Source organism: Podarcis vaucheri (assembly GCF_965113315.1).
Source record: "Podarcis vaucheri genome assembly, chromosome: 15".
NCBI lineage: Eukaryota > Metazoa > Chordata > Lepidosauria > Squamata > Lacertidae > Podarcis > Podarcis vaucheri.
The window spans coordinates 12,669,218-13,245,933 of NC_138753.1; the positions used below are offsets into that span (position 1 = coordinate 12,669,218).

General features: G+C 44.9%; 4 protein-coding genes and 3 long non-coding RNA genes across 22 annotated transcripts in view; 3 read left to right on the forward strand and 4 right to left on the reverse strand.

Annotated features, from left to right (window-relative positions):
* The first annotated feature begins 219 nt into the window (after positions 1-219).
* On the forward strand, positions 220-5,297 carry LOC309520161. The gene is made up of 2 exons (XR_014214153.1): positions 220-313; positions 458-5,297. It is a non-coding gene; the product is annotated as an uncharacterized lncRNA (long non-coding RNA).
* On the reverse strand, positions 1,337-67,710 carry SH2B2 (SH2B adaptor protein 2). Of its 7 annotated transcripts, none has more exons than XR_014214134.1 (12): positions 66,189-66,542; positions 65,912-66,012; positions 25,477-26,361; positions 18,005-18,106; positions 14,563-14,654; positions 13,550-13,644; positions 12,155-12,340; positions 10,958-11,151; positions 8,670-8,841; positions 7,459-7,793; positions 4,443-4,516; positions 1,337-1,761 (listed from the first exon to the last, which is right to left on the reverse strand). XR_014214134.1 is itself a non-coding variant. In XM_082201432.1 (12 exons), exons 3-11 carry the CDS (start codon positions 65,930-65,932, stop codon positions 7,477-7,479), a joined length of 2,064 nt encoding a protein of 687 aa, XP_082057558.1. In that variant the 5' UTR covers positions 65,933-66,012; positions 66,189-66,347; positions 67,458-67,710; the 3' UTR covers positions 1,337-4,516; positions 7,459-7,476. The 7 variants fall into 7 exon arrangements, 5 of the variants coding, with proteins under 5 accessions (XP_082057558.1, XP_082057557.1, XP_082057559.1 ...); XR_014214135.1 differs by having other exon boundaries at positions 1,337-2,005; XM_082201432.1 differs by adding an exon at positions 67,458-67,710 and having other exon boundaries at positions 1,337-4,516; positions 66,189-66,347.
* Positions 67,711-90,226: 22,516 nt separating this feature from the next.
* CUX1 (cut like homeobox 1) lies at positions 90,227-358,023 on the reverse strand. 7 transcript variants are annotated; one of them, XM_082201341.1, is made up of 25 exons: positions 357,752-358,023; positions 291,537-291,647; positions 236,115-236,162; positions 228,624-228,702; positions 215,328-215,465; positions 212,366-212,489; positions 211,149-211,225; positions 209,995-210,061; positions 192,234-192,282; positions 190,831-190,935; positions 189,606-189,794; positions 187,572-187,630; positions 185,471-185,519; positions 182,780-182,879; positions 180,949-181,620; positions 175,992-176,057; positions 170,303-170,404; positions 167,791-168,620; positions 166,666-166,831; positions 163,779-163,835; positions 138,346-138,648; positions 135,388-135,450; positions 128,602-128,790; positions 126,496-126,760; positions 108,932-125,205 (listed from the first exon to the last, which is right to left on the reverse strand). In XM_082201341.1, the coding sequence occupies exons 1-25, from the start codon at positions 357,827-357,829 to the stop codon at positions 124,494-124,496; spliced, it is 4,698 nt and encodes a 1,565-aa protein (XP_082057467.1). In that variant the 5' UTR covers positions 357,830-358,023; the 3' UTR covers positions 108,932-124,493. The 7 variants fall into 7 exon arrangements, with proteins under 7 accessions (XP_082057473.1, XP_082057467.1, XP_082057468.1 ...); XM_082201342.1 differs by having other exon boundaries at positions 357,777-358,021; XM_082201345.1 differs by lacking the exon at positions 175,992-176,057.
* Positions 358,024-358,065: 42 nt separating this feature from the next.
* On the forward strand, positions 358,066-368,885 carry LOC309520165. Of its 2 annotated transcripts, none has more exons than XR_014214157.1 (4): positions 358,066-358,316; positions 359,291-359,453; positions 366,225-366,495; positions 367,707-368,885. It is a non-coding gene; the product is annotated as an uncharacterized lncRNA (long non-coding RNA). The 2 variants fall into 2 exon arrangements; XR_014214158.1 differs by having other exon boundaries at positions 359,369-359,453.
* Positions 368,886-465,884: 96,999 nt separating this feature from the next.
* On the forward strand, positions 465,885-487,349 carry MYL10 (myosin light chain 10). Its single transcript, XM_082201608.1, has 7 exons — positions 465,885-466,015; positions 474,190-474,279; positions 475,564-475,639; positions 476,629-476,733; positions 481,129-481,207; positions 485,714-485,762; positions 487,020-487,349. Exons 1-7 carry the CDS (start codon positions 466,013-466,015, stop codon positions 487,116-487,118), a joined length of 501 nt encoding a protein of 166 aa, XP_082057734.1. The 5' UTR covers positions 465,885-466,012; the 3' UTR covers positions 487,119-487,349.
* A 40,841-nt stretch (positions 487,350-528,190) lies between these two features.
* LOC309519746 lies at positions 528,191-528,993 on the reverse strand. Its single transcript, XR_014213996.1, has 2 exons — positions 528,843-528,993; positions 528,191-528,565 (listed from the first exon to the last, which is right to left on the reverse strand). It is a non-coding gene; the product is annotated as an uncharacterized lncRNA (long non-coding RNA).
* A 1,085-nt stretch (positions 528,994-530,078) lies between these two features.
* Positions 530,079-576,716, reverse strand: part of COL26A1 (collagen type XXVI alpha 1 chain) — a 98,607-nt gene continuing 51,969 nt past the window's right edge. For 2 of the 3 annotated variants that reach the window (XM_082201478.1, XM_082201479.1), the window contains exons 4-14: positions 550,535-550,596; positions 546,967-547,123; positions 545,739-545,828; positions 543,825-543,977; positions 540,277-540,369; positions 538,355-538,416; positions 537,914-537,976; positions 536,366-536,410; positions 534,563-534,647; positions 533,508-533,672; positions 530,079-532,672 (exon numbers count right to left, since the gene is read on the reverse strand). In XM_082201478.1, the coding sequence (XP_082057604.1) occupies positions 533,515-533,672; positions 534,563-534,647; positions 536,366-536,410; positions 537,914-537,976; positions 538,355-538,416; positions 540,277-540,369; positions 543,825-543,977; positions 545,739-545,828; positions 546,967-547,123; positions 550,535-550,596 (968 nt within the window). In that variant the 3' untranslated portion in view covers positions 530,079-532,672; positions 533,508-533,514. The remainder of the gene's footprint in view (positions 532,673-533,507; positions 533,673-534,562; positions 534,648-536,365; positions 536,411-537,913; positions 537,977-538,354; positions 538,417-540,276; positions 540,370-543,824; positions 543,978-545,738; positions 545,829-546,966; positions 547,124-550,534; positions 550,597-576,716) is intronic. The other variant, XM_082201480.1, reaches the window with a different exon arrangement.

Below are 576,716 nucleotides of genomic sequence, written 5' to 3' on the forward strand. Positions count from 1 at the left end.
TCTTGCCTGAAAGCAAGTTAACGTATTGACTCTTTCCTTTCCTATCCTAGGAGAGAGAATTGTTGCAAAACCAAATATCTTTTGGTAAGACTGACACTCCTCTTGTCAAAATCCTCCACATATATGTGCTCCTCTCCCTGTATGAACCGACCCAGACCCTGCGCTTGTCATCTGAGGCCTTCCTCTGTGTCCCCCAGTCCCCAGAGAGGTTCAGAGAGTGGCAACAAGAGAACAGGCCTTTTCTGGGGTGGCTTCCCAATTGTGGAATACTCTCTCCAAAGAGGCTCGTTTGGCACCATCAACATGTCTTTAGGTTCCAGTTACAGATAGGTAGCCGTGTTGGTCTGCCATAGTCAAAATAAAAAAATTCCTTCCAGTAGCACCTTAAAGACCAACTAAGTTAGTTCTTGGTATGAGCTTTCGTGTGCATGCACACTTCTTCAGATACCAAAACCAGGTGTGTTATAAGAATTCTGAGGTCTCAAATATAGAATATTCATAAATGCTCACATATCTAAATATATAAGCCATGTGTCTGAAATAGTACAGGAGAGCAATCCTGAAGCCATTTTGACCCTCCCAATGACCTCAAATAGTCCTCTGCAGTAAGGAAGGTAAATGGGGAAAGCCTTCCCATTGTCTTTTCGCTTACAAATCCTGTCTTAAGGGTGTGTTTGTGTATGAATAGGGTGAGCCTGCGACCTGGATTCAGGAGCTAAAGTATTAACTATCACAAAAGAATGGCCAGACTGCCCAGGTAAATGCAATCAGCAACCATTATCAGGTATCCTGGCAAACAGGATTTCTGCTGTAGACAGCCTCCTTCTGTGATGTATGAGATTGGGGGGTGGTCTTTGGCTAAGGGGGTTGGGCAATGTCAAAAGTCTTTAAAGGTTCCTGCACACTTTTGTTCAATGTCTCTCCCTCCTTGGAAGGAAGGAACTTGTGTTGCAACAGAAAAGTTAATATCTGCCTTGCGGCTGGATCCTGCCTCCATCCATTTTTCTCTGACTGATCATGGACTTAGGGGACTCAAGAGTCCGATGGGGAGTTGGGTAGCCCAAGCCCAATTTTTACATCAATTACCAGCCAAAAACATTCATCTTCACCCAGGCCAATGGCTATTAAATAATCTATGACCCGTGAAAGTGTAGGGAAAGCAGACTGTCATTACGATGCTTATTTTATTATTAGGCTGTCTCCCACTATTTTTTTTATCACTGATGTTCTGTAATGTGGTTTTAATGTTGTACACAGCCCTGGAAACTTCTGATAAAGGGCAGCATATTAATGGAATAAATAATATTTAGCAACACCAATAAAATATTACGTATAGTACTTCCAATGTTCTAGCTTGTTCAAAGCTTGTTTTATTCCCTGCACCCCTCAAAGAAAGATCAGAACACCATTATTTTTCCCAGTTCTTTTACAAGTTTGTTTTGTAAATAAAATTAATTTATTCTACAGCACATTAAAACTTTTTTTCACATTTAAAAAAATCGTATTTACAAATTAACATTTCATTTTGTAATTGCGGCTCCTTCGGTCCTCATTTTCTTCCTTCGTTCTGATTGGCACAGAAGAAATCAATATGGACAAGGGTGCAATTCCAGCCATGGTTCTCCATGGAGAAGGGCCCAGCAGTGGACTATAGCTCTTCTGAACAATAATCCATTTCTTGAGGGGTGGTGGTGGAGCAGGTATGAGGTTATCTACAAAGGTTCCCCTCCTTGCTTTTGTATCACATTGTACCACATATCCCTGTTGCAAAAGAATTTCCCAATACTGTATGTTACATCCCCACACAATAAGGCTGCAATGCCTTCATTTATAGACATAAAGACAGGTCCTAGATTTGAAAGTCAAGAGGCATTTATCTCATAGGATGGCGGTTTGTGTCCATGACTTGCTTGCTGCTCTAAAAGGTGCTACTGATCAAATGCCACGATTCAGAACTTTCTTTAAATGAAGAGGTGCAATCAGCAGCTGCCTACGACAACTGTTCCTGGTGAAGAATGGAAAGACACCACTTCCGTCAAGAGTTTCCCAGAAATCTTAAAGAAAACCATGGAAACAGGTAGGTGGTAAGGCTACCAACTGAGAACCGGTCCCAGGCAAAGTGGTTTTGCATTCTGCATTCAAAGCTCTCATAGTTGTGGTATTGGCCTAAGAAACACTGATGGGACAAGTAGTTGTTCTTCAACATGGGACAAATGTAAGATCACCTACAAATTAGGAACAACTTTGGCCAATTTAACACAAATTACTCATTTGGAAACTCCCTTTGGTGCAACATCTTTATTGCACATGCTCATGTAATATTGATAGGAATTATTTAGGTTTATATTTAAACTAATATTAATATTTGAAGTCCGTCTTCTAATTTGACCCTATTATAACTATGTCTTTTCCTTCCTTCTAACAGGAACTTTTTTTTTAGTCAAAGGAATGAATACCTCACATCTGGAATTACTGCTTTCATACACAATAATCACTTGGGCATGTTTTGAAACCACAGTACTGCTGTTACATTGCCAAGCTGATCTGATAGGTGAGTGACAATGTGACAGGCTAATAAGAGCAAACACTTCTTTAAGAGTGGATGCTAAGTGACACATCTCTCCAATCTCCCTGGTTTAGACTGCAATCCCAAACAGTCTCAGTGGAAGCAAGGGTCAAGTGAACATAGCAAGGCTTCTTTTCAAGTAAACATAAACAAGATTGCACTGGTCGTGTTGTAAACCCAACCCAGTAGTTTTCATCAGTTTCAGTATTTACACACAGGTGCTGGAACAGTGCAGAGACCACCCCCCCCTTTATCTCCAACATCCCACTTGATTTTGATTCTGGGTTGATGTGTAGCTTAGCTAGTAGTTTAGGGGGGGGAAAGAGCAAGGGAGGGGAGAGATGACACGAGGTGTATAAAATTATATATGGCATGGAGAAAGTGGATAGAGGAAGGTTTTTGTCCCTCTTGCCTACCAACCAGGGCCATCCATGAAACTGAAGTTTGGCAGATTGAGGACAGAGAAAAGGAAGTACCGTATTTTTTCACTCTATAAGATGCACCAGACCACAAAACGCACCTAGTTTTTGGAGGAGGAAAACAAGAAAAATAAATAAATCTGAATCTCAGAAGCCAGAATAGCAAGAGGGATCGCTGCACAGTGAAAGCAGCAATCCCTCTTGCTGTTCTGGCTTCTGGGATAGCTGCGCAGCCTGCATTTGCTCCATAGGACGCACACACATTTCCCCTTACTTTTTAGGAGGGAAAAAGTGAGTCTTATAGAGCAAAAAATACGGTAGTTCTTTACACTGTGCAGTTAAGCCAAGGAATTTGCTGCTGCAAGATGCAGTAGTGGCCACCAATTTGAATGGCTTTGAAATACGTATTTGCGGAGGATAAGGCTATCATGCTGGCTACATTGCTTCCAACATCACAGGCAGTATGTCTCAGTACCACTTGCAGTTGCTGTTGTACTTGAGCCCTGCTTACAGGCTTCCTGCGGCCATCTGGTTGGCCACTGTGAGAACAGGAAGCTGGACTACAGAAGCCTTTTGTCTCATTCCCAGAGGCTCTTCTTTCCTTACGCTCTTACAAAGGAGTTAATGGGCATTGTTTTGGGCTAGATTTCTTTGCCTTTAGCTTAAGACTCTTCAGTTAATTTGAGTTCCGAGGCTGCTTGGTTGAAGTTGTTTGATTTATACATATTAATGCTGAACAGGAATTTCTGCAAGCTAGACAAGGACAGGTTTATGATGTCGAGTTTGCAGCTTCCCGTCTCTGCTCCGGGCAGGCTTCATTAAGTAACTGTATACAGTGGATCAGAAACCTGAGATTCCTTGAAGATTAAACCAGAATCTGTTATAGCTCAGTTTACAGGATTCTAGTGGCTCTATGCTATCACAAGCATGTATCAGAACAAGGGTGGGCAGCAGGTAAATCAAACCTACTAGCAGAGCGCCAGATAATTTGAAAAAGATTGACATGGGTTTCTTACTTCCTCTTGTGTAATAATGGGGGGGGGGTATTTTCCCCTTCCCTCAATTAGGCTGCTGAAGTCAATGTAGCTTGTGAGTAAACCAGAAATAGGTGTGTGTGTGTGTGTGTGTGTGTGTTTGGGGGGGGTTGAAATCTCTGCTCTGTAGTAGCTCAGATATAGCTTTGTATAGGCTAGTCACCCATTGTATGACTCATAGGGTACATGCATATATTCCAACACCACTTTGCACTTGAGGTTCTAAGGAAAAACAGGCCAGGGAGGGAAGTCTACACCCTGTGAAGCCGAATATATACTTTTATGGAGTAGTAGAATTTTGCACCTGATCTGAGAATTATCCCATTCAAAGGATGTGTGGGATTTCCCTTTGATAGCAGTAAGACCATTTCATTGAGAGATGGGTTGGTAATGAAACATTAAAAGACAGCACTCTGCACCTACCAGCACTGGAGCCTTTCTTCATGTTCATTTCTTTCAGGGGACATGACATGCAGGAATCCAGTCTTGAAAGGCTGCTGGAATTAAGATGCGACCAATGCTTTCAGGCCACAGCAGACATAACTGCCATCAGGATGCAATGCACCAACTGGTCCGTCGCTATCTGCCAGCTGAAACCTATGAACTAGGGACCAAGAACCTGGCACCCTCCAGATTCTCTTGTACTACAGTTCCCATCATCCACAGTCCCTGGTTATGGTGGTTGAGGCTGATGGGAGCTGTAGTCCAAGAACATTTGGAGGGCCACAGGTTATAAACCATGCCTGGCTTCTGTTGTACCAAACCACCCCCTCAAATACTGATCACTGACTGCTCAGACATAACATTTGCAATTCTTAACATTTGGGATTCTTAGAACCTGAAGGATGCTTGTTTGTTGGAAAGTGGTGCAAAACGTGGAGACAATTCCATGTTGTGCGTCTGGAGTACAGTTAGGCAAATTAAGAATATATGGAACTGCCTGATGGGAGTGCTTCTAGACATGGACAATTTAGCAGACCAAATCTTTGCTCTTCCGCCTGGAATTGGGACAACAACTCTGCTTTCAGACTCAGGTCCTTCTTACAATCATAAAATTGAAGAGTTGGAAGGGACCCTGGTAGTAATCTAGTTCACCCCCTGCAAAGCAGGAATCTTTGGCCCAACATGGGGCTCAAACCCACAACCCTGAGATTAAGATTCTCATGCTCTGCCAACGGAGCTATCCCTGCTATTATGGAACCTTTCCCTAGCAAATAAGTCCAGCCTATCTTTGTTGGTTTTTGAGAGAGCTCTAAAGATGTGTGTGTGTGTGTGTGTGTGTGTGTGTGTGTGTGTATATATATATATATATATATATATATATATATGCTTTCGTAGATTTTCACGGGTACAGGAATGCAGGTTTTGGTGTCTTCGGGTGTCTTCCCGTGTAAGAGTCGGGGTGTCTGTGCGACGTTTCGACGAGGTCTCCACAGACATATTACAGACTCCATCCAGTAGCCAAACTATAGTGGCACCTCCGGATGCTGCACCCCCCTGCACAGATCTGGCTGGCACAAGGCACAAAACCATAGCTCGCCCCTATACACGAAGCCAAGCCAGAGCACAACTAAATGCAGCACAGCCATCTTCTCAGAAAAACTCTTCACAAGCTCAAGAGGTCAAGACACGAAAGCTTTAGCATCTAATCTACACTTAATGACCCACCCAGTGATATTCAGAATATCACTCATGAAATCACCCAAGATATCCCTCAAGTAATTAAGGAACAAAAGAAGAAAAGGCACACTAATCTAGGAACTTCCTCTCTGCCCAGAACGTTGGAGGCTATACACCACACCCCTCAACAGTATTTATAGGAACTCAAACACCAGACTCTGCTCTGTTCCAGTAACAAGAAGCCGAAAGCACCAGCCTGAAGATGACGAGTGAGACCTCGTCGAAACGTCGCACAGACACCCCGACTCTTACACGGGAAGACACCCGAAGACACCAAAACCTGCATATATATATATATATATATATATATATATATATATATATATATTTCAATATGCATATGATTGATTGTTGGGCTTTGAGCAATTGTCCGTGCTCATTTTTACAGGGGTGTACAGTGATTTAGACCTTGTTGTTTTTATATATTGTTATGTTGTGTTATGGATTTTTTTTTTGTATACCATCTTTTGAGGGCAATGTACTCTGAAAGGTAGTTTAAAATTAAACATTTTGTGGGGAAGGGGTTAAATACTGCTTTCCCCACCCTCACTGCACTCCCAATTCCTCCTCTATTTTTTAATTATTTTTTTGGAGCAGGGCAGGGAGAGAAAAGAAACAGAAATAAATGAACACTGTTTGGAAAAGGAAGAGGTACAAGTAACAGAGTTGATTCCTAGAGAAGAGAGGTGGACTATATAGAGAAATAAAAGTCTGCAGCAATCAATACAGGCCATATCCAGCAAAGGAAGATACTAAATAGCAGCACAATAGGCCAGCTGCTCCTGGGGAAACTAGATAACTGTTCCATTGTGGGGCTTTTGTGGGGTTTCTTTTAAGAGTTGGATTATCTGTGCACATAAATATGGAAGCTGAACAGGGAAAAATGTCATCATGCAGATACACCATAAAAGTAGGTGAACATGGTGTGGCCATTCCTCCACTGTGATTGCTCAGAGTGGAAGCCCCTATGAAGTCAGATTTCTGGGTCCATCTAGTCCACACCAAAAGAAAGCAACTGGTACCTGTCCTTGGGCAGCCTCTGTCTCTGGTTTGCATCAATGTCAGGCAGCACCATACATCCTTTGCGCACAACTGTACTCCAGCACCAAATGTGGAGTTCTTCAAGAGGAGGAGATGAAGACTATCATGAGCCCAACTATTTACAGTGAAGATGAAGAGGACCACAGAACCCACACCACACAAGACAGCAGCAATCCAAGAAACAGTTCCTTTGTTAGCTTTCCCTCTAAAACCCTTGGGTCCTGGTGATGAATTAGCTACTAGGGGGCTCAGTCCCAATGCAGTTAAAGTTTTACAACCACTTCCTGTTTCCATCTGAATGAGACCATTAGGGTGGGAACAAATAACAGGTAAAGAGGTCTGGCTCCATAGAGATGCAGGAAAGAGCATCCCTATTTCTGGATCATGCTCCCGATATCCAGGTGGCGACCATCAGGAGGGTGTGTGTGTGTTTTTCACTCTGTCCTTTAGCTTGAAGAGCTTGCTATCATTGGCCATTCTTCTGGCCCAGACAGGAATAGGAAGGGCCACCTTCAGTTCATAGTATGGGAAGAAGACAGGGAAGGAAACCCTTTGTAGGCCAAAGAGATGGAAACACACACACAGAGGCCAGGAGAATGCCAAAACTGTTACAATAAGCAGTAAACCAGCAAAGAGGCAGAAACCTCAACAGGCTTATTAGATCTCCCCACCCAGGAGGGAGGGAAAAGAGAGACACCAGGCCACACTGAAAACCAACCATTCCCCATCAGAAGGATTAGTAGAATGAATATTGGTTCTCCACGGCTCTGGTTCTGTTGCGCGATCCCTCGCTTTCGTGGTAATCCTCTGCCCCAATGGCGGCAGAATCGAACAGGCGCTCGGTGCTGTTGCTTCGGCTTCGGGCGCTCAGGGTCCCCTCCATCCGATGGTACAGCGAGTGGCTGGCCGAGGAGGAGGAAGAGGAAGTGGTGCCCTCAGAAGGGGAGGCTGGCTGGAAGGTGACAGGGACAAAGCTGGAGAAGTAGTGTTGCGACTGCAGGTCGTTTCTGCAAGTGGGCTGTTGAGAAGCCACAGCGGGGGACGGGCTGACCTCTGAAACAGGAAAAGGAAGTTGTCACAGACACCAGCAGCCACACAGCGGTGGACCTGACCTATGCAGATCCCTGGTTTTTCAAACTGAAGTTTTACAATCACATATCCCACATACATAATAAAAACAAGATTCCAAAGAATCTCCTAGACTTCCCTCCTCCCCTTTGTGGCTCCTACTGTTAGTCATTTCCTCCTGCATCTTTTATAATAATCCAAATATTTTACATCTCCATTATATCCAAAATTCACCATTAAACTACAAGTGTTATTCCAATCCTACTAATGATTTTAACTGTTTACAATTATTTTTAAGATAAATTATAAATCCCCCCATTTCTTATTAAATTTTGGTCTCCCTGATTTCTGATTCTTCCAGTCAATTTTGCCATTTTGGCATAATCCATCAACTTGATCTGCCATTCTTCTCTGGTCGGGACTTAATCTTCTTTCCATCTCTGGGCCGATAACATCTACACAGCTGTGGTCACATATAAATAATATTTTCTGCTACATTGGGCCATCTACTGTATTTTGATTATGGGTCATTAATGTTTTTTAAACACTGAGGACTAGTTCACTTCATCAGATGGGATAAAGTGTTATCCAGACTTCCACAGATACGCACAGTGTGTGTTTGCATGTGTGGCAGGATAATATTTCATACATTTGATGACGTGAACTGTAGGCCCACAAAGGTTTAAGCCATAACAACAACACTGGTTAAAGTCTTCTAGGTGCCACGAGACTCTAGCTTTTGTTGCATGAGACTAACCCCACGAAGACCGCTGACCACAGACGAATTCTCTGTGGTTTTCAATCTCTGCTCAGGCAGGCCTCAGCTGGGGTTGAGACAGCAAGAATGGGGATTTAACCTACCTGGCAAGGGACTCTGGGCCACCACATAGCTACGGAGTGTTATATCAGCAGAACCGCCTGACTCCAGCGGTATGGGGTGCATGTGAAAATGCCTCAGCATATCAAATATAGTCTGGAACCAGAGATGTTGGACGTGACACTGGCCGTTTTCATTCAAGGACAGGCGCAGGTGCTGTAAGAGATTAGAAGGTGAATGAATGATTTTTAACCAGCTACCATAGAATCGTAAAATAATATTGTAGGAAGGGAGACCAATGGTCATCTAGTCCAACCCCCTGCAATGCAGGGATCATAGCTAAAGGATCCTGACAGATGGCCATCCAACCTCTGCTTAAAAACCTCCAACGAAGGAGAGCCTGCCACTTTCCACGACAGTCTGTTCCACCGTCTAACAACTCTTAACCATCAGATAGTTCTTCCTAATATTTAGTCAGAATCTCCTTTCTTGCCATTTGAATCCATTGGGTTCAGGTCCTAATCAATGGAGCAGCAGAAAACAAGCTTGTTCTATGTGGCAGCCGTTCAGATACTTAAAGACCACTTGCATCACATTGTTGTGTTTCCAATGTCTTTTTTAATCTGCTTATTTGTGCCTTTTTCAGAAAGAGCTGTTATTTCCTAGAAAGCTCTGGGCCGGAACTTTAATGATTTAGAATACTTATATCCCAATTTTATATTTCCCCCAAAGTTCTTAAATCGGCTTTCGAAAGGTTGACACAACACAGACGCATTCAAGTGCAGCATCAGGAACAGAAATAAGATGGTGCCGATGCAAAACAGACCAAACCTGAGAGGATCACTGCCGCCTTGGAACTTCTCACCGCTCAGAGAAGTGGGGTGAGCATACTAACGATTCATTTTAATTTCTGTAACCTAAATTTCAGGTGGTGCCAAGAGAACAGGATGGGAGAACATGGGGCTTCCATTGATCTGCCAGCTTTGTATCTGCTTGATGCATGCAAATGAACACATATCCCTCACTCAACTACCCCAAGTAGTGGCAAAGAATCAAGGGCTGTTGTGCCTGCAAGACACGTTGCAGCATTCCCACTGCCTCCCCCTCTGTTATTGGGAGCAGGCAAGGCAGCCGTGTCTCTAGATTTTGGCTGCTTTCCTCTACCTGGCACTCATGAAGCTCTCCATGCCAGACACCAGGCTATTAACAAGCCAAAGTAGTCATCGTGGTTTTGGTTGGTGGTTTCTAAGCCTTTGGCTGTTTTATTATTTTATGCCTATGTACAGGCATGTTGCCAAGTGCCAGTGACTCCTTTCAACCGGAAGGTTTATTCTCAACCCCCAAAACAATATTTGCAACCAAAACCCTTCAGTGGCAATGCAGATCAGCTTGGAGCTGGAGAGCTGCTGCCAATCAGGGTAGACAATACTGCGCTAGATGGGCCAGCAATATAAAGGCAGATTCCTGTGAACCAAGAAGTCATCAAATCTTAACTTTAAATGCTCAAGGCGGGCTAACAGCTCAGGGAAACACAACTGCTGTAGCTCCAGGATAAAACAAAAACGGTCCCTTGACAACTTGAGACCAACTTCCTTAAAGGATTGCCTTGCCCCTTATATGCCCACCATTTCAGGTGCCACATAATATTAATTCTGCACTTCTAAAACTGAACTTTAAGCTTGGCAGCATCTATGCTCTGGAATCCCCCCCCCCCAATAGACCCCAGACAGGCACCTTCATTGTTCTCTTTTCGGAGCCAGCTAAAAACATTTTTGTTCAGGCAAGCCTATCCCGACATTCGGGTGTGTTTTAGTCTGCTTTGGGCTATTGCCAATTTTAATTCTATTTCAAATAATAATAATAATTACTGATTTTAACTCTTGTCTTTTGTTGACAAGTTTAATGTTTGTTTTATTTTTATGTCTGTAAACTGCTTAGAGGTTTTGCATACAATCAAGCAGCACTTTTGCTTTATTTATTAATTGTATTGATCTTTTTTCTACCAAGGTAACTCAAGTGACTTAGAATATATTTAAAAATGCATATATTATAACTGTGTTAAAATCTACAAGACAATCCAGATGAGTAAAAGCCAAAAACACTCATGCCTGGTGGGAAATGCATGTTATTGGCTGGTATCTAAAGCTATGCAATGATGGTGTCAGGTGAGCCTTTCTGGGGAGAGAATTCCACAAGCAGGGAGCTGCCATAGAAAGTCTCTTCTCATTTTGCCAACCTCCAGACCTCCCATGGAAGGAGGGCCACAGCTGAGAGTATATTTTTATAAATTTTGTTATAAAGATCCATCCATTCATGAATAATGGTCACCTGCCTTGGCTTTCCCCTGGAAGTTAAAGGTCAGCACGTATTCGCCTGGCCGTGTTTCACTCTGTCGAATGACAAACAGCCCATGGCTTCTGGCTCCACCGAACAGGACCAGCTGAGCAGCTTTGACCCGTGATAGCGTCCCATGGAACCAAGGGAAGTCCAGAAGGTTGAGCTCTGCTTCCGTCTCGCTTTCCTCCCCTGTCCCAGTTGAGAGAAGAAGGAGGAGGAAGTCACATGCTGGAATATTATGCTCCAAATTCTACTGCAAGGAAGTGAGATTCTGCAGGTGGGTTATTCATTGAAGGTGTGTTCTGCAGCATGTTCTTGACATAGTAGCAAACCAACAGTGGTGGATTTATTCTGCTCGTAGTTTGTTTTGCAGTGCTTCCCGAATGCTAACACATTCTTGCTGTTTGGAGGGGCTATAGCCTAACTAAACTAAAACCAGAACCTTTGAGCTATAAAAAGTTAAGGGATTTCATCAGGAACTTATAGGATATGCATTGATTGGAAATGTGACCACCCTAAAACATCTACAGGAGGGTGTCCTTTCACAATGCAGCCTCGCCAGTGAGGAAAGTTGTATTTGCATGGCAGATGTGTTTTGCCAAATTCACAGATCACATTTTTAGGTGAATGCTTAAAAAAAATGTAACCTATGAATCAGAACCATGTGATCTTGCTTTGCGATTACCTTCAGTTCTGAAAATTGGCACAAGTGTGGAATATAAATAATTAGAAACAATGGCCGGCACACAAACACCCGCACCCACACACACACCAGCAAACCATCTGAACTGTTGGAAGGATGCATGCTATTCCGTTTAACTGCAAACCTTGTGTAACTGATCTGGGCACAGCACACACACACACAGAACTTTGATTTGACATAGCAAGCTGCCTGATACCAGGTCATTTGTCCAGCCCAGTATTAAAGACCTGTCTCACTCAGCTGCCCCACTAGACCTCCCCTGTTCAACCAAATTGGAAGCCACACCAAACTTGCCATAGCTGAGGGCTGTCCCAGGAGGGAGAGCTCCAGAAATGAAGTTAGCACTCTGTCTGGAAAATTAGCAAAACTGAACCACCTGTATCAACAGTGGGCCAACAGATTACAAAGTACACAATTCCAAATAACAGGAAAAAAGTGTTATGGGGAGCAGGGGAGAGCTGATCACATTTCTTCCATGAAACACGGTACCTGCAGTATGGCTACCAGTAGCTGATGACTCCAATGTCTGTAGGAAGTTATCCAATGGCACATGAGCTCTGTATTCTCCTGCAGAGTCCCTGATCCGACCATGAGGTGCTGTGACAACAGTGGCAGGATTTGGCATAGTGTCTGGGGCAGCAGAGCCTGCACATCTGTCCTGAAACCGGGAGGTATCTGGAAAAAGAATTCCGCTGTTAAAAAAAAACCCAAAATCCATTCTCAAGGCTTCAAACAGCTTCTCTCTTTTTCTGCAAAGTAATTCCTGCATTGGACCAGATGACCTTTGGGGTGCATCCCAAGTCTACATGCTATGATTCCAATTCACATGTTGTCATTAGCATTTTTATCCCACTCTTCAGCCAGAAAAGGTTCCCAGAGCAACTTACAAATACTGTATCATTGATAATATAATCCCTGCCTTCAGCTTCACATTGTAAGAGACACAATACAAAAGGTAAAAGGAAGTAGGAGGGAGCAGGAAAACATCATGCTCAAGCTCAGATTCTTAGTTACAAGTGTTATCATGTCACCAATGGGTATACATTCTGCGTTTATGGTTTTTTTTTTTTGGGGGGGAGTAAAGTTTCATTAAATCCTAAAATATCTGTTTGAGCGGGATTATAGCAGGACATAAGAAATGGGCGTGTGTACCCCAAGCAACATAGACTCTATCAAACTACCAGGAAAAGGGAGTTAAATAAAATTGCTGTAAGTTGTTTTGGTGATTTGGAGGTTTAATCCAAAATCAAGTAAGATTTAGGCTTGTTTGTGTTTCTGGTATCCTCTCTCCTATATTATGGATGTTCTGTACTATTTTATTAATACTATTGCTGCAAGTTTGTCATGGCCTTTGGCTAGGACAATAAACTTACAAACTTGAACTTGTACAGTGGTGCCCCGCAAGACGAATGCCTCGCAAGACGAAAAACTCGCTAGATGAAAGGGTTTTGCGGTTTTTGAGCTGCTTCGCAAGACGAATTTCCCTATGGGCTTGCTTCGCAAGACGAAAACGTCTTGCGTTTTTTGCAAGTTTGTTTCCTTTTTCTTAACACCGTTAATGTAGTTGCGACTTGACTTCGAGGAGCAACTCATAGAACGCGGTGTGGTAGCCTTTTTTGAGGTTTTTGGTGATTTTTGAAGCTTTTCCAAAACTTTTCCGACACCGTGCTTCGCAAGACGAAAAAATCGCTAGACGAAAAAACTCGCGGAACGAATTAATTTCGTCTTGCGAGGCACCACTGTAACTTGTAACACACACCCAAATGTACTTCTCCAATCATAGAAAAGCCTCTTTTTTTGTAGTATGCATGGGTTATTGGGGCCACAGTGTACACACTGTGTAAATAAATCCGATTTTAAAATCTGATTCAAAAGTCTTGTTACCACCAGCCAGGAACTCGCAGCTACAAGAAGACACTCTGCTGGGCAGACAGGCCCCCTGGGTGCAGGAGGAGAGTTCGATGTCGTCCCCACTGTCTCTGGAAGAAACGAGCAAGCAGTTGGATACAAGATATTGCACCAGTGACTCTCTGCAAGTATATGCATACATCTTTTTTTTTTTTTAAAGTGCCAGTGTTCTGGATTCACTGATCTCTCAAATGAAAGAACAGCTGTTTTACACGGACCAGACCATGTACCATAAACAAATCCCATATTGCTAACATCTCTCCTTCTGTCTCAGGTGAGTGGAGACTCCAGCAGAAGCCTCCATGGCTTCAAGAAGGGCCCTAGCTGGAATGAAGGGCCTAGGTTATGTGGTTCCTCTTCATCCGGTAACATTTCTACTGAATTATGTAGAAGGATCAATATGGAAAGTACATAAGGAAATGATCTCTCAATCTGTTAGCAGTTGCCAACATTTTATATGCTGGCAAATGGAGAATGGCAACAGTCCCAATGGTCAAAGAATGGCACAATAAAATGTGCGGCTATACAATAATGACAAAGTTAGCTTATTATATAAGGTTTAAGGAATACAGTTATAGACAAAATATTTGTATGTTAAGATGGAAGAAATATGTGGACTATTGTAGGTTTTACTGAGTGTTTCTAAGTGTTTGTTACTGAGTCTCAATGTTCTGAGGAGGAGGATGACAACTGCATTTTGTTTGTTTGTTTAATCTTTCTTTTTTGTGTGTGTTGATATGTATGGAAGATTAAACATTGAATAAAATACTTAAAACTGAAAATAACATGCCTAGATGTTTACCACTAATTTGGGGGTACCATTTGGAGGCTAATGAAAAGCAGGATCTTGAAAAATATTCTGAATAAAATCCCTGTGGAGCAGTATGAGCGCCATACTGCCATATGCCTATCACCATTTACACAAGCTTTTCTGAACTTCAAGGGCACTCATTCAGCAAACCCAATCTCAGCGCCCCCTCCCATCTTACCCAGGATCTATGCAGTCTTGTATATCTGCCACCCAGGAGTGTTTCTGCAACGAATCAATCGTTTCCAAGATATACTCAGCACCGTTTTCTACCTGGATGAAAAAAAATACAAGGGGGGGGAGCCATTTTTTGTGGTATCTTAAATTAAAAGACATCCTTCATCTCTCCACATTCCCACACACATGTGCAAAGACTCAACGGGATCCAGGATTCACCGTTAGAAAAGTGTGAAGGAATAAAATGATTCCTCAGATCAAGAAAAGAGTGCGTCTCACATGTCCCTTATTATTGAAGGTACATGTCTGCCTCATGCAATTCTAACACATTTTTCTCTCTACTATATGGCTAAGAGAAAGGCAGATGTTCGGGTGTGTGGCCCAGAGGGGAGGCTTTGCTTTGAGGGGAGTAACAAGCCCCCAAAGAGAAATACATGTGGGGTGAGGGAACTGACGAAGTTCCCTCCCCCAAATGAAAGGTCGAAACCTGGGTAGGAGAGGGAAGGGGTCAGGGTCTGCCTAGGGAGTTTAAAGTGTGGTGAGGCAAACTTGGTTTGACTCCCCAACTTCCTCCATCCTAGCCTAGAAGCTGCGGCGATAAATGGCTTCCCCACATACGCACAAAAGAACGGTGCAAGAGGAAACTGGAGGAGTGAGAGGAACATGGGAGCATTGTATAGAGAGGCATTTTACGGATTAATGGGACCCTTAGCATGTCCTACACTGCAAAGCAGGTGGAGGACAGAGACAGCTCCCTGCCATCTTAGAAGGGGGTACAGGTGGATAGCTAGAGATGAACCTGGGGTAAAATGGAAGGGTTTGGTGATGTGGAGACAAGTTACTCAGGCAGTCTTGAATCTCCAGATCTCCCAGTTGAAGCAGAGAGAGGGAAACTGAGGCAGAGAGAGCAGGGATGGCAAGTGAGCAAAAGGGCCCCCCCTTAGTTTTGTAAAAAAACTGCTGGTTTTGCCCATATTTTGACAATCTTCTTTGTATATACAGTACAGTGGTACCTTGGTTGTCAAACAGCTTGGCTCCCGAACAAATTGGCTCCCAAACGCCGCAAACCCGGAAGTGAGTATTCCAGTTTACAAATGTTTTTCAACACGGCTTCTGATTGGGTGCAGGAAGCTCCTACAGCCAATCAGAAGCTGCGCCTTAATTTTCAAACGGTTCCAGGAGTCGAATGGACTCCTGGAATGGATTAGGTCCAACAACCAAGGTACATGTGTGTGTGTGTGTGTGTGTGTGTAAGGTTTGGTGTTACTGGTTTTTTTTAATGCATTTTTAAATTAATTTTCAATATTAACATAATACTAACCATAAAAAGAAATAAACAAGGGAAGAGACAATAGATATTTTAAGCACAGTATGTGCAAACATAGGGATTATATCTGACAGTAAAAGCAAAACGGAAAGAAAAAACCCACTAGACAAGAAAATACAGTGGTAGGATGAGATTTATGAGGATAATAAAATCTTAATATCTGGAAATATGGTCTGACCCCCAAAGGAAGATGGTCATTTAGTGGATGGCTAGTACAGGTTGGGTTAGAAAGGTTAAAAGAGACCGAGTTTCCTCAAATTTATCCTTTTTTTTGCTCCGGCTAAGCTTGTTCTTTTGTGTCAATTTATCTCGCACAGCCAATTTCCAAACTTTACACTACCAACAACCTTCTAATGTAAAAATAGAGGAGTGGTTCCAATGATGAGCAATTTCTATTTTGGCTGCTGCTAAAAGCAACAAAATTACTTGATTCATGTCCTCAGGAAAAACAGAAAACAGAGTTGAGACTGCGGTTCTAAGGAATAACGTGAGAGGCAACAGAAGAATGGGGGGGGGGGGAAACCCTCATCCAAAAAGAGTGTACCATGGAGCAAGTCCACCACATGTGAAAGGAAGTACCCAACCGTAGATGACCTCTACAACACTTGTTGGAAGACCCTGGGTCCATGTGAACCTATTTCACGTGAGTAAAATAGCACCTCAGCACCACTTTTATCATAGATCCCTTAACTCTGAAAAAAATAACCTTAATAGGGGTTTCTGCCATACCACTTTGCAAAGACTTATCACTGATAGTCCCAAGTCATCTTCCCAAAAAGCTTTTAAACTCAAATTAGATTTCATGAAACATGACCGCAAACCTTTATAAATGATACTATTCCACCCTTGAGATTTTCCCCAGAAATATGTAAGTTTTCAAAGAATGCCAACTATTTCAGTGAATCCCCTGTATGAACTATATGTCTAGTAGACAAGTGAATATGAACTAGGTGTCACATCCTCTGGTTTTTCTAAAAGCTGGGGTGCACTCGATGGTCTAAAAATACCCTTGGATTCCCAGCCCCTAAGTTGTGCACATTTATCAGAATCTTTAAAACAGGAATGCTGTGTTAAGGGAATTAAAGGTGTTTACTGGTATTTTTAATGAATATTTTATATTGTTCTCTGTAAACTGCTTTGAGGTTTTTGTCCATTTCGTGGTATATAAATCTTTTTATAAACCGTTAAAAAGAATAACAATGCAAAGGCCAACCCACATCATGTCTCGTTTTGGCTTTGAATTTCAACTGGTGCAAAGGCAATAATTCACCAATGATTGTTGCTGGACTGGGGCAGGAAGAGAGAAAAGTAAATTTAGCCAGTAAGATGCCCCACCTCAACTCTCACCTCCAGGTCTCTCTACATCCTATCCTCGTTCCATGAATGGTCTCTATAAATTCAGGAAGCTGGAAAATTAATTTGGATTGGGGGGGGACCTCCAAAACCCAGAAACAAATGAAATCCATTCCCCCAAATCCAATTGTGCAAACACAAAGCAAATGTCAACGTTTTCATTCATCACAAAAGTGCCTTTTGTCCACCCTGACAGAGAGCTTGGATGGAAGTTTGCATAAGTTCGATTTGCCAAGGAACTGCTCATGCAGCAGCTAGGCTGGTCTCCATGGCAACCCGGCCTGCCCGTAGGGCATCGTTTCATCCCTGAGTTGGCTCTTCAAAAAAAGGGAGCCCAGCGCTTACAGGGAGGCAGGCGGTGCAATTTTAATGAAAGGGTAAAAAAAAAAAGAGCGCTCATCAGACAAGGAAGGTAGGAGGGCGAAAACTGGACAACGCTTTGAAATAGTGCATCTGCCTCTCCCTTTTGCAACAGGCTTTCAAAAATGGAAGAGGAGTGTGAGACAGACTTGGAGATCTGGGTTTGAATCACGTTTAATGTAAGGTTACCAGACGTCCCCGTTTCCCAGGGATAGTCCCTGGATTTGCACATCAGTCCCCATACAAAATCCATTGAAGTTGAAAAGTGTCCCCGGATTCATTGAGAAAAATCTGGTAACCTTAGTTTAATGGACTGCTGACTGCAAATAAAGAAAGTAGGCACCAGTGGCTGATGTGGCAAACACGTGGCTAACACAGTGGGCCTTTTCTACCTAAGGTGCCTTACCTTCAGCACAAAGGTGTTGTCTTTGTCCGGCATCTCCAAGGGCATAGTCGTGCGCACCTCGATAATGGCCGAAAGAGGGATGCTGACCTTCGCTTTGGAAGCCTGGAGGCCAAAAGTGAGAGGGAGTTAAAAAAAAAAAGTACAGTGGTACCTCGAGTTACATAGGCTTCAGGTTACATACGCTTCAGGTTACACACTCCGCTAACCTAGAAATAGTGCTTCAGGTTAAGGACTTTGCTTCAGGATAAGGACAGAAATCGGGCTCCAGCGGCACAGTGGCAGCAGGAGGCCCCATTAGCTAAAGTGGTGCTTCAGGTTAAGAACAGTTTCAGGTTAAGTAAGGACCTCCGGAACGAATTAAGTACTGTATTTTTCGCCCTATAGGACGCACTTTCCCACCTCCAAAAATGAAGGGGAAATGTGTGTGTGTCCCATGGGGCGAATGCAGGCTTTCGCTGAAGCCTGGAGAGCAAGAGGGGTCGGTACCCCTCTCATTCTCCAGGCTTCAGGAAGCTATCCGCAAGCCTTGCGAGCCCGGCGGGAGTTGCCGCCGGGCTCACAAGGCTTGCGGGTAGCAGCCTGTTCTGGGGGCTGGGGTCGGGGGAAGCTTGGGCTTCCCCCGCCCCAGCCCCGCGGCTGGGGGGGAAATAATTTTTTTTATTCATTTCCCCCCAAAAAAACGAGGTGCGCCCTATGGGCCAGTGCGCCCTATAGGGTGAAAAATACGGTACTTGACCCGAGGTACCACTGTATATGACAATTGTTTTAGAAATAGTAGTTTTCCTTAGGAGATAGCAGAGGCTTGTTCACAGGAAGGAAGGCTGTTCACATGAAGGCAACGTTATTAAAAATGCGATTTCCCTAATCTTCTCCAGCGACGCCAGAATCTTTTAATTAAAAGTACAGCACCCACTGGGAAACAGGAGGAGGAATAGGGAACATTTCATTTACATATTTTCACACACTGCTGTGTTCCAACATCAGCAATAATTTTACATTTCTAAACTTCTTCCTTTTTTTAAAGTCCTTGAACAGATAAACAGAATTTAACTATTGAAAAACACCCATTAATAAAAAAAAGTAAAAGCAGCCACAAAGAGCTAAGGAAGGGCAAAAGATTGTAAGAGGAAATATAAAAGGTTTTTTACACACACACACACACACACACACACACACACACACACACACGGGGGGGGGGCAGGCCGGTACAGGTAAGCTAAGATGGACTTCACCCGCCAAAAAGGTGTTCTCCTGAGTAGTCTGATCAGAAAGAGTGATCTGCTGCAGGCAGCTATTTTTCTCCAATCCCATTCATTTGATAGGGCTTATACCCAGTAAATTGTATTCATAGAAAACTGAGCTCTGTTGGGTTTTTTTTTGTTTTTTAATGTATTTTTTATTCTGAACTCTGTTGTTGATGATGGACAGTGATAATATAATGGAGTGTGACAATAAATAAATAATAATAATAAAAAACACAGAGTCCACATCCAAGACTCACATTTTCAGCCCTGAAATCGTATCCTCCATGGTAACATAAATGAAATATGAGTGGGTTGGTGGTTTTTGTTTTGTTTTGTATATTCTATTTCCAAATGCCCAACAGGAGTACTATCTTTAATTTCTTTTATAGCACCTGCTAGCTGAAGAGAGCAATGTCTCTGAGCATGTATAAACTGCCTATCCAGCAATGTTCAGTGGGTGACCACAAGAAATGCAACGCTGCTACCGAAAGCAGAGTTTGGGTTTGATATCCCGCCTTTCACTCCCTTTAAGGAGTCTCAAAGCGGCTAACATTCTCCTTTCCCTTCCTCCCCCACAACAAACACTCTGTGAGGTGAGTGGGGCTGAGACACTTCAAAGAAGTGTGACTGGCCCAAGGTCACCCAGCAGCTGCATGTGGAGGAGCGGAGACGCGAACCCGGTTCCCCAGATTACGAGACTACCGCTCTTAACCACTACACCACACTGGCTCTCCAGACATGTTACTCCTTTTCTCTTTGCAATGTCAAGTAGAACTTACCCGTGTTATAATGCCAGGACATTTTGCATCTCCCCTGGCCAAACTGGTTCACAGTCAATTTATATGCAACAGCAGCCGGGAAATAGAAAACCTAGAACCCTGGACAATATGAAATAGATATCTTCCAATGCTACAATTTTGGGATTCGGTGATTCCTCTTCATCAGGTGCACACCAATCTCCTCATCGGCAAACAACAAGAGCCCCCATGTGACACTTTGACCAAGTCGCCAGAGGAAAGCTTTTACCACTTGCCACCTAGAACAGAAAAATGTTCTACACCGATGCCACTGAACAATCCACTACAGTGGTACCTCTGTGGTCCCACACTAGAGAGCCAGTGTGGTGTAGTGGTTAAGAGCGGTAGTCACGTAATCTGGGAAACCAGGTTCACGTCTCCGCTCCTCCACATGCTGCTGCTGGGTGACCTTGGGCCAGTCACACTTCTCTGAAGTCTCTCAGCCCCACTCACCTCACAGAGTGTTTGTTGTGGGGGAGGAAGGGAAAGGAGATTGTGAGCCGCTTTGAGACTCCTGAAGGGGAGTGAAAGGCGGGATATCAAATCCAAACTCTTCTTCTTCTTCTTCTTCTCTGAATGCGAACAGGATCCATTCCGGAGCCCTGTTCGCATCCTGAAGTGAACTTAAGATGTGACTGCGTGCGCCGCGTTTCGCCGCTTCCGCGCATGACGTCATTTTGAGCGTCTGCATGCGGTGAAACCTGGAAGTAATGCACTCGGTTACTTCCGGGTCGCCGCGGAGCGCAACCTGAAAATATTCATCCCGAAGCTACTTCAACCCGAGGTATGACTGTACATCTTCACCTGCTAGGTCAGAGGAAGTCACTCATTTAGTATGAAAATATTGTGAAACTGTTTTGAAATGTCTTTTATACGAAGATAAAAACATACTGCCTTTCTATATACGTACATAGAAGTGTAAGGCTATCATCGCACAGTCTCCATAGGAGCTGCGTCACAATCCTAGATCTGCAAGAAGCCAGGACACAGTGGCGGGTGGAGAGGTTGGTAGGGTTAGGCAGAGTCGACAAGGACTGCAAGGAGAAGTGGAAGCCCCGAGTATAAAACACTTTGCTCGATGTATTTATACTTTCGGTTGTTTCCCACCCCCATGCTTTCTTGTGAACTGCTTGAGTGTAGCATCATCATCATCATCATCACCATCTATTATTTATACCCCGCCCATCTGGCTGGGTTTCCCCAGCCACTCTGGGCGGCTCCCAACAGAGTATTAAAAACATGATAAAACATCAAGCATTAAAAACTTCCCTAAACAGGGTTGCCTTCAGAGGTCTTCTAAAAGTCAGGTAATGGTTTATTTCCTTGACATCTGATGGGAGGGCGTCCCACAAGCCTGGAGCCACTACCAAGAAGGCCCTCTGCCTGGTTCCCTGTAACCTTACTTCTCGCAGTGAGGGAACTGCCAGAAGGCCCTTGGAGCTCTACCTGAATGATGGGGGGTGGGGGGGAGATGCTCCTTCAGGTATACTGGGCCAAAGCCATTTAGGGCTTTAAAGGTCAGCACCAACACTTTGAAATGTGCTCAGAAACGTACTGGGAGCCAATGTAGGCCTTTCAGGACCAGTGTTATGTGGTCTCAACGGCCACTCCCAGTCACCAGTCTAGCTGCCGCCTTCTGCATTAGTTGTAGTTGTAGGTCACCTTCAAAGGTAGCCCCACATAGAGTGCATTACAGTAGTCCAAGCAGGAGATTACTAGAGCATGCACCACTCTGGTGGGTAGGTAGGGTCTCAGCATAAGCATCAAAGTAGTAGGAAAACAAAAGTAACAGAGTTTTTAGGGGGAAGGGCTGCCAGTTTAGCAAAGTTTGTGTCTGAGGAGGGGTGTGTGAAAGAGGGGAGGGGGCTTCAGTCCACACTTCTCTTTTCCTAGGGATAAATTAAGCACTGGCCCAGAGAGCTGCTTTAAGCAACCTGTCCCCGACCTCCTCCTTGGGGATGGGAGAAAGGTTAGAAGGGAATGAATGGAAACAAGATCTCTTGCTTGTTTGGCAACAGCCAGAGAGCAGGCACCATAAAAGGGTTTCACCGAAATGGGATTTTCCATGCGCCCTTGTCCGGTCCCCCCTGCAGAGTGACAAATTCCCTTCGGCTCAATTTACAGAGATGCCGTGATGAGCGAGGGAAGGTTCCGTGCAAGGCTATGCTTGAACCCGGAGCAGGCACACAGGCTGCAGGCATGAAACCGCGTGCGGCTGCTGCCTGTTTCACACCCAGCTGTCACAACAGCTGGTCTAGCAAGAAATCCAGAGAATGGCCAAAAAGGAAACACGCTCCACAAATCAGCAGCAAATAAGCCGCTGCGGTCACAGAGCGGTTTCTCGATACCAAGAGAAACTTCAGGGTGTGTGGAAAGACACCGGAAGGCTATAGGGACATAGGAAGCTTCCTTATACAGAATTAGATCAAGGGTCTGTCTAGCTCTGCATTGCACAGCCCTGGTCTGTTCCAACGGGCAGCAGTTCCCCAGAGTTTCCACACAGGGATCTCTCACACAGCAGCTCTCCCCACTTGGGAGATGCCATCAGGGACTGAACTTGGGTCCTTTCTGCATGCAAATCATTGCTCCATTACTGAGCTGTAACCCCTCCCCAATGATAATAGAATTCAGCTCCCCTGAAAATCCTAACTTGTATTTTCCTTTTTTTAAAAAAAAAAGCAAGCTGCTAGCCCCTATTGTTTCTGTTATTTTTATCATTGCTTGGATTTGCCTCCCACATGTTTAAGGCCGCACTGGAATTCCCTGGGCAGCTCGGCCTCTCTGGCTAAAAATATATACTTGAACCTGTGGGCAACAGATGCCCACTGAAACCACAGAAGCCAGAGGGAGTGGCCAAACAAAATTTCCGCAGGGTCCAAGGCCTCCTGCCCGGGGACACCCAAAGAAGGCATCCTTACGCACCATGGTGCCCATGGGTGCCAGACTAGGGGGTGCCAGACTAGATCCAGACCTGCTTAGCTTGTAGCACTACAAGAAACTGGAGCCCCTTTCACAAGTCACTTAGCTGTCTGAGACTCATGGGAGTTGTAGTCCAAAACTGGAAGGCACCAGGTTGTTGTGTAGGCGGAAGGGGAAACTTTTAGGCATTTATAACAGAGCAATTGTGAGAGAAAATGACATCTGGAAACAAGCTACAAAGGGCAGGGGGGGGGGGAAGGCATGAACAAGCTTCTTATCTACTGCCGCTTCCCAGACATTTAAAGAGAGACAATCGATTAAGGATAATAAAGCAAGCGCGCGCACACACACACACACACACAAGATGCGGAAAAAATAAGACAGGAAAGGATTCAACAAAAGACAAAGCACCAGCCTGGCTGGCAGTAATTCCTTTTGCTTTTACATGCAGCCTTTTAGGAAGGAAATGGGCCCCCGGGTACTCAAGGGAGCAAACTGGCTCAATACTCCAGTAAAAGGATCTCCAGCACTGGAAGAGACTTTGGCCTGGGACCTTGCAGAACCACGGCCTTCCGAGCCAAAAACACTGGCCACGGGCCTGACTCAGTATACAGGATTATGTATTATTTATCGATTTCATTAGGGTTCCGTTCCATCCTTCCTCCCAAAAGGAGCCCAGAGTGGCAACAGCAAAACAATACAATGTGAATAATACAAAACTATGCAGCGCTTAGTTAAATTATGGAAACCAGTCCCACAGCAGGCCGTGATGGCCACCAACCTGGATGGCTTTTAAAAAAGGATTGGAGAAATTCATGGAGAAGGCCGCCTGTTAGCCACAATGGCTATGCTCTGCCTTCATGGTCAGTTGCAACTGGTACCTGGCAGCAGCCAGTCATTCCATCGGGCTGTGGGAGAGATGACAAAAGGGGCCTGTTCCATGAGCTCAGCTGAAAAGCCAGCTCTATCAGGCACCTCCTGTCCCCGAGCTGTTTCTATGCCAGCTGGTCATTGTAAGAACTACTATTTAAAATTGGCACCCAAGTAACCTTACTGTATATGTTGTGAAACATGGATCACTTATAAGTGCCATCTCCAACTCTTTGAAAGATTCTATCAATGGTGTCTTTGGAAATTTTCACACATCCCTTGGGAAGACAGGTGATCTAATGTCAGTGTACTGGAAGAAACAAAGATCACCAATGTTGAAGTAATGATTCTTTGACATCAACTTCGTTGGACTGGTCATGTCCTAATTATTGTCTTCCAAAGCAACTACTCTAATAATAATAATTATAATATCTTTATTGTCATTGCCCCCTCTCGGGGACAACAAAATTACTTATTCCAAACTTAAAAATGGAAAGCATAATGCTGGTGGTTAACAAAAGAGGTTTAAAGACTCTCTCAAGGCAAATCTTTAAAAATGTAGTATAAACACTGACAATTGGGAAACACTGGCCTGTGAGTGCTCCAAGTGGAGAACAACCTTTACCAAAGGTGTCATGGACAAACTCAGAACGAAAGGGAGAAACATGCTAAGAGGAAGGCATGCTTGGCAAACCCTCACCGTGACCAACTCCCGCCCAGAAACCTATGTCCCCACTGTGGAAGGGCGTGTGGATCCAGAATTGGCCGCCGCAGTCACTTATGGACTCACTGTTAAGATCAGGTTCATGGAAGTCAATCTTACTCAACTATGGTAAAGGTAAAGGGACCCCTGACCATTAGGTCCAGTCGTGGCTGACTCTGGGGTTGCGGCGCTCAACTCGCTTTATTGGCCAAGGGAGCCGGTGTACAGCTTCCGGGTCATGTGGCCAGCATGACTAAGCCGCTTCTGGCGAACCAGAGCAGCGCACAGAAATGCTGTTTACCTTCCCGCCGGAGCGGTATCTATTTATATACTTGCACTTTGATGTGCTTTTGAACTGCTAGGTTGGCAGGAGGAGGGACCGAGCAACGGGAGCTTGCCCTGTCGCAGGGGTTCGAACCGCCAACCTTCTGATTGGCAAGTCCTAGGCTCTGTCATTTAACCCACGGCACTGAAAAAGATATACCAAGAACTCTGGCCACAACTTTCAATTCAAACTGTGATTCTTAGCAGAATATACACGTTTTTCATCTCAACTCTTGAGTAGGAATTATTCCTTAAATTGAAAGTTGTGGCCAGAGTTCTTGGTATATCTTTTTCAGTGCATTTTCAACAAGAACTCCAATTTATTTAACCCACGGCGCCACCCGCATCCCTGAGTGATCGCCAAACAAGAAGACTCAGATACAAGCCATTTCAACTGGAAGTAGACTACAGAATGATGATTCCTTTCACCCTTCTTAGGGTGAAAGTTCACTTTGAGTGCAGAGAAGCATTCGGCTTCTGCTTCCCGATTTCTGTCCTTTGCTTAGTTGGCTTCTCTGCACCTGCAATCCGACGCTCACCCCATTGAAATAAAAGCAAACAAACAAAGCCAATACATACATATGAAAGGCAGGTTTTAGCTACGGAAGTCCTTACCTTGGGAGGAACGTAAAACTCGAGAAGGAACTTTTCTCCCTCCATCTTCACAGCTTTCCTTAGCAACAACCGACACTTTTGCCACTGAGAACTCCCCACACAGTTCGTATCGTCAGCGACCATGTAGCGGAGGGTCCCTTCCCTCTGAATGTCCACCAGATCCACCTTGGAAGACTGCCCCTTCGAAAGGCGCAGCTTGTGGGTCCATTTCTCCCTGGAATCGCCATGCTCCTTGTTCCCGGAGGGGCAGTGTTCCCTGTCGGACCGCCTGCTTTGCGTGGCTTCTGCACCGGGCTCCGGGGAAGACCTCCTGTGCCACATCTCCTTCATGCCATCCACCACGCACAAGCTCATATTCCTCAGGGAAAAGCCTTTCTTGAACTTCGGCTTGGAGGTGGCGTGGACGGAGACATCCTCCGAACTCCGGGATTGGCCGTAGGAGGAGACCTTCCGGGCCTGGACCTGCTGCGATTGGCTCAGATACCTGCTGGAGGAGACGGGGTTGTCCATGCTGTCGAGGGACTCCGTGGAGGCCTGCTCCTTCCTCGGCAGGAGGTCTTGCCCGTAAGGCATGTGGCAGTTCTGAAGCCCAACAAATGGCACGATGTTGTATTTGGTGGGGGAATTGGAAACAAACACCCTGTTGACTTCCAAGCTGAAGATGTCCAAGAAGTTGGCGGCAAAGTGGTGGGAGAAGGAGGTCTCTGCCCCGGGGGTGTCGTAGTGTGGATTCTCCTTCAGGAACTGGCAGAACTTTTGGGCAAAGTCCACTGCAGCGGCCTGGGCGTGCAGCTCACAGAATTCCCTCCAGTCGGGAAGCTGGGAGGGAGGATCTTGACAAAAGGCATCGCCATTCATGACTGGTCCATTCCACCTGCTGGCAAACTGCCCAAAGGCAAGAAAGAGACAGTGAGAGATGAGCAGTCCTGTTCGACACCCACACAGCCACCCGGTTAGAGCTACTGCAGGGAGGCAGAACCTTTTTTTAGCCCGAGGGCCACATTGCCTTCTGGACTGCCTTCCAAGGGCCAGATGGCATTTGTGTGACAAAAACTGGAAGAAGAATGATTATGAATGTTATCTTTTGTGCAGTAGGCTAGCTTCGTCACAGTGATGCATCCTTCTTCATCCCCCACCCAGGCATGCAAATAGTATTGTCATCATTTATTGTTACCTGCATTTATCAGTCGCTTTACACAGTAAAAATTCTCAAAGCAACTTGACAAGGTAAAATGCAACACATAAAAAGCTATTTAAAGCCGGTGGCTGGGTGGGGAATCAGAGCAACGAACAATATAGAACATATAAAATGCTCATACAGCAACTTATTAATATGAACAAGTGCGGCCCACTCCACCAAGAGGTGAGAATCACTGTAAAAGACAGCATTATTTAGCCAGGCCCCTAAAGATGGACAAGGATGGCACCAGGCATGTCTCCCATGGGAGAGCCGTCTACAGATGAGGGGGCCACCACTGAAAAGACCCATTTCCTTCACACTCCCTCAGGTGGAACACACAGAGGACATCTGATGAAGATCACAAGGGTTGGTTTATATGCAGAAAGGCAGTCTTTGACGTAATGCAGTCCTGAGTTGTATAGGACTCTAAACATCAATATAAGCACTTTTAAATCGAGACCTACCCTGACCTCTGGCTTCATCTTCCAAAAGAAGGTAGGAGCCAGTGCCCAACTCTCCTTTCTGGGTGGTGTAGAATTGACCCCCTTCCCAGCTGTATATTTAAGAGACTCCTTTGGGATTGGATCCAGGACACAGTGAGTGATCCCTAGGTTGACCTGATCAGGACCCCTGGAATTGAGGCCATGGGTGGGTGGGTGCTGCCCCCATCCCTAGTATTGTCTCCAGTCCACAAACAATTATGCCATAATAAATTTGCTAAGATACTGTATGACTTACTTTGTGGTACAGTGGTATCTCAGGTTACATACGCTTCAGGTTACATACGCCTCAGGTTACAGACTCCGCTAACTCAGAAATAGTACCTCAGGTTAAGAACTTTGCTTCAGGATGAGAACAGAAATCGTGGTCTGGGAGCACAGCGGCAGCAGGAGGCCCCATTAGCTAAAGTGATGCTTCAGGTTAAGAACAGTTTCAGGTTAAGTACGGACCTCCGGAACGAATTAAGTACTTAACCTGAGGTACCACTGTACTTTATTTTGTGTGTTCCTTTTGGGAACAAGTGGGGCCCTATTTTGGGAACAACACCCACAGTAATCTGGCCTTGACTCATGGATACCCTAGATGAGTACAATGCGGTTACACAGTGAGCAGGCAACTCTACTCACATGGGGAAACTCTCTCATCACCCGTCCTTTGCTGTCTGATGGTCAGAACAGACATTCGGAATTTCAAGAGAGTTTCCAGGCCACGGTAACTTTTGATGTAGCTCTCCCAAGATCAGAAATAAATCAGCATCACAAAACATACTCTTCCTTGGGAAGTGGTTAACTCAGTTTGGCTGAAGAGACTCTGGATAGGAAGGTTTGTGGACAGCTTTGCTAATGGGCCATGGGGCAGACAGAATCTCCTGCCTAGTGGGAAACTCTTGGCAGTGATCAGGAAAGGCACTGGTTGGCATCGGTTTGAGGTTGATCCACTGTAAAGCAGCAGAGAAACCCCAAACATTTTAATTGTGGCTTGGAGTGCCTTGGAAGAACCAGTAAGTGCCAGACATAAAGCATTAGGAGTAACTAGTCGGCACTGAGAAGGACTCTGGGCTAAAGATGTCCAGAAACACCTGTTGTATGCTGGAACAGACAACGGAGACCTCTTGGTTCAGTGCTGAGGCTTCAAACACACATTCCCCTCTCCACAATGCTGGAAGGGGAAGGCAGGCATGTGTGAGTCACACAGGCTCCCAACTGTCACTGTTTACCAGGAACAGCCTCTATTTTGCGCAATCTGTTCCTGTTTTCTGCAACAACACCCCTGTTCTCGCCTTTTGGAAATGCCTTATTAATCGATTTGGTTGGCTGGGCTTGCTACATTCAATTTTCCTTCAGGGGTTCTGGCCGCCTCTCTCTCCCCCTGCCTCTGCATCTCTGTTTCACTCACTTGAAATATTTACAGGATGCTCTTCAGCAAATGTTCTTGGAGCAGCTCATGACAAAACAATAAAAGTCACAGTTTAAAAACAAGTCAACGGATTTACAATAAAACAAGACAAAGCAGAGCAATAAAGTAAGATCAGAGTGCCAGCATAAACCCTCAAGCGCATAAAACAGCCTGAGCAAAAAGGAAATGAAAGAAAACGTTTTCACCTGGCACCTAAACCAAAGATGGAATGAGTAGATGTTTTGGGGGAGAAGGTATTCCCAAGATAGAGGGGAACAACAGAAAAGGGTTAAGCTCTGGTGCCACCCGCCTCACGTACACTGGTAGAACTGGATTACAGAGGCTGATATTATTATTATTATTAATTATTATTATTATTATTATTATTATTATTATTATTATTATTATTATTAACATTAATTCATTCATAGATCTCAGGGCAGTTCACAATATAAAATTACAATATAAAAAGCATGATTGAGGAAGATACATGCTGTATCAAATAAACACTATAAGGCCATGTTAAAAGACATTGTTCAAACCGAAGAACGGCGCTGAATTTGGGGGTCACTTTCCTCTCGCAAATGCTAATTCGCTAAGCCAGAAAACAACTCTTAGGTGAGCGGAAGAGGTTATCCACTGGGGCAGAGGTGGACAGCAACTGGACAGGTTCATATGAGGAAAGGTAACCTTCGGTTACAAAAGCTCTGAGAGGTGAGGGGGAATACATCCCTTGTGTGAATGCACAAAAATGAGCATTAAGCCAGTGTAACAGTTAGAGTGTTGGACTAGGACCTTGAAGATCAGGGTTCAAATCCCACCTGCCCACCTCAGCCATGAAGTTCACTGGGTGACCCTTAGGCAGCCACCAGCTCTCAGCTTAACATCCCTCAAAGGGTTGTTGTAAGGATAATATGGTGAGCAAGCGAGTCATGTACACCACCACCTGTAGCTCTTTGGAGGAAAGGCACACTATCAAAGCAATAAACAAAAACTTTATCGGTGCATGACGTGTGTGAAGAGGGCAAGAATAGCAAACGGACTGGGGAACTTCAGGCACAGGCGCTGTGGTCTTCAAGTCTCTCTCTGTCCCCTGGGACTCTCCCCAAGCCACCCTCCCCCAGCATGGCTTTGAGGAGCGTCTCCACCCGCATCACTCAGCCCAGACACTGACGTCCAGCTCCAAGGGTCTTCTGGAGGCTCCCCCACTGCAAGAAGTGAAGTTACAGGGAACCAGGCAGAGGGCCTTCTCGGTAGTGGCACCCTCCCTGTGGAACGCCCTCCCACCAGATGTCAAGGAAATAAACAACTATCTGGCTTTTACAAGACGTCTGAAGGCAGGGAGATTTTTAATGTTTGAAGTTTCATTATGTTTTATATGTGCTGTAAGCGGCCCAGAATGGCTGAGGAAACCCAACCAGATGGGCGGGGTATAAATAATAAAATTATTATTATTATGCCTGGAATATGCCTCTAGCTTTCCAAATCTGGTGTGGGGAACCGAAGGCCCTCCAGGTATTGCTGAACTACAACTCCCATTCTCCCTGGCTACTTACCATTCTTGCTTGTTTGTTGCTTTATGGTGCATTATGACCTGTCAGTTTATCCCTGTTAGGCAAATCAAGGCAGCTATTTTTTAAGAAATCCAACAAAATATAGTGGTACCTCAGGTTACATACGCTTTAGGTTACAAACTCCGCTAACCCAGAAATAGTACCTTGGGTTAAGAACTTCAGGATGAGAACAGAAATCGTGCTCCGGCGGTACAGCGGCAGCAGGAGGCCCCATTAGCTAAAGTGGTGCTTCAGGTTAAGAACAGTTTCAGGTTAAGAACGGACCTCCGGAACGAATTAAGTACTTAACCCGAGGTACCACTGTATTATGTTGGAGAATCTCATGTGATGCACGCCCCCATTGGTGAAAAGGTAACAGTGCCTCTCCTCATAATTGTCAGACCACTAATCATGTTGACAGAGGTGTGGGTTTTTGGGTTTTTTTAAAGCCTTTTCGAGTTCCGCAGGTTGAGTCAGGCTGTTTCAAATTCCCAGCTGTCCTTGCCAGAAACTATTTTTAATAAAGAGACGCTTGAGTATTCCAAGATGTGGCAAACGATAAATAACGCAGAGCACACAAATTCAAGCCCCAACTATGTCAGTGACTCCAGAGAGGAGAGTCCTCAGAAAGTCAGAAGTTGCGAGAGGCATCAAAGGGCAGATCTGAAAGGGCCCAACCACACATAGTTGCATGGATCTTTCAGGGGCAGCTTTGCAAACTTCATTTATGTAGCACCGCCGAAGTGCATGGCCCTTAACCACAAAAGAAGAGCTTGCTGGATGACGCTAACAACCCATCTAGTCCAGCCTCCTGTTCTTACAGTGGCTGACCAGATGCCTGTTGGAAGCCTGCAAACAGAGCACGTTCCTGCCCTGCGGTTTCTAGCAACTGGTGTTGCTTAGAAGGCTTGTTTTTGCTGCCTCCAACTCCGGAGACGGTGTACAGCCACCGCAGCTAGTCAGTATTGATAGCCGCCTCCTCCTCCATTAATTCGTCTAATCCTCTTTTAAAGGCATCTAAGTTGGTGGCCATCAGTGCTTCATGTGGGAGGGAGTTCCACAGTTTAACTCTGTGATGCAGGAAGAAGTCCTTCCTTTTATCGATCCTGAACCTTCCAGCGTTTAGCTGCATTGAATGTCCATGGGTTCTAGCGTTAGCAGAGGGGAAGAAAAGCTTTCCTCTATTCCATGGGTAGGCAAACTAAGGCCCAGGGACCGGATCTGTCCCAATCGCCTTCTAAATCCAGCCCGCGGACGGTCCGGGAATCAGTGTGTTTTACATGAGTAGAATGTGTCCTTTTATTTAAAATGCATCTCTAGGTTATTTGTGGGGCAGAGGAATTTGTTCATTTTTTCTTTCTTTCAAAATATAGTCCAGCCCCCCACAAAGTCTGAGGGACAGTGGACCAGCCCCCTGCTGGAAAAGTTTGATGACCCTTGCTCTATTCACTCTCTCCATGCCATGAATAACTGTACACACCTCTATAATGTCACCATTTTCTCCAAACCAAGAAGTCCAAAATGCTGCCACCCTTCCTCACAGGGGAGTCAGCATTCACCCCTTGGGTCATTTTACTTTTGTTTTAAACCTTTCCAGAACTATACACAGTATGCCAAGTAGTCGGACCATAGATTTGTATAATGGCATTATGATATCAGCAGTTTTCGATTCCTTTCCTAATGATCTGTAGCAAGGAATTTGCCTTCTTCACAGCTGCCCTGCACTGGGTCGACCATGTTTCATGTGCATTCTCCCTGCCTGCAAAGAGCTTCCATGAACAATTTAGATTTAATTGAGGGAGGAGACAATTTGCCTGTACACATGACATTACAGTTGTACGTAAACATGCTCGTTCCTTTTTCCAGGGGTCAATGCTAACTTAAGTGCTGGAACAAAAAATGCTTTCAAATGTCATCATCATTAATGCACAGAGCTCCCCAGAAACCTTTTTTTTCTCCAAATGCAAAGATTGAAGCATCAGCAATTGGGGGGGGGGGGACATGAACACACACACACACACACACACACACACACACCCCTACTTTGACCGGGGATAACCTTTCGAGCTGACCGGGCAAAAAGCAGGCACTGAAGCCCACGAGACAAAAATCTAGGTGAAAGCGTGTGAGTGAGGGGAGGAAGGAGGAGGTCTATTCAAGGTTCGGCTAACAAATTTACAAAGAGCCTAGTGAGGAAGGGAATTCAGAGTGGCATTGACATTTTGCTGATGCAAAGCAGAAACAACCTCCAGGGCTCCTTCGCTGCCTTTCCTACCTGCTTCCACCATAATACAGATATGGATGTGTTTTGACAAGTTTCCCAATACAACTGTGAATGCTGCTAAATTGCAACTCCCAGCCAGCACAGCCAATGGCCAGGGATGATGGGAGATGTAGCTTGGCTGACTCAAATGCATTTTGGGGGGAAGGGGGGTCAGTCTGGATCAGACCTAAAAAACCTTCCACACACCTGCCGTCGTGAGTGCTGGAAGGAAGACCGCTCCCTGCTGCAAGGCCCATTTCCGCCTGGCTTAGGGGGCAGAGCCCAGACTCACATTGATCAGCTAAAAGCGCCTCCTAGGAGGCCAGAGGGACATTGCCGGAACACCTCTTGGGTTGGGGCAAGTGGCTAAAATGTTTTACAATTTTTTAAATTGCTATAATTTTGGTTCCTCTGTTATGTTTTTGTCGGGTTGGGGTTGGTTAAATGTTTAGTTGGGGTTGGTGGTTATTTTAATTTGGGTATTACTGTAAACTGTTTATTGTTGTTATTGGTTTTCATTGACTTACTGGTCAATACCCAACCTCCCCCATTTATCTTAAAAAAAAAAGAAAGAGTTGAAATCATTTAAAAATACAGTAGTACCTCGGATTACATACGCTTCAGGTTACAGACTCCGCTAACCCAGAAATAGTACCTCGGGTTAAGAACTTTGCTTCAGGATGAGAACAGAAATCATGCAGCAGCAGCGGGAGGCCCCATTAGCTAAAGTGGTGCTTCAGGTTCAGAACAGTTTCAGGTTAAGAACGGACCTCTGGAACAAATTAAGTTCTTAACCTGAGGTACCACTGTAATAACTAACCACTCCCATAGGTCCCTGCTATGATGTGAAAAGATCTTTCTTGACCACTCCAAAACAATTGCCCAACTATAATTAAATAATGATAGTAATAATAATAAAGTTGGCCACACCCACTCTGACACATGGCCCTCAGAGAGTCAACTGTGGGTCAATGCAGCCCTCAGCTGGAAAAAAGCAAGCCACCCTTTTCCTAGGAGACCCCTTGATAACAATTAACAGCAGGTTTCAGCTCGCCATACTCCCACCCACCACCCAATTGCTGTTCCACACCTCTTCCTACTCCTGGAACTAAGCGAGAGTGACAGCTGAACTCTTCCTTGTCAGGCAGATTTTCCATCAGACAAGACACAGCTAGCCAACCAGGTCACAAGGCGTTGAGAGATCAGCTCTTCCTTCTACATTAATACACAGAAGGTCTTCCCATCGTTCTCCGATTCCTCCCCTTCGGATATTGCTGACGTGATGGATGGGATTCACTCATCCATTAGAAGCTCAGCTGGTTGACCCCAGGGCAACAGAGCGAAAACACCCAACAGATAACACACACCCTTTCCTTACTGATGTTTTTCAGCGAACTAAGAAACTTCAGGTGTACAGTGGTACCTCTGGTTACGTACTTAATTCGTTCCGGAGGTCCATTCTTAACCTGAAACTGTTCTTAACCTGAAGCACCACTTTAGCTAATGGGGCCTCCCGCTGTTGCTGCGCTGCAATTTCTGTTCTCATCCGGAAGCAAAGTTCTTAACCTAAGGTACTATTTCTGGGTTAGTGGAGTCTGTAACCTGAAGCGTATGTAACCTGAAGTGTATGTAACCCAAGGTACCACTGTACAGTTGTACCTTGGTAGTTGAACGGAATCTGTTCTGGAAGCCCGTTCAACTTCCAAAATGTTCGGAAACCAAAGCATGGCTTGTGATTGGCTGCAGGAAGCTCCTGCAGCCAATCGGAAGCCCCATCGGATGTTTGGCTTCCAAAAATACCGGTAGTTCACAAACCGGAATAATCAATTCCTGGTTTGCGGCGTTCGGGAGCCAAAACAGTCGATAATTAAGCCGTTTGAGAACCAAGGTATGACTGTATTTTAACCAAGGGTGAGCCTTTCGGGTAAAAAAAAATAAAAAGAGCAAATGTTAGCACCTTTGTAACCTCAAAGCAGCTGGACTACTATTGTATGCTTCCCTGCCCTGGTTACTATTTGCTAGAGATAAAGAGCGCTGCCGCAGTTCCAACATGGATTGGTCGACTCATATAGGGGGGCCATGCACCCTTTTTTGCAGAGTAAAGCTGCCCTGTTTGGAGAGCTGCCTGGTCCAAGTCTGGTTTAAAGGTACAGAACCCTAGGAAGGGAGAGCAGGAGAGGCCTTTAAGACTGACAGCCATTTGCACCTAGTCAATAGACAGCAAACCAGTCACAGCAAGCACATTGGGCTTATATCCACACAAATAATGTATCCTGTATCTTCAATTAAGTTACAAGAATTATTTCTAAATTTGCGCCTATACATAAAATTAGCCTAGCATAAATTATATGCAAACCTGTCCCCTTTTGCCTTTTTAATCGAAGCCGAAGTGGCTGGAAATGACTAAAAAAAACCCAGCCTCATACATACAGCAACAATCACAGATGTCATAGTTATATTTCCTGCATCAAGCATGCATTGTTTTATTCAGTACTTTTATTTTTAAAAGAACACTCAAGGCGATGTACGAAGCTTTAAAAAAAAAGACTTAAAAAGTTTAATTTTAAAAAATTAAAGCAACTTTTAAAGCCTAGCCTAAGAAGCCAACCATAATCTGTAAAAGATGCTTTTACCTTCAATACAGTGCATCCAGTTCATGGGGGCTAAGGGAGGGGGGAAGATTTGGCCACCCCAGTAGACTAGCTATATCTAAGTCTGGAGAAAATTATGGGAAGCGACACCTCTCTCTCAAACCACTTCCTCAAATCCTTTGTTTGCTCCTTTCCCTCCAAGTAACCAAAAATTTCCCCTTTGAAGCCTTTGGAACAACTGCTTAGTCTTCTATTCCTCCTGAAACTAAGCCCTGGTATGTGTAACTGAACCAAACACATCACCCCTCTCCCACCTGGTTCACTCTTGCCTTCATCTTCCTCCCCTCTTCTCTATGCCAAATTTTAGATTGTAAGCACCTTGGAGCTTACAATTTTAGATTGTAAGCACCTTGGAGCAGAGAACTAGCATTCTGACTCCAAAGCACCACGCACATTGATCGCACTATATAAAAAAAATAAAGACTTAGGCTTTATTATGATTGTTTATAAAATTTATACCCTGCCCTTCTCCCACTCCTCAAATGGAGCCCAGGGTGGCAAATAACATGCAATAAGACAATAAAGACATCTTTAAAATAATCCCAGTACAGATGCAGACTGGGAAAGATCTCTACTTAAAAGGCTTGTTGAAACAGGAACATCTTCAGTTGGCGCCCAAAATACAACAAAGGACAGCGCCTGTCTGATATTCAAGGGGAGGGGATTCCCAAGGGGAAGTGGTGCAGAACTACAGGCCCAATTCCTACATTGTGTGGAACAGGCTTCCTGAAAAATTGCTATACACAGGAGGCCCTCACCTGCTGAGTGCGGTGATCGACTGGGTATAGCAGTGAGATGATCTTTCAGGTATCCTGAGCCTAAGCTGCATAGGACTTTATACCCCAAAACCAGGCCTTAGGGGACTGCTTGCCTTAGGGGACCAATGCCACAAATTCCACCAGTTCTTTAGGAACCTGCCTGTACGGTGACTCATTCAGAGAGCTAGAAAAACACACACACCCCTCATCTCTCCAATCTACAGAAGGAGAGAGGTTGCATTTACATAGCAGTTTACTCCATTTCCCCAACTGTCGATTTCTACATTATATTTGAGCTTTCCCATGACATAAAAGCCCTTCGAGAAAACTAATGCAATATGGCACCAGTTTAGTGCTCATTTCCAGGGCTCCCCCCTCCACCTCTCAGGTGGGCGCCATTCCTATTATAAGAGAACAAGGGAGGTGTTCATAGTGAGTTCCAGCACCTCTTTTTCTAGAAAAACAGCCCTGGTCATTTCCATGTTATTTGATTCCAGGGGAAAGAAATCTGTTTGCAGCCCACTTAATTTGGAAACTCATGTGACTAAAGTGATGAAATCTGGAGGGGCAGACCTGCATACAGCTCTTTCCTGCTGTTTTTAGGGGGAGTGGGAAAACACACATGTGCATAAGGGGGGAGAGAAGTACTGACATTTTACAGTGATGTTCATTGTGGTGTCACACCACACCCACTGATGTGGTCAGACGTTAGAATGATATACCGATATGCACCAGTCAACAAGCCAGCGTTCCATAATTCAACAGGTACTGCAATATGAAAAGTGCATTAGAAGCAGCAGCACTCTAATTAGGAAAACTATTGCAATATTCCCCCAAGTCAGAGTGCACCCAGAAAGAGTGCTCAAATGACAATTATTATAGGAGAAGCCTGCAGAAAGCAGAGATAAGAGGCCAAGATACAACCTAGGGGAAGGAACACAGGGTTCCTTCAGACAACCGGTTTACTGAGCATTCACCCCGATTTGCACATAGATGTTAGAAGAAAAACTGCTCCTTTTCCCTTATGGGGTATTCCAGAGCCCGTATAAGTGGGTTTGCTATCGATAGGAGAAAATAACAGAGGCCAACCAGAGAGCCAGTGTGGTGTAGTGGTTAAAAGCAGTGGACTCATAATCTGGTGAACCGGGTTCATGTCTCCTCCTCCACATGCAGCTGCTGGGTGACCTTGGGCCAGTCACACTTCTCTGAAGTCTCTCAGCCCCACTCACCTCACAGAGTGCTTGTTGTGGGGGAGGAAGGGAAAGGAGAATGTTAGCTGCTTTGAGACTCCTTCGGGTAGTGATAAAGCGGGATATCAAATCCAAACTCTTCTTCTTATATTGAGAAGCAAAGTGGCTAGTAAGCCTGGTCTTTACTCAAGGAACTGCTGCAACAGGGTCCCCACTCACCACACGCAGGAAGGAGGAGAACCCTGAACAATGATGTGCAAGCCCTTATACCTTTTGAAATTGCCCACCCTGTAGCTCAAGACCACCATCCCAAAACATCATGCATACATCACAGAAGGAGGCGATCTATAGCAGAAATCCTGTTTGCCAGGATGTCTGATAATGGCTACTGATTGCATTACCTGGGCAGTCTGGCCTTTCTTTTGTGATGGTTAATAATGCTTTAGTTCCTGATTCCAGGTCACAGGTTCACCCTATTCATGCACAAATAAGCCCTTAAGACAGGATTTGTAAGCAAAAAGGCAACATGAAGGCTTTCCCCATTTGCCTCCCTTACTGCAGAGGAAAATTTGAGGTCATTAGGAGAGTCAAAATGACTTCAGGATTGTTCTCCCATACTATTTCAGACACATGCTTCATATATTTAGATAGGTGTGCATTTATGAATATGTATTCTATATTTGAGTCCTTAAAATTCTTATAACGAAGAATTGTTGTTGTTTAGTCGTTTAGTCGTGACCGACTCTTCGTGACCCCATGGACCAGAGCATGCCAGGCACTTCTGCCTTCCACTGCCTCCCACAATTTAGGCAAACTCATGCTGGTAGCTTCGAGAACAATAACGAAGGATAGCCTGCACCTAGTCTTTACTGAGCATTTGTTCCAATTTGCTTGTGAGGAGGTCAGATGGCAACAAGCATCTGTCTCAGTTTGTTTGTGGGGTGTTTCTTCCCGTTCACCGTTAGTTTATTCCACATTTTTCAGTACATTTCCCCATTGGGAAAAGTCATTTTGAAAGAAAAAGAAAAAAAGTGGGTTCATTGCGCGGGGGCGAACAATGTGCTTTTAATCCACTTTAACCTCACAAACCTACATTTCCAGAATTACCAGAATGCGGCTGAGCTGCATCTCACAAAATACTGACAGCCTGGAAACATCCAAAGATAAGGGAGGATGATAACCCACCCTTGGCATGTAGACAGAGAGGAGAAAAACTCCCGCTATGGCATCACCACATACATCCCTTTCATCCTTATGAGGCCAACAACTGTTCAAAGGCCCTCACTGGAATCAAACTCGAAAGAGACACTTGGAGAAGCAGATCTTGATCATTAGTGAAAATGCGCTTACTTTCATCAGCCTCTGACATGAAAGCATAAAGGGGGGAGGCAGCCCTTTTGGGAAAGAAGGGTTTGGGGGAGAGAAAGAGAAGCTGTGACCGCCTGCAGAAAAAGGGGGCTGTTGATGCCCCAGAGGGCTTTTAAATCCAGACAGCGGCAATTAGGATTGCACCATTTAATGGCAAGGGGGTGTTGTTGTTGAAAGCACCTCTTTCCTCAATGAAATAAGACGCAAGCTTTACACAGAGACGGTTAACGAGCCAGAAGGAGAGATAATCATGGGTTGTAATTTAAAGCCCCTCCCTCCTGTGAGTTGCTGCAAATTATGACACAGGGACTATCTATGTATTTAAAGAAGGGCTGTTTGTAAGTTTCCATCATAGGGCCAGGGAAGGGAAGCCTGTGTCCTCCCCACAGACGTTGAACCCCAACTTCCATCAGCCATAGAAGTCAGCACAGCCCAAAGGTCAGGGGTGATCCCTCTTGTAAGGGATGCAGCGAGGGTTGCCAGGTCAGGAGCATCTCACTTCCTGAGATTTGAGGGCCCAAACTTGAGACTTTGGGGTGACCCTGGTGATGTCACGGGAGAGGGCCCTTGTGGTTGTTGTTCAGCGCTCCATCCCACTACTGAGCCCAGGAGATGGAGGTTAATTGTGGGAGGGGAGGAGGGAGCAGAGGAGGGCAGACCGCCCAGAAAGTCTATGCAATAATTTGCAGCCGTAAGCCACAAGAGCCTAGGACTTGCAGATCAGAAGGTTGGCGGTTCAAATCCCTGCGACGGGGTGAGCTCCCGTTGCTTGGTCCCTGCTCCTGCCAACCTAGCAGTTCGAAAGCACATCAAAGTGCAAGTAGATAAATAGGTACCGCTCCGCATATCTGGAGTCTTCAGGTCAGCTTAGAAGTCTGGCAACCCAAGATCGTATCAGGGTTCCTCCTGCTACCCATTCTCCACCCCCCATTTGCCAAGCCAAATAAGGATAGCTTGAAGAGTAAAAGCAAGATTTTAGACGTGCAAAGAGGGGAGGGCAAACAGAGAGAAAGGAAGAGAAAGTAAGCCAAAAGGGTCTTTCTGAGAAGCCCCTTCTGCTGAAGCAAGGCCCCGGGCAAAATGACCCCGTTGCTATAGCTCTTGAGGCCTTTGGCTGAAACTTGCAAGGCTGCCTTTTCCCACTGCCATCTGCAATCTGTCTTCAGTCAAGCAAACAGTTATCTCTCTGTTTCATACCAAGCTGGTCAGGCAAGTACCCCCACCCCCCGGGCTGGGTGTCCCAAGCTCTGATTGATAATAACTTTGCTGTGCAAGCCTCCCTTTCACAGAACAACTTCCTAAAGTTGGGGCATTTTTTGAAACCACCACCACCTCCACCCACCTGTACAACAAGGCACAGAAACTGTCATTTTGTTTTCCAGAAAATTTAAACTCACAAAGAGCCATCTCTCTACAGCAGGGCTGAGGAAACTGTTCTTAGCTAGAGGGCCGCATACCCTGTTGGGCGACCTTCTGAGGGCCACGTGCTAGGGGTGGAGCAACTTATGCAAATTTTACCTTTGCACAGTAGGCCGCTTTCTACACAAACACACCTCTCAGAGCTGGAGGACACTTTCCAGGCAGGTAAAAACACCCAAAGTTCAAAGCAGGTTTCAGTGATGGGTGCCGCCTAGGAAGAGTTCTGAGGGCCATTTGGAGAGAACTGGAGGTCCGCATTTGCCCCCTTGACGTGAGGTTTCCCAACTTCGTTTCAAAATATCAGAGTAGCAAACATTCCCCCTTTGGGGGGAAATTGGACGACACACAACTGAAGTGTTATTAGCAACCAGAGATGTGGTGCAGTTGATGTGTTTTTTAGCTCAGCGAATTATGGATTGTCCAGCCAGTTGGGGGAGGGGACGAAATGAGCCGTTCATGTCAACCACTTACTGGGCTAATGCAACAACAGTATATAATCCCAGCCATCGACTGACATTTTCATTAGCAAGAATGGAGGCGGAGTGGTGGGAGAAAAAGAGGAAGAAGACCCCCAATGGCTAAATGGCCATGATTCCCTGAAGAGATACAGAAAAAGGTGGCCAGCCTTTGGGTTGTGAGCCAGCTCCGTCCCAGGGCAACTTGATCATCGCCAGTTTTGTTCAAGGTGCGGATAGAGGACCCCCCCCCAGACTCACTCCTAAGAAAAATGGTGCTTTAGCACTCATGATTCTACACTTACTGCTAAAAAACATAGCTCTGTGAGGGAGGGGGGTCTTCTAACAACTCTCACAGCCCTTAACAAACTATAGTTCCCATGTTAAAGCAGTATAAGAATCTTTTAAATGTATGGTGTGAATATGACCTACCGTAACTCGGCTTCCCACACTCTGAAAATTGCCTTTGGATTAAGACAGAGGCAGCCACCTTGGGCTACATTGACACCCGGGGACGGGGGTGGCACTGTGGCCTAAACCACTGAGCCTCTTGGGCTTGCAGATCAGAAGGTTGGCAGTTCGAATCCCCATGACGGGGTGAGCTTCCGCTGCTCTGTCCCAGCTTCTGCCAACCTAGCAGTTCAAAAGCACACCAGTGCAAGTAGATAAATAGGTGCCGCTGCAGTGGGAGGGTAAACGGTGTTTCCGTGCGCTCTGGTTTCCGCCACGGTGTCCCGTTGCACCAGAAGTGGTTTAGTCATGCTGGCCACATGACCCAGAGAACTGTCTGTGGACAAACACTGGCTCCCTCGGCCTGAAAGAGAGATGAGCGCCACACCCCATAGTCGCCTTTACATTGACACCATGCATTTGAAGAACTATGATATCATGTCTGCTTAGACATGGCTTCCCGCAAGGAATTCTGGGAATTGAAGTTTTTTCAGGTTGCTGAGAGTTGTTGGCAGACCCCCATTTCCCTCATAGAGCTACAATTCTTGGGAGCAGTTTAAAAACCCATCATTCTGCACAGGGAACTCTAGGAATTGTAGCTCTGTGAGGGAGAATAGGGTGCCTAACAACACCTGGCAAACTTAACACACTACAGCTCCCAGAATTCCCCTGTTCAAAAAAACTGCTACTACCCTCCAACATCATCACTCACCCACCTACCCACCCACTCCAGGAATTGTGAATTAAATGACCCAAATTTGTATGAAGGTAGGGGGTGTTTAGTTTTCATACAGTTGCATGGTTCCCCCCTTTACTTTTGTATATGTCAATAAATTATATGTTCTTGATTAAATGAATAAAAATAAATATATTTTTTAAACTATTATTTTCAAATAATAAGCTCAAAATACTTATTTTGGAGCAAGTTTCAGTTATGCAACCAAAGTTCAGAAAGAAGTTTGCTTGTCTAATCTCAGGTGGGAGGGAGTTCCACAGGCTTGGGCCCACTATACTGAATGAACGGCTTCTAGTAGTTACAAGCTGTGCTTTCAAGTGGGAGGAAAATTCTATCGATGCCTACTAGCCATAATGGAACCTCTGTGCTTAGGAATAGTCCAGCAATGAATACCTGCTGCTGGAAGCATCAGTGGAAGCAAATATGTCAGCTTTATACCTTGCTGGGCTTCCCAGAGAAAGCCAGCCAGCCACCGGATGCTGGTTTGGTGGACTGTCTGCCAGATCTTGCATGGTTCCTCCTCCTGTGTTATCTCTTAGCCCAGCCTACCTCAGAGGGTTGTTGTGAGGATGCAATTGGGGAGGAACAAATCAATGTATGTTGTCCTGACCTGCATGGAGAAAAACGTGGGATGTAAATACAGTTAAATAACTAAACAAATCAGGCCTGCCTACTTTTTCCTAACACTGGTGCTGCACACAAACAAGCCTGAGGAATGAGAGAATCCAGGTCAGGAATAAATTTCCTTATTTAACATATTTTCTAGCCCAACTTGCATGTAAACATTCCCCAGCAGGAAACAAGAAAAAACGACAATCGTTTACAACACATAAAATAAATAATTTGGCGTAAGGCCAAACCTTACGCCAAAGAATAAACGGACATAAATCTGACATCAAGAATCACAAAACAGAGAAACCAGTAGGAGAACACTTCAATCTCCCAGGACATTCTATACAAGATCTCAAAGTAGCTGTTTTACTACAAAGGAATTTCAGAAATAGACTGGAAAGAGAAGCTGCTGAATTACAACTCATTACCAAACTTAAAACCATGGAAAGACCTGGGCTGAACAGAGACATTGGATTCTTATCTCACTATACATAACTAAACCATTTCTCACCTTCTCACCCCTTGCCTTTTCCTGTAAGACCTATTACAGTCGTTAAGAGTCGTCAACAGGCTCATCTCAGCTATCTGCCAATCTCCCATTCCCACCACCCTTCTGAGTAATACCCCTCCCCACCTTCTCACTATATAGAAGGATCTGGCAACTTCTGTTTCAGTGTATCTGAAGAAGTGTGCATGCACACGAAAGCTCATACCAAGAACTAACTTAGTTAGTCTTTAAGGTGCTACAGGAAGGAATTTTTTTATTTTGAAAATAAATAATATCATTGTTACGGAAAAATTCTGGGTGCGGGGTTACTCTGCCACCCAGCTCATCGGACTAAGTCCGTGGGTCCCTGCGGAAGAAAATGAGCTCAGCCGGACGCAGGAGCAAACTGCAGAAGATCCAAGTTTATTGCGCAACAGGTTCAAGGCGAGATTGAACAGTGAGAAAGGGGGTGACATGAACTTTTGAGTTTTCCCTCCATGTCCCAGAATACAGTGCATGAAACGTCACGAATACATTATGGGAAGGTTGGGTTTCACAAGTTACATCATGAATATACTTTACACGTCATGAATACATTATGAAAAGGTGGGATTACATTAATTAGCATTTTCGGATGAGGGAGGGGGGATATGCGGAGCGGGAAATATACATAGATACACATTTATTGAGTACCGGTGGTGGCAAGACAATGGGTCAGAGATATGCATCGTCTGCCACCTAATATTGCCCGAAGGAAGGATTTTGCAAGACTATCTGACAGGATTAAGAAATTCCTGTGTACGTGACCTGCCGCTTCGGGGATTATGGAGGTAGGGGTAGCATTATGGAGTCCAGGGGGAGCTGAGTTGAATGACACCAAAAGTGAAGAAATCGGAGTTACGGTTGATTTTATATCAATTTTTGAAGATTTCAGTGATTTCTAAGCCACTCTGTACTATAGAGCAAAAGCAGAAACAGAGTGGATACATTGTAACAGGATTTTGACAGTATTACTTGAGAGATTATGGAGGACAGGGGAGGGGTGATGGAGTCCTAGAGAAATTGAGCAAATATATTGTAGTGAAGAAGACATTGCCCCCCCCCCCCCGTTCCGTATCAGTCCCCCATTCGGAGATAGATTTGCATTAAAGTTCTGTAAGAACTTGCAAATCTTTTCTCCGCACCCTAAATCTCGGTGAATGGGATGTGTGGCTTTATGCAAACCTGAAAGGGACTTGCAAGCCATGCCTCTTACGGTCATTTGCAAGTATATCAGTGCAGGTAGCTGCATATAGGGTATTATATAAAGAACACGTCTTGTATTTTGTTGCTAAATTACTTGTGGCATTCTCAATAGTGTTTTATGCTTTACACCTAGCAGGAAGGTCTAATTGACTGAAAAATGCAGTTGGTGTTTTGTCCTTTGCCATTTTTGTGTGTTTCTCAGGTGTCAAGCTAGCTCTTCTGTGGTCTCACACTGACATAGTGCTACAGCAACACATCCTGTCTGTTGAATCCCCTCGGGGCTTTCATTTAACCATGTTGCCTGGCATTCACCATAGCTGGCACATAGGTTGGGCATCTCGTGAGGGAGATGCCTTGGCCTTGGCCTTCCTATGGGATTCTATTATAGGCTGTGGTTTTGCACGCATGGAGAGTTGCTCACTTGCACTTAAAGGACCAAAAAGCTAATTGCAGCCTGGATACACTTGCCCAATTCAAACTGAGTCCAATTTGAATTTATCTTGCCCCATGGTTCTCAACTCTTCAAACCAATCTGTTAAATGAAAACCATTCTTAACAAGGGCAGTTGTCCAAATAAGTCAATTTAACTCTATAAGGGATCATTCCTGCTAAACCAAAGCATATGCACCTTCATGTACCTGGTGTTTTATGGATCCAGAAGCTTGTCCTTGGAAAAACGAGGTTTAACACATTTTAAAATGGATATGGAAAGTTGGCAGGGTGCCAGGTGGAACAATTAAATGTGGTTATAAATTGATCTAAACATTGGACTCCAGAATAGTGTGAGCTATTAGAAAGTATAAAATGCATGAGAATTCTCCATTGGTGTGTAAGCAATAAGACATTAACATAAAAACAATTACACACAAAAATTGCCCCCCTTTGTGGAAATCACACTGTCAGACACATTTCAACATTCTCACATAATAACACATAATACAAAACAAACTAATTAAATATCAGTTACATATCTTGACACAATTGTGATCTTTTATGCATGTATCTTTTGAATCCTGGAGCACAGTCTTAAGGTTCAAAAGTGAGAAAATGTCCTTGCAATTCAACTCCTCCCCTTAGCCATGAGGGGTTGTTGCTGCTTTTCATCCTTGCACATCTGTAGAAGTGATATCCTGTAAGGGGCAGGGTTTTGGGGCTTAAAGACAGTTAGAAAAGGGAGGGGGCAAAAGGCGAAAAGGATGTCCTTCGGTTTCTGTTGGAAGTTGCAAATAATAAAATCTTAGTGGATTAAACATTTTATTCATTATCACATTTCCATATAATTACTGTGATTATCTGCTAAGTTTGTTTGCTTTCCTTCACTTAATTTTTGTTGTTGTTGTTCTTTTCATATTATAAAATAAAAAATTACTCCACATGTATAGAAAGAGAACTGTAAAAAATACAAAGGTTAAAAAATAAAAAAGAAAGCAAAAAATTAGATTACCAGTTAGATGAAAATGGACTTGACACAAAGACATCAGATTCAGAAAATAACTATTATTAAATAGTACAAAGATATTATCAAAACCACACATATTACTACTGGACTGGAAAAAATGGAAAAACAATGAGGAAAACTTAAAATTCACCATGTGCTATTCAATAAAAGAACTTCGTGAGACTGACTTTCAACATGTGATGAACATGTCCCCCAAAGTAAAACACAAACACACAAAAATGAGCTATGAGGAACCAAAAATAAATAAATGCTAAGACACACAATTAATAAGTAACCTGAAGTAATCTGTTTTGGCATTCTAACATCCCAAATGAAAATAAAAGTGTTTCTTGATGTGACATCAGCTGTAATGTTAATAGCGGAATACTGGGAAATGAGTTAATACCAATAAAATGAATGGCAATTTAAAGTTGTGCAGGTACCTTGCACTAGCCAAAATGACAGAATTAGTAAGAAATGCTCAGGCCAAAGGTAAACAAGTACCATTCCACAAACAATGTTTGGTTGTGCTTCAAGTAACTTCATAGACATCATGGAGAAACTGATTAAATAAATGAAAACAGATTATTTGTAACTTAAAAAAATGTCAAAGGCACAAAGAGATAGAGGTCACTAATACAGCAGGGATTCAGACTTGTTTCACAGAACAGAAAGAAAGTTGCTGTGGGAGGAAAAGGGACAAACACTTTGTTATCAGGGTTCACATATCCTGTTAAAAGGGAAAATTATTTCATGTGAAAAGCCTGTCAGGAAATGCTGTTCCTAAAATTCCCAATCAGGGGGGAATGCTTTGATATTTACCTGTGAAAAGAATTTTGCATGTTAAGATTTGGAACCTGGAAAGCTCTTGACTTTTGATGGGCTAGTTTTTTTTTTTTGTTTTTTTCTTGTAGCCTTTTGTCTTAAGTAGCCCCTGGGGCAAAGACAGATTAAGGGTGATTTCCCTCAATGGTTCTGACTTTTCTTTTACATTTGGAAGAAACCTCCTCTCCCTCCTTACAGTCCCCCCCCCCCCCGTCCTCTCTCTCTCTCTTCTTTAGCTGATCTAGCCTCTGTGCATGTGCAGAGTTCATGTCTCAGCAAACCTTTTGTACTATTGAAAATGTTGCATCCTTTGGCTAAATTAACATTTGAATAAGGGAAGGGAAGGGTATGGAGTAGATTTTGAAAACAGGGTTTGATTTTAAACAAAAAAGAGAAACTCAGCAATTTAAGTATTTACCAAAGCTAGCGATTTCGGCCCAAGCAAACGAGACTGCTTCCTTTATGTACAGGAAAGGGCTAATATCCCTCTGGCCATTCGCGGAACAATCAACCGCTCTCTTATTTATGAGTAAAAATGGCCAGAGAGTTAGAATTCATAGGAATTTTTTATTTTTATTTTTAAACATTCTCAGTCATTTCGGCCTTACCATTTGCAGACAAATGGATTGGTCAAGGCTAATTCTACTTGATTATCCATTTGTATGTGCTTAAACTTTGAGTAGACTTTTAAGTCTGATTTTTGTAAATAATAGACAAAATGATAAACACTGTAATCACTTAAATGCTTGATATCACCAGTTCTGCTTCAAACATCATGGCTTTCACCTCTCATCACACCTTTTAAAAAACAAAGAGCCAACCTGGGCTGAATTTCAACTCATCAGCCACAAATTGGGAAAGTTGAAAGGGACCTGGGGTCATCTAGTCCAACCCTAAAATACAGGGTTCATAGCAAGATTTGTACTACCAGAAACACACACATACCTATAGAAATTATCTTTAAAGGAAGATTGAAGTTAACATTTTCCTAAGATAGGGAGAGGATCTTTTATAAAGCAAAGTTAATTCAATTGATATAACCACTCACAAATAATTACAAAAGCCAGAGATTTGACAATTTTGTTGAACTTGCAGAGCAATAGTAAGCCTAATCTATGCCCCCCCTTGCAGTTTCCTTTAAAGGAAGCTTACTCAGGAGTAAATTTACCTGGCACAGAATAAGAAGAAGGAGGGGAAAAAAAAACCCTGAAAGAGACAGAATGAAACGGGGGGGGGGGGCATTTTCTAAGAAAAGAGGCCAGGAAGTCTTATAGAGACTGATATCAGGAGCCTTACAATAACTCTTCTGTCCAACCAAATCAAAGTTAAAACTGGACTCAGATATTTTCTTAGAAGGAACACCATACGTTCATAGGCATATGCTTAATGAAATACATACACTGCATTTTAGCTTGAGAGCAGTTGGCTCAACTAGGCTTTTGCAGCAGAAACATTAGGTTATCAGCACCTTCCAAAATAAGACTGTAGACTCGCAATCTCAAAAGTTGGGGCAAAGCAAGAGGTGGGGTAAACATTTGCACACTTCATTCTCATTTTCTCTTATTTAGGACTGCTAAGATCCAGCATGACTTCCTTAGATTTAAATTTTGAAGCAAGCTTGCAGTTTAAACTATGCACACTTAAGAAAGGCAGTCTGCCAGAGACAGAAGGAACAGACAACACACATAACGGACAACATGTAAACATACATATTCTCATATATGTATTAACAGACAACACACATAACAGACAACATGTAAACATATATATTCTCATCCTTTAGTTGGTTATTGCAAGGAGATGGGCCACTACCTTTGGCTTCATTAAGTGAAATTAGTAGGAAGGTCCCACATGGTTTTATGAGCCTCCTTGCCTCTTCAAACACACCACCAGGTAATCAGACTGGTAGGGCTCACAACGCTTGGTTGACTGGGTACCCCTTTATAGATGCATGCGTTGCTGTTGTTGCTTTTTTGCTTTTTTCTTTTTTTTGGGGGGGGGTGTCTGGGATAGAGAAGGGGAAAAAAGAGGGGTTGATTAGGATTGGTATGTCTAGGGGTTTGGTACGCTTAGTACAGGGACGTATAGTAAAGAGGAGAAGGGGCTTCTAGTTGCCTGGCAACTTCCTTAGTGGGTTTTAGAGAGCTCTAGCTATCCGGTTCCTTGCGTTCCATTTCCTATTTCCTTATTTCCTTATTTCCTATAACCTGGGGTCTCTTTCCACTCTGCCGGTCCTGCCCAATTCCTCATGGGCTATCCCTCCTGGCAACCTCCTACCTATCGTCACATCTCAGGAAAAGGGGCCCTACTGGACGCCCGCGCCATGCAGTGCCAGATCGGGTGGTCCCTGGATAGAATTTCGGGTCGAAAATCCCCCTTGCTTTCGGAAGCGAGCTTACAGTACACGTGGTATGTAGCTCGACCGGTGCGGCTGGGATTGGGATAGAAAGCAAGACCACTTCCTGCCCCCTAGAAAGGACGCTCGGGAAGATCGGAAAGAGAGCTCCAACCCCTTGCTTTCAACTGGGATGCCCGTTGCAGAGAGTCGGCTATCTTTCAAGTCGGGTCTCTCCGTCTTACTTTCGGGCTCCCAATTGGTGCGGCTGGCTGGAGATTTTAAGGAAAAGGGATAGAGCTCAGAACCCCCCTTTCGGGTTGAGCAGCGGTCCACGGTCTCTCTCACTAACCGGACCAAGAGAAAGGCAAGAAGGAGCGATAGAGAGGAGGGCAGAGAATTCAGTTGCCAGGAGACTTCCACCCCCTTCCCACCAGTGCACTGGATTTTCCTTTTTCCTTATACTCACGCGTCTTCTATGATGATCCCGGGATCGATGAATAAGCCGGCTGGATCCCTCTTTTGCTCCCCGGCTGAACTCCTAGGGCTTTCGATTACCGCCCAGAAGATGGCTGGGGGTCCAAAAGGATCTTCCCAGGCAAAATGGCCTGGAGCCGGCTGAAGATTTCGGGGCCCCCAGTCAGCAGCTTGGGAGAACCACAAGCCCCACGTTGGGCGCCAACTGTTACGGAAAAATTCTGGGTGCGGGGTTACTCTGCCACCCAGCTCATCGGACTAAGTCCGTGGGTCCCTGCGGAAGAAAATGAGCTCAGCCGGACGCAGGAGCAAACTGCAGAAGATCCAAGTTTATTGCGCAACAGGTTCAAGGCGAGATTGAACAGTGAGAAAGGGGGTGACATGAACTTTTGAGTTTTCCCTCCATGTCCCAGAATACAGTGCATGAAACGTCACGAATACATTATGGGAAGGTTGGGTTTCACAAGTTACATCATGAATATACTTTACACGTCATGAATACATTATGAAAAGGTGGGATTACATTAATTAGCATTTTCGGATGAGGGAGGGGGGATATGCGGAGCGGGAAATATACATAGATACACATTTATTGAGTACCGGCGGTGGCAAGACAATGGGTCAGAGATATGCATCGTCTGCCACCTAATATTGCCCGAAGGAAGGATTTTGCAAGACTATCTGACAGGATTAAGAAATTCCTGTGTACGTGACCTGCCGCTTCGGGGATTATGGAGGTAGGGGTAGCATTATGGAGTCCAGGGGGAGCTGAGTTGAATGACACCAAAAGTGAAGAAATCGGAGTTACGGTTGATTTTATATCAATTTTTGAAGATTTCAGTGATTTCTAAGCCACTCTGTACTATAGAGCAAAAGCAGAAACAGAGTGGATACATTGTAACAGGATTTTGACAGTATTACTTGAGAGATTATGGAGGACAGGGGAGGGGTGATGGAGTCCTAGAGAAATTGAGCAAATATATTGTAGTGAAGAAGACATTGCCCCCCCCCCCCGTTCCGTATCAATCATACACTGGGGGTTGTTTCCAATGCTAGTCCTACTCCAAGAAGACCCACTGAAGTTAATGGAGATGATTAACATGGGTTCATTCATTTCAGTGGGTCTATGCCCCATTGAACTTAGGGAGACCAACCAAAAGATTACATCTGAAGATTAAAAATTGTCCAATTTAAGATCCTAAGAAGAGCCGGCTGGTTCAGGCCAATGGCCCATCGAGCCCAGCACCCTGTTCTCACAGAGACCAACCACATGCCTGTGGGCAAGCAGGATTTAAGCCCAAGAGACCTCTCCCCTCCCATGGCTTCCAGCAACTAATATTCAGAAGCATTGCTGTCTCTGACCATGGAGCCAGAGCACAGCCATCATGCCTAAAGGTAAAGGTAAAGGGACCCCTGACCACTAGGTCCAGTCATGGCAGACTCTGGGGTTGCGGCGCTCATCTCGCTTTGTTGGCCAAGGGAGCCGGCGTACAGCTTCCGGGTCATGTGGCCAGCAGGACTAAGCCCCTTCTGGTGAACCAGAGCAGCGCACGGAAACGCCGTTTACCTTCCCGCCGGAGTGGTACCTATTTATCTACTTGCACTCTGATGTCCTTTCGAACTGCTAGGTTGGCAGGAGCAGGGACCGAGCAACAGGAGCCCACCCCATCGCGGGGATTCGAACCGCCGACTTTCTGATCGGCAAGTCCTAGGCTCTGTGGTTTAACCCACAGCGCCACCCACGTCCCAGGCCACCATGCCTAGTAGCCTTCAATAGCCTTGTTCTCTGTGCATTGGTACAGTCCTCTTTTAAAGTCATCCAAGCTGATGGCCATCATCACTGCCTCCTGTGGGAGGGAGTTCCATAGTTTAACTGAGTGACAAAGCCCTCGCTTTTCTCTGCCCTAAATCTTCCAACTTTCAGCTTCATTGGACATCCACGAGTTCTAGCGTTATGGGGAGACGAACATTTCTCCATCTGCTTTCTCCATGCAATGTGTAATTTTACAAACTTCGACCATGTCGCCGCTTGCTCACCTTTTCTCTAAACCGGGAAGTCCCAAATGCGGCAAACTTTCCTCGTAGGGGAAAGACTGCACGTTGCCCTTGGGTTGCCATGGACAAGATAAAGCGACTAACAAATGAACAAATTTTTTAAAAGGGGGAGTCGCTCCATCCCCTTGATCATTTTCGGTGACATTTTCCGAATTTATAATAAATGTTACCCCTCTTCCATCACCTCCTGAACAGGATTCATGACAGGATATTGCAGCACTGAGAGAGTTTCCACTCGCTCCAGCTCTGCCTCATTGATGGTGGAGGGAGCAGAACTTGGAGAGCGGTGCCTTTTCACCTCTAATAACACCACCACACTGGTGTGGCAAGAAATCTCACTTCCTCCCAGACCAGCAACAGAGACGCCAGGCTGTATCCCTTAAAAATAGGAGTAGGCAATGTTTCTTCCCCTTTCCAGGGCCACACATTCCTTCAGGGGCAATTTGTTGGGGGCCACATTCTAAATTATGGTGCTGGAGGAGACTCTCTCCATTCTTAAGGAAATCAGCCCTGAGTGCTCACTGGAAGGACAGATCCTGAAGCTAAGGCTCCAATACTTTGGCCACCTCATGAGAAGAGAAGACTCCCTGGAAAAGACCCTGATGTTGGGAAAGATGGAGGGCATAAGGAGAAGGGGACGACAGAGGACGAGATGTCTGGACAGTGTTCTCGAAGCTACCAGCATGAGTTTGACCAAACTGCAGGAGGCAGTGGAAGACAGAAGTGCCTGGCGTGCTCTGGTCCAGGGAGTCACGAAGAGTCGGACATGACTAAACGACTAAACAACAACAACAACATTCTGACTGTATGACTGCCCCTTTTCCACCTGCCTGCTGCCCTCTTCTTCTGTCTCTTTTTTCTTTCAGACCAGCTGTTCTCACAGCCAACAACCAGATATCTCTAGAAAGCATAAAACAGGACAGGAGGACAATTGCCATGCCCACTCGTGATTCCCACAGTAACTGGGATTCAAAGGCATACCGCCTCCAATACTGGTTTAGCACATAGAAGGCCCCAGGTTCAGTTTTTGTCACCTGAGACCATGGGAGCCTGTCAGGGCAGACAGTACTGCACTAGATAGACTTAGTATAAGACAATTCTTATATCACAACCACTGTAGGCTGCAATTTATTTGTTGCATTTGTATCTCACCTTTTTCTGCAAGCTCAAGGCAGCTGACATTAGTCAACCCCTCGTTTATCCCCACAACAACCCTGTGAGGTAGGTCAGGCCAAGTGGCAGAGTGGGGAATTGCTTTTGAACCTTGGTCTCCTACAACATGGCTCTCTGAGAAGCTCAAGTCGAAATGCATATGCTTTGCATGCAGAAGATTCCAGGAGTCCTGGCTGTCTCTTGGCAAAATCAGAATCTCAGCACGGTGGGAAGTTTTTAAGGTTTTATATAAGAAGTCAGTGCAACGTTCCAGCATGGGTTTACGGGGCTGCAAATTCATAAGGCACAGCAGAGATCTGCAATATGTCTTGGAAAAACCAAGATTTGCCCACTCTGGAAGAATGGCAGATGCAACTGATAGACTACATGGAATTGGCAGAAATGACTGGCAGAATCCGGGACCTGGGAGAAGAGACGGAGGAAGAGGACTGGAAAAAGTTTAAGGACTATTTGCAAAAACACTGTAAATTGTATGAATGCTAAGATAATGCAGAATAGAAAATAACTTGGCACCAGTAACTTTAGTTAAGAAGTATGAAAATAAGTGATTTATAAGAATAAGGATGAAATTTTATTTAATATTATGCCAAACTTAAATATACAAGTATGTGAAAATAGAAATTAAAATTTGGAGACATAATATTTGAAAACTACAAAGTAAGAGTTGAAAAAAGGTGAAGCATTGCTGACGCAATTTTATAACTGGGAACGCAGATAAGGGAGATGTGAGGAAGTCCAAAAAGAAGGTTATGGAAATATGTTTTTTTTGGAAATTAATTATGTTGTATTTTTAATTTATTGTATGTTAACTTTTTGTTGTTTTCTTTTTTGTTTGTTTTATGTTGGTGATGGTGTTTTATGTGTTTGGTGATATATTGTTTAAAATCCTTAATAAATATTTCATTAAAAAAAGAGAGATCTGCAATATGTCACCAGGTGTAAGCTGCTCTCTCCTTTTGAAAAGCAGGGCAGGCATTAGCTGGTGGCATTAGCTGGTATTTGCATAGCTGGTGTCCTTTAGAGGCTTGGCATGCAAGATTTTGTTTGTGCTGGTCCTGTTGCCTCCATGTCCTTGGAGGAGTTTTCGGAGCCATCTTGCCCTCGGACTTATCCCCAAGCACCTTTCCAGAAAGGGATGGTTCTTCACTGACTGGAAGGCAACTGAGACAGTTCAACTGGTGGGGAGGTGTTAGGCCAGGGGCATTTGATGACTTGCAGGTGAGCCATTTTCTTAACAACCTGCTTGGCCCTTCCCCGAGATCCAGGCCTTGTGCAAGTGTTAGGAATTTGCCAGGCGCGTTTTGCACCTGGCTATGAGCCACCTGCAACCAAGTGAAGATGCCTGGGTCCCAGGATGGCACCTGACGTCACCACCATCTGGAGGTGTGTGCCTGAAAGATCCTTGGATTTTGACTGTTCTCACACACTAGCAACACACCCTGTAGAGTTCTATCTGTATCTGCACAATCAGAATGAATTTCAGGAACCAAAACGTTGTATTGAAAAATACAGCTTTCTAGCTGCCTGGTCCCCAAATGGCAAATAGGCATTCTGTTTTGGTGGCTGCAACCTTGGTTTAAGGAGCCATTTGGAGCCTAGCTTATAGATCTGAGTTTCCACCAACCAATGTGGCAAATTTCAAAAGCAGCCTCTTCCCATAAGCTTCTGCTTCCCCAGTCGTCAGTACAAGTTTACTTGGATGACAGCCCTGCCAATGACTTTTATTTCCAAGCATGGACGCTTCAGAGATGCAGCTTGAGGAGGATGAAATACTAGCAATGTTTTGTCTCTGGGTGAGCAGCATTCCTTCCCCACCTCCCTGAGATGAGAACAAACTTTTTTTTTTTAAAGAATAATAATGGGGATCTATAGGATATAATATAAATAGCACATCAGACTGGCTGTCTCTGTCGACTCCTGTTTGAGCCAGTCAGGAAGCTTCTGGTTCGGTTTTGTTTCTTTTCTTTCTTAATGCCAACTAAATAGTGGCGTTTCACCCCTCCCTGCTGAACAGTCAACGCCGCCTTCCCTTAAATGCAAGCTTTGACTTCCTGCCCAGACTGGCTGAAGGCTCCGTCTGTCACTCAAGGCTTAGGAAACATTTGTCCGAGGAGGCAATAAAACCTTCTCGGATTCTTTATCCGCTGCCCTATTAGGAATTCGTCCAGCCACAGAGTAAGCAAGCGTAGCCCTTGGCTCGACAATCCATTCCGTTTCCTTCTCCTGATAAAAGCAAGGAAACAGAACAGAAATTTGCATCTTGTGCATAGAGCCGGCATCACCCGATGTTTCCACGAGTGTGTGCAAATTACCTAGACAAGCCAGGTGGCCTAAATCAGGGGCAGGCAGACTTCAAGCTTGCGGGATCTACCGAATTTTTTGCTCTATAAGACTCACTTTTTCCCTCCTAAAAAGTAAGGGGAAATGTATGTGCATCCTATGGAGCGAATGCAGGCTGCGCAGCTATCCCAGAAGCCAGAACAGCAAGAGGGATTGCTGCTTTCACTGCGCAGCGATCCCTCTTGCTGTTCTGGCTTCTGGGATTCTGAATCCCCCCCCCCTTGTTTTCCTCCTCCAAAAACTAGGTGCGTCTTGTGGTCTGGTGCATCTTATAGAGCGAAAAATACGGTACTTTCTGGAATGTGTCCTTGAATTTTGACAAAGGCACCTGCTTGCCTGAATGGAGGGTAAGAGAGATGTGTGTGTGTGTGTGTGTGTGTGTGCGTGTGTGTACAAACTAGCCTAAGTTTTATCTATGTCCATTGCTCCACCCACTTTCGCCCCTGGCCCCACCCACTATTGGCATGGAGCGCTCAGAAGATCCCGCCCCCATTTCGGCCCCTGGGGCCAGAGGTTCCCCATCCCTGTTTTGCGACAACAGCCAAGTGTCCTAAATTGGCTGAGGAATTATGGGAAATGCAAATCTATACCATATTAACAGCGCTGCCGTCTAACACAAATCCGAGCTGGGAAATTCAATTACATGCAGCATGTGAGCTGCAGTATTGCTACACTTGCTGCTAATTACTTTCAACGGTGCAAACTAAACAAGACACCTTGCAGGAATTCCCGCGATCCTTGGCAGCCTGCACAGAAATGCCTTCCCATGCAAAGTGGTCCTCTCTGCCACGGGTATCACGCTACAGCTTCACCATCCAATCCTTCCGATATGATCTCAAACACTCCCTCACTGGGTGTGACTGGACACTCCGGGTTGTGTCGTTATAAGTCCTACACTCGGAGTAGGCCTACTGAAATGGATGGGATATGAGCAACTTGCTCATTTGTTTCATTTCTTGATTGCATGTCTATACCACCACTGCAGCCCTGGAAAGGATAAATACATGACACCATTCATTCAGTGTGGTGTAGTGGTTAAGAGTGGTGGACTTGTAATCCGGTGAACCGGGTTCGATTCCCCACTCCGCCACATGCAGCTGCTGGGTGAGCTTGGGCTAGTCACACTTTTCTGAAGTCTCTCAGCCTCACTCACCTCACAGAGTGTTTGTTGTGGGGGAGGAAGGGAAAGGAGATTGTTGGCTGCTTTGAGACTTCTTAGGGTAGTGATAAAGCCGAATATCAAAGCCAAACCTCCTCTTCTTCTTCTTCAACAACAACAGATTGAAGACCTGACTACACTATGAGCTGATTTACTTATAGATGTAGGCTTTGCATGGACAAGTGAAATGAAATTTGAAACTCATTTATGAATAAAGTAGGTTAAACACTGTGATTAACAAGTGTTAACAGTAAATAATTACGAGGTTTAACCTACTGTATTATAGTATATCTAGGATGTGGTATACTATTCTTTGTTTTCTTTCTTCACGTTTTTAAAGCCACTTTTTATGTGTTGTATTTTAACCTAACAACAACAACAATGTATATACCACCATTTTCTCCTAGGAACTCCAGGTGGTCACATGGTTCACTCCCTCCTTATTTAATCCTCACAACTAGACAGAAGGTGTCTCCAGCAGACATGGCTTTGACCCATACTGGGTTTGGCAGCAGCTGAAACAGGTTCCTGCTAGGCTCACCTGGTGAGCCCATCCCGCCCCAACAACCCCCCGCTGCCAGGCTGAAAGGGTTTTGATCTACCATCAATTGTACCCATTTCCAGAGGGGGCGCCGTCTTCGCCATGTTTGAAAGGGACCCCAGGGTCATCTAGTCCAACCCCCTGCAATGCAGGAATCTCAGCTAAAGCGTCCAAGACAGGTGGCCATTCCACCTCTGCTTAAAAACTTCCGAGGAAGGAGAGTCCACCACATCATGTGGGAGTCTGTTCCACTGTCTCACTGCTCTTACTGCCAGAAAAGTTCTTCCTGATGTTTAGTCGGAGTCCCCTTGTAACTTGAATACATTGGTTCAGGTCCCAGCCTTTGGAAAGAGGAGAAAACAAACTTGCTCCATTCTTCATTTTCACAGCTCTGTAACAGCATCATCTGCCTTGCACACAGATTTCCAGGTCCAATCTCTGACATTTCCAGGTAGGGCTGGAAAGGACTCCCCCGTGAAGAGAGCTGCTGCCAGTCTGTGCAGACAGTACTGAACTAGATGGACTAACGGTCTGACTCAAGCCTGAGGCAGCTTCCTGGCCCTTTCCGCAAAGCTTAAAAGACACATCAAAGGTATCATGGCAAAAGGAGAGATGGGGGGACCCCTGTGCTGCTCAAGAAATAGTTGAACTCCAAATCGCATTATTCCTGACAGCCATATTGGATGAGGCTGATGGGACTTGGAATCCAACAACATCTGGAGGCCATGAAGGAGCAACACCCCTGGAACAAGCTTTCATGGATGGTGGTCCACTTTTTGAGATGCATGCAGCATTACCCCAAGTTATATAGGCTATATTTTAATAGCAGCCAGAGTTAACAGCTATAATTAACATTCGCAAAACAGTTGTTAAGCACAGGCATCCTGGCATTTGGTGATCTAATTAACACATGTATTGTGATGAGAGAAAAAAGGGAGCTCTGGGTGGTAAGTTTTACTCAGAGTAGATCCATTGAAATTCAGAGGCCTAGCTTAGTCCTGTTCATTCATTCCAACTGATGTGCTCCAAGTACAGCTGACTGCCACCCTTAATCCCTATGAAAGTAGCGTTGCCGTATTTAAAAAAATAAAAACCAGGACATCCCAAAACTGTTGAGCATTCCAGACGTCAATTCCACCTTTGAAATCCCAGTAATGTCTGGGAAAATCCCGATGTATGGCAGCTCTATATTAAAGCCAACGGTAACAGAACAGAACATTTTAATGAATTGATTTCAGCTATGTGGAATCGTTGCCCTGATAACAAGTAACCTTACCTACCAGTAACAGCAGCTACATTTAAGCCGGTGGTCTCTACTCTCTGGACAATATCCCTGGCAACCCTTGTCCCAGAATTTGCCTGCATTGGGAAATACCTTCTTAAAACTTCTTTGGGATTTAGCCTCCCCTCCTAAGGCATCCTGGGACACTTAAGCCTCAGAGCAGGAGGTACACACATATTTACTTATATGTCACATTTATTTCCCACCTCTCCTCCAAAGGAGCACATGGCAGCACACATGGTTCTCCCTGTATTGCAGGGGGTTGGACTAGATGGCCCTAAGGGGTCCCTTCCAACTCTACAATTGTTAAGATTCTATAATTCCCTTTATCCTCACAACAACCCTGGCCCAAGGTCACCCAGGAAGCTCCATGGCTGGGTGGGGGTTTGAACCCTGGTCTCTCCCAGGCATTAATCCAACACATGTGCTAGAGACAAGATGCATCTAGAATCCACAAACACTAAACCTGCAAACACACTGCAACTGCTGAGGTATAGTCTGAACTGTTGATAACATGCATTTTTCAGTTTTTAATGTTATTTTGATTATTTTTTATCATGCCTTTCCTCAGAGCTCAAGCATGGCCTGCCTGCATTTTATCCGTGCCACGAACCCCCTCCGAGGCAAGTTAGGTTCAGAGAATGACTGACTAGCTTACTACTGTGAGTGCCATGGCCCAATGGGGAAAGCCATGGCTATTTAAAGTGGTTTTGTAGTGCTTTTAAATGTACACTGAGAATGTGGCTTAGAGTGCTGGATTAGGCCCATGGCACCGAGGTTCAAATCCCCACATGGCCACAAAGACCAACTCAGGTAACTTTGAGCCAGTCGCTATTCCTGCCAACCTCACAGGGTTGTTATTAGGCTGGAGGTTGGGGGGGAGGTTTGAGAGAAATATATGCACCCTCCACCCCTAAACTCCTTGGAAAAAAGGAATTGCAAATGCATAAATTGTAATGTGCTTGGGAGGTGAGCAAATCCTTCAGCTGGCTACCCAACCTTCCCAAATCTTGGTCCCATCTTCTAAATTATTACAAGAAGCTAGGAAGGGACTTATCTGCTAGAATGGCTGGGCTGCCACTCAGGAATTCATTTCTGAGATCAACCAACACATGTACAAGCTCCTTTTGACAGGAGCAATACATTTTCAACTGGTGGCGGTTTGTGTGTGGAGGTGGGGAGACACAAGGAGAATTAAGCATCCCTCCACAACCCGCAGCCAGTCAAGATCATTGCTGAACACTAGTTTTCTTGTTGCTAATGTCCTGCCAATGGTAGGAGCCCCCCACCAGGAAGCAGCACTTGGTTTTGTCCCATTATATGTGGCCACCTGTCATGAATGCTTTCTGCATTGCAGGGGGTTGGACTAGATGACCCTTGGGGGTCCCTCTGTCCAATTCTACAGTTCTAGGATGCCTTCTCAATAGTCAACCACTACCCTTAATGGACTAGGACCCACATACCTATGGGACCACCTCTCCTGGTATGTCCTGCAGAGGACCTTAAGGTCCACAAATGACAACATTTTGGAGGTCCCAAGTCGCAAGGTGATTAGATTGGTCTCAACTAGGGCCAGGGCCTTTTCAGTACTGGCCCCGACTTGGTGGAACGCTCTGTCACAACAGACTAGGGCGCTGCGGGACTTGACATCTTTCCGCAGGGCCTGCAAGACAGAGTTTTCCCGCCTGGTCTTTGGTCCTGACTCAGTCTGACCCTTATGTTTCCCTCCCCTTATGGCTTTGATCTATGGGCCACTTTTAAAATGAGGCTGCATTTTAAATTGCATTTTAACCTGTATTTTAAATTGGTTTTTTCAGCTATTATGTTTTTACTGTAATTTTACTGGTGTTAGCCGCCCTGAGCCCAGCTCTGGCCGGGGAGGGCGGGGTTTAAATAAAATTTATTATTATTATTATTATTGTTATTGAAAGACAAGGGCAAGCCCTTCCTCAATTCACTGCCTCCTCACACTTGATGTATTCAAGAGTATATACAACACACACAACCCAAAAACCCCCACAAGGGCCCAACCCCATTTGGTTCGGGCCAGAAACACATTATTGAACAAAAGCAAATGCTCACTCCACACAGAAGCCCGCTTCCAACTAGTGTGACCGACAAACGGAAGCCAGAGAATGAGAGATGCAGTGATAGAAACGACCAAGGGGCAAATTCAGTCTTCTCACAACATTCCCATCCTTCCCAAACAAAGCTTTCCCCCCTGAGGCGAAGGGTTGCCATTAGCCATTAGCCCTAAATTCTTCAGTGGGGTTTCTGGCAGCGAAGACAGAAGCGTCCTCCACCTTTGACACAGATGAAATGTTTTGCATGCAGAGCACACACGGAGACACACACACACGCCTTGTGATTGCACCTTCTGCACATCCAGCCCACCATAATGGCAAGCATTCATGCACGGAGCTGTAGACTGGGAAGCAAAGAAGTGCAGGGGGCAAAGGGAAGGGTCAGGGGGTTGCTCAAGGAGCCTGCCTGCCCCATATCTGGAGCATACATCTACCCCACAGAGAATAATCTCCTTGCTCCCCTGAGTCACTTGAAGGGGGAAAACAACAGCTCAGGACCCACTGATGTGGAAGAAGGCAGGAGGGGACCCTACGGCCACTCTGACCCAATTCTCACACTACATGTGGGCAGTCAGTGAGCAGACTGGGCAGTCCCAGTTACGGATTTCTGCAGCCGAAGCTGTGGTTATCTGGTTAATCGCACCTGATGTCTGCCCACGCAGGTGTAGGCGGAAACAGAGAAAAGCACGCAGGCAACCCACCGGCCCCCTCCCCTGCAAAAAGGCCTCCTCCCTTCACGGGTCTCCTTGCAAAATAATTGCAAGTCGGGGTGGAGGGGGCAGCCGTCGTGCTGCGTCTCCCAGATCTCATTAAGGGAAGGAAGGAAGGATTGGCAGGTTCATAGAATATGGATTATTCCCAGGAGATCGCCGTCCTCGCTTCACGCAACACCACTCAGGATGCAAAAAACAATACAAAAAACACCACGTCGATCTGGCCGTGTGTGTGTGTGTACGGCATTGTAATATGCAAGAGAAAGGAGGGAGTGGGAGGGAATCTCTCTCTCGCACACACGATCACCACCCGACAGAGAAAAGCACCGATAAATTGCAAGCAAAACAGGCATAGCGAAAAGGAGGGAGGAGGGAACATATTTCTCCCTAAATATTTCGCCTATGCATGCACACGCACACAAAAACACACACAGAGGCAACACCTAGCGATTCTCCAAGAGGCAATGCAAATTTACAAGCGGGGTTTGTGCGGATCTTTTTTTTCCGAAATAGCACGTGCAAAACACACAGAAGGGCCAAATTCTTCAGGACCAATTTGCACCCCAGAAGGTGGTGGCGTGTGTGTGTGTGTGCATGCGTGTGTAAGTAGCGGCGGCGGCGGCGGGGAGCCCCCACACAGCTGCACAATCCAGATGTGCACCTCCTGTCATTTTAAGGTGGCAGCGCTCGCAACACACCCAGCAGGAAGCAAACCCCGCAGGGGGCTGCTCCCCCCCCCAGCAGACCACCCATTCGCGCTTGCATTTTTACAAACCCCCACAACGTTACAAACCAAAACTGAGGGTGGAGGAGAGAGATCAGCGTCCCCGCACAGCCCATAAAAGCACACACACACGCGCAAAACAAGCGATTCTTAATGGGGAAGCCACAATTAAAATAATTTTTAAAAACTGCAAAAGGAGACGATCGGTGGAAAGCACCATTCCTTGAAATCGCGGCCCTTCTTCGAGCCACCCCCAGCAAACCTTCCCGCTCGTGCAAAGAGCAAAATCTTGGGATTAAGAGCAGGAGGCAGGGACCGCGGAAAAGCAGCAGCAGGAGGCGGCGGATTTTGCTGCTTCTTTTCCTTGGAGGAGGAGGAGGAGGAGAGGGCGAAGGGGGAGGCGGCGAGGGCGCAGCGCTTACCGGGCTTGGAGAGGCATGGAAGGGGCGTCGGGTCCGCCCGGGCTCGGTCCTCGCCCGGCGGCGCCGGTACCAGGGTGCAGGGACTGAAGGGAAGCGCTGGGGCGGGCAGGCGAGCCGCTACCGGCGCGCAGCAGCTCCCGCTGCGAGGAAGAGGCGCCCCCGCCGGTGCCTCCGAGCCGGCCCCGGTCTCCTCCCACTGGCTCGGCGGAGAAGGGTTTAAAGGGCCCGGCAGGCGGAGAAGGAGAGGTCATGTGACGAGCCGGCTCTCGCTCCCCCCCGCCCCGTCACACACCCGCGGTAGGCAGGGGTTGTCTTCAAAACAAAGAGCAAAAAAGACGCCCCTGAGCATGTGCAGAGCGCGTACCTAACTAGGCAGGGACAGCTCTGCTCCGTGTGAAGACGTGGTTATTTTTTTCCACGTTGTCAAGCACGTACAGGGGGCGTGTTCCCACCCCAATGAATGACCAGGTCTGATATGGAATCACAGAATTGGAAGGGACCCCAAGGGGCATCTATTCCAACCCCCTGCAATGCAGGAATCTTTTGCCCAACGTGGACTTCGAACCTGCGGCCCTGAGTCTCATGCTCCACCAACTGAGCTATCCAGCTATCATACATGAAGTTATGCTTTCTGAAACATACACACAGGCAGACAACTGGTGCTTAAGCATGAACAGAGGGCTTTCCTTTCCTTGTTTAAGTATAACCAGAAGCAGTTCCGATACACAAGGGGTTACTTTTAAGAAACAGTTGATTCGAGCATGTTGAACGAAACCTTCAGAGGTGATATTCAGGGAGTTTTTAAATATAAAAAGTGGATTCCGTGAACTTGAGCATGTGCAGAGTGCATTCTCGCCGCACCGAGTGAGCATAGCAGCAGCCAGCAACACTTAAGTAGCCACAATTTAAAGGAAGGGAAAAATTGAGTTGGGGCAGCGCATTCTTTCCTCAGCTAAGAGCCACCCATCTGCTGTAATATATTATACATGAAGTGATTTTTAAAAGGTCTTTGTGTACACAGAGAATGCCTTTCCATCCCACCAAGTAAGTAAGCGCCACAGCAAATGCCACCCTTGGTGGAGGAATAGTCCTCGTTTAAAGAAAGGATAAATAGGGTGCCATTGAGAATGTGCAGAGTGCCTGCCTGCCTCAAGCATAGCCTGATGCTAAGACATGGTAATAGAAAGCAAGGGAGGGGGAAATGGGAGAAAAGACATTTTGCTGCCTGAGGCGCAGAGGGGACTGACCGCTAGGGCAAGGTGGTTCACCTCAAAATCCATGGCTGTCTTGTATTCCATCTGCCCACCCCATTCATAACTTTCCAATCATTCAGAGACTGCCTAGAGTCTTTTCTGCCCATCTCCTCTGCTGGCCAATAACAGCTGTGAACAGCACAGCCAATCACAAATATTGTTATGGGCACCTGGTCTCACCCTTCAGCTTTGTCTGATGGTGGGAGGGAGGGAGCTGGAGAAAGGGGCTTCTCAGCTTAGCCCACCTCGCAGGGATGAGTTCAGATAGATGCTAAGCAATTGTACAACTGCATTTTAAGTGCCCACAGCATCTGAACTGCTTGACCCCACATACACCCACCCTTTCCTTCTGTGGAATTAACACTGTTCCAAGTGCCACATAATACTCGTTCCACAATTGTAAGAAATTGATCTTCACTGTAGTCTTCCTGGCGACTGCAAAAAAGGTGTTTGTTTAGGCTAGCCTATCCAAATATGCAGAACATTCCCGTGTTTTACTCTGTGTTTTGCTTATTGCTGGTTTTCATTATTTGAATGATACAAATAGCTGGTTTTAACTGTTTTTGGATCATTTTATTGTTTTAATCCGTTTGAGGTTTTTTGTGCGTGTGTTTTTTTACAATCAAGCGGTATGGAAATTATATGAAAATAAATAAACAAATGTTTGCGAGTGGGGAGGACAAGGAGAAAACCAGAACAAACTGACCACCTCCAGCTAAGGGGCACCCTTATCTGCCCCACTGGGTCCAGTGGTCATCAGCCATCTCTGTTGGGGTGAAGTCTGAAATGGCATCTGCACACCCCATTCTATGGTAGACAGCCAACTGATCTGGCAGCTCAATCTTACATCATCATCAGCAATGGTACAGTGTTTGTTCACTCACTCACTCACTCACTCACTCACTCACTCACACACACACACACACTTGGGGAGCAGCAGGTTAGTTTATGGGGTGTCGGCCAGGCCACAGGAATGCCAGTTTGGCCCCCACAACTGTGGGTGCCTGAGGCCATGAGTGCCATGGCTCTGACACCGAAATTTGTGGGTGCCCGCCCCCTTTCTGGGGAATTTTGTGGGTGCTTGGGCACCCAGGGAGTTGACGCCTATATTCCCGGCCACATGGCACAAACAGTTCTGCTTTCCAAAACCTCATAGTCCGAAACCTTACAGCACCTGCCGCCTGAGGTGGCTGACATCTCACTTTGCCTGATGGAAGGGCCGGACCCTGAACCTGAGATTACTTTATTTATTTATTTAGAGTACTTGTGCCTTGCTCTTCAGCAAAAAAAAAGCATCTCCCCAGAGCGGCTTACACTTCCAATAAATTAAAACCGCCCGCAGGTTTATAATCTAAGCAATCCGACAGACAAGGGGACAGGCTGGGAAGAGGGAGGTGGGAAAGCAAACTCAGGTGCCAATTCTCAAGTAGTCGTTCTTATACTGACCAGTTGGCACAGTAATAATCCCAGGGTAGGTGTCTAGTGATGCTGATCTTTTGGCAAAGCATATGAAGGGAGTCCTAATTCCCGTCTCTTCCACTGAGGCAGCCTGATGGAATAGAATGTCCGTTTAGTATCCAAAGTCACTCCAGACTTTTCTTCTAAGTGCCAGAGAATGACATATCCTACACACCTATACTTGGTAAATTATTAATACATCAGCCTTTTCCAACCTGGTGTTTTGGACTACAACTTCCATGAAACCAAGTTGTCTTCCAGGACATTGGGAGGGCACCGGGTTGGCGAAGCCTGACTTGCGGCAGGGGTAGAGGAACATGTGGCTCTCTGGATGTGGCTAGTCTCCAGCTCCCAGCATCCTGGCCATAGTGGCTGGAGTCCAGCCACATCTGGAGGACTGCAGGTTCCCAGCCCTGCCTTACAGGATGGCACAGATGACAGAAATATTAAGAACCTCCAAGGTTTCACAACAGAAAAGAGGCATGCGCTTGGAAAACCCCAATTCTCATGCCAGGCTTCATTGCCCAAACCACAGACCTCCTTGTACACTCACAAAAGGGTAGCTACTTACACATCACCCAGAAAGGAAATGCATCATCAAAATAGCAGTCAAGAGAGGACACAGATTTGCATAACATTTGGGCTTGCTGATTTATAGGCACGTGTGCACATTTAGAAATAATTGCTGTAGTTTAAATAGAGATGCAGAACATCTCGCCCCAGTGGGTGAGACTGTGATCTGGAGACCCTTATGCCCCTTCAGTCTCCTGTCTAGGTGCCCAAGTCTCCCTTTTTGTGGGGAAGGGCTGTAACTCAGTGGACAAGCACCTATTTTGCACAGAGAAGGTCCCTGGTTGGGTCCTCAGCATCTCCTAAGTAGGTCTGCCAGGGTTTCCCAAACTTGGGTTTCGGGTGGGTTTGGACTATGATTCCCATCATTCCTGACCACTGGTCCTGCTAGCGAGGGATGATGGGAGTTGTAGTCCAAAAACAGCTGGAGACACTGCTAGTACAGACCAAGGATAGCCAATATGGTGTCTTCCAGGTGTTGCTGGACAACAGCTCCCATCATTCCTTCCGTTGGCTACGCTGGCTGGGTCTGATGGGAGTTGTAGTTCAACAACACCTAGAGGGCACCTTTTACTGAGCTAGATGGGCCAACGATATGATTTGGTATGAGGCAGCTTCATATGATTTGGTATGAGGCAGCTTCTTATGTTCCTATGTCTTTTGTTATTTTGCTCCCTAGAGCCAGACTCTCCAGATGTTTGGGGCTGCAGCATGTCCCTCCCCCAAATCAATGTAGGCTTCGAAACACCTCCTTGTGAAGCCATCAATCCATTCATTAGACTTCTATCCCACTGTCTCTCTAAGGAGCTGAAGGCAGTGCACATTTCACCCTGACTGAAACTCAGCAATGGCTGAGAGGTTCTATGGCTGGCCTGAGGTAACCTAGTGAGCTTCATGGCCTACTGGCCATGGTTTGAACCCTAGCCTCCCCAGTCCCATGGCTGGCAAGAAGCGACAATTTGACCTAGGCCACCATACACCAGTCCTTTTGTGAAGAGGGGTTGATGGTTCAACAACCCCGAGAATTGCAACAGGGGTCTCCTAGCACCCCTCAGCCACCCTTGACAAACAACGGCTCCCAGAATTCTTTGCGGGAAGCCATGATTGTTCAAAGCAGTTGCTGTAAATGTATGCTGCAAATTTGACCCTAGTGGCTGGGGGCCTCATGGTGGGCTACCTCCTCTTGAGTTACAATTTCTACCCACCCTGCTTGGACTTATGGCAGTTTATCCACTTTATTCACTGCATTGCTGAGGGTGAGGGGAACGAGGTCAAGAAGCCTCTTGTGCCATTGACTCAGAGAAGGCTCCAACTTTCACTCACTCTTCCCGCCAATGTTTCCATTTCATATCGATTGTCGTTTCTGATGAGTCCACGCCGCGTCCTTGCTGACGAATCAAGGAAATTCGATCCACCGTCCTTGTCTATGAAGAGGAAGTAAAATCTTACACAGCAGACAATTTACCTCTCTCCACCAGGCATCTGTTCTCGCCAAGCAAGCTCCAGTGACATCCTGAGGCTGGCGCTTCTTTTCCCAACTAAGTTAAACTCAGGTTTACATAATATTCAAGCATCCCCCCCCCAAAAAAAATACACATACCCTCCAGGAAACTGGGGTAACACTGGTTTGAGGGGGGTAGGGTGGAATGTGTTGTAGATTTTCCTCACATGATCAAAGGAGCTGTTGACAGGAATGTGTCTGAGGAACTCCTAGGTCAAGTCAGAAGGATATCAACTCCCTGCACACTTGCAGCCTGACCTTAAGAAAAAAAATTAAATGTGCCTTAAAACCTTTGGTTTTAATTGCGTGAGGTCCATAGCGCTCTGCCTGAAACTGAGCTACAAATGGAGAACAGACAAACAGCTTTCCAAAATATAGATAAACCTTCATAATTAAAACACTCAATAAAAACAACCCTTTTAAAACAAGTTGGCAATTTAAACAGGGAGGCTGGTTTAATTGCATTCAGGTTATTAAAGATTCTGTCCTTTAGCTCTGTGTGCACATTTATTTATTTACCATTAACTGCATTTATATCCCACTTCTCCTCCATGGTGCTCAAAGTGGCATACATGGTTTGTCTCCTCCCCATTTTAATCTCACAACAACCCTCTGAGCTAGGTTAGGCTGACAGACAGTGACAGGCCCAAGGTCACCCAGTGAGCTTCAGGGCTGTGGGGGTTTGAATCCTTGTCTCCCAGGCCCCACTCTGACGTACGAACCATTCCTCCACACGTGTTCATACACATAGGATTGGGTTGTAAGATTGCCGTCCTAGAAGGCATTGCTAAGGAAATGTGTTATCAACTGCCTCATGGGATTACAGTGGTACCTCGGGTTAAGAACTTAATTCGTTCTGGAGGTCCGTTCTCAACCTGAAACTGTTCTTAACCTGAGGTACCACTTTAGCTAATGGGGCCTCCCGCTGCCGCTGTGCGATTTCTGTTCTTATCCTGAAGCAAAGTTCTTAACCCGAGGTACTATTTCTGGGTTAGCGGAGTCTGTAACCTGAAGTGTCTGTAACCCGAGGTACCACTGTACTCGCAATCCTTATGAGAGGATCCTTTCGTTCCTCAGAGAGATGGTCACTAGTGGTGCACCGCGTTTATCTTTATATAACTCGCCTGAGAACAGATCCATTTCTTTTCAGAATGTTCCAGAACAGGGGTGAGGAACCTGCATCTCTCCATAGGTTGTTGAACTCCAGCTCTCATCTGCCCCAGGCAGGGGTGCTGGGAGCTGTGGTTTCAACCTTAACTGGAGGGCCACCGGATCCTCACCCGTGTTCTAGAACATTCTGAAATCAAGAACTGACCAGTCAGTTTTAAAATTAAGGTGGTTGTCAGCCAGTAGAGAGACATTTACTACCTATAGCCGTGGCTTTCAACCAGTGTGCCGTGGCACCCTGGGGTGCCTTGAATGGTGGTCAGGGGTGCCGTGGGCGACACTGGCCTCTGTCCCTCTTTCCTTCCCTCCCTCCTTGGGTGCCCTCTCGCATCTCTGCCTCCCAAAGGCTTGCACGGCTGTTGGTTGCAGCAGCCCTAGCTACAATCCCCCCAGGTGAATGGTGCCTCTGGGGCTGGCCAGGGGGTGCTGGTTGCCAGGAGCTAAGGCAGCCTTGGAGTAAGGAAGCAAGTGGGCGAGGAAGCCCAGCCAGCCAGTCCACCCAGGCCCCTGTGGGGCAGTGTTGTGAGGAGGCAGCTCAGAGACCAGGGGCGGCGGCAGCGGCTGCCCAGAGGACTCCCAAGGAGAGGGGAGAGGAGAGGAGGCTGAGGGAACACTCCACAAGGGAGGGTGTTCAAAAAAGGGTGAGAGGCTGCCAGCTCTGCAGGCAAAGGGCAACACAACTGGGCTCCTGAGCCCGGCAGAAAGAATGTAGTTGGTCAAGGGAGACTTGGACTGAAAAAGGTCAAAAACCTCTTACCTATAGGGTTGTTTTATTCATGCTGGCAGCCATAAAGTTGTGGGCTACTTTTCTGACCCAAAACAGCGTGGACTTCCACCCCACCCCACACCTGAGGGGCACCCTTTGGAGTACTATGACAGGAGAAAGGGTGGGATATAAATCAAATAAATTGAGGGAAATAATAACTTGTAAATTAAGCCTGGGTGATCAGTCAACTGAAATGGACGAATTACAGAGCCTTGCCTGTCTAGGAGATTGCCTGCCTTTCCTCAGCAGTCAACCATGGTAGCAAGTTAACAGATAGCAGAGAGATCTGAACACAGCAAATCACCTGAGGCCAGGTGCAAGGATGTGTGGCGTTCTGCTCTCCTGAAGCTCAGCCTGGGCATCCTCAATCTTCTGTGCAGCCCCCTTCAAGAGCTCGCATGCATGGCAACATCACATAGTCATACGTGGCAACATAATCACGTTGCACTGCACTGATTCAAACCAGGAATTGGAGGCACTTGAGGCTGAAGACTTGGAATTGAGGGAGGGAGTGGTGAGACTGCAGCAGTTCCCACTTGGTGACCTCCACTCCCTTGCTCTGCCCCTGAGGAGGCAGGAGAGCAAAGGGCTGCTCCTTCCCAGCCTGTGAAAGAGTGGGAGAGCTCAGAGGAGGTGGAGGCACACCTGATGAGGTCTCCTGTGGAGAGTTGGCACAACAGAAGAAGAAACGAGATTCACCCAGCCTCAGGTCAGAAATTCCCAGAGAGACAGGGACTCTCACAAGTAGCAAAGTTTTCTCTGCACCTGCTTAAAATCTTGGTGGGTAGGCAGGGAATGTTGTTGGAACAACTTCATAGCTCCCGTGATGTCCTGGAACTCTTGCAGCTAATCTTGGGACTCCTGAACTTTTGACAGGAGCACTTCGTGCTGCAACATTTTGTTGCAGGTCTCACTGGGCGAGCCTGGTACTGCCTGCTCTGAGACATGGCAGCTCTCCAGAGTCTCCCGCAAAGGTATTTCCCATCACTTGCTACCTGATCCATTTAATGGGAAATGTCAGAGATTGGATTTGGAACCTTTTGTATGTACAGTAGGAGCTCTGCAGCTGAGCTATGAAGCCCGACTCAGGGAACAAAATCGCAGCATCCTGCTCTTCCTAAAAACCAAGGACACCTTGAAAGTGCTCGGATGGGCCGTTAGTCAGCAGCCACACAGCAGCTCTCAGGGATTTCGGTGTATTACAACAAGTGCCAATGTTAAACACAGGCAAACATTTTGGATGGGACAGATAGGCAGGAACAAGAGTTGGCTTGTAATTAGAGAGCAGACAAGTTGTCTGGGTTCAACAGACTGGGTTCAAGTTTTAATATGCAATATAAGTCCATGTGGGTGGGATACAGGGATATATAGATGGTTTGCAGGAATGGGTGAATCTGTCAGTTTGGGGTTTTCTCAGTTTCTCATTTTGCCATTCTTCAGTTTCTTCTATGTTTCAACATCAGTTGGTTCTCTCTCTCTCTCTCTCAGATAAAAAAGCCCTCATGAATGTTCATCAGCATTTAGGTACACTTTTCTTCTAACATGTACGTTAGCATATAATTAGGCATGCAATTTTTGCAGAGGAATTTCCCCTAATATAATGCCTTTTTAATGCTACTTTCACTAAAATAAGTATATTTATGCACATTTTATATGCATTTGTGTACACGTTACTTGGCTTGAGAACTGCGAAAAAAAGTGGAGAATGGTGATTTTGTATTTTTTTTAACCTAGCCTACCATCCCATCTTCGTAGCCAGTGAAGTGTAGGTGGGTTCGCACGAGGCAAGGTGACACAGTGGCAACAGCAAGAACCTTTATTGAACTACATAACTTGAGAATGGTGACTTTTGAAGGATGGCTGTGTGTAGATCAATGTATTGTGTTGTTTCAGAAAGTGTGAAATAGGTACGTTCAACTTTAAATGCGAAATGAATCAAATCTCTTCCACATCACTGCTGCTCTGCCCCTTGTGCAAGAACCCATAGACCAGCAGATCTATACCCACCTGTCCGGACAGCAAGCAAACAAACAACAGATTTAAAAGTATTCACTTCCTGCATTTATAGGAACTCTGTGCTCCTCTCCACAGCAAAGATGCCTTTGGCATCGCTTGGGCAGGCGATCAATGCCTGAGTTGCAGAAAAACCCTTAATGAAATCTCAAGCTAAGAGCCTATTGATCCGTTCAGCTCTTTTCTTTAAAAATGTATATGAATGGGAAAGGAACTTTGGTGTGTGGGTGGCTGAGCGGGTGAGGAGGGGAAGATGTGATCAATGGCCAAGCAGCAATGCAAAGGCATGGGATGCTTGGTCCAAAATAAGTGCTCAGAGGTGCCCTTCAAGACAAGCAAAATCAAACTTGGGGATAACCTACATTGATGCCACCCTGTTAAAGAAATCTCAGCTGATTGCTCCTATGAATTTTAGTTAATTCATCCATTAAAAGTGTATTTGGGGGAAACAACACAGGGGACACGTAATAAAATGTTGCAGCGTATACTCCTTCCAAATAGGAGTGCTCCTGTTCAGGGTTCTATCCATTCATCCATCCGTCAGGTTTTCTGCTTTTCTTTTTCAACTGCCACTCAACTTTCTGTGCCTACTGAGCATGCTCAGTCTTTATTCAATGGGCTTTTTTTTTTTTTTTTTTGAGGAGGGAGCCAACTCCTGGGGGCCGAGGTCCCTTCGCCCCTCCCCAATAAAATAATTGAGGGTTGGGGCACCCCAAAGTTGATGGGTATTTCCATTCAAATGGTGTGCATGCACTGCATTGTGTGATCAATTATGCAGAGCGGGGCTTAATCCCCCCCCCAATATATTTTATTTAAGTTGGCACACCCCTACAGGACAGAGTGTTTCTTTTTTAGCATTTCTGCAACTCTTAGTTATAATATTATTTTATTTGTTTTTATTGCTCACTTATATCCCACTTTTTCTCCAAGGTGGTGTATATGTCTCTCTCCTTTAATCCTCACAACAACTCTGTGAGTTAGGTTAGGCTGAGAGACATCGATTAGCCCAAGGTCACTCTGTGAGCTTTGTGGCCAAGTGGGGATTTGAACCCTGGTCTCCCAAGTCCTAGTCCAACACTCTAACCACTACACCACACTGACTCTCACACTCTGAGAGTGTATCTCTGAGCACGCTGATATGCCCCTCTTGTTCCTTCCCAGTGGCTGATTTTCTGTTGTCACACACCACCTGAACTTGATATTAGAGGGAGTGATAGTTCTAAAAAGAATAATATAATTCCTTTGTAGTTAGTAACACATGTGCTTCACCAAGCATAATCTCAAAGAGACATTCCCTCCGTTGAGAGAGAGAAGAGGGGGAAACCTCTTCTAATTAAGCACCTGCTACCCACAGTTTCTATAAGCACTTACATTTTCTACAACAAAAATAAAAATTCTGCTTCCTTAAGGGAACCTTTTTCAGCTTGATGAAAATGTTTTCCAGTTTGATCAGTTATATATGCTCATAGTGACTGCATTAGTAGCTGAAACCATACCCCCCCCCAAATACCTAGTGACAAAAAATAATGAGGGCAAGCATCCCCTCCCAAAAAAACCAGACGAGGGCTGAGAAGAACATGTTGGCTGACTATTGGGAAATTGTAACTGCAAAATCAGGGAGGAAGAGGAGGAATGGCATGGCTGGAACCCTGAACTAAGGCACACTGCAACATTTTGTTGTCACTTGTCAGCGAAGGTTGGTCCATTAGGGAGAATGGAGAGCTACCCCACCAGATTCTGGGTGCCTCCACCCTCTTTCCCCACTGCCTCCTTACCAACAACTTCCAGCCCAGGGAGTGGCACTGCTGTCAGCTCCTTAGCTTGTCTCCATCATCATGCCCTTGTGCAAAAAATGGAAACCAAGGGCCAGTGTGGTGTATTGGTTAAGAGCGGTAGTCTCGTAATCTGGGGAACCGGGTTCGCGTCTCCGCTCCTCCACATGCAGCTGCTGGGTGACCTTGGGCCAGTCACACTTCTTTGAAGTCTCTCAGCCCCACTCACCTCACAGAGTGTTTGTTGTGGGGGAGGAAGGGAAAGGAGATTGTGAGCCGCTTTGAGACTTCTTAAGGGGAGTGAAAGGCGGGATATCAAATCCAAACTCTTCTTCTTCTTCTTCTAGCCAGCATGGCCAATGGCCAGGGATGATGGGAGTTGTAGTCTAGCAACCTTAAGAAAGCTTGAGGTTCCCCACCCTGACTATAGGGGTTTTCTAGGAACGGAACCAAATTCTGAATAATTACAAACACTAGCTACTCATTTGTAACAAGGAATTCCTAAAAGCCCCCCTGCCCCGAGGGACAGTCATTCAGCAAAGACCACAAAATCAGGGCCTTATAACTAGGCCCTACATATAGTTATGAAAGGTTGTCATTAATCTGGGCGAAACTGAAGAGGGCAGTTGCAGTTTTGTTTCTTACAAATGAAAGCAGCTGACTCGATGCTTAACAATCGATGGCAAAACATCTACGGTCAGAGCCTGGTACATTACCAGACTGGGGGAAATTAGCTGCTGTCAGCGTTCCGGGGTTCCGGGCTGCTTCCAAACCACCGGACTTGCCCACAGGCTCAAGGAAAGCCACAGAACTGCACGAGAAAGAGGAGGGTGTGTTGTGTAATCTCCATTTCCGTTTGCAACATAAACAATTCAGTGCCCTTGCTGTCTTTCCCCATAAATTCTGGATCGCATCGTTGGGATAATTATTTCAAAAGGTGGGCACTCTGAAAAGAGCTTCTGAAATAAGGGAGTCTCTTCAACCGATCAGGAGGAAAAGAAAATACAACTTGGCTGGCTCTTCTGTTTTGAACAGCATCTTCAAATGCCGTAATTAGCTGCTTTCATTCCTTTGAGTTAAGTATCACCCGACCATCCCTGCACATCACTGTTGTCAAAGTTGGAAAGTGTTTAATTTAGCAGGACTTTGACAGGCCAGTCACTGACTTTTGATTGGAGGTATTAGTTGGGGATAACCAGCCTCATATAACCAACATGCTTAAGTCTAATTAATGCATGAAGGGGTTACAACCATAGAGTAAGCTGTCTTGCTAGGTTAAGCTTACCTTGGGAGGGAGGAAGCAATCAAGCTTTGTTCCCCCTGCCTACAGGAGAAGCTCAGCATGTGGGGGGGGGGGGAGGCTGAGCTGGTTGCTCCAAGTTCAGAACGCATGGCTTTTACTAGGTGTTCTTGAGTTCCTATACCAATAAGTTAGGAACTTTCACCACTTTGGAACTAAACAAACTTTTACTGCCCGTGCAACTTTTTCTGAATGCTGTATGAAAAAGCACATGAATCTGACCTTTGGAAAATTTGTAAGTAAGCCCAGTGCTTTTTTTCTTGGGGGATGGAGGGGGAAGCATACCCCTAAACATTTTGTGAATCTTTGTACTTTTGTCCATTACTGTATTTATTTTCCCCAATTTGAACTATAAAATGGAGATTTTCTTGAGTCAAAATGAGAGCACCCCTCAACATTATTTTTTTTTAAAAGCACTGAGTAAACCAACCATGAACTGTGACTCGCCGTGGAGGCAGAGCATAGCCATTGTGGCTGGTAGGCTGTTGATAGCATTCTTCTCCAATCCTTTGTTCAAGCCATCCAAGTTGTGGCCATCACAGCCTCCTGTGAGAACAAATTAAAAAACTTACCTTGTAGGACTGTTGTGCAGGAAAACTATACATCTACCGCAAATGTCTTATTAGTTTTGTGCAAGGTTAATTGTCATGGCTTCCCCCAATGAATTATGGGAATAGCAGTTATTCTCTCTCAATCAATTCCTAGGCCCTTTCTCTCACATAATGACTGTTATGAAGGTTATGAGAAGGTTATGAAAATGTGGCATCAGTGTGTACAATTCACCTCCATATAAACATAAATGTTTCATGCAAATATAATGCCCTTCCTTTTCAAGCTTGCAGCTCTGTCAGCCATGTCTCATTGCATTTTTAGACCGGCGTTTTATTATTTTTAACAGCCTTTCAATATTAAATGCAAGAGAAAAGAAGTTGCAATTGGCTTTTAAACAAATAAAAATTGTGCTGGTTACATTAAAAGTTAACAAAGAGTTTGGTGGCACCTTCAAGATTTACCGATGGCGTAATAAGCTTTTGTGGACCAGAACAGTGCTTTTCAAACTATGTGATGTTGTGGGTTGGCAGTATACCCCTCAATAAGTGCCAGGAACTGATACTATGGCTGGCCTCTGAAGGGTCCTACTCAACCTGGGCTATGTGTGTGAGATTGTCATGGACTGACAGCTGATGCCTTGCAGACCAGCACCCGTCTCTGGACCACGACTTCCAGTAGCCCTGGACCAGAGTCCACTTCATCACATGCGTGGAGAATTATCTTCATTGGGCAGACATACATGCAACCACAACATTGTGAACAGTGAAATTGGAGGGATGTGAAATGCAAAGAACAAATAAAAATGCATATAACTTCACTAAAACTTAAATGGATGCAAAACATATACAGCCCATTGCTGACACTGCTGTAACTCATTATCTTCTACAGCAGGATAAATATCTGTTATCTTGATTCAAGCCAGACCGGTGATAGAACTGATATTCTCGATAAGCTGTAATTCTCTTTCGCTCAACGCAGTTCTCTCAGGTAAGACCAGGGGAAGCGGGTGGCATTTATTTGGTTTTTTTACAGTACTGTAGTTTTCTTTTAAGAGGGACCTAGCCGAAGTGTTATTTGCTCGACAAATAGTTGGAAAAAGTGGTATCATCCCTAAGATGAGAGCCTGCTTTGGGGGGCAAGTTCTGTAACACCCACCTGAGTGAGAGGCAAAGGTGGGAATGCTTTGTATGAATGTTTGATCTGGGTGTGTGCGCTTGGTTCTCAAACGCCTTGGTACTCAAACAACTTGGAACCCAAACACTGCAAACCTGGAAGTAAGTGTTTTGGTTTGCGAACTGTTTTCAGAAGCCAAACGTGCTCAATTTTGAGTTACACTTCTGATTTGAGTGTCACGCTTCCATTTGGAGTGGTACGCAGAGGTCTGTCTGTTTCTACTCTTTATTTTGCATTTTTGTGGCTCTTTTGTTTTTTGTTTTTGTGACTGTGCGGAACCCAGTTCCGCTACTGATTGTGTGACTGCAGTACATTGTTTATTGCTTTCATTTTATAGATCAATTGCCTTGTTAGATAGTAAAATTCATGTTAAATTGCTATTTTAGGGGTTGTTTTTAAAAGTCTGGAACGGATTAATCCATTTTGCATCACTTTCTGTGGGAAAGCATGCCTTGGTTTTGGAACGCTTTGGTTTTGGAATGGACTTCCGGAATGGATTAAATTTGAGAACCAAGGTACCACTGTAATTGCTTGCTTCGTGTAGGCTGGTTCAAACATTACACACTAAACAGAGGCATAAGCTGTATCTACATAGCTACAAGCCCCATGTTGGGCAATAGATTACCATATTGCAGGGGGTTGGCCTGGATGACCCTGGGAGGGGTCCATTTCACCTCTACAATTCTATTATTCTCTGATTCAAATTGTTTGTGTGAAAGGGTATGAAGAGTGTGAACAGCTCACCTGTTGCGCACACAGACTGTACACTTGTTGAATGTTACATATGAATAACTGTACAAGTGTACAGATCAACTATTTGTGTATGGAGGTACGTATGCAGATTGGACATCCATTCAAATGGTAACATGTAAACACCCCTTTTGTCAGTATCTATCCAGGTTTGTCTGGGTCTTGTTTATGAATTGTTTTCTATCATCTATCTATCATCTATCTATCATCTATCTATCTATCTATCATCTATCTATCTATCTATCTATCTATCTATCTATCTATCTATCTATCTATCTATCTATCTATCATCATCTATCTATCATCTATCTATCTATCTATCTATCTATCTATCTATCTATCTATCTATCTATCTATCTATCTATCATCTATCTATCATCTATCTATCATCTATCTATCTATCTATCTATCTATCATCTCTAGCTATCATCTATCTATCTATCATCTATTATTGTTTTAAGAGACTATAAGTAAAGAAGCTGGGTAACAGCTAGAGAGAAAACATTTTACAGAATATTACAATAATTTAGAAATTTAGTTGCAATCAGGTATAGAAAAATGACTACAGTGGTACCTTGGGTTACATATGCTTCAGGTTACATACGCTTCAGGTTACAGACTCCGCTAACCCAGAAATAGTGCTTCAGGTTAAGAACTTTGCTCCAGGATAAGAACAGAAATCATGCTCCGGCGGCACGGCAGCAGCAGGAGGCCCCATTAGCTAAAGTGGTGCTTCAGGTTAAGAACAGTTTCAGGTTAAGTACGGACCTCCGGAACAAATTAAGTACTTAACCCGAGGTACCACTGTACATTGAATACATTTCCAGTATCATGTGTGGACTGTTGATTGAGCAGGTGAGACTGAATTATGGGAGTGCTGGGAGTGTGAAGTCTGAATATATTGGGGTTATCACCAACATTATTCCTACTCAGGGTATACCTATTGAAGTTAACTTACAGGACTAAGCATGGTTTTCAGTGGGTCTACTCTGAGTAAAACTCAGGTGGCTAGAGCATTGTTTTGCAGCATTTACATGTTTGGCGGTTGTGAGTGTCACTTACACAACTGAGTATAGAACAGATTTTTAGTTGTGATTTAAGTTCTGTTTTAGGGGGTGTTTTGTCTCACTGTCAATTGTGCTGCTTTAAAATGTAGAATTTTCATTGTATTTTGCTTTAAAGCTCTGTGTGGCATGGTGTTTATGAACAGGTTTCTCACACTACACCATTGTCACAGACAAATATTCACCAATGTGCTGCAGAGCACATGGATACTGGGCTTCTGGGCAGATTTCATGTCGGCCACCCTCCATTTCAGACCTTAATGGTGTGGAATGCTTTTGGCTTCAACTGAGAGGTACGGTGCTTTTCTTGTAGATGTTTGGTTGCTGTCTCTAAAGTGAGGCGCATGGATAAATAAGCATAACACAAGGTCTGCCGCTCTCAGCAAGCGGTTCCCATAACAACAGGAGTCAGCTGAAAGAACTAGGATGATCTTGCGGTAGTTTTGTTCACAAAATGTATTATTTCCCAATGCTACTGTATATGATTTGGAAGCACAAATGCATTCCCTGTTCTATTGCAATTTTTGCATTTCAGCATTTTTAAGCGTCCCTTTCTAGCAACCCGCCTCATCAGTTGTGTGATAATAAGAGTAATCCCACATCTTCTGTGCATTTGACTTGTACGATTTCAGCCAAGTCAAATCGCAAGTGAGACAGAGAACTTAAAAGCTCTTAAGCTCTCTGCCTTGCTGGGGCGGGGACGGGATGACAAGGCCAGCTCAGAGTGCCACCTCTGGGATGCTCTTGCGAGAGCTTACTGAATTCCCGCAACATCTTGTGTGAACATCCCTAGGCTTCCAGAGCTGGCATGCTGAGAGGACCATGCTTGGCAAACAAGGCTGTGAGCTTAAAAGCTCTTTATGCAGCTGGTAGCCCAAGACCCAGGGCAAAACTAGCTTTTAAGCTCTCCCCTTTGCTTGGATGTGGAGGGTGGGAGCCCAGGCTGGTTCTAGGATGCTCTCACAAGGCAATCTGACTCCCCACCACATCTCACATGAACATCCCTAGCCTTCCAGATGCAGCAGGCCTTTGCTTGCTTGAAAGCTATTTCCGTCCACTTGTGTTACATGGCACAAAAAGAGCTTTTAAACTTGCTTGCTAGGCAAGAGCTCTCTTGGCACACCAACTCTAGGGGATTCTGTCTCTCCCATACCTGCTAGCTGTGGGGTGGCTCCAAAGGGTTGAGTATCCACAATTTTTGTGCAAACCTTGGAACCAAACCACCATGTAAGGTGCAGGATCATTGTATTGGGCAGAACCATACTATCTCACAACCAAATCAATCTGTAAACACACAGAGAAATATGCTTCTTTAGCGTCGTATGTGCATATACCTGAAGTTATTTTGTGCAATATCAGCATTGATTGGGGGTTCAGCTGGGCAATATATCGTCCCAAACCAGTTTGAGTTCCATATTTTGATATCCGTTTCATAATCTTTGATCTGGCAATATATCGTGAATCGTGGGGTGTGTTTGTGTGTGTGCTGTGCAAAAATAAGGACGCGGGAAAATGTTGAAAACCAGATATCACCCAGCTCTAGTTTGGGGTGACCTAAGGATCAGCAATTATTAGCTCTGCTCTTTATTCATTCCTACACAAAGGCAAATAATAATAATAATAATAATAATAATAATAATAATAATAATAATAATAATAATTTTGTACCGTGCACATCTGACTGGGCTGTCTAACATAATAAGGCTCCAAGGTTGGACAGTGAGAGGTTTGGACACATGAGCTCACTATGGTCGCTATAGGTTAAATCATCATTGCTGCAACTTTGACAGCAGACATGCGCAGGCCCAGCCGCCCCAAGTTGTTTTGCTGCCTGAGGCAAATAACAAGATGCCCCTCTCCCTCCAGAGGCTGACAATGGAGTCTTAGTTCAACATCCAGGGCAGCCAAGGTCAGGAGTGTAATTTAGGGGCCCACTGTGGCACACATAGCTTTGATCACCACCAGAGAGAAATGGGCAGGAGACTCAGGAGCAACAGCTGGAAAGTGGGGTGTGTGCCTGCTTCAGGCCCCGGCACACCTCCCTTGCTAGAGCAGTTTCCTCTGTCTATCCAATGATAGGGCTGGACCACATGAGTGCAGGTGATTATGCTTCTTTCCACCCTATGAAAAGTGCCACCTGCTGATGGCTGCCGTGCGCTTTCATGCACTGCCATTCCATTGTATCCCCAGGGTGGAATTCTGCGAAGAGTAAAACAGATTCAAAAGGAATAAAACAGCTCCTCTCGCGCACACGGCCCTGTCGTGGCAACGAAGCAGGAGCTGTAAAACCCCGTAGAGAGCTGTTCTCTGGGCAGACTTGGATGTGTTCCCTTAATTAAAAGGGTCGCTCGCAAGCACCCGTCGTCGCAGAATCACCTAGCAGTGCTAATGGAGCACTGGGGAACAAGCCACGTAGACAGAGTGAGAGAATGGGGGGGGGGGGACAGAGGGGCAGGCAGGATTCGTCACAATCTCCAGCAGGGAAACCTTAGCTGCTGCGACACTCTACAAATCTATAGATGTGTAGTCTTCTTCCCCTTACCTCTAGTTCACTAGATAATTTAAATTTTTTTGTGGGCGGGGAGTGCGCAAAACCCTTCTTTAAAAGTTGAGTAGCCAGAGCAGTTTCCTGATGATGGTGATCGTGAATTGAGGAGACCACAAGACCGAAGTGGGCACTTATCCATTGCCAGAAATGCTGAGACCCCTGGCTAGGACCAGGGGTCAAATCCCTACTCAGCCTTGAAGCCCACTGGGTGTTCTGGGGCCAGTCACTCACTCTCAGCCTAGCCTCCCTCACAGGGTTGTTGTGAGTATAGAATGGGGAGGAGGAGGACTATAGGGAGGAGAAGGGCAACCCAGCCAGATGGGCAGGGTATAAATAACAAAATTATGGTGATGCTGATGACGTGCTTGGGCTCCTTGGAGCAAAGGTGGGGTATAAATGCAACAAACAAACAAACCCTCCAGAGTCTTGGAGCAGGAGAGGCATACAGTGGCCATGTGCCCTGTTTTTCAGAGGATGTTCCTCTACTAGAAGGGCTGCCCAAGCCACAGGATGTAGCCAACTAAGGCCAAATTCACACCATGCATTTAACGTGCCATGTTACCACTTTAAGTAGCCATGGCTTCCACAAAGGATTCTGGGAGCTATAGTTTGTTAAGTGTTATAGAATCCTAAGATCTCAAATATAGAATAAATGTTGATAATTGCACGAGGTAAACACACATACATAAGTAAATAAACCACATGTCTAAAATAGTATAGGAGAGCAATCCAAGAGCCATCTTGGCTTTCCTAAAGACTCTAAATATTTCCTCTGCCTCCTTAATCCTCCTTGCCTGGGAACACGTAGGCAGATAGTAATCAGGGGAAGTTCCTGAAGGGAATCCTCTCCTATATCTATGAACCTCCTTTGTATTAATTGTTGTTGTTTGCCCAGATGCTCTGCATTGAGGGATGTTTCTAACAGGCATCCTGATTGTCTTATCAAATGCTAATGTTTTGTGTAAACTGTTTCTGGAACTATGTAAAACTTGCTAAATCCTCAGGAATATCACACCTTGGCCTGCCTCCATCTTATGTGTGATGTAATTTCTGACCTTTTGTAGAGGGGATGTCCTCCTTCTCCATGCCAAAATGTAAATCCCTAAAAGAGATGTTGCTTCTTGATTCGGGGTCTCTCTTGCCTCCTTGCTAGGAGTTGCCACAGAAAAATAAAGATCTGTCTTGCTTTCCACTGCATGCTGCCTCCATCCATTCATATCTGACCGATCATGGACTTAGGGGACTCAGTCTCTTGGAAAGTTGGCAGCAAAAGCCGACCACCCCTATTGTTTCTATATCAGTTTCGACTTGAAAGATGTTAGGCCACCCCCTCTTAGCTTCACAGTGCTACAATTTTCAGAGTGGTTTAACAATCAGTCCTTTCCCCAGGGAGCTCTGAAGAATGTTGCTCTGTGAAGGGAACAGGGGGTCTCCTAACTACACTCCCTCCTTTTTTTTAAAGTGGTATTAGAATGTCTGGTGACTCAAGAGTAGACCCACCTAAATTAATGGCCATGGGTACCTTTAAGCCACCAATGGGCCTAGGATTTAATGGACAGCAAACCAAGTCCAATTTGAGGATAAATAACCCTAGGGACTGGCATTACCAAAGTCCGTTTAGGGGGCCTAATCCGGCCCACGGGTCGATTTAATCCGGCCCCTGTGGCTCAACAACTTTGGTCCTCACACATGTTCACTTAATCAAATCTGGCCCTCTTTGAAAAAGGTTTGGGCACCCCTGCCCTAGGAAGAGAGAGTGATTTCTGCAAAAAGAGATTTGGCCCCAGGGGGCTTTTTCTGGACTGATCACAGCACTGCCTCTGGCTCTCAGGGGCCGCAGGGCTCAGCCATCAAGAGCTGCTTTGCCCCATGGCTACACAGGCCTCCCCATCTCTCTGCGGTCTGTTGACAGTTTCACTGAGGAGTGTGTTTATGGGAACTACAAGGACTCCAGTTTCCACATTATGTGGTTCGTTTACTCTTAACCGCCTTAATGAGAACAGATTTATTTCTCTCTCTCTTTCTTTTTTTGCTGGGGAGGAGTAAATATTTCAGTGTTGAGCGGAAGAAAAGCCCGTGAGGCCCGTCTCCCAGGAAACGCCATAAACAGCAAAGGCGCAGACAAGTCTTTCCATATGGCCTTGGCAGCTTTTGTTGCTGTCTGCCCATAGTCCAACGGTGAAGCCAACAGGGAAGGAATTGTTTTTTAAGGCAGGGAGCTGCCAACTGGTCCCTTCCAAGACGGTAGCTCTAAACCCTTCTTGTAGGCCCCAAATCCTTGGCCAACTACCATTTGTGGTAAGGGAACGGTTCCAGGCGTATTTCCCCGCCTCACAGTTCATGGAGAAGCCAGTCAGAGGGAGCTGAGAGGTGAAGCAACTGCTTCAGGAAACGGATTCCAGAGGGGAATTTCCCTGCCTCTTCTCCGCTGTGCCTGCATAGCTCATTCTATTCAGAGCAACTGGGTGCCATTTTGAACTCTACTTTCAGGTGCAAAAATGCCTGAGGTCGGAACCGGCTAACTGAGCTGACAGTTATGTCATATAAGCACACACATCTCAAAATTCAGCAAACTTCAGCCGCCTCACATGAGCAATGAATAACAGGAGTGTTGAGTTGCTTCCACACAAATCCTTTATTCTGGAATCGCCACATTTTGTTCACTCATTGTTTACAGAGTCGACACATGGCGTGGTGGCATGAGGATCCGCTGCCTGAGGCAATCAGTTCATCCTGCTTCATAGGTGGAGCCGCAGTTAGGAATCATGAGTCTCATAAATGAATAGCATGAGCCTGCACAGAGTGCCCCTGTCTCACCAATGAGAGGTTGTTTGTATCTAAAAAGATGATTCCACAAAAGCAACTTCAGCCTGAAATATAAATCGTTATTATCATCCAAGTATGGGGTGCATAGAATCACTGATACAACTTTTACCAGGGAAGGAAAAATGCCAAGCAGCGGGGGAAAGGCTAACCAGAAGCAAGTGAGTCTAGCAGCCAGAAAGAGTAATCACTTCAATGTTTAGGTCAATGAATTATGTGTTCCAGTTCACCAGTAGTTCCAGAGAAGATTTTATAAAAAGCTCAGGAGTTTTAGAGGGTTGACTCATACTCAAAAGACATACAGGGCTGCCTCAACCCGATCTGGACGATAAATTCTGGGTTTCACCTGAATTGGTCTGATTCAGTTCTAAATCTGGGAGTTTGTCTGATATCCCATTGATATCACACCTTTTTCTCCAAGCAGCTCAAGGTGGTTTGCAAGGTTTTCCTGCTCTTTGTTCAAGCCCCACAACAACTCTGTGAGGTTGGTAGGCAATTAACTACCAAGGATCACCCAGTGAACTTCATGGCTGATTAGGGATTTGAACTCCGGTCTCTCCCAGGTCCTAGTTCGACACTCTAACCACTGCACCACATGGACTCCCAGATCTGGTGCACAGCCCTCCTGTAAAGACTCTGAACAATCCTGCATTGCATGGGGTTAGACTAGATGACCCTTGGGACCCCTCCCACTCTACAATATTGGAATCTAACACATTTATCAGGTACTGTCAGGACCTCCACTTCCTCCAGAAGTGCATAATATACATCACTCTGGACAGGGGAATCATGTTAGCTCCTGCATGGAATTCCTTCTATATAGAAAGCCCATAATTTGTTAATTGATTCTTGGTATAAAAAAACAAGTGTCACTAATGTATTATTCTTGCTAATGCTGGAAGATTTCCAGCTGAGTCTGGAGCCACCTGATAAGAAGGGGAGCTGGTGGCGGCAGGGAGTAGACTGGAAAAACACATCTTTCTCCTCCCTGCTCTCTGCCACATAATTTGTCAATACTAATTACAAATGAACAATAATCAAATTGGGAAATGCTGACACGCAGGAGGACACCCCCCCCTCGCTTTGAGGCACTCTCTGGAGATTACTGCTTTCCCTCAAATACATTCAGCAAAATTAATTCTCTCCAAGCTTCTGGACTCCCTCAGAAGGTGGTGGCCTCTCTCTTTCACTGGAGGTTTTTCAGCAGAAGTAGGATGGCCATCTGTCAGGGATGCTTTAGCTGAGATTCCTGCATTGCAGAGAGTTGGGCTAGATGACAGTCGGGGTTCCTTCCAACTCTACAACTCTAGGATTCTATGAAAACCAGGAAGAGGGATTAGGGGTAATGCCAAAATGCCACCCAAATGAGCATGGAGAGAAGCAGCATCTTAACCTCTCTTGTCCTCGTTGACCAGGCATAGGCAAACTCGGCCCTCCAGATTGGGACTACAACTTTTTGGGACTACAACTCCCATCATCCCTGACCACTGGTCCTGTTAGCTAGGGATGATGGGAGTTGTAGTCCCAAAATATTGGGACTACTTGACCCTTGCTCCTGAGCTTTCCAGCCCACGGCAACAGAGCCACAGAACAGGACGCTGGTCCTTCCTCTGAGGAGTCCCTGCCCTGCATGAACAGGCCAGAGGCATCTCTGCGTCTCTTCGGTGCAAATAAATGATTAGATTTTGCATGCTCTTTGTCATGGATGGAAAGGGAGGGAAAGAAAAATGGCGAGGTGCACAACTCTGAGCTCAAGGCAAGAAGGACTCAGAGGGAGACCCGCTTTCTGTGCGTGGCCCAGAGAGGCTTGTAATGTACGATGGGCAACTGACTCAAATGGCACTTTCTTGGCAGCCTGTCAGTATGAGAGGATGTGAAGTTATCAATAGTGCGGATGTGCGCACTGATGTATCCTGTGTGGGTGGGTGGTTTTTTTTTTTAAAAGGTTGTATTCCACATAGCACTGAGGAGAATGTTTTGCCAGCGCAAATATTTCTACCTCCTTCTTTCATTGGAGGTTTTTAAACAGATGGCCACCTGCCAGGGATCGTTTGATTCCTGGTTTGCTAGGGTCAGACTAGATGACCCATGGGAGTCCCTTCCAACTCTACAAGTCTATGATTTCTTGAGCAACAGCACACTCCACCCTTCTCTCGCCTCACCCTAATCTGTTTTGGGCTTCCCTCGACCCACCAAAGCAGATTTGGGGACAGCGAGGATTTGGGGAATCTCCAATAATATCCAGCATGGGACATTCCCAGGCTTATTTGGGTACAAACCATTTGCAAGGAAACCCTGTGTTTAACCATTTTTTAGGCAGAGATGGACCCTTACACCCCTGCGCGGCTACAAAGCTTCCTCTGAGTGACCTTGGACCTGCCACTCTTTTAGCTTAGGGTTGCTGCGAGTATCATCTCATGCTTGCTGTCCCCAGGATAAATCCCAATTCCTGGTTTTGCTTGTTTCAGTTAGCAGGCTAATCCCCAACGCTGGCCCCGGGATTTTAAAATTCCAGTCTGAAACACAGTGCATGTTTTGAGCTGCACAAACATCCTTCACTGCCGGGAAATACTTAAGTCATGGAAAGCAAGAAGCCGGCAGCTGCTTCAGGCAAAGACGGGTGGGTGCGATGCTCATTCACCCAACGCTGCTTTCATAAAAGAGCCTCCCTTTCCCCACTGACTGTGTGTGTCTGTGTGCAGTGATTAAAATAAACTGGCTGTGCAAGCAAGGTGTCTGCCCCTCCCTGCACAGTCAGTTCATGGTTTCAAATGGGTTCCCATAGCCACAAATGGATGCATCCGCCGGGCCCAGGGAACTGAACCGATCGATGGCCGAGTTCAAATATAGCTGAATGAAACCAGCACAGCACTTACGAGAGGAAGGCAAAGTCACTTCCAGAACAACGGCAGACCAGGGAGAGCACTTTCCTTGCGCATCAATGGAGGCGGCAGCACTGATGCCTCAGGGGAGCAGGTCCCCACCCAGTTAAGGGCGTGTTTTGTGCTGGGTAAACCAAGGAAATGAAGAAAGAAAGAAAAAGACTGACTGTGCATGTTGGGCAAAATGTGTGCAACTGTGTGCGTGGAACTGTAGCGTTTGAGGAGCCGTTTTTGACCTGCTTTCTTGGGCTGAGAAGCCAGGCATCGAATCTTGAGAGAGAAATGGGGGTGCGATAGGAAGGTGTAGCTCAGATGGTCTGAGGCAGATGTTTTGGGCTACAACTCCCACCTGCCAGGTAGTCTAAGTAGGTGCTAGGTTGGCAAAGACTGTTTTAAGGTAAGATTTGGCCCAGGAAGCAGACCTAACTGTGTGTGTCTGTGCGTTTTGCAGTATGTTGGCTTTGATGGAGCCAACGTGTGCCTTTGCAGCATTTCAGTGGACACATGGTTCCTGCGACAGAACTTGTCATCGCCCCACGGAGGAGTTGGGTCTTGGTCAGGGTTCCAGCCAGCCTGGATCAGGAGCCTTGCCCTCAGAAGGGGTGCCAGGAGTGCAGAGTGGAGGATGAAATATGACTCCTTGCCTAAGGCCCTGCTGGAGGAACACCTGCTGAGATCTCTTCTGTGGAACTCCTTAAAGGCGCAGGAGCCCAAGGTCTCTAACACCTGGCCACTCTACTTGCAGGTGGTGAGAAGAGTGGCCACAAGTGCCCATGGCCCATAGTGGTATCAACTCATATTTTGACTGTGGACCACTTCCCATAAAGGATGGTCAGTGGATGGGGGGCGGGGCTGAACTTCAGTGGTGGAATAAATGATGCTTCCTATGCAAGCAGTTCTAGGCAGGTTCCTATCTGATTAAGAGAAACTCAGGTAGCTGAACTGCAGATAAATCTCCACCTGCTCCTAATCAGAGCAGGTCGCAATCTGGGGCTCAGTGGATGGACTCTGCCTAAGCCAACTCAATATGGAAGGCCCATGACCCCTGCCTGAAACCCTAGGGAGCCACGGAAAGACAGCATGGATAATACTGAGTTAGATAGACCCTAAGGCAGCTTCATATGTCCCTATATTGCTTGTGGACATCAGATTATGAGCTTCCCCCCTGCAGATTTATCCTTGCACTGTCAGTCTGCTTCCCTTTCCGAGGGTGGGGCAGTGAGGGTTAACTTCTGACAACAGCTCTTGGGTTTCCTACTGTTACATTACATGTTAGCCCATAGAAAGGATGGCTAAAATTAGCTTTCCAGCTCGTCCTCTCGTAACAGCCATGACTTCCGGATAGTCTCAAAAACGAATCCCCTGCAAAGGCAACTGATTCCTCCTGCTATTTTTATGACCATGCGTCAGTTTAAGAGACAGAGAGCAGTCTATTAATGTGAGATCGTGATGAAGACTGATGTTGCCATGCTGACTTCTCCAAATAGTTTGTGGACACAGCATATTGTTGATGGCTTCCCCAGGGAAAGTTTTAACCCGGCTGTTCACCCTGGTGTTCCTGCAAAATAATCACATTTAGCTGATACGGGATGGGAGGACCCTATCCCTCTCCCCACTCCAAATGGCACAATTTTGCTAGCCTTGGGTTGCTTCTAGGCTCATCTTTTTCTTGGAATTGCCATCTTGCCTTCACACATTTTTACGGGTTGCCGGATTGTTTCAGTGCACTGTAACGAAATCCACAGCAGTTTTCTGCAGTAAAATATATTGCCACACCAACCCATCCATTGAAAACCTACAAAGAGCTATCAAAACTTATTAGCATTCTTGTACCTTTAATTAAAAGTTTCTTGTTTGCAGGCGCTACCTGCTTTTATTACTTCCTGTTGCTGTCTCGAAAAGCAAGAGAGTGAGCCTCTGGGGGTGAAGTCAAACAGCTGTGTTAGCAGCAGTGAAGTGACCTTTCTGGGGCGCAAGCCTGGGCAGTGTGTATGGAGGTCCTGCTTTGCCCAAACAAGACCCCACTCTCGGCCTTGCTGATGTAGTCCAAATGAAAGCAGAGCAATACGTTTGGCGCCAGTTTGGCTGCAGGAGTTGCCAGAAAGAGGCGTATGAGATACCATCCAACTGTCTTAGGGGCTCTCCTCCAGATTTGGATAGGGTTTATTCCTTAGCCTTTTCTTCTCCCATTTAGGATCAGTGTTTTCCTTCTCCTTCCCAGGTTGATGAACCCCATCTGCCCCTCACTTCCCTCTATGGCATGTGCAGGAACCACCTTCTGGACTGTGGGACCCACTCCTGGTCTCGTCCATTCAATCTGCCAGAGGAAGGGGCCCTTCTTTGGAAGTGCAGGTTGTGTCTGTGGGTAGGAGTACCTTTTACTAGCCAAGGTTGGTCCACCAGCTGTGACTCTAACCAGAGAGATAATCCGTCATCCAGATAATCCATGATTCAGAGAGATTATCCATGCACTTAGTCAAATCTAGGTTTGACTACTGTAATTCATCCGCATGGAACCTTTGAAGACAGTTTGGAAACTTCCACTGGCTCAAAATGCTGCTGCCCAGATATAGGTGGCCTATAAAAGATTTATAAAATAAGTAGTGGAATAGTAATTATTTTGCTTTCATTTCTTTTTTTAAGCAAAACAAAGGCTTTTCTTCACCTAAAAAAATTTCTAAAAATTTTGAACTCAGCTCTAGGTTATAGTGTGGAAGCAGCCTTGGAGATTTTGAACCTGTTTTTCGAAAACTATTTTTACAAAGTACCTTGAAAAGTCACCCAATCTAACAGTCCCTTGCTAGGCAACTGATCTCCCCGCTCTGCAGGTCTAAGGATGGTGAAGGTTTGCCAAGGAAAACAGATGCTGTTGATGCCAGACTTCTTGGAACAGAGTCACTTGTTGCAAGTTATTTAGAAAGAGGAAATGGGATGATAAGACGCTGCAGCTAAGAGGAAGGGAGATCCTGCCCAGTAAATAGCCACATGGTGCTTCCAGTTTCCATTCCTCACTTTTCTCTGAGGCTGCTTTGCATCAGTCCCGTTTACAAGACGCAAGTCCTTCCTTAGAGCAGATTTCCTGAACTGTATTAAGTTTGGTTCTGCAGCAACAAGTCGCATAAGGAAGACAGAAAAAAATAATAAAATGAAAGCTGCAAACGCTGCAATATGGCACATATTCTGGACATGTTCTAAATTTAGAAAAGTATTGGAATATATAGCAATGGACACTGAGGTATTAACTGGCCACACTTTGCCCAGGGATCCTTTCCATTTACTGCATGGATATGTTAATGAAACTGTACCAATAGGATAGGGAATGGATGCAAAAGCTCTTAACTGCTGCCAGAATAGTAATGATTTGTCAGTTGGGGTGTGTGTGTGAATGAGAACACCATCCAGGAGCAAATGGGTAAGTAAAAACTGGGACACAGCATGGTTAAGTTTACATATCTGGAGAGAACCAGAGAGGGCAGACAACAATAAAAGTCTCCATTGAGAAATGGAGTCTTTTTATGATATTACTTGGAACCTTGTGATAGTAATTTAGTATGTTTGATTTTGGTATTGAAGTTTGTACCTATATGTTTAATTCTAGACATTCCCTGCTACTTTTATTTTTATTTTTGGCTTTAGTTGCTGAGGGGATGGAGGTCAGTGCACAGGAACCAGAATAGCAGGACCCATCACCAGAACCAGAGGGGCTTCTGTCTCTATGAACACGGTGGCCTCTGAGGTGTAGGGACACTCTAGGAGGCTGAGACAGACAAATGCCCATAGCCCAGGTGAGGCTCACTATTTCTGGAAGGAGGGGTGCGATTCCTCAGTTGGAGTAGACTCCAGGGCAGGACAGGTGAGGGTCACCTGCCTCATCAATCCTAGATGAGCATGCAATGAGCATGCAAAGTACAAAAGGGAAGCAAAGATGAGGTGCTGTGTCTGTTCAACTGCCCACACTGAGGGACCTTGGATGCTCCTGGACCTCTATGGCAGTGTTTCCCAACCGGTGTTCCGCGGCACACTAGTGTGCCTCGAGACGTTGCCTGGTGTGCCGTGGGAGGGAGGCGGGCGACGAGAGGCGGGGCGGCGGCGGCGAGGAGAGGCCGCCCAGCGCGGGGCTCTCGCCGTCTGCCTGCCTGGCTGCCTGCGTGGCGCTGACGTCACGGGGCTGTAATGTGCCCCACATAGGCACACGCGGGGCGGCGAGCGAGCTCCCTCCCACATCCCATCACCGCTCGCTTCGGCCGGCCTACTGGGCTGTCGCAGGCGGAAGGCCTGCGCATGCGCGAGGTTTTCGCGCCTTCGGGATTCCCTTCACGCCTTCCTCCTCCCGGGTCCTTGAGAGCGTGGGAAGCGGCAGCGTGAGACCGGCGTTGAGCCTGGTAGGTATTGCGCTTGCCAAGGCAGTCATTTGGGAAATGAAAACTTGCAAAGCAAGCAACCAGTTCAATCTGAAGTACGTGTATGCTTAATATCCTGTATCTGAAACCTGTTCTGCCCCCTCCCCCACACTTGGTGCCATTTTCATCTACACATGCAGCAGAGTAAGTTGACCCAGAATAGTACCAATTCAGATGGCAGATGGGAGAATGACAGTGCTGAATGCTTTCCCATGTAGAACAGTCCCTGCAAATAAAAACCTAGCATATTTGGAAGAGGGATGCTAGCCTAACCATTACCTTCTATGCTGTTACTATTTTTTTATTTTTTTTTACATAAGTAAAAAGTGACCTTTCCCCATCTGGCATGGTGGTGTGCCTCGAGATTTTTTTCATGAAACAAGTGTGCCTTTGCCCAAAAAAGGTTGGGAAACACTGCTCTATGGGACTGTCCTTTGGGTTTGACTCTGGCCTGTATCCTGACTGCTGGACTTTGGACTTGGCTACATTCTTAGATTGACCCTGAACTGTGTTTCCTGACCTGTGGATTTGGCAATACTGACTTCCTACCAGGTAGGCCAGGGGTTCAGGGCAATGAATCCCCTCTGTTTTGCTGAGGATGACAGAGGATTGACTTTGCTTGAGGAGTCGGTGTGCGTTCTCAGTTCTTGTGGTTTCCAAAAGCACTGCTTATAGGTTGGGAGTGGGGCAGCAGTAAAGTGGTAGTGGTGAAGAGAGGGTTAAGCATTCCTGCCACTTCTCTGCTCTGCATCTCATTGGGGAAAGGACTAGAACTCTGCAATTCCACGATCTGTTGGGTTCCCATTCCATTCAGTTTCATGCCATCTGGGGTTGGTCTCTCGGCTCCCAAGACAATTGGCTCAACTGCCTGCCATTTTTTTCCAGGCCTCTAACACTGACACCCAACAGAGTACACAGGGAGTCCAATTCACCTTCCAAGCATTTATTTCTACTGGAAAGGATTTTGCTTTGCAGGCAGAGGGAGGAGGGGAGAAAAGACCAATTTATGCACACCAGAAGCAGTTTAAATAATCGTAGGAAGAGGGAAAGGGGTGTGTGTAATCGGTTTCCCAATCTGCATCACCCACCTTCAACTACAAAATCAAACCTTTACTATGAAAACTCAATTGGGGGATTTTCGGAGGCAGTTGAGAACGCTGGTACATTTGAAAGCGAAGAAACCGCTCCGAGAGGCTTTCAAAAGCCACAATCTATTTGACCACCACTTCTTCCCTCAACTGCATTACTCGATTAAACAACAGGATTGAACAATCTCTTAATTCAATAATAACAAAAAACAGGAAGGGAATTCTGCAACAGAAAGTTCCTGCCTACCACGCAAAAGGAAGAATGTTTACTGCAGCAGTTCCAAAGCAGATAAGCCACCTTTCTCCCATGTTTGTTTTCCCAAGTTTGCTAAAGCCTCCAGCAAAACTATCCTTAAATCCCTCTGCATAACCTTATTTGGGTCCCTTTCTTTTTTTGCAGCAGGATTAACTGCTGCTTCACAAACAATTCCGTGGGGAAACCTGCCCTGCAGATGGATTGCAGCAAGGAGCTGTGGCTTCCCACTGTGGGCCCATTTCAGGAATATGCAAAACCAACACAAACCAGCTCTTGTGGTTTGCAGCACACTCTGCCAAGGGGGAAGTTTTTGTTGCATGAGAAGCATTTCCAGTACTGTCAGGTGCGTACTGGTTCCTTCTCTTGCTCAACCAATGCAGCTTTTTCCAGGTCCCAGAGTTGTTAAATTTCTTTTGTCAAAAAGCACAGGAGGAACCTCTGGCATTGAAGGAGCTGGCCAGTCTGTTGAAGTGCATTAAGACTCACTCGCTGCATTCAGACTTCATGGGTGCTCCAGCCCTTCAAACCTCTCCCCGTCCCATGTGCCCGGCTTAATATAGCACTTCCTGCTTTGTCAAAAATCACAGTTTGCCATGGCATAAGAACCAGACACTATGGTTTCTGCAATCCCACAAATGAGGATGCAAATCAGGATTAGACTGTGGTTTGCAAGCCTGGCTTGGAGGTCTGGTTTGGAGAAACCAGGAAGTTTTCTAACAAGCCAGGCACACACATTCATAAACTATGGTTTGAAGAATAGGGGAGTGTTGCATCTGAATGAAACCACTGGCTTGCTGCTGGCTTAAAAGGTTGTATAAAAAACCCTCTGTGAATTAACTCCCAATGCAAAGGCAGACTTAAATGTAAAATGTCTGGGAGCCTGGTTCAGATGTTCAAAAACCACATTCATGGGGTGTAGCTGGACAAATCTGCAAAGAGAAGGCTACCCATGGATGGAACTGCAGCTTCTGAGACGTAATTCTCAGACTGGAGTGCCTGCAGCTGTTTCTGTGGACAGCTTCAGTCAAGTTTATAATTTCTGTGTGAATTGATGAGTCCCCAAGAACAGGCAAGGCATATCCTATTGAGCTGGGGAATGTCTGAACCAGCCCTAAATCTGCTGAATTTATAAGCATTTTTGACAGATAGTTACCGCTGGAGACAACCAAGGAGAAATCAAGTGCATCAGCTTGAGTCAGCTTTGCGAAACTGTTGTATCACTCTCTAGATATTTTTTTGCCTCAAGCCTGAGCCTGTGAACAACATTATCCTTGAAGGAGAAGGAATAGGGGAAGGAACAGCACTGGGATTAAACCTTTCTGGGCTGGAAATGGAATTGGCTCCAGTAAGGGGGGTGGCGGTTTCCAGTCAGGGCTTTCATTGCCACATATCCCCGTTCTCGCCGTTCTCGTGGAACTTGTGCAGGTGGTCGGCATATCTGAAAGAGATGGAAGCAACTGGATCAGCACACCTCGGTGTGGTGAATCTATATTGTGCCCCATAAAATGCAGAGTGACAAAAAGCCAAGTTTCTGACCCTAACAGGCTGACCATATGAGGGGCAACGCCAGGAGAGGATGGCAGGGGAAGCAGTGCAAGGTCAAGCCTTCTCCAGGACAACAGCATCCAGCACCAGGCCCCTTCTGCCCCACACAGGGAGAGCAGAATCATATCACTTTAAATAATTTTGGGAAGCGTCGTTTAAGGGTACTGCGAGTGGACAGGAGACCCCTCTCTTCCTCTCGCAGAGCTACAGCTCCCAAAGTTCCCTGGCAAGAGGAGTTGCTTCTAAACCACTCTGGGAATTTGCTCCTTCTTCCCTGGCAGGGAGGAGAGGGGGCAGCATTTTGTGGTTCGCCTCAGGTGCCAAAATGTCTTGAACCGGCCCTGCCCTAGGGGGTTGTTCATATGTAGATGACCAAAGTTCAACATATGGATGTGGGTTGGTGGGGGGAGCACCGAGACGTGGGGCAGGAAGCGTGCCCGCCCCCGGACCTGCTTCAAACCGCAAGCGACGGATTGGCTCAACTGCCTCGACACCTGCAGCCCTGATTTTCACATTTGCAGAGTGAAAGGCATGTTTGCAGAAGCTGAAGAAGCATCTACGTGGTAGACTGAAGGAGAGAACCGGGAAGGCGGCTCCTCCAATACCTACTTCTTTGCACAGAAGGCGGCACAGTCTCTGCCCACGCTCTCGCTCCAAGCTGTTTTGTAGAGAACCTGAGAAAGTAAAGGCAGTCTGTTACTTGTTTAGCTGAGAGTGGGAACCCCTACCCCACCCCACAATGACCCTCTTTGTTCAGATTCCCCCTGCAACATCCTTCCTGCAGCAACAGAGATTCAGGTTTTGAGGTCCAATCAAGTGGGTGCCTGGGGGTTTGGGGTTCCCAGTCAACCGATAGTACGCAAGCCACTCCGAGAGCCCTTTCTGGCCTGAGAGCAGGGTACAAATTCTCTAAAACAAATAAAGCAACTTAAGGGCACCAGGTTTGTCAAGGCTGAACTACAGACTCCTTATTTCCAAAGGCAGGAGGATATCAGAGAGAGAGCAAGCCACAGACTTACCAGGAAAACAAGGCAATGCAAGAAGAGAGTGTAGAAAAAGGCAATTGTGCGGGCCGTCTTGTTGGAGAGGATGAATCTTCCCTGCAGGTGCACCAAAAGAAGACAGGGTTTGGCATTACTCTGCTTTCAGAAAAACCAATAAATACAAAATTCTGCCGATGAAAAACAAAATGTATGCCACCCTGTACAAATTAGGCAAGTTCATACAGTGGTGCCCCGCAAGACGAATGCCTCGCAAGACGGAAAACCTGCTAGACGAAAGGGTTTTCCGTTTTTGAGCTGCTTCGCAAGACGAATTTCCCTATGGGCTTGCTTTGCAAGACAAAAACGTCTTGCGAGTGTTCCGATTTTTTCCTGCTCCCCCCCTTTTTCTAAGCCGCTAAGCCTTTAATAGCCGCTAAGCCTCTAATAGCGCTAATCCGCTAATAAGGTTGCTTCGCAAGACGAAAAAACCGCTAGACGAAGAGACTCGCGGAACGGATTATTTTCGTCTTGCGAGGCACCACTGTATATTATTCTTATTCATATTTATTCAAATTTTATACCGCCCTTCATCTGAAGATCACAGGGTGGTTTACAATATAACAATACATACCATCGTACCAAACGAAAACAATGCCCCTTCCTATACTTTAAAAGGCCATACCATAGACTGTTGAATTAGCCAGAGGCCTGGGAGAAGAGGAATGTTTCTGCCTGGCACCTGAAGTTATGTAACAAAGGTGATAGGTGAGTCTCCCTGGGGAGAGCATTCCACAAGTGAGGAGCCACCACTGAAAAGGCCTATTCTTTCGTCTGTCCTGAAACTCCCCTGCTCAGATCCTTGGCTAGCACTGCTGGGTTCTAGTATTATGAGGTAGAGAAAACACCTCTCTGTCTACTTTCTCTGCACCATGCTTAACTGCTGCCTATACCTCAAACATGTCGCCTCCCCAACTTACTAGCCTATTTTTTAGGCGAAAAAACCTCAAATTTTGATTTTTTCCCCCACATAAGGGAGTTGCTCCGCCCCTTGATCATTTCGCTTGCCCTTTTCTGAAGCTTTCTCCCAACTTTTTTTTGAAGCAAAGTGACCAGGACTGCACACAGCATTCCAAGCATGGCTGCACACTACAGGTTCGCACCAAGTTATTAAGAAAGGGATTGCAGGCTGTGGAGAGGTGCTGCCAGTCAGAGCAGTAAGCTAAGTGGACCAGTGGGCTGACTCAGGGAAAAGCGGCTTTGTGTATCCATGTATGAAGCAGATTGCAGCTGGTGCAAACTCTGCTGGCAACCAGCCCAGACCTCTCCGAACATCTGTTTCCCTCCTCTGGGTATTTCCAACGCAACATGGGCTGCCAGTTCTGTCCAAACTGTGGGACAGGATTGCCTTCAGAGGCAAATATGATCTTCCTGGCATGCCAGGCCTGGTGACATCAGTACACAAGGACGGCAGGGCAACTGGTGACGCCGCACACCTGCTGGGCCTCGCGTTTCAGTACAGACACACACGGACATCAGCTGTGAAACAAGGGCTTGTCGTTCTTGGCCAGGCCAGGCTGGTCCCAGTGACCCATGGCCTTCTCTTCTCCATGCATGAGGAATGCACACTTGCTAACAACCGGGATCAAATTGACTTTATATAAACCTGTGATGTAGCTGCCTCCGGAAAACCACATCCCGTTCTGGTTGCCTCGTCTGAAAGTTGTCAGAAGACCCTCCCTATTCCCCTTAAGGTAAAGGTAAAGGTACTCCTGACCGTTAGGTCCAGTCGCGGACGACTCTGGGTTTGTGGTGCTCATCTCGCTCTATAGGCCGAGGGAGCTGGCGTTTGTCTGCAGATAGCTTCCGGGTCATGTGGCCAGCATGACAAAGCCACTTCTGGCGAACCAGAGAAGCACACGGAAACGCCATTTACCTTCCCACCAGAGTGGTACCTATTTATCTACTTGCACTTTGATGTGCTTTCGAACTGCTAGGTTGGCAGGAGCAGGGACTGAGCAATGGAAGCTCACTCCGTCACAGGGATTTGAACCACCGGCCTTCTGATCGGCAAGCCCTAGGCTCTGTGGTTTAGACCACAGCGCCACCCGCGTACCGCGTACTCTTTTCCTCGTGGGTCACTGGGACCAGCCTGGCCTGACCAAGAACGACAATTCCCAGACAAATTCCTCTTCTCTGGGAACTTTTGAGAATTGTAGCTCTGTGAGGGGAATAGAGGGGTCTCCTAACTACTCTCAACATCCCTAACAAACTACAGCTCCCATCATTCTTTAGGGGGAAGCTATAACTATTTAAAGTAGTATCACACTGCTTTCAATGTCTGGTGTGAATGTGGCCTAGGTCAGTGTTCCTCCACATCAGATGGGAGAGGACAGAGCACCAGTGCTTGTCTTACCATGCTAAGAGTGGCCTTATCCCACGGGCTGAGACTCAGGTACTTCCTCTGGCGCTCCTGAGTACAAACAAACACAAAGCAGAGATGGAAAAGTGAAAGGCAAAACTGAAATCAGCCGTGCCTCACCTGCAACGCCATCAGCCCATGACCTAACAACCCCACTTAAATTTACCCAGTGCTTAAATGTGAACAGACTCGAGATCAAGATGTTATCCTCCAAGCTTAGTTTGCCATCTGTAAAATGGGCCCACTAATGCCTGCCTGCCAGCTGAGCATAGGGGCATCGCCAGGGTAGCTGAGATTGCTGTTGTAGGAACACCGCATACCCCTAGAAGTGCTCTTGCAGTAATTAAAGTTAGTAATAATAGTAGTAACAACAACAACAACAACAATTTTATTATTTACACCCCACCCATCTGGCAGGGTTGCCCCAGATAAACAAGATGTAGCTAAACAAGATGTAATGGGAGGTGGGGGTGGAAATGAAACAATGGTGGAGCACTGGTTGAAGGCGGCTGATAACCATCACCATCATTTAGGAAATGTAGTAGTCGGACCTTGGAATTTGAACGACTTAGTTGCCAAACGTTTTGGCTCCTGAACGATTGAAAACCAGAAGTGATTGTTGTGGTTTTTGAATGTTCTTTTGGTGTTCGTCCGGTGGGGCTTCCACGGCTTCCGATTCGCTTTAGGAACTTCCTGCAGCCAATCAGAAGCCGCACCTTGGAGGTCAAATGTTTTGGAAGTTGAACGGACTTCTGGAACGGATTCTGTTCGACTTTCAAGGTACGTCTGTATTTCAAAGCCCTTCTTTCCCTTCCCTCCCGCAGCTCCATACGAGAGCCTCTCTTACCTTCCTGCTGAAGGAGGCAAAGGGGTCCAGGCGCTCTTCATACTGGGTGGAGTAGCGGAGCTCAGTGTCGTCACTGCCGCCGCCCTAGAAGAGACCAAAACAAGGAAGTCAGGGTGAGTTTGCGGGTGCGTGTTTGCTCCCGGATGTGTGAAAGCAGTTGTCACAAAGCTACTGCCTCACTTTGAATGTCATGGTTCTTCCAGAGCTGTAGCTCAGCGGTAGAGCAGCTGCTCTGCATGCAGAAAAAGTCCCAGGCTCAATCCTTCTCAGGAGGAAGCAGAAAGTTAGTGCAGATTGGGGGGGGGGACATATAACAACGTAAGCGAGCAGGTAGGTGCATATTTTTGTGCACGACAGAGCGGGAGAGAGATTCAAGCTTCGCTGCCTGCCCCAAATCAAAGCATCTAGGTCATGGGTAGGCAAACTAAGGCCCGGGGGCCAGATCCGACCCAATCGCCTTCTAAATCCGGCCCGCGGATGGTCCAGGAATCAGCATGTTTTTACATGAGTAGAATGTGTCCTTTTATTTAAAACGCATCTCTGGGTTATTCGTGGGGCATAGGAATTCGTTCATTCTCCCCCCCGCTCAAAAAAAATATAGTCCGGCCCCCCACAAGGTCTGAGGGACAGTGGACCGGCCCCCTGCTGAAAAAGCTTGCTGACCCCTGATGTAGGGCCTCCAGTCCCCAAAGGGCAAGCGAACTTCCCCAGTGTGCCACCGAGAAACTAGTGTGGTTCCTGGTAACTAGGCCACCTTTACAGTCCTCTATTTCAAGGGCTGTCAGAGGAAATCACTCTATTTGAAGGCATCCTGTGTTTCAGGGATGGGCAATCTGTGCCCTCCCCCGATGTTGGACTACAGCGCACACTGCCTCGACCGCTGGTCCAGGCAGGCTGGGGCCGATGTGAGTTGGGAGTCCAAGAATGTCCGGAGGGCCATTGGCTCCCAGTTCAGAATCCGATTTAAAGAGCTGTAAGAAGGGAGTACCGGCAGGAGGGGCCTTGAAGTTGCCCATCAACAGGGAACAGCTGGGCAGCAGACGGAGAAAATGCACAGCTCATCATCTGGTGCAGCACATTCCTCCCCACTAGGGTGAATGCACTGTATTTCTGTTTAAATTAAATTATTTGTAATTCCACACCTATTTATATCAATTAGCCTGTGTGATCTTTAGGCAGATGTTTGCCCTTTCTGTGGTGATGCTCTCCTTCGTGTGTGTGTGATATGAGTTTTGGGCCACCCTCCCTTTGATGGGTGGGATGCTGAGAAGCACACCTGCAGCAGAGCCAGTGGCGAGAGACATCATGCAACAAACAGGGCGGTGCTGGAAAACACTGAAGCAAAGCGCTTTGCTCTGCCCTTCTCTTCTCAAGTTGGCACATGCTCTCTCAGCAAGCGGATTCCCTGAAGCCACTGGGTTACTTGGGAAGGGGAAGAGCTCTCTCTCCTGGACGTGTAGAGGACCAGCGCTGCATGATGAAAGCCAAAGAACTTTGCTCCACCTGCCTTCTTCACCTTGGTATCAGTGGAACCTGATTTAGAGAATGAAAAACGCCCACTGTTTCCCAGAGGGGGTGCAAAATGGCTCCACAGGATTCCATGACCAGATCCTGCCATTCTCCGGTTGGGGGCCAGTTCATTCAACACACTAATGCACTGCCAGCCAAGGTGTGCTGAATCAGTGGTGCAAGGACAGGCCCTGTGTGAACTGCTGCTACGCTGAAGCCGGCCGAAGTCAAAATAATCGTGAAAAACCAGCTTTGCAAACCATCCGAGTGAAGCCGCCTCTTCCCTGGAACCTTTCCCAAGGAAATTCACTTAGACATTACCAAAAAGGAGAAAAGGGTGTGTGTGTAGGTATTACAGTAGATTTGCATATGCAAATTTATACATACAGGGGCAAGTGCAGAAATAATTCCTGTAATCTAGATAGAAAAACAATACGTCTCACCCTAGTGCGGAAGAAGGTAGCTGGTACCCCCGTATATTGGGTATATACCGTATTTTTTGCACCATAACACTCACTTTTTTCCTCCTAGAAAGTAAGGGGAAATGTCTGTGCGTGTTATGGAGGGAATGCCTATGGGTAGCATGCCTAAGGATTTTCCTCCTCTAAAAACTACATGCGTGTTATGGTCGGGTGCGTGTTATAGAGTGAAAAATACGGTAATTGAAAAGGATTATTTTGTACAGTTGCGTTGATCATTTCTATTACTCTCTGCCAAAAATTTACCAATGTAGGACATTGTAAGAACATATGATTGAAAGAAGCATTGTCCCTATTACATCTCCATCGGCTAGATGACTTAAGACAGCCCTTTCATAAACAAGCGTAATGCCATTCTCAACAGGGCAGCCAACTGACCCGTCCGGGATAGCTTTGCAGGAATTTAATCTTCTCATACAGCTTGATGTTGTCGGCTCTCAGGTTGTCCAGCTCGCTTTGCAGGGCCTGCATTGTATGCTGCATCATTCGGTTCTCCTGCCAGAACAGAGAAAGGAAAGGGTCAGGATCAGGCCCGTCTGAGCTCCTGATAAAAGGCACAAGCTCTGCACGGAGATGGAAGCTTCCATAGTAACAATGTGAGCGCTCACTTTTTGCATAGCTCTTCTTCATTTATTTATTAAATTTATGTCCTGCCCCCTCCTTCCCAAAAGGACCCAAGGGCAGCAAACATAGCCTAATTAATAATAATAATAATAATAATAATAATAATAATAATAATAATAATAATAATATCAACTACCTGCCCTGTTCAGAGGCAAACCTTTGTTTCTGGAAATACGCAAGTCCCACCCTTGGAAAACTGGCTATGAATGCATTTGCTTATATTCAGAAAAGTATTCATATACCGCCCTCTCATGAACTATCAGGGCAGCGCACAGCAATATGAAAACATCAAAAGCAGCGCAGAACGATCAGAATGACTGGCGGCACAAGGTTTTCAAGAGACGTGGTCCGATGGATACTTCCCCACGGCAGGGTCCCAGGGAGACTTGTCTGTTTTCATGTCCACTGCCTCGTGCTTGGCCAGGACGGCCTCTTCAAGATGGTGGCCCAGCTGCAATGACCCCTGGCTGCACGGCCCAAGAACTGGCAGAGCCTGCGGGGCCAGCCCAAGCCCCTGCTGCCCTCCAGGGATCCTTACCGCTTCTAACTCGTGGTTGCGTGCTCGGAAGCGCTCCCTCTGGCTGGAGATGATGGAGAGAAGGGAGTCCATCTGGCCCTCTGGAATCGGGGTGCTTGCCGATGGTGGGTAGCCTAGGAAACAGGTCGGATTACAGGAAAAATGTTGGAACCCACAGCACTCCTGTGGGCTTATACCAAGGTCATTCACTGCAGTCAGTAAATGGCTATGTACATCTCTTTGAACTCTCTTGCTTTCTTTTATTCTTTTCTTTTCACCAAGAATGATTTTTTTTTTTTGCCAACTGCCATTTTTCATCATAACTTAGCTGGCCATTCCCTACTGGCTTTCCCCTCCCCCTGCTTTTTGGGGGAGAGAAACAGCCCTTAGAAGAACCTATGAGGGTTTCTGCCCTCCTACCTCACCTGATTAAAACATAAGAAAGCATCACTGCCTCCTGTTGACGTCACCAAAAGGACTCTGGTAGTTGGAGGCTGAGCCAGGCAGCAAAACGCTTCCTCCAGAAGAGCAATCTCACCCATGGCCTGGGCAAACAGAGTCTCCATCTGCTGGCTAATTGCTTACCATAGAAAAGCGCTGTTGCCTCTTTGATGGGCTCAGGGATGTTCTCAAGGTTTTGAATGGCGGCACCCTTTGGGAAGGAAAGAGAAAAGGAGAACATGGATGCAGGAACGACATGGGAGAGTTTGCTCTTCTTTCCATTCACGACAAGATACTCGCAGGAGCTGAGATGCTATTGCTGATATTATAGCGCCTCAGCCGACTGGGATCTCCTGGTGGATTATTTACACCTCCTGATTTAACAGCAAGAACTAAATTAGCATCCCTGATCTGTAATAACTAAAGAGTGGATTTGAATTTGTATACGCAGCTCATCCCGGGACATGGCTTCATTGGGTGCAGAGGGTAACTAACTCCACTCTCCTGGCCACCATTTTGCATCTGGCTTCTCCCACTGCCTGCCATTTTGAACCTGGCTCCCACTGGGCCAGTGGGTTCGAGTAAGACAAGTCCTGAATAAAAAAATTCCTTCCAGTAGCACCTTAAAGACCGACTAAGTTAGTTCTTAGTATGAGCTTTCATGTGCATGCACACTTCTTCAGATACATCTGAAGAAGTGTGCATGCACACGAAAGCTCATACCAAGAACTAACTTAGTTGGTCTTTAAGGTGCTACTGGAAGGAATTTTTTTATTTTGACTATGGCAGACCAACACGGCTACCTATCTACTACAAGTCCTGAAGACGTCCTATGCCTTGCTTTGAACAACCAGGTTTCAGGAAGCATAGGATAATTTTGCATAGAGTGGTTTGTATTTGAAATGGGTAGTTTTGCCATACAATATGCCATCTTTGTGTGTGTGTGTGTGTGTGTGTGTGTATCACATCCATTATACATTAAATTTATGTGTAATGAATTATTACGCAGAACGAAACAACAGGGCAGGTTGGGAACTAGCTGAAAGCCAAACAAGACAAGTCAGCTGGTAACGGCAAGGCTGGGTTGAAAAAGCATTTCAGGAAAACGCACTGTAAACTTTATTATGGGAAATCACGTTGGCGAGAGATGGGACTGCACAGCAGTAGCTGGCGTCGCGCTGTTATTATAATGCATATAAAACACTTTTTCTTTACAGTGGTACCTCGGGTTACATATGCTTCAGGTTACATATGCTTCAGGTTACATATGCTTCAGGTTACATATGCTTCAGGTTACATATGCTTCAGGTTACAGACTCTGTTAACCCAGAAATAGTGCTTAAAATAAGTTACTGTTGTACTGTGGAACCATCTTATTCAGTAATAATAGAGGTTCGTCACCAGTGAGCAAGGTGCACTCTGTACATGGTTTTGCCTTTTATTTCTGAGGTTCAAAGATCCTAATTATGCTCCTCTCTACTCAGAGATACAGTGGTACCTCGGGTTACATACGCTTCAGGTTACAGACTCCGCTAACCCAGAAATAGTGCTTCATAGGTTAAGAACTTTGCTTCAGGATGAGAACAGAAATCGTGCTCCGGTGGCGCGGCAGCAGCAGCAGCAGGCTCCATTAGCTAAAGTGGTGCTTCAGGTTAAGAACAGTTTCAGGTTAAGAACGGACCTCCAGAATGAATTAATTTCTTAACCCGAGGTACCACTGTACTAATGTAGCTGAGTCCTGAGAAGGATGTTTCACAGGAAGGAAAACAGCAGGGGTCCCCCTGCCCAGTCCAAATCAAGGCCCAAGGGGCAGAGGGGCTTTAAAACTTTGCACCCCACTGAGGTCCCTTTCTGGAATGCCCCCCGACACCTGTTCTATGCATAGGAAGCAAAGCTCCCATTTGCACTACTGGAAGCTTTTCTTCCAATACAAACAGGAGGTATATGGAGCTGCTGATAGGATAGGAAACACAGGGGGATGCAAATATTTACAGCACCTCTCTCTACCCTGGTTCCAAGTCTAGTTCACTTGCTGCAGCTATTTGGAGGCACTCTTTCCACTTGTGATTCCCAGCAGCTAGCCATGGGGGCTAGTAGCCATTCATAGCAATGGGGAGTTCTCCACAGAGGAGAGGACTAACGGTATAAATGGGTCTCATCTGGCTTGGCCCCTGGTGGCTGACTTTGCTGCAAGTGGGGGGCAGCAAATGGTTAAAGGGGACTCACCTCTGCGTCGGGGCGGCGCATTGCAGACATGGACTGAATGGTGCTGAGGTCATGCTCCAGCTTTGCAATCAGTTCTTTCTGGTCGGCAACTGTGGAGACGGCTTCGGTGAACTGGATCTGCAAGTCAGCACAGCGACCTGTGGGGTTGGGGGACAAGGCATGGTGCATTAAATAGGGACAAGTAACAATAGAAAAATAATTGGGATCTCTCACACCTTGCGGTGGCAAGTCCGTGTTGTTATTATTTTTGGCAGGTTATTTCCATAAATACAAAGGAAGACAAGAAACGGGAGGGTGAGATTTAATAGATGCATAATAGATGTTGAGAGCCAGTGCGGCTGTAGCGGTTAGTGTCGGACTAAGATCTGACAGACTAGGTTTCAAATCCACATTTGGCCATGACCTTGAGTGCCAGACACTGCCTCTCAATCTGACCTACCTCAAAGGGCTGTTGTGGGGATTAAATGAGAGGAGGGAGAACTATATATGCTACCTTGAGTTCCTTGGAGAAAAATTGGGATATAAATGCAATTAACAACAACAATAACAAAAATACCACAGTAAATATAAGTGGACTTCTTGGGATCCCAGTGGACAACCACACACTTCAGATGGTCTGGCTTTCAGACATATTTGAGATGCGGCAAACAAAACAAAACAAAACAAAACCTTTTTTAAAATAAAAATTAAGTAGTGTGTTTATGCAGGTGCACAATGAGCTATACTTAAACAGCTAAAGCACCATTCTGGGTGGATATTGCAAACAATAGACAGCTAATTTTTCAGGCATGTCTCTCCTTACTGCTAAATTGTTTTGCTCCACATCTTCAGAGGGCAAAGATTCTCCAGATCCATGGAGATCGATAGATAGATTATAGATATTGCAACGATCCACATTATAAATAGGATTGCCTAGTACAGAACCAAGCCACTAGAGGTCACAGTTTCATAAGAAATACTGGAAAAATAAAAAAAATCCTTCCAGTAGCACCTTAAAGACCAACTAAGTTAGTTCTTGGTATGAGCTTTCATACATGCACACAAAAGCACATACCAAGAACTAACTTAGTTGGTCTTTAAGGTGCTACTGGAAGGAATTTTTAAATTTTGACTATGGCAGACCAACACGGCTACCTATCTGTAATAAGAAATACTGGTATACTGTACAACCTTTTTTTTAAATAAAAACCCCCACAGTGGCTTTCAGATTTTCAAGTATGGAATCTTGAGGACCAGAAGACTGTTGGGGACCTTAACCTCACTCTTTTCTCATGTGGACTCAGCTGCCACAACTCCCCTGCATGCTGCACAGGGTTCTAGGACATGTTCTAAGTGTCTGCGTTCACCACAGTGGGGCACCAGCAAAGTCTCCTGGCCCTTCCTGTCGCAATCTAAGCGCACCTCTTAGATTCTTAGAACATGCCCTTCCTGTGGCTGAGCACTGCCGGGGCAGCCTGGTGACAGTGGGCAATGCTGACCTGCCTGTACCGAGCATGAGAAGTGGCGCCAAGGGGTTGGCAATGTTGGGCACCTGCTGAGACCCTCATCTCTGCAGGGGAGCCCTTGTTGACCCCAGTTCCTGCTCCTCTGCCTCCTTGCTGCAGCTGTTAGGTGCTCCCTTGCTCCCTCTGGGCAGGTGAGGTGTGGCAGGACAGAGGAGCATTGTTCACTTGCCTTGCGCAACTGATCAACATATTTTCTGTGTTGCTGGTTTTCCAAGCTCTGCTTAGGATCTCTCTTCTTAAGGAGACAGGCTAAGCCGTGTAGGCGCCAGATTCCACCCACACCCCCCAAAAAACATCACAGCCTGCTAGGACAAAAGTACAAAGATACAGTGCAGCTCCCAAGGGATAATAAAGTATTATACAAAGATTTCCTTTACAAATAATAGATTTTTTAAAAATAAAAAGTACTCTCCATCTATGGCTTCCATCATACTTGAGAATAAAGGTTCCATATAGTCTTAAACGAGCCAGACATTTGCATATACTGATGGCACCAAGTGGCTGTGTGCCTCAATCCTTGTGTATCTCTTTCCCCTGGCTTTTGACACCCAAGAAGTTTCCAAGCATGAGATTGCCTTATCCCACTCGATGGCTTTGATTTGACATCAAACAGGCACTTTCGCTACACTCTTTTTGGTGCTTACTAAAAACATTTTTGTTTAGACAAAAGCTTACCCAGACATGTAGAATGCTGATGTGTGTTTTTAGTTTATTGCTGATTTTAAATTTTTTTTAATAGCTGCTTTCAACAGTTTTTAACCTGGAATTTTATTGCTTCGTTCTTTTTATAAACTGCTTTGAGGGTTGTTGTTGTTTTTTAAAAAAAGATCAAGTGGTGTATAAATATTATGAATAGAATAATTAAATAAAATGTGTGGTTTTATGACCCACTTGAGTCTTGTAACTGATATAACTACTTTTAAAACTCAGTTTTAAATTGCCATAACCTGCTCTAGGACCTGCTGGTGAAGGGGAGATAACAACAACAACCAACAATAGATCATATAGCCTTCCTTTGGCACCAGCTCTGTCCACTTTTTGTTGAGATTTTTGACTGGACTGAGTGCAACGTTGTCATCCTATTTGCAAGTGGTGAAATGGGAGTGGGGGTGGTATATTTGCGAATTTACCAGCAGCAGTGCTCATGGCAGCTGCCATTCCTTCCCACAGAAGCCCCTCAGACTGCCCCCTCCCCCAAAAAGAAACCCTAATAGCTTTAGAGAAAATTTGGCTCAGCTATGATTTTCGACCCCAAGTTAAAACAGTTTTGTTTGGGGATATCTGAGACCGATTCCGCTTGTTGCAGAGCCACGGATTGGCTGGAGGCAGAGGAATGGTGGGAGGCCCCTGCTGGGGAACTGGGAAGAAGGCTCAGAGCTGGGGGGCTGGTGGTGGGATGATGATGAGCGGCCAGAGGGAGAAGACTGGGAGGAAGAGGTGTCTGAAGCTGAAGGGGGAAGAGGGTTTAGTGAGCAGGAAGCGTCTGGGGCAGAGACTCAGGGGTAGAAGCGAAGGCTGGAGAGGAGGGTGGCCAAGAGGCAGAGGGGAGGCAGGCTGCTGAAGAGGCCAGGGGGTCTCCCCCTCCTGCTGCCACCACCTTCCCTCTCCTGCTGGCCTCCCGGAGCTTAGAAGAGGGGGTGATGAGGGCAAAGCAAAGAGAGACAAGACAATGGAGTCTTAGGCTGCTGGAGAAGGACCTGAGGGAGCAGGACCCTTAGAGAGTGGCGGGAAGGCCTTCTGCCCATGCAACTGCCATGCATTGGGGCAAGACCTACTGGGAAGAGTTTCTGGGATCACTAGGCCTGTGCTGTTTGGGTTTCTTTGAATAAAGAGTTATCTTCAGACAGAGGGCCTTCTCGGTAGTGGCGCCCGCCCTGTGGAACGCCCTCCCACCAGATGTGAAGGAAATAAGCAGCTATCTTATCTTTAAAAGACATCTGAAGGCAGCCCTGTTTAGGGAAGTTTTTAATATCTAATGCTGTATTGTTTTTAACACTCGATTGGGAGCCGCCCAGAGTGGCTGGGGAAACAGCCAGATGGGCGGGGTATAAATAATAAATTATTATTATTATTATTCACTGACGTTGGGTGTTTCATTGCTGACCTGTCCCAGACGCCAGCTCCTGACACACAGTCTGCCCAGTTGTGTTCCCCTTTCCCGCCCCCTGCCACTGACTCTGCGTGTGTGCTTTAACTGTTTATTGTATGTGCATCTGTGTGTATTTTAAATGCCGGTCGTGCTAGTTGCTGATGTGGGGACAGGCACTTCTGTGCATGCTTATTCAGCAGCCCCGCCTGTTACATATTCAGTGGGTCTTAAGTCCTGAATAGGGCTGCACCCTCCATTCCTCTCCCACCTCCCTCCAAAGGGTCGGACATAATATATCCATTTCTAATCCCACCCCAACTGTCCTCTGAGCAGGTCTAGCCCTCCTTTTTTCTGTTTGCCCCTAGAACAGAACTTAGGGAGCTGCTTTACAGAGTCGGACCATTAAATCTCAACCTGGGCCCCCCGCCAGTTATCCCAAGGGGTTCGTAACTCTCCTCCAACCCACACTTGAAGGGATTTCATCTGCTGCCCTCCTCTGCCTTTGTGATGAGGTGATGGCAAGCGCTGGAAAGCAGGGGAGTGTTGCTCAGTGGCTGGGCCTGGCCTTCCCCGCTTCCCTGCCTTGGGGCCTTAGCAGAGCCTGGAGGGAACACAGTTGCTTTTTGGGGTCTCCTTTGCTTGGGGTGTTTTTTATGTGGCACAATACATAGGGATTATTGGTAGGAGGCGGAATACACAGCATGGTGGCTTGAAGGCCCTTCTGCTGATTTAAGGCCCATCTGGTCTAACATCCTGATCTCTCAGTGGCCAACCTCCCATTTAAAATTCCCCTCATCAGATGTCAAGGAGATAACTAGCTACATAACCGTTAGAAGACACCTGAAGGCACCCCTGTATGGGGAAGGGTTTTTTTTTAAATAAAAAGGTTTATTGTTTTAATGTATTCTGGAAGCCCAGAGTGGCTGGGGCAAGCCAGTCAGATGGGTGGGGTATTATTATTATTATTATTATTATTATTATTATTATTAAACCTGTGGGAAACCAACAAGCAGGATTCAAGCCCAAGAGCCCTTTCCCCTCCTGTGGTTTCTGGCAATTCACAAGCACAGCTGTCTCCAGCTTCTAATTCTCTTTTAAAGCCATCCAAATTGGAGGCCATCGCTGTCTCCTGAGAGAAGGAGGTCCATGGTTTAACTATGCACTTTCTTTTACCCATCTGGAATCTTCTGGTGGATTTTAGCCAGCTCTATGCCAAGGTCTGTTGGCAGACTTTCTTTTTATTTTATTGCCTTTTTATCATCTCGCCTTTTTCTCAATGGAGTTCAAGGCGGTGTACATGGCTCTCCCTCTCCACAATAAACTTGTGGGCCTGGCTTAGTGGGGATTTGAACCCTGGTCTCCCACTCTTAATCACTACTCCAAACTGGTTGTGTTCAGGTTCCTTAGTTTTGGCATTATTGGAAATTACTTCTGGTTCTTTATTGGGACAAATTGTGTGGATGGGGTTGCCTTATTCTTTGTTTATTCCTTTCCCCCTGGTTTAGGTTGTTTTTGTGGGGCTTGGGGTGGGGAAGAGCTTTGGGGGCTGTTTGTTGCTCGGAGTAGAATCAGTTGCTTATGCTCACTAGCTTATAAAAAAGAAAATTTAAAAAATATATAAATAAAATAGAATCAAATTAATTGATATACAAATGGCTTTACTTAAATTTTTGCAAGTAAACTCCACTCAAGTATACAATTGATAGTACTGATTCTATGTGTAGGAATATATTAGTGGCAATTAAAACTTGGATTTCAGTTCTCTTGGGAATGATTTCAATGGCATGCACTTTGAAATAAAACAAAAATTGTATTTAGTTTAGTGATTGATTAGCTGGGTTGTTGATCGTTGGTTATACTGGGGTGGGTGGGATAAAGGAATGAATTTATAAATAATTTTTTATCTTTTGTACCTTTTTGGATTGATTAATTGGGTTTTCAGTGGGTATACTGAGGAAATAAATGAATTTATATTTATGAATGAATGAATAAATGTATACTTAATACCTTTTGGAATTAATCACTTGGGTAGTTGAATGGTGGTGGGCACACTGGGGAGATGATTTTTTGCTGCCTCCTTTGATTTTTGGCACATTTGCAAATTTATTTGTGGAGGGCAAGGGGAGGGCAAAATGGGATGCGGTACAATGTGAGGAAGAGTGGATACGGAAGATATGGACAACAGCAAATATACTCCAGTAGATCCCCCCCCAAAGGGCAGAGAGATAGAGCTTGTTCAAGTGGAAGATGCTGGTATTTGGGAGCCAGTTTTCTCACACACAGCGCTCTTCCACCAAGTTGTAAACATCTCTTCTGTTGAGTGCAAGAGGCTTTCTCCCAGCGGAGGGGCACCTACGGATCCAACCTGCTATCTTTGTGTGTGTGTGTGTGTGTGTGTGTGTTTGCACCAGGTAGGGGGAACCTTTGCCCCCCCCCAGGTGTTAGCGAACAACAACTTCCATCACACCAGACCACACTTGCTGGTGCTGATGGGAGTTGTTGTTGTTAATAATAATAATTTAATTTGCATGCCATCCTATATCTGCAGGTCTCAGGCCGGTTACAACACAAAACCGCAATATAAAAACACAAAATTCATGACAGAAATGTAAACAAGCCAATAATCCCCCCCATACATTTTAAAAGGGCACTGCATGTCAATCAGCCAAACATCTGGTTAAAAAGGAACGCTTTTGCCTGGCGCCTAAAGGTGTATAATGAAGGTGCCTTGTGAACCTCCCTGGGGAGAGCATTCCACAAATGGGGAGCCACTGCAGAGAAGGCCCCGTTCTCGTGTTGCCACCCTCCAAACCTCTGGCGGAGGAGGCACACAAAAGAGCTGTAGTTCTGCAACGCTGGGAGAAGCAAGTGTTTCCCCACCTACGGAAAACACAGATTCCACCCCCCCTTTCTATTTAAAAATGAGCAAATGTGAATGATGGATAGATAGATCTTGCGGCGAAAAGGCTGCCGTCTTCTCACAATAAACAAGCAATCGTCACACCCAACATATTTAACTCCCAGACGAGCAAAAACGGAACCCCCGTCAAAATGTTTGCTGCTTTTGAGTCCAGTCTGCCTGAAGAAAGACAACCTACACGTCGTTATGTTTGTATAAAAGATATTTACTTCAATTATCACACCTAGGGTGCTAGTGAATTATAATAATACATCATGTGAGTTTCGTACAGTGATATTGCTTCTCCATATCATATAGGGACTGTTGTACAGTGCTGAGAACAGAACATTGTATGGCGGGCCCAAGACAGGAAGGAAATGCCGCCCCCCCTAACGGAGGGAGGCCCCCCCCACTCCGTCACAGCCAGCCATATAAAACTTTTTTTTTCTTTAATAAACTTCTGAACAAGAAATAAAATGTTACAAAAGATGAAATCACAGCAACACAACGTGGGGCTTCTCAAAGCTACTTGTACAAAAAAAAAAAAGAAGACACTTTTTTTGGTCAATTGGGTCTTTGTGAGGATATTTCATTAAAATCTGTGATTGTGAATATAAGAAATGAGCGTCTAAAAACATCTAAGACTTAGTGCGTTACAGGAAAATAATAATAATAATAATATAATATTTATATATATATATATAAAATACTGCTAAAAATGTCGGACACCACAAGTACACGGGGGTAAAATGGAGCTTATCATCAATTTTTTTTTTAAAAAAAGAAAATATTCTCAGGAAAAAAAATACACCTTTTTTTTTTGTTTCGAGTTCATTTTGTGCTGTGTTAGTAGTCAGGGCAAGTCCAAAGGTTAGCCCGATAAAATGGCAAGTAGTTATTGCACAAATGCAAAAAATAAAAACAAAAAATAAAATCTTCAGAGCGCATGACCCGCTGGGAAGGTCTCCTGTGCAAGTCCCCAGGTTTCAATGGGACGTGCACACAAGCCTCTTGAGGCGGATCGTGGCCTTGACTTAAAATTATATATATATATATATGTGTGTGAAAAGGGACTTCGGGGAAGCAAACAAACAAACAAAAAATTAGGTTGCCATTTACTTTGGATTTAAAACGTCCAAATTCGCACACATGACATTCTCAGAGTGTTGTCCACAGAGCAGAACACACAGTGCCTTTTGGGCAGGGAGGGGTGGGGTGGGGGGGGGAGAGCGGCAGAAAACGGCTTTCGACATTGGAAATGCATAGACTATTTGGAGAAGAAAGAATAACAATTTAAAGGGGGGGGGGAGACACACCTTTACCAAAAGCTCATTATTTTAAAAGTAGACCTTCCTTACCCCCCCGTCACCAGTCCAAACTAGCGCAAGAAAATAAAAAATAAAAAAGGAAGGGGGAAGTGGTTGGGTTTGGCTGGGGACACGATCCACAAGGACCTCCTCCTTGCTCTCCAGAAGTTAACCAGACATGTTCCCACATGACTCCTGTTCATTTTGATCCTGTGCAGTTGGCTCATGCCCAAAGACCCTTCAAGGGGGCTGCTTGCTCCCAGAGAGGTGTTGCACCAATTTGCTTCGGAGACTCTGAGGAAGGGCACGGGTGGCATTCAGGGCTTGTCCTACTCAAAGTAGACCCACCAAAGTGAATGGATCTGAGTAACTTTATCGTTTGGCAAGCTCAAAGGGTCTACTCTGAACAGGACCTAGTTGAAAACAACCCCGGGACTCCCTGGAATCACCCCACGGGTTTGCTAAATGAGTGGCAAGCCTTCTTCTGCACAGTAACAGGGTTTTTAAAAACAAAAAAGGCAACTTTCCCCCCTTCATTTTCTTTGTTTCTGCATAAGCTGCTGCCTCTCGTATTACCTCCTCAAAGAACAGTTGCACGCCATACCACTCAACTGTGTTCATCATTACAAATGGGCAGAGAAAGAATCCATAGCTGTCAACTTTTCCCTTTTCTTGCGAGGAATCCTATTCGGAAGAAGGGAATTTCCTTTTAAAAAAGGGAAACGTTGACAGCTATGAAAGAATCCCCCCTCAGACCTGGACCAATTAGGCAGGGTGGTGCAACACCACAAAATGTACAATTATTTACTGTCTCCTTGTATTTTGACCACCATCAAGTGAGGGAGGTGGGGGAGTGAGAGAAGAGAGGCAACATTTGGATTTTTGCCTCAGGCCCCAAAACTTATTGGGCCTTTCCGGCCTCTGTGGGTGGGGTCTCCTGTTCTCATCCTCACTCCCTCACCTGAAAAGCCCAGAGAATCAATTTCTAGACAAACCCAAAAGCAGGTTGAGATGCAAAGTTGACAGCTGCATGGCTCACGCCATCCTTAACCCTCGCCTGAAAGTTTTCAAACGGAGCACGTGTATAGTCATATTCCACGCCAAGCTGCTTTTCAGTCTACTTCTGGAGAGTTATTATGGCACATGGGGCCTGGTGCAGAGGCAATGGAAGGAGCAGAAGTTTCTTTTAAACACTCCCCCCTCCCAAAAAACAGAACCACACCCCTAGGGCGAGACGTCACTCACAGCATCACCAAAGTCAACACGCTCCGCGCTGCCAGATGTTAGCATGCGATGGGTATTCTCACATAGCAGAAACAGACCTTGCCATTTTAAATTTGGAAAAGACGCACTCAGGTGAAAGAGGAACCTTGCTGAGGAAAGCAGTCTCTCGGCTGAAAATACTTTGCTAGAAACGGCGGTGAACTTTGGGAACAGCAAAAAATGCCTCTTCACGGACCCATTCCACAGACTCAAGGAGGCTCAGAGCGCTTTGTGCATTTGCTTCATTCCTTGCCCTCCCCGCCCAAAGCTGCGTCCTTCTAAACTCTCAAAAGCAGAAGATCTTTAAATTAAAAACGATTTTATACACATTTACAAAGTATCCAGAATATACAAAGGAATGATATGAGTCTTGGCTGACCACCTGAGGTGCAAGTCAAGCCGCGAAGCCACTCGCTTGGGGCAACGTTGCACGCACGAATCATGCAACTGTGTACACTTGGGACAGATATGTGAGCATGGCCGTTGCAGTTTTATGCAGGAAGCTCTGGAAAGCACTTTGGGAAATAATAATAATAATAATAATCTCATTACATGTAGGAAAGGCTCAATGTTTGTGCGAGTTTTCGGGATGAAACAAAAAATATGATATGCTTGTGGTGCAGTTGATTAACAGAACCACTTCACAGATAAGTGCTGATGATGATGACTAAAGAGGCAGAAAAGCAGATGTTTTTCATTTGTTTTTAACAAGTCCCAGTTAAACTGGAATGAACTTATTGTTAAGTCCCTTTTCCCAAGAGACTAAGAACGAGATGCTTCAGTGCCTTTAAAGGTTGCATAAGACAGGTCGGGTATCGAAGTGGGTGGGGTGGGATGTTTGAGCCACTAAGTGCCTAGCAGATAACTTGCATGATTGTGTCTATCAGGTAGAACAATAGAACTGCAGAGTTGGAAGGGACCCTGAGGGCCATCTAGTCCAACCCCCTGCAAAGTCGTAACTTTGTCTATCCTGTCATAGCTAGGCTGTGCAAAAGGGCTGCCACAGAAGTACAATTTGGCAGGGAATGTCCGCAACACATGTCTGCTCCCCAAATGGAGGCAGAGCTATGTAAAATTGAAATTTGGTAATTACCACTTCAACAGGTTGTAGTTACTGGTCTTCAAATCCATTGATGACCAGCTTGGAGGAGTGTTTTGCAGTCACAAATTCAAGAGAACAGATGATTACGATGCTTTACCAAAGGAAAACAAAATCGTGGCATGCAAGCAACCATGTGGCAAACCTTTCCTGTGTGTATCATTGTGCCAAGGAACGAGGCAAATCTATCCACACCTGTAAACGCCTAATAATTTTAAAAGCGGAGTGCAAAAAATTCTCCCTCGTTGTTTGGTAGGACAACCACCTTACCAAGTGGTTACTTTGCAAACTGTGGGACATAACTAGTGCTGGTGCCTGGCTATTTCGCACTGTAGGCAAGGTTATTTTGTGCCACAGGCAAAGTAAACGATTTGCATTGCCCTCCCAAAATTAACTTGCAATTTTCAAAAGCAGGTGTCTTGTAGAAATGACATTCTTGAAAGATTATCAGAAATTTTAAGATCTCACAAAAACTAATCTGTATAAAACTGTGCTCCTCAAAGGTCAGTACTGTGTCCCTCTGAGTAGTTGGCCTAATGAGAGTACCAGCCTTTTTGTAACCACTTGGTAAACGGTCATATACTCAGTGTTCCTAATACGATGCCACAATTCCACCTGTAATTTCACCAATTATGGATGCCACAATTCCATCAGAGGCCACTGCCAGACTCTTCAAAGACAGAGGAGCTCATATTTGCTCACTTAACACGTTCCATACAGGTTAGCTCCCTACAAACAAATATTTCTTATTGCACAAAGATTTAATGCATGCTATTAAGTGCTTTAGAAAAATTAGTGCCCCAACAACCCAGATTTCTGCATTTTTCTTAATGGATCCTGAGTAGATAGGTATTCTCTGATATGTGCTGAAATCCAAATGTGTATAATCTAGACTGAGAATGTTTAAGAGTTATGCTTGTTAAATTGTTAAAAACTGGGGGTGGGGTGGGGGAATTTAATAAAAAAAGGAAAGGAAAGGAAAGGAATCCAAATCACTGGTTAATTTCAGGTTAGAAGAAGCTAACAAATGCAAGTTTGTGAAAGATGTAAATGACAGCAGAATTTAGGACTTTGGACAAAGGAAACAAATCGCAAAGCAAAACACAAACTTTCATCTAAATCTCCTAAATAAAGCTCAATATATCTGAGAATTATAAAACAGTGTGTGTGAATAACCATTGCCCTTCTCTAGTAAACTTGGTTACTTAAATATAGCAAAGCAACTTTAAAAATGGGAAATACACAATCCAAATTTATTTTTTGAGGGGGCACGCTTTCATTTTTCTCCATCATAATAGACCACTAAACGAAATGCATTATGATTTGCTTTCTTAAAGCCATGAATTTTAAAGCTTATCTCAGCCCTACTGGAATCAAGGAGACACCTTGAACGGCTTGTTGTATGCAGGCTCAGTATTTTGTAAGACCACGCTTGCTTCCACCTTCCAAATCTCTGGAGAGCAGAAACTCACAGGAGAGTCCCTCTTTGTTCAGCAAGATGTCCAGCATGGACTCCTCATGTGCACAATTCCAACAGAGGGGCATCCACACACACACACACACATTTTGTGTATGTGAAGCTGTCTCCCTCAGCAAAGAGACCAGGGGAGCTGGTTCAAGCATGACTTCTGTGTGCGCCCCAGTGCGCAATGAATCCCTTGCAGGCATGAGTACTTGGTGTGTGCAACTGTGAGGAATAACTGGATCAGGGTGATGGGGTGTTAAAATGATGGGGGAAAGACTGCTATCCTGCACACAGGTGATGCATGCACAGCTACAAGCAGCATGGTGACATGCTAAGGCAGGGAGGGAAAGGTCAGCTTTAACAACCAAGGCCTTAAAATATGCAACCTTTCCCCCTTTGTGGTTACAAAACCCGCATGGCTGCTGGTTATTGCAGAAGGAATCAGCACCCTAAGCGTTCCAGTGTCCGTTGGTGACATTTTAAAGCTTGGCCTCCTGTCCGTGCTCTGACATTATCCAGTTGGATGCTGCCAATGCCAGAGGTACAGACGTCCTACATACATAGTAACTTCTGCAGAATATACTTCGAAAACCAAGCCCCATAATGCTTATTCCACATGCGTGGCTACAAAGACAACAGGTAAGCAGGCAAATGCGTTTGAATCTTCACTGGATCATTGCTAATCCAGCAAAACTACTGCAAGCTTTAACGACTGTTATTGAACAGTACAATCCTACGCAAGTCTACTCATAAGTAAACCATGCGGACTTCAACAGAGCTTTCTACCGGTAAATGGGTATAGGATTTCAGCTTAAGGCAGATTTAACTGGAAGGAAGGCTCACTAGACACAGAAGTAACTTTCTGAAGGTAAGAGCTGTTTAATAGTGGAAGACTCCCTTCTGAAGGTGGTGGACTCTCCTTCCTTGGAGGTTGGGTGGCCATCTGTCATGGATGCTTTAGTTGAGATTCCTGCATTGCAGGGGGTTGGACAAAATGACCCTCAGGACCCCTTCTAACTCGACGTTTCTATGATTTCTGAGTAAGCATGCACAGCACCAAAAGGCTTTTGCTACTGATACGAGTGGCAGCTTTCGTTTAATTGTGTTATCTCCAAAAAGCACCTGTAACATGCCAATTGATGTAACTGATTAAAAAGGCAGGTGGTTAATCTAGCATATGGGTATGGGACCAGTGGCCATGCAGATGTTTGTGGACTCCAACTGACATCATGGGCAATGGTGATGGGAGTTGAGAGTCTAGGAACACCTCGCAGGTTCCCCACCTTGCCAGCCCTAGAAATTGCACAGAGGCTGCAAAGGACAAGGTACCTTAAAAGATGGTGGCACAAGTGGCTGGAAGGCTGCAGGCAACTTCACATGCTCATGTAAGAAAATGCACGCCACCACACTGCAAATTAAAGGTGCCCCCAAGCACTTGTGTTTATTTCAGCAGTTTCTTAACGGAGTGGAAAATGAAGATGGGCAGTCCTGACAAGAATTGGGCTGGCCCTTACCAAAGATATATGCCCCGTTCTTCACAATTATATCCTGATTTTGCTATGCACAGGTTGTGCGAAAGCCTCTCTTGCTTGATAAAAAGCACTGCATGTTTTCAAGCTGTTGAAGATACTTATTCAGGCTTCAGCGCTGTGGGCCCAAGAAGTGGAATAGTTTGTGCATGACCAGGTCTAACTGCTGGCCATTCAAGGCTGTTCAAAGACCTACATTTTGGGTAAGTTGCGTTGATCCCAGCCATGTTCATCTGGAATTGTTTGAGGAAGTAGGTTGTATAATGAATCTGTTTTTTAAAAGGTAAGTAAATGGATGAACCTTGCAAAAATGACACAAGTTAGGCAACTCATTCTATATGCACTCAGAAATGACCCATGCAACTAAATACATTATGTTTTCACCAGAGTAACAAGGATAGCAAATTGATTAATGGGTTTAAGTAAATGAATATTTTTGAATTTAACCAATTCATTTCCAATTAAAACAGGATGTCTTGAGTATTTCGGTAATGACTGTTGACCAAAGTTAAGACACGCTATTGCTTTGAAAACTATTTGAAGCATATGTGCTCCGGCTGCTGGCTTCCGTGCATGCTTATCAAGGGCCTTTGTGGAAATCTTAATACATAAATGAGAGATGCCCTTCAGCACATGGAGCCCTCATGTGTGGGACTCCCAATATCCTGCTCCTTGCAGTTGTGAAGACTGTGAACTGCATGATACTCAGAGAGTTTGTAGCAGATCTAGGAGTACAGGCTTCCCTTCCATGACTAAAAAAAAATTATATTTTTTGGGTGTGTGTGTCTAGTTTTTAAATGAATTAAACTAATTAATTTCTTCCATTATGAAACTTATTACTTCAACAATTTCAGCCCTAGGTGCTAGCCACTTTTAAGTGTGCTTGTGCAATACTTTTCTAAGATGCAAAGGTCCACAATTAATCTTTACAGTGGGCTGCAATGTCAGTTGTTGGGCTCACAGAGAGCCTTGGGATTCTTCTTCAGTGGAGTGCTAGACTATGCATTCAGATCACAAGTCATGAAAAATAGTGACTCATTGGATCAAACTGACAGACTGCATTTCTGCTCAGAAGCCAGCACTCCTGGGTCCAGTGGGACTTACTCCCAGGTAAGTATTCCACCACAGCCTTTGGGCATATAGGATGGAGTGGAGTTTACTTAAGTTGCAGCCTCCACCTTCTCATTAGAGAAAGGACAAGAAAGGAAAGCAAACATGCAATGATGAGCAGATCTTTGCATGTCCCCCCTTCCGAGGCTGACATTTGCACAGAGGGACTGCTTAACGTGCCATGGAAAGCAATAACACCTCAGAAAACGGAAGCAAACATGTAAGGTGGCAACTAAAATATTTAGCATTCTGCGTAGGATGGGAGGAATTTTGGTTTCACTACAAATGGTGGCAAACGGCTACTAGATCAATGCACCAGCAAGTTAATTGCATTAAAAGGTCCCAGCAATGTACAACTGAGTTATAAAGAACCCAATTTCTTTAAAAGTCCCAACAACTGGGTGTGTGTCTTAAAAACATCACCCCACTACTTTATTTCAACGGATTGTTTCCACGCGATATAATTAAGTGCTTAGTGGTGCCTGAAACATAAGGCACCAGCAATCTGCTAGTCCTGTGGAGGGAATAGAGGTAGCTTTGTCCATTGGTGTTAGGCTGCTCCTCCTCCTCTCATAGCTAACCTTGGAGAGAGAAGACCTCCTGGATGTATCCCGCAGGAAGTTCTAGTCCACAGGAGACTGACTAGGAGAGCTGTTCTCCTGGTACAGGCCTGGCCAGTGTTCACAGTGCAGCTGGCCTGGGGCGCATTTAGCACTATCCAGAACACAAGGGGTTGGATGCATAGAACTGTGAGCAGGAGCAGGGAGAGTAGCTAGCGCTGGTCCACAAACCTGGTCTGACTGTTTAAGCAAGTGCTGTGATAGTGTCCACAGCAGTTCCTGAACCCCTTGCTTGTGTGCAAACCTGGTTCCGCACTGCTTTGCCTTTCTTGCTCCAGGAATCATTCTTTGAGCTGGGGGCACCTACAGGGCATGACACCCATCCGATTCAACCCAGTATGGTTGGCAGTGGCCCTTAGCATCCTCTCACCCCAAGGAGCCTCCCTCACTGTCTTCAAGTTTATATAACCATGAGTAGGATGAGGAGGCCAAATTGGAAATGATAGGTCCTAATAATAAGAATAAAAGCATGCATTGTGGATGTTGACAATTTCTTGCATTTGCTCGCAAAGTATCTGAACTCAAGGTGATTCTGCTCCAGGCAGAGTCTCACACAATCCAATACATTTCTTGGAAAGCAAGGGAGTACGGAAATATTTTAGTTCTGAGCAGCGGTGTGGCATCAGCTAACTGGCTTCAACAGGGTACCAAGGGCATCTAAGTGGTCACGGAGGTGACTTAAGGTTCATCATCAAGGAGGTGTGAACACCATTCCACTTGCCATCAGTCCCTGGTGCTCAGAAAGGTTCTCAACTGCAGCCCAAGACTCTGAAACAAAACAACTTCCATGGGTGCTTTCCTAAGGATTTTGCCAACTCTAAACTGCCAAAATTTGACAGTATTGGGGGCTTTTGAAATGGAGCGTGAGAGACAGAACTGCTGAGTGTCCTCTGACTGCTGCAATGCTAGTAGAGAATACATTTAAAAAAGAAGCAGCTCTCCATGATGTTATTCTGCTAATACTTTTTTCTTTTGATTTGATTAACACTGAAGCTAAGAGTGAGATTTCTTTGCTGTTCAGTTTTTCTTTCAGAAGTCCGCACAAAAAAAAGGAGCGGGGGAATCCTTTTAAATTGCAAGGGCATCTATTGCATATTTTTTGAAGCATATTATTCTCTCAACAGCCACACACACAAACGATAGGAGTGCAACTCTAAGGACCACCTTTCTTATTTTGGAGCTCCTTCGATCTAAAGGTAGGGAGTGGCTTTTAACAAAGATGTATAGTCAAAATCAACTGGAATGGAGGTTAAAAGTAATTTGTCCTGCAACTGTTCCTCTGGGAGGTTTACTCACTTCTTCATCAGGAGCTGTGTACTGATTAATTTGTCTTTTAAAAATATCCAAGGGTTGTGTTTTAACTGCAGTGTATCAAAATTATCAACCTCAAGTTTAGAAATTTCTAACTTTTATTGCTTGCCAGCTAGCAAGGCATTTAATAAGGTGTTTGCGGAAACAGGCTCTTCCAGGCCTCATCCCAGGCAAATACAGTAAGAGCTGGACCAGTCTGCACCTCATCTAAGGAGGTGTCAATAATTAGGGGTCCAACTCTGGCTCTTTGATGATGCGTAGAACCAAAGAGGTACTAAATTTCCCACAACATTCTTCCTGATGTCCTCACACCCCTTATTCGGAACCCCCTTAAGTCAGTTGCCTGCCTGCAAGAATACTATTTCTTGGCTTAAGCTTAAGAGACTGATTCTCTATGAAATTGAATATCAATATACGTATCCAGGCTTTGAGATAAGACCGTTGAAGAAGCCCGGAAAACTACACTGGGAGTGTGCTACCTGCCTACCTGCAAGAAGGCAAGTTAGCTTGATCTTTCAGGGCTGCAGGTTAGTGCTCCTCCTCTGAGATAAATTTACTTGCAAATCAGTGCCAGCATGCTTTGGAAACGTGGGTCAATACGACAGTTGACAAATAGTACCAAACATTATGTGAAGGGCTCTGGGTGCGGAATCCGTCCCCCTTTGGTGCTGTGATTAAAGCTACAGTCCAACGCATACTTCCTTGGGAGCAAGTCCAGGCCCGGCTCAATACATTGGGTGGTGTGGAAAGAAGGACAAGGTGGTGCACCTCCCAATCTTTCCAAGCACGGAAGTTTTGCCCAGTCAGTTGCATTTTTCTTCAACACTGGCAATGGGGCGGCACCCTCTCATAGAATCATAGAGTTGGAAGGAGACAGCTTTGGAGACACAGGTCAGGTTGCATGGTACACAAAACTTGCTGCTGCTGCTCTCCATCTCCCAGCTTCCGCTGCCCAAGGTAGTTGCCGCACTCTGTCTAATGGTAGGACCGGCTCTGGGCCAAGTCACATTGAAGTCAGCGGCGCTTACTTTTGATAAAGCATTCATAGGATCAGCTCATTTCCACAAACTCAGAACCCAAAGCTGCTCTGCCCTCTCTCACTGGGACTGCTAAAAGCTCCACCACACGCGTGTTATTAAAAGTTGTCTATGCACACAGCGTAGAAATTTCATTTGTGGAAATGAGCAGAGAATTTGGAAGCCAATGCTTTTTGCAAAAGTAGAACTGTGAAGAATTTCATGAGGCCAGTTATACACAGCTCTATTTCTCCAAAAAGCATTTGCAAAGAGGGCTTCATTTGGCCTTTCCCCCCCTACAGGGGTGAGATTAGAAAAACGGCACCCGAGAAAGCCTTCCTTTTAGGTGAATTTCACCCACTTGGAAAGAAAGGGCCATGAAGGCAGTGATGGGTGCTCATTCTCCCCTGCTGGATGCTTCTAGGACTAGCCTTGTTGGCAAACTGGAATTATTCTCAATAGTGCAATGTGGCTTACTAAGTAGCGTGAGCTGCTGTCTTCACCTTTGGGGCTCCCACGTTGCACAATAATCCATGCAATGCCAGACGAATCATGCAAACCATTCTGGATGGGCTCTGGGCATAGCCTTAGCTCATGTGGGACATTAGCCAAGGCTGCAGACTTACATGAAATGAGCAGAGAATTTGGAAGCCAAATTTTCATGGAAACTTGCCTGCTATAATTGGTATTCTCAACGTAGTTTCCCCCAAGGGCAGAGTTTTCTGTAGCACAGGTTGGAAATGTGCTTCCTCACTGAGCTATGGCCCTTCTGTTAAAATTCTCTAGAATATTTTCCCATGGCGTTTTTTTTTTGGGGGGGGGGGCTGGGGGCTGGCAGGGAACCACTGCATGGCAGTAAGCTTCAGCCATAAAAAAAAATGCCAGGAGTTTGCTGTAAAAGAAAGTATCGGGAAAAGCGCCTATGCATGAGGTGCTTTACAATACAGAACTACACTTGCTGAAATGTGATCTCTTAATGTAGTTTTTCACCACCGTGACTAACAACTACTGGTTTGTAATCCTTTGTGCTGCAATGAACTTGCCAGCCAGGAGCGGGGCCGTTATGCTAGATTTCCCAAGGCTGAAAACTGGATTGCAAATGGCACACCTCGCCAGGACCCAAATCCAACCAAGCCTAGTTGAGAACTAATTGGAAAAGCCAGCCAAAACCTTCTTGCCAAAGACACAAGAATCAGATTTTGGATGGCGAAGGCCTTGCACAGATGATTCTTTTAGGGGAATCTCTCTACTGAGTCCATGCCAGCCTTTCCCTTCAAAGCCAAAGCAGAAATGATGGAAAGAACCAAAATGACAATACAGTGCCAAATATATACTGAAATCTCAAGCACTTTCCTGCTTCAAATTTGCAGCTGCTGGCAGAGTGGCAACATCTTCTTTGATTTGGCCTAAGAGTGCTTCAGTTCTGTGAATAAGGGTCCCTGCAATGAACCACCTACCCTAAAGCAAGCTTTGCTTCTAGATTTTACACGAGACAGATCTGCTTGGGCCTAGGGAGGAAAAAAGGAAAGAGGTTACACAATATTTACGATATGCTCCACAGGCACCAGGGTGGGGAGGGGAGGAGAAGCACAGCACATGAAAGACAACCAGAATTCTGTTATTTCAAGGCACTTCAATATTGCTTATCAGGATGGGTGGCAGAACTCTGACTGCTCGGCTAGGGCATGCTCTAAACCACACAAGTAACAACGTTATGGGATGCAGGTTTCCATGGGGAGACATCAAATCATGGGGCCCTGACGGCAGCAAGCATCCTCATATCTATCTGGGAGGGGAGGAAACATCAGAATGGGAGATCTATTGCTGTAAGAAAAGATACAAACATCTGAAGGCAAGAACGGATTCCTTCATCGATTCAGACGCTTGGCCCTGATAAAAGTGAAGATGGGTAAGCTGACAGGAAGATTTGAGAAAGAGAGGCAGATCCTGTTTGGAGAAGCAAGTGGGGAATTTTTATGGCAGAAGCTGAGCAACCCCTTAGTCACGAGTCCCACTCTGATATGCTCACGCAAAATTCCATGCATATGTTAAGAGCCGCTGTACAACGGCCTTCATGTATGTGCCAAGAGCAGAAGGTTTATCTGCTAGGGAAGGGTGATTATGCCTACGTCAAGAATCACCAGCGCTTATTTACTTCTCCAGATTTTCTTCTGGAACAGCTGGGCTTTCTCTGCTGCCCAGATTCTCGTATCAGCCACAATTTTTGCAAATACGTCTCCTCAGATCAGGATGGAACAAACCAAGAGCTGTCGGTGGACCTCAAGCTCCAACATTCGGACCCTCAAAACAGTTACGAAATTATAAAATTAACAGCAAGAAGTGGTCAAAGCAAGCCTGCCTTGCAGCCTCCTAGAGCCTTCGTCCTGGGCCATGAAAAGGCATTTTTTTCTTTTAAAGCTACCAAACATTTAAATTTGTGAATATCTGAACTAAGTGCTGCTGTCAATCCTTGAAAAGAGACTGCAAAATACACAATTGCCCTTTAAAAAAAACAACAAACACGTGCAAGGAAGGTGGTTTCACATCTTGTAGCCCCTCCCCCCATATCAATTACTAATGAACTTCAAGCATGTTGAGGTGTAATGTTGGGAACACATTTTTAAAACTCAGAATACCTTTCCCTTGCCTCCCTCCCCATATCATAAAGAAAAAATATTAATTAGAACTTAAGAAGCAATGAATGCACCATTAAAGTGTCATCAAAAGATGTTGACCTAAGACAAAGTTTTCCATGATACACAATACGGACCCAAAAAAACGAAAGAAAAGAAAAGAAAAAGTCTGTCAATAATATACAGTATGACAACTACATCTTGTAAATTATACCCAATACTGCCGGCAGTCTATCCCTCTAAAGAATATTTGCCCCCTTTCATCCCTAACAATCAGATAATAAAATACAGCACCTATAAATAAGCAAAAATAATATATATATACCGAAATCGTTCTATCGTTAGTTTTAAAGATATGGCAATAAAGGAGTCTAAATCAGCAAACTTGTAGAAGCCGTAACTGATAAAACAGCTTATTGAAAAAAGGTGGCAGTAATGCACTCTATGCGTGCAAGAAGTACGTAAGAAAATACAGACGTATAAAATTGCACACACACTCACGCACACACTCGGCTTTCCACACGGCTCTATGCTCACGCATATACACATAGACAACAGGAGGCGTCAGAGACAATTTGGAAATTTGATTTTGTACTTTGATCGGCCTTGCAGCTTTTGCAAAACAAAGTGGAAGAGCTGACAATTGCGATGGGCGCCATGCTTCTGCGCATGTTTTGGTTAGGTGTTCCGTGGTTTACGTTGCGATTACCGAATGCCACGGGCTCCTCCTGCAAGCCTTTCCTCTTTTTGTTAATGAGGACACCCCCCGCCATAAAAGAATGGTAATAATAATAATAATGATAATCCCACAACTGAAACTTAATAGAGAAATCAGTGCTTGCTGTGGGACCACAGCCAGTGATTAACCAATTAGTTAAGGGTGCTGAAAGGTCCTTTTCTATCTTAGTGGGATGTGAGAACAGGAAAGTGCCCAGTGACTGATCTCACCGCCTGCCATCAAGACAGCTCATTGTAAGTCAGGAGTGGGGAACCCATCACACCTTCAGATGTTGCTGGACTCCGACTCCCATCAGCACCAGCTGGCATGCTGAATGGACAAGGTTGGTGGGAGTTGTAGTCAAACATCAACTGAAGGCTCCCCTCTCATGTTCTAAGTGCTTCTCACTGCAAGATGCACCTCCACTCTTCCCAAAGTGGTATCAGCCAAACGCTTCCATCCTTCTAGTCAACACCACCACCCTGCCAAGGTCCTACGTATAACGTAGGCTCATTATGACACCCACCTGTCTGCAACCAAGTGAGCTAATTTCTTTCAAAAGCTGGTGGTTCTTTCCCCATAGGGCACAAATGACTAATGTAGGCATGTGTGACTAGGCAGGCTGAGGACTTGTAACTGATTTGCAAGGCTGACATGACGCAATTCAAACTGATCCGATCAAGTACCCATTCCAAGCTGTCTCCCACACCTCCTAGAAATGAGGTCTGATCTGCGTGCTCTGTGGTTAGAGGTTAAAAAGCAGATTATAAAATACCTAGATTTCAGATTTTTTTTTTCAGATTTCTTCCTTTTTCTGTCCTGATTTGGCCTAAAATGGAGTGTATTAAACAAATCCCAGCCCATAAAGAGACCAGAATTGGTTAAAGCTATGAAACGATGTGCACTACAAGTCAATTTTCTATTCCACTTTACAAGAAAAACACTGAAGTCAGCTACCACAAATTAAGATATTTTCCTGATGTGACTTTTCTCTTTTGTTTAAAAAATACGAGGAGTAAATGTGTATTTTTTTTAAATCCCAAGTTTTAAACAATATTCTTTTCTTGAAAATATTTAGGAATTCAAACTAGTGTGTTTAGAGTCGGGTTGACTGTGCAATCTCTTAGTGGCAACTGAACAGCTACAAAAAACCTTTTTTTCTTTTTCTCAAAAAATCTCCCCTTCCATCTTTTTTCGGTTTTCCTGCTTAAAGAAGATAATAGTGTATTATTATCGCTCTGTTTAGCCATTAGATGGCGGATAAAAAGCCCCCCTTTTAAATATGTGGGTTTAATTTTTCTTCTTCTTCTTGTTTGTATATAATATTTTTTTTTTAGTTTTAAAGCCCACACCAAAGAGGAGGGCAGAAGGCAAAAGCTGTATGAGTTTTTTTTTCTTCCCCAGAAACTGTGGAAAATCACTTTAGGGCAATTAATAGAAACACTTCGGGGTACAAAAAGCTCGACTACACATTTTCAGTTTTCGTCCTTGAAAACACAAACATAAAACTGGGCTGAAACGCTCCTTTCGTTCTCTATATGCACCTTGGCCTATGGCATTTTTGCCCCGTGGCCTGCAGGGCTGTAAGTGCGGGACACAATTAAAACCAGAAGAGGTCCAAGTGTTTTTTTTGTGTGTGTGTTTTTGTTTTTTGTGTTTTACTTCCCCAGCTCCTCAGAGTTGGGTGAGCTTAATCTCAAAACTCCCACTCCACGGGCTCCTCTCGACTTGCGGCCTTCTCTAGGCGGTGGATTATGCTGTTCAAATTCGCTGCCTTCTTTTTCCTCAAGCTGTTGTCCCGCGTGTTCTTCGAGCAAACCGCCTCGGAGAAGCCGAACAGGGTCTGGAGGGAGTTGGTGGCTGGCGTGGAGCTGGTACTTGGCACAATGGGAATTTTCTCCACACGTTCCCCTGCGGCCTTGCAGGAGCTCTCCCCTGCAAGGAGCGAGGTGGAGGCAGCTGAGGTAGAGGCATCCTCTTCTGGAGCAGAGTTTGGCGTCGTCTCCAGAGTTTCTCCTGAATGTAGGGAGCCCGGCGGAGAACTCGGACGCGGCGCTCGGAGCCTCCCCTCGTCGTCAGTGTCGTCCAGGCTCTCCGCCCCCAAGTGGAATGTCTCCGTTTTCTCCGAAGATCCGGCGTCTCGCAGTGCCTCTTCTCCTGCATCGAAAGCTGACGCTGCTCGCCCTCCCTGAGACTTTGTGGTTGTGTTGCTGCTGTACTCGTCGGCTTCCAGGCGGCTTCCCGGCTTCCCGTCGGGCGGGCCCTCCGCGTCCACCCCATCACAACTGTCTCCTTCGGAGCTGTGAACTGCCCGGCTGCTTCTGGCCGAAGGAGAGTCGCTGGACCCAGCCTGGCTCTGGCCTCCCGCTTGGATCTCTTCGATAAAGAGCTCTCGGCGAATGCGAGACCTGGGCGGGGAGAGAGAAAGTGTAGGCGAGAGGGGAATACGGTGTCAAGAGGGTCACAGATACGTCAGTAATGTAAGTTCAGGTAGTAGTAGTAGTAATAATAATAATAATAATAATCCAGCGGTACCTTGGGTTAAGAACTTAATTCGTTCTGGAGGTCTGTTCTTAACCTGAAACTGTTCTTAACCTGAAGCATCGCTTTAGCTAATGGGGCCTCCCGCTGCCGCTGCACGATTTCTGTTCTCATCCTGAAGCAACGTTCTTAACCTGAGGTACTATTTCTGGGTTAGAGGAGTCTGTAACCTGAAGTGTATGTAACCTGAAGTGTCTGTAACCCGAGGTACCACTGTAATAATAATTTTTCATACCGTACCCATCTTAGTGGGTTTCCCCAGCCACTCTGGGCAGCTCCCAACAGAATATTAAAAACACAACATCAAACATTAAAAACTTCCCTAAACAGGGCTGCCTTCACACGCCTTCTAAAAGTCAGGTAGTGGTTTATTTCCTTGAGATCTGATGGGAGTCAGTACCGAGAAGGCCCTCTGTGTGGTTCCCTGTAACCTCACTTCTCGCAGGGAGGGAACTGCCAGAAAGGCCTTGGAGCTGAACCTCAGTGTCCGGGCAAAATGATGGGGTTAGAGACGCTCCTTCATGAATACAGGGCTGAGACCATTTAGGGCTTCAAAGGTCAGCACCAACGCTTTGAATTGTGCTTGGAAATGTACTGGGAGCCAATGTAGGTCTGAGCTAGATGAGACAACGATCTGACTCTGTATAAGGCAGCTTCCTATGTTGTGTTTATTTTTTTAAAAAAATCCTTTGAGAGGAATGGTGGGATAGAAACTTTGATACTCCTCCTCCTGCTGCTGCTACTACAACAACAGATTAACCATAATCTCCTACTCATCCCTCTCAAAAAATTCAGTCCTACCTGATTTCAAACTAGAAATATACACAGTGAGATGTTCATATGATGTACAGCTCTAATAAATAGGCACTGGGAGCAAGTGGATTGAGGGTGGCTCCTTTCCACTTCCTCTGCTAAGGAGCTTACCAGGGGCATCTGTTCGGCTAAATTCTGGACCACTAGGCACCACGCCCCCGCAGGTGACATGCCACACCCCTGGGACGCGTGCCAGTCACGCCCCCGCCTGCTCTCTGCCCCCTGGTGCCGGAGCATGAAGCTCCGCCACTGGGGGCGCATTTCATAATTGGGATGCCATTGGTGCAGACTGCCAGACTTCACTCAGTGACAGAACAATCAACAGAGGCTCCCTAGCACGTTACCTGTAATTGTGGAACCAATTAATGACGGTGCTGGTCTTCAAGTTGAGCTGTGTGGCAAGCTCCTCAATGGTTTTTGGTGATGGGTATGGCTTTTGCTGATAGGCTCGCTTCAGAGCTTCTTTCTCTTCTGGGGCCAACACAACTCGCGGCTTCTTTAGCTGATGCTGCGGCTGTGGACTGGCCCCCTGGCTGTAATCGATGCCCGCCGAAGAAGACTCTGAAGGCTGGCTGTCGCTGACCGAGCTGTGCCTTCGTTTCATGTACGCTGAAAGACAAAAAGGAAACCACAGGGATCATTTTAGGCACAAAGCCAAGCAACTGGGAGAGCCGGCATGTATGAAAGGACAGATTGGTAAGCGTATGGCAGTGTGGGTGCAGTGGTTAGAGTGCTGGGCTAGGATCTGGGGTGCCAGGGTTCAAATCTCCACTCAGCCACGGCGCTCACTGGGCAACCTTGGGCCAGCCACCGTCCTTCAGCCTAACATACCTCACTGGGTTGAAATGGACTGAAATTGGAGTGGGGTTGGGGCAGAGAACCATGTATGGCACTTTGAGCTCCTTGGGGGAAAAGTGGGATATAAATGTATTATTAACCATCATAAACCAAAGCCAGGATCAGGATCAGATTGGCAGAGCACATGGTCACTCTTGCCCTGGCTCTACCGATTTTTGAGATTAAAATGGTGGGCAATTGGGGCCTCTGGGGAGCTGGCTGGCACTGCCCTTTGCTTTGTAGCATGTGCCAATTGGCAACATTGCCCTCGACTGCCTGCCTGCTAGCCAGGGAATGAAGAGAGAAAGGGAGGAGGCAGCAGAAATCACAGCTAAGTTTATTAAATTACTAAGTAACAACAACATGTGCAGTGCTTCACATACATTTTCTCGTATTCTTTACAGAAATCCAGCAAGTATTGATATCTCTACTTTGGAGGCAGGCGTGTTGAGGTTTTGCCCCCAGGTCACCTGGTGAGTTCTTGGCGGAGGTACAATTTTGCACCTTATACCTCAGGATTCATAGATCTTTTGCTACACCAGTTTTCAATTTATGCTCAAGGGATGTCAGGTTGCAGATTTGCCCCGGAGCTCCGTAGATCTGGTGTCAGTAAGGGTTGACAGCACTGATGCTAGATGGACCAATGGTCCTAACGTGGTATAAGGTAACTCATTATAGCCATTTTACAGATGGTATAATTGGCAATGCAGCCTGTCTGTGTTGAGTCTCCCACCTGCTCAATAACCTGTACTGTAGGTTATTCCAGGGGTAGCCCTTCAGATGCTGTGGACCACGTTGTCTACCCCAGGCTTATTTTCAAGTCCCGGTGTTTACAGCAAAGGTAAGACATTGTGTCCAATCTCTAAGCCACTGGGGTAAATAAATTGTATGCTAATCTTTTGGTAAGTCAGGATAAACATTCCCAACTAATGATTTTTTTTTGGGGGGGTAGCAGACAGGAGCTGAGGAGGGTCTGGTTCAGAATGAATCAGATGGGAGTGGTGGGGAACTAGGCACTGTGAGTGTGCCTGGGCACAGAATAGCAGAGAGGCCAAAGCATTGCGGGTCGAAACAGAAGTGCCAAAGACACTTGAAAAGCTTTTGACAATGTACCTCACCAAAGACTCCTAAGTAAGCTTAGCAATTAAGGAGTAAGAAGAGAGGTTCTCTTGTGGATCAGGGGCTGATTTAAGCTGCAGCAAGCAAAAGGTAGGAATAATTGGACAGTTCTCTGAATAGAGAGATGTAGAAGCAGAAACACCCCACCCCCAGGATTGGTATTTTAACTTGTTCATAAACGATCTAGAGGTAGGAATTAAGTGTTGAGGTGGCCAAGTCTGCTGATGATACTAGATTGTTCAGGGTCATTTTAAAAAATAGATTTTGTAAGAGTTCCAAAAGGACCCCTCCAAACTGTGTGAATGGTTGGTAAAATGGAAAATGCAATTCAACGTAAACAAGTATAAAAATAATTGATGCAATAATTTCACAAATATAATCATGGGGTCCGAACTGGTGGCGATAATTGTGTCTGGTCCGTCATTGCAAGTTCAGACCCCAAGGGCGTGCAAGGTGAGAAATATGTGCATAGCTGCAGGCATGATGGAAATTACCTTTCTTTTCCATGCGTTTCATGTCCATCAACTTCTCCACGTTGTTGGGGTCGTTGAGCCATAGCTGCATGCGAACAAACGGCTCCCGGCCCTTCAAGCTCAGCTTGTGCCAGGGCTTGGGACGTGCCAGCAGATCTGAGACTGAACCTTGTGTTAGCCCCAGGATTGTCTCCCCAAACAGACGCTGACCTGCAAAGAAGCCAAACATCAAGTTGTATTTGTGCCATGGAGAGAGAAGACAATGCGATAGGAGAAGGCAACACAAACACACACATACATGAAAGCAAAAGGGGCCCAATGTCATTAAGGAGCAGAACACCTTGGCAGTTAAGCCGTTTGGGCTTCTCCTGAAAAGAGAAGTGGCGCAGGACCACCTCTAGGGAGGTGCAGGCAGTTTGTAGGGGGAATCCGCAACTCCTTCAACCCACCGAAAGCTGTTCTACGATTTTAAAAAATCCCAACTACACCATGTCACATTGAAGGTGGGAGCTGGCCACATTTTATATTCCACGTAGAATTCCTGGAATTTACTGAGCCAGCACATCAGGGTGTAGCCTGCAATAAATGCCTTGCCCTGGTGTGCTTGTTTTCTACATTAAGGGAGTGTTCTTTCTGACTCCCATGTCATGATACAGAAAGAGAAAGAATAATTTGTTTTTGTCAGAGCCTCCGCTTTTGACTCATTTCAGACTGATTCGGTTCTTGAACACGTAAAATAAAAGCCAGAGGATCCAATGACTTCACCACCAAACTTGGTGATGCCTGAAATCCTTTCTGATAATCTTCTCCATATTGTTCCAATTTTGGTAGATGTGCTGCCGAAGCGAGCGTGCCTGAAATCCTTTCTGCCCTTAGGATTCTCAGTCTGGGTGCATTTGAACTTCTGTCCACTGATTGAACACCTGACACTCCTGAGAATAATGGGCTGGTATGCAGATAACATGTACAGGCCTAATTTTTACTTAATGCTAAGCCAAACTATAGCTTAGTGAGATCGAGCAAGCATGTAGTTACTCTATGGAGAGCTAAGCTGTAGTTTGGCTTCGTGTTCAGTGTGTGTGAACGCAAGCTCATGGTTTGCCTTGATCTGAACAGCTATGGGCTGCAAACAAGGTGTGTCCTTGGTTTATTGCTAGTGGCTTGTTTGGGGAAGGCAGACCACAGGCCTGAGTTCACATACAATGCCAGGCCAAACCATGGCAGTGCAGCAACAGGAGAACTAAGACAGTTTGGTCTAGTGTTTTGTATGAACCAAGACAATGTTATTTTTGGTATTATTATTATCACTTATAGAGTGCTCTTCAGGGTAGCTCAGTTGGTACAGCATGAGACTCTTAATCTTGGGGTCGTGGGTTTGAGTCCCATGTTGGGCAGAAGATTCCTGTATTGCAGGGGGTGGAATAGATGACCCTTGTGGTACCTCCAGATCTACAATTCTATGATTCTATGTACATGGTGCTTTTTAATCAACCTTAGTTACATGAATGCACGTCTTCTCCCCATGCTTTCCCCATCTGCATCCTTACTTGGCTATGGAAGTCTGATAATGACACTTCTTTTTTCTGCTCAAGCATCTCCATGATTGCATATGCAAAAGTGTGTCGGGGTCAGGACAAAGGGTACCAAAATCCATACCTGGGGTACTTAAAACTTAGAAGTTGTGAGCAGCTCTTAGGACTCCTATCAAAAAGTAGGACAGAAATCCACCAAATGGCCAGGCTCCAAATATTTAGACCCTGCCTGGGCAAGTGAGAGGTTTAATACTGCCTGCCAATTGGAGGGGTTGATCTTATTTCTTTCTATACCTGAACTCTGAGGCCTGAGCTGTGGCAGTCCCCATAAACTCTAAATAGCTAAGACACAGCCTCGTGGGCATGAGCTTCCTGCTTCAAACTCCAGGGTATCTGAAGAAAATGTTATCCAAAAGAGCTACATCCAAACAAAACTTCCAAGGCCACAAGCGGATGTAAAAGAACAACCAAATTTTCACGAGTTTCTAATTAATCTGGGTGGTCTTGGCTTCCCCTTCAATGTTTTCTAAGCTACTGGGTTTCGGTTTTCAGCTGGGAAAATTAAAGGATTGATTCCCCTGGCTGGGAACACTTCCCACTGTTTAAGGTGAGGACCCTACAACGGAGATAATGGAAACAGGGAGCAGAAGCAGATTGAAACGATTTCCGACCCATGTTTCCATCACTGGCTCCTGCCACTCAAGAGAACAGCAGATGCTCAAACTGTACTGCAGCTGGACTCCATAACAGCTCCATTCCATTAAGCTAATCGAAACCATTCAATCAATGACCCTAGTGATGCTCACCTTGGAGCCTTCCAAGAATCTGCTAATAATTTCTCCTGCAAGTGTTTTTAAACTCTCAGTGCAGGTGGACTTCTGCTACTGGCCATGTGGAATTTAGTATGTATCTTCCTTTAGGAAAGATACCTAGTGAACAATTCTCCCTTATAACCCTGCTTTAAGCTCAAGGCTTAGCTCCAATGCCTGGGAACAATGGCAACCGCCTCTGCCCTTTTGGCAACATGCTAATTATAAAGGCTCTTCATTTCATAATTACTGGGATGCTTCCGTCTACCCTTGTTGGTGATCCCAGGCAAGAGTCTCGAAAGTGGGCAGAGATTACAAGGCACAGCAGAGATAGAAGCACCTCCTCTTCAATTGCCCATCCCATCCCATAGATGTAATTTGTGCAGCAATCTTTTTTACATGGGGAAAAAACACAGTGATATTTCCACTTGGAATTTGTACCCCTGGCTGGCTGTTTCAGCAACCTATGCCTTATTGACCACAAGACTTGCTTTTCAAACCCAATAGTAACTACAAATAGCCCTTTAGCTGAATCAGACCAAAGGCCTATCCAGCCTGTCACCCTGTTTCCTACAGGGACCTTGGAGAAGCCCATAAGCAGGGCACAAAGGCAATAGTCTTCTTCTCCTGCTACTGTTCTGCCGCAACCAATATTCAGTGGTGCTCTGCCTCTGAAATTTAACCATCATAGTCAACTGCTGTAAATTGGCCTAACAGGAAGTTGGCATATACTGCTAGACCATTGGTCCACCTCTCACCATCCCCTGCACTGATTGACAGCAGCTGTCTCTGGGGTTTCAGACAGGAGTCTTCCCTGGCTCTACCTGGAGATATTTCTGTACGGATGATCTTTTCCCTTATCTATCCATGAGTTGGTCTACTCTGCACACAACTTTTTTTCCATGAAGCTGATTATAAAATGTCCTAAACAAACAAGCCCCTTTCAAAATTATCTGAGTCAGACATCATCGCTTGCCCAGTGAGATCCAAAATATAATAATGTGAAGAACTTTAGACTGTCCTGAATCTCCTGCCAAGCAATTTCACCAAGTGATCTCCAGTGTCTATTCTTGAGACCACATTCACACACAAAGATAAACCTATTATGATGTGCATAAGCCACAATGGTGATAAGACCACTCTCTCCTATCCCCTCACATGCTGCCAGGATGACAACTTTGGAAGCTCTAAGTTTACTAGACCAGGGCTTTCCATTTCATTGGAACTGGGGGATCATGGTTCAACCCTAACTATGGCCAGTTTCAGCTTAAAAACAAATTGGTGTAGTATAAACATCGACAACTGGGAAACACCGGCCTGCGAGTGCTCCAACTGGAGAACAGCCTTGACCAAAGGTGGGCTTTGAAGACTCTCAAACTCAGGATGAAAGGGAGAAATATGCTAAGAGGAAGGCACACTTAGCAAACCCTCACTATGATCAACTCCCACCCGGAAACCTATGTCCCCACTGTGGAAGGATGTGTGGGTCCAGAATTGGCCTCCACAGTCACTTACGGACTCACTGTTAAAACTGTGTTTATGGAAGACAATTTTGCTTGGCTACGAATGATCACCAACAAAGAAAGAAGAAGAAAATTTGACTTCAAAGCATGGGACTTGCTTCTTTAAATTAGTCATAGCTAGTGCAATGTATGATCTACAGTCTTAATGAAGGAGGTAGCTGTGGTTCACAAAAACTGAAAGGAAAAGCTTCTGAAGTCCATCTCAACCATGGGAGAGGAAGGACACTGAGGCTGGCTGCAGCTTTTGTACATCACAATAAGCCATAGTTTATGGTGCAAATGCAGTCTATATTGGTATTTACCAGCACATCTCCATTGCTTAGAGATGTGGCTACATGTATATGTTATAATTCTGCGGAACTGCTGAAAGTAACACCATCTTCTTGAATAATCTTAAGCTCTCATTAAAAAGGGGGTGGAGTCTACAAATATATAGTTAAAAGTGTGTGGGCAAAACCTGCTGAAAACTCAGAAGCTGACTTGGTGGATATAAGAACTTTGTGGCCGGAGTGCCCCTTTCAATGAGTAGCTAAGTCAGAATAGTGCAGAATAAATTACACAAAATTTAAGTGAAATTGGGCAAAATGGGTTCAATTTGTGTAATTTAGACAGGCCGATCACTTGGCTTTTCTCGAGGCAGAGTTTGGTAACTCAACCCAGGAAACAGAGCAAACTGAGCCCCTATGCAGTAGTTAATCAGAATGTGACCTTGTGGCTGCTTAACGATACAAGGCAAGAATGATCACGCAACACCTGCTCTGTGCTGCCCGCCCCCCCCCGTCTCTTGCCAAGCAGTTGAGCGACTGAAGTTAAGACAGGACTACTACTGTAAGAATCTAAAATTAGGGATCTCCTACATTTCAGATAATGGCTCTGGAGGCGCTGTGAGTCCTGCCACCATACTTTAAAGCAGCAGCTGACCAAGAGTTTGCTGCTCCTTCCAAATATATTTTTTTTCTATCCCAGGAGTGGGGAGGATGTTGCCCTCCAGATGTTGCAGGAGTACAACTCCCATCCATCCCTGACAACAGAGGCCAACCATTTCTGGAGGGCCACTCAGGTTCCCCACCCCTGCTGTGTCCCTTCAAATAAGCTCTGCCCCTCACAGGTACTTCTAAAAAGATACTGCTGTTTTCACTCAGTGTACCTTTTTTGTTGTTGCTTTCTACATATTTTTGCTCTTATACCCTTGCTGTACTCTGTCTGTCTGTCTGTCTGTCTGTCTATCTATCTATCTATCTATCTATCTATCTATCTATTCATGGTTTTATGTTTTTATGGAGCGGACCTCAGCAACAGGAGCATGTTAACATAAACATAACTAATTATAAATCATGCCTATGAGACATCTGAAAGGACACCTTACTTAAATATAGGAACTCCTGCTTGTGCAGATTCACACAGTACCTGCTAACTATGTCATTGCTGGCATCTGGTTAGCTTCCAGGTACAATACAACGTGATTCTGTGCCCAGAAAAGAGCTCAAAACCATGGGTGGGGAACTTGGGACTCTCCAGATGTTGCTGGAATATAACTCCTGTAAGCCCCTGGTTGGGACTGTTGGGAGTTTGAGTTCAACCACATCTGGAGAGCTCCCCACCCCTGACTTAAACGGTCTGGTCTAGAGCAGAGGTCTTCTGCCTGTAGGAACAGATCCCTTAGCCACATTGCTGCTCGACTTGTACCACATATGGTAAACAGTGGATCCCATATTGCAATTTTAGTTTAAAAATTAATACATGTTTGGGCTAAAGGTCATTCCCAGGTCTACTGGTAGGGAGTATCTTATTTTACTTTATCAAAATGTACATACTACTTGATTGTATAAAACCCTCTAAGTGGGCTTAGGGATTGCCTGATGAGATCCTGCTCCTGGGCTCTTGGCTTCCTGTGACTATGAAGTTGACACTCTATCCCTGTCAGTCCTGCACTTAAGATCTTCCAATGAGAGCCTGCTCTAAAATCCAACTTACAGGGAAGCTAACTTCACCAGGAAGAGGCCCTCCTAATATTTAAGATTTTAAAAATAAATAAGCGTATTTATTTGCTGCCCTCTCACAGAACATCAGGGCAGTGTACAGCAACTTAAAAAAACAAAACAACTTTAAAAGTGGAACGGACTCCCTCTGGAAGTTGTGGACTCCCCTTCCTAGGAAGTTTTTAAGCAGAGGCCATCCGTCATGGATGCTTAATTGATATTCCTGCATTTCAGGGGGTTGGAGCGGATTACCCTGGGGCTTCCTTCCAGCTTTACAATACTCTGATTCCATGAAAAGTAATTTTTATATTATTTCACAACATTGATATACCGCTTGGCTCTCAAAGCCCTGATGCCCTGGAATTCCCTTCCAAAAGGAATTGGCTAAACCTGTAGCCTTTCAGATGCTGCTGGCCTACAAACCCCCATCAGCTCAGCCAGCCTGACAACTGGGAGGGCTGCAGGTTAGCCACCCCTGCCATGCAGCCTCCTCCATGCTGTCTTTCAGGAAATGTTTTAAAAAACTGGAAACTCGGATTCTGCCTTGCTACTGCTATGATATACTGTGATGTGCTGTTCTGTTCAACTGTACAATTATGTGGTTTGATCTTTTTTATCGTTCCATATAATTTCCACAATGTTGTTAAGGTGCGAGTGTTTGTGTGGAGTTTTAGAAATGTAGACAGAATGGGTTGGATCTAGAGGACATGTGTCTGCCGCAGGATTAGCAGAAGCCAGCCCCCCCCCACGCCACCTCCTCCTAATCACAGCCTTGCTTACTAAGCCAGGTGATCACAGTGGTCTTAAACTAGAAAAAGAAAACAAAGGAGAGCCGCTAGCGACCTTGGCTGAGACAGATACAGACAACCAGGGGCCCCAAAACAAAGGTGCTTCCGCCCTTAGCTAATCTAGAGATTTAGGCAAACAGAGGGCAAAAAGGAAACATTGAAATATTGTTCCACACCTAATGCAAGGTTTGGGGTACATTTCTTGCCTCTTCTGCTGCGTTTTAGGCTTGTCAGCCACGCTGTAGAAAAACAAAAATCATGGAGGGGGGAAAAAGATTTATGTAAAGTGACATCAGAACAATAGTTAATAAAAGCACTTTTAAAAATGTTCCTCCTGCAGCACAAGAGGACACAGAATCAGGGACCCTGGTTTTCTGCACACTCTGAAACACGCTGAGAATTTGGCTTCCGGTGTAGAATCCAGAGGAGCCAAGCTACTCTAGAGAAGCCCCGGTTTAATTTTTATTATTTTTTTAAAAGTGAGCAAGCTTCTAGCTCTCAAGGATAGGGGAGAAAAACTGAAAAAAATGTATTAATCTGTTAAAGTTCCTGAAACTAGAAGGGGTCTGGGTGGGTGGAAGGGGGGGGAGGGATGATTTTACAGCTCCCTGATCCTAACTGCAGCCCACCAATTCACCCAGAGTACCCAAGCACCTCCTTCCCCTTTACGGACTTTGTCGCTGTACTAGTTTGCAATTTGGAGTCCATCTTCTAGAGCAGGTGGCAGTGCCTTAAATTGCTAAGGACCCACCTTAGATTTTGCTGAGTTTGCATCCACAATCTGTGCACCCACAGTCAATTGTTTCTACCTGCACAATTGATTCTGCTCATAGTAAACCTGCTGCTTTGGGCTTTTCTGGTTGCAGAATGACTTACAGTAAACCAGCGTCCCTGCATATATAGCATGCAACGACAATGCATCCAAAACCCTACAGGCCCTCGTCTGCACCACCCTTTCAGACTGGCAGGATGTGACTTCACCCCAACAGAATGGGAAACCCATCATGTTAAGTTTGAGCAGTTTAAGCTACAGGTCCTGGCATGACTGGAGTACAGTCCCACAATTTTTAATAGCATTGAGTAGATAGCACATTTTAATCTAAGATGGCAGTCAAGTTATTCTGCAATTGGCTAAGAACTGGAAAGCCAGTATTACGGAAGGCTGCCATTTGGAAACAGTAGAAGCTAAGCTTCTGAAAGGGTCATATTATCTAAGAGAGAGCAAGGATACCTAAAGGGTAGCCGCATTTCTACATCAAGAACTGCACATTTTCTGATGACAGGTACTTCAATGGACCCAATTTACACCTGGTTTTGGTACCATCAGAGCAACTAGGCTCCGTTAGCAGAATTTCTGTAACCAACACAGCTTGGTTGTGTAAAGATGGGTAGATAAACATTATACACAATTTCTGCAGTCTTAGAAAAATGTATTTTTTCAGCATATCCATAGCTATTAATACCAAATTAGTTTCTGTACTCCCTCAGTCTTAGGAGTAATAAGAAACTGATCAAAGACAATCTGCCTCTGCCCCACTCTACATGAATAAAATTCCCTGACATCTTAATTTTACAAAGTTACCAGTTTTCCCCCTTCACCGTGACATAACCAGTACAGAGGGATGCCTACAAATATGAGATCTCATTGTAAGGAATGGAGTATTGGCTCTTTCGCCTTATCCCGCAAAGCAGTGTGAACTGTGATGGAGACGGCTGCCAGCCTGCAACCCAACTAATTGTAGAGCGGGTCTCCCCCCTCTGGGTTGGGGAAATCGAGAGCAGTGGTTCCCAATTAGGTAAGTACTGGGGCCCCCCAGTTTTTCAAAACAAGTCATGGACCCCCTACTTTTGATAGCTTTATGGTAGTTTCTGTCATGTGAATGGTGCCACAGAACCCCTGGGTGGGTTATGTCCGCAGACCACCAGTGGGGAACGGCTGATTTAAAGTGTTAGGAATCCATGCCAGTCGCTTCCTGTTTCTGCACAACAGCTAGATCTCATGCCGTTCCAGTAATGTGCGGATCACGGAATCAGCTGGGATTGCTAGGATCAGGTGGGTACTGCCATGTTAGCGTGTGCAGGCACACAATCCAGCTGAGGCTGGAGTGGTCATTACCTATGTGATCCTGGCTAACCCTCTAAATTCAGTCATCTAAGTATGATGGGATCCTGCCCCAGGCAAAGCACAATCATGCCATTTAATGTAGTGGTTGAGATGTAGCCACAACTAAAAGGAAAGATATCTGTGAGAAGGACACCAACCACATCCTTCCTGGAAATCTGCCCTGAACCACAAGCAATGAACAAGCCCTCTATTACTGTGCCACAATAGGAACTACCTCTGATAATGTACTCCAAACGCCGCCACCTAATCTATGGCTATCTAAGAGAGGCCTTGCTAGAAGCAACATAGAATGCAACATGCTCCATGCTCACATGTCATCACCTCACATGGAGTTCTTTGCCATATGGGTGGTAATACATACCTTCTTGATTTCCACCTCCAGGAAATTCCCTTCTTCCAACAACTAAAATAGCTATCTGGTCAGTTCAGCCCTTTCAGACCTGCAAATCACTTTTCACTGACTACAGCAATGGGCCCGTTTTAAATGTTTACTGTGTATGCCAAACTTTTTGCCTGCTCCTACTTTCTCTTTTTTTTTAAAAAAAAAAAGGACAAGAAGTGGCAATGGTGCTAGTGGAGCAACTCATAGGAAGCTGGAGCATGACTCAGTTTGGTCACACAAGCCACTGAAGAGCAATGATCTGAAGCATTTTTTATTTTTAAATTTTAAAGAATGATTCTGTATACTTGGGCGCCTTTGATTTGCTTTTCCCAAATCTTGGAATTAGTGTCCACAGCAACAAAGCCACTCATCATATAAAGAATGCTGAGATATGTGGCATTTGGATAATGTCATCAAGTAACAAGCAAATTTTGCAGGAACCGTATTAATTTCATTTAGTTCATGGAATAGTTTCCAATTGACTTGCTTCTGACCCAGTTACCTGAGCTGGCTTTAAAAAGGTTCCTGTTTCCAACATTATTTATAAAAAAACAAAGAATCTTTTATTTTTTTTAAAAAAAAGAACTGTTCTCTTAGAACAATCAGAAGCAGTAAAAAGATATTTACCCAGGTTGTTGTCTGTGAGCACCTCTTTGACCCGCTTTGTGATGCCGTAGGTATCCAGTTCGGGTGACATAGCGACCAGTTCTTGAATGCTGAGTGATGAATGGCCAGAGAGGGGCAATGGCGTTGTGGACTGGGACTCTGAAGCGGACGCCTCACTCGACTCCTGCAGCTTGCCCTCCTTACTTGTCTCTATGGCAGGACACGGCTGCTGGACCAGTTCCGTCAGGCTCTTCACAGACTCGCTGGAGCTCATGGGGGACTCGGGAGCAGGACTGCAGCTGGCCGATGTCTTTGGGGTGCTTTCTGCAAATCAGCAGGGGAAACAAAGAGGGAAAACCTGGCTTAGGCAAAAGACTACTTCATCGAGGTCTTCCTTCCAGACTTCTTATTGCTTATAAGAAGAGTCAACAACCTCATGTTCTCCAAGTTCACCCTTAACCCCTTCATTTCCCACTTTCAGAAATTCCTAGGTTTGCTTGCATGCAACCGGCAACCCCACAGTCTGCGGTGCCATGATTTAAATACCAATTTGGAGAAGTTACAGATAGGTAGCCGTGTTTTGGTCTGCCATAGTCAAAATAAAAAATTCCTTCCAGTAGCACCTTAAAGACCAACTAAGTTAGTTCTTGGTATGAGCTTTCGTGTGCATGCACACTTCTTCAGAAGCTATCCTTGCATGTACATCAATGCAAAAAGTAAGCAAACCTACATTTCAATGCTATAAAAAGACACACGTAGCAATTAACATGCAAAGCTTATCTTATTCTAAGGCAAACCACGGACTCACCCCCCCAACTCTGCCTGGCAGCAGCTTTCCAAAGTTACCAGCAGAGACTGAACTTGGGACCTTTTGCGTGCAAAGCATTTCCCCACCATGTAAGTCAGCAGTCTTACATAATATACCAAGAGCCTGGCGCTCCATATTGCTAGAACCTTATTAGCTTCTGTATTATCTGAACACTAACACCTGGGTCGGAAGAGAGGAACATCCAGCCTTTCATTTTTTACAAAATTCTAAACACAACAAACAATGCAAACGAAAAGCTTGCACCAGTGCAAGAACGTGGCATTTCGGTCTTCATAAAGTTGATGTAAGGATGCAGGGGAACCCCAAAACAACGCCACATTTCCCTTACTCCTCCTCAAGTGTATATATTCAGTTTGTCTCTGGCATTTCTGCCATTTCCCAAGTTAGCCTTAGTTAAAGAGGAGGGGTTTTTGTTTTTGTTTTGGTGATGAAACTAGCCAGAACTGAGCCAGAAATGGCACCTCTTATTTTTTGCTGTTCAGCTGGGCTTTGCAAATGGAAGGAACGGGAGGGAGCCTTCACTTGCAGGGCTTCAGCTGGCTAGGGCGGAAGATCAGCTGCCCTTAGTGTGCATGTATTTATGTGCATTTTTCTGAGGAGGGGGCTCCATGGCTTTCATCAGATTCTCAGACCCCAAACAGGTTGAAAACCCTTGTCTTAGGAAGGAGAATGCCTATGGGTACGAAGGAGACCAGGGTGGGTGGGGAGAAGGGAGGGTGGGCTTTTTACTTTAAAGCAAAGGGAGATCATGCGGGTGCTGCCACCTTGTGAAATGCCTGGAAAGAAGCAGGTTTTGAGATTTCTCTGCTTCACACAACCTTCTTCATGCCAACAGAACTTATGCTTGCTACAACTAAGGAGCAAGCGACTCGAGAAGCAACACACAAAGGAAGGAGATTTTTATTTTATTTTTTAAAAAAAACCTCTTCCCACCTCTGCAGGTGATGAGCTTGCTTGTCGGTGCTCCAGCTAAGGGGAATGAACAGGACTCAAGAAGCAACATAAGCTGGTTTTTAAAAGCTCCCTGTGCATCATTCCCTCCATTTCTATCTTTTTCACAGATCTTATGGCTGTTGCTACCCACAGTACATTAAAGAAGCCTTTAAAAAACCCTCCGGCTTATCCCACCCCCCAACCCCCTGCAATCACCAGGCTGAAATTGATGGGCCTCGTGGTGGCCTTGCCTGCTTACATGACCAGCTCAAGAAGAACAGGGCCGGAAAAAATGGCCAGCTGGCCAGCGTAACTTAAGAAGAGAAAGGTTGTTCTGGATAAGGGAAGGGGAAGCAGGGCTGCATGTGTGTGTGTGTGTGTTGCTAATTATGGTTTAATATGACCTGGCAACTCTCCCCCTTGGTTGCTTGCCCCAATTTTGCCTGCTTAGTGCTGATGCTGCTCTTCGTCTGAGAGCCCTTGCTGTTAGACAAACCATGCATTTCTCTGCATTTCCTCTATGATGTCCTGAATTTCTGAAAATTGGTGTGCGCGCGCACGCGCATGTGCTACTTATGCCTTATGTGATAAGTACAGTGATAGCTGTTGCACATTTTTATGTGGGCATACTAAGTAAAGAAGTGGATTGTACCCTCGATATTGTGATGCTCAAAGGAATATTATTATCTGAACCTGTTGGTAAAGGAACGGCCTGTTTTTTTACTGGGATTTATTTCTGCCCTGGCAACAGCAGTGATCCTATGCACCATGTAGCTGGCTTAAAATAAGTTACTGTTGTATTTTGGAACCGTCTTATTCAGTAATAATAGAGGTTCGTCACTGGTGAGCAAGGTGCACTCTGTACATGGTTTTGCCTTTTATTTCTTAGGCTCAAAGATCCTAATTATACTCCTCTCTGCTCAGATCTATATGAGGAAGCTGTGGGGGTTGGTGTGGCAAATATAAACCTTTATTACTATTAACTTTGAGCAGGAACTTGAACACATCCCTGCTTACCCAGACATTGATGGCCGAAATATACTGTTCCTGGCAACCTTGAAATCGTTAGTTGCAAGGATCTGTGATTGTTTTAAACATTTTAAAGATGCTATGTATGTTTTTAAAATGTTTTAGATTTGCTTTTAAACAGGTTCTTATTTTTAATTGGATTGTTTTACCACTTTAGTGTTTATTGCCCAGGGCTCCTTTGGCAGGAACAGAAGTACAGAAATGTGAAAGATAAATAAAAAATAATACAGAAAAGACGGAGTTGTAAGTTGCAAAATTACCGTATTTTTTGCTCTAGAAGACTCACTTTTTCCCTCCTAAAAAGTAAGGGGAAATGTGTGTGCGTCTTATGGAGCGAATGCACGCTGCGCAGCTATCCCAGAAGCCAGAACAGCAAGAGGGATTTTTTTTGTTTTCCTCCTTCAAAAACTAGGTGCGTCTTGTGGTCTGGTGCGTCTTATAGAGAGAAAAATACGGTAGTTATCCTGTGCACCTCCCTTTGTGGCTCTGCTGCCACAATGCTAATAATTTATTTGCCACCATCAGCAGTGCTGGGAGGAGGGGTGCTTGGTGAGCGCAATAAAGATGGGGAGGAAGGAATGTGGGAATGACTCTCTCCCCATGTCTCCCTCCCTCTTCATCAGAACAGTGCTTTTCCTCAGTGCAGGAAATCAGAGAAATTTGGCGTCAGGAGCAGGGAGGGGATCAGACACCCATGGGGGCTACATGGAAGTCCCCTAAGTGCTGCATACAGCCTGCAGGTTGCTCACATGTGCTGTATTACCAAAACTAAGATGAAATAACTCCCAGAATTCTTCGCTTCTGTTCCCTGCTCCGCCGCCCCCATCCACTGGTATGACTCTATATTTTTATTCTTATTTCTGTTATTATTGCTGCCCAGTTTTTGACCTTAGATCAAGGTCAGGGCTAAAATGAAACTCTACGTTGCTTCTTAATGAACGATCTTTCGTCAATAAACAAAAAGAGGTGTCGATATATTAACTTCTGACAGCGTAGCAAGAAAAGTGGTGTAGGAGTTGGGAACGTAATTGCCAAAGGAATGTCTCATTAAGTAGTACAGACAAACAGTCTTGGTTTTGTTTTTGTCCCTGTATGGCAAACAAAAAACCAGTGGGTATTAACATTTCTTTCAAGAAAACAGAGCTGCCAGGACATACTGTCTGTCTCATTCTTGAGCTTCACGAGAACTGTACTCTTCCAGAAGTGTACTCCCAATAAATCTGCATGCTGCACATTCTCCAATATTTCATGGAGAGAAATGGTGTGTCCCTGTAACCACCCTATTCTCAGAGCAAAATGATCAATGCTTCACTTCATTCCAAATTACTGCAAACTCCATTTACATTTTTTTAAAAATGGACCACTACTGTTTTTTGTTTTTCTTTAAGTATTTAAATTTCACTACGAGTCTGGCTGAACGTACTGGTGGCAGAAGTGAAGTTGCCCACAGACATTTTGTGATCATGTGTGTGCACTGCCATGCACGTGCACTAGACTCGGCCTGCATGCTTTTCTTTTTTAAAAAATTCATCTTTATTGGTTTAAAATCAACACTTAGACACACAACTACAGCTTGAAAAAAGAAAAAGAAACAAAAGAAGCACAATACATCTCTTACAAAAACAACAGAACAATACATCACAAATTCACAAAAATGTTCCATCAACTTCTGACTTCCTTGATACAGAGTCGGCCAGCATTCACGCCCCCACACTTAGAGCTATCAAATGAATGCTACTTTTGGGTACACTAGAATAAGTTTAAAAAGCACTTCCAATATCTTCTGAATAGACAAAATAGGGATAGGAGATAGAGAATATTGTACCTGGGATAGGTACAAGAAAACATGGGCTGTTGGAGTAGGGGCAGAGGAGATAATTATTTCTAATCTGTGCCGGTTTCACAAAATGCTCATTCTTGTGTCTGTTCTGTTCCATTTCAGCATATATATATATATATATATATTTGCTTTCGTAGATTTTCACGGGTACAGGAATGCAGGTTTTGGTGTCTTCGGGTGTCTTCCCGTGTAAGAGTCGGGGTGTCTGTGCGACGTTTCGACGAGGTCTCACTCGTCATCTTCAGGCTGGTGCTTTCGGCTTCTTGTTACTGGAACAGAGCAGAATCTGGTGTTTGAGTTCCTATAAATACTGTTGAGGGGTGTGGTGTATAGCCTCCAACGTTCTGGGCAGAGAGGAAGTTCCTAGATTAGTGTGCCTTTTCTTCTTTTGTTCCTTAATTACTTGAGGGATATCTTGAGTGATTTCATGAGTGATATTCTGAATACCACTGGGTGGGTCATTAAGTGTAGATTAGTTGCTAAAGCTTTCGTGTCTTGACCTCTTGAGCTTGTGAAGAGTTTTTCTGAGAAGATGGCTGTGCTGCATTTAGTTGTGCTCTGGCTTGGCTTCGTGTATAGGGGCGAGCTGTGGTTTTGTGCTTTGTGCCAGCCAGATCTGTGTAGGGATTGCAGGGGGGTGCAGCATCCGGAGGTGCCACTATAGTTTGGCTACTGGATGGAGTCTGTAATATGTCTGTGGAGAGGGTCTGGGTTTGGGTCTGGTGTGGTTGATTGGTGACGGCGACACCAGAACCAGAGGCACACAGAACGCCGTCACCAATCAACCACACCAGACCCAAACCCAGACCCTCTCCACAGACATATTACAGACTCCATCCAGTAGCCAAACTATAGTGGCACCTCCGGATGCTGCACCCCCCTGCAATCCCTACACAGATCTGGCTGGCACAAAGCACAAAACCACAGCTCGCCCCTATACACGAAGCCAAGCCAGAGCACAACTAAATGCAGCACAGCCATCTTCTCAGAAAAACTCTTCACAAGCTCAAGAGGTCAAGACACGAAAGCTTTAGCAACTAATCTACACTTAATGACCCACCCAGTGGTATTCAGAATATCACTCATGAAATCACTCAAGATATCCCTCAAGTAATTAAGGAACAAAAGAAGAAAAGGCACACTAATCTAGGAACTTCCTCTCTGCCCAGAACGTTGGAGGCTATACACCACACCCCTCAACAGTATTTATAGGAACTCAAACACCAGATTCTGCTCTGTTCCAGTAACAAGAAGCCGAAAGCACCAGCCTGAAGATGACGAGTGAGACCTCGTCGAAACGTCGCACAGACACCCCGACTCTTACACGGGAAGACACCCGAAGACACCAAAACCTGCATATATATATATATATATATATATATATATATATATATATATATATATATATTAAAAACCAGTACCGAGATTCATATTATCTTAATGCACATTCTTAAAACAACAACAACACTGTGAATTATGCATTTTAGAAAGACATTTTGATCATGTTTTGATAAGAGAACTGTATTGTGAAATCTGAAGACATGTGAGACTCTAAAGGCAATTATTCTCCAGTACACACAGTTGTGGGAGGTGTGGATTAGGTGAGCTTGCTTCAGAATTCACAGAAACTGAATTTCTATGTTAGAATGTACGGCACCTCCTTTTGTATACAATATTTCAAAAATCCAGACAGAAAAGTTGTTGAGCAAGTGTTTTTTGGCAAAGGTGTTGAGCTTTTATTTTTAGTTTCCCCCAAAATTGTTGATTGTGACGGCTGCTATGCTCTGTCTTGCCAGGGTGCTTAAAATGGTTTAGGATCCACTAAGCTGGCACTGGAGAGATAAGGGGTGTGTTAGGAAAAGGACACAAATTATTCCAAGTCCAGTTCTGGCTGAGTCTTCATTGGACAAGGAGATACAAGGGCCCGCCCATTCCCTTTGCAACCATTGGCCTGACTACTTGTAGTAACAATCCTGAGAACCAGTAAAACTGCATTCCGAATGATGTTTGGGGTCCTCTTAAGAGAGATTTTAAAGTGAGGAACAGGATGAGAAGCAGGCCTGTGGCCTCCCTCCTAACTCTCATGTTTCCTTTTGCTTTGTCCGTCCTCTGGATCTAAATGAATGAGATCTCTAGGCAGAGGTATTACTACGCCTGCTTATTCCCAGCTGCATGTTCTGGGCAAGTAACAAAATATACAAAACTCCAAAACAAATGTCTAAAATAGCCTCTGCTTGTCCTCAGCCAAATATTTGCTCAAATAAGAACTATACTTGGCTTCCTTCTTTTTCCAACACGAGTAGTACTATTTGCTTTGGGGAAAAGAAACAAGAATGTCAGAGAACCTCCGGATGCACACATCAGGAAATCGGTACACACGCCAACTGCAGCACTGGCAACTATGCCCTGACATTGTTTGCTTTGCACTAAATGCTGGAGTTAGAAAGGAAAAGTGCAAGTTCCACATTCCTTTTGCAAGTTCTTTGGGTATGTGACCCCAAAATGGAACCATGTGTGTCCACTTTGGAGCCACTGACCTGTGAGTGGCACCTTACACTCCCCCTGTTTGTAGGGCTTGGCGCGTGTTTTGCTTGCTCATTTGCATGCAACCTCAGCCGCAGGGACAATTCGCGAAATTAGTCTATTTAGAATTGATGACGTACTGCGCCCTTGCAGTGGTTTCACGTGTCACTCTCCCAAAGAAGGGTCTGTCTGAGACGCTCTCTGTTTCATTACAATGGAGAAGACAGCTGACTGATTTTCCTAGCAACCACTAGAGGCAGATGGCTGAATCAGCCTGCTTTTTCCTGTGCTGCAAGACACTTTGCCGGGGGAAAGGAGCCCTGTTCTTGGAAGGAGCAGCAGTAATCTGGGATGGGAATCTGTGGCCTTCCATATGTTGTTGGCCTCTCAACACCCATCAGTCCCAGCTAACATAGCCAGCAGCTTGGGATGATGGCTGCAGTGGTTGAAATTGAGGAGGCCAGCACTAGGACTGCGAGGGCCATTGCATTTGATTTGTTTTGTGCTTTGGGAGGAGTCTCTCTCCCCCCGCATATGAAAGCTTTAATGCCTATTAAGGCTGATATTCTAGTATATGCAATTATTACTAATCTATTGTGTTTTTAAAGAATTTTTTTCAAAATATTTTCTGAATATCTAAACTTTTTTTTTTTTTTTTAAAAAAAGCCTGATTGCTAGACACCTTTGGTGTAGAAGAAGAGCAGGGTAAAAACTGTAATGAAATAAATAAGTAAAAAAGAAGGGTATCTGCTCCCTTCCCCAACCTTCAGGAAGGAAAGAAGGAAGGAATTTAAATACACGTGTCCACGCCAATGTGTGAAATGATCCTTAGAGAATGGGATGTGTGCAACTAATATACAATCCTCGCTATTTTACAGACAGGCACACCATACCTTTTGATGATAAATAAAAACTAATATAAAAGAAGGACACAGGGTGGTAGAAGTTTGTCCCTGGCCTCCTTACTGAGGAAGCTCATGCTTGTGAAGTTAAACTCTTTCTGCCTAAGATTTGTCTTTGAATCCCCGTGCACTTTCTTCAGGACAGCCTTCCCTGATCATCTTGTTCCTAGGAGGTGCAAAGCCCTTTCCAAACATTATGACATTGAGTTAGATAAAGTGAGTAGCAGTGTAATAAATCAAAGCTATTTAATAAAAATTACTGAATTCCCTTTTTTTTTTTTAAAAAAAAGTATCAAATTGTATTTAGAAAAAGGTGTCTTGGCATTCCCATAAAGGTCCTTTTCAACTCAAGTAATTGGATTTCTTACGTCTTTTTTAAAACAGCTTATGAAAGATGCAAAGAAGAAACCCCTCTTTTCCTTTAAGCCACCGCAGTCCATATGTAATGTTTAAGGCAATAAGAATGCTAGTGATCTAATTTCTTTTCTCTGCCTAGCCTCAGGTTGCTGTGCAGCTGCATCCAAAGCCCAGCAAATGTTATTTTTGTATTTGAAGCAGTGAACGAATGGCAGTGTAAATTTGCCCTGATTCACCCATGCGAGGGACCAATTTGGCAGATCATCCATCTTGTTCACTGTACACTGTCAGGGATGGCATGAATTCCGTACATGATAAACAGATTTCTCCTCAGATCTGTGTCCTTTAACCCACAGCAAGGTCAAAATGACGGCTGCCTGGTTAATAAAACTGCATGGTGCTGGTTCAAGCCCCCACTCTCTAATTTCGTCCCTGGTGCCAGCTTAAAGAAATCGCAAACTACAGCAGCTGTGAATTTTCCATGCAAATCTCGGACCACACAATGCAAACCCCACACAGAAATAATACTGGTGTTGGATGGAAATAAAAGGAGAAATGACACAGAATAATTTGGGGAGGAGGAGAAAGTCAAGTAAGGACTAAATGAAAGTATTGCACTTAACAGCTACTTTTCCCAACCTGCCTGCACCCAAATCTGCTGTCAGCCTGACCATTTGATTACTGGTGAAATGTTATATCACTTGCATTTGCTTTGTGTTTTTCATGAATCGGAAACACACAAAGGGATATGAGGTCTCTCCACCCCACCGCAAGAAAAAAATAAATCATATATTCAGTATGTGATTTCTACAGCCTGTATTTGTAGGGGTCCCTATGTGTTTTGGACAGTAGACTAGGGAAATTAAGGGAGAAGGGTATAAGAGAAAGGATTGGAAGTATTATTTTGCCCCCTCCCCAACCCCCCCCAAGCTGTTCAATGATGGTCAGGCTCCTCACTAGGGATGGTGCTATCTAGCAGTTAAGGGTTGCTCAGCCCTCCTTTCCATTTATAGTATTAGCCCAAGATGGATCATTTGAATAATTAAAACAATGGTTTAAAATAAAATAAAATAAAAAGACCAACCCCCAAAATACATGTTAAAAACAGTCCAGAGCAGCAGATAAAAAGCACCAAAAGTAAGAGGCCAGACACTCCAAGCAGGACAAATACCTGCCAGAAAAAAAATCTTCAAATTATTGTTTCCTCTTGATTCAGAGGATTTACCCATGGTACCCGATCTCCCTTGTCCTGCAGGAGCCAAAAGGTGCAGAGCAAGTTTAGGGCCCTTTAACAACCAGCCAGCTCCTCTGAGAAGTGGTAGGGGGTTTCTACATGACTCAACGTACATCTGCTTTCCATCCTATCAAGGAGCTTGTAGAGACAACAGCTATCTTTGCAGGACCCTGGGAGCTCTCTAAGGTCCTGCAGGTAGTCTAACTGCCTTGAACTCCTGCCTTGGCCTCTTGAAGGGGCATAAAGATATGTATATGTATATACATATATCTGTGGGCATAAAAAAGATAAATAGACAGTCCCATCAAGAATGACCGCAATCAATAATGTGGTGGCAAATGTAACTACTTTTGCCTGTGTTGGGAGGAGGTGCTATTTGGGGTAGTGAAATGTTTCGCCTCGTTTTTAGGGTGTGGATTTATGGGTAGCTAGGGCAGCAAAGTCTCTCTGTGCTTTGGACCTTTTAAAGACACTCACTGTGGGGACAGGAGGTCTTTGTGTGACTGTTTGGTGTCTGCGGTGGCCATTCATCTCCCATAATGCCTCAGCCTGCATGGAATTATGCTGCAGACCTTCTAGTCCTTAACTGCCCCTCCCCCCCCTTTAAAAAAAGTGAGTTGAATGATTTTGCTCTCCTAAAGTGGAAATCCGTCTCCCCCAATCTGCAACCCACAAATGGTGTGGAGGGCATTTTGACCTACCCTTTTCAAAACTATCCTGTCTGTACTTGCCTTTTGTGGAGCTGCTTGCTGAACTCCACTCTGTCGGGCTTTCTTTCGGTTTGACTGCTAAAGGGAAATCTGTTGCTGCCAGCCTGCCCTCTTAGCGGGCTCATAAATAAAGCTGCTTTGCAGCATGATCAATCAGTATTTATTTGTTTAGGTTAAAGGTTGTAACAAAGAAGGTGGTACACGAAATGACAAACTCTAAATCAGACAAAATGACAAATCCCAGTATGTACACACAAACCGGTGAATCAAAGATTTGACTGGCTAATTTGATGCACTCTATGAATTCTGTCCCCACTGCAACTCTGTCCTGTCTCACAGGAGTGCACTGTTTACTGGGTTCTGTGAGGTGTTTTTCTACATCTTGACTCCCTGGTTCATGGAAACATAGCCTCCCGAGTCGGCTGAAGCAAGCTCTCCTTTATACAGGAGTCTGTTCTCTGTTCCCAGCTGAATTACTTTTCTTCTAAGCACACCCCAACCTTTCCCCATTCTATCCAAAATTATGTCAGGAGCTTCAATTGTAGAGTTGGAATGGACTACGGGGGTTATCTAGTCCAACTCCCTGCAATGCAGGAATCTTTTGCCCAACGTGGCGCTTGAACCCAAAACCCTGAGATTAAGAATCTCATGCTCTACTGAGTGAGCTATCCCAACATTCAATGACTGGGGCTCAGTAGGCAGCATTCTATGTTCTATGATGTCAGACGATGGCTCAGGGGGCTACTCAGCAAATTTAGCCAATCACTGTATTAAAGAAGGGATTTTATTAGCAATGCCACTTTCTAGACAAGCTAGAAAGGCAAAACTTTATTTGCCTATAGAATGTCCTTGGTGTAAATTGAGGAATCCCTTTCACAGCTATTTCTCAAGCAATTTTTATTGAATTTCATAACAGGGGCTGGTTTCACCTCTGGTTAAAACAAATGACCGTAAAATGATCTAAGAGATCATTTTGGATTCCTCTCCTGGAATGTACCTGGAAGTCGCACCCACCTGCAAGTAGTAGGCTAAAACCAGTTTAGCTGGCCTGATGGAAGTCATTCAGATTTTTGTCTGCAGTTTGGATTTCACAGGGCTCAGAAACTGCTTTGGATTTGGAAGACTGCTGAAATTCCCATGGCTAGTACTGTCTGCACACTTACCATGCATCCCTGTGATAAGGGACCAGCCAATATATCGTACACAAAATACTGCAAGGGAAGCAGGAGTTTCCAGGAGCCTTTCTTCTGAAAGGAACTGGTCCTATAAAAAGTGACCCTGGATTTCCCACCATGTGGGGAACGGGGAGCATAGAACAATGCACAAGATGAAAAGGAAGTGGAACACATGTGGATACATTCATTCTCTCATTGCTTCTCAAATTACAGAGACACACATCTTTCCTCAAAAACCCAACACCACCAGGTTCAAAAATTTGAAAAGTGACACTGAAAATTCTATGATATTTGTGAACAAGTAGAAGACATTTTCAACAGTGTGTGGAGGATTGATTCCACAGTGCGCAAGCATGACAGAGGCTTTACATGATACATTTGCTCAGCACCTGTATCACTCAGCTCTCTGACAGGACAAAGAGGTGTGTGTGTGTGGCTGAAAAAGAGCAGCAGCACAGAAGGTCCGATGGAGGGCTCCTTTGTGCAAATGCAGCTTCCCTGATCCAAGCCTTTAGCAAGAAGGCAACAAAGCTTAAAGCGACATTTTTCCTGCCTATGATAAACAGGGGTTCCAAGCAGGTTTGTGTTTAGAAGTACAGTGGTACCTCTGGTTAAGTACTTAATTTGTTCCGGAGGTCCATTCTTAACCTGAAATTGTTCTTAACCTGAAGCACCACTTTAGCTAATGGGGTCTCCCGCTGCCGCCGTGCCACCAGAGCATGATTTCTGTTCTCAACCTGAAGTAAAGTTCTTAACCTGAAGCACTATTTCTGGGTTAGCGGAGTCTGTAACCTGAAGCGTATGTAACCCGAGGTACCACTGTAGTGAGGAAGCAGACTTCCAAGCAGACTAGCACCACAGTAGAGCATTCCTTAGAATGAGGCTGCATGAAAAACAATGGAGGGAGTCAGAGTTCCAATAGCCATACCTGGAGGGCCACTGGTTCTCCATTTCAGCTCTAAACCAACCAATACAGTGGTATCTCGAGTTACAAATGCCTCAGGTTACAAACTCCGCCAACCTGGAAGAGTTACCTAGAGTTGAGAACTTTGCCCCAGGATGAGAATGGAAATCGTGTGTTGGAGGCGCAGCGGCAGCAAGAGGCCCCATTAGCGAAAGCATGCCTCTAGTTAAGAACAGTTTCGGGTTAAGAACCGACCTCCAGAATGAATTAAGTTCATAACCAGAGGTACCACTGTACTTAAAAAGGGAACTACTATGGATGGTGTGTGCCCAGGCCTCAGAAGAGAGCAGAGGTCTGTGTCATCAGCTCCTGAGGATTGGCAGGTACCACAAGGCCAATGGATTGGCCAGGCCTGGGATAAGCATTTAGAGCTTGGCTGTCTACCTTTGTCTGGTCAATGGACCTGCTGCACCTCAGGATCCCACTTGCAGATCAGGTGCCTTAACCCTAAAGGTAAAGGTAAAGGGACCCCGACTCTGGGGTTGCAGCGCTCATCTCTTTTTACTGGCCGAGGGAGCCAGCATACAGCTTCCGGGTCATGTGGCCAGCATGACTAAGCCGCTTCTGGCGAACCAGAGCAGCGCACAGAAACGCTGTTTACCTTTCCGCCAGAGTGGTACCTTGCACTTTGACGCGCTTTTGAACTGCTGGGTTGGCAGGAGCTGAGACCGAGCAACGGGAATTCACCCTGTTGCGGGGATTCAAACCGCAGACCTGATTGGTAAGACCTAGGCTCTGTGGTTTAGACCACAGTGCCACAACCTTAAGGGTCCCTGAACTGGGGAAGGCACCCCTTTCAGTTCAGGGTCTGGCATGGTCACCTGCAATGCCTGTCTCACTCTGGTATGGGGCAGCTTTTCGTCAAGAAGCAGCAGAAGGAGTCTAAAAACTCATTCTTGCCTGCCAGCCAGAGACAAGGTATTAAACCCATGTATATAACCATGTAGGAACAAGTGCAGGCCCCATGAACAAGAGACCAAGAAAGAAAGACAGAAAACAACAGCAAAGGCAAAATCCACCCATATGCATACAACTGGGGGGAATTACTAAGGAAGAAAATGAGAAATAAATACTACACTCTCCAGATAGCAAGCAGACAAAGGCCATGTTCAATCGGAAACTGGAGTGGACTGAAAAGCAGATTCACTATGATCTGCCAAGAAATGTCTACCATTGATCTGATCCACTATTTAAATTCCAGTGCACGGCCCTCGATCTCCAGTAATAATAACCCAAATTCCATTTAGTGTTCATTTGAGCAGTCAGGATAAAGTCATTTCTTATTATCTCCCCACTGTGTAAAAAACAGCTTGAAGGTAGGAAGTCAGCAAGCATTTCCACCAAAAAGTAATTATCGGGAGTGACATTTTTACTGCTGGCGTGCCATAAGGCGGACTGCGCAGTTGGAAGGACAAGCCGCTGAAGCAAAATGACAGGCCATGCCGTGACATTCCAGCAAAACCCAGACATTATTTTCCTGGCGGTTGGGTCTGATGTACCACTTCTCATTAAGTCCAGGGCCTGGGCTTCAGGTTCATGCCAAACTAGTCAAATCCCAAAGTTATGTATAAATTAATACCGGGGGGCGGGAAAGGACCAACCAGAGAGGGCAGGCAGCTGCTATGAACTTCTGCTGGGAAGGGTTCCCTGCTCCGGCCATGGCTTCAAAAAGAAATCAGAAATACATGGCTATGGAACGTCTACCAAGGACAGTTCAGGGTCTCTCTTTACCTTTTGATACACCTTTAGGGGTGGGGGAGAAATCTGAGGATTGCCACAGCAGTGGTTTTCGAAGTTTCTCTTGAGAAAACCTTTTCCATATAGGCTGGGCTGTCAAGTGACCCCTGCATGGCTGCCATGGATTTTGGGGACACACTTTAAGTCACACACTCATGCCACAGGTTAGGCCCACTGCCACCCTGTGTGAATAAAGAATGTTGGGGGAGATCAGGAGTCGAGGGCAAAGTGTTGTTCAATGTAGTTTCTCTGCCACTATTGATCTTTTCAATGAAGAACATCCATGGCCCTCCACAACCGAGCTTGAAAACTGAACAAGAGGGACACGAGCTGCTCAAAGGGGCCAGTGATGGCACTCTTGATGTCATCAGGATGAGAAAGACTGCTTGATATAATAGCAACATCCAGTCAGGGATATTGCCTTCCCTTGTTAAGCCGGGATTCACAGACAGACCATCCCCAAATCTACTCACCCAAGTACAGAGGCCAACACAACCAATAACTTTTCCATGTGCTATGCTAAGGTATATTTGTTTGGGTACATCTTTTGCTGCTCTATGTTTTAGGTGTCACTTAACGCAAGGTGCTATAAAACACAAATGTGGCCAAGCACTGGCAGCTATGCCTCCCTTCCCTAATGGTTTTCACAATATGGGCATTCTTCCATAAAGGTGTTCTGTTTTATTATTGACCTGACCCAAACCCAAAGGATAAGGCGGGGACAAAATAAAAATGGAATGAATGAGCAACAGATTCCATAATAGTGTGTAATGAAACAAGAGTCAATTATTTGCTTTTGATACCCTAATTCTGCTCTGTGGTAACGTAAACCCACTGCTTTTTATCCTTTCCGAGAGATACTTTCCCTAAGGATGTAAGAACAGCCCTGTTGAATAAACTGAAAGGCAATCTAGTCTAGCATCCAATTTTTCTTATAGAGGCCAACTTGATGCCTTTGGAAAGCCCTCAATCAGAGCACGATTTTGTCTAATCCTCTTTTTACGTAATCTAAACTCAGAGGTCTTTGTCATGCGCCTTGGCACAATGAACCATCTAGCAAACTGAGAGGACTCCACTTTCTCTCTTAAGTCAAGCTGCTGTGGTCCCATGAAGCGCAGTAAGACTTGAACTAGTATTCTGGATTACTTTTTTATTAATAATATTATTATGTAAGTTTTTTCCTTGTTATATATTAAGTTTATATTATTTCATTGTAATATTGAATTCATCTTATGTTTATTGAATTGTTTTTGCTTTATTTATTTGAACTTTAGATATGCTTTGTGACAGATTCTGCCCCTTCCCTCAAATATTACATACTTTGATAAGTTGTGACAGCCGCAGTGATGTAATAGATTGAATGCTGAACTTGTTAAAGTTCATTGGGTGACTACTTCTTAACCTAACCCACCTCGCAGGATTGTTGTGAGGATAGACTGGGAGGAGATCCATGTACACTGCACTCCATGGAGTAGATAAAGGTACTTTCAAATGCCCATCAGTTTAATTGGGTGATTCTGGGTTCTAACATTATTCCTTCCTGTTGTACAACTTAAAGTAATTATCACAGCATACCCATGCACAGATCTTGTCACACCCTATACTAAAACAGAGCTGAGGCTCTTTAGGCAGGTCGATGGGCGAACTGAGGCATCAGAGTTGGAAGGGTACTTTGTAAGCCATCAAGTCCAACCCTTTGTTTGGTGCAGGAAATCCAGAACCACAGCATCCCCCAGCAGACGGCTTTCCAGCTTCTGCTTGAATGCCTTGAGAAAGAGAGAGCCCGCCACACCTCTCGGTCATTGGTTCCATTCCTGAACTTCCTTACTGTCAGAAAGTTTCTTCCAATGCTCAATCGAAGTATACCCTCCTGTAACTTCAGTCTATTACATTGTCCTGATCTCTGAGGTAGCTGCACTGAGAGCCAAGTCTTTGCCCTCTGGGTACTTCAAGAACGCTATCATGCCCACCCCCCACAAAACCTTCTCCATGCTAAATAACACACCTGGTTCGTTCAACCTTTCCCCATAGAACCAATTTTCCTTACCACTGGCCCTTTTCACTGCCATCCACCCAACCCACACCAATTTGTCTAGATACTTTTTACAATGTGGTACCTGGAACTTGACCATGGTACTTCAGAGGAATGGACCACTTTCCTCCAGCAAAGGCCACTGTTGCCTTCTACATGGTCACACTACAAATCTATTTAGCCAAGTGGGGTCTTCTCTAGCTGGCAGGAGCTTTCCAAGGTCTCAGGCACAAGCAGGGGCCTTCCCCAGCTCAGGAACCCAAGATCCTTCAACTAGATATGCTGAGGACTAGAGGACTTCTGCGGACAAGGAGACCCACCCCCATTCAGACCCCCTCCCTCTATTTTGGGAGATTCTTTACCACAAGCCCCTGACTGCCGCCAACTAGGCTGGTTCTTTTTCACTCTGTGAATATTTGCCTCCCTGCTTCCAAGAGCGAACAATGCTCCTGCAAACCACCCCGAAGTTATAATAAAAGCTATTAAGGTACATTATTTTACACATCCTCACATTTGCGCCATCCTGCTTTCCTTAATTTGTGATTAAAAAAAATTGTTGAGAGAGGATACTTAAATGTAGGACAGTCAGTAAAAAGTAATTTATCATCTTCCCGCTTCGGTGGATGCGCTATCAGCCAACTCATTTTCCGCATTCATCATGCAATCAGCCTATTATTTGCATATTAATCAGGCAGTGGACCATGAACGAGCCGCATCCCAGCCAAATGCTGTACTCTCTCAGGAGGAAGACTCAGTAATTATCATACATCAGTGTTATGATGTGGTAATTGATTATAACATCTTTCTGTTGCCCCTGGGGAGTCCCAATGCTAACCCAGCCCTGGGCCTAAATCTCTCTCTCTCTCTCTCTCTCTCTCTCTCTCTCTCTTTCCCTCCCTCCCTTCCTCTCCCCTTGCTCAGTGTTCCCCCTTCTCTTCTGCTCCCTCCCCTCCCCATTGCAATTAGTGCATTTTCAAGTTACTTTTCTCATTTTAAATAATCATAGGTTGAAGAGGTGGCAGGAAATCAATTCTGCCGGAACAGAAGATAAAAATACAGAGAGATCATCACTGGGAAGTTCTCCTGGCCTGGGCAAACCTCGCTGAAACAAACAGGAGGCTTACGTAGGAGAATTTCTCCAGGAGTTGCTGCTCCTCCCGTTATTTATAAAGCGCCCACGTTTTTGTACGTGCTGCACAAAGCCGAAAAACAAACAAGCAGTCCCTGTCTGTCGCAGCCTTACATGTGTTTAATTGTGTCTAATTATAAACATGAAAGAAAAGGAAAACGGCAACCATAAAGAACATTAAAGGGATGAGGACGAAGGTACTCTAGTCCAGCTTCTTATTTTCCACAGTGTCCAAAGAGATGCCTCTGGTCAGCTGGAAGCACGGCATGAAGGCAACGGACATTCAGCACCATGCTGCCTCCGAATATGGAGGCCCCAGCTGGCCACCACGCTAACAGCAATTGACAAAACGACTCCTCTTACGGCAAGCTGGCCACCACCATTGCATCTTGTAGCACTAAATTCCATAAATTAATCACATATTAAGAATGTAAGAGCAGACCCAGGCTGATGAGATGAAAACTCACGTCTATAGCCCAGCATCCTGTTTCTCACAGTGGCCAACCAAGATGCCTCTGGGAAACCCGTAAGCTGGACATGAAGACTATAGGCTTCTCCTGCTGTTTCTGTCCCCCTCACTGCCTCTGATCCTGGAGAGAGCAGCACACAGGCACCATTGGATGGGCAGACCATCCTGAATGCACCAAATCCCTTTTTAAAGCCATTCAAGTTGGCAGCCATCGCTAAATCTTATGGCGGCAAATTCTGTGCATGGTGTGAAGAAGGCCTTCCATCTTTGTTGGTTCCAGTATCGTGAAGGAGGGATAAAACCCCGTTTTGCGACGTGTCATTTCTGAATCCTCATGACCAATGAATTTCAAGTTAATGTATTGGAAGGGGGGGGGAATCTCTATCCACTTTCTCCACATTGTGTCTATAACCCATGATTGTGTCCCACTTTGTTGTCTTTTTCCTGGACGGAAAACCCTCAAATGATTTAGCCTTTGCTGGTAGAGAGAACGCTCCAGCCACCTGACTGGCATATTTTCCTGCTCTGCGGTGCCATTTTCGAGTAGAACTGACTGGGACTGTGCACAGTATTCCAGACATCACTGCACTGCAAGATTTATATTGAGGCACTGTAATACTGGCTCCTTCCCAGCGGTTGGGGCCCAGTCAAATAAGATTTTGTCCTGCGCAAGCCTCACTGAAACGGAAGGGGCTTATGCAAGAGAGCACTTGTCATGTTTTGGTCCGATGCTGAATACCATGGGGACTGCAGCAAGGTTTGGAAACCGGTTGCGTGAACGTGGACAGCTCTAAGTGAGCAACTTGCTTTGACAAAGGCTGGGATAAGACTGGGGCCTTTTCAGCCTCCATCTCCAGACTGCCTCCTCCAAGCCTACCCCCCCCCCCGAGGAGAACATTGGAGCCTGAAAGGGCCAGCTTTCGGGCCTGAATATGGGCACCATTTCATAAGCTCCCTCCTGATACGCTCCCTTGTGTTACTGGACTGGTGATATGTGTTGGGAGGACTCTGGTTCTTCAAACTCAAGAAAGGCTTTGGCCCTACAGCTTCTGGGATGTTTGTCTGGGGGCTCCTGCCTAACAGGCTCAGGTATAATGGTCTTCCTATCTTCAGCAATTAGCTCTGAGCCTGAACCTGACCTGGCCATTGCAACCTCCTACTCAATGTCCAGATCACAGCTAGATTCTTTTTTTATAACATTTTTAAAATTAACTTTTCAAATTTTACAAAGAATAAATCTCTCAGATCCGTTGACTTCCCATGGTGTTCTTTTCTTACCTTATAAAGCTGCTATATTACTTATATTTTACCCATTACAAACATTGATTATAAATTATTAAACTGCAATTCTCATCCGCTGCTATACTTAAAATCCTGCATATGTTTTAACATAACCATAGGTTGTTTTTTTTAAAATAATCCACAAAATATTTCCATTTTTTGAGCTTTTTTTCTTCATTCTGTTCTTTAATTCTCACAGTTAATCTACCCAACTCAGCATGTTCTGTCATCTTCATAAGCCAATCTTCTTTCACTGGGACTAGATCACAGTTAGATTCAAAGGTCCTGATAGGGTTTGCTGCTGCTGGATCATGCCTGGGACGTTTATTTGCAGCCATCCCTTCTCCTGCCTATGCTTCCAGGCTATTGCTTGCATAATATGTTCTTTCTGCCCCCCCCCACCAATCAGATAAAACAAAACATTGCAACCTCCGAGGGTAGCAATTGTGAAGTTTTTGGACAAAAGGCAGTTTCAAGCTGCTTTATTTAGGTACCAACTGACAGGCTAATTTCAGTCCCTTTTGCAAAAGGGCACACAAAACATCTGCCAGTTGAAATTGGCACTATTTTAGGATCTGAGTTCCTAAATGGGAAGTTGGGGGTGGGGAAAAGGAGGGGAGAAAATAATCAAAAATGCAACAAAAGTAATAAATAAATAAATGGGTAGTATGAGAAGATATGGAGGGGCACAGAGGGAAAGGAGAGATGACGTCTGCTACCTGCTCTCAGTGCAAGACTATGTGACAAAATTCTAGTAATGGAAATAATTTGTTATTCTGAGGAATGATGGAATTTTGGTGTGTCAGAATGTCATTCTTAACCTGCATCTTCACTGCACCACTTCAGACCACGCGACTGAGCATTCCTTGCAGAGAATAAGTGTGCCAAGGAGAAGGACCCTTAGTTTTTCCCCAGAGCTGCTCTTTAGATGGATGGAACTGCTTTGTATGGAGAAGCAAGAAATCCCGTGAGCCCTTACAAAAGCTCTGAAGTGGTTTTAAACATACTGTTATTCGCAAAGAAGATCTCTGGATTCAATCCCAGGCTTTGTTGGCTGGTATGATGGGAGTTGTAGCTCAAAACATCTGGAGGGAATGAGGTGGGGAAAGGCTATTTTAAAGGATGCCAGGCAGCAGGCCTCAGCCTGAGATTATGAAGAGTCACTGCCAATCCAGGGGCAAAGCTGGGCTAGATGGACCAAGCGACCGAGTGCTTCATATCAGAGTAACTGATCTGCATGCAAAAGCTTCCAAATTCCACCCCTGAATTCTCCAGCTAAAGAATCTCAGGTTCTAGGAGGTCTAAGGAACAGTCACTACCTGAGGCCTTATACAGCTGCTGTCAGGCTAGGTGGACTGATGGGCGCTTCAGAGGAGGACTCACAGCACATGCTTTGTAAGCAGAAGAACTCATAGCCAAATCCCAGGAAAAATAGCTCAGATTGCATGCCTGAAAGACAAGCCACAGTAGATTGCCTGGGGCTAGACAGACCGATGGTTTGATCCAGGCTATTTTCAAATTTTATTTTAAAGGTTCCGTTCTGAAAGAACCACTAAAAGATGCAAGGCACTCACTTTCCTAGCAAGGAAACAATTTTCTTTGTTTCAGGGATCTAAACCTAGGTTTGTTTATGCTTCGCTCTGGGACCCCATCCAAGGAAGTGCCGGAGTTCATGCTCAGACATGCACCCTTCACCTCACACGCCCTCAATGTCATTTCCCCTCCAGCTCCTTCAGGAAGGCAGGCTCCCTCTGGCGGCCCAGTGCTAAGGCGACCCCCTGCCCCCTGCAGCGGCACCCAACGGGAAATGCCACCTGGCTGTCAGGAGCCATTCCCGGCTGCTTCCACCAGCTGCCAAGAAAGTGCAGAGCGCCTGGTGCTGTCCCCCTAGCTGTGACCCTCTTACTGTGTGATGGTAAACTAGCAGCTCTTCAAGCAAGCAGAGGGCAGATGTCAAGCCCTCCTGCATGGCAAAGCTCTGCACTCTTTAGAAACCCCAAAGTCATTAGCTTGAAAGAGCTGATAGGAAAGATCCCAGAGAGGCTGAAGGAGGAGAAGGTGAGGGGCAGAGGATGCAGAGGAAGGCAAGGGAGCTGTGGGTGGAAAAGGAACTTATTAGTTCATTTGGGGAGCCTTGACACTGGAATACTTCCTCTAGGGAGACTTGGCTGGTAATGATTTGGATTTCTTTTTAGTACCCGAGGAAGACCTTTTCATTTCCCCAGGCCTTTTAGACTTACAGTTTTAGATGTTAGCATAGGTAAAGGTAAAGGACCCCAGGACGGTTAAGTCCAGTCTAAGGCGACTATGGGGCTGTGGTGCTCATCTTGCTTTCAGGCTGAGGGAGCTGGCGTTTGTCCGCAGACAGCTTTTCCAGGTCATGTTGCCAGCATGACTAAACCGCTTCTGGCACAACGGGACACTGTGACGGAAACCAGAGCGCACGGAAATGCCGTTTACCTTCCCACTGCTTGCAGTACCTATTTATCTACTTGCACTGGTGTGCTTTATTATTTACCTGACCATTGTATCAGCTCCTCTAAGGGGGGGAGAGGAAGACAGCAGTATACATTCTCTAAGTAAAGATAATTAGTAGTAAAGACAATTAGCAGGGTGGCAAAAGTAGGCATACTGCTTTAGAATCCACTTTCTTTGTTCTTGACTCAAGATCTCATTATTCACAAAATCAGTAAAGAAAAACAATCCTTTTATTTATTAATTAAAAGTATTCCTACTTTTAGGGACGTGGGTGGCGCTGTGGGTTAAACCACAGAGCCTAGGACTTGCCGATCAGAAGGTTGGCACTTCGAATCCCTGCAATGGAGTGAGCTCCCATTGCTCGGTTCCTGCTCCTGCCAACCTAGCAGTTCGAAAGCACGTCAAAGTGCAAGTAGATAAATAGGTACCACTCCGTCGGGAAGGTAAATGGCATTTCCGTGTGCTGCACTGGTTCGCCAGGAGCGGCTGTACGCTGGCTCCCTCGGCTAGTAAAGCGAGATGAGCGCTGCAACCCCAGAGTCGGCCACGACTTGACCTAATGGTCAGGGGTCCCTTTACCCTTATTCCTACTTTTGGGCCACCCTGTATGCTGACCACCCAAAAACTATTAAGCACTGAAAGACAACAGATGAAAGAACCTTTAAGGACAGGCCCAAGGTAAAGGGGGCGGGAAGCAAAGCAGCTAGATTTCTGAGTACTGTGCCTATAAGACAGGGGCATGCAGAAGGTAGATTAGGACCAACAGGAAATTCTCTAGGTCATTGGCGGCAGATTGGCAAGTGTTTCTGACTCCCAACTGTTTAACAACAGCAACAACACCACCCTCCCTTTACTTTTTTCCACCTCAGATTCATTGCTGAAATGAAGAAAGCTAAAAAGAAGCAGATTTCTGTGCGAAAGGACTGTGAACTCAGTTGAGTTCTGCTACTGTAAACCAACACCTAAGGTCCTAAGGTTCTAAATGTGTTCAGAGGCACTCTGCTCTCTAACTAAATGTATTTTACGCCTGGCTCTGGTTGGTAGATCTTGGGGTTCGAATACAAACCAAGTAGATCCTACAAGGGAGAGGTCTGCCCACCTTTGCTATAAATCATTAGAAACAACCACAGATCTATGCTCCACCCAATCCCAATGTTTTGGGATGGGTAACAAAATCAAACTGTCCCCTCGCAGAATGGTATAAAATTTAATCTTGCAGACCCTTTATACCAGTCCCCAGAACTTATATTCCCATCTTAGAATTGCCAGGTTAAGTTTCAAGGCAGCCCAATTATTAATGGAAAACTGTAAGTGGAACCTAGTTCAATGTCCTCACACATATAATTCATTTAACTCAAGTTGCACAAAACCCTCTCCAAAATGCTGCCTTCAAGTAGGAACTCTGCTTCAACATTTACTTCCTTCCTAAGGAGCCTTAGAGCAAATGCCAATTCAAATTATCCTCCAGATTGCACTTTTCACATGCAACGGTTTTTTTGTTTTTTTGTTTTAATCAGCTTCATTTGTTCCCCAAAGAGCATGGCAGTGAGAATAGGACGCCACAATTCACATTTTGCAGATGCAGAACCAGAGTTTCCCAGGGAAATGTTTTCTTTGGAAGAAGAGTGTCTCTTTATAAGATTTGCGGCTTTAAAGTGCCATATAAGCAGCTACAGGCTTGCAGTCAATAATTTGACCGGTTACTTCAAATCAATTATGAGGTTTTTCATCTTTTGAGCTCCTGGCCATGTGCCCCTTCTTCTCTCTGCCCAGAGCTTCACCCAGCTTCCCTTCCCCTCTCCATTCTGCTGCCCACTCCCGCTGTATCACTCCCTCTTCTAAGCCCCAACATGCTTCCCTAATCTCCACATCTTCCTTGGCATACTGCAGAGGCAGGGAAACCTGTGGATTACAACTCCCATCATCCCTGACCACTGGCCATGCTGGCTGGGGCTGACGGAATTGGAGTCCAACAAGGTTCCAAGCTTTCTCATGTTCCTACATCTTTTTACCCTGCCTTTCCCCTTTCCAGGGTTTGAACAGCCCAGCCACTGGTAGCCAGCGGCTCTTTCGCCTGGTACACCTCCCTGTGATGTTAGAAAGAAGCATCACTGCCAGAAGTTTCACCAAAATGGATTTGTGCATGTCACAATACAAATTATCTCAGGATTTCCACTTTAGAAAAAAACCCACCTCTTACTGCACCCCATAACAACCACAATTCCCTGAGCAGCATGAAGCCTGGAATGATGAATGGGGCTTAAAAACAAAGACAAATAAAACGAGAAATCTGAAAGTCTCCCAGGATCACCCCAGACTGTATTAGCAAATTAAGAGTTCCATTTTAGAATGGAGACGGGCAGATCCAAGGTGATACACACACCAGGAAGATGAGAACACTGAGTTCAGCTCTGCTTTCCTGCTTGTGTCTTCAAGTCTTTATAAAGTTAGAACCAGTATATGGGAAAAGAAGATGCCTTGTGAATGAGCTATATAAAAACTCTCTTACAAACCAGTCACTTCTAGCACACCTTTCTGTGGATCGACTCCAGGGAAGAGTCTGTACAGTGAAGTTGCCTTAAAACAGAATTCACAAGTGCACAGTCTTCTAATAAGACATGGTGGTTGACACTGGGGTGTCACAGGCAGCGGCAGAGCAAGTCAACTGGGCGCCTGGGGCAGCACACGTGCCCTGAGCCCAGGGGCAGGGCCAGCCGCCCATGGGGTGGGCTGGGCCGGGCCGGGGCAGGATGTTTTGTGGGGCCTCCGAGGAGTCTGCGTGCCTTCTCCCACTCAGCTGCCCTACAGCTGGGGGGAGGCAGCAGGCAGACCGTTTGGGGCAGACCGGCGCCTGCGGGCACCCAAGCCACCGCGTCACTCCCAGGAGAGATGTGTGGCTTGGGTGTGCTGCAGGCCCTGTGATGAGTGCCACCTGGCATTTTGTCACCCCCCCAGTGGTGACACCCAGGGTGGACCATACCCACCACACCCTCCTTCCTCCGCCCCTGGTCACAGGCCACCAGAAGTAGCAGGGAAAGACCACTACCCCTATACTTCACATAGAGGAAGGACAGAGGCAGCCAATGGGAAACAGAATAGTTTAACAAAGGCTACCTATGAAGTTCATCGCAGAGGCAAAATCTGAACAAGAGATGTCTTGGCTTATCTATCACCCTTAACTGCTATGATCCTGTAGCACTTAATGTGAGTCATAGGACTCTCTTTCTAATTTGAATTGTCATCTAGTACAAAACCAAGGAATTCCCCCACCGCACCCCAAGCCGAATGAACACAATCCATTGAACACCTCTGCTACCCAAAGGACAACACACATGGAGCTATTAATTCCAGAAACTCAGTAGAAGATTACTTGGGACGAGGCATTCTTGATGGTGGCACCCAAGCTTTGAAACTCCCTTATTAGAAAGGTTTGTCTCCCTCCTTTTTGACCTCTAGGCATCTCACTAAAAGTGGGGTGTGCATGTGTGTGTGTGTTAAGCTGTGTTTGTCATTTGTCTGATGCTGCTCAATTAGTTAGATTTTAGTTGCTGCACTGTGGATTTTAAACATAATGAAATTCCTGAATCAAAAGGAAGGCTATGCACTTTAACAAGCAAAAACAAAACAAAACAAAAACCAAAGACAGAGTAACTGGGGAAAAATGAGGAATTAAACCTTTTAACTTTTTGCAGGGTAAAAAATCCAGGAAATGGAAGGTGCAACTCCAACACAACAGAAGAGAATGGAACAAAGGTTGCTCGCCCACACCCCATGAAGAAGCCAAAACACAACGCAACCAAGCAAAAGATTTTGTAAGAAAGCAGCTGATTACCTGAGCTTGCGCATCCCTGCTGAAGGGAATCTTGCAGTGATGACACAGAGTGAAGAACTGGAGAAAGAAAAGGAGGACTATCAGGAAGAGATAGGAGAGGAACATAGCCTACAACTTGCCAGCAAAATGAGGGCCATTAAATGGCCCAGGACTAACAGAGAAAAGCAGCACAATATCAAACCAGCTCAATTCCCATTCCTTTATACCAGGAAAGTGGAACCTGTTGCTGAACTGCAACTCCCATCATTCCTGATCACTGGCCATGCTGCCTGGGGCTGAAGCTGGACTCCAGGAACTTTTGGAGGGCCTGGAGTTAGACACCCCTACTTTAAACCTAGATCAGATGTGGAGAACCTGCAACTCTCCAGATGTTGTTGCACTCTCCTCAGCCCCAGCCAACATAACCAGCAGTCTGGGATGTTGAGATTTTGTAGTAAGCAGTATCTAGAGAGCCACGGGCTCCCCATCTCTGATCCAGGGGATGGTTTGGAGGAGACTCTAGGGCAGGTACAGAGGATACCCACAGTTATCTGCTCTCTACATATGGCAGAGGAGCAAGAACTTGCCTATGGAGCAACACTCCCAAATACTACATTTGCAAAGGGACAACATATGTAAAATCCAATGCCTATAGGCCCAAATGGTGTGATTGATTCATTTCCCCACCCCTGACTGAGGAATAGACCGTGTGATTTAGGTATGCACCCTATTAAAATGTGATACCTGTGCATGGATGCTCCAGGGTGCGCAAGGCAAGCCTGGTTGATGGAACAAGAAGGGCTTTCTCGCTCACCCCTACCATGAATACAGAAGAAGCAAATAAGGGATTCCTGCTGCTCAATTGAGGTTGGTTCCACACAGTTAAGTGCCTCATAAACAGCCAGTTTTACTTCTGCTTGTGTGGTTCAACATTTATATTACAAGAAGGGTCCAAATGCAGTGCTGACAATCACAAGAGGAAGTGGACAATTCTGTAAAATCTAGTAAGTGTGAAAAATCCAGAGATTAACTGGACAGTTATCAAGTAGCCCTTTGTCAACATCCTCCATGATTTCAGCTGTTCACCCAACATGCAAATGCCAGAAACCACGGGACCTTCCCTTGTGATGGTCAACAGTCTCTGCATCATATTTAAGTTTCTTTCAGATATTTTAGGAATGCCCTCTCTAGCAGGCCATTGCCAAGCCCTTTAAAGTCTCATCCTAATGAAATTGTGCCTTTCTTCCACACCCACTTGGTGCTTTCGACCACAAAGAAAAACTATCCAATGAAATCCTGCCCAAATGCACCAGTTTTGTTAAAATTTCCCCCTTGAAAGGCATTTAATATTCTCTCTGCATAGAAGCAAAGCCTGAAAATTACCTTAATTAGTTTAGGCACTGAGTCTGCTTGCTGATGGGGTGGAATCTTAAAATTGAGGTGCTAGGTATTGGATTTCTTGCATCTGCATTCTAGATCCATTTGAAATAGGATCCAAGAGCCCTCCAGAGTTTGGGCTGATCTGAAGTAGATGGTTTTATATGCAAACTTCCCAAGGCTGGTGGGATGACTGAGAGAGCTCCTGGGAAGCACTGTGATAAGCCCCAGGACCACACAGCATGCAGTTTCCATGCTTCCATGTGTTGCTGCAAATATTCCTGGCCCTATTAAAGCAGCTACTTCTAGCCCCCCACCCCCATTTTTGCAAGTCAAGGGTAGGGAAAGTGCAGGCTGTATGATAGCCCCATCAGACTCTTAGAGATGTCTGGGGTCAGGGGGTCAGATGGAGGATTAGTGGCTTTGCTGATTCAGAATGGATCCAAATTAAATTCAAATTACTTTCCAACACTTGGCAAATGTCCTCCAAGTTAATCGGATTCACGTGGAATCGTTCTGAATAGGATGGTGGAGGATGGGTGGACCAACTCACTTCTAGTCCCCGATGACCTTTAACTGTAAAAGGAAGGACTCTAAGCAAAGAAAGGAATAGCTCAAGCCTCCCACATAATTCCACAGTTAAGTGGACCACTTTGCAAGGCTAACTTGTGCCCTCCGTCTTGAGGCAAGGATGCTGAAGGAAAGGGAGGCGGAAAAACAGGTGCAACTTGAGTTCCTGAAGCCCCAGCATTGAGAAACACCACCAAGGGATGCAGGTACCCTCCGTCCAGCACATTTACAGAGGCATACAGGTTGCAGGCATGAGTGCATTGAAAGAGAGTGCAGCTTTACCTTTTCCTGGAATTGCTTAGCTCTTCCTTAGGGAAGCCCAATTTATGGGGCTTTTTTGGGTGGGATGCCTCTTGCCTTAATGTGGTTTCCAAAGGTAGGTCAACCACTCACCCACTGGGGAGCTTATCAGGCCCAAAGATAAGGGAAAGATGGCAGCTGCAGTCCACTCTGTCATCTTATGCAAAACCAGTAAGGGAGGGAGGGGGTGATTCTGCTGAAAGGGCGTTTGTGGTCATGGCCACAGTGTTGCACACACATCAGGCTGCGTTTTTTCCCCTACTGCAAGGCATTTCCCCTTTCAGACACTGCCCAGGAGCCGGAAAACACACCAAAAAAGCAGCTGCCTTCTCAACACCAGTGAGTGGCAGCTCTGGAGGAACCCAGTTACCTATTCTCTGAAGGGTAAAGACAACAACCACTGATGCTTTATGCATGTGTGTGTGTGTAAGAGAGAGAGAAAGAGATGTTTGAGTGTGAATGGGTTGTGTTTGTGACTTTGGTCCCAACCTGCACGTGCTCACCCCCTCCCACCTTGAAACAATCTCTAGAAAGGAATGCAGCCCTCCAGCTGAAAAAGATTTAGCACTACAGTCTAAATGGAAGGGTACAAAACCAAAGGAAACCAAGCCTTTGTATGGCATTAAAAAAACACACCAAAAGAGTCCAACTGTCTACTTACCCTGGCCTTGGGGCTGCCCTTGGGATGGCAAGACTCCCTGCCCCAGTTCACCGTTTAGCCAGAGCTGCATGCGGATGAATGGCTCGCGGCCCTTCTGCGTCAACTTGCTCCATGGCTTTGGCCGGGACAGCATGTCACTGACGCTGCCCTGGGAGAGGCCCAGCACCTGGAGGGAAGCAACCGCAGAGGACATGGGATTAACTGTGCCCTGGATTGGAACTGGGAAGATCAGGGGGTAGCCTGCAGACTACATGCAGCTCTTATTCCTCAAGAGAGACACCTGCTAGAGGAGAGATGGTGCCACACTCTGCCTTCTTGAACCTGCTGGCAGGAAGAGTGCAGAGTGCCACAACAGCACTTTCAACCATTCTTATTGTTATGAATGCCTTCAGCCGCATCTCTGGTTACCTGTTGTTTGCCCTTCTGAGCTGGCAAGGGGGGAGAATTGAAGCAAAGGGACTACACGGAAGGAAGACAAGTGGAAAAAGCAGCTGGGTGTTTACTGCCCATGTTCCATGTGCTATCCAACAGATACAAAGTGTCCTGGGCTTTGAAGACACTCAAAATCAGGACAAAAGGGAGAAACGTGCTAAGAGGAAGGCGTGCTTAGCAAATCCACACTGTGATCAACTCCTGCCTGGAAACCAATGTCCCCACTGTGGAAGGACGTGAAGATCCAGAATTGGCCTCCACAGTCACTTACGGACTCATTGTTAAAGCTGTGTTTATGGAAGACAATCCTACTCGGTTACGAGTGATCGCCAAAGAAGATGACCCGGGGGACTCACACAACACCCTTGTGCTGGAAGACACCAAGCAGTTTTCTGCCACTCAGCAAGAGGGAATAGATGTTTGGCATCATTCCTTTACCATCTCCACCTCCACAATTCTATGGCTCTTACTCCCAATAAGCCTCTTGGTGGAGAGTCTCCCTCTTTCTGGTTTTCCTTCAAAGCCCAATTCTTTGAAAAATACAGGTTCTTACAAGAAGATGAATGAAATATGCAAATAAATAAATCAGATAAATTTGCCATTCTCCCCTTCTGCAGATAACGTCCCAGACGGTCTTAAAGTCACCATCACAAGGCACACAAACCAACAAACTAGCTCCAGCTAAGCGCTTACCTTTTCCCCAAATATCCTTTGGCAGATGCCGTTCTTCGCTAGCTTCTCTTTGACCTGACGGGTTAGCTCTATTGTATCCACTTCCTGGTACATATAAATCTCATACTGCTCGGGGGTCAATGGAGGAACGGAAGGTTTAGATGGCTTTGCTAAAGAGACAATGGGGGAGGAAGGGAGGGGGCTGTTCTGCGGCGTCTCACTGCGGCTCGCCCCTGTCACACTCAGTTCAGAGCTCTGGGAATAGGGTGACTCCGCGTTGGGCCACTCTTTCCAGTAGTCCGAAGAGGAAGGCCCTTGAAGCTGCTGGTTACGGTCCGACCGAGTTTGGCTGCTGGCCTTCTCCTTCCCGCTGGTGGTTTCCTCCACTTTGGGGTCATCTGGAGGGGCGGCATTCCTTCTGTCAGGCTGCACAGTGTTCCACCAGTGGTCCTTCCACACCCCGCTGCGCCCCAGTTCATTTTTAACGTGCCTCAGCACCCCTTGCGTTGAATCAGACATCCCGTGGAGGTCCAGGATGGGGGCCTCTTGGGCCTCCTTCTTCAGACCAGAGAGAGTCTGCAGGGAGGAGATGCTGGAATCCACAGACGACGAGTGCTTCTTCAAGGACATGGCCAGGGGGGAATAACTGGCGACCGAAGAAATGGCGGGCGTGGGGACAAGTTTTGGGGACAAGATGGAGATCTCAGCTTGGGACAGAGGGGTTGCTTTTAAGGCAGGTTCGAGGGCGGCCTGCTGTGCTTCCATCTCTCGCCGGGCTTGCTGCAGAATGGAGCGGATGGCATCGTCGGATCCACCAGTGCTCGAGGTGGAAGGTGGCTGAGCCGGCTCAGCTATGGGGAGAAACAAAGAAGGCATGATGAGATGTTGTGGCCCACGTAACTGATTTTGCCAACACATTGGAATCAAAGTCTTGCTGCCCCACTCCGTGGTGCAAACCAGAGAGGCAGACCCAGAGAAAAAGTCATTTACTGGTTAATCTCCAATGTTTGTCTCAGAAGGGTTGTTTCTGAAATTTGCAAGCCAACCTCTGCGCAAGTCCTTTACTAGAAACTGATGGAAATAAAGGAGAGAGGTAGCTCGTTCCCAAAATTACTTGATTGGAACCCTGAGGTCTACCAGTATGCATGAGATTTCCCTTAGCTTTTTCATGCCCCACAAAATACCAAGAATTACTGGTGAATGGTCAATAGTCCTTGACTTTTCAACACTGTTGTCTATGATTATAAGAACATCTTACTTATCAATGTTTTAATCATTCCAGTTCTCTATATTAGAGAATAAAGAGCAACGCATTCCTTGACTTTCAAACAATTTGCTATTGCTATTGTCGTACAGACATCAGACTTGCGCCTGGACACCGATTGTGATGTCACCAACATCACGCGCAATATCAAAAGAATAGGACATGGTTCTCATTCTGAACTACTGGGCCGCTCATATAGTGTGGCACACACTTGAGGGGACCATGAAGACAGCAAAGCTGTGATAATTTGTGACCAAGAAGACAGAGCACTCAGCAACCTGCCCCTGCAATGGAGTTGAGGTTTGCTTTTTCCTCTGCATCTCTCCTACCCACTGCACCCATGCCTTGGATATTTTCTGTCCTGCTTCACTTCACTGGCCTAGTTTGCATGTCACACCATGCAAAATTACGGCTTTGCCACAAGTGTGGACTCACAGAGGGGGGTTTGCTTCCCTCCTCCCTAATTGTTCTACTGCTTTTTTGCACTGAGCCAAGCTGTGTTTGGCTTAAGCATCTTATCTGAACTTGGGCTCATGGTTTAGCTCTTCTAGACAAGCCACAAGCCCTAAACCTTGGTTACAGCTCATGGGAAGTCTAGAGAGTCTAAACCCTGAGCCCAGGTTTGGATGACATTAGGGCAAACCATGGCTTTAGATCAGTGCAACAGAATGACTGGGGAAGAGCAAAGCAGACACCAACTCATCTCCAGGAGCCTGCAAATTTGTGCTAAGTCGTAGTGTGATGTTTGAATGAAACCACTGTGTTCCTAGGCTTCTTCAATCACTCATCTCTGCATTCTGCTTTCCATGAGATGTAGTAATCGCCCTTTCTCTCTCACACACATTTTCTCTGTGACCAAACTGAGAAGAATGCAGAATAAAACCCACTGAAGATTAATGTGGGAATATGAAAAATATATTTCATTATTATATTTCAATTAACTTTCTGTGCATAACTAAACCCGCACACAAACCAGTTTAACTGTTGAAGTTTCCTGAAATTTCCAACATTCCACTTCATTATGAGAGAGGGAGAAAAACCTTTCTCCATCCACTTTTTGCATGCCATTCAGTTTTAGACGCTTCCATCAAGTCATCCCTTACTCACCTTTGCTCTAAACTAAAAAGTCCCTGACGCTGCAACGTTTTTTCTTAACCCTTTAGTGGCACACAACAGGCAGGTTAAAGTTTTTTGCACACTCTTAAATCTCTTGCCAATAGTTTCCAGGGTATCCTGAGGTTCAGGGTCACTCCAACCGGAAGCTCCTACCTGTTTTCTGTACCTGCAGCTCCCTTTTTGCTTGCTCTAGGATGGATTTGATAGCTTCATCAGAGCCTGCCTCTGTGGCTCGGATTCTTGTGGTGATGTTACCTGGAAGAAAGGGGGAAATGATCAGCTGTTAAGCAGCTTTTTGGGGATCAGCATTTCCATTCAAAATCTGTTGTCAGCGAAGCACTTTGAGAGAACTAGAGGAACATAATAAATAAAACAAGGAGCTGCAGTCACATCTGGTACTCCTATGCATATGCAAAATGCAGTATTTTCTTTGCAGGTTCAAACTGCCGCCCCCAGTTGAGAATTTTACATTTCTGCTTTTTAATATTGTCTTCGCTCTTCCCTTGAATTCTATCTTTCCCTGCGCAATCTGGGTTTTTTAAAAATGGTACAATGTAATGTATGGATGTGTTGTGAGCCACTTTAGGGACTCTGGTCAAGAGGTAGGGTGCACATCTAAGAAATATACTGATCCGTGCTATCTAGCCAGGCACTGTCTCCTACATCTGGTGGGGAAAAGGCTTCCCTATCACCTCCCACCTGAGATCCTCTTAACTTATGGTGCCAAGGAATGAATCTGAAACTTTCTGCACGTGAAGCATGTGTCTCACCATTGTGCTTCGCCCTCTCAAACTCCTCTGAATCTCGAGATAATTTGGCAAAGTTTTCTAGCACTGTAATCTTGCAACAAGGATTTATAACAATATTTCTGTGACCTATTTAAAAACATGTGGTTCTTTTCAACCCACCAGCAATGCAAAGAGTTATTAAAAAGCACAAATTGGCATGTTCTTTCTCACATTTCTTGAAAAAAAAAGAAGAAAAATCTGCTAGATTTCAAAAGCAAAATATTATTCTGAATATAGCACAGTATTGCAGGCTGGAATAGGAAACGGACATAAGGAGGGGGAGGGAGCACTTGAAATATCTTGGTCACTCTCCAAGTTGGCATTATGACAAAATATCATTCTAATTTTTCCTTAAGCATGAATTCTCTCTTTTTAGAAAACTAGAGGCAGAAAAATCCTAAAATTTTGAAAGCTGTTTTGTGCCATCACCCTTAATTAAAAAACGTACCATGGTATTCCTTTTCGGTGATACAGGAACATGCTTCCTGCACTTAAGCTGTACGTGGATATGAGGAGGCTGCCTAAGGCAGAATACTTTAGGCTCCTGTCCCTTATGTCTCCAGGGCACGAGGGACTGTTACTAGAGTTTGGGTGGTAAGTGGCAGCAACTTATGTTACCCCAAGGTATTTTGGCATCCGTGGTGGAAAAATCCAACTGGCATTCATCTCTCCCCCCCCCCCCATGATACAGAGAACCATAAAGAATAAAGTTCTCCCACAACAGCCTTATTAAAATGAATGGGAGCTGCAAGTGAATCCCATCAGGGCCAGTTCTATGCAGTCTTTTTTTCCTGCTGCTCTTGACGGCACCCATCAGTTGCCCATCTCTTGCCTAATGGAAGAGACGCCTCTGCTTGCACCCCAGTAGCTGATTCACACCAATTCAGTTTTTATTCTCTGTTGTGCTACAATCTATTTTCTATTTTGTACACTAGTCTTATAAACTCATAGGTAAGCAGTGCGAAAGTAATAATGTGAGCTGAAATGGGAAGAGTTCCCCTAGCCTAGGAGGACTCTATGAATGGGGTCTTCTCAGGGTCACAGAATCTAGGATCAGGAACAAATGCGTGGCATGGCTTGCAGTGGGGAGTGGGGCAAGCGCAGCACTGCCCCACCACACTCAGCCTGTCCTTAGCTAGCCCCTCACTATCTCCCGACTTACAACCAGGCCAAGGGGTGACCCTGCCTGTCAGCTTCCTCCTGGGTTGCCCTTGTAGAATTCAGCAGGGAGGAGATAGATGGGGGCAAAACTAGAATTACAGTGGTACCTCAGGTTACAAACGCTTCAGGTTACGTGTCTTCAGGTTGCGGATCGCGGGAAACCTGGAAGTACTGGAAAGGGTTACTTCTGGGTTTCGCCGCTCGTGCATGTGCAGAAGCGCTAAATTGCGTCACGCTGCGTCAGACGCGGCACTGCAGGTTACGAACACTGCGGGTTGCGGATGTGCCTCTGTCACAGACTACATCCGCAACCCGAGGTCCCACTGTAGTTGGCTCGGCCTGTCACTGGCTCTAGCACCACCTACTGGTGGGCTCCCTGCCTTCTGCCCTCTCAGTCCCAATGAGAGCAGCCACCACTGATGGCTTGGCTTACGTAAATAATATGACAGGCACCTTTAAGCACTGCACATGTTCTCTGCTTTTTGAAATACACAGAAGCCCTATTCAAGGACTCAGAATCGCAGAATAATCCTTTGTATTTTATAATGATGTTTTTAAATGCCGTAAGCCGCCTTGAATCGGAGAAAGGCGGTATATAAACATATGAAATAAATCAACAACATATGAACTTTAAAGTGTAAGCCTGTGGAGAAAAATCAACTTTTTTGCCCATTATTTTTATTGATTTTCCATTTTTTTAAAAAAAAATTGTCACCAAATTCAATAAAAAATTAAAAGCTGACTTCCCACCCTCCCAAGAGAAAAATCAACAAGCATAAAATGTCTAGATGCCTCAGATTACTATTACTGAGATATATGTGTGTGTATGTGTATATTTTCTTTACCGTTCAAAGGGCACCATATACTTCATCTCAATAATCCTTAGATGTACTACCCTCTAAAGATAGCCACAGCAGTATTATTCACCTAATAAATGTTATTTTTCTAGTCCACTTTTTCTGTAAAATACACCTGAAGTGGCATGTAAAAATAACTTCCAAAGGAGTCATCTTCTGCAACACAAACAGCAAAGAGCCTAGACCAACAAATTTATTACGGAATAAACTTTCGCGGGCTTCACCAAATCCATGACACGCCACAACATCCACAAAAGCTTGAGCTGTAATAAATTCATTAGCTGTGAGTCCTGCAGGACCTACTCCCTGCCTCGCAAGCCTTTTCCAGATGGCCTGGGAGGGCAGGACCCTGACTGACTCCAGCTACAAAGGTTGAATTGCTGAACAGATTTTTGGGGGTTAGGGTTCTGTTTGGGATTTGGGGGGTGGGGTAGTTGCTGTATCTATATTTTAGATCGTGGTGTCATTTAGGCAGAAATTGTTCAGTTTGGTTGTGTATTTTTAATGTTTTATTTATTGTTTACGACTACTTTTGTTATGTTGTAGTTATGTATTCTTTTCATCTCGTAAGCCGCCTTGGGCATGGCTTAAAATGTGGAGAGGTGGCACACAAATAAAAATAAGTATGTTAATATGTAAGATGCCACAAGACTCTTTGTTGTTCCCGTTAAAAATAAGGCATTCAGCGGTAAAGTGGAAAACTAACGCCAGAAAAGTTAGAACAGCGAGAATACAAAAACGGTACATATAGCGGGATGAAAAGTACCACGCTGCTTAACGGGAAAGATTAAAAGCAGATGATCATTAAAACATTTAAAAGGTTTAATTTCTCATCTGCAAACAGAAAGGTAAGGGATGCATCAAATCTCTCCAGGGAGGGCAGCCTACAGTCATGGTGCCACTGCTAAAAAGGCAATGCCTATTTATATTCTCTATTTAGCTATTGTATACCAATTCCTTTTTAGCCCTTCGAAGGCAACTGATAAAATTAAGCCATAATAGAACAGGTCAAATACAAAATCCACAACAACTTCAGCCTATCACATTTGCTCATCTACATTACAGCAAAGACAGGGCAGAGAGTAGGTCCTCTGCAGCTGATCTTAATACTCGGGGTCCTATGGGAGAAGGTGTTTTCTACAGGGGAGGGTGAGAGACACAGAGGCCCTTATTTCAGAGAGCTTTGGGTGAGAGAAAGTGGGTAGGGGGCACACTGGAAAAAAGCCCAAGACTCAGGAGGCAGCCCATCAAAGTCAGTATCCTTTGAATTGCCTTTTTAACCAACAATGCTGGCTTTTATTTGGTTCCAGCTCTATCTGCCGCTCTCTAAAACAGGCTTTACACCTCAATCTTATATAGAGGCTTGCTCAGAAGTAAGCACCATTGTCTCAATTCAATTTCTTTAAAAACAGACACCTAGAAAAGAAATGCATTAATCTAGCAGTATTCGGCATTTGATACTGCTTTGGAAGTCACCTTTAGCATTGGAATTATTATTATTATTATTATTATTATTATTATTATTATTATTATTATTATTATTATTATTAAAATAAATAAAAACAACTTGCTTAAGGCAACATGAGGGAGTTTGCAGCTGAGGGGTGATTTGAATTCAGAACTTCCTGGGCCCAAGCTCACCCCCACACCAATCTTCCATATTAACCTTTTGCTAGTTCTTGACTTGGAGAACGCTTGAAACCCAAATGGGGTTTCAAGCAAGGAAGTGGGTATGGCTCAGAGCTGCACGGTGCCGTTTCTGTGTCTTACTAAAGCGGCTCGCAGTGTCCCATGCCCAATATTTTTGGCAGCACCTGAGCACTGCATTTCCTATCGATGACTCAGCTTGCAGCAGGAGACAAGGCTTCACAACCTCTGAATCCCTCCATAGCTGGTACAGGAATCCCTTGTCCTCTACCAAACTCTCATTTTTTTCCAGCTTTGTGACACACTCTGCAGATCTACGCATTTGACGACAGCATGCAGCACCCTTGTCATCTGTTCAAGACCAGAGCAGAAGGGAACATGGCTTGGATCACACATGTTTCCTAGAGGGATCAGTTTACACACACACACATACCTTTCACACCAGTATTGCTTATGATTGACAACTGGGTGTCCAGTAACCCCAAAGTAATCAATTGCTTTAGTGGCTATAAAAGCCAGAGTGGTATTAAATCAGGGTTTAAATCCCTGCTCAGACATGAAATTCATTGGGCAACCTTGGCCCAGTCACTCACTCCCAGCCTTGTGGGGATAAAATGGAATTCCCATGGCTGCCAACCTTGGAGAAAGGACAAGATACCAATACCAATAAGATCAACATAAATGATAATAAGGTTTAGCTCTGTTGTGAGGTAGGAGTTCTATTTGAAGGAGACAAGTTAGTACAGCAGTAGAATTAGAGGGAAGCGGGGGAGAAGCAAGTGCTCTTGATGCTAACCCATGGTTTGTTTTATACTTACTGCCCCAATGCAGATGAAACACTGGCTACCTGAAAACCATGGTTCACAAATCAGGAGTCAACCTCAGGAATGCACATTTCTCTCTCTCACTCTTTCCCCCCACCTAAATTTAGGTTAGGAATTCCTTTCTTCCATGTTAACATGATACCATGTTTCATGTACACTGATACGATGCTAACCAGGTTTGTCCCTATAATGAGGACTTGCAGATCCATTCCAAATGCTGCTATCAAGATCTAATTGTGAGTGTATTTATTATAATTAAGCTCCATCATGGTTTGGTCCACATGCAACACAAAATCATGTTAATGGTGGAAAAGGAAGTGGGGAGCACTGTTCCAGAGAGAGGAAGAAGCATTTTGAAGGCTGGCCCTGAATCTGCAAACCATGGTTTCCAGGGAGCCAGTGTTGTGTCTGCATGGGTCCACCGTCTGTTTTTCTTTCAGATTCCAGGCCAGAATCAAACTGCACCCTTTGCGTTTTGAGCAACAACAACAAAGACGAGACACAGCTAAGCACACTTCACTTCCCAGAGATTGACCGCGAAGAGAAACACCTGCCTGTGACGTACCTTCCGACCCATTTCTTCGTTTCGGTACTTCCTGAAATAGCCTGTTCAGGTTCTGGCCTGGATTCTCTGTTGAAAAACAAGTTGGGTAAGAACAAAACAATCAGGGGAGGGTGGTTCCGACAATCGTGGCTGTGAGATGCAACAAGAACTGCCTTGTGCTAACCAGGGGCTCGGGAGGAAGGAGATGGGGAGTGGGGGCAGAAGTGAAATCAAGCAGTTCAAACAAAAAACAAAAACCCCAGGTCTGTTCAGAGCAGCTGGCTACTTTGGAAAGGAAGCAAGGCAGGCTGGTTGGTTAATGAAGATTACCGCTACACTGAGAAAGGAGATTAGAAAGATATAAATAAACATCTAAAAAGGTACAAAAAGATGAAGACGGGTCAGTAATCCTTGCAAGAGCCCAAAGGAGGAGAACACAGTACGAGGTGCCACACCACTCCCTGGCAACAAAGGGAAGCTCTGAGTGATCTTTTGCAACTTGCTGTCATTCCGCTCTCCTTTTCTCAAAAACCTCTGTCAAATGAAATCACGCCAATCAGAAATGAATGCAGCTTCATTTTGGGAGGGGGGGGGAAAGCTCATTTTGCAATACTGTACTGTTGCGTAGCAGCACCAGTGAGGTCCTCTGCCCAAAATACTCTTGCGGGGTGGGTGGGTTTTCAGATTGGCACATGATGCTAAGTAGGGGAAACCAGATGCACCATAAGCAACAAATGAAATACAGGCGCTGGCAGAGGAGTGGAAGAACATCCTCATCTTTATCCTTACAGCTAGTCATTCCCAGCAGCCAGCTTTTTGATACTCTTTATTTTCTCTAATAATGAACAATTTTCCAAATCACAATTGGGATTGGCCACGATGTGCCATGAGAGGGAGCTCAGGAGGAGGAAACCTGACTTCTCACTTTAGCCACTGGAATTACAAACTTTAACAGGCATCCCCAACCTTCGGCCCTCCAGATGTTTTGGACTACAATTCCCATCATCCCTGACCACTGGTCCTGTTAGCTAGGGATCATGGGAATTGTAGGCCAAAACATTTGGACGGCCGCAGGTTGGGGATGCCTGCTTTAAAATATCCACTGAATTCCCTTCTTCTCCTTCCATGGTTCATATTACATACCATACTTTCCTTCATATTTTACTATAACCATTCAAATCAATTTTCCACTTTCACATCAATCAAATATTGTTTACTCTGTTGAATTTATCTTAATGCTGTCAGTGTTTTCAGATGTACAATTATTTTCTATATATTCAATAAATAGTTTCCACACTTCTTTAAATATATGTTCTTCTTGCTCTCTTAATCTGTGTGTCGTACCTGCAAGTTCTGCATATTCTAACATCTTAAGTTGCCAATCCTCTTTACAAGGGACCTCACTCACTTTCCGTTTTGGGGCCAACAGAATGCGGGCCACTGTGGTTGCATACATAAGTAAACTTGTCTGGCACCTGGGAATTTCTGTCTGGGTTATTCCCAACAAAAAGGACTCTGGTTTAAGTCTGGTTTTTAAGGACAAGACACAAGGAAGGCCCTTACCCATGTAAACTTTCTTCATCTGCACCTTCACATGAACTGGCCCATTTACATGTTATACGCAAGATAAGGCTATCAAGGGCTAATAGTCATGATGGCAATATCACCTTCCAGGAACAGATGGAGCTTGCCTTAGAATACCAATCCACAGAGTAGCGGAAGAGTCCGATTGCCCTGCTCTCCTGCTTGGGGGTTTCCCACAGACATCTGGCCATGATAGGAGATGGGATGCTGGACTAGAAAGGCATTTGGTCTAGATCTAGCAGGGATACTCTTGATGTTCTTATATTCTGGCTGCACCTACCAGGCCACTAGGTACTTCTGTCCTGGAGCACATGTCAATGGGCTGGCATGGACTCAGTATGACTGGGTGTGCATACAAAGCTGACTCAGCTACACTTACTGCACTGGACCAGGAAGTTTGTGATTTGAATGATTTCACTCACATCCTTAAATGCAACTGACAGGGCGTGTGCACAAAGCTTGCACAGATAAGTGCTTTTTAAAGGCCTCATTCCTGCAGAGGAAAGCAAAACCCTGCAGTTGGGATGGCACTGCAAGGGGGCAAAAAGCTTCCCCCCCCCATTCCCTAACACCACTGACAGGTGGACCCTTCTCCCTTCCCTTAAGCCAGCTCCTTCTGGCGATGAGTTTCCAGCACTCCTCTTTCCTGAAAACAAGAGCCTGTTTTGGGACAGGACAGCTCTTCATTCCTTCCCTTCCTGTCAAATTTTAGCTTGCACCCAGTAACAGGATGCTTATCACTCTTATGACCACAGTTGTTATTTGTATGGGCTAGTGTACAGATCAACACCCTTAGATTAGATTTGCCTCAGTGATAAAGCACATGCTTTGCTTGCAGAAGGTCCCAGTTTAACCTCTTGCATTTCCAGCTAGGGCCAGGAAGGATCTCTGTTTGAAAACCTGGAGATCCACTGCCAATTAGTGTGCACCATATTGAGCTAGAAGGACCAATGATCTGACTTGGGATAAGGCAGCGTCCTATGTTCCTGTGATTTCGCTTCCAGCGTTGATGCCCTTATGGTTTTTCCAAGCTTTGGCATCAGTAAATGCTTCTTAAAGTCTAGATGTGTGTTTTAAAAAACAGCATAAAAAATCCAGGAAGTGGGTTCCATAATGCACCTTGGGGGCCAGCTGGATTAACCATGTGTGTTAGGGGAGAGCAGGTTAGGTTCTTCATCTTGCCCCATTGGCAGGTGAACTATGTGACACAGCGAAGCAGGAAAGGGTCTTTGTCATGGTGGAGCCACATCGTCACTTCTTTGCCCAAGCTTTTTGGGAAGTTTGAGGAACAGCTCTATTCGCTGTCCGAGTTTGCTGTCTGTTATATTATTATGTCTGAGTTTGCAATTTGCACTTGACTTTTAAAACTGTTTTTATAGTAATTGGTGTGTCTGACCTGGATAGTGTGATTTGCTTTATGTTCGTTTTATGCCGTAACCCACTCTGGGATCACTCAGAATCGAGGGAGGGCTTATAAATCAAATCAAATAAAATAAACAAGTGTATAGCTTTAGGCACTTATCCTTTTTTAGCCCCCCAATTTCCCAGTTGAGCTCACTGGGGGGGGGGGTCCTTGGGCCAGTCATTCTTTCTTAGCCTTCTCTTTCTTTCAGAGAAGTGGTCGTTTCCTCTCTTTTCTTGGATGGGGGGGGGAGAGGAAAACCCATGTATGTGCACCCCCTTGACCCGCCTTGGAGGAATGATATAATTCATGACTTGGTTGCAGCTAAAGCCAGGAAATAAATGTGGTCATTCGAAGAAAAGAGCGTCATGAATTTATGTTTGAAGATTTTATCTTTCACTGGAACAGAGTTTGTGATTTTTAAATCACTTGTTTGATTTCTCACACATACTACCTGGGCCTTTCCCTCTGACAAGCCAAGCCTTAGCCCTCCCCCCTTAAATAGCCCTGATTTGGGCTGACAATCACAAGCCTGAAAAGGTTGGAGAAAACGTCCCCCCCCAACCCCACAATTAGCTTTCTGGGGTCTTTCCCAGCCCTGCTACCAAAGATCCCTTTAGCTGAAAAATCTGGTGTCTTATCAACGCCTTATAGTGAGCCAGGCAATTGCCCCATCTAGCTCTACTTTGGTGGGCAGCGGCTGCCCAGCGGCTCAGTCTTTTTAGCTAGGTGCATTTTGAACCTGGGACCTCATGCATGCGCAGCCTGTGGTCTACCATAGGATCTGGCCCCTCTCCACACAGTGATGATGTCACGCGGTACATTTCCCCCACGCCTCCTGTTGACAGCCAGAGATGGGAGGGGTGGGGAAATGCTCAGCCCAATGTCATCACCTTGTGTCACATACTGTTAGTACGGGAGCCATTACCAGGAAAAGAAGGGGGTGAGGGTGAGCGAAAGAAACATGAAATAGTGGCAGCTCTCTCTCAACAAATGCAACCATTTGCAGAGAAGCTGCACAAAGACAGCATTTAGCAAAGGTGTGTTATTTCAGTGGATTTTACAGAGAACCTGGTAGCGGAGGGAGACAGGATGACAATAACTGTCTCAGTATTGTTTGGGCTCCTTAAGAGCTTTGCATCAACCCTTCTGTTAATGAAGATCAATAGCCATCCTCTCCCCATCCCCAACAGTTTTGCTTTGCGCTTTGGCATCTTAAAATATGTTACACATTTCTGATTATTTTACATTCTATGAATCTGCAGAGGGCAAGAGTTTACTGTGGCACAATTAGGCCTGTATTGAGATTGGGTGGATACTTGTGGGTCTGACTTGGGGAACCTGCAGAGAGGGCTGGACCAGATTTCCCTTGACCATAAATTCTGCTGAGAATTCAGAGTTTTGAAAGCGGCAAAACTTCTCACTTGCATTCATTCAAGTTTTATCGAATGAGTGCAGAGTCATCGAATCACTACAATGAAAATGAACTACTTTGATAGATACACACTCAAGGATGGTACAGCAAAAGACGCTGTTTCTGCTACGCCGGGAACACCACGTTTTCCAAGTTCTGCACATTTAAGATACTTAAAGAAATAAAAACCTGTTTCATGGATACCCAATGAATCAGAGCGGGCCCAAGAGATTTGGGCGCCTAAGTTAAAACATCAAAATGGACCATCCCATACACTAATAAACAGAGGGCGCAATTCATGGGGATGCTCTCCTGCATTGGCCCATGGAAACAGATGGCAATGGGAACCTTATATTGTATGGGGCCAGCACAGGCAAACATAACCACTGGGTCGTACTGTCCCAACTTCCACTCTGCCACTTCTCTCTGCCACAGTCCATTCAAAGAATAATTGGCTTAAGAGGTGAAAGCCAAATGGACCTCTTCAACCACCAGATGAAGGAAGTCCTGTTGACAGGGCCTCCCATCTACCAAGAACAGAAATGGAAAGGAAAGCCGGTGGCTAATGCCTCACTCACCTCTTTGCCTTCCCTGGATGCTGCGCAACGCCAAGATGTTCTGCTCGTCCGACAGGAACTGCTTCATCTTGTGGAATGGTTCCTTGCCTCTCACCGTGAGCTTGTTCCAAGGCTTCGGCCGAGCCAGGATCTCGCTGACGGAGCCTTGCGAGAGCCCCAAGACATAGTGTCCAAAGATCCGCTGTCCAATATTGTGCTTGATCAACTGCTCTTTGACCTGACGTGCAATTTCGGCCGTGTCAATCTCCTCGCCTTCCGAGGCGCTGCCAGTGCTTTCGGACTGGCTGGGGGACGGGGCCATGCCGTTGACATCCGGGCTTTGTTGCAAGGGGCTTTGGGAAGATATGGAGTTTGTGCTGTAGGGACCTGCTGAAAAAATCATGCTTGTGCTTCCTGCTTCCTGCATTGCCTTGGAGTAGAAGGACTGCATAAGCTGGCGCTGGAGGAGAGAGTTTAGTGCAAATTTTCCTGTAGAAGCCAGGGGTAAGCCGGAGCTTGCCAAGGATGAGCTGAAAAAGTCTTGACTTAAACCCGTTGGTGAGAACTGATGTGTACCATTAGTATTGGAAGCCTGCTCCCCTGCATTGCGGGGCAACTGAGGAGGAGGGGAGGCCGGCAAGGTTGCAGGACGCTGACTCTCAGGCTGGTCTTTCCCTTTTCTCCTGGCTGACCCTACAAGGAAGGTCAAACATAATGCATTATGGGGGATCAAAAAGGAGGGGGGAAAAACCAAGACCAAAATGCAGAGTTTGCCCCACAAAAGGGAAAAAAGTGCAGGTTGTGTTTTGCTTTTTTAATTTTTTTTTAAAATAAGGGCCAATGAAGAAGGTGGTTTGGGTTTTTTGTTTTGTTTTTTGTTTCTTTAAATTTTAATAAGCCAAACAAGGCCCCCAAGACAAACAACATGCATTTCATGTTTGCACCTTTCTTGTATGTTGCAGCCTGGAGAATCCCCCTTTCACACATTAACATTTGAACAATGACATGAAGTGCAGTTATACAATTTCTTTAAAAAATAATAGTAATTTCATTGACACAGAAAAAAATATATATTCCCTTTAGTATCCCCTATCCCATTCAAGTTGTCTTGTCCCCAAAACAGACCTTGGTTGAACCCAAATGCAGCAAACATTTATAAATGCCAGATGAAACTCGGATTAGAGAAATCATTGCTCGAATAATGCCAAAGTATAGTTGAGACGCTACTGGGAGAATGAAACAACCACCTGGGTGCCCAATTTATACAGCTGTCACCAGCTGCGAAAACCCAAACTAAAGAAGCACCTGGAAATTCCACAAATCCACCCATATATATATATATTTAGGCATGTGCAACATCCCCTGCCTCTGAGAAAAGCAAACAAGAAAAGGAAATGCACCACCTCTGGAAATAAAAGAACAGGGATTCAAACTGACATGCCAGCTAAGTATATGAGACAGGCTCACTTTTGGAATCCACTTTAATTTACGTTTCGGGAAGGGTGGGGGAAATTAGCACCAATGTCAGGTTTGTGACCGAAATGGAAGACAGACTCCGACGCTGCTCCTCACATAACATTCGGAAACATTTCTCCTTCCTAACCCTTTGGACCGTCTCCGAGGTCTCGAAGTCTTATTCTATTATCTACAGTATAAAGGCTGCAGGGAGGCGGCGGCGGGGAGATGAAACACGATTCAAAGTTCTTGCTCTCCATTACTCTTTCTGTCATGCAGCACAAGGCTTGGGCTCAGGCCCTCTTCCCCATCCTCACCCTCGAATCAGCAAACAAAGACTTGCAGCCTGAGAAACACGTTTGTTCCCCCCCCCCTCCGCCCCCGCCAATCCACTTACCGCTCAGGTCACTGTTTGTGATACGGAGCGTGGCGTTCTCCGATTGTAGCAGGCGGTTCTTTTCCAGCAGCAGGACTTCCAGCGGTTTGGATGCAGCATCCTATGGAGAGACGGAAGAAGGGTTAGGCGCCAAAGAGCCTGAGAATTGCACCTCAGGGTGGAGTTCACGAGGGCGCTGATGGGGCTCGGCCAGCAACCTAGAATTTGTCATCTGCATTTTGGCACATCTGCTACGACTCCCTAGTCTATGGCCGCGAAACTGCTTGGTGTTCTGGTGCAGGCTGCTTATCAGCTCCAGAGATGTATTTTTAAGTGCTCCATTAATCATTTTCCTTTCTTTTTTTTACACCTGTTTGCCTTCAGACGCAGCACTATCGCGGCGTATCTTCCCTGAAAAACTGCGTCTCGGCGCTATGGAGAAAATGGACAAATTAAATCAGTCACAAACACCGACCCTTCCCCTTTCCCCACACGCGACTCTCAATCATCGAAACCCACTGGAAATAATAAAACGCCTGGCACACAGGGAAGCGGCTTCAACTTTGCACTAAAGATGCCAGAATCCAATTTGTAACCTTTGATCCTACAAGATTAATATGTGACGACACCACAGGCTTTGGATGCTTCCCTCCCACCCCCACCCCCCACTACCCAAAGGTTTCTTTGTTCAATGTAGTTCAATTGTGCATTTGAAGGAGGTCTGAAAACGGAAAAATTGTCTTATTGTGAATTTCTCTTTGAAGATCCAGATGGAAAACATCCTAACTGGAGGTTCCTAACTGGAGGTTCAGGCGGGGCCCCTTCCAGGCCAATGCCTCATGTCCAGGGGGAAGGATCCAAACCAACCACGCCTGTAGTCAGCGAAAGCTGAGCTCTCAGGCTTGCTTCCTTTATGCCTCTTCTGTCCCCCCTGCCCCCCCATTCCTTGTGCTCCTGCTGTGTGACATTGGCTTGTTCTTTGTCTCCTCTCTTGTTCTGTTGCTTATTAGCTGAGCTGTGGGCACATGTTTGGTCTTTCCCCTGCCCACTGCACCCCCCTCCTTCTGTGATTCCCAGTGTGGTTCCCTTTTGGGGCATATGGGGTTGGCATTGGAGGAGGGCCAGTGGATTTGGGGTCCCCTCTTCCTGTGTGGGAGGGTATTTTTGTGGAGCTTCGGCGCATCCTGCAAAAAAACCGTGATCAAGCAGGAGCAGCATTTTGAGTGGATTTGATGGTTTGTCTGGCTTTGTTTTTCTCGCTGGCAGGGCCACAGTAATCCCCCCCCCCCAAACGGTGGTCAGTCATCAGCTCCTGGGAGTTGCAAGTGGATCCATTGCAGGTAAATGCAGTTGACCCATAATGGGTTTTGCAAGGGCATAAGGCTTTTGTGCCAATGCGGGAACATTTCTGGGTTAATTAGGGTGGGCCCATTTAGCCTTCCAAACTGCATCAAGGGCATATGGGAAAGAGGCAGTGAAAGGCTTGTCAGAAGCCACAGGAAAAGGCTGCTTAGCCCCCACAGCCAGTGATGGAGAGGCTTGAACTTGAGCAGGCAGCTCCTCAAGCAGCCACTGTGGAACCTCCATGGGATTTAGCCAAAATTGCTGGAAAAAAACTCAACGGCAAATAATTTAGAGCGAGACTGGGCTACCCGCTCCTACTCAGACAGCTCCCCTTCCTTCTGCTGGGAAGGGAAGAAAAGGCTTCAATATTTCCTAGGAGGAATGTATGTATTCCATTTAGATCTGGCAAATTTAGGATTTGAGTTACCACTTCAATAGGCACTTCAAGGATCAGTATGGTGTAGTGAGGGATGTGTTGGCCATAGACCAGGGAGATCTGGGTTTATATCCCCACAGTGGATATGATAGCTGCATTTTCACACACTTGTGGAGACAGAAGAGAATTGTGTGTGTGCATCTTGCAGCCCTGGTAGATTTTGTTGACTAAATATTGACACTTCGCTTCCAGATTTTTCAACTCTATGTCATGGTCCCCATTTTCCACCCTGAATAAAATCATATCTGTTCATTTTCTCCCTTCTGAACTATTAAATGTTTGTATTATTGAACATCTTCATCATTGGTCACTATCTGCAGCTCACTTTAAAATATAGCAATACCCACAGACCTTTTGCTCAGGAATTACTACAATTTCTTCATAAAGGCAGCAGCTCATCACCTCTATCATCACATCAAAAGTGGTTTACAATAGAAATAAGTTTAAAAAGCAAGCAATGGAAGAATTAAAGCAGCTACCACAACAAGCACATCAGATAAAAAACCAAGCAGGCAGTTAAAAGAACAAGTGAAACGAGAACAGCAGCCATGAACTACTCATTAAAACCCCTGGTCTAAGATAAAAAGGTATAACTTGTCCTCTGAAAGACAAAAGAGCTGGTTTCACACACTTGCTATGCTGGCTCTCTTTAGATCGTTCTGTTATTTCATTTTTCCTCACCATCAACTTGCGAGGTAGAGGGTTTAAGTGCTGGAAATGCAAACTGGCAGGCATGCTCAAGACCACACACAGTTAATTCCCTGGCTGAGCAAGGTTTGAACCCAGGTCTTCCATGTCAAAGTTCTTTACCCAAAAAGCCTCATGGACTCTTAGTGTGTCAGACACAACATTTCTCAATCCAAGCTGGCATTCAGAAGTGACCTCCCCACCCTCAGCTCTGCTCGCCCAAAATCCAAAAGCAGTCCTGTTACCTGTGTGCTGGAGCCATCAGAGGGTGCAAACTCCATGGACTTCAAGATGCTGCAAAGTGGTAGAATAAAGAGTTATTTTCTCTTCTGTCCTTTCATAACAGCTCCTCTAATAAGCATTAACATTGTAATTTTCAGCTCTCCAGGAACACCCTAAGTGATAACTTTAACAACTTTTCTTGGGAGTAATATAATCTGATAATGAATATAGAATAACTATTCACACTAGTTATCAGAGAAGAACATTTTCTCAAATGCCCTCTAAATCACTGCACAACGTAGTCCCACCAGGCCCGTTTCAAGCATAAATTTAAAGGTTAATAAGGATATAACATTTTAAACTGTCAGAAACAATATAAATGTGTGTGTGACGCTTGAAGGGAAATGGGGGGAGGCTTATAACAAAGCAGCAAGAACAGGGAATCGTCATCATGGTCATAATAATGTCCATGAAATGCGAAAAATGAAAACATGCAAAATTTATCAGCTCACATATCAAGGAAAACGAGCACAAATTATTTGCATGACCCAACACAGGCTTAAAAAACAGAGGAGACTCTGTTTTGCATTTTAATAATCAAGCACTCCACAGTGATAGAACCCAAGAATTGCTTGGTATTTCTTAAGCTCTATGAAGCACCTGGAAATTACTAAGACATTCCCTTTGTATTTTACTCTCCAAGTCCTCAATAAGTGACTCAACAAAAGCAAACCATTCAGCTGGCCAGCCTGGTGTGTTGGCCTGTCAAGGCTGCTGGGAAAGTCAAAACTGTGCAGTTAGGCCAATGGTTTTCAAAACTGCCCACTGCAGAAAAAACCCTCCATTTAGTTTGAATATTTATTATTATTATTATTTTACAAATTTATGAACTGATTCACTGCCTGAAGCCTTTGAAACGTTGTATAAGAAGGCAAAAATGAGATAAAATACAAGTCCTACAAACAATAAAAGCATTCTTACAAACCCTAAAAACAACAAAACAATTTCTACAGCTATAAATAACAATCTGTAAATGAATGGGTCACACCCCAGGGAAAGAGTTCTTATACAAAAATGCCTTCAGAAGGTACTGGGCACCTGCCTAATTTCAGCTGGTTACTAATTCCAGAGGGCTGGAGCAGTAACACCAGAAGCCCGGTTTCCAGTACAAACTAGACATGCCTCTGGGATACGTGGTAGTCTCTGCAGTGCTTAAGCAAACTTCCCAAACTAACACGCAATTGGAAGGTAGTTGTTCTTTGGTTTTGGCACTTTAAGTGCTCCAGAGTCATTTCAAAAAAGACAGTAATATGCATATTTTGTGAGCAAAAATGCTTTTAAAATGTGAATTTCTGTAGGCCTTTAAAAAACAATCACAGAATGATGAGGAAATGGGACAGTGGACTGGACTGGAAAGAGACTGATCTGTTCATCCCTAGCCTTGGGACATGTTCTTGGGTTGGTGGATAAGCATCAAGGATGCTCACTAAACTTCTTGACTTACAAGCTTTTGAGGAGGTAAATGATTTCCTGGTAGATAGATAAAGGTGTGGGGAAAGCTGCATTTATTTAAATTTCTGTGCATGAATTGCAGTAAACAGGATGCTGAACTAACCATATCAGGGGTCAGCAACCTTTTTCAGCCATGGGTCGGTCCACCGTCCCTCAGACCATGTGGAGGGCCGGGCTATATTTTTTGGGGGGGAAATGAACGAATTCCTGTGCCCCACAAATAACCCAGAGATGCATTTTAAATAAAAGCACACATTCTACTCATGTAAAAACACACTGATTCCCGGACCGTCCGTGGGCTGGATTAAGAAGGCTATTAGGTTGCCTACTTCTGAACTAGATCTTTGGTCTGATTCAATAGGATTTCTCTTATGAAAACCATTAATCCACAAAGGAATTAAAGACCTTGGACAAAGTTCAGGGTGCTCACAGAGCCTAGATTTTTTGGGTGAAGCCACATGTTTGAAGCCACAAACGTGTCCACAACCAACATGCATCAGATGTATTCTTCTCTTGGTTTTAGCGAGTTGGTTCTTAGTTTGAAATCATTGTATTTTTTCCACCCAGAAAAAAAGTATTGCTGATTTCAACTATATATAAAAAAATACTTACTTCAATTCTTTCTTAACCTCGTCATAGTCAGCTTGCACCTTCAATTTTTCTTCCAGTTGCTTAAAAGAAAAAGTGCAGCATTATTTTGATTAGATTAAAATTCTTCCACCTGACAAGTCAGACCCAACAAAAACGACAGACAGGATCAGATTGGTGGGTGGGATGGCCCCATTCTCTGGAGAGGAGGCAGAAAACTTTGGGAACTTGCCTGTCATCACCTGTGGGATGTGTTACCCCTATCAGAGGAATGACTTTCCTCTTGATCCAGCTAACACGATGCCCACCAAGGCAGAAAGAGGAGATACCTATAGTCTGATGCGATCAGGCCATTTAGGCACCAAGTGCCCCCCATCTCACTGCAACAGTTGTGGGAAGAAATTAGCATAGCAATTGTCTGGAAGAACCCAGCAAAATGCAAAGCAGAACAAAAGGTTCAAGCTGTGAGACAATCTGGAGGAACTAATATCTGGCTCCAACTATCGACTTGGTTCGTTTTCAGACAAAATAAAAGGCATGTTTCTAATGTCACGCAAGGTCTAAAAATACATCCTCTGGGAGCTTGCAAAATGATGCACTAACAGGAGTGGAGTTGGTGGGGGGAGACTCCCATGCAGTAGCTCAGGAAAAGGCATCTTATCATGAAGCCAATCTAAGTTTATTAACCTACTCACTGGGTACAAAGAATGAACAAGAAAAAGCATCCAAGAAGCAAAAACGGTTCCTCTTCCAGGTCCTAGCCTTAAGGCCTTTATTAAATGATTACATAATATTTTCAGATGGCCTGCATTCAAAACAGAAAGCTGCATCCCTTTCTTCTTAACCCCTTCCCCCAAGATAAATGTACCAGTTTTGATTCTTGCTACTGAACCAGGACAGCCACGTTAACTGTGCACAACCAAAGATACACAGACAGGAAAGGCTCAGTCTCTCCCTTCCTCCCCTGCCTTCCAATGCCGCTACCAGATGGGGTTGACAACACTGGGTGAGAAAGATCAGTGGTTTGATTCATTGTAAGGCAGTTCTCTCTGGCAGGACCCACAGCTCAGGGTTGCAGCATGTGTTGTGTTTGCAGACATTTTCAGAAGCAACAACCACAATTATCCTAACAGGCCAGTTTCAAATCATAAAGACGGGCTTCATAATGTACACCACCACCCATAACTTTTGATTTGCTTCCCGATCAACGATGGTGAGACGAGGAGGCGAGAGTGAGCACCCTGAGAGCTGGCAACACTTGTTTGCTGAGCAAAGCAGTGATGCTCAGAATTCGAACCTGTGGGCAGCACCCAAATTCCTGGACAGGGGAGAGAATGGAATCCATATGAACTGGTGCGGTGAAGTGCTTAACATTTGTGGACAAAGGACTGGGGGACATTAAGATTCAAATCCCTACTAAGCCATGAAGCCTCCTGGGTGACTTTGACCACTCGTTATCTCTCAACCTATCAGTCAACGGGGTTGTTGTGAGGATATAATGGGGAGAACCAAGAACTGTGTGTGCTGCCTTGAGCTCACTGGAGGAGAGGCGGGATATAAACGTAATAGAAACAAAGGCTTGCTCCTTCTTATGCCAAATGTTGTTTTCTCTTGCTTCAGCCAGACTTACAACAGAATGGATCTGAATTTTGAACATGAGTAAGTAGGAATCACTGTGGCAAGTCCACTGAGAAATTGTCATTTGTGTTGGAGGATGTTAAAAGTTAAAAACAAACACATTGCAGGGCCGGAAGGAGCTTGGTAACACTGCACCTGGAAACAAGAATGCCCCTTACACCACAGGCATACATTGACCACTAGTCATGATGCCCACATACTACCTATAGGATCAGAAGTGCCATGTCTCTGTGTACCAGAAGTGGGAGAGGGCTACTGTCTTCCCACAGGCATCTGATTGGCCACCTTGGTAAATAGGAGGTCGGATTAGATAGGCCTTTGGGCTGATCCACCAGGGCTCTTAGGCTCTGATGCAACTTGTCTGTGCCTCTGGTCTCATCCCAAAAGAAAGATGGAGCAGAGAGCCCTGGAGGACCTTACTTTGAGTGTGCTGTTCTTGGCGGTCAGCTGCTGCTCAAGCTGAGAGATCTGGCTGGTGGAGTTTTCCCGGAGCTTGGTGAGGCTGCCTTGGAGTCTCTGCACATCTTCTACCAGCTGAGCGATTTCACGCTCTTTTGCAGCCAGTTCTACTTCCAAGCTGGATCTTGTCAGCACCTCGATGGCCTGCTCCTAAAAGACATTGGGGGGGGGGGGTTGAAGTGAGAAAGGGGTGGAGAGATAGATAGAAATCACACCCTGGCAAAACAGCAGGCCTAAAAACACCGGTAGTTCATCCAGAAATGATGGCAGAAGCAAGAGATTAAAGGGCAGGTATCAGAGACAGGCAACTCAGAAAAGTCTATCCCCCTCATTTAACTTTGGTTGCTTCTGAAAGGTATGAAAACATGTCTGTTGAAAGGGATGACAAAATATTTCCAACTTTATAGATCAGATTACTGTAATGTTCTCTACATGGGGCTGCCCCTTGAAGCAAGTTTGAAAACTTCTACTGATCTAAATCATTGACCAGAACTTGGGGAAATGAAATATATTTCCATTTCTGTCGGCTATCTATTTGTTTTGGGGCTTGATTTAAGAGCTGGCAATAACATTTAAAGCTCCAAACATCCTGGGACCAAGATACCTTAAGAACCACCTTCACCTGTATGAATCTGCCCAAAGTTTAAGATTGGCGTGGTCTAGGAACTTACTTTTCAAAAATAAATAAATACAACCATGCAGACTCAGCTTTTGCGTGAATTTTCACAACTACAGGAAGTGAAGAGCTGACTAGACAAGCAACAGGCCACCTTTTTTGCACACCATCTAGCATGTTGTGACCATGCAAATAATTCTGATAGACGCTGCACTAAAAGAACTTCAAGGTCTTCAGTCCCTGGTTCAGGCACAGTCCCTGGTTTATTCCCGCTTTGCAATCTACAGGCTAGACAAAGCAAAGCTCCAAATAAGCAACCCCTACCTTACAGCTCCCCTATGAAAACGGCAAGGTTGCTAAGCCCCCCATCCTCCCATCAATGTCCCTGCTCCAAACCCGGCACAACAAGCAGCTGTACTTGAAGGCATCGCAAGGGAAAGGCGATTCCCAAGAAACACAATTCTGGCGGCAGCTGAAAACCTCAGCTCTGCCTGGCAGCAAAGTGCAAGAAGCTGAGCTGGAGGTGTTTCAGGAAAGGGCAAAGCCCAGTGTACATATACTGCCTCTTACCACATCGGGTGCTTTCTGGATCTGGGTAGCTAGCTGGAGAGATTTGTTAGCGGACGAGAGCTGCTCCCTCAGGGATTCGGCTTCTCTTTGAGCTACCTCTGCTCTCTGAAAGAAATGAAAAGGGTATATATATACTGTATATATTTTTTTTTGTAAAAAATATTTTTGGGGGAGGGGGGCCCACAGGGTGTAGGGGGGAAGAGAATGTACATTTGATTTAACAACTGGCAATTATTGCACGAACATTCATCAATTCATGCCCGACTGAGTATAATTGATTTTCCTAAACACTCAACCTAATAAACGATGGGGGGAGGGAGAGCCTCAGAATGTGATGGATTTTTATTTTAAACAGTACAAGGAAGAAATAATTGAGCGATTATGACAGCAATTTAACGCTAGGAGCAAGGAATCCCCTGCTGACACAAATGCTGCGGCCCACTGAATTTCCCAGGCTGGATGAATGCAAGTGGAAATGGAACCCTTTGATTCAATTGCCTTCTATACTCCCAGCCAAAGCAGGCTGTGCTGCAAGATTCCTCATGGGAATAATTCTCACGAGTAAATGCTGAATTAAGAGATCCTCAGCCTGCTTTGCCTGAAACAAGCACAATGTTTTTTTGTCAAGCCTCTTTTCTCCATCGCTATTTCTCCTGCCCACACAGACAGGGTGAAGCTTGCAAGCTAGGGAAAGATGTTTAATCCAGGGGAAGCCAATGCGCTGATCTAGAGATATTTGGACTCCAAGCTGCACCAGCCCCAGCCAGGATGACATGAGAAGTAGCACACAATTTGGAGGGCTATTCCTGTTTTAGTCAATGAAAACATTGATCATCCAGCATAACTGTAGTTATATAGGTGCCCCATAACAAATGTCCCATACCCAGCCCATAAAACAGATGATACAATTAAAATACAATACGAACAATGGAACAATAGTCATTAAGAACAAAAACACACACAAAATTAAATCCCACATTATGTTTTTATCCTGCCCCTCCTCTAAGGAACTTGTGCCATTTGGTAGCAAAAGGGTTACTGTATTAAAAGCAAAGTCTCAAACTGCCAAATACATTTCTCCTTTTCCTCCAAGGAAACCATGGTGGCACATTTCATCCTCATGTTAGTGTTGTGTCATAGGTTTGGCTAAGACAACAGAATGTTCACCAGAATGTGTGCAAGGCAAGTGAAACTCGGCTTGCTAGGCTCTGCATCAGACTTAATAGTAAAGTGGAATGGGTGGGGGTTCTCCAGATGTTGTAGGACTACAATTCCCATCATCCCTAGCTCTTGGTCATGCAGGCTGAGGCTGATGGGAGTTGCAGTGCTACAACTGACAAGCATGACACTTCAAGGCTGCCTTTACAATCCAACCAACAATACTGGCTTAAAAAAAACCTTACCTGATTTGCTCTTTCAAGGTCTGTCATGATAATCTCAATTTCATCAGACCTGGAAGAAAACAAGAAACAGGATACGTTAATCAATGATCAAGTCAAATTACCCGTCAACTGTGGGTAGCTTTGCACTCCAGTGTTTGATTTTTTTCTCTCCCCCCTTCCCCCCCCAGTATGCTACATCTCTGCAATATATTTGTAACACAGCAGGGTTAAGTACAAACACACTGATTTCAAACTGATTTTTAGGGTAGTCACTCCATACCCCTGATCATCCTAACTCATCACAGTTTTCAATGATATATTAACAGATAAAACTTTCTCCAGTTTCAGACCCTTAATAAACTCCGTCTCAGTGTAGAACATGGATTTTGACATGCTGGTTCCTTGTAGCATGGTAACACCCTGAATGGTAAGGAAGGATTTTCAAGTTGCTACCAAGTGATCAGATGGGCCAAACAGACCTGAACATAAAACAGTACACTGGAAACTCCCATTCAGAAACTATTCTTTCAAATGTGAGTCTATGGGGGGAAATGCAAGAGTCACTGCAAGTGTGACTCTTGATTATGTACTAATTTATATACTGTGGCATGGCTGGTTATGTTATTTCTCTGCCCCCCAAAAATGGGCAAGGAGGCTACATAAAAAAGACAAAGCCAATAATTTGCAACACCCTTAATATACTCTTAATGTGACTCCATAAATGTCTGGTGTCCATAACAGCATAAGTATCTTCTTGATTCCATCTCTTCTATGTGACTGACTTAATATTCCCAAATTTGGTATAGAAAGCCATAGCCAATCAAATATATAAATGTTTGTACTGGTTGTGTGTACACACATGCATTCAAAATTTCACATTTCTTCATGGTGGTGGGAAGGGTTTCTCTGTGGCTACATAGTTCATGGAACTGTATATCTCTGCTAATTCTACAGCACTTTTTTAATGGTAGGTCCTAGAGTAAACTGCAGTGCAAAGACATCCTAATCCTATTTAAAGTTGCTCAGAAATTCGATGAGGGGAGGAATGACTTTTCACACTATAAACTTTGTGTTGGGCTTGCAGCTTCTATCTCAAGAACTCAGGCAGGTGATAAATATTTTAATTAAAGCATTTAAACCAACAACAAACCTCTAATTTATTGGTGCATGGTAACAGCTTTTCAAATGGTGCTGAACCGCTGAGCCTACAGAAAAGCAACCATCTGAACCATCTCTGGACCTTGTTTCATTTCCAGTACTGAACACAGCAAAAGCACTACTGAAGTCTTCTGCTAACACGCACTTCCAGAAGAACTTTAAAAAAGACTACCCAGACAGAACTGGCCCAGAATTCCCAATTCCACAAAAGTGAATAAAGGTAATTGCCATCCATTACTATTTGCTCCCAGCAGCCAAGTATTCAGAGGTACGCTGGCTCTGAACACGGATGTTCCATTTAGGGATCTTGTCTTGTAACCATCGACTGCCAGTTACGAATGTGTGTAATGAGGAATTCATTGTGATGTGGTGATGGTCGTGGGCTGAGATGCTACGCAAGACAATTTAGTGATAAATACATGGGGAAGAATATAGGTCTATCAATAGCTATTAGTCATGATGGGGAAATGGTCTCTCCATGTTTAGAGGCCAACATCATCATCATCAACAACAACAACATGAGTCGGGGTACCATTTTCTAGGGAACAATAATAGGAGTGGGCTATTGCCTTCAGCTTGTGGGCATCTTGAAGGCATAAGCTTAGGTACTGGTGGAAAGAGGATGCTGGACTAGATAGAATTTTGGTCCGACCTGCAGAGATCTTCTTAATCCTATTCTAACATAATCTAAACTACCAGCCATCACACACCTTGAGCCAGGGAGCTCCATTAGACACACTCTTCTCTGTCCAGAACTTACTGCCAGTCCACATACAAAGAGTTCACCTAACATATGCAACATGTTGGTCACCTGCCAGTTCTGCTTGTGGCACTTCCTAGGCGTGAAAGGCTTGTTGTAACTTCCTTTTCCACATGCGGGAGGACCAAAAACCCACAGAGAATATATATTTGAAATTTACTGCGGAGGCAAACGTTTCTGTTTTATTAGCTGGACAGGGTAACGTTTTTTGGCAAGGGGAAAAAAGTAACATTTTCCCCGTTGCTGTTTTCTTCTTTTTATTGCACTGAGTAACTGTTAATATGAAGCCACAAGGGCTCGTTAAAATGCGCTGCTAAATTTTTTATTACAACCTCTTGCAAATAATAAAAAACCCTACCTGCTATTGATATTGGGGAACTGTACAATTCACTTAAATAAAAGAACGGCATTGCATCCCTGACTTAACAATGGCAAAGAAAATAGTGGAAGGGATAGAGAAGATTGGGGTGCAATAGCTAGTTCCGGTCTCCCAAGGAGGCTCAAGATGTTCCTTTCTCAGACCAGCAGGTAGGGCCGCCCAGGAGATTTTGCAGAAAATGCCCCCCTCCCCCGCGTGCCTGCCTGTCCCTGCTTGCCCATTGCTGCCCAAGAACAGGGTGGGTGGGGCTCACAGCAGAGGAGGAAGTGGCTTACAAGTACAGGAAGCAGATCTGCCACACCTGCCCGCTGTCTGGAGCCTGCCACCTCATGGGCAGGCCATCCCTGCCAGCTGCGCAGTAAGCTGATTTTGCAACAGAGGGGAGGTTTGGAGGCAGTTTCTGATACTGTAGAGGAGTCTTAAGAATACAAAAGGAGACAGAGAGAAAATCGCAGAGGGCACAAGCAAGCTCTTAGATCAGGGGTGTCAAACTCAAATTCATCGGGGGCCGAATCAGCAGTTTGGTCACCCTCAAAGGGCCGGTTGTAACAAGTGGAGGTTTCCTGAATGCATGTAAAGTGGAGGTTTCCTGTGTAGAACGGCCGGCGCTGCTAGAGGGCAGATGTTCTCTGGCTTGTAGGCTGCCGCGCATGCGCAGAAGAGGCGGCTTTCTTGTGTCAAAAAAAAAAGCGAGAATAAAAGGTGAAGGCTGGCGGCCAGCGGCGGCTACACGGGCCACATGACGAGGTCTGGCGGGCCGAATTCGGCCCGCGGGCCTTGTGTTTGACACCCGTGTCTTAGATGAAGGGTTGGCACATAAGACAATCAATTATTTGATCCAGTTTAAATATTCAATGAATCACAAGGATGGTGATGCTTAGAGAATGAGCCATTTTGCAAAACTCCTTCTAAAAAGTCTCACATTTTAATAGCTACTGTTACTTTGCTTTGTTTCTGGTTTACATCCAATAAATAAAAAAATACATGGAGGTTGACCCTGCCATTCCGGGATAAAAGCCAGAGACTACAGCGAGTTCTATGAATGCTTTGCATTTTACCTAACCTTGCTAAAAGTAATAATACTACGCTTTTTAAAGTTAATTCCAGTGTTTTATAACAGCAGCTATGCTAATTTTGCTAAAGTAGCCGAAGTATCAAATATGATGAAACAATCTGTTTTGTTGTGTTGATAATGTTAAAATATTTTTTCTGCTTGAGCAAATCTTGGTGCGTGTGTGTGTTTTGTTAATATTAACAATAACAATAATTTACACCCAAACATTTTTAAAGATTATTATGAGTTCTGGTGAACAAATTATGGTTCACATGAACATCTCTGATGTCCAACTGCATAGCTTCTCAAAATTGTTAAGCAAAGTAGATACAGTGGTGCCTTGCAAGACGAAATTAATTCGTTCCGCGAGTTTTTTCGTCTTGCGAAGCACGGTGTCGGAAAAGTTTTGGAAAAGCTTCAAAAATCACCAAAGTCTTCAAAAACCTCAAAAAAGGCTACCACACCGCGTGCTATGAGTTGCTCCTCGAAGTCAAGTCGCAACTGTATTAACGGTTTTAAGAAAAAGGAAACAAACTTGTGAAGCAAGCCCATAGGGAAAATCAACTCAAAAAACCAAAAACCCTTTCGTTTTGCAAGTTTTCCGTCTTGCGAGGCATTCGTCTTGCGAGGTACCACTGTATCCATAGCAGATCTTTTAGGTGAAGGAGAGTTCATTTCTCTTGTTTCAATTTGACTTTCTCTCCTTTGCTATTAATGGGGGATGGAAGAGTTAAACTGGAGAGAGAAACTTTTTATGTCCAACTGGTACAGATTTATCTGCTGGACTTTTGTGGAAAACCTTCAATAAGCCTTAAAAAATTAAGGAACAGACAGGAAGCTATTAGGCTGCTCCAAAAATTCTGTGCAACTGTGTCCTTCAAGAGCCAGCTACGTTACAAACCATACCATAAACTTAGGACCTTAAGAAAGGGGGTGGGGGTATTCTCTTGTTCACTCTGTGAAGAGTGTGTGTGCAGAGAGGGGGAAAGAGAGAATGAGTGTGTTTTTGTGTGTGTTTAGCAGGGGTGGCGTTTCTTTAGAATGAAGGAATGGGAGAACTACAATTTTTGGTGTTCGAGAGACTTTACGGGAGTGGTGCATTAGGATTATGTTCAAGTGTGTTTAAGAAGCTACTGTTCAAGAAATCGTAATGATAAAGTCCCACACTAAGTCAAGTTCTTTCTTCCCAGGAATATTAAGACAACAAAATGGATGGACACTATCCAACATGTAAACATGTTGCCTCTTGGCACCGTTGCAAAGGGAAAACCAGGTCAGTCATGTTTTTAAAGATACCTGAAAAGAATACAGTGGTACCTCGGGTTAAGAACTTAATTCGTTCTGGAGGTCCGTTCTTAACCTGAGATACCACTTTAGCTAATGGGGCCTCCCGCTGCGCAATTTCTGTTCTCATCCTGAAACAAAGTTCTTAACCTGAGGTACTATTTCTGGGTTAGCGGAGTCTGTAACCTGAAGCGTCTGTAACCCGAGGTACCACTGTACACATTCTTCAAACAGATCCAGTGCATTAAAATGGGAATGCACATGTTTATATATTTTGCTAGGCACTTGCAGTTCATTTTCATTCATTTGCATTCTGAATACTCATTGTCATAAAATGTTGTCAACTCGGACAAGGTGGTAACAGGTGAAAACAATTACTGTAGGTAACCTATGTGCAACGCCCTTTGTGACAGGGCCAACCTTACATAAAATAGTAGAATATCTATCTATCTATCTATCTATCTATCTATCTATCTATCTATCTATCTATCTATCATCTATCTATCATCTATCTATCCATCCACCCACCCACCCACCTACCCACCCACCCACCCATCCATCCCTTGAACGGCTTTACACACTCCAGCAGAAATGGGGAACCAACTGACAGTCCAGAGAAATAATGCAAACCCCGAAACTGTGGAATGCCACCTTGAAGTGGTGTGTGAGAGGAAAGTCACACTTTCACGTTACACTACTTTGGGATTTTGTATGCAATATGCCCTCTTTTGTTCCACCTCACAGTGTTTCCTAATTGTGAAGCCCTCACTGCCAGGTGGCACCAGATTTAATGCAAAGCCTGATCACGCAACAACCAAACCACACTTCTGACCTTTGGATCACTATCTGGAGAACTGAATGGCCCTTGAGAACAAATGCCAACCTTGCTTTACAGAATTGGCTGTCAAAATATCCCAGAGAAGGAAGGACATTGACAGGTTTCACTAAAAATTATCTTGTCCACCACTACTGAAGTATACAGTTGGGTACACTCAATTCTCACGGGGTGACAAAAGCAAATAAATTGAAAACCACTCCTGCCAAGATGAAAAGCAAACTGGCAAGCTGTGATCCAGTATTCCTCCTCTCAGGCCCCCATTATATTTTAGAATGCAACAAGGCAACAAAAATGAGAGCTGATTTTCACCAAAATCTACAACTTCATTTTCAGTAGGTTCTCTTCTCTACTGCTGCTGGGTCCACAAACAGCAAATCCCCTTCTCCTTACTTTCAACACAGAGTGAGTCAGGAAAAATATATAGAGAGAATGACCCTCAGTTTGGTCTTGGGCAGCCCAGCAGTGTGTTAATTTTCCATGTTCAATAAAACAGCAAATACAAGTGATATTCAAGAATGTGATCTAAAGAATGATCAAAAGCTGTTGTTCAAGGCTCTCATTTTCAGCAGGCAAAGAATCACAATAACCAACAACAACCACCTTCAAATTATGGCTCAGAGAATTAAGCCCTGTGTTTCGCAATTCATTTGGTGCCTGCCATATACATGTCAGAAGCCTTTGATCATGTAACAAATGAAGCAATTCTAAACGAAGTAAGAAGATTCAGAATTTCTTCTCATACAGAGGGCAGTCCAAACTTCATATTAAAATGAGTTACATTGGAATGTACCTAGTGTTGCCTTGATGGACTTCTCAGTTAAACTCAGGCAGGTTTAGGCCAAAGGACCTAGGCGATATTATGCTAACTAGGGTGACCCTCAATTAAAGAGTCAATTAATAGGATGAGTTTTAGTTTCCTATGAGCAAACAATAGTTCTGAAACAAAACTCTTATTTACCTTGTTTTACATCTGAGATTTAGCAGACACTGTTTTAGAAGATACCATCATTTGTGTGTGAGAGAGAAGGGGGTAAGCCCTCTTTACAGATGGTGCTTACCACCTATAATTTTTGTAAATACTTGAATTACAAATAATATTTGCTTTTTAAAAGTCTATTACCCAGTTATTCAAGGTAATATTTTTTAGTTGTTCAATGTTTAAAAAAGTAGACTATTCCGTAACTGATTAAACAATGCAGTACTATCGCTGATGGCATGAAAGGATTTTTGAATCTAGGAAGTCCCCTGAAAACTGCATTCTTTTCGTGCGCGCACACACACACACGTTTTCCAATATACTCCCAATAATAGCCAAATTATAACAATATTGATTAATTCCCAAATTATACAATTATCAAAGTGCCAATCAACTTCCAATTAATACATTTTAGTTCAAGTGGCTCCCCGCATGATGGTTTGGGTGCATTTCCGATCTTATATCATTGCGTTCCATAGTCTTAAGTAATGTCAGTTACATTTCAGTTATAATAATAATCCCCTAGTCAACAGCTACATAATTAATGATTTTCATTCGTCATGGTACAATATATAAATTTATAAAGCTTCAAGTGAGGAACCCAAACTATTATCTTTAGTCTGCCCTGTGTGTGAAAACTGTTATATCCAGGGAGATTCCTTCTGTCCATATATGGACTGTATTCATTTCACGGAGACTGACATGGCATAAGCTTACTTGGACTGGAGGCCCCTTCTTCAGATGCAGTGAGCGTTACCTTCATGCAACGAAGTGGGTTCTAGTCCGCAAAAGATGCTGCTACAATCAATTCATGGGTCTTTAAAGGAGAACCATGGGGAACTGACTTCTTGGCAGCTCATATGAAGGGAGACCCCTCAGCAGGCAACTGGAGCCAGGGAGGGAGTGTGGGGAGAAGGCATGAAAGATTGTGTTCGGCCGCTGCTCTCTTAACTGCAGCTCCATTATGTCTGCTCCAGCCCCTAGCAGCATCAGGCCTGCCAGAGGAATCTTTACTATTTTTATGATTCGCCATAAACCTGCTGAAATAACATACCTCTTTCTTGTAATAAGCAGAGACCTTTCATGCAAAATTTAAAAGCTGCTGATCTAATGCCTGTTAACCTGCGAACTGGTCACTCTTTGGAAGCCCTTCCTTAAGCCTTGCCCATGATTCACCTGCAGCGCACAGAGCTCTGTAAAAGAAAAGGTTGCTTCCCACTAAAAGAGGAAAACAGAGATTTGCTTCCTTGCTAGCATTTGCAGAAAACAGAGACATCTGTAAGTTGAACGAGCATTTGGCACCAACAGCGAGGCTGCCCTTGGCCAAATGTTGCAGCGAGAAGTTCTATAGAATATTCTGGTTAGGGACTGCGACGTTGCTTAAGTCAAACTCTGCTGCACCTGCTGGACACTTCAGCACTCGGCAGGGGAGTAAATCCTGCACAGTCACAATGTAATGGATGGCTTTTGTACCCTCTTGTGGGGGGACACACCCAGTAATAAACATTGCCTATAAGGTTGCAATTTAAGATTTGAAAGTATGCTGCCAATGGTTTGCAAAATGTCAGTTAGAGAGCTTAGCTTACGTGTTGTGTGCAAACACAGTCTGTTTGATCTGAATTGATGACACTTGGTGGTCACTGATGGAAGGAAGAAGTTGGGCGAAATGGAGCTTTGATCTGATCTAGAAGGGCCCTCATTTTTCCAGATGTGCTTCCTGAAAACTAAAGTATTCCACTAGGCTGCAGAGAATCTAAGAAACACCACCAAAATAGAGCCTTCTATTTGCAACGAAATCAAGGGAGGTCAGCCGGGTGTGTCCTCCAAGCACCGTTTACTATTATATGGCTCAGTTGTAAGGAGCAAGGATACCCTTGTGCTACTTTGATGGCAGGATTGGGACCCCTAAGACAATTCTAGAGCCAGAAAAGGTCTCCCTTATATCCATCTCCAGGGCTCTGCAAGCATGTGCTAAAGGAAACCCTTAATAATAGCACCTTTAATGCTCAAAAGTAATTGGGCCAAATTGTGATGCCATAATACGAAGTCTCTGTTATCTCCAAGCTCCATTCCTGCAATAAAAAAGAGCGCTTACTTCGCCCCGGAGAACAATGTGATTCTATTGATGCAGTACTTAGGAACGGATGTACCAGGATGCAGGCACAGTTTACAGTGCAACTGCAATTTCCTTCTGCTTTTGCCATAAGAGGGAAGTCTGAAAGAGTAAGCATTGAGATGCCAGGTGCTGTATTAACCTCTGTGTCAACAAACTCCTATTATGGGGCTTAGTCACAAACTGGCCAGGTGAGCCATCTCTTGTCACTTGTGAAGTGTTATGAAGCAGGGGCCAGACGTTCTAGCCCTTCACAGGTGTACACATTATCCCACTCGGCTCTGCTCAGGCGGCTTTGATTTTCATTTCTGTATTAGAATATGTGGTGAGGCTAAGGTAAAGGATGCTGCCAAAGCAGCATGCAGTGGGGCAAAGTCAGACACTGTGTGTGTGTGTGTGTGTGTGTGTGTGTGTGTGAGAGAGAGAGAGAGAGAGAGAACTCTGTAGAGACCTATAAAATTCAAGCTTCCTATTACAGTGGTATCTCAGGTTACATATGCTTCAGGTTACATACGCTTCAGGTTACAGACTCCGCTAACCCAGAAATAGTGCTTCAGGTTAAGAACTTTGCTTCAGGATGTGTGTGATCTCAGCTGGAGAAACTGAGTAGCAGAAAGATTAAGTACCCCTCACCCCCACCATGTCATTGCTCCAATCAAAATCAGACCACCTCTCTTTCCCCACCAGCAGCTTAAAAAAAAAGTTTTAGAAAAACACTGGGAGAGCTGATCACGGTTCTGCTGTGTCACATCTGTTCTGACCCTCAATGGAAGAGTGTCTGCTTGACACTGGCTTTATTTAGTAAAAAAGAAGGGGTTTTCTTACTATGGATTCCTGTTCTCATTGGGTCAGGAAGAAACCCATGACCCAACTGGGAAGCAGCTGCTCCCAGGGACAGGAAGCAGGGCTCAGTTCCTGCCAACTCTCCTTACAGAAAATGTCCCTCACCCCAACGGGGCTTAGCTGAGCTTTGGGAAATCTTTCTCCTCCTGATAAACTTTTTGCCTTTTGTTCAGATTTCTCTGCCCTGCTGATATTTCCTGTCCAATACCACAGGGAAAACGGGCAAACTTTTTGGCTGAAGAACGTGAGCCTGTCCACGACTGTTAAAAAGTGTAAATGTATTTCTGTGGTATCACTTTAAAGTCAAGTTGTGCATGCAATTCAAAAGGGCTCAAGGCAAACACTTTAAACACTGCTTGAGTGTAAATCCTTTGCTGAGTGCCATTAACACCTCTGCCTGTTTTGTATCCAGTCTGACTCTCTGCAGCTAACATCTCCCTCTATCACATTTTAAACATGCAAGACTCTTTCTCTCATTATGGATGGTAGGTGTACAGTTCTCCCCTCTAATGCAATTGTTAACACGTTAATGTTATGAGTGTCATCAGAGGCAACACTCATGCTTATTTCTGGAGAAAACTTGCAGTATTCCTGGAGCCTTCATGACCTATGCTGCTAGGTGCAGATGGCAGAGCCTGGCGTTACAGTTGTATAAAAATGGGCTAGCTGCAATAACTCAGCGTTGGAGATGTGGCAAGGACAACGTCTCTCTGAAACACATGGTTGTACGGTGTTCTTAACAAGTTTTGGGAGAAAGTGCTGGACTCTGTAACCATGACTGTGCAGAAAAAGTTAAAGCTTTCAGCCAATAATATTTTATTGAACTATGTATCTGCAGTATGGAAATTATCAACGGGACAATGGAAATGGATTTTCTGCGCCCGAATGGTGGCCAAGAGATTGATATTGAGGAATCAGAATGATATCATGGGCTGTCCCTTGAGTGCGCTAGATGACATCACAAGGGATCGTTGCCTTGGGAGAGCAAGAAAAATTCTCAGGGATGACTCACACCCCAGCCATCGCCTCTTTAATCTTCTACCCTTCGATAGGAGATATAGAAGTATAATCAGTCGTACTAACAGGCTAAAAAATATCTTCTATCCATGGGCTGTTAGGCAGTTGACCAAAAAATAACATAGCGAAATTGACATGCGAGGTGGTGTGTTGTTTGATAAGGGATTGAGTGTTTGGGGGGAGGGAGGCTTGTTTAATTTCATTGTACACAGGTTGTACAATGACAATAAAGGTATTATTATTATTATTATTATTATTATTAATTGGAAAAGTAAAATTTGATACCCTTCAATCAATGGACTGACAATATGACATCACTGGCAATTTATGAACGGACTGCTTACAGGCACAGACTCTGTATGGATAAATACGATAGCATTTGGAATGAGTTTATACAAAATGTAGTAGGCTATTAACATTTACATAAGCACCAGGATAATAACACTATACCAATTTATACAAGAATGTATGGGAATATTGTATATTGCTTCTTCTTTTCTTTGCATATTTTTGCTTTTATATGTATCTTTGGTGTTTTTCTTCCCCCCCCCCCCCGTATCACTTTATTTCTTTTAACTGAAATCACCTTAATAAAATATAAATATTTTTAAAAATGGCAGTCTCCCAGAGTGAAGTTTGTGGCTAGGAAAGTTTTCAACGGCATGAATCTATTCACAATGTGTAATGGTACTGGGTGAGAGAAGGGAGAGAGTTGGTGGGTTCTGAACACCAGGGGTTGATTTCTCAAACTAAGAGGTGCTGAAGTCTGCTTGGGAATCACATCTGACTTGGAATACCTCCCATCCCTAGGGATGATGGTAGTTGTAGTCCAAAAACAGCTGAAGACCCAAGTTTGAGAAACCCTGAACTAGACGTTCTTGAACATCGTCAAACAGACTGCTGCTTGAACAGCAGCAAAGACAGGAAAGCGGGAGTGGGGGAGCAAGCCTAAGCAGATGTTAGTCAACCATTTCTTATTATTTACTGATCCATCAGAAAACTTTCCCGTACAGTCAGAAGAAGGTCACAAGACTGTAAGAATATCAGTTCCATGCCAGCCTACATGGCACCACAGAAGAGGCTACATTCAAGAAGTCCCCAGGTCTGAACCCAGGAATCATCAGGCAACATGGCTGCAAAAGAACTGAGACCGTGGCAGGTTGCTGCCAGTACAAGCGGACAGCCTGGGGTTAGGTGGGCGAATGCTCTGATTTGGTACAAGGAAGCTACATGTGTTCAACTCCACATAATCCCCATGCTTCTTCAAGAGGAGAGGAGAGGGATCTATGCAGGCTGTTGCGAAGAGTTAGCCACAAGTAAGGAAAGGTCCTAGATGCTGATAAGATTGCAGCAATCGGGATCAGCAAACGAGACCAACAATAAATCTGTATCTGAAGGCACCGTGGCAATGTTGGAAATAATCAAATAAATGGAACAAAAGCCTTTCGCCGTCTCCCTGGCTGGCTCTGTGGGGAAATTAACTGGTCCGCGCAGGGGTTAATGCCAGCTGATGCCGACTGCCCTGAGCCTGTGCTTTGTTCAGCGGAGCGTTAAATCTGAAAGCTCCAGAGAGGGCCGCGCCGCCGTGCTGCAAGGGCCGGGGTATAGAGTTCTGCATTAAAAATGCATGTCGCAGGCTTGCCATGGTCCTCGGCTCTGGCTGAAAGGAGTGCTGGCGGGAAAGTATTAGACACCCCACCATCTCCCTGGCAATTGGAGACATTCCTCAACAAACAGCACCTCGGGAAAGGAATGAAAGGGCAAACAAACCATGAAACAAATCAAAGCGTTCAATTATCTCCCTCCCTTTCTCTTGGAAAGGAAACTTTTCAGTTTCCAAGCCAGCCAGCTGTTTGGTGCCATATTAAATTTGCTTTACGGGAGGGTACAGGAGAGATTTCCACGCTGGAGAGAGGGTGGGGAGCAGAGCAGAGGTGGGAACCCTTTTGTGGAGCAAATTGTACTCCCATTATATTATTTCCGCTGCCCCCCTGCTCCACATTTACTCTCAGATAAGGACCAAAATGTAACCTTAGCGAGACCATCATCCTGCAAATGCAGCAGTCAAACTGCACAGTGAGCAGCATCTAGAGAGAAACAAAGCAGGTAAGATGATACTGCTGTTGGTGAAATGTTTGCTTGCTATCGGAGCCACAGATCGACTTGTCTACATTTCTATGGGAGCAACAAAGCAATAGTAGGCCTATTTGGGAAGAGAGAGAAACTGATCACAAGGCTGGGTGGGGGTACAGTTAATACGCATAACATGACACATAAAACATTGTGGACCTGGGAGCTCAGGCGTAGCTAATGCAGCATTTACGCTTTAGGAAAAACTTGTTTTAGTATTACGGGCCTCAAAGTAAAACACGGCAGCAGCACAAAAATTTACGCACTATCCAACACTGGTCCTTAAAAATCTGAGTTTTAAGATTCTGAGGATCTTAAATATAGAAACATTACCACAGTATTTCAGATATTCATATCAAGGGAAGGCACACCTGATTATGCACAGTGGGGTAGGGATTAGAAATGTTACAGAGGAGACAATTTGAGTACAATCTGCCAGATAAAAAAGAGAAACGCGAAGCCTTCTCTCAAACAGGGCCGCAATCTGAAATTCCCTCTCTGGCTGAATTCTGGGGAAGTCTCCCTGAAACCCACCATGCTGTGTGGCTCCAGACATCCAGATAGAGCCCTCCATGCCACAACTGCCAATCAACTGAGAAGACAGTCAAAGTAGGGAGGGTTTGTTTGCAAGGCATCCTTTAGGGGCCACAAAATCCTACACTGGGGCATAGAAGTCTCTAGTTAGCACCCAAACCTGACACAGGAATTTAAAGATCGAACCTGTCTCAAGAATGTTTGTTTATTTGCTGCCTTTCCACTTACCAAACACTCAAGCGGCCAACAACAATCAAAATACAGCAAAACAATCAACAAGTGTATCAGCTGAAACCCAAGCAGCAAAGGAGCAAATGCAAAGGTTGATAAAAAGCGCAACTGGAAGGGGAAGCTAAAAGCAGAGGGCCAAATAAACCTCCCATGGGCTCAAGCTCTGCGGCTGGGGAGAGGCGACAGAAAAGGGCCCTCTCGTGCCTCCAGACCAACTTGGAACCCAGCCACATCGGGACACAGAAAAGAGCCTTCCCCTCAGATTTTAGGGAGCAGGAGGGATAACATGGGAGGCCAGTTACATTCCTAAACTCCACCCAAGCTTCTCACATGCACTCCAACGATGCCAGGCCCCTCCCAATTTCACTAATTACCAAAAACAAATCCCAGAGGGGAAATGGTATGAATATTTAAGGAGAAAGCACTAACGTACCCCTTCCCAAGAAATCAAAAACACCATCAGGGAAAATAAAAGAAATCCCCAACCCAACTAAGCCGTACATCCCATAGCTTAGAAAGACACCTCTACTAAAATCCAACTTTTAATATTTTTGCCTGGGGAGAGAGGGGCGCAGAGGGAAGAAAAGCACCCATAGAGTCTCCTGTTATTCTCCCTCATTCCAGAGAAGGCATCTGCTCCCCTGCCAGCAAGTACATTTCCAGGACATCACAGCTGTGCTGATCATAAATTTGAATTGCCACCTTATTAAGGACTGAAGGCTGCACTGGTAAGGTGAGGGGAAGAAAGAGACAGAGGTTACACTATGTGACTGAAGGTGCTTAAAGCTAATCAGCTTCTGGCTAGAGGTTTGAGCCTCCGCTCTATTAGGAGAAACCCAGGGCCCATTGGGTGCCATATGCTGCTTGGATCACATTCACAGGGGGCAAGGCAGTCTGTCAGAAACAGGCAGAGCGTCACGGTGGGCATTTCCTTCTGCAGACTTGCATTTTATCCCAGAGCACTTTACTCCTAGTTATGCTTATATATTAGGTTTTTAAGGACCTAAATTGGTTTTTAAACTATTGATGAAATTTTAGGTGCAATGCTGCTTTTAAAAAAAGCCACCTTGCCAGGCCATTCAGCTAGAAAGGTGGACTATAAGAATGACAAAATTAATTAGATTTATATCCCACCTTTCCTCCAATGAGCTCAAGGTGGTATACATGGTTCCCATACACCCTGTTTTATCCTCATAGCAATACTGGGAGGTGGGTCAGGCTGAGAGGCAGTGACTGGCCCATGAGTCACCCAAGGAGCTGCATGGCTTAGTGGGGATTTGAACCCTGGTCTCCCAAGTCCTAGTCCAACACTGGCTCTCAGTCAACTTTACAACACTGAGGTGAGTGATTACATCATTAACAACACACTACAGTATAGCATCCTTCCCCAACCTCGTACTCTCCAGATGTTTTGGACTGCATCATCCCTGGCCAATAGACATGCTGCTGGTGAAGACTGTGAGACAAAAGCAGCAAAAACGATGGTAGAGAACCCTGCTTTTCCCCACAGAGCCAAAGTATCTGTCCCTTTGTTGTCCTACCTAATTTTAATCACAGTGCCCATTTCAGACTCATCACCAAACAATGGTTTCTTATCACAGATGGGCTTCCAACCTCCTTCTTCCCTTCATGCACTCCAATTCCATTTCTTGCTTTCAAGTCTGCAACAACTAGAGTTTGCCAAGATGTGCAGACTGGGATAGCCATGTCTAGTGCAAACTAGCTTGCCTCCAGATCAGTCTGGGAAACCTAGTTTAAACTGCAGTTTCCCATTCTGGGCTGTACAAGCCTGAGGTCCACAAACAATGGTCAAATGATGCTATGGCTGTGATGCCTAACCTGAGCTGGTGCAGCTAAACATTCACCTACAATATCAACTGTAAGGACAAGGAATGTCATGATCAGGGTTCCAGGGCTGGATTTGGGGGGAGGGGGGGACTCTCAGCACCCTCTTCTACACAAGCAGCAAAAAGGCGTTTCGACATTGTACTGACTTTGAAGTCCCAACAATTGGGACTTCAAAGTGTGATGTCAGTTGACTGACAGATATGCAACTTTGTCCATTTATAAAATTTGGTTCACATTCAAATGATAATATTCTGATCTTACCCAGAGGCTAGAAGAATTTCCCCACCCCAGTCTATCTACTTCCTTTAAGTCCCAGTCCCACAGCACCTACATTTTAAGAGACATGTGCAAATTTGTAAGGTAAAGTGGCTATTGCATAAATCCCACCGGAAATTTAAAATAATGCACATATAGGCGACAGTGCTACCCAAGCAACTCCTTTTAAAAAACTGCATGAACAGTGTGTCAGAGTCCCCAAGAAACTTGATTCACCATTTCTAATGCACAGGAAGTTTCCCAAAACCGCACCTAACATGCTTCAATACAACTTAGACCCATTGCGTCTCATTCTTCCACTGAGGCTGGGTAAAACATTCATCCTGGTGGTTAACCACAAATTCAGATTTCAGAAATGTGTCTGCCCCATTGCTGCCAGAAAACTGCAATATGGCTCATATAGAATGCAGGGCTGAATGGCCATCTTCTCAAGCCCTGGACCTTGCACATACAGGGCCATGTCCCCAACATGCAGGTCTGAACCAGTCCTCAAAGGAACAAAGGGAGATGCTGTCTATCAGGCCAGGCTATTTGCCTATCTACTCCAATTCTGTCTACTCTGATTGCATCTTTCCAGGGTCTTGGACAGAGTTAACAGGTCTTTTCCCACTGACCCTTTTTAAAACTAGAGGTGCTGGGGACTGGACCTGGGATCTTCTACATGCAAAAGCAGGGGCTCTCTCACTGAGCTGGGGTTCCTCCCTTCAACCATCCTGGCAGAACAACCATGTCTCTCCTTGTCCTGTCTCCTCCTTCACCCTTCATTCACTGCCAAGTCTTGTCTCCTCTTGCCCAGTTCCTCCAAGTGCTCCCCATTTATTGCTGCTGCTGCTTCTCTCAGGCCTCTCCTGCTTGGCTTGCCTCTTGAAGAGAAACAGACAGGCCTGCCATCCATTTATTTAACCTAGGAAGAGCCGCAATCTGAAAACCTTGAAATCCTCTTACACAACTGTTTTGGCAAGCCCCACCATGTCCCAACAAACATTAAACTGTGCTTGCCATTTGTCTCAGGAATCCTGCATTAATAAACATGAAGAGGAGCACTTTCTACCTCCCACACTCAGTGACAGATGAAAACAAAGACCAGCTGTAGTCATCAATGGATCCTTGTTCTGCACATAAAGGCCTAATTGCATTTTATTTCAAGCCTACACATGGAAAACTTTACTGATGGCATCTTGTCGATTTCAGATTCTAGTATCCCAGTTGACGTACTGCAAAGCCATTTTTGTTCTAGTCATTAACACCTTCACTGCCCCAGAGATAGGCAATAAAGAATCTTTGGGGGCACACTTCCTCATTGGACAAATGGTAGACACAAATCCAACTCCTTGGGAGCAACCTGAGCCCTTTTCTCACTGAGGTTATCTGTAGGAATGCCGTTAGTTGTTTGCTGTGTTAGCAACGGGCATCTAGTGCTGCTGGTCCCATAAATCAATGGTGTTGGATGGAGCCACCACCATAAGGTTTTCATTTTAGAATAACCTATCTTGTTGGAAAGTGGGGTGTGTGACATTAGTTCCATCAAGAAGATGGGTTAAATCTTGGGCAGTGGCAACCTCTCAGTGTCAGAGCGCCAGACTCACTTTAAAGCAACTTCATATGCTGGCATCAAGATCCTCTTGGCTACTTTCATCCCTGTGTGGATTTGGGGCCATAGGGAAGAGCAAGCATGGTGCTCTTGAAATGTTAAGACCCACTACACCTGTGCCTCCCCCCCCCCCAAAATTTTATTGTTCCTATGCTAATCCAAGCATATAAAGGTAAAGGTAAAGGTACCCCTGCCTGTACGGGCCAGTCGTGTCCGACTTTGGGGTTGCGCGCCCATCTTGCTTAAGAGGCCGGGGGCCAGTGCTGTCCGAAGACACTTCCGGGTCACGTGGCCAGCGTGACAAGCTGCATCTGGCGAGCCAGCGCAGCACACAGAAACGCCATTTACCTTCCCGCTAGTAAGCAGTCCCTATTTATCTACTTGCACCCGAGGGTGCTTTCGAACTGCTAGGTTGGCAGGTGCTGGGACCGAGCAATGGGAGCGCACCCCGCCGTGGGGATTCGAACCGCCGACCTGACGATCGGCAAGTCCTAGGTGCTGAGGTTTTACCCACAGCGCCACCCGCATCCCTAACCCAAGCATATAGAACCATATAATTATTGTGTTTCTGCTGCACCCTGCAGAGGCACTTCCATTTATATCAGAAAAGAAATATGTAGATGAAGTCATCATGTCTAAGAACAAGGCCCAGTTTTTAAAAAATTCTATTTTGCTTTACCCAATGACATGAAGATGGCAGAGCACTAAAAACACGCGGCGTATATCTAAAGAGGAGCCAAGAAGTCTTACTTTGCCGTTGTTTCCTCATCATATTTTGTCTTCAGGTCAAACAACTCCGTCCGTGTCTTTTCCAAGGCTGAAGGGGATAGAGGGGGGAAAGCAACATGCCAAGGCATTACTGACATGTTAAGAGCGACGTAATGATAAAAAAGGGCTACTCAATTACTATTGAACTATAAACTGTTCTCTGTCTGAAAAGTCATCTTGCATTAAGCTTTCTCCCTGACCAAACAAAATCACATTGCAGAAAAACAAGGCTTAAAAGCTTTTCAAAATTCTTTCCTTTAGAAAACACACACACATACACTCTCTCTCTCTTTCAGGAACAGTGAAAGTTTCCAGATTCTGTCCCGCTGAATCTAGCTAAGCACATTATATTCCGTTTATAGATCTGCTTCTGTGACACAAACCATTTGTGCCAGTTAAAACGGGGACCTGCTCTGGCTTCAGATGGGAAAGAAGCCAGGCAGGCTGAAGCTCAGGCAGGGAAGCAAGAGCAGGTAAGTCAAGAACAAGCTACTGGCAGGGAGGGAAGGAGAGAAAGAGGAAAGGGAGGGAGGGAGGAAGGGACAACTTCAAGTGACTGAATTTCAGTGTGGGGGCCAAAGGAAGGAAAGTAACCTCCATCTCTAAGTCTTTCTGAGAACATCAGGCACAGAAATCAAGGTGCAGCTGAGTCATAGGCAACAGACTGATCTGGTCCCAGGTCTGGGGGTATAAGAGGGCCCTCCTCAACAAAGGCCATTGGTGGCCACAAAGATCCCAGGGTGCTTGTCGAGGGCTGAGGACCCAACCTTTAACTGGCCACAGGAAGAGTTGGTCTGGTAGGAGGGGAAAATCCTGCCTGAGCATGGCTTCCCATGAGCAAATCATTGGCCACTGTGAGGACTGGATGCTGGGACAGATGTGCCCCCTTTGGGCTCATCTTGTGTTCTAAGCCATTCCCATAGTACCAGTGTGGATGCTATGGTGAACCAGAAATCCATGTAGGTAGTGGAGGTGAGTGGGAGTGAGGTCATGTATGGCAGGCTTGAGGTCTCCTAACTATGGTTCGGAAACTGGTAGCCTTGCATCTGCTCCGGTACAAAGAGAGGAGGTGGCCAATGTTTTGATGAACCCAAAGTACCTCCCCCTTCTCCGTTTGAATCAGTCAAATAGCAAACCTGTTTGCAACGCTTGCACTTTGTGTTCAGCCTCCTCCAGCTTTGAGGCTGTCGAAACCTGCGTCTCTTGCAACATTCTGTAAGGAGAAAGCCAAGGAAACAAAAGGCAACTTAAAATATATTCATCTCCATGTAACATAAAATAGAAACATAAAAATGCATCTTCCACAGGGTTGGATCTGAGGAGTTCTTCCACTGTCTAATTTCAACAGAAGCAAGCTCCTCTGAGTGCATTCCATAAAACAAGGATAGATAACCTTTTTTGGTTTGAGGGCTCGTTGGCCAGCTCTCTGGGAACTGCATACCAGCAATGGGTGAGACCCTCCCCCCTGTGAGCCATTCAGCTGATCTGTGCAGGTTGGATTATCAACCCTCCCCACTCATCAATGGAGCAATCTGATGCTCAGTGATGGACATCATAGCCCCAATGCAGACAAGTCAATGTGGAAAAAGTGCCAGGCAGTTTAAAAATTCTTGCACATTTGGCATTTGGTGGTCCCTTTCTTTTTCAGAAGAGACTTATTTGGGAGCTTATGAGCAAATCAGCAATTATAAATGCAATCAATGAATCATTTAATGATCAAGATTGGACTGTGGGACATAGGTTCCCCACCCCCGCTTTAAATACATGCACCTGACTGATCTCTAACACAGAACAAGTTTGTGCCCCAAAAGATGAAAAAAATGGCTCCTTTCCAAAAAATAACACTTCCCCAACCATGGACGGTTGTTTTCATGTGCATGCTCTCTAGTGTGCTACCTTTGGACCAAAGGGTGAGCAGTACAGGGTCGGTATCAAAACCCCTTCTCACTAGACAGCCTTATTAATATAGATAATATGCATGCTTCACATTTCTGGAGCACATTTAAGAACTTTCAAGTGCTTCACATACATGATCAGAGCAGTCCTTCTATTTTTCCGGGCTTTTAAAATGGATTTTTAAAATTTTACTGGCTGTTTTTATGCTGCCCATGATCTCAATGGTCTTCTTAACTGCTGTGTTTTATTTGTATTTGTAGATTTAGCTGTGTTGCTTTACCTTTTACATGAAGGATGGTCATTGATGATAAATACAATATTAAAACAAGCACTACCACTGCATTCACCACCATCCTGCCCAGTGCTTAGTGCTCCTTTCCCAATATGCTCTTCTTTCAAAAGGGAAAGATTGGGGGCGGGGAATACAGAAATGCCCCATCTGCACACGTTAACTTACCTTTCTTTCTCAGCAAAGTCATTCTGCAACTTTTGTTCCTTCTCAAGAGCAATGTTCTCCGCTTGGTTCTTCAGGGTCTGCTCATATTCCCGGATTTTCTCTTTAAGTGCTTTTATTGTCACCTCTGTTTCGAGTGGGGAGAGGAGAAAGAAAGAAAGCGAGGGGAGAAAATGAGCCAAGGTAAATAATGATACCACGCAGTGGCAGAGTGCGGCTATCTGGGAGGTGGTGCAGCAGCAGCAGCAGGGCTTAAATTTTCGCTCTCCAGCCCTGACACAAAATCAATGGCCACAAGTCCCTTTGGATACCTTTTACTCCCTAAATGGTAAATTGAACTTTAAATGTTTAAGGTTAAGCAGGATCAATGGACGCTGCCGGGAAGCGGAGTGAAGGTTTCTCTAACCTGACTGCAGGGCGGAATCGCCAGCAAGACACCTCATCGCCCTACATTAAGCTCTAGGGTGATCAGAGATGAGGATCAGGAAATTGTCTGAAACACAGCCACACCACGGCCTGTCCACAGGGACCTCTAGGATTTCAGAGAGGAATCCCCCCCCCACAACCCTAGCTGGAGATTCTGGGGACAAAAACATGAAACCTTCCCCATGCAAAGAATGTGCTTAACTATTGGACGAGAGTCCCTGACCAGCTCACAGCCAGATGTGCCCAAGGCCACTCAAACAGAGCCTCCTCCCTAGAGTGCTTAAAATATACAGAATTAGAAGCTGGCAAGGTTTTCTTAGCAGCCCTGAGTGTTGCCCTGCCCAAGGGTAAGATGTATCTGCTGATACAAGAGGGCTGAAGAGGGTGAGAGGCGCAGGGAACAGGGAGAAGCCAGGCTGCAGATATGTGTGAACTGTGCAGTGGCAGCAGGGAGCACAAGGAGTAGCAGCAAAACGTGATGTGGGATTCCCTAGGATGCTATGGACTACCACCAGGGGGACCAAAGCTTCTCCTGGCCCCTCCTGGATTGTGCCAAGATTCAGTGTGCCAACACTTATGCTTCTTCGTTTTGGAGGAGATACAAGGGGTGACCATGTAGTCTATATCCAGAGGATTGCATCTAAGGTTGATCCAACTCAGAGTTGAAAACAATGGGAGTGAATAAATTGGGTCTATTAATTTCAGGGAGTTGTACTCTGCATACAGCTTAGCTGGATACAATGCCAAGTGTATTTCTTCTGCCACCCCGAAGCAAGCAGTGAGCTGGTATAACTCAGTTGCTTCCTCTTTCCTGCTAGTGTGCTTGACTCCAAAGCTGGGGACTAACATAGGTATTGTAAACCAACAACACTTGTACCTGCATTATATTTCAGGGTACTTTTGTTGTTATTATTCTTATTCTTTTGACCAGGGAAACTGTGGGCTGGGCTGGGCAATTGTGTGCATGTGCTATGTCTCACAATAAACATCAATAGCAACCTGAGGGAGCACCTTCTCCTTAAAAAAGAAAGAAAGAATTCTTTACCATTCTAAGTATTAAGAACAACTAATGAAGGCTTTCTCTACGTTCTCTATTTTCATGGAGACATCTGCCAGAATAAATGGCAGGGTCTCTTTGGTACTAGCCCCCCTTTATGTGAAACTCCACAGCAGAAGGGATATAATCCTCCCCATTGCTCATTTTCCTCACCAGCGGAAGTTCAATCAGGCAGCAATTAGTGCACAAAAACTGTTTGACCAATGCATATCTTTTCAGCTAAATGCTGCTTATTTCCTGTTTTATACAGACATACAAACACATACATTGCAGAAAGTTTCAGTGAGTCTTTCCTGTGAGCAAAACGGCAATATAGAAAAGCTACAAAACATATTATCCACTCTTCAATATTAGGATGCAGGTAAAAATAATAAAAAATGGCAGCCACCTTCACAACTGATAGCTCTCAAAGCCATAATGCCCAGAATTAGCAATATAGCAATATAGAAAAGCTACAAAACATATTATCCACTCTTCAATATTAGGATGCAGGTATAGTAACCTGTCAGTAGAGCATGAGACTCTTAATCTCCGGGTCGTGGGTTCGAGTCCCATGGTGGGCAAAAGATTCCTGCATTGCAGGGGGTTGGACTCTAGCACCCTCATGGTCCCTTCTATGATTCTACAATTTTAACCACAGGTGTCGTGTATAAGGAAAACAGTTTTAGAGGGAACAACTTCTCATTCCCATTTCAGGACACTGTTTGCTGCAAAGTCCAAATGGGAACACACACAACCTGAAGCATTTGAAGAGGTGAGTGCTCGCTGCTTGTAATTACAGTGTTTCTATCTACAAGGGACACCATTAACAGTTGGCCCGTCCACTTAAATAACTAACCTACATTGCTTCAATATCAGCACTCTACCCTAGGGATAAACAAAGTAAAGTGAAGGCAGCAAATACCCACGTAGAGTCACATATTAAACTGACAGAAAATGGCACAGTGCTAAGCATTCCCTCTAAATGCGTACGAAGCATACAGGCAGTGGCTGGAAAAGATTCACATATAAATTAATACATTTAAGCTGGGCCTTAATATTCAAACACTGAAAAATGGCAACTGCAGGAAGTTAAAAACAGGTCAGCTAAATCCTGAAAGACAAATGAGAACAATAGATTTATTGAGGCAGAGATGCTGCGCATGTTTGATGCTTATCAAGAAGATTCTAGCTGAGATCATGATCCAACACAAAAAAGGCAGCCCTGGGGACACCAGAATCTTAACCTGCCCCTGTAAATCCTGGTGACCACAGGGGCTGAGAATAAAGCCTGCTGCTATCTACTTTACCCGCTCATCTACAAAGTCCCATCTAGAGTTCTGTTTCTTGGTCATGCTACAGTGCAAAGGGTTATGGAGAACTGGCTTTTACAGATGGCATTTCGTCTCTAAATATCATTATTATTTCCTTATCCAAACCATCCCCCAAACATTTATGTTCACACATAAGTAGGAAGAGCATTCCTCACCCTTCCCAGTTTACCTTGATTTTTCACTTCTGCAAATTCTTTGTTGTACTCCTCAAGCGTTTCTCTAAGTTTCTGGTTCTCTGTTTCAATATCGTGCATGCGCTGGACTTTCAGCTGGAGCTGCTGCCCCAGATCCAGAGCTGGTACGGGATCTGAACAATACAAAGATGAAGACAGATTGATCTCCATTTCCAGACAAGCAAGTTTATAATTCAAAGCAATACAATTAAAAACTCCACTGCAATCGCTTGGCAAACATGTCTGTGTGCGTGCAAGCAAATATACACACACAGGCGAAAACCCACAATTTATGTATTTGGCGTCAGGTCAAATCCTTTCCAACAAGTCAAGTTATCTTGGTCACATTTCTTCAGGAAGTCCTAGATTTCCCAGCTGATTTCCCAGTTCTTTGGGGGGTTCTAGATTTCTAAGCTTTTGGGGAAGCTTAGGATTTCTCAGATCCAGATCTTTCCTTTCTTGAGGAAACAGGAGAACTGGCATGGTGTGCGACGATAGGGAAGAATTAGGTTGCTCAAACATTCAAAACAAACACTGAAAAAGCACACCAGGATCCCCCCAAGCATTTGGCCAGAACACTCAGGCAAAAGGGTCTGATCAAGTGGGAGAGACGCCCCAGCCCTAGTTAGCTAGCACATCCAGGCAGCCTAATAATGTTCAAAGCATCCCTAGAAAGGCACCACAATACACCTGCCACGTATGGCTGGACAAGCACGTTTCACAGAGACTGCTGGGCTGGTCGTGGAGCTTTGCCAGCCAGAGCAGAAGAATCCTGGAATCCAAAAAGGGTCTCATAAAATAGCGCTGCATACATTTCTGCGTTGGGCGCCAGCATCACTTGTGAAATGGCTACAAAGATTTAGTCTCCCGCTGAGGAATGTTAAACACACCAATCTCGGAGGATCAACAACAGTACATATTAGGGAGCTCGCTTAATTTGCAGCCGCCACAATCATTAATTTTACAGACCACCCTCAGTTGCTGGAAACGCATAATAAGCCCATTGTACCTCTCTTAACGCATTAAGTGCAAGCCTGGGCACTTTGCAACGTGTCAGTCCAGCACCAGAGTTTATAAAAGAACAGCACTGGGTTATGTTGAGGAAAGAGAGGCAGGGTGTGCTGCGTTGTGTTAACTCTGCTCAGAGAGGGCTTCCTGCCTTGCCACCTCCATTATGCAAGGGGGAAAACTGAGGCTGCTTATCACTTGCCCTCACAGCACATGCATACTTTATAACTACATCACTTTCTCATTTGTGGTTTTTAGGCCAGGGTGGTTGTTTTCTCTTCTTCATTATTAGCACTGTTAAAATATTCATCTCACATTAGGTCTTTTTAAAAAAAGTTATTTAACACAGGGAGGATTTGAGAGCAATTATAAAATTTAAGTTCAGTGGCAGCTCAGGGAGGTAAAGCCCCAACAGGACTGTCCAATTAAGTAGTGCACAAATTGCTGCCACTATTTCCTGCCCTCTGCTGGGGCTGGGCTGGGCTGAAGGGTGGAAGCACTTGAAACAACCAGTGCTCCTGCTGTCTCTCATCAGCCAGAGGCTTTGCCCGGGCCTCGTGAGCTGGAGCTAGAGCCTGGAGTGTAGCAGGTCCAACTTCCATGGGTGGCGAACTGGAAACACTGGTGCCCAAAGAGGCAGATGCGCTCCAAGCAGGAGAAGAGCTTTGACCTGGCGTTGAACCGACAAGGCCAAGTCAAGGCTTTCACTCCAACCGTCTGAGTAGAGGAGCACCCCTAAGGGGAGATGTAACCAGAAGGGTCAATGCTGACTCTTTGCCATGACCTCCACAGTGCTGTCAAGATTCAGCTGGCAGGCTCTGGTGGTGGGAGAAATAAGGGGGGGTGAACTAGGGGGTCCTGGGTTGGAGGGAGGGGGGAGTATCCTATCAGTCACTTTGGAAGAGGGAGCAAGGATGCCAGCTCTCCCCTCTGACCTTCCGATGGAGCTGGAAGCCTCGGTGGAGGCTGGAGAGGGCTTTGATCGGCTAAGAGGGGAGGCTTAACAGAAGGTTCAGAGTGTGCACTAGTGTTCACACTATTCCCACAAGACAAATGAGTCTTGTGAACAAGCACATCCTGCCCCATCTTTGAAAGCTTGGTGGGAAGGGCGGGAAAACCTGTTGGGGCATCTTCATCACTTCTACGCTGTTACAAACCTCTTGCCCTGCTCCCTAACTTCTGAGCACTGGGTCTGCTGCTGAGGCTGCCAGAATAAGTATCTCTTTCATATTTCCAAGCAAGCGCCTCTGTCTGCATGTGCTGGGTGGGAGTAGAGCACTCTGACAAGGACTTCATGTTGGACCCACCCAAGCTGTTATTTCTACGTGTACACACACCTTTAACTACAGGTACTGTCTGAAATAGAAATAGCATCTTTGGGAGTATATTGCAGGACACTTCTGCAGCCAATCGGAAGCCGCGCCTTGGTTTCTGAACATTTCAGAAGTCGAACGGACTTCCGGAACACATTCTGTTCGAAAACCAAGGTATGACTGTACTTTCTCTCAAAATTTTGCCCATCTCTTATATTTCTTCTTCCTCTTCTATTATTATTATTTTTCTTATTTTTCTTCTTATTATTTTGCGGGAGCACATCCTTGGCAATGGGACCAGAATCCAACCTTCACACTTTCCCTCAGCCTCCAACTCAACCAGCTCCACTGACATCAGCCAGTTCCTGCTCAACTGCGAACTTTGTTCCCAAGAGGTGAAGCCTGTTAACTCCCCATCCCTTAAAGAGGCACCTGGCAGCCGTGCCATGAGACACTCTTCTCCATCACCCCCTGAACTTTCCCAACCCTCTACCTCAGGGTCCTCCTCTAGCAGATCCTACCAGTCCCACCTGGCTTAAGTCACAGGGCCCATGACAATTTTTAGGGTCCCAGGACTTGCAAATTAACAAGGCTTTCCTGGACTAAAATCTGCCAGGCATTTTGTATTAACTATTACTCACCCACCCCACCAACATCTACATTATAAAATGAATAATGACTAAACCTTTAGTCAATAAATTCCCAAATCCCTGGAAAACATTATATCGTAAATGAAAATGTTGGCACTCATAATTATTCATTAGGATATGTATATTTAATTTAGCTTTATTAAAGGTTAATGTCAAAGAAGCAAAACAGTTGCAGAATAAAGTATGAGCATAATGTTAAGCCTATCTCCTTGCATTAAACTCCAAAATTTGCTTAAGCCAAGATGAATGATTAAAATGTCAGCAGCTTTTGAATATTGTTTTGGGATATGCTAAAGAGGCCACACAGAAGAGACTTCTCCACTTTAATTTGTATGGCTTCTATTAAAGAAAACTAATTTAATAATCACTGCTATAAAAACTCGGCCATGATTCTGCTACATGCCAGCCCAGCGACTGCTACGCTTCAAACCTAAAAATGTAACAAGTTTCAAAAGGTATGTATTTGGGAACTCAGAAAAATTCCCAAGGAGGGCCATTTTAAGTATTATTGTACAAACCTTGCAGTGGTATCTGTTAAGGAAAAATGATTCTAAAAAACAAAAATGATTTCACTAGAGCATATAAAAATGAAAACCTACTAAAAAACTACACTTTGGTTATTAACTCTCTTACAATAAGAATGAGACACAACGTTTGAAAATAGCTGTGAAGATAACTTAAATGCCCCCCCTCAATATTCCACTCAGTGCCAGAAATTTGCACTTAATATCTCTCAACTGGGAACAAAAATATTCCAAGTTGCTAGGGAGCAGAATATCCCCACCAGATGTGAGGGTGTAATCATGTAAAATTATTTGGGGGACTGAGAAGAGAAACAATTGCTCCCTGTGTTGATACCTGGGTTCGAATCTCTATTCAGAGATGTGAATGTACTCTTTTTCTTTCTCCTCTAACATGGGAGGAATGTCAATAAGTATACCTCACAAGGCTGCTGGCAACTGTATAATTGTTGAAAAAGACCGTGAACACTGGAAATGTTACTAAGAAATTATTATGTTCCATAGAACATGGTTGAGTGTAAATCTGCAGCTGCATCACTAGGACAATCATCACACACGTTGAAAGATTTTACCTTTAACAGTAAACAGAAAGACCCTGGTTAGCGGTGAGAATTTCTGTGCCTGAATGCTCAGGTTCATCAAATAAAGTTTTAGAGCAGTAAAAGGTAAAGGTAAAGGACCCCTGGACCGTTAAGTCCTGTCAAAGGCAACTAGGAGGTTGCAGTGCTCATCTTGCTTTCAGGCCACAGGAGCCAGCGTTTGTCCACAGACAGCTTTCCGGGTCACGTGGCCAGCATGACTAGACCGCTTCTGGTGCAATGGAACACCATGACGGAAACCAGAGCGCATAGAAACACCGTTTACCTTCCTGCCACAGCGGTACCTATTGATCTACTTGCACTGGCGTGCTTTCGAACTGCTAGGTTGGCAGGATCAGGGACAAAGAAACGGGAGCTCATTCCATTGCGGGGATTTGAACCGCCGACCTTCTGATCGGCAAGCCCAAGAGGCTCAGTGGTTTAGACCACAGCGCCACCTGTTCCTAAACTCAGTAGCAAAGTAGACAGGTGAGCCCTGGAAACAAGCCACCATATCTGTAGTTGAAGTGCTGCCTGGTCCAAGTCCAGTTTAAACCTAAGGAACCATCAGAAGGGGAACTGGCAAGGTTGCCCATTAACACTTATCACCTGGGCAGCAGACAGAGTAGGCACTCAGGCCACCTGGTCCCAGTCTTTCCCAAGACAGCGATATCAATTTTATTTTGATTCGCATTATTTGCATATTTGTAAATATAAATCTGTACATAAAAATCTGCAAGCACAAATTTGTTCTCTTTCTGGGTGCTGCATATGTAGTTGCCCCACTACTGTGAGTGAGGATGACCTGGTCTTCTCCAATTCACTGGGAAGAGTCCCCAAAGAATCAACATTGCCCAGAAAGCAGAATTCCATTCCTAAGCCCTACGTGAGTGGGTAACAGGGATGCAGCATTAACTGGGCAACCTGCCAGTACAAGGAGGCTGGCTGCCCATTATTCTGGGAGCTGCTCTGCTGCTGTTTTCACTCCATTTTTGAAAATTATGTTTTATGATCTTCTTCCTGTTTCCAGAGGGGTAGCCATGTTATTCTGCAAAAGCAGCAAAGAATCCTGTAGAACCTTAAAGACTGACTAAGAAACAAGTTATGGCATAAGCTTTTGCAGACATCATCATCATCATCATCATCATTATTATTATTATTATTATTATTATTATTATTATTATTATCCTGCCCATCTGGCTGGGTTTCCCCAGCCACTCTGGGCGGCTTCCAACAAAATACTGAAAATACAACAAAACATCAAACATTAAAAACTTCCCTAAACAGGTCTGCCTTCAGGTGTCTTCTAAAGGTCAGATAGTTGTTTATTTCCTTGACATCTGATGGGAGGGCGTTCTACAAGGCGGGTGCCACTACCAAGAAGGCCCTCTGCCTGGAGCATAACTGACAGTTGTAGATATATGCAGACATGGGGTTCGGGATGGAATTAAAAGTTATGAAGTCAGAAAGGAAGGGAATGCAACATGGACAGACTGTGACAATTCAATGAGGGCTGGACTGTATGCGAACAAGTGACCCTTCACAACAAGCAGTGACAGGCAATAGAAAACCACAGGGTCCATGTTTTGTAACTTTTTCTTGTTGAACCATTAGGTTTACGCTATAAATGGTTCTAGCCACTACCTTCCACACATTCACATACCTGTAGTTTATTTATTTTGGTTTTAATTTATGTCTGTATTTGTTTGGCAGTGATCTATAATTGTATATGGTCTATGTATATTGCCATCAGATCCCATTTGATAACAATGCATTTTGCAGAATCCTATATAACCTTTTTTGGGGTGAATTAATAACAATTATTAAAACAAACAACTTGCCAATGCTGAGCTAACTAACAGAGGCAGTAGTACAGAAAGTCACCATCTCACGCCAGACCCACATTAACAGAACCGAACTTCTCAATGGACTGCAACTCATTCTTTCTGCAGCTGTTTTTGAATCACTTTACTGATGGCTTTTATTGTTTGTTCTTTTTGTGTATTACTTTTTATTGTATTTTATTATTCTTGTAAGTTGCCGAAACAATATATGAGAAAGCACAGGCTTATTTTTTTTATTTTTTTAAATAAACATGCATGTATTTTTCTTTGTCCTTTAAGAATAGCATATGCCACTAACATTAACCTGGAAAATCCTGTTTTATTCTGAACTCAAGCCTTGTTCCCGAGAAAGAGAGAGGGTAGTGGACTAATAGAGAAAGGCAAGATGCATTTTAGAAAAATGCTCTCCGCCCATGGGACACACCCTTTATTCTCCAATGTAAGTGTTTACAAAGGGAACATTGAAGTTAACCCTGTCCTTCTCCTCCCCCCTTCACCATTAGGTGAAGGGCTCAATGCACCCCTTGTGAGCCTTGCTTCCACAATGACATCATGTGCGCACGTGGATTACTTTGCGCTGGGGCACTCTAGGCTAATGTAATCATATGATTACATAATTAACCCAGCTGTCTCATTAAAAAAATCAACTGGAATTCAGGGCATAATTAGTCATACAGCAATTAGCATGCTGATGAGCAAAAATGATGAAAATCCCTCTAGATGGGGAGTGTGTGGGGACCACCCATGCCATTTCCAAAAAGAAAGTAAAACCCATCACGACTGAACAGGACTGGGAGCAAAAGAAAGACAGGATCTGGATCCAGACCTCCAGTGCAGGTTTTGCAGATTGCCAACCGTGCTTAAAAAGGAAGGGTGAGGGTGCAAACACAACAGAATGCCCTATAATCACCAGCAGAGAAAGGTAGAGGAACGCAAGGGGTGGGTGTCATGAGCCAGAGAGGCTCTGTGTCATCCTAGCAGGGTTGGAGCGAGAAGGCAGAACAAAACTGACGGACAAAGAGGTTGGTGGAGGTCAGTTTTTAGAGAGGTGTGGCAAGGGTCAGAGAAGCTTAATATGAAGAAGGCCGGTGAGCTGCACATAGAGATATAAAGCTGGGGAGGGAGGAGAGAGAGAGCAGAGAAAAATGTGGGTCTCTTTTGGCAATGGTGGAGAACTGGGGGCATTTCCCCTCCATAGGCCAGCAGAACTGTCACTTAGCTCTCAGCAGAGCATCCTCAAACACCTGCCCAGCCGTGGAACTCTCTCCCCATGAAGGGGTGGATGGGCTTGATAGTGGTGTTCTTCTGCTGCAGAGTGAAAAAATTACTTGCTCTCCCCAAAGTTTTTAGATCTTGTTTAATTTCATTTTTACTTTTTAAAGTCTCTACTCCTTCTGTGTCTTACACTGATTTTTATTATTTTAATGGGGTTTTTTTAACAGTATTCTTGGTTTTTCCTTTCTTTTCAAGATTCCTGTTCTTTTGTCTGAATGCAAACTGCAATGAAGCCACTTTATTTTTTATGGAGAGCAAGTATACAGGCACACACAAAATAAAGTCAAGACCCACAGCTGGCCTCCACCCGGCTGCCTGTTCACCTGTCCTCTCTGAGTGGGTGAAAACTCCTGCTTACTGTGCCCTCTCCCTCTTGGAGGTGGTGCAGATTTGAGGAAGGGCAAGTGAATGAGCATTTCACCCAGAGTCCTCTGAAATCTGAGTAGGTGTGCGGCTAACTGCAAGACTGCTCTAGTCTGCCTTTCAGAGCTCTGAACAACATGGGAGCTTCTCTGCACAGAGCGTACATCTGATTTTGGAACAATGCCTGTATGAACACAGAACATAGCATCCACGGTCCTCTCCTGGAAGACCACTGTGCCACCTTTGGCAAAGGCAGGGTTTCTCTACATGGAGGAGGTTTTGCAGTGGTGGAACGGGATTCTGGAAAACGTGAACTCCAAACCACATCAGGAGTTAGAAAGGGCTCCCTGGACTCCACCAAAGGGACTGCCTCCTCTTTTGCTGAAGGAGAGCAACACAGTGGAAACGCAGGAGCAGAATTTGTTCAACAGGATCAGCAGGCACATCTAAACCTCTCTTTGAAGAGATTTTGCATTAAAGCATAGCTAATCTGTTTTCTCTCTTTTTTTAAAAAAAGACATGACGTGTAAAATGCTCATCTGCACTAAAACATAGGTCTCTGAACCAGAGCTTTGCAGCTGCTAGCAACCCCATAATCAGCAGTGTAATATCTGCACAGAACTGAAGCATGCCCTCTATGGGCACAACTTCAATGCAACGAGACTGGCTATCTTTATTTATCCTGTTAAATTCCCATTTGCCACGCAGTAACTCATTCGTCTCCTGGTGGTGAAAGGGGATTGCGACAGTGGGGTGGGGGGTGGGATGGGGGAAGAGAACCAGAATACTAAAACAAAAGGACTTCATTACAGGCCGGTAACACTGACAACAGCCAGACAGCCAGTTATGAAACACGAGCAGAACCACAGAGGCAATTAATTTTTTATACAGCTGGTAATGCGCTTCCGAAGGTTTGGCTCTAAAAATAATTCATTCCTGACGCTTCAACTCCTTTTTGGAGCGGCTGTATCTGCTCTTCCAAAACCAGGTCTCCACGCAAAAGCACTCGGTGATGGGTTTTCTTTCGAGAAAACGCCCACAGAGAACAACGGTTCGGTCTGGTGGGGGGGGGGAGGTAGAGAGAGAGAGAGAGAGGAGGAGATAGAAAAGAGAGCGTCCTCCGGCAAGTCCTTTGAAAATGCACTGTTTGGTTTTAAAGGCCACTGCACACCATCAGCAGTGCCACAAAGCAAAAGGGAGTTCTTAAGTGTCCCTTTATTTTGCCCCCAGGACGTTCTGAGCAATGTTCACAGCACAGAGAGGCCTCAAGAACACACTCGCCACCCTCCCTCTCTCTCGTTTATGCCAGAGCAGAGCCATGCCTCAACTGGTGTGGATCAAAGCAGCACCTTTTTCTCAAGGCCAGTGCAGAGCGGAGGGCAGAATGCTAGCCTTGGACCCGAAAACACCCAGCTGCCTTCAGAGCAGTTACGATTCCTTGGCTTCGCCCAACCTTGCAGGATTCATTAGGAGGAGAGAACGAGAAGAACAATGAAGCAACTTGCACGCCAAAAGGAAGCAAGAACAAATTGTCATAGCAAGTCCTTGCATATCCATCCACAAATGAAATTGCATCTCAGACCAAATAAGAATAATTACACTGTGGCTTCTGAATATTCAAACACCTCCCGGTATAATTAATTCATTAATTATTCCCCAGAAAAATTAATAAACCCACATCACCTAGGGGTTTCTCGCAAGGAAGCTGTACCCCGCCTCCTGACGCAGCCAGCCCGGTGACAGAAGAGTGATGGCCCTAAGGCCCAAGCTCCCCCAGGACTTCTTAGGAAGCGCAATAGAGAGCATGCTTTCAAACACTGGCTGCACCAGGCTCTCCTCTAAATCAACCCAAGCTTCCTTTAATATGCTGATTTTTATTGTAAAATGAGACTCACCCTAGAGACTAAATGTTTGCAAAATAGTCCGTCCTCTCTCTTGTTAACAGGGAGGGGTGTTCTGGGCTGGGATCATGGTGCATGAAGACAGGGGTTTAGTATTTTTATCCTTGCACCATTTTCCCAGTTAAAAAACCCCAAGCTACCCGCATTATTTGTTTATTTCCCCAGAGGCACTCCCCCCCCCGGCAAAGACATTATGAAAACCTGTATTCCCATACATACACCACAATTTATAACAGCATATTATCTACAAAACATGTTTTTTTATTACGTGATCCACAAGTTAGCATTCTTATAGATCTGGAGTAACAGAGTTTGGTCTGCAAGGACAGCCAGAACTGCTAGAGTTAGTGAATGTTATAAATGAATCCAAACAAAGATTTATTTTCTGGAAATAATGACAAGCCAAGAGCTGCTGTCTAAACAGCAAGTGTTTTCAAAAGTGGGGGTGCGGCTACTCTTTAAACTAGTAAGTCACTCAACCAGGGTATCGGTAGGTAATTTAAACCACCGAGGGCACAAATCTGCAAAGATAAAAATGCACATGCTAATTTATATGCATACATTCCTTTGGGCTAATTTGAGACAGTGGGTGGCTGGGGTCTCCCTTGCCACTGTTCTTCGCTTACAGGCAGCTGAGCACTCTGCAGTTTTTGTTTTTTAATTTAAATATTCTTTAAAAACATCGGGGGGGGGGGGAATGGGGTAAGAGATCCAGAGCCCTGCACACAAGTCCCAGGGTTCAGGACTTCTGGACCATCCTCTACCAACACTCCAGCCATTTAGCTAGAAACATGGTTTTAGATGAACAGCTTACTGGAGCTTTAGAGCCTTGGGGTGGGGGGTGAGGATACAAATAATGGCTCTGTATACGATCAAAGTACCACAACAATGTTATATGTGGAAATTCAGAAAAGCAAAGTCCCTCAGAAACAGACACACTGCAAAAATTATGGGAACAGGTTGAAATGATTCCACCGGCATCTTTGTTGAAGGATACCATAAATTTCAGAAAAGAACTGGCCCTGCACGATACAATAGATATAGGAAAGAAGTTAGGTTTATATTACTACCCAGCATCATCATGTTAGATGTTAAGCTTTCTTGTCCAATAGTAATAATAATAATGTCACACAAAGCAAAACTCCTAGGGCTTGCTCTACAAAAGGAAGCCCCGTGTGCACAAAATGACCTTTAACACCAAACAAAGAATTACAGGCTCAATCCATTAAGAACTCCTGCCACCTATTTCAATAAGAATATGGAAGGTAAAGATTCACGCAAACGTCCTGTACATTTTCATCAGTGTAAATAAGGGCTCAAAGTTAAGTTACTAAACCATCTAGGCCAGATCAGACAAGAGCTTCTACCTTGACCTGACCCCTACAGGGTGTCCATGCACGAGTGCAGCCACAGCTCAGTGGCAAACCACATGTTTTACATGTGATAAATTTTAGGTATAATCCCCCAAATATGGTAGGGTTACTTTCTGAAACCCTGGAGAGCTGCTGCCAGTCAGAATAGACAATACTGGGCCAGATGAGTCTGATTTGGAATGAGACGGACTTCCATGTTCTAACATTCCTAAAGGTGCACATGTGTACAATTTAATCTGTGTAGGCCCAGATTCACTCCAAAGTCTGGGCTTAGGCTCATTACATATAATTCTTTGGTTTATGATTGTGTACACTGGATGCGTTTTCTCTGTTAACCCAGTTTGTCCAGACTGCAATCAGTTTTCACGTAGGGCATATTCTAGCTGCAGCTGTTTCCTGAGCCTTATTATGGGATAGAGATGTCCTTGCTCGACCAGTCAGTCTAGAAAGCGAGTTTGCCTCCTCCTGCTGGTGAGGAGGCAAAAGACTGGCAGGACGCTGACTAATCCAACCAGAGGAAGGCGCTGCCCCATATTTTAGGAATGCCCTTCAGCATCATCCAGCAAATGCCCCTAACCACTGGTTCCCTGGTTAAAAAATTCTCCCAACACTCAAATCAAAGCTTTGAAACCATGGAGTGTAGATTGCTGAATACCAAGAACCAACTCTTTTACATTGCTACACTACTACTTTTAGCTATAGATGTAAGCAGAATTTACAAGAATAAACAGAGTAGCCTAAAAAGCCTTTTATAAACTATTGGGATGATAATGAAAAGAGAAAAAGAAAAGAAAAAGGAGAGCCTGGAAATCAGAATGCGAGGAATAAAAGCCAAACACACACAGAGAGAGGAAAAATCTTGCTTTGTAATTATAGACAACCATGTAATAGAATCAGTCCTCATTACTCGCAATACATTTCCCAATCATATCCATTTTTGAGCTTGAAGAGCAAGCTCAGAGGAAGCACATGGCTGATGGTTGAAGCATACATTTGGTGTGCATCCTTTTTGACAAAGTTTCCAGTCTGCTTTATATTTGCCCAGGCTTTTCCTGACCCATAAAATTGGACCATGTTTTATGTGTTTGAATATGCTTTATTCCTCTTTTATATGCTTTTCTGGTTTTTTTTAATATTGCTGTCCCATTTGTTTTAGGTTGTGTTTTTATTTTAATCACATATCATTTGGAGTTTTTTTTAAAGACAGTACACCACTTAGAAGTTTTTGAAATATTTTGTTGTATATAAATGCTTTTAAAAATAAATAAAACAAATAAGAGGCAACATGACCAAGCAAGCGGACCATCCATATCCAACATAGGTTTCAGGAACAGCCTGGTCTTGAAACAATGGAATGTGAGCAAACCCTCCAGTGGCAGTAGAGCTAGTGATCTGGTTGAGTCCTGGTCTCACCATGGGATGGCAAGATGAAGACACGATTGTTCCTAAGGGTCCTCTCCAATGCTGCAGGGTCCACAGTGCCCTTTAGTTTACCAAGGAGTTGTAGATGATGAAGGAGCAGCACTTTGGCACCCGCATTGCATCTTCAATGAGCCATCCGGGGGGGGGGGGTGTATTCCAGGTGGTCCACCGGGTAACATGCTGTGCACTGTTTGCATGGCACTTGGATGATAAAGTCACTCAGCTCTGTAGCACCTTGGACACAGCAGTATCTAGCTGTTGTATCTAATGCAGCACCTCCCATACCAGACCCAGAATTTTGAGATGTGATGGGCTGCCTGCCTGCTCTCATGTACACAATGGCCTAGACATTTGCCAAGTGTGTGATATTTGGTAACACGTGAGAACATACTCAGTACCTGCAACCCACCTGTGGAATGTATTCCCATCACAGATTCTACTGCCACCAAACCTGATGTGTTTTTACAACCATTTAAGAACCCATTTATTCACCCAGGCCTTGGGCTGAACTGGCTGTGGAGCTGGGCAGTTTCCCCTTTCTGACTTGTCAAACAGCTTTATGCAACGATGAATCTGTTAGTTTTATGTAACTGGCTTTATTGTGCATTTATTTTTTGTATTGTAACCCACCCTGGGGTTATTTTGTAATAATGAGTGGGCTATAAATTCTTTGAATCAGGTTATCTTCAACCTTTTCACACCAAGGATCCACTTTTAACCCAAACATGTCATTGGGGCCCCATTTCTTATTTTTTTTACCCATTTATTTGTATGGTCATAGTGCTCTTGTTGCGACTCATCTTGGATCAGGCTGCAACCCACTAGGGGGTCCTGTTCCAGCAGCTGATCCCAGATCGTTCCCTGAAATGCTAGCCAGTAAACCTCACTTACAATTTCTTCCCATTAGAAAGTATTGCAGCATATTGATTGGTGAAATACTTTTCAAATACACAGCCAACTGACAGGCAAAGGAGAAAATGCCCGCCAGGACATGAAACTCCAGACATCATTTGCTTTTCATAACAGGACAATAAGTCTGCATACCTGGAACATCAATTAATCTCTTGTAGACATTCAAGAATGCTGCCTCGGCTTCTTTGCTTCTTTTGCCCAAAGCATCAATCTGGAAAATAAAAGGGGGAGAAGAATGGATCTTCAGATCAGTTATAGAGGAAGAAAATACTACCACTTACACAAGCAAGGGTAAATTTATGACTTCATAAACATTTCTGGGGATGCCAGTTCATGTCTCCTTTAAAGCTAGAAGGTCAGAGCTCCACATGAGAACAGCAGGATTGGAAAAACATTTCCAGTTCCTTAGTGTGGGCATCAGGTTCCTGCAAAGAGGAGGGTAGAGTGAGGAGGCAGCAAGAAGAGGCAGCAAGGAATAGGCATTCCTAGTATCTCAGACTGTCCAGCAAGCCTGACTCATAGACACCCTGCCGAGTGGCCTGTGGCTGCTGTGACTTGCTTGGCTGGTCCTCCTACAGTTCCTCCTCCTTGGCCAGAGCAATGCACTGGCCTCTCAAACATTGTGTCACCAGTCCTAGACCCACTGGGGACTAAAGTCCTGATATTTGCAGGCTGAATGCACTTAAGATTTAGAGGTGCAGGCAAACCGTCGTTATTGTGGCTATTCCTTTTTTGGGCATATTTTTTATTCATTTTCAAGAATAATATCTAGGTACAGAATAAAAAAATATCTTCAGTAGTACATATGTTTGTCATTTTTAAGCCAGCAACAGTTATGGCAGAGGTTGAGGAATGCCATGCATCAAGTAACGATAGAACAAATAACTATTCTGTGCGCGCACATCCGTTGCTATAGCTATCCTATGTGCGAATTTTGTTGTTGCTTATGAATCTCCCCTCTGGCATAAACTACTAGGTAGTCTTAAGCAAGCTACTCTCTCTCTCTCTTTCTTTCTCAATCTCAACTCTCCCATATGTAATATGGGTATAATACTGACCTTGCTTACAGGACTTTTGTTCACACCACAGCATGATAATGAATGTGAAGAGCTTTCAACACATGAAGATGCTATACAATGCTAAGAATTATTTATTAATAATAATTCTATTGGCGGCAATAGTATCAGCACCATTGCTATCATAATCATTGTTTCCTTCTATATTTGGGGAGATGGGCTACCTTGATGCCTCCTGCTTTTTCCAAAGAAGCCACAGCAAAGTGGTTGGCACAGAAGCATTTTGTAATTTCAACATTTATTCTCTCATTAACAAAGAAAGCACATCTGGTTAAAAGGTGTCAGCATGCACAGAATCCATGCAATGTACCAGTTTAAGGGTTTATTTCACTTTGCTCTAGAATTCTAAGAGACGTCAATTTTACTCTGTTTACAGTCTCATTTATCATGACTTGCAGTGGCTTGACAGGAAATAAGGCTATTTGCAATATACTATCCAGGTTGGGTAATTCCTCTCAAAAATTGCTTTGCACATGAGACTGGTGGTGGATCAGTATGTAGGAAAAAGCAGAGCACCCTAGTCCAAAATATCCCACAGACCTAATTGCTTCCTAGGCCTCTCTGCTGACTATCTTCTCAATCTCATCCAACCCAGGTTGGTCTCCTAGCTTTAGGCCTTATCTCAAGTCATCTCAAACCCTCCCCATGTCCCTAGCCCCTTCATCCTTTCTCAGGTTCAACTTCTTGTGCTCTATGGACCAGAAGACCTTTAGAGACTGATGTGCTTTGTGTGTATCCATGTCTTAACATTGCCCTCACCGCACATGTTGCCTATTCTGGGTCTGGCAGACACAATGACACAGCTTCCTTCCCGGCAAACTGGGACCTTAGGGTGAAGAGTGGGCAACCGATTGATTGATTGATTGATTAAAGCAGCAATTGCAAGCAGTTGTGAAACTGCCCTGTAGCACCCCATGAAGCTCCCAGCGGTCACTTTGCCCATCTTTTCCAACCTGCACCACCCTGCACAATCGAGCAAGCAAACCCAGCAAGCAATTTGGGAGCTGTGGCCCAAGAAGCGCGATTAATAGAGAGCAGTGACACAGCTGTTGCTTCAGAACCTGGCCTGCCTCTCAACCAAGCCATTAACATGTCAGCTTAGGAAGCGATACATCCTAACAGCCCCATGATAAACAATGCATGCTCTAAACCATTATGTAGCACTTACTGGACAGGTACAATATCGGCTGCGCCAGGATCAATAAATGCACCTTTTTGCTTTTAATGCCAACAGCGAAACCTACATCATGAACTAATAGGCTGCAGCGTGTGCTTTATTTATCTCAGCAAAAAGGAAAAAGACAGCAACTTTCTACCAAATCGTCTTCTCTGGACTGAAAATTAACACACAAAAGAGTATAGCTAATTTCCAGGCAGTTTTAAAAACTGGAGATGCAGGCTATAAGTTGGCTGCCACTACAGAGAAGGTCGTATCCTGCATACCCACCAAATGAACTACAGATGGCACTGGAAACTGAGCAGGTCCTCCCCTAATTACAAAAAAAGGGTAGGCTGGGAGGGTCATTTAAGTATCCTGATCCTAAACCATTTAGGGTTTGGAAATACAACAGAGTCCAGTGAAACTGGCATAAAAATGTGGTCCCAAACCTGAGCCTAATCTTTCAATTTGTCTATTTGCAAGGCACCTGACTAAAGAGTTCCAGTCTTCTCAAAGACTTAACCGTTTGCAAGCTTAAAGCAGGAGTTTTAAAGGAGATCCATGTTATTTTTTTCTTTTCTTTTTTCATTTTAAGGATTTGCTTTTTGCTGTCATCATTGCCACTTTGCAACATTCTGGAAGCCCCCCACCCCCCCGAATTCAGTACCTCGGGTCTACAAGGTAGGCACATGCCTACTGCTGCCAGAACAACCTACCACGTGTCTACACCATTTATCAAATGCTATGTTTCAGAGGGGAGCCAGTTGGCTGAGGCAGGACGCCTCCTCTCTGGTACGGAAAGGAGAAACGTGCCATTCTTCCACCTCTAGGACAGCCAAGCCTCTTTGGCACTCCATCACCAAACTTCAAGGTTTTCACACTTGCTGACGCTACCGCCACTGCCCAGCTTCGCCCTCCTTTCAGGATATGAGTAACTCCTGTCAGTTTCACCTCAGAGTTGCTCACCGCTTTCAATGGGGAATCACATGGCCCACAATGATTTGGTTGGCATGGCACGAGGTACCCATGTCACTGGCTCACAGCCGCTGCTGGCTTGAGTGAAACAGCTCCTTGGCTCCGTCCACTCTGGGCAGACCATTCTGCAGTGAAGCTGTAGAGGGGCACACTATCCGCCCTTCGTGCACAGCACCAGTCAGATACTTTCAAGTGGAAGAACTCCAGGTCGGCTGGGTATTTCCAAGACCTCTCTGCAAAGCCAACAGTCAATTCACAGAGAGTTTTTTGGAGTGGAAGGTGTCGCCCGCAAACTGGGGAAACAGATTAGGCAGCAGTCTTCTGACATGCCCCAAATGCATCAAAACTGCCAGTCGGTGCGCTTGGAAAATCACAAAGAAAACAAGTTCTTTTCAGGACACAGTAACCTGCAATTTGACATTAAGTCTCTTTTAAAAGGGATTGGGGGCGGGAATGAGGGGAAATACTGGCTTTTTTCAACCCTTTCCCCCAAATGAAATCATGTGAACTCTTTATGCATCAATGCCTGACCCCCAAAAGCAGGAAAACAAAACAAAACAGAATAAACACTCCGTACTCCTTTCCTGAGACGTGGGTGGCGCTGTGGGTTAAACCAGAGTCTAGGACTTGCCGATCGGCGGTTCGAATCCCTGAGATGGGGTGAGCTCCCGTTGCTCAGTCCCTGCTCCTGCCAACCTAGCAGTTCGAAAGCATGTCAAAGTGCAAGTAGATAAATAGGTACCGCTCCAGTGGGAAGGTAAACAGCGTTTCTGTGCACTGCTCTGGTTCGCCAGAAGCGGCTTAGTCATGCTGGCCACATGACCCGGAAGCTGTACGCTGGCTCCCTTGGCCAATAAAGCGAGATGAGCGCCGCAACCCCAGAGTCGGCCACGACTGGACCTAATGGTCAGGGGTCCCTTTACCTTTACTCCTTTCCTACCCCTAAAATCCAAGTTGCACCCATCAAATCTTCTGTAGCCCAAGCCCGTCACTGCCACCACCACCCTCCCCCCCCCCCAATCTCATCAAGGCACTTTGCTTTTCTCATGCCCCCTTATTCCCCTGTTCTCTTTGTCTCCCTCCTTGGAGCAGAGTCCTTACAACCTACAGCTGATCCAATGCCAGAGACAAGAGGGAGGCTCCTTCCCTGGCCATCCACAACACACAAGTCGCTGCTGCCGCAGGGAGTAAATTAAAGGGTATCAATTATCCTGGAGGACATATTAGATTTGCTCCAGATTGTTTGGGTTTTATCACAATGGCTGAGTAAAACCTTTTAATCAAAAGGCTGCAACTTTCGAAGCCTCAATCAATGAAACAAAAAGCTGTAGATTTCGACACGTGACTTCCACGATCTGGAGCAATTTGTAATAGCTTTGCTCAACGATCGCTTCTGGGAGCGATCTGGTGTGTCCCCCCCCCATTACATTGTTTCTGACCGCAACCCTGCATTTATTCGACAGCAAAGCAGCTTTGGGTCTTGAAGAGGTTAACTTCTGGAGCACCTGGCTGCTCGCCAGCCTCTCTCCTCGAAATCGGTGCTAATGCAACAGAACAAGAAGCGCCCAGACTGGCCATGATTAATAGACTGCTGAAGACACTGCTTTCCACAGAACACACACTTTTCATTCCCCTGCTTCCATAGATCATGGACTTATCCTCAAAATATCTGACTGAAATTGAATTTGGCTTCTCTCTCAACCGTTCATTTCCTATGTTATGCAAGGTTATATCCTTTTTCTGCATGAGCAGAACCAAACCAGCTGCAGCTCCTCAGAAGGAAAATGTGGTTCCAATTACAAAAGCTGGCCTGGATATTGAACCACAGTTCAGATGCTGCTCTAATTGAGCCATCATGGAGCAAGTCTAAAGTAAAGAAATTGGATTAATTAGGTTCGCAAAGTTCAGCGTAAGGGATCTTGGCAGCGGGATGGGGGCACTAAATAAAGCAGGTAATGCTATGAAAGAAAGCAAGGGAGGTGATGCCTTCGCTGGAGTATTTGACATTCAACAAGCTTTTGGGTCGCACAGAACTCTTTTCCAGAAGTAGGTTTTTGATAGGATATTCATGCCCTACGAATGATGACATTCACCAGGTAATCCACCATAGTCTGGTTCTAAATGAGTAAATTGTATGATCTGTAACAAGCAGGAAATGGGACTTAAACAAGGGGTTGTGCTCATTAATGCTTGGTAACTGGGACTATGCAAGACTGTGGACTTTCAGAACCTGTAAGGAGGGCTGGAGAGAGGAAGGCAAGAGCACACATTGTTACACCATTTGCTGCTGAAATATTTTGAAACAACAGAGGCTGCTCCTTCTCTGCCTGGCCCCCAGCCCAATTTAACAATGGTTAAATATAAAATTAGCATATAAGAAAATATAAATATAAAATTTAGTACACACAGCTGCATCCATGAGCACCTATTGTTTTGGTGTCCCTTACTGGCTGATTTGGCACCATGGAACCCAGTCAGAGAAACTAAGTTAATTAGTGGGTGCCACCCATTCATGTCCTTGTGCCTCCACATTAAAAACGACTGAATGGGTTTACCTTTAAAATCCCCTTGCCTTATCAAATGAGAACTCAAGAATGGCCGGCACAGAAAATGCACAGCTGGCCACGTTATTTCAGAATATCTGTCCTCCAGCAGGCTCCGGATTAGGAACTCCTCTGTTGCTCTTGGACAGCCCTGCTATGCCACATGAAAAGAATACGGATGACCTCAGGAAATCCTTACCCAGTCTTAAAAATAGCTGCTCAGTGACATCACAGAATCAGGTTTAGATGCTCCCTTTTCTAATATTCACATTTCTTTCTCTGTCTCAGAACAGTCAGTCTAGCCCAGGAAGCTTCAAAAAGCAGCAGCCACCAGCTTATATAAAGGGCCAATCCCACCGGAAACCTTTCTGAATTGTGTTCCGACTGCGTTCCTTTTGAACTGTGAAATTCAATCGTATGCATGGAGAGTTGAGCTTCCCTCTTATTTGTTTTCAGAAATTGGTGGAAGTATAGATCTTGATATTAAAAAGAGGCTAACCGTATTGAACTGTGCAGGGATAAAATTCAACGATAGCCCTCTAGCCAAGGTGGTGTGGTTAGAGGGCGTGACTAGGATGCCATGAATTCAAACCGTTACACAGCCATGAAGTTCACTAGGTGAATATAAGAAGAGCTGGGTTCAAAAAAGACCTTGGGCCCAGTCGGTCCAGATTTCTCACTCCCTCACTTGCCAATCTGATGCTGCTGGGAAGACCACGTGGAGGACATGAGTGCAATAGCCCCCTCCTGCCCTTGCCACCCAGTGATTGGTAGCATAGGAATTGTCCCAAGGCTAACCTACCTTACAGAGGATAACATGGGGGTGGGGAACATGATGCCCTGCGCTCCTCGGAGCAACAGTAGGGTTACTTAATGCAAGCAAAACCAACCAATAAACAGACGACAACAATAACATGCAGTCGGGGTGTTTCAATCGAGCTCTTCTTCAAGGGAAATGGGTGGTAGGTGTGTTATATTTGCAAAAGAGTTCCACAATTTTCTAAATGTCTCCTCGATGAAAACATGTGATGCTTGTCTCCCTGACTTAACTCTAAAGAGAGCAGAATACACCAAATATTGTGCTGCATGAGAGCAGGTGCTGCTTATTTACAGGGCACGCCTATGTGATTTTTGAACCCCTTACCCACTTCCCATGAACTGCAGCCCCTAATGTCAAATTATACACTATGGGGCTGGCTCTTGGTATCCACTGCTAGGGGAAGTTGGGATCACTATGCCAGGGAACGGTGTGGACCATCCTGGGTGTAGCTACCACCCCCTTCAAAGGGAAACTAATCAAATCTGCAACTCCGGCTCTTTTAGCAGTACAACTTCAATGAATATTTATGAATATTTTTTTTACTGAAAATGTTTTACCATCTCCTCCTGGTTTTGATGCATTTCACTCTTATTGCTGATTTGGTTTAATGAGTTGGTGGGGGAGTTATCCCATTATTATTATTATTATTATTATTATTATTATTATTATTATTATTAAAAGCAGTATGCTAGTTTGGGAAATATAAACTTGAAAAGCAGTCTTGAAATAGAAGTAAATTAATGAGTTATGAATCAACACCTCTGATTCCTCCCACCAGCAACATCCGGGCTCTGGGACAAACTACTCCCACCCCATTGTGGCCTTCCAATGAGAAAAAAGGTTGCCCACTTCTGATTGTGTGTTTCAATCACTTCTTTAGAGTCCTATTTTAACAGATACAAAGAAAAAAATACGATTGCACTCAAAGGTAATCCTCATTAATGTAATACAAATTAAATCATGCTCTCATAAGAGGGAATCCCAGTCCTTAAAGGCAACACACACCACCTTGAAATAAAGGACATGAGAATAAAAAGCACAAACACTTACCTCGCCCTGGAAACTTTTCAGTAGTGGAGCTACCTGTTTGCGCAGGTCCTGGAAGATAAAAGCAAACACACACCCATTAAGAAACAGATCACTAAAAAAGCAGCCAAAAATGCAACTGTTTGAATGCATTTGATGTAATTCCATCAGTTAGTCTTGCAGCACTTCTACCAATTTTATCATATTAGCTGAAGGCTGATTACATTTTTAATCGAAACACTGCTACGAGCAAGGAGTTCAGCAGAAATCCATTTTTAACTGGCTTATGATTCCAGCCTGATACACAATTACGGTTGTCCCAAGGGAGGAGAATTAGTTAACAAAAGCCTGTAGTAATGTTGGATAATCAGTGAACTCCTTCAGTCTAACAACTCAACTGAAACAGTGCAATGAATGACTAATGGGATGTAAAACATGTGTAGCCACATGGAAAGGGATCAAGCTAGACCCCCATTTGAAGCACAGCCTCCTCCTGACGAGCCAGGAATTGGGCATCATTTATTTAGATTTACAGCCTTGCCTGCTCCATGGGATTTACACAGCCCTGCTTAAGGAGAGGGAGCACACATCATTAGCAACCCACTTGCCTCTCTCCAAAATCCCCACCTCCAAGAGGAGACAGGCCTTCATTGAGCTTTGCGCAAGGCCTTCTAATGCCCAGCCCCCAAAGTTCACACTATCGTAATTGTAATTAAGAGAATCTATGATAGAAAATCCTCAAGGCAGAGAACAAAGAAACAAAGCAAAACACAAATAAAATCACCAAAAAGAATGGTGGGCAAAGAGATCAAATTGCAGCTAATAATAATAATGATGATGATTAGGTGCCTTAAACTCTGACACCTTGAATGCATTGTGTGCAGAAGCCAGGGGTGTAAATTAGAGAGATGAAGAACATTAAAATAAAAAAGGAACATCAGAACATGAGCTGGGCCAGTGTTTCAAGGGCCCAGATCCTGAATAATTTAGCTGATCTCACTGGGCAGCTGGTGCCATTATCTGGAGAGCAACACAAAGAATGCCCCAACCATAGTGGCCAGCAGCCCAACCAATGCTGGAACCATCAATAGGTTCTTTACACTGGAGCTCAATGAGATATTACCCATGGAGCCCTGGGGCTGACCATGTGAAGTTCTTGACTAAGCCTGCCCCCTACTGGAGGTTTGTGTGAGGAGCCGAGACAGGCTGGAGGTTTCATCCCATAGACACCAGGCCTGGTCAAATTATATTATTCAGTTATAGAAATATGTTCACCTTGACTATCTGCCCCAACAATAATTAAAAATGCAATAATAAAACAACTATATAAGTTTATACATATAGACCCATGTCCCCTTAAAGGGACAGGGGAACAGGCTGCCCATATTATTCAGCATCCATGTAGCCATTTTCCAGGTCACTTGTGCCTAGGAAGAATTGCCTTTGGGTGACCAGGCAAAGACTCCCATTTTATCTTGGAAGAGACGACCTCTCCCTTCTCCTCCTATCAATGACCAACAGGGGCACATGTGGATAGCACAAAAGGACTATTGTCCTCATGCCTCACTTGAGGGCTTCTCCGAGAGTCTACCTGGCCACTGTTGAGAAGGCCAATGCCTTTAAGTTCTGCTTATGGGCTTCCCAGAGGAGATAACTGGTTGGCTGGAGTAAATGGGCTCTTAGTTTGGTTGGCGTGTCTTCTTGTGTCCCCTTGCAAGAATTTCTGGGCAAGACTGAGCCCTAACTCTCACTGAAAACATACTGCTTTTACCTCCCTCCCCATGTCCCTTTGTCTCCCAGGAGCAAATGGGAGGCTCCAACACTTCCCATTGTGGAAATGATGCACTGCTGGGGGCTTCGCTGGTAGTGGGAAGTTGCAGGGGAGGGGAAATGGGTGCAGAAGAGAGAACAGGTGGGGAAAACCCCTCATGCACATAATTGTTGGTTCTCTCTGCTGCTGCTGACCTGCAATATTCTTCTAGATTTATTGCTGGCTGTTTTTGAAAACTCTTTATCCAACCATATCCCTCAATTTTATACCACTGTCAGCTGCAATTTCCCCTTTCTTTCGACTAAACTGGACAAACCAAAAAGGAAGGAAGCCGCAAGGCGTGATGCATGAGAAATCTGTAATGTTGGGAGAACAATAAAGGCTGCCTGATGATTTGGGTCGCAATCAAAAACTGGAGGAGGAGGAGAAGCCAAGGCCAGCCTTCTGTAGCAAGTCACTAATCACACATTAGAGCTCTGAAAGTCTATGTGGCACTGAACACTTGAACAAACAAGTATTTGTTAACACAAACGACTGAAACGTTCCAAGCACTTCTTCGCAAATTAAACTGGTAACATCGTTCCTCAAAAATATCTCTTGCTGCTTGCCACAAGAAAGCATCATGGTCTAAAAAAAAAAAAAAAAGGCTTGCTTTTTACAGTGGGTTGAAGTCAGTCTCTCTGTCTGTGTGTGTCTCTCTCTCTTTTACAAAGCAAATGTTCATACACACACACATTCTCTTCTCCACCAAAAAAGGAAATTATAATATATGGAGATGTTTGACAGCAGGGCTGAAGAATATGTGGCTCTCAACATGCTGTTTTACTCCGACTCTCATCAGTCCCAGCCAGCATGCTCAATGGTCAGGGATGACGGCAGCTGGAGTCCATCTTAAGGACCACAAGCTTCCCATCTCAGTTTCTCGATCAAAGGAAATGTGACAACACACAGTTTTTAGAAATTGAGACTATGGCAGGGAGAGAGGAGGAGTTTAACTTTTCCCCACTGCCGTGATCTTGACACTCCCAACAGCCATCCTTTCAGTTCACAGAAGCACTTAATTCCCCACCACAGAATTGCACAAGTCTGTAAATAAAACATTACACACACACACACACACACACAAATACACACACACCCTCCACTACTGAGATAATACATGTGCAATCCAGTACTAGCATTTAAAAATCTGGAAATCCTGCTGAAATCCAAACTGAGTGGAAATCAAGGGATATGAGAATAACCAATTTTTTAAAAAATATTAACAGAGGGAATCCAATCATCTCGATTGAAAACCAGTCATCCAAACATGGGAAGCAGTTTTCTACCTAGTCAGATTGTTGGTCCATCTGAGCCAGTGCTGTGCACTCTGACTTGCAGATGTCCTTTGAAAGCTTTCTCAGCCTGCTACCATAATCTTTTAAGATGGAGATGCTACGGACTGAATCTGGGGCGTTCAAGGTTGACACCAAAAGGTGTGTCTTTTAAGTTTTACATTGTTACAGGCCAGCCTCTGCTGCCAAGCTGAACTTGTGACTGCAGGCAGGCAAATGTTCAATGTAAGTAGCCGAGAGGTATCGAAGACGTTGGGGAAGCTATAAGAAATAAATGTAAGAAACCAGTCTTCTCCACCTCCCAAACTCATCAATCAGCACCACTCTGCCTAACCCAGGCTTCCTCAACCTCGGCCCTCCAGATGTTTTTGGCCTACAACTCCCATGATCCCTAGCTAGCAGGACCAGTGGTCAGGGATGATGGGAATTGTGGTCTCAAAACTTCTGGAGGGCCAAGGTTGAGGAAGCCTGGCCTAACCATTCACCTAGCTTCCACAGGTGACCAGGAATTCCATGCTGATGAACAACCAAGCGGGCCAGTGGAGGAGGAGCAAGTGGCTCGGTCATTTCTCAGCCAGCCCACTTGGTAGAAGGTGCACTTTTTACTAGCCTGCCAAGAGGTGAATAGCCTGCTCATTCCTTCTAGCTGTCGAGGTCAGTACAGTGGTACCTAGGGTTACAAACGCTTCAGGTTACAGACTCTGCTAACCCGGGAGTAGTACCTCAGGTTAAGAACTTCACTTCAGGATGAGAACAGAAATTGTGTGGTGGTGGCACGGCGGGAGGCCCCATTAGCTAAAGTGGTACCTCAGGTTAAGAACAGTTTCAGGTTAAGAATGGGCCTCCGGAACGAATTAAATTCTTAACCAAAGGTACCACTGTATGCATATATTAGGGGCACTATAGATACAAGACCTCATGTTTGGAAAAGAGGGACTTACAAAATGATACGGTGCCTTGATTCCATACAGCTGATTCTGTTGCAAATTATTCAAAAGCCACCTAACAATATAGATTTTGCATTTCTGTTTCAATTTCACTATCATGGGTCAGGTGGACAACTTCACCTTTTTGCTTTCTGTCGACAGCTGTGGAGAAGCTTTTGATCCCTAAATGATCTTGCCTGCTCTATGGTTGTCCTCCCCACCCCCACCCCCAGTATGTGTACAGAGAGAGTGAGTTAGTTTGTCTTCCAGAATTCTCCAGCTATTTGCAGCCCTCATTTGACAAAATGACCCTCCGGGGATCCTACGACCTAGACAGGGTTCTCATCCGTAAAGTATTGTATCTGTAAGCAAAATGAATTTGGAAGGAAGAGGCTCCTGGATTCCCTGACTCTGCCGTGGTTCATTTCTCTCTCTCTGCAAACGTCCTGCACACTGGCTGGAGAGAGTTGGAGTACTGATGAGGAGGGGGGTGGAGAGAAGCAGCCCGGTCACATCAGCGTCAGTGACATCATTAGTTCAGCTGTCGCATCCAATTGTGGAGCCGGCTCATCACGCAGGAGACGCTCCAGTTTTCCGACTGTCTACCCCTTTTGCATTTCCTCCCTTGTTAGGAGACATTTAATAAGGAACTAGCAAGTGACCCTACACTGAAAATTGGCCAAGGCTGAACATTATGATTCCAGATGCTTTCTGACAAGAACTTGAGAGCAACTTATCGAGGAGGGGAGGTATCTTGCTCGCTCAGGCCACATGAAGAGAAGAACCAGCATGTACTGAGCATACACTACCTCTTTAAAACGGAGGGGGACGGACGGATGGCAGGAACACACCATTTATTGGAGACAAAATGCTTACAAAGGGTGTAAGGCAGAGTTCCCCATAATTCTGATAGCTTGACATAGCAGCACATGTTCCCCAAGGCATTTAAAGCCTGGATGGAGAAGTAAATGTTCACCCACAGAGTTGTCCTTGTGGGTCTCTGCACGAGTCACTCTTTTGGCAGAGGCAGAAAACAACTCAAGCAGAGAGGTGACGGGTACTCCTTCTCAGAGCACATGATTCTGCTTTGTCTTTGCATCAAGAGCAATTGAATCAAAAGAGGCTGAATTTATGGAGCTGAGGTCAGAGCAGCTACGGTAGTCACCGAGAGAGACAGTGGGCAGCCTCTGCGTGGATGGATATTTTGGACTTTCAGGAATATTTCAAAGTTTGTTTGTTCTTGTGATGTGCTTGTCATTCTACCATGGAACGCACAGTTTGCTTATTAGTGGCATAGATTGTTGAAGAGAAAAATGTTCTGCATATAAATTCATAACAAGAATAGAGCAAACAGCCTCCACGTATTGCAGCTTAAAAAACAACAACATCCATTGATCAGTGGGAAGGAGAAAGGCAAAACACTGTCAGGCATCAACTGGGTCAGGTTCTGTGACAAAGAGCCAGGAGCTGGCTGGCTGTCCCAAAGAACCAGAGAGGGAGGGCGTTAGTTGCCTTTCCAGCCCATTGTAGTGAAAATAAGGGATAGAATTTAAACATAAATGAATACATGGAGCAGACAGAAGGGCAGTCATCCTGACCACCCTCCCTCCATGAATATTTCCCTTTTGTATAGCCAACTAAGTGAAATCCCAGCACTCACCACCAAGTATTTAATGGCAACAAGCTCCCATTAATATTAAACCACATGCTAAAACAACCTGGCTGCTCAATAAAAACACATTGTTTTGCTGCCCATAAATGGGGCAGGCCTTTGTGAAGAGTGCATCTTGGGAGAACTATATGATCTTCCAGAACATCTATTTGCATATTTACAGGTCAAGAAGAAAGGGAAGAGTAAGAAAAAGCAGCAGGCGGCACTACCCCCAAGGCAGAATGAACCACTGGGCCGTTCATTATGTGCCCGACCAGTCAACGATCAATTCATTTACTGAAATACTTATTTCTACCAATGAGTATATACACTGCCCTCCCCAGAAATCTATTCCATGCTACAGCAAAATAAAATTACACTATTTTTCAATTACATCTCTGTTGCTAGCTACTTCTTCTGGCTTAAAAAAACCCAAACTTAACTTTTACATTAGCAGAAAAAGAGCACACTGGTGCTTTAAGAATTTTAGGCCACAGATCTTGTGAAAATTCCATTAGCTTTAATTATTTATCAGAAGAAGATTTAGATTACTGTTCCTGACCTATTTTTTCCGGCGCACAGGCCCGCCCAGCAAGGAAATCAAAGAGAATGGCATTTGCAAATAACTTACTGAGGTTGAGCAAGTCTGGTTTTATAAGTATGAATCAAACAAGAAACATGTGTCAAGATGCTATACACTTGCTTCTGGAACAGCTGTATGGTGTTAGTGTTCCAACCTTGTATTTTGACATCAAAACTGCATTGTCAAGTTTGCTCAGACACATCTGGGCACTCCCTCCTTTGTGCTTCCTCCAAAATCTCCAAATTTGAGCGTTCAAGTCAGAATGTTTCAGTTCTCTGTGGAGAAACTACCAGGGGTACATTTGCCCACATATGGAGTGAATGTAGTTGAAGATCTGAAAGATGTTTTGTAAAAATCAACAAAACTTTAGTACAGTGGACGTTTGGGTTGTGAACGTGATCCGTGTGGGATGCACGTTCGCAACCCGCAGCGTTCACAACCCATGCTTGTGCATGCATGGGTTGTGATTTGGCGCTTCTGCGCCTGTGCAAAGCATGATTTAGCGCTTCTGCGCATGTACGACAGCTGAAACCTGGAAGTAACCCGATCCGGTACTCCCAGGTTTCGGCGGTCCATAACCCGAAAAAATGCAACCTGAAGCAGCTGTAACCCGAGGTATGACTTTATATGAGATCATGATAGTACCTCCAACAGCATATGCCAGGAGTTTCAAATATAATTCAATGGCAATTTTATTTATTGAAGGTTATAATTTTGGAACATTATGTTGATGAACAAACATGCTTGTGGATGGAAAGTTCATGCAGGAGATATATTTAGGCAGAACTGGACCCTTTTATGTCATCCTGAAATTGAGTGAGACCTACACAACTCAGAATAAACATGGCTTAGATATGATTTGAAATTAATGCAGGATGTTGATTTCACTATGCAGATACTTGGAAGAATGAGCAGATTTATTATTTACTTTCATGTATTTTTTAAAATTAAAAAGTAACCATCTTGGCTGCCCACCAAACACTCACACATGCAGAACGGGATGGGTGGATCCAAGCACCAGGTGCTTAGCTGGCACCAGGATGGCTGCTGCTACTGTCACTACATGTTCCTCCAGTGCCAACATAGTGCTAAGGATGTACAAATGCAACCTAAGCTCTGGTCCAGGGGGACTTACAGTCTGAGGCAAAAAGGACAAATGCGGGTTGTAGTGCATGTAAGCAGATTTGCAAACGGGCTTGAGAGGGAGAGGGACACGAAGAGCATGTGCTGAAGTAAGAGAATTGCTTCAAAAACATTTTTGTCCTGCTTTTCAGACAAATATTGTCTCTTAAAGCAACTCACATTAGCAGCATCAGCAGCAGCAGCAGTAATAATAATAATAATAATAATAATAATAATAATAATACACGTGCCCCATCTTCAGGCTTGTAAACTAAAAGTATAAGACACAGAAGGGTAGGGGAGAAGGCAGAGGATACATATACATTTTGGCAATGGAAAGAAGAAGACGTCCCAGTGAAAGAAGAATGGATACAAAAACTTATGGGATATTCAGAAATGGCAAAACTTACCGGAAAAGTAAGAAATCAAGACAATAAACCTTTTTTTTTTTTTACAAACGAATGGAAATGGTTTATTGAATATTTACAAATAAGCTGCAAACAGATAAGAACATTGGCAGGATTATTGTAATAAATCTGCAGTTTTAAAGAGTACAGTCATACCTCGGGTCATGAACGCTGCGGGTTGCGTGTTTTTCGTTTGCAGACCGCGCCGAACACAGAAGTACCAGAACAGGTTACTTCCGGGTTTTGGTGCTCACGCAGAAGCACAAAAATGAAATCACGCGCATGCGCAGAAGCGCGTCACGCACGTGTGCAGATGCGGCGCTTCAGGCTGCGAACGCTGCGGGTTGCAAACGTGCCTCCTGCACAGATCACGTTCGCAACCAGAGGCGTGACTGTCTATATTTAAAGTAGAGGAATAAATGAGTAAATTTAAGTTAATTTGGAACTTGCAGAAAATATAAAAAATAAATTTAAGGCACCGCAGAAAGAGGGGAAAGAGGTGGAGTTTTGAAATGATTGTAAAATTATTGAAATGCATGAAACTGAAAATCATAAAATAACAAATAAATAAATAATATCAGTTTTGGCAATTAAAAAAAACCAAGTATTGAGTTGTTTCCTGGCAGGTGGGGCCATGTCGATGGCCTTCCTCCGCTGAATATTACTGCAATGGCCACAGCAGCACTTGGAGCAAAGCATTCCTGCAGCTGCTCCTTCTCCAGGCAAGGAGTGGGGATGGGAAAGTTCTCCCCTTGCAATGATGCTCTTCCTGGGTGGCACAGGGTAAGGGTGGCCCTCTGAATGGCACAGGAAGGTGCCTCCTTTCGTACTTCAATCCAAAGGCCACCCAAATGCAACAGTGCCCAAACACCAGCAGCAGAGAACCCGCAAGGCGGCTTAGCACGCTCTCTGGCCTGTGATCACAGATCGTTTTCACAGGGTGAGTGTGTTCCCCCCCAACACTTGCAAAGATCCCCTCCCCTTTTGATGCTTTTAAGTCTATGTTTCCTTCCAGTAGCAAGATGACACAATATACTAACTTCCCCTGAGGTACCTGGGTCCTTTCTAAAGCCTTACTGCTCACTATGGCAGACTTGAAACAAAAACGAAACAACCACCGCTCCTGTGTGTGAATGCTGATGGGCTGCCTTCACTATTGTTTACAGGGCAAGCTGCACTTGGAAAAGGCTGCTGAATCCACAGACGTCAGAATCAATTCTTTTCACACAGCTTTATGAGTCAATCTCTCAAACTGCACATATTTCAGAACACACTAATATTGTACCATCAGTTATGAAACAGTAAGTTAGCGCTGTCCAAAAATGACAGAACGGGAAACTATTTCCCCCCTCAATCACTTATGGAAAATGTCAGGGGACAGATTGCTTTTAAGAGAGACTACTCAAACCTGATCAATAAACACACTTTCTTCTATTGAGTAAGCCATAGAATTCTTCAATTCTTCTATTCTGACACGACCATACTTTCTTTATACCTATTTTTATCTTGCAGAGGAGTAAATTAGACATATGCAAATGAGTGTAATGAAGACCCAACTAGTTTATTATTTTTTCAAAGAAAAGCAGCCTTGGAAGGCTATAAGGAAGAAAAGTGGAAGAGGAGGAACAGAATGCATAATCCTTTTCCGGGGCGCTATATTTTTTACCTCTGTGCTGGTGGACATACAGTGGTACCTTGGTTTAAGTACTTAATTTGTTCCGGAGGTCCTTTTTTAACCTGAAACTGTTCTTAACCTGAAGCACCACGTTAGCTAATGAGGCCTCCTGCTGCCGCCGAAGCATGATTTCTGTTCTCATCCTGAAGCAAAGTTCTTAACCTGAGGTAATATTTCTGGGTTAGTGGAGTTTGTAACCTGAAGCATATGCAACCTGAAGCGTATGTAACACGAGGTACCACTGTATTAGATACTGTAGTCAGTGTTAAGGAAGCGGAACTTATAGGGTTCAGCAAAGCTGGAAGTGATAGGGCTGGCTACAGAAAATGAAGCATTGAGTGCATCAGTTATAGATTTGGACATGGTCAGGGCACACTTTTGCAAAGCAGCTCAAGGGAGAGTAAAGTGGTTACACCGCTTCCCCATTCCTGCTCCAAGGAATGTGAAGAAGAAACAGCAGCCGCCTGGGACTTGCCACTATCCCACTCCCAAAAGTGGCCTCTCCCTCCCACAGCGGCCACCACAGGGATCCTGAAGAATCCATGAGCCCTGAAGGGATCCGATAAAAAAACAGAAACAGATTCTTCCAAACAAGTGTTTCTTCTGTTCTACTCTAAAGTTTTAAATTATGATTATTGTAAATTTTATGTAAACAGCTTTGCAAGGTCCACCTGAAAAAATAGAACAGTGGTACCTTGGGTTACATACGCTTCAGGTTACATACGCTTCAAGTTACAGACTCCGCTAGCCCAAAAATAGTGCTTCAGGTTAAGAACTTTGCTTCAGGATGAGAACAGAAATCATGCTCTGGCGGCGCAGCGGCAGCAGGAGGCCCCATTAGCTAAAGTGGTGCTTCAGGTTAAGAACAGTTTCAGCTTAAGAACGGGCCTCTGGAACGAATTAAGTACTTAACCCGAGATACCACTGTACAGTTGTACCTTGGAAGTGGAACGGAATCCGTTCCGGAAGTCCGTTTCACTTCCTAAACATTCGGAAACCAAAGCGCTTTCTGATTGGCTGCAGGAAGCTCCTGCAGGCAATCAAAAGCTGTGGACGTTTGGATTCCAAAGAACGTTCACAAACCGGAACACTCACTTCCAGGTTTGCGTCATTCGGGAATCAAAACGTCTGAGTACCAAGACGTTCAAGATCCAAGGTACGATTGTACATAAGCACCCAAAAACAAAGAAAAAATATTGCAAAATAAATTCATTTGTGTGCTGAATTTTTCTTTTTCTTAAAAACGGTTGGCGATGAGTACAAGGGTCCAGGACATGCTCTTCCCCCAAGCAGAACAAACAGCGATCATGGCCATCTGGAGTCAGCAACTCCCTTCCAAATCCCCTGCACTTTCCCAAAGAAGTCTGCAACCTCCTAAGGCGCATAGCTGCGGAAGGGTGACAGAGACAAAGAACCGTGCAAAATTAGGAAGAGAGTGTGAGCGGGAGACAAAATGCAGAAGAGAAAAATGTGTTTTGTACCTACACAGAGACCACAAGCAACATTTATGTAGAGCATCACACATGTTCAAAGGACTTCACATTCTTGCAACAGCCCTGGAGGGTGTTCCTATATTGCAGACCCAAGTGGGAGAGAACAGACACAATGGTTTTCATAGTATTACCAAATTAGTCCACAGAGAAGGCATCATTTCAACCATACAGCTCATGCTCTTAAGACACTCTCCTATGCAGATTCATCAGTGAATTTGAAGCACCAGCCTTTTCCTAGCTTATCTATGTTCAGATCAGCCCCTGGCCATTTCTCTCTCCTTCCTACCACCACTAGCCTTAGCAGCACTCAGAGTGGCTATCAGCACCACAACGCAGTCTACTAATGAAACACATACATACATACATACATACATACATACATACATACGTACGTACGTACAAACAAACAAACAAACAAACAAACGATATAAGGGAGTGGGTGGTGCTGTGGTCTAAACCACTGAGCCACTTGGGCTTGCTGATCAGAAGGTTGGAAGTTAGAATCAGCGTGATGGGGTGAGCTTCTTTTGCTCTGTCCCAGCTTCTGTGAACCTAGCAGTTCAAAAGCACACCAGTGCAAGTAGATAAAGAGGTACCATTGTGGCGGGAAGGTAAACAACGTTTCTGTGCACTCTGGCGCTCATCACGTTGCGCCAGAATCAGTTTAGTCATGCTGGCCACATGACCTGGAAAGCTGTCTGCGGATAAATGGCAGCTCCCTCGGCCTGAAAAGCAAGATGAGCACCACACCCCATATTCGCCTTTAACTGGACTTAACTGTCCAGGGGTCCTTTACCTACATACAATGCTTCTTAGTGACTCACATAATAACACAGAAATAGACTTCAAGAGATAATCTCCTACAACCTTCTAAAAACACCTATGAATTTTGAAACACTTAGGTTCTATATTCCTTCTTCTTGTCCACTGTCCATTTGGAGAGTGCCCATTTGGAGCTGCTGCATGTCAATGTGGAGTAGCCAGAGAATGTGTTGAGTGACAGACCTACCCTGGGGTTCAGCAGCCATAACTAACTCCCAATAGTTTCCTCGATGAGGTTTGCTTTAATTAAAACTCCTGCCCTGCAAGGGCTGCCCTCTGACAAAACTTAGATCCTGAACAACAAGGCAGAACTCCAGAGAGCCCAGGTGGGTAGGAAAGGTCAAGATTATCTTCCCCTTGGCACTCTTCTTGCTCTGATATGTGCCTGGAGACTCTGGGACAAACTAACCTGTATAGCCACCTGCCCTCTTATGGTGCTGGGTTGAACACACTAATTTAACTGGAGACTTCCCCAGTGCAGAGCAAAGTGCATATCTGTTGAACTACAGAACTAGCTTTTTTGACACTATGGAAGGCCCCTCAGGCACCACCATCGCATTTGTTCACACAAGCAGTGTTTTGGTCTTAAAACGTACACACAAGCACCAGAGAGTATGGCCATTACTAGGGCTTACTGGGAAGATTTAGAAGAGCTGGCTCACCAAATGAGACAAAGAGCTTAATGTCACAGGCCAACTACGGTGAGCCACACTGTTTGCACTCACTCCCACCATCCCAAGCCCTTTCTATAATATTTATGCCTCTCAAGATGTGAGCTCTAGGTCACAAAAGATTTAGCCAGGATCACCAGTCAGCTACAGGTGTATCATTTTTAAGCAAATAACTGTTAATTTGCTGCCAGGATCCTTATAACCCCAACTGAAGGTAGAAAGTGATTTAAACATACAGCTCTTGGGATGAAGAAATCCATCTCAGGAATGGTTTCCAAGACAGTTTACTTTCTGCCAATTGTTGCCTTTCAAGAACCCTAATAATCCAACTTAATGCATCATATAGTGGTACCTTGGGTTAAGAACTTAATTCGTTCTGGAGGTCCGTTCTTAACCTGAAACTGTTGTTAACCTGAGGTACCACTTTAGCTAATGGGGTCTTCCACTGCTGCTGCACCGCCGCCACAGGATTTCTGTTCTCATCCTGAAGTAAAGTTCTTAACCCGAGGTACTAAAATGTGATCTTAACCCGAGTCCAAAATGTGATCTGCAAAAAGAAGGAATGTCCTAGTCTCATAAAGTATTTCTTACTTTCACATACTTACAGATAAGAAAGCTAGTTGGTACCTGCATGTTCCCTTCAATTATCACGTTGAGGGCTTATGATGTGTGTCCATGTGTGTAATTTTTTTTTTTTTAGAAGAAGTAGTGTTTCTCTACAGGAGAGGTGGGAAACTGTGGCCTTCCACACACTCCTGGACTTCAAACTCCCATCAGCTTTGACCAACAGCCAAGTTGGCTGGAGCTGGCGCGAGTTGGGAATTCAACAAGATCTGGAGAGCTGCAGGTTCCTACTGCTGCTCTACAGATATGACCAGCACATTTCCAAGTGTAACATATGTGGGGACTAACTTATTTTTCCAGACACATGTGTTATGTATACCTATAAGAAAGCCATAACTACCTTTGGTCTCCCACTCAAAAATGCATCTGGGTTTGCCATTCTCTAATGTGCGAATGAGTCCTGTGCATACTGTGATTAGAAGAGTGTTGTTCTGCAGTTCAAGTAGTGCTTACCGAAAAATACTCTCCCTAACTAGTGTGCTCTATAGGGAATAAGTGGGCTTCAAAGAGATAAAACAATAAGAAGGAATCTGGAACTCAAGTCACATTAACACACAATTCTAAATTCACAAGTAATCCAAGTACACTGCAGAAGTAAGACCAAAAAAGGAAACTCTCAAGTCTTGAGCTCCATTTTCTCCTCCTGTCACTTCAAGGCATACTTGCTCAACAATCAATCACACCACTTTCCAGTGCAAATTTAAAACAGAGGTTGTGCTTGCCTATGCCAACAGAATGCATTAAACTTATCTTTAGTGGCTTAAAACAGAAAAACTGCATATCATTTTGATTTTTGTTGCAAACTGGGTTTATTGTCACTAAAGAACATTCTGTTCCCAACAGTCATCAGTGCCTATCAGGATGGAGCACAGAGCTTTCACTTGTAATGGCATCCATATATCCAAAGCCTTTAGCAGCTTGCTCAGTTTTCAAGTTTCAATGAGCTATTTTCTGCGACCACAATAATAGCAAAAAACCTCCCTTCTTCTTGGCTCTGCAGCAATTCAGAAACTTAACACAGTCAAACAAACACTCTGTCTTGGCCACGGCTCTTGGCTCAAGCGGATGAATCAGCAAAGTCCATAAATGTCTAGCCGACTTGGACAGACATTCCTAAGGCAACCATATACGGAGAGCAGAGATACCAATATCAGCAATCTTGAATACACACTGCTTCTCAGCTAAAGAAGCTGCTGATCAGCCCCATTTTCTACACTCTGTTGATACCAGATGCAGTTCCTTCCAAGGTGCTCAAAAGTTACTATCCCAAATCCTGCAAGAAGAACCATATTATCATGTATATGTTTTGCTGCACATGTGCAAGCCTTTTGAATGCTCTCTTCAGGCCACTGATTTGCCTGTGTTTCAGAGCACAATTCAAGGGGCTGGTGCTAGTTCTTATCATCATCATCATAATGCAAAAAAATCAATTTTATTTGTAAATCACACAAGCCAGCTTGGCTGCAGGTTTGTCACTGTTAGCAAAAACACCACAACTTCAAAGGCACTCAGCAAAGGAAGCTGAACTGCAATCCACGTTCTACCCATGGCAGAGAGTTTAGAAATCTGGAAAAAATTATGCCTGGTTTTTAAAGTCCTATATAACTTGGAACCATAGAGTAATAGAGGGCCAGCGGTTCCCAAACGAATCTGCCCACTTACCACATTGCCTGCATGGGCTGCCACCTGACTGGATGCTATGGATGGAAACAGAGAATGGGTCTTCTCTATAGTGGCACCCCAGTTATGGAACACACAGCTAGCTCTGTACACCTGGAATCATCATTTGCTTGTTGACATATGACCTAAATGCATTTGTACATACACTCAAAACCCTTATGACTTAGGTGCACATTACAATCCCCTTCAATACTGTACCCCAATTGTGAAACAAAGGATCACTGACCAAACTCTAGATGTTCTTCTCTGCCTGCTGTGACTGACCACTCAAGAATCATATCCTCATCTGACCAAACCTAATACTGGTCAAATATCTGTATACAATAAAGCGTTTTAAAAATATTAAGAGGTTTGAATGGTTCTTCTCTTCAGCTTTAAAAATGAAAGTGCAGATTTAAGAACAGAAATAATATGAAGTAGAAACTTTGTAAGAACAGCCAGATTATACAGATGGTGCACCCCCTGGTTTCTTCAGCAAACAAGATGGTTGGTCATGGTTGATCCTAGGCAGGGACTTTCATCACTGGCAACAGCTTTTGTTCCTCTCTTGCCCTTGTTTGGTGTCATCAAGTGAACAGTAAGAGAAACTTTACTTTGCTGCTAGGATTACCCATGACTATTGCAAGGTTAGGGGGCAAACTCCTGCCCTTGCTAACAAATGACACCAAAATAAAATAGAAAGGTAACCTGCCACTCTACATGGCAGTATTCTGGGATTCATGGAACATTTGGCAATATTTTACTGGTCAATGGATTGGCTTGCCAGGCCTACTTTAGGTTTTATTCCACTCAAGGCCAAGACATTGGATTAAAGACTGAATATAAACATGTAACTGTCCTGAAATATTTTGTTAGCAACCTCAGCAGCTGTAGCATGCAAAATAGAAAACTGTGCAGCACATGCACATGGATTCATAATTACGGGTACCAGAGACAAAAGGTATCCACTCCTCTGGCATTTCTAAGATTCTAGGGAATGGGCTGTATCCTGAACACTCTTGGGTCACATCAATAATGTTTTATGAAGGCATCTCTGTAGGGCAAAAATATAGGGTCAAAATAGGAATGGGGAGCAGAAAAATATGTTCTGGGTAAATGTGAACAGTTGGAGCATTTGCATTATGCTAATCCTCCTTTACAGAGGAAAATGGTACTAGAGGATCTTTTGGGTATTCAACTCCATAAACTGAAACTTTCTAGTTGGATGAAAGCACCACCTTCTGCCTGCAAGGAAGAGACCTTAAGATCCACAAGATTTAATGGCCTAGCGGAGCAATCAAGGCAGACAATGCTGTTTAAGATGTCGTTCTAACTATTTCAGAAGCCAAATCTGAAACTGTTTACCTTGAAATGCTTGCTTGCATGCATGCATAAAGTTAAATGGAAAATATGATTCAGAGATGCTTCATAAACAAGTGCCAAACACAATTGGAATGGAGAAAATGTAATAAATTCAGTTACAGCCAACATACTTCTCAATAAGCCTGGAACACTTACAAAGCTGACCACATGCTTAAGGGAAGGGAGAGGTAAGTACACAGAAAGAAATCAACTGCTTTATCCTATTTTTGGGCAGATTAGCACACCAACATTATAGAAAGGAATAATTCGGTTTACAATAGCCAAAGGGCAACAAATTTTCCTTAAACTTTACAGAAGAACACAAGAAGAATCTACTGGAGCTGAACACCACCACCCTTAAAATAAATGCTAAACCTATACAGATTCTCACATGTAATTGATAGAGGAAAGGAGTGCTAAAGATATTAAAACGTCATGTGCACTGTATATTGATTTGTGCTTGGGAAGCCACGGACAAAACCACAGTCCTTTTCCTTTTTAATATTTCCCCTTGCAAAAAAAAAAAAAAGAGGAAAGATGCATTACAAAAATAACAATTACAAAATTATAAAAATGCTATTCCAATAGCATTTGACAGTGTGTATCCCTTTAATTAATAAATGCATTCCACCAAAGCATTAAATCTTAAGGTTATGTGTGTCTTGTGTGCAAACTATTTTAATACCCACCCTTTCAACCAACTCAATAATTATTCAGTTTTCTAATCCCATGCCAATGCAGTTTTGGCAGGTACTCACAGAAGACTCTTCTCTGTTGCTAGAAATGAACCATCCCGTACACACAAAAGCACAATGAAAGTGTCAAGAGTTACTGTATGCCCAACAATCACACCTAGCGAAGTAAGATCCTTGAATATTGTCTACTGAAGTTTCAGAGATTTCCCCCCTTTAAAATAAAAAGTTCAAAGTACCTTAATGAGAATTGTGATACACAGTGAAGAGTAACATAAAACACTGTATTGCATATTACAGTATCAAAGAAACGTATTGTACAAACAACAATGGGTGGTATCTGACTAAGTCATAATAGTAGACCAACTGAAATCAATGGACTCTGGCTAGTAGTGGCTAACTGAAGTTTACTGATTTCAAGGAGCCTACACCACAGCATTGATAACATGTGTCAGGGACGAAGACTTGGATTCTTCTTCCTCAGGTGATGGAGGTAAAGATTCTGAACCTGAAGGGGACAGGCATGCAGAGCACACCTCAGAGACACTGTTACCTGATGAACCTGTGGGGCCATTTCTCTGCCCAACAATGCTGGACTGCAGTCCTCTGACTCTGCAGACTCTACTGCAGAAAACCCTGGAAGACCTGAGCCTCTCCAACTTTATCACCTGGATTCTGCCTTGCATCTAAACCCTGCGTTCAGCCGGACCCCTCCCTTGCATTGGGTCCAACCTGAACCTCACTTTGTCCTACACCCCAGTTGAGCATCACTACACCAGAGAAGCAAGGCACAATGCTCCCACTGCAACCGTTGGCTAATGCAACTCCTTTGTTCCTTCAACCTGCTCTGGCTAACAGAACAGCGAGGAGCATGGCCATATATTCACAGGTATGTGTGTGCTCTATGGGGCCGGCCATTTCACAGTGAGGAATGCACATATGACAAACAGTGAGGACCATCATTATAGCGTAGTTTGTGTAAATGCACACTCAGGATGTTGATGCTGAGTGTGATATACAATAGCTATTAAATAGCTCTTGGTGAAATATCTGAGTCAGAATTGTTTGGTATACAACAATGGTGTCTTAACATCTTCGTAAGATGGAATTGTATGTTTCTAGAACTTGACAAGTACATGGAAACTTTAACAGTGAGGTCAGACGTTTGGAGTATCTACGTTCAAGGCATCTCAGGACAACTGGAAGCAAATGAAGGTTGATAGATCTGCTCATTAGTACCCTGCATCTTTGCACGTTTTATGTGTGTCTGAATACAGGTATCCACATAAGCCCTTAAAACAGGGCCAGAATTTCTAGACATGTGGCATTTTACTTCTAAAGTACTTCATGTTTCTCAAGAGAGAAAAGGGACAGGCACTTATTTTGCACCTAATGCACTTGGAACACTAAGATTATTTCACATTTTTAGTTGAAATCTAGATCAAATTTTAATTTTTAAAAAGATCTATGAATTATCAATAGCCCATTTCCATGTCATTGGCTCTGAAAAACACCAATGCCTCTTGTCAAGTTCCTTCAAACACAAGAAGATATGATAGCCATGACCAGTTCATAGAACTTCCATTCTCAGATGCAGGATATTCCTGTATACTGGTTGCTCAGGGGTAGGGTAATAGTGGGGAAGGGCGGCTGGTGCCTTTCTGCCCTACCTGTGGGCTTCCCTAAAACATGTGGCTCATGGACAAAGGAAAATGACGCTAGGTTAGTTGATAGTCCTTTGGTCAGATCCAGCAGGACTCTGCTCAGCTGAAACTGAACGGCTCCTTCTCCTGAGTTTGCCTGTTGTCCTCTTCCCTCCTGCATTATGTCTAACAAACTGAAAAAACTGCACACACAGGGACCGTCATTGTGCAGTGCTTAGTAATTTTTAGGTGCTTTATGAACTCACAATAGTTGCCTTATTAAAGCAATATGAATGGCAACTGTAAGCACTGAGATTAATCACTATGTGAGCACTGTGGTATTTCACTGAGACAAAGATGGATGAAAAGCCCATCAAGCCATCTACTTGGGTGTCAAGTACCACCACCAAGATGGAACAGAAATAGCCAAATTGTGAACTTGGGTCAGACTACAAAAGAGATAGCTAACATGATGCCCTCTAGATGCTGTCGGATTACAACCGATGTTGGCTACCAGTCCACATTTTAATGGGCAGCCATGACTGTCATGACCTGTATGTGATTTTTGATAACATGCCTATTATGGAGAATGCTTAGGACTGCTGAGTCTCAGAATTGTCTTAACCAGAAAGGCAAACCTTTGCAAGCTCTCTAGGGTTTCAAATGCTCTTGTTTCCCTGTCTTAGGAGGAAGCTATCAAGGAATTGAGCTCACGGTGCCTCTCAAACTGTTAAACCTAAGACTTGTCATGTACCAGCACCACAGCTCTGACCAACAGCAGGACCTGCAAGGAGACAGTCACATCAGCAAGGAGGCCAACTGCACCTGCAATCCTGAGCAGGTGAGGATATACTCAAGGTGCTCTAGAGGCTTCTAGGTTAAGTTTACTCATTAGCCTGAGCAAACACAAGACTTTCATCAGCATCTCCAAATCTTGCTGCTTACTCTGAAGCCGCTTGTTTCCAATTCCAGCCTAGTACTGTTGACACACCAACAAAAACTCCTATTTCAAAAGGTGACAAAACGACATTAGACAGTAAGTTATTCCACTGAACCCACTTAAGATGTGGCCAAAAATACCCCCAGAAATCTGCACACAGGAACACCAAAACAAACTGAAAATAGCTTTGTCTTTGGAGAAGCCTGATTTTTTAAGCAATTGCAGCAACTGGCACTCTTGTTCCAGATGAATACATCATAAACTGTCACCCACTCTCTGAGCACCATTTGTCACCCAATGATGATGCAGACGGAGCCTCCTGTTCCATGCAGGTCTGTGAATGGTGGCTGCACAAAGTCCTGCTTTCTGGATATCACACACATAAATCAAAAGGAGAAACCTGCTCCATTACAAAGTCTACTTGCTCCCAGAGTATTTGGATTATAAGTAATCTTTTGTAACAAAGAGTCAATAAAGTTCACAAGTGCTTTGGACAAGGATGAGTCAAGCTGCCAGAGGCAATGTTGTGACTGTACACAGAGGCAGGAAACAAGGCTGCAAGGCTGCATCTCAATGAGAAGCCAGGTTGCAGACAGAGCAGGGGCTCTTTGCAGAGAGCTCTCTTGCACACCTGGACCAAGCAGGATTGCCTTCCCATCACTTCAGCCAATACACGGAAGGGGGAAATCCTGCTTAGCGCTGGACTTGGGTGTACAAGAAAACGCCCTACAGAGTGTGCCCGAGCATCCAGACCAAGCAGGATCACAGTCTCATTGCATCAGCCAATCCTGCTTAGCTTGGGAGGCTGCCATAAAGCATTTGCAAAAGTGCTGTTTGAAACAGCTCACTATTTTTCTTTAAGTGAGCAGGCTGGCAGTGGCAGCAGGGTGGGGGGGAGGAGACTCCTCTCCCTTACACTGCTGCCACCAGCTTGCTGGTTAAAAGGAAAAGTGCAAGTCACTTCAAAAGGCACTTTTGCAAAGGGCTCATCAGCTGATGAGCAGGGATTAAATCTTGCTTCCTTGGCTGGGCAATCCTCTTCCCTGAGGGGAACAGAGTACACAGCCATGGCAAGATTAAACCCGGTCCTCCCACCCATCAACTGACATCACCAGTGACGGGGCTCAAACCCACAACCCTGGGATTAAGAGCCTCATGCTCTACCAACTGTGCTTTCCAACCTAATCTCTCTGAACTTCTGCTTTCACCAAAGTTTGGATTATAACCGGGTGCATGCCATTTTGGTAGCAGTGGTTATAGATATAAGAGGCAGCCTCAAGATGAGTCAGACCATCCCTTCATCAAGCCCAGTACTGTCCGTTTTGACTAGCAACAGCTCTTCAAGGTCCAAGGACAAAGAGAGAGCTTCCCCAACTCAGCAACCTGAAATGTTTTCAACTGGAGATGCCAAGAGATGAACACCAGACATTCCACATCCAAAACATCCATTCTGACAATGAAGCTGCTTCAAGTTCTGTGAGATCACCATCCTATCTAGCCCAGGGGTTGTCTGCTCTGCTTGGCCTCAGCTCTCCAAGGACTCAAGCAGAAAAAAGGCTTTTCCAAACCTGTCACCTACGCTTCACAGGAGGCTGAACCTGGCTAGATCACACAGATAGCATGTGCTTTCCTACTGTTACAGACCAATGAATTATTCCCCCTCCTTCTCCTTCTAGTGGCTTGTAAAGAGCTGACCCTCTGGTCATATGTAGCATATACAGAATAACTTCCAGCTGACTCTGCAGGGAAGCCCTGGTAAAGTGGAAGTGAATGACACTCCCACAAGACCATCAATGTATGTGACAAATAACTAAATGAGGTCTGGGAAGATGAGCTAGTAATTTTCGTGAAGTCATAGACCATTCTGACATTGCCACCCCTGCAGAACTGACTCCTTGTCACCCGTTCAACTGTAGTAGTTTCCTCTTTTCCTGTTATTCCTGTTATTTTCCTGTTATTATGCAGTGTATTGGGAGTTTGGGGGCTTCAAATCCTGCATAGCTCCAAACGGCAGAGCAGCAAAAGACAAAGACCAAGACAAGACATTTGAAAACCAAAAGCAGAATCTGGGTTTCCTACCTCATGGTACACCCAGGAAAGGTTTTGATTTTTTTTACCAGTAAAAACCACCTTCTCACTCTGTTCCTTTCATCAACAATTTTGCAAAATGACCACATGATGAGAGACAAATCGATGTCCTCTTCCAGTGCCCTGTGAAATACCAGCAAGCACTTTGAACATACCAGGGAGAAAGGAGGAAGGTGGGGGAAGGAAGCCTAATGAAGTTAGACAGCTGCTAGCAAACTTCCTACACACCAGACCTCTGAATGCTGGGCATGCTGGGTTATTTTATCAGATGGCAAGCAACCAGCAGCAAAGTTGGCTCTTTTGTGTAGGAATGAACAGCTTGGAAAGTAGCAGATCTGCACTGGTTCCGCTTTGGAGGCTAGGGAGGTGAACAGCTAAATTCAAGAGACCTTGAAGACAAAGGCAGATCTGAAGTAAACATAGCAGAATGCTAATGGCACCCAGCAATTAAGATTTGAATTAGAATTAGCAAGTTCAGCCAGTTGAAATACCCCTGGAGGGGTCTCTGGACTATCCATTCTGCCAGTATTTTACTATGTTAGAAAGTCGGGCATGATCTGGAAGGCATGGGTTCAAGTCCCACCTCTTGATTAACTGCACAGCCTGCAATGATACCACATACCCTCACTTTCCCAGCTGCAGAAATAAAAGATAATGCCCTAGCTTTGTTTTGACACGTTGCATTTTGGGAAAACTCTTTACCAGTGACGGACAGGGATCCCAAGTGGGAGGAGTGCTCAGGTCCTGCTTGCAGACTTCCCATCAGAGCATCTGGTTGGCCACTATGAGAACAGGATGCTGGACTGGAGGGAATCTTCTTCTGTTCTTTTAACTGACATATCTTGTTGAGATTTGGAAAGGTAAAATGAGATCAGAAAGGCAAACCTCTAGAATTGCTCTTTTGGAGCTAATGAAAATCTGAATTTATCCTGCCCTCCTCCCCCAGTTGTTTGTTCTTTGTCCTATTCCTTCCACTTTATCTGTGCCTTTCTGAAGAAGTGCCAATTTAAAGGAGAGACAAGGAATGAGAACTGTGGATTTTGTCTTTTTTGTTGTTACTGCAGACTAATGTGACTACTCTTTAGGAATTTGTCTCTATGCAAGACTAAATAAATAAAGCCACTAAGTTGTCAGGACTCCAGTGCAAGATACAGATTCTTTTTATTTATTGATTTGGAAATGGAAGAGAGCTAAAAACAAAAAAACAACCTTTAAAAAATTCACTAATTTGCTGAGTGAAGAGAATTTTGCAAGACCAGAAACGAACTGGACCTGACTCAAAACAAAACTGACTCTGTGCATTATCTTTTTGAAGAATGTGTCTTTGGCACTCTGGAAGTCTGAACTGAAGACTCAATTTCCTGTTCTCATCAAGGCAACTGGATAAACGCTCTACAGGCAAAGATCTGCTTGTGCGAAAAAGTGCCTTTATAGACACAAGAAACAGGCAGAGTTCATTATTTGGGACACGGAGTTAAGTAATTGCAAAAACCAATTCAGCAAGAGACTATTATCAGCTGAGGCTCAAAGGAGAAGGAGAGGGAGAGGGAAAGGGGCTGCTGCTGGCTGAGAACCATTTCCAACTGCAGGAGTGCTGGAGCTGCGCTGCCCAGAGTGCAACAGATGTTGCACTTTCAGTCATCAGTTGACACCCCTCAGGTTACAAACACTTTGGGTTACAAACTCCGCTAACCCGGATGTAGCACCTCAAGCTGAGAACTTTGCCCCAGGATGAGAACGGAAATCACGCGGTGGCAGTGGGAGGCACCATTAGTGAAAGCGCACCTCAGGTTAAGAATGGACCTCTAGAACGAATTAAGTTCATAATCTGAGGTACCATTGTATTGAACTTAGAACAATTTTTACTTTTTTGTTATCCTGAATATAACTGCGAAGGTAGTAAAATCCTGTTAAATTAATAGAAATTCTTAAAAAAAGAAAAGAAACCAAGCTGATCTTATATTTGTTCTTCTATTGCACAAATTATGGCAAGAATTTGAATAAACAGTTCTAAAATAGGATCCATCCACAAGGTAATTTGGGGTCCTGTTTTAACTTTTCACAGCCTAGCACACTTTCCATGTAAACTGTTCTGTGAAGGGCTGAGAAGCAGAATTATAAATGGACCTCACTTTAAAGAGATATTCCATTAAATTCACTTAGTGTATGTATGTTCAAAGCACAATTCAAAGTTGTTGCCTCCCGCTTATGCCACACTTATATGGAACAACAATCAAACTCATTAAAACATGAAAGTAGCCAAGGTGGAGCCATCTGAATCAAAAAACATGAGCCAAGTTAAGTAACATGAATAGCTGTGAAGATTTACAAAGACCAACAGCTTTCATGGTTCTATTGCAAAACTTTTAGAGTGTGGATTTAGGCATTTATTTAACTTGGTGTGTGGGTGTCCAGCACAGCAACCACCGACACCAGGGCATCCACCAATGCTTTCTATGGTGCCTGCACAAGGTCTGCAGAATTACCTGCGAAAATGACCCATCCCTACCTATCTTTCCTGGCCATCTCGTAGTCTGAACATGTCTACTTTCGCCCATTCAGTTCTGATTGGATGCCAGACTCCTCTGCCTTTTACTCCTCCCTTCGGAGGTAGGACTTGTTATTGGGATGGGTGGGTGGGGGCAGGCACTGAAGTCAGATGGCCATTTGCCACTTACTTGGCATGACCACCTGGTGCTTGTGGTATTGGTAGGCACAGATTACATCTCTGTTCATGGACTGCACTGTAAAAATTAAGAGCCCCAGCACTTTTCAATGCCCCCCCCCCCCCGGCACAAAAGCATAGATCCAATACAGCAGTGTTCCCCAACCTTGGGCCTCCAGCTGTTTTTGGACTACAATTCCCATCATCCTTGACCACTGGTCTTGCTAGCGAGGGATGATGGGAGTTGTAGTCCAAAAACAGCTGGAGGCCCAAAGTTGGAGAACACTGCAATACAGCACCGACAAACACCAGATAAGAATGCACATGGGGTGTCATGAAATGTGAAATATTGTCCCAAACACATAGTTGCAGTAAATGCTTCAGATTTGTTTTTTAAAACAACCTTTGTTTTAAAAGAACATTTCCTGAAAGCCCTGGAAATAAGCGGTTCATGTGTGCTAAATGTTTAGGAACTGGAAGTGGTCTAGGTTGGCGCATTTCAATAAAGGAGTCTGCTTTATTCCAAAGTCCACTCTCTCCCCACAAGAGGTTCCCAATTCCTGATCTTCCACTTTTATTATTTATTTATTTATTTATTTATTTATTTATTTATTTATTGCCCTCCAGACACATCTCAAAGTGATGTGCAGAATGCAATAATAAAAAAATAGCTTAGAAACTGTTAAACACAACGCTGAAAACGACAACTGATAAATTTCTAAAGGAATGCAAAATAGACAGCCATGCCCCAGCACTTTATGCATCTATTCTATTTTGTCAATTAAAGCTTTCTTTTCCAAGCTGTTGAGAAACAGAATCCCAGGAAGAGCACCAAGCGCAATGCTAGCAGTAACCTACCCGAGAATGCCTAAGTTATGCAAACTGAAACTGAATTTGCAGGGCTGTGTGGTGCAGGGCTCATAAGGGCTGTGGCTTTTCTCCAGAGTCATGCCAGCCAGTACAATGGTTTGTCTTCAATGCATTTCAGTGGAATAAATTAAGTAAGCAGTAAGATGGGAAGCTTCTTGTTGCAGGACTTTCAGACCTCAGAACCCTTGAACACGGGATGGGCTCCATTTGAAAACCTCCTTCCCCAGGACCACAAAATGCAAGGAGGTTTCTGACACTCCTTGTGTTGCATTGTCTCTGCATCTTCCAGTCAAATTGGCGAACCATTTCTGAAGGCTTGGAAAAGCAATCTGAAATGAAACGGTGTGTGTGTGTGTGTGTGTGTGTGTGTGTGTGTGTAAGATGGTGGGCTGCTTTTTTGTGGGGGGAGGCAAAGGTCTGCTAAGTCTAAGCACACCCATGTGGATGCCTGTTGGGGATCTTTTCCTCCCAGCCATATGTTCTAAACACAATGCACTGTTCTTAAGTTTCAGTAGAACGTTTTAGCTCAATGCAGCCGTGGCGCCTTTGCTGCACCTTAAACTAAAATGTTGTTGTTGTTTTTTTTAGAAAGCAAGACTGTGCTTCCGCACTGATTTATCTTCTCGCACTTCAGGCCCCCTCCCCACTCCCCACAAGCAAAGACACTTCCTTTACTCTTCCCTGCCTTTCGCTGTGGCTTGATTCAAGACTGCTCTGCATGGAAGGGAAAAAGCTCTGAAAGCCAGCTCTTAGGCAGACTGTACACACACGGCAATTTGTTACTGTGAAAAACCATCTGTTTCTCGGTATTACAATCCTCAGAGGGCAAATTATAGCCAGCATTCAACATAAAACATCAATTTAAACCATCAACTATTCATAATTTCAATTCTTTATTGGAAACCAAGGACATAAATGTCAGGGAATAAAGCAATATTTCTTTTATTAACTGTTCCATTCATCTGGCTATTAAATAAAAGCAGGACCCTAATAAATAGCATTACCCTGTGTACTGACAGCCACCCCAACCAACGCTGCAATTTCTCAAGACTCCCCACCCCCACCCCGCAACTTTCATATAACTAAAATCCATTATTTTCTTTACAAAACTACTGCAGGGGGGAAGGGAAGGGAAAATAATGCTCGGGCTAAAAGCACTTTAAATATTTATAACATATTTGCAATTTCATTGTACCTCAACAACTCAACATTTTACCACACTCGGTGCTGAGTAAATGTATTTTAAAAATAAGAACAAAATCCAGCACACTTTATGTCAAAGTCTTCCATCAGCCGATGAACACCAGTGTCATAATACATCATTTATAACATGCAAGAACACAGATCTCTGCTTACTTAACTGGTGCTAAATGGGGGTAGTTCTTGTAAACTGAGCAATCGGCCTGACCTGCCGTCTTGGGGGCTTCCAGCCAATTCGTATACCTGCTGGTCACAGAGAAAGGAGTGGTCACTCAGCCTCCTCCTCTCTTTTCAGAGATTCTCCTGCAACACAGCTGGAGGGGAGGAAGATGAGAGGACCCAGTGGTGGATTCTTCCTTTTAAACACGAGTAAAAAAAAAGCTGCCTATATTTAACCCAACCTTTACAGGGTACAGTTGTACCTCGGGATGCGAACGGGATCCGCGCATGACGTTATTTTGAGCATCTGCAAGTGCATGCGCAAGTGGTGAAACCCGGAAGTAATGCACTCTGTTACTTCTGGGTTGCTGCAGAGCGCAACCCAAAAGCGTACAACCTGAAGCACATTCAACCCGAGGTATGACTGTATTTATGCAGTTGGGGTTTGTCCCAGCAAAAGGTTGTCCCAAAGTTTTGGGGTGAGGAGAGTTAATAGAAACGGCGTAAGGCTGCTGATAGATTGATGCCAACTAACAAATATGTACCTTCCTATTCAGGGGACAGAGCAACAATGGGCTCTATGCCTCAATGCAGCTGAAATGGGGAAATTTATAATAAAGGCCATCCATACAGCCCTACAGGTATAAGACAATCCTCGTCCTGAAATGCAGTAGGTGAATAAATAAAGAGTAAAAAGAATCTATAGAGCGTTTGGAGGATTTTCAAATCACCACAACCGCTATCTCAATACAAAGCCCCCCCCCCCCCAGGCCTCAAATGAACTAGAGATCAATGTTATTCTTGATGGAAGCAAGATTTGAAGGTGGCAAAGCACATCTCAACATGAAGGATTGTGAGAAGCTCTGATGAGGGTGGCGTGGGGGGGAGGTCTACAATGGGGAAGGGAACACTTGGTATCCTGGCTTTCTGGACGTGATACAAATATATAATTAAGGGGGCACATGGTAGAGAGCATTTTCTGGGGTCCTTGACTCAAAAGCTGCCATCAGAACCTAACTAATGAGTGAGATGGCTGAGTCTCCCGAGTAAGAGAAATCCGCAAGTTAGGAGTTACCACTAAAAAGGCACAATCTCACCACGCCATTCATCACATCTCAAACAGATGGGGGGGTGTCAGTGGCTAGGCTCATAAACAGGACTCTCAAGCTCATGCATGTTTCATAATAGATTAAAACACTACCTCCCTTCGCATTTTGCTGCTATAGACTAACTGAGCTACTCCTACAGTCTTGCAGATAATACTCTCCTTTTTGGACGGGGGGGGGGGGAATCCTGTATTATTTGGCTGCCTTTACGTTTACCAGCATGAGGTCTTTTAAGATCATCACTATGAAGCCCCCCCTCGCCTCAAATTTCCATCATATCCCTTTAATCACAGAAACAGAAGTGAATTTAAATTATTACAAAGGAGAAGTGAGAAATTAATCTTCCCCTGTGGAGATTAAGAAACCATAACTTCTAATGCTAGAATTACGGAAGAATTTATACATCTCCTCTCCCCCACCCCCCCACCCCCACCCCGGGGTTGGAGCACACATTCCAAGCGGCTTTCCACATTTCAATTAATGCATCAGTAATCATTGTTTTGATTATGAATGCACTTCCTTCCACCCATAACAGCGCTCTTAAAGACCCCATGCTGGAACATTTCAAAAGGAAGAGAAAATATTCTTAAGGAAAAGATAATGGACAGAGCGCATGGGGCATGAGAAAGGCAGCATGCCTCATGCACTACAGCTATAGCCATGTTGCCCAACTTATTGAAAGTGAACCTTTAGACATGCAGTAACCTCATTTATTCACTGGTTGAACCAAATTTGCATCAACTCCCATAAAAAACTGAATCTAGATCTGGGTCCGAAAAGGGATGAGACCTGAAAAATTACAAACTTTCTACAAAGGATGATAAAAAAGGAGCAGGGGAATTATCGGAACATCTGACAAATTCAACCTCTATTCATGTAATAATGCACTTTACAAAAGTAACATTCAAAGGCTTTGGTGGTTCTTTCTTCCCACACATTCCAGCACCTCAGGGAGTCTTGGGTGCTTTGAGGTGTGGGCAAGACGCAGGCTTCTGCTCTAATTGTTTTAGGGAGGTGTCTTCACTAACTCTCCTGCCCCCACAAGAGCTGCTTTGATTTATCACTCTCAAGGAATTGTGTTCACAGGTAGGAACTCTACGGCAGAGGGGAAACCAGCTCTATTCCTGTTGTGATCTCCCACCAGCACCGGTTCAATGAGGCTGAAAACCACTTGGCCTTCTGGAGTTTGGCTGAACACGGACAGAAGCCATAGGGAGTCCCGAAGGTGACATGAGAGAGCCATCATGTTCAGTGGTGGAAGTGCTCCATCTTGCTACCATCTCTGACTAAATCAGTTTGGAATTTTATATTATTATTATTATTATTATTATTATTATTATTATTATTATTATTAGGTGAGATGAACCACCACAATCTATACAATCTAGTTTATCACCCTCAAGGCTCTCTCAAATGCGATCAGCTGTGCTACAGACACAAAAGGCCCTATTCTCTGCACATCTTTCCTCGACACCCTCCTGTCCCCACAGCCAAGCAACGAACTCCTCCTCTTCGAACATAGATCTGCTCTTCTCTTCTTTCTAGAACGATTCCCAATTGGGGTCGACACTAGAACCACAGCACAAAGTCAACATGGAGTCACAGCAACCCAAAATTTATACTCTAAACAAATCATGCACCTGGAGATGCTCAAACCAACTGCAACCGAGTTTGCAGGATACTGGAACGAGATAAATGAACCTGCATTTGTGCCATAGCTCCCTCAATCTTGAGGCAAGACTACCTGCCATTTTAAAGATGCAATTCTGAAACCTCAGAAGCTAGAAACTTGTCAGCTAAAAAAATAAATAAAAGATTGATTCACAGGAACCCAAAACTCGCCTGACTGGAGTGTTTCAGAAATGCATGTACATGAATTAGGGAAGACAACAACAAGATCCTCTGCCATATAACATACAGGCATGGTGGGGGGCAGGAATGAAGAAACTTCTTAAGTGTCAATCTGGCTCCTTCTTCTAGTACTCACTGAGGCCTGCTGCTGTTCCTAAAGGAGCTACCGTGGTTTTGATACCATCATTCCAAGCAAACAGATTATGGGTTAGAGAGCATTCCCCTGAAAGCTGGGAAGAAAATTAAATCTGTATTCTGTGGGAAAACTGGGATCCTGCTACCGGTAACTGCTTTATAATCTCTCTGAACGCTGCCAATCTGGTTCCTTATCACACGTTCTTCTGTCTGCTCCTTTTGCTACAGGCACAGGGGAGATGAATAATGGTATTAAAAAACAGCCTGCCATTGGCCAACTATGTGATAGTAGTCAAGGTATACAAAGCCAACACAACAGCTATCACAAAAGAATCAGTTGCCAAAAGTCGGCCTTGCACAACCCTTACCACCCATCAGCTTTCTGGTGAGAAATGGAACAAACGAGTTGGTGTCAACCTATTTGTTCAGCTTTTCTTCAGAAAAAGGTCCAACACTGTCGAAAACTTGCAGCTCCTTTTCATCTCAAAGCGCACAAGAGCAGCGTTTGGGAGGTTCAGCTTGTTTGCGGAGAATCAAAAGTGGGGAGAGTACTATTGTACAGTACTCAAGTCTGGCTTTGGGGCTTTCTATAGGCAGCTGGTTGGTCACTGAGAGAACAGGATGTGGGACTGTGTGGGTCTTTGGTCTGATCCAGGACGGCTCTTCTTATGCTCTTAATATCTTAATGAGAATAAGTATATAAATATTTTAAATAAACACATAGTTAAGTTATTATCACTTGTAGGTTATGAATTCAGCATTGGAGAGGCTGGAGCAGGGGTCAGCAAACTTTTTCAGCAGAGGTCCAGTCCACTGTCCCTCAGACCTTGGGGGGGGGGCGGACTTTATTTTTTTGGGGGAAATGAATGAATTCCTATGCCCCACAAATAATCCAGAGATGCATTTTAAATAAAAGCACACATTCTACTCATGTAAAAACATGCTGATTCCCAGATGATCCGCGGACCGGATTGAGAAGGCAATCAGGCTGGATCCAGCTCCCGGGCCTTCGTTTGCCTACCCACGGACTGGAGAATCCCCTAACAGATTCTTAACCACAGGTACATTTTCTAACTAAACCCGGTTATTCTGCCTCCTCTGTTCTAGATCTTTCCTTTTGCAGAGCGCAATATATGTCCCAGGGGACAAGATGGGCAGCATGTCTGTTTATTTAAAGTCCGCCTTTCTGTTTTTGTCTCCCTGACATGCTGCTTGACCTCAAATGCTGCAGATTTCAACTTGGGAGAGCCAAGTACCATGTTTGTTTAAACCCCACTAGAGCTACATTTTAATTCTTGTGCATGGTGGAATGAATAATTCAGGATGCCCACAGAGAACAGGCTTTCTGAAAAAAACTAAGTCCAAATGGACGTAATCACTGGCTCATGCAATCGTACAGCGAATTACAGAGGCCTTGTTGACAAGCTGAAAATGAACAAATCACTGTGCTCTGATGGTATCCACCCAAGATCTCAAATGTGAAAATGCTTATGTTCTTCAAGATCTCAAATGTGAAAATGCTTATCTTCTAAACAAAAACACGTAACTTGTCCCTTAGATCAATCTCTGTAATAGATAAGAGATCTGAAAAACAGCTAATAGAAGCCAATCTTTTAAAAGGGATGCAAGATGCAGTGGTAATTGAGGAAATTTATGCCATTATACATATGTATGGTATAGTCAAATCTGGAAATACTGTGTACTGTTCTGGGCATCTCACCTCAAAAAGGATATTGCAGTGCTGGAAAAAGTTTAAAGGGGGCAGCCAAAATGGTCAAGGGATTGGAGAAACTGTCCTATGAGAAGAGATTACAGCATTTGGGACTTTGGGGGCATGATAAAGGCACATCTAATTACACATATTATGGAAGAAGTGGCTAGAGGTGGGGGGTTTTTTGTGTGTGTGTCTTCCTGTCATGTAGAACTCAGGGCCATCCAATGAAGGTAAGTGATAGGAATTCAGGAATGCAGTAGTGAATGATACAAAAAAGAGAGCTAATAACTCTCCCCCTTGTTTCCTATCTATATAACTATAAAATCAGACAGAATGAATTTGGAGGGGCTGCTGTGAGGGTGGACACAAATAAGCAGACTACAGGATTGTGTACCTAAGTCAGTGCAAGAGTTACTGATACAGTACTATGACCTTCACACTTTTTGTCCAATCTGAGCCCCAGGACAGCTAAAAACAGACTGGAAATAATCCACAATGTATTAAAATAGATTGTGCAAGTATCACAGAAAACAGGGAGAAAATGTTTATTACTTGCATACAAAAAGAAATATTTTAAAGATTTATCTTAAGGAAACAGCTCCCAGAGCTCTTAGGCCTGGTCCTTCAACTACATATTATAAACCAAAATTTTCTCCATTGTGAGAGTCACATGAAGGCGATCTTGTGGGTTGACTGCCCATCCACTGACTACATTGCTATAATGTACCAAAACCAGTTTGACCAAAGAATTAAGTTACAGCCCATTACATTTTGCCTCTGGTTTATAAAACAGTATTTATTCTGAAGAAAATCTGCAGAACTTGCGTTGGGAGGGAGGAAAACATGTCATGTCATGGGCACTTCAAGGAATTAGTGCCAAATTATTTGCTAATCGGGTTATTGCCCTATAAATAGTCGTGGCTGTAGTTATACTAAAAATGGCCCACAAGTTACACCTTGTTGGAATGTCAAATTTGTATGTGATGAAATGCCAAATATGACAATTTCTTCCCCGCCCATTAAATAAATAACAGAAATAGGAGCTGCAACAAAGGAAGGGCAACTCACATGGGAAAAAAGGAAAACAAAGAAATCAACAGCACTAGGCTCCACCTTTATATACTCTGATTCAGAAAAAAATAACTAGGCAGTCTCCCTATCCATACAGAACTTCCAAGTCAAACTGGTTACTGGACGGAGAGAATGTCAGCACACCTTCTTTGGCAGTGGAACTTGACTCATTCACATCATCTGGTACTGCCTGCTCTGCAGGCAGTTTCATGAACCACATCCAAAATGCCAACCTAGACATGGCAGAGGCAGGACTGTAGCAGCAGCAGCTCAGTGGCAAAGCACTTGCTGTGTACACTGAAGGTCCCCGGGACAACCCCCAGCATCTCCAAACAGAGCTGGGAAAGGCCCCTGTGTGGGTGCCAAATGATTCAAAAACTTGGATATTGGAGGAGTGCCTATTGTGCACTTGCTTCGCATGATCTAGCCTGAATGTGAAAATGGGGCTCTTAGCAGAGAACCTAATGGTTGCTAATGAGCCAGGTCTACTATTGTGTGGTAAATGCTGAGCTATAATACTTCTCGTCCAAGCGATTCAGCAAGCTGATTTAAGTCAAAAAGAGGAGTGCGCCGGAACGCTGAATTTTAACTGTGTTAATACAGCATACTTAAAACTAGCCGGGATACATTATCATTAGGCAAGACAATTAGGGACTCGGTATACAGAAATGAAGAAAATCTAAGCTGATGTTGTTGTGCTGCTTCTTGAATAGTGAAGGGCAAAAGTTAATCATGACCAGCTTGGCAGGATCTTAAAGGACCTTGACAACCCAAGTAACTACCTTGGCAGGCTACTTGCCTAATTAATCTCCCAGACATGTAGGAGAATTTTCTAACCACGTTTTGAAGCCAGGACGGTGCTCGTGTTTAAAACTGGATAAGGAACTTTGGGCAAACTGGGGTTCAAAAGCAAACCCTAAAGCATGGAAATTAAGAACACAGAAGTGAGAATCATCCCTTCTATGCCAAGCACAAGCTCCTTGGTCCATCCAATCAAAGCTATCCAATGTCTTGCCGCACCCTCTTTTCCCCAGTTATAAACTTCCCCATTACTTTCACTGTGCCAACTCCACCAGCAGCCGCCATGCTAAAGCCTCCTGCACTCTTAAATGAGTCCATACTTTCCCCCTTGCTACCTCCTAAACATGGGATGTCCTCCCAGAGAATGAATGCAATTCCACTTCTCTTTTTCCGTTCAAATCCCCCCCAAAAAAACATGTTCCCCATAAACTCTATAGCTTAGTCCCTTAGTCTTTATCCCCCAAAGGAAACCAACAGTGAACCCAATAACACTTGCCCCTTCCCTCATTAATTCTATTGCGTCTCTCTTTCCTCCTCTTTCCATGTCATCTTTCCCACTGTCAAAATTTGGATTTTAATCTCCTTGCAGCAGTAGCCCGTTTGTTTGTTTTTCCTGTTATTCTGCAAAGTGCCATGAATAGGGACAGCCCTATATGAATATAATAATGCAATAGTAACACTGTTGACCTAACTCTAAATATTCTTTCAGCTACGGCAGCAGCAGAAGCAATAATGAGAGAGCGCAGCATTTGTGTCAATCGCAAAATTAGAGAGGAAGAACAAACAGCATAACCTTGGGGTCTCTTGCGCTTCCCTCAGAATCATTACAATTACCAACCATTTTCAGAAAATTCTCATCAACCAATTTCATGTAGCCAAAATAATGGGAGCAAATATCACAAATAGAATAGGACACAAATGGTAATTTTACTTACGGGATGTTGGGACTTGCCATTTCAAATTAGCAGGAACTGTGAAGTGGGCATTACTGACAATGCGAATATAGTAATTGGGGTTGATTTCATGGCGCCTGGCCAAATCTGGCTGACTAGCGCCTTGGCGAGTTAATTATAGCTCTCGTAACAGAGCGGGGACACTTTATAGAGACATAATTGAGCAGTGAAGAACTCTAACAAAACAACCTTGGTGTGTCATGGTTAGTGACGAGGAAGAGCATGCATACGCGCGTGCGCACACACAATTTGTTCAGAAGATTTCACAAGGCAGACCTGCATAGCTGATCGAGTTTGCCAGTGCTACAAGTGTCTGTTTTCTTGACCACTGGTTCACATATTCAGCAAAAACAAAGCTATAAAAGCAAGAACACATTGATTCAATTGGAGTTGTCATTAACATCCTTTAGATTCAGCTGGCTGGAATAAGAATATTTGACACTATTTTGGAATGAACCAAAGATTGTTGCACTTTGCACTGAGCTACATATTTTACCACCTACATTTGCAAACTATAACCCAGCTTTGGATAATATTTAAGGGCACAAACTAAGGGCACTTAAAAAAAAGAATGACTGGATGAAAGCGTGTAACATGAAGAGTTGAGGGAGATTTTTTGCTGCATTTGCAGCACCCAAGTGACGTCTCTGAGGCGCAAGCTTGGGCACTGTGTATGGAGGTCCTGGGCTGCCCAGACAACAAGACCCTCCTCTTGGCCTCACTGATGTGGTCCAAAGGAAAGCAGAGCGATACGTTTGGCACCAGCTTGGCTGAAGAAGTTGCCGGAAGGAGGCATCCAACCCGCCACCCAACCATCTTAGGGACTGCACTGTGGATTTGTGTAGGGTTTACTTCTTGGCCTTTTCTTCTCCAGAAGGTATCCCACAAAGCAGTGGGTACAGATTGTTCCTTGGGGGGTTTGCTCCCAAAGCCTTTCTCATGAATGAGTAAAGCTGCAAGGTTTAGAATCAGAATTTCCCGTCTCCTAGATGGGCTATCTTCCCAGGTTTACAAGTCCTATCTGTCCCTCATTTCCCTCTGCAACTCGTGCAGAAACCGCCTTCTTGACCGTAGGACCCACGATTGGTCTTGTCCGCTTAGTCTGCCAGAGCCTGTCTTCACATGCTGGGGAAGTCCCTAACTCACAAGGGGCTTGAAATCCACAGGCTACCCTGGTTTAGCCAGTCTGTCAAAGCCATTCCCGGAGTGTGGCAGCTTCTTGGAACCACAGGTGAGAGCTGAGTACAGCTCATTTTGTCAATCACAATTGGTTAATCCTGTCTACTCAAAAGAAAGTTCAGCTGAACTTACTCGCAGGTAGGTGGGATTCACATTTTTCTTATGAGAGAAAAAGAGTGAACTGTATGATGAAATATGTAATATGCAAGTGTTTAAATGCTGAGCAGGCAGAGTACAAGAGTTAAACAATACGGCAACTAATACAAGAAGCACGTTACTGAGACTCTTTTAAACTATTTATGGCCTACTTACAGACTTTTTGGTTTAAACCTCCAAGACCTCAGGTCAGAGAGAACAATGGCTGCTTTTATTAAGCACCTAAATGTTACACAAGCACTATACAAGTAAGAAGCTCAAGCACATTTCAAAACACGTCCAAGGCTTGCAAGAGCATTCAAAAGAGGAAAATATATATTCAGATACAGCTAGCTTCTCAATTATTGCAAAACAAAGCTGTCTTATTTGGAATATTTTGGGACAAAATTAACTTTTGTGTTCCCATCTCTAACTGATGGGACAGAAGCAATAAAAAAAAATTTGCTGAACATTATCCTAGGTGGCCTGTGCCACCTACATGTTTGGACTGACTTTTGGCAGCTGGGAGTAATGTCAGGATGCAACAAGTTGGATTTTTTTCTACCCAACTATGTGGAATGTGACAATAATGGGATGGGTGTGTTTTCTGTGCCGTTTCTTGACGCTAAGCCCTACAGGATAGCAATCTATAAAATATGTGCACACTTCACTATTCTTCCTACCTGAAAGCTAAGGGCTGTCAGATGCCAACCATGATGAGAAGCCAGAACTGATCTGCGAAATATCCCCCATTCGCCTTACTCTCATTGTTGTGGAAGCGCATTCCTACTCCCAGAGCCAGTCTTAAAAATTTAAAAAACATACTTTGGGATGATTATTTAAAATACAGATATGCTTTTTCTATTTTAAAAAATATTGACAGTGAGTTATCACAGATGTCAGGAAATTCAGTTGAAGGGAAAGAAGCTTTCATTTCTGGGAATTTGATGGTACCAGTCTGGGTTCTCCACCCCTGGTACTATGAGAAATTTATTTTTCTTTTTTTTTATTCCTTTCTTTGTCATAATGAACTTGGATAAACTCCAGCCAAAGATCAAGACCTACCAGACCTTGCTTTTGAAGAAGATATCATCCTGTTTTTACATTCTGAACATCTTTCTCCTCTGCTTCCCATACTGATAAGAATTTTCCTTCCCAATAAGATCATGTGGAGGCAATTCCAAAACCAAAACTATATTCATAATATTGAAATGTTTAACAACAACAAAAACGCTTAAATCTCCTTTCAGCTAAATCCAGAAATTATTTTATCTTTTCACAAGCAATTTAAAAGTAGAATAAATGGGAGTTCTGACAGCAAAAATTCAGCGTAGAAGCCAGAATTTACTTGGCACGACCTGGCCCTTAGTAATAATAAGGTATGCAACAGCTGCATTCATGTGTAACAAAGTAAACCAGGGTGAACACATGGGGTTTTGGGGAGCAGACAAAAGGCACTTTGCTCCTCCCAGTAACAAATCCTGACCACAGCTCAAGGTTGAGGATGAAAGAGCTTAACCATAAGCCCAGGTTTGGATGACATTTTAAGCCAAACCTTGGGTTAGCTTCTGGGCTGCACTAAGTCAAAAGGGCTGGGAAGAAGCAAAATAGATGCAAGCTCCTCTCTGGGAGCTGGGACATTTGGGTGGTCCTGATAAGCCACAGTTTGGCTAACCGTGACATGCAAACCATGACAACATTTTTAAATATATTTCAACCCTTGTTGAGCAAGTGCTACCATAGCCAATCAGGTTTCTAAAGTTTGCCTTTCAAGTCATGGGATTTGTCACTGGAAATATAAGAACATGCGCAATCTGCTGGCATTTTATCCTAAACTGAATTCAATGATTAAAATGTGTGAATCAAGAACCAGAATATTTTAAAAGGCTAAGTTTGTTGACTTGTTAAGATAACAAAGTCCCAACGTTATCACTTCATAATGAGTCAATAGATCTAGCCTTTGAAGTCTTCTGGGTTTTAATGTATTACGTTGTTAAAACCCTGATCCCTGGCATGAAATTAAAAAGACCAGGTTCAGAAATATCAAAGACAGACACATTACGGTACATAAATACCTCACTTTGAACAATCAGCGAATTAAGCAAAATCTACCTTGAAGATTGGATTATCCGAATAATATTTTGACTATTTTCATCCTCAGCAAGCTAGGAGGAAAGCAGCACGTTCGTGAAAAGTAACCAAAACATTAGTGAGCTCTCTGACATTTTGTTTTACAAAAAGAAAAACTTGATACTGCAGTAGCTGGAATACCATTTAAAGTCACACTCATTTCGAAGAAAAACAGGGATTAAATCTGCCTCGCATGTTCTTTTCTACCGCAGAATTTACACAGAAGTAGGCATTCGACACATAGACATTCCCACTGATTGCCTCCTTCTTGGCAGTAGAGACAATGACCATTTAACCACATCCAAGTGATGCGCAACTGCGCACGTGTGCATCGCACCACCCCTGGAAGTGTCTCTGGAAACAGAGCAGCATGGGGTGGAGGCCAAAGGAGGCAGAGCAGGCTTACATGCGCTCCACTGATATGCATGGGGGTCAGGAATGCAACCCCTGTGCCAAACGGTCATTGCCAGTACTCAATATGCCCAAATTGCAGCGGAAAGCACCTGGGACCACAAACATCACACAATTTCTATTGACTTTTGCCTTTGGGGACTCCCCCCCCCCCAGTCAATGTTAACATATCGGCAATAAAAAAATGTCCTGGGTGGGTTTTCAAGCAAAAAATAACCTAGGGAAGCAGTTAGGTGGCCTTTGTGTGGTGTGCCACACATGACTTTATTTGGGGGCAGAAAGAGTTGCCTGGGGAGGGGGCCACTTCCATGACCTGAGCCTAAATTTCCCCGCCCCTTCAGTAGAGCCCAGCGTTTTACATGAATTTCCTCTTTTGCTTAATATGGCATTGCTGTCCAAACATGCAATAAAAATGTATTGAATTCATAAGCCCACTACATGGGAGTGCGCCGTTGTTTAATGCTACTAGTCAAGAGAAGATCGCTTAAGCACGTGTCCTTACATTTGCAGCACTGTGTTCTTTTCTTTTAATAGCACTGATAAATCCAGGGTGCTCCAGGCACCTCTATCCTGTTTACAATAGGGTGGGAAATGTTAGATGTTTGTTGCATTCAGAAAGGGATTCGCTTGAGGGCTGTGGTGTACCAACGTGTGCCTCTGCCTGTCAAATAGGTCATATTTTCACATACCTGATATAGTCACTAATTCATCATGTTTTAACCTCCCCTTGCTCACTCCCCCTACCCTACCCCACCCCAACACACACAAGCACACCCTGATGTTAACAGACGGGGCAGGCAGGTTTTTGTTTGTTGAATACTGTGGTGTGGAATGCTCCTCCATCAAGACTCCCAAAATCAGCTTGCTGAACTAAAATTGTATATTTTAAAGCCTTTATTAATTGTCAGCTCACTTTGTCCCAAGCTTCTTCGATGTTGCATTCTTAAGGATGAAATCACGGAATAGGTGTGGTGTCTGGCTTATATTGAGATTTATATTCCTTCCTTCCTTTCTTTTTAAATAATTTTTATTGAGTTTTACATTTTGGTTACAAACACATCAAACAAATAATAAAAAATTAAATTCCATGTCCGTCCCGCGCCCCCACCCCTTCCCCTCGACTTCCCCTTCTAGGTTTTCTTACATATGAATTTGTCCTACTTGCAATACTATACTTCGAACTGCTAGGTTGGCAGGATTAGGGACCAAGCAACGGGAGCTCACCCCATCGCAGGGATTCGAACCGCCAACCTTCTGATCAGCAAGTCCTAGGCTCTGTGGTTTAACCCACAGCGCCACCCGCGTCCCATGATTCCATAAATACAATATACTAAATGTTTCCCAGTCTTTTCTAAAGTCTCTACTGTCTTTATCTCTGAGTCTTTCAGTGAACTTCAGCATTTCAGCATATTCCATCAGTTGAGATTTATACCTTTCTTTCTTTCTTTCTTTCTTTCTTTCTTTCTTTCTTTCTTTCTTTCTTTCTTTCTTTTAGTTACCAATCCCAAGAGTAAAACAAAGTAGTAAGAAACAAAGAAGTACCATAAATGATAAGGCGTACAATAATAACAACCTAAAGCAGAAGCAGTCCATTCAAAACGGACAGAAAAATCAAAACTGCTCTGAATTTAAAATGACAGCATTTGTCATTCTTAAAATCCCAGGGAAACAGAAATGCTTGCACCTGGAACTCAAAGGACAGCAAAATCAGTCCTCCCTGGGAAAGGCATTCCAAAGGCAAGAGGCCACCCAAATATCCCAGCCTCAGTGCTCATGTGAAATTGGGTGGGAAGAAGACTTAGTGAGATGACACGTGCAAAGAGGTACAAACCTTTAACAACATGCTGTTTAAATGTTTGCTTCCATCACCACCCCCACCCTGGCTTCCTACAGCCTTCTGAGGTCAATGAAAGGGTGTGGTATTTATTATTGAAAATAATTTATATCCTGTTCTTCCTCCCCAAGGAGATCAGAGCAGTGTGCACAAAAATGAGTAATGCAATAAAACAAGAAACAGCAAACAAATCCGCAGCCGCCAAACTAGAGGGGGCTCAAAAAGAAAAGTCTCTGCTGCCCTTCTAAATGCAGTGAAGGAGCCAGAAGCCTCTCCCAGAGCAGGGAGTTTGGGGGAAGTTGGGGGCTTACACAGAAACGGTCTTCTCGTGTCACTTAAGGAACACCTAAAAGAGACAGCAACTGTGGAAGATCCCACCGCTGAAGCAAGATGACATGGTTTCAAGCTATAAGATGACATGGATTCAAGGTACTCTTTCTTCTATCCACAAAAAAAGTACAGTCGTAGCTTGGAAGTCGAATGGAATCCGCTCCGAAAGTCTGTTCAACTTCTAAAACATTCAGAAACCAAGGCGCAGCTTCCAAATTGGAAGCCACACCGGACGTTCGGGTTCCAAAGAACGTTCGCAAACCAGAACACTCACTTCTGGGTTTGCGGCGTCCGGGAGCCAAAACATTCGACTCGCAAGTCGTTTGTCAGCAAAGGTACGACTGTATCTGAGTTTGGCTATTCTGGAATACTGGCCAAATACATTTTAATACAGTTAACCTGCCCAATTAAAAATGAGGTAACTATTCAGTTTGCAGGAATAGAAGAAAATCAAAAGAGCCTGGTCCCACAGGCTTTTAAAAAATGTGATGCTGGCACTTAGGCATTTGAATTTTCTTACCCACACCGCACCCCCAAGCCTGGCTATGAACTCCTGCAAATGTTGTTAAACCACCTTAGTACACAGCCAGGGGAAAGCAGACAGCATCCTTCCACTCAGCTGAGTAAGTTCCTTCTATTTTAAGCAATCTAAATGAGTGTTTGCAAGAGGAAGCACAGCCAATCTTCCTTTAATTGGTTTCAAAATCAACTAAATAAAGCCTTAAGATTTATTTTGTGTTTTTTTTAAAAGCATGATTATTTTCTCGGCAGGAACACTAAATATTCCAAACACACCCACGGGGGGGGGGGGGGACGACTGCACAGCACCCAACAACGATGTGCTTCTTCGCTAGCCAACCTGGTGTTCCATGCAGAATGCTCATCCACAACACAGCTCTGACAGGGGTGTTCAAAACAGCTTTGAAGGAACCCCTCAAAGCATATCAAAAGTTATTCAATAAAAAGATCGGCAGTGGCAGGCAAGCCTCCCTGAAGGACAGTTTAGCCAGTGCTACTGATCTTTCCTGGGCAAACCTCAGCAGCGGGGGAATTTAGGTTGTTCAGTCCTATGCAACAGTCTCTAGCCTGGCCCTATACCACAGTGGTTCTTGTCAGAGATTGTTTTCCTGGGAGGACATGGCACAATGATCGTTAGTTGGGATTTTTGTTTGTTTTTTTAAAGGCTATCTTAGGCATGGAGGTGGAACAGAGCTGGGAAGTAGGAGAATTCTTATAACGGGATAAGAATATTGGGGTGTGTGTGTGTGTGTGTAAGGTACTGTTGAGTTTATGAAGCCAGATGGATATATTTAAATTTTACTTCTTTTTAACGAGGAGGTGGAAGCAGCAATGAGTAATTCCTGGTTTAGGGAAAACTCATTTTGGTTAAAAGGGCATAAATAGCTTGGAGGTTGAAGCATGGAGAGGATGGAAGGGAAATGCTTAAAGTCTATCATTATGCACCACTCTAGGAGAAGAAACACACACACACACACACACACACAGAGAGAGAGAGAGAGAGAGAGAGAGAGAGAGAGAGATGCTAGCTATGCCTCAGATGCAACGACTGCATATTCATCAGCCCTTGGAGCAGAAGAGACTAAGGCTATGCTCTCCAGCACAAGCGGCAGGGCAGCCTCCAGGCTCCTGAGAAACAAATCCTTCTTTTAAACCCCAGTCTCTGAGAAAATGACGAACTGATGGCAAATGAGGTTTTCTAAAGCCTCTCTCAATCCATGTGAATTTTTAAGCCTGATCTTTCAATGAAGACTTCCCAAAGACAGAAAAACAAATGGCTGCCCTGCCCAGCCTCCATCCTAGCATACACATTTCTACTTCTCCACAAGACCATAAGGCCACAACATCAGTAGAGCGCTGGTGGACTAGACCCGAGGCCTTTCGAGAAGCTCACAAGGAGGACATAAGCAACAGGTATTCAGAGGTACCCTGCCACTGATCCTGGAGATAACACACAGCCATCATTAGTATCCTTTGATAGCTTTATCCTCCAGGAACGTTTGTAATCCTCTTTTAAAGCGATCTAAGCACTATGTTGGCAATGACATTAGCCACAATCAAAACTAGTGCTTGCTTAACCAAGTTTTTAAACCATGCAACCAAGATGAGTTCAAATCCTGCTTAGGTGGGAGCCTTGGCTAGCCTTAACCACTGTCGCAATTGCTATTAACATCACAGTTAGCCACAGTTTAAGGCTCATAGAGCAGTGTTTTTCAACCACTGTTCCGCGGCACACTAGTGTGCCGCGAGATGTTGCCTGGTGTGCCGTGGGAAAAATTAAAAAATTCGAAAGATTTAAAAAAAAATAAATGTCAAATTTTCGCCCACTAGGCAGGCGCCGGACTGTGTCCACCCTATTTTCCATCCGTCCTGGGTGGGGATCAGATCGGATGGGATCGGATGAGAGCGGACATGCAGTCCGCTCTCATCCAATTCCCCATAGAGAGCAGCGGGGCTCTGACATCTCCCTCTCCGCACACAGTGGTGGTGTGCCTCGTGATTTTTTTCACGAAACAAGTGTGCCTTTGCCCAAAAAAGGTTGAAAAACACTGTCATAGAGAAATAGCAGAGGGAATTTGCATTCTAGACAATAGGAGGTACAAGGAAGGAGGGCACACTCCTGGTTGGTTATCAAATAAGGTGCATTTCATCTGCCTTGGGCCCAGCAGCTTTAGAATAAGAACATTCTGGATACAGCAGCTACTTTTGAATGCGCTCCCATCCTGCAAACCTTCCTCACTTTAGATTAGCTTGCCAGGGACCCCATGTGTGTTGCTGATTCTTCTGAATTGCCATGTATTCTCTCTACATGAGCCACCATTGGGCCTCTGAAGTTCTGTCAGTGCCCCTCAGAAGCCTGAGACGGCATCATACAGGATGCCCAACCCAATCCTGCAAGTGCACATTGCAAGGGAAGATCGGTGGTAAGTTGACATCAGACAAGTCATGTGACCACTTGGAAGCTTCCATAATCTCAGAGGAAAGAGGACTGCTCCTGTTGCTTATCACCAAGAGCAGGCAGTGTTTCCAATTCTTCATGCCCTCACCTGGGATGGAGTCTCTTCAACGTATCTATTAATAATAGCTTGACATTTGCAACATTAATGCAAGCAGCTCACAATTTATGGCAATTGCTTCCAACAATGACTTGAAAATTTGCTCCAGGCCAATTTCTTCTCATTGCTCAGGCATCCCAACCCATTCCAGAAGTGTACAGCACAAATCAGTAGCATGTTTGGGGAAGAGACGCCAGATGTCCATCTCATTTAAAAACCAATTTAAAAACCAATCAGTTAACAAACAGTACAATCAAGGTTCTACTGCATCCAAGCCACAATGATTTAAAATGGCCTGAGTGCAAACATTTCTTTAGAACAGTGGTTCTCAAATTTTGTTCTGTAAACCACCCTGAGACCTCTGGCTATATAAATTTAACAATCAATCAATCAAGGTGTGGCATACCACTCTGGCATGGCAGGAAGATTCAAGGACAATAAAATAAGCATCTAAACATTTCAGAGTAGTATGGTAAAGTACTGCATAGTATCAAAATAATTTTATTTGCAGACGAATATGGATAGATATCTGTTCAAAATCAAGCACTGCTGGTTATTTATTTTTGTGTTGCAATGTATTTCTTATCAATAAAAAAAGTTGGTGTGGCACGAGCAAATTTTTATTCTTAAAGTGTGGCCTAGAAAAAAAAGTTTGAAAACCACTGCTTTAGAAGAAGACAGAAACAAGTCAATTTTTGCAATTAACAAAAAACACATATGTTTTTCCACACTTCATTTTGGCCAAGAACAAAAGCACAGTATTTATAAAAATAAAAAAGTAAACGTCCACAAAGTCCCTGGACTGATGCTTGCCAACTAAAACACCTACTATGAATTTAGTAATGGCTTAAGTAAACATAAATTACAGGGCCAGACATTTTAAAAGGGAAAAAAATTGATTTATCGTCACACTGGAGACACGGCAGGATAGCAGTGTAATTTCATTTTTCCATATATTCATCAACACTGAAAATGCATTAATTGAAAAAGAATCCAACAGTTATTTTTAAAAAATCTCTATTCATTTCTTTACTTCACGTGTCCCTAAATTTGCTTATAACTAACTCTCGAGGGGGGAGTTTCCTGTTAGACACAAACAGGGAGAGGGGGCTTAGGGGTGGAGGTTCCTTCCCTGGGGTGGCTGGGTTGGGTTTGATGGTCTTCTACTTCCTTCAAGTCTTCTGAAATCTTTTTTAGCAAATATAATCTTCCTCTTAATTTATTTCCAGATACGACTATTGCCAATGATTCAAGATAGAAAAAGAAGTAGCAATCATCACCGGGGAGTTACAGTACCAGTCCAGGGGACTGGATTACTGAAGGGGGGAGATGTTCTTCACCTCCATCTTCAACATGGAGCAAGCACCTGTCTACAAAACTCATGCCACAATAAATTGGTTCTGCAACATTCAGGCATTATTATCTGCCTTATTTGCTGCTTGAATCGGAGTTAGTTTCTGTTGTTTTAAGAGTTTTTATGGTGTGGTTATTCTTGTTGAGCTTTGTTATTGCAGTACATACTGGAAATTTAAAAGACAGAATAAAAAAATCCTTAATAAATAATAAAAGCTCAAATCCTCTTCACCTTTCAAATATGATCATCAGAAAGAAGCCCTAATAGGTGTTGAGACCTATTAGCAAAGCATGCTAATATAACTTTTCTGTTCTCCCAGTTTGAAGATTACAGGTATGTTACAATTTACAACAACAGACAAGTTGCTTTAGATCTGAACAAAGATCGATTGAAGATTTTGCATCACCAGCTATTTGCTCATTCAACTTGGCAATTACTGATTACAGTTAGCTTCAAACTGAATCACTTTTAAACTTTTGTTTATAAATCAATCATCTTTATTAAAGCAAGCAAAGCTTCTGCCCAGCCAATCAAACAATCGAGTTTTAGAATATGCAGACAAAATGTAAAATATATACATTATTGCTCCACTACATTGTAGTTTCATAGAGAAATTGCAGGGGAGGCTCTCCTGTCAACCAGTTACATACTAACCACAAAAAAGGGAGGAACACCACTGGCTGGCAGAAAAGAAAAAGGTAGCATTTATTCTAAGCCAAAGATCCTTCCATAGGGACACATTTTTAGCAGCAATTCTCAAATGCAAGGGACTGGTGGATATACATATACCAGCCAATAATAATATTCTACAGAATACTGAAAACTCCTCCCAATGAGGCGTTAAGAAGGAGAATAACAACAGGAGCCACAGACTTCCTCCGATCAGGGTGCAATAATTGCAATAATTTTCGCAACATACTACATGACCCAATTAGTCATTTTAGCACTTGCTGGAAAGTGCTAGTGTTCTCATTCAAAGAAAGGAATCAGATAGATCTCACTTTAAAATGTTATTTGCATCTGATCTCTATATTCATTCACAGTCCCCTTATAGTCTCTATTGGGGGAACCCTGCAGGTGCTGATTGACTACAATTCCCATCATCCCTGAACGCTGGGTCATGCTGGCTCGGTTTGGTGGGAGATTGAGTCCAACATCACCTGGAACTACACTGGGATCAAATTATTTCAAGTCAAGGCTATCCATCACAATGTCAGAAAACTAACACATTTGTCAGGGGTTCAGGAGCAGAGACGCAGAGAAGAGAGGAGACAGAGAGCGAGGGGGAGGAATACGAAGGAAGGATGAGTGGGGATGACGACCCGAGATCACCGAGCCTGTCCAGTGAGTCCGAGGATTCCCAGAGGGGAGCGCCAGCGGTCAGAGCAAGGGGGGAAAGCAGGGGGACACCCCAGGAAGAAGGGTCCAGAGAGGGATCAGAGAGCAGCAGTTGGAGATCGGGACCCACGTGCCCAGCCGGGAGCAGCGGGGAGAAAGGGGACCAGACATCGGGTTCCGGAGGCTTTCAGCAGGAGGGAGGGCATGAGTCAGGAGTAGTCACGCCCACCTCGGGGAGCGACGAAACTATCAAGAGGAAGGTAGAGAGTTGGGCGCGCGCGCCAAGTTCAAATGCAGCGGAAGCTGGCACAGTAAGCAGCCCGGAGAGTGAGCCAGGTCCCAAAGCCCGCCGCAAGGAGGCGGAAGGGTCAGGGGGGTCCGCGTCAGAAGAGAGTAGGAAAGAAGAGACCCCGGGGGGCAGAAGGACCCAGAGACGGAAGGAAAGGCGCAGGAGGTGGAGCAAGGCTAGGGTATTAAGCTGGTGTGCTAGAGGCGGAGACTCAGACGGGTCTTCGCCGGTCTGACATAGAAGACGTAGGGCTGCGCATTGCAGTTTGGAAATGGAACCTGTAACCCAATAAAGACTCTTTTAACGTGAACGCTGGCTAACGTGGTCCTATGTGAGCTGGGACTGGGTAGCAGCCCTGACAACATTCTTTCTAAAAATGGTCTAAAATCCCCTTCAAATAAAATCATGGGCACGCCTAATTAGATTGCCATTCCCTGTCCCCAAAATCACTGCCAAATTAGAATCCCAAGAGTTGATAACGTATTTTTATTTTCTATGGGAATTTCTTCCTTTTTATTCCTGCATACTTTTTAGAAATCCATTTTAAACATAATCTGTTCAAGACTCTAATATTTAAAACTGATGTTCAAACGATTTCCCTCTACACACGAATATATGGTACAACTCGATCTCTTATAAATAAAACATTCAGTTATTTTAGGTAGATGAAAAAAATGCAGTTGTCAGTATTCACATAATATTGAAAATTGTTCATTTGCGCTCACAGTAAGCTCTGTGGTTGGGGGGGGGGGAAATACCTCATTATATCAACCTACAAATTTATACTTGGGGGCTGCTCCTCTCTCACAGAAAAGCAAGAGGACATCCTGTGGTTACTTGTGACAGCCCTCAACCTGTTTCAAAAGTAAGGGAGGCCAGGGTGAGAAAAGCCTGAACTCTGTGCTCCTTTCCAGTCTCACCACACATAGATGCAAGGGGGCAAAGAGATGTCTGAACAGAATCCCTGCTTACAAAAAATCCCAGGACCCATGAAATTACATGGCTGAATATGGACTTTTAGCTCCATGGTTTGTAATGCAAAACTATGGTACAAAAAAGAAGTCTTCCTATGTGTATAGTCACTTTGTGATTAGTGTTAGCTGGAACATGCCCGGAGTTGTAACAAACACAGGTCCAAAAGTACAAAAGAATTGAAGCCTAGGAATTTGATACATGTTTGTGTCTGTCTGTCTTTTATAGGTGTCACCTAAAGGTTAGATGCTGGCACTGAATTATGTGAAACACTAGACAGACAACCCAGGTCCTGTCTGTTTTTTTACAAGGGTGGGAGAGAGCACTACCAATTCTATTAACATGCGGTTGATCTCTCTCTCACTCGCTCTCTTTTAAAAAATAAAACCACGTAAAATTAATTCCAATCCTTAAACCTAATTCTATCACCATATCATAGAGAAAAGGCAATCATAGACACTTTGTTCGTGTTTTGCAATATATTTAAAACATTGTATATTGCTTCAGAAGAAAATATCTGATTTGGCTATCATACAACATGGGGGGGGGGGGATCTAATGAAATAAACAGCAATTGAAATAAATCACTGCCACCGCACACAAAATATTTTAGGGCAAACTCGGAAAGCCAAAAAGAGAGAGTCCATGGTGTAATTAACCAGATGCCTCTTAGGCAGTTCTAGGACCCTGGGAGTGAGATCATATGCTTTTCGGGAGAAAACTTCCCCATGGTTCAAAATTTCCATTTACTTAGGAGAGAGTTTGGGGGTCAGCAGGGGGCCATCACAACTCTGTAAGTGTTAAGGTGCTCTGTTTGAGAGTTCATTTATTCAGTTTTCTGTCAGCATGCAAGATTCTCTTTTTCCAGGCCAGTTAGAAGCTGTTTATGCTCAGAGCACACCTACTGTTGGTTCTGCTCAAAGGCTCTGCTGTGCGATTTCAGATTCCAACTGGATTTGACCATCAGAGTCTAGAAAACAGATGTCCGATGGGCAGTAAAAGCCCACTCTCTCACTTCCATGCCTCACCACTGAGCACATATGCAGGCCGGATAGAGGAAATGGCCATGAGGCCGGCAATCAAACTTCCAAGGGCCTCTTTTGCCCAAAGGAAAATAGTCAGAAAGGGAGCAGAGGTCACTTCAGGCAGAGGCAGTTCAGACATCATTAGCAGCAATGGCAGATAGGGGGATCACCCAGGCTTCTGAAGCGATGTTAAACCCCTAACATCTAATACCATGACACACGGATCCCGCTCACAATTATAAGGACATATTCCCCAATCCATTTTAGCACAATCATCTGACCATTGCCAAGAGCTGTAGGTCAGCACATTCCATGGCTAATGGGGATTTGGACATACTAGTGGTAAGTTCACAAAACCTCTTGTAGCTGAGCCTCCTTGTTTTCTGAATGGGGACACCTTTCACTCCAATGGCTAAAAAGCTTCCGAGTTTGAAATAGCAGCCATTACACGCCCTCAGAAAAACTCCCCCTCCCTTCCATGGTTTCAGGTGAGTCAGTTTGTTAAGGGTGCTGAAAAGTTTCAGACAACTCTAACTGCTTTGCTTAGGACCACATCAGTGAGGCCAAGAGGGGGGTCTTGTTGTCTGGGTAACCCAGGACCTCCTTACATACTGTCCAGGTTTTAACACTTCTCAGCAGTGTTAGCGAACTAGGATTCTTTGGGGGAGGCCATGACAGTTTAAGTAGCATGATACTGCTTTAAATGCAATACAGTGTAGAGAGGGCCTGAATCTTGCATCCAATCAGACTTTTAAACAGGTGCAGCTGCAAATGGCTTTTTTTTTTTTTAAGCCAACATCTTCAGACACCATTTGTGGCTACAGTGGAATTGCACTGCAAAACTGAGCGGGAGCCAACTCAGTTTCTCCCTTCGATATTCCCAGTTCTAGGCTTGAACAAATAAAAAATGCCTTTAGCTTTTTGATCCACATTAACCCTCCAAACTCCCACTTCTGATGATTTCCTGGGCATGCAGAACAAAGCCGCTAAAAGCCATTTATAAAATAAGTATTTCTACTAGCAATTGTGTGGTCAATTCGAGCTCCTGAGTGACTTGAGGAGATTCTAAATTATCAAGATCAACCACGTTCTCAAAAATTAATAAGGGATGCTTAGATGATGAGCTGCAGGACCTGTAAGAAGCTGCACAGCTGGCAAAACAAAATGGCTGTTTTTAATTAAAGCCTCTTCCCCCACCTCTTGATTTTAACACAGTATATGTTTCAGACAGTCTTAATCCTAAAATGGCCAGAACACCCTATAATTAACTATTTTATTAAAGTGACTAACTGCAGAAAATTCAAATGCATGATATCACCATTATGTAACAGAACCTAATGTACAGTCCTAGCGAGGCCTTGTCCAGAAATATCACCTTTTGTCAGTTGTACTCAAACTCTCACAGCAAGGTTAACTCATAAATTTTACCTCTGAGCATTCACTGCTTATTTACAATGAGAGACTAACTCCCCAGAGGGCCCATTGCTTTAACAATGCAACAAAGCTCTCTCCCGAGCTTGCTCAAAATCTAGCTGCTTTTTCTCAACAGATATATAAAAGGGAGCACATGAAGGAGGGAGTCGCTTCAGTTCTGCAGCCAGTTTCACAGGGAGCCAGTATTCTCCCAGCACAAATGTAGCAATAGCTGACCCTCTTTAATAAGGGTTAAAGAATCAGGGATGGGTCATGGGACAGCACGCTCCCTTCCCATCCAGACCTTTCCCTCTTGTGAACAAATCCCACACATTTGGTATGTCTGATGTTAACAAAAGCTCACGTGAAGTTCAGGGCCTGGGTTCCAAAACTCGGTTTTGGAGCACCCCCTAAATTTGGGTTAACTAGGACTAAGGCCAAGCAATATTAATCTGAAACAGGGTAAAAAGCAGTAGTATTGTGGGAGGGGGTTTCCCAGAACAAGCGGAGACTGAGCATGTTTGTTCCATTACATGTGCATTGCTCTTTCAACATTATAATCTGCTTGTATTATTGACTAACTCCCATTCATTTTAGTGGGGCATACAAAGGAATACTGATCTCAAAGTGTTGAGTTGTGCTTTAGTTACTGACTAGTTAAACTGGTAGTGGGCTGGTTATTCTAGAAGTGACTGGGGCATTTTTGCAAGCTCCCTAGAGACATATTGAGATGGCACAAGATATCCATATAATTCACATTACCAATTTGGAAGTGAAACAAGATTCCTGTCAGCTGAAGCAATTCATATGCAAGCCATTTCACAACACATGAACTTAAATATTCTGAATGCATAATGAAGTAACCTGAAGCATTCCTCACACATACCTGCCAAAAAGAAGTTCGAAGAAAACTGGGGCCAAGTCACTGGAAGTTCCTTTCACAGGGTCTTTTCAACCAAGACATACATTTTGGTAGCAATCAGTATCAAACTTCTGCGTCAAGTTGTTGAGGGATGTAGCCGCTGGCTGTTGCTCCCAAACTATGCTACATTAGCCGGAACACAGACATATGGCACCAGATGTTTTCCAAGATAATGTAATAAGACCCAGAGGGAGGGGAGGATCAGCTGAATAAATCTTTGAATTTAAAGATTTAGAAAACTTTTTTTCCTAACTTCAGTGGTAGCAATACCTGCATGCTCTACACATATTACAAATGCATCCATCTCCAAAATACTGTAGTAAAAATAAGCCGAAGCACAGAAACAAACCACTGGTGTAAAAAATATGCAATACTTCTGCAGCAGGGGCTTAGTCTTAGGAGAGGTTGCATTCCTGTTGCTAAGGCAGCTGGTCCCATGCAAAGTCTCAGAAGGTGGTTGGTAAGGCAGATTCTGTTCCTGAGGGCACCTGATCTCTGTGCAGTTGGAAAGCATGCAGCCCAGAAGAAAAGATTTGAATTTGCTAAAAGAGCTACAAAAAGGACATACTTGATCAAGTCTCTCTGATCTCTGGAACATCCTAAGAGCCCAGTCTGCAGACATTGCAGAGTTGTAACTGCCACTGACAGTTCAGCAGAGTGGGGCTCTGCTCTAGGGTTCTTCTAAATACCAGTTGACTTGCAACGGATTCTGAGAAAGTTCTTTAGGCACCCAGGACAGCAGTATGTGGAAAGCTAAAAGCCAAGAGATGCTTAAACTACTAAACCTGTGACAAGACATGGAAAAATGTAAGAGGGAAACAATCCTAAGGAGTTCACCCAGATACTCCAACACTGACTGTCACTGTCTGTCTGCTGCATAGAAATCAACAAGGCAACTGAAAAAAATTAAAGCTCTGGCATGACCTTGTCTGAAACGCCTTTCCTCTCTCCCCACCCATTGTTTGCCACCAAGATTCAAGCAGGACAAACCAGGATATTAAAGAGACTTAGCTACAGCTTTGTAGGCTCTATAAAATAACCCAATGGACTGCCTTGAAGGCCATGTTTGTTGCTAATACCATTTACATCAATAAACATTTTGAAATGAGGAGTTTTACCTACTGGTAGACCAGTAACCTACCCCCATTTGTGTGTGTGTACCACCCTGTAATTTAATTTATAATTCCAACATGTGACCCACCAGGCTTTTGAATGGGGCCTGCTGACTAGGCCATACGGCTTGGGCCCTATTTCACTTTACTATCCTCCACCCCCACAATTCAAGGAATTGATACTAACCTTCACAGTAGTACCAAAACTGGGAAATAATTTCCCCTGGTGCAAATCTAGCAGTATAGCAAAGCTCCTCCCAGTCTCCATCTACTGTAACTTCAAGCATATGCAAACAGGAATGCAAGTTCTCAATAACTCAGTTTCTTCCAACCAGTTTTTACTTGTTCTGTTAAAGTTAATGTATGCTGTATACTGCTTTTCTGGGTTTTTTAAAAAAGAAATGTATGATTTATAAATATTTAAATAAACAAACAAACAAATGGTCAATGCCTAGGACTCCATCCTGCTTGTTGGAAACAGGAGTAGAACATACACATAAAAAGGTAAAGGACCCCTGACAGTTAAGTCCAAACGACTCTGGGGTTGTGGCGCTCATCTCAGTTTACTGGCTGAGGGAGCAGACGTTTGTCCGCAGACAGTTTTTCCAAATCATGTGGCCAGCATGACTAAGCCGCTTCTGGCAAAACCGGAGCAGCACATGGAAACGCCGTTTACCTTCCCGCTGGAGCGGTACCTATTTATCTACTTGCACTTTGACGTGCTTTCAAACTGCTAGGTTGGCAGGAACAGGGACCGAGCAACGGGAGCTCACCCCATTGCGGGGATTCGAACCGGCAACCTTCTGATTGGCAAGCCCTAGGCTCAGTGGTTTAGACCACAGCGTCACCCACATCCCTAGAACCTACACATAGTCTGCCCATTTAAAAAAATTAATGTCACTATTTTCCTTTATTTCACTTTAGATACATGCTTTAAAGCCCTGCTAGCATATGCTGACTCTCGTGTGCTGGAGTAAAAGGCAAAGAGAAATTCTTTTTAGGGAATGGTTCACTTTCATAGAATCATTATATACAACAGTTAAGATAATCTACTTTGAGGAAGAGGCATAACTCAGTGGTAACGTTTCTTACAAAGGAGGAAAATCCATTGAACACAGTAGGCTTTCTTCTGAGAAAACATGCACAGAATTACGTTGTAAATGCATTAACTATGTTGAAATTGGTTCCATAAAGGAACAGGATAAAAATCTTAGAAATATAATTCATCTCAGTGGTTCACTGAATGTTTGAGTTCAGTTTGACAAGGAACTCACATTTAGTCTGGAACACCCAAAGTTTGCAATGCCATCCGTTTCAACAGCAGCAAAGTGTCAGGCCTTGTGAATGCTTCTGTTGGCCTAAGCAGTTCTTCTGATACCTTCCCGGGCTGTGGCAATGAGAGCTGCTACCCACTGGTGCCTGTAATCACCTGAGAGAGCACAAGATGGCCCTGTCGGTTCTTGCTGCCTGAGTTGTGTCCTCAGTCTTTGCATGAAGTAACTACATTATCAAGCATGCTGCAGCTGAGACAGGTCTCTTATGATTCTTTAATTGGCCCCACTTCAATGTTTAGCTCTTAAAAGAAGTGTGTATAATATGGTATATAGATTAATAACAAAACTCGTTAAGTCAAAAGGGTGAAACCCCTTTGCAGAGTGAGCAAATAGGTTCTCCATTACATTATTTGCAAACAACTCCACACCAAAACAACAACACAAAATGTGTGCAACTTTATTATTTTGGGCCTTCTGAATCCTAACATGCTGCAGGCTCATTTAAGGAACAACAGACAGAAGCTGCAATATACAAAGGGTTTTTTGTTTAATCTCATGTGGGCACATTACATGCAATCTCTTTACATAGTTTGTGTTTTTGTAATAGCTTCAGCTACACAAATCAATATTTGTTCATGTTCCAAACAACAGATCTGTGTAACACAAACACTCAAAAAGTATAGGATAAATATAAATATTTTCTTCTACCTTATTGCATCCAACATTGTCTAGATGACATTGTCTCTGTCATCACTGTGAAAGTTCACCGCAAATTCACTATCTGTGAATTATGGTATCAAAACAGTTGGTTTGGGTTTTGCTATTGTGTTAGGGCACTGGGGTGGGGGGTGGGGCTGTAGCCCTTTGAGTGCTATTGGGCCTCATCAGTCACAATCAGTACAGCCAAAAGTCAGAGACAATAGAAGCTGTAGTCTGACAATATCTTGAAAGCCACAAATTAGCCACTGTTAGAGACTCTTTTATTTTAGTATTCCCCCGCTCCCGGTACTAAAAGTGCCTTACTCTTCTCCTCATCACCAAAGCTGTCTTCTACAATTCTCTCAGTTAAATCAAGTGGTCCATTTCACATCTCAGAACAGCAGCCAGAAAGTAGTATTTTTAAAAGTCAAGGAATTTCAGAATTTACATCTTGAAAATCAAGCACTTTGCTAGGCTAACAGACCTTGGAACACATGAATTCTTTACACTTGTCTGTCTAGTCTGGTATTAGCCACCCTCACTAGCAGCAGCTATCCAGGGATTCAAGACAGGGATATCTCCAGCCCAACATGCAAGTTTTGTTGAAGTACAAATGCAGGAAAGTGAACCAAGGACCTTCAATGTGCAAAATACATGCTCTTCCACTGAGCTGCAGCTCAGCTACTTTCTGAAAGGTACCAAAATGAAAAATGGTGGGCTATGCTCATGCTTGCACAACACATTTACTCAACCAAGATAGCAAAACACTTCCCATTCTATACTTGTTGATCTTTGCAATCTCAACACCACTACACGGAAGAACCTTTCAAATGTGCTTTCTGCCCATACAGAAAAGATTGTAATCTTACCTAATGCAATAAAGCTAACATGAGGAGCTACTTTTACCAGGCCATAGATATTCCACATTTTCAATTGGTCACAGGACCTTAGTAAAAATCACTTTGGTAAAATTCACTTTATGAAATGCTGCAGCTGAGACATGAATTCACTATGGTTTGTTAACCTACATAGCACATAATCATTACGTACATTCATGGAGTGAAAACATCCCCAGAGCATTAAGCACTGCCTTAATGGATTCTTAACAGTAGCCAATGATGAAATAGTTAACTTCAAATGGATGCAGAAAGCAAGGTAAATATGGCCAAAAGGGGGGTGGGGGTGGAGTGGGGCAATGCCCCCTTCCACCTCTGTGTGATTTCATTGGTGTGGATTTTCTGGACAAGTTTTATTTGAATTTTTCTGACATCCTAAATTGACTGAGATCTGTTTTAGCATGTTTATTTAACCTATTATTTAGTAAGTGCAACTTTTAAAATGCCATGTTAATTTTATATGCTGTATAAATATATCAGAGCTTTTTCCAATAGCCAAAGGCATGTCAACTGAAATTATGCTGCGGTGAGGGGGGGGGGTGTCAATAAAGCACACTTATTGTACTTTAAATTATAAACCAAGTCAAAGCTTTAATAAATATATGCTTTTAGATACAACTCTATAGCAAACATGTCCCTAACATTAAATATTATGCGTATAACAGAAAAGCTACTTTTAACATGCCCAAAGAGCTGTCTATTAATATATTATTATTTTCCTAGGTGCAACAAAAGGGTCATTACAATTTTGAATCTGCTCAGTTTAAGTGGCATTATATTATTAATTAATTTTATGGATGTTTTCTACAGGAACATAAAAGCAGTAGAATTTTTTCTCTCTCATATGCGTGCTGATTCCACAATGTGAATAAAGGCAGTGTTATAGTTTAGACTGCTTCTAGTCAAGTCAGAAACACACACCCAAAGTTATATATACCCCAAGCTTAAAATATGAGTTCCAATGAATAATCTGCAATTACAAGACACACAACTTTGTTTCAATGGGGAAAAAATTGTGGGTCTGTTAATATTCTGGGAAGTAGAGATTTGCGGAATTAACATCACAGCTTACCTCTGGAGTGTTTTTCTTGAACTCACGGCTTTGTTCAATAAGCTTCTTTCTTGATTGTTCACTTTCATCTTGGCGGTTTGCCAACACTGTCGCTGTGGCATCAAGCTCCCTCTATCAATGAAAAAGAAAGAGGGACCATAATTTTAACCATGCCCGGATACTCTTGACCCCCCAAAAAGACAAAATTTGAAAACTCAGGTGGTGAAAGTAAATAGATCTCATTGTTTTAAATCCCTTAACTGAACCATTCTTTCCTTGCCACCTCTCATGCAAAGTTATTACAAGACTCTCCATGAAGTCGCAGGTCAATACAAACTTGCATAAATGACATTCCCCTATTTACTTGGGTAAGGCAAGATAATTTAAGGCTGCATGCCTCTACTAGTACTGCATTAGATCTACCTTTTAGGCATGACTTTTGACATTATGAATAGCTACTGAATATCACAACTAATACATTCTTTGACCTTTCAGGGTTTTCAGGTTCTAGAGACAAGACACAATAAATGTGGATTTTATTTGTATAGGAACTTGTTCTGCTGAACTTGACCCTTTTGGCCAATTTCTTCCCTTTCAGCTAATCAAGAAGACACAGGGTTGCTTTCCCTTTCTTATGAACTAATTCAACCAAACCCACAACAGGGGCAATTCCATTAGGCCCAGCCATTGCCAGCCTGATATCCTAATAAGCTGATGGGAGTTGTATTCCAAAACATCAAGAGAGCAACAGGCTGGTGTACAATGGGGTAGAGAAGGCCTATCTTCTGGTCTTTATAATATCTCTACTACAAGAGTGTAGAAAACAAGCTGGACACACCTAGTAGTAACAACAACAACAACAACAACAACAACAACAACAACAACGTCCTGTCCTCTTAAGTACCTTCATCTATACAGCTTTTCACAACAAAACCAATTTCAGTGCTTCATCTGAAAAGCTAGCTCCGTTTCAAAGCCATAGCTGGCCAAACATCACATATCAAAATTTAACTGCTATGGTTTTTATATCACTAGTAAAGCTTGTTAACAAGGAAGTGATGTCTAAGGATCCATGACTGAGGGGTGGAGGGCGGAGAAAGATTTTCAGCCATAGACTCCAGTTTCTAGGGAGTTTCAGCCCCAGCACCTTTCTTTTTAGAATACTTCATACCTCACATGAATACATGCTGAATACAAAGTTGGTTGTATCTAGCCCAGCACTATGTATTCTGCCTTGTGGCGGCTCTCCCAGCAAGCAGGACTAGCAAAGACTTGAGATTCTTGAAAGCACCACCACCAAGCCGGCCCATGAACTCCAGATCACAAAACCAGACAGCAGCTTGCCAAGGAAAAGACAATTTTGCAACTTGCTTAATTTAAAAGTGTTTGGCCGTAAGATCAATGGATGGCAGCTGAGCAGATTCTCTGATTAATTCATCCACTGCCTTGTTCCATGTTTGCTGGTTTTATGCACAAGAAAAATGAGTCCAGGAACGGTGTCACTCTGCAATGTTGCTATGCACCAGTCACCTCACCGTATCTTCCACCTCTACCCAAGAGATTCCCTTACTTTTTGCACACTCTAAATAGCAGGGGACGTGTATTGGCAGAAATGCCCCAGCTGTGCTGAGATCCATTGCTGCGCCGCACTATCATGTTTCCCCCCATATCTCTGTCCATTTTATTTAAGCACTAAATTCAAGTATATGCACCACATTCCCATGAAGTCAATAGAAGTTGTGTTATGTACCTTGTGGGAGGATTTGCCTCTAGATTTGTCTTTACCTTTAATCGATTTCCTTTCATTCCAAATCTGATGTTCATGAGAAGTGAGAAAAACAGCTCACTAGTGAGTCAGAAGGAAAGAGAGCCCCTTCCCTCGCAACAAAATGTTGTGTGCGGCGGAGTGGCGCCTTCAAAGCTTTCCCCTTTTCAAAGAGAGTGGGAATGCCTGAGAAGGAGAAGGCATGTCTCTGACAGCTGACCTTAACCACAAGTTCAGACACTCTTTGGCAATCCCTCCTCCTCTTCACCTGCTGGCTGAAGCAGACATAATTTATATGGGATTGTGTGCTTTCTTCCCTTTCCCAGAGCAAAACTGCACCCCAACCCCCTGCTGTCATTAAGTAGCTGTGGGATACATCTGCAATAACATTATGCATGCCCAGCATCCTGAACCAACTTCAAAACCTTATTAATAGACCTGGTTACGCAAGGAACCTGGTTGTCTGTAGCCATAGCTGATGTGCCCATTAACCACATTCATAGCTGATGTGCCCATTAACCACATTCAAGTTTTTTGGGGGAGGTGTTGCTCCAGAGAAGGCGCATATGAGCCCACATCCCACTGCCAGTCTCTTAAATGCTGCTTAGAAACTTGTCTTTCAGTTACACATACATCGTCCGCATTGCTACAATTTTCTGAAATGAAAATGATGCAAGTATCATTTAGCATTCTGTGACCAGATTGATACTATATTTTTGGAGTCGTTTTGGGCTTGTTCCTAAAGGGTTTCTGTACTTTTGCAAATCTGGGGTGCATCTGAAGGCAGCCCTGTTTAGGGAAGCTTTTAATGTTTAATAGACTACTGTATATTAATATTTTGTTGGAAGCTGCCCAGAGTAGCTGGGGAAGCCCAGCCAGATGGGCAGGGTATTAATAATAATAATAATAATAATAATAATAATAATAATAATAATAATAATAATTCGCTTGTCCCCCATGCCTACTACACAGATTTTGGCTACGTAATAACTCAACAAATAACATCACTATCACTTGGAATAAAACACAATAGGCAGTGGGGTTGGGGTTGAGTGTTTAAAATAGCAGAGACAGACCAACATAACATTTTCTGGACACTTGGAGCACTTGTATCTGGTTCCAATTCAATGGATATAGTTGTTCTAAGAGAAACTGACATATGAATGGCATTCTTAAGTTTTGGAGGGTTACAGGGGGGAAAATATCAATGCCACTGGCTCCATCAAACACTGAGAATTCACTCAGTCAATCAGGATTCTTGTGGTTTTAACAATCTTCTCACCCCTCTGAATCCTCTTGGAAACCAAGAGAAGTGGTGATGTCATAATGTTGGGCTTAGCTGTGTGGTCAGAACCTACACCTAACTGCCTCCTGACACAGCTATGTGTGCACAAGATAAATGTTTACAACATAGGAACCACATAGCTCCCAGACATTCACAGAATCACAGAGTTGGAAGGGAGCCAAAAGGGTCCTGAGTCCAACCACTGCAATGCAGGAATCTCAACTAAAGCACCCATGACAGATGACCATCCAACCTCTGATTAAAAACCTCCAATGAAGGGGAGTCCACAATCTCCAAGAGAGTCCATTTCACTGTTGAACAGCTCTTACCCTCAGATGGCCATCTAACATCTACTTAACAACCTCTGGTGAAGGAGGGCCTGCCAACTTCTGAGGGAGTCTGTTCCACTGCCAAACAGCTCTTACTGTCAGAAAGTTCTTCTTGGCGTTTAATAAAATCTCCTTCTGTGTAACTTAAATCCACTGGTTCAAGTCCTACCCTCTAAGAGCAGGAGAAAACAAGCTTGCTCCCTCTTCCATGCGACAGCCCTAGAGATGTTTGAAGAAGGCCATCATATCTCCTCTCAGTCTCCTCTTTTCCAGGCTAAACATACCCAGCTCCTTCAACCGCTCCTAAGAAGTCTTGGTTTCCAGACCCTTGAGCATCTTGATCGCCCTCCTCTGCACATGTTCCAGCTTATCAACACCCTTCTTAAATTGTGGCACCCAAACTGGACACAGAATAGAGTGATGCTATTACTTCCCTTGATCTGATTCAAACCCACTCAAGGGAAACTAGCACACATGGGCTGCTCATTCAGAAACAAGGGGGCACATGTAAGACATACTCCAAGTGACAGTATCCTACTTTAGCTGCATGTAATTAGCATTTCTTTATCAATTTATGAACAATACAGATGCCAAACAAAGGTCAGTGGATGTTTATCTTGTGTTCTATAATCTCATTCCTGATTAGAACAACTTGATTCAAATCCTCCCAATAATGCAATACGATTGATACATTTCATACATTTTCTAGTTTTTTCAATATTTAGCTTTTTTTAATCACCACACGAGCACTGGAGCAACGAAAAAAAAAGAAAGAGAGACCCTGGAATCTCTCAAAATCCTGCCAGCTGTATGACAAGGTGCCTCAGGGGATAACATACTTTCCGTCCCAGGATTACAGAGATTCAAATTTAAAATATTCCTCTCACCATAAAAGAAGATGTGCCCACCTTTTAAATTCATTTTATTTTGACGGCTCAATTTCTGTATACAGTTACTTAAGAGTAAACCCTATTAGGCTCAGTGCGGTTGGCTTCCTGGTTCGCAGCGCTGAATATAGGGGGAAGTAAGGCAGAATGTCAACAGACTTTGATGAAATTCTGTAACATATGGGGAAACACTATAAAAAAGAAGGAAATCCTTAACAGTTGGACAAACCAGCCTTGGATCCATTTCAGAGTAAAGAGCCCAAAAAGTGTGTGTGTGTGTGTGTGTGTGTGTGTGTGTACACATGCACATAACAGAAACCAATGTGTCTAACAGCTAAGCAGAAGGCCTTTAAAAGAATATTAGCAATCTGTTTAAAAAGCATGAGCTCAAAATATACCCCCCCCAAAAAAGGAGGGTTAATCAGGAAGAAAACTAGTATATGTGCAAGGCAATAATTATTTTCAAACAAAAAGGCAGAAAGAGATAACAAACACAATGAAATAAAACAAGACAAACTGCAAATTTCTAAAGAGTATGTTACGTACTTGGGACCTGCGAAACATTTGAGAACAGCACATTTCTATTAAATGGGTCTAGAAGTTAAAGTTAAAGCCATGGTTTTCCCAGTAGTGATGTATGGAAGTGAGAGCTGGACCATAAAGAAGGCTGATCGCCGAAGAATTGATGCTTTTGAATTATGGTGCTGGAGGAGACTCTTGAGAGTCCCATGGACTGCAAGAAGATCAAACACATCCATGCTTAAGGAAATTAGCCCTGAGTGCTCACTGGAAGGACAGATCGTGAAGCTGAGGCTCCAAGACTTTGGCCACCTCATGAGAAGAGAAGACTCCCTGGAAAAGACCCTGATGTTGGGAAAGATGGAGGGCACAAGGAGAAGGGGACGACAGAGGGCGAGATGGTTGAACAGTGTTCTTGAAGCTACAAACATGAGTCTGACCAAACTGCGGGAGGCAGTGGAAGACAGAAGTGCCTGGCGTGCTCTGGTCCATGGGGTCACAAAGAGTCGGACACGACTAAACGACTAAACAACAACAGAAGTGGGGCAGGCACAACCCTGATTCCTGTTAGCTGCCCAAGATACCTTGAGCCAGTTGTTGAAAATATCCACCGCTAATATCAAGACTCACACAGGAAATCAGAAACATGAGCAACAGTCAGAGGTGATCTATATGAGGCAAGATCAAGCAGCTTGCCTAGACAGTGACTTTTCAGGATGGTAAAGGTGGAGACAGACAGATCAGCAAATCAAAGTATCTGATTATTCATGTCTATCAAGCATTAACATCAAAGTGGAGAAAGGATCTAGTTTCTTGGCTGAAACTAAGCTATAGCCACTAAGATTTTCCTGCACTTGTGGCGTTTGGGGAAATGTTCACCGGAGAGGGCATTTAAGCACAATTCTGTATGGTTTAGAATCACTGCAGTGGGGCTTGCATAGAAGTATCCCCCCAAATGAGTTTGTCTGCCAAGACTCTGAGGAAATGAAGGTAAGACTTTTGCTCCTCAATTACCCTGACTTTGGCTTGGAGCCAGGCATTCAAAGAATCATATTCTCCCACGCAAACCTGCCCAAACGTTATGATCATTGTAAGATCATCCAAAGCCTACCTGAATACACAAACCTCAATTCACTTGAGGTTCACCTCCCTCCCTTGAGACTTTTTCTCCCCTAAAAATATAAGGCAGTCCCATATAGGGAAGTTTTTAATGTTTTATGTTCTATTGTGTTTTATAATCTGCTGGAAGCTGACCAAAGTGGCTGGGGCAACTCAGTCAGATGGACTACTACTACTACTACTACTACTACTACTAAAAATAATAAATGTCAGAGCTTGTGGGGGCTTAGTCCAGCAACATCTGGAGGGCCACAGGTTCCTCACCCTTGGTTTAAAGGCACCTGAAACCACAACCTCTACACAGTACCTGTCAGGTAACTGTTGAGTTTCATGATTATAAAAAGGCAGGATATTTATGTATACAGGATATTGGGGACTGCCTACTACTACTACTAAGCTGCAGACTTCTTTCCTGGCCAATACTTTTTTTGTACTTATCTGAGACAATGGTCACATTCTGTCTAGATCTAATGCCTCTGCCACCACAAAATGGAAGAAATTTTTAAAAGATCCAGAAGCAGGAGCTTCAGAGAGATACTACTAAAGCGCACAGCTGCCAAGCAGCTGCTCCCAAGACTTCTACAAGTACAGATTTCATTAGTTTCATCTTTTTAAACAGTGCACCAAACAACTACATAAGGTTAATTTAATGTTTGCAGCAGGAGCATTAATACCGAGCAAAAACATAAATATGATTAATGAGACATATCTATTTCTACTGGAATCATACTAAAATTAGACTTAAATCTTTTATGCTTTTTAAGATTTCATTTGCCATTACAAAAGGCAAGAAACCCCCCAGCTACCTCACCCTGTCTGTCATCCTGGAGGTTGTCATATCCACACATCGAGTTTTTATTTTTAACTTTGGAAGGGTTGGCTCTGATGGCAAACGAGGGGAAGGGAGAGAACTTGCTAAGGCTCCGCTTGTGCACAAACACAAGAATCAGGGGCTATCCTTTTACAGCTTGTTGCATTTTTATTCCACTCTTCCACCAGAGGCAGAAAAACGTAGCAGCATTTACCAAGCTGGTGGCCTCCAGATGTTTTGGACTACAGCTCCCATCATTCCTGATCACTGGTCATGCTGGAAGAGATGGGTGGAAGTGGTATTCCAAAAGCATCTGGTGGTCACTATGTTGATTTTCCTGTGTTGGGCTGCACTGACAAACAGTGTTTCAAGACAAGGGTTCCAGTTACAGATAGGTAGCCGTGTTGGTCTGCCATAGTCAAAATAAAAAAATTCCTTCCAGTAGCACCTTAAAGACCAACTAAGTTAGTTCTTGGTATGAGCTTTCGTGTGCATGCACACTTTTTTATCAAGACAAGGGTGTTTCTCAGTCCAACCTGAAGCTGTCAGAGCCTGTCCCTCCCCTGCAACATTATTTTTGTCAAAATATTTGCACGGCTCTTGATGGGTTATATACCTAAATCATATTTATTTATCACATTTATATCTCAGCTTTCCCCCAAGGAGCTCAAGGCAGTGTATGCAATTCCACTCCTCGCTTTCTCCTCAAAACAACCCTATAAGACAAACTAGGTTGACAGAGAAACTGGCTCAAAACCACCTAGCGAGCTGCATGGCCAAGAGAGTTTGAATCAGGGTCCCCGCCGGTCCAATGAGCATTACATCATATTAGCATATTGGGTAGCCATGATCTCAATTAGCAGAGCTGAGAAAGACCTTTCTCTCTGCCCCAAAGACTGCTGCACAGTACAGTAGGCAACACTGAAGTAAATGGCCCAATGGTCCAAATCAGTTTAATTCAACTTGATGCTTTTGTCAAAAGTCTCTCAAAATAAACTCATCTGAAAACAAGAGGTTATAACAGCAACCTGTGGAGGGAATTGCCAAGAAACGGGACACTTTTACATACTGAAATTGCTACCTAAAACATTATTGAGATGTCCATTGACAAAATCCAGTAATTTATTCAGATGGGACCAACTACAGTACGTTACCATCATTGAAGGACAACCCACACTGACGTCTTATCACTCTGGGGGGCATTCCAACACCTGTTTACATTGCTTCTATCTGTCATTTATTGTGTGAACTCTCAGGACAGGAATAATTTCCTGTTCTCGTTCCAGCTCTAGCAACCCCAAAGACATAAATTCAGTGCCTTGCCTTAAGAGCAGCAAAACAACGGCTTTGCAAAGCTGGGGTGTGTGTGTGTTTCCAATTGCTCCCCAGAGCATGCAGCTGTCTCAATCAATGCTGATTGTCTGTTAATTAGTTCGGTTTTACAAGCTGATGGAACAGATGACTTCATCCCTCCCCCTCCCTGGCGGAATAATTCTTCCTACCAGATGCAGTCACCTACCATATGCAGAGGGCTGGACTGTGGCAGGAGGAGTAGGGGCAAGCCGTCTTTCCACAAAGGGCTCATTTTCCCTGTAGCTCCTCAGGGCACTGTGGGGTCATGTTCTCAGAAAATGCTGCAACTCCCAGGGGTCAGTTTGCCACGAAAAACTCACACATGCTTCTAGGTTCTGGGTTAAAGGTTGTGTGAACAACTCTGCACAGCCAGAGCTAAGCAACATCTTAATTTTAATAGGTTTTTGCATCAGATTTAGCTCCTAGCATCAGATCTGTGGCTTCAAATATTCCTTGTTCAACAGAAGAACACTTTGCTAGGACAGGACCTCCCCAAACGGATTCGTTTGCGGAGTATAAAAAGAAAAGATCCTTGCATACAGAAGAGCTCATCCTCAATGTTTCTGTGTGTGAGACACTGTCTAGGGAATATCACCTGACTGGAAGGATATTTGGTCCAAGCCTTGATTAGTGTAGAGATGTGAAAGGTAGCCTCCTCTGTGGGTGAGTACTTTGGTTCCACAGGACCCTGTTTAAATTTTTATTTCTTGTGACACATACTTCTTTCACATCACATCAGCATGCCCTGGTACAGTTTGTGAATTCTTGACTAGGGGCACTAACCAAACAGGGGAGGGAATTTTCCTCTTCCAAAGCACACACGTCAAGCTAGCTTTCTGAGCACCCCTTGCTGGCTTCAAGGAAAGCATTAAGCCTCAGAGTGCAGTTTGTCTGCTGAGCGTGCATGGGGAGCCCGTTCGCCAAGCTGCAGCTGCTCATCGCAGCCGTAGTGGCGCACACTTTGCAACTTTAAATATGTGCTTTCCTGAAATCTTTATATATTATTTGTTAGACTCATATCCACATCTTTTTTTTTCCTGGAGTCTTCAAAGATGCCCTCAGCATTAATAAAACACAACTAGTTTCATATTTATTTATTTTTTAAAATGTACTTTAACATTAAAATCATGCAAGTAAAGGATCCATGAGGAAAAATACTGGTAGGCCTGTAAAGAAATTGGACTTTGTCTCCCTGGGATACTTGTGCGGATTGCTGCATATGATGAGATGTAGTGTGTGTGTGTGTGTGTGTGTGTGTGTGTAAATAAAAAAACCCCTGTTTGTTCATTGGGGATTACAAGGTTAACTGAGAAACCTAGCAATTGCCCTGAGGCTCAAATATCAAGGCCCTTCATTTTGGATGTTAGGAATGACACATCTCTTGTCTGGGGGCAAGAAAATTAAAAGCTCCCAACCTCCTTGATCTTGGAGCCTATGGGAAGAATATATGATGGACAAAGGGAAGTTATATAGACAGATGGGCAGCCAGGAGGTGAGCAGTTCAGGGTAGGGCTCAGCATGATAAGCAAAGGTTGCTACTCAAGAGATGATTCTTCTGAGAACCTGGTGAGTTAGGGATGGCAGAAGCCCAGGGATAGTGGATTGCATTTTAATTTATTTTGTTTTTTCATTCTGCTCCAAAGGAGAATATACTGGTTTTCTGTAACTTATGCATATGTTTCTCTTTGTAAACTTTAGGACTTGTTTCAAAAACTTATTTCAACATCCTCAAGCCTGGAAGTCAAAACCTATGCTACCTTGGGAGCCTTCAGGAGCCTTTAGGAAGGTTATTATGCTGACTGATAAAGAAGCAGCCTTGCAGAGAAATTATATCCAGTGGTGGCGAATTCTTTAAGGGAGAAGGGTATGGCTGAGCAGAGGGGAACACTCTGTTAACCAGGAACACCCTCCTCTCGAACAGTATCAGACGCAGAATGACTGGGAGCTGGCTACCACAGAGCCAAAGAGAGGGAAACAAGTTGAAAATCAGAACATTTAAAGCTTGAATTGGGTTTAGAAATGAATGGCAGGGTGTATCTCCCAAAATGAAATATGGCAATAAATACATATTTAATGGAGTAACCAAACTCTTGTCAATTCTGAGTACATGTTTCTGGCTACAATGTATGGGGGTATGTGCTTACTTCAAATTGCACTGCTGACAATTATAAGTCAAAAATTAATTGGGAGGAGTCAGACTTGTCTGTCAAATTCAGAGCCTTTTGAAAAAGAAAGATGCACCAGAAGCAAAGGAAGACTGATGTGTGAAAGCGCATGTGGACATCACAAGTAATGCTTATTTCAGCATTCTTCACATTTCCTCAAACACACATACTGTCTATCATTTGACTGATTAGAAAAAAAGGGGAAATACCATCTCTCATTGATTTTGAGCCTCTCGAATATAACAGCTACATGTCAATTTCTTAATCCAGCTGAACATCATCTGAAGAGGCATGGGCAGTATTTATAGTAAAGGTGTGAATAAGTCCCATACTAAAGAGATCCTTGTCTTGCCAAAGAAGAACACCTAAACGTAAAACATTCATCATGAATCAAGGCAACACATTTTAAAACATCACATCAAGTTATGCTCCATGCTAGTTCTGTGTAATGCAAAAGAGAGCACAAAATTAAGCTCATTCAAGTTCACATTTGCCTTGCTCCTACAAACCATCTGCACTGAACTCTGCCAAGCTTTTCTTTTGTTCTGGGTCCAGGCTAAAAGGAAGAATCAAATTGTTTCTATTCTTTTCATGCTTGGTTTTCGCTCACACATGTACACAGTCTCTTAGAGACTGAAAACTGCTCTCATTTCCCAGCTCCTCCTTTACACATCAGTTTATATTGCACATCATCTTTCGGGTCTCCCAGGAAGCAGCCATGCCACCAAGTTTTCATAGCAATGTTTGCAGCAAGATTGCTCATCCTCTCCGCAGGATAACAAAAAGTGGAAAGGCTTCAACAAAATTAACGAAGTCAAATAAACAGCATCAAATAAAACAATCCACAATAAAACTAATTCAAGCTTCAAGGAAAATATTTCAGATCCTTCTCTAAGTGATATTTTGCTTTCCACAGTCACCAATCTAGCATCTAGAGATCTCCACGTGGTTGCGACTGGACCCGAACCAGTCAAAAAATGTGCCTGGTGCCTGGCTAATTTCAAACACTGATTAAAAAGTCTGTATAGGAGAGGGAAGGTTTGGCATCTCTTTATAAACCCTCTTCTTTTAAAACTAACATTCCTGATTCAGAATCTCAACTCTGAATGCAGCATGTCAGGTTTCCTGCAGGCCACCTATCCAGTCTAAGTATAAAGGGGAATGGGCATATGTACAGAAAGGCAACCCACATCACCGTCTGCATTTGCCAGTCTGTGAAATAAAAATGATGAAAGTAAAGTTATAAGCACCATTAGGCATTTGCATGCTTCAGTTTCTAAGATATACCTCAGGATGAGACTATGCAGACTAGCATGGGTGTGATAATTAAAGGGCCCTGTTAAAATTCAAAAAAATAACCTACCCTCTGGGACACAATCAAGATAGTTTACAGCACTTATTTAGGGCTTGCAATGCTCCTCACTCGAAATACTGCCATCACACCAAGGGCAGAAAGCAGATTTAGCTCCATTATAGTAGTGCCCCCAAGTACTACTTGAATTTCCTCCACTCAAGGAAAAGTCGCCATTCAATCCTATGGGAGGAAAACAAAACAGTGCTCTTGTAGCAAGGACAAAATCTTATTTTGCAGTTTTAGCTGTACTGTTGTGAGGGGAAATCGTCAAGGTCTTAGTGAGGATAGAGTCTGTATACAGAGCAAATAGATATGTATATAACCCCCTTACACACACACCAAAAAAACTTAAGCGGTATGCTTCCCATGGCACTGCCTCCGCCAACCATCATGACAACTATCATTATACTTAGAAATAATTACCTTTACAAGTGATGTGTACGTATGTCACAATCTCCTGAAAAAGCTGATCATTTTAACTTTGTGTCACCCACTCCCAAGGTCAGCCATAGTCTATCTGCCAAACAGTTTTAACATTCAAGTCAAGATTTTCTAGGCAGGAGAATCCAAGGTAACAACATTCTGCCATTTATTTGCTGTGTTCTCCACAGCAATTCAAGCTCCTAAGTTGAGAATATAACTCACACAAGCACCAAAACTTTTGAATATCCATGGGAAGATTTCATTTTTATAGGCAATAAACATTAAATCTAAAGGACTGGAACGTAAAAAGTGTTTTAATACCACATAAATCACTTTTCCCCAGACAGAGTAAACCTCTGACGTTTTTAAGAACTGTGATATAAATTTTTATGGCAAATTATCTGCATAGAAATTATCTGTCCAAGATGCACTTTTTAGTACCTATATCTCATTTCCATAATGCTACCAATCTTTGCAACTGCCAGATCCAATCCAAACTGAAAGCCAAAGACATCAACACTCTGGCTAAATTGGGCTCCTCTCTCCATCTGGGAGCTTGCTGTCTTTTTCACCACCGGGAGAGCGTTATCCATTTCAGAAATTCAACACTTTTAAACTTTTGCTAGTACAAAAGATGAAGTAGGTAACTGTGTCATTTACAAATCACGCTAGTTCCAGACACACACTTATTTTATGCCATAAGATTGTTTCCCACAAAACTCTTCATTTTATGTTAATAAAGTATTTTCTCTGGATAATGAAGCACCGATTTGCTTTTCTGCACTAGGTGATAACCCCTTAGACAGAAGATGGCCTATATTAGCACACCCTATAGGAACATGGATTCCTATGCTACCCACCAGATGGTGGTTAATCACCCACTGCTGGGGCAGAAAACATCCCGTCTGGGGACACTTCCCCAGAGCCTACCACAAAATACTTGATTTCTAACATAAGGAAAGTGGAGGCTGACCTCTGACTCAGAAGACAATGGTCACATTCAGATGACTGATATCTCAAACCCTTGGCTCACACACTCTCTCTGCCCCTTTCTCCATGCACACAGGGGAAGGAGATGCTGCTTCTAGTTAGTGGCAAACCATAGTCTTCTGTTTTGTCCAAATGTGGCAAACCATGATTTATACAAACCAGAGTATTCCCTCAAACAAGTCTTCCAAACCACAACTTAATCCTGGCACAAGCACAAGTCATAATGTGCATGAACTATAGTTAGCCTCATCCAGACCAAACGGCAAATTATGGTTTGCCACTGCCCAGAAGCAGAAGTTTCTCTGTCCCGTCATGTGAATCAGGAAAAGGAAAGTGTATGCAAGCTGAAGGGAACACATTCTTCTAACAAAACTGAGCAGCCCAAATAGGAGAGCAGGATCCAGAGCAATATAAAACAGAACAAGTTATACAGCTATTTTGTATAAATAAGCACCTTCTTCCCAGCATCTAAGGAAGCAGCTAAATACATGAACTATGTCAATATCAAACTATGATTGCAGTTTATAAATATCAGTATTTAAAAGCTTGGTATCTGCTTGCTGCAAGTAGCCTTGCCATTTGCAGGCAGATTATCTTCCTTCCACATTGAAATACCTACCATAGTCTTCACTCAGTCCTCAGAAACTATTATTATGGGCATTAATTACTCAAACATTAAGAGTATAAATTATCACAGTGCCAAGAAATGTTTTAATGAGACTGAGATGGAGAGGAAGTAAGTGCTACTTAAGACTGATTAAAATCTATGTAGATATGTGCATTAGCCATGTTGAGAGAATGAACAATGACTGGGAAGCACCCTCACTCTCAAAACAGAGCCACAATGCTCAAAGCCAAAACTACATTCAAAAACATGTCGCTTCCATAATAGTTGAACTGTCATTTCTTCCCCCAACAAATCCTGGAAATGGTAGTTTGGTAAAGGTGTAAAGCATTCTCAAGATATCCTTAGCTCCCCGCTCCCCACCTGTTCCCTTTAGAGACTCCAGAATGCTGTGGAAAATGGAAAAGCCATTAAACCAGTTTACGCCTGTCAGGCAGATCTGTCCCAAGGCATCCTAAAAACAGAGGACAGGCTCCCGTGTCACTGGAAGGGATGAACAGGCCTCACAGGAGAAAGGCACATAAGGAAAGCCACAGTTGTCATCAATGCATAACCCTAACCTAATGTAACATGCTCTTGCACCAATTATTCTCCTTATATCCCACCTTTTCCCAATGGAGCACAAAGAAAGGCACGTATGAAGTCCCATGATCAGCACCAGAAGCTCCACCCTCTGGCTTGTCTTTAGCAAAGATCTGGTATGGATGCTCCACAGCTGCAGAATTCTCTTCCCAACAAGTCCTCTTTCTTTCTCATCTTTAGAAGTGTTCTGAAGACCTTTTTTATGAGTAAAGTTATGCTACTGCTCATATTGTGGGTGCAGCTGTGGTCTAAACCACTTAGCCTCTTGGCCTTGCCAATCAAAGGTTGGCGGTTCGAATCCCCGCGATGGGCTGAGCTCCCGTTCCTTGGTCCCAGCTTCTGCCAACCTAGCAGTTCGAAAGCATGTCAAAGTGCAAGTAGATAAATAGGTACTGCTCCGGTGGGAAGGTAAACGGTGTCTCCATACACTGCTATGGTTCGCCAGAAGCAGCTTAGTCATGCTGGCCACATGACCTGGAAGCTGTACGCCGGCTCCCTCTGCCAATAAAGCGAGATGAGTGCTGCAACTCCAGAGTGGTCCGCGACTGGACCTATCGGTCAGGGGTCCCTCTACCTTTTTACTGCTCATATATTTCATTTTGATGTGCTTTTTGCTCAATTCTGCTTTATCCCTGGTAAAATTTCATTCTTCAAAGGAAGAGAAAGGCTAGCCTACTTTATAGTCACTGTAGCCCTGTTAGAGGTTAATGTAGAAGGATCATGCTCTTTTGTCTAGGACTAGATAAAGTTGCTTCTATATTCTGAACATCATGATGCTGCTAAAATAAGTGTTACAGAAGCAGTGATAATTTCAAATTGTATCTCAAAAATAATCAAACTAGAAAAAGTGAGATATTTTTTATTATTAATATACATTATATCCCACTTTTCCTCCAAGGAGCTCAAGGTGGCATACATAATTCTTCCCCCCTCCATTTTATCCTCATAAGAACCCAGTGAACTTTGTGGCTGAGTGGGTCCTAGTCCAACACTAACCACTACGCAACACTTGTCTCTCATCACTTTCGTAGTTAGTACATGGATAGTGGCAGCTGCATCAATAAATGCTTCTCTGCCACTGAAGAAAGCATCTTCTGCACATCAGGCAGAAAGCCAAGCTAGGACCCTTCCTCTTGATATACAGGGGGGTGGGTTTTTGAGCAGGGGCAGATTGTGAGCAAACATACAACCCCTTCTTCCTACAGGCTTACAAGCCAGAACAGCGAGCTTTTTTACTTGATTCTGCAGATTATATAAACTAGCTCTATTAACTGTCTAATTCTATGACAACCCCCCCCCCACCCTTGAATTCATGGGTACCATATTTTTGTATTTACATGCTCCCCATGCATTTCCCCACATGGAAAATATTTTACTCAGTTGAAGATCCTTAAAAGGTGTAGGGGGAAGTGGGAGGAATGTGGAATTGTGGCTTCTCAATAAAAAAAAAGTAATCCTAGCTGCTCCAGGGCATCATGGCCTGACAAAGATGACCTCATCTAACTCAACAAGTGAGAATCTGCTGAATGTGAGGTGAATCAAAGGGGGATGAAAAGAAACATGTGCTGAGCATTTTTGTTGCCAAGTATTACAACAAGCCTCACAATTCCCCGAGATAAAATAGTGCTGTTTCTCAAAACAGATCTCTAGCAAAATATTAAACTCTTCAGTCAGAAAAGCCCAGCCACACATCTCTGTGCAATGCGTTTCTATGAATCAACAGTTTGCCAAATGAATGCTTCCAACTCAGCAGTTTGCCAGACAGCCAAATGGCATTCTGTCATTTTAAGCCTTTAAATGTAGCTTTCCCACCTGTTCAAAGCAACTCACAAAAGGGGGGGAACAGCCACCCTAAGACTGCTCATATGCACTAAGCAGGATTTAAGGATTCCGCCCCAGATGAGCTTGACTCAAGCCAGGAACACAATATGCTCTGGTCCATCATAAATTGGGTTACTAGCACTGTGGTCCAATTCACTCACACTTCCCCATCACAACCAACAACTCTATACACACCATCACCCTCCAATTGGAGTGGTGCAAGCAAAGCACTCTCAAATCATTCCACAAGGGCACAAATGCACGGTAATTAGCCAACTTTATAAAGCAACCCAATGTCACGCACGTGGTGCAACCAAGGTACCAAGCATATGTATCTATGGCGGCAGAGACTCCACATATGCTTCCTCTGCCCTGGCCTTATAGCAGGAAGCAATGCGCACCAGGCATGAGGACAAGTAGGCAAGCAATGAATTCTATGGGTGACCAAACCAGAGGCCATGCGGCATGATTAGATTTCTGCAACACAAGCAGAGTTTGATGCCAGGACCCGCCCTGCCCATTTTGGGCTACAATCTCTACCCTGCACTGTAGGGACTCCTCTACTGCAGGGGCAGAGAACCACAGTTTGCCACAGTGCAGCCTCTGCTTTAGCGCTTGGTCTTTCGTGGATAAAGGGGAAGTTTTCAGTTTAAGAATCTTATGGTGATTGTAGATGGCTGTTGGTTTTGGTTGGAATGGTTAGCTGGTGTTTGCATTCGTAGAGCACCAAGAAGTACAACTTTTACCCTAGGTGGCACTACAGATCAACATCATTGCATTTTGTCTGTTTAATCATCCTCCATTTGTAAATGTAATTAAGCTTCAGTGTCTCATGTTTTTTTACCTCTAGGAATTGGAAGCCCATCAAATTATAAGTACATCCTCCATGTCCCTGCTTGTTTATTTCAAAGGAGATAAGAAAACTGTCTGCGTCTTCCTCTCTCATTCGGCTCTAGCACTGCCTTTAAGCTGCTTGGAATAACCCTTTCCAGAGACATCTTTCAACCAGAAGTCATTTCCATGTGACTTTCACATTTGCTCCCTGAAAACTGGTTACAAAAGTAAGGAGTCAGCCTTGGAAAAACATTCTTCACCACTACCGCCTTTCCCTCCTGCAGCAAATTCACCTAGAGCTGTGGTTTTCAAGCAATGTGCCATGGCACCCTGGGGTGCCTTGAATAATGGCCAAGGGTGACATGGGCTACACCAGCCTCTGTCTCTCTTTCCCCCCCTCTTCTGATGCCCTCTCGCATCTCTGCCTCCCAAGGGTTTTGTGCAGCTGTTTGTTGCAGTAGCCCTGGCTACAAGCCCTCCAGGCAAATGCTGCCTCTGGGGCTGGCCAGGGGGTGCTGCTTGCCAGATGCTGAGGTGGCCTCAGAGAAAGGGAAAAAAATGGGTGAGGAAGCCCAGCCAGCCAGTCCACCAGCCTTTGCTGTTGGGAATGTACAGATAAGTGGGAGACCGGGCAGGCAGGCAGGCAGGCAGGCGCTGTTCTGGCCTTTCTTGTGCTTGCTGTGTGCAGGGCTTGCCTGGAAGTGAGTGGAAGTTACACTGTGTCCAGGTGCCAGGGTTACCCTGGCAGAATTTCCTGCCCCCAACCTAGTTCTTCCTTTGTGTCAGGCAGGCACCAAAATCCTGTGAGATACAGAAGTGGGGCTATGTAGCTGAACCTCACCCAAACTGCTAAGCAAGCCGTCTTCCAAACTTGCTGGCAATCTGCACTTCTTAAGTGAGAGGGCTGCGGGGAGAGAGGAGTGTATCACCACTCAGACTTAGGGCTCATCTACAGTTACCTTTGCTCTGCATTTCTATGCACAAGTCCGGTCTTTACAGCTCCCTCTCCAAGCATTATTATTATTATTATTATTATTATTATTATTATTATTATTATTACCACCCCAGGTGTTCCCTGCAAAAACCCATTCTTTACCAATGAATTGGAGCAAAAGGCATTCTGCGGAAAACCCAAATTGACTTCTGTTAGTGGGAAACAGTCCTTTTGCCTGCACCCACAAGTTGTGCTTTGCAAGCCAAGACCAAAATCTTCATATGCAATTCAAAAATTCCCTTGTGTGCCTGAGAAATAAGAGTGATTCAAATTATCCTGTGAATGGGATTTGGAGGCCTCTACAGGAGGCGTGCTGGCTTCTGCAGGTTTTTGAAACTGCTCTTCAAATCATCGTGAACGCACTCCTGCAGGAGGTGATAAAATGGATTCAAAACTGTAAGTACATATCCCTCATTGCTCAACTTGGCTCCTGGATGTTATATATGTGGCAAAGCTCTCTTCTCTGCATTAAGAGTCTGTAACAGGAATGACCGCTTTCAGGATGCCCTAAGCGACTCAATGTGCTCAAAGCCACCACCATTCAAATTTACTGAGTGACAAGAACTTGTACCTGAACTCACAGTCCTTTTGCATGCCTACACTTATTCCTCCTTCCCATTTATGGAGAATCTTTTTTTTAAAAAAACAACCCAGAGAAAGTCAAACCTGCTGCTATGTTTGTTTTTACAAAAGCATGCACATTAGCAGGCCAGCAGTAGTAAGGAAAACGATTCACTGTGATCAAGAACCTGCCAGCAAATGAAAAAAAAGGAGGGAGAAATTAGATTGGAAGCCAACGATTTGCTTTTGATGCTGGAAAGGCTCCAGTAAAAACTGGTTTGTACATGGGAACATGGTGTCAGACTAAAAGAGAATCAGCTTGTCTGACTTGTGGTTTTCTTGACAACATTCATCTTCTCTTGGCCTGATAAAGAGCAATTAGTGCTCGTCAGTTGAATCATGTGTTATTAAGATCATCCAGGCATTCTTTAATTATGGTTAGCTAAACAGAGAGTGAATGAGAGCTTGGGCAACTCAACTTTACACTTCCTTTTCCATGAGAGCTCCCAATTCTCTCCTGGTTTTTTGTTGTTGTTTGTTACTGTTGTTATTTCCACAAGCAGATACATGTACCTTACCAGCATTTCCCCCTCCCCAATCTTAAGATCCTGTCTTACATCTTAGCCCAATCTCTTTATGCAACCCTGCTGGAATAATGACAGTGAAGGAAAACTCCTTCAATTCTTGTGTAAACAAATCTGATAAAGCCAAGCCCCTCGGAAGCACAGAAGGTATTTCAAATGCTGCAAAGGATCTTATCAAGCAGCACTCAAGGTGCCCTATTTGCAGGGCTCTCTTTTCTGTGCTTACAGCCTGCAAAGGTCCAGGGACCAACTGCCTCTTGCTTTTAACCTGTGGAACTCACGGCCACAAAATATGCAGGGTTGCTAACCTACCTTGCTTTCTGAAAGAATTAGACAAATTATTAGAGAAGATTATAATCAATAATCCATTGTTTCTGATAGTTCACTCAGGAAACTCAATGTTCAGAGGCTGTATGGACTAAATAACAGTAGAAGAGGGCAGTTGCCTTCATGCCCTGGCTTCTCAGAGACATCTGATTGGAACTACATTGCCAGACAGCAACATCTGTCAGCCCTACACAGCATGGCAAGGGATAGTCAGGAATAGGGGAAGTGTAATCCAACAACATGTGGAAAGCACCCTGGGATAGACTATTGGTCTTATCTAGCCAGAAAATCCTTTTTCTTCTACTTGTTCAGAATTATTCCCAACAAGGAGAGTTTGAAAGTGTATGATTAAATCATTCCACTTTTGAGGAGAAACTGTGAGGAACACAGAATGCTTGGACCTGGCTGGAATTTCTAAATAAACTAGATTTAAAGTCTAATGAAAAGATAATAGGAATGTGTTCCTAAAAGCTTGGTTTATGACTTCCAAATGTTTGTTTTCCTCTTCTCTCCCTTACCAAATGTCCTCCCACCCAAATGGCTATGCTCCCCAAAGTCTCTGTGCCCACTTTATACCTAAGAGTCAGGGCTAATATCACTTGAGAGCATTTCCTTTATAGGGCCAGCAAGGTGGTCAGGAAGAGAGCATTGATGATAAGGAGATGGTCTTTTTTACTACATGAAAGATCAAAAAATATTTCTGGCTAAGGTTTGCACAGGTATGTTGCAAATCCCGAAATATTCCTCCAAAAGGCTTATGAATTTCAAAGCATTACCGGGGGGACGACCAGAAAAGTCTTAACAAGCACATCTATTTGGACAGAATTCACATTTATGCATGCTCTGGGTTATATCCACCATAAGTCATACATAGAGTAGACCTACTGAAATTAATGGACATGAATAACTTAAGCCCATTAATTTCAGCAGGTCTGCTCCAAGGAGAACTTCGTGGGATACAACCCTCTCCTGCTGCCTCCATGCCTGCCCACATGATTAAGACTAAAATACACTCATGGGAATTTGTCATAAGTCTTGGAATGTATCTAGCAGAAAAAACCTCAAAGACTTTTGCCATCCGAGTGTCACTGAAATTTAAGATGTGTAACAGGGAACTGGAGACAAAGCATTTGCCTGTCAGCCGTGTCTCTGCATCATAACCCAGTTCAATGAGGGTAAAACCAGGAAATGTTTATGAATGTGGGAGCTGGCTTTCCCCTGATGAACATGGGCAGTGATTCACCAAATACAACAGAGAGGCAAGCTTTTCCAGCAGCCACTTCTGCCACAGGTGATTCACAAACTTTTCACACTGCTGCAGTGCATTGAAAATGAATTCAATACAACTTGCACAAAGCTAAATCGACAGTCACTGAATTGCTCCCTTTGACTGTGTACACATGAATACAAATGGAAGGGGAGTGTCAGTTTAGGAGTAAATGAATCCTTGCACATGCTTTAAGTATATGACCTGCAACCCATCATGCTCTGAGCCTGCAGCACCTCCTGAACTGGAGTTCTGTGGGACATGCAGTGGGGAATCTGTCTATGCAACACCACACACACAGAGTCAATCTGGGACAGAAGAAGGAACTGCAGAGAAACCCATCTCTTAAAAACCAACAGACTAGAACAGGTGTTTTCAGTGATCGTCACTGCTTTCCATAAAAAGTGGTTTTTAAACTCTGCAGCATGAGACCACCTCTGCCTTTGTCTTGCTTCACTCCCCATCCCCACTGCAATTTTAACATGGCCAAATTCTGACAGTATCCTAACAAAAGGCAAGTCATGTTCTTCAAAAATCACATGTGGGCACCCCACAGTTCTCCATTCTTGTGTCTCCAGCCTTTATTGTTTGCAAAGTTTGGGTGATCTAATGGCTCCCATGCAGTGTAAGCAACTGCTCTAGGAAGTCAATGTGCATGGGAGGAAGGAGACCATCATCTCTATGATGGACATAGATGGGAAGGAATTGGGAAGACTCCACTTCCTCAAGCATCCAGAAGCAAAGAGCACAGCTTCTGATTCCATTGACCATGGCATCCTAGTCTAGTCATTACAAGCTATTGTTAGAACCAGATACACGTTTCCTTATCACTTGATGTTACAAAACTCAATTGCTCAGCCCATTGTTACAGATTATAGATTTAAGCCACAACTTACATAAATACAAAAAAAAATAGCATTGCTTGGGGTTTAAGTGCATGAGGAATTCTGCAAAAAGTGCTATGATTTCAAGGGAACTAATCACAGGATAAGGAACTGTGGGCACTCCGGTGATACTCTGTACCAGAAGAACTTAGGAAGGAGATCGATTAAATTAGCTATAGAAAATGGCCGCAAGACGTTTCCCTTACCCTGCAATCTTACATATTTGCAGCACTTGTAATGCCTGCAAGAGAGAGAGGGTGTTCTCATAATGCCAGCATCTGTACTGTGTTGGCACAGCAGCCAGTATCCACTTTCCAAGCATGCTTCCTCGCTGAAACAGCAAAGTTTAAGAATGGCCCATTAGACCTAGAACATAACTACAAAGGCACTAACAGTTCATTTGTAACATTAAAGGAAAAGCCTACAGCAACTGCCTTGTAATCAAGTTCAGCTGCCTGCAGAAAAACTAGCCTCCAGAACTACAAAATTGCACTCAGCTGCCCTTGAAGTGGCTTCCTGCAGGAGGCAGAAGAGGGCTGCTGGCTTTTCTGTAGGCCTGTTTGTGGATTTTCCAACCTCAGGATCTCTACCCACACCACCTTTCCACCCACGTTTTGTGACAAATATGCTGTAATCTCCCCTTTACCATAAAGGGAGGTTAGGTTGCCGAAGCTTGTAGAAAGGAGTGTGATCAGAGAAGTTGTAGGAAAAGTTTAGGAAGGGCCAAAAAAAATCTCAGGCATCTGATCAGAAATAGTTTTTTTCACAGCAAGGCAGGAAAGCAGGTCTGAAAGCCTGAAATATTCTTCCAGCTGAATCCAGGAGACAACTCTGCCGTTCAGAGCTGTACCATAGACGGTGCTTGCCCTGTGCAATAGGGAAGCAATGTGCACAATGCTTTTAAAAAGAAAAGAAAAAAAGCCTTTCACCTAGTCACTTGCGAGAAGTAAAAATTGTTTCCAGGTGAACAAACAAGGAAGGTTTTTCAGTTACTTAATTTTATACTACTGTTCTACTAAGGAATCTACAGTGGTACTTCTGGTTACATACTTAATTCGTTCCGGAGGTCCATTCTTAACCTGAAACTGTTCTTAACCTCAAGCACCACTTTAGCTAATGGGGCCTCCCACTGCTGCAGCGCGATTTCTGTTCTCATCCTGAAGCAAAGTTCGTAATCCGAGGTAATCTTTCTGGGTTGGCGGAGTCTGTAACCTGAAGCGTATGTAACCTGAAGCATATGTAACCTGAAGCATATGTAACCCGAGGTACCACTGTAATGTGTTTTGAAACATGGGTTAAACACACCGTATTACAAATAGACAAAATAAAACTAAAACCTCTTCTAAAAGCAGTAAGATGGGGGACCTGTGGCCGTCTAGATATTGTTGGACTTCAACCACCATCAGTCCCAGCCAGCACATCCAATGATCAGGGATAATGAAAGCTGAAGTTTGACAACATCTGAAAGGCCCGCAGGTTCCCCATCCCATGGGTAACACAAACTATAACAGATTAGGAACTAAAACAGAATTTTGTGCACTTATGCACCACAATCAATCACCATAAACGTCTGATAAGAGAGCCGTATTTCCACTCAACTGTGTAAAAAGGAAGAACTATCCACATACAGAGCAGCACAACTCCTGGACGTCTACACGAGTTCTGCATGTACCCTCCAGAGCAGGAGTAGGCTGGCAGAGTAGTGACTCAGGCAGAGATCACATAGACAACTGGACACTAGGACAACTGAAGGATCCAGCCACAAGCACACAAAGGCACAGTATGCATGCAGGCAAGCAAGCACTGATGGACATTTACAGCCTGCCCTTCACCATGCAGTCCCCGTGCATACAGGTCAATACAATTAAACCATGTAATGCCCTCCACTCACAAAGATCTGTACAAAAAGATGAATCTTGATCAGTCATCAAACTGTATACAATGGCGAAGCCAAACACACCACAGAGGGGAGGGCATTCCTAATCATGCACTGCCATGGCAAGAATTCCACATGGCAGCAGACAGAAGTGAGCTCTTTAACACTTTGTTGCCAACAGAATACCTATTTAATCAGAGAAGCTTTTTGAAGAACTGTCCGCCACCTGATTCACCTGGTGTTCATATGCTTCCCTTAGACATCTCCAACAGGGGCAGCAAGCAGCTCTTAATACATGTCTGTTGTTTTCAGCCTTTAAAGTTTGTAACAGCAAATGGGTCCTGCAATTTCAAAAAGAGGCCCTCCAGTACGCTAGATTGCCAAATGTGTTCCTTCTCACAATTCTGGACATTGCTCCAGGTCATAGTTTTGAAGTAACAGCATGCAATCAGGAGGACAGGAAGCTGGGATTGTGCAAAACCGGAGCAGAAAGTTTGCCGACATCACAAAGCAACTGAACACAGAATTCAAAACTGGAAATTGCACTAATATTGCATGCAGGGGGAGGGGAGAATCTCTGCATAGCACCCCGGGAAGGTGGAAATACAGCCCCCAGGCCATAGAAGGTCCTCTACCCCTGGCAAGTCATAGGATCATAGAACTGCAGAGTCCAACCCTCTTCAATGCAGGAATCTCATCTAAAACATCCGTGACAGATGGCCATCCAACCACTGGTTAAAAACCTCAAATGAAGGGGAGTCCACAATCTCTCAAGAGAGTCCATTTCACTGTTGAACATTTCTTACCGTCAGAAAGTTATATACATCAGAACTATAAAGTGTTTTTGGACCTAGAGATGGCTTTCAATGCTGGCCTAAGCTTCTCAAAACTTTGTGCTAGGCAGCATAAGCCACAAATTCCAATTATAAATGCCCCCTTTACTAAGCATGCTCTCTGACCACAAAGTAATAAATGTAATTTCATAGAGAATAGCTGCATTCCGAGCCCCATGCATGCCCTCCTTTTCTCACACACACAGCTTAAAATTTTCCTTCCCAATTTCAGCAAACCATTGCATCTGAACTAGCAAACCATCATTTGAGCGAGCCCTCCAAACCAGAATTGAAACAAGTGAGGGCTACTCCAATGCACATAGCTCTGTCCTGAGTTCTATTTCTTAGTAAGCATGAGAGATCTTGCAAAGTGGCTACACTTAACAGGTTCCTACAACTCCAATGTGAAAATGCAGCCATACTATCTATATATTTTATCGCTACCTATAGTACATGTCTGTGTTCTATACTTGTATTTACAAGACTACAGTTGACATTAATGTGCTGATTACAGATAATTGACTTTTATGCCTCTGTTTGTTGTTAAGAGTGGGGTGGGGGAAGGATTCACACATTTTCCAGAACTATGAATAATGTGTTTAATTTGAATATGTCCTCCACCCTAACCCTAAGGCTGTGTGCTTGTTTTATAGAAGCACACCAGCCTGGCTGAATAGGGGGAATAATTAATTACAGAAGAACAGAACTTCAGTACAGATTATTATTATTTTCCTTTTATGTCATTTTTTGGCTCTTCTGTCCCCTCATGCAAAGACAAATTAATCAGGGGGGCTTAAAATCTAAAAATTCTTCACCCTGCAAAGATGCATCAATACAGAGCTGAGGCACATAACAATTCTAGACCCAGGAGAGTCTTAATTCTGTAACCTGTAAAAATAAAATATATTCACCTATGTTTCCTTGTTTTTAGGACTGCAACATCTAATCAATTGATTGGTTAGAGTGGCTGATTAAAAAAACAACAGAGCTACTAAAAGGTACCCTAGATTAAGTGGGCAAATTAGCTGTTTAGTTCTTATAATGCTGCCAATGACAGGCCCCATCTTAAAATAGGCATTCCCCATTTTCTTATGCACAGGAAAAACTTCCAATTCCAAGAACAAAAAAGTGTGATTTTGCTTCAGAACTATCCTTTTACACATTAGCAAAAAATATATAGTATGAATCAACAAATTAGAAAGCTAAAGCTATGGTTTCTTTGGTTTCTTAAGCACTGCCTAAGTCACACCAGTCTGCATCTGCAAGGGAGCAAAGAGCCACACAAGGCATAAAAAGTACGTCCTCCCTAGGAATCCCGTCTGGGGTTGCACCAAATATTGGTCACCTTCCCTCTTGCCTTTGCACCCTGAATGGGTGGAAACTGGCTTTTTCTTTTAAAGTTGTCTCATAATTCTAAAGTTTTGCTGATGGCAGAATACTGAAGCTCCCTTTATGGGCTATTGTACCCAAGTGGCTGTTAATTATCATTATGTTTTTTTAAAAAAAAAATCAAGAAAAATATTATCAAAAAGGAAATAAAATGGTGTCCAGCAGTTGCAGCAAGGGGACACCGCTGTCACTCCACTCACAGCTCATGCTGCAATTGTGTACTGCATTGTGGGCCAGGGTCCTGCCAAAAACCAGGGATGGATGCATCTTTCATTAGTCCAGCCACTTGCAAAAGAAACCTCACCCTTGTCTCTTGGCATAGCTACAAGTATGCAATTAACATGATTTGCCTATTGTTCCTAATAGTGTGGGACACACCAAACTACAGAGGGCACAAGGCACTGAAAACTTATGCAATATTCTGTTCTGAGCACTTCATTCATATGTTTGTGTGTGTGTATTACAAATACAACTTCTAAATTTTTTAACATATGGAGTTATAATTGCTACATATGGATTTATAGCTGCTACATATGGATTTATAACTGCTACTTTGTTCTTGCATCCTAGGTTTTTTTGTACTTAATTTTCCAAAAGGTTCATCTAAAACCTTCTTGACTACAAACTTTGTTTAACTTTTTAAATAAAGAATAGAAATGGGGGGCATTCAAGATTCTAGCAAAGACCCCATGACCAACACAAAGATGCCTTTGGGGCAACAGGCATATAGTAACACACCTGTAGCAAAATAATCAAAGGTATAAACACATGCCCTGAGCTGGGTTATTGTCAATTATATGACTGAACCTCTAGAAAGGCTCCACAATTAATAGATAGTATATCAAGAAATATGAACATGACTATGTTTATGTGAGGGTTTCATTTCATTTTTTCCCTCTGGGTGTCCAGCCAAGTTTCCTGTAGCTATGCGAAAATGTACAATCTGCACTGGCATTTAAAATGCAACAGCCAAAATCCTGCTCTGCTGCTACATTAATTGCACTGTATTGTGAAATCCCTTTCGTTTCATTAAATCCACAGGTACAGTTCTTCAACAAGTATTTATTATGCCAGGGTGGACTGACTTAAAATCAAGCCTGTATTAAAAAAAAAGTGCTTTAAATTATTATAGTCATTTCCAAAAAAAGGGGGCGAATTTACATGCCACATGTACTTTTAAAAAATGTGAATACTTCCTTAAAGAGAAATGTTTGCTATAAGAATACATTCCTTGAAAACCGAATAAAGCTTTCATAAAACCTCGAAGGGATACACTATATTTCTTAAATAGTCAACTTAGTAGTTTTCCATTTTAGAAAAATGTTATATAATACACTGCATAATGGTCATGATAATCTCACATATCACACATACATCATGAGAACAGCCCTCTGCACTCCCCGCCAAAAATAAACTCAACAATAAGCAAGGGCTGGAGTAGTTATTGGAGAAATACATGTTCTTTGGTAGACAGAGCTATAAATATTTTCACTTATGATACTGACAGCCAGGTGCAGAGAACAAGTATTTATTAAGCATAAAACAGAAGCAAAAGGTCACCCACAGGTATTGGTGGACAATGCCCACTGTGACTTGCCCTAATATTAACCCATAATACAAGCACATGAATGGCTGTGCTATGTAGTAATCAATAAGCTGTTAATGGTGTTACCTACAGTTCCTGCTTTTGCAAAGAAAAGCAAGCTTTCATAAGGAAGTTCTGGTGGCATTTTAAACCCTGAAAATCCAGGGTTCAAATCCCCACTTGGCTATGAAGCTCACTGGCTGACCTTGGATCAGTCAATGCCTCTCAGCATAACCCCACCGGGGAGAATCATGTATGCCACCTTGAGCTTCCTGGAGACAAAGGTGGGATATTAATAATAATAATAATAATAATATCAATGCTGCTTTGTGCAAATTAAGCCCTCACATTTGCTTTCTCTCATCCTAAACTGCACAAGAGGGCTGTTGTGATGATAAAGTGGGATAACCCCATGAACATATCCTTGAGCACCATGGAGGAAGAAAGAACTAAAAAGCAGGGTATGTTTTTCAACAGAATCTCATGGTACAGTCATTCGTGGACTGCATTACTTAAGTACTGCAGAATGAGGAAGCCGATGTTTAAAAGCTCCTCCACATACAAATCTTCCCTGGCTGTACAAAAGATAGTACATAGGGAAAGACTGATGGGATAAAATTAGGGGCCAGCTCAACCTGTTAAGATTACAGGGAGGAACATCCACAAGCGTAATCCACTGCCCACACCTGTAATTCAAGTGCTTGAAGTGCTTCAATCCATAAAAAGACCCTCCAACTACGTGATTTTGTCGAACGTTAACTCAGCCATCAGAAATTGTGTAAACCCAGATATGTACAAACATTTCTGACCTAAGTACAGCACTAAAACCAAACCAAGCTCAGTGTGAATGCACTAAGATTCCCTAGAAAGGAGATTTACAAACACATTGCTAACAGCACAAAATTCTTAAGAACTAGCTGTTGACTACATTGCATACATTGATGAGTTGTTGGGAAAGAGAATCTCGTTGGTAACAGGGGCAGGGCATGTGCAAATACATCCCCAGCTTCAAGAATATATATATTTAGTAAGGTCCAGTCGTGACCGACTCTGGGGTTGCGGCGCTCATCTCGCTTTATTGGCTGAGGGAGCTGGCATACAGCTCCTGTGTCATGTGGCCAGCATGACTAAGCCACTTATGGCGAACCGGAGCAGTGCACGGAAACGCCATTTACCTTCCCGCCGGAGCGGTACCTATTTATCAACTTGCACTTTGACATGCTTTCAAACTGCTAGGTTGGCAGGAGCAGGGACCGAGCAATGGGAGCTCACCCTGTTGCGGGGATTTGAACCGCCGACCTTCTGATCAGCAAATCCTAGGCTCTGTGGTTTAACCCACAGCACCACCCGCATCCCTAGATATATATATTTAGTGGGGGCTAAAAAGTACATATAGAAGTTGGAGGCAGTAATGCTTCTGAATACCATTTGCTAGAAACCACAGTGATGGGGCAGGGGGTGTAGTGCTCTTGTGCTAGGTTCCCGCCTGCAGGTTTTCCACAGGCATCTGTTGGCAACTGTGGGAACAGAATGCTGGACTAGATGCAACTAGATTTAAAGTGCTGGATGCTGACCTCCGGGCAAATGATTTTGTAACTTTGCAATTCACGGGGGGCGGGGGGGGATATTGCTGCAAAATTATGAGGTCTTGGCACCAACTTTCACTTGCTACATATTGGTCTTCATCTCAGAAATGAAAGTACAGTAATACCTTGATTTACAACCACAATCCGTTCCAGAGGCCCGGTTGTAAACCAAAACAGGTTGTAACCCAAGGCACGCTTTCGCCAATGGGGCCTCAAAAAATAAAGAAAGAAATGGGTTGTAATAATAATAAAGGGGGTTGTAATCCAAAAAAAGGGACACACACTTCAGGGTTTGATGTGGTTGTAATCCAAAACAGTTGTAATCCCCAAGGTACCACAGTACGGCATGGGTGAAGAATCCCTACATAAGAGAAAGGAGATAACCAGAAAGCTACGAAGCTAAAGTGCTATTCTCAATTATTGGAGAAACTGCCCAGAGAACCTTATTTTTTCTGAACCTTCTACAGATGCTACCCATACTCCCCCCCCCCCATAGAATTGGGCAGCTTGAAACCTGATTTGACTGTTTTGACGACATATGCAAGCTAGAACTCAGTGGAAGTTAAATTCTGCACTAGATATGCAGAATGCAGACCATTTCACATTTGCTCCCTGGACTGCTAACAAGCAACTGATACCACTGCTTGGATGCAACAGGAGAAACAAATCCACCACCTATTAATTTCTGCTGGCGACAAATCAACAGGCTGTGATGAATGCTACACAAGGTACCTTGGCCTCAAGCCAAGCTGTTCCTCACCCCTCAAAGTAAGGTAGTCACTAGATCCTTTATGAAGAGAAAGAAAGCTATTTCAAACAGGGTTCTATTACTGACAGCTGCAGTGGTCATTACAGTTCCAGCCTGCGGGTGCAATCCAGTGCAGTTAAGTCCTGTTGCTTTCGGCAGGAATTCAACATGATTAACTCTGCTCTGGGATTTCAGTATCAATAACCTCAACAGAGTATTTGGTCTGGGAGAAGTCTGGGGATATTCTAAGTCAACAGTCTTCAGCCTTTTGAGATTCAGAGCCTTGACCCCAAACTGCAACAACGGTCTTGCTATTTATTACATATTACTTCGTTATCTTTTACTTCATCTGCTCTCTCTGCCACTCTCTCTACCATTTCCCCTCCATGCCTTTTCCTTCTTTTCTCTCCCACATACACACTAAAAGGTGGTTGGTGGCTTTCTCCAGAAATCAGCAGGACACAGCCGGAGGCTGTGGCCCAAAAATACCAGGATTTTTCCATAGGGAAATCACTGCCTATCTACCTCAAATAACTACTGATTTACAAGATTCCAATTCGATTTTGAAACTTTTTAACCTTCTTATAACAAACCTTACCACTTTTTTTACATTACCTCCTCAAAAGGCGAAAGTGGCGCATTGCAGTGCTGGGGCCCCTTGGTTTAACACCTCTTGCAAACAAGCAAGATCCCTTCTTCGTTCCATCTATAATGAATACAAAAACTCTAATGCCCAGGCTCTACCATCCTCCTATTTACAAGCCAAAAGAGCATACAAACAGACTTTAAAGCTGGCCAAACGTGAGTGGTATCTAAAGCGTTGGCGAGATAGGCACCATTATTCTAAAACCATACCTGTTTAAGTACGGGTGTTAACTTACTAGTTAGACAGTGATTGTGTTCAGAAACCACAACACACTCTCCCAGCATAGCCTAAACCGTGGTTTATTTAAGCAAGCCTACTTTAAAATCCATTGTTTGAAACTGCCTTATTGCAAATAAGCCATAGTTAATATTAACCACAGTTTGTTAGGTTTGAACATCATAAGCTGCAGTAAACTGAGAATCGAAGTGAAAACTTTCAAATTCCTCCCCATAGCCATGGCAGAGAAGGAGGATAAATCATGCTTTACTGTAAAATCCAAATGTCGTTTGTGTGTCTGAGTTGACATGGGAGGGTGATACTGGGCTGGATGGTTCAAAGGTCTGACTCAGTATAGTCTGACATGTTCAAAAGCTGACAAGCACATATTTCAGATGTAAGGGGCATGCCAGATATATATATAAATCCCCACCTTCAATCGCAGATTATATCAGCATAGGTAAAGAAAGGAAACATTAACTCCCTAAACTCTTAGGTGTTTTTCATTACCAAGTCTTCCAGAGAAACAAAATCCAGATGACAAGGTTTGGCACAAAATATTATTTTTCCATCTGCACACAAATGTCTGTTAACACCATACCCCTTATTAACGTTATTCATTTGTTTGTGGAGCAGTGCAGCAGACAGATTACCCATACCATCGCCATGATATATCAGTCATATGTCTATCATATGACAGGTCAGGCTACCTGTTTTTTGTTTCCATAAGAAAGGAGTGCATTTTCATCTGCTTCAAGCAGCAAGTCGTGTCTGGGCTGAAATACCATGTACAGAACGTGCTGTACAGACCTAGTCAAGTTATTATCTCTCAGCCCCTCTTTGGTAATACAGGGATAATAATACTGGTCTACTTTACAAGGTCACCGTAAACATTATAAAAGAATGTGGAGCATTTTAAACACACAGGTAAAAATTTTATAGGAATTACATTTTCATATTCTCATCCTTATTATTGTTGTTGTTTCGAATCAATTTAACCAATCATTCAAATCAAATCAATTTAGAGGCAGTAATGCTTCTGAAAACCAGTTGTTGAAAACCATGGGAGGGGAAAGTGCTCTTGCGCTCATATTCTGCTCTCTGCTTTCCCACGGGGAACTGGGCCACTGTGAGAACAAGATGCTGGGCCTGAAGGGCCATTGGCCTGATCCAGCAACCTGTTCTTCTCTTGCCCTTTTTCCATATGCAGCCAGCTGTATTTAATGTATGCTCCTTCACCCAGTACAGTGGTACCTCGGGTTAAGAACTTAATTCATTCCGGAGGTCTGTTCTTAAGCTGAAACTGTTCTTAACCTGAAGCACCACTTTAGCTAATGGGGCCTCCTGCTGCTGCCGCGCGATTTCTGTTCTCATCCTGAAGCAAAGTTCTTAACCCGAGGTAATATTTCTGGGTTAGTGGAGTCTGTAACCTGAAGCGTATGTAATCTGAGGTACCACTGTAAAATAAAATCCCCTCCCTCTAAATAAACAGGCTCATTAGCACAGGATTGCTATCCTATGCAGATGACTCCATAGTAAGTGCTAATGAACTCAGTGTGACTTACTTTTGAATAGACATGCTCTAGGATTTTGTGGTGCGGCAGAAACAGTATCTATGTTCCTATAATGAAAAGAGCTAAGTGCATCCCCAATTAAGAACAAAATACACCATTCGAAATTTGAAACTATGCTAGGAAAGTAGGTAAATCAAGGCAGTTCCTCGTACCAATTATGTGGCCCAATTCTGCATCCCAGATTATGCATGAATTTTCTACTGATCAAAACAGGAATTGGGGGGGAGGGTGTTAGGCACACCAGGGCCCAATTCCCGTAAGGCTCTTTGGCTCGAAGTAATCAGAGGTTACAATTAGGGGGGAAGTGTGCCTGCCAGTACAGCACGTAATGTTTCAAAATACTTGCCTCTTATCATCATTATATGCCAACAGGCAACAGTAACCAGAAATACAACTGCCTGCTCCTCCAACACACAACCCCAAAAGTATCCTTCGTAATCTCTCAGACAAAGGCCTTGGAGCTACGGGAGCTCAGCCAGGGAAACAAGAAACCAGAATAGCATGAACATGTAGTAACCTCAACGTACATGTTCTCTTCTTACCACATTCCCCCCCACCCCGTCTCACCTTTTACTGTCTCCTGCCTTGTGTTCTTTTATCCAACTGTCTCCTGAATAATTTTTTTCTGCCTGTGAGATGTCTCTGCTCTTTCCCTTCTATCCACCATTTGCCAACACCGAGCCAAACCTTCACATTTCTCAGAACAGCCTTTGCCAATTTGGTGCCCGTCCGATGTTTTCTGGACCAGTTGTGCTGGCTGGGGCTGATGGGAGTTGTAGTCCAAAACAGCTGGAGGGCACCAGGTTAGCAACGTCTGCATTGGCTGCCTTACAACCTGAATCGGCCTACTCTCCTCCACTGCAGCCTCTCAGAGCACTGCCCACCATGAGCAGCTGTCCAAGCTCCCCCTTTGGACATTTCAGATAACTTTTCCTTGGTTTGGCTCACTCTTGCTGTCCAAGGGGAGCGTGTGCATGTAGATACGGGGCTGGATCATCCACCCACCCCATGGCAGCACCACAAAAATGGCTTTTTCATTGCTCCTTATTGTGTTGATGTCTCTCAGTTGAACAGTACACTCCATCCTTCCATTCTTGCTGTTGTGCAGTTCCCTTTCCATATTGGGGGAAGCTGGAAAAGTCATGTACTTTTCCCTTTTAAATGTTCCAGTTTATGGTTGTGTTAGGGTTAAATCCCAGACAATGCATGCAACTTTCTGGATGCTCCCTGACTCTGGAGAGTGTTAGTACTATATGTTTCCTTTCCCCATGCCGGCAAATATGTATTTATTCCTCTTTTTCTCTCCCTGCCACCCAACGTCAGCTCCTTCTGCTTGGTGTAAAATGATTTATTCCATGCACCCTTTCTCGTTTGTTCATCCTCTGGGCTGGGGGCTCCCTGCATGTGATTTTCTCCCTCCCTCCCTGAAAGTTGGCTGCCCCACGACCTCTGTGCACTCCCACTGTATATTAAACTTGTTTTATGTAAAACAAGCAAATGAAAAACACTGCCAGCCAAATGCAGAAGGCTCTCCAAATCTGGCTGGCAGTACTTTCCCAATAATGCACAAGTGAATCCATTTTTGACAATGCCCTAAACTGTAAGCTAGTGAAAAATGTCATATTCGGTTTGGGTTCTGGTGCAGCAGGGGAAGGAGCATCAATTTAGATGGCTATTGTTATTTTAAGCATTCTCCACATCTCATCATTAGCTGCTCAGCTATGTTTTGAATATTGCCCTATTTTTGTTTAACTTGCTGCCAGTTTATCTGTAAGGAAGAGGTAATTTTGTTATATTACCACAAAGTTTTTTTCTGGTGTTTTTTTTTATTTATTTAAAAAATGGTTATGACCAGTCTATAACACCTGTGTCAGCTTTGCTCAGTTTACACAGGTCTCTAATTATATATTTCACTAGAACATGAATGACCTAATCCAGTCCAGCAATTGGCAAAGCTTGTGAAACAAAATGCATACATGAGACAGATCTCTGCCTGACCAGAGCTCTTTAAATCTGTCTTCTTCGCAACAGATTTCCCCTTTGCTTTGCCTCACTTTAGATTCTCTGTTCTGTTAAATCACAGCCTTTCTGCATCAGACTAGCTATAGGTTCATACTGATTATTTCTACACAGGGAAGCTGCACAGCCTCATGCCGTATCACCTGTGTTGATTAAGAATTGCCTCCTGAAAACCAGAGTGGGAAGCATCACAAAATTTGTTACATTTAGGTGACAAATTATCAACAGAGATACCGTGGTATCTCGGTTTATGAACTTAATCCGTTCCAGAAGTCCGTTCTTAAACCAAAATTGTTCTTAAACTGAGGCGCACTTTCCCTGATGAGCCCTCCCGCCACCGGTGCTCTTCCACCATTCGGCTTCCGTTCTTAGACCGAGGTAAAGTTCTAAAGCCAAGACACTATTTCCGGTTTTGAGGAGTTTGTAAACCAAATCATTCTTCGAACAGGACTGTTCTTAAACCGAGGTACCACTGTATCCATGTACAGGCAGTCTTGTGAGCAGATTGTAGACTTGTTTTTAAAATATCTGAAGCATTTATATCACTGTAACCTATAATCAGCAGAGAACCTGTTGGCAGTGCCAATGCTGCCAGAGACGGGGCCTTCTCAGTGGCAGCTCTCCATTTGAGGAATGCCTTTCCCGTCAAAGTATGTCTGTCTCCATCATTATTAACTTTCAGAAACATTCCTGTTTACCTTGTGATTTGATGGCTGAAAGATACTGTTCCTGCCAACGTTGATCCTAATTCAATGTGAGGATGATTATTTTTAAGTGTGTTTTGATTTTATATTTAATTGTACTGTGTTATCACTTTTCTGCTGCTGCCCCAGATTCCTTAGGAGGAAGGGTGGGACATAAAATTATCATCGACATCATCATATCTTACCTTTCAAGTTAAGGTTTCACAACATTATTATTTTTTATTAAATTTGTATACTGCCCTTCATCTCAAGATCCCAGGGTGGTTATGACTAGCGTGATCAATATTAATAATATATAATTAGCAAATATTTTAGAAAATCACCATTTCAGGTATGTTTAGGATTATAAATATAAACGTTTTTTGACACGTATGATTCATAACTTAGTATGCCATATCCAGCTACTATTTGGCTATACAATTCCATTGACTGGGGAGAATTAATGAACTTGAGAAAGGTATCCTCTGTTGCATTAGACCACCTAAGTATTTTATTATCCCCTCAGACACTAAACATTTTAGATGGTAAATGCACGAATTTAATCTTGATTTCTTTGGCAAGACCAGAGTCAGATTGAGGGTGAGGTGATCGCTGTCCGTTTGCTTTCCTATCTCAAACTTTAAGACAAGAATGCTCAAGTCACTGGAAGTCAGAGTATGTCTGAACGCATTCACAGAAATAAAACTCATGCCATTTATGCCCTATCCATGAAACATTTAAAATATACGGTCCATTTTGATTAGCAAATTTCAGCACACATTTCCCAGTAAAATTATAGTATGAGTATCTTTAGATTGTCGACAATACCCAGCCAGTTCCTCTATAGTATACTGTCTTCAGCCTGGAATAACACGCAGGGCTGTTTTGGGCTCAGTTGCCAGTCCAAACATTCAGATCATCTATAAGAATTGGAAATGCTAAAGGAGCCTTGGCTCCAATCTTATTTAACCTATACTATATTTAACCTACAAATTTGAGCCCAGTATCTCCCCATCCTCCTAAACCAAGCACCACTCAAGTTTACATCTTCTTATAGGCAGAGGATGTCATCTTAATCTCACAAACCTGGTTAGGACTTAGCATTACTTAATTTCTCTTCACAAAATGTAGTAAATTATGTTCTGGGAGCCATACAAGCATACACTACAAAAGTTGTGAACCAGATTTTATATAAAGTTTCAATCTGGTTCCCTGGGCTTAAATTTTCTCCATGAGACTGATACTGAGCAGACCTAAACATGTTGTTAGCACTGCTCTCAATCTTGAAGTTGAACCTAGTTCATTTATCATGGATATATGCCATTATTGGCTCCTAATCTGCTCCACTGCCTCTCCCAGTCTCCAGCATATCCCAATTCCCAGTTCTTTTTTGTCTTTGTGTAAATGAGAGTTAATGGGAAATATTTGTGTTGCTATTTTGTCCCCTTTATATCTGCCACCCTCAAACTCAGTGGAAATCAAATCTATGGTTGAACAGATAATAAAAGATATGGATGTGCAAGAGGTACATGCGTCAGTTAATGGGCCATGTTCACTAGGCATGACTTGTTCGCCATAGCTATATTTTCTAACAATACCTAAGTGCAGAACAGCAGCTGTGTTGGCATGTTTTAACATTTTAGCCTTCAATATCCTAGATGGCAGATTTGCTGAACTTGTTTTCAAGGATCAATGCTGTCCTTGCAGTCATTTAGAGCTTGATACTGTCACCTTTTGTTTTTCAACTGTAGGAGTTTGAGAACACATGATTTATTTTCTTATGAGGCAGTGTCCTGGTCAGTCCTTAATTCTGAGTATCTTCAAGGGGGTTTCTATTAATTAATAAACAGGTAGCAATATTTCTGGATGTTGTAATATCTCCCAGTTCTGCTATTATTGTTAGTTCATAATTTGTCATTCATTTTTCTGAGGCTGTGATTTTGTATTTTTTTATATATATTGTACAGTACATGGTTGGTTGATCATAATAGGTTAGATTGATTGACTTAAGACAATAAAAAGACAGAATATAAACAAAAATGCAATTAAGTGGGAGGAAAGCATACTAGCAGAATACAGAAACTACTCAGTCTTATAGAGTCTCAAAAATTCTCTGATATTCTTAAGAGTGGCACATAAAAAAACCAATAACGTAACTAAAGAATCATTGGCATCAACATAGGAGGAGAATAATATTGAACTAAAACACACGCTTAGCTGACTAAGATTTCTTGAACAAGGTTAAAGTCCCACTTCAGAGAACTATATTTGAATCTTCCAAGTAATCCTGACAAACATAAATGCATAGTATAGTTTCAATCAGAAAATTCTAAGTTTGCATTCAAAAATTTGCTGATGCCCTAGCAAGTCATCTAATCCCCCCCCCCCCAATACTGTTTACGGGTATATTTAAAAAGAATTAAACTGCCAAGCTTGCCTAACACTGTAATTGCAATTGTGATCCATTCATTTTTACCAATGAGTTTATGAAACAGAACATTTTCTGTGGAAAAATTGTCTGCAAAATTTTCCACTCCACATCACTGGTTAATAGGCACAGATATGCTTGAGCCTTGTAGCTGTGTACTCCATCCTCAAACCATTGTTTCAAAACCCTGGAAACTACAATTAATTGAAGACTTTCTGAGTTAATCACAGTGGGAAGGGAAGGAGTGGCGAAAGGACAGAACATACAGACCCAAGGCCTGTGAATCCAAGGTGTCCATGTCTAAATCAGGTCAGTTTTTCTTTATATTAAAATTTATCACTGGCCTTTCAAAAAATCAAGGACGTTCACAGATATTAAATACACAACAGTACATAGCACATTGCATTTGTTTGTCACATTCAAAAAAGTCTCAAAGCAACTTAATAAAATAAAATACCAGCAAGCAAAATCAACCCCAAGCCAAAGAAAAAATAAAACAAACAAAACTTTCCGAGTGGCTTACAATTAAAACACACACATAGATTGCTTTCTGTCCCGGGATTCTAGGTGCATTTGCAAACAAGAGTTGGCCTAATATGAGATTAATACTAGCATTATACCGTCCGGATAAGCGAAAAGCTCTTCATGTCACAAAGCCAACACCAGGCAGGCCTTCCTGGGGAGAGCATTCTATAGACGTGATAAAAAAGAATACAGTTTCTCCAATCACCACTTGTCATAGTTCAAGTGGTGGAGGAACGAACAGAAAGGCATCAAGTAGGATTTAACACCTGGGCAGGTTAATGGAGATGAATAGCCCTTATTCCCATACTAGAAATGGGGAGCTGAGACTAAGACACAGCCTGTGTTTGCACATAATGATAAACCAAGAACCTTGATTAAATAAACAATACTATGCATGCACCAGCTAAGAGGTGGGTAAACAAACTAGGAAGAGGAGAGCTTAGCCTTATGCCTGAACCTAGAATTGTTACTTGTTTTTCCCTAACCAATTGCAATAGCTAGCCAACCTTAAACTATGGTTTGTTGTTGGATTACGATTCCTAGCTTGTTAGGAAGAAACTAACCATGATTCCAGTTCAGACATAACACCTTCCTGGCTGTTTTAGCCAGTTGTATGACGAGAGGAGTGCTGTGGGAGTGATCAAGCTGCATGCCTGCTTCTTCACTCATGGTTCTTGGCTTATTGCTATGTCTGAACACAGCCTGAATTCTTGCTCAAATTTCACAGATTTTAAGTTTCCCAGCTCTGTCACAGGCCTTCACTACCCAATAACTCTGAAAGTCATCAGAGCCTGTTTCCTAGATCTTCAACCAGTGCTAAGCCTAATAAGCTGAAGACTTCAGTTCAATGTTGTGCCTGCATAGGGCAAGAAGGAATAGAAAAGTGATCCAGTCCCCTTTACTGAAAGAAAAACTGCTAACGGATTAGTCCTGCTATGCTGGACATCCTAGCCACAACCATCTGTATCACAGCACTCCACAAAATTGTCACAGACCAGCAGAATTATTTCTTCTTCCGCAACACCCCCTAAAATCAAAAGAGAACTACACAAGAGATCTCTAGTGCTATCACACTCTTTTAACCCACTCTTATAAAAGGCAAGTGCCCATGGCCATCAACCCCAAGGATCTCCGCTACTAAAGCACACACAGTACATATATAGCAAAGGGCACTACTACTGCTTGTGATAAAGACACCCCTGAGCTCCATTTGCAAACAAACCACCACCCCCAACACCCGTTTAGAACACCCTACTAAAAGCTGCCCTATTGTCCGCTGCAGGCTGTATTGACTAATTAGAGCTGAACAGGCTTGTGATAATGCTCAGCTCCTGATAAGAATTTCTCAAAGCTTCCTAGGTCGATTTCTTTGGCTTCCAGCCAGGCATGATTACATAGTCATTCCACTACACAGCAATACACAGCCATTCCACTACAGAGCAATGAAGCACCGCAAAGAAGATCAAGCAAACATGCCTGATCCAGAAGAACCCAAATGGTTTGCTTCCCCGCTGCTGCACACAAAGGCAAACCATCTCAGTTCAAATATTTTTAATCACAGGAGCAATCCTTGGTCAGAAAGTCTTCGCCTTAGGCTTGGCTGTCCGCCAGGATGATATAATCATTCTACATCCTGAGGGCTGTACAAAAAAGGAAGGTGCTTGAAACATAAGAACCTGCTAGGGTGACTTGTGCAGTGGAGACCAGAGCCAACTTTGATCTTTCTTGCATGAAACTACAATGACTTGTTCCTGATGAAGGGGCCTGTAGTGCCTTTGGTTCTAAGAAAACTCAAGACACATTAAAAAAAGAATCAGGATTTTCCTCTAAAATAAAAATTAGTTTTTCATCTGTCTCCACATTTGGTTAATAGACAGGTGGAAATCAGCCAGAACCACCTGCTGAGAGCCATGGTGAATTATAGCAATGTTGTGTTCACACAAAAAATAGCTTAGTAGTAGATAATGGGAGCAGGAAAGTGCCCAGTTCAAATCTGATCTCAGTCTTGGTACACATGTAAAGGCGCCTGATCAACTGGCCATAGCTGGTGATAGTTGACATTCTGAATCAACAGTGCTATGGTTTGGCATTATGAGGACGAGCCTGTACTTCCACACATCCTTTCTCCTTCCTTATGTATTCTGATTCCACTTATTACTTCCAGTTCACTCGCAGACCATAGTTTACCATTACATCTGATTTGGACAAACTATGGTTTTGCACAAAACCCAGGAAAGAGGCAAAACTGGATAAACTGGATATATGAAAATAGAGGGCTTAGTGTCCAACCATGGTTTGGCATTACAGTACATCCGAAATGACTCTCTAAGGAGCCATGCACTGCACTTCCTTCTCACACAAGGACCTCTTTGCTCTCCCCATTTGAGCCAGGAATGGTTAGAGTGCTAACTCACTCTCACTTACATTTTCAGTAATCATAGTACGGTCCAGCTTGCAATCATGATCAAAAAATATTTAGCAAGGGGCTGTTTGCACAATGCTGTTTGCACTGTGCATAGTAAAAATATTGGTGCAGATATCCTGATAACCAGAGCTATCATTAAAAAGTTTCTGCTGTAGTGATGTGATGGCCTGCATATTGTTTTAAAGCAACGATCACAATTTTAAATAGTTTTGTATTGAATATATTGTTCAAACTGTATTTTGTAAACTGCCCTGGGATATCAACTGACATATGGAACAAAAATTGAATGAATGAATGGATAGATGGAGATATTTTGCATGAGAAATCTAACAACCAGGAATGTAAAGATTTTGTGGCACTTTTGGAAAACTATAGCAATAGCAACATTTAAAGCCTTTGGAGAGATCATCCGCCATACTTCTCCTCCTGAAAGCTTGCATCATACCCCAAAGAAGTCATCTGGAAGAGCCAGCCAATATAGACTATCCAGTTGCCCCAGGGCCTCAAACATCTGGTAGTATACTAGGTAGCACAAACTGGAGGGAGCTATTCTCCCATTTAGTCACAATGGAACCACTGAAGGGCAGCATTTAAAACAGCCTCAGCTCCAACATCTGTAGCCAGACTAGTGATGTAAGGTGAGAATATTCGAGAATGAGAATGAGAACACTCTCGAGAATATTCTCTGCTAGAAAATTCTCCAGAGAATATTCTTCACAAACTGTAAATTCTAATATAAGAGCCAGTTTTACAACCCACATTTTAAAAATCTAGTAAATAGTAAGTCAAGCCGTGGTATTGCCAGTGTAAGTAATGAATAATGATTTTTTGATCCAGTTACATTACTGGGCATTGTGTCATTCTCCATTGGCAGTTCTGAAATGTGAGCTACAGAAAACTTTTTTTTAGTTTTAAAAATGCTATTCATTTAATTTGATGAACATGTATGTATTTCAACTATATGTAATAGCCTTTTTTCTATTTTGGTGTGACCTTATTCTTAGCTATTCTATACCGTTGGCCATACAGTGTGATTTTTTTTTTTTTTACAGAAAGTAGCTTTAATGCTTTATACACTTGAAGTACCTAGGCCTACAATTACTTGTAACAGCATCTGAGGTGGCCTTGATTTAAACAGTTGACGTGTCTATACTTTTATTTAGTGCCATTAACTGGTTTTTGCAGTGCCATTCAATGGTACAAAGGTGCCATTTACCAGAGACTGACACACTGAAATATATTATATTATTTTGGTTGCTATCTGAACAAGTTTACCCATGAATAAACATGTATATTAACTAATTATATCATTTTCAATGCATTAAAATGAATATTCTCTTATTTTAAATTAAAATTCTCTTATATTCTCATTAATCAAGAATATTCCCAAAAGATTATTCTCAAGAATTCAACATCACTAAGCCGGACAGAACCCCCTCCACCCAGAACTCTCATGGGCTACCACTGCGAAAGAAAGAAAGAAAGAAAGAAAGAAAGAAAGAAAGAAAGAAAGAAAGAAAGAAAGAAATGCTCTGTACTTTCACCAAAATATAACAAGGTGGAATACAACAGAAAAGAATAAAATCAAGAAAATAACCATGAAAACATAATTTAAAACATCTATAAATACTGATAGATTTAAAAAGTAAGTTTATATTTGTCAGAGCTGCTACCAGGTCCCAGCTCACATAGGACCACGCCACACAGCGTCCACTTTAAAAGAGTCTTTATTGAGTTACAGGTTTCATTTCCGAACTGCAGCGTGCAGCTCTACACCTTCTGCTCTAGGTCGGCGAAGACCCGTCTGAGTCCCCGCCTCTTGCACACCAGCTTAATATCCTAGCCTTGCTCCACCTCCTTCGCCTCTCCCTACGTCTCTGGGTCCTTCTGCCCCCCTGGGCCTCCTCCCTTCTACTCTCCTCTGACGCTGACCCCCCTGATCCTTCTGCCTCCTTGCGGCGGGCTTTAGGACCTGGCTCACTCTCCGGGCTGCTTACTGCTCCCGCTTCCGCTGCATTTGAACTTGGCGCGCGCGCCCAACTCTCTACTTTCCTCTTAACCGTTGCCTCGCTCTCTGAGGAGGGCGTGACCACCCCTGACTCGTGCCCTCCCTCCTGCTGACAGCCTCCGGAACCCGATGCCTGGCTACCTTCCTCCCTGCTGCTCTCAGTCTTGAGCGTGGGTCCCGACTTCCAGCTGCTGCCGCCCTCAGTTATGAGCGTGGGTCCCGACTTCCAGCTGCTGCTCTCTGAATCTCCTCTGTTCCCTTCCTCCTGGGGTGTCCCCCCGGATCCCCCCCTTGCTCTGCTCACTGGGGCTCCCTTTTGGGAGTCCTCTGACTCACTGCTTAGGCTTGGAGATCTCGGGTCGTCATCATCACTCATTCTCCCTTCGGCTTCCTCCCCCTCGCTCTCTGTTTCCACCCTTCTCTGCGTCTCTGCTTCTGAACCCCTGACATCCATCCCCCCCTCGAAGCCCCCCCTTCCCCCCTCCCCGCTGTCAGGTGTGGGTGCTGGGCGCTCCATCATCATGGGAGGGAATGCTGGATACAGGTCGCTCCCCGTGGGTGGCCGCCAACTGAAGACCTCCGAGTCTTCCCCCTCGCGGTCGTCGACGTTGACTTGTTGCTCTTCCATCTCTGTACCGCCGTGCTCGAACCCGAGGTCCTCCCCGAACACGTCCATGTCAGTCTCTGCGTCGGTCGCTCGACCTGGCATCTCCAGCCACTTCCTGCGCCATCGCTCCTCTGGTCGATCGTCCCACCAATACGAGTTGCCTGATGCCGAACCTGCCGGTGAACCTTCTGGGGAACGGGTGCTCCGTGCGGGTTCCCCTTCTGAGTCGAATCCATGGAACGTGCTGGAAGAAAGTGTGGGTGTGAACAACCAGTCGTCGAAGAAGCTCGCTGGCATGGGTTTGTGTGGGAAGAGGGCATGAAACTCGTCCTTGAGCAGGGGTTCCTCCAAAGCGTAGTCTGGTACCCAGCTATTGGCGCTGGCCCGGGTGCCCTCTCTGGCTAAGAGGTATTCGACTCCCTCTTCCCCCCATCTGGAGTCCAAAATCTCCGTGACCTCGTTGATGTGGTCCTGGTGCTTCACCTCCCGCGTCTCCGTCCGTTCCCGGAGCGGACTTGGCGCCGTCCCTGGCTCCTGGAACCTGTGAGGTGCCTTGTAGGGAGTGAGCACCGACCTGTGGAACACCGGATGCATTCTGGAACCCTCCGGCAGCGCCAGTCGGAAGGCTACCGGGTTGATCTGCGCTTCGACTTGGTACGGACCGATCTGCTTGTGCCCCAACTTCTTCTTGGCAAGCGACCTGGTCGGCACTGCGTGGGCTGCCAACCAGACCCAGTCTCCCACTTGGATCACTTCGCCAACCCGCCTGTGCTTGTCAGCTTGCACCTTGTAGGCGTGCTTAGCTAGCTCCAGCTGCCGTCTGAGTTGATCGTGGACCGCCTGCAGCTCTGACGCGAACGCGTCCGCCGTCTGTGGTTCTCCTTCCCCCACTCTCTCCAGTCCCGGGAAGGTTCTGGGATTCCTCCCATTGTTGGCAAAGAACGGCGTCACTCCTGTGGACACGTGCTTCGTGTTGTTGTAAGCGAACTCGGCTAGCGGCAGGTAATCCACCCACGTCGCAGGCTGTTGATTGGCATAGCATCTCAGGTACTGCTGCATGATGGCATTGACCCTCTCTGCTTGCCCGTTGGTCTGCGGGTGTCTTGCTGATGCCAGATTGACCTTGACATTTAGAAAACCCATCAGCTTCTGCCAGAAAGACGAGATGAACTGGCGTCCGCGGTCGGACAGGATAGACCGTGGCAGGCCATGCACTTTGAACACGTGATCTATGAACAGTTTGGCGGTTTGTTCCGCCGTGGCCACCTTCGCACACGGAATGAAATGTGCCATCTTGGTGAACAAGTCCACCACCACTAGCACAGCTGTCTTGCCTCTCGAGTTGGGTAAATCCGTCACAAAGTCCAGGGCCACCCTCTCCCACGGTTCAAACGGTGTTTGCAGCGGTTCTAACAGTCCCGCCGGTGGTCTGTGTACCGGCTTGGCCCTCTGGCAGGTGTCGCACCTCGCGACGTAGTCCGCGACCTCTCCTCTCAGCCTGGGCCACCAGAAGTCTCTCGCGACTAATTCCATCGTTTTCTCTGTGCCAAAGTGACCGGCCGTGGGTGCGTCGTGCAACTGTTGCAGTACCTTGGCGCGAAGGTCGTCTCCTGGTACATAGACAGCCCCTTTGCGTAGGAGCAAGCCGTCCCGCACCTGGAACTCGTCCGTGGTAGCCGTGCCTCTGAGCAGTTCCGCCATCTTGTCTTGCGCGAATGAGTCGTCCCGCAATGCACGTCGCACCGCATCCAGGTCTACTGTAGCTGAGGCACACGCCCACGCCGTCGGTGCGAAGATGTGCATGGCCGCCGCTGGCGTCACCTCTTCTAGGTATTGCGGTTTTCGGGACAGTGCATCCGCCATGATGTTGGTGTCGCCTGGGACGTACTCTATTCGGAAATTGAAGTCAGCAAAGAACTCCGCCCAACGTATCTGCCTCTGGTTCAGGAACTGAGCCGTGCGCCAGTGCTCCAGATTCTTGTGGTCCGTGCAGACCTGCACCGTGTGCTTGGCGCCGATTAGGAAGTGCCTCCACGCCTTGAAAGCTGCATGAATGGCCAGCAACTCCCTGTCCCAGATGGTGTAGTTCTGCTCCGACTTGCTGAGCTTTCTGGAGTAGAACGCTCCCGGCCGCCACACCCCCTGCGGGTCTCGCTGCAGCAGGACAGCTCCCACGGCTCTGTCTGACGCGTCTGTCTCTACCCTCAACGGTTTACTGGGGTCGATATGCAGCAGTTGCTTCTCCGATGCGAAGAGATGCTTGAGCGCTTGAAAGGACTGTTCCGCCTGCTCCGTCCAGATGAATTTCTTTTTTTTGGAGCTGAGCGTGTCCGTAATTGCTGCCGTCTGCATCGCGAACCCCTTGATAAACTTGCGATAGAAGTTGGCGAAGCCGACAAACCGCTGGACCTCCTTCCGGTTGCGCGGGCTTTTCCAATCCAATACCGCACGAACCTTGGTGCTGTCCATGGCTATCCCCTTGTCCGACAACTTGTATCCCAGGAAATCCACCTCCGTCGTGTCGAACTGGCACTTCTCCAGCTTGGCGTACAGTCTATGTTGTTGCAACCTGCTGAGCACCTCCCTCACGTCTCGGTCGTGAGCTTGCTGCGAGTCAGAGAAAATCAGGATGTCATCCAGGAAGCAGACGCATGTCTTGTAGAGGAGTCCCTCCAACACGTGATGCATAAAAGCTTGAAAACAGTGAGAGCCATTTTGTAATCCAAAGGGCATAACTCTGTATTCGTAGGTGCCCAGCGGTGTGAACATGGCCGTCTTCCACTCATCGCCCTCCCGCATGCGGATGAGATTGTACGCCCCTCGCAGGTCCAACTTGGTGAACACGCGTCCCTTGCGCACCGTCGCGAGGAGGTCGTCAATCCTGGGCATGGGGTAATCAGACGGTTTGGTCATCTGGTTCAAAAGGCGGTAGTCCACAACTAGTCTTTTTTGGGGCGTGTCTTTCTTTTTCACGAAGAAAACGGGACTGCCCCCCACTGCCTTGGACTCTCTGATGAAGCCACGCTCCAGATTATGCTCGATGAACTGTTTGAGTTCCTGCATTTCATCTTCAGACATGGAGTATAGCCGCCCCTTCGGCAGCGTCGCCCCCGGTAGGAGGTCAATCTTGCAGTCATATGGCCGGTGAGGGGGTAGCTTGTCCGCCTCCTTCTCGCAGAAGACCTCCAAAAAGCTCGCGTATTTGTGGGGGACCGCTTGCAACGTTCCCAACTGCAGTTGTGATTCCTCCTCCTCTCCCTCCCGTCGGGGCAGGATGCAATGTTCTGCGCAATAAGAGGAGCCGAAGATCAGTTGTCTCTGGTACCAAGCCAGTGTCGGACTGTGCCTGTCCAGCCAACTCATGCCCAACACAATGGGCGTGCCCGACAGTTGGGTGACATTAAAACTGATGACTTCCCTGTGGTTGCCAAGGCGCATCACCATCGGTGGCGTCTGCTTCACCACCTGCCCCCCTAGCAACTCTCTGCCATCCACTGTGACGACTTGCAGGGGCAGAGTGGCAGGCAATAGCTGTATAGCGTGCTGCTCCACAAAGCTCTGCGCTATAAAGTCTGCATTGCTTCCAGAATCCACAGAAAGCGGCACTTCGATAGTGACGCCGTCGGGTAGCTGGAGAGATGCTGTGAGCTGCACTACTGGTTTGGGTGGGAGGGGATCCGTGGGTTGCAAGATTGCTGGGGACTGCTTCACAGATGCGTCTGGCTGGGCCCCAGTGCCTCCGTCTCCAGCCAGACATTGTCGTTTCCCTGCTGTGGTTCTCCTTGCTGCGTTGCTGCAGTCACCATTGCTGAGGCTGCAGTGTGCTTGTGGAGCCTCCGGGGACACTCCTTCGCCAAATGGCCTGGATCCTCGCAGATGTAACACTTCCTGTTCCCTCTAGGAGGCTTCGCTTTCACTGCTGCCGGTGCTAGGGCTCTGGCTGCTGACTGAGCCCTTGCACCTCCAACCTCCATCGGTTCCCCTCCCCCTCCTGGCGGAGGTGTGGATTGCGCACGCGCTGCTTCCCTCGGAACGAAAGAGAAACTTCTCGCTGCTTCGCGCCCTCCACGTCCTTCGTCTCTGCACCATGGACGTTCTTCCAGCCTCACCCCCACAGTCAGCGCCCTTTGGACCACCTCCTGCGTGCTTCGGGGCCTCTCCCCCCTTGCAATTTCATCCTTAACCGCTGAACTTAGACCCTCCCAGAAGAGGTCTCTGACAGGGGGCGAATCCCGATCCCATTCTAAAGCACTGACCAGCGCAAAAAATCGGGCGTGATACTGCCGGACGCTCGCCCTCCCTTGTTTTAGTCCATGAATCTCCCGTCTGGCAAGATCCACATCAATAGTAGACAAAAAACACGCATCCATCGCTTTGATAAAGGCATCTGCATTCTGAAGCGCCGGATCTTTATCCCTCCACAAATTGCGCAGCCAGGCTTTGGCATCCCCATGCAAATGGGACAATATGAACCCCACCTTCTCTTCCTCATCTCTAAAGTCTTTTGCCAGCAGTTGCAGTGCGCACATTACGTCTGCTCTAAAATTAGGGTACTGTTGCAAAGTCCCATCGAAGTGAGCCACAAGCCCTCCTGCTCTCCGTGCCAATCCCACGCCCTCCGGTCTGGGTCCCGGTTGCCCTTGCTTAACAAGCATTTCAAACCTGGCGTGTAGGTCTCTGTAGGCGGCTGTAGTCTCCTCTTCCCGTTTCTTGGAAGCCAATACCTCTGAGGACAACTGGTTCACTGCCTCTTGCAGCGCGGAGATCCTCTGTTCTTCCGTCATCTTGCTAACCTTTGTGAGCTCGCTTACAGACACCCCTCTTCCTCCCCTAGCGGCTTCTGCTCCCGCTGCGAGGTTTCAGGTTTCTGAAGCTTTGAAGAGACGGGTCTTACTGTCAGAGCTGCTACCAGGTCCCAGCTCACATAGGACCACGCCACACAGCGTCCACTTTAAAAGAGTCTTTATTGAGTTACAGGTTTCATTTCCGAACTGCAGCGTGCAGCTCTACACCTTCTGCTCTAGGTCGGCGAAGACCCGTCTGAGTCCCCGCCTCTTGCACACCAGCTTAATATCCTAGCCTTGCTCCACCTCCTTCGCCTCTCCCTACGTCTCTGGGTCCTTCTGCCCCCCTGGGCCTCCTCCCTTCTACTCTCCTCTGACGCTGACCCCCCTGATCCTTCTGCCTCCTTGCGGCGGGCTTTAGGACCTGGCTCACTCTCCGGGCTGCTTACTGCTCCCGCTTCCGCTGCATTTGAACTTGGCGCGCGCGCCCAACTCTCTACTTTCCTCTTAACCGTTGCCTCGCTCTCTGAGGAGGGCGTGACCACCCCTGACTCGTGCCCTCCCTCCTGCTGACAGCCTCCGGAACCCGATGCCTGGCTACCTTCCTCCCTGCTGCTCTCAGTCTTGAGCGTGGGTCCCGACTTCCAGCTGCTGCCGCCCTCAGTTATGAGCGTGGGTCCCGACTTCCAGCTGCTGCTCTCTGAATCTCCTCTGTTCCCTTCCTCCTGGGGTGTCCCCCCGGATCCCCCCCTTGCTCTGCTCACTGGGGCTCCCTTTTGGGAGTCCTCTGACTCACTGCTTAGGCTTGGAGATCTCGGGTCGTCATCATCACTCATTCTCCCTTCGGCTTCCTCCCCCTCGCTCTCTGTTTCCACCCTTCTCTGCGTCTCTGCTTCTGAACCCCTGACAATATTGTAAATGCCTGTCTAAACAATAGTTTGCAAAAGATTTCTAAAAGAAGGGAGGGGATTCTTTGTACTAGTAGGGAGCTCAACAGAGTAGGGCCCACCATATTCAAGGCATGGTTCCTTGTGAAAGTCCCAGGGCTCCCAAGATCAGAGAATTATTGCTCCCAGTGACTTTTGAAAAAGGCTTTTATGTGTTCACAACAAAAACCTATTTTTCAAACCTTTAATATGCAAAGGTCGCAGACAGAACTGTGTGCACAAGTCAGAGTTTCCATAAAACTGCCCTGTCCAGAGTGCAAGAGGCTCTCCAATCCAAGCCTGAAAGCTGCAAGCGCTCTATTTCAGGTGTACCTGCAATAGCTCTATAAAGGTGGAGAGATGCAGCTGGGGGTGGGGAAGAGAAGGAGAATTGGAACAGGGAGTAAGTCAGCTGGTATTGCCAAACAGGGGCAAGAACTAGTGCACATCAAATCTTACTAGGCACTATAGTAACCAACCTAGGTATTGCCAAATACACTAAGGAACAGGTCGATTTTGCCACACACACAAATATCTATGCATGAATACATGCTATGAGTAAATGCTCTAACACAACAGAAGCAATTTTCTTTTGAGATATGCTCGCTATCTCACCAGCTTCAGTTTAATATAGTCATAAAATAAGCACCGCTCACATATGCAATGAAAAATGAGCATAATAAAAAGTTGCTTATAATCACAGCCCAAAAAGACATATACTCCGAGAGCCTCTAGTGATATTTCTCACTCCAACAGATCCCCATTAGATGAAGAACTATCACTAACGACTCTAGAAGGGAGCCAGGGGTGTGGAAGGTCAGGAAGGATTTGGTGCTCCTACAGCATTTTAGAGGATTCAAAGTGCTACACATACATTCCCCCAATACTGCTTGCAACAGCTCTGCAAGGTTCATGGAAAGCTGCCTTATAGTGTGGCAGAACCTAGCTCCGTTATTGTCTACACCCTAACTCATGGTGGCTCTCCTGGGTTTTAGGCAGGGGTCTCTCCCAGAGATGACCAAAGCATGGAAAACATGTACACTACCACTGAATTATGACCCTTTCCCTGTCAAAAGCTGAAGAACCAGAACTCCCCACACTATAGGACTAGCCACCCACTCTTAACTACTGAGCTAACTACCAGTATGACTATCCATATATTGCAGGCAGGATCTGAGGCCAAGAGAGAGAGAATGGCTTGCCTAAGGCCATCTAGTGAGTTCATGGCTAAATTGAGATTTGACTCCAGAGATCTCCGCCTGATAGCAAACTCTGAGGCACTGTGCTACATCAGCTCTAAATGTGTGTTCAACCCCTCAAAGGTTACCCAATTGATCCCAAACTCTTCCTTGGACATTTTTTTCCAGCGCAAACAAGGAAGCAAGTAACTGCCCAGATTTGGTCATGTGTTTGTGGCATGCATACCAAGTGCATTCAGAAGGTACAGTGGTACCTCTGGTTAAGACCTTAATTCGTTCCGGAGGTCTGTTCTTAACCTGAAACTATTCTTAACCTGAGGTACCACTTTAGCTAATGGGGCCTCCCGCTGCCGCCGCGCAATTTCTGTTCTCATCCTGAAGCAAAGTTCTTAACCCGAGGTACTATTTCTGGGTTAGCGGAGTCTGTAACCTGAAGCATATGTAACCTGAAGCGTATGTAACCCGAGGTACCACTGTACTTACCTGCCCCCACTTCCCAAACTTGGTGACTGATTATATGTTCACCCTACTAGCACTGTGCTAACTAGAAGGAATTAAACCAAAAACACCACCTCTTGTTTTCATCCAGAAGAAGGGGAAAAAAGAGGCCAGAAACCTTAATGAAGCTTTAGTTAACATGCTAAAGGACACAGCAGGTTATCTCTTTCTGGATCTCTTCCTGGGCCACACTCCCTATTGCCAGGCTATAGCCCTTTCCAGGCTTGCTCTGTGTTCTCAGCAAGTGCTTATGGATGGCTGGAATGTGTCCCTGAACTGAGATAGTTCCTCAATCGCCTGGATGAAGAGATGGGCTGGGGGAGGGTGTAACCAACTTTACAAAGGTAAGTGTCACATTTTTGCCTCTCACCTCACCCACCACTAGCATGTGGTACCTGAAAGGGGGCCCATAAGGGAAGGGTGCCCTCGAGCTGAAGAAGGTTCTCTATCCTGGCATTTGGGCAGAACTAAACTTCCAAAAGTATTCCAGAATTTCTCTTAACAGAGAGCAAGATAACAAGTCATTGCCTGGATACTTGCTGACCAAATGTAGAATGCTGTGCAATTCTAATCCTTCAATTGCATACACAATATACTGCCTCAATTTCTGCCCTTGTTCGATCTGAATACAGCAGCAGAAAACCCATCAGCTTAAAAATAGTTGTGTGCAGCAAGTGTACACAAAATGGTTGGATCTTCTATAGAAAGGTTACCAGACTCAGATTCATTTCAAGCCAATTAAGGAACAGGAGTATGGAAACTTGACGTCAGAGTTATTCCTAATTACAGAACTCACTAAAGCACGGTCTGTACTTCTGCTGGAACCAAGAGTTACATGTTTATAGTAGCGTTCTAACCCAAAAGTCCATTCACCGGATCAAAACAGAGCATAATGTACACTGTAAGGGACTCTGCAGAGTTCACAATAGCATGAAAACCACTCACAAATGATTGGCATACTAATCGATTGCCAAGTCTACTGTTTGCCTTTCTTAACAAACAAACATCAAATATTCCATTGTCAATAAAATTTGCATATAGATTTGGGAGGGATGGGGGGAGAGCAAGGTACTGTGACACCTTAAAGACAAACAGACATTGTGGTATAAAATTTTGTGGGCTACAGCACATCCCTCACATCTGATGAAAAGAGCTCTAATAAATAAAAGCTTATATACCACAGTAAGTCTGTTCATCCTTATGACAGTTCTTTTTGCTACAAAAGACCAACATAGCCACCCCTCTAGAATTTGTGCAGAGCGCTACTTTTACAAGATCATAGTGTAGTCCATTTTATATGTTCCTTTCCAGCTCTGGTGCCCAATTTCCCACAGCCTGTCAAATTGCCTTCTGTGTTCTGCGAAAAAGTGCAGACATGAAAAAATTAGCATGGAACAGTGCAATTCTGTCTTCAGTAAAGGACTAAAGGGCTTGCTCACTAAATCCAGTAAGATTTTCCTGATAGCAATCAGATTTTCCTGTGTAAAAAAATGCACACCTCATCAAGTGAGAAAACACATCAAGCATGGTAAATAGGTGGCTTTAAAAGACACTCTTGTTACCAGAGCACCATCAACTGTCAGAAAAACAAAAAGCTTATATGTTGTCTGACTTTTGAGTTGATTCTGAGCCATATTCTGTAGCAACAGAGTGCCCTTTCCACCTTAAAAAGGGGGAAGAATACTTGCAAGAGAATCTGTTGTACTTCCTAAGAAGTGCACAAACACAGAAAAGGAACAGTTGCAGACACTATTATTGCAACCTCACATTTGTGTATCTTATGATATGTACTATAACTCCCAAAAGAACTTCCTATTAACTGCAAATTGAACATCTGACTCCTACAGATGAAAATATTTGCAAAACCAATACTTGATTCTTAACTTTCAACCACGGAAGCTTCATAAACTTCCCGAATTAGCACCTCCATTATTAGTTCAAAGCAATCCCCCCCCCCGCCGCAAGTGTTATTAAGATTTTCAAATCACTCTATCTACTATAGAGGCAACGATAGCTGACCACCTGGCTATAGTAAAATTGTGCCCCATCCACAAAAACGCAATGGTAAAAATTCAGACAGCAAGATGGTAGAAACAGGGCTAGGAAAATCACTGGTTTGCTTATTACCTCAAGCGTCTAAAATCCTAGCATAACACCTACATGCATATAGAAGCTATTCTTTGATTCTGAAGCTTTTAGCACACAGTGCCTCAAGCCTTTGTGGAACAGGTGGGTTAAACATTAAAATGGACAAAGAAGACAGAGAGACAGAAACTACCAGTGGTAAGTTCCTCAGGGCAGGGACATGTCTAGGGGAAGAGGACTGGCGTATACAGTTCTGTGATACACCATGTACATTCCTGCCTGAAACCCCGGAGAGCTGCTGCCATTCAATGCAAACAACACTGAACCAAAGGGGCCAATGGTCTGACTCTGTATTAGGTAGTATCCTAAGTCCCTAATAATTTTCTAAAAAAAAGGGGGGTGCTGCTAAGACATTCAAATTTCTTAATCTTAAACACCATCCACAACCAGAGTTCAACACCCACTAAGTATATTGCCTACCACGCACGCCCAATTCCAGATGTGTCTAAGCCCTTCATAGTTATTCAGAAAAGGTCAAACAATACTTTGCCAGATATACTGTAAAACTATATTCTCTGGGATAGGAACTCTAGATATTGTTCTTTAAGTTATCCCAAGGAGGAGCAGTTGTTCTCCGCTTGACCTACTATCGGATGGACTCTCAGCTCAGGGAACAACTAGATGCAAAACAGAAGGTCCAAGATTATGATCTTCTGTGTTTCTTTGTTTAAATTAACAGCAGCAGTCCACCCAGGCAAATTGGGATCATGACTACAGTGCTAGGAATGGAAGGTAAATCCTGTGCCCTTTCCATTTAAAATCATGCAACATCTGTTAAGGTTTTCCCCGGGGCAAATAGTGTATTGTGAGGGGGGTCATGATACAGAGGAAAATCCTGCCCCCGGTGCCAGAGTCGTAATCTAATGAGAGTGGCAGTTTTATTTAAATTTAATGGAGATTCTAACTCTGGATCACCCATATCACATTTAGTTAAGGCCAGTGTTTCCCTACCTTTTTCTCTCACTTGAAAATTACTGAGGGTCTTGGTGGATCACTTAATAATTGCTCTGCCTGTTATAACACTTATAATATGCTATGCTGGATGCTGCATAGGTTAAAACTGTATTTTACAGACACGCTAAGGACCATCTGAACAAAGCTCACAGACCACTGGTGGTCCACAGACCCCGGTTTAGCCCTTAGAAGTTGCAACATTAGCATTAACCATTTTTTATACATGCCTGGCAGTTTTGATAGTAAGGAACAATATCTGCTTGCAGTATTAAATGTTGTGCCCTTAAGTATTACTGTATTCCAGACTTAAGCAGTTGTACATGCATCTTATAACAATGCTGTGCGTGGGGTAGGGAGGAATCAAAAGAAAAAAGAAAGGAAGCTTCACATACTATCCTCTAAAACAGCAAATTCTGCCATCACCTGATTTTTAGTCATAGTGCTTCAGTGTCAACACTGATAACAAGCTGCTTGCAACATCTTCTAACAGTCATTTGTTAACAACATGGAAACTATTGGCAGAAATTACAAAGACACCCTTTTCTCCTCCAAGGTATTCTCCCTTCCCACGCTTCCTCTGAAGCACTAGAGGTAGCCAAACATCACTCCAGGCCAGCTGTGGAATCCAGTGCTAAGGTGACATGGGAGAAATTCATCTCTTGAACCTCTGGTGGGCCAATGCAATAAGCTCACAGTGTAATCCTATGCATGCCTAGTTAAAATTAAGCCCCACAGAATTCAATCAGATCTACTTCCCACTAAGTGTGCGTAAAACTGTAGACTTAATGTTCTTTTGAGAACTATCTTGAGATAATGGAGACTGTACATCAGATCATTCCCAATATACCCACGTCTGACTGTTGATTTAGAACCCAGTCCCATTTCAGAAACTAGTATTCAATGAAACACCATTTGTGTTAAAGTTTTATTGTACTATATGACTTATACCAGTTTTAGACTTTGAATAAAACACCCCTGTTCTTCTACCACATTTAAAACCCAAAACATTGCAGTTGTTTTAACTCAAAAGAGAATGAGAGTGAGAGATGGCACCACACATGGGCCAGGGTTCAAATGCCTTAGGCCAGTCACACACCCAGCCTATTTTGGTGAAGATAAACGGAAAGGATTGCATGTAGATCACCTAGAGCTCCTTAGAAGAAGGGTGAGACACAACAACATCAATTAAATACAAAACAAGAGCATACGAAGCATCAGACCAATGGTTCATCTAACTGCTCAGTCTCCCTTTTTTCCATGGTGGCCAACCAGACACTTCTGAGAAGCCCACAAATGGAAAGTGAAGATACATAAGAAAGAACCTTGAAATCAGAGAATAAAACCTATGGAGAAACAGCTAAGGCTGCACACACATTCTCCTGCTATCAAAGTAGTTAATGAATACTATGTAGGAATAACTACACAAATATCACATTTCATGAGTTCCCTGTGAAAATCAACTAAAAGTATACCTTTATTCTTCTATCACTTTAGGCTGGATCACACATCCCTTTTTTCTTGCACACAGACAATTGAAGCATCACAGCATGTGAACTGGTTAACAGAAGCAGGAGCAGTCCCTGAGATAGTAACTGCTTGGGGAAAAAATGTTACACCAAAAAGTTGCCAGTCTTCATGGACTTCGTACATTGTATTCCACCAGGGGAACAGAAGCACACTAGTGGCCAAAAACAAATCAGGAGTCAGGACTGCTCACAAGTAAGTGAAAAATATTGTTGTGCACCAACCTTTTAACCTCTGCTAGATGTAGGTGCAATTAATTGGTTACAAACTCAATATTATTGGTCACAGAAATGGCCCCCAAGAGTGAATATTACATAGTGTATAATCAACACTATAAATCTATTTGAGTTTTTTACACTGAATATAAAGCATGTCTCTCCTCTGATAATCCTGGGGACTGTATTTGGAGGAGGGTACTAAGAATTCTGTTAGTACCTTATCAAGTCACTCACAGAATTGCAGTTGCCCTGGTTCCCTGTGTAGATATGCTTTCATTGTTTTGCTCATGGAAGTAGTCAAACAGCATAAATTGGGCAAGTGAGAAGAGATTCTCTTTTACACCTAATAAATATTCATTTTGCATTTTAATAAGTTACAATGTTTTTCACTGCACAGGTAAGGTTGTCAACCTGCTTTTCTGCTTTCTTGTCAACTTCAAATATTTCACTTTTAGGTTTTGGCAGTATTCTGTACCTACAACAGCCCTTCCCCACCCACCTCATCTCCTCATTAACCTTTCCCTTTGGATTTGTTTTCCAACTAGCTTGCTTTTGCTGGATACAGCCATCTTTAAGTCCCCTTATTTCCCAATAATGAGATATACTCTGAGAGAAGTACACTAGAGCAGTTAAGGTGGAAATGGTTGTGTGAACAAGGGCAAACATTCTTCTGTTCCAGGACCCCTGCAATTTCTACTAGCTCAGGGTTGGGGTGGCAGCTGCTGTCAGATGAGAAAGGAGGGTCTTGGCCCTGCTCCTTTGCCTTTAGGGGCCAGAGAGGGGGAAGCAGTCCCACTGGCTCCTTGCCCTGCCCCATCGGTCCCACCTCCACTATTGGCAGCAGACCCACACGCCTCAGAGAAGAGCACACTTCCACATGCACCAGTCTTGTAGGGAGAAGTTGCATTGTGTGTGAGCATGCCATGTCTCACTTTTAAAAGCTGGCAGGAGGGGTGTGACAGTTTGTAAAGAGGGCTTGACCTGTACTATTGAAGCCTTGAATACAGCTTCCTTACTTTCTCGGACATTAAAGAGATTCTGTTGTACTATTTGGGATGGAAGCCTTGACAGTCATTCCCACAAAGTTCTCTTATTAAGCTTGTTAATTAGAGTTTGCCACTAAAGGTATTAATTTGTTAAAAATGGAGCACAGAGGAAGAAACAAAAAAACACAGATCACATGAAGTTAATATCTGACTACCCAGAAGGAACTGAGAATTACCTGTTTTAGAAAGCAAATTCACCGGGAGGAGAAACACCACCATTTTCTAACTCTTGACAACTAATGCCTCATTTCAGCACCTGTATCAAAAAGCGAACAAGAACCTCTGCTGCAGATGATAATATATCTATGCAAAATGAGAGCTGATGTAAAAGAATGGCCAAAGGCAACTCCACTCATGACAACTGCTGCAGGTAACAGTGCGAGACCAGTGTCTTCTTGTTACTCATTTGCCGCATCTGTGCACATGCATCTTTAAACACCCATGCACATGTTTCTGATATACCTAAGCTAATGAGGATCCCCAGACAGATATATAAAAGCATGTACAATGCCCTCACTTTATGGGTTTGCTGTGAGCAAGAAAACAAAACAAAAACTGACTGCAGTCTCCTGCAGCACATCTTCATGTGTAGAGTTACCCTAAGAGGTAGGATGTCCTTGGTTCCAGTTTCATCTCAGGTAGGAACTTGCTATAGATGGCCTTAAGCAATGCACTGTTCTCTCAGCCTAAGCCTGCCCCTCCTATCAGCAATATAATACTGGGTTGCTATAAGGATTACTGAGGCAACCTACACAAAGCACTTTGAACATTCTGGGAAAGGACTATATAAATTTCAAGTCTTAATTGTATCCAATTTTGGGCAAACTGCTTTTTAAAAAAATCCCAGGGCAAAAAAAATATCAAAACATTCCCTGTTTCTCTGCATATGAAACACCCTACTTATGTTGGGGAAGATAGTTCTGTTATATTGAAAGAAGAACTGGAATCTGTGGACTTCTTTCCAACTGCAGCAACATCAGGAACTAGAGACATCCTTGAGTGCCATGGCCCAGCATTTTAACTGTCCACTTAAGTATTTAAAAGCCAAGCTCATCACCATGGCATTCAAGTGCCTCCAGGGTTCTGCCTGCACTACCAAGTTTATTATTAATCCAATGACTACCCCCTCCAGCTGTTATTAAACACAATTTGGCAACCAGTTACTATGTCAGCAGTGTTCAATACCCAATTTAGAAAGTGCAATTGTCCTAGAGCAGAGCTGGCTGGCCATTGCTCACTGAACAGTTCTGGTTTCCAAGAGAAGGGATATGTTTCTCATCCTTGGCCCTTCAGTCTTCCTTTCCAACCCCACAGAAAATGTCTGCACAGAAAGGCTTGCTGAAGGCCTTTATTTCAACAAGCATATCCCCCCAAAGAAAAGGTTTCCCACTCCTGTCCCAGAACAATGCTGAAGGTACCTTCCTCGTGTAAAGAAAGGTTTGATCAAAAGTAAAAGGAACATTGAATATGTCAGGCCCAACAAGATGGTATGAATTAGCTGAAGAGCATCAGCCAGGCAAAACGGGAAGGCCCTCACCATCCACAGGGCCATTTGCAGCCCACATAACTGAGCACGGAACAACAACCAATCCACTGCTTCAGCATAAATGTTTACCAGCTCCCATCCTGAGAATAGAAATAAAATCAGACAAAGTTCTGCTTCAAATTAGTTCAGATTGGACAACCTAACTCCAGGAAAGACCACCTGTGTTGATGGAGAAAGCACATATTATTTAGACCCAGGTTCAAATTCCCACTCAAGTCATGAAGCTTAATGGACAGGCCTTAGGTAAGCCAAACTGTCTCAGCCTAGCTGAGCCTATAGCACTGTGGGACTGGGGAAAGCACAGAAGCCGAAAAGTTAATTGTTCCCACAGAAGCCATGATTCTTCCCTGAACCAAGGACACGATTCACATTCTTGGTAGCATCCAGATACCCAGATGAAAATGCAACATACACAAGTACTTACATGAGGTTAAGAGGGAGATTACATACTATGAAGCAATGTCTCTCCAGTGCTGGGGGTTGCCTGGAGGTGGCATTAAACAAATCCAGAGGTGAAATTTGTGACAAAAGGTAGAGGCACTTATGTACAAAATCATACTTTTAGAAGCTATTTCATATGAGGAATGGGCAACATGTAGCCCTCCAAATGCTGCTGGACTTCAACTCCCATCATTCCCAGCCATCATGGCCACTGGTCAGGGATAATGAATGCTGTAGTCTACCAACATCCGGAGGGTCATAGGTTGCCCACTTTTGCTATAGATCATCATAGTTGCAAAAAAGGTAAGGAATCCAGACAAGCAATCATATTGCCAAGTGCAAGGTGTGAGTCCATATACAGGATGCCATTCTGTAACAACTGGAAACAAGCAGAGAGGGGAGCACAGATAATGAGAGGACAGTCCAAAGTCTATGGCGGCAGGTTACCCATAAAACAACTGTGCCTGAAGCTAATTCAGGCCCACCCATCTGTTCACCAGGGATTCAATAAGTTTCCTGGTTTTCTTGGCAAGCTAGAATAGCAAAAAAGAGGAATGAGAGAGGCATGCGAAAGAACCTGGCTGGCTGGTGAGCCCTATCAGGCTGGGTGGAACATGACTTACACAGGCTGGGCTATCCTGGATCGGGAGCTGGTAGCGCCCAAGAGATCTATGGAGCAACAAGGAAAGTTATGCAGCTTCCAAAGCTTTCTATGCTGACGGGGGCTTCTGCCACTACACCAACAGAGCTTGCACCCCAATCTAACAGAGAAGCATCTGATAAGACCCTAAAATGTTTGAGAAGTGCTTGTCTGGAATAGCTGTCTCATGAGTAAGCCTTTGCCGTTTTATAGCCCTGGCCAGGCTGACTCTCCCATAACAATGGTGAGCTCATGAAACGGAGAGCAAACAAGGATGTGTCAGTCCCACACTATGCTCTTGGCTTTTTAAAAATTCACGCTGATACGATCTTGAGTGTAGGAGCCTGGAGCTGTATATTACGATGTAGAAGGAGACTGAAGAGCTGCACACCTTCCTCTCGCTGTCAGGTATCTGGAGGAGCAGTTTCCAGTAGGAAGCCTGCATACCCATTCTAGTCTCTCAACAGAAAAGTTTCAGATGAATTCCTTATAGGTTTTCCCAGGATATAAAAAAGGGTGGAGTGGTGGTTTAGAACCAATGTAGTCTTCTAGTTAGTTTCAAACTGTGGCTAGAGCCTCAGGAAAAATTCTACCTGCACAAGTTGCAGTCAGCTACTTATAAACTTCACAAACTTCTGCAAATGGAATAGAGAAGGGGAATGGGGGAAGACAGAGTGGGCAATGACTTACTAATGATTCCCTCTATGCAAGATTCCCTCTTGCATGAACTATGGTTTTATTAAAATGATCCAAATTTGAAACCAGATCCTCCAATATCACCTGGCTTGAGAGCAGTACATGTGAAAAGGATCTAGGAGTCTTGGTTGACCACAAACGTGACATGAGCCAACAGTGTGACGCGGCAGCTAAAAAAGCCAATGCAATTCTGGGTGCATCAATAGGAGTATAGCATCTAGATCAAGGGAAGTAATAGTGCCACTGTATTCTGCTCTGGTCAGACCTCACCTGGAGTACTGTGTCCAGTTCTGGGCACCACAGTTCAAGAAGGACACTGACAAACTGGAACGTGTCCAGAGGAGGGCAACCAAAATGGTCAAAGGCCTGGAAACGATGCCTTATGAGGAACGGCTAAGGGAGCTGGGCATGTTTAGCCTGGAGAAGAGAAGGTTAAGGGGTGATATGATAGCCATGTTCAAATATATAAAAGGATGTCACATAGAGGAGGGAGAAAGGTTGTTTTCTGCTGCTCCAGAGAAGCGGACACAGAGCAATGGATCCAAACTACAAGAAAGAAGATTCCACCTAAACATTAGGAAGAACTTCCTGACAGTAAGAGCTGTTCGACAGTGGAATTTGCTGCCAAGGAGTGTGGTGGAGTCTCCTTCTTTGGAGGTCTTTAAGCAGAGGCTTGACAACCATATGTCAGGAGTGCTCTAATGGTGTTTCCTGCTTGGCAGGGGGTTGGACTCGATGGCCCTTGTGGTCTCTTCCAACTCTATAATTCTATGATTCTATAAATCCCAACCAGATATTGTTTTTCCCTTCTAGTTCTTTAAGCCCATAAAAGGAAATGCCAATCCAGACAACTTGATAACTCAAAGCCACTGAACTGACTGAATTTTTACTTCAGTGGAACTATCTCAGCATAAGAATAGCAAACCATGGTTTGTGTCATACACCAGTCTGTAACTGAGGCACCACATGTGAAAAGTCTTCCATACGCCTATCATGGCTACCAATTCTAACCACAATTGCAAGAGCCCCTTCGTTTCAGCCATCCTGTTTCATTGTATTCAAACAATGAGAGACCTACAACCTCACTTGTGTGGGCAGACATATACCCCATTGCTGAGGGGTAAGAGTTGTGGGTGACAGAAGTAGATCAGGGAGAAGCAGCCAAGCCAAATAACAAGGAAAGAAAAGCGCCTGGCAGCATTTATTTTCTTCCCCTGCTTTGGTTGCTCAAGAAAGAAAGAGGTGTTGCCAGAAAGGTGTGCAGGGGCAACATCACCCTCTCCTCCTTAAAATCACAGGGCAAGGAGAGGAGACGAAGACAGCTAGCCAGGAGATAGACCATAAGAGGTTCTCAGAACCAATAGCCAATACAAGGTCATAGAGGCTTCTGTGAATACTGTGACTTGTACAGAGGGTGGCAATTGTTTTCTATACAAGGTAATCAACAAAGTTTTATTCAGAGCAGAACAAACGAAGTTTGTGGTCCTAACCGTCAGGTTCAGTAATTTCAGTGTATACTCTAAGTAAAACAAAGTTGGAAACTTAGTTGTCTGTCATTTCTACAGGTAGGACAGTAGCATCCCGTCTTCCAGTGAGACAGCCAATTAAGGAAAAAAGCCTGGATACACAACACCTAAGACAGATAAATACGAACCATTTTGTGTACAAATTTAATAATCAAACAGAACTCTCCGCCAGTATTGCCAGAAGGTTTCAAGAAAAACCCAGCACTACTGAGAACAGGGTCACATTTAGTTTGACAAAAACAAGATTGAAGTTTACACAAATGTGTCAAACCGAGTTTTACAGTAGGCACAGGAATTAAGCTGAGCTATTTTTACAAAGCAAGAACAAAAACAATTTATCAATCTGCCATTTGGCTGCATTCTTTGCTAAAATTTCCATATGTTTAAACTTTGAGATGATCATTTTAATCAATAAATAGTAGTTCAAGCGTCATGATTTCCCCCTCCATGAAAACCATATTTCTATAACTACCTCTGCAGTAGCAAACAAAACATTTTGGGATAATTCTCTTGGGATTGGCAAACTTTTCCATTCAGAACAATTACGACGCACACAGGCAAAAGTGAGCTCAGCTACAATTAAAGTTGTCAGACCATGTTTAACTACATCTTAATCTAATCCATTTTATTTTATACAATCCTGCATCTGGATCTCATTTCCTGAATTCCTGTAGGTATTCTGGGTCACTCTTACAAACCCTTTCAAGTAGAGAAAGTTCAGCCAAGTCTACCTTAATCCAAAACTTAAAAAAAAAACATTGGAAGAAAAAGAGCAAAGCAAGGAGATATTTTGCCCTATCTCCTAATCCTTCTGGAAATCAAAGAGCACTAGTATTTTCCATCAGACAATAGACAGTAGTTAAACAGCACATTACATTTGTCACCCCCAGAGTACTTTTCAAGGGTTAAGCACTTCAGTTCTTGTAGAGCAGCACAATCATCACCCCCCCATAGCTGCCCAAAGTTTTTCTATCATTTCTCAGAGCAATATACACCTCAATCCAGCACCCTGCCCTTCACACAAACACACACACCACCTTTAACTCTACTTCAGCTATGCCAAACATCTCTGTAAGCATTACTTCCGGCTCCTTCAGCTCTCAGCTTCAACAGGGACATTGGCTGAGCAGACTACCCAGCAGGGGATAGAAGAAAGGGAGGGGAAAGACCAGCTTTCTAGCCAAATTAATTTTCGCGTCAGGCACTTAAAGAGGCTGGACACAATTTCCCTGGTACAGATCAGCCAATCCATACTGCAAGAGAACATTGATCGACAGGGAAGACACCTATTAATTTGGTGCTCTTCCCCCTTTGCCGTTCGTATTTATTTATATAAATATATAAATATTACACACACACCTGAGCTGCTTTATGGAACAGTGCATCTGCAATCTCATCAGGGAAACACACACCCAAACAAGGCAAGAAATGTTCAGCATGTTTGTTCATTCTCTCCCTCACCCATCTCCTAATATTACTCCTTAGCATGTTTTTTTAAAAAAGGCCAAACAAGAGTTAACACACTGAAAAGTCTTGAGGTGAAAGGGTGAGGATGGATATTGTTGTGGAAATGGCCTTCCCATGGCCAGTCAGCCAGGCCTTGTCAACACCACTAAGGACTACAAAGAGATAAGGAGGTAACATCAGCATTTATAGCCCCCAAAACAAATCAGCATGGAGCCCAAATTCCATGCAGGATGACAGCAAACAAAGGAGTAACTACCAGGTGTGGGGTTGCCTAAATACACGACAGGTAGCCAGGAGCTTCTACCCCATGTAAAATAAAAGTACGGTAAGTCATATCCCCAAGCAAACCCAAAGCCAGAACTAAAGAGAGAGACTGGAACTTTGCATAAACACCTTCCCCAAGCCAGACAGGTCTTCTGGAGGACAAAGGACTTCCTGACATACCCACCACTGCCATCACTGGCACCAAAAGCAGGTCTCTCACCCATCTCAACCAAGACTTAAAGGAGCACCTCCCTTATCCTCCCTGGATGCCCAGCATCAGGTTCAAATCCACAAGAATGGGGAAAGAGGGGTGGGATGCAAAAGAAGGGGAGGAAGAGTTTGGGGAAATGGGCAAACACACACACACACACACACACACACACACACTTACAGATGTAAAATGTCTGAAGGGGGAGAAAGAAAAAAAGGAGGCCATGCCTGCCCAGGTGTGAAGTGACACAGAATCCCTTTCTCCAAACTGCAAAAGGGAACACCAAGACAGTACAAGTCCCTTTAGAAATGGAAAGGGGAACCTGTGTGTGAGGAAAGCAATTCACAAGAACACACACACAACATCAACAACCCCTACATTTGAGGGAAATGGAAATCAAATGGGAACAGCGCACCACCAGCCCAAAAACGGGAGGACTCGAACAGGAAGCGTGTGGTACTAAGAAGCTCTCATGAAGACACAAGCATCTCCTTCTCCCTGCAAAACCTTAGATGGCAGAAAAACATGGGGTGGGTGGGTTTCCAGATCAACCCTTCAGGCCTCAGCAAATAAACGGGGTTGGAAAAGGGTGCCACCCCATCCTCAAAGACAACCTACATAGCAGCAGGAAGGTGGTTCCTTCAAGAGAGACTGAAAGGATTCCCACTCCATCACCTTCAGGATGGTGGTGGGATCCAGTTAGATGAGTTTGATGGGATAAGAGTTCTTCCGTCCTACCCTCATTCAGATCCATCAAGTATGGAGGGAAGAAGCAAAGGATCCCCTATAGCAAGCTGACAGGATTAAACAAGTCTTCCCCTGACCTTGGATGCTCTCCATTCCCTCACATGCGAACAAGGGAGAAAGAATTTTACCACCCACCCCATCTTTTTTTTAAAAAAAGCTTCCCCCAACTATGTGGGTGGGAACAAATAACGAGAGCAGACATCCCTATGAGGCTTGTGAACCCCCTTTTAAAACAAAACTGGGGGATAAGACTAAAAAGAGAGCCTCACAAACACAGTAATTAGCATTAAGCAATGTATACCCCTTTTAAAAACCTACATAATTTGTAAGAGGCAGGCCTAGTTTCTTCAAGAAGGAAGCCAATTAATTCACAGCCTCAGTACCCTCCCGTCTGGAAGAATTGGGGGTGGGGGAGAAACATGAAATCCTAGAGCCCAATTTGATAAGGGGGGGGGGAGAAGAGAGAAATTGACTGAGTGAAGAAGCTAAATCTATCATTAGATAAACCTCACTCCTTTCCAGTCACACGCACTAGCCTAAATATAATCAGAAAATGATGATGTGGGGGAGGGACGTTGTTGGTTAGAGCCTCAACCATAGAGGCAAATGAGAAATGGGGTTCCCCACCCACTGCAGCCCCAAGTTACTGATATGGGGGGGAGCTCTTTTCCTCCATCCCTCATTTTCCTCCTTTCCCAAGCCAGGATCAAAAGTCCTGCAAAGTTTCCCACGAGCTTCACATTTTGTGCGCACATGCAGTGGGGGGGTGGAGAGGCCAAAAAAGATTCAGAACAGAAGCAGAAATATTTTGCTGTGGGGGGGGGGGAGAAACACACAGCACAGGACACACATGCAGACATGTTCCTTTTCTGCAACATTCTCCCTGCCTCCATGAAACTGGGTGACCGGCTAGGGAGGAGGGGGAAATGCCTGGGGGGGGGGTAGAAAAGAAGGAGGGGGTGTTGGTGCTGAAAGAGAAGAACATGGGAGACCCACACCATTTTTAGGATTATTTTTACATCCCTCCTTAAAGAACTGGGGGACTCTCAAAAAAGGATGGGGTTTATTATTAGTGCGGGTTGAGTTTTATGGTGGGGGGGTACACAAAAGCATAAAAAACCTCAGGAGGGGACACATATACATTTGCAAGCATGCACACCTATTTTGCTGATTGCTTGCATGTCTCAGTCCCTCTGTATAAAACTAAGGAGCTGGTAGAGGGGGAGCATTACTGAAAGTGGGATGGATTTTTGTTTTTGTGGGGAGCAAGATTTTAAAATGATAAACAGCAGCAATCCATATGCACAAACGCACATATTTCCCTCTCCTTTACTCTCTTTATAAAACAGTTAAGCGGGTATGGAAGAAGGGGAGAGATTAAAAACAAAACAAGAGAGCCCGCACACAAAACTTAAACCAGCTAACACTCCTCCCCCCTTTCCGAAACTGTTCAAAAAGATAGAGGGGGAGGAAGAATTAAAGAAGAGTGTTGTTAGCGATGGGGGGGTTTTGCAAAAACAATTAAGAACCGGGGAGAATGGCACGCATACATACACCAGCCTATTACGATGATCTTTCCTCTTTCTAAAACTAAGAGACTGTTCAAAGAAACTAATGGCAGGCACGGAGGGGGGGGCCGCTGGAGGTGTATGGTCGCGGAGGGGGGTGCGCGCAAAAATCATTAAGGATCAATAAGGGAGCACATACAAGTTACTGTTATTTAGTCCCCATTCTCCTAAAAGTAGAAGGCTTGTCACAGAGAGACTTAGTAGCAACAGAAGTGGGGAAAGTGTTAGGAAGTAGAAGGGGGTATTTTTCTTTGGCGGGGTGGGGGGTGGGGAGGTTGCAAAACGAATTAAGAAACAAGAGAGTTATCCCTCCTTAACAGTTTCTAAAACTGTTCAAAAAGAGGTGGTGGCCCAAAGTGGGGGATGTTTTTCTTTTTTTCTATAAAAAAAAGTGTGGGCTTTTTTCTTTCTTTTTTAGGAAGGAGAGGGTTAGAAAACAACTAGCCCCTTCGGCACCCAAAGCAACCCTAAGCCTTCCCACCCCCCTCAAATAATCATCAAAACCCACCATCCTCATTTTTTGTACTCTTGTTTATAAAACTGGGGCGAGAGAGAGAGAGAGACGGGGGGAAAAGAGGACCCTAAAGAGGAAGAGCGCGGCTCTGTTCCGAGGAGGGGGGCCATTGGGGTTGGGGGTCCGTGTGCCACAGGGCAAGGGGGGTGGGACGGCGAGGGGTGGGGGGTCCGGCGGCCCAAGACCGGGGCTCCCCCATCCTGGGACAAGCCGCCCCCCGAGGAGGAGGAGGCGGCGGCGGCGGCGCCATCTTGTTGGGATCGATGAATTGAACAAAGAGGATCAATTTCCGATCGCGGCGGCGGCGGCAGCGGCGGCGCCGGTCTTATCGATGGGAGGGAGGCGGCGGGGAAGCGGGCAGGGGCGGCCGGGCGGGATCCAGCCTTCCTCTGAGGGGGGCGGCGGGGAAAGAAGGGGAGCCCAGGGGAGACGGAGGAGGAGGAGAAGCCGACGCCGCTTCTTGCCGGGACATTTGGGTTTTAAATTTTTTTAAAGGGGGGGGAGAGGCAGGTTTCCTTTTCTTCTGAGGGGAAATGGGGGGGGGAGGGTGTCTGAGGGAAGAAGAAGAAGAGAAGGGGGACACGCAAACACACCACACGCACCTCAAGGGGAAAGCGGGGAAAGGGGCGGGTGGGAGGGAGAGATATGGAGGGGGGGCGAGGGTGGGGTGGGGGGCCCGGACGGGAGAGACCCACGCGCGAGCGGACCCCGGAGCCTGACCTGCAGCTGCTGTAAATCAAAGCGCTTCCAATATTGAAACATCGATCCCACATTGGCCGCCATCTTGAGACATATTGAGACAGAAGTGAGCGGCGGATCGAGCGAGGGAGAGAGAGAGGAGAGAGAGAGAGAGAGAGAGAGGGGAGGGAGGGAGGGAGGGAGGGAGAGGGGGCTGGAGAGCGCACGAGGAGGAGGAGGAGGAGGGAGCCGGAGAGAGAGAGACAGGCAGGCAGGCGGGCAGGCAGGCAGGGGGAGAGAAGAGGGGAGGGAGGGAGCGATACACAGAGAGAGAGGAAAAAAAAAAGGAGGGAGGGAGGCCGGCAGCAAAGCGGAACGAGGCGAGGGCGGGCGGAAAACCCGGACAGGAGCGGCAGCGGCCACTCGAGGCTCGCGGAATGGCCGACCCGGCGGCTGGCATGAGGCGGAGAGAATAAAATAGGCACACACTCATATATACAGTATATGATTTCATTGTAATGGTAACGGTGCAGAGAAAACGAAACTTGATGACAAAAAAGCGTTTACGACGATATAGATTGGGTTGATGTTTTTAATGTATATATTATTTGATTTTAATAATAACGATGCAGAGAAAACGAACTTACAAGTTGGAAGACATATATGTATATATAATTTAATTTTAATAATAACGGCGCAGAGAAAACGAAACTTACAAGTTGGAAGACTATATATATATATATAGTATATATTACTGTATTTGATTTTAATAATAACCGTGCATAGAAAACGAAACTTACTGACAACTTAGAAGACACACACACACAAATATCTGGCAACTTCTGTTTCAGTGTATCTGAAGAAGTGTGCATGCACACGAAAGCTTATACCAAGAACTATCTTAGTTGGTCTTTAAGGTGCTACAGGAAGGATTTTTTTTATTTTTACACAAATGTGTGTGTGTGTGTGTGTGTGTGTGTGTGTGTCACTTTAAGCATAATGGTGCAAATTAGGATTCACTAGGACTATAAGAAAATATTTTTTATTTGATTAATAAAGCCACAGAGAAACAAAACTTCACTGAAATACCCCCCCACACACAAAGGCACATACCAATTTATTTTTATTTTATGTGATTTTAATAATAATGGCACAGAGGCATAGAACAGTGACACATTAGAATTCACATGGGTTTGTTCTACTTATTTTATTTTTACATTTTGCACACTACTTTCCTTTTTTTTTTTCTTTGCAGAAGAGCTGCTGCAGCATTCTCTGTATTTGTACATGCTCTGTACTGTAAAGAGTTTCTTCTGGACTTTTCTTCTTCTGTAGACTTTTAAATGCTGTTATTTGCGTCTTACACAAAAAGGGAGATAGACATGTGGATAATATACAAGTCATATGCAGATAGAAAAATGCCTGTGACATACAGGTAATAATGTTGTGTCGATCAAACGATCAAGCTTATCAGCCAGCCCAGATAAAGGTTATAGCCAAAAATAATAGGTAATGTTTTTTATCAGCGCAGTCCTAGACATGTCTCCTCTCCTCAGATCTGTAATGGTGAAATCAGATGCCTTCATCTGCCCCAGCTGCAATAAAACATGTCTCTCCTGTATTGGTCTCTACAGCCACAGCAGACGCTGCAACTCTCCAAAGGTTTGGTTGACAGCATACTCCATTGTCTCTTGAGTTATTGCCAACAATAACTTCCAGGTAAATGTTTGTGCGTATGTAGCATAACAGCCTCAGTCCTGGGAGGCCAGGGTTCAAATCCCCGCTAAACTGTGAAGCTCTCAGCCTAACGTACCTCACAGGATTGTTGTGGGGAATAGATGAGGAGAGGGGGAGAGCCACGTACTTCAGTTTTATGTCTTATAATGGATAAGAGCTATAGTTACCTTAGTCTTAGTTGTGCAATCCTGTTCCCAAATACCTGCAGGTAAGGCTACATACATGCCATATATTTAAAGCACACACACACCCCCAAAAAATATTGGGAACCACATTTGGTTAAGGGTGCCTGAAAGTGGAGTTAAACTACAGTTCCCAATCATCTTTCCAAGGGGTGGGCTTTGAATGTAAGGTGTGCCTGCAGCCTAAGTCTTGTTGCGTTTGATGGGATTTGCTTCTATATGAGCAGGTAAAGGATTATTACTCTTAACGCACAACCTTGAAGTAGTCCTCCCAGCAATATTCTGATAATGGTGGGTAGGAGAAAAGGTTATAGAATATAATGACCGTGATGAGCCAGGAATGTACATTTTCATTAAGTTATGGCAAGGCAGACTAAACAAGGGGCAAGGGAACTAGGGTCACACAGGGTCTGGACCACTTCAGAATGTGTGTAAGAAATCACATGGCATCACAGCATTTTAGAACTGGATAGAAACTTAGAAGTCCTTTAGTTCAGGGCAGTAGTGTTGTTGCAAATTCAGGATCCCTTCATGATAGACACAGGCCCTCACAATCACACCCCCTTCTAAAATTATGCAACCTTCTATACAACAGTCTTAGAATTATGCAATAATAACATTTGAGGATGCATTGCAAGGATCAGTGCTGATTGCCATATGTTTGCCTTTTAGCTGGATCTACCATTTTCTGGGACGCGGGTGGCGCTGTGGGTAAAACCACAGAGCCTAGGACTTGCCAATCAGAAGGTCGGGAGTTCGAATCCCTATGACGGGGTGAGCTCCCGTTGCTCGGTCCCTGCTCCTGCCAACCTAGCAGTTCGAAAGCACGTCAAAGTGCAAGTAGATAAATAGGTACCGCTCCGGCGGGAAGGTAAACAGCGTTTCCGTGTGCTGCTCTGGTTCGCCAGAAGCGGCTTAGTCATGCTGGCCATGTGACCTGGAAGCTGTACGCCAGCTCCCTCGGCCAATAAAGCGAGATGAGCGCCACAACCCCAGAGTCGGTCACAACTGGACCTAATGGTCAGGGGTCCCTTTACCTTTCCTTACCATTTTCTGGGCATGTTCATGTGCAAGTGTTTCAGAGAGCTCCAATATCTTATTTCTGAGTTACCTGAGGTTATGTTTTTCCTTAAGTTCCATTGTACGCCACAAAGCTTTCACCCCATTCTCTTGAAACTGAAGCTCCTTGTGCTTTCTGTGTTCCTAAATGCTTAGTTTTGGAGCATACAGAACAACATCTTGTTGGTGCTCTTCCTGCCCTCCTCCTCCAGAGTGACCCAAGGAGCCTGTCTCCTCACCTCCTTTCACTCCGATGGGCTTCAGTCAGCACAAAGGGTGAGAAGACCTCTTATCCGTGGCTAAAATGCTGATTGGGTGGCTCTGAAGATTGGGCTCCTGCTGCAGAAATAGCAGTAGGTCTCCAGCTCCCCACAACCCCAGACCACTCCATCTCTGGTCCAGGGACCTCTAGATGTTGGAGAAAACCCCCATCATCCTTGACCACCAGCCCTTGCAGTTGCTAGCTGAGGCTGATGAGAGTTGGAGCTCAACAAAAACTGGAGAGCCACAGCTCTCCCACATATTCAATCCAAATTCCTCCTCAGCGCAGGAATTTCGTTCTATGTCCATGCAGAAGCTCCTAGGTTCAGTCCTGGGCATCTGCAGCTAGCGCTGGGAGAGGTCTTGGTCTGGAATCCTGGATCGCTGCTGCCGGTCAGGTTCAATGATGCTGAGCTAGATAGATCAGTGGTCTGACTTGGTATAAGGCAATGCCCCTATGCCCCTAAATCAGTGGTCAGCAACCTTTTTCAGCCATGGGCCGGTCCACCGTCCCTCAGACCATGTGGTGGTAAAGGTAAAGGTACCCCTGCCCGTACGGGCCAGTCTTGCCAGACTCTAGGGTTGTGCGCTCATCTCACTCAAGAGGCCGGGAGCCAGCGCTGTCCGCAGACACTTCCGGGTCACGTGGCCAGTGTGACAAGCTGCATCTGGCGAGCCAGCACAGCACACGGAACGCCGTTTACCTTCCCACTGGTAAGCGGTCCCTATTTATCTACTTGCACCCGGGGTGCTTTCGAACTGCTAGGTTGGCAGGCGCTGGGACCGAACGACGGGAGCGCACCCCGCCGCGGGGATTCGAACCGCCAACCATACGATCGGCAAGTCCTAGGCGCTGAGGTTTTACCCACAGCGCCACCCGCGTCCCCACCCATGTGGTGGACCGGACTATATTTTGGAAAATAAATGAAAGAATTCCTACGCCCCACAAATAACCCAGAGATGCATTTTAAATAAAAGGACACATTCTACTCGTGTAAAAACACACTGATTCCCGGACCGTCCATGGGCCGGATTGAGAAGGTGAATGGGCCACATCCAGCCCCCGGGACTTAGGTTGCCTCCCCCTGCCCTAAAGCTAAGCTCATACTCGCCTCCCTTTTTGACATGGGGAGCCTCCTACAATGCAAGTGTTCTGCAGATTTCAGGAGTGGTGAAGGAGGGCTATGCCACAGGATTCTTCTGCCTTATGAAGCAACAGCATAGATCCATGACCAATACTGGGAAATGCTTTGGGGCTGTATAAAGATGTTGAGCAATGGAACACATCCAGGAAAAACCGCAGGATCTGTTTTCCTGGAGGCTTTTAAGATGAGACAGGATGATCATCTATCAAATATTCCTAAATTCTGGGAATTATCTAATTGCAAGCAGTGAGATCTCTCAATGTGATTCAGACCTGAAAGTCATGAAACCCAAGGAACGAAGAGAAATCAGTTAAAGACAGAAGTAGGATGTTGTTATCTGATTGCAACCTGGGGGAAAACAACAACAACAACACCCCACTATCATCTCTGCATTTATAAAGAGGCAACTGGGTCTGAGATTTGGGCGAGGATTCTTTTCTGACTGGTAGACCTTCAGTCTAGATCAAGAAACACTTAAAAGTACAAGAGACTGCAACACACAGAGTAGGGTGACAGGTTAGGAGCAGGGAGAACAAGTTAAAGCACAGTGTTTTATGCTAAACAACACGATCCTATGCACATTTTCCTGGGAGTACTATACCACGTGAATTTATCTGGGTTTGCTTGTGGGTCACAATGCGCAGAATCGGGTTGAAAATGAATTAACATTTTAAAGCCATTATTGTATTACTTTGCATTTAACAGGGTGCTTTTTAAAAACAACAACAACAATGTAATAATACATTCTGAACAATTTTGAACAAAATCCTTGGAACAACATAAAATATCAGCACACAGGAAGGCAGCACACAGCAGTGTTCTATCTGACAAGGTTAGTTTTAAAAGCCCCACAAGAACTCCATGATCAATTTCCCAGAACCTGGAAAGTAGTTTTTTTTCTGGAAGTCTAGGACAATGTTAATTAGATAATATGTACAGACCTCAGAAGGCCTTTGTACATGTACTGTGTGTGTGTGTGTGCCTGCACTGTGATTTAGAAGGCATCCTGAGGGTCATCGAGTCCAACACTACAATGCAGGAATCTTAACTGAAGCATCCATGACAGTCGCCCATCCAACCTCTGCTTAAAAACCTCCGAGGAAGGAGAGTCCACCAGCTCTTGTGGGAGTCTGGTCCACTGTTGAACAGCTCCACCAGAAAGCTCTTCTTGATGTTTAGTTGGAATCTCCTTTCGTGTAACTTGAAGCCATTGGTTCAGGTCCTACCCTCCGGAGCAGGAGGAAACAAGCTTGCTCCATCTTCCATTTTGCATCCCTTGAGATATTTGAAGGTGGCAATCGTATCTCCTCTCAGGCTCCTCTTTCCCAGGCGAAACATGCCCAACTTCCTCAGCCGTTCCTAATGCTTGCTTTCCAGGCTCTTGATCACCTTGGTTGCCCTCCTCTTCCCTAAGAACAAGAAAGTTACAGGATTTTGATGATTTTCAGTTATGAAAAATGTGTATGTTTTGTAAGTGTGGGTTGTTGGTGTAGTGGATAGAGCATCTAAGACCCCCCCCCAAGTGGCCAGAACCACACTGCAGACAATCACACAATCTTAACACCCAAGCATCCCAACACCACTTAGCACCCACCCACCCATGTGCATATTTAACACATGCATTCAAGCATCCTCCCTGATTTATACTGGGGATGATGTGGCTCTGCAGATGTTTTGGACTCCAACTTCCTCCATCAATCCCATTCAGCATGGTCAATAATTGGGGACAATGAGAGATGCAATCCAGCAACATCTGGATGTAAACAGATGGCACTCTGTAAATAAAATAAATATCTGTTGTGAGGTCCTGGGACTGGGTGGGCTATAAGAGAAATAAATATGGTTCATTGACTTCCACAGGACAAACTCTGTAGGATTATATTTTGAAGTGTGTTGTGTGCTGAAGAATTTATGTACGTACTTGTTTGTGTAACGGAAACTCCAGGGAAGTGAGGATTGAGCAGTAGCCTCGTGTGTGTGTGTGTGTGTGTGTGTGTGTGTGTGTAATGGATGAACCACCCCCATTCCCACCCCATCCGGTCTTTGCTCTAAGCCATGCCTCAAAGAAAATGTATAAATAGGCACTCCAGCAAATTCAAGCCCTCTGCTTTTTATTTAGGCAACTTTCAAAAAGAGATTATTCATACGCATTGCTAGTGAAATCAATACCAACCTTTCCGCCGAATCAGTGCGTTTAAAATCATGGCAAAGGTTTCTGCAGCTGTATATCAAACTCCATTACTAAGGCATTGTGTTCAGTCTCCATCGCCGGCTTCCTTCACGCTAAATCTGCTAAATAAACTAGAGCAGGGATGGGGAACCTGTGGCCTTCCCCATGTGGTTAGACTCCAACTCCCATCACTCACAGCTGGCATGGCCACTGGTCTGAGATGATGGAATTATATTCCAACAACATCTGGAGGGAAACAGGTAAGCCACCCCTGGACCACAGCCATATATGTAGTATATGTTGGCTGTGCAGGTGCAGTGAGGTAGATAAGTTTGCTGATGATACTAAATTGTTCAAGGCACTTAAATCAAAAGAGGTTTGCAAAGAACTCCAAAATGTTCAAGGGTCTGGAAACCAAGCCTTATGAGGAACGGTTGAGGGAGCTGGGTATGTTTAGCCTGGAAAAGAGGAGACTGAGAGGAGATAGGATAGCTATTTTCAAATACCTAAAGGGCTGCCATATGGAATATGTAGCAAGCTTGTTTTCTCCTGCTCTGAAGGGTAAGACACAATGGATTCAAATTACAAGAAAGGAGATTCCGACTAAACATCAGGAAGAACTTTCTGACAGTAGGAGCTGTTTGACAGTGGAACAGACTCCCTTGGGAGGTGGTGGACTCTCCCTCGGAGGTTTTTAAGCAGAGGTTGGATGGTCATCTGTCATGGATGCTTTCGTTGAGACTCCTGCATTCCAGTGGTTGGACTTGATGACCCTTCGAGATCTCTTCCAACTTTACAATTCTGTGATTCTGTGTTTCCAAAAGGAGGTCATTGGGAAAGGCCCAGGAGAGGGCAACCAAAATGATCAAGGGGATATAGCTGATCTCACAGCTTGAGGATGTAAGAGGTTGGGACCCTGCTGCAGAAAGAGTATGGGGTATTTGGCTCTTTTGGGGGGGGCACTGCATAAGTGGAGCCCCTATCCTAGGATGCAAGGATTAAACTTCCAATAAATCATACCCTTATCCAAAGTACATGAAAGTGTTTAGGGATGCTTCTTTAGTGAGCCAGAGATACCCATGGAAATATCAGGGAAGGCTTTGCAGTTCACAGATTCACAGGCCTTCTTCTCCGATACAAGATACAGTCGTACCTTGGAAGTCAAACAGAATCCATTCTGGAAGTCCATTCAACTTCCAAATTGTTCGGAAACCAAAGCGCGGTAGCCGTGGAAGCCCCGTCGGATTTTCGGCTTCCAAAAATAGTTTGCAAACCGGAACAGTCACTTCCAGGTTTGCGGCGTTTGGGAGGCAAAACGTTCGAGAACTAAGCTGTTTGAAAACCAAGGTATGACTGTATAAGTTCAGTACACACCACCAATCTAGACATAGGGTAGGTACCCCTGGAGAGCCTGCAAATCACTGGAGCGCCCTCGATGTAGATTTCCTCTCCCAACATCCCCCCCCTTCCCTGTTAGGCCTGATGGATCCGGGTTGTTAAGAATGGGATCACGCAGTCTTAAGCCTAATACATTGTGTGGCAATGTTCCAATTTTAACAGCGAGAGAACAAGGAGGAAAAAATAAAAAAACCAGAAGAAGATGTCTGTCTAGCCTGAGCCAACTTGCTGGAAACACATCTGGTTAAAATTCAAGGTTTTAAATCTGCAGTAATATTTTAGAAATACATTTGGTAAGTATTAAATTGCTATGTTGTAGCTGGTAATATTTACGATTGCAATGTGTTAAGCAGAGGTTTAGATCTGTCAAGAGAAAGGAATGATTGTCATATGGCCTAACAAATGGGCCGAGGATATAAATTACATTTTATTGTATTTTTAAAAACTTTATTGTAATCTTGTTCAAAAGAGCTATGTCTTTGTCAAGTCGTTGCCTGTTCAGAATAAAAGAAGGGGTTTTTATGTGCCTCTGTTACAGCAGCCTCAAGTGCTACCTTCAGCGTGGGAAGGAAACGGAAGGGCCTCATTGTGGTGAGCACTCGGCAATTTAATCTCAAACGGAAGATGGATCATATATTCTGAGGAGAAGATGAGCAATGTTGCATTCCTGGAGGATAGCTCTATTGATGGCTATTAGCCGAGATAGGAAAATGGAGCCCCTGTTTTGCACCTCCAAATTGCAGACACCCGGGTCCGGCCCTATCGTTAGGCAGAGTGAGGAGACTGGCTCAGGCGGTCAACACTGAGGGGTAGTGGAATGCCACATGTGCTCTCTTCAGCTAGCCTGAAGAGAGATACCTTTTTAGTTTATTAATACTAATATATTAATACTAATTAAGGCTGCAATCCTATACACTTTCAGTGCACCTTACCTCTGAGCAAACATATACATTGTTACCTCGGTTTATGAACTTAATCCATTCCGGAAGTCCATTCTTCAACCGAAACTGTTCTTCAACTGAAGTGCGCTTTCCCTAATGAGGCCTCCTGCCGCCGGTGCCCTTCCACCAACCGGCTTGTGTTCTTAGACCAAGGTAAAGTTCGCAAACCGGAACACTTCTTCCGGTTTTGTGGAGTTCATAAACCGAATAGTTCATAAACAGGGCTGTTCTTAAACCGAGGTACCACTGTACAATGGTACCTCGGGTTACGAACTTAATTCATTCCAGAGATCCTTTCTTAACCTGAGGCACATTTTGTTAATGGGGCCTCCTACTGCCAGCGTGCCGCTGGCACACGATTTCCGTTCTCATCCTGGGGCAAAGTTCGCTACCTGGAGCAATACTTCCAGGTTAGTGGAGTTTGTAACCCAAAGCGTTTGTAACCCAAGGTACCATTGTATACGATTGCACTGTACAGTTTCCAGCCTTCATTGCTATTAGTTACTGATAATATGACCTCAGATAGCGAGGCTCCGTTGGGCTTATTAATTAATAGCAAAACCATATTATGTACTAAGCAATGCTAATTTGCTAGACGGTCTTAAGCAGCAATTTTATTCCAACAGCTTCTCTTCTCTCCAGGGTTCTACACAGAAACACGACGCTGGGGCATCTTTTAATAGTTTAAAAACAAAACCTTTCCCCACAAATGTCTTAATGAGGAATTTATTTTATAATTACTTCCCCATCTTCTATGGCCTCTCTCCCCCTAACTTAGCTGTCCAAAGTTAATATATCAACAAATATTGTTTATTGACTGAAGATCATTAATTACCAAGCAATACTTCATCTTGTTTTTTGCTTGAGCCTGACCTTAAGGTCGAAAACCATCTGCTAAGGTCACAAAGATATGTGTTGTCAGAAGGAATACATTTCATTCCATGCTGAGAGATAGAAGCAAACAGACAATATATTTTCTAGGGGAAATGTGTTCTTCTGTAGTCCTTTTTTTTTTTTTTTTTGTTTCTTCTTGTTTGCATACCCTAACTTATTTATTTTTCCTCTTTCAATTCTATCAGGCTTTTCACTGCCAATAAATGGTTGGTGTTGGCAGAATTAGCACTTATACATCACCAAAAAACGAGGAGCAAAGAAGTCACAGAAAATCTGCATGTTTCAATTTATACATATAGGTGGGGATTCACAATTAAAATATGAACACAATCCATTTCACCATTGCAGGAATGATCATAACCAGGTGAGCTCTGTTGCCTGGCCAGTTGGCTGTCCAGTTGCTAACTGCTTCAGTCTTCCTTCGCTGTGACTCCTGCACTAACAGGTTTGGACTTCTCCAGCTCAACAGTCCTATGATTCTGCGATTCTGCTAGTCTCCCTCCTTCGAGCTTTCATCTTCATCTTTAAACTGCCCTTGGACTGGACAGCCCTTCCAATAGAGGATTGTCCTTTATTGTCCTAAGGGAACTAAGGGTAGAACATCTGCTTTTCTGCGAGCGTGCCCATAGCAGAGAGACAGGAGGAACCACCCGCAGCAGTGGCAGGACATGCCCATAGCAGAGATGGTGGCAGGGGTGTGGCCGCAGTGGGTGGCGCACTCCTGAGGCCAATATCTGCCACCTGAGGTGATTGCCTCACCTTGCCTCATGGGCAGGCCGGCCCTGTTCCTATGCAGCCCTGCAACAAGAAGTCTGTAAAATAAGGCAGTATCCTGGGCAGTTATCTTCAGGTTCTTCTGAGGCAGACAGACAGATAGATGCAATTTAGAATACTCATGTAAGGTAAAGGTAAAGGGACCCCTGACCATTAGGTCCAGTCGTGGCTGACTCTGGGGTTGCGGCGCTCATCTCGCTTTATTGGCTGAGGGAGCCGGCGTACAGCTTCCGGGTCATGTGGCCAGCATGACTAAGCCGCTCTTGGCGAAGCAGAGCAGCGCACGGAAACGCTGTTTACCTTCCCGCCGGAGCGGTACCTATTTATCTACTTGCACTTTGATGTGCTTTCGAACTGCTAGGTTGGCAGATGAATACTCATGTAAACATCCTTAAAATATCAATGACTTCCCTTCTTCTCTTTCCATGGCTCATTTTGCATCTCATAAATCCCTGCACATTTTACAAAAACCAAACCATTCAGTATTCCATCATTACATCCATCAAAACGTATTCACACTGTTGAATTTATCTTAATGTTGCCAACATTTTCAAGTGTACACGATTCTCTCCCCCCCCCAACATATATACAATAAACCCAACATATATACAATAAACGTTTTCCAATCTTCTCATCTTGGTTCTTTATCCTGAAACTGGATTTGGGTCAGGGGTGGAGATCCAAGGGGGGTAAAAGCAGTATTTGAATTTTGACTGCTAAGTAAAACAGCTAAGCAACATAATAATAATAAATAAAGCATATCATACATGGTGGCAGCATGTATGGAACAGCTTTTCCCCAACACTTCCTCTTTCACCTCTGCGGCTTTCATTCCCTTGGATGGGAAACGAACGGCCTAGTTTTGGTTTCTGCAGCAGGCTAAAGGCTGCTGGCCTTAAGTCATCAAGGACTGACAGGGGAGAAAGGGAGAGACAGGAACGAACAGACCGATCCTTCACATAATTACTCAGAAGCACAAACATTTCACAGTGGTCAGCCCATTGTATTACTTTGTGACTACAATGGCTTTTAAGCAAATAAACCGAACTGAAGGGACTGATACTAAATCTCTTGAAGCTAAGGTTTGCTTCTGTGCCACAGGGTACCTTCCATCAGCTTTGGCTGGTGGCCCAGCTACGCCCCTGTCTGGAAAGGGATAGCCCGACTTCTGTCATCTGTGCTCTGGTAACCTCCAGGCTGGATTACTGCAATGCATTTTATGTGGGGCTGCCTCTGAAGACGGCTTGGAAACTTCAGCTGTGCAGAATTCTGCGGCCAGGTTGCTCACCGAGGCAAGATGGTTTGAGCATATTACGCCAATCCTGGCCCGACTGCATTGGCTGCCAATTAGTTTCTGGGCTCCATTCAAAGTGCTGGTTTGGACCGATAAAGCCTTAAATGGCTCAAGACCGCAATACCTCAAAGGCCACTGCTCTCCACAGGAAGCATCCTAGACCCTGCACCCATCATTTGAGGCCCTTCTTCGCGAGCCCTTTCCATGAGAGGTATGGAGGGTGGCAACACAAGAAAGGGTCTTTTCTGTAGTGGCTCCCCGTTTGTGGAATGCTCTCCCCAGGGAGGTTCGCCTGGCCACCTTCATAAACATATATTTAGGCTCCCCCCCCCCGGCCACTCTGTGATCCTCAGATGAAAGGTGGTTTGTACCTTCAATAAAATAGAATAAAACATTTTGTTTAAAAAGTTGAAAAGCCCTGACATATAGAGGAATATGTAGGAGAGAAATAAAACCTTGAAAGGTGGTTCCACACTAGATCTGTTCTATAATTTGTAAAGGTAAATTCGTATCTTGCTGTTCCCTAACTCAAGGGTGAGGAAGCTTCTTCAGCCTGAGGGCCTCATTCTCTTCTGAGCAGCCTTCCAGGGGGCCACTTTCCAATGGTGGGCGGGGCCAGAGGCAAAAGTGGGCAGAGCAACAAATGTAAATTTTACATTTGCATAGCAGGCTAGTTTTTTCACCCTCCCACACCCCTGTCTAGCCTCCATCCAAGCAAGCAAGGAGCATTTTCAGGCACGTATTCCAGCTAAGCAAAAACACTCAAGTAGGGAGCAAAGCAGGGTTGGTGAGGCCTGTGGCCTGGGAAGAGTCCGAAGGGCTGAGTAGAGAGTCTTGAAGGGCCACATTGTCTCCTGGGCTTGAGATAGCAATGGAAGAATCTCATATTCCCAATTTTATGTTCAGTTTCCAGTGTTTCCACATCTGTGCAATTTTTAAAGAAGAATTTCTCCTGACAAATCACCAGAATTTTAGTATAAAATTATCCTGGAAATGAACGTTTGCATGCAATTTTCCCCAATATTCACAATTTTGGACAGCACTATTCCCCTCATATATGTTATTTTCACTAATATATGCATTTAGTACAGTATATGCACTTTTGTACATGCTGGAGAATTGCATTGCAAAATTCAGAGAAGCACGGATTTTGCAGGCTGGCTGGGTTTTAGTTCTTGCATTGTTTCGGAAAGTACAAATTGGGAGGGTTCACAATTAAACGAGAACTGAAATAAATCCCTCCCCATCCCTAGCCAGAGGCTCCCCGTGCTCGATTTACGGCTTACTGTGATGTGCAAACGTGGCCAGTGAGCCTGCAGCAAAAGGCACACTGCCCTGGCTCTCACTGGAGGATGAAGAACTCAGACTTGGAATACCAGTTTGGTGCAGTGGTTAAAGCGCTGGAATAAGACCTGGGAGAACATGGTTTGAATCCCCACTTGGCCATGAAGCTCACTAGTTGTGACATTGTGGACCATTGCCAGCCTCTCCGCCTAGCCTGTCTCACATGATGGTTGTGTGAGGATAAAACACACCGGGGGGGGGGGAGGACTACGTACTCCACCTTGAGCTTCTTGCAGGAAAGGTGGGATGCGAATGCAATAAATCCAATCAAGAGCTTTAATTGTCAAATCAGTACGGTGCACAAGGTAAAGGTAAAGGGACCCCTGACCATTAGGTCCAGTCGCGGATGACTCTGGGGTTGTGGCGCTCATCTCGCTTTATTGGCCGAGGGAGCCGGCGTACAGCTTCCGGATCATGTGGCCAGCATGACAAAGCCGCTTCTGGCAAACCAGAGCAGCGCACGGAAACGCCGTTTACCTTCCTGCTGGAGCGGTACCTATTTATTACTTGCACTTTGACGTGCTTTCGAACTGCTAGGTTGGCAGGAGCAGGGACCGAGCAACGGGAGCTCACCCTGTTGCGGGGATTTGAACCACCGACCTTCTGATCGGCAAGTCCTAGGCTCTGTGGTTTAACCCACAGCGCCACCCGCATCCCAGTATGGTGCACAGCTGGGTTCAAATGCACAAGAGGGGCTGTGTGTGGCTAGGCAAGCTAAGATGTTGATCCAACAAGCTACATGCCCCCTTGGAGTCTGTTTTGTGGGAATGGGGAGGGCACAACTGCAGCATGACAAGTGGGGCTGCCCTTTGGACTGGGCAAGCAAACGGGAACTCCTCCTGGGGGGCTGGACCTGAGCTGTCTGTTGGTGCCTGCACTGGGGTCTCTGTGACCTAGGTGACAGAGGTGGCTCAAAACCAGACCGAGTGGCAATCTCCTCCTGTGAGGATGAGCTGGAGTGGGCAGTGGCAGCGCCGGAGTGGATGCTGCAACCAGGTGGCATGGGAGCCAGGGGTGCAGTGGGCACAGAGCTCCTAGATGATGCAAGATGGGACAGAGTAGAGTATGGTGGAGCTATGCCGCTGGGACCTTCCCTGGCGCCTCCCAGGGTGACTCCTCTGGTTCTTGAGGCCCTGATCCAGGCCGTCCCAATCCTCTGGGCCCCTCCCTAGGGTTGAATTTTATTATTTCGGTCACAGACCAGTTCCAGCCCACATACAAGATCAAGGAAGTCATAAAACACGATAGGGATACATTTGGATTTGCAGTTAGGTATAACAGGGACAATGCAACAGTTAAAAATATATATAAATTAAAACTTAGTCACTAACATATAACCTAAAATTATGATTTAGGGCCTTAATCATTATGATAGCACAGCTTGTTCCCTAAGTTTTATGGCAATCACACAGAATTTGGCTACCCTTAATGTGATCTCAGCATCCTTGTCCTCTACCAGTTCGGATTCATTTGGAGATTTTTGAATAGCAGGGGTAATAAATACCAAGCGTATATCCCCGTAGAAGGGGCAGTGTAACAAGGCATGAGAGACAGTTTCTACCTCCATCAAGCCGCAGGGGCAGACTCGTTCCTAACCCTAACCCTAACCCTCCCTAGAGTTGTCAACTGGGAACTCCTCCAGCTCCTCATCCTGATTCGACCACCCCCTCCACAATGTCCCATCATGGCACCACCCACCGCCAGGGTCCTGCTGACATACACAGCACATTCAAAGCACTCCCCCACCCCAAGAATCCCAAGAACTCTAGTTTGTTAAGGGGGGTGCTGGGAATTGTAGTTCTGTGAGGGGAAGTCCACAGTTCCCAGGCTTCTTGGGGTGTGTGTGCCTTAAAGCTACGGTGCGCTTGCAGTTGTATGGCAACTGAGAGAAACCAGGTATGGCTTGTCTGCTGATGTCAATAGAAGCTCAAGAGGGTTAAATAAACTTGTTCATAGTTGCCCTGCACCCTGTTTTATATAGTCGAACTCAGGGATCACACAAATGTTTAACAAGGAAAGCGTTCATATAAAATTCACACATAATTTTTTCTAATGAAATATGTGAAACGCATTTTCTTTTTATAGGTGCTCTATAAAACACTTGTCATAAAGCCTTGCCTTCCTGCTTCTTTTTGTGCTGCTCTGCTCTGTTCTCTCCCCCCTTCTTTTCATTCTTTCTTTTAATTTTTTTTTAATATGGGGGCACTAGCTAGAGGAGTGGGGGTGGGGCCGTTCCCTAGCCCCAGTTAGCAGCTTGGTCAGCACTTAAAATTGACCCACAGATAGATCAGAACTGGGTGGTGCGAGAACTTGCATTGGGCTTCTTGAATTTATTCTTTTGACCACAGCCATGCTACATATGTAAAACTGATTTGATAATCACTCCTTCCCAGGGACTCCTGGGAATTATAATGCTTGGAGGCAAGGCTAGGAGCGTCAAACAGACAGTTCCCAGAATACGTTTCACAGGATTAGAAGGAGCCACCCATGACACCCATGCTATAAAACTTACCTGAAGTCACATCCGCACCATACCTTTAAAATGCTGTTATGCCACTTTAACAGTCATGGTGTCCCCCAAAGCACCCTGGTAGTTTGTTAAGGGTTGCTGAGAGTACAGCAATGCGCTCTACGTGGGGCTACCTTTGAAGGTGACCCAGAAACTACAACTAATCCAGAATGTAGCAGCTAGACTGGTGACTGGGAGTGGCCGCTGAGACTACATAACACCGGTGTGAAAGACCTTCATTGGCTCCCACTACGTTTCCAAGCACAATTCAAAGTGTTGGTGCTGACCTTTAAAGCCCTAAATGGCCTCGGCCCAGTGTACCTGAAGGAGTGTCTCCACCCCCATCGTTCTGCCTGGACACTGAGGTCCAGCTCCAAGGGCCTTCTGGCACTTTCATCACTGCGAGAAGTGAGGTTACAGGGAACCAGGCAGAGGGCCTTCTCATCAAATGTCAAGGAAATAAGAAACTATTCTACTTTTAAAAGACACCTGAAGGCAGCCCTGTTTAGGGAAGTTTTAATGTTTAATGCTGTGTTGTGTTTTTAATATTCGATTGGGAGTTGCCCAGAGTGGCTGGGGAAACCCAGCCGATGGGCGGGGTATAAATAATAAATTATTATTACAGTGGTACCTCAGGTTACACACGCTTCAGGTTACAGACTCCGCTAACCCAGAAATAGTACCTCGGGTTAAGAACTTTGCTTCAGGATGAGAACAGAAATCATGCTCTGGCAGCGCAGCAGCAGCGGGAGGCACCATTAGCTAAAGTGGTGCTTCAGGTTAAGAACAGTTTCAGGTTAAGAACAGACCTCCAGAACAAATTAAGTGCTTAACTTGAGGTTCCACTGTATTATTATGTTATTGCTAGGAGATCCTAATTCCCCTTGCGGAGCTGCAATTCCCTGTGTGGTCAGTCCCTCTTCACAGGGAAGTCTGAGAATTGTGGTTCTGTGAGAGGAATTGTAGCTCTGTGCAGGGAATGAAGGGGGCTAAATCCATAGAATCATAGAATTCTAGCTGGATGGGACCAAATGGCCATCTAATCTAGGTCTGTGCCATCCAGGAATCACAGCTAAAGAATCTCTGAAGGATGGCCTTCCAACCTCTGTTGAAAAACCTCTAGGGAAGGAGAGTCCACCATCTTCCAAGGTAGTCCATTCCACTGTCGAGCTGCTTCTACCATCAGAAAGTTCTTCCAGATCTCCTTTCTTGTGATTTGAATCCATCTGTTCAGGTCCTTCCTTCTAGAGAACCAGAAAACAAGCTTGCTCCACCTTCCATGTAGCAGCCCTTCAGATATTTTAAGATGGCTATCATGTCACCTTTTAGTCTTCTCTAGGCTAAACATGTCCAACTTATTCAACTGCTCCTCATAAGGAACAGCACCATCAGCCATGGGGGACATTTGAGGGGCCACTTGGGAGACCCACGAGGGCCACAGATTTCCCGTGGGTGGTTTACACCAATCCCAAATTGTGAAGGAACATAACCATCTAACTAAATTGAAGGCAAGGAGCTGGATAAGAACTGATCAGAGGATGGCACCCTGTTGCTTATTCATCCAGCAATGATGAATTTCGAGTTCTGAGTAAAGAACGGCAACTGCGCCCTGCTCATAAATCTCTCATTCCGGGATTTCGCTGTTCTATTCTCACAATTTTCAGCTTCACCCCACGTTGCATCATAGGATTCTGCCACATTGTCCTGGCTGGGCTGAATTCTTTCGACATGCTGAGGTCTGAGTGGAAAGATGAAGTCGCAATGCAAGTATTGATCAGAGCTGACCATCTTCTACAGAGCTTCTTTCATCTCTTCAAAGGCAATGAGCAAACCAGTTACGGCCAACCTGATGTTCTCAAGATGTTTTAGGTGATGAATCCCATCAGCCCTATCAGTGCCCCCTCTGAGATCTCAGCAGCCATAGGGCTGAAAAGCTTGGCTCTCCTGTTAAAGTTATTAGATTCTCACATAAGCTGAATTTCTGAGCTCCTGTAGAAGTAGAATGGTGACTTCCATATAGTAAAAATGAAACAAAAAACCAATTATTTGCACATGTTAGTTTAAACGTATAGATGTAAATTTAGAAATCATTGCTGTAATTTAAATAGAACTATTGTTGCAGGCTCTCCAATCTCTGAGCAGCAAGAGACTGGGGTTTTCTTCTCTTTCCTGGAATGAAGGCCAGTGGAGATAGTGATGTCTTTAGGGTATATGGTTTTATTTACACATATAAAGGTAAAGGGACCCCTGACCATTAGGTCCAGTCGTGGCCGACTCTGGAGTTGCGGTGCTCATCTCGCTTTATTGGCCGAGGGCGACTCTGGCGAACCAGAGCAGCGCACGGAAACATCATTTACCTTCCCGCCGGAGCGGTACCTGTTTATCTGCTTGCACTTTGACATTCTTTCGAGCTGCTAGGTTGGCAGGAGCAGGGACCGAGCAACGGGAGCTCACCCCGTTGTGGGGATTCGAACTGCCGACCTTCTGATTGGCAAGTCCTAGGCTCTGTGGTTTAACCCACAGCGCCACCCACTTCCCACATATTTACACATATAGAATTATAGAAAAGTTGAGGCAGAAGGGACCATGAGATCATCTGGTCCAAGCTCTTGCAATGCGGAAATCCTTTTGCCCAACATGGGGCTCAAACTCACAGCCCTGAGATTAAGAGTCTCAAGCTCCACTGACCAAACTAATATATACAACCTCAGCACAGGACGGAGAGACTCTCAGCATTAACACACCAATAGATCTTTCTTCCTCATTAGATTTCCAGGGAAGCTCCAAGCCACAGCTCCTGGATCCAGCACAGAGCAAGGCAAGACTCAGAGTCTCCAGCTTCTGGCCTTAGCTAGCATCAGAGAAAACACTCTCTCACACAACAAACACAGAAGCCCCTTGACTTCTTGTTCTCCATCCTGGGATGACGGATCATCCCGCCAGGTAAAGCAGGTGGGGGATGAGCTTGTTTTCCCCTGCTCCAGAGGGTAGGACTCGAACCGTTGACTTCAAGTTACAAGAAAGGAGATTCCAACTAAACGTATGGAAAAACCTTCTGGCAGTAACAGGTGTTCAAAAGTGGGATGGTCTCCCTTGGGAGACTGTGGACTCTCCTTCCTTGGAGGCCCAGTACACCTGAAGAAGCATCTCCACCCCCATCGTTCTGTCCAGATACTGAGGTCCAGCTCCAAGGGCCTTCTGGCGGTTCCCGCACTGTGAGAATTGAAGCTACAGGGAACCAGGCAGAGGGCCTTCTCAGTAGTGGCACCCACCCTGTGGAACGCCCTCCCATCAAATGTCAAGGAAATAAAGCACTACCTGACTTTAGAAGACATCTGAAGGCAGCCCTGTTTAGAGAAGTTTTTAATTTCTGATGTTTTTAATAATAATAATAATAATAATAATAATAATAATAATTTTATTTGTATCCTACCTTCCCCGGCCAAAGCCCCACTCAGAGCTAACAACAGGTAAAAATAGCACAGTGTACATAAAACTGCACAATCAATTGATTAAAATACATTCTAGAATCAGTTCAGACTCAAATTAATGGCAACCATTGAGTTAGAGTTTTATGAGGATTACAGAAGGAGAGAGGGGGCCAGACTGTGTCTTGGCCAAAGGCCTGGCAGAACAGCTCCGTCTTGCAGGCCCTGCGGAAAGATGTCAAGTCTTATTATTATTATTATTATTATTATTATTATTATTATTATTATTATGTTGGGAGCTGCCCAGAGTGGCTGGGAAAACCCAGCCAGATGCACGGGGTATAATAATAATAATAATAATAATAATAATAATAATAATAATAATAATAGGTTTTAAAGCAGAGGTTGGATGGTCATCTGTCATGGATGCTTTAGCTGGGATACAATTCTCTGATTCTGTGGTCCCCCCATCTCATTTAATTCCCACAACAGCCCTATGAGGTAGGTTAGGCTGAGAGAGGGAGTGACTGGCCCAGGGTTACACCCAGTGAGCTTTGTGGTCGAGTGGGGATTTGAACCCTAGTCTCCCAGGCCCTAGTCTGACATTTTAACCACTACTCCACTCTGGCTCCTTATATAACATGCTCAAAACACCGCTCCCACCCCCAGTTCGCTGCTCCTCCAGTAATGGAAATCAGAGGTTATTATCATTCCATTTGCTTTCTCTCCAAACATGCCGGTGGATTCTTAAGCAAACTACAAGGCAGCCAAAATGCAGCTGTGAGCAGGGACACCTGTCACTCGGAGGGAGAAAACGTCTATTGATTGTTATTAATGGTTCAGCATTTAGCTGCTCGGCCCCAAACCAGCCAAAGACGGTGGAGACAAGCTGTCTGGGACTCCCTGTGATGTTGTAAAATGACAGCAAGGCAAACCGCCCGGAGAAAAGGTGTAACCAGGATTTTAAAACTTCATCCCCACCTCAAATGTTCCTCTCTGGCATATCACAACAAAACGCTTGGGAATGATGTCAAAAAGGGTGGCATGCTCCTCAGCAGAGGTTTATGAACTGGCAAGAGAACAATGCCTCCCCCCACAACACGTAAGACAAAAGACAGATCCACAATGGATTTTCAAAGCAGATTCAGCCCACAGTTGAAACACGTTATTTCCTCCAAAGAATCGCAGGGACTGTAGTCCTCCCCCCCCCATCTCACAGAGCTGCCATTGCCAGCACCTTTCGCAAACTACAGTTCCCAAGATTTGCATGGGGTGGGGTGCTTTAAATGTGCACTAGATAGTCTTTAAATGCATAGTGTGGATCTGCAGAAAAACATAGAAGATTTGCGTTCTGTAAATGCTTACAATCTATGCCTGCAACATGAGCTGGTTCCAGGTTTGCAGGGCAAAGTGCTCCCAGTGGGTTCATGTCAGGGGCACCAACTGGGGGAGGCCAAGGACCCACCCCCAATTCCCCCCCCCCAAGGGCCTCATCAATATTCCATGGTCTGCTGAGCCCCATCAGGTCTTCCCGCAGCTAGCAGAAGGCTTCTCCGGCCTTCATGGTGTCTGGAGATGTGCTTGACACCACATGTTGCAAGTGTGATGCCACACGTGCCCCTTAAAGCTTGAGGACAACCCAGTGCCTGTGGTTCATGTCCTTCCTAACCTGCTTTGCCGCTTGCGTATCTCTCCCTTTGAGCCCCTCCCTAATACCTCCATGAGAAAGGACCATAGCTCAAGCGGCAGAGCATCTACTTTGCATGAAGAAAGTCGCAGGTTCAGTCTCTGGCAGCGTTCCCGGGAAGGTCTGGGAACATGGGAGCCAAGTTGAATAAAATATTTGGAGGCCCAGGTAAGCCCCACCCTGCATAATCAATCACATGATGCTGTGCACACACATCATTTGAATGAGAATGCCCATCAACTTTTTTTGGGGGGGGGGCAGCTGCCGCAAATATTTTACTGGGGCCCCCCGAAGACCCCTTGGCCCCTAGGAGTTGGCCGTGTAGGCAATACTGAGTAGGCTGGACCAATAGACGGACTCTGTCTAAGGCATCTTCCTGTTTGCATCAGCTGCATTTGTAGCTCAGTGATGGAAGATCTGCTTTCTGCACAGAATGTCCTAGGTCCAACTCCTGGTGTCTCTCGAACCATCCAAGTGTCCCTATTTTCTAGGGACAGTCCCAGATACAGTGGTACCTCGGGCTAAGAACTTAATTCGTTCTGGAGGTCCGTTCTTAACCTGAAACTGTTCTTCACCTGAGGCACCACTTTAGCTAATGGGGCCTCCCGCTGCTGCCATGCGATTTCTGTTCTCATCCTGAAGCAAAGTTCTTAACCCGAGGTACTATTTCTGGGTTAGCGGAGTCTGTAACCTGAAGCGTCTGTAACCTGAGGTACCTCTGTAAAGAAGCCGTCCCAGTTTCTGATTTGATCCCAGAATGTCCCATTTTTTCTTAAGATGTCCCTATTTTCATCAGAGAAATGTTGGGGGGCATGGTAAAGGTAAAGGGACCCCTGACCATTAGGTCCAGTTGTGACTGACTCTGGGGTTGTGGCACTCATCTCGCTTTATTGGCTGAGGGAGCCGGCGTACAGCTTCCGGGTCATGTGGCCAGCATGACTAAGCTGCTTCTGGTGAACCAGAGCAGCGCACGGAAACACCGTTTACCTTCCCCCTGGAGCGGTACCTATTTATCTACTTGCACTTTGACGTGCTTTTGAACTGCTAGGTGGGCAGGGGCAGGGACCGAGCAATGGGAGCTGACCCTGTCGTGGGGATTTGAACCACCGACCTTCAGATCGGCATGTCCTAGGCTCTGTGGTTTAACCCACAGTGCCACCTGTGTCCCATGGTAGGGGGCATGGTAGGGCACCCCTATTTTCATCAGAGGGTATAGAATTATGTGACCCCACCCCAGCCAAGGAAATTAGTACCTATGCAACCTTTAGAAGACACCTGAAGGCAGCCCTGCATAGGGTTTTTTAAAAAAATGTTTAATGCTGGGGCAACCAGTCAAGATGGGTGGGGTATAAATAATAAATTATTATTATTATGGAATATCCCATCCCTTTTTTTTAATCTGACAGATGTTGGAGGGAATGGTCTCCTGTCCTCCCGCTTAGGTAGTTATATCAGCTTTTGGAAGCAGATTTCTTCCTTGGCTATTATACCTCCGTGCTAGCCAATATGATCCAGTAACTGCCTCGCCCCTACAGCTGATTTACAAGAAGAATCTGCACTGGCACCACATGACTGTAATTGGCAGGCCCACAGCCAGTTGGGTTAGAACCTGTTGGCCAGGATCCTGACAGTGGGTGAGGAGGAAAGTGGCTTAAACGTTGCCTGGCTACTGTCAAGTGTGTAATCTGAATCTGCCTCTTGGAAGGGTGTTATGTGTGAAGAAAAATAAAAACTAAACCCTGCATCCAGAGAAGAGATCAAACACCAAACTTGGGGGGGGGGGCACACACACACCAACCACCAGCTCTTGGATTTAGTACAAAGCTGGTCTTTAGAAGCAAATGCTTCGTTTTTCTTTTTTAAGGCTGTAGCCATGAATAAAGTCCCAGTTTCAATCCCCAGGTAGGATGGGGAAAGCAAAGCCCAGGATGGGTGGCCACTTATGCATCACCGAAAATGTGGACAAAAGAAGACCCAGGTTTGCACGTGCTGTTTAATATGTTTAAGAGCATGGGTAGGCAAACTAAGGCCCAGGGGCTGGATGCGGCCCAATCGCCTTCTAAATCCGGCCCACCGACGGTCCGGGAATCAGCGTGTTTTTACATGAGTAGAATGTGTCCTTTTATTTAAAATGCATCTCTGGGTTATTTGTGGGTCATAGGAATTCGTTCATCCCCCCCAAAAAAAATATAGTCCGGCCCCCCACAAGGTCTGAGGGACAGTGGGCCGGCCCCCTGCTGAAAAAGTTTGCTGACCCCTGTTTAAGAGCATAAGAAGAGTCTGTTGATCTCCCATGTAGTCAAGCATCTGCATCTCACAGTGGCAAACAAGAGACCTCTGGGAAACTCGTAAGCAGGATGCGAGTACAACAGCCCTGTGACTCCCAGAAACTGGCAAACAGAAGCATAACTGCTTCTGATTATGGAGGCAGAGAACTGCCATCATGGCTAGCAACCATGGAGAGCTTTCTCCTCCATGGATATCGCTCAATCTCTTTTAAAGCCACCCAATTTGGAGGCCATCACCGCCTCCTATGGGAGCGAGTTCCATCATTTAACTATGTTCTGAGTGAAGAAGACTTTCTTTTTTTATCCGCCCTTAATATTCCAGCATTCCGTGGGATATGCGGGCGAGTTCTCGTGTTAGGAGACAGGGGGAATAGCTTTTCTCTACGCACTTTCTCCATGTGATTTTTTAAAAAAACTGTCATGTTGCCACCTCTTTTCTCTAAACTAAAAAGTCCCAAATGCTACAACCTTCAGTCAATCAATCATTTATTTGTAATCCGCCTTTCCAAAGTTTACGCCATGCGCAAGGCGGCTTACAACATATATATAAAAAAATCGCATGGCTGCAAATGCAACAAATGCAGTCAAGAACAATAAACAAAACATTTTAAAAAGTATACAACCAAACTGAAAAAGTTCCACAGAAATTGTAAGATCCAAAATGAAGATATGAAAAATTAACATTGACGACAGCAATAACCCCCAACAAAAAAACCCAAACAATACCCCAAGCTTCCCTCATAGGGAAGTTGCTGCTTCCCCTCAGATGCAGATTTAGAAAAGCAATTGCTTTAATTAAATAAGATAACAGTCCCTCTCACCCTAATGGGGAGTCTGTTTCACCAGGTGGCCTGGAAGCCTGCTGAGTTGCTGGGCAACTTCAAGGTCTCTCCTACTTCCTTTCCTGGGTTCTTTAGATTTAAGCTGGAGTTGGTCCAGGAAGCCCTTCCAACAGAGAACTGGAAAATATAACACAGGAACACACTAAATAGCTATGAATGGAACAAATCGCTCTTCCCTGGGGAAGGGCTGTAGCTGTAGCTCAGCGTTGCTTTATACAGCAGTGGGGCTGGTGCCCATTGAGACTGGTAGGGCAGAAAGCAGGGAGCCCACTAGTAGGAGGAGCCGGAGACAATGAGAAGCGGAGCCAACTTATTCAAGCTTTGTTTTTAGTTTGCTCTTCCCTGTTGAGTTCTACAAGGGGCAACATGGAGATAAGGAGGAAGCCGATTGGCAGGGTCACCCCCAGGACTCTGGTTGAGGACAGAATGAGGTTGGTGGGACATTGCCGCATTGGCCCTAATGGGATCAGTCTCCACGGGGAATATATACTTTGCGAGCAGAAAGTCCTATGTGCCATTCCTGGTATCTCCAGGTATGGCTGGGGAAAGCTCTTACCTGAAGCCCTGGAAAGCCACTGCCAGTCAGTGTGAACACTATTGAGCTGGGTGGACTGATGGTCTGGCTTGGTGTAAGTCTGCTCCCACATTTCTTTTGGATCCTGCTCCAGTTCCCAGGGTCGGGGGAGGGGGAGAGGAAGACGGCTTCCCTGCCTGCTAACTTTGGGTGTGTCACACATGGTCAGGAAGAAGACTGGGATGAGTCCAGGCACAGCTGTGGGTTCCTTGACTGAGCTGTGCTGGACTGGCTTTTAACCCACCAAGCTGAACGCAGCATGCCAGCCATGGATGGTAGCCCATCAAGGATCTGAAAAACCACTTGCTTTTCCTGCCTGCCTGCAGCTAAAAAATAAAACTGGGTGATTTGCTAGGCACAAGGTCCTTTTGGCTGGCCAAATTGGGCAGCATGGTTCTGGAGCTTACTGGGACATCAAACTGGGAAATGTCCAGACCTCAAACTTTGCAGAATTCTGATTCTAGTAAAGGCCTCAGAGGAAGGACAGTGACAGTTTTACTGTTCGTCTCAGCTTTGGTGTCATACCTTGACCAAACCTCACTATTTTTGAAAAGGCCTTCTGCTAAGCCACCCACTTTTCCGTAGTGTGCTTTATCTACGTGAGATCCTGCAGGCTTGAATCTGTTCTCCTCAACTTCCATGCACATTGTTTTTAACACTGAAAATGCAAGCTTTTCTCTGGAGGCTTAGAAAATAAATAATCTTCCTTTGAGAATGGGCACATATTCTCAGGAGAGAAGGGGCGCACAAGAGATTTGTGTCCCAAATATCTGATTTCCTCTAGGATATCCCTCTCTCTGTGTATCATTTGTGAAAGACTGGGCAAGCTGGCAGTGAGGAAGGGCGTAACCTGTATCATAGGCTAATAAAAGAAAAAGAAAATGTAATTATACTTCTTTCTGATGTAGCTCTGATCTTCCCAGTCAAGGCAGCCTCATATTGGGCAAGCTTAATCTCCATTCAGGATTTTTTGGTTGTGCAGCCAAATTTGCCTAAGCTTCTACAGGACTAGAAATGTGTCAGTTCTCTGAAAAGAAAGATTCTTTAAGAAAAAGATGACTGGCCTGTAGGATGTGAAACGTCAGGATATCCCAGGTCACAGAGAGACTAAAGAGTGTGGTCCTAAGCATGCTGACTCAGAACAAAACATAGGACAGATATGCAGGTAGACTGCCTTGCAAAAGCGTAGCAGCTTTCCAGTGTGTTGCACAGTTTGTTGTATGTCTGAGTATTATCGGGCTGCTGGATAAAAGTCACGGATGTGTGTCCTTGGTACGATTCGCTCCTGGCTGTGAGAAACAAGTTGATTCTCTTAAGGCCAAGATCTGGAGATGTGGAGAGGGCCAGAGAGATTGGTGGACAAGGCCTTGGGGGATGATGTAGCTGTGTCCCATTCCCAGAACGAAAGCTACCCTGCTGTCACAGAGAAGGAGGGTTTTGAGGAGGGAGGGCATTGCTTGGAGGAAAAGGGAAATGATCCCCTGGAGTGGAACGCTTTGCTTGGAAAATGAGCAGTTATCATATAGGCGCACCTCTACAGGTGGGGGAATTTTTGTAGTGGGTGATTCAATCATTAGGAACACAGATAGGAGTGGGGTGGGGATATGAGGGTCTGGGGGTTATGGGTGCATGGACTGCAAGGTGAATTGCCTGCCTGGTGCAAAGGAGAGCCAGTGTGGTGTAGTGGTTAAGAGTGGTAGACTTGTAATCTGATGAACCGGGTTCGCGTCTCCGCTCCTCCACATGCAGCTGCTGTGTGACTGTGGGCTAGTCACACTTCTTTGAAGTCTCTCAGCCCCACTCACCTCACAGAGTGTTTGTTGTGGGGGAGGAAGGGGAAGGAGAATGTTAGCCACTTTGAGACTTCTTCGGGTAGTGATAAAGCGGGATATCAAATCCAAACTCCTCCTCCTCTTCTTCTTCATGTGCAGCGGCAGAGGAACCCTCTCTGGCACCTGGGGCAGACTGCCGAGGGGCGGGGTGAACCACCCAGTGGCACACACGCAACGTCCGTACGGTGCATGCTCAGCATCTTGTATAGAGTGCACATATGTGGCATCCCGTATGGAGTGCACATGCGCAGCGGCCCATGGTCACCATGCGAGATGCAGCCTGTACAGATGCCTGTATGGACGCCACATGAGAGCGGCAGCCCGTACAGACGCCAAGCGAGTGGTGCCCATACTGACTGTGCATGCCCTTGGCAGCTCTACAGCTGGGGGGAGGCAGGGGCCATCTTGTCACACACACCCCATAGTGGCACCCGGGATGGACAGCCCCCTCCGCCCCCCACTTTATATGCCCCTGGTCACGTGTCATCCTGGAAACAACAGGCTGGTTAGCTTAACGTCTGCTCCAAGAAAACCGGTGGAAAGCCTTGTTAACGATAGAATTGCAAAGCATATAGGAGTCTTTCTGAAGCAGAACCAGCCTTTCTTCTGCAAGGTTAATTCCTGACTGTCTAACCTATTAAGGGTTCTTGGAGAGTGTCAACAAGCATATAAACCTTAGTGTAAATGGCCAGTAAGAAGTCGAAGAAATTTTCATCATTGTCAGTAATAATAGTGCTGACATTGTATGCTTAGAGTTTCAAAAAGGCTTTGACAAAGTACCTCACTAAAGACTTCTAAGTAAGTTTTAGGGGTTATGGAAACAGAGGGGAGGATCCCCTTGTGGATAAGTAACATAGTTAAGGAGCAAGAAGCAGAATGTAGGAATAAACTGGCAGTTTTCCCAATGGAGGAATGTAGAAATTGAAGCGCCACAAGCGATGGGATTGGGATCTGTGCTTCTTAACTTGTTCATAAATTAGAGTTAGAGGTAAGCTGTGAGGTAGCCATGTTTGCTGACGTTACCAAATTGTTCAGGCTGGTTAAAACAAAAAGGTATTGTGAAGAGCTCTGAAAGGATCTCTCTAAACTGGGTGAGTAAAATGGCAAATGCAATTTAATGTCAACAAGTGCAAAGTGATGCATGTTGGGCCAAATATTTTCAAATTTCACTTCTATGCTTATGGAGTCTTACCAGGAATGAGATCTTGGGGTCACCACAGCAGCCATGAAAAAGGCAAAGTCCATGCAAGAGATAATTAGGAAAGGCACTGAATCTAAAAAAGCTGATATATTTGTTTGATGATGCCATTAAACAAATATATGGGTGCGACCTCACTTGGAATATTATGTACAGTTCTGGCCGCCACACTTCAAGAAGAACATGAGTTGGAAAAGTTTCAAAAAAAGAAAAGAAAAGAAAAAGGGCAACCAAAAAAGATCAAGGGATGGAACAACTCCCCAATGAGAAAAGATTACAGCATTTGAGGGTTTTTAATTTAGAGGAAAGGTGAGTAACAGAAGACACAGAAGGTAGATACAATTATGCCTGGTGTGGAGAAACAGACAGTGAAAACTTTTTCTCCCTCTCATAATACAGTGGTACCTTGGGTTAAGTACTTAATTCATTCCGGAGGCCTGTTCTTAACCTGAAACTGTTCTTAACCTGAGGTACCACTTTAGCTAATGGGGCCTCCTGCTGCTGCCGCCACACAATTTCTGTTCTCATCCTGAGGTAAAGTTCTTCACCTGAGGTACTATTTCTGGGTTAGTGGAGTCTGTAACCTGAAGCGTCTGTAATCTGAAGCATATGTAACCTGAGGTACCACTGTACTACAATTTAAGGACATCCTATGAAGCTGAATGTTGGAAGATTCAGGGCAGGTAAAAGAAAGGTAAACTAGTTAAACTATGGAATCCCCTCCCACAGGAGGCAGTGATGGCCATGGACTTGGATGGCTTTAAAAGAGGAATGGACAAATTCCTGGATGATAAGGCTATCAGTTTCCACGAGTCCTAATGGGTGTGTTCTGCCTTCTGCATACTGAGCTATATAGACTGAATCTGACTCATTATAAGTGCTCCTAGGTGTAAAAATATTTAGAACCGGCTCTGAGCCCAGACCTGCATGGCAGCCGCCCAGTGCTGCAAATGAACCACATGGTCAAACTTGGCTTCCCATGTTCCTAGGAAACTGGTTCATGGAAATGAGCCTCAACTGAGTATAGGATTGCACTGTAGGTAGGCTAGAATGGCAGGATCCTGCTCAGGAGCTCCAGTGTTGGGACTGAAGAGGCCCTAATTTTATCTCCATGTAAATCTCGTGCTGTGTGTTTTGCCAGTTGCTGTGATGTCATGGAATGTCCAGGAAATGTTAGAATCAGGCTATTAGCAGGGCCAGCCGTAGGGGAAGTAGTGTCCGGGATGAGGAATGGCTTCACACCCTTTCCTAGCTCTGTTCCACACACTACTTGAGTGCTTTTTGGAATCTGTCGAACTGTCCTAATGCCTCTTGCTTGTGGGGTTTGTGTGTTTGCCCAGTGGGAACATGACCTACTGTACGGCGTTGCCTCTGTTGCTCTTCCTGCTTTTAGCTGTTTTTAAACCGTGTGCAAAATCTATAGTTGCTTAATATTGTGCCCTGGCTGCCAGATACGTATAGTGCAATAATTTAAACCAAAGCAAGCCAAGGTTCAAGTCCTGCCAGAGGAGCATGTTGACTGCTAGCAGCAAAAGGTCAGTCACGGAATGTTGCCGAACAACACCACTTCTGGTAGGAAAGTGAAAGGGTGGCTTTGTGGTGGCCCAAAAGTGGTTTAAGCAGGGGTTGTTTTGCTATTGGCAAAAAGGGGTGCGTGGAGGCAGTAGCGTTAAGGGTGCAGGAGGCAAACAGGCCTGCCAGACACGGGAGAGGCTCAAACTGATTCAGAGTAATCACCTAAATATTTAGAACAGATCTTTAGTGCACATTATTTACGTCGCGGCCGTCATATCCTTGCTTTTTACCTGGAGGGGCAGGTGGGCATTTGCTTGAATGCTACTCTGGATAATGAGGAAGCTTTCTGAGATGGCTGGGAGGAGGTTGGGGTGGGGGGAGGAAGTGTGTCAAATACTAATTCCTGTAAACAAGGTTTCAGTAAGAAGCAAACAAGCAGTTAATTTCTACTGAGATGAGATGGTTGATAATGCTTTTCTAGCTTAGGAACGCTCCTTAGGTCTGTCCCCTGGGTGCTGCCATGCCAAAGGCGGGGCGGGGGGTAGGTTTTCCATGGAGAGGCTACCAGTTTAGGGTGGCATGTGCCCTATTTTACAGAGGATAGATCTTCCTTGGATGAGTCTTCTGTCTGGTCCAACTCCAGATCCCCAAGAACAGAGGTTGGTTGGCCATCTGTCAGGGATTCTTTAGCTGAGATTCCTGCATTGAAGGGGGTTGGACTAGATGATCCTTGGGGTCTCTTCTAGCTCTGCAGTTCTTCAAGGGGGAGCAGGAGGGGTCTTGAAGTTGTCCAATCACAGTGAACATCTGGACAGCAGACTCAGCAGGCAGGCACTGAGCTCGCTCCACCATAGTCTTCTCTGCAATGTGTGTTTGTTTGTTTGTTTGTGTGCGTTGTGTTTCTATTTAAATTACACTAACCATTTATAAACTTGCGTTCAAACGTACCAATTAACATGCACTGAAATTAATGAACTTATTTTAGCCATGTCCATTAGTTTCAGTAGGTCTGCCCAGAGCATGATGCATGTTGAATACAACCCTTTGGGGAAATTGGTGTATTTTTGTTTGTTTGTTAAGGGTGCTGGGAATTGTAGTTCTGTGAGGGTTAAACTACAGTTCCCAGGATTCTTGGGGGAAAACTCATGTGCTTTAAATGTGTGGTGTGGATCAGCCCTAAGAAAGAAGAAAAGACGTTAGCATCACTCCTGAACGCAGCCTGAAGTGAAAAGGAAGGTTCCACCTCACTAGAATTTTATCTACACTTCATTTTTGGGTGGAAAATCTTGACCCAATCTACTGTGTTACAATCTACAGTATTTATTAAAAAATTAAAAATTATGTCGTCTGTTATGGAACCCTCAAGGTGGTTTGCAATAAAACCCATTAACAAAATTAAGAACAAAATAAATCTCGCAGAATTAACAGTCAGTACAAAATCTAACTTGTCTGGAATCAGGAATCAGGAATTTTCACCACGTGCCAAAGCTACATCACCACCACCACTTGCATGGAGCAGGGAGGGAGTATTTCCAAGATTAGGAGCCACAACAGAAAAGGCCCTGTTCCTGGTTGCGGATGACCTTGGTGACTGGGCAGGTCTGCAGAGTAAAAGGTGTTCCCTTGGATAACCTGGTCCCAAGTTGTTTAGGGCTCTGTGGCTCAATACCAAAGCCTTAAACAGGGCCACAGTTTTGCATGTCATTAAGAACAGAAAAAGAGCCTGCTGGATCAGGCCAATGGGCCATCTAATCCAGCGTCCTGTTCTTGCAGTGGCCAACCAGATGCCCGCGAGAAACCTGCAAGTGGGACCCAAATACAGTCAGAAGCAAAAAATACTTCTGAACAGTAGTTGTTGTCCTGGGGTCTTGCTTGTGGACTCCCATAATAAGAAGCATCTGGTTGGCCACTGTGAGAGCAGGAGGCTGGACCAGGGGGCCATTGGCCTGATCTAGCGGCCTCTTTTTATGTCCGTACATAACAAGCAACAGAGATTGAGGGATGGAAAGGGAGAAGCACAGCAAGCTGCCCAGTGTTAGAAGGAAGGACGAGAAGTTAAACAGGGTGGTGAGATCAAGTTGATGGATTCTGCCGAAATGGCTAAAACGACTGGAAGAGTCAGAAACCAGGAAGACCAAAATTTTAATAAGGAATGGGGGAAATTTACAGCTTATCTTAAAAACCACTGTAAACAGTTAAAATGCTTAGTGGGATTGGAATATCACTTGTAGCTTAATGGTGAATTTTGGATACCGTTTTGGAGCTGTAAAAGATTTGGATTATAGTAAAAGATGCAGGAGGAAGTGATTAAGAATAGGACCCACAAAGGGCAGGAAGGCAGACCAGGAGATTCCTTGGAATCCTGTTTTTTATGTTGTGACTGTAAAATTTTAATCTGAAAAACCAAATAAATGTCAATTTATATATAGAAAATAAGTTAAACAGAGTGCGCCAAAAAGGATCCTAAATCCCTTTGTTGCATCACCCCATCACTCCACACAGATGCCTGGAAAAGGGATCTGGCCACTGGGATCTGGCATCTTTGCAGGATGGACAGCTGATTGCGTTCTCTGACCCAGCATTTTCTCTCTCCATTTCTAACTGTCCTCACGGCATCCTTTCCTTACAAACTGACAACTTAAATCCAGGGAGCATTTCTGCCTGGCTTTCATCTGATTTCACAAAAGGAGAGGGGAACGTACAACAGTGCTGACATCAAACATTTGAAGATTTGCCAAAACGTTAAATGTAGCAAAATTTTTGTTTTAATCTTAACATTACTTGGGGGCACCTGCTACGCGCATTTAAGTTGAATAGATGCTTGGAGGTTGTGGTGTTGGTGTGTGTGTGTGTGGGGGGAGAGAAGTCCCACAGAACCTAAACGGGGAGGCTCTCTCTTTCTTGATTAATTAATAAGGTTTGATGAGGTATTTAAAATTACCTTTAATCACCGTACTTAACAGGGTGGGGCGGCAATTTTGTGCTGAGGCAGATCGTCTATATTTTCAGAACTGTTTGCTTAACGCCGAAGGTTACGAAGGGAAGGGATAGCATCTTCATTTAAAATGCAGCGTTGCCTTGATAAATCGGGAAAGTGGGGCAAGATAACAAAGGGGCAAAATCCAACAAAAGATAAAGTTAGGGTGGCAACACGCAGGAAAAGGTAAATCAAAAGCGGGAAAGGAAAAACGAGGGAACTGCTGTAGACTGAATGGAGCGGGAGAAGCATTAATTAGGGACATAACAAATGCCAGTTTGGGAGGAAGAAATGTATAGAGCCTGAGATAGATGCATTAAAAATAACAATCATTCAATATGGCAGTTACAGGGAACCAGGCAGAGGGCCTTCTCGGTAGTGGCGCCCTCCCTGTGGAACGCCCTCCCACCAGATGTCAAAGAAAAAAACAACTACCAGACTTTTAGAAGACATCTGAAGGCAGCCCTGTTTAGGGAAGCTTTTAATGTTTGATGTATTACAGTATTTTAATATTTTTTTGGAAGCCACCCAGAGTGGCTGGGGAAGCCCAGCCAAATGGGTGGGGTATAAATAATAAATTATTATTATTATTATTATTATTATTATTATTATTATTATTATGGCATGCCTAGATGCTACATTTGCCATGGATGCTTTAGCTGAGGTTCTTGCATTGCAGGGGGTTGGACTGGATGACCCTTGGGGTCCCTTCCAACCCCACAACAATATGATTCTATGGTTCTCTCCCTCTGCATTTTCTCCTCACAGCAACCTTGTGAAGGAGGTTAGGCTGAGACTGAGTGCCTACTCAAGGTAACCTAATGAACTTCATGGCTGAGTATGGGCGATTCAAACCCTGGTTTCCCAGGTCCTAGTCCAACACTCTAACCACCACACCACACTGTCTTTCATTTTGTTCAAGTAAACATCACCGTCATTCCTTCTGGGCTGGCTCTGGAGGGTGGCACAGCCTGACCCTGGCCTTTCTGAGCTCAACGTTTGTTGTCGGAAAACCGGAATATGAATATCAAATCAAAATCAAATCAAATCCCAGGTTGCAACCCCAAACACACTGGCTAGGGATTAAGTCCTGTTTACGCGTCACCAAAAAGAAAAGAGAAAAGAGGACACAGATTTACGTGTGCTAAATTGTATATAGTACTTTAGAAATAATTACTATAATTTAAACCGGAATACAGGGTTGTATCCAATATTAGTCATACTTAGAGTAGACCTATTGAAACTAGAGGACATGAGTAACCTAGGCACATAAACCCCAAGGGGTCTAGTATGAGTAGAATCTAGTTGGGTCTATCCCTCCATAGCAGGGGAGCCTCCAGCCAGGTGAGCGCATTCTTTGAGATGCTGGTGAGGCTAGACCAGAGGGCAGGGCGTAGGAAGGGGCACGGCTGGCGGGCAGTCTGCCCCAAGTGCCATCATGGAGGGGGGTGACAAATTACCAAGGAAGAATTACTGCCCTACTAGGGCGGTTCATAAAAAACTTTTTTTTTTTGAAAATGCCTGCTCCAAAGGTCTTATCTTACTACACTAGAGATTATATAGCTATATATGAAATTTCATGCATATCAGTTAATATCATGATCCTCCTCCACGAAAACAGCCGTTTTCCTATGTCATGAAGACTGAAATTTCTTTTTTTATATATTAATTTTTTATTGTTAAAATAATTCAACATTAATACACATATACTACAAATATACAAACATACATTTCATACTACATACCTACATACATACAACATACCTACAACATACCTACACTCAATCCCACAGATAATTCCCATCACCATCCACCAACCCTCACCCCACCTTTGTGTTAGACTTCCAATCTACTCAATTGCAATTTCTTTCAGTCATGAAGACTGAAATTTCAGTTCAGTGGAACAGGGTCAAGATATTAATATGGTGAAATCACAATCAATAAAACCCCCCCTTCAGTAATTTCAAGCACTACTACAGGTTTCTACATAATATCTGTACTGCATTGTTTACTGCGACAGCACCGGCACTTTGGAACTCCCCGCTTATTGCAACAAAACACGTGCTTTTGCTAGACTCTTTTCGGGCACCTGCTAAAAGAATTCTTCTTTAGTCAAGCATGCCTAGATGTTTAGGAAGTTGAAGTAATTTTAATCTTAATATTTTAGCTTTTGTATGTTTTAAAGTAGGATTGTTAATTTTTCTTGATTTTACAGCTGTGGTGTTTTTTCATTTTTCGTTTTGGTAAACCACTTTGCAGGTTTTAAAAAATATTTTTTATTAAATCAATAATCAATAAATATAAATAAAATAACACAAGCCAAAACGCAATCCATCCTGTAGATTTAAGCATCCGTCCACACTCGCCTACTTGTTATCAGAGGCCTAGAATCCACATTCCTTTGTAAGAAAATATGAAATAACGTAAAACCATTTTTGCAGGCAAAAAAATAAATACAAAATGAGTGTGTGGGGGTGACAAGAATTTTTCTGCACCAGGTACCACCTGACCTTCCTACGCCTCTGCCAGATGGGCCACTGATCTGATGTTTTGTACCAAAGTTGGCAATGAGTTAGCAGCAAGGGTGGCTAATAGCTCTGTGCATTTAAGTGGCTTTGATTTCAAAGGGAAAAATCAAGACAACAGTGATCTTATAATGATGGGTGTGGCCAAGGGATATGGAGCCTCAACATGGGAGCCAGGCACTTGTGGGTTTTGATCTTGACTCCTGGCCTCAGGCAGAGGAGCATAGCTTTGAGCTGTGGGTCATCTCCCTCTGACAGAAGAATTAACAATGGCAGCAACTGATATTCAGGATGATTACTGCCTCCAACCGTGGGGCCAGAGCATAGCCCTGAGGACCAGCACTGAGGGCCTTCTGGTGGTTCCCTCACTGAGAGAAGTGAACCAGGCAGAGGGCCTTCTCAGTGGTGGCGCCCACCCTGTGGAATGCCCTCCTGGTAAATAAGAGATAAACAATTATTTGACCTTTCATCTGAAGGCAGCCCTGTACAGTGGTACCTCGGGTTAAGTACTTAATTCATTCCAGAGGTCAGTTCTTAACCTGAAACTGTTCTTAACCTGAAGCACCACTTTAGCTAATGGGGCCTCCTGCTGCCGCCACGCCGCTGGAGCACGATTTCTGTTCTTATCCTGAAGCAACGTTCTTAACCTGAAGCACTATTTCTGGGTTAGCGGAGTCTGTAACCTGAAGCATATGTAACCTGAAGTGTATGTAACCCGAGGTACCGCTGTATAGGGAAGTTTTCAATGTTTTTTATTCTGTTCTTATATCTGTTGGAAGCTGCCCATAGTAGCTGGGGCAACCCAGTCAGATGGGCGTGGTACAAATAATAAAATTATTATTATTATTATTATTATTATTATTATTATTATTATTATTAGCCATCACGGTGAGCAGTCATCATAAGCCTTCTCCTCCATGGGAGCTCCCCAATTTGTGCAAATGCAGGCAAGGCTTGTTCACAAACCAGAATCTTTTGCCTGCTCATTCCCAGTCATCTAAATGTACCCTTGACTAATGTTCTCAAGGCTTTTCTTTCAGTTGCCCTTGAACAACTAGGACTAGCAACTTGTCCTTTTAAAACAACAACAACAACTAGCCCAAAGGATTTGGGATTCTGACATAGGCATCTGTTTTTGTCTGTTATGACTGTAATCTCCTCATGGCCACAAAGGTTTATGGTTCTCTTCCCACCGTGCCAGGGACAAGGCAGAAAATGTATTCCTGAGCTTATATTTCCCAGAAGGAGGGCAACCCTTTGCCCAGTGCCGTGAGATGTCGTGAGGATGGCATCGCTTCATCTTGTGCTCGTAAAATACTTTGAAGATTAAAGGCATTCGTGCTCCAGGCATTGCCAACTGTTTTATATGGCAATGATTATCAAAGTGCTTGGAATGCATTGAGAAAGATCCAACGTTTATAAGTCACAATTACTTGTGCTAGGGTTTAATATGAACACAGGGATTAGCCATTTCTCATGGAAAGAAGGAAAGAAAAGGCCCACTGCTGTGTACCTGTTAAGTTATTGATTCGAACCTGAGGACAGTTTCACATGAACCCTCCCAAATCCTCTCAGAGCTGCTGGAACTGGGGCTGTCACCCAGAAGGGCTCTCAGCTTCTTTGCAGAATTCTCCTGTGGTACACACATAGCTGTCAACGTTTCCCTTTTTTCAAAAGGGAAATTCCCTTATTCCAAATAGGATTCCTCGCAAGAAGAGGGAAAAGTTGACAGCTATGGATACATCAGGCTAACTGATAACTATGAGGCTGAAAACTTTAGGGGAGAGATAATCAACAAGAGCTTCGGTTGATTAATCAGTGTGTATCGGTCAACATTCCAGAGATGAACGCCACAGGGACACAGGGACACGTGGAACACCATGATTCTCATAGCAAGTAACATTGTCTGTGGCCTGTTAGGCATTGTGGCAAGGTTTACTCCGCCTCCTGTAAGCTGTAGTTGCTTTCGCTGCAATTCTAACCCCATTTACCTGGCAATAAGCCCCGCCAAATCCTGTCGAACTCACTCCCGAGTTGGCATAGTTAGGATTACACTGTTATTCTGCAATGACCGATCCTCCGCCAGTTTAAAAGTCAAGATCACATTTGTGCTTTGGGTTTAAGTAGCAATGGGAGGGGGAGAGGGCTGTTATCCTGTGCTGTATATTACTAATCTCTGTAGCACATGAACTAGAAGGCCATGCACAAGGCATAGTGGCTGAGCATTCATAGGCATGCATGTGTGCTGGAGTCCAGAGGTTCCCACCAAAAGACTATGGGAAGCTGAAGCCTGGTAAAGCCATGCTAACGAATTTTAGCAAGGCAGCTAACCAAAGGGGAAAATAGAGACTGAAACTGAAAGCCACATTGCTGCAGTGACTACAGCCACATACCCTCTGACATTTCTCTGACGAAAATAGGGACATCCAAGTCAATAATAATAATAATAATAATAATAATAATAATAATAATAATAATAATAATTTTATTATTTATACCTAACCCATCTAACTGGGTTGCCCCAGCCATTCTGGGCAGCTACCAATATACAGTGGTACCTCGGGTTACATATGCTTCAGGTTACATACGCTTCAGGTTACGGCCTCTGCTAACCCAGAAATAGTACCTCAGGTTAAGAACTTTGCTTCAGGATGAGAACAGAAATCGTGCTCTGGCGGCACAGCGGCAGCAGGAGGCCCCATTAGCTAAAGTGGTGCTTCAGGTTAAGAACAGTTTCAGGTTAAGAACAGACCTCCAGAGCGAATTAAGTACTTAACCCAAGGTACCATTGTGTATAAAAACATAATAAAACAGGAACCATTAAAAAACTTCCCTATACAGGGCTGCCTTCAGGTGTCTTCTAAAGATTGTACGGTTACTTATCTCCTTGGCTCGGGGGTCGCATAACTCCGTACCCTCCAATGATTCTTCGATGAAAATAGGGACATCCTAAGGAAATGTGGGACATTCCGGGAGCAAACCAGAAACCTGGGTGGCTTCTGTAAATCTGGGGCTGTCCCTGGAAAATAGGGACACTTGGAGGGTCTGCAGCTGCCTTTGCCAACTGAGTGCTCTCAAGATGTTTTGGACTACAACTCCCATCAGCCTGAGTCAGCACTCAAGGAGGACCTCGACACAACAGCAATTTCCCCCACTTGTGATTCCTAGCAACTGGTATTCAGAGACATTGTTGCTTCTGACAGTAGAGTTAGAACTTGGCTATCAGTGGCTAGAAGCCATTTGCAGCTTCATTCTCCATGGGCTTCTCTTAATCCTCTCTCAAAGCCATCCGAGTTGGTGGCCATCCCTAAATTTGTGGGAACAGATTCCATAGTTCAAATGGCACCCCTTTGGGCTTGCCGCACCAGAGAAAAACAGGTGAGTCATCTCTCGGTTTAGGAGAGCCTGCAATTTTGATTAATGAGCAGTGCAATCTATTCACACCTGGAGAAGTGACTTCATTTCCTCGACAGCAACGTGCAGTTAAAAATTTCCATCTGCAGTTTTCTTGGTTTCCTACCAGTTGACTTCTCCACGGCTTCTCCTCCTAGGTTCCAGTGATTTCCTTAGTTGATATGGTTTTTCTCATCTCACAGGTGCTCCACTTGCAAGATCTAACTGAACTCTGGATTTCATGTTTCTGGACTTGTGCTTTGTCTCCAATTCCTGGCTGATTACTCTTTGGCCCTGACTCTTGGCTTCTGCCCAGGGTGGCCAAGACTTGTTAAAAGAGGACGATGTATAAGAAGGGAGATCAGAGGTCTTGAAGTTGACCATCCATGGTTAGCATCCCTGAGGCTGATCAACCACAGATAGCATCCTTGAAGCTGACCATTCACGTTCTTTCTGAATTTACATCTATACATATTTCAAACAGTGAAAATCCAGACAGAAATGTTATTGAGCTTTTGTTCTGTTCTGGTTTTTTGGTCAAAATCACAAAATAAATTGCTGCTTTTGAGCTGTTTTTATGGAAAATCGCCAAAAATGGCACTGCCAATGTGGGTTGCTGTAAATCTGGATTTTCCTGGACTTTTTCAATTTCCACCTGGACACTGCTGCCAAATGCAGTATTCCAGATATGTCCGGAAAATTCCATACATATGATAACCCTATCTACACGTATCAGTGAGCATATGCATATTTTATGCAGATCTGTTTCTTCTTTTATCCTTTTTTGGGTGATGGATTTTCTCTTTGTTGTTGTGCTACTGGATCAGTTTTTGTGCTGACAACCAGTCCTGAATTGGAGCTCTTTAGCAGTTGATAGCACTGTGGAATAAAGTTTCATGGAGGTGGGGGGGGAAATGCTGTCCTTTTTCATCCCCCCTGAATCTTCCTGCCCTCCCTTAGAACATCTAACACTGCTAGCAGATCCCTGTCACAGGAAGCTGGAGACATGAAGGCTTGTCTTGTTTTGTGCTGGACCCCAGGCTATGACTCGGTGATCTCCCTTAGAACCTAATGGAAAGGCAAGATCTGCTGGTCTTGATGTTGTGAGCCCCTCCATCCTACGCTCAGGTTACACACATATATTTAAATAAAGCCTTATAGCCTAAAGACACTGCAGTCTCACTTGACCTTCATTCCAAGGAAACTGAACCCCAAGTAAGCACTGGAACCCCTGAAATCTCTTGCTGCTTGGGTGCACGTAACACTGGTGTCAATAGTGGGATTGTGTTTCCTAGAGAAGTGTGAAGCCCTCCACCATGTGTTCAGGCTGTATATATGTGTAAATTAAATGCTATACCCTAAAGGCACCACAGTCTCTGTTCACATTCATTCCAAGGAAACTAAACCCTGGATAAAGCACTTGGAACCCCTGGAATCACTCGCTGCCTAGAGATTCAGGGGCTGTGCAACAATATGGAGGCAGGAACATTTCTTAATGGAACTGATGGAAGTTCTGTTTGCTTGACTTCAAACGATCATTTTATTTTTTTGCAGGGAATTGGTTTGCATTCTGATCCACCAGAGGATGCATTTTAAGCCCGGGCTGCCATTCCTGGGTAATCTAAATGGACATGAATGATTATGGATGGCGAAGGTGGCCGGGAGAGACAAGGAACGAAATCCGAAGGCTGGGCAATTGCCATTCTCTCTGTGGCAGGATGACACCTACCTGTAAGCCCCTCTTTGATCTTAATGCAAGAGGATGAGTCCTGCCAGAGAATATTTAGACTCAGATTGGCAGAGAGGTTGTGACAAGGAGGGGGCAGTGGAAGGAGGGGGAGAGGTGCCCCCACGAGACCCTTTGGAATGATAAATAATGTGTCAAGTGGATACCTCTCCCCCTCCCCATTAGCCTTTCAAACAGTTCACGCACTGCAACTCCCCCTTCATTCTGGAGCCACAGTTCTCATGAGAATATTTGTAACTTCTCGATGAGGGACAGAAAACAGTCTAAAGGCGGATGATTAAGGACCAAGAAAAGAACTAAAACTGAGGAACGTAAAACATTTCCCTGCTAACGTTTGAAGGAAACTAAAATGTTATTCTGTCGTGTCAAGTGCAGAGAGAACCCACCTCCAGGCTTTTGGTTAGTTCTCAGCGATGGATCTTTCTTCTAAATAGGAAGCCAGCGGCTAGAAGATGCCTATGCTTAAATGAGCATTGATAGCTGGTGGCTATCGGGCGATGCACATGCGTGGGAAGTGGAGGCGTGGAAAGAAGCAGAGGGACGGGTTGAATGTCACCAGGCAAAGAAACAGGAGTTTCTTTCCAGCTTGCTGGGGGCTCCAAGGATTTGCTCCGAGACCCCCAATTGATGTTTCAAAGAATAGCTCCAAAAACTAGAGTTCTTGCCACCCCCTCATACTCAGCTTGTTTCATTGCTTGTTTTATTTCTTGAAATTCATGATAACAATGCACAACAGAATCATAGAATTGTTGGCTTGCAAGGGACCCCAAGTGTTATCTAGTCCAACCCCCTGCAATGCAGGAATCTTTTGCCCAACATGGGGCTCAAACCCATAACCCTGAGATTAAGAGTCTTATGCTCTACTGGCTGAGCTATTCTAGCAGGATGAACTACATCAGGTGTTCATAAATGTATACATATGAACCTTGTATTCCACCATGGAATATATATTATGGTTTTTTTTAAGTTCTATTTTTTATCTTGTATTTTTACACTCCTTGCCTTTATGACTGTCTTTATGATGTGTCTTAGTCTGATCTAAGTGTTGAGCTTGGCGTCAACGCCAGGGTCAGGAAGGCAGAGGAGCTCCTGCCGCACAGTTCTTCCCTTGGACAGCATGATAGGCCGCTTTGATATAATTTTTTTTTAAATTCTTGAGATCCTGGGCTGCATTTTGTATTTTTAGTGGTTCTGTAATCTGCGTGGAGGACTTAGTTGTATGGGAGTTACGCAAATGCAATCACTCAATAAACAAATAGAATCAGTGTCTCATCTTGTCCATTCCTGGATGGCTTCCATTAAACTGGACGGTGAAAGAGAGAGGGGCCATATTTGCACTGTGCATTTAAAGCTCTGTGATCCCTCTTGGAACAGTCATGGTTTGCCCCAAAGAATTCTGGGAGCTGTAGTTTGCTGAGGATGCTGAGAGTTCTTCGGAGGTTACTATTCCCCTCAGAGATTCCTCTTTCTGTGTCCTTCTAATGAAATCTCCCTGTGCCAGGGAATGTTTCCGTCAATCCATGAACACTGTTGCATAAACAAAAAATCTGTGGGCAGGAAGAGGAAGTTTATACAGCAACAACGAAGGTCAGGAACCAATCCCATGCCCTGCAGCAATTCACTAAAGAAACTAGGGACATGCTTGCAACTAGAGGTGGAGACGTTTGATTCTGTATGCTTTTAAAAGCTGAATCTACCAAATTCGCACTTTCTGAAGCACTAGGCAAACTGAAACACAGCCATCCTTTAAAATTCGCACCCAGCTGAATTTTGTGAAATGATTTTCCATCCACACAGTGTTAACAAAAATGGATATATTGTCTAAAAGTGTGCATTGAAATTAACACATTAGTGGGAATACCATACAAAGGTGCATTGTGTTAGGAGAAATGGCTTGGGGAAATGTGTTACGTTGGTCAAAACTGCATGCAAAAATGTGCTTATTGGGAGAAATGTGGGGTATAGATGTGATAAATAAATAAAATAAGGAAAAGCAAAGCAAAGAAAGCTAAATGGGAAAATGCAGGGGTTCTTTGCTGAAAGCATAGGAGCATTTTGCTCCCCATATTCTTGGTGCTTTCAATTGGCATCTTTGCAAAATTAATCACCATCTTTGCAAACATAAGGATTACCACTTTTTAAATTCCTCTTCTATGTCTTACAAACAAGGTGTTGCGAGTCTTCTCCTCCCAACACCTATGTTTTTAAAACATCATCTTGATCTACACACATTAACAGGGGAGTGATATTTATATCGGGGCTTATCCAAATACTGCTGCACTATGATTCCTGTCATCCCTGACCATTGGCTCTTCTGACTGGGGCTGATGGAGATGAGGTCCCAAGAAACATCTGGAGGGCCACATGTTCCCCATCCCTGCACTGTACGTTCAGTATTCTTCTCATCTCCCAAGGCTAGACTATATATTGGAGAGGCTTCTCTAGTGCTTGAAGTACCCTCTTGACCACAAAGGACGTTGGAACAAAAGGAGCGAGTGTCACGTCGCAGGAAATGACGCCTCTATCCTGCTGCCTCCAACCTCTTAAACACAAAAGCACAAATTGAAGCCAAGCTGTTCGTTTGCTTCTTTCATCTCCATCTTTGCTTCAGCACCTCTTTTATTTTGGAGAGAAATAAACCAACTGACAACAGGCTGACAAAACAGGCGGCGACCGTTGTTTGAAAAATGCACCGTCCATTAGAACCACTGCTAAATCCAAGTTGCAACCTTTTTCGCTGGGAGTCCCAGTGCCAAGTGAGAGAACGTGGAGCCCCACGCCCACCCCCCCACCACATAAAGTCCGGGTCAGCGGCCTGCTTCTTTCATTTGCGTTTCAACCACACCTCATAGATCCACTTCTCCTTGGGCACTGCTGTTATCACGCCTTTCTCTCGCCTTGATTTATTAACTGTGGAGCTGTCGAATTATGAAAACCAAGGCCCGAGGAATAATTATTAATGTTCAAGGAATTCATTTCACACTTGAACACTTCCCCCTTTTTCTAACAATTTGCTGAGGGCCTCCTCATTTGGGTTGATGGGGCAGCGAAACAAGGGAACTTGCATTATGTGCAATTAGCCCAGGTAGATGGAGGAAGATGCAAAAGACCCGTATCAGGACTTCCTTAGTGTGGACAGTCTCTCTTCAGACCCTCCAATTTCCCCTATTTTCCAGGGACAGTCCCAGATTTACAAAAGACATCCTGGTTTCTGATTTGATCCCAGAATGTCCTGCTTTCCCTTAGGACGTCCCTATTTTCATCGGAGAAATGTTGGAGCCTATGGTATTATGGGAACCCTGAGCCCATGCGATAATAACTATACAGTGGTACCTCTGGTTATGATCTTAATTTGTTCCGGAGGTCCGTTCTTAACCTGAAACCATTCTTTTTTTCAAAAAATATATATGATATTTATTGAGAATTTAAAATTACAGAGAAAAAAAGAAAATGGGGGAAAAAAGAAATTAAACAATACAGGTCAATAAAAAGAAAAAAGAGAACAAAACACACAATACATCAAGACCAAAAACAAAAGCAAACAAAAAATTAAAAACAAATCCAATATTCCCAAATCTTTATCTTTCGTTATCTTGTTTCATCGACCTCCTCACACCTCCCTTTTTTGTATTCTAGTTATTAATTATCTCAGCAAATCCTTTCCATCTTTCACTATGTTCTGTCATTAAATTGTCTTAATTTATTTTAACCTTATCTTACCATAAAAAGCCCTAAAACTTAATACTTATTTGTACATAACTCCTTATAGCATTTCTACTAAAGCCAAATAGTTTCATTCCAACATTTTTTCTAACACTCATTAATTTTACATTATTTCTCTAAATGAATTTTTAAACTTTCTTCCAATCTTCATCCACTGTCTCTTCTTCCTGGTCTCAGGTTCTGTCAGTCCTTTCTATCCATTCCATTTAGTCCATCAACCTGGTGATCTTCTATCTGAGGCTCTTAACTCTTTTCCATGTCCCTTCTGCAGATTTTCTTCATATTTATACCTGCACTTTACTTTGTCTTCTGCTGATCTTGTTCTTAATTTCCTTCCTTTATTGCTGAGGAGTAGCTCTCGGGGAGACTCCAACCTAACAATGTCTTTCTCCCTTCTCGACAGGTCAGCCCATTCTCCATAGTTAGCACTAAAATCCAAAAGGTATTTCAAGGCATGTGTCAAAGTCCCTCCAAGGTTAAAGGCCCCCACAACTCCAGACTCCCCGGCGCAAAACCAGATCCCAGAAGCCAGAACAGCCCTGCATAGGGGGATCTATCCAATTTCCCATCTCCAATCCAAATGAGACTCCATCTCTCCAAATCTGACTTTCTCCGGGTTCGGTCATCAAAAACAACAGCTTATGTTCCTGCAAAGCCTCGGCTCTCTCCACTTGTATTACTTGAGGTTCAACAGCAACCTCCTCCTTTGTCTTCTGCACAACTTGCCCTGTCAAAGCAGATTCCTGGGTCGGTTCCTGAGTGGTTTCTATATAGGTATTCACTGTTTGTCCAAAATTATTAACTGCAACAGTCATCAAATCCATCTTCTCATGTAGCTGTTCCAATAAAGCGCTTGTCTTGCAAAAAGCAATCACTAAGGCTTCTTCTGGGCACATTCTTGTTCAAGGTCAATGCCTGGTTCTCACGATCTTTAATCTCTACAGCTGGAGAATTCCCCAGATCAACTCCAACAACAGTTTCAAAAGCTCCCTCTATGGGACACAATTTCTATTTGTATCCATCCTTTTAAAAGCAGATCCAGCAACAAAATTACTTTCGTTTTTCAAATATTTTGTTCCTTTTAAATGCAAAAGGAAACATTGGAATCAATATGTTTCTCTTTTTTAACTATCTGTCAACAAACGTTTTATTCACAGTCAATGAACTTTCCCAAAACGTCTGTCTTCCTAGCAACCCGTTCCCACGTTCAAGGCGGTGGAAATTTATCTTTCTTTACTCTCTCTCCTGCAGGCTCGAACAATCTAAGATTTCCCCCCTCTTCTCCTGCTTCCAAGGGGGGTTAGTAGTTTTAGCCGATGGAGATTTAGTCCTTTACAAAAGACTTTCCAGACTTTAGCTTGCAATGTCTTTGCTTCAATCTATTTACAAAAGCGGAAGGCGGACTTCCTGTTTAGAACCTTCCCACTTCGATACCAAATTAAGATGTTTCATAGTCCAATTTTCCGCTCTACTCACGGGTAGTTGTTTAAAGTCCAATTGTCCACAGGAAAAGGTCAGCGCTCTCCGGCAACAGCAATGCGGCTTCACTCCATGAAAAGAGCAGTCGATTCGAAGCACCGCGCCGCTTACCCCACGTCGCTCCGGATCCCCGAAACTGGGTTTCCCCGCGAGTAGGGGAGGCGCAAAAGGTGCCCGCCGAATCCCACATCCACAGGCTTCTCCCGCCTGTGGTTTTTGATGGGTCTCCGCCTCGCCGTGGCAGTCCAGACCCTAATTTCCATGAAGCGGATTCCTCTCGATCAGAGGAAATCCGCCATTGTCGGAGGCGCTAACCCGGAAGTCTGCAACCTGAAACCATTCTTAACCTGAGGTACCACTTTAGCTAATGGGGCCTCCTGCTGCTGCCGCTGCATGATTTCTGTTCTCATCCTGAGGTAAAGTTCTTCACCTGAGGTACTACTTCTGGATTAGCGTAGTCTGTAACCTGAAGTGTTTGTAACCCGAGGTGTTTGTAACCAGAGGTACCACCGTACAATCTTTCGAATACATCTGAAGGCAGGCCTGTATAGGGAAGTTTTTTAATGTTTAATGTTCTATTATGTTTTTATAAATGTTGGAAGCTGCCCAGAGTGGCTGGGGCAATCCAGTCAGATGGGCAGGGCATAAATAATACAATTATTATCCTTATTGAATAGGGTGCCCCTATTTTCATTGGAGAAATGTTGGAGGGCATGTCTCTCTTCTATAATTAGTGGAAAGAGAAGACAAGGCTGAGAGGCGATATGATAGCTTGTTTTCTGCTGCTCCAGAGGGGAGACTCTGAACCAATGGATTCAAATGACAAGGAAGGATATGCCAACTGAACACCAGGAAGAAGTTTCTGAGGGTAAGAGCTGTTCGGCAGTGGGACAGGCTCCCTTGGAAGGCAGTGGACTCTCTTTCACTGGAGGTTTTTAAACAGAAGTTGGATGGCCAGGGATTCGTAGTGGTTAAGAGCAGTGGATTCATAATCTGGTGAACCGGGTTTGCTTCCCCGCTCCTCCACATGTAGCAGACCTTGGGCTAGTCACACTTCTCTGAAGTCTCTCAGCCCCACTCACCTCACAGAGTGCTTGTTGTGGGGGAGGAATGGAAAGGAGAATGTTAGCTGCTTTGAGACTCCTTAGGGTAGTGATAAAGCGGGATATCAAATCCAAACTCTTCTTCTTCTTCTTTAGCTGTGATTCTTGCATGGCAAGGCGTTTGGACTAGAAGAGCTTTGGGGTTCCTTCCACCGGTTCTAAGATTCTATGGTTCTTCAAAAGACCAGAGGAATTTCTGAAATGTCCTTTGGAGGAGAGAAGCCAGGGGACGTTGACAAAAGAGAAAGCATCGAATGTCAAACAGGCGTCAGGGATGTTTGTTTCAGTCCATTTTGCCCTTGTGTGTTCCTGCTGGAGGTCCACCCATAGTAGAACATAGGGGAGACAACAAATCACCATTTTGCTTTAGAAGACCTCTGCACTGCGTTATGTTAAAAATTCACCATCTTTTCCAAGAAGCAAGTACCTTATTTTATTTCATTATTTTCTTTAAGGCAATTTTAATGCTACACAATTGCACTCCCTCCATGTTATTTTTCAACTACTGATTCCCTGGAGGCCGAGGCAACGAATGCTTTTAGTTTGTTTGGTTGTTTGCACGAAAATAAAACTCAACGGCGCTCAGCGTAAATGGCATATTTTGTGTTGCAAAATGATAGACGCAGATCTGTAAATGATGAGGAAGGAAGGAAATAATTCATCGTTCACCTGATTTCTCATGAAGCAGGGTGTGCTCATTTCAGTAGGCAGAGCTGTCAGTTCGTATACACACACACATTAAAAGGAATGTAAGATGAGTGATTAATGCGCACAAGAACCAGTCACACATTCACCAGGGCCTCATGGGGAATGTGCACATAATCCAGCCATGAAAAGAGAATTTTGCACATTTCCCAGTCAATGAAGATAACCTTCAATAGGCCCTGGGAAATTTACAAGTATCAGCTGAATTTGTGTATAATCTGGCCATTATGCATAATCCCCAATGGGCTTTGAGGAACCTGAGTACCTTGATTGCATTTTGTACATTCTCCAGACAATATGCACATTCCCCAGTCAGTATGCAGGGTCTCCAAGAAACATGCCCTTCCCACCATCATTTAGAAGTGCGCAGTTTGCACAAGGCTGCTTCTGACCCTCTTCCAAATTGAACATGGCCCACAACATACCCTCCTGCTAAACAGCTGGAAGAAAGGTTCAGATAAAGATTTAACTGGTACCGAATGTACAAAATTCAGCACATGCAATTTATATACAGATTGATCTTTATTCTACAAGTGTCTCCCTATGAGTGATGCAAGTCTACTCTCCAGCCAAATTCATAAGCCATGCACTGCTTACCAAAAGTGCAGTATTACCTACTAACTACTTGCACCCACAAAAAATACTGCTAACTTCAATTTTCCAAAACAGATGTGCTGTAAAAAGAAAAGAAAAGCACAAAACTTGAGTACAAAAACCTTTCATTATATTTCTCAAATGCAATAGAAAACATTTTAGCACCCAAATCATTTTGAATAACCTTGCAAATGGTGAGGTTAAAATTTAAGCCTCTTAAAAGTTTCATTATCAAGCAAATCAACATCTCATTTTGCATGCCTTTTCCTCCGCAGATTTTGTCTTCAGTTCCTTCAGGTCAAGTGCTTACGTTTGGGCATGTTCAATTGATATAGTTGCTAAGCCAACTAGTCTCTTTTGCAACATGGTTGAGCGTATGCAAGTTTTTATAAGGTTGAGCTTTGAGAAACTGATTTCAGCCTTTGCCACGGACACCGAGTGTGTGGGAAGGATCCTTAGAGCAACAGAAACATTAGGCACTTTATGCAGGAGTTTTTGCTGTACAGTCAAACCTCGGTTGTCAAACGTAATCCGTTCAGGAAGCCCATTTGGCTTCCGAAATATTCGACAACTGAGGCGCGGCTTCTGATTGGTTGCAGGAGCTTCCTGGACTCAAGCGGAAGCCATGTTAGACGTTCAGCTTCCGTATAACGTTCGAAAACAGGAACACTTACTTCTGGGTTTTCAGAGTCCGGAAGCCAAAATGTTCCAAAATGGAGGTGTTTGGGATCCGAGGTTTGACTGTAGTATGAAGAAAAATACTCCTTTGAGGAGACATAGACTTTGGAATTCTTCAAGCTGTTGCTATACGTTCACAGCACAGAACTTCAGCATCAATATGTTTGTTTCCTTTGAAGATGTCCCACAAGGCTGTGGAGGTTTAGGATCTGAGTTTTTCTTCTCCTAGATGGGCTACCTTCCCAGGTTGATGAGCCCCATCTGCCCCTCACTTCCCTCTACAGCACATGCAGAAACCGCCTTCTTGACCGCTGGACCGTTGGTCTCTCTGTTTCATAGAATCATAGAATTGGAGAGTTGGAAGGGACTTGAAGAGTCATCTAGTTCCAAGCCCCTGCAATGCAGGAATCTCAACAAATGTGTCCACAACAGGTGGCCACCCAACCTCTGCTTAAAAACCTCCAAGGAAGGAGAGTCTACAACCTCCTGAAGGTGACTATCCACTGTCGAACAGCTCTTACCCTCAAAAAGCTTTTTCCTGATGTTTAGTCAAAATCTCCTTTCTTGTAACTGGAAGCCATTGCTTCGAGTTCTACCCTACAGGAGATATTTGAAGGTGGCTATCATCCCATATGGCTATCATATCATATATTTCATATATACATAAAAAACAACTCTAATACTTCAAAAATGATAAAATCCTTCAAAATATAAAATAAAAGTAAAATATTATTGGAAATGTATAAGATATAACAAAAACGAATCTGTATAAAACTGTGCACCTCAAAGATACAGTCATACCTTGGTTTTCGAACAGCCTAGTTCTTGAACGTTTTGGCTCCCGAACGATCGAAACCCGGAAGTGACTGTTACGGTTTTCGAACGTTCTTTTGGAGGCCGAACGTCCGGTGGGGCTTCCAATTGGCTGCAGGAGCTTTCTGCAGCCAATCAGAAGCTGCGCTTTGGTTTTCGAACGCTTTGGAAGTCAAACAGACTTCTGGAATGGATTCCATTTGACTTACAAGGTACAACTGTACTGCACCCCTCTGAGGTCTGTGCCCCAGGCAGCTGCCTAGTTGGCCTAATGAGAGCATCAGCCCTGCCAACCAGTTTTAGGGAATGTTTTCCCTCAACCCAGAGCCGAGCCCCCCCTTTCCGCTGGTAGACAGTCATCTCATTGTGGTTTGGGGAACCCTCTCCTGGATGGCTAAATCCATCATTCTCCCAAATACACAAAACTGTAGCACGTACCACTGCTTGTGCAAAAAGGCAGGTGTCTCAGGCCATGCGTCTTTTAAAAAGTTCCAGGCACCCTCCGATTTGTGATATGAGCCACGCAAGCCCCTCACGAAAATTGAGTAATGGCAATTATTTCTCAAGGCTGTATTTTCGTGAATGGTGCACTTATTTTCTCAGGGACGTATTTGTTTTCCCAGCTGTGCCACATGGGTGGCGTTAATTTGTGAGGCAAGGCTTGGCTTGAGAAAAGCAACAGTTTCGCTCCTCTCCCTCCCCCCCACTGCCCTGCAAGTCTCTGGCAATTACTTTCCAAGACTTGCTACCTGCAAAGTTCTTGCAGAACCAAGGTTCTTGCAGAGGGGAAGGCCCCAGAGAGTCTGGGGAAAGAAGACAGGTAAGTGCAGAGTTTCTAGAACAGGGGTGAGGGCAGGTGTGGCCCCTGTAGAGGTTGCTGGACTGCAACTTGCAGCATCCCTGACCATCACCCGAGTCAGGGATGGGGGGAGAATTCGGTTTGCTTCCCATTTTAATGCCAATCTAGCTAATTCACCTCTTTCAAAACAATACGTGCAGTGAGGCCCCGCTTTCCTTCAAAATTATCCGAATTCTGAGGGGCAGTTCTTCAGCCCTAAGGTGTGTATATTAGTGAGAACAGCAAACAAAAAATGTGTTATATTCGGGAAAATGTGTACAGTGGTACCTCAGGTTACATATGCTTCAGGTTACAGACTCCACTAACCCAGAAATAGTACCTCAGGTTAAGAACTTTGCTTCAGGATGAGAACAGAAATCGTGCTACAGAGGCGCGGCGGCAGCAGGAGGCCCCATTAGCTAAAGTGGTGCTTCAGGTTAAGAACAGTTTCAGGTTAAGAACGGACCTCCGGAACGAATTAAGTACCTAACCAGAGGTACCACTGTATATTAGTACATAGAATCATAGAATATGCAGGAATATGCAGCTGTCCCTTACAGGGATCAAACCTGCAACCTTGATGTTATCGGTCCCATGCTCCAGCCACACTATCCAGGAATTATTTTTTGCATTTAAAAATGTGCACATTAGGAGAAATGCACACCAAGATCCTGATGAATTTCTGCGAGGACTTTTTCAAAGCGTTGTTGTTGTTTTTTGCAAACTGATCCCAGGGAGCAGCGCTTAAAAGAGTGGAAAAATGAGAATCTGAAAGGAAGCGAAATGGAGAGATTCCTCCACTCCTCGTTGTGGCGGATGGAGCCGGCAACATCTGGAGGGCCACAGATGTTCCCCATCCCTGTCCTAGATAATGGGAAGATTCTAGAGTCGTACGATGGAAGGGAAACGCTGGAGGCAAGGGACGGGGGGGGGGGTGTTGCCAGTTAATTGAGCAAAAAACCATTCCTCCTGTGCTCCGACTGTGATCTGCCCATGTCCTAGCCTGGACAGGTCCTGAGATTCAGAGGTGGAGCCCCGGAGTTAAGGGGTGGAGCTTGGTGTCACGGGGCAGGGCGCTGTAGCACCTGGAAGGGACATCTGTGGAAAGAGCCCAGAGGGTTAGAGATGGACATGTTGGGCTGGTAATAGCAAGAACGAATGAAATTACAGTGGTACCTTGGGTTACATACGCTTCAGGTTACAGATTCTGCTAACCCAGAAATAGTGCTTCAGGTTAAGAACTTTGCTTCAGGATGAGAACAGAAATCGGGCTCCGGCGGTGCGGCAGCAGCAGGAGGCCCCATTAGCTAAAGTGGTGCTTCACGTTAAGAACAGTTTCAGGTTAAGAATGGACCTCCGGAATGAATTAAGTACTTAAACTGAGGTACCACTGTAGCAACAAAAAAAATCACTCTTCATCTTGAGGTTAAGAAGAACCTTGACTGAGCTGTCCTGGGCTGGCTTTTAACCCACCAAGAAGAGAAGAGAAGAGTTTGGATTTGATATCCCGCCTTTCACTCCCTTTAAGGAGTCTCAAAGCGGCTCACATTCTCCTTTCCCTTCCTCCCCCACAACAAACACTCTGTGAGGTGAGTGGGGCTGAGAGACTTCAGAGAAGTGTGACTGGCCCAAGGTCACCCAGAAGCTGAATGTGGAGGAGCGGGGAAGCGAACCCGGTTCCCCAGATTACGTGATTACTGCTCTTAACCACTACACCACACGGATCATAAGGAGCAGTTCAATGGCCCGTCTGGTTCAACATCCTGTTCTCACAAGGGCTGACCAGAAACCAGCAAGAAGGACCTGGGGACCTCTCCCCTCCTGCAGTTGCCAGCAACTGGGGGTTCAGAAGCACTACAGTGGTACCTCAGGTTAAGAACTTAATTCGTTCCGGAGGTCCATTCTTAACCTGAAACTGTTCTTAACCTGAAGACCACTTTAGCTAATGGGGCCTCCCGCTGCCGCCGCACTGCCAGAGCACGATTCCTGTTCTCATCCTGAAGCAAAGTTCTTAACCCAAGGTACTATTTCTGGGTTAGTGGAGTCTGTAACCTGAAGCGTATGTAACCTGAAGCGTCTGTAACCTGAAGCGTATGTAACCTGAAGCGTCTGTAACCTGAGGTACCACTGTACTGCCTCCAACCATGAAGGCAGAGCAGAGCCGTTGTGGTTAGTAGCTATTTATAGCCTTCTCCTCCTCCACAAATTTGTCTTTTAAAGCCATCCCGTTTGGCGGCCATTGCTGCCTCCTGTGGCAGGGAGTTCCGCAGTGTAACGGTGCATTGCACAAATAAGTGCTTTCTTTTATTTGTCCCGGATTTTCCAACATTCGGCTTCGTCGGATGTCCGCGAGTTGAGTTGCCATGTTATGAGAATTATAGGCACTTAGGTTGAACTGCTTCCCACAGAGATCCTGAAAAGGAGATTAAAAGTTTGGAAATTCAGGTCAAATTGCAAGTCTCGGCAGTCCCACCCATGACTATCTTGACTTTAGAAGCGACTGGGCCACCTGGGCTCTGTTACCATTAATAATCCTTCCTATCCGGCGTCGGAGGGGCTGAATAAATACTAGCAACATCTTGTTTACCTGTTGGATTTGTCGATGAGCAGCCTGAGCGAGCAGCAACACCCTTAAAGGGAAGGCCATGTCAGGCTTTTGGCACATTGATCCAAAAACCTTGTCAGAAAGACACCCCCCCCCCCGCTTCTTCCTGTGTTGTGAGCCCAGGACTCACTTTCCCTTTTTAAAAATAAATAAATAAAGTGCCACGCTCTTTTATTCCGGCTTTGAAGCGGCAAAACGAGGAACCGGGCCTCCTCCTTCCTCCCTCCGCCCTTTTGCCTGTCATCTGTCCAATGAGCGTCTCATAAAACAAATTGAGAGGTTTAAATCTCGGAGACAAAAATCAATATGGGAGATAAGTAAAGAATAGGAGGAAGTCAGGCGGCTGAGATTTATTTCCCTGGAAATGTTTTTTCAATGGATTTACTAATAAATCTAAAGTGGCCGTTGCTCGGGCCTTTGATATGCAATCTCTCCCTTTACTTAGATGAAAGGCTCACATGAAAAAGGAAGCCTCGCTTATTGATTTTAACAAGGGCATAAATCACGGAAGTCCCACATGTTATCACTCCCGGCATGTGCGCTCGCTCAGAGTTTGGGAGAGACAGAGCCCCGTCCAACACACGCACACACACACAGAGAGAGAGAGAGAGAGAGAGAGAGAGAGAGAGAGAGAGAATTGTTCCTGCTTCCTCTTCTTCCTCTCCCCCTCTTTAACTGATCACAACTTCTAACCGGCCAGACTGATGCTGCCTCAGGCACTGGCTCAGAATGTTCCAGCTATAGACTGATGGTGGTCTCGTAACAACCTAAGATTAGCCTCCAGGATCAGGCCCCTCTCGTCCAGCATCCTGTTCCCACAACTAGATGCCTGTGGGAAACCAGCAAGCAGGATTCGAACACAAGACCCCTCTCCCCTCCTGCGGCTTCAAGCAACTGGGATTCATAAGCATTGCTGCTTCCAACTGCGGAGACAGAGCACAGCCACTCTGGCTAGTAAGCCACCGATAGCCTTGTCTTCCATGAATCTCTCCAATCCTCTTTGAAAAACCTCCAAGTCGGTGGCCATCTCTGCCTCCTGTGGCAGTGAGTTCCATGGTTTACGCTGCATGAACAAGTCCCTTCTTCCCATACCTACGATTCCCCTCCCAGAGCTACAGTCCCCACAGTTCCTTGTAAAGAGGAGTTGACTGTTAAACTACTTCGGGAATTATAGTTCTGGGAGCAAGATAGGGAGCTCCTAACCACTCTCAGCACCCTTGACTACAGATCCCAGAATGAGATGGATTGTATTTGTGTAAAACTCAGCACACACAAATCTGTGTGTTCTTTTGTCACGAGTGTTAAGTGAGCACCTAAACGTCAGTCTCCAATGTATGTAATATATATACTCTGTGTGTGTGTGTGTGTGTGTGTGTGTGTGTGTGTGTGTGTGTGTGTGTGTATATATATATATATGCAGGTTTTGGTGTCTTCGGGTGTCTTCCCGTGTAAGAGTCGGGGTGTCTGTGCGACGTTTCGACGAGGTCTCACTCGTCATCTTCAGGCTGGTGCTTTCGGCTTCTTGTTACTGGAACAGAGCAGAGTCTGGTGTTTGAGTTCCTATAAATAAATTCCTCTCTGCCCAGAACGTTGGAGGCTATACACCACACCCCTCAACAGTATTTATAGGAACTCAAACACCAGACTCTGCTCTGTTCCAGTAACAAGAAGCCGAAAGCACCAGCCTGAAGATGACGAGTGAGACCTCGTCGAAACGTCGCACAGACACCCCGACTCTTACACGGGAAGACACCCGAAGACACCAAAACCTGCATTCCTGTACCCGTGAAAATCTACGAAAGCATATATATATATATATATATATAACACTGGACAGTGTTCTCGAAGCTACTAGCGTGAGTTTGACCAAACTGCAGGAGGCAGTGGAAGACAGGAGTGCCTGGCGTGCTCTGGTCCATGGGGTCACGAAGAGTTGGACACGACTAAAGGACTAAACAACAACAACAACTATATATATATATATATATATATATATATATATATATTGCAAGTTCTGAAGTCAAGGTGAATGCAAATTTAAAATAAATGCAGGGCATGCATTTTCAAAATACAACAAACTTATTTTCCCCCCATTTTTTATTCTTTTTTAAACTAGTCATAAATCTGACTTGGCATCCTCAAAGCAATTTCTCCAACGGCATCTCGTAAGCTCTTGCACAAATCATCCGGACCAGGTCTTCACTCCCTCAATTGTATCGTATAAATCAATGTTAACATTCTTTCAGGAGCCCACGTTTTAGATAGCCAGAGTTCAATAACAGGACAGAGTCTTTATTTTCTCATTATGAACAATAGGCATTTTGATCATAGCAAAGGGATTAACGCCAACTTCTTTGGCACAGTGACCGGCAAGCTTCCACGCTGCCTACGTGCGTCCTCTACCACGATGCTCCATAGTTATCCAAGGGGGCTTGTTAGAGAGGGATGTTTAGGAACATAGAAAGTAGTTTATAATTCGGTCAGACCCCTGGGTGCTTTGGCTTGGTGTTGCCAGCACTGACTGGCAGGGACTCTCCAGTGTTTCATAGAAGCATAGAACTGTAGAGCTGGAAGAGACCCCAGGGGTCATGTAGTTGAACCCCCTGCAGTTCAGGAATCTCAGCTAAAGCATCCATGACTGATGGCCCTCTAACCTCTGCTTTGAAACCTCCAAGGAAGGAGAGTCCACCACCTTCAGAGGGAGCCAAACAGCACTTATGGCTTTCCCAGTAGTGATGTATGGAAGTGAGAGCTGGACCATAAAGAAGGCCGATCGCCAAAGAATGGATGCTTTTGAATTATGGTGCTGGAGGAGACTCTTGAGAGTCCCACGGACTGCAAGAAGATCAAACCTCTCCATTCTGAAGGAAATCAGCCCTGAGTGCTCACTGGAAGGACAGATCCTGAAGCTGAGGCTCCAATACTCACCTCATGAGAAGAGAAGACTCCCTGGAAAAGACCCTGATGTTGGGAAAGATGGAGGGCGCAAGGAGAAGGGGACAACAGGGGACGAGATGGTTGGACAGTGTTCTTGAAACTACCAGAAGAGTCGGACACGACTAAACAACTAAACAACAACCTTCTGGACACAAAGCAAGTGCTCCACAACTGGGATCTAACTCCAATGTTAAATGTTCGGAAAAAGTCAGAAGCCCAAGGCAGAATAAGTTCCTCAACTACGTTTATTCAACATTGTCAATGACAACGGCTCACTCATAGGAAAACAAAACCCGAACTCACATGACTACACCATAAAAACCCCAACAAGAACTGACTGTTGACCGTTGACAGTTTGATAATTTGAAGGGGCCAGCAGGATCCCACAGTCAGGTAACTAGAAAGACGTACAGTGGTACCTCAGGTTAAGAACTTAATTCGTTCTGGAGGTCCGTTCTTAACCTGAAACTGTTCTTAACCTGAAGCACCACTTTAGCTAATGGGGCCTCCCGCTGCTGCCGCCGTGCGATTTCTGTTCTCATCCTGAAGCAAAGTTCTTAACCCGAGGTACTATTTCTGGGTTAGTGGAGTCTGTAACCTGAAGCGCCTGTAACCCAAGGTACCACTGTATAAGCTTGTTTTTATAGTTCTATAAACACATAGTCTTTGAGTCTCCATATTATCAGTGCTTTCTTCTTCTTCCAGGGTACTCAGGACTCTTTTTCTGTTGTTAAAAAGTGTGGCACTTATTATAATTTCATGGTGAGTATCGACACCTATTTTTCCTAGAGAAAAAAAAGCACTGCATATTTTTCACCCTGGATGAAGCATTTGCCAGAAGGCATCATCTTTTCCTTTTCCTATCTGTTATTATTTATTTCAAACTAATCAAGTTTATTTAGGGCCAAATTCAGATGTGGCCAACCTTCTGATGGATGGGGGTGTGTGTGTTGAAAATAAAGCAAATGATAGGAATGAAGAAAGAAAAATTGAAATAGGATTCCCTCCAGTGTAATGAATTAAAAGAAAAATTAAAGAAAAAAAGGGCCTCTGGTGCAATGCAATAAAATGGTCTACAAACCCTGTGCACCTCACTCCCCTGCCGCTGTGATTAAAAGGGGACCTAGGGCTTCCCTCGTAGGGTGCAACCGGATTGTAAACTCCCCACAACAGCCTTGCTGTGTATACCAAGGCTGGTCAGGCCTGAGACACTTGCGCAGAATCTTTTCTTTGCAAAAGAAGAATGCAGGGGTTCCAGGATAAACAACCAGAGCGAAAAATGGAGGTTCAAAGATTTGTTACCTAAGCAAGTATTACACAGATCAGGACTTCATCTTCCTTCCTCCCCTCCACCTTGCTTGCTTAATTTGTGATCCTTGACCCGCACAGGCAGGCAGCAATTTGGAGACACAAGGAACTGAGCAGGCAGAGGATTGTAGTGTTGCGAAGGTTGCGCAGCACCTCCAGTCTCTGCTGAGTGGAAGCAAGATCCCAGGGGCTTCCAGGGTTGTGTTTGTGTTGAGAAAATCAAGGCACAGTGGAGGAGAGTGTCTTTAAGAATCGTGGTTTATTGTAAACATATTTACGCTTGGTGTCTTCAGTGGACGGGGTGCAGAACATTATGCCCCAAGAACATCCTTTTCAGTTCATTGTATATCAAAATAATGTTCAAAATAACTTTTATTAAAAGAACCCCAGAAGCTTTTCTTTTGGGAATTACAGTGGTACCTCTGGTTACATACTTAATTTGTTCCAGAGGTCTGCTCTTAACCTGAAACTGCTCTTAACCTGAAGCACCACTTTAGCTAATGGGACCTCCCACTGCTGCCGCGCCACCGCTGCCCGATTTCTGTTCTCATCTTGAAGCAAAGTTTTTAACTATTTCTGGGTTAGCGGAGTCTGTAACCTGAAGCGTCTGTAACCTGAAGTGTATGTAACCCGAGGTACCACTGTATAGGAACAGAACTACCTAAATTGTATAGAAATTTATTTATGTATGCTACTACAGCAGCAAGAATGCTACTTGCCCCAAAGTGGAAAGAAGCAGAAGTCCCAGCAAAGGAAGAATGAATGCAAAAACTTATGGAATATGCAGAAATGGTGAAACTTACCGGAGGAATAAGAAATCAAGATAACAAACTTACTGGCTTGGTTAGCCGAACCAGATTGGTTTGCATGCGCTAACCGAGGAATTTCTTGTCTGGCATGGTTCTGCAGCTTGTAGCTCCCCCTCATATCTGAAATATTATCTAAATACCATGGTTTATTAATTTCTACCATTCACTAATGGACTCTGGTGCCCTAGATCTATGACAATATTAACTCAGGAGAGAGCTTCTGGTTGTTAGGAAACAACAAGATTGCTCCCAAGTCAGAGAGGTGCAAAATTCAGACAGTGCCTCTGTTCCGATCAGAAGCTGGTCAGTGGAGACTGGTGGCCATTGCCACTGGCCAATAGTGTAGTGCAAAATTCAGAAGTGCAGGGCCCTTTCATGATAGTCACAGTCACACCCATTCACAGCCACACCCCTAAGGTTATGAAACTTTCCAAGTTTATGCAATAACCTTGTAATTATATAAAATTTTGCAACGATCGATGCAGATCTCCGTGTGGTGCCTTTCTGCCAGCGCCACTGTTGTCTGTGCACCTACATGGGCAAACGATTTGGAGTGCTTCATTCAGAGCGACTTAAGTTGTGTTTTCCCTGAAGTTCCTTTCTGTAGTACAGGAATCACAAACCGTTCTCCTGAAACGGAAGCGCCTTATGTTTTCGGTGTTCCTAAATGCTCAGCTTTGGGAGCAAACAGAACAACTGCTTGGTGTTCTTCCGGCGTTCCTTTCTCCAGAGTGGCCCTAGGAGCCAATCCTCATTGGCTGATTTCCCTCCTTTCATTCTGATTGGCTCCAATCAGCACAAAGGGTGGCAAGACTTCTCAGTGTCTAGAAAGCTGATTGGACGATTCTAGGATGCTAGAGACTGAGGCCCTGTGGAGATATACAGGAGTACTGGCTCTTCCATCTCCCCCTGCTCCAGTGATCCGGGACCACTATATCACTGGGACTGGCACGTACATAAAGGTAAAGGGACCCCTGACCATTAGGTCCAGTCGTGGCTGACTCTGGGGTTGCGGTGCTCATCTCGCTTTATTGGCCGAGGGAGCCGGCGTACAGCTTCCGGGTCATGTGGCCAGCATGACTAACCCACTTCTGGCAAATCAGAGCAGCGCATGGAAATGCCGTTTACCTTCCCACCGGAATGGTACCTATTCATCTACTTGCACTTTGACGTGCTTTCGAACTGCTAGGTTGGCAGGAGCAGGGACCGAGCAACGGGAGCTCACCCCGTCATGGGGATTCGAACCGCTGACCTTCTGATCGGCAAGTCCTAGGTTCAGTGGTTTAACCCACAGTGCCACCCGCACTTACATACATATATCCATAAAATTCCAAGTATCATAGAGTTGGAAGGGACCCAGAGAATCATCTAGTCCAACTCCCTGCAATGCAGGAATATGCAGTTGCCCCACACGGGGATCGAACCTGCGACCTTGGCATTATCAGCACCACATTCTTAACCAACTGAGCTATGAACATAATTTTATTTGCATGCCGCCTTTCCATAGCCAAAACCATGCTCAAGGCGACTTGCAACATGGAAAAAGTACATTTTTACAAACATAACAAAAGCGGTCATAAACGGACTGAACGTAAACTGAACAGTTTCCATGTGAATCGTGATGAGACCCAAAACCACGATACAAAAAATGAACATCAATAACAGCAACATTGAAACCCCCTAAACAATACCCCCGCCCAAGAGTCTTGCTCAGCAACCTCAGCTTTTGTAGCTGGAGTCAGTCCAGGCCCCGCCCTCCCAGGTGGCCTGACCCACCAGGCTCTTCTTCTGTTCTTAAACAACAAACATATAACAAAATTTTAAGCAGAGGTGAGATGGCCTTCTGTCACGGATGTTTTTGCTGAGATTCCTGCATTGCAGGGAGTGAACTGGCTCTCAGAATCCTCAGTGTTCTGCAAACCGTGTGAATATTATGGGGATTCCTTTCCATCGCTAAGCTTTTGATCTTCCGCTTGTAATTATTGTTAGGTGTGTGTCCCCCCCCCCGCCGTCTTTAATGTAAAGAGCAATTCTGCACTGGTGTCAGTTTAGGGGTCAGGGGGAGAGAGAGGGAGAGGGAGAGGGCGGGAGAGCCGACCCAAAAATAGACCTTTTCCATAAACAAAAAATGCATTCTGTTTTACTAGCATAAACAGACAGCTGTGTTAAAGGATCTTGCCACCCAGGCCTTGACTCGAAGAAGGGAAAAGGAAGCGACGTTGAAGAAAGTGATTCATCACCACAATTAGGAGGAAGAGGAGGAGGAGGGGTGTGGTAGGACAGGGTCATGGCTGACACAGACTCCTGGGAGATGCCTCCGGGGGAAGGATTACTTAGGAGCAGCTGAACTGCACATTACAGACCCACAGGCTGTATGCACCAGGGAGCCAGTCTGTGGCAGCAGGTGTGTGAAGTCTTGCTGCCCTCTTTTGTAGGGGGACAGGTGTCTTCTGCCCTTACATGGCCTCCAAAAATGAGCAGCTAGCTCTTTCCCCAAACACCATTCCATATTCCAGGGGCAGAAAGACAGGTTCGATTTCCGCACGCTAGGGATGGACAGTGACTTTGTAAGATGCCCACGGCTGGGTGCCTCTCGCCTCCTAACTTCTCCCTGGGAGACATCCCTAGGTGTCTCTCTGCCTCTGAACTCTTTCAGTAACCAAACAAACCCCTGTGTTGCAAAGAGAACGTCAGCAGTGTCTAGGCAACACGATGACCATGTACCGGTATATACGCAATAGACAATCTTTAAAGAATTCCTTCATCAGCGTGTATTATAATTTTTGTAAAGTGATATGTGCATGCAGGTCATTGTCTGTAAATTTTTATTTTCAGTTTATATCCTCCCACCACGCCAACAAAGAATTCTACGAAACAGTAGTCAATATCCGGAATCACTAGATGTTAGACATCATATTTGCCGAATACACAAAGCTTCACAGCTTGTCTTTCATCGTACAAAGTCTGGTACCTCGCTTCATTTAAAGACTTTCAGAGACTTTGAGGCTAAAGATTTCATTTTGTACTTGTTATAGTTTGAAGGGATTCTATAAAGATTGTCTATTGCGTCTGAACTCTTTCAGCCACAGCAGGCTGAGCCCCCGAACCCCCACCATCCTCCAAAGGCTGAGAAGATGGCAGCATCTGGGTCTCCCACCTCATCAGGTACAGGTGAGTCTGGGGACAGTGGGGTGGAGGGCTTTATCAAGTGGACGGTGCCTTCTGGTCAGCGCCAGAGGGCTCAGAGGAAGCCATGTCACCAAGCCAAAGCAGGACACATGTGGTCCTCAGATGGCGGCCCATCAATGCAGGGACCAGAACAGTTGAGCTTCAGAGAGATGGTGGTCTCATTGGTTTTCTTGGGGGTCCCAGGAGCATGCTGGTGCCTCCCCTTACTCCCCCATTTTGGGCTTTGTTTCCATCAGCAGACCCCCCCCGAGTTTTCATCTTTGGTCTTGCCATTTTCTTTTCTCTCTGTTCTTTCCATCTGCCTTCTCTTCCAACGAAGCTGAATGCTGGAACAGTTCAAAGAAGAGACTTCTTCGTGCAGCGTAAAGTTAAGCCATGGAACTCTCTGCCACAGGAGACATTCCAGTGCTCACTTAATACTCGTGACAAAAGAAAACACAGATTTGTGTGTGCTGAGTTCTACACAGATACAATCCATCTCATTCTGGGATCTGCACAGTGGTACCTCTGGTTGTGAACGGGGTCCATTCTGGAGGTCTGTTCGCAACATGACAAGAGCACAGCCTGAAGCGCCGTATCTGCACAGGGGCGCGGCGTGATTTAGCGCTTCTGCGCATGCGCGAGTGCCGAAACCCGGAAGTAACTCTTTCCAGTACTTCCAGGTCACCACGGGACATAACCTGAAAGAACGTAACATGAAGCAAATATAACATGAGGCATGACTGTAGTCAAGGTGCTGAGAGTTGTTAGGAGCTCCCTATCCTGCCCTGAGTGCTCACTGGAAGGACAGATCGTGAAGCTGAGGCTCCAATACTTTGGCCCCCTCATGAGAAGAGAAGACTCCCTGGAAAAGACCCTGATGTTGGGAAAGATGGAGGGCACAAGAAGAAGGGGACGACAGAGGACGAGATGGTTGGACAGTGTTCTCGAAGCTACCAGCATGAGTTTGACCAAACTGCGGGAGGCAGTGGAAGACAGGAGAGCCTGGCATGCTTTGGTCCATGGGGTCACGAAGAGTCAGACACGACTAAACGACTAAACAACAACAACATCCTGCTCCCAGAACTATAATTCCCGAAGTAGTTTAAGAGTCAACCCCTCTTCACAAGGAACTGTGGGGATTGTAGCTCTGGGAGGGGAATCATAGGTATGGGAAGAAGGGACTTGTTCTTCAGCGTAAACCATGGAACTCACTGCCACAGGAGGCAGAGATGGCCACCGACTTGGAAGTTTTTAAAAGACGATTGGACAGATTCATGGAAGTCAAGGCTATCGGTGGCTTACTAGCCAGGATGGCTGTGCTCTGTTGGAGGCAGCAATGCTTCTGAATCTGAGTTGCTTGAAGCCCCAGGAGGGGAGAGGAGTCTTGCGTTCGAATCCTGATTGCTGATTTCCCACAGGCATCTGGCCACTGTGGGAACAGGATGCTGAACTAGAGGAGGCCTTGGCTTGATCCCCCAGGCTCTTCTTATGTTCTTTACTCAGACTGCGTGGGGCAGGAGCCCTAAAGCGAGCAAAGCCCAAAGTTGGTGTGACCACCTCTTTTCTCTGTCTACTCCTATTTTCTTTCAATCACCCCCCTCTCTCTGCCACCCCCATTCTTCCTCCTTGCCACCCACATGAAAACACATGGGTTCCTGTGCTCCCTGACCCACACAGATTGAACAATCTGGCTCCCAGATAGTGTGAAATAATTTCATTGAACTTAAAAAAAAAAAAAAGCACACACCTCGTAGCAAATGCACAGCTCTTTTCGTACCTGATAATAGATGGTGAAAGCACCGCAGACATTAATTATTGCTTTTAATTGCTGTTTATTATGATCAGAATCTTACTTTTATCTAAATGGGTTTGCTCCTCCCGACTTAATAATAGCAATCTGCATTTCAACAGAGCTGGCATCCCAAGATCACGATGTACTTTGTAACCAGACTGTCTCCCAACATCCCTGGAAGGTAGGAAAACCAGTTTTCCTTTTCCCCTGCGAGATATATTGGAGCCGCCCTCCCCCACTCGCTCCATCCCCGCCCCTGCTATCTTGAATGGAGACGATGGGAAAAAGTTTTGAAATCTCCCATCAATTTGATCTCTGGCTTTCAGCAACAATTGGCGGTTTAACTTTCCTGCATGCTTACTGGGAAAGCTGGGGATGCCTTTATTAACAAGAGGAACTGGGCTTACAAACAGGAATAGGGAAAGCTGTGTCCATCCAAACAGCATGACCAATGGTCAGGGACCATGGCAGCTGGGAGTCCAGCAATTTCTGGAGGGCCTCTCTCTTGCCCCAAGTATTCACAGTCCCTGGGTTAATTCCTCCCTGCTTGCTTAAAAGAAAGCCAACCAAGAAAATATGGAATTAAAGGGATGTGCGCTGAATGCATATGAGCATTTATTTTATTTTAAATTAATTTTTTTTTGCAAAATTCTTGACGCTTGTAATTGCTGCCTTTGCAAAACCAGTTACCACTTTTGCAAACAAAAGGGACAACCGCAATTTTTAGTTTCTCTTCTATGTCTTACAAATAAGGTTATAGGGTTTTCCTCTCTCCTCCCTGCAAAAAGTACACTTTTTTTGGGGGGGGAATGGGAATAATATTTATTTCAGGGCTAGGGAACATCTGTTCCTTCAGATGTTGCTGGACTACAACCCCCACGATCGCTGCCCATAGTGGTTGGGGCTTGATGGGAGCTGAAGTCCAACATCTGGGGGGTTTGGAAGAAAGGCTAGATTAAATAGGAATGTAGAAAGCTGCTTTTTACTGTCAGACCATCGGCCCACTGTGTTCAGTATTGTCTGGACTGACTAGCACTGGCTCTCCAGGGTCTTAGACAGGGCATTTCAAACAGGTGCCCAGAGGTGCCAAGGATAGCATTCTGCATGCAGAGCACATGTTTTCTCCCATGGAGCAATGCCTTCTTTCTAAGGAAGCTGCCACGTACTGAATCAGTCCATTATTTGATTTACATGTAACATTTGCAAAATCCCCTCCCAACTTTCTGATGAACCCAGGGCAATATGGAAAGCACAAAGACATAAAGCATCCACAAAAAGAAAAATAATGATGGGGAAGTTGGAAAATAATGCTTTTTAAAAAAATGTAGGGGGATTTTTTTTCCTTGGAATAAAATGCCCTTTTAAAAATTGATGGATGCTGTTATTCAACTACCTGGCTTTGCTTGAAGGATGGGTTGTGAGAGAGCAGCCAAAATCTATTTTCTTTGGATCTACAAATGTTGGCAAATGTGCCCGATAATAGCATTTTCCCAGGTTATCACAGAAGACAACTTAATTGCTGAAGGACAGACAATCTGTCTCCACTCTTCAACCGCCTAGGGATCCGCGAGGACTCCCTTCCTTGGGCCTGCCAGTTTGGTCTCGTCGTTTTCTAAAACTTGCCCCTGAAGAAGGTAACATCTACTTCTGCAAGTCCCTTCTGTTGAGCTCCTCATTAGCCACTGAGATTATTAAAGGCTCCAATTGCATCTTGCTAGCACCTTTCATGTTGTTTTGGCTAAATCAAGCCAGCTGTAGGAGTGCGAGGATGGACTTTTTCTGCAGTGTAAGGGGTAATTTGCACTGCATTAATTTTAACTGCTTGTTTATCTTTTACAGGTTATACAGAATGAGAGAAGGGGAATAAGGAAGTGACCCCCTGCCCAACAGTTATAAAAGAATCTACAGCAAAAAGAAATAATAATAATAATAATAATAATAATAATAATAATAATAATAATAATAATACTTTCTTATTTATAGGCCACCCATCGGACTGGGTTGCCCCAGCCACTCTGGGAGGCTCCCAACAAAAAATAGTAAAAACACATGTGGTTGAGCTTTTTAAATTTTTGCCCAAAGTTGTTGGCCAACTTCCGACATGGGTTGCCATCTGTCCAGATTTTCTGTGGCATTCCACCCGGACACTGTTTGCAACAGCCGAATCCTGGCTGTGTCCTGGAAATTCTGGCTGTACGGCAATCCTATAAAAATAGCATTGGATCCATCCCATATCAAGCATTACATAAATGTGTTGCAGGAATCCTCAACCCCTGTTCTGTTGTTGCAACATATGAAATAAAATCAAACCATCTCTTCTGAAAGTTGTCTTGCCTTTTCGTTGGTTTTATGAGTTGATTTGTCCACTAGAGCTAAGTTCCATATTTGGGCCAGCCACATTTTGCTCAGAGTTTCTTCTCCTTTTTTTTGCAGTGGTAAGCTGAGCTGCGGTTACACTGCTTTTGAAATAGTGCAGCCGATGACTATGTTTGTGTGTGTGTGCGCGCGCAAGGCACCAGCTAGAAAGTTGGCAGCATGCTAACAGGTACAGCGGGCTTAACAAAACTAAGATATGCAAATAAACCCCCATGTAGTCCACATTTCACCCACCCTCAAAAGGATTTTCATTTAAGGATATCTATAGTTAATGTTTCCTGCTTTGGCTCAGTGAGATATTCCAAGGGCAGTGACATTAGATCAGGCATAGGCAACCTTGGCCCTCCAGATGTTTTGGGACTACAACTCCCATCATCCCTAGCTAATGGGACCAATGGTCAGGGATGATGGGAATTGTAGTCTCAAAACACCTGGAGGGCTGAGTTTGCCTATGCCTACATTAGATGACAGAGCATCCAAGCATTCCTACCTCACAGGGTTGTTGTGGGGGTTAAATTAAGGTTACCAGATTTTTTTCAATGAATCCGGGGACACTTCATTGAAATAGTTGGAATGATAGGATTTTGTCAAGGGATTGATTTGTAAATCTGGGGACTGTCCCCAGGAAATGGGGACATCTGGTAATCTTAGATTAAATGAGAATGGGGAGAACCATGTACAGTGGCCTTGAGCTCCTTGGAGAAAAAGGTAGGATATAAACACCCAGGGACAGCCTGGATAGCTCAGCTGGTTAGAGTGTGATGCTGATAATGCCAAGGTTGCAGGTTCGATTCCTTTATGGGACAGCGGTATATTCCAGCATTACAGGGGGTTGGACTAGATGATTCTCAGGGTCCCTTCCAACTCTACGATTCTATGATTCTAAATGCAATAAATAAATAAGATATCGACAGGCTTCAGGCATCCTTCCCACGGTGGCAGCCAAGAAGCAGATAACAAGAAGAGTTCTCACCAATTCTTTTATTCAACATTCACTGAGAGAGAACATAGAAATACCGTCTCTTAGTTAATGGTGTTCCTCTGAGTAAAGTCCCACCCCCTCAGTCCCTCCTATTTGATGTCACCCTTGCGCTGACTGATCTGTGCTTTCTGCCTCTGCACTTTCTGTTCTCCTACTCTCAATGCCTGCTGGGTCCTAGGAGAAGGAGGGTCAGGAATGCTTTCAAGAGACACTGAGTCTGTCAGCTGTCTCTCCCCGGTGCTTCTTCTTCTTCTTGCTGCTCGTCTCCCAATATATCCCAGCTTCTCCCCTCTGCAGCCTCTGAACTATGACCTTCTGCAAACCGCTCTTCTAAGTCTATACTGTCCTCCGCTTCTCGGAAAGGTTCAGGAGGCGGCGGCGGCTGTCCCCACCATTCCTCCTCAGTCCAGCCCCTGACAATAATGGAGGCAAACATACTTCACAAACAGGTAGCAAAACATCCAATTCTGAGAGGGAGAGATTTGTGCAACCTCCTGAACCCCAAGGCTGCCACCTACCCCAGTTCTAGCTAACTCCAGAAGGAAACTTCTATCGAGGGTGGCCACATGTCTTTACAAGAAGAAGAAGAAGAGTTTCAATTTGATATCCCACTTTATCACTACCCTAAGGAGTCTCAAAGCGGCTAACAATCTCCTTTCCCTTCCTCCCCCACAACAAACACTCTGAGGTGAGTGAGGCTGAGAGACTTCAGAGAAGTGTGACTGGCCCAGGGTCACCCAGCAGATGTATGTGGAGGAGCAGAGACGCGAACCCGGTTCACCAGATTACGAGTCTACCGCTCTTAACTACTACACCACACTGGCTCTCTACAGTGGTGCCCCGCAAGACGAATGCCTCGCAAGACGGAAAACTCGCTAGACGAAAGAGTTTTCCGTTTTGGAGGTGCTTCGCAAAACGAATTTCCTATGGGCTTGCTTCGCAAGACGACAATGTCTTGCGAATTCCTGCTGGTTTTTTTCCCTCCCCCCTTTTTCTAAGCCGCTAAGCCGCTTATCAGCTGATCCGATCCGCAGATAAGCTGCTAGAAGCCGCTAATAGCGCTAATAGCGCTAATCTGCTAATCCGTCAATGGGCTTGCTTCGCAAGACGAAAAAACCGCTAGACGAAGAGAATCACAGAATGAATTCTTTTCGTCTTGCGAGGCACCACTGTATTTGAAGGTGTCCTCTGTTTTAAGAACTGCTCATTCCAAGCCTAGTTTGGACATAAATAACTCTTAGAAGGGGCCTTGAAGTTGTACCTCAGCAATGGTCACCTGCACAGCAGACCTAGAAGGCTTATAGTTGCCCTGGTCACAGTCTTTCCCAGAGTGGCATTTCTATTTAATTACTGTAATTATTTCTAAAGGCACACATCAATTAGAACATGCACATTTTGTGCAGCACCGTGTCCTCTTTTTGGATTGTGTATGTATGTATGTGTGGAATGCATTGCCGGGTTTTTTGGGGGGTAATGGGTCAACAAGCGTCCAACAAACTTTTCATGAAAATTCAAATTTCGGAATGGATTCCAGAATGTTCTTCTGTTTCCTCTCAACTCCAAGGAGAATTTTCCGCAACTGGGGCTCCTCTGCCTAGATGACCCCTTGTCTGAGAGCCACCCATCTCATGTCAGACGGCGGGGACAGCAGCGGGGGGCGTTCTGCTGAAGGAACACAAAGAAGTTCACATAGAGATGGAAAATACTTCATATGTGCTGATCCTAAATCATAAAGGCTTTGTTGTTGTTTAGTCATTTAGTCGTGTCCGACTCTTTGTGACCCCTAGACCAGAGCAAGCCAGGCACTCCTGTCTTCCACTGCCTCCCACAGTTTGGTCAAACTCATGCTGGTAGCTTCAAGAACACTGTCCAACCATCTCGTCCTCTGTCGTCCCCTTCTCCTTGTGCCCTCCATCTTTCCCAACATCAGGGTCTTTTCCAGGGAGTCTTCTCTTCTCATGAGGTGGCCAAAGTATTGGAGCCTCAGCTTCAGGATCTGTCCTTCCAGTGAGCACACAGGGCTGATTTCCTTCAGAATGGATAGGTTTGATCTTCTTGCAGTCCATGGGACTCTCAAGAGTCTCCTCCAGCACCATAATTCAAAAGCATCAATTCTTCGGCAATCAGCCTTCTTTATGGTCCAGCTCTCATTTCCATACATCACTACTGGGAAAACCATAGCTTTAACTATGGCTTTAGCCGAACAATTAAATAAATAAATAAATAAATAAATAAATAAATAAATAGAAACCCACTTCTCCCAATCCTCAAGTTCCCATTTCACAGTTGTAATCGCCCCACCCTTCATTCTGATCGCTGCTTGACAATACAGCAACAAATAAGGAAGAACTGGCAAATCGAATTGTGTGAATATCTGGAATTAGCAAAAAAATGACAGAAGTACCGGTAATTTGAAATCAACCAAACCAAAGGTTTAAAAAGGAGTGGGACTGCTTTAAAGAGTACCTGGAAAAAAGTATTGTTCTCAGACATCTTTGATGTGTTTTGATTAAAGTTTGCAAGGTAAATAACAGATAGGTAACATATACTATGGAAGAGAAGTGAAATAAGGAAAAACAACACAGTTAAAAAGATAAGGAAGAAGTAAGGAGCCACAGTAAGGTGGAGGGGAGTCACATGCGAAGAAGTATTGATTTATTTTAGTTTACATTTGTGTATAAGTTAACATATTTTGAAGAAGGAATGGAAAATGTATATAACTGATTAATGTAAAACTCAATAAAGAATAATCACACACACAAAAAGATAATGAAAAACTGTAATAAACAGTGGCTGCAACGCTTTTAGGGCTCATCCAGATTTCCTTTTGTGGTCCACGCTTTACAGCTCCATGTCCGATCATTGGTTTTTTAATTTTATTTTTTTGGTCCCAGCACTTTCCCTGGGAAAACCCATGTTTCACTGCTGAATCAGAACAAACGACAATCAGCAGAAAAGTCATTTGCCGTTTCTGCTCTAATTCAGCACTAAAATCCCAGAGAAACTGAAGAGTCAAACAAACAAATTGCTTGGATGCACAGTTTTAAAGTGTGGATCTGCTCCTGGAAAGCACGGCTTAAAATGAAATACAGTGATACCTCCGGTTACAAATGGAATCCGTTCCGGAGGCCCGGCTGCATCCCGAAAACTTCGTAACCGGAGGCGTGATTGAGTGCTTCTGCGTATGCATGTAGTGTGCAGAGCGTTTCTGCACATGCGTGCATGGCGAAACCCAGAAGTATACACTTCCGGGGGTTTCGCATTCGCAACCCAAGGATTATGTTACCCGAAGGTAACGTAACCCAAGGGTCCACTTTACAGTGGTACCTCGGGTTAAGTACTTAATTCGTTCTGGAGGTCCGTTCTTAACCTGAAACTGTTCTTAACCTGAAGCACCACTTTAGCTAATGGGGCCTCCTGCTGCCGCTGCGCTGCCAGAGCACGATTTCTGTTCTCATCCTGAAGCAAAGTTCTTAACCTGAAGCACTATTTCTGGGTTAGCGGAGTCTGTAACCTGAAGCGTCTGTAACCTGAAGCATATGTGACCCGAGGTACCACTGTACTGATGAACCCTAGATTGCAGGAGGGTAGAACTCCAACCCATGGCTTCAAGTCACAAGAAAGGAGATTTTGATTAAACACCAGGAAGAACTTTCTGGCAGGAAGAGCTGCTGGACGGTGGAATGGTCACCCTCGGGAAGTGGTGGATTCTCCTTCAAAAGAAGCTTCAAGCAGAGGTTGGGTGGCCATCTGTCATGGAAGCTTCAGCTGAGGTTCTTGCATTGCAGGGGGTTGGACTAGATGTCCCTTGGGGTCCCTTCCAACTCTATGATTCTATGCAGAAATGCTGTCCCTGCTCAAGTGGGGCTGAGGGGGCGGGACGTAGAGCTGGAACAGGATTGACCTTTATTCAAGGCAGTGCCTGGATAGAATCTTGTGACTCAGAAGCACAGGAAGACACCATCCTTATTGGGTAGAATCTGACGTTTACTGGATTTTCAGGTTCCAGAACTGCTTAACTGACAGAAGATGCATTTTAATTCCTGGATCAGGAAAACATTGCATTGTTACCAATTCTGAATTATCCCATTCACAATCCATTCACAACCCCTGGTTTCACGGTCTATATCGTTTATAAAAACAAAACTTCTGCCTCCACGGAGCAGCGTGTAATCTGAAGGATGATGATTTGCTTTAGTTCACTAGTGACCGGGCAAGGATTTGAACCCAGGTCTCCCTGAGTGACCTTGAGCACCTGAAGGCACTGTGCTGACTTCATAGCCAGTTATGCCATCAAACTGCCACAGAGGGAGAGAAGGGAAGCCTGGCCCTTTCCATTGGCTTCACAGGGAGAACAACTCCATCACACTTCTCTCTTCCAAAATGGTCACCTGGAAGCAGCCATTCTATCATGATACAGCAGAGGGGAAAGTGGGAAGCCAGACCTCCATCGGTTCTGCTAAGTAATGAGCTTTTGCTCAAAGGGACCCCTGACCATTAGGTCCAGTCATGACCGACTCTGGGGTTGCGGCGCTCATCTCGCTTTATTGACCGAGGGAGTTGGCATACAGCTTCCGGGTCATGTGGCCAGCATGACTAAGCCGCTTCTGGCGAACCAGAGCAGTGCACAGAAACGCCGTTTACCTTCCCGCCAGAGCGGTACCTATTTATCTACTTGCACTTTGACGTGCTTTCGAACTGCTAGGTTGGCAGGAGCAGGGACCGAGCATCGGGAGCTCACCCCGTCGCGGGGATTCGAACCGCCGACCTTTTGATTGGCACATCCTAGGCTCTGTGGTTTAACCCACAGCGCCACCCGTGTCCCTCAGACATGCATAGAGCCCTCCAAACTATCAGGGGATTTTGATAATGCCAAAGCCCCCAGTCACATGAACCCTGCTACTTGCATGCTAGTATATGCTGCCCACGCATCATGGGGCAATGAGCACAGGGACTTTGGGGTCAGGACAGTCATAACCTGGGGCACTCTGGCCTCCTTTCCATGGATACAGGGTTCACATGTTCAGGTGAATGCCTGACCATGCCTTCTGTAACACGAGGAACAGAGTTTTGAGTTTGCTTATTTTTCCCTCTTCCCTCCACATCCCTTTTTCTTCTTGTGCTATGTCTTCTAGTTTGTAACCATGCAGGCAGGGGCTTTTTTATGCACTATTGATCATAAGGAAGCTGATCTGGGAATCTTTCCAGCCAAAGAGCAGTGTTTAATAATAATAATAATAATAATAATAATAATAATAATAATAATAATAATGCTTTAAAAATCTAGTTTTAGATGGTCTACCCATCAAACAAGTCTTTTGCAACTGTAGGGTCTCCATACTAACACTGTTTCATGTGGCCTGAGTCCCACCTTGCCGCATGCCCTGCATATCGCCATTTAAACTTTGTGGCCTTTTGCGCTACATCCACAAACTTTCTACCTTTGTTGTATCCAATTATTTGTTCTTCTGTCTTTTAATGATACTCCTTATGTTGCATGTTGTGCTGTTCTTAAGTTGTTCATGTTTCAGTTCTCCACTCCGTAACACATCACTGGTGATATGTACTTATTGAACAGTATTATTGCACCCATTTTTCAGATGGGAGACTGAGGCTGAAAGAGCAACAGCTTGCCTAAAGCCTGGTGGCCGGAGCAAGAGTTGAAACAGGGACTTCTCTGCTTATGGCTTTATCCATCATACTGTGTCACAGAAGCACAGAATTGTAGATTTAGGAGGGATCCAAAAGGGCCGTCTAGTCCAACCCCTTTTAATGCAGGAAATAACACCAGCTCTCTAGCTTGTTTTAGAGCAGATGAAAAGAGCTTCTTCTTCTTCTTCTTCTTCTTCTTCTTCTTCTTCTTCTTCTTCTTCTTCTTCTTCACAGCCTCTTCATCCCATTTCCAGGTAATGAGTTTTCATGTCTGGATTCTTCTGTGCTTCAATCACGCGCAGGAGACGCTGGAGAAATGTACTTCTGCTGCAGGAATCACCGCTGACTGGATGTCACGGAAGGAATGAGTCATGCGTGCTTAAGCCACGTCTCGCAGGGGCTGCTTTTGCTGAGGCCGGTTCAAATCGCCGCTTCCTGTGGCCGCCGTTATCTCACAGGCACCATCTCGTCTGTGAGGCCTCTCCGCTCGTATTTTTTGCCAGAGAAGGAGATTCCAGAGGAGCATGTGGCAAATGTTCTCCTGAGAGGAAGGAGCGAAAGACGCAGAGAACGAGAACCGTACCTGCCATGCTGACTGCACTTACTGCCTGGAGGTCACCAGGGGCCTCTCCCCAGGCTACATGCCCCTCATTTATCCTGCTTATCACCCTCTTTGAGAATTTTTGCCTGGCTGGAATATGTCTAGCAAAGGCCACACCATGCATTGAAAGCACTCTGATACCACTTTAAAGAGCCATGTCCTTCCCCCAGAGAATTCTGGGAGCTGTAGTTTAGCAAGGGTGCTGAGAGATAGGATAGGTGTTCCCAGAGTTCCTTGGGGGAAGTCGTTGATCGATAAAGCACTCTGGGAACTGTAGCCCTGTGTGGGGAATAGAAGCCTCCAAACAAGCTCTCAGCCACCCTCAACAAACTACAGCTCCCAGAATTCTTTGGGGGAAGCCATGACTGTTTAAAGTGGTACCATAGCACCATTTTGCACTACAGTGGTACCTCGGTTTAAGAATAGTCCGGTTTAAGAACGATTTGGTTTACAAACTCCACAAAACCAGAAATAGTGTCTTGGTTTGAGAACTTTACCTCGGTCTAAGAACGGAATCCGAACGGTGGAAGGGCTCTGGCGGTAGAAGGCCTCATTAGGGAAAGCACGCCTCGGTTTAAGAACGGTTTTGGTTTAAGAATGGACTTCTGGAACGGATTAAGTTTGAGAACCAAGGTACCAATGTATATAACACAGGAACTGGAAAAAATGTCGAAAAAGAAAGAAAATGGATTTTCTCTTCTGGGCCCCCCTCCCATTCACATGTGTTAAGAGACACGTAAAAATTAGAACTTAGAAAAATTAGACTCTGCCTGTTTAAAACGTTTGCCTTCTCTTTGTTTGGGAGAGGAACGTGTGTCTGTCATGGTTTAATTGATGGAGTGCACCGAAGCTGACTTTTCTTTGCATTCTTCAAGTGAAGGGATGATGGAACTTGTTTCGGGGAATGAGAAAGTCTCTCTGCTCAAACGGCAAGCCCTGGGTTGTCGGAGAAACTCATATATTACCTATCTGACAAATCATGAGCAAAGCTCTCTATTTATCATAAGGGCAGGACGAAAGACGGAATGTATCTAAAATGAAGGGAGGAAGATTTAGGTTTACCAGGGTGCTTGGGGTTACTAACTTGGGCTGTCCAAAATATCCCACCCTCCTGCCACCAGACGGGATCAGGGGGCACAACCAGGATGAAATATGGCGAGTTGGAGGTGGACCAAAGATGGTCATGGGTGCGGCTTGGTAGACGAAGGTGGATCACAACTTTTGGCAGAGTTCAGCCTCTCGCAAGACCACAATACTGTCTGCCTGTCAAGACCATGGTTTTATCGCCTGGGCAAGTAAAAGCATATCCAGGCAACTTATTTATCCAGCATTCATCCTGAGCTGTTTCTGCAAAGCTTAAGAGGAGGTTAGAGTATATCTGCTCCAGTGTTATTTTTCTAGAAAAAGAGGTGCTGGGACTCACCATGAACGCCTCACTTGTTCTTCTATAATGGCAATGGTGCCCACCTGAGAAAGGTGCCATATCTGAGTTCCGGGCTCAAAAAAGGGCTGAAAAAAAGCCCTGACTTGCACCCTGATTTGTCCTCTCTCTCTCCCTCTCTCCACGGGTTCTGCCTGAAAATGGCTGTTGTTGCAGGGTTCTTGTTTACCTTTGGAATGAGGCACAGGGGAGACTGTGGTGTCTTTAGGATATATGGTTTATTTACACGTATATGCAATCTGAACTTATAATAGAGGGGATCACATCAACATCAGCACCCCCGATTTTTCTCACAGCCTTGGGTTCGAGCAGAAATCAAACATTGCTCTCGCTCTGCCTTTTTGCTACTTTGCTTCTAGTTCATATCACAGAAAAGCTCAACTCTCGCCTTTGTCTTTTTCTAACTGCCAGCCATGTGAGACCTCACTCATTTGGCGTCCCACACGGATCCACTTCCCCTTAATGGCCCATCGCCCAGGCGATCATCTCATCAGGTAGCTAGTCTGGCTAATATTTTAACACTTGCTGGATTCAGGGGTTGGAAGGGTCTCGGTGTACCGCCAATCCCCGCAAACTCATAACAATATATTTGATAGCATTCTCGCCCACTTGGAGATTTAAACCCTCCTCGCCCTCCCTGCCCCCCACACCTGTGGGAGGTTATGCAATCCTTGAGGCTTCAGGCCAGCCCTGGGGGCTCACAGCACTCTAGTCCAAGTGCCATAATCACAATTTGCAGCTTTCAGGGGACAAGAAACTTGCTGAAACTTCAACAAGCCTAGAGGCTGGGTTGCTAGGGAAAGGTTCGGTTGTGGTTGGCACTGGAGGCTGAAATGGCAATAATAATAATAACGAAGCAATAATAATAATAAGCAAATAAGCAGCAGGGCATTAATATAATAATAATAATAATAATAATAATAATAATAATAATAATAATAATAATATAGATTAAATAGGTTTCTCGGTTCCTTAAAAGCTCCCGGGCGTAATCTTGGGGCCTGGATGATTCACAAATAAAAATTATAGACTTATGCAGGTGTGTGCAGGCACTTGGGTGGGGCTTCGGCAAACAAAGAAGTCTAGTGCGGCAATAAAAATTCGGCATGTGGTATTAGCAAAGTTTAACAAGACAAGAGGTGGCCTTTATTTATCCGATAAGGGCCAAGGGGATACAGAGCTGGTGTCTCATCTGCTAAAAGGCACACGGCTGATTCAGCAAGTGGGTGCTGGGAGCTCTGGGCTGCATACAGGAACCCCAAAACTGAATCCTGGAGCTTAGGCCAAGGCAGATGGGGTTGGCTGGGTGTGTGAAGCCCTCTTCAAAGTGCAGCAGGGAACAGGCAGGAACTCTGAGCCTCTTGGCATCCCGTTGAGGAGGAGGCTAAGTAGTGTTGACCAGATACCACTGAACTACATCTCCCATCATCCCTGACAATTGGCCACCCTGGCCAGGGATGATGGGAGTTGTAGTCCAGCAATAGCTGGAGGGTACCATGTTGATTACCCCAATCTACTTACTATCTATCTATCATCTATCTATCTATCATCTATTTATCTATCTATCTATCTATCTATCTATCATCTATCTATCTATCTATCTATCTATCTATCATCTATCTATCTATCTATCTATCTATCTATCTATCTATCTATCTATCATCTATCTATATCATCTATCTATCTATCTATCTATCTATCTATCTATCTATCTATCTATCATCAATCATCTATCTATCTATCTATCTATCTATCTATCTATCTATCTATCTATCATCTATCTATCATCTATCTATCTATCTATCTATCTATCTATCTATCTATATCTATCATCCCCTCCTTTCTCCCAAGCTGGGATTCAAAGCGACTCACAACATTTAAAAAGATCTTTACAAGATAATGCGAAAGTACACTTTGGTTGGCTGCATCTCAAAATCTGGGAAAGCTTGAATGGCAAAGGATAGCCGTGTTTTGGTTTGTCTACTGGGTTGGCAAGCGTGGGTTGGCAAGCAAACAAAACCCATTCTTCCCCCCCAATCCCTACCCTGAAGAAGTCGACGGGTAGCTAGGGCCCTGTACTTTGCTGGGGTTGCCAGACCTCCGGGGCTGACTCAAAGTCTCCACGTTTGCCTGGCCCCTCCAAGTGGCAGTGGGAGGTCTTTAATCTCCAGGTGGGCAAGAGTGCCTTTAATTTTAAGAGGGGGAGAAATCAAGTAGATTATGTGTGCAGCCTACAGGCTTCAGAGTAGCTGCACATGGCCGCAAATTGTTGCATAAGGCTCTGCGTCGAGTGGGGGGTGGGAATGGCCTGTGCCTGTCCTCCTCTGCTTCCCAATGAACCTCCGTTTCCAGGGTTCAGTGGTGGTTGATGGAAGAAGACCCTCCACGGCTCAATCCTTGTGATATCACCAGGGATGTGAAAATCTCAGGGTCTGGGATGCTCTTGACCCGACAACCCTACACTTTAGGCTCATAGAATTGTAGAGTTCATCTATTCCACAACCCTGAGATTAGGAGTCACATACTCTACCTTCGCTGCCCTGTAAGCAAAGGGAAGTAAAACAAATAAGTAAAAAAATGTAATGGTTTTTCTTTCTTTCTTTCTTTTAAAAAAGGAAGGAAATGAAGCAAGATAGCCTGGGACCCAGACTTCCTGGGACACCAGCTCACCACATCCATTATACTATGCCACATCTGGGGGGGATATAAAAAATTCTTCCTTTCTAGGGTAACTTTTTTGGCTGCCAGAAGCTGGGCAACATTCTGTCCTTTGGGATGACGTAGCATTTCTCAGAAGAAGAAGAGAAGAAGAAAAAAGGTTTACAGGCTCCGGATGGGTTTGATTAATTGTATATGTGTGCAGCTATTAGCAAAAGGGCGAAGCTGGGTGTGGATCCATTTAAATACCTGAGAGAAAACAGAGGAGCCTGAAGCTGCCGTAGGGAGGGAGCCAGGATAATGGGGCTGTAAGATCTTGGGAGGGACAGACGGAATAAGAACTGGGAGGGTTGTGAGCTTAGTTAACCACATGCCAGCCAACTTTTTCAAAAAATAAAAAAATAGGAGAGAAATTTATTCCGTCTCTCAGCACTTAAGAGCCGCGATCAAAGTAGTAGGCCCATGATGAAAACTTGGATATATCTGTGCCAGTTCTGAGGGTTCTGTCAAACTTGAGAGCAGGGAACCCTTCCTTGACCCTGTTTATTGTGCTCTTCGCCACAACAAATTGGTTAGTCTTTAAGGTGCCAGAAGACCTATTTTGTGTGCTCCTTTATTTTGTGTGTTCCTTATTTTGGAGAAGGGGAGGTCCACTTTTCGGAAACCTCACCAGGGCTCCCAACCACCTTGATTTGGCCTTGCTGATATAACTCATCATAGCAGCATAGAATTGCAGAGTTGGAATGGACCTCAAGGACAATCGAGTACAACCCCCTGCAATACAGCTAAAGTATCTCTGACAGATAATAATAATAATAATAATAATAATAATAATAATAATAATAATTTATTATTTGTACCCCGCACATCTGGCTGGGTTTCCCCAACCACTCTGGGCGGCTTCCAACAAAGATTAAAAATACATTAAAATGTCACACATTAAAAACTTCCCTGAACAGGGCTGCCTTCAGATGTCTTTGAAATGTCAGGTAGTTGTTTATCTCCTTGACATCTGATGGGAGGGTGTTCCACAGGGCGGGTGCCACTACCGAGAAGGCCCTCTGCCTGGTTCCCTGTAACTTGGCTTCTCGCAATGAGGGAACCGCCAGAAGGCCCTCGGAGCTGGACCTCAGTGTCCGGGCAGAACGATGGGGGTGGAGACGCTCCTTCAGGTACACTGGGCCGAGGCCGTTTAGGGCTTTAAAGGTCAACACCAACACTTTGAATTGTGCTCGGAAACATACTGGCCCACCCAACCTCTGCTTAGAAACCTCCAGGGAAGGAGAGCCCATCACCTTCCAAGCAAGTCCATTCCAATGCCAAGCAGCTCTTACCATCAGAAAGTTCTTTCTAGTGTTTAGTTAGAATGTCATTTCTTGTTATTTGAATCCATTGGTTCGGGTCCTACCCTCATGTAGAAGAACATGTTTGCCCCCTGTGACAGCCCTCCAAGTATTTGAAGATGGCTATCATATCACCTCTCAGCCTTATGTTCTGCAGGCTAAACATACCCAGCTCCTTCAACCATTCCTCATCAGGCTTGGTTTGCAGACCCTTGATCGTCTTGGCCGTCCTCCTCTGCACACATTCCAGCTTGTCAATGTCCTTCTTAAACTGTGGTGCCCAGAACTGGACACGGTACTCCAGGTAGAATCTAGGTGCTGCTATAGACTCCGCAGTTGCAGCAGAGTAGAATGTGTTCATTCCCCTCTCTGCCAAGGCTTTTTGGAACAGGGTGTGGAAGGGCTGTTTTACAAGATTAGAAACATGATTATGCACATACAGAAGTAAGAGATACCATCCGTGTCAATCAACTGGAAGCAAATGAGATGCAACCCAGCAAGGTCAATAACCCAGATAGATCAATCTGGGTTCGGGCACACCCAGCCCTTACAGGCTAGTGATCAATTTGCATGTCTTCGTATGTTAAATAATTATCTCTGCTCAGCCTAGCGAGAAGAAAATTGCATCAGATCTGTCCAAGTTCAGTGCTGATGTATCTGATAGGAGGAGCAGGACTTTTCAATATGCATGGGTGGGTTCTGGAACCAAACACGTTTTTGGCTCAGGTGCTGCTCAACTGGTACCACCCACAAGGTTCCTGGATCTCAATGCTGCTTGCACATTAGAATAAGGAAGTGGATGTGAACAGTGGCGTAGCGTGGGTTGTCAGCACCCGGGGCAAGGCAAGTAATTTGCGCCCCCTAACCCGTGGATTTGCGCCCCCTAACCCTAACCCCCAGATGTTGCGCCTGGTGCGGCCTGCCCCCCCTGCACCCCCCACGCTACGCCACTGGATGTGAAATCATTCCCATATTAACATATGCATCCGAGGCGGGTCTTTCAAGATGGAGAAAGGGAAGGTAAACAGGATATTTCCCAGTGTTTCCCAAACTTGAGACTCCCGGCTGTTTTTCAGACTGCAATTCCCATCATCCCTGACCACTGGATAGGTAGGGATGATGGAAGTTGTAGTCCAAAAACAGCTGATTTAAGCAATGCACTCTATATGGGGCTGCCTTTGGGCTTGGTCAGGAAACTCTACCTGGTGCCAAATGCAGTGGCCAGACTGTTGATAGGGGCCTCTGGCTGAGAACATGTGTCACCGATGTTAAAACATTTTCCCTGGCTGCCCACCAACTACCAAACCAGATTCAAGGTCTTTAATTTACAAAGCCCTGAACAGCATAGGTCCAGGCTGCCTTAAATTTGGACATTCCAACCCCTGCACCACACAGGCTCTCAGTATTGCCTGTGGAGTGATGTGGATGTTGCTTTCTGCAATCTTCATTCACCCATGCAACTTGGGGGGTTGCTACCATCAAGTGACGAATGAGCAAACCATCCTTACTCCATATCTTCTTCTGTTTACATGCTCTGTGATCAGCAATGACAACTGCACAGTCTACCATTGCTTTTGTTTTTTAAACAATTATTGAAGAAGCAGAATCCCAACAATCTCTCGGTTTAGTTCCAGGGAGCTCATGGGACATTTGCTAAGGCCAAAACAGAGAGAGGGAAAGGGAGTCAGCAGAAAACTCCAATAAATTAAGAGATGGTTGGGCAGGCAGAGGACGGGGAAGGGGGAGAAATCTCATCATCTATTTCACCTTACTTCACATCAGAGAAAATCAAAAAAGATTACTCACATAATACAATGATGACTTTCTCCCCCGGGGTGTTGAGTTCCTTTCTTCTCAACTTCTCTCAGTGCTTTTAAGATTGCCACATTTCTTCTTAGATCTGGACCTCGTTCCAGGCTAAAGTTGACGCAACCCTGGGTGATTAGGGATCGCAGGAAGGCCTATGGTACAAGGAGAAATCTTCAGGTGGCTTTTCTTTCTCAGTCTCTTGATCAACCGCTTCACAAGTCACTGTCAAAGTTGCGAAGGGTGATGAGTAAGTTGGTCCCAGGTCTCAGCTCCCCGAAGGGTATCCTTGGGTTTTGCCTTGGGCCTGGTGACTTGGAATAGAGGGGATGCTCCACAGATTTGCATATGACATCAAACCAGGAGGGGTAACTAATATCTCAGAAGACAGAATCAGGGTTCAAGATAACCTTAACAGATTGGAGACCAGGTGCACAAAAATAGGATGGATGACACTTAGCTTGACAGTAGTACAGTGGTACCTCGGGTTACTTACGCTTCAGGTTACAGACGCTTCAGGTTACAGACTCCGCTAACCCAGAAATATTACCTCAGGTTAAGAACTTTGCTTCAGGATGAGAACAGAAATCGCATGGCGGCGGCAGCAGGAGGCCCCATTAGCTAAAGTGGTGCTTCAGGTTAAGAACAGTTTCAGGTTAAGAACGGACCTCCGGAACGAATTAAGTACTTAACCCGAGGTACCACTGCACATGTGAAAAGGTTCTAGGGGTTTTAGAAGAGCAGAAGCTTAGTAGCCATTATCCTCCATGAATTTATCTACATAAAAGTTGTTAGGAGACCCCTCTTCCTCCAAATTCCCTTCACAGATCTACAGTTTCCAGAGTGGTTTAACAATCAGTGCCTTTCCCCAGCAAACTGTGGGAATTGTCGCTGTGTGAGGGGAATTCTGAGGAGTCCTCCTAATAACTCTCAGCACCCTTAATAAACTACAGCTCCCAGGATTCTTGGAGGGAAGCCACAACTGTTTAAAGCGACATTGTGTTGCTTTTAAATGTGTGGTGTGAATTTGGCCTGAGTATTTTTGCCGATAGGGGCGTGGGTGGCGCTGTGGGTTAAACCACAGAGCCTAGAGCTTGCTGATCAGAAGGTTGGCGGTGCGAATCCCCACGACGGGGTGAGCTCCCGCTGCTCGGTCCCTGCTCCTGCCAACCTAGCAGTTCGAAAGCACGTCAAAGTGCAAGTAGATAAATAGGTACCACTACGGTGGGAATGTAAACGGCGTTTCCGTGCGCTGCTCTGGTTCGCCAGAAACGGCTTAGTCATGCTGGCCCCATGACCCGGAAGCTGTACGCCGGCTCCCTCGCCCAGTAAAACGAGATGAGCGCCGCAACCCCTGAGTCGGCCACGACTGGACCTAATGGTCAGGGGTCCCTCTACCTTTACCTATTTTTGCCCATGGTGCCCCACTTCCTTCCCCCAACGACAGATAGGATGGAGAATTATGATAGACGATTTGCAGACAACACCAGTCAGAACTGCTGGAGTCACATGGAATCAGGCCACTGATCTACCTCCAGTGCAGTGTATCCTACTCTGACTGGCAGCAGCTCTCTTACAAACAGGTTCATTTCCAGTTCTGCTGAGATCCTTTTAAAACAACTAAAAAAACTGGTGGTGTAATATACTGAGCATGGGGTATTCAAACCACCTTATGCCAGTTCAGACCGTTTGTCCATCTAGCCTAGTGTTGTCTGCTCTGACTGACAGCAGCTGACCAGGGTGGTCTCAGGCAAAGACAGGTCTTTCCCATTCCCTGCAACCTGTTCCTTCTAACCTGAGTTGCCAGTGATTGTTTGTATGCCAAGCTGGTTCTCTGGATCTGTCCCTGTATATATTCCTGCCCCATGCTCCCAACTTTCTGGACACACATGGACCCCCCCCCCCACATCAGCCATCTTGGACCCTACAACTGGCATAGGAGGTGCTCTGGCTGCTGCCCACTTGGCACTGGTCTGTGACAGAGCCTTCTTGGTGATGGCTCCCCATTTGCAGAACACCATTCCTAGTGAGATGTGACGGTCTCCCTCATTACTGATCTTCAGAAGAAATGTAAAAACATTCCTATTTACCCACACATTTGATGGCTGAGAGATAGCGGCTGTGGCAACAGTAAAACTGATCGCTGTGAGGGTCTGTTATTTCCACATACATCCAGATGTTCTCATTTTTATTTTAAGTTCCAGGTGGTTTTAAATGAATGTGTTTTTTATTCGATTTCAAATTGTTTATTTTTAACATGTTGCTGTCTGCTGCCCCGGGCTGGATGCAAATTTAATAAATACAGAAATGAATAATCGAAGGTATGGATTTATTTTCACTTGGCGAAGCTTGAACCCAAACTCTTGTCTCCTGTATTTCGAGCCTTCTCCTGCGCTCAGCTGGAGATGCAGGCAAATGAGGGAGAGGAAAATATTATTGAAAGAAACACTCCCAGCACAGAATAGGACATCTGGTGAAATTCAGAAGATAAAGAGAGCAGGAACTGTTCCCACCAGACGCTGTGTGATGCTTGGTGGTACAAGGTGTCCTTGATTACTGTAAAAAACATTCCATGCCAGCATGCAGGGAAGGTATCAGTTTTTATTGGTAAACTCTAGGTGTTTTGAGTTACTCAATGTATTCCCATGCTGTTCCAAGGCCACTTGTTGAGACTTTGAGTGCCCAACGAAAACACTTTCTTTGTCAGGTAGGTGCCACCTAGTGTTGAACTTGAGTACTGCTGTGGGATGTAAGTTATTAAGAATCGGGGAAGATGAGAAACTAAGAAAGAAAAAGAAAAGAGGTCACAATTTCACCTTCAGCAGACGTTTTATGAATGGTGAAATGAAGTAGACAGCTACCAGACGACACCAACTGCAAAAATGAGGGCTTTGTCCTGGAGATATAGAAACGTTTGTCCTGGGGAGATATAGAAACATTGCTGGCATCAAGAGAGGCCGTGTGGTGTAGTGGCTAGAGTGTTGGACTTGGGAAACCAGGGTTCAAATCCCCACTCAGTCGTGAAGCTCATTGGGTGCAACTGAGCTTTCCCCAAAACAATATATGAGCTGAAACAAAGCCGTCCTTTTAATTTTGCCAAGGTATTAATTGTGAGTGGATGCTTAGCCCGGCCTTTCCGTCCACCGGAGTCTACACTGAATCATCCACTAAGGAATAAAAGTGCTGAGCTTATCATAACATATCAGATTCCTTTGTGTATCCTTCCTCTGCAGATCTTATGATACCTTTTGATTTTGTGTAGTTTTTACACTTATTATAAACGCTTTTATTCCACATACATCCTTGCGGTTCTTAGTTTTATGCCTGCTGGAGTATTTTTTTTAAAGTTTTTTTTTTCATGCATTGCTGATTATGGCCGATGAGCTTAAACAAACAAGACATATTCATGGCCGTTCTTAATAGCCAATAGTCACACAAGGCTGAATAGAGGCATAAATTAAACCAGGCAGTTTAGCATCCTGAGGCCACAAGTGCCAGATACACAGAGCAAGTCCCGGCCCACTGATCAGGCAAGGTGAGGCATCCGCCTTGAGTCTTCCGTTTTCGGTTTTGTGCTTTTTGGGCAATGCATGACTGGCCATCCTCTTTGGGGGCTGGTAAGACAGCTTTCTTGGAATGGGGGAAGAGGCAGAGGCAGTATGGGTGTAGGAAGCCAGGGGTTAAAAACCCTGCCCACAGCTCATTTGCCAACCTGGCCCAAGAGTTCTTGCCTCTAGAGTTTTAACTGAATCCTGATTCCTTTCAAAACCCACTAGAAACCTCTAATTTTATATCTTCCCATATACATAAAAGCTGTCATCATGCAGCCCCCATTAGAAAATGTGTAGCTGCATAACAATCCTGGATTTCCATGAAGGAAAACCCAAGAGGTTAAGAACAGTGAGCTTAGTAGTTGCATGGAGTGGGAAGGGGAAGACCTAAGGGGCTTAATATGGGGGGAATGGCAGGTGGTTGATGAGCAGGGGATGCAGCCCCTGTTAATATCTATATCTCTCCAAAGCTGTTTAGTGCAACTTTGCTATTGATTATTCAGCATTGCTTGCTGGCTTTACAAATGTTTGTCTCTCTCCTTCCCCATCCTTCTTCTCTTCTCTGCGCTGTGTTCCCCCCGCTTTTCTTTGCAAATAACTGGGCCACTCTGTTTCCCCAATTGGAACAAGCGTGTTGTTTGATTTATCTGACGGAGAGCCTAAAACTAATTCTGAAGAATAAGGAAGGGGTGGTGGGGTGGGTGGGAGAAGGCAGAAAAGATCTAGAAGCCGGCTGTGAGCTTTTGACTGGTGTCGTTTGTCATTTTCCTTTACGGAGGTGAGCAAGGACAGTTTTATGGTGTCAGGCTGTGGAGTGACAAAGCTGCCCGCGATTTGACACAACCGTGTCCAGGTTTCCTTTACAGTCTCTTGCCTTTCCCCTGATATTATTTTTATTTTATTATTTATTCTGCACCCAATTCAGTTAAAGCACAAGATTTGGAAGGAGGATGTCATGGAACCTTATGCAACAGTCATGGAATGGTTAGGATCCTGCCTGTACTTTAACATTAATCAATGTTTCCAAAAGTCTCATTGACCTCAATCCAAATTGCTCTCCGGATGCTGCTGCTGCAGAAGAGCAGGTGATAACCTGTTACTGAATCGGGATGAATGCACTAGGAAGACTCCTATTTTATATTTACAGTGGTACCTCAGGTTAAGTACTTAATTCGTTCCAGAGGTCCATACTTAACCTGAAACTGTTCTTAACCTGAAGGACCACTTTAGCTAATGGGGCCTCCTGCTGCTGCCGTGCCGCCGGAGCATGATTTCTGTTCTCATCCTGAAGCAAAGTTCTTAACCTGAAGCACTATTTCTGGGTTAGTGGAGTCTGTAACCTGAAGTGTATGTAACCTGAAGCGTATGTAACCCGAGGTACCACTGTACAAATGTTATTATGCAAAATGGTCTGCACGCCAATTCTGGAGGTTTCAGGGATGGGCAAAAACCCTCCTGCAGGAAGGTGTAGTGGATGTCCTGATGGGGGAATGCACTTATACTTAGAGACGGGGGTGGCGCTGCAATCTAAACCACTGAGCCTCTTGGGCTTGCCAATCAGAAGGTCAGTGGTTTGAATCCCCGCAACGGAGTGAGTTCCTGTTGCTCTGTCCCTGCTCCTGCCAAACTAGCATTTCGAAAGCACGCCAGTGCAAGTAGATAAATAGGTACTGCTGCGGCGGGAAGGTAAAGGGCGTTTCTGTGCACTCTGGCACTTGTCACAGTCCTCTGTGCAGCAGAAGCGGTTTAGTCATGCTGGCCACATGACCCAGAAATCTGTCTGCGGACAAACACTGGCTCCCTTGGCCTGAAAGCGAGATGAGTGCCACAACCCCATAGTCACCTTTGACTGGACTTAACCATCCAGGAGTCCTTTGCTTTTTACTTTACCTGCACTTATACTTACGAGGTGCCCCGTGGGCTTTTAAAATACAGTGGTACCTCTGGTTGCGAACAGGATCCGTTCCGGAGCCCCATTCACAATATGAAAAGGCCGCAACCTGAAGCGCCGTATCTGCGCAGGTGCGATGCACGATTTGGCAGTTCTGCGCATGCGCGAGCGGCAAAACCCGGAAGTAACCCTTTCTGGTACTTCCGGGTTGCCGTGGGACGCAACCTGAAAAAACGTAACATGAGGTATGACTGTAACCTTTTATCCATGTTTAAAAGAGAATTTTTCCAAGCAGGCAGGGAAGTGGGCTTGCATGCCTCTTGATGGGGCATTGAAAGGAACAGCATCACTTAATGCGCCACTAAATCAAGAGGACAAAAGAAAACACAGATTTGTGTAAAAACAGTACAGTACAGTACATACTACTTTATATGTGCAGGCGTGAAAACAACCCATCTCACTCTTGCAGGGAAGGTGGCGACCCTGCTATTATCAGAAGAAGCCTTGGTGGAGCAATGCCACTGCTTTCCCACAACTAAAGAATCCCTGACAGGTGACCATCCAACTTCATGTGCTCTTGTTTTTTCGTTTCTCACCAGGAGCCACCTCTTGAGAGGACTTCTGAAAGGAGTCCTCCTTCTCTCCATGTCTTCAGAGCCTTCCCTTGAGGTGGGGGAAGGGGACTGAAATCGAGTCCCGGGACTTGCCAGAACTCTTGTAGGAAGCGTGGCTGCAAAATCGTTCTTCTTGGATCTCGCATGAAGCGATCGTTACACGGTTATCACCGCCAATTTCATAGGGTGCCTTCAGCTGTTATGTCCGCAGAGTCCCATCAAGGCAACAAGTTTAAGAAGAAGTCAAGGGCAGGCCATGCCAGAGGACCCCCCAGGCATCCATTCTGCAGAACATAAGAAGAGACGGCTGGATCAGGCCCAAGGCCCATCTAGCCCAGCGTCCTGTTCTCACGGCGGCCACCCAGATGCCTGTGGGAAACCCACAAGCAGGACCCCTGCCCTCCTGCACTTTCCAGCAATGGGTATTCAGAAGCATCACTGCCTCTGGCCATCCTGGCTAATAGCCATAGATAGCCATATGCTGCATGAATCTCATCCTCCTTTAAAGACATCAAGATCTGTGGTCATCACGGGCCCCTGTGGGAGTGAGTTCCATAGGCCCTTTCTTTTCCTCTTCCCCAAATCTTCCAACATTCGGCTTCGTTGGATGTGCACAAGTTCTAGTGCAATGAGAAAAGGGGGGAACCTTTCTCTGTCCACTTTTTTCCCTATCCTGCTGCTTCTTTCTCTAAGAAGTCCCAAATGGGTCCAGCTTTCCTCACTGCTCTGCTCTCTTCAATCCTCTGTGTGTTCTGAGAGACCAGAGGGAGGGGAGCTGGTTGCAGCAGGAGGGGGGGACTCACTGGCTTCTTCAGCAGGTGTCAGGGGCTGGACTGAGGAGGGATGGTGAGGACAGCTGCCTCCTCCTCTTCCTCCACCTTCCCAAGAAGAGGAGGACAGTATAGATTTAGAACAGTGGTTTGTAGAAGGTCATAGTTCAGAGGCTGCAGAGGGGAGAAGCTGGGAAATATTGGGAGGCGAGCAGCAGGAAGAAGAAGATGCACCAGGGAGAGACAGCTGACAGACTCAGTGTCTTTGGAAAGCATTCCTGACCCCCCTCTCCCAGGACCCGGCAGGCATTGAGAGTAGGAGAACAGAAAGCGCAGAGGCAGAAAGCCCAGATCAGTTGGCGCAAGGGTGACATAGGAGGGACTGAGGGAGTGGGACTTACTCAGAGGAAAGCCATTATAGTGGTACCTCGGGTTAAGAACTTAATTCATTCTGGAGGTCCGTTCTTAACCTGAAACAGTTCTTAACCTGAAGCACCACTTTAGCTAATAGAGCCTCCTGCTGCCGCCGTGCCACCAGAGCATGATTTCTGTTCACATCCTGAAGCAAAGTTCTTAACCCGAGGTACTATTTCTGGGTTAGTGGAGTCTGTAACCTGTAGTGTATATAACCCGAGGTAGCACTGTATCTGAGCTAGATGGCATTTCTACATTCTCTCTCTGTGAAAATTGAATAAAATAATTGGTAAGAACACTTCTTGTTTATCTGCTTCTTGGCATCTCACTGTGGGAGGGATAGGATTCCCTGAAACCTGACAGCAGGCTTATTCCTCCAGTCTGCTCCCTTTTCTCCCTCTGACCCCTCATGGTTGTCCTACCACCAGTCCTCTGGCTCTGAGCCTTCTCCTGTTGGGGGTTCCCTTTGGGGTTCCCCAGCTGGGCCCCCCCACTCCTCTGCATTCAGCCAGTCCATCACAGCTACTTTTGTTCATGCCATTGTTGTCATACTTACATTCCTAACCTAGCTTTCCTCCGAGGAGTTCAAGGTGACTTACACAGTTCTCCTCCACCCCATGTTATCTTCACAATAATCCTGTGAGGTGGGTTAGGCTGAGAGGCAGTGACTGGCCCACAGTGGCCCAGTGAGCTTCCTTTTTAAAATAATAATTTTTATTGTTTATTCCAGATATTTTCCATCAAAACATCCATCTTATATATAAAATACAAAATCATTTGGCTATTACAGCCTGAGACTTCTCTCCTCCTTGGCTAATGGTTTTCCAAATAAATCTCTAATATGCATTTTATTCTTAATAATATTACTGTTAAATCCTAGCCTTAAAAAAAAAAAAAGGCTATAAATTTCCTTTTAGCAATAAATGATAAATTTAATCTACAAAAGTTCTTGTAACCCTACTAGCGATTGCCCAGTGAGCTTCCTGTCTGAATGTGGATTCAAATCCTCAGGTCTCCCAGGCCCAAGTCTGACAGTCTAACCCAGAGCTTTCCAAACCGTGTGTTGTGACACATCCGTGTGTCGGCTGCAGTGTGCAGGTATGTTGTGCAAATGCTCCCTGCACTCCTCCCGAGGCTGGAAAGGGGTTAGTTTAACCTCTGGTTTGCTAGTCAACCTGTGTCATGAAATGGTGCATGTCTAAAAAGTGTGTCACCAACATGCAAAGTTTGGAAAGCTCTGGTCTATTCCCCTCTCCCCAGTAGAATAAAAATTAAAACTGGACACCCATTCTTTGGTCCCTCTGCTCCTGCTTAATTTAACATGTAGCCCCCTTTAAAATTAGTTCTCAGACCTGTCAAGGAAAATAAAGAACTTCTTTATGTATGCTACAACAGCAGCAAGAGTCTTGGTAGCACAAGGATGGAAGAATGAGGAAACCCCAACAAAAGAACAGCAGCAAGATAAACTGATGAACTATGCAGAACTGGCGAAACTGATATACAAATTGCGAGATAAGGACAACTGTGACTTTAAAGAAGAATGGGAACTTTTTACAAATTATTTAAAAGGACAACAAAATGAACTGGACTCCTTGGCAGGTTTTGAATAAACATACACAAATTTATTGAGGGTTAATATAGTAGACAGATAATAAAGGAATATACAGTGGTACCTCGGGTTAAGTACTTAAGTACTTAATTTGTTCTGGAGGTCCGTACTTAACCTGAAACTGTTCTTAACCTGAAGCACCACTTTAGCTAATGGGGCCTCCTGGTGCTGCTGCCGCGCCGCCGGAGCACAATTTCAGTTCTCATCCTGAAGCAAAGTTCTTAACCTGAAGCACTATTTCTGGGTTAGCAGAGTCTGTAACCTGAAGCGTATGTAACCTGAAGCATATGTAATCCGAGGTACTACTGTATACAATTTTACAGTATGCAGAGAATAACATGAGTTGAGAAATTAGAGAGAGGAGCTGAGGGAAGTCTTGGGGGGGAGGGAAGGTTCTTTGGGGAGGGGGAAAAGGGGGGGGAAATAATAAAGAAGATTTGTTTTGATAACTTGTTAAGTTGAAATTGTTAATAATAATAAAAAAAGAATAAAAATCAGTTCTCAATCAGGTCATAGCAGACGGTGGGGTGGTGGGGTGACATTCCCCTGACCCACAGTGGTTTTTGTTGCTAGAGATGTGGAAGGGGAGGCATTGGCGAGGTCAGCAGGGTGCAGAGGCTTTGGCAGGAGCACCAGATACCATGCCGACCTCGCAGCCCCCTCTTCTGGGATGCAGCAGCGATGCAGGTAGCTGGAGGTCAGGTGAGAGCTGCTGGCCCACTGCCTCTTTCATGCTCCTCTCGAGACCGAAAATAGCAACCACCTGTTCTCCATCTGCAGCCAGAGAATAGAGAGGTCCCGTTATATCCAGGCAACTCTGGCTCACCAAAGCTATGGCGTTGGTTGAGTCATGATCTGTGAGTACAAAGCTGTCAAGCGGCTTTCTCGCAAAGTCCTAGGGATCAGTTGCCTTCATCTGACACTGGGAAGGATCTGATTGTGAAAGGTCAGTGTATTATAGATCCATGTTTAATTGAAGCGAAGGCCAGCCGTTTGACCGGCAATCGCTGCTTTGCATTAAGATTCTTCTCCCAATCTGTATTTGTCACCGGGGCGAATTTATCTTCCAGGGGCCTCCTCATCAATTTTCCCCATGACAGCTGCAACCTTCTGTCTTAGCAAGTAGGCTTAGGGGTATGACATGATGGTCTGATTTTGTACGCACACAAACACACACACACACACACACACACACACACACACACAGACACCAGCTATTTTGGCAGCCTGCTCGAAACAGGGCGAAGGCTTTGGCCCCTGGAGGATTACACCCTGAACAGATGGCAAGAGAAAACCTAGCAGCGGACCGAAGAAATCTTAACAGTGGAAAATTGGAAAGATAACATTCTCATGCAGAGGTCTCCAAGTTCTGCACCAGAGCATTAGAACGATGTGAGGGCCGAGCAGCATTTTCCTGCATATTTGGTGGTTAAGGAAAATTGGATTGCAATTAAACAACGCCCACCTCCGTATAGCAGGACACCAGCGGAAGATGGATCCAATAGCCTCTCTGTTCTCCCCTTCTAAAGGATTTCAACAGATTTATTCATTTATTTCCATTTGTGAATCTCTTCCCATAAAATATCTCGGCACAATTACACAATAAGAACATCGGCAGGGGGAGAACAACAACAATTCAGTTGTGAACTGGCCTGTGATCTTCAGCTGAAGGGTGGTGCCTGGTCACAGTAGTTCATGCATTGGTTACTTCAAGACTGGATTACTGCAATGCTCTCTATGTGGGGCTTCCCTTGTGCTTGATCTGGAAACTGCCGTTAGAGCACCTATGCTCAGAGACCTTCACCAGTTGCCAATTTGCTACCAGGCCAAGTTCAAGGTGTTAGTATATTCAGTGCTTTTTTTCCTGGGGGGAACCCCGGGGTACGCATACCCCTAAACATTTTGTGATTCTAAGTTTGGCCTCACTGAGAGGCAGTATTTCAATATGAGTAGGAAAATGAGAGTATGCCTAAACATTTTTTTAGGGGAAAAAGCACTGAGTATATTAGTATATAAAGCCCTTGACAACTTGGGACCAGTTTACCTATGAGATCGCCTTATCCCATAAATGCCCACTTGACCACTTTGATCAGCAGAACTGGGGTTGTTGCAGGTGCCACATAATTAACCCATTCTATGTTTGCAAGAACTCAGTCTTCTAGTGTGGCAGCAACTATACTTTGGAACTCTTTCTAGCACCTGCAAGTAATAATAATAATAATAATAATAATAATTAGATGCTATGAAGAACCTTGATGTGGGTTTTAATCAGTAGTTACCGTAGTTTATTGATGAATTTAATTTAAAAAATAACTAAATTTCCGTTTTAACTGTTTTCACTGATCACTTTGTTGTTTTATTCTTTAATGCTGTTGTTTTTATTACCGTCAAGCATGTGTATAAATTTTATGAAATAAAAATCAATAAACTACAGAGATTCTTGGGATGCACACACACGCACACATTTGCATGTTGCATAGCCACAAGGCAGGAAAATCTAGTGAGTAAGCATGTCATAGGACCTACTGCCTGAACACTGTTGGGTGACCCCATACTCATACTGGGACACACCAGCCCTGCTCAAACCTTCATGTCCAAATGGAACATTTAATCAACGAAATTAAAGCATTCACAACTAAATGGGCAGTAATAAAATTCATTTTAGCAGTAATTTTTAGACAAATAACGTGGGTATTGTGGTAAAGTGATTTGCTTTCGAGGGGCAGAGACAGCTGCTTACCAAGGCTGGAAGGGACCCTAGGTAAGCCTTTGCTTCCAGGGTGCCACAGCGCAGAAGGCCCTGCCCCCATGACAGTTTAAGTGTCAGACTAGGAGCATGGAGAGCAAAGTTCAAGCCCTACCCAGCCAAGAAACTCACTGGGTGACTTTGGGCCAATTGGAATACCTCTTGCCTTAACCTGCTTCTCAGGGTTGTCATGGGCAGTGAAATGAGAGCACGGATATGTCCCTATATAAATCAAGGAGGGGCAGGAATGCTTGCAAAAATGAGTTTCAGGGGAAATTACATGCAAAATTATCTCTGAGTTTTCATGCAGACTTTTAAAAAAATGTTGCAGAAACGGGATGAACTGCACTTAATTGTGGGGAAAATGCAAGAATCTGAAACGGATGAATTTGTTTATCCCCGCCCAGTTGCTGGAAGGGATACCCTTGTTAAATCTATGGCCCTTTTATTCTGTCTCTAGATCAGATTCTACTAAAGCAGGGATCAGCAAACTTTTTCAGCAGGGGGGGCAGTCCACTATCCCGCAGACCTTGTGGGGGGCCGGACTACATTTTTTTGGGGTGGGGGGAATGGACAAATTCCTATGCCCCACAAATAACCCAGAGATGCATTTTAAACAAAAGGACACATTTTACTCATGTAAAAACACACTGATTCCCGGACCGTCCACGGGCCAGATTTAGAAGGGGATTGAGCCGGATCCGGCCCAAGGGCATTAGTTTGCCTTGTTGTTGTTTAGTCATTTAGTCGTGTCCGACTCTTCATGACCCCATGGACCAGGGCACGCCAGGCACTCCTGTCTTCCACTGCCTCCCACAGTTTGGTCAAACTCATGCTGGTAGCTTCGAGAACACTGTCCAACCATCTTGTCCTCTGTCGTCCCCTTCTCCTTGTGCCCTCCATCTTTCCCAACATCAGGGTCTTTTCCAGGGAGTCTTCTCTTCTCATGAGGTGGCCAAAGTATTGGAGCCTCAGCCTCAGGATCTGTCCTTCCAGTGAGCACTCGGGGCTGATTTCCTTAAGAATGGAGAGGTTTGATCTTCTTGCAGTCTATGGGACTCTCAAGAGTCTCCTCCAGCACCATAATTCAAAAGCATCAATTCTTCTGCGATTCTTAGTTTGCCTACCCATGGACTAAAGCCTATCCCAGGCCTATCTTGCTCCGAGATTTGCGTAGCAGTTTGCATTGGGTTAAATCAGTGCGAGTGATATATAGCTGGTCTCCATGCCTTGTGACCATGTTCGGTGTTATGCTAAGGTGCCCTTCAGGAGATGCAGCTGCCTCTAAGGTCAAACAAGACTAAGGGCTTTATATCGGCAAAGAACAATAGAGACCAAGCAGCTGTCAAATAGTTGCTTTGCTCTCTCGGGTGGTGGTCTGGCAAAAAATAAAAAAGGAACTAAAATAAAAATGGGATCTGATTTCATTGTTTCCTCCTACACTTTTAAAAGGGGGCTGGTAGTTATTTCAGCCATATTAAATACTGGCATCCTGTTACGTGTGGCTGCCGGGAACATTTTTTGGGATCAAAGCAGGAGCATAACATCTGTGCTAAAGATTAGTGGGTGTAAGAGAAGGCAATATGCTGGCTTTGATGGGTTTCTGCCCCCTCCCAAAGCATGCCTGCGTGCCATCTTAGAATACAGTTGGTAAAAGAAACCACTAAGATTTCTTTTTGGAGTGTGTGCCTTCGCTGTCCTCTTTTCAATGCCTGCTAAAAACTTTTTTTGTTTAGACAAAAGCTTACCCAGATATGTAGAATGTTGACTTTTGCTTTCATCTGTTTTTGGTTTATAGCTGATCTTCTTTTTTTCCCCTTTTCCTTTTAAAATGCTTCGATTAGTTCTTTTCATCAGTAATTTTATTAGAATCATGGGATCAAAGAATTGTAGAGTTGGAAGGGCTCCTGTGGGTCATTCAATCTCACCCCCTGCAATGCAGGAATCGCAACTGGAGCATCCATGACAGATGGCCAACCAACCTCTGCTTTAAAACCTCCAAGAAAGGAGAAGAAGAAGAGTTTGGATTTGATATCCCGCTTTATCACTCCCCGAAGGAGTCTCAAAGCGGCTAACATTCTCCTTTCCCTTCCTCCCCCACAACAAACACTCTGTGAGGTGAGTGAGGCTGAGAGACTTCAGAGAAATGTGACTAGCCCAAGGTCACCCAGCAGCTGCATGTGGAGGAGCGGGGAAGTGAACCCGGTTCACCAGATTGCAAGTCTACCGCTCCTAACCACTACACCACACTGGCTCTCCAGAAAGAGCCCATTTCACTGTTGAACAGCTCTTAACATCTGAAAGGTCTTCCTACTGTCTAGTCAGAATCTACTTGCTTGTAACTTGAAGCCATTGGCCCAGGTCCTACTGTCCTCAGCAGGAGAAAACAAGCTTGCTCCATCTTCCAAGGGACAGCCCTATGAAGAAGGCTTGGCTTCCAGACCCTTGATCATCTTGTCCGCCTTCCTCTGCACACGTTCCAGCTTGCACACGTTCCTTCCTAAATTGTGGAGCCCAGAACTGGACACAGTATTCCAGGTGTGGTTTGGCCAAAGCAGAATAGAGCGGTCCTATGACTTCCCTTGATCTGGACACTAGATTTCCGTTGATGCAGCCTAGAATTGCATTAGCCTTTTTTGTTTTGCTGCAGCACCACACTGTTGACTTATGTAAACCATTTTGAGTGTTTTTACAATCAAGTGGTGTATACATTTTTGTGAGATAAAATTGATCTAAAATCCAAAAGTTTAATCCACATGTGTGTATGAATGGGTACTTTTAAAAAAAATCACTTCAAACGTAACAGGAAAACAGAAAGAAATCTTGTCATCGGACAGTAACAATTAAAGTACAGTCGTACCTTGGAAGTCGAATGGAATCAGTTCCAGAAGTCCATTCGACTTTCTAAATGTTCGAAAACCAAAGCATGGATTCTGATTGGCTGCAGGAAGCTCCTGCAGCCAATCGGAAGCTGTAGAAGCCCCATTGGACATTCAGCTTCCAAAAATTGTTCGAAAACTGGAACAGTCACTTCCGGGTTTCGATCGTTCAGGAGCCGATTTGTTTGGGAGCCAAGGCGTTTAAGATCCAAGGCATTACTGTATTCCAGTGATCCTGACCTAAATCAATAAATTAACATGTCCAGATGCAGAAAGACTGTGAGACCTTCGAACTGTTGAGTAGTTTTCCAGCCTCCCATTCTCTCTGCAACCACAAATCCTTGCTGGGTCCACTTTCGTTGTCCATCTGTTCTTCCCCACACCACAGGGTTATAATCTAAGACTGCCTGCACATCTGCAGTATTAAGGGCTTTTTCCAAAACAAAGTTAATATGAATAATAATTTCTGACCAGAAAGAGGACGCCATTGGACATGCCCACATCATATGTCTCAAAGAAGCACCATAATGGGATTTGTGGAAGAGCCCGGCCATTCCGTTCTTTGAAAACAGGACTTTTGCAAAAGAACTTAACCCATGGATTGGGCTCTGATGCGCTGCCCTTGGGATAAGTCAACCAGGATCTGCACCAAGTTACCTTCTGAAGGAAGCAAAGCTAAACGAGGTGGCCCTTGTAACTTTGCATACATTCTATACAGACTAAGCACACATCTGTTATATTTTTCATAGTTCATTCTGCTTTTTTGTATGCAGGCAGTGAATGATGGGCACCAGAGCTAGGAGAACAGGTTGCCATTACCTGAAGAAGAGAGAAGGAAGCTCAAGCTTTTGCCAGATGGGTGGGATATTATTATTATTATTATTATTATTATTATTATTATTATTATTATTATCATTATTATTATTGGATTTCTGGATAGGGTTGCCAGCTCAGGAGCATCCAAGAAGCTTTGATTTCAGGGTCCAAACCTGAGACCTAGGGCCGGCCCTGGGTGATATCACAAGAGGAGGTCCCTGGTGAGTCTTCCTCTGCCCTCCCTGCTACCATTGAGCCCTGGAGATGGAAGTTAATTGGGAGAAGGGAGGAGGGAGCAGAGGAGGGAAGACTCCCCCACCGGTAGCCTATGCAAGAATTTGCAGCTAGCTGCATGCATAGTTGTATGCATAGCCATTAAGAATGTTAATAGTCAAGTCCTCCCCTTGCCACCTGGAAGGGGCCAGGCAAACCTGGATTCAGGTCAGCGCTGGAAGTATGGCAGCCCTGTTGCTGGAGGGTTGGAAGCCCCTCTCCCTCTTAGCAAAGGGAAGACCAGGCTGGCTCCCTCCTGGGAGCAGCTGCAGGGAGCTTGCTTCCCTCTTTCCTGCCAACAAAAGAAGAAGAAGTCTTGGCTCTGTATGCCAGGGGAGCACACTTTGGACCCTCCATCAGCCAGCTCAGGAGCATCCAAGGAGCTTTGATTTCAGGGTCCAAACCTGAGACCTAGGGCCGGCCCTGGGTGATGTCACAAGAGCAGGTCCCTGGTGAGTCTTCCTCTGCCCTCCCTGCCACCATTGAGCCCTGGAGATGGAAGTTAATTGGGAGAAGGGAGAAGGAGCACAGGAGGGAAGACTCCCCCACCAGTAGCCTGCATCCTTCACTTCCTTGGAAGAACATCATGAGATGGGGAAGAGCAGCCTGGACCCATCTATTGATTGTATTGATTGTATTGTATTGAATTACCATCTTTGATTGTAATTTAGTGGCTGATTTGTGATTGTAACAATTCAGCTTGATTGATTGATTCAATTACATAAAAAGTTGTCCATTTTTTTCTTTTCCTTTCATCACTTTTAAGTTATGGGTTATATTCTTAGGGATAGCAAATCCCTAGACGTTTGACTGAAAACTTTTCATTTCGCCTTCCCAAATTAGCCTCTTTTATTTCCGCGGTTTTTAATTCTTGCTTTTCAAATGTTTTATTTATCGTCTGCACGACGTTTTATATTCTGTTTCCACGCACCGCCAGCGCGTCCTCTCGTACAGCCGTTTGTAAATTCTGAAATACATACAATAAAATAAATAAATAAATTTGCAATGCACGGGCTTTGATGGCTTTCATCAAGCGATGGTGCTGCTTTAAGCTCCCTTCAGTGGCTGATTGATCTTGCGTGTTAAAAAACAGAAGCATCTGAGATTGTTATCCCACTGGGTGAAAGCAATTAGCACTCAATGTGTGTGTGCAGTGAGCTGCTAATTTGGACTCTGCCATTGCCACTGGACAATCAATACGGAGCGATCAATATGGAGACCTGAACAATCCTTACCTCCCTTGGAGGTGTCTTGCAAAGGGATGGAAAGATCAGCTTCTCTTCCGTGCCACATCAGTCTCACATGTGTTCAGTCATGCTGAATCGTGGAACTCTAGGATTCTATGTTTCTAGAAGCTAGAGCAGGGGTCAGCAACCTTTTTCAGCCGTGGGCCAGTCTACTGTCCCTCAAACCATGTGGTGGGTTATACAGTGGTACCTCAGGTTAAGTACTTAATTCGTTCTGGAGGTCCGTTCTTAACCTGAAACTGTTCTTAACCTGAAGCACCACTTTAGCTAATGGGGCCTCCTGCTGCTGCCGCGCCGCCGGAGCACGATTTCTGTTCTCATCTTGAAGCAAAGTTCTTAACCTGAAGCACGATTTCTGGGTTAGCGGAGTCTGTAACCTGAAGCATATGTAACCTGAAGCATATGTAACCTGAGGTACCACTGTATTTTGGAAAAAAATACGAACGAATTCCCATGCCCCACAAATAACCCAGAGATGCATTTTAAATAAAAGCACACATTCTACTTATATAAAAACACGCTGATTCCCGGACCGTCCGCGGGCCAGATTTAGAAGGCAGTTGGACCGCATCCGGCCCATGGGCCGTAGGTTTCCTACCCCTCAGCTAGAGCTACCTTCCTCTTGTTGTGGAGAACATTGCTCCCGACTCTTCTGTCCTTTGGGCTAGACCATAATTGTTCAGTTTAGGCATCCTTGAGGAGACTTTCCCTCCATCTCATCTGTCACCAACTGGTGTGTGTGTGTGTGTGTGTGTGTGTGTGTGTGTGTCCCATCTTAGAAAGAAAAGATTTATAGCCCTCCTAATGCTCCTTGACTTTAATTAGCATGGCAGACATGAATCCTATCCAGAACAAGATTATGGCAAAGACATAGAGTGAGCATCAAGTCCTCCACGAGACATTCCTAAAGGAAGGAGATACTTGTCCCTTTACTTCTGCAGAGAGATATGGTGTTCCTACCTCCATCCCCATCTATCCATATGTAGCTGGGGCACCAGCCTAATATGGGCACAAGCTATTGTCACACCCCAATTCTGAGCGGTGAGATACTCCAGGCGCTTACCCAGGGTTCAATTTCCTTTGAATGGAGGCCAGCAGGGACTGTGGGGTCTTTAGGATACAAGGCTTTATTTACACATATACACAACCTGGACATAAGATGGAAGGTCTCACAGAATTAACACCCAGGCCCAGACAGAGAGGGACACACGCCAGGTACGCTTGCCCCAGGCCTCAGACGATTAAGCATCCCTGCCAGGGACTGGCTGATTTTTTTTTGTTTGCGTTTATAACATTATTCTAACAAGACTCCTGCCCCGAGCGTCAGACAAGCTCTGCATGGGTCTGTGAACAACCCAACAGATTCTGCTTCTCGATTGGTTGCAGCTTTCAGTCCAGCATGGAGCAAGCAGGTCTCTGTGTCTCCAGCTTCCAGCCTGCTCTTCCAGCCCAACTCTCTCTCTCTCTCTCTCTCTCTCTCTCTCTCTCTCTCTCCTTCTCCTAGCTAGCAGCAAGGTTTGCGGGGTGGGAGGTGGCCCACCGATTTGTTCTATGGCACAGAGCAACTCCTTTGGTTATGGTAACCGTGTTACTGAAATAAACTCAGAGTTGAGAGTGGATTCCATGCTCTTTATTCAGCTCATAGTGGTGAGGAGGAATGGAAGTTCCCCCAGAATATCTGCTTTATATACATTATTTACACAATGGGCCCCACGTGATTGGCTAATTCCGGGATTCTCCTGTAGGCCAATCTGGTTGCGGATTCCCTTCCACCTGGAGCTGGATTGGGTGGCTCCTGTGGAACAATCAGACTGCTGCATTCTGATTCTTATTGTTCTAGGACCAATCAGACTGCTGCATTTTGGATCCTATTCAATTCAGTACATAACATTACTTAACTAGTCTCCCCAAAACCAGTATCTAGACAAAAGGGCTGGGTTTGGCAAGCTTGCTGTTATACAGTGGTACCTTGGGTTACAGACGCTTCAGGTTACAGACGCTTCAGGTTACAGACTCCGCTAACCCAGAAATAGTACCTTGGGTTAAGAACTTTGCTTCAGGATAAGAACAGAAATTGCATGGCGGCAGCGAGAGGCCCCATTAGCTAAAGTGGTACCTCAGGTTAAGAATATAGGTCGAAGAGCGAAGATGGCCGCCGAACTAGCTGCAGAGTTCTGGAGGTTATCTGAGGCAAGTTCTAAATCTGCTTTTTAAACAGGCTCGACACCGGGCCAACCTTTGAAACTCCCTTTATAATATTTTTTTAACTCCTCCAGGGTTTTTTAAGTAGTTTAATAGTCCTTTTAGCTTGCTGCTTCTAAAGAAAAAGAGCTCCTTTGCTACCTTGTTACCTTGTTATCTTGATGTCCGGAGGGTTTTGCTCCCCGCGACGCCGCACCCCTCAAGTCTGACCGACAACAAGGAAAACGGTTGACAGCTGATTTATTGCCAACTCCGTGTTACGCTCTGAACTATAAGCTATCAAATTACAAATTACAAACAGCTATCCCAAATCTTGCCTCATTTTGGACCTTAGCCCATAGCTGGGTGGACAAAGATTTACAAATGGTACTTACCAGAAAGCAATGTAGGGACCGGGGGATAGTGACAAGCCCACTGTTCCAGGAGTGTTATGAGAAACAGAGTAAAATCACGCAATACTTTTTACACACAAGGGACAACGAAAATGGAAATGGAAATGAGCAAAAGATGGCTGAGATGGCTGAGTTGAAGCAGGATGAGGCTCTTCCTTTTCCCTCTGCTGCTCAAGATCACTCAACCTTCTCTAGAGGAATACAGGACACAGAGAATAACAACCAAAATAGAAATACAATGAGCCTGGCCCATGAAATAGTCTTGGCTGAGATATTATCTTCAGAGCTACAGGAAGAAACCCGAAACTCCCAGAAACCCCAGACTTCATCTATGGGCTCCCAGACGGAAAACAATGACTGCTATCCTCAGGACTGGCTGCTCTCTATAAATCTGGATCTGGCAGCTATGAAAAAATACTTAACAATAACAAATGGGCTGCTCCTGACATTAGTGGAAAATTATCCCTTCCAAGCCAAAGGCTCAGAACCCTATGGTGTTGATCCACAAACCACCCCTCAAGGGCCAGAATATACAAAGCAACCAGCAACCAGCAAGTGCACACAAGGATCAGCAGCGGAAAATCATTTACACCAAGGAAAGGACATAGGACTGCATGTATCTGCCCCTAAAACTGAATTTCCTATTGAAGTAAATCAAAAGAAGCGAGGCATTAGTAAGAGATCCCATAAGAAGAAAGCTGAAACTAAAAAGAAAAGTAAGAACATAAAAACTGCAAGGAAATCTGTTACAAACCGACGTGCATGCAAAGTATGCTGGAAAAGACTATATAAGCTGATTCCAACAAAATCAAAAACAAACTCTAACAAACCTGCTACACATGGCAGCAGAGAGAAAAACAGTGTGGATCCAGGAAAAAAGACCCAGCTGAAGTCTCTGAAAGAAACATCATTGCTGCCTAATAAAACAAGTGAGGAAACAGAATCACTACCCGGGTGCTCTATGCTGAAACCCCAAGGATCCATAAATATTAAAGAAGACTCACCCCACACTATTGATTATGGCAGATTTCAAGATGAGCCAGTAGCAGGGCAAGACTTGCCCCAGGATAAAGGATGGAAACTGATGTTGGCAGATAGGAAGTTAGCTTTTCTTAACTACCCGAAGCCAAAGGGCTTCCTTACACAGGAAGAACGCTCGGTGCATTTTGTGAATATTTTAGATGATATGCTGCCAGGGAAAATAAAATTAAATGACATTACCTCAGTAGATTTCATATTCTACAATGGATATTCTCTGCGAGTGATTGCCTCCTTCAAAGATCAAAACTTGGCTAAATATATATATAGATCAAGACACCTGCTGTCAAAGAAAAGGATAACGGTAACAAGATTTTTCGAAAACAGCACATGTTTGAAATTGTTCCCTGATGAGTTTACGACTGCTGAGATAAGATTTACTTGTAAACCAAAGGAGGAGAGAGGACACTCAAAAGACAAACTGGAACATACTGAGCAAGGGCCCTTGAAACTAAGACAGGAGATGAGATTGCCTAATGAGGGGATGGATAACTTCTATCCAGAAGAAAAGGCATTAATAAATCAGTTTGGTTTGTTGCCTTTCTTTGCCCAATCTGAGATTTTGAGAAGATTGGAGACCCTTAGAAATAAGTTAACAGAGATGAATGCTCAGGAAAAAGTAAGAGAGAAAGAACCGGCAACGGACCAATTGAAGAAAGAGAACCTCTCTGAAAAAGCTAAGACAGACCTCATGAAAGATCACTTTTATAATACCTCTACAATTGCGGAGATAAACCTGTTAACAACAGATCCAACACAGTGCGTAAGGGACAGCAACAATCTACCACCTAAGAAGGAAACCATCCCTATGGCAACCACGAAAGACTACCCTTATATTACCTCTGCAGCTGCAGAGATAAACCTGACAACAACAGATCCAACACAGTGCGTAAGGGACAGCAACAACCTACCATCTAAGAAGGAAACCACCCCTATGGCAACCACAACGCGCTCTTGGACCAGCATGAGGTACCTGGATGAGGATGAACTTGGCACCAGTCAAATGGAACACCTCAAGGTAGACTCGCCAAAAAAAGGAGTACTGATCACTAACGTTAGCACGCTGCACCCTTCAACTGATTCTATTGAGTACCTGGGCGATAATACATCTATGGACATTGCCAAAATGAATGAAATCCAACTAACAGATAAAAAGATAGGCCCAAAAAATCTTTCAAAGGCAAATTGACTAAGACCAATTTTTGGCAAGACAACGTGCAACCTTGCCTTGCTAACTTGGAATATTGCAGGCTGGCAAAAGAGGTGTTCTGACCAATCCTTTGCTAAATATATCCAGAGACATGACATTGCTTTCCTCCAGGAGACCTGGAGCACAAGTGAAGTGGAGTTAAATGGTTTTTCTGCGTTCTCCCTCCCAGGTCTTTCAAGTACTAGAGGGGGGCGAGTTAAAGGTGGGTTAGTTACCTTAATCTCAACAAGGCTAAGGGCCACATTTAAAAAACTAGACCCACTAGACCATCTGGCCACAGCTGTGCAGGTACAGTGGAGAACCCAAAGCTGGCTGTTGATTAATGTATACCTACCTCCACAAAGAGAGAAAAGACTGATAAGAAATACTTGGGCTCAATTAGAACAGTATCTTGACAAACTACTAAATCAATTTCCTGATGCCTCTGTAGTGGTGGCAGGTGACCTAAATGCCAGAACTGGACAATCTGATGAGGCTTTGTGTGCCCATTTCCACGAAACAGCCCCCATTATAGAGGAAACCCACCCAATACCAGCTAGAATCTCAAAGGATAAAGGCTGCAATTATGCCGGCTTATGCCTACTACACTTGGTCAATAAGTTGGACCTGGTTATATTAAATGGCCGCACAGAGGGGGAGAAGGTCGGAGAATTCACATTTATATCTAACAATGGCGCCTCCACAATTGATTATATAATTGTGTCGTATGATCTTCAAAACAAAGTTCTGGAATGCAAAGTGGAGGAGCGCTTAGACAGTGATCATCTGCCATTAAGTGCACTTGTGGCTGCGGGAAAGGATTTATCCTGCGCTGAAAAAATCGAGCATTCGAGCCCTACAGCTTTGGAGCTCAGATATTCGCGCATTAGATGGACAGATGAACTGCATAAGGAAATTTCAAGTAGGCTATGCTCAAAGGAATTCCTCATTAAGAGAGAAAACCTCATAACTTCCTCAAGCCATGAATTAAAGATAAATTTATTTCAGGAGCTAATTTTACTCCTTCAAGATCCCCTGAAGGAAAAAAGGAACAGGCCAAGTAGACAATCCTCAGTATATAAAAACTCCAAACCCTGGTTCGATCAAGAATGTCAGGATATGAAGCTAAATTTACTGAAAAAATACAAGAATTATAGATCTGCCAATTTACCCCAACTCCCCACGGGCTGGTTTGAAGATAAACGGAATTATAAAATTTTGATCAAAAACAAAAAACTCCTGGCACAGAAAAGAGAATGGAAATGCCTAATAGATGCATCCAGAGAGAGAGATTCGGCCACCTTCTGGAGACTGGTAGCAAATGGAGTGCGACCTACTTCCTCAGAAGTGGAGTATACTATACCTGCGGGGACTTGGGAGGCATTTTTTCAATCTTCATATTCAGCTCTGCCTCTGACACAGCCACTAATACAGTGTGCGGCAGATGATGAGTGGCCTCCGGTGTCGGTTGCGGAGATTAGGAGGCTTATTCAGGCACTCAAATACAGAAAAGCCCCGGGAGCAGATAACATCTCTCCTGAACTTCTCAAAGCCAATATTGACTGGTGGGCCCCAGTCCTTGCCACCCTTTTCACCAGCATAGATCAAACAGCAATAATACCAGAGGACTGGGGATTGGCAATCATTGTTCCCATATTCAAGAAAGGCTGTAAACTTGATCCAGCCAATTACAGACCAATCAGTCTCTTAAGCATCATCAGCAAACTTTATGCAACTCACTTACGTGAAAAGTTTGCGGACTGGCTAGAACAGGAGCACATCCTAAAGGAAGCCCAGGCTGGCTTCAGGGCACATAGATCAACTCTAGACCAAGGACTGGTATTGCAACATCTAGTGGAGAAATACACCTCAAAGAAAGGAGGCTCTCTCTATGTAGCCTTTATAGATTTCAAATCAGCCTTCGACTCGATACCCCGGCACAGACTTTGGGAAAAACTAAATGTCACAAACATCGATAGACGTCTTTTGCTTCTTATCCGTAGACTACATGAAAATACTCGGATCCGTGTTAGATGCGACCGTTATGGGAACCTATCAAAGGAAATCCAAAGTTCCCATGGTGTCAAGCAAGGCTGTGTTCTTGCCCCTATTCTTTTTAACTTCTATATAAACTCCTTAGTCGGAAAGATGGAGGAAGCAAGTACTCACTCCCCAAATCTAAATAATACACCAATCCCGGTCCTTTTGTACGCGGATGATGCGGCACTTATTTCCTTCTCTTGTGTGGGTCTAAGAAAACTTTTACGAGCTCTTACAGAGTATTGCGAAGCTGAACACCTAATAATAAACTACACCAAATCAAAAATTATGGTGTTCTCCAAGAGAAAACTCCGACATAAATGGAAAATTAATAACCAACCTATTGAGCAAGTAACATCTTTTAGATATCTTGGAATAATTTTCGATGAGAAGGGATCTTGGTGCCATCAGATTAAGAATTCCATTGTAAATGCGCAAAGATCTTCCAGAGCTATCATAAGATTCTTTTATAGAAAAGGAGGTCAATATGTTCCCGCTGCCTCCCAGGTCTTTGTTGCAAAAATACTTCCACAATTGACCTATGGCACCCAGATATTTAATTGTCAAAAACTCAAGTCCCTGGAATCTGTACAAACTAAATTTTATCGTTCCCTACTAGGGTTACCTACCTGTGTCTCTAACACTGCCGTTAGGCTGGAGGTTGGCCAACTCCCTATTAATGCCAGGATATGGATCCTGAAGATTCATTTCTGGCTAAAACTCATATTTTTCCCAGTGGGAGTGGCTCCATTGACTCTACTAGACCCGTTCCAGTCTAAATGGAGATTGTCGCTCTATGAAAAACTGAGGGGCCTGGGGCTTTCCTCACAAGAACTTATAGCCTCAGGCTTTGAAAAGGCTAAAATGATGGTGAGCCAGCGAATAGGAGATGTAGAGCTTCAGGACCATATGAGCAAGATAGATAAATATCCAGCTATCCAAGATTATGGAAAAGGGTTTAACCTAACCCCATATTTGATGGACCTACAAATCGCAAAATATAGGCGGGCGTTTACCCTTACTAGATTTGATGTATTGCCATCTGCCTTACTAAAGGGCAGATACGAGGGCACACCCTATGCTGAACGAGTTTGCCCATGTGGTCTGAAGGAGGTGGAAACGGCTTCACATGTGTTGTTACACTGCGACCTTTACGGGGATATCAGGTTACTGTTTATCTCCCCTATCGTTCAGAAATTTCCAGGTCGATCTGAATCTCAGCGGCTGAAAATCCTACTAGGAGACAAAAACCCAGAAGTAACATTGAAAGTGGCCAAGTTTTCTGCGGCCGCGATCAAGCGGAGGGCATTAGCTGTAAAAAAGTAAATGATCTGACCCCTGGATAAGCCCCCCCCTTTTTTAAGCCCATACATATACTGTAGTGCATATATGAGTATGTATATGTGTGTGTGTCTGTGTGTATATGTGCATTGTTTTTATGTATAATTTTACAACTTTTAACTGACACCACCATTCCCTTGTAAATTATTGCTGCCTTTTATTTTTTTTTTTTTTTCCTTTCTTCTGGTCTATGACCGTAATAAATTCATTCATTCATTCATTCATTCATTCATTCATTCATTCATTCAGGTTAAGAACAGTTGCAGGTTAAGAATGGACCTCCAGAACAAATTAAGTTCTTAACCCGAGGTACCACTGTGCATTTTACCTTCACAGAGACAAGATCTCAAGAACTTGTGGGAACTCAGGGTATCATCTAGACTGACCCACCAAACCCCCGACAATTTGTAAGTGAGGAGCAAACCAGGAGCACTTTGATACATGGAGGCTATTTTTGAAAGGTAGCTCTGCAGCAGCCATTGTGTCCATGAATGGACACAAAAAGAGGAAGGTAGGCGGGGGAACAAACTGTAACCCAGCGGCAGAGTAACTGCTTTGCACCCTGGAGGTCATGAGTTCAATTCCCGGCATTTCCAGGTAGGGCTGGGGGCATGTCCCCTGCCTGAAACCATAGAGAGCTGCTGCCAGTCAGTGTAGATGATACTGAGATAGATGGACCACCGGTCTGAGTCAGCGCAAGGACAGCTTCCCATTTCGCTCAGCACTGGACTGTCTTGCTTCCTACGTTTCTAACGCACACACCCTGTAGCCAACGCTCCGTGCTTATTGTAGAAAAATAGATACCAAATGGAAATGCACATCGTGGACATAACAAGGCATTCCTCCACAGCCACATCAGATTATGTCACCTGCCCCCCACGCTTGTTTGGATTAGTCTGCTTCTCATTCATGACAGATTATCCCTCTTGACGCAGTGCGACAAGCTGTAAGTAACAGAAAGTGACCTTGGAGGATGAAAGGGAGCACCATATTTGTCAGATTAGATACTGGCTCTACGGGCTCAGCGGAAGAGACAGCCACAAGCCTGCGCTTGGCTGTTGCGCCATTGTAAGTCACGACCCAAAAGTCACGACGGCAGTTATGGGGGGGAGAAGCATCCGGGATTTGCCACAAACAGATATAAGCACTCAAGGCCACACTTTTATAAGTGGACCTCTGCTGGATCTGGCCAGTGGGCCACCTGGTCCAGCAACCCGGTCCCACAGCAGCCAACCAAATGTCTACAGGAAACCCCCAAGCAGGATGTGAGCCCAAGAGCCCTCTCCCCTCCTCTGTCTCCAGCAGCTGGTATTCAAAAGCAGAGCATAACCATTGGGGTTGGAAGCCATCGATATCCCCATAACCTCTGCTGTGCTCTCTTCATCAGGTCTTTACTGTTTGACGAAGAGAGCACAGCAGAGGTTATATTTTCTGAGAATCCTCTGGAAAAATAATCTCTCAAAGGACCTGTTGATGGCATTTTACCGTTGCAGTGGTACCTCGCAAGACGAATGCCACGGAAGACGAAAAACTCGCAAGACGAAAGAGTTTTTCGTTTTTTGAGTTGCTTCGCAAGACGACTTTCCCTATGGGCTTGCTTCGCAAGATGAAAACGTCTTGCAAGTTTGTTTCCTTTTTCTTAAAACCGCTTGAAGAGGTGCAGTTGCGACTTGACCGTGCTTCGCAAGACGAAAAATTTGCAAGACGAAAAAACTCGCAGAACGAATTAATTTCGTCTTGTGAGGCACCACTGTATACTGTTGAGAGTGTATTAACTTACAGTATCTGTGTGTGGTTTGGGAGCTGCACGGTCAGGGGAAAAACAATGCTGTCCAGGGTTGTAAAGACTGAGGAGAGAATAATTGGGTGTGCTCTTCCCACCTTGGATCAAATCTACACTTCCAGGTGCCATAAGAAAGCTGCAGAGATAGTGCAGGATAGTGCGCACCCCGGAAATGATCTCTTTCAGCTTCTGCCTTCTGGAAGAAGGTACAGGATTAGAAAGACTAGGACTAGCCGCCTGAGAAACAGTTTCTATCCAAATGCGATTTTAGTTTTAAACGCAGTGTAAGGTCGTCTCCATGGGAGTATATTGTATTTAATTATGGGGTATCAGAGTTTTTAGGGGGTTAACCAGGCTGGGATAGCTGGGGTAGTTGGTTTCTGAATGTCTGGTGTAGATTTTTTCAATTTCATTGTTCTGTATGGGACAATGACAATAAAGATTATTGTGTTGTATTGTATCCTTCATGAATTTGACTTGTCTACTTTTTTTTTTACTAGCATGAGTTTGACCAAACTGCAGGAGGCAGTGGAAAACAGGAGTGCCTGTTGTGCTCTGGACCATGGGGTCATGAAAAATCGGGCATGACTAAATGACTAAACAACAACAACTTTTTTAAAATGTATTTTTATTAAATCTTACCCATATAACCCACATAACAAAATAGAACTTCATTTGTCTTATCCATTTAGAAAGTCATTCCTGCTGGTGACCATCCATCACTGCTTCCTGCAAGAGCCTGTTCCATAGAGTATCCATGCACCGCATTAAGAATTTCCTTCTGTTTTCTGCCCTGACTCTTCAGACGTTCAGCTCCATGGGATGTTCACAAGTTCTAGTGTCATGAGAGGTGTGTATATGTGTGTGTGTGTGTGTGTGTGTGTGTGAGAGAGAGAGAGAGAGAGAGAGAGCTTTCCTCTACCCACTTCTTCCACGCCATGCATATTTTTATTAACTTCTTAGTCGCCTTTTTCTCTAAGCTAAAAAGTCCCAAATGCCCCCATCTTTCCGGGAATTGCTCCATCCTTTTGATTATCTGACTTGCCCTTTTCTGAACCTTTTCTGACTCTGCAATATCCTTTTTTGAGATAAGGTGACACAGCACTCCAAGTGAAGCCACGCCATAGATTTGTAGGATTACTGGCACTTTTATCATCAGTTCCTTTCCTAAATAGGATTTGCCTTTTCCACAGCTGCCACACACATTATCTAACTATCCACTACGACCTGAAAGTGCTGCTCCTGATCAGTCAGTACCGGTTCAGACTCCATGACCGTATATGTGAAATTAGGGTTTATTTTATTTTTTTGCCCCGACATGCATCTCTTTACACTTGTTTGTGCTGAATTGCATTTGCCATTTTACTAACCATTGACTCAAATTTGGAGAGATCCTTCTGGGGCTTTTTCACAACCCCTTTTGGGTTTCAACTGCCCTGAACGATTTTGTATCATCAGCAAACCTGGCCCCTTCATCGCTCATCCCTAACTTGAGATTGCTTACGAGCAAATTAAAAAGCACAGGTCCCAACACCTTCTTCTACTTCTTTGGCGATCACTCATAGCCGAGTAAGATTGTCTTCCATAAACACGGTTTTAACAATGAGTCTGTAAGTGACTGCAGAGGCCAGTTCTGGATCCACACGTCTTTCCACAGTGGGGACATTGGTTTCCGGGCGGGAGTTGATCACGGTGTGGATTTGCCAAGCGTGCCTTCCTCTTAGCACGTTTCTCCCTTGTTTCCTGAGTTCGAGTGTCTTCAAAGCCCATGACACATTTGGTAAAGGCTGTTCTCCAATTGGAGCGCTCGCAGGCTAGTGTTTCCCAGTTGTCAGTATTTATACTACATTTTTAAAGATTTGCCTTGAGACAGTTTTTAAACCTCTTTTGTTGACCACCAGCATTACCATTTTTAAGTTCGGAATAGATTCCTTGGGGGAACTCCACCTTCTCCATTGGGATAATGGTCCATTTATTCCTACTCCCTTCTTCCTGTTTCTTAACCAGGTTCTGATCCACTAGAGGATCAGTGTTGTACACGAAAACACCCCTCCCCATCCTTTTCTCTCCCAAAGATCTTGCCCATGTGGAATTTCACTTTTGCAACTGCTCTTGTCACTGCTCTCCGGAAAGAGTTATCTGCCAGGTGTTAATTCTATGGAAGCAAGGCTACCAGTTGGGACAAAATGCCTGGAATGGCAGTGTGGTCTGGTTGCTGCCCTTCTCCAGTCTCACATCTATTGTCTAAACTTGGGCTGAGCATATTTTTACTCCCAAATGCTGCTATATATAGAGGGACAATAGTCATTGTGTCGTTTGGCTGGTGGATTGATAGCAGCGCTGAAGAACTCCAATATGGTAGGTTCCTTCCTCCCTCCTTCCCTTCCCTAGGAGGCAAAGCAAATTCATCCTTATATTTAATCTTGTGCAATTCATTTCTTCTTTTCACAATCAGTTCCTTCCTTCTTCCTTTCCTCCTTGGTGCTGTGGCCAAAAAATTGTCCTGGTTTCTTTTTTTTAATCATTCTCCTTCAATTACTAAGAAACAAAAAAATTGCATTTCAAAATTATCAAAGGGAAAATAACATTTTGGTTACGGTCTTGGGGGGGGGGGCAGGGGTTTCATTGCTTTCCAGGTGGCCAGGGAAGGCTTTTATTTCATGCTGCAAATCATCGCTCTGGCAGCCTGCGCTCTGCAGCCTCCTTGGGTGCCCAGGTTTCCTGAAAACCTAATGGATATCCTCAGCTGGGTTTTCTATTGGAAGGTGGGGAGGCTGGCTGCTCTGTGCCTGACAGTCGTTTACCATTCTTTTTTTAAAGTGAAGTGGGTTTTTTTAAAGTCAGTTTTAAAGAAATCAGTTCTGAAAGGGGTGGGTTGTTTTTTTTTAAGCTATAAGGAAATATTTCCCTTAAGAAGAAATCTGTGACGGTGTCAGTCTCAGGTGCTCAGAAGACAGCCACCCCAGCTTCAATAAGGAACATATGGAACTGCCTCAGAGCATTGGTCCATGTAGCCCAGTATTGTCTACACTGAATGGTAGCTGCTCTCCAGGGTTTCAGGCAGGGTTCTCTTCCAGCCCTATCTGGAGATACCGAGGATTGTACTTGGGACCTAAGGGAAATGCTCTACCACTGAGCCATAGCCTTTCCCCTGAAAATAATGCTCAGGGGAAGACATTAGGAAGTAACTTCTCCCATGAGGATTTTTCAGATCAGAGAGATTAACAGAAAACAGGCTTACAGATCGTCTAAAATGCTAAGCCGTCTGCAACTGCTTTTCAGTAAACAAGATAAATAAGTGTGGGCAGCTAGGGAGGCTGCAGGGTGCTGGATTAATGTTTAATAGAAAACTGGGGGAAGCCTTCTGGGTGCTTTGCAAGATGGTCACCTTTCTATGATAAGCTACGTTCAAGGGTTAACCCACCAAAATTCTGGAGGGAGGAAAAAATGGGAGGCTCTTTCACAGGAGAAGAAATGTTTTGAGAAGTGGGAGTTTTGGGTACAGCACTATTCCAGCCTTCTACCCTTCACTGGATGTTTTTAAGCAGAGGATGGATGGCCATCTGCCTGGGGATTTTTAGCTGCATTTTCTGCATGAGGGGGTGGACTGGATGACCCTTGGGGTCCCTTCCAACTCCACAATTCTATGATTCTCTCCAAACATAGCTGTCAACGTTTTCCTTTTTTTAAGGGAAATTCCCTTATTCCGAATAGGATTCCTCACAAGAAAAGAGAAAAGATAACAGCTATGTCTCCAAGTCCTGTGAAGGCCTGCTCCCCTTCTTATCTTTGTGGTTATTTTGCATTGTAAGCAGTTTTTTGTTCGTTTTTTAAAATGGAAGAGGGATTAATAATAATAATAATAATAATAATAATAATAATAATAATAATAATTTGTGCTTTAAAAAATACTTTCTGAAGCACACAGAGTCTCAGGGAAGCATCAAACATGTTCAAAATGGCAAAAAGGGTAGGGGGGGAAATCCTATCCCAAGTAATGATGGTAATATTCTTAATGAAAGCAACCCGAGGACGTCTATACATAAGGAAACGATCATTCTTTATTAATCAGAGAGAAATGTACATGTAATTATGCCAAATGAGCTCTGCAGGGAGGCTTTCCGCCCCTCACCCCCACCCCCCGCTGCCCCCTCCCCACCTCTCACACTTTACGATGTCTTAAAAGGATTTATAAATATTACTGGGGTTTTATAGCATCGTAAAGTTTCAGCTCTTTCTGTAATGCTACTTTCAAACGATTACTGGGAGACAAACCTCTGTTGTCAGAAGTAAGACAATAATCGCTGCAAGGCAGGGAACTGCGGTGGCCCTGAATCTCGAGGGCTGGGGAAGGGGAATCCTAGAATAGCAGCTATTCAGTCCTTCCCCTCTCCTCACTTTCTCCTCACAACTTCCCTGTGAGGCAGGTTAAGTTGGGAGATAAGGGCTGGCCCCAAGATCACCCAGCGAGCTTCATGGGCCCTAGCCCAACACGTCGCCGCACGGCCTCTACCGCTTCATTCTGAAGTATGCTATTTGTGCAAATTTAGAAACAGTTCCCTTTGTGGTTTAACAAGCAATCCTTCTTCACATGGAAGCTGCAGCTGTGAAGGAAATAAGGGTCTTTTAAACAACTCTAGCACCCTCAATGAACGGCGGTTCCCAGGATCCGTTGGGGGAAGCCATGACTGTTTAATAATAATAATAATAATTATTATTATTATTATTATTATTATTTATTATTATTTATACCACGCCCATCTGGCGGGGTTTCCCCAGCCACTCTGGGCGGCTTCCAACAAAACACTAAAATACAATAACCTGTTAAACATTAAAAGCTTCCCTAAACAGGGCTGCCTTCAGATATCTTCTAAAAGTTTGGTAGTTATTTTTCTCTTTGACATCTGGTGGGAGGGCGTTCCACAGGGCGGGCGCCACTACCAAGAAGGCCCTCTGCCTGCTTCCCTGTAACTTGGCTTCTCGCAGTGAGGGAACCGCCAGAAGGCCCTCGGTGCTGGACCTCAGGGTCCGGGCAGAACGATGGAGGTGGAGACGCTCCTTCAGGTATACTGGACCGAGGCCATTTAGGGCTTTACAGTGGTTTACAGCGGTTATCGTAGTACTTTAAATGGGTGAACGTGGAGTTCATCTTTTGGTAGCCGGTTCCTCAGCGAGTTCATTGCAGAGGCAGCTGCCTCCCTGTTCTCTGTCCTGAATCATCCACTTTGCTTGGAGGATCTCCAAGTTCAAGTCTTGTGAGGAGGAGACAAACTTCCTCCCTGTCTACTTTCATGCGCTAGTTTCTCTTCAGACCCTACAAATCTTCCGTCTGCCTTTTCTCCCTCTCCTGCTAATCAGCTTCCTTGGATGACCCCATTGGGTTGTGGTGCTATGAAACAGAGAGAGAAAAACTTCATTTCCTCTCCCCTGCCTCCATGCATAATTTTATAGATTTCTGTTATTCCCCCCCCTTCCTCGCCTTTCCCCCCATACTAAAAAGCCTCTAATGTTATAACCCTTCCATGAATGGAAGTCTTTTTCGGATTATTTAAAGAAATACTATAGTATGATGAATTCGCGAGCTGGATTTGAACCACGAGGAACAGGAGGAAGGAGAGAGCATTGTATTGTCGTTGTGGTGAGAGAAGATATCGTGCAGCAAGGGGGAGAAATAAAAAAAACACCATGGAAAATGGGGTGGGAAGTCGACAAAACCAAAGAAAAAAAATCATGATGTATTGGAGTGTATCTGGGATTGTTTTGAAAATTTAATAAAATATAACTGGGCTGCCATACATCCAGGATTTCCCGGACATATCTGGGATTGTCCGTCAGAAATATTATCTGGACAGAAACACACATACCCCATCTCACGAAAAGCTCAACAAATTTGCCAAAAAATGTTTTTTGTGTCCGGATTTTCACTTTCTGAAATATGGCAACCCTGGGGTGGGGGGAATGTTATAACCCTTCCTCATAGGGGAAGTTATTTCCCTATTCCCTGGGAGAAGGCTACTGCCTTCCAACCCTGCTTTCCCGAATGACCCGGATGCAGGACTAGGCAAACCTTTTGTAAACCTCTGCAACATTTTCCAGCTGAAAATCGGGGTGTGTGTCTTTTGGTTCTGCGCTGCCACGTAATTCAGCTGACTGCCTCGCCTGCCACAGCCTCTCCCTGGCAGATGCTCGCTCCCTTTCCTCCTCACTCGCTTCCTCTGCCGACACCACACCTCACGCCACCTTGACAGTGGTGGCAGCTTTGGCGGCAGCAGAGAGAAGCCAGGAAGAAGAAGAAGAGGAGGAGAAGGAGAAGGAGTAGTTTGGATTTGATATCCTGCTTTATCACTACCCTATGGAGTCTCAAAGTGGCTAACAATCTCCTTTCCCCCTCCTCCCTCTCAACAAACACTCTGTGAGGTGAGTGAGGCTGAGAAACTTCAGAGAAGTGTGACTGGCCCAAGGTCACCCAGCAGCTGCATGTGGAGGAGCGGAGACGCGAACCCGGTTCACCAGATTACGAGTCCACCGCTCTTAACCACTACACCACACTGGCTCTCAGTGTGAGCAAGAGCACACATCCACCACCTCTGCTCCGGGGGGGGGGATGTCACCCCCGTGCGCAAGGGTTCAGCTTCAGGAGGGTTTGTGCGACCCATCAGTCGGGGATGTTCTTATTCAAAGAGGATCGGGAGGTTGGGTCAATCGATGCCTATCGGACAAGATGGCTAAATGGAACTTCCTTGCTCAGAGGAAGTCTATCTCTGAACACCAGGTGCTGGGCACAGATAACTAGGGGATGCCATCAGATTTAAGCCTTGCTTGTGGGCATCCGTTTGGCTGCCGTGGGGAAGAGTATGCCAAAGCTTTGGTCTGATGTGGGAGAATTGTTGCCATGGGCCCTTGCAGTCCGCTTTCCTCCAGGGTAGATAATGAACTTCCTTATTTATTTCACGAAATTTATATGCCATAGCATGATCAAATTGTAGAGTTTGAAGGGTTCCCCAGGGGTCATCTAGTCCACCCCCACCCCACAAGGCAGGAATCACAGCTAAATAATCCCCACCACTTTCTGAGCTTCTATCCTGGCAGGCAGTTGCCTGCTGCCTGAAATTGAAGACATTCCTCCCCCCCCCCCACTGTGCATGCAAATAATTCCCCTTTCCTCCCACTGTCCCTATGAATTTCTTTCTTTGTTTCTTTCTTTTTTAAATTGGAACACAAAACTCTCTTTTCCATTCTTGGATCCCCCTAAACGTCACTTCGCCGGCATCTCTGCCGTGACACCGTGAACTGAGGCATAAGCCTGGATTAGATTTATCATCTAATTATAGCTAGAACTGGAAAAGGAGGAATAAAAAAATAATAATGATCAGAGGTATGGAATGCCATCCATAAAAGGAGAGGATCAAAAGATTGCAGCACACCGGATCCAAATGGAATCCCGGGGGAGGGAAACAGAGATGACGGCAGGACTCTCCAGGGGACTTCCAGCTCTTTCTACGAGGCCAGGGTCCCATCTAGTCCAGCGTCCTGTCCTCACAGTGGCCAACCAGATGCCCCGATGGGAACCCCAGAGGCAGGATTCGAACACAAGAGCCCTCTCTCCCCTCCTGAGGTTTCCAGCCACCGTTGTGCAGAAGCTTTGCTGCCTTCCACCATGCTGCCACTGACAGCGATGTCCTCCACAAATTTCTCCAGCCCCCCTCTTTTTATAAAGCCATCCAAGTTTGTGGCCATCCCTACTTCCTGTGGCAGGGAGTACCATAGTTTAACTACGTACTGCATGAAGAAGTCCTTTATTTTTTTCCCCTCGCCCCAAATCTTTCGACATGCAGCTTCGTTGGATGTCCGCAAGTTTGTTTGTATATTGCATTTATATCCCACCTTTTCCTCCAAGAAGTTCAAGGTGGCATACATGGGTCTCCCCCTCCTCATTTAACTCCCACAACCACCCTGCGAGGTAGGTCAGAATGAGGGGCAACGACTGGTAAGCTTCATGGCCAAGTGAAGATTTGAACCCCGGTTTACTAGGTCCCAGTCCAGCGCTCTAACCACTGCTCCACGCTGCCTCTGGTTCTGGTCTTAGTTTTGTTTAGCCCCCTCTCTGCTGACACACACACACCACAGTCTCCGTCCTGTCTCAGTCCCTGGATGGCAAGGGTGATTCACACAGTCTGCTCAACTGCGTCAGTCCATTGCTCTCATTTCTTCCCTCACTTCCTAAGCCCGGCAGCCAGGAGAAATGCAAAGAATTATTGCAGAGAAAATCCTTAGCGAGGATAATGCATCTTCGCATCAGCCTCTGGTTTTATCTTTGCACACTGTTTCATTTATTTTCAAGTACCGTATTTTTTGCTCTATAAGACTCACTTTTTCCCTCCCAAAAAGTAAGGGGAAATGTGTGTGCGTCTTATGGAGCAAATGCAGGCTGCGCAGCTATCCCAGAAGCCAGAACAGCAAGAGTGATTGCTGCTTTCACTGTGTAGCGATCCCTCTTGCTGTTTTGGCTTCTGAGATTCAGAATATTTTTTTTCTTGTTTTCCTCCTCCAAAAACTAGGTGCGTCTTGTGGTCTGGTGCGTCTTATAGAGCGAAAAATACGGTATTTGTTTTAAAGTGTGGGGTTTTTTAAAAACTCTTTGTTTTTCTTAAATTGAAAAATGACAGCAATACAGAATCCTCAAAAATCCAGGTCCGTTATTATGACACTTGTAACTTTTGGTGGGTGAAAGCGTGGCAGAAAAAGAGGGGGGAAGAAGGGGCCTACCCCACTCTAACTCCAGCCTTGCCCCCCTTTTTACTGCGGTCCCTGTTACAACTCCTTTGAACCCCCTGACAGATAACCAAGGAAAGGAAACAGAAAAAGGGTTTAGATAAGAACTTTTTCATCTCTCTCAAAACAAGAACAGCAACAAGAAACTCCTGACTCCACTCCATCTGTTATAATTAGATGGAGTTGGCTCCTAGGGACTGAGGTCCCTTTGCCCCCCCCCAAAAAAAAATTGAGGGGGCTGGGTGTCCCAAAAATTGATGGGCATTGCTATTCAAATGGTGTGCATGAGCCGTGTCTCATCATCAATAGTCAGGGCTTACCTGGGCTCTCCCAATACAGTGGTGCCCCACATGACGAATGCCTCGCAAGACGGAAAACCCGCTAGACGAAAGGGTTTTCCATTTTTGAGCTGCTTCGCAAGACGATTTTCCCTATGGGCTTGCTTTGCAAGACGAAAACGTCTTGCAAGTGTTCCGATTTTTTTGGGGTCCCCCCCCTTTTTCTAAGCCACTAAGCCGCTAATAGCCTTTTAGCCACTAATCTGCTAATCCTTTAATAGCCGCTAAGCCTTTAATAGCCGCTAAACCGCTAATAGCGCTAAGCCGCTAAGCCGCTAATAGCGTTGCTTCGCAAGACGAAAAAACCGCTAGACGAAGAGACTCACCGAATGGATTAATTTCGTCTTGCGAGGCACCTCTGTATTACATTTAAACTGGCATCCCGATTAGATCTCTTGCCACCTAGTGTCTAAACTATATAATGATGCTATCCACCCAAAGCTCCTCCTCCTTTTAAGGACCACCTCCTCATCGCTTACAAAGTCTCTGTCTTCAGAGCAAACTGGGAGATCTTATGTGCAGAAACATTTGTGGGTTTCGCATGTTGTTGTAAGTGAATGCCACGTGAATGCAACAAAGTTGTTGTGTGATACAAATTGTGTTGCATTACATATACAAGTTTAATGTGTGCATTTAGTCCAGTTATGATTGTGTGGGTGCTTACATTAGTGATATTCGTCATTAAGGTCTTAATATTCTCAACAAGTACAAATATTATCATTTCTATTATTAACGTAAAAATGAGATCATGTATTCATTTTATATCCTGTGTCAATATTTTTTGCTGGTCTACCCTTGCTGGGGGGCCTGGTCCAGGGAAAGGGAAATCAATGGGGCGGATTGTAGTCTATAATGCTGCTGGACTCCAAAGTTGAATTCATTTCAGTCTGAATTCTCATCAGGACCAGAGTCACGCTCTGCCTGGGTGCCTGGGTATAGTCCCCCTCCCAGGATTATTCTCAGGACTGCAATACCTCAAGGACTGCCTCTTTCCATATGAACCTACCTGGATCCCGAGATCATCTTCTGAGGCCTTCGTTGGTGTGCCTCTTCCTCAAGAGGTCCGGAGGGTGGCAACACGAGAACGGGGCCTTCTCTGCAGTGGCTCCCCGTCTGTGGAATGCTCTCCTCAGGGAAGTTCACCTGGCGCCTTCATTATACACCTTTAAGTGCCAGGCAATAACATTCTTTTTTAACCAGGCCTTTGCTTGATCTGATTTACATCCTATAGCCTTTTAAAATGTGGTGGGGGGGGGGTTGGTGGTGGGCTATTGGGTTGTTGTTTTTATTTTTATTAGGCATTTTGTAGTTTTATAACTTGATTTTATTCAGTGAACCACCCTGAGACCCTTGGGTATAGGGCGGTATATAAATTCACTTAATAATAATAATAATAGTAATATCCTCATTCTTAATTTGCAGGCACCCAAAATGGCCAGACACAAGAAGGAAGGAGGTGGCTCCAATGTATTCTCTATGTTTGATCAAAGCCAGATCCAAGAATTTAAAGAGGTAAGTTCTCCCTAAGGCTGTGCAAAACACTTGACTTTGGGATATTGTGAGGATTTTGTTTGGTCTGTGTTTTTAAACAAAGCAACCTGATTTGTACTTGCTCAACTAATACACGGACCACAATGAAGTTAGCATTTAATAATAATAATAATAATAATAATAATAATAATAATAATAATAATTTATTTATACCCTGCCCATCTGGCTGGGCTTCCCTAGCCACTCTGGGCGGCTTCCAACAAAATATTAAAATACAATGGTCTGTTAAACATAAAAAGCTTCCATAAACAGGGCTGCCTTCAGATGTCCTCAGAAGTCTAGTACTTTTTCTTTCTGACATCTGGTGGGAGGGCATTCCACAGGGCGGGTGCCACTACCAAGAAGGCCCTCTGCCTGGTTCTCGGTAACTTGGCTTCTCACAGCAAGGGAACTGCCAGAAGGCCCTCAGAGCTGGACCTCAGTGTCGGGCAGAACGATGGGGGTGGAGACGCTCCTTCAGGTATACTGGACTGAGGCCATTTAGGGCTTTAAAGGTCAGCACCAAAACTTTGAATTGTGCTCAGAAACGAACAGGGAGCCAATGTAGATCTTTCAAGACGGGTGTTATGTGGTCTTGGCGTCCGCTCCCAGTCACCAGTTTAGCTGCTGCATTCTGGATTAGTTGTAGTTTCCGGGTCACCTTCAAAGGTAGCCGCATGTGGAGCGCATTGCAGTAATCCAAGCGAGAGATAACTAGAGCATGCACCACTCTGGTGAGACAGTCCGTGGGCAGATAGGGTCTCAGCCTGTGTACCAGATGGAGCTGGTAAACAGCTGCCCTGGACACAGAATTGACTTGTGCCTCCATGGACAGCTGTAAGTCCAGAATGTCCAGTAAGTCAGGGGCACAGTTACCCCATTCAGGACCAGGGAGTCCTCCACACCTGCCCGCCTCCTGTCCCCCCCAAACAGTACTTTTGTCTTGTCAGGATACAGCCTCAATCTGTTAGCCGCCATCCAGCCTCCAACCACCTCCAGACACTTCTCCAAATTTCGTCATATTGTTCTTGGCTCAAAAAAAGGTAACAAAGTGCATATAAAATGTGTATTTTAGTTTTGAGGCATATGCAAAGTGTTGAACTCATTCAAGTTTTACTTACTGCAGACGTGTTGAAATTAATGAATCCAAGTTAGCCGTTTACGAAATGCTAGAGGCTACGGAGGGTTTTTCCCCTCATTGGATTCAACACAATTATAAGCAATATCCCCCACTCCCAATCTCTCACTCTTTGTATTTTGCAATAGGCCTTCACAATCATGGATCAGAACCGAGATGGCTTCATTGACAAGGCTGACTTGAGAGACACCTTTGCTGCATTGGGTAAAAAGCACATACTTTTTTGTGTACTGGCATCTAATATGTATTTTGGAAAGTTGTTTGTTTGCTGTGCGTTTGGACGTCTCTTAGGATATTGGTAACCACATTATTTTGATGTTAATCCGGTTTTAAGCTGTATTTCAGTCGATTGCTGAATTTTATGTCTTAATGTATTATATATATTGATGTTAGCCACCCTGAGCCGCCTTCTTCTTCTTCTTCTTCTTCTTCTTCTTCTTCTTCTTCTTCTTCTTCTTCTTCTTCTTCTTCTTCTTCATGGTTCCTGAGCTCAAGGAGCAGGTTTTCATCTGTTTGGATCAAATTGGATACCATTTTGAATCAAGATGGAAGACTGAACCTTCTTGTGTTAGTTGGTTTATCCTAGCCAATCAGAGACGACACAGAAAATGGGATGGTGCCATTTGTTGAATAAACACTCCCAAGTACTTAAGTTTCCTTTGCCATATGGTAAACCCAGCCAACCTGGGTCTGCAATTTTGCACCAAAGGTTTAACATTATTTCCAATTCCAACTTATTTATTTCCAAGTCTGCCACTCCACCAAACCAATAAATTTCTGCCAAAACCTCAGGTGCTGCCACTTCTGGGATCATTAGTTAGAAGGCAATAACATCTGCAAATGAACTTATTTTCCCTTCACCCGTAACCCTTGTAATTTGGAGTCATTCTATATCCTGTGGCCTTCTTCTTGTCCTGACAATTCTTGAGTTTTCCACCATGTCCCCGGGTTCAAAATATGAGCAATGATTTCCTTCCCTTAAGGTTTTTACACTTTGCTGCAAGCTCTATTCAACTTTGCAGAAAAGAAAATATTAGGTTTGAGCTTTTGGAGCGGTGGTTTGCGTATCATTCGTTCAGGTGCGTGTGCAGATCTCTGGATGATGTCACACCTCTACAACTATATAATTCTTCATGGCTGAATGCCTCCATTTCCATTTGCTGTCACGTGACAAGAACACTCTTCTCTCATAGGTCGCATGAATGTCAAGAATGAAGAGTTAGAAGAAATGATCAAGGAAGCTCCAGGGGCCATTAACTTCACCGTCTTCCTTACTATGTTTGGTGAGAAGCTCAAAGGTATGCGGGAACCAGTGGTCAAATGGTGTGTGCGAATCTCTGTTTACAAACAGTTCCCAGAATCATTTGCATGGGGCAGAGCCATGGCAGTTTAACTGGCTCAATGGCAGAGCACATGTTGCATATGTATAGGCCCTCCAGTCAGAAGGATCCAATAGTAGATGACATGGAAAAATTGTCAGGAGCTCGTCCTACACTCAAGTAGGACCCTGGTAGAGTCACATGCCCAACTGGCATGTTCTCTCCTTCCTGGTCGTTCGTGAGCTTCAAAAGCTTTCTTCTGCCTGAACATCACACCGACCGATGCCATCAGACATCGGCACACTTAGGGATCTGCAGAGTCTTCGCAGCTTGCGTAACAGACCTCAGCAACTCAGCATTTTGGCTAATCTACTTTATTTACATGTAAACACACACGGAGCACTGCAACATGGCTCCCTCTCTCTCTAGCATCAGACAGCAAAAAAAGAGAAAAGAACAAAGGACAATAGTCCCACTTCACAGAACACAGTAACGCAAACATCCTGTCTCTGTCACTTCCCACTCTGTGGAGTCAAAACACACACCGTCATGTGATAGACAACAATCCCATGACTGCAATCACGGAGCAGGAATTCTAACAAAAATGACTTGTTTGAACCAACAGAGTAATGAGCACCAGAATAGATGGACAAAAAGTCTGACCCTAGAGAAGGCAGCTGCTGGTGTTGGTATGAATCCGAGGTATGCTTGGAATGTAGCTATTGCAACCTACAATTTTTTGTTCATGGAGCGATGGTTCAGGTATATATGCCAATGTCATGGACTGGTTGAATTCAGAGGAATGGTGGAAGGAGTCAGCTGGGGAGCAGTGGCAGAGGAGTCTGCCTGCTTCCTTCCACTCAGCCACCCTACAACTGAGAGGGAGGCAGTGGACAGACCGTTTGGAGCAGCGCGGAGCCTGCAGGTGCCCAAGCCACTGTGTCACTCCCAGGAGAGACCTGTGGCTTGGGCGCACTGCAGGCCCTGCGGTGAGTGCCGCTGGGCATTTTGTCACACCCCCTCAGTGGTGACACCCGAGGCAACCCGCCCCCACCGCCCCCTTCCTCTGCCCCTGCTGGGCAGCCCCCCAAGGGAAGAAGGCTCAAAGCTGGGGAATTGGTGGTGGGACGACAATTAGTGGTCAGAGGGAGAAGTGGGAGAAGACTGGGGAGAAGTGGTGTCAGAAGCTGAAGAGGTAACAGGGCTTAGTGAGCGGGGAGAGTTTGTGGCAGAAGGAAGTTCAGAAGCGGAGGCAGAAGCAGAGGCTGGAGAAGAGGGAGGCCAAGAGCCAGAGATGAGTCTGGCTAGTGAAGAGGCATGGTGTCTCCCTCTCCTTCCGCGACCAGCTCCCCTCCCCCATGGTCTCCCAGGACAAGAAGTGGCATGAAATGAGAAGAGCAAAGACAGGCATGCAGGCTTGGTCTCAGATTGCTTGGGGAAAACCCTGGAGGTGAGGATCTTCAGTCTCTGCAACTGCTTCATGGGGGCAAGACCTATGAAATAAGAGTTGCTGTGCTCCTTAGGCCTGACCCTCCAGTGCAGATCCTGTTTTTTTCTAATAGAAAGTTAAGTCCACTTACTTTGTACTGGTGGCTGGCTCGCTTGGGACAACACACACTTTTGCATATAGGCGCCATCCCTGGGACGTAACCCCCACGCAAGACGCGATCGTACTGTACTGAGCAGGATGGACCAATGGTCTGACTCAGTAGAAGTCTACTTCCTCTGCCACTGTTTTGCTCTGCCTGGCCAGTTTGGTATCTCTCAAATTTGTTTAAAGAATAATCAGTGTTGCAGCGGTATCTTCCCTCCCATCCTGTCTTTGGGTGAAAAAAAAATAAAAGAAGCAGTTTGTAGTCTGTAATCCTGCTGGACTCTTGAGCTTTGAAGTGGAATTTTGCGGCAAGCATTCCCTATTGATTAGCTGGTGCACAAAGTGGTCTCTTTGAGGACAGCGCGGCATCTCTGCGTGGTATACAAATTGCATTTCCTCCAGCTCTTTGTGGAGCAGAGGCCCATGTGGCTGACATTAACACAGAATGCTTTCGGGAGGGTGGGTGTGTTTGCTGCTCATCTGGCAGTGGGATATATATCACTAACCAAAGTTTCCAGCTTCTTTCTAGAATTCCAGCTCTCTCTACCCTTGCTCCTGCGCTGACGATGCTTTGATGGCTTTAACAGATTTCTAGCACAGCTAATTGTATAAATCATTGTCGTCATCATCAGTAATCACCTGCCCTTCACTCAAAGGTCCTTGGATGAATTACAATGTTAAAACATAATATTAAAAACAGTTGAAAGCCATTTACAAACCCTACAGTGTCATCGTGTCTACAGACCTGGGATAGCTCAGTTGGTAAAGCATGAGACTCTTAATCTTAGGGTCATGGGTTCTAGCCTCATGTTGGGCAAAAGATTCCTGCATTGCAGGGGGTTGGACTGGATGATCTTTGGGGTCCCATCCAATTCTACAAGTCTATGATCCTAAAGTGACGTGCTGGGCTTATGTTCCAGGGATTTGAAAAAAAATGTGCATAGCCTCGTATGGCCATCCTTAGCTTTCAAGCAAGGCAGAGAGCTTTTAAGAGTTGCTTACCGGGCTCTGGTAGGCTCTTGTGCAGGCTCTTGGAGGACTGTTTGAGTCCCCACAATATCTCACAAGAGCCTCCCAGAGCCTGATAAGCAAGTCTGAGAACTTAACAAGCTCTTTCCGCAGCGGGAGAACCCGGCTTAAAGGAGTTTTCAAGCTCTCTGCCTTGCAAGCAATTAATTTGTGGGGTTTCAAATAACCCAAGATAATTGTGCGCGAGACGTGATTGTACTGTATCTGCTATTGGCATATAATTTCTGGGGGGTGCATAGCCATGGATCTTCACTTCTTTTTTTTACAATCCCAAAAGCCCGAACAACCAAGCTTTCTCTCTCCTTCCCTGTGGGCTGCCCCACAAGCCTAGAAGGTGGCAGTGGCTGGGTTCAGGTAGGTAGCCATGTTGGTCTGTCATAGTCATAATAAATAACAAGATAATTTTTATTATTATTATTAAGGGAGTTCTTTTTGGATCATCTTTTAATATATATTTTTTAAATCTTTCATCTTGTTATTTATTAATCTTGACAACTCCACACTTATTAAAAGTGTGGGATCCATAGCTGTCAACTTTTTCCTTTTTTTGCGAGGAATCCCTTTTGAAAAAAGGGAAACGTTGGCAGCTATGACGGGATCTTTGTTCCCCTTTGCACCTGACAAAGTGGAAGGTGTTCAAAGGAGGGCAGCCTGGAAATCTAGACTTATGAAGAACGGTTGAGGGAGTTGGGGATGTTTAGTCTGGGGAAGAGAAGACAGAGAAGTGACTTGATAGCCATCTTCAAATACCTGAAGGGCTGTCACATGGAAGATGGAGCAACCTTGTTTTCTGCTGCTCCAGGGTGTAGGAGATTCCTCCTGAACAGCAGGAAGAACGTTCTGACAGTAGGAGCTGTTCAGCAGTGGAACAGACTGCTTATAGTGATTTCCCCATATATTCATATTTCTCCCTTCCCGCTATATATTTAATACTTTACACTGCTGACTTTACACTAACCCTGCTAAAGTTTTAACCAGATTAACCTGATTCTTCAGCTATTCTCCAAACATTTCCCACTCTTCCTTAAATACTCCATCTTCCTGATCTATTATTCTATTAGATAAATTTGCTAATTCTACATATTCTACTTCTCCTGTGTTGCTATTGTTCTCTCGGTTGCCCAGTTTCTTTGTAGGACTGAGATGGGACTGTTGGTGGCTTAAGTGTCAGTTCTGTTCTCCGTAAAGGTAAAGGTACCCCCGGCCGTTAGGTCCAGTCGCGGGTGACTCTGGGGTTGCGGCACCCATCTCGCTCTATAGGCTGAGGGAGCTAGGGTACGGCTTCCGGGTTATGTGGCCAGTATGACTAAGCCGCTTCTGGTGAATCAGAGCAGCGCACAGAAATGCTGTTTACCTTCCCACCGGAGCGGTACCTATTTATCTAACTGCACTTTGACGTGCTTTCGAACTACTAGGTGGGCAGGAGCAGGGACCGAACAACGGGAGCTCACCCCACTACAGGGATTCGAACCACCGACTTTCTGACCGGCAAGCCCTAGGCTCAGTGGTTTAGACCACAGCACCACCCGCGTTCTCCATAGGCGACTGTGAATGTTGATATAGGGCTCGTTTTCTAGGATAATGCAGAAATTAACGGTCTGGTCTTCTTCTGTAACCAGCACAGGAGGTTGCGGTATGATGAGGAGTGGAGTGAAATCAGATTAAGTTATGTTCATTTGTGGTGTGAACCAGCAGATACATGTGTGCACAGAAGTATTGGAAATATAAATCTCTGCTTGTTTCCCTTATAGGCACAGATCCGGAAGAGATCATTCTGAATGCTTTTAGGGTTTTCGACAGAGAAGGAAAAGGTCATGTGAAAGCAGATTAGTAAGTCTTCACTTCGTTTTGAATCTCTTTCCCCATGTTAATTTCGCTTCTGTCAAGTTTATGACTCATTGCCAGTCTGTTGTATTGCACTGCCCAATGGCTGGATCCCTGCCCTGTGGAATGCCAGATTCTGCGAGCAGTCATAGAATCATCGAGTCATGGAATGGTAGAGTTGGAAGGGACCCCAACAGTCATCTAGTCCAACCCCCTTCAATGCAGAAATCCCAGCTAAAGCCATTCATGACAGATAGCCATCCAACTTCTGCTTAAAAACCTCCAAGGAAGGAGAGTTCATCACCTCCCGAGGGAGACCGTTTGCTGTGACCAATAAAGGTCTGGGCCAGTTTTAACCCAGCTTCAGCCTCTATTTGCTCCCATGCACACTACTCTGCGCTGCAGACACAAATTAATCCCAATGTAAGCCAAACATAAACAAAAACAAAAACTGTCCCTGCATGTAGAGAACTAGCACATCAGGGAAAGTGTTGAAGCGACTGAAGCAGCTCTAGCCACTATACCACGCTCCCCCTCCTGCTTTACATGCACCCACACAGTTAATGCCACTTCTAGTATTATCCTGGGAGAGGAGGATCAAGGGCACCCACAATTTCGAAATACAAAGTGGAATATAAATGCATAATTCGTAACTGCAGGGTTTTTCTTGCTGGAAAAGGACATCCACAACACCCCACCAAAAATGGTCCCTGCCCAACCTAGCCAAAGTCACAAGACAATTTCATTAGCTCATCACCACACAACAGAACATACTGTTTTCTTATTAGACCCAAGGGTAAAGTCAATCATTACATAACAAACCATTAAATCAATCCCATGGCTGCATTTGATGCTCAGCCTCATTTCACATAATTCCAGCATTTAGACATTTGACTCTAATAATTTTTTTAGTGTGGCTCACACATCCCTTTGAAAGTCTTTCCGCTTTCAAGGCGATGGTTGCTATTCATTAATAGCATTTCTCCATGCGAAGAAGGAAAGACAACAGCAGAACCCCCCCCCACCACCTCCATTGGCGGTGACTGACCTTTTAATAAGAACCTTCATCTAATTAACATCCTTTTGGGGCATTTCATTTTTTCCACTGCGTGTTTTTACCTCTCACATGGAAAATCGTGATTCATTTGGGAGTTTTGGAACTGATTTTGAATGTGATGGCAAAGATATGTGATATCTATATTGCCTTAAACACCATACTCTTACCACACAGAGAGATAGATGAGAAAGAGATTGGGCACATTGTCCTTTGCGATGTAGAAGCTCAACAACAGCCTCCTTCCAAAGTGGGCAAACAAAACAAAAACTGGCATGGCGTTTGGAAAAGTTTGGTGATTCAGGTTGCAAAGTTCCCTTGACGTTTATGAGGTTTACTCACAAGCAAGAGAGCACAGCATTGCGATTATGCTTCCCACAGCTGTCCAATAACAGCCTTGTTGATACCAAACAGCACTCCACAAATTTGCACCAACTTGGACCATGACGGAAATTAGCTGTATTTAAAGTGTGGCCAACCACCTTCTCCAAAGTCCATATTTTCAAAGCCCAGAATATCCCATTTCCCTCCCCGCTTGTTTGCGAGGAATGTGGGTATGTGAGAGACCTGCACATATATGACGCCAGAGCCCTCTCCTTCCTTCCATCTCCTGTTTGCAGAAGCAACGCTCCATTTCCTGAGCAACGCAGGAAGTCATTGTGGATCCAACCTCACATCCACAAGTGAGCTCACGGACTAGAATAGAAGGCAGGCACATCCAATTGCATGCCCCTCTAGGATTGCAGACCATCCAAGCGTCCCTGTTTTCCAGGGGCAGTCCTGGATTTACAGAAGCCATCCCAGTTTCTGATTTGATCCAATAATGTCCACTTTTCTTTAGAACATCCCTTTTTCATCAAAGAAGTGTTAGAGGGTATAGAATTTGTTGTCGTTTAGTCGTTTAGTCGTGTCCGACTCTTTGTGACCCCATGGACCGGAGCATGCCAGGCACTCCTGTCTTCCACTGCCTCCCGCAGTTTGGTCAAACTCATGCTGGTAGCTTCGAGAACACTGTCGAACCATCTCGTCCTCTGTCGTCCTCTTCTCCTTGTGCCCTCCATCTTTCCCAACATCAGGGTCTTTTCCAGGGAGTCTTCTCTTCTCATGAGGTAGCCAAAGTATTGGAGCTTCAGCTTCACGATCTGTCCTTCCAGTAAGCACTCAGGGCTGATTTCCTTCAGAATGGAGAGGTGTGATCTTCTTGCAGTCCATGGGACTCTCAAGAGTCTCCTCCAGCACCAGAATTCAAAAGCATCAATTCTTCCACGATCAGCCTTCTTTATGGTCCAGCTCTTGCTTCCATACATCACTACTGGGAAAACCATAGCTTTAACTATACGGATTTTTGTTGGCAGGTGATGTCTCTGCTTTTTAAGATGCTGTCTAGGTTTGTCATAATAGGACATCCTTATTTTCATCAGAGAAATGTTGGAGGATATGGGATTGGGAGTTCAGTTGCCTCTCCTCTTTCGACTTACTTGTCAATCCTCAACCAACAATCAAAGGAGGTTTCTAGCATGTGAACTTAAGGGTGTAATAGGCCAGTTTTCAGTTCGATTCTGTGTTGCAGTGGCCTTCAGATACTCTTTGTCCCAAGAGAGAATTTTCTCTTCCTCCCTTTTTCAAAATGAAGAAGATTGTTCTCCACAATTAGAGAGTCCACTCAGGTGCGGAGGAAGGGGGGTGCGCTGGGGGCGGCGCGCCCCGGGTGTCACCACTGAGGGGGGTGACAAAATGCCAGGCGGCACTCACCGCAAGGCCTACAGCGCCTGAGTCACGTGTCTCTCCTGGGAGTGACGTGGTAGCTTGGTCGCCCACAGGCGCCCACAGGCTCCACGCTGCCCCAAATGGTCCGCCCACCGCCTCCCCCTCAGCTGTAGGGCGGCTGAGGGGGAGGAGGCAGGAAAACCCCTCAGAGGCCCAGCAGAGCATCCTGCCCTGGCTGGCCCCGCCCCCAAGTCTGGCTGGCCCCGCCCCTGGGCGCAAGGCCCGCCCGCCGCCCCAGACGCCCAATTGGCTTCTTCCGCCGCTGAGTCCACTAGCTTAGAAAGATCAGAATTACACTTACACTTACACTTTCCTTTTGTTTAAGTGCAAAGAGTAGGAAGATCCAGTTGTGAGTCTCAATTGTTTCTTCCCCAAGACTGCAGGAGACAGTTTGATGGAGCCACAGAAGGATCAAATCCTTCTTGGATCTTCATCCAGACATCACTGATGCTGCCCACAGCCCCACCGACCTCTTCTTGAGGCTACAATGTGCGCCAGATTATCTCAATTAACGCACAACTTGTTCCATGCCATTTCTGTTTTGAAAAAAAAAGAAAGCACAGCTCTCTGTGACTTACTAGGAAACCAAATATTGGGACTGAAAATATTGGAACGAGCTGAAACCGGCCACAACAGATACCATCAGGACCCCAGGGCAGGCGCTGTTTTTATAAACCCAGTTTGTTTCTATGTGTCTGATTTTGGGGGTTGTTGTCTCCTCCCTCCCCAAAAAGAAACAAGTCATATGGAAAACAACAACTGCAGGGAAGCTCACGGCTTCTTAGTTAGGAAAATCTGAGTCTTTGTTTCTCTATAAAATAAATAATGGAAACTGTTGGGTTCTTTACTCAGTCCTTCTTATGTGTAATGGTGCCAGAGGCTGCCGTGCTGGGCTTCTGAAGCTCAAAATTGTATTTGATCCTCCTCCTTCGCCACCACCACCTCAGCCACCCCCGCAGCCCCCAATCTGGCCTCACATTTTTTCCAAAAACACTGGATGCATGTGAACAGAAGATGCCAAGTGACACTGGTTGCTTTCTGAGAGAGAGAGAGAGAGAGAGAGAGAGGACGGACTGAGCCTCTTTGGAAACCAAATCAATAGAAGAGTCTTGCGGCAGAAGGTTTCATGGACTGGAGTCAACACATTAAGGACAGTTGCCAGATACAGACAGGTGGACACAGAGGGGGGGGGATGGAAACAGTGGAAACAGTGAGACCAAAAGTGGCCCATTTTGTCCAGCATCCCATTGTGTGTGTTTGAATTAAAAAGCGGCTTCCAAAAAATCAGCACAAAAGTAACTTAATTCCTGTTTGGTTCACCCGGACATTGCGGAAACTGCTTTCAGATGTGACTCAGAGCTTTCCGAATTAATTCAGCAAATTAGTTCACTTGAATCCATCCGTTCCAAGCACCGCCAGTCACACCCTTAGACATACTGACCTGGCTTTTTTCACGCGCCATTGCTTCTCTAGCAGGAGGGGGATACAATGGGACATAGTGGATCTGTGATTCCTGCATTGCAGGAAGCTGGAATAGGATCCCTTCCAACTCTATGTTCTATGATTCCACACCTTCAGCCATAATGGCGCCAGCACTGCATTCATCCTGCTATGTTAGGTTTGAGCACAGTGCAGATTGCAAATGTGGCCTCCTCCGTGGCCCTTAAATAGATGTGCTTTATTTCAAACAGCATGAAGGAAATGCTCATGACACAGGCAGACCGGTTTACTGAAGAGGAGGTAAGATCCCTTACATGCTGCACTCCCTTTTTTCTGAAAATGTGAAGATTTTTCTATTTGATAAGAACGATTTCCAGTTTTTTTGTTTCGTTCCAGATTTGATGGTTGAGATGGCATCATGAGATTGCCAGGGGTAGTCCCTGGGAGTCTGGTTATCTTGAGATAAATGGGGGAAAGAGCTGGTCTGGGATAGATTGATGGTCCTTTAGAGGGGGAACTTCTAACCTTCCCAGTTTCTGTATTTATTTTCTTTATATCCTACTTTTCCCTCCAAGGTGTTGAAGGTGGCGTACATGGTTCCATGGGTGTAGTCATGGATTTTTGTTTATGGGGGGCAGACAAAGTTGTTCAGCTTTTTTTTGGAAATCCACCAAAGTTTCTGAGCTCTTTTTAGGAGATTGCCCCCTAAAGTTGAAGAAGTAAAAATACCCCCAAGAGCAGGACTTTAGGGGGAGCAGGCTTTGGTTGGGGGGCAGGCTGATGCTAGGGGAGGCATAACCTCGGTTTATTGAGTACTTTCCTTTTTGCATAGAATTTCAATTAAGTTTTGTGTTTTACAATTTAAGATACTCATTTTACATCCTTGGCATATCAATGACTTCCCTTCTTCTCTTTCCATGGTTCATGTTACATATCATAAATCCCTGCATATTTTATAAAAACTATACCGTTCAGCATTCCATTATTGCATCCAACAAAACTTGTTTACACTGTTGAATTTATCTTAATGCTTCCAGCGTTTTCAGCTGTAAACAATTATTTCCCATATAGTCAATAAACGTTTTCCAGTCTTCTTTATTGAGTACTTTCAATGCTTTTCAATAATTCTTGTGCTCCCCCATGCATAGTTCTCTTCCTTCTCCACTTTATCCTGACAAGTAAGTTAAGCTGAGAGACTATGACTAGCCCTAGGTCAGCCAATCAGCTTCATGGCCAAATCCTGGTCTCCCAAGTCCACACTCTTAACCCTACACCACACTAGCTCTCAATGTTGTTGTTTGACACCAGCTCCCTATGGAAGGTTCCACATCAGCATAGAGTGGAGTGTGGTCCATTTGTGGAACCTTGAGCTGCAGCCAGAACTCTGAGAAATATGATTACAGTGGCTCTCTTCAACGGTACCAACTAACGGGTAGAGCAGGGGTAGGCAAACAGTCTTTGAACCGTGTGATTGTTGACCAGCACACTCCTGTGACACTTGAGATGCAACTCCCATCCTGTCCTTTCCCATCTTTATTTCCTTCTTCTGTTCCTCAGATGAAACAGACGTTCACTGCATTCCCTCCAGATCCTGCCGGCAACCTGGACTACAAGAACCTTGTTTACGTTATCACTCATGGTGAAGAGAAGGACTAGAAGATGCTGAGATAATCCATTGAGAGAAGGCTATTCACTGTTGCCTCAGAAGAAGCCGAGTGAGAGGAAAGCCATTATATTTCACCAGGCTTCAACAACTTGGGGCCCTCCTCATGCTTTGGAGTACAACTGCCATCAGACGTAGAAAACAACTGGGGAGCAGCAGATTGTTGAAGGCCGTGCTAGATAATCTTGGGCATTTTTATAAATAAAAGCAGAAGATACCATTTTATATCTATCTCCCTGCTTGGTCTTCTGTGCATTCTCGTTTTTTGTTGTCATCAGCAATGTACAAATGGGATGTTCTCGATGTTGGGAAGTGTAATGTAGCTCCACCTCTTCCCCTTCCCTTTATTAAACACCAGGAGATATGTGAAAAAAGACAAGGGATGGAGGGAATCTTTGTGAAACAGGGATGGGCTCTTTTTATAACCCTCCAACCTGGCTTAATGTGAGTAGGAGATGAGTACTGGAACCTGTTTTAAATCTGAAGACCCAACCGAGGAACCTGCTTGTTGGAATAACACAAAGGTGTCTTTGGTTCCCTGCTCAAAATGGCCACATAAAGTGTGAAGGCTTCAGGGAATCCTATCCCTCCCATGGTGGGATGCAAAGAAGCAGAAAAACAAGAAGAGTTCTTACCAGGTACAGTGGTACCTCTGGTTACAAACTTAATTCATTCCGTAGGTCCGTTCTTAACCTGAAACTGTTCTTAACAGTACCACTTTAGCTAATGGGGCCTCCTGCTGCTGCCGTGCCGCCGGAGCACGATTTCTGTTCTCATCCTGAGGTAAAGTTCTTAACCTGAAGTACTACTTCCGGGTTAGCGGAGTCTGTAACCCGAAGTGTTTGTAACCCGAGGTGTTTGTAACCCGGGGTATCCCGGTAGTTTATTCAATATTCACAGAGGGAGGAGAAGGAAAGCAGTCTCTCTTAGATAATGGCGTTGTTCCAAGTAAAGTCCAACCCCCTCAGTCTCTCCTATTCTATGTCACCCCTGCACCAGCTGATCTGTGCTTTCTGACTCTGAGCTTTCTGTTCTCCTACTCTCAATGCACGCTGAATCCTGGGAGAGGGAGGGTCAGGAATTCTTTCAAGAGTCACTGAGTCTGGCAGCTGTCTCTCTCCTGGTGCATCTTCTTCTTCCTGCTGCTCCTCTCCCAATATTTCCCAGCTTCTCCCCTCTGCAGCCTCTGAACTATGACCTTCTGCAAACCACTGTTCTAAATCTATACTGTCCTCCTCTTCTCCAGGAAGTGTAGGAGGAGGGGCGAGGGCAGACTCCACCATTCCTCCTTTTCGGACCAGTCCCTGACATCAAGATTCTTGGAGAATGCTAGTACCAATAGCTTGCTTTAGGGCCGAAGTATACAATACATTTATAGTATATTCCATGGACGTTTATAGGGCATGACTTCCCCCAAAGAATCCTGGGAACTGTAGTTCCCCTTTATAAAGCTACCAGTTGCAGCACCTTTAACAAACTACCGTTTACAACAACTTACAATCGCAAAAATAAAGTGGGTCCTAAAAATATACACCCAGTGTCAAAAGGTCAAAGGGATGCTGTATAATGAAGACGCCAGACATAGCTCTGTGGGGAGGGGGTTCCACAATTTAGGGAATGCCATGGAGAGGGCCCTTTCCTGGGCTGCCACCCCCGAGTCTCTGTGGGAAGAGGAATTACCAAGAGGGCTCCCTCTGCCAATCTTAAACGTAATGGTACCCCTGACCATTAGGTCCAGTCACAAACGATTCTGGGGTTGCAGCGCTCATCTCACTCTATAGGCCAAGGGAGCAGGCGCTTGTCCGCGGACAGCTTCCAGGTCATGTGGCCAGCATGACTAAGCCGCTTCTGGCGAACCAGAGCAGCGCACAGAAATGCTGTTTACCTTCCCACTGGAGCGGTACCTAGTTATCTACTTGCACTTTGACGTGCTTTCGAACTTCTAGGTGGGCAGGAGCAGGGACCGAGCAACGGGAGATCACCCCATCACGGGGATTCAAACCGCTGACCTTCTGATCGGCAAGCCCAAGAGGCTCAGTTGTTTAGACCACAGCACCAATCTTAGCATCCAATAAAATCTGTAGGGAAGGAGGTGGTCCTTCAGGTATTTGGTGCCTATCAATTATGGCTTTAAACACAAACGTGAGCACCTTGAATTAGGCCCAGAAACAAACTGGCAACTGGTATATTCTGTAGGTCTGATGAATCAATTTCAGGTGGCCACATAAATTAAAAAATAATAATAACAACAACATGAAAAAGGGAGAAATAGCCATCACTCATAAATTGCTGCTTTCTGCATTTTCAGACGAGAACGCCTTGGCCAACTTAAATATTGCTCCAAAACTCTTTTTAGTGACTTGATTATTTATGGTATTTTTAAACCATCAGTTCACATTTCATTGGTGGTGAAAGCTAGAAATAAATACGCCATATGCTTACATGCAGTTCCAGAGAATACTGGGTTTGATGCCACCATCGTCAGAGGCAGCAGTGCTTCTGAATCCCAGTTCTGGAAACTGCAAGAGGGGAGCGGGCTCCTCTGCTCAGGTCCAGCTTGCAGGTCTCCTACAGGCATTGGTTGGCCACTGTGAGAACAGGAGTAGTTGGTCACTGGCCTGATTCTGCTGGTTAATTTGGTTTTCATTTAAAAGAACAATAGGTAAATAAAAAAGAGAATTCCCTAGATGCCTAAGATCCAGGTTTAGGGCAAGTACTCTTTGGTGAGAGAACTCCAGCAGAGATTTAAAATCACAAAATATTCAGAAAAGTAAATCATGGAAATATAGGCTGTTAGACTTTTACAATATACCCCTTCCAAGTTGCTTTCAAAGTTCCCCTTTTCCCTTAGCATAGAAAGAGACCACACATTTGGCAAGTTAAAAAGGGTTTACTTACAAACACTTCAAAGGTCAGGTTCATGTGCTTTTCCATACAGCAGTTAAAAAACACAGGCAGTACAATCCTGTATCCATTTTTTATGGCTTCCCCCAAATATTATTAGGAACTGTGGCAAATCTGGTGAAAGTGCTCATTATCAGTGGCCAGATGGAAAGAGAGGAGAGGCCTTCTGAAACTTTAATAGCTGGACAGAAGAGAGGATTTCAGCAATGACAAAGTTCACTTGCTGAAATCCCCTCTGAGATGTGCAGTTCTGTGCAGGGAATCGGGGCATCCTAACAGCTCTCAGCATCCTTAACAAACTTCAGCTCCCATAATGCTTTGGGGTTAGCCATGTCTGTTTAAAGCACTACCATAGTGCTTTGAATGGAATCATAGTGCTTTAAATATGAATGTGGCCTTAGAGTCCCATAAGATCTGGGGGCCACCATCTCAACCACCCCAGCCTCACATTTCTTGGCAGTGATTTTTGAAACATACACACATACACCCCTCTGCCTTTAAGGTTGCAGAGAACCAGCCTTTTGCAGGAGTGGGCGTGCATAAACACTGCTACATTGCTATCATAAACACTGGCTGGGCGGTGGTGGGAAATAATTAAGTACCAATAATGGAAATGCTGACATCAGACCTTACCGTAACAGTACGAACAGGGGTGGGCTGTCATTCAGCTGTAGCCTGCAAACTGCTTTCTTTGGAATGTGAAACATTACAGTGGTACCTCGGGTTACGTACTTAATTCGTTCTGGAGGTCCATTCTTAACCTGAAACTGTTCTTAACCTGAAGCACCACTTTAGCTAATGGGGCCTCCTGCTGCCGCCACACCGCCGGAGCACGATTTCTGTTCTCATCCTGAAGTAAAGTTCTTAACCTGAGGTACTATTTCTGGGGTAGCGGAGTCTGTAACCTGAAGCGTATGTAACCTGAAGCATATGTAACCTGAGGTACCACTGTATGAGGTGCCTAGGTTTAATTGGCTAACTGAAAGGTTCACCGGACAGGCTTGGGAATCAGTCACCTTGGTCCACCTAAATACTTGGTCCCCTAAAGCTGTTTCAGATGCTTCGGTGGTTCCCAAGCTTTTTTTGGACACCCCCCTCCTTTGTTCCATGAACTCATCCCCAGCGCCCCCTTTCCCAACCCTATAAACAGCTTTACTCCGAACAGTGGTTTCTGCAACCCACTAAGGAGGACAACAACATTCGAGACAATAGCAATTTATTGCACATTTATTCAAAACCCTGTTAAAACTATTGAGTTTAATTAATTCAACAAAACTGACAAAGTCAATCCTGTGATGCCAGCTTTTCAAAGCCTGATAGTTATTTACATCTCCATCAGCCCCCTATTGCCCCCTTACCTCTTATTGCCCTTCTAGGTAATCCCACCCCCAGGGGGCGCTACAGCTCCCATTGGGAAGCCCTGCCTTAGACCATGTCTGGTTGTTCTACCTGCAAAGGAAGAATGCTTCCTGATTCGCCTCACGTTCAGATTTATTTATCCGTATTGGAAGTGAGAGCTGGACCATAAAGAAGGCTGATCGCCGAATAATTGATGCTTTTGAATTATGGTGCTGGAGGAGACTCTTGAGAGTCCCATGGACTGCAAGAAGATCCAACCTATCCATTCTTAAGGAAATCAGCCCTGAGTGCTCACTGGAAGGACAGATCGTGAAGCTGAGGCTCCAATACTTTGGCCACCTCATGAGAAGAGAAGACTCCCTGGAAAAGACCCTGATGTTGGGAAAGATGGAGGGCACAAGGAGAAGGGGACGACAGAGGACGAGATGGTTGGACAGTGTTCTCGAAGCTACCAGCATGAGTTTGACCAAACTGCAGGAGGCAGTGGAAGACAGAAGTGCCTGGCATGCTCTGGTCCATGGGGTCACGAAGAGTCGGACACGACTAAACGACTAAACAACACACTCATTGGGTTGTCACAAAACAAGAGTTCAACAACAGGATCTACATATCCATATAAACTAAAGGTGTGGATATCCTTCCCACCTCCCTGAATTTGTCCTATTCAATGTTAACTGAATTGAGGCCAAGGTGTTAAGTGCCTCTCTCTCCTCTGCAGCGGATAAACTGCATCATCCAAAAGGATACCAAATGCAAGGGGACCAATGGATGAATGAATGGACTCATTCATTCCAAAGGTTAAACAATGCTCCATGGAGAATAAACAAAACTTGAATGGGAAGAGGGTACATTGTCTTACAAAGATTTTTTGCAAAAAGGCAAATGCTCCAATTAAAATGAAAGAGGAAGTTTCCAGAGAGAAACACTTTTTGCAATCAAAGCATTGCACATCTGGAACCAATCGTCAAGTGTTTAGAAACCATCAAAGCAAATGTTATTAATAAATGCAAGGAGACATTAGCAGACAGGCAAGGAGGAGAGCAGACTAAGGACAGAGGTGGGGCTGACATGAACCCTCAACACAAGCAGACTCATTAGCCTAAAAGGACTTTGTCTCCTGCCTTCGCAACACCACATTCCTTTTCATCACGTCCTTGCGGTACTTACAAAGATTTTTTTGGCATCAAGACTACTTTAGGTAGGAGACAGCCCATCCAGACGGCACCTCCCATATGCTCAGCTCTCCCCCTAAGAAATCAATGCAAGCAGAAAATGCATAGGCAATTATTAGGCAAGAGATTGAGAAGAAAATAGACAGCACCGTAATGACTTTTTGTCCATTTAGGGTGTAGCCCAAGGGAAGCCAAAGTGGTGCCTTCCATCAGCCACAGCCAGCAGAGGTGGAAGTCCAATGACTTGTGGAGGGATACAGCTCCCCCATCTCTGCTTTAGAGCCTTCCAGAGGGTCCCGGAGTGATATTTTTGGGGAGGCGGAAGCAGAGAGAGGAGTAATGAAATGCTGAAAAAGACTGACCTGAACACAGTGAAAACAGAGTGAAACAAAATGAAGACAGAGTGAAACAAAGTGAAGACAGAGTGACCTGGACAGAGTGAAAACAGGGTGAAGACAGTGTGAAACAAAGTGACCTGAAGTAATATTTCTAGGGAGCAGGGGAGCAGAGAGAGCAGTTTCCTTAACAAAATGCTGACATGGAAAGTATGCTGCAGTGCAGAAATTTAGAGGGTCTTGTTCACCCCCTATTTTCTTTGGCCTCTGTTGCCCCATATCCTGCCTCTGTTTAATAGGATAATTTAATTAACTTCTCAAGTTTGGTATCATTTGCTTGGTCCACCTTTTTTCTTCTTAAAACCAGCTGAATAGATGGAGAGAGTATACATTTCAAAGCTTTCCTGCATTAAGATAATGAAATAAAATATACTGCAGCCTCCTGGATTTTGTTCTCTCTTTCTGTGTGTATTGGATGGAGGAATGGATGGTCGACTTATATAATTGAAACTTGGGGATGGGAAAATAATCTATTCACTCAGATGTGCCCCCGCCCATCTTTCAAGTATGTCTTAACCTTGAAAAAACAAACAGCCCAAAAAACATACACACAGAGGTTGGAACATAGGAAGCTGCCATACTTATAAGTAGAGAGAGAAAAGTTTTTTCTCCCACTCTCATAACATCCAATGAAAATGAGTGTTGGAAGATTCAGAACAGAGAATATAAAGTACATATTCACACACAGCTGAAAATTTGTAAAAGGTGATAAGATGTGATAATATTGTCAAAAAAATGGAAAATTAATAAAAAATATTTAAAAAGGTACCTATGCACACACAGCACATGGCTAAACTACGGAGCTCGCTCACACAGTTAAAAAGCAGAGACATCACCTGCCAACAAAGGTCCGTATAGTTAAAGCTATGGTTTTCCCAGTAGTGATGTATGGAAGTGAGAGCTGGACCATAAAGAAGGCTGATCGCCGAAGAATTGATGCTTTTGAATTATGGTGCTGGAGGAGACTCTTGAGAGTCCCATGGACTGCAAGAAGATCAGACGTATCCATTCTGAAGGAAATCAGCCCTGAGTGCTCACTGGAAGGACAGATCCTGAGGCTGAGGCTCCAATACTTTGGCCACCTCATGAGAAGAGAAGACTCCCTGGAAAAGACCCTGATGTTGGGAATGCTGGAGGGCACAAGGAGAAGGGGATGACAGAGGACGAGATGGTTGGATAGTGTTCTCAAAGCTACCAGCATGAGTTTGACCAAACTGCGGGAGGCAGTGGAAGACAGGAGTGCCTGGCGTGCTCTGGTCCATGGGGTCACGAAGAGTCGGACACGACTAAACGACTAAACAACAACAAATTGCTTCTGAATACCGATTGCTAGAAACTGCAGGATGGGATAGCGCTCTCCACATAATAAATGCTTATTTCCTATCTTCTCTGCTGTTGGCAGTGCATGCTCCCAATAGCTGACAGCCCTGGTGAGGAACTGCGTTTTTCAAACAAGGAAAGAAGAAAAGGTCTTCTGTAAGTTTGCTGTGTAATACCAACGCAGGGCACAGCACACAGGCAGTTAGCTGAGCAGAGTTACGAGCTCACGGATCGAGAATGCCAGCAAGATGTTTGGGGTGGGAAACATATCAAAAGATTGGTAGTGAAGGCTGCTTGCATGCTATTGCATGCAAACAGGAGATCGGTTTCTGTGCGAGCATGATAACTTTACCCACACTCTTCTCACTTTTAATGAGCTTTTTAATAAACCTTCCTTACAATCACCACTCACCATTCACCATTCACGATCTTCAAATGTAAATCAAGTAACCATACCCAACCCTGTGGATGATCTAGAGTTAAACTATTTATTCCTTAATTGCATTTATATCCTACTTTTTCCTCCCGGGAGCTCATGGTGGCACACATGGTTTCCCCCCCTCTTCCTCATTTAGTCCCCACAACAACCCTGTGAGGTAGGCTAGGCTGAGAAGCAGTGACTGCCCCCCAAGGTCACACCCACTGGGCTTCATGGCCCTAGTCTACACTCTAGCCATTGTGCCAGGCTGTCTCTCTAGATCAGGGGTCTGCAACCTTTATGACAAAAAGAGCCACTTGGACCCGTTTCCAAAGAAAAAACAAACTGGGAGCCGCAAAACCATTGCGACATTTAAAACAAATATATCTCCGGAGCCGCGATCTGACAGCGGGCGGGAAGGTGATGTCGGGATGGTGCGTGACTAATGCACGCACCGCCCCCATGCGACGTCACAGCCAGTACAGCGCCCACCACAGTGGGGAGTGTCAGGGCGCACAATGCGCCTCCTCCCCTCGCTAGTATCCGCCCCGGAGCCGCGGCAAAGGTGTAAAAGAGCCACATGCGGCTCCGGAGCCGCAGGTTGCAGACCCCTGCTCTAGATCGAGAGCAGCTTGTTGAGGATGAGTAGCAAGGATTCTGGGTTGAGAACAACTCATTATTTTCTACTACGATTCGTGTGCATACAGCCTTAGTTCAACCCCCAAATTTCCTTTTCTATAAAAAGAGAGAACAAATAAGAGTGGCTGGTGGGGTTCACAGTTGTTGTTGTTGTTTTGTCGTCTTAGTTGTGTTCGACTCTCCGTGACCCCATGAACCAGTGCATGCGTTGGAAACTCTCATTTTCTCCTCAAAGCTTCTCCTTTTTTATGTCCATGGAGTTTTCTTGGCAAGATACTGGAGTGGTTTGCCACTTCCTTCTCCAGGTGGATCACATTTAGTCTAAACTCTCGGCTATGACCTGTCCATCTTGGGTGGCTCTGCACGGCATAGCTCATAGCTTCTCTGAGTTATTCAAGCCCCTTCACCACGACAAGGCAGTGATCAATGGGGGACGGGTTCACAGTAGCTGTGAGCTAAACCTGCTTTATTGTGTCGGGGTCAAACAGGAGTCATGTCAAAGTGGGGCCATTGAGAAAGAAGAAACTCTGAGGTTTAAAATCATCATCATCATCATCATCATCATCATCATCATCATCATCTTTCCCACTCGTCAAACTCCCAACCACCACTACTAAGAAGTGGAAATTACCACCCGAAATGGGGCAGCAATAACAGAGCATTCTCAGCAACCATGGACTTGTGTGTTGGGAAACGAGAGCAGAAAACTGGGGAAGGATGGAATGGCATTTTAGAGAAGGGTATGGCTGGCAAGAACTCTTCCATTAGGGTGTGAGGATACACTGTTTTGTTGGTGATCCCTCTTGTAAGAACTTAAAGGCCAAGTACATCCAGTGCTGGATTTACGTATAAGCTAAACAAGCTATAGCTTAGGGCCCCACTCTCTTGCCCCCCCCCAATTCACTATTAATATACTTCTTCTTAATTGTATTTCATTTCAACAATTACTTTGATAAAATACATATTTTGTTGTATGCAAATGGCTTTAGATACCTTTTAGGACCACAAATTACCATATAGCATATATTCAACAACAACAAAAAACAGCGACAATTTGTTGTTGACAAAGGACAGCTGGACATATAAAGGGCCCCATGACCTTCAGTAGCTTAGGGCCTCATCAAACCTAAATCGGGCCCTGAGTACATCAGAATGTTCTCAATCGAGCTGTTTAAGCTTTGCACCTAGCCATTGCGCCCAGAATCCGTGACACACATCTAAAGATACACAGTTTGAGTTTTTGCAGGAAACTGGCAAGATCTCCGTTTCCAGCTTAAGCCATCTCCGTGTGATTTACAGCCAAGGCATTTCTGTAGGTGTGGCTAATCTTCTTTTGGCATGGCTAGACTAGAATGCCGTGGCTGAGTGCCACGCAAATAAGGCTTGGACCTGGGTTAACGGTGGGTCAATGAGACAGTGGGAAGAATTTGATTTGGGGAAAACTTTCCCAGACATGAAAACAGACAGCTTCTGTGGTTGATGTCTTCAGTTTCCTGTTAAGAGTCCCACAGCTGTACAGTGGTACCTTGGGTTAAGAACTTAATTCGTTCTGGAGGTCCGTTCTTAACCTGAAACTGTTCATAACCTGAGGTACCACTTTAGCTAATGGAGCTTCCTGCTGCCACCGCCACGTGGCCGCACGATTTCTGTTCTCATCCTGAAGCAAAGTTCTTAACCCGAGGTACTATTTTTGGGTTAGCGGAGTCTGTAACCTGAAGCGTCTGTAACCTGAAGCCTGTAACCCAAGGTACCACTGTAGTCTTCACTCTTTTTAAAAATAAAAAATAGAAGTTTTATTGAAGTTTTCCAAGTAATACAATGAAGTCCATGCAACGCACACAATACTATAAAACTAAAACTTTGCAAAGAAAAGGAAGAAATCTACAAATCTGTACCATACAATGGACGATTGTTATCAGCCCTCACATTAATATGATATTAGTAGATGCAATCTTAGGTAAAAGAGCTGAACTTGTCCCTGACAACCAGTTATGCTCCCTATAGTTTGGGTGGGGCTAGGGTTAGCCTACCCCACCCCATCGACTACACAAGACCTTTGGCTTTCAGGAAACTGTTGGATAAATCTTAAAAATTGGCCTCCCAGCTGAAACAGTCACTTTTGATGCAAAGCTTCCGGCAAGCTCTGATTTCTAAATCATCAGCATAAATCACCAGTCCTCAAATTATTTTCTCTTGAATTGTGCCAGAATTGGTTTTGCAAGAGCTATTTCTGGTTTCACCCAGTTCCAGTAATGTTTACAGGCCAAGAGTCGTAATCTCAGCAAGATGGACCACTGGCAAGATATAAGATTGGCCAGATTTGTTGTCCTCACCATATCCTTTGCAGAGTAGCTAGTTAAACGGGTTGTGTCTTGACCTTGATAAATACTCCCCTTTATCATGTCTTGGCTCAAGGTATTTAGGGCTAGATCGGTGAGAGATGCCAGGGGTCCCTGGAGTTTACACGTGGTTCAGTTTCCTTGGAAAGAGGCACAGCAGAGACTGCCGTGTCTTGGGATATATGCTTTATTTACCGTATTTTTCGCCCGATAGGACGCACTTTTTCCCCTCCAAAAATGAAGGGGAAATGTGTGTGCGTCCTATGGGGCGAATGCAGGCTTTCGCTGAAGCCTGGAGAGCGAGAGGCGTCGGTGCGCACCGACCCCTCTTGCTCTCCAGGCTTTAGGAAGCTATCCGCAAGCCTCGCGTGCCCGGCGGGAGGTCCCGCCGGGTGCGCGAGGCTTGGGGCGGCAGCCTGCAGCCCGAAGCAGGGGGCGAGCTGCGGAGCCCGCCCCCTGCTTTGGGCAGATGTCCTTAAGCCTCGCGCGCCCTGCAGGAGGTCCCGCCGGGCGCGCAAGGCTTGGGGCGGCAGCCTGTTCTGGGGGCTGGGGTCGGGGGAAGCTCAGGCTTCCCCCGCGCCAGCCCCCACGCCTGGGGGGGGGAATAATTTTTTTCCTTTATTCCCCCCCAAAAAAACTAGGTGCGTCCTATGGGGCGGTGCATCCTATGGGGCGAAAAATACGGTACACATATATACAACCTGAGCCTATGATGGAGGAGCTCACAGCATCAACACCCCAGAAGGCCCTGCTTCTCCACTGGTTGCAGCCTTGGATTCTAGCAGAAATCAAGCACATCTCTCTCCCAGCTTCTGCCTACTGCCTCTGAAGATAGTTCAGAAACTTCAGCTAGTGTAGAATTCAGCAGCCAGGTTGCTCACCAGGGCAAGACGGTTTGAGCATATTACACCAAACCTGGTCCGACTACTGGCTATCAATCAGTTTCTGGGCTCAATGCAAAGTGCTGGTTTTGACCTATAAAGCCTTAAATGGCTCAGGTCCACAATACCTCAAGGAAAGCCTCTTTCCATATGAACCTATCCTCTGAGGCCTTCTTCCTTCTGTGCTTCCTCCATGAGAGCTCCGGTTGACGGCAACACAAGAACAGGCCTTTTTTGCAGTGGCTCTCCATTTGTGGAACGCTCTTCCCATGGATGGTTGGCCGGCGCCTTCATTATACACCTTTCCTATTTAACCAGGCCTTTGGCTGATTGGCATCCAATACACTTTTTAAATGTCTTGGGGGTAAGGTTATTGAGTGGTTTTTTTAAAAAATTATGATGATGTATTTTGTGTTTTTATATTGTGATTTTATGTTGTAATCACGCTGAGCCCTGGAGGTATAGGTTGTTGTTGTTGTTTAGTTGTTTAGTAGTGTCCAACTCTTTGTGACCCCATGGACCAGAGCATGCCAGGCCCTCCTGTCTTCCACTGCCTCCTGCAGTTTAGTCAAACTCATGCTGGTAGCTTCGAGAACACTATCCAACCATCTCGTCCTCTGTCGTCCCCTTCTCCTTGTGCCCTCAATCTTTCCCAACATCAGGATCTTCTCCAGGGAGTCTTCTCTTCTTATGAGGTGGCCAAAGTATATGAAATAATAATAATACAGTGGACACTCGGGTTGTGAACATGATCAGTGCGGGTTGTGAACCTGCCACCCACACGTCTGCGCATGCACGGGTTGCAATTTGGTGCTTCTGTGCATGCGCAAAGCGTGATTTAGCGCTTCTGCACAAGTGCCGAAACCCGGAGGTAACTCGTTCCAGTACTTCCTGTTTCGGCGCAGTGCACAACCCAAAATCGCGCAACCTGAAGCGTCTGTAACCCGAGGTATGACTGTAATAATAATAATACCCACCCATTTGCCCTCTGGCAGAGGACAACTTCTTTTGCTACACTAATGATGGTACCTAGGTGGTAACTATGGCCATTATCACACAGAGAAACTTGCCTAACTAGTTCAACAATTGAATCCTCCATCAGACATTTCTGGGTCCAGGACCCCAGCAATTAGAAGGGACTCGGACATCATGTAGACTGACACTCTGGCCAAGCTCACAACGATATCTTCTGCACCAGGGACAAGGACCTGGTGGTCTTCCTCCATCCCTGATATGTAAAGTCTGCCCAGTCCTTTGCATAAGAACCACACAACTGTTGTCTCCTGTCGAGCTTCTGGAATGCTGAAGAGAGGAAATGATTAAATAGTTCCTCTCTTGAAATTAACCAGCTGCGATGTACATACTGGAAATGCCTTCCTCTCAAATCCCATTAAATTGCCCATCCGGAGGGGTTTTTGTATTCAATAATGATCTTCTGCTGGAATATCGCTGTCATCTTCATCACGGACCATTTAATTTCTTTAGATGATTTGACAAGTAGTCCCTGACCTTTAGGTGACAGCGGCTCTGGGGCATTTGACCTTTCAGGAAAGAGCTAGTTGGTATGTTCATAATGAGGACATGCGTCCCATAGGTTCTGACTGTACTTCCAGTAGCCTGGGCACACACAAACGCCCCTCTCCCTCCTCAGTCCAGAAGAGCAGGTATTTGGCACCCTCTGTTGATCTCTTTGGTCGCTAGTGCAAGCATACAGTCCAAACGTCCTTACAGAATAAAATAGAGTAGAATCACAGAGTTGGAAGGGACCCTGTGGATCATCTAGTCCAACCCCCTGAAATGCAGGAAGATGCAGCTGTCCCATACGGGGATCAAACCTGCAACCTTGGCATTATCTAACCAACTGAGACCAAGGCCAATTTTGGCCTGTTCATGCACATCTCTTTGTTGGAATAGCACAATTTCGCCTAATGAAAGTTCCTGGCAATGTGTTTTAGGAATGTCCCTCCTGTAAACTGACGGAGTTGCACCCTTTTGCAGTGCCGTTCTCCAACACACCCTATGGAACCACAGTGAGACTTCCTGCCAAGTAGATGTTCACAGGATTGCACTGCACAGTGCGTAAGGACTGGGTGCTTTCAGAATGGGCTTCTCCCTGATGAACCTGTCCAAATGCTGAGATCAATATCAGGGGCTCTGGCTGGTGTTCCTCTGTCGTGGCAGAGCAGGGCAGGTGGGAGTGAGGGACAAGCACTCCCCCTTCCCATGGCTCCATGTCTCTTCCAAAGGAGGTACATACCTGGTCTACCCAAAGGCAGTCCATAGCTGGTCTCCTAGCCATGTCTATGCTCTGGGTACCAGTTGCTGGAAACCTCAGGAGGTGAGCGTGCTCTTGCTCTTATTGCTTGAGTCTTGCTTGCAGGTTTCCCACGGAATGAGTGAGCTCTGTTAACCACAGAAGCAAAGAGATGGGTCTTTTCGCTCTTCCTGCTTCATCTGGCTGGATGCCGCTTCATCTAGGATGAAGAAAAACAGAAAATATGGTGCTGTACAGTGGTGCCTCAGGTTAAGAACTTAATTCGTTCTGGAGGTCTGTTCTTAACCTGAAACTGTTCTTAACCTGAAGCACCACTTTAGCTAATGGGGCCTCCTGCTGCCGCTGCACCGCCAGAGCATGATTTCTGTTCTCATCCTGAAGCAAAGTTCTTAACCCAAGGTACTATTTCTGGGTTAGCGGAGTCTGTAACCTGAAGAGCCTGTAACCTGAAGCGTCTGTAACCCGAGGTACCACTGTACATGAGTTTGGGCTGATGCTGGAGACAGGGAGGCAGGTCTTGCTCAGTGCCGGACCCAATGTCAGGCTGCTGCAGGAACTCTCACGGCCGATTGCCCAGGAACGTACAAAGACAAGGAATGTTCATACTGTCCGCTTTTTATTCAGTATTTACAGAGAGAGGCTATAGAACCCAGCCTCTTGGGTAGTGGTGTTGTCTCGAGAGAATCTCCACTCCCGTCTCTCCCATTTCCTCATTCGTCATCTTCGCCACCTCCTCTACATGTGCTGATAAGTGCCATCTGCCTTTGAGCTCTTTGTTCTCCTACTTTCAAGGCTTGCCAGGTTTTGGAAGAGGGGGATCTGGAATGCTTTCTAAAGACATTGTGTCCATCAGCTGTCGCTCCCCCCGCTGCTTCCTCTTCCTCTTCCTCCTCCTCCTCTCTCATTATTTCCCAACTTTCCCCTTCATCTGCTTCTGAGCAACACCTGTTGTAATTCTGAACTGTCTTCCTCTTCTCTGGAAGGGTCAGGCTGGGGAGGTAGTCTCTACCATTCCTCCTCTGCCCAGTCCCTGACACCCAAGAGCTGTGAGCCTGGGGCTTCCCTGGAACACGATGGAAAACAAGATCTATCAGAATGGTGATGATTTGAGCCCCTTCCATCCTTTGCTCAAGTTGTAAATATGTGTCAGTAAAACCATCGATCCTAAGGGCACCACGGTCTCCACCAACCTTCATTCTGAGGAAACCAAAGCCCCGATATAAGCACAGGCACTCTTGGAATCTCTTGTTGTTCAGGATGCAAAAATAGGAGCATTATTATTAGTTTGGGTGTTTTTAAAAGAAGTAAATGTTTTAACCTAAAGAGAAAGCTTGCTCTCAATTTTTAAATCAGTAGGGACAGGTTATTGCAAAGGAAGTGAATGTAGAAGATCGCAAGAAGGGGAGAATCTTTAACCTTTTTTTGTTTGTTTTAGCAACACAGGAGGGATCAGCGCAGATCAGTTGATGTGTGATTGGGGATGTTTCAGGTATGCAAGTGTCCCTGTTTTCCCCTGTAAAATGTTGGGGGGATGTGCAGGAACACAGAGCGCCAGCTCTCGGAGACCGGAGCTGTGAGGTGCCCCTAAATGGATGTGTCCCACAGAGAGCCCAGATCCGAAGCTTTTAAAGGTATGTGCATTATTGATTTTGCAAAATGGGAACTTCGTGTTCTGCTGTGAACGCTCTTTATTTATTCATCCAGGTGCCAGTGTCCATCTTGCAACAGCGCCCCCAAGGGGCCCGCCATGGGAACAGTTCACTTGTAATGTATTTATTAATGACCTCGAACAAAGAGGTGCACGTATGTGGGGTGGAAAGGAGTGTGGTGCCAAGAAATTATAGATGGCATAGAATTTGTTCACTGTAATGGAAATCACATAGGGAAGAGCTTTCAGAGAGAGTGAGACTGCCGACATCAGGGCCTCTGCTAAGTAATCCATGATGTTGATTCATCTGATTACTGAACCCCCGGGGCTGGTTCACACATTCGCATTCCCAATCAGTATCCTCTTCCAGTAGTCTGATTACCTCCTGCTTTGATTACTGCAATGCATCCTTTGTGAGACTGCCCTTGAAGGTTGTTCAGAATCTTCAGCTAGTGCAGAAAGTCTGCCTGCAGGGACTTTATTTCAGCCTATCTTAGATCTAAACTAGACATAGAATCACAGAACTGCAGAGCTGGAGGGGACCCCAGGCTCATTTGGTCGTCGTCCCCTCCCCACAATGCTTTATGTTAATTGCATCACTGCAATCACTAGGTCTAGTTTTAAATTTTGGAAGAGCAGCTGTAAGTCCCTCCTGCCAACCTAGCAGTTCGAAAGCAAGTCAAAGTGCAAGTAGATAAATAGGTACCGCTCTGGCGGGAAGGTAAACGGCGTTTCCGTGCGCTGCTCTGGTTCGCCAGAAGCGGCTTAGTCATGCTGGCCACATGACCCGGAAGCTGTACACCGGCTCCCTCGGCCAGTAAAGCGAGATGAGCAACCCCAGAGTTGGTCACAACTGGACCTAATGGTCAGGGGTCCCTTTACCTTTACCTTTTAGCTGTAAGTCCGTCTGGGACCGAGAACATGCAGGATGCTAGATTTAACAGTTTCCCTCTAAATGAGTTTCTCTCCATGTGACCCCAGTGTAATAAATGAAGTTATTAGTCCTGGTAGCTACAGGGGACAGGCTGCAGCTCAGGGGAAGAGCAACTGTTTTGCATGCAGAAGATGCCAGATTCAATTCCCAGCACCTCCAGATAGGACTGAGAAATATTTCTTGCCTGAAACCCTGGAGAGCCGCAGCTAGTCAGTGTGGACAACCTTGGGCCAGGTGGACCAATTGTCTGACTCTGTATAAGGCAGCTTCTTGTGTTCCAGTAGTTGGGAGGAAAGGGGTGAACCCCACTTAACCAATGGCGCCCTGGTGAAATTCCAGCCTTTGGGGAAATAGCTCGCTGGTTTGTTTTTTTCCTCCCCCCTTTCCTTCTTCAATTTGAAAATTGTTGGATTGGAGAGTGGCTGCTCCCTGGTTTACCGACACTGCCGTGTAATTGTCGAAAATGTTTTGAAATACGTCTCTCAAGAAGAGACGTTTAGTGCCGTAATTAATAGTTTGTCTCTTGGAATCGCCCGGAGAAAAGTAACTAATGCATTTGACAGCAAACATGAATAAGCTTGTAAAAATTTAGGGGGAATTACTGAGCCTGTGCAAACTTGATCAGCACGAGACGAACCTCAGGGAGGGAAGGGCTGCCCACGGAGTCCCAGGGAAAGGACTTTTCTCCAGCTGGCTTTTCCGACCCTAATCATCCAAGAGGCCTTTGAGAAGCAGAATCGGGGGTACCCCCCCCCAATGTGTCTGTAGGGTAGCCTGCGCCACGCAGGTGGGGCCTGCCACTTCTGAATTGGTGTGTAGGAATGAGTGCATTTTTTTTTTAAAAAAAGCACCCCTCTCCCTCCTGTGTTAATGCTATCCTTCCAGGGGCTTTTACTTCGTTGCTTTTGATGAGATTCTTTGCTTTCAATGCAGTGACAGATCTAGAGGCGGTCGTAGCTCAGTGGCAGAAGGTTTTCCTTGGAAGCAGAAGGTCTCAAGTCCAACTCCCAACATCTCCAGGTGAGGCTGGGAGAGCCCCTCACCTGGGCTTCACAGAATTGGAAGGGACCCCAAGGGTCATCCAGTCCAACCCCCTGCAATGCTCCAGACAGGGAATATCTCCCGGATATACCATTGGGGATTGAACCTGAGGCCTTCTGCATGCAAGAAGCTCTACCACTGAGCTATGGCCCTTTCCCCCTTCACACTGCAGGGAAGACTGTGAGCCTACAGTCCACATGCTGAGTGTGGATGGGCTTCAAGGTGTCTCTTGCTATCTCATTTGATGGTTCTTTATCTTGAAACCTGACTTGGACTGGACAGCCCTTTGGATTAGGGTTGCCAGACCTCCAGGGCTGACCTGAAGGCTCCAGGATTGCCTGGCTCACCTCAGAATTTCCACCTTGACAAAACTGCCTTCAATCAATCAATTTCTTTATTCGACCGATAGTCAGAATTAAAACATTACACAATAATTATAAACTATAACATCATAGGAGATACATAAGTAAGGTAGGGCCACAGAACTAGACCTCTCACAGATAGCCCACATCAAAACATTCAGTTATACGTTTCCGACACTTGAGTGCCAGGAAAAGAAATTTAGCCACTGACAAGGTTGTTTTCCCAGAAGACTTATTTAGCAGATATGCTGTCTGCTTTCCTCTGACAAAACTGCCTTAAAAAAATTAAGAAGGCTATGTCTGCAGCTTGCAGCCTTCAGCCCAGCAGGAGCTAGCTGTACATTATTGCATAGAACTGCTCTCTCCTCTCCTCTCCCAATTAACCTCCATCTCCTGGTCTTAGTGATGGGAGAGCAGAAGAAGAATCTCCAGGGACCGCCCCTGGGTCTCAGGTTTGGGCCCTGAAATCTCAGAGGCTGGGCTGCTCCTGACCTGGCAACCCAACTTCAGATAGAAGTTCTCCTTTGACACTTCAAATAAAGAGCAGCCCTCTGTAATGTAGGACACATGGCCAACATACTGGAACCTAGACTGTTTCACCAATTGCCAGGGCCCAGAATACTTCACTATGCAAACATCCCTTTCACAAATTATGACTTTTTGTGACTTTGAACTGGAAGCTGCTCTGGGATCCAAACTTGGCTGAAAAGCGGGTTATTAAGCATAGCAAATCAGCCAATAAATAAAATCCACCTTGAGCAATAAGCTGTTGTTCGGTGGCTGTGGAAGACCAACCAGTCCCAGGATGGTTGCAAAATCCTGCCAAGCTGTGATCATTTTTTCCATCGGGCAAATGCCAACGACGTCTCTGTAATTATGCACCAGCAATTAAGCGGAGGCTTACACAAAACACAAGGTGTGAATAGTGAAAGATGAGATCTCCCCCTCCAGTTAACTCTTCTCAGAAGCTATAACCAATTCTCTTTGCTTGCCTTTGATATTTAATTAAGATTGCCCGAGATGCAATCCTGATGCAGAGTCCTAGGCGGGGTGAAAGTGCTCTTTGTGTTGCTCTTCCATGGATGGGGTAACACCAAGCATAGCTCTCTTGGTATGCATTGAGGGCAACGCCATTATCACCAAAGACAGCCACCAGCATCTTCAGGGCTGGAGTCAACGCAGGTCAGTGTGAAAGATGCAGGGCTCCGTTGACAGTGAAGTTAACTCTGTTCAAGGCAATGGAATACAACACAGCAACACTTCCCTTCAGGGCTTGCCCCTATGGGGCAGTTGCCAGGAAAGAAGGTCACTGCCGTCCACGCTTTCTAAGGCTCCACCTCTTCCAGATGTTTCCCCAGCAGTCTCAAACTGCATCTGCACACCGTTGGTCTCTCCTCTGCCCTCCTCGTTATTCTCTGAGTTCTTGGGGACTGGGGGGAGAGGAGCTTGTCTCAGCAGGAAAGGGAGATTCCCTGGGTTCTTCAGCAGCCTTTGGACCCTCCCCTCTGCTTCAGCCTCGGAGTCTGTCCCCGCTCATCCTGCTCACTAAGCCCTGCTGCCCCTTCAGCATCCAGCCCCTCTTCCCAATCTTCTCCCTCTGATCTCTCCTCACTGTCCCACCACCAATCCCCTGGCTCCTCTGGGGGTTCCCCTGCCGGTGCCTCCCACCATTCCTCTTCGTCCAGCCAGTGCCTGAGAAGCATAGACGTGGTTTGGTTCCATGGATCTCTCAAGGGACCGTGGTAGTTAAGATGCAACCTCCACACTCACCCACGTCACCTGATAGCTTTGAATATCAATAGTTGGAATATGGGTAGGACTTCCTGTCCTGCTCATGGGCTTCCTGAAAATATCAGGCTAGCCATTGAGAACAGGATGCCTGGCTGTCTAGACCCTTGGTCTGAACCCCCAGGATTCTCCTTAAGTTGGGAGCTGCCCATTAGATTTTGCAAGCACCAACACCTGAACTTTCAGATTCTGATTCAGGGAGGAGAGCAGTCTTTTGCTATCGAAAGCGGACTCTAAAAAAGAGGAGACAAACCCAACTTTTTTAAAATAAATAAATAAAAGTGTAACTTACAAACTACTTCTGGGGGAAAGCCACGAAATAAAACAAAACAAATGTGATGTCCCGTGATGAAAGAAGGTAACCAAACATTTTGAGTGAAGTCTTCACTCGGAGGGGAAGTCTCTGGGAACAAGAGACCACCTGTGGTTCTGAGGACTCCTGAGGCAGGAATGAGAACAGAAGAAGAGTTTGCTGGATCAGGCCAATAGCCCACTAGTCCAGCATCCTCGTCTCACAGTGACCAGTCAGATGCCTTGGGAAACCTTGCAAGCAGGACTCAAGTGCAAGACCGTTCTCTCCTCCTTTGGTTTCCAAAAACTGGAATTCAGATGCACTGCTGCCTCCAGCTGTGGAGACAGAGCAAAGTCATCCATAGACCTGCATGCATGCATTCTTCATATATGCTTGTGTTTGAGTGTGAGAGTGTGATAATGAATTAACTCCGGATTAGTGCTTGGTAGCCTATTGAGAAACCACCCTAGACAAAATGTACCGTTCATATCCATCGTATCTCCAAGGCTGCAGAGTTATTGGCCCCCTGCCTTCCCCCACGCTCCCACTAACCCTGCAGACATAAATGCCACCTTATCTCATGGCATAGTCTGCAGTGACGCCAGAGAACCTGAAAAAACCTGTCTGGCTCCCGTCGGAGACAGAGAAGTTGGAGCTCATTTGGCCTTGAGTTACCTGCCTGCTAGCGAATGGGCGTTGAGGGAAGTGAGGCTTTAATCATTTTTAAGCACCAGGCAGATCAGCCAACTACCAAACCACAACTCTGGAAAACCTGTTTGCTTCTTGTCAAGTTCCTCATCTCCACCCCCTCGCTGTATTCCCTTCCCGGCCCTCCTCCTTTTCATACGGCCTTCCCCTCGCCCCCTCCCCTTGGCCCCCGGCCCAGCCTTCACATCCTATCGTTGCACCCTGCAAACTGGCACTCGGAAGAGGAGACGCTGCTTTATTCCAAATCAAAGCATCGATCTAGCTCAAGGTTGTCTATGCTGAATGCCAACAGAACTCCAGGCACCCGGGCAGGAGCCGCGACTGAGCTGCAGTTGCCAGAGTGGTTTAATAATCAATCCCTCTTCGCAAGGAACTCTGGGAATTGTAGCTCTCTGAGGGGAACAGGGGTCGCCTCACACAACTCTCAGGACCCATAGAAAACCACAGCTCCCAGAATTCTTTGCAGGAAGGCATGGCTGCTTAAAGTGGTATCACAGTGCTTTCAGTATACGGTGTGAATGAGGCCCTAGTCCAGGGTTTCGCAAATAAATAAATAAAAGTTTATTGGGTTTCCCAAACTTTGGTCTCCAGCTGTTTTTGGACTACAACTACCATCATCCCTAGCAGGAGTGCCAACTTGGCCCCACAACTGTGGGTGCCCTGGTATCAAAATGTGTGAGTGCCTGGCCCCTTCATGGGGAATTTTGTGGGTACTCAGGCACCCAGGTCCCCAGGGAGTGGGCACCTATGACCCCTAGCTAGCAGGACCAGTGGTCAGGGATGATGGGAACTGAAATCCAAAAGCAGCTGGACTCCAGCTGTTTTTAGACTACAACTCCCATCATCCCTAGCTAGCAGGATCAATGGTCAGGGATGGTGGGAATTGCCGTTCCAAAACTGCTGCAGACCCAAGTTTGGGAAACCTTGCCTTGTGAGAAGCAGGATGTTGGAGTGGACGGGCCATTGGCTCGATCCGGCAGGGTTCGTCCAACCCCCTTACGGATTGCATTCATTATCGATTTACGCCCGCTGTCTGCCAACATCTCCACCAACTCCCCTCTGAGCATTGGACCAAAACATCGCTGAGAATGATTTGCGCTTATCCAAACATCCACTCATCAAAGGGTTTTACAAGGCTCTGCTTGGGCAGCTGCCCTGTTTTTCCATGTGGGTAACGCCTGGAAAAGACTCTGCAGGAACGGCACAATTCTTGAATAGCTCCCCTTGTTCTTCCCAAGCCTCCGGAGCGTCACGGCAAGTTGAAAGTGATGGCAGCATCATAAAATATGTACAGCAGCAACTGTAAAACCAACGATGGTGTAACCTTGTTGAGAGGACCTGCCTTTTCCAGGTTCTTGTGTGCACATGTGCCGGAAAGGATTTTTGTGCCGTGCTCAGGAGAATAGTACATTTTTCTTTGTTTGTTTGTATGTTTTAAAAAGTTGGAATCTAATCTGGCAGCCGACTAAATCAGAAATCCTGCACCTACAGCATCCTTGGCAAATGGCCACTCAAGACTCTTCCTCCAGCGAAAGCAGAGTCCAACACTACCTGAGGCAGCCTCTTCTGCTATCGCACATCTCTTCCCATTGTGAAGTTCCTCCTGAGGCTTCGCTGAAATCTTCTCCCATGCAAATTCCACCCACTGGCTCTAGTCTTGGAGCCTTCTGAAGCCACAGAGAGCAATTCTGCTCCATTGCCTGGGTGACAGCCCTTCAGTTATTTCAAGGCCGTTTTTGCACCTCGCCTTAATTTAAGCAAAACGGATGAATCCTCAGGGTTGCCAGGCCAGCAGCATCCCAGCTCCAGAGTCTTCAGGGCCCAAATTGAAGACATGGGGCGGCCCCTGGAGATTTCATGGAAGCAGGACCTGGAGACGGAGGTTAATTGGGAGAGGGGGTGAAGGAGGGCAGACTCCCACCCAGAGTTTCTCGGCTATAATTTGCAGCCAGCTCCTGGGAGGCTGAAGCTTGCAAGCTGCATGCACAGTCTTCTTAATATTTTTATATTCTCATTATTGTTGTTATTGTTGTTACTTCAGGTCAGCCTTGGAGGTCTGGCAACCCTACACTTCTGGCCTAGCTGCACTGTCATATCTACCAAGTGCCCCGGGGGGAAACAAGACATCGGGTGCGAGATTGCAGCAGCCATTTTCTGTGCCGCAATCTCAAACTGTGCTCTCAGTCTTGTGCAAAAACGTGTGTTTTGGGGGGCACAGCACAAGATCTTGCTCCAAAAAATAGCTTTTTTTCAGGGCAAAGGCAATATGTGGATCTTGTGACTCGCCCGGGAGCAAATCCCAGAGAGAATCCGGGGGGGGGGGGGGAGGCATGACTGTTTAAAGTAAGGTTGCCATATTTCAAAAAGTGACAATCAGGACACAAAGTTTTGCTTTTACCTGCAAAATCTCTCTCCCATTTTTTACTTATTTTTTTTAGGGAAATCACCTCAAAAACAAAACTTCCGATATGGGCTGCCATATGCCTGGGTTTTCCTGGACATTCTGACCTCTTTCTGAAACTTTTGCCCGGATGTCATTTTCGACGGCCAAATCCTGGCACTGTCAGCAACACCATGGTGCTTTAAATATAGATCTTAAAACCCAAGCAGATTGGCAAGAGGGGGGAGGCATTGTTTTGGATGTTTGGGGCCTAGGTAGTTCAGGGCCCCCAAAAGTCAATATTAACACCTTCCATTGGGGCCAGAAGATAATTTATTATCCTAATGCCGGTTAGTAGATCAGCTGCCATATTCTGCATGAACGGCTGTTTCTGTAGGCGGTGCCATACAGAGCACATCGCAGCAGCCTCGTCTGGAGATTTACCATCGCATGGATTGACATTTTCCCACCCCCCCAACTCTGAGCTTGGGTACCCAATAGATGTGCCATGTTTATTTAAAAGTGTCAGCCATCTTTGAAAGTGCCCATTGATCCAGTGTTTAGTTTCCGCATGCATAGCGCCCTACGCTGGTGATCACGTAGCAGAACAGAAGTGCGGGGATGGCGAATTAGCACCATAGATCAAACACCATGGCCAGCCTATCAGGTGCAAGCAATTGAGCAACACCAGCTTGAAGAGTTCCCCTGCTCCGAAGAATGAACCGCTGCCTCCCCCTGGTGGTGGAAGACTTAATTGCACCAAGGGATCGAATGGCATCAGCTTTCGCCATGGAGTTAAATCTATCGAGAGTGGAAGTAGTGCCCGTCGGATAGAGGACTCCTACATGCATGCATCTTGAGCGCAAAGACATCAGGTGGACACTGGGTTTACCTGGCCAGCCTATGCACAGTCCTAAGGCAATCTCCCCTTCCCATTTGCCTTATCTTGTAATCTGCGGCAAGCTCTATAACCTGTATGATTTGGCATTGGTGGTACAATTCAAACAAATTAAAAGCGCACAGGAGTGATGTGGGGGCTGATTAAAAGAGCACCCCACAACCAGGGATTGACGCCTGCTGGCCAGTGGCCAAATTGGATTATTATTACTCCCCAGGAGCAAGGCTGAGAAGCAAGAACCTTGAGCTCTGAAGTCTGCTCAATGTTGTGCCTGTCAAATGACTCACACATTTATAGCCTCAGACCAGATAGATAACCATGTCCTTAAGGGCAGATTTCCACCTTCCACAAATGTGTCCGATCCCATTTTAAAGCTCTCAAATTTGGTTACCATCGCTGCTGCCTGTGGGAGCAAGTTCAACATTTCTCTGTCCACTTTACCCATGCCGTATGTAGTTTTGTAAATTTCTATCCTCTCGTCTATCCTTACATGCCTTTTCTCTCTAAACTTAAAAAGTCCAGCCCCCCACACACCCCGGACGGCAAGCTTCATTCGCAGGGGAGTCAAGACAATCCGTTGATCATCTTGGTAAGCTAAAGATAAAGGGACCCCTGACCATTAGGTCCAGTCTTGGCTGACTCTGGGGTTGTGGCGCTCATCTCGCTTTATTGGCCGAGGGAGCCGGCGTACAGCTTCCGGGTCATGTGGCCAGCATGACTAAGCCGCTTCTGGCGAACCAGAGCAACACACGGAAACACCGTTTACCTTCCTGCTGGAGTGGTACCTATTTATCTACTTGCACTTTGACATGCTTTCAAACTGCTAGGTGGGCAGGAACAGGGACCGAGCAACGGGATTCAAATTGCCGAACGGGATTCGAATTGCCGACCTTCTGATCGGCAAGCCCTAGGCTCAGTGGTTTAACCCACAGTGCCACCCGCGTCCCTTTGATCGTCTTGGTAGCCTTAAATAAAATACCCAAGGCATATTCTCTCCCCACTCCCACCCTGATGCAGGGTGCTTTCAGCAGAGGAATTTGGTCTTGTCTTAAGTGACCCATAGGGGAAATTCTTTGCTATAACCAAGAAGTAGCATTAAGCTTTAAGCTGAAGCTAAGAAAAACCTATGCCCTGTCTAATACAGTGGTGCCCCGCAAGACGAATGCCTCGCAAGACGGAAAACTCACTAGACGAAAGAGTTTTCTTTTTTGGAGGTGCTTCGCAAAACGAATCTCCTATGGGCTTGCTTCGCAAGACGCAAATGTCTTGCGAGTTCCTGCGGGGTTTTTTTCCTCCCCCCCTTTTTCTAAGCCGCTAAGCCGCTTATCAGCTGATCCGATAAGCCACTAAAAGTGCTAAAAGCCGCTAATAGCGCTAATCCGTCAATGGGCTTGCTTCGCAAGATGAAAAAACTGCTAGACAAAGAGAATCACAGAACGGATTCTTTTCGTCTTGTGAGGCACCACTGCAATAATAATAATAATAATAATAATAATAATAATAATAATAATAATAATAATAATAATTTATTTATACTCCGCCCTCCCCAGCCAAGGCCGGGCTCAGGGCAGCTAACAAGCAATAATAAAAACAAGTTGAATGAATACAACTTAAAAACATCCTATTCTCAGCATCCTATTCTCACAGCGCCCGCAGGAAACTTGAGCAGGATCCAAGCATAAGAGCATCTCTCCCCTCCTGTAGTTTCCAGCGACTGGTACTCAAAGTGTTGCCGCCCCCAACTGTGGAGGCAGCCATCACGGCTAGCAGCCATCAAAAGCCTTCTCCTCCTCCATGAATTTGTCTAATCCCCTTTTGAAGTCATCTAGGTTGGTGGCCTCCTGTGGGAGCAAGTTCCACGGTTTAGCTGTGTGCTACGGAGCAAATGAAATCAGGAGCAACAGCTCTTCCAGCTGGCTTCCATGCGAGATGCTTCCCTCTCCCTCCCGCCCTGCCGCCAGTGCCCCCACCCACCCACCCCAAAAAAGTTCCTTGAAACCCAGGTCCTAGTCAAGGAAACAGGAGCCACGTCAAGTATTTTGGCACTCGCTGAGCAACACACCTATATTACCAGCTAATTATCTGATCAATCATGAGAGCTGTCAGATCTGTCTGAGATAAGAATGGCTGCCTGCCAAGGTACTGAATCCAGGACGACTGTTTGATGTTATCGTGCTACAATTAGGCTACAAGCACAGCTTCGTGATGGAGGCCAAGAGAAAGACGTTTAATGAAACGGGGGGGGGGGCTTCCTGGGCCCAGAAGCAGCCAGGATTGGTCAGATCAGCAGGAATAAAACACTCCACCTCTTTACCAAGGACAGTTCCTATTGTTATACACCACCCCAGTCTCTTAGTGGGGAGAGATTTCAGGGGTTCCAAGCGCTTAGCCAGGTTTGTTTTCCTTGGAATGATGATCAGCAGAGACTGTGGTGTCTTTAGTATAAATTAAAAAAATCCTTCCAGTAGCACCTTAAAGACCAACTAAGTTAGTTCTTTGGTATGAGCTTTCATGTGCATGCACACTTCTTCAGATACACTGAAACAGAAGTTGCCAGATCCTTCTATATAGTGAGAAGGTGGGGAGGGGTCTTTTTTTTCTTTTATAAAATATTTATTAGGAGTTTTTGAACAATATAACACCAAAATAACGACTGTAATAGGTCTTACAGGAAAAGGCAAGGGGTGAGAAGGTGAGAAATGGCTTAGTCGTGTATAATGAGATAAGAATCCAATGTCTCTGTTCAGACCAGGTCTACCCATGGTTTTAAGTTTGGTAATGAGTTGCAATTCAGCAGCTTCTCTTTCCAGTCTATTTCTGAAATTCCTTTGTAGTAAAACAGCTACTTTGAGATCTTGTATAGAATGTCCTGGGAGATTGAAGTGTTCTCCTACTGGTTTCTCTGTTTTCATTATACATGACTAAGCCATTTCTCACCTTCTCACCCCTTGCCTTTTCCTGTAAGACCTATTACAGTCGTTAAGAGTCGTCAACAGGCTCATCTCAGCTATCTGCCAATCTCCCATTCCCACCACCCTTCTGAGTAATACCCCTCCCCACCTTCTCACTATATATAAGGATCTGGCAACTTCTGTTTCAGTGTATCTGAAGAAGTGTGCATGCACACGAAAGCTCATACCAAGAACTAACTTAGTTGGTCTTTAAGGTGCTACTGGAAGGAATTTTTTAATTTTGACTATGGCAGACCAACACGGCTACCTATCTGTGTCTTTAGTATGTATGGTTTGATTTACACATATATGGAGCCTGAGCATAAGATGAAGGGGCTCACAGCATCAGCACCCCAACAGATCTTGCTTCTCCATTAGTCACAGCTTTGGATCCAGCACAGAGCAAGCAGGTCTCTGTGTCTCCAGCTCCCAGCCTGTTTCTAGCTCACTCTCTTACAAACACACTGTCATAGGGTGCCAACTCCTAGGGGCCCCAGATCACTTTGGGGGCCCCAATTTTATTTTTTGAGGGGACTGGGCTCCCCCCCCAATGGATGGGTGTTGCTACCTTCCTTTCTTTTCCACATTTGGACTTCATTTCCCAGCAGGCCCTGTAAAGGAACTTGAAAAATGGTTGCTGGGATTGGACAAAAACCTCTGGCATCATTTCTTACCACCCTTGCAATTGGAACTATAAGGGGTATGTGATCCTGAGACCTCCGGGTATACAGTGGTACTTCGGGTTAGACACTTCAGGTTACAGACGCTTCAGGTTACAGACTCCACTAACCCAGAAAAAGTACCTCGGGTAAAGAAATTTACTTCAGGATGAGAACAGAAATTGTGTGGTGGCAATGGGAGGCCCCATTAGCTAAAGTGGTACCTCAGGTAAAGAACAGTTTCACGTTACGAACAGACCTCCAGAACGAATTAAGTTCTTTTAAAAAAAAAAAATTATTGCAAGTTTTAAACAAAAAATCACCAAACATGTAATATACCATCACCAAGATATAACAAACAAAGAAGAAGAAAGAAAAGCAGAAAGATAAACATAGAATAAAAAAGTACAACAAAAACAACTATCCATAAGTCATATTTCCATAACCTTTGGACTTCCTCACATCTCCCTTTCCTGCGTTCCCAGTTATAAAATTATAATCAGCAATTTATTACCTTATTTCAATTCTTATTTTGTAGTTTTCAAATATTATGTCTCAGACTTTAAATATTTTTGTCAAATACTTAACTACTTAATTTAAACATAATATTGCTTCAAATTTCATCTTTTTCTTAAACATCACTTATTCTCATATATCTTTCAACTAAATTGCTGATGCCATGTTGTTTTCTATCCTGCATCTTCTTAGCATTCATACAACTTATAGTGTTTTTGTAGATAGTCCTTAAACCTTTTCCAGTCCTCTTCCATTGTCTCTTCTCCCAGGTCTCAGATTCTGCCAATCATTTCTGCCAATTCCATGTAGTCTATCAGTTGCGTCTGCCATTCTTCCAGCGTGGGCAAATCTTGGGTCTTCCAATGTTTTGCAATAAGTATTCTTGCTGCTGTTGTTGCATACATAAAAAAAGTTCGATCCTTCTTTAACACCCTCTGGCCAACAATGCCCAGGAGGAAGGAAGGAGGAATTAAGTTCTTAATCCGAGATACCACTCTACATAAATTCAATAAACAACAACAACATGTGTGCACAGGGATATCATCAGAGTGGGCAGAAGAAATCCCGGCACCGAAATGTTCCAAACCAAAAGAGGAAATTGAGATTTGCATTCTCTGGCTACTTCTGCAACGTGTGTGTGTGTGTGTGTGTTGGTTGCAAAGTCCATTGGCCACACGTGCTTTCAAGAGCAAGAGAAGCTCCCATTGTCAGTCCCAGCTGCAGGCGCCTCTCAACTAAATCCCTCCCAAACTAGCAACTGCAACTACAGAAGGTGCACTGTAACTGGAGTGGGAGAAGGGGAGGGACATTCTCCAGAGCTTTGTCATTTACAGTGGTACCTTGGCTCTCGAACATAATCCATTCCAGAAATCCGTTCCGAAATGTTCGAAAACCAAGGCACGGCTTCTGATTGGCACAAGTGCCCTGGAAACAATAGCCGACAGCAGCATCAGACATTCGGCTTCTCAAAAACATTAGAAAACCGGGACACTTACTTCCAGGTTTTCGCCATTCGGGAGCCAATTTGTTCGTCAACTAAGCCATTTGAATACCAAGGTTCCACTGTACTTTCAAGTTTCTTTTCTGCCGTCCCTTCTCCCTCCCATATCACTATCCTTGTCTGCCCCCACCCCCAATATTTTCTTCAGGTTGGTGCCTCTGCTCAGTATTGCTTTCGCACCTAATTGCTACAGGTGAGAGGGATGGAGGAAAGACCCAACCATTAGTGTCTCCAGTTTCTAACCTCCAATGAAGGAGAGCTCACCACTTTCCGTGAGAGTCCCTTCCACTGTCAAACCGCTGTTGCGGCCATATAGTTCTTCCCAGAATCTCCTCTCTTGCCATTTGGGCCCAACACACTGGAGCAATAGAAAACAAACTTGCTCCATCTTCCACATGACAACTCTTTAAGACAATTGAAGGTAGCCATTTGCACCGCTCCTCTGTTCAGAGCGGAGGGGAGGGAATTGGACAAATTCATGAAGGCCATCACCAGCTACTAGTCACAATGGCTTTCTTCTGCCTCCAGTTTCAGAGAACTTTAAACAGCAGTTGCAGAGAATCACAAGTCGGAAGAGTTGCACTCAGATCCTCTGGAGGGCTGTTTTTAACGATGAATACAAACTACGTACCCCACAAGTGTCCCAGAAAACATGGGACATCCTGTTTTTTCTCATGAGAGAATGGCGGCCATGTTGGACACCATGATCTCACTTATTTCGGGGCCTCGATCTTGTGCGGGGCACCAAAATAGATGTTTTGAGGTGCCATCCTTGAAAAAATGCTTTTTTGAGGGAGAATTGCACGAGATCATAGAGTCCAGAATGGCTGTCATGATTTTGCTCAAGAAACATGGGGCAATGGCGTCTCAGATTATGTCCCGGATTTTGCCGTTGATATCTTGGAGGGTTTGAAACTGCAAATCTTGATAGGCCTATATTCTTCTATCCAAACTTTTTCTGTAACTGCTATACTATATAATATTTTTTTAAAGTGTCTTTATTTCCATCAGTTAAATGATGGAGCATGCAGAGACCAAGGGTGGGTCGGTGTGCATTGGTATAGATTTAAACCTGTGCATTATATTTATTTCTTGTTCCTCACAGACACACCCCATTAGAAGTTAGATAAGAGAGAAAAAGAGAAGATTATCTGAGCCCTTGAGGGCTTATATTGGGGTGTATGAAAAAGAAGAAAGCTAAAGAAACTGTTATTTTCCCGCTGAATAAAAATGCCAGGTGTAACATTTCACTAATTACGGCACTGGTTTTTTACAGCAGGGATCTTAAAAGCTTTTTTTTATTTTTCCAGAAAGAGAAGAGGGGGGAAATCAAAGGGGAAAGATTGACAAAAACACAGAGGAGAAGGTATAAAACAAGATTTATATCTACATAATTTCCTGTAATTGCTGATAGAAGATGTTAATATTCCTTTTGATGCTCTGTACTTAACGCCTGGGGTCTTTGGCGTAACTGCCAGGAATGGCAAGGAGTCAATGGGGATTAAATCAGAGGTTCCTTGGCACAGTAGCCAAAAAACACACCAAAAAAACTTTAAAAACTTTAGGAATTGGTTGGAGGAGGAGTAAGAGATGTTTAACTCAAAGTCAGATTATGTCGTCATGCCCTACTTCCTCCCATCACCAGAAAAACTACAGAAGCATATTGAGTAAGACAAGAATCACATTCTGAATAAGAACATAAGAAGAATTGCTGGATCAAGCCAATGGCCCATATCGTCCTGTATCCTGTTCTTACAGTGACCAGTCCGGTGCCTCTAGGAAACCTGAGCTTTTCCCCAAAGTTTCCACATTGCATCCCCACTTCACATATCCAACACGCTGCAACCTGGCCTGATCCAACAAGCCACTACGGGTTGTGCTCTTTTCATGTTGTGAATGGGCCTCTGGAACAGATCCCGTTCGCAACCAGAGGTACCACTGTACTGTTACACACTGCCCCAGTCTCCAAGGTAAGACCCCAGAGGTTCCAGGCACTTACCCAGGGTTTAGTTTCCTTGGGATGAAGGTCAGTGGAGACTGTGGTATATGAAGGATATATGGCTTCATTTACACAAATCTACAACCTAAGCATAGGATGGAGGGGCTCACAGCATCAACACCCCAACAGATCTTGCTTCTCCATTAGTCACAGTTTTGGATCCAGCACAGAGCAAGCAGGTCTCTGTGTCTCCAGCTCCCAGGCTGCGTCCAGCTCAGCTTGCTAGCACACCACAGGCTATTGCTCTCCTTTCTAGCAGCTAGGTGTGAGGGTGGAGGAGAGGCCCGCCCATGAGCACAGAGGGCACCCTCACTTTGTTGCAACCTGGCTCGTTCTTTTGGGGTGCTGATGAGGACACTTGTGGCCAGCTCAGGTCGTCGCTGTGCAAAGAAAGTCCTCTGACCTGTTCAGCAACCTCCTCCTTTCTTAGATTCTAGCCCTCACTGGGTACCAGACCCTAAGAGTTAGAAGCAACTCAGGGCAGCATCCAGACTGACCCACAACGATATTATAGCAGCATGAAATCACAGCACAAAGCAAACAAGCCCTCCGGGGAGCAGGGCTGTGCTGATGACTAAGCTGCGAACGCCTTCCACACAAATTGACAGCCATGCAATAAAACCCAACCACAATGAACACGCTATATGCTTAGAATGATTAAGTATAAATTACGCACCGAAGCTTCCAAAATGAATCAGTGGAGAGAGAGAGATGGAGACCTGCATGTGGTTAGAGATGGGGAAGAAATTCAGCTCACTTTGCTTTCAATGGTGAATTCCTGCACTTTCAACAACAACAACAACAACAACAACAACAACAACAACAACAACCATTTATTATTTGTACCCCGCCCATCTGGCTGGGTTTCCCCAGCCACTCTGGGCGGCTCCCAATCGAATATTAAAAACACAATACAGCATTAAACAATAGAATTGAAACAGATCCCACCTTTGAAATCCAGACTTTCTTGAATTTTGCAATGCAGTTCTACAGCTGAGTAATGTGCACACTAATGATGTAAGGTGAGCACAGCGATATTGGTGAAAACAACATGCCAAATGCCATTATATCAAGGGAAACTGCCTTGCAAAAACTGCTTTGCGTCTGGCAAAATTGCATCTAAACGTATGTATTCACACCAAAATGATGAAGGGAGACTTTAAGAAAATAATAATACAACTGCATCTTATGCGGTGGTTTGGTTCCAAGGGATCCACATATACTCAAAAATGTGTATACTCAAACCCTTGGAACTGCCCCCCCCCCAACAAGCAACCTAGGACTTCTGGAGCATGGAGAGAGCTTTGCTTCCCAAGTATGGCAGAGAGCTTAAAAGCTCTTTTTTGGAAGGTTTATCCATTCCCCTCACAGAGCTACAATTCCAGAGAGGTTCAACAAACAATCCCTCTTTCCCATCGAACTCTGGCAATTGTAGCTCTGCTTGGGAGATATAGGGGTATCTTAAGAATTCTCAGCACCCTTAAGAAATGTATTCCTGTTGCGCTTTATGATTTTCCTGATACTGTAAGTGAGCCGGAACTGGTCTGTGACCATAATAATAAAATTCAATTCAATTCAAACACCCCAGGATTCTTTGGGGGAAGCAGTTAAAAATGTTTAAAGTGGCACAGCACTGCTTAAAATATATGGTTCAGATGTGGTCCAGATCTTTCCAGGCATTTTTCGGTGACATGGTGTTTCTATAGTGAAACTTTCACCGACTTGCAGTGACACACAAATATTTAAAGTGTGCCATTATATGAAAGACCTTTCCATTCTTTCTATTCCCGAGTCAAATATTCCACGCTAAAACATTCGCACCCACAACACGAGGAGGGTGGCAAGGCAAAATGTTCAGGCTTTTAACTCCTTTCATAATTAAGGGCCATTTTAAATCCCCGGTGTTTTTAGTAATGGCTTATTTTAGGCGTGTTGTGCCAATGAATGGTTGTGGGGATGTATTATTCACCGAGCCCATGTCTAGTAAGAAATATTTTGACGGGTTAATGACTTTTGGTGGGGAGACATTTGCGCTTTTATTAACTTTGGATACGATACCCCAAGGATACAAAGCGGCCAATTTTGTAGTTAAAAGTGTTTGGGTTTCTTTTCTTAATGGCAATTTAATTGAAGTCACAATGCATTAAATACAATTGTGTTCATCCAGGTGCAGAAAGGAAGCAGGGGGGTCTAGTTAGATGAGCAGATACGTGCAACCAGAGCCAATGGCAGATTTGTGGCCTGTGGCCTGCAGAGTCATATATATCTCCAAATATATGGTAGAACTAAATGTATAAGAATGTGTCACTGATTAACATGGACTATAAGTTGTTGTTGTTAGGTTTACTTCTGTATCAACATATTCCTTCTCTCCATGGCCTTGGTGCCAGCAGTTGTGGACCCTGACATCATTGTACTAAGCCAGGCATAGGCAAACTCGGCCCTCCAGATGTTTTGGGACTACAGCTCCCATCATCCCTGACCACTGGTCCTGTTAGCTAGGGATGATGGGAGATGTAGTGCCAAAACATCTGGAGGGCTGAGTTTGCCTATGCTTGTACTAAGCATTGGTCGGGGCATATTCCTGCCCCCTTGTGACTCAACACTAGTCTCCTACTCCTGTGAAATCTGGTGGATAAGTTTGAATCCTTTTTAGTGAATACTTACCTGGGACCCTTTCCTATGTCTTCTAGTTGGGCAAAAAGGAAGTGCAAAAAGCCCCCCAACTTCTCATACCAAGTGGTCCGCAATAATACTTTTTTCAGATTTCTTTTTCTTTTAAGATTCGAAGTTACATTTTAACACTCAGCAGTTATCATCCTTACTCTACAATACTGACAACTTCCTGCTCACCCATCCTCAATGTTTTTATGATCACGATTACATACAATTGCATCTTCAAAGCCCATCATAGCCAATTTCATCCTCATTAACGGGTTTCTTGAGATGTGCTGCTATTTTTTCTTGAACTTCAAACCCCGCTGTGGACTTCACTTATCGGAAATTATTTCTTAAATAGATTCGAAAAAGTTTCCAGTCCTCCTCGAAAGTTTCTAAATTTGTGTCTCTTATCAGCAGCATCAGTTTTGCCATCTCTGCATATTCCGTTACTTTCACTGCCCCATTCTTGCTTTGAGAGTATTCTTTCCTCCTTCTGCTTCTGTGCATAAATATTCCTTGCCATTGTGGTTCCACACATACAGTTAAAGCTTTCTTTGGAATTTAACTGTCCAATATCCCCAGCAGCAAGACTTATGGCTTCTTGGGGGGAAAGGGCTGCAACAGTACTTTGACACAAAACCTGCGGGCCAAAATTTGCTGCCCCCCAGTCCCCAGCTCTCATGCTGCCTCCCAAAGCAAGCACTGGGCTTTGGGAAGGAACCACGAGTCTTTGGCAGGGTCCTAGAGCCCTCCCATCTCCTTCCCAAAGCTGGGAAAGAGAAAACTAGGCTTTGGGGTGGAGGATGTAGGACTCTCATGTCAGAGCCCTCATGCCTCCTTCCCAAAGCCCAGCACCTCTCCTACCTGGGTTTGGGAAGGCAGCAGGGGGGCAGGGCATCAAATGTTGCCAAGGGCTGCCAAAATGGCCTTGAGGGCCACATGTTGGACTACGCTGCCCCAGACCCCCAGAAACCTGTTGCTAAGACACCTCTTATACTGAATAACCCATAGTCAAGATGATTTGGGAGGTGTCTATCAAGCCTGGGCGATATGTGGTTTTTAACTTTGTGATACATCATCAGCTAAACATCGTAATATACTGATATATCACAGTGTCTGAATTAAGGATGGAACTATGTAGAGGCATTGGCTGGCTTCACGGTTTTTCCCACATTGTGATTTTTGCATAGCACGCGCACACACACACACACACACACAATTTGCAATATATTGCCAGGTCAAAAATGATGAAACCAATATCATGATATGGAGTGGCTTTGGACGATATATCGCTCAGCCCCAACACAAACCATGATTTGCGATATACTGCTGAATCAAAAACTACTACACCGATATCACGATATGGACTTCAAACCGGTTTTGGTTGGTATCGATATATCAACCAGTCCTAGTGTCTATATGAACACGCATTCCTGAATAGCTGCCTCTTCAAATTACTAACAGTGTTATATATACATTTGTGTTTCATGCTATTGCTTGGGTGATAATAATTGCTTGAGTAATATGTGGAAAAACTTGAGAAAACATTTCCTTTCCTTTTACAGTCGTTTTTAATTGTCATTTTCAAGAACCACCATGAAAAACGTACGAGAAGAGTGTCGCTCTTTAGAAGATTAACTATAGAAACACCAGAAGCCACTCCTGATTTAGGTTCCCTGCTTAATACCAGAGTGTGAAATAATTGTTTCTTTCCTCCGTCCTTCAGGCAGTAGCTGCAGTTAAAGGAGCAAAGTCAATATAATTAGAAGGCGTTGCCATTTGGATTGAGTTGGAGCCTGCCTGGGTGGGGAGAAAGCAGCCCTGTTAAATCCAGGCACATCCATTGTTCCTGGAGATTACATCTAATGCTTCCTGTTACCACCCATCTTGAAGAAATTAGCAGGTGGGCAAGTTCGGTATTGTAGGATGAGCGGCTGCGGTGCACTTTGCCTGCTTCTCAAAGTGTGCGGCACATGCCGAAAAATGGTTGCTTGCAGGAATGTGTTGTAAAGGAAGACATACCTATTGTTTCAGCAATCAGTACAAATTTGGACAAAAAAATATTGAATCACACTAAAGGCAATTTGTGGGTTTCTGCTTGAGGGCAGGAAGGTGGATTTTGATAAGACTGTCACAATTTCTCCCAGGAGAGGGCAGTTCTCAAGCCAAGACCTTGTAGGTGAGTGGTTTGCAAGTACCGTATTTTTCACTCTATAGGATGCACTTCCCCCCCTCCAAAAATTAAGGGGAAATGTGTGTGCGTCCTATGGAGCGAATGCAGGCTCCTTGGCTTCAGCGAAAGCAACGCGAAGCCTCTGGAGCTCGGAGGGAGCGCACCCTCTGGGCTTCGGAGGCTTTGCGTTGCTATGGAGAGTGAGAGGGGTCGTGTGCACCCGTGTGGAACTCCCGCTGTGCTCTGGAGGCTTCAGGTTGCCTTCACTGAAGGCGACTGAAAGCACCTTGAACGCACTGAATACACCTTGTTTTAGAGAGGGAGAACAAGGGGGAAAAATCTCCCCCTCTCTGCGCAGCGCCCCTTCAGCCAAGCAGGAGGAGAAATGGAAGGGGCTCCGTTTCTCCTGCCTCTTCGCTGAAGGGGCGCTGAGCAGAGAGGGGGAGATTTTTTTTTTCTTGTTCTCCCCCTCTAAAACAAGGTGCGTCCTATGGTTGGGTGTATCCTATAGAGCAAAAAATACGGTATGTGAATTGCCTGTTCTGAACAGGGTTGCATTCAATCTGAAGGAACAATTGATATCAAATATCCTTTATTAGGCATAGCAAACCACACATTATCAAACAGACACCATATACAAATTGTGCAAAATACGACTCAGCATAACAAGGTTTGTCCCAATCAGATCTTTAACCCCAGTGAAAATCAATTTGCATAAATAATACAATACAACACTACCACATCACCGATCAATTAAGAACTACCAAATCTCTTTGTAATGGCCCAATCTTTCTACATGGACAGCACTCAAAAATTCAGCCACTATTAAAGTAATTTGATCATTCCTGTCCGAGAGCAGGTCCTGAACTGTTGGTATCATAGATATCAGCCTATTGAGTTGTCTTCTGGCATAAATGCCAAAATCACAAGAAAAGAAAATATGCTCCTGTTTACTACAGTTGCAGAGATGCTCTGATTCTGGGAGAGCTAAATAGCTTCCTCTATCATTGAGGGAAACATTAAATCTGGCTAACATAAACAGCCTGCACAATTCATGATTCCTGAAGGAACAATTAAGTAACCTGGAGGGGTTCCTGGGACTATCTTTGTCATATGAGGCCCAAGTGACCCCCTCTGTGGCTCAGAGTGCCCAGTACCAACTTTGGTTGGTACAACAATTACACCCTTTCCTGGATAGGATTAGCTTAGCTAGTGCAGTTTTTTCCTTCAATTATTTGTATACCTTTCATAAAGCTGACACTGCATGGAAATCCCAATGGAAAACTGTAGAAAATCTCTCTCCAGAGAGGTGGGCAGCTGGAATCTGAGAACTTGCTTTAGCTAAAAATGATAATAAATGCAGCAGAGTAATCCAAGGGGTGTTGAAAAGAGGTAACTTCAGGAAGCTAAGGCTCAGAAAAGACTCAATATGGAGGCCAATTGGCCAAAATATTGGGAGATAGTAGAAAAAGATGGAGATATATGGAGATTGCAGAGTTTTGAGAGACTGAAGGACAAAGTGCGGGATTGGTTACACTATGGTCAGATCAGGGAAGTTTTTAATAAGGACAAAAAAATAGGTTTCCAGGTGGAAAAATCAAAACTAGTAACAGAACTGTTAGAACCAAAAACTAAGGTACTTTCAAGAATGTATAACTTGCTGTTAAAATGGAACACTCAGGATGAAACTGTTAAATCAGCTATGATAAAATGGGCGCAAGACATTGGCTATAACATTATGTTTGCTGACTGGGAACAGTTACGGATTACTGGTGTGAAATTCACGGCATGCAATGCCTTGAAAGAAAATATTATGAAAATGATTTATAGGTGGTACATGACCCCAGTCAAGCTTGCAAAAATATATCATTTGCCAGACAATAAGTGTTGGAAATGCAAAGAAACTGAAGGAACATTCTTTCACCTTTGGTGGACATGCCCAAGGGTTAAGGCCTTCTGGGAAATGATCTATAATGAACTAAAAAAGGTATTTAAATATACCTTCCTTAAGAAACCAGAGGCCTTCCTTTTGGGCATTGTCGGCCAGAGAGGGCTAAAGAAGGATAGAACTTTTTTAATGTATGCGACGACAGCTGTAAGAATACTTATTGCAAAACACTGGAAGACAGAAGATTTGCCCACTCTGGAAGAATGGCAGATGCAACTGATAGACTACATGGAATTGGCAGAAATGACTGGCAGAATCCGAGACCTGGGAGAAGAGACAGTGGAAGAGGACTGGAAGAAATTTAAGGACTACTTGCAAAAGTACTGTAAATTGTATGAATGCTAGAATGATGCAGGATATAAAGATAACTTGGCATTAGTAACTTAGTGGAAAGAAGTATGAAAATAACTGAACTGTAAGAACAAAGATGAAATTTGATTAATATTATTTCAAGCTTAAATATTTAAATATTTGATAACAAAGGGTAAAAATGGAGACATAATATTTGAAAGGCACAAATTAAAACAAGATTTGAGAGAAGGTGAAGTATTGCTGAATATGACTTTGTAAACAGGAACGCAGGAAAGGGAGATGTGAGGTAGTCTGAAAAGAAGGTTATGGAAATTTGGTTTTTGAAATTTAACTATGTTGTATTTTTCTTGTTTTGTGTGTATTTTTCTTTATTTTGGTGATGGTGTTTTATGTGCTTGGTGATATATTGTTTAAAACCTTTAATAAATATTTTATAAAAAAGAAAAGAAAAGAGGTAACTTCAATTTTGTGTGGTTCCCTTTGCTCTTTTAAAGGTAACAGGACCCCTGACCATTAGGTCCAGTCGTGGCCGACTCTGGGGTTGTGGCACTCATCTCGCTTTATTGGCTGAGGGAGCCGGCGTACAGCTTCCGGGTCACATGGCCAGCATGACTAAGCCGCTTCTGGCGAACCAGAGCAGTGCACAGAAACGCCGTTTACCTTCCCGCCGGAGCGGTACCTATTTATCTACTTGCACTTTGACGTGCTTTCGAACTGCTAGGTTGGCAGGAGAAGGGACCGAGCAATGGGAGCTCACCCCATCGTGGGGATTCGAACTGCCGACCTTCTGATCAGCAAGTCCTAGGCTCTGTGGTTTAACCCACAGCGCCACCAGCGTCCCTTTTTGCTCTCTTATATCAATGCTATCATCCCTCCCACCCCCAATCACTCAACCCCTTACAGAGAGGTTCCGTAAGAAGGCCAGTCTGGTGCAATGGGTGTCAGGCTAGGACCTGAGAGACAAGGGTTCAAATCCCCACTTGGCCATAAAGCTCACTGGGAACAACTGTCATGGACTGGCTGGATGCAGAGGAGAGGTGGGAGGCGCCAGCTGAGGAACCCCAAAGGGAACCCCAGGGGAAGAAAGCTCAGAGCCAGGGGTATTGGATGCTGATGAGCGGTCAGAAGGAGAAGATGGAGAAGACTGGGAGGAGGAGGTGTCTGAAGCTGAAGAGGCAACAGGGTTTAGTGAGCAGGAAGAGTCTGTGGCAGAGAGCAGTCCAGACTCAGATGCAGCAGTAGAGAAGGGCCAAGAGGCAGAGGAGAGGCAGGCTGCTGAGGAAGCCAGCTCCCCTTCCTTCTGGCCTCCCAGAACACGCAGAGAAGTGAAAAGAGCAGAGGAGAGATTGGTTGCAAGCAGATGGCATTCTCTGGTTGCTGGGGGGGGGGGCTGAAGAGAAGTTAGGCATCTCTGGGAAGGCAAGAACTTTCAGTCCCCACAACTGCTTCATTAGAGCAAGACCTACTGAGAAGAATTGCTGTGATCACTAGGCCTGTGCTGTTTTGGTTTCTTTGAATAAGGAGTTAACTTCAACAAACACTGTTTGTTTATTACTGATCTACACCTGACTCTGACTCCTGACAGCGACCCTGGGCCACTCACTGTTTCTCATCCTAACCTACCCCACAAGGTTTTTGTGCGGATTAAATGAGGGGGGGGGGGGAGAGCAGCATATGACATCTTGAGCTTTTGGGGAAGCAAGGTGGGGTAGAAATGCAAGGCAATAAAATAAATAAGGCAACTAGACGTTGTGAACTAAATGTCTTTCAAATATTTACTCTCCGCAATTCCAGAATACAGATGTTGTAATGTATTTGCACACTTTGCTTTGAGTAATTAACAACTGTTGTACTCCGGGTCTGTATTTGTTTTTCTCATACTTACCTAAAACAAAAAAATACATTTGCAAAAAGAGAAGCAAGCAGAAGGTACCAGCAGTGCATAACAGAGAAAGCTGTGGTTCTTGGTGCAAGAATTGCAACCGAACGCCAAACACAACCCATTTGGGTTTATGAAAAGCTGAGGGGCTGTGGAGTCTGCTGTAGTTCAAGTGGGCTTGTTAGTGCCATCTAGTGGTTTCCGGTTTTTGGTTTCTGACAGCACAAAGCTGAAAATTCCCAAAGTTCAGGGAGCTTCAACGGTATCTGCCGGGGTCTGTGCTTTTCTTTCCTTGGAAAAATGTCCATTGGCATGAGAGCCAGGCATTCTAGAGCAGGGGTCAGCAACCTTTTTCAGCCGTGGGCCGGTCAACCGTCCCTCAGACTTTGTGGTGGGCCGGACTATATTTTGGAAAAAAAATATGAACGAATTCCTATGCCCCACAAATAACCCAGAGATGCATTTTAAATAAATGCACACATTCTGCTCATGTAAAAACACCAAACAAATGAAATACCATGAAAATCCCTGAAACGAGAAGTAAGCGACTAGAAATATTATCTTATAAAATTAAACTAAATAACAAAAATCAAAAAGTTTAAGGGAAAAAATGAGAAAAACTTAGAACTGAACAAAGCCTTAAAGGGATGCCGGCTACAAACCTTGTTTCACTGAACTATTCAGTTTCCTCAGCAGGAAATAGAGAAATCATAAACCTTAAATGACCATTCTACTCATGTATAAACACGCTGATTCACAGACCATCCGCAGGCCAGATTGAGAAGGCGATTGGGCCGGATCCGTCCCCCAGGCCTTAGTTTGCCTACTCCTGTTCTAGACTCCCAGGTGGAAAGAGACAGAAGAAGAAGAGTTTGGATTTGACATCCCGCCTTTCACTCCCTTTAAGGAGTCTCAAAGCGGCTCACATTCTCCTTTCCCTTCCTCCCCCACAACAAACACTCTGTGAGGTGAGTGGGGCTGAGAGACTTCAAAGAAGTATGACTGGCCCAAGGTCACCCAGCAGCTGCATGTGGAGGAGCGGAGACGCGAACCCGGTTCCCCAGATTACGAGACTACCGCTCTTAACCACTATACCACACTGGCTATCTTGTTGATCATTGCTATCTTGATGATCAGAGCAGTGAGGAGCATAAAAGGGCAGTTTGGGCCAACTCACACACACCCTTGCAAAAAAGTGAACTACATCGTTAGAGTCAGAGCATCTCAAACCTCTTAACAGCAACGCTGGATGTGGCCATGACTCTGCTGGAGAAGGAACAGCATTAAGAACCTCCCTGCTTTTCCTCCAAGCTTCTGGGATCACAACCAGTTCTCCACAAGCCCTGCGAAGCTTGCGGCTGCCATGATGTGCTTTGCTTTTCAAAACAATTACAGGCCGAGGAAAGCAAATGAGATCAGAGCAGTGTTGTCAAAAGGCATCGAGGCAGAGGACATCTCCAAGGGGACTGAGCTTGACAGTGACTTTTTCTTCCCTCCCTTATCATCGGCTGCTGAGACATTAGCGCTCTCCCTGTTCCCATTGCCCTGGCTGAGGATGAATCAAGTGTTGTCAGTGTCAGACCTCCTTGCTGAAAAGGGAATTAAAAGGGAGGGGAGAGGGCAAGATTGGAGGGGTTGCAGGAGAATGGGGGAACACTGGTTTGGAAAACCATTTTTGGCTCCAAGATCTGCCAGGCTAAGTTCTTCTTATTCGTGGAAATATCTTCTTCCCATCTACTGAATGTCACAAGTGTCAACCATGTCTTTTTTCTTTCTTTTTTGGCAATGTTCTCCCCTGTCCCTTGATAGGTCCTGTAATACCCCCAGATAGACCAGATTCAACATGGAACATGTGGGGAACTCTACCTGGGAAGTGGGGTTAGTCTCATACAATGGGTCCATTGCCAACTATACTGATGTCCCAATTCAGTCAACTCAGGTTTTCATGGCACTCACTAGACTGGGAGGGGGGAAACCTCCCGACTGCAGGCCCATCTTGTCCCCCAAGTCTGGCCCACGAGGCCATTTCCCCCAAGCCATGACTCTCTGTCGATCAGCTGACACCAGTGTGATGTCAGCTGATGGGTGGGGCTGAATTCTAGGTCACTTGTCAAATTTGGCCCACGGGGCGAATCCTGCTAAGGGTTAGATGATCCTTGGGGTCCTTCCCAATACTACAGTTCCATGCCTTCCAACGTTTCTCCAGTAAAAATTGGGACACCCTATTCCATAATAATAATAATAATTCTAGTATTTATACCCTGCCCATTTGATTGAGCTGCCTGAGCCACTCTGGGCACCTAGCAACATATATAAAAACATAATAAAACATTAAACATTTTAAAACTTCCCTATATTCCTCTTTTGTCCAACCAGTCCATGACAAGGGGGAACGTTCCGGGTTCAGCCTCCAGTATCTGCAAGCTGGGCTTGGAACGTGCAACCCTGGAGAGCAACTGCAGGTCAGTGTTGGCAATTCTAAGCTTGATGGACAATGTCCGGGATCAGTATTTATTTACTACGGTATTTCATAAAATCCATATGCCTCTTGATCATAACAAACCTCAAAACAGTATAGTGCTTCCTGGTTTGATGCAGCAGGACTCTGTGCTAAGAAACCCCCATACCGTATTTTTCACTCTATAAGACACACTTTTTCCCTCCTAAAAAGTAAGGGGAAATGTGTGTGCATCTTATGGAGCAAATGCAGGCTGCACAGCTATCCCAGAAGCCAGAACAGAGAGAGGGATCACTGCGCAGCCATCCCTCTCGCTGTTCTAGCTTCTGGCTTAGCCGCGCGAAGCCTCTTCAGGACAGCGGGAGCCTTCATCCCACTGCCCTGAAGAGGCTTCATGCAGCTATCCCAGAAGCCAGAACAGCAAGAGAGATTGCTGCGCAGCGAAAGCAGCGATCCCTCTTGCTGTTCTGGCTTCTGGGATTCAGAATATTTTTTTTTCTTGTTTTCCTCCTCCAAAAACTGGATGCGTCTTATGGTCTGGTGCGTCTTATAGGGCGAAAAATACAGTATATTTTATGGTGCGACTTTTGGCCAAAAAGCCAGACTTAATAGAGAAATAAAGGACAGGAGGCTCCGCTTTTCGCTTACAGTATGTTTTATTTCTCAGTGCATTAAATAAGAAAGTTTTGGTATCTATGGGTTCTTTAATAGTGTCTCCAATAGTACAAAACATTTCATACGCAGTAATGAAACCCATAGCAAATTGGGAGGGTGGGAGAAGATACAATTAACAGCTGGCAGGTCTGAACAGTAATGATGCACGATCTGTAGGCAAAAGCTTTCCAGGTTTCAAAACTGCCCTGCCCACATCAGATTTCCACATCTCAGACCCAAAGCGAGGTCTGCAAGAAGCTGCAACACGAACTTTTGAAAGCAGGCTGCTTTGCGATGGAGAGACCCAAGCTGGCTTTAGTGTCTGCCTGAAATCCAGCTGCCTAACCGGAGATCACTGCTCTGATAAACCAATGGAGCTCATGAAACAGGGCAAAAGCTCAATGAACCTTGGTAGCTGAACATCAGCTTGACCACACGGCCAGTTGCAAAGGCAAGGAGTTTACAACAAGACGAGATATTTGCGAACATTTAAAACCACACAGAGATCCGGCCTAAACCGTCTTGCATAGCTCAAAACAGCTCAGAACGAGCTTTGCGGAAATTAATAGCACCTTTCCCGTACGTTTGATTCCACAGCAAACGGCAGGTTTTGTGGACATCCCTGTAAACACTAAAGCAGAAGGGGCAGGCGTCTGCCCCCCCTCAAAAAGGATATTGCAGAGATGGAAACGTTTGCAAAAATGTTGAGCAAAACAACCAAGGAGCTGGAACAACTCCCCGATATGAGGAAAGCTCGCCATATTTATGACTTTTGGTTTAGGGGGAAAGAGGAGTATGAAATGAGGTTATAGAGATGTTTTTTTTGAAAAATATACATGGTGTGGAGAGGTATTAGTGCAGTGAAGTGTTTAGTTCATTGAACATGGGAGAGCCGGGTTCAAATTTCCACTCATCCATGTAGCTCACCTAGGACCAGTCACTGCCTCTCAGCCCCAACTATCTTACAGTGGGTGGGGATTATATGAGAGGGAGAACCGTGTACACCATCTTGAGCTCCTGGAGAACCAGCAAGGATCTAAATGCAACAAATGTAAGTCTTAGGACAGGCATAAACATAAAGAATGGTATTGACACCCACAAGAGATGAGATGGCAGCCATCTTGGACGGCTTTAAAAGAGGATTAAACCCTTAAAATGATTTTCTTATCTTCTTCTTGCACGCTGGGAGCGTACTTGCAGAGGCAAAGAAGAGTGTAGGAATCCCCAGTTATTACTTCTCTCCGACAAAGTGGCATGAGATGGGGGAGGATTTCTGATTTATAGCAGAGATCAGGCTTTTTAACCCCTGGCCTGGGACTTATCTTACGGGTTGGAATGCGGCTTTGAGTTCTCAGCTCAAAGAAAGGACCCGAATGTTTAAAATAACCGCATTACTAACAGGGGTAGTCAGTCTTTTAAAAGGGTGTGTGTAAACTCTGGCAGAACCAGTTCCTTATTGGCCTTGCATCCCGAGAGAATGCACTTAGGATCATAGAATTGTAGCCTTGGGAGAGTCCCAGAGGGTCAGCCTCTCCAACTGCCTGCAATCACTTTTATTGGTTTGGACTAGTAAATACTGTTGGTTGATAAGCCTAGCTGAAACCGATGAACCAGAATTCCCCTGGTAGGCTCTTTTCACTAGTGCATGCATTTGCAGGTGCGCTTTCTCCCAATAGATGCGTTTATTTATTTTTTGTAAACACTGGTGGATGAGAGAACTGCCCTGCAGAGTATGGATAAGTGTGGGTTTTGTAGGACGGCTGTGTTTCGCTTCTCATACTGTGCGACATCGATAAATTCTGTGTGCAATTTCCCCCCCATCCTGAGTGGAGAGAGAAAGAACTGTGCAAGAAGGAATAGAGCAGTCTGCTTGGTGTGCATGAATTCTCTGGGACTGCACCCTTGCTCATATGTGAAATGAGGAATCTGGGACTCCAATCACCACCACTGCTCTCCTGGAAAAGCTGAAATGTCTCCTTCCTTTGTTTCTTCATATACTTACATGGCTGTGTTTCATTTTTTCCCCTTTCGAGTTTGCAGGAAGCTTGTTGGGCTGTCTTTCAAACAAACTTTCTGCTAGATCTGTGATTTGTTCTGAAGACTTTCAGGTCTGTCTTGTACTAGTTCCCCGAGCAAACGTTTTGGTACCTAATGAAAAACCCACCTAAAATTAAATTGGTACAACAGCCACATCCAGCATGAATTCACAGAATCACAGCTAAATATTCCAGAATGCAGGCGGATTCCACCGCAGACACAAAAGGGTACCTCGGCAAGCAGGGGTCGATGCAAAAGCTTCCATGAAGGTGGAAAATTTGGGCAGCTCTTGCATCAAGAGCACCCTCTAAGAAGTGTCTTTATCACACGTGGCCTTTGGGGTTTCTGGGCATGACTGTGGTCATCTGAGATGGACACTGACACAGGGGCAGAGATAGGGCAATGTAGTAACTGTGAAGTATACATTTTAAAGATCAAATAGAGTTCAAGGGATGCCTTCCTATTCCGACGGGTTGATCCATCCTCCTGTCCTGCAGGGACCTCTGTGCCTAAATCTCTGGAAGATCTTCAGCCCTCGCTGTTGGACCTATCAATAAAAGGGCTCATTACAGTGGGACGCCTCCCAGATGCGAAAAAATACACATATTGCAATTTTGTCTGACATCGGCCCCTGCACAATTTTATTTCAAAAGAGGAAACTTTCATCCTTGAGATGAAGCAAGTTTGTTTCGTTCAGCCTGGACACCGAAATCCACCTCTGAGGGCCTTCTGGCAGTTCCCTCCCTGAGAAAAGTAAGGTTACAGGGAACCAGGCATAGGGCCTTCTTGGTGGTGGCACCCACCCTGTAGAAATATTTGACTTTTTGTATATGCTGGAAGCCGCCCAGAGTGGTTGGGGCAACCCAGTCAGATGGGTGGATGTCATTTGAAGCAAAATGGTGATGAAAGCTGTACTGATCCAACCAGTGAAAAGAAAGCCTTCTGTGCAAAGCAGACCCACAAAATCAAGTACCCTGGAGGAAAAGGGTTTGAATAAACAGAAACTTTAAACTAGCAGGGCCCACCCTGATCTAGCAGCAGATCTCCAGGGATCCAGGACAGAGTCCTTCCCAGCCCTCACTGGAGCTGCTGGGGTTTGAGCCTGGGATGTTCTGCATGCATGACCAACTTGTCCCCTTGATTTCAGTGGGGTCAAGGCGTGGCCAGCTGAAGCTCAATGAGCACATGGCGCAACTCAGCTCCCTTATAACCTGGCAGTGGAGACGTTGCAGTCTTTCCCAGTGGCGCCACTGAGGATTGAACACTGCGGCCTTCTGCAAGGCAAATCAGACGCTCAGCCCCTGAGCTACGGGCCCTTCCCCAGCACAGCCTCTGCATGCAATTTGTCATTGTGGTTAGACGCAATGAATCAGGGCCCTTACTGGTGTCCTATTTCCTTCGGCTCCTTTTCCCTTTGCTCTCGCTGCCGTCCAAAAGCGAGGACAGAATCTGGTTGGAGTGATGCCGCTTGGTTTTCACGTTTGCACGGAGAGGGGCGCCCAGGATCACGTCTTGTCCCGAGCCTGGTTCAACGGAAGACAAAGAATCTGAAAACAAAGGAAAGCCAGGGACAGGGAGAGGCAGTCAGGCCTGGGGGCCAGATGTGGCCCTGAGGATCTCTCAATGCGGCCCTTGGGATTCTCCTCGGGGCCACCTCACTCACTGGTCCCAACCTAACCCTTCCACAGGCACTAATGCCTGGCTGGAACGCATCTCTGAACTGTGGCAATGCCTCAATGGAGAGAGATGTAATGTGGCAGGAATTGAGAGAAAGAAACCTCTTTTGCACAGTTTCAGAAGCTTACTGTACTGAAGGTAAGCATCATAGCCTTTGCATATCATCCACTTTTGCTTCTAGCCCTGCCCACCCTCTGCATGCAGTTTTTCCCACCCTCCAGCAAGGGAATTATTATTATTATTTATCATTACTATTTATTAATTACATTTCTATACTGCCCTTCATCCAATGATTGTATTTGTATTTATTTATATCCCTTCTTTTTTCCTGGCCTGGGACTCAAGGCAGCTTACGCAAATTAAAACAAGGCAGAAAGCTAAAAACTTATCAAAGATCATGCTTTAAAAAGTGTTTAATCTTTAACAGGATTAAAACAATAGAAAAACAAATCTGTTAAAATACAGATAACAAAAACAGCACAGCACTCTTGAAAGCCCTTTCCTTAAAAAAACAGTCTACTCCCAAAGCCTGTCGGAATAAAACAGTCTTCACTTGTCGGTGGAAGAATAAGGAGGGAGCCTGTCTGGCGTCTCTAGGGAGGGAGTTGCAGAGTCTGGGAGCAGCCACTGAGAAGTCTTGCTGTAAGCTACTAGGAGAGCCTTTTCTGATGGAAGAGCTGCATCAATATTATTCAATCAAAGGAGCCTCTCCTCTCTCCCCATAAGGCAAAGCTGAGCAGAACATTTCCCCATCACTCACCATGGATTCCAATCATATGCTCTAAAATTAACACCCTCTCTGCTAAAATCTTCAGGGCCTCCCGAAGCTGTTGAACACCTTCGCCCTACAAAGGAGAGGAGGTCTGGGTTGATGGAGGCAAAGCCCTGGTTCATGCATTCAAGGGACACCCGTTCCTTAGGGAAATTGCAACCACCCTGCTTAGGCTTCTTCCTTCCTTACTAAAACAGCCAACTTGTATCTGGACTGTACCACTGCAGACGGGGGGGGGCATGACATGGTAGAGCATATATAGATTGTTGATAATCTGTATATCCATGCACACTAGGGAGAAGGGAAGGCTGTCTTCGGTATAGGTCTCTAGAATATGTCCTTAGGACTCCCGTCTGCACAACTCTCAGTTAACAATGGTTAATTAACAGCTAGCAGCTTGAAACCTGGCATTGCATGGAAATTGCAGTTTTGAAAGGTTGTGTGTGTCATCTTGACTCAAAATGGCACTCAAATGCGTCCAAGCATAGGTGAAAACCTGTTCACCCGTGGTTCAAAATTTGGTCATGATATCTTAGGTAAAGATAAAGGTAAAGGGATCCCTGACCATTAGGTCCAGTCGTGGCCAACTCTGGGGTTGCGGCGCTCATCTCGCTTTATTGGCCAAGGGAGCCGGCGTACAGCTTCCGGGTCATGTGGCCAGCATGACTAAGCCGCTTCTGGAGAACCAGAGCAGCGCACGGAAACGCCGTTTACCTTCCCGCTGGAGAGGTACCTATTGCACTTGCACTTTGACGTGCTTTCGAACTGTGAGGTTGGCAGGAGAAGGGACAGAGAAACGGGAGCTCACCCCGTCGCAGGGATTCGAACCGCCGACCTTCTGATCAGCAAGTCCTAGGCTCTGTGGTTTAACCCACAGAGCCACCCGCGTCCCCCTGATATCTTAAGAAGCCTCCAAATGCATAGAGAACAAACGACTTTTCAAAATATACAGCAGATTATTGGGTGGTTGTTGTTTTTTAACATTGCCATTTTCAGAGAGTTAGTGTTGCCTGGCCATTCTAGATTCTTTTGTTTTGGGCCATTAAAATGTATCTCTTCTGGGATCTACTTTAGCTGCAAGGCACCTCACGGGACTTTGCATACACAATACATAAAGGACCACAAGGCAAATCCTACGATATTAAGGAGCCTTCGCCAACGTGGTGCCCTCTGGAGGTCAGCTCCCATTGGCGAGAGCCAGCAACAGCTCAGCTGCGCAGCCTGATGGAAGTTGTAGTCCACAACCTCTGGAGAGCATCAGGCCAGCGGCGTAGCGTGAGCTGTCAGCACCCGGGGCAACGCAAGTAATTTGCGCCCCCTAACCCGGGGCAAGGCACGTAATTTGCGCCCCCCCCTACCCCCTAACCTGCGAGTTGCCGCTGGCGCTGCTGCCCAAACGACGCCGCTTGCCCGGAGGAGGAGGGGGGCAGAGAGGCGAGGAAAATGCAACATGGCCCAGCAGCTGCAGCAGCACCGGCGGAGGCGGGGCTGTGAGGAGGGGCTGCCTGGCGCGTCCTCCGCGGCGAGCGCGGAGAGCCGCTGCCTGCCGGGCGCCTTCAGCCGGGCGCTGCGAGACATGCGGCTCCGCTACAGCCTGCGCCCGAGGCTCTTCGGCGACTCCGGAGGCAGCGAGCGCGCCCCCCCCCAGAAGTTGCGCCCGGTGCGGCCGGCACCCCTGGCACCCCCCACGCTACGCCACTGCATCAGGCTGACGAAGGCAGATCTTAAATACCTACTTGCAAGGGAAAGGGGGAGAGTGTAGCAACAATAAAGAACTGGTTGTGCTCTTACATCTGCGCCTTTGTCTCCTTCGTCACCTTTTTTACCGGGTTCCCCCTAAAAAAGCAAAGAACACCGGGAAAGAATGAGGAACAGAAGCAGAAGAAGAATCCCAGTCGCTAACTAGGGGGTGTTTCAAACTGTTTACTGAACACTGAGCCTGATTTGTTTGCAAGGGGAACTGATGGTGTTGGCTGTCTGGGCGAGTTTTTGCTTTGATTTGTTGGTGGGGAGGCTAGCAAGAGTTATCCCGCACTCCCAAACCAGCTTTCATTGCAACTGGATCCCACTGGGAAATAGTGATAGTTTATGGAAGGGAAACTGAGTCCAACTTAGGAAAGAATCTAAATTTTTGATAAAAAATGTTATATTAAGATGGTAAAGAGGAGAAATAATAACTTGCCGACATAATCTTGGAAATTGGGATGCAGGAAGGGGGGTGGGGGGAAGTCAAGGAACAAGGTTAAGAAAATAAGATTTCTGAAATTATACATGTTTTTGTCTTTGTTTATTTGTGTGTGTTATGTCTTTATAAAATCTGAAAAACCAATAAAAATTATTTAAAAAAAAAAGGAAATAGTGATAGTTTACATGCGTTGCCACAAGGGAACTCCTTGACTTTCATAGAACTTCCTTTGAAGCAAGTGGTTGTGGGTGGCAGATTTTGCACAGGGATAGCTGATACTAACATTCTCCCCCAGGAGGCAGTGCTGACCACCAACTTGGATGGACTGGACAAATTCTGAGGTGGAGGGTGGGGGATAAGGCTATCTGCGGCTACTAGCCACGATGGCTCTGCTCTGCCTCCATGGTTAGAAGATATTAGAAATATGCTGGAGATATAACGAGGTAGAGGGTACGTTTTATCATACGTGGTGGACTTGTAAAAGGGTAAAAGAGTATTGGGAAATGATACATAATGAATTGAAAAAAATGTTTAGAAGTACATTTCCATAAAAACAACAAACCAGAATTGTTGGGGATAATTCAGAGGGAAATTGCCAGGTGTCAAAAAAGACTATTTTTGTATGCTACTACTATGGCCTGTGTTTCGCTAGCTCAAAAATGGAATATGAGTGAAGTCCTAACCAAAGAAGAACGGCAACTTCAACTAATGGAATAAGTGCAACTTACAGATTTAACATATAGAATAAGAGAAGAAGAAGAATATAGCGTTTAAAGAAGACTGGAAAATGTTTACTGGTTATATGGGTGAAAATTGTGTGCATTTAAAAATGCTGGTAGCATTAAGATAAATTCAACAGTGTGAATAAGTTTTGATGGTGTAACAATGGATTACTGAATGGCTTAGTTCGTTTAAATTATGTGCGATCAAAGAAGGACTCGATGGGCCACTGGTCTGATCCAGCAGGGATCTTCTTAGGTTCTTATCATCCCTGATCATTGGTCATGCTGGCCAGGGCTGATGGGAGAGACAACTGGGGGGGCCAAAGTTCCCCATCCCTGGTTTCCTTGCAGTTGCCAAGCAAGGCCACCCGAATACATGAATGAAGGAGGCACCAGGTGATTTGCCATGCATGGACATGAAGGTGAACTCACCCTTTCTCCTCGATCTCCTTTGGAGCCTTTTGATCCGGGCTGTCCAGGAGAACCAGGCATGCCCTGCAGGGAAGAAAGAGAAGGGAGTAGCCGCCGAGTGTAGGAATGCTTTGCTCCCATACAATATCTTGTGCGGTGGAACAAGACCTTGATCTGGGAGCGATTAGAACTTCAGAAAAAGCAGCCCTCTCTTGAAAGGTATCTTCTGTTTATTAGGCAAACCTGCCCCACACCTGACGTCGCATTGGATATCAACGAGGGGCAGGTGGGCGTGGTTCAGCCTGGTGGGCCAAAGGAGGGGAAAGAACAATGGGCTGGAGGTTCCCAACCCCTGAGATAAGACCTTGGGCCTTTGGGAATGTAAGTGGGGTTGAGGCAGGAGAAATAAGGCGGTTAGAAGATTGCCACCATTTTCATCTGAGAGAGAGCTGGTTTGCCTACCTGCAGCCCAGGTGCGCCAATAGGTCCCAGGGCCCCTTTGGGACCTGAAGATCCAGGTGGCCCTAGTCGAGGGGAGAAAATAAATCATCAGCTGAGAATATTAGGAGCTAATCTGGATTACTGGCACAAGAAAGTATCGGATATGGCCTTACTTGAACAACTGGCATTCGGATTAAGAGTCCTTAGAGGCCAAAGCAAAAAAGATAAATTCTATTTTGGTATGGCATGGCTATCCTTTTGTTCTTGAAAGACATTGGGTTATAGCCGATGCTAGTCGTACTCAGAACAGACCCACTGAAATTGATGGGCACAACTATCTTAGGTCTATTAATCTCAGTGAATGAAATCTACTCTGAATGGAACAAACACCTCAGGTTACAGACTCCGCTAACCTGGAAGTAGTACCTCGGGTTAAGAATTTTACCTCAGGATGAGAACAGAAATCGCGTGCCGGCGGCGCGGCGGCAGCAGGAGGCCCCATTAGCTAAAGTGGTACTTCAGGTTAAGAACGGTTTCAGGTTAAGAACAGACCTCTGGAATGAATTAAGTTCGTAACCAGAGGTACCACTGTAGTTAGACAGAACCCAAAGAACTCTAAGAAGAGGAGAAGAGCCAATGGCCTATCTAGCCCAGCATCCTGTTCTCACAGTGGCCAAGCAGACACCTCCATGGCAAACCCTCAAGCAGGACTTGAGCCCAAGAGCCCTCTGCCCTCCTGTAGTTTCCAGCAACTGGTATTCAGAAGCATTGCTGACTCCAGCTGTGAAGTCAGAACACAGCCATCATGGCTTGTAGCCATTGAAGAAAGCCGGCTTCCTGGATATTGTCCGCTAATACTTTACACATGGACAACAGCACCCAGCTAACCCGCTCGCATTCATCCCCGCACATCTGCACAACCCACCAATTTTATTTTATTTTTGCTATGGCCCTTTTTAAAAATTTGTTTAATCATTTTTCCAATACAAATATCAACCACAAAAGACACATACAACAAAAACCATAATAACAATAATAACACAATTTGACGATCAAATCTACGACTACACCTTTTAAAACAATATTTTCCCACCTCTCTCTCCTCCCCCTACTTCCCACCACTATTTTTGCTATGGCTCTTGACCTTTCCCAGCTCCAGAATCGGAAGTTTGCAACTCTGGACGAGAAATTCTCTCCGTGTGTCTTTTTTTCTAACAAGGAAGCGTTTTATTTTTTTTTTAAGAGCATCTTCCTGGCATGGAGCTGAAGTGCTTGGCAGAATGAGAACACTCATTTGAACATATCTACTTGTTATGCGGCATTGTTAAGGAGATGTCTCCTAATGGCTTTATCCCACTTAGGGAGTGTGTGGGTGGGGGGATTATAATTTCTTCCAGACGCCGACTATTAATTACACTTGCAGTTCGTCGGGGAGAGGGGGGGGGACGGATGAGGACTCCTTCCAAACTCAGCTTTTAATTGTTTCGGATGAAACCCCCACAAGCATCAGGCACCCACCAGGGCAATTGAATCAGCCTCCATAATTAATGCAGCCCTCATATATCAAAGTCAGGGATGAAATGAAATGAAGTCTAAATGGATGAATGTGGTAATAAGAACGGGGGGGGGACTGGGGGCCCTCTTGCGCTCTTGACGGGAGGTCATTTCTGAGTGCCTCTCATGTAAAACCACTTAAGACTTTTTCCTTCTTTAAATCAACATTTTTTTTAAAAAAATGGAAGTGCACGCTCAAGTCTAATAGCTGGGATTCTTCGTAGAATTGTAGAGTTGGAAGGAATCCCACGGAGTAATCTAGTCCATGCTCCTGCAAAGCAGGAATCTCAGCTAAAGAATCCATGGGAGTGCCTGGTTTCGTGGTTCCGGCGGCTGTCCCTGTTGCTTCCCACTTCCTGAGCCCACCTCTTTCAACCAGATCTATTTACCTGGAAGTCCAACGGGCCCAGGTGCGCCACGAGGCCCAGGCAAACCAGCCAGGATGGTGTCAATCACGGTGGATGCCAGCTGTGGCTCCCCATCTGCGTTAGAGAGAATCAAGGAGAGGAAACTGCTGTAATTGAGGAGCGCAGGAATTTGGTGAATGTTTCCCATCGTTTGGTGACATCGTAGTGATTTGGGGCTCGTCCCCGCATCCATTTGCCCCGTGGAGGGGTTCCAGCAGTTTTCGCCGTGTCTCGTTCCTTTCCCAGGAAAAACCTGGCCTTTAGCGATAAATCGGAACAAACAGCATTCTGCGGGAAAACCCCTGAATTGCCATTTGTTCCAACTGAGCGCTAAATAGAGGCTTCCCTCCTGGGGAAAGCAGCAGAACAAGAGGTAAACCCTTTGCTAGCTGCCTTGAGTCAGTGAAAAATTATTACAGTGGTACCTTGGTTCTCAAATGCCTTGGTACTCAAACAACGTGAAACCCAAACACAGCAAACCCGGAAGTGTTCCGGTTTATGAACTTTTTTCAGAAGCCGAACGTGGTCCGTTTAGAGTGTTACGCTTCCAATTTGAGTGCCATACTTCCGTTTTGAGTGTTATGCTGAGGTCTGTCTGTTTTGGCTATTTATTTGGCGTTTTTGTTTTTGCGGCTCTTTTTGTTTTGTTTTTGTGACTGTGTGGAACCCAGTTCAGCTACTGATAGATCGATCGTGTGACTGCAGTACATTGTTTATTGCTTTCATTTTATGGATCAATGGTCTCGTTAGATAGTAAAAGCAATGTTAAATTGCTGTTTTAGGGGTTGCTTTTAAAAGTCTGGAACAGATTAATTCATTTTGCATTACTTTCTGTGGGAAAGCACACCTTGGTTTTGGAATGCTTTGGTTTTGGAACGGCCTTCCGGAACGGATTAAGTTTGAGAACCAAGTCATCACTGTACAGAAGGCTAATAATAATACTAGCTGGAAAGTAATATACAAAATCAGGTCTGTTAAAACAGAGATAGATTAAAAACAGTACAGCACTATTTAAAAGTGGGACCTAATCTAACTGCTTCAGTAATGTATGGATGCTTCCCCACCCTTATTCTTGAAGGTCCATCAATTGGATCCATGCGCGGCTAAGAGATCATAATTCCTTCTTACTCCAGAATAGAGCCTGCTTTCCTTACCACGGATGGCTGAAAAAGTGACAGGCAATTGCTGACAGCAGGAAGCTCTGTTGCATTGAAAGCATGGTGGAAAGTCACAATCAGGCACACCCACACCCAAAAATACCCCAAATAGGTCTGTTCTTCCCATAATTGTTTTGGGAGTGTGTGTCATCCGTAAGCAGGGCTCTACTTCCCTCTGCTGTTGGCAGTTGGGAATCCCATGTTATCGGTTTTTGGGTGTGCTGTATTATGCAAAGGAATCTTTTATGCATTAGGTCTCCACAGCTTGAAGAACCGGCGTTTCCAGCCAGCCTCAAGGGAAGGGAACTTGCGCAAAAGCCAATAAACAAAACTACCCAAGCTCCGATGTTTGCAAGAGCAAGGCCAGCTTTGATACAAGGCAGTATAGATCCCTGCAGGATCTGAACCAAGGAACATCTAGGACAGTGTTTCCTGAATTCGGGTCTCCTGCTGTTTTGGACTAAAACTCCCATTATCTAGCAAGGCCAGTGGTCAGGGATGATGGGAATTGTAATCCAAAAACAGCTGGAGACCCACGTTTGGGAAACCCCGATCTAGTCCAACATCCTGTTCCCCAAAGTGGCCAAACAGATACCGTACTTTTCGCTCTATAGGATGCGCCCAACCATAGGACGCACCTTGTTTTAGAGGGGGAGAACAAGAAAAAATCTCCCCCTCTCTGCTCAGCGCCCCTTCAGCGAAGAGGCAGGAGAAACGGAGCCCCTTCCATTTCTCCTCCTGCTTGGCTGAAGGGGCGCTGCGTAGCTCTCCCTCTCTGCTGAAGCCAGGAGAGTCTTGCTCTCCTGGCTTCAGCAAAAGGAACTCGAAGCCTCCGGAGTGCAGCGGGAACTGGCGCTGCACTCCAAAGGCTTCAGGTGGCTATCCCTGAAGCCTGGAGAGCGAGAGGGGTTGGTGCACTCTCCAGGCTTCAGCGAAAGCAAAGCGTAGCCTCTGGAGCACAGAGGGAGTGCTCCCTCTGCGCTTCGGAGGCTTCACGTTGCTATCGCTGAAGCCAAGGAGCCTGCATTCGCTCCATAGGACGCACACACATTTCCCCTTAATTTTGGGATGGGGAAAAGTGTGTCCTATAGAGCGAAAAACACGGTACTTATTGTGAAGCGCATGAGCAGGACGTGAGGACAACAGCATTTCTCCACATTGCTGGTGTTCCAGCAAGTAGAATTCAAAGATACCTCATCTCAAAGATATCTCATCCACGGCTGGAGGCAGCAACGATTCTGAATACCACAGGAAGGAAGAAGACTCTTGTGTTCGAATCCTGCTTGAGGGTTTGCCATGGGGTCATCTGCTTGGCCACTGTGAGAACAGGATGCTGGACTGGCCATTGGCCTGATCCAGTAAGCTCTTAAGTTCTTATGAGAGCAAGCTATGTAGAGGCTGCTTGGTGTGTCACACTTGCTTTATATATTTATTCTAAAAATGCACATTCCCGAATTCTCAAAACAAAACCCAAGGCAGCTAGCAAGCCCAAACATCACACACTATTGAACTATATTGCTATCCCCGTGCCAAGTCCCAATCATGTTGTCACCAAACACCAAGCTAAGAATTAGTGCCTGAGCGTGCTTTCCCCCTCTCCACAACTCCCAGGGTTGTGCCTCTTAGATTTGTGAGCCTGAGAACAGGAGACCGCGCAGGGTCTTCTCACTGATCGTTGTAAACCACTCTGGGAACCTTTCGGGGATGATCAGTTCCAGCCAGCATGACCAGTGGCCAAGCACGTTGTCCTAAAACATCTGGATGCAGCCAGATTGACCACTGCCCAAGGATGGAGAAATATGTCAGACTTTCCCCTTCACGTTTGGTTTAAGAAGGCCTTAAAGGTAAAGGTACCCTTGACCATTAGGTCCAGTCACGGACGACTCTGGGGTTGCGCGCTCATCTCCCTCTATAGGCCAAGGGAGCCGGCATTTGTCTGCAGACAGCTTCTAGGTCATGTGGCCAGCATGACTAAGCCGCTTCTGGCGAACCAGAGCAGCGCACGGAAATGCCATTTACCTTCCTGCCGGAGCCGTACCTATTTATCTACTTGCACTTTGACATACTTTCGAACTGCTAGGTTGGCAGGAGCAGGGACCGAGCAACGGGAGTTCACCCTGTCGCGGGGATTTGAACAGCCAACCTTCTGATTGACAAGTCCTAGGCTCTGTGTTTTAACCCACAGCACCACCTGCATCCCTAAGAAGGCCTTACATATCACTATTTCAGAAAAGTTTGCTAATGTATTTCCTAGCGATACAAAAAACTGGCATGAGCAGATTTTTATTCTGAAAGCGTGGCCTAGAGAAAAAGGTTTGAGGCCACTGGGTGAAGCAGATGATTGGCTCTTCTTTGAAATGGAAGGAGACCTACTTTCTTTTTCAGCGTTGGGCTGCAGCGAGTACAGAACTCCTTGCTGGAAGGTTAATGGGAAACCAGGGGATGCTGGGGGTCCTGGGGGTCCCGGAGGGCCAGGAATGCCGGTTTCACCTGGATATCCCCTGGGTCCTGGAGGTCCAAGCAGCCCTGCGAACCAGAACAAAGAGAAGTCAGGGATTACCCAGGCATTTGGAGAATGCTAGCACTGCATGCACTTGAGATAGCAAGGTCCTGTTCCGGGTGCCAAGGCATCACCCTGGAACATGAGGAGCACTGATTGAGAGCCTCTCCCCCAGCACTAAAGCCTGGCTGGACATGCGCTGCTGTTCCATCGCCAAGTCACAGCCGCGCCACAGCTGGAACATCAAGCACCATGTGTTTACATGCAAGTTCCAGATGTTCCAGGAGGCAGTCATGGTGGATCAAGGAGCAAGAGATCCTCAGTGTGTCAGCTTTGAGCCTCGGACGGGAGTCCGAGTTGAGCTGGAGACCGGGAACAGTGACTATGAAGCCAGAAGTCAAGACCAGCCAGCAAGCAGAGAGCCACACCATAAATTTAAAGCGCATCCAACACACATTGAAAGCACATGGTTTCTACCAAAGAGTCCTGGGAAGCTATCGTTCTTGGGAATGGTGGTGGTGATTGTTGATTTCTACCCCACCCATCTGACTGGCTTGCCCCATCCACTCTTGGGCGGCTTCCAACAAAATATACAAAGACACAACAGAGCATTGCACATTAAACACTTCCCTAAATAGGGCTGCCTTCAGGAGTCTTCTAAAAGTTGTGTGGTTCTTTATCTCCTTGACATCTGATGGGAGCGCATTCCACAGTGTGGGCACCACTACCAAAAAGGCCCTCTTCTTGGTTCCCTACAACTTCACTTCTTGCTGTGAGGAATCTGCCAGACGGCATCAGAGCAGGACCTCAGTGTCTGGGCTGAACGATGGGGGTGGAAACACACCTTTAGGTATCCAGGGCCAAGGCTGGTTAGGGCTTTAAAAGTCAGCACCTGTCAGGGGCTGGGCAGGAATGTTGGAGACCGCCTCCTGATCCTGACCCTTCCAGGGAGGAGGAAGAGGAACACAGTATAGACTTATAACAGTGGTTTGAGGGAGGTCAAAGCTCAGGGGCAGATGAGGGGGAAAGTTGGGAAATAATGGGAGAGGAGGAGCAGGCAGAACCAGAGCAGCAGCTGGCTGACATGTTGTCACTAGAAAGCATCTCAGGCCCACCATCTCCCAGAATCTGGTGAGCATTAAAAGTAGGAGAGCAAAGAGCTCGAAGACAGAAGGCACTTAGCGGCACCCGTAGAGGAGGTGATGATGATGACGAATGAGGAAGCGGGAAAGAAGGGGGTGGAGATTCACTCGGGACAACGCCATTATCCAAGAGGCTGGGTTCTATAGCCTCTCTCTGTAAAGTTTGAAATAAAAAAGGACTACAAGAAACTTTTCCTTGTCTTTATACTTTCCTGGACAACCAGCCGGGGGCCGCTGACAGCATCCTGACAGCACCAACACTTTGAATTGTGCTCGGAAATGTACTGGGAGCCAATGTAGATCTTTCAGGACTGGTGTGATATGGTCCCGACAGCCGCTCCCAGTCACCAGTGTGACAGTTGTGTTCTGGATTAGTTGTAGTTTCCGAGTCACCTTCAAGGGTAGCTCCACATAGAGCACATTGCAGTAGTCCAAGCGGGAGATAACCAGGGCGTGTACCACTCTGGTGAAACAGTGCACAAGCAGGTAGGGTCTCAGCTGGTGTACCAGATGGAGCTGGTAGACAGCCACCTATGGGTCTGTGAGGGGGAAGCTACATCCCTTTCTGGAGATGCTGAGGGGTTGAACCCAGGATATTCTGTTTGCAGGGAAGACACTCTACTACTGAGCTGCGGCCAGACTCACCCGGTGGTCCAGACGGGCCCCTCTCTCCAGTCTCTCCCTTTTCACCTTTCGGGCCTTGCGGTCCTGGTTTCCCCGCTGGCCCCGGTAATCCTGAAAACATTGAGGGCACAAACAAGTTTGGCAGAAAAGACAAGAAGCTGCACTCCTTTGAAGAGAAGATGTATGTGTGAAGCTGAAAGCAAATATGTAACATGGAAGAAAGCACCTTGAGCAACAGGAGAATGCAATTCACTCAGGTCAACCCAAGCGGTGGGCTTGGGTGGAGAGATGAGCCAGTAGGATTCAAAATGAAAACACACACAAACACACACTGGCAGACTCTGCAAGAAAATGCCTTCTGGATGAATGACTGAAAAGGTCATCAAACACCATCCAAAATGGGAAGAGGCTCTCTCCTGTCTCTGGAGAAGGAAGGTAGTCTCCAGTGCTAGTCATACCAGGGACTCAGCTACACAGCTGCAAGCAGAACGTTTTAAGTGCATTATACAAATGTAACACCAGATGGTGCTGATGAGCTAATGGCAAATTCCATATGCAGTGATACCTTGGTTTGCATACGTCTTGGTTTGCATACATTCTGGATTACAAACACGTCAAACCCGGAAGTGCATGTCCCAGTTTGCAACCTTTTTCGGGATTACAACCCATTTTTTGGGGATTACGAACAATTTTTTTGGGGGGAGGCCCCATTGGCGAAAGCGAGCCTTGGGTTACAACCTGTTTTGGTTTACAAACGGACCTCCGGAACAGATTATGGTTGTAAACCAAGGTACCACTATACTACATATTTTACAACTTTTTTAAAAAAAAACATTTTCACAGTGTTTTTTCTATCTGTTTAGATTCAGCCGTGGGCTGTTTGTTGCCTTTGTAACTTCCTGGTCCGCTACTACGGTAAACAATATACTGGACTCAATGGCCCTCTGTTGATTTATCAGAGCTTTCCCTGTAGTCTAACTTGGGCGACAACCCCATGGGGAAAATGTTAACCAACTAAATTAATTTATTGAACTAAGAGCAGCTATTGCAAACCAGCCGGGTATAAATGCTGCAAGTTAATAAATGAAATAAATGAAATAAAGTGGGATGGAACGGACTTGGGCTGCAAGTAAACAAATAAAATTACAGATAATCGCATGCAAAAGCGACACAGGTCAGCTGCAGTCTGACCGGCTCCTCCTTCGCACAGCCTGATGGGCAGGGAAAGGATTCTCTGCAGTTGGCTCACCGATGGGTCCTGTTGCTTTCCTCAGGATGGTCCCTGGATTGGCCAGGGGAATGGCATCTGGCACCATGTCGTCGTACCACGTGGGGACTGTCGTCTTTGCCATCGGCAGGTCGTTTTCCGACGGCGGAGCCTGCTCTGCAGCCTCGAGCAGAAGGATCTGGATTCAAGTCACAACAATCAACCGGAGCCCCAAACAGCTTGAGAGACCAATTTAACCTTGAGGTCATCTTACCTTGCAAATGCCAACCAATTTGACCTGCAGAAGTGGGACTGTTAAAGGGGCCACATGATACTCGTTCAGCCAAACCCCTCAGCTCCTCACAGCGGCCCTATCACTACTTTATTCAAACCCCTGCTGTTGTTTAAAACCACCATTTAAAAACCTGCCTTCTCTTTTTGCTCCCGACTTCAGAAGCGCCAACTTCTGAAAAAGATTGCAGGGGCCCGACGCAACGTCCTGACATCATCATCATATATTTATACCCCACCCATCTGGCCTGGCCTCCCCAGCCACTCTGGGCGGCTCCCCACAGAATATAAAAAATACGATAAAACATCAAACATTAAAAACTTCCCTAAACAGGGCTGCCTTCAGATGTCTTCTAAAAGTCAGATAGTGGTTTATTTCCTTGACATCTGACGGGAGGGTGTTCCACAGGGCGGGTGCCACCACCGAGAAGGTCCTCTGCCTGGTTCCCTGTAATCTCACTGTGAGGGAACTACCAGAAGGCCCTCTGAGATGGACCTCAGTGTCTGGGCAGAACATTGTGGGTGGAGACGCTCCTTCACGACATTGCAAGGAGCCAGGCATGGACCCGAACACAGCAGTAGCATGGCCCCACAGGCCAGCGGTCTCCACTCTCCAACTCCCCCTGCCTCGCAAGTGAAAGATGGGGGAAGTCACCGTTGGCCAGTGGTGGCTGCAGCAGCAGGAGCCGCCAGCCACCGAAGCCAAGCCGCTTTCGGCTCCGTGTTCACCCTCTTCCACCCTCTGAATAATGGAGAAGGTGGCCCCCTCATAAAAAAAAATTGGAAGGCCCCAAATTGCCTTGGCCTTAGGAGTTGTTGCCTATGCATGTCTTCATGCAAATCAAGGACTGTGATGAGCCAATCCTCCAATAAGGGCTGCGTGATGATGGCCTTACATTTGTATGTATATAGGACGTGGGTGGCACTGTGGGTAAAAGCCTCAGCGCCTAGGACTTGCCGATCGAAAGGTCGACGGTTCGAATCCCCGTGGCGGGGTGCGCTCCCGTTGCTCGGTCCCAGCACCTGCCAACCTAGCAGTTCAAAAGCACCCCTGGGTGCAAGTAGATAAATAGGGACCGCTTACTGGCGGGAAGGTAAACGGCGTTTCCGTGTGCTGCGCTGGCTCACCAGATGCAGCTTTGTCACGCTGGCCACGTGACCCGGAACAGTGTTGGCCCCCGGCCTCTTAAGTGAGATGGGCGCACAACCCTAGAGTCGGACACGACTGGCCCGTACGGGCAGGGGTACCTTTACCTTTAGGAAGAAAAAAAATCATTTTTTCCATTTTGGAAAAGCGGGACCGCGTTATAGGAAACTACAGCCATGCAGAAATGATGCGGGTCGTTCTATCAATCCCATGCGGAATCAATTGTATCTATGATTTGTGTCATGTTATTTTGTGACGTTCCGATCATCCTGGTCTGCTTCTTCCACTGGACTGGGGGACACCAGCTCAGGTCAAATACTGGAAGGTTTGAGACAGAGTGCCTGGAAGCTGGGATTTATAGCAGACATTTAAGCCGCACTCTGGAAGGTTTTTGTTAAAAGATGTGGGCGGGTTTCACAATAACAGGCTAGAGAATGTGGTCATGCGAGGAATCTAGTCATTAAATGGGGCCTCAGAGAGTGTGTGTGGATCAGGGCTGTCCTCACAGCCAGATGAAGGACACTCGTGGCCTGAATGTAAAGCCACGGAGAAGGATGGATCAGGTGCAGAGGAGCTCGGGGGGCATCTTGTCCAAAAACAGAGGAGATGCTTCACCAAAAGGAAGAGGTGAAAGAGGCCCCAGGTTTGCACGTGCTAATTTGTAGGTAGATCACTGCAGATGGTGACAGCAGCCATGAAATTAAAAGACGCCTGCTTCTTGGGAGAAAAGCAGTGATAAACCTAGACAGCATCTTAAAAAGCAGAGACATCACCTTGCCAACAAAGGTCCGTATCGTTAAAGATATGGTTTTCCCAGTAGTGATGTATGGAAGTGAGAGCTGGACCATAAAGAAGGCTGATCGCCAAAGAATTGAATTATGGTGCTGGAGGAGACTCTTGAGAGTCCCATGGACTGCAAGAAGATCAAACCTATCAAACCTGAAGGAAATCAGCCCTGAGTGCTCACTGGAAGAATAGATCCTGAAGCTGAGACTCCAATACTTTGGCCACCTCATAAGAAGAGAAGACTCCCTGGAAAAGACCCTGATGCTGGGAAAGATGGAGGGCACAAGGAGAAGGGGGCAACAGAGGACAAGATGGTTGGACAGTGTTTTCGAAGCTACCAGCATGAGTTTGACCAAACTGTGGGAGGCAGTGTGCTCTGGTCCAGGGGGTCATGAAGAGTCGGACATGACTAAACGACTAAACAACAACAAATTTGTAGGTATGGGTACAAATTTAGAAAAAAATACTAGAACTGTCTATCTCACTAAACACAGAATCTTCAAATATCTTAGCTCACTCTGCCCAACAAGGTGATTCTGGGGATCCTACAAGCAGGACCCGAGTCCAGTAGCCTTTGCCTCCTCGTGTTCCCCAGAAACTGGGCCTCTGGGTAGACACTGAACAGCAGGGATGGGGAGAGCCTGCAGCCCTCCAGATGATGATGGACTCCCCCAACGCCCATCAGTCTCACCTGACATAGTCACCGGGGAGGGAGGATGGAAGTTGTAGTCCAATAACATCTGGAAAGCTACCAGGTTTGGGGGAAGCTAGTCTAAAAAATAGGAAGCTCACCCTACAAGATTGAACAGAATCTAGCTGGCTGTATGGAGCAAGATTTGAATGTTTAGCCTGCAAAAGAGGAGACTAAGAGGAGTTATGATAGCCAGCTTCAGATATCTACAGAGCTGTCACATGGAAGAGAGAGCAAGCTTGTTTTATCCTTTTCCAGAGGGGAGGACATGAACCGATGGCTTCAAGTGAGAAGAAAGGAGATTCCAACTAAACGTTAGGAAGAACTTTCTGACAACAAGAGCTGTTCGATAATGGAATGGAGTCCCTAGGAAGGTGGTGGACTCTGCTTCACTGGAGATTTCTAATCAGGGGTTGGGTGGCCATTCTTGGGCTGTGACTCCATCATTGCAGGGGTTGGACTAGATGACCCCTGGGATCACTTCCAATTCTAAGATTCTATGATTCTAGGGCATAAGAGCCCTTAGACTATCCAACTCTTCCTTGAGAAGCTTATTGTTTTAAACTGTTTCAAATATAGTGTAATATTGTATTTTAATATTAATGTGTTTTAATTGTTGTAGTCCACCCTGGGACCCTGGGGTGAAGGATAGGTAACAGATAGTAAAAGGAATAAGAATAAGAATAATACTTTACCTTGGCTTCAAGGGTGTTCAGCCTCTCGGTCATATCTGTGAGTCTCGTGCAATTCATACATTCTAAAAGGGGGGACAGGGGAAACACAGTTAAAAACAATTCAACAACATTTGGAAATATTTGCCACTATTTTCATTTTCATGTATGTATTAACATTTATTAACAAAATAAAAAAATTCCTTCCAGTAGCACCTTAGAGACCAACTAAGTTTGTTATTGGTATGAGCTTTCGTGTGCATGCACACTTCTTCAGATAAGCTCATACCAATAACAAACTTAGTTGGTCTCTAAGGTGCTACTGGAAGGAATTTTTTTTATTTTGTTTTGACTACGGCAGACCAACACGGCAACCTACCTGTAACTTTAACATTTATTGTTTGCTTCTGCCCCGCTGTTCAGCCAAAAAAGACTTTCTGAATGGCGGATTCTAACAAGTTATTTGTATTTGGCACAACTAAATGTCAAGAAATACCCTCTTTCCTAGGTTGAATATGAAAATAAATAAGTGGTTGGCTTCAAGATGCCATTCCCTTTCCCTCAGGGGGAATCGTAAGGGGGTGGGGGTGGGGGAAACATGGCTGCCTCCAGTGTTTACATGGGGCTGCCATGTTTCTTCTCTATACAGTTCCCCCTGACAGCAACAGAATGTCATTAAGGCTACATTTGCACCATAAATTTAAAGCACTATGATACAACAGTCATGACTTCCCCCAAAGAATTCTGGGAGCTGGAGTTTGTTAAGGATGCTGAGAGTTGTTAGGGGGTTGGTTGTCAAATCACAATGAGAGTTGCAAAGAACCACCAGTGTATCTGGGGACTGTCAACCATAATTTTTCAGCAGGTATTGGTTAAGAAGAAAGTCATTTTGGGGGGGAAACATCTCCACTCCCAATCCCCATCATTCAATGAACTAGTTTATTAGATCAACTATAGATTAATGGAATCTCCTCTAGGGACAAATATTTATATTAAGAAGCAAAAATACACAAAAAGATCCTTCATGGTGCGTATTGATCTCCAAACCAAGGAACGTCGTTTTCTTTCATTACAGATTAGTCGCAAGATTCTCAGCAGTTTTAGCAAATAACGCTTTTCAAACACATTTGCAGCAAACAGGCAAGAAAACTAATTTTTCTGACCTTCTGTAAAATTGGATCATTTATTAATAACTTGGGGCACAGATCTCTCTCTCAGATTGATCTATTGATTGATCTATTGATTTATTATAAATAAATAAATACCCAAGAGCAGTGGCGTAGCGTGGGTTGTCAGCACCCGGGGCAAGGCAAGTAATTTGCGCCCCCTAACCCGTGGATTTGCGCCCCCTAACCCTAACCCCCAGATGTTGCGCCCGGTGCGGCCGGCCCCCCCTGCACTCCCCACGCTACGCCACTGCCCAAGAGCATAGCTTGGAAATGTGGAGCAGAATTCTCTTAGCGACATTTGTTGCTCGTGGCCATTCTTGTAAATTGCAGGACCGACTGAGAGCAGCCCGACCCCTCCAGGTTCAATAATGGGCATCCAAAATGATTATGGGACTCTCTTATGAGGACAGCTTGCTGTGATGGGGACTTTTTCATTCATAAAAAGGCCAGTAAGAGGTGACATGACAGAAGTCTATAAAAGGATGCATGGCATGGAGAAAGTAGGTGGATAAAGTTTGTCTCCCTCTTTCAAAACACTAGAATTCATGGACACATCTAATGAAACTGAATGTTGGGAGATTCAGGACATAATTAAAACTATTGAACTCACTCCTCAAGAGGCAGTGATGGTCACCAACTTGGATGGCTTTAAAAGAGGATTGAACAAACCAGAGTCCTTCTTGTTGAGGATAATCCAGACTGAAATTCCCAGGTGTCCAAAAAAGTTATTTATGTATGCTGCTACTGTGGTCCGTGTTTTGTTAGCCCAAATATGGAAAACGAGCAAGGTCCCAAACAAAGAAGAATGGCAACTTAAGTTGACAGAGTATGTGCAACTTGCAGACTTAACATATAGAATAAGAGAACAGGAAGAACATACGTTTAGAGAAGACTGGAAAACATTTATTGAAAATATGGGAAATAACTGTGTACAACAGAGAATGCTCGCAGTGTATTGTTCGACAGTGTAAATAGGTTTTGACGGATGTAATAACGGAATACTAAACGGTATGGCTTTTGTAAAATACGCAGGGATTTATGATATGTAAAATGAACCATGGAACGAGAAGAAGGGAAGTCATCAATATCTTAAGGATGTAAAAATGAGTACTTTAAATTGTAAAACAGAAAATTAAATTAAAAAATTATATGAAGAAAAAAGAGGACTGGGTAAATTCATGGAGAATTCGTGATTGCACCTGTAGAAGAAAAGTTTAGCAAATTTAACCATTTTCAGAAGGGGAGGGGGCAAAATTGGGCCAAACCTGCTAGTGAAGCTGGTGGCACTTGCTAGCAAACAGGCCAGGGCAGCGGGAGAGAAAACCATTTCCTCCCAGAAGTCCCCTAGGAATGTAATAGGAATGTACTTCTGTATCATCTTGGGATTCCCCCAGGTATACAACAACTTCTCATCTTTCTGGTGACGGCCCCACTTTTGTTACCAAGCTGACACCAATTTTGCTATTCAAGGGAATTCTAGTTGGGATCTGGATGCTCCTCGGACACGTGAGCAGGGATGCTAGAGGGGTTTTATTTCTGTGAATCCCAATGCCCACTTCTCTGATCTGCAGCTCCTGGGCTCACGCATGGATCATAGAATCATGGAATTGTAGAATTGGAAGGGACCCCAAGAGTCATTTAGTTCAAGTCAATGAAATGCAGGAATCTTTTGTGCAACATGGGGCTCAAATTCACAAGCCTGAGATTAAGCGTCTCATGCTCTTAGCGACTGATAATCCTTCCGTTTTCACATTTCTCCAAATTTAGCAGTGCAGTTCTCTACCTAAGAATCATACTGGATATAACTGTGTGCATTTAGGACATTTTTGATATGCAATTAAATTTGCCTTCAAACATGAATTTTCATGCAAAATTTGTTTTTAAAAAATCATTTGCAGACAAGTACAGAAACAGGATGGAACGAAATTATGCATGAACACAAATAAATACTGACTGCACAAAGTTTCATCCATCCATCTCTTCCTTCAAGTATCAGAAGACAGAGACATACAACCGGAAGGGCCACTGCTTGTGGACTCACACATTTTATGAAATCAGCCACTTGGACCAAGGCAATAGCAACGATGCTATATATCAAGCCACTAGATGGCAGCATTGGTAAAGCTATGGCCACAGTGTAGACCATCCTTCTCCAGCCTATGCTGGCTTGAGGCTGATGGGAATTGTAGTGCAAAGGAGCAGGGTGGGGTGGGGGGAGGACAACAGGTTGGAGGAGAATCTACCAGAGAAGAAAAAGAGGACGGGGTTAAGGTGAGCCTCCTACGGCAGGTTCTTCAGCAGCAATATTTTAAATGGCAGCAACAAATTGTTCTCTCTCATTAATGCCAAAACTCATAGACATTCAATGAAGAGGAATGGGGGAAGGTTCAGCAAACCTAGAACAAAGAATTCCTTCAGGGCAGGTTAATCTACGGAACTCCCTCCCACAGGATTGTCACGGTTGCTGGAACATGCTGGTCAGTAATCACACTGTTCGAAATTGAACTCTTTACAGTCATACCTCGGGTTACAGCCGCTTCACGTTGTGTTTTTTTGGGTTACGCACCTGCCGAAACCCAGAAGTACCGGAAAGGGTTACTTCCGGGTTTCGGCAGCCGCGCATGCACAGAAGCGCTAAATCGCGCTTTGCACATGAACAGAAGTGCCGAATCACAATCCATGCGTGCGCAGACGCGGGTTGCGAACGCTGTGGGTTGCGAACGTGCATCCCGCATGGATCACGTTCGCAACCCAAACGTCGACTGAATTAGCAAAAACACAAACCCCACAGATTTGGTTGAGTGTCAGGCCTAATGAGCGGAGCAGCTCGTTTCCAGTGGTCTTACTCCACGAAAAATCAGTTGCCAAGACTGAAAGTCCCCTCCTCTCCAGGGCTTTCCCCTAGCAATCAGTCATGTAACGCAGGAACAGGAAAACCCTCCCAACCCCCCGGACCACTTGAAAATTGTTTGGTGTCTTGGCAGACCACTTAATGATTTCTCTGAATGCTGCAGCCATCATAACACACTGTGCTAGGGGCTGTATGATATCAAGATGTGTTTTTACACCAAGTTTCCTTTTATTGTAGTGTTTTATCGAGGCATGTTCTATGCCCACCAGGACTTCAGTGGAAGGAAAACGTGAATGAACTGTAAGGCAAACTTCAAAGCAGCACCTTCTCTGACTGCAAACTGAAGAAATATGGGCCAATGGGGGGTTTCTAAGGCATTGGTTTCACTCTGGAAAGTCAGATAATTCCATATGCCAAAAAAACAACCACATGTTTAAAAACAGTTCTTCCAAAATTCTCTTCCTTGCAAATTTCAGAAAGGTTCTGAGAGACTCCCTGCAAGCAGAAAACCAGATCTTCAGGGAGACAGCTTCTAATCCAGTCATTTGACTGGTTTTTTACTTGCAGGGATTTTAAAAAACGAAAGGAGGCATTCCAATGTGCCATCGATTCAGCTGCCTCATTCTTATATCTGTGTCATGCTTTCTTAACAGCCTTTGCAAAAACCCCAACAGCATCCCTCAAGGAGCTCATCTAGCAACTAGAGGATCTATCACTTACGGTTTCTTTCTGCCTACCCATTCCTTGGTGACGGATATCATTGATGCCATTTCCACATGGGACCCCAGAGGCCTGATTTTGCAGGAGGCCTGGCCGATCAAGCTTACCATTTCAAGATAAATACAGCGGTACCTTGGTTCTCAAACTTAATTCGTTCCAGAAGTCCGTTCCAAAACCAAAGTGTTCCAAAACCAAGGTGCGTTTTCCCATACAAAGTAATGCAAAATGGATTAATCTGTTCCAGACTTTTAAAAACAACCCCTAAAACAGCAATTTAACATGAATTTTACTATCTAACGAGACCACTGATCCATAAAACGAAAGCAATAATCAATGTACTGTACTATAAAATAAATAAGACAGTATTGTAGATGATAAAAATTAAAAATTATTTTTTTTCCGCAGTCACATAATCAATCTATCCATAGCTGAACTGGATTCCACACAGTCACAAAAACAAATGAACCGAAAACGCCTCAAAAGCAAAAACGCAAAATAAATAGCAAAAACAAAAGCGCCAAACCAAATCCGTTCAGGAAGTCCGCTTGACTTCCGAAATGTTTGAAAATCAAGGCTCAGCTTCCTGGTGTAGCACCCCAGAAACAATAGCCGACAGCCGCATTGGACATTTGGCTTCCAAAGAACATTCAAAAACCGGAACACTTACTTCTGGGTTTTTGGCGTTTGAGAACCAAGGCATTTGAGTACCAAGGCATTTGAGATCCAAGGTACCACTGTATCTTCTTTGTGGAGGCAGGTCTGTCCCAAGGAGCCCAGACCTTGAACCTCCACTTTCCTTCAGCACCGCATCCCATCTGCAGCTGTGGGACTCCTCTGGAGTAAATGGCATGTGTGCACACCACAGCTGGACTTCAGTTTCTTCCAAGCCTGCTTTCTCCCCTTTCCCCGCTTTTCTTTTTTCAAGGGTGGCAAAAGGCAGGCATCCAAACTTCCCTCTCCCCAGATGTGCCTTGCTGCCATCACAAAAGCCCCTCTTGTTGTGCGCTTTTAGGTAGCTCATCTGCCAAGCAGATGTGCAGCTCCCAGAGCTCCCCAGGCTTTCCCTTACAACAAATCTGCAGATGTTAATCGAGGTACAAAGCTGCTTCCTAAGCAACCTTTTACCTCCTCTGGAAATCCCCGGAGGTTCCTGATTAGCCTTCGCAGGAGACCTGAAATCTATTTTCAAATCTGAGCTCAGATTCTTCTCGTTTTTCTTTCTTTTCTTAGTGTGTGCACACCGAAGCAATTTCCAGCTGCATGCATTTACCAGCTTGGGAAAAGCAAGTGTTTCACAGTCCAGAGGGAAGAGGGACAGAATGCTACGGCTTTGGTATTATGGGTTGGAGGTGTTATGAGAATTTAAGGCAGGGGTCAGCAAACTTTTGCAGCAGGGGGCCGGTCCACTGTCCCTCAGACCTTATGGGGGGCCGGACTATATTTTGAAGGGGAAAAAATGAACGAATTCCTATGCCCCACAAATAACCCAGAGGTGCATTTTAAATAAAAGGACACATTCTACTCATGTAAAAACACACTGATTCCTGGACCGTCCATGGGCCGGATTTAGAAGGTGATTGGGCCAGAGATGGTCCACAGGCCTTAGTTTGCCTACCCATGATTTAAGGTCTCAAATATATGAATTAAATGTTCATGAATTTACAAGGCAAACACATACATAGGTATGTAAACCACGTCTCTGAAATAGTACAGGAGAACAAGCCAGAAGTCATTTTGACTCTCCCAGTGGCCTTCAAATATTCCTCTGCAGTTTGGATGGAAATGGGAAAACCCTCCCCATTATCTCTGTGCTCACAAATCCTGCTTAAGGGAACATTTAAGATATGAATAGGGTGAGCCTGTGACCTGGATTCAGGAATTAAGTATTTATCATCACAAAAGAATGGCCAGGGTGCCCAGGTAAAAGCAGTCAATGACCATTAACAGGTTTCCTGCCAGACAGGATTCTGATGCAGACCAATGCCTGTGATGTATTTCTGCTGGGGACCACCTCTTTCTGTGATATATGTATGATGTATTGGGGGCAGGGTGGTCTTGGGCTACAGGGTGGCAATTTCAAAAGTCTATATAAGTGGGTTCCTCCTCCCTCCTGCATGTGGTGAGTGAGGACCCTGTTAGGTAAAGGTAAAGGGACCACTGACCATTAGGTCCAGTGGTGGCTGACTCTGGGGTTGCGGCGCTTATCTCGCTTTATTGGCCGAGGGAGCCGGCATACAGTTTCTGGGTCATATGGCCAGCATGACTAAGCCGCTTCTGGCAAACCAGAGCAGCGCACGGAAACACCGTTTACCTTTCCACTGGAGCGGTACCTATTTATCTACTTGCACTCTGATGTGCTTTCCAACTGCTAGGTTGGCAGGAGCAGGGACCGAGCAACAGGAGCTCACCCCATCGCGGGGATTCGAACCGCTGACCTTCTGATTGGCAAGTCCTAGGCTCTGTGGTTTAACCCACAGCGCCACCCGTGTCCTAATAAAGATTAGACTTACTAGCTGTGTTGCTTCTCAATATTCTCTGGTTGGCCTCTGTTATTTTCTCCTACCGATAGGGAACTGACTTATATACGGGCTTTTGGATACCCCATAAGGCAAGGTTCCTCAACCTTGGCCCTCCAGATGTTTGAGACTACAATTCCCATCATCCCTGACCACTGGTCCTGCTAGCTAGGGATCATGGGAGTCATAGGCCAAAAACATCTGGAGGGCTGAGGTTGAAGAAGGCTGCTAAGGGGAAAAGAGAAGATTTTGCAACAGAGTCCCTTTCAATTCTTGGGGTCCTGGAGTTAGATTCTAGGGGAGGAGGAGGCTGCTGATCTAGCCAGACATGTTTCTTTGTGAGACAATGACCTTAGCTGGTGGGTCTTTCCTAACATACAGTGGTACAGTGGTACCTTGGGTTACATACGCTTCAGGTTACAGACTCCGCTACCTTGGGTTACATACGCTTCAGGTTACAGACTCCGCTACCTTGGGTTACATACGCTTCAGGTTACAGACTCCGCTACCTTGGGTTACATACGCTTCAGGTTACAGACTCACGTTAAGAACTTTGCTTCAGGATGAGAACAGAAATCCTGCTCCAGCAGCGCGGCAGCAGCAGGAAGCCCCATTAGCTAAAGTGGTGCTTCAGGTTAAGAACAGTTTCAGGTTAAGAACGGACCTCCGGAACAAATTAAGTACTTAACCCGAGGTACCACTATATTTTAATTGTGATGACTTATTCTGAAATATACTCCTCTGCCATTGGCTCCCCCCCCCTTCTTTTTTTAACATTGACATTTTTACTTTTCTCATGTGGCCCCTGTAAGCCTGCCCGGAAGGGAACGTGGCCCCCGAGCTGAAAAAGAGCAGCAAAGAGTTCTTACTCTCCCCATTGGGGACTGTGCTGTAATGTAAGCAATGCGTATTCCGCAAGGAGGACATTTCTGCAAAGATTCCTGTAAAAAAATCAAAAAACCCTCTCCGTCCAGCTTCCTATGGCTCAGAGAAAACTACGCTTGGCAAGGAATCTAGAAAGCTGGTTGGAAAGAAGGACTTATGTTTTATACGTTTCATAAATATTTCCTTTTTTAAAAAAAGAAAAAGAAAGAGCCCTGGATTATGAGAGAATCCTGTAGGGCGAGTGCCAAAGTAGAAATATGTTTTTACATGGAAACAGAGGTTCCACCTGCTTGGGATGAGGACTTTTTAAATCCTTGATTTATATGACTTTCTGGGCCAAATACAATATATTTAGAGGCAGACAATTAATGCAGGTTGATCTAATTTAACCTGAAGGATTCATGCAGAGCTGCTTCCAGGGAGTGTATCTCGGGGGCGGGGAAGGATAGCAATATTTATCCGTTTATTTTTCTATCTGTCCATGTTGCTCAGGGGTAACATATTGGGCGTTATCCCCATTTTAACCTCGCAAACGACCCCACTATTCCCTTCAAGGAATTCAAGGTGGGGTACGTGGCTCTGTTCCTATATCCGCTCACAGCTGCCCTGTTAGGCAGGCAGTTTATTTATTTATTTCGCGCCTGCATTTATAGCCATCTTCCCCCTGGCTAAGGAGCTCAAGGTGGGGTGCACAATTCTCCCTCTCCTCGTTTAATCCACACAACAACCCCCAGAACTTCCAAAGGTCCCTATTTTCTGGATTTACAGAAGCCATCCTAGTTTCTGATTTGATCCCAGAATGTCCCTCTTTCCCTTAGGACGTCCTTATTTTAATCGGAGAAATGTTGGCGGGTATCTTCCCCAAGCCAAGTTTTGAAATACCTCTGAAGGCAGTCCTGTATAGGAAAGGTTTTTTTTTAATGTTAAATGGTTTATTATGTTTTTATATACAGCAGTACCTCGGGTTAAGTACTTAATTCGCTCTGGAGGTCCGTTCTTAACCTGAAACTGTTCTTAACCTGAAGCACCACTTTAGCTAATGGGGCCTCCTGCTGCCGCTGTGCCGCTGGAGCACGATTTCTGTGCTCATCCTGAAAAAAAGTTCTTAACCTGAGGTACTATTTCTGGGTTAGCGGGGTCTGTAACCTTAAGCATATGTAACCTGAAGTGTATGTAACCCGAGGTACCACTGTATGTTGGAAGCTGCCAAGATTGGCCAGGGCAATCCAGTCAGATTGGCGAGGTATTTATTTATTTATTTGTTTGTTTGTTTATAAGGACGTCCCTATTTTAATTGGAGAAATGTTAGAGGGGATGCAACTCTGTGAGGTGGGTTAGGGTTGGGAGTTTGTAACTGGCCCAGTCTCACCCAGTAAGTTTTGTGGCAGAACAAAGTCTTAGCCCAATGCTCCATCCACTAAAACTCTTCACCACAGGGGTTAATAGAGGTTCCCACTCATTATAGTGGTACCTCAGGTTACAGATGCTTCAGGTTACAGATGCTTCAGGTTACAGACTCCACTAACCCAGAAATAGTACCTCAGGTTAAGAACTTTACCTCAGGATGAGAACAGAAATTGTGTGGCGGCAGCGGGAGGCCCCATTAGCTAAAGTTGTACCTCAGGTTAACAACAGTTTCAGGTTAACAACAGACCTCCAAAATGAATTAAGTTCTTAACCCGAGGTACCACTGTATAAGGCCTGAATTTATGACACAACAGTCTGTGCCCTCTTGCTTGTGTCTTGCTTGTGTCTTGCTCCAAGGAGCTCAAGGTGGTGGACATAGTTCTCCCCTTCTTCATATAACCCCCAGAACAGCCACCTTGTGAGTTTGGGCTGAGAGGCAGTGATGGGCCTCCAAGATCACCCAGTGAGCCTCATGGCTGAGTGCAGGATTTGAACCCTGGTCTCCTAGGTCCTAGCCCAAAGCAATAACCACTGTACCACACTGGCAGCCAGAGCACCTTCAGAGTATAAATCCTTCCATTCGGGACAATGATTTGTCAAGAGATTACCCAAACATCCTGTTCCAATTTCACAACAGCTTTGTTTACTAAATCTATGGGACAATCAGTTGAAAGGTTTCAGCTCGGTGGCTGCCAGAACCTCAAAATTGCCCCAAAATGGAAAACCTTACAGAACTTGAAACTTTCACTTTTGTATCTTTTTTTTTAAATGTGGAGTTTAGCATTGGCTGGGGGGGACGGACAACAACTGGTAAATTATGTGTTGCCAAAAGCTTGGAATACCCTGAAAAATTATACGCTTTTTTAGTAGGGTTTTGTTTTATATACAACAAATGCAGACCCACAGGACTCCCTCAGTACAGCACAACATGACATTTGGCATTCCTCGTGGTCTTAAGTTCTCTACCAACCTAATATTAAGTTTTTTTTCTGGATATACTGCACTGCTTTTTTTTACCTCCCTTATTTTTATTGCATCAATTTGTTTGATTCACTGCAATGAAATATATATATATATATTTGCTTTCGTATATATATATAATATACTTTCGTATATATATATAATATACTATAAATATATATATTTTATATATATTATATATATATAAAAACCCAAACCCTTCCCCAGCATAGATGCAAGTTGCCAAGCCCAATTTCACATTTGCAACCCCTTGCTTGAGTCTGGAGGCATTTGCAAAACAAAACCAACAACCCCAAAACAAATGCAAATAAATAAAATGAAAATTCAGTTCTATGTGAAGCCATATAGGTTGCATCTTCAGGTCAATGAGAGGTTGGCTCCATTGGGTTCCTGCTGGGGCCCCTGGTTTGGCCAAACCTTGCTGCCTGCTGGCTTTTCTGCAGCCTCTCCTATTCCTCCTTGTTGTGGTTGCTTGTTCAACCTGCCCTCTCTGCTAGAAGCCTCTAGCAATTGGCTCCTATGTTTGGAACAAACCTGAACTTTTTGGCACCCCATGGATTATCCCGTCTATTGCTGGAAACAGAATACAAGACTAGAGATTCAGTTTGATCTGGCCAGGCAGTTCTTATTGGGCTCCTCTGGCTACTAAGCACACAGAGGCATAGCTGTCAACTTTTAAGGGAAATTCCCTTATTCTGAATAGGATTCCTCGCAAGAAAAGGGAAAAGTTTACAGCTACGCACAGAGGTGAGATGCAATGCTAGCACAAGTGGGTTTTTTAATTTAAAAAACCAAACCAAACCAGAATATCGCCTTCATTGGGAGTTGCCTTATAATCTTCACTCAGGCAACTTATCTCTCTTTTTGCTTCTGTGCTGCTGCCAGTTTGGATCCTGCTGTCAGCCTGCATCACTCCTAGCAGGCTAACAAGCTTGCAAGAGGCAGCTAGATAAGCCTTAGCCAAATGCTTGAGAAAAGATGCACAAAGATAGGAATCAAATGCCAGCCGCTAAAATGCAGAGGGATGCTGCCTAATCTAATCTCCCATTGCCAAACGCCTCTTCTTAAATAACGCGGGTAAATCTAAGCATCTCTGCGAAATAAAACGTTGTCTGCTCGCTACTTTGTCCGAAAGACTGACGGGCTCATTCCACAAACTGTTGCGCCTATGAAGCTTTCCTAGCTAATGCAGATCCACAGCATCAGATGTCTATCTGCTTCTGATAAAATATTAGCTGCTCGCTATCGCCCTCCAATCTTACAGGAAGCCATGTTCGAGAAGACGTATTGTCTGCGTTCTGGGGTTGTCGTTGTTTTATTGAAACCATATGAGCACAGAGTCTCAGGTCCTGGCCTGCAGCCAAAACACATCAGCAGAAAATTACGAGAGTGTAAAATGGTGAACTGGATTAAAGAAATAAAGGAGGTGGGTGTTACCTTTAAATAGGAGCCCAGAAATCTGCCTTACGCCATCAGATCATTGGTGCTTCTAGCTGGGTATTGTCTACACCAGGCATAGGCAAACTCGGCCCTCCAGATGTTTTGGGACTACAACTCCCATGATCCCTAGCTAACAGGACCAGTGGTCAGGGATGATGGGATTTGTAATCCCAAAACTTCTGGAGGGCCGAGTTTGCCTATGCCGGGTCTACACACTGACTGGCATTGGCTCTCCAAGGTTTCAGGCATTCTCAGCACCACCTGGGGATGCCAGGAATTGAACTCAGGGCTTTTTACATGCAAGCCAGATGCTCTACCATGGCCCTTCCCCAGTAGAATTTCAATCAACAGGTGGATTAAAATAAAAACTGGGATAGCTGGGATAGCCCATTCAGTAGAGCATGAGATTCTTAATCTCAGGGTTGTGGGTTCAACCCCACTTAGGGCAAAAGATTCCTGCATTGCAGAGGATGACCCTCAGTGTCCCTTCCAACTCTACAGTTTTATGATTCTATGAAAATATTTCTACCTTACCACCCAACCAAAGACTGGCCCAAAGATGTGCTCATGGAAACTCAGATTGTCTCACAAGAGCATCCTAGAGTCGGGCTTGTCCCCAGCAAACAAGCTCTTTCCGTGCCAGGTAACCCCAAGCAGACGTGGCACAAAACAGCTTTTAAGTTCTCTTGCACCATTTGAATTGGCCTCCCTCCAGCAGAGGGACGTGGGTGGCGCTGCGGGTTAAACCACAGAGCCTAGGACTTGCCGATCAGAAGATCGGCGGTTCGAATCCCTGCGACGGGGTGAGCTCCCGTTGCTCGGTCCCTGCTCTTACCAACCTAGCAGTTCGAAAGCATGTCAAAGTGCAAGTAGATAAATAGGTACCACTGCGGCGGGAAGGTAAATGGCATTTCCGTGCGCTGTTCTGGTATGCCAGAAGCGGCTTAGTCATGCTGGCCACATGACCCGGAAGCTGTACGCCGGCTCCCTCGGCCAATAAAGCGAGATGAGCGCCACAACCCCAGAGTTGGCCACAAATGGACCTAGTGGTCAGGGATCCCTTTACCTTTACCCTTCAACAGCATGCAGCCAAAACTGCAGAAGTTAAATGTGCGTAAGATGTGATCACCCTGTGCTTTTTATTATTGTTGTTGTTAAAAGCATGTGTTTAAGATTGTAGGTTAAATTCTGTCATTATTAAGCACAAAGGAAGCTGCCTTTTCCAAATACAGTGGTACCTCTGGTTAAGTACTTAATTCATTCCGGAGGTCTGTACTTAACCTGAAACTGTTCTTAACCTGAAGCACCACATTAGCTAATGGGGCCTCCTGCTGCCGCCACACCACCGGAGCACAATTTTTGTTCTCATCCTGAAGCAAAGTTCTTAACCTGAAGCACTATTCCTGGGTTAGTGGAGTCTGTAACCTGAAGCATATGTAACCCGAGGTACCACTGTAGGCCAGTGGTCCTCAGCATTGCCTACAATGAATGGCAGTGGCTTCCCGGGCTTCAGGTAAAGAATTTCACCCAGCCCTATGTGGAAACATCAGGGATTTAATCTAGTACTGTCTACATCAGGCTTCCTCAATCTCGGCCCTCCAGATGCTTTGAGACTACAATTCCCATCACCCCTGACCACTGGTCTTGCTAGCTAGGGATCATGGGAGTTGTAGGCCAAAAACATCTGGAGGGCCGAGGTTGAGGAAGCCTGGTCTACATACAAATCAGCTTATCTGCCCACTGAGCCACACTGTACAACAGGCAGTGAGCTGGATGCAGAATACAGTACTGTATCTGCGAAAGCAGAGCCCTTAGGTTTCACATTGTCCCCAGGGAAAAGTAGCCGAGATTGCTTTCTAAAAATAAAACAAAAGACTGTCTTCCACAGCACAACCCGCCGTTTGCTTTAAACTTTTACGGATGCCCGAGTCCCCCACTTCCCTTCCCAGGGCCTATAATCTTTTTTACGGGCAAGCTGGAATTACCGAAGTGCTTTGCACTTAACTATGTCATCCCGGGAGGAGCTGGTGGCTCTCGGCTCAAAGTACACACAGCCCCGTTCTCTCAGGATGCGCCTGCCCTTTGCAACAAGAAAGGAAAAGGAAAGAAGTACACTCAGGAGGATCGCACCGCAGACTTGGGAGCGGAGGGGCTGCCTTGACGTTGAGTGACTAAGATAAATTACAACCTTTGTGTTATTGCTCAGCCTTCAAACAGGAAACTCCAAAGTCGGTGAACCCTAGGAAAGAACAACACACGCAAGATGTGCTCTGTAATTTGCTCTGGATGCTACCCGCTCCCAAATCCCACTCCCCTCTCCCATTGTTTTTGGAAGGACAACTGCATTTCCGCCCACGTTCAACCCTTCTCTCCAACGCAGAGCCCGGCACTCTAATCACAGAATCACAATGTAGGATGGGACCCCCAATGGTCATCTAGTCCAACCCCCTGCGGTGATGGACTCACAGCCAAAGAATCCCTGGCATACCTAGGTTATACGTGCTTCTCAAATCCAGCTTGGTGAAAAATGCTGGAGGTTATTCTTTGTGAGTCCTGGCATCAGAGGGAGGGGGCAGCGGTTGGGCACAGTGAGGAGGTTGAGATCACAGAAGGCAAGTTAAGTCGGCTGAGATTTCAACGTTTAGAAGACATCTGAAGGCAGCCCTGTTTAGGGAAGTTTTTAATCAGATTGGCGGGATATAAATAAATAAATAAATTATTATTATTATTATTATTATTATTATTATTATTATTATTCAAAGCCTCCTCATTAGTTATGTGGATGATCCCAGCCAACCAGGGACGACAGGTGAATGCTAGATAGCCAATCAATGAAGGCAAATTTTGTCAACAGAGAAAGAGAGAAAGGAAGGGAGGAAGGGAGGAAGGAAGGAAGGAAGGAAGGAAAGAAGGAAGGAAGGAAGGAAGGAAGGAAGGAAGGAAGGAAGGAAGGAAGGAAGGGGGAAAATGCAAATAGACTAGCAAATGCTTCTGGAAAGCAAACAATCGTTGAAAACCTTGGGGCGGATTTTAGACACGGCTGAAAATGTTCCGAGTGAACAGCAAGTGATTTTGTCTCAGTCGTGATCAGAACAGTGTATCAAATGATAACTGAAGATTAATAGCATGAAACAAGAACCACCAGCCCAAGTGGAATAACATATGTGAAGTTAATCTCCTTTCTCCCTCCCACTGCCCCCCTCCCACCCGCAATGGCGGCATCTGAAAGGGGGTGCCATCTTTCTCCTCTGGCAAAATTCCCCAGAATTCCCACTGGCTAACTCTGGGAGGATGGCAATCCCTTAAGCGGAGCTAAAACGGTTACACATTTTCCTGCGACTGAACTTCCAGATCTCAGCTGTGGCAGCAGAGCCATCCCCGGGAACAGTTTTCAACAGGATACTGTTTTAACTCAAACAAGTTGCGCAGAAATGATTTTCCCTGCTGGTGTCTTTGCTTGTCAAGAGCAAAATAAACTTACTGCATTTGTTGTTTTGCTAGAACACAAAGAGGTGCATCTTTAGCATTCGCTGACAGATGAAGACGCCAAACGCACCTTTGCAAGGAGGGAGTTCCACAACTTAGGAGCTTTTAAGGATGGTGGAACAACCAAGAGCCTCCCCCAGCATATCTTAGCACCCAAGAGGGCCTGTAGGAAAGGAGGCAGTCTTCCAGGTATTTGGGCCCAAATCGCTTAAAGACTTTAAACTTTAACGTGAGCAACTTGGAACAGGCCTGGAAACAAACTGGCAGCCTGTGGGTGCAAGATCTCTGCTCTCTATGCCTATAATCCTTGTTTCTTCATGTGTCAGTCGCTGGGAGGGCAAACAGCCTGTCATGACCCCAGAGTCTAGCAGCAACCAAGATTCAGCATGAGAGACAGCAGAATCCCCAGCTATAAATCCAGATCAAGTTCAGGGGCTGAATATACAACGAATTGAAGAAAATGTTTCATTTAACATTTGTTTAAAAACCTGAAGCATTTTTATTAGGGATTGTAGGGAAAGATCTGCCAAAAAAGCTGAAAAACATCTTCATGTATGCAACAACGGCCGCAAGAGTTTTAATAGCACAAGGATGGAAGACTGAAGAAACCCCAACTAAAGAATCATGGCAAGAAAAGTTGATGGACTATGCAGAACTGGTAAAACTGACATACAAGCTACAGGACAAGGATAACTGTGACTTTAAAGATGAATGGGAACCCTTTACAAAGTACCATATTTGAAGACGCAACAAAGCGAACTGGACTCCTTGGCTGGCTTTGAAGAAACATTCACAAACTTTTTATTGATAATAATCAGCTAAATAGTGTGAGGATCTATACAACTGTGTAACATGCAGAAAACAGCATTTTTAAAGAAATCAAAGACTGGAACTGAGGGAAGTCGGGGGTGGGGGTGGGTGGGCTGTATGGAGGGAGAGAGGAAAAATGGGGGGGATAAGGATGATATGTTTCTGGATAATATGTTTCGTTTTAATTTTGAATAAAAAAGTTATTTAAAAAAAAGAATACCAGGAGACACACACACAAAGTTCAGGGACTGAATTTGGGAGGTCCCTGAGCTTGAGGCTGACAGGGGCCCATAGAGCAATCTCCTATACTGCCAGGCCTGTAGGGGCAGAAAAGGGACCACCTTTATCTGTTTGGTTGTTGACACTCTCAGATAACTTTGATAGGTCAGTGAGACAGGGCTCACCTTCACTGAAGCCATGCTGACTCAGTGTCAGCAAGGCTTGTTCTTCCCTAACACACACCTTCCTGTAAGCCTGGGGAACCCAATGCCTTCCAAGCCACCCGGTGGTACAGGGAGCATACATACCAGGCTATGGGACAGAGGAAGGAGTGCCTGTCTTCAGGCCACAGGGTTGGCCTTTTAGGTCTCTAAAGTTATCCACAAGAGGGCAGAGCCTGGGAAAGGCAATCTGCAAGCAGAGACTTTCCAAAGGCTCAGTTGGCTCTCTGCCTTCATTAGAGCAAGTTGCTCACTTGGAGCTCTCCATGGTGCTGACCACTACTAGCACCCTGGATCCCCATGGGAGCCAGAATCAGATCTGAACACAACACAGCCAGTGGTAACCCCAGGCGCTAATCCTGCTCAGAGTAGGCCCACCAAAATCAATGAAGCTAAGTTAGTCATGTCCATCAATTCCAATAGGTCTACTCTGAGTAGGACTAGAGTTGAATGCTACCCTTTGCTTTGAAAGAGGCGCCCAAATGGTGCCCCAACAAACGTCTCAGGAATCTTTTTGTGTGACACAATGTTGAGGTTTTATAACAATCAAGCACTATATGAATGTTGTGAAATAATAATAATAATTAAAAAAAATCTTGCTCCTACCTACCACTGACACCTGTCAGAAGGAGGTCACTTCACCCTGCTGTAGCAGGCTCAATATTCTTTAAGTGTTTAAATCTACTGGGTATGGCTCATTTAAAAACTGTTTGCTTTTCCAGCCAAATATAGAAGAGTTAAAAATAGGGGGGAGCACAATCTGCTACATATTATTTGAACACCACTTCAGATATCATAGCCAAATTTTACATTATGGTTTTCATCTGTGATTCGATAGATGCCATCTTGATTCAGACTGATTTTTTAAAAGCTGCACTGGTTTCAACTGAATTTCTCATGGTACTTCCTGAGATCAAGGAGTCCCCCCCCCCCCAAAGTTTGGAAACAATAGAATACCATTTTGGATCAAGATTGTGGATTGAACCTTTCACAACTGCACTGGTTTTAACCACTACTTTCAAAACTGATTTTGTTTTGTTTTGTTTCTTAGAATACCCAAGCAAAGCCAGGCAGCAATGAAAAACTGAACAGCTGTTTAAAATCCAGGGCATCGTTATGCACCTTCAAGTCGATGTTTGGCATCCCCAATGAATGGGTGGTGCAAAACGTCAGCCAGTTAATGCAACTTGCTCCTCATTCCCCACTTCTGACACCATGTAAAGTTTCTGGGTCCAGTAACAGGTACCAAGAATGAGGAATAGTTTATTCAGAGGAGGCTCTAAGGCCCTCTGCTAAAACTCAAAACTAAAAGCCTAAGGAACTGCCCAGGTCATGTGACTCAGGGTATAACACTAAAGGAATATCAATAAATTACAGACTTGGTCTTTACAGATGGTGCCCTCTGTTTTTAAAAAATATGAATCATTTTCCATTTCAAAATCTGGGAACACACACACACACACAGACTCCAATTGTTTTCTCACCCACCGGACCTCAAACACACAAAAGCACACTCTAGCCAGCAACTGCAAGGAATAATATTTGCCTGGTGTATCGGATTTCCAGCTGACAAACATATAGCCATGGAAGAGGAAGTAAAGATTTAATTCCCTTTTTATGCTCCCCACCGTAGAACATTATTTTAAGCAGATGTTTATGACTTGGGCCATGAACTAGACCTTATGAACCATCTGGGTGTATCTGTTTTGTCTCAGTGAATGCCCCCCCCCCACCGGACTCATGTTGTATCCCAACACATTTGAAGTAGAAGGTATGTATAACAATGGAACAATAACCATTCGACCTCTCATCATCCACTGTAAGATGTCCCGTGTTTTAGGAATAGACAGACCAGGTCAGAGCCAGTGTGGTTTAGAGGTCAGAGTGTCAAACTACGACCTGGGAAACCAAGGTTCAAATCCTCAGTCAGCCACAAAACTCATTGGGTGACTTTAGGGGGGCTGTCACTGCCTCTCAGCCTTTGTTGTTGTTGTTGTTTAGTTGTTTAGTCGTGCTCGACTCTTCGTGACCCCATGGACCAGAACACGCCAGGCACTTCTGTCCTCCACTGCTTCCCGCAGTTTAGTCAAACTCATGCTGGTAGCTTCAAGAACACTGTCCAACCATCTCGTCCTCTGTCGTCCCCTTCTCCTTGTGCCCTCCATCTTTCCCAACATCAGGGTCTTTTCCAAGGAGTCCTCTCTTCTCATGAGGTGGCCAAAGTATTGGAGCCTCAGCTTCATGATCTGTCCTTCCAGTGAGCACTCAGGGCTGATTTCCTTCAGAATGGATAGGTTTGATCTTCATGCAGTCCATGGGACTCTCAAGAGTCTCCTCTAGCACCAGAATTCAAAAGCATCAGTTCTTCAGCGATCAGCCTTCTTTATGGTCCAGCTCTCACTTCCATACATCACTACTGGGAAAACCATAGCTTTAACTATACAGACCTTTGTTGGCAAGGTAATGTCTCTGCTTTTTAAGATGCTGTCTCGGTTTGTCATTGCTTTCCTCCCAAGAAGCAGGCGTCTTTTAATTTTGTGGCTGCTGTCACCATCTGCGGTGATCATGGAGCCCAAGAAAATAAAATCTCTCCCTGCCTCCATTTCTTCCCCTTCTATTTGCCAGGAGGGCCTCTCAGCCTCTCAGCCTAACCTACCTCAAAGGGATGTTGTGAGGATTAGGGAGAGAACCACTAACGTCACCTTGAGCTCCTTGTAGGAAAAGGTGGTCTATTAATGCAGTGTTTCCCAACCGGTGTTCCACGGCACACTAGTGTGCCGCGAGATGTTGCCTGGAGGGAGGCGGGCGAAAAGGAAACGTGGGTTAAAGCGGCGGCGACGCCTCCCACTCACTTTCCTGCTCTGGCTTCCCTAACAGTTTTCTGAGTTGCGTCACTGGATCCAGCCCCCTTTTCCACAGGTGACACGGGGCTGGAGGGAGGGAAAGAGGGCTTTACATCGCGCACAAAGGCAGCCTCCTAGAAGCGCTCTGGGCCGGCGCCGTTTCGCCGAAGGCGCCGGAGGACCCCCACCCTCAGCTCCTTCAGAAAGGAAGCCCCGCCCCTCGGCTCCCTACGCCGCCAGGCAGCTCAGCTGACTGACGAGGACGTTCTGTGGCGGCGGCCGCCGCACAACCACCGCAGTTGCTGGCAGCGTCCGCAGCGCAATAAGTAATAGCGCCTGGTGCTGCCAACTCTTTCTCTCTCTCTACCTCCCCCTCGCCCCCAAGCTCTCGCGCGCCCCACGTCAACATCGCCACACGCAGCTTCCCGAGCTCGAGGCCAGCCGCTGCACGCACGCGCTGGCTCGTCATCAGCTCCGGTTGTTGCCTTTCTCCGCCGAGGTCGGTGGACCCTGAGCCTAGGCTTCCTTCCCGCACCCCGCTTTCCGAAGACCGCACACCAGTTGGGCCAGTACATATTCCCCTCCCGTGACTGGAGCGGAATAGCCCTTTCTCTTCTTCCCCAACCCTTGTCGTTGGAGGAGTCCCTCAGTCCCTCGCTTTGCTGCCTCCTCCCCCCCCACCCCCAAAGCTTGGAGGTTCCCCGGCAAGGGGGAGGGGGAAAAATTGAAACTTATACTTTCGTGCGTCCCTCCCGGCGTGACGCTGCGCGCTGACGTCACGGGGCTGTAATGGTGGTGTGCCTCGAGATTTTTTTCATCAAACAAGTGTGCCTTTGCCCAAAAAAGGTTGGGAAACAAACACTGTATTAATGGTATGAATGAATGAATGAATGAATGAATGAATGAATGAATGAATGAATATTTCTGATCTGTGTCTTTCCAAAGTGCCATTCTGCCCCGTTTCCACATAAATCTGGGACAATGCATTTTTATCACAAAGCACCCTCCCAAAACTCTAACCACTACACTCTGCTGGCTGTCTCAAACACCTATTTCCCCATCCCTCCCCTTCACTGCTATGAATCCTCTCTGCTGTACTTCCACTTCTTCCAATCCCGTTTCCCAATTCCATCCCCTAACTAAAAATACTCCCCCCCCATTATACCTGTGGGTTCCTGCGGGATGCATTCAGTGCATTCTAAGAGTAGGTGTACAATGGCCTCAAGCACACTTCAAAAATACATTTTCTTGTTGTTGAGTATGGATAAATTTCTTCACCTCTGGGAAGAGGAAGTGGGAGGCAGAGGTGGCCCTTTGCAGGATGCAGGCAAACAGAATTCTGCTCGCAGGCTGTGTATGCTCCCATCCTGATACTGAGCACCCCTGATAGCATGTTCAAGGCGTAACCATTCTACATATTTCAAGGAATCCAGCTAGACAGCCATCTCTCATGACAGCAGATACAGTGGTACCTCGGGTTACATACGCTTCAGGTTACAGACTCCGCTAACCCAGAAATGGTGCTTCAGGTTAAGAACTTTGCTTCAGGATGACAACAGAAATTGTGCTCCGGCGGCACGGCAGCAGCAGCAGGCCCCATTAGCTAAAGTGGTGCTTCAGGTTAAGAACAGTTTCAGGTTAAGTATGGACCTCCAGAACGAATTACCGTATTTTTTGCTCTATAAGACTCACCTTTTCCCTCCTAAAAAGGGGGAATGTGTGTGCGTCTTATGGAGCGAATGCAGGCTGCGCAGCTATCCCAGAAGCCAGAACAGCAAGAGGGATTGCTGCTTTTGCTGCGCAGCAATCCCTCTTGTTGTTCTGGCTTCTGAGATTCAGAATATTTTTTTTCTTGTTTTCCTCCTCCAAAAACTAGGTGTGTCTTATGGTCTGGTGCGTCTTATAGAGCGAAAAATACGGTATGTACTTAACCCAAGGTACCACTGTACATGTTTCTCAAAGTCATGAGAAATGCGGCAAAACCCAAGAATCCATGGGTGTCAGCCGAGATGTTTTTGGACTTATGTCATGGTTGGTGGGTGTGCTGGGTGATGACCAAATGTTGAGGGCAGCAAAGCCGGGAGGGGCCGTTATGGCTAAGGTTACCTGCGGTTACTGTGGAAATCTTGACCAAGTTTCCATTGTGGATGCAGACAACCTTGTGGGACTGCGGATAGAGATGGGAAAGCCTGTCCATTTCAGTCTCTCTCAGAGAGGAGCAAGCAAAATGATCGAGGGAATGGCACAACTTCCCTCTGAGGAAAGGTTGCAGAGTTTGTGGAGTTTTTCAGCTTAGAGAAACGGCGCGTGAGAGACAATGTGATAGAAATTGATAACATTAAGCTTGGTGTGGAGAGAGAAAGGGTTTCCCCCCCTCTCTCGTGATGCTAGAATTTGTGGCCACCCGACGAAGCTGAATGTTGGAAGATTCCAGATAAAGGAGCTTCTTCACACAGTAAACTGTGGAACTCACTGCCACAGGAGGCTGTGATGGGAACCAATATGATGCTAGTAGAACTTGTGCCCATCCAATGAAGCTGAATGTTGGAAGATTCCGGATAAAGGAGCTTCTTCACACAGTGCATAGTTAAAACTATGGGCACCATCGTGGAGGGGAGAGGGCTCCTTGTGGTCGAATCCTGCTTGTGGGTTTCCCTCAGGCATCTGTTTGTTTGTTTTTTTAAAATGATATTTATTAAAGTTTCAAAAAAGGTTACAAAAATAAGAAAAGGGGGGGGGGAGAAAAGAAAAAATACAGAAAAATAAAAACACTTAAAAACAAATCAATCTTTCCATGTCTTGTCTTTCGTTTACTTGTTTCCCTGACCTCCTCACACCCCCCTTTTTTGTATTCCAGTTCAGTTAGTTAATTCAGCAAATCCTTTCCCTCTTTGTTTTTATCCTAATCCTTTAACTTAATATATTGTAACTTTGGATTCTCACCTGTTAACAAACCATTTTTACATACTCCTTTGTAACATTGCTGCTAAAACCACTTAACTTCATTCTGACATCATTTTAACATTCATTAATTTTGCAGTATTTCTGTAAATAGTCTTTAAATTTCTTCCAATCTTCTTCCACTGACTCTTCTCCCTGGTCTCGGATTCTGCCAGTCATTTCCGCCAGTTCCATGTAGTCCATCACCTTCATCTGTCATTCTTCCAGGGTAGGTAGATCTTGTGTCTTCCAATACTTTGCAATAAGTATTCTTGCTGCTGTTATAGCGTACATAAAAAAAGTTCTGTCCTTCTTTGGCACCAATTGGCCAACCATGCCCAGGAGAAAGGCCTCTGGTTTCTTCAGAAAGGTATAATTAAATACCTTTTTCATTTCATTATAGATCATCTCCCAGAAAGCCTTAATCTTTGGGCACGTCCACCACCCTCAGGCATCTGTTTGGCCACTGTGAGAACAGGATGCTGAGCAAGATAGGCCTTTGGCCTGATCCTGCAGGCTCTTATTGTGTTATTATGCTCTTAAAAGATGTAGGGTTGTACCACCAGGTTCTGAGGCATAGTCTTCTAAGGCTCCCTTCTAGGTTTAGAGATGGAGTTCGTTCTCTTGGCTAATCGGGCATCTCTTGGCCCACCCAGGACTTTAATGAACTTGTTCCTTTGCTATCTGCCCGGGGCTGGAAAAAAGCAAAGGAGTCGATCGACCCCCAGGCAGGCCATAAAAAATATGTAGTGAATTGATTTTGGCATGGTGGTTCCCATGGTGCGCTGGCTTGGAGCAGAACCTCCCCTACATTCAACGCACCAAATCTCGAGGCACACGGAATGCCAACAAACATTTCCAAGTCTGACCGCCGAACAAGGAAACATAACATGGAAATTACAGAAGAGCAAATTCTAAACAGACCTCTGGGAGCTCGCTCCAGTTTCCATCCCAAAAGCAATACATGTGAGAAGCACTTAGTAGCATATTATCCCAGCGCAAAGAGCTTGATTCAGCAAATTGTTGTAATGATGGCAATGGTTTCTGGGGGTCATCGGAGAGGGAATTAGATGCTATTTTGAAACCAATGGCTTCTTTTCTTTAAAAAAAAGAGTTAAAAAATAAATGGTTCTTTTCTCTTTTTTTGGTCAGGTGCCTCTTCTCCTCATTTGATTATTCAGTGTAACTGCATCTTAGAATCATAGAGTCATAGAGTTGGAAGCACAGCTGTCAACTTTTGCCTTTTTTAAGGGAAATTCCCTTATTCCGAATAGGATTCCTCGCAAGAAAAGGGGAAAGTTGACAGCTATGGTTGGAAGGGACCTCAAGGGTCATCTAGTCAAACCCCCTGAAATGCAGGGATATTTGCACTTCTTCACATGCAATTTTCCAACGTGTGTGCACATTAGGAGGAAGCGTATAGAAAAACGCATTTGTTCACGAAAATAATGTACATCAATGCACAACATTGAGGAAACTTACTTGCAAAAATGTGTCTATCAGGCAACACTGCATGCAAAAAGAAGAGAAATGGAGACTAAAATGCTGGTGAATTTTCTCCATGGACCTTAAAAAAGCAAAACAAGACTGCAAACTGATACGGAATTGTGGTGCACCGCGCTCGAGACTGGAAAAACGAGAAACCCAAATTGACAGATTTGTCTATCCCCAGGTGCAGATGTATCCTTGCACACAGCTGGGATGGCCATTCGAAAGTGACGTCCCTTCCCGAAGCAACTGGGATTGGAAAGTTATGACTTCTTCCTTCTGAACCAGACAGAGGTCAAAGATTCCTCTCAAACACGCTGAGTCAACGTCAAGCGTGAACCTGGGGTTGATATACTGTCCAGACATCTGGGGTGATCTGCCATCCGCATTCTCTTGTCTTGAAAGCATTAAGGAAAGGGGGAAACAGCAAGACCATAACCCTCCTCCCTGGTCCAACTTGCACAAAGTCTGCATTCATTTCAGACACCTGGATCCAGGGCTCCGCATTCTGGAGACACGTCAAGAGCGCTCCAGAGGGGGGGTGGGGGGAGCAAGGGGATGGGAGGGAACCAGCAGGAAGAGGCAGCTGGATATTCTCTAAGTGAATTCAGTCTTTCTCTCCAGGATTTTGTGAAACAGGGCCTGCCCAAGATATTTTGCCGCCTGAGGCGAAAGAGAAGACCCTTATTCCATGCTCTGAAGCTGACCGGACTAGTCACAATGCACATTTTTTGTTTTGCTTGCAAAGAGCTACATATGCTCCTCTGGGTGTGATTCTTCTCCCCCGAATGCAATTAGGCTGACGTTTGCTTGGACTGTTTCATAGGAGCCAACTTCCAGGGGCCGAGGAGTCTTCAGGACCCCCCCAATAAAGTATTTGAGGGACCCCCACAAAGATGATAGGCATTACCATTCAAATGGTGTGCATGCCCCATGCCATGTGATCGATTATGGTGGTCGGGGCTTACCTGGCTAACTTTGGGGGAGTCTGGCCCAAAGGGACCTCAGGCCCTAGGAGTTGCCTCCTATGCAGGGGACACAGCCATGGCTTGCTCTTTGCAACATAACACACAGTTCTCTCTCCTCAGCATTCTGGTTCATCTTGACTTCTCTGCATATAACACCATGCCAAACGGCAGAGAAACCACTTTTCATTTACCCAAAGCAGAGAGAATCAGATCCAGATGAGAGCATGAACACAGGCCAGCCAGGCTTCCATAAGTCCCACACTCCTTCCAGCATATCCCAATAAAAGAGCTTTGATTTAGGGAGAAGGCAAGGCCCTCCAAACTGCCGGATCCAGCATTCGTCTCCTTTCTGTAAAATATTGTTTGCTGAGGTCCGTCATAGCAGAGAGCTGAAAAGCCAACCCCATTAAATCAAGACTGCTAAAGGCCGTGAGATGTAAACCTCAAACTGGACAGAAGAAACAGACACTGGTGGAAAAGAGTTAATTTGAAGCATAGTGAGGAATGGTCATGGTTCTAGGTCTAGTCGGTTGACATTCATTAACCCATGGGAGGGATTCCCCAACAATGGCGCAAAAATAAGGTACCTGAAGATTTATGGGAAGGAGCTACTGCTCAGTGGCAGAGTTCATGGTGAGAATCACAGAATTGTAGAGTTGGAAGGGACCCCGAGGGTCATCTAATCCAACCACCTCCAATGCAGGCATCTCAACCAAAGCATCCATGTCAGATGCTTAAAAACCTCCAAGGAAGGAGAGTCCACCACCTCCCAAGGGAGGCTGTTCCACTGTCAGGACTGCAATACCTCAGGGACAGCCTCTCCCCACATGAACTGACCCGAACCCTGCAATCATCATGTGAGGCCCTTCTTCATGTGAGTCCTCCATGAGAACAGGCCTTTTCTGTGGTGGCTCCCCGCTTGTAGAATGCTCTCCCCAGGGAGACTTGCCTGGTGCCTTTGCTGCACATCTTTAGGCACCAGGCAAAAACATTCCTCTTCTACCAGGCTTTGGGCTAATTAACTCACCTATGGGCCTGTGGCCAGGGGGTTGTTCTTGTTTCTTATTAGGTGTGTATTTTTGTGCTTTTACATTGTAAACCTTCCTGCGATCTTTAGATGAAGGGCGCTCTCGAAATTTAAAAAAGAATCACAATAAATAATAAAGCACACAGGCAAGATTTGAGGACAGGAGCCCTCTCCCCTCCTGTGGTTTCCGGCAACTGTGGAGGCAGGGCAAAACCCCTGGCAAATTGGGGAGTGG

Excerpts from the sequence above, each read along its gene's own strand:
- SH2B2 (XM_082201432.1), bottom strand. The coding sequence starts at position 65,932 with ATGGAAACATTGGCGGGAAGA. Across the intron at positions 26,362-65,911 it reads TGGAAACATTGGCGGGAAGA|TTTGCCAGCAGGTGGAATGG; the intron begins GTGAGTGAAAGT and ends GCCTTTGGGCAG. Across the intron at positions 12,341-13,549 it reads CTGCGAGTTCCTGGCTGGTG|ATACCTCCCGGTTTCAGGAC; the intron begins GTAACAAGACTT and ends TTCTTTTTCCAG.
- CUX1 (XM_082201341.1), bottom strand. The coding sequence starts at position 357,829 with ATGTGGGATCGATGTTTCAATATTGGAAGCGCTTTGATTTACAGCAGC. Across the intron at positions 215,466-228,623 it reads GAGATTAATTGATGTTCCAG|ATCCCGTACCAGCTCTGGAT; the intron begins GTATGCAGACTT and ends TGTATTGTTCAG. Across the intron at positions 211,226-212,365 it reads GACTTTGCTGAGAAAGAAAG|AATGTTGCAAGAGACGCAGG; the intron begins GTAAGTTAACGT and ends TTCTCCTTACAG.
- MYL10 (XM_082201608.1), top strand. Across the intron at positions 474,280-475,563 it reads AGATCCAAGAATTTAAAGAG|GCCTTCACAATCATGGATCA; the intron begins GTAAGTTCTCCC and ends ATTTTGCAATAG. Across the intron at positions 481,208-485,713 it reads GGTCATGTGAAAGCAGATTA|CATGAAGGAAATGCTCATGA; the intron begins GTAAGTCTTCAC and ends TATTTCAAACAG.